Source organism: Lycorma delicatula, chromosome 13, assembly GCF_047948215.1.
Source record: "Lycorma delicatula isolate Av1 chromosome 13, ASM4794821v1, whole genome shotgun sequence".
NCBI classification, from domain to species: Eukaryota; Metazoa; Arthropoda; class Insecta; order Hemiptera; family Fulgoridae; genus Lycorma; species Lycorma delicatula.
This window is the reverse complement of record NC_134467.1, coordinates 19,531,378-20,064,199: the sequence shown is the minus strand read 5'-3', so window position 1 is coordinate 20,064,199 and position 532,822 is coordinate 19,531,378. Positions and strand designations below refer to the sequence as shown.

The 532,822-nt window shown below is 31.7% G+C and overlaps 4 protein-coding genes and 1 pseudogene across 23 annotated transcripts in view; 2 read left to right on the top strand and 3 right to left on the bottom strand.

The window, feature by feature from the left end:
* Positions 1-8,153: 8,153 nt before the first annotated feature.
* Spx (Spliceosomal protein on the X) lies at positions 8,154-23,992 on the bottom strand. The gene is made up of 8 exons (XM_075381259.1): positions 23,838-23,992; positions 23,490-23,573; positions 23,173-23,318; positions 18,580-18,708; positions 15,089-15,312; positions 12,659-13,133; positions 8,671-8,866; positions 8,154-8,486 (listed from the first exon to the last, which is right to left on the bottom strand). Exons 1-8 carry the CDS (start codon positions 23,869-23,871, stop codon positions 8,299-8,301), a joined length of 1,476 nt encoding a protein of 491 aa, XP_075237374.1. The 5' UTR covers positions 23,872-23,992; the 3' UTR covers positions 8,154-8,298.
* An 11,350-nt stretch (positions 23,993-35,342) lies between these two features.
* Positions 35,343-36,377, top strand: LOC142334029 (malate dehydrogenase, mitochondrial pseudogene; annotated as a pseudogene).
* Positions 36,378-61,339: 24,962 nt separating this feature from the next.
* Positions 61,340-463,607, bottom strand: LOC142333771 (calmodulin-like). 6 transcript variants are annotated; one of them, XM_075381280.1, is made up of 9 exons: positions 463,552-463,593; positions 418,071-418,143; positions 214,824-214,865; positions 115,040-115,303; positions 76,633-76,666; positions 72,014-72,115; positions 67,428-67,563; positions 64,396-64,544; positions 61,340-61,557 (listed from the first exon to the last, which is right to left on the bottom strand). In XM_075381280.1, the coding sequence occupies exons 2-9, from the start codon at positions 418,107-418,109 to the stop codon at positions 61,526-61,528; spliced, it is 798 nt and encodes a 265-aa protein (XP_075237395.1). In that variant the 5' UTR covers positions 418,110-418,143; positions 463,552-463,593; the 3' UTR covers positions 61,340-61,525. The 6 variants fall into 6 exon arrangements, with proteins under 6 accessions (XP_075237395.1, XP_075237397.1, XP_075237393.1 ...); XM_075381282.1 differs by lacking the exon at positions 214,824-214,865 and having other exon boundaries at positions 463,552-463,607; XM_075381278.1 differs by lacking the exons at positions 418,071-418,143; positions 463,552-463,593 and adding an exon at positions 237,493-237,761.
* Positions 463,608-479,194: 15,587 nt separating this feature from the next.
* On the top strand, positions 479,195-500,771 carry LOC142333770 (uncharacterized). 7 transcript variants are annotated; one of them, XM_075381277.1, is made up of 6 exons: positions 479,953-480,052; positions 482,488-482,622; positions 487,831-488,017; positions 492,188-492,328; positions 495,604-495,747; positions 498,912-500,771. In XM_075381277.1, exons 4-6 carry the CDS (start codon positions 492,191-492,193, stop codon positions 499,764-499,766), a joined length of 1,137 nt encoding a protein of 378 aa, XP_075237392.1. In that variant the 5' UTR covers positions 479,953-480,052; positions 482,488-482,622; positions 487,831-488,017; positions 492,188-492,190; the 3' UTR covers positions 499,767-500,771. The 7 variants fall into 7 exon arrangements, with proteins under 7 accessions (XP_075237390.1, XP_075237389.1, XP_075237388.1 ...); XM_075381276.1 differs by having other exon boundaries at positions 487,831-488,022; XM_075381275.1 differs by lacking the exons at positions 479,953-480,052; positions 487,831-488,017 and adding an exon at positions 479,195-479,333.
* Positions 500,772-513,669: 12,898 nt separating this feature from the next.
* Positions 513,670-532,822, bottom strand: part of LOC142333769 (uncharacterized) — a 23,058-nt gene continuing 3,905 nt past the window's right edge. For 6 of the 9 annotated variants that reach the window (XM_075381266.1, XM_075381265.1, XM_075381262.1 and 3 more), the window contains exons 2-5: positions 532,050-532,199; positions 522,225-522,365; positions 519,022-519,165; positions 513,670-515,146 (exon numbers count right to left, since the gene is read on the bottom strand). In XM_075381266.1, coding sequence (XP_075237381.1) covers positions 514,292-515,146; positions 519,022-519,165; positions 522,225-522,365; positions 532,050-532,196 — 1,287 coding nt within the window. In that variant the 5' untranslated portion in view covers positions 532,197-532,199 and the 3' untranslated portion in view covers positions 513,670-514,291. Of the gene's footprint in view, positions 515,147-519,021; positions 519,166-522,224; positions 522,366-526,683; positions 526,867-531,680; positions 532,022-532,049; positions 532,200-532,822 lie in introns of those variants that run through there. The other 3 variants (XM_075381267.1, XM_075381268.1, XM_075381269.1) reach the window with 3 other exon arrangements.

Below are 532,822 nucleotides of genomic sequence, written 5' to 3'. Positions count from 1 at the left end.
TTTACCTTTTTGTGTGTTTAAAAATTTTTTTTACATATATTTTTCTTCATAAAATAATGAATTATAACCAAAATGTTATACCAAAGAAAGCAGGGGCAGATAAATGTGAAGAATACAGAACAATTAGTTTAACTAATCATGCATCAAAAATCTTAACTAGAATTCTATACAGAAGAATTGAGAGGAGAGTGGAAGAAGTGTTAGGAGAAGACCAATTTGGTTTCAGGAAAAGTATAGGGACAAGGGAAGCAATTTTAGGCCTCAGATTAATATTAGAAGGAAGATTAAACAAAAACAAACCAACATACTTGGTATTTATAGACCTAGAAAAGGCATTCGATAACGTAGACTGGAATAAAATGTTCAGCATTTAAAAAAAATTAAGGTTCAAATACAGAGATAGAAGAACAATTGCTAACATTTACAGGAACCAGACAGCAACAGTTATAATTGAAGAACATAAGAAAGAAGCCGTAATAAGAAAGGGAGTCCGACAAGGATGTTCCCTATCCCCGTTACTTTTTAATCTTTACATGGATCTAGCAGTTAATGATGTTAAAGAACGATTTAAATTCGGAGTAACAGTACAAGGTGAAACGATAAAGATGCTACGATTTGCTGATGATATAGTAATTCTAGCCGAGAGTAAAAAGGATTTAGAAGAAACAATGAACGGCATAGATGAAGTCCTACGCAAGAACTATCGCATGAAAATAAACAAGAACAAAACAAAAGTAATGAAATGTATTAGAAATAACGAAGATGGACCACTGAGTGTGAAAATAGGAGGAGAAAAGATTATGGAGGTAGAGGAATTTTGTTATTTGGGAAGTAGAATTACTAAAGATGGACGAAGCAGGTGCGATATAAAATGCTGAATAGCACAAGCGAAACGAACCTTCAGTCAAAAATATAATTTATTTACATCAAAAATTAATTTAAATGTCAGGAAAAGATTTTTGAAAGTGTATGTTTGGAGTGTCGCTTTATATGGAAGTGAAACTTGGACAATCCAAGTATCTGAGAAGTAAAGATTAGAAGCTTTTGAAATGCGGTGCTATAGGAGAATGTTAAAAATCAGATGGGTGGATAAAGTGACAAATAAAGAGGTATTGCGGCAAATAGATGAAGAAAGAAGCATTTGGAAAAATATAGTTAAAAGAAGAGACAGATTTATAGGCCACATACTAAGACATCCCGGAATAGTCCCTTTAATATTGGAAGGACAGGTAGAAGGAAAAAATTGTGTAGGCAGGCGTTTGGAATATGTAAAACAAATTTTTAGGGATGTAGGATTTAGGGGGTATACCGAAATGAAACGACTAGCTCTAGATAGGAAATCTTTGTGAGCTGCATCAAACCAGTCAAATGACTGAAGACAAAAAAAAAACCAAAATGTAGGCACCGGAATATACCGATCACTAGCGGAAAATCCCGATTCGTTAGTATCGATTTCTAATTTAACTTTCGTTATATCAGTTTACATCATTAAAAAAAAAAAAAAATGTTACATAAGAGGTAATCGATTTAAGACGCCTAATAATCCCCCTTCCGAGACGCCGCGCGCCGGGACAACCTGCCCGTAGTGCCTAGCCTCGGAGGCGTGCCATAGGCACGCTTTTAGATTATACAGCAATTGTTTATTATTTAAATAATCAAAATATTACTGTTAATTATTCGAGGTTAGCAAAGCGAGCGTAGTTTTAGTTTGGTTAGACAATATCTATAATTTTATTTATTTCCTTATTAAAATATACCGTTTCAGTGGCGCCATCTAAGAATTAACTAAGTACATAGGTAGATCAGGTCGCCTACTATATTAATACCAAATTTTTTTATTTAATGAATCGGAGATATTTGATTTTGTTATAACAAATTTCTCTGTTATATATATAATTTTGAAAACCTTACCAAATTCCAATTTGATTTCCTCAAGCGCTTTCGGCTATTCTGCCATCTTCAAGAGGAGGATAATTATATATATATATATATATAAATATATTTTAGCGTCGATAAATTGTTAATATAAATTTAATTATGTATAGTTTTTTTTATCTGTTTATGCAGAATTATTAGTTTTAATAAAACCTCACTATTTTTATTATATTTTTGAAAATTGTCTAAAATTGAACCATTTCTTTTGGTGCAGAATATTTAAAAAAATATTTCAAAATATAGTTACATGCAAAACTCTGCTTATATACAAGATTATCATAAAAGAATGGTGCGGTTTCAGTAATTCATAGGAAGATTGTAGGGAAATTTCTAGATGTTATATTAGTATCCCTGAAAGCCTCCAACCCAAAAGTTTGTTTATCAGCAGTTGTAACCACGTCAGTTCTTGAATTGTTGTTGCGGTGAGTTAATATGTTCTCGGATAAAGACAAAGCAAAGTGTGTTTTATTGATGGCCGAATTAAAATCCGTAATTTTAGTTCAACGTGAATTCGGAAGAGATCCACCGCACAAAAATAACATAACACGTCGGTTCAAACGATTCGAAGAAATCGGATCGGTTAAGAAACGGGAAATCAACCGGCAGAACAAGTTTACCGGACGAAACGGTTGAACTAATTAGACCATTGGCAATTAGAAGTCCTGGGAAGTCCATCCCCCGTCGAATTAGGTATTCCAAAATAGACAGTTCACAAAGTTTTACATAAAAAAACTGAAATTACACGCTTGTAAAATCCAGATACTGCAGGAATTGAAACCAACCCGATGATGGTGTAAAACGTTACAATTCGCTGTTGAAATGTCGGACAGAATAAGTGAAAACGAATCATTTTTAGATTATATAATTTTTACAGACTAAGCTACATTCCACGTGAATGGATGTGTTAACAGACACAATTCACGAATACGGGGCTCTGAAAACCCACACGCAATTATCGAGAAACAACGCGATTCGCTTAAAGTTAATGTTTGGCGTGGTGTGATGAAAAATCGTGTAGTAGCACCTTTCTTCTTTACTGAAAAAACAATTAATGGAGTTGCGTATCTTGACATGTTAACCGATTATTGCTTTCTTCAGCCGGATGAACTCAAAAAATTCATCGACTTCATTTCCAACATGATTGTGCTCCCCCGCACTTCAAGGCATCGGTCACGGACGCTTTGAACGAAAAATTTTGAGTACGATGGATAGGCCGGCAAGGACCCGTACTTTGGTCTCCAAGGAGTCCAGACCTGATGCCTTGCGATTTTTTCTTGCGGGGGTACATCAAAAGCGTTGTTTATAGACAAAAAATTCGCGACCTAAACCCCTTAAAAAACAGGATTAATGAAGCAATGACAGCCGTTAACGAAGAAATGTTAATTAATGCTTAGAAAGAAGTTGAGTATCGTTTGGACATTTGTCGAGCGACTAAGGACGCACATACTGAAATTTATTAATTATGTAAAAAATATGTTTGAGACGACAAATTAGAAGAATAAAAAACATAAACTGTAAATAATTCTGTTTTAATGTAAACCATGTTCAAAACCGCACCATTCTTGGTGCGGTTCAAAACCGCACATTCTAATCGTGTAATATAAAATAGAACTGAATATCTGATAAAAAATGTAAGTCTCTATCATTTATAATTTTTTGAAAAAGGTACATGAAGACTGAAAAATGTAGTTTCCTAGAAAGAACATTTAAAGTTAGACTAACAATTCAGAAAAAACTTATACGTAGTTCACTTTCTTGAAACAATCCTGTACCACATGTTTCATCATGTTCATCTTCTGTATCCTTTTACTTTTTTCTTTCTTCTGAATAATGCATTTTAATTTCTGCAACGAACTATTCTTTTACGATCAACGTCCTTTAGGATGGTGAAACCATTTTCACTAACTTTTAATTTCAAATCATTTAGCGTATCAATTTTCTTTAATTCCAATCTTTAGTCGCTATTCCTACATACATAGTTTTTGCTATTCTTCTCCAAATCAATGCATTAAAAGTTTCATTGAGTTTCCTGCAATGCATTTCCGCAACAAAATTTCGTTACGTAGATCTGCAAAAACTGACATTTTCAACACGACTGATTTTGGATTTTAATACTTATGTGAATAAAAGTTACTAGTTACTAAATTTCTGGAACTGAAGAGTTTAATTTGAAGTAAGATGATAAAATTCCAAAATTATTCAGGTTTGTCACATTATCATTTCATTGTGGTCAAATTCTGTTCTGTTGAAGCATATGAAACCAATATTTTTACGTTGATTTCCAAGAAAATGATAATCACAAAATATAACTTACAAATATAATAACGCAAACCTACTCAACACCAATGAAAACATAACCTTGTAATCAAATGTATTAATGCAAAAATTCAATACGAAAGCTAATTAAATTTTTACTTGTAAATATGTAATAATAAATCACAAAGCGCAAAAATATAATTCTAGAAACAAAAACTGAATTTCGAGAGAATAACATCATTTTATTAAAAAATTAATGAAAATATTTCTATCTGACAAAGACACATAATTTTTATAGCATTGGAATGAGGAAATTTTAAACTATAAAAGGTTAAAACTCTAATAATATTTTTAAAGTTTTTCCAGTATAATTAAATAATTTTATTATTTGTTTAATTACACTTCATTAAAAATTTATATAATTAAGTATATTCTTGAATGATATAATTATCAAGTAGTAAAGTATTTCATTCAACAAATGAAATTAATAAATTGAATTATATAAACTAAAAAAAATTAATACAAAGATAAAAATATTTATGTTTATTTATTAAGCTTGTAATTTTTAACAATACTGTGTAAAATTTACTAGGTTTTTTCACAATTTTTTTTAATTCTTTAAAAAACATTGATTTTACCAAAGAAAATCAATATTAAACTGTAAAAATCATTAGAAACTAGAAAAAAGTAGCACCATAATGAGATTAATCACCTGTTTTAGAGAATGCGGACAAGAAGAGAACCCGGAGACTGGCCATTTTGAATGATCCTAAACTGGCTGAAGTTAAGAATGTGATGCAGCATTTACCTTCAAAACGCTTGAGAAGACAATCAGCACACTCACTTTCGGTTACACTTTTGTGCATATCATGCTTGCAGTGTTCAGGAATTGAAGGAGCCAGATAAAGAAAAGCTTTAAGTGTACTGTGCATAGTTTTGGTCATTTGTTAACAACCATGGAATTGCTTGACCGTGTTTCTTTCACTGATGACGTGTGATTTCACCTTAGTGGCTAGGTGAACATCCCAACTTCATATGGGGAAGACATCCACCTTGTGATGTAACCAGTTGCCACACCACCCGCTCAATTCCGAGCTCTGGGGGGGGCTTTACTGAAGGTCATCTTTAGACTCTATAACCGATTACATCTCAGTCATCAGCCAGGCCTTGGTCAGGATGCCACCGATGTAAATGCCTTGGCAGACATCTGTATTAGTAAAATATAAATCAAATTTCACCTTCACGTTAGGCATCAAATAGACATCTTCACATTCAACCTAATATGATTCCCTCAAATTAACTGACTGAAAACGCGGAAGCGCAAACCCCGCGCCAAGTTCAGATTTGACAGCACCGGTGAACAGTCAAAACACAAAAATTTGGTCAACTGAAATAATAAAACCCCTTACACTCTCAGAAATGGGAGTGTGCATTACATCGTTGAGTAGTGGGCCCCATTTTTTTTGAAACTACAGTGTCATGTACAGAGACATCTTTACACAGTTTATTGCGCTTCTTGAAGATGATGAACGTGATTGTTGGTTTTAGCAGGGCAATGCTGCGTGTCACAGATCTAATGAAATCATGCATTTCTTGTATGAGTTTTTTTGCGAGCATATCATCATTTCTAAAGGATTATGACCCCACATTCACCCAACTGATATCTTCAGATTTCTTTCTGTGGAATTATCTTAAAGAAAAGGTCTATAAAAACAAGCTACACATACTGGTGGAACTGAAAATGATCATAGCAATGGAGATTAACAACATTAGTATACACTTGTTCTTCAATATGGCCTCAAACATGATAAAAAGAGTTTGTACTAGCATTACTGAACAAGGCAGCCATTTTGAACATATGTTGCGAAAATACATAAATCTTTTAATATTATTATTATTTAATGTCTTACTTTTTTTATTACTTTGATATTTACATATATCTCTGTATTAGCAACTACTACTCTTTATTCACTTCACCCACTGTAGTTATAAAATTAATAATCCCTAGTTTAAGAATAAAATTTTATTTATCTTTCTTACTATTTGTATTATTTATTTTTTTGTAATAACAATTATTTATTCTGATAAACTGAATGAAGGGTTTAACATTATTAAAGCCATCGCCCTCATTTTATGTGTATATATGCGTGATGTATAATGTCTGTGAATAAAGTAACAAGAGTAATTTTTTTGGCAGTCGAATTGGCAACACTGTAAAGTTACTAGTAAACATATGGTTATATGAACGGCTGATTTATATTAGATATTAGTATTTTTAGTCTATTGTTGCCACATGAGACGTAAATAAAGTTTTTGTTATACATTACAAAAATGAGCGATACTGATTATTAACAACATTGTACAATCATGTTTTGTGTTAAACTCAGTAAGAAAGGTACTGAAACTTTTTAAGAATTTAATAGGGTGTATGGAGATGATGTTCTGTCACGAGCCCAAGTTTTTAGGTTTAAAGCATTTTCAGATGGCTGGGAATCAGTTGCAGACGATCCTCACTCTGGTAGACCTTTAACGTCAAAGTTGAATGAATCATAGACTTTTGTCTACAGGACAGACTGTAAATCAATATGTTTACCGAGCAATTCTTGAAAGAATGCATATAAGAGTTGCCTGTGTGAGACCAGTCATTAAAGATAACAGGATGCTGCATCATGACAATGCACACACATTGAATGAATTTTTGGCAAAGAAAAACATTCCTGTAGTTCCTCAACCACATTGATTTGAGTCCCTGCAACTTTTTCCAGTTGCCAATTTTAAAAACACACAATTTTGGAACAGTAGAAAAAAAAAATAATCGACCATATGAAGAATATTCTGGTTTCCAAGTTCCAGCACTGCTATGAAGAGTGGGAAAACCGTTTGAAGCGTTGCGTGGCTTCTCAAAGGAACTATTTTGAAGGAGTCCATGTATAATTGGATAGTAAATAAAATGTTTTTCTGAACCAGTCTCATTATTTTATTTACAGACCTTGTATATAAATGATATACGCAATCATTATTTTATATATAATACAACTTTAAAATCACTTTTTTGATAGCATAGCATGGTTTTTTAATTTATTATAGTTTAAAAAGTATACTGGTTTTTATTAGGATACCACATTCATGTTTTGATATTTTTATGGCGTATCTATATATTTATTTGATAAACACATGTCATATACATGTGTTAACACTTCTTTGATCTGAATGATTTTCAGTTTGTAATAATAATACATTCATTCTTTGTTACTACAGACCTCCGTTTAACAGATTTTGAAAGCAGCAGATAAAATCTGGAGCAGCCGACTCAATTTAAAAGTCTCACGTGCATTGGATGGAACTGTGGCAAACAGTTCCATCCAGGCAAACCGCAGTTCCATCCGTGGCTTGTGTCCAGTGTTGCCCACTGGACACAAGCCACTGCTTCAAAAACTGACCACAATTGGCGGCAGTCACTTCATTTATGTCAGTATAACAACACGTATAGCTCATTGTTATAGCTCCATAGTTTTTCTCCTTATTTTTTATGTTCTGTGTTTGAATTAACATAATTTTCTATAACCATGCCTTATGGTGGAAAAGTAGAAATGGGTGAATTTAACAGCAGCGCAGATGCTTGACTTGATCAAAGTTAGAAAGTGGTGTGCCTGTGAATCGAGCGTCAGATTGGATAGTGTGCTTGAATAAACACAATTTTGTAATGTAAATGTTGATATTAGCCATTCCTAACATAATCTAACCTTAGTGTCGGTGCCTACAGAAAAATTTGCTTTATCGGACTAATGTCTCCCCTCCCTTTTTAGTCCATAGTACTGGACATATGAGTGACATAATGTTTTTGAGAAACACAAGATATGCTGCCATTCCTAAGGAATACATGCTCTATCATTATACAGTTTTAATTGTAATTGAAAAAAGTACGTCATTTTTGAAAATAAAATAATAAATATAAAAAAAGCTAGTAGATTTAATTAAATATATTTCAACAATTTATAAAAAATAATATAATAACATTTATTAATTATAATGATAACAAATCACATACTTTAAATGAAATTATATATTACAAGATCATACATTTAAAATTAAATAATAACTTTATTTTTAATAATTATCATTGTAATTATCATTATATTCGTCATTATAATCATTATGATTTCTTGGAGGAGGCGGTGGAGGAAATGGAGGTCGTGGTGGTCCTCCGAATGGAGGAGGCGGCATATTACCAGGAGGACCTCCTCTAGCACCAGGCGGTGGTGGAGGTGGACGCCAGTTTGGTGGTGGTGGTCTTCCTAAAATAAAAAAATATTAATAAAAGTAAAATTAAAACTGAATATGTACAAATTTAATAAAAATGGTTATCTCTTCTATGCCCACATTTCAAATGCATCTAAACTTTCTCTCACCCCTTTTTTTTCATTTTCTGTATATATATATATACACACACACACACAAAATGTTTCTAAAGAAAATTACCAGGTGGCCCTTGCATTGGTGGTGGAGGTGGAAATGGTCCTTGCATATGTGGCGGTGGCGGCATAAATCCTCCAGGTGGTGGGCCACCTGGAGGTGGTAAAGGTGGTTGTCCTTGTTGCTGTTGCGGGGGTAATGGAGGTTGTTGTGGATTATGCCATGGTGGTGGTGGAGGCATCATCCTTGGTGGCGGTGGACCCTGAAAAAAAAAAACATACATGAAAACAAAAATTAATTTCAATATATTATAAACTAGACACCCATAAACTTTGTTGATTTTAATTTTTTTTATATAGCTTTTTTCTCATTAACTACACAAGAAAAACAGTTCAGTTTTTAAAAAAAAGATAACCTTTGAAAATAATATAAAGTTTTATTATATACAAAGAGCACTAAGAAAATTTTACAATATGACGGAACAGATCATTATATGCGATTACAGGTTAGTGCTTAGGCAGGTTCCAACCTGCATTGTAGCCACTCTAGTCAGTGTCATTTGCTTTTTAGCTGTCAGTGAAAAGAGGTAGTGATACCGAACAAGTGAAAACTGATACCGGGCAATTTTTCACATGGTTTAACTGTTGAACAGTGCACAGAGGAAACAACACCAAGTGCTTGGAGAGGATTGTCTTCACAATATTTAGGTGGTACCAAGAATTTAAAAGTAAAGGTTTTGCTCTGAGGATGCTCCAAGGTCAGATTAACTGTCTTCATCTATGATTGAAAAAACCTTGCTGCTTTACAAAAAAATACTTGAGACAAGACAAGTGTGACTTTCCACCAAATAGAGGTGTCCTTAGGAAATTACCAGCAGTTCATATTAAGCAAGATCACTTTCAAGTTAAAAGCTTGGTACCCTTTTGGTGTCACATAACTTAACTGATGATAAAATAGCACGTCATACTTCATTGGGCCATGAAATGCTGAGAAAATTTGAAAATGGGAATCTCCCAATGTGAACAGTATTGTGACAAAACTTGGCTGTATTTTTATGACGTCCCAACCTAGGCTAAAAATTGAGGAGACCCCTATAGCTGTTAATAAATTCAGATCACTGAATCAGAGAATGGTGACTGTATTTCTTAGAAGAGGAGTTTTAGAGCGAGTTATGTTAGAAACTAAGATGACAGTTATAGGGAAGTGGTATACTGAGGAATGCCTGCCTAAAGTTGTCAAAGTTCTCTCATGAAGCCGAGTCCAAACGCATAGATGGACACATGGTCATCATGATAATGTTCTAACGCATCACTCCAAAGTTTTTTCCTAAGTATTTGGCCAGCACTAGAATAAAACTGTTACAGTACCCTTCCTACAGTCCTGGTCTCAGTCCATGTAACTTTGCACTTTTCTTCCAGGTGAAGCATTTTATTAACGATGATGTGACCTCCTATAGGAGTCAAATTAAACCTCCTACAAGATTTGGGATGTGCCCAAATCTCTAACAAAACATGGGAGGGTTTCTTTTAAGACTGGTTTCGACGGATAGAGAAGTCATATTGTAAAACTTCCAAGTACCTTTGTATAAATATATTTTAAGGTAATTGTAGTTGTTGCGTAATTAGTGTTCTTATTTCTTTATTTGATAAAAAAAACTAATGAAATAAAAAAAATAATAAATAAATTTTCTATAAAACATAAAAGAAAATTGAATTACACAAGAGCATTTAATAGATTAGACATCTCTATCAGGAAAAACACGGTTGCCTATAAATTACAAATTTTCCTAATTTTTTACCTTTTCCCACAACTGTTTAAAAATGACTCCATCCCTGTAAAATAATCACATTCTCAAAAACCATTTAAAGTCAAAATTACATTTACTAAACAAAAATAAATTGAAATATCATTTATTATTATTTTAAATGTATGCTACTTAAGTTTATTTTATCATAGAAAAACATTTTCTACTTGATTTAACACATGTAAGATTTCTTTCATAATTTTATGTTATATTATTTAACTCTTAATTATGGTGTGATATAATTAGTGAGTAATGACACATATTTTTCTTGCTGTTTCAATATATTAAATTCTTTATTTTTTTCCTGGTAAAGAATTCTTCAAGCTATCAATAAAATTTGTTATTGGGTTGTTAGTATAGTTTTCCAATTTTAATATACGTCAGTTTAAACATGAGAAATTTTGGTAATTTCCAAATCATAATGCTTCCTTTCTGTGCTTCAGTTTAAAGATTTTTTTTTTATACATATTTAGCATGCTACTTTCATTTTTTGGGTTAAAATAACTGGATTAACCACCTAAATTGAGCTTTAAATGCTTTACCTTGAATAAGTAAATTTGTAAATATTGTGTTATATTAACTTGCGGTAAATACAATTTGTTGTTTTGCTTAGTTTGAAAAATTATTTCTTTAACCATTAATTTTTATAACATGAAAGTTTTAACAGTAATTAAAAATGTAAAAAACAATAATAAATCAAGTAAGCTGAATGATAAAAAGATCCTTATGAAGGATTTATGCAATGTAGAAACCTATATATATAAATATAATAACTTTCAACGTGGTATATATATATATATATATATATACACACACACACGAGGTGCAACAATAAAGTAATGAGACTGATTTTTCTTTGCAAGATGTGGCAACCCTGCAGCTTGTGTTAGGCACACCATCTTTGACCTTGGTCTATAAGCTACTTCTAGTCCAAGTGGCACATTGATGCGACTGCTTAGTCGTGAGTTGTGCTGTAATAAGTGAACACGTGTTTGTGTCTCTCGTCACAGAAATGAAACCGCAAAATATTGCGAAACGGTGTGCCATTCTTTTTGCGTTAAATCGGGTGAAAACGCGACGACAACTTGCGGTAAGCTTCAGAAGGCTTTTGGAGAGGAGGTTGTGTCAAAAGCTCAAGTTTTTCGGTGGCATAAAATTTTTAGTGCAGGCAGAACGAATGTTGAAGATGAAGACCGCAGTGGACGACCATCAACCTCATGGACAGATGTCAACTTGACCAGGGTGCGTGAAATCGTATGATCTGATCGAAGATTATCCGTGAAAATGATTGCAGAAGAACTCAACATCGATCGAGAAAGGGATCGTCTAATATTAACTAAAGATCTTGGTACGAGAAAGATTTGTGCAAAAATGGTCTCCAAAAATCTCCCACAACAACAGCGAGAAACACGTTAGCCGATGTGGCAGCCAATCTGTTAGAGCAAACGGAAATCAATCCAGATTTGTTGAGCCGTGTTATCACTGGTGATGAAGGTTGGTTTTTTCAATACGATCCAGAGACAAAACGCCAAAGTTCGCAATGGTGCTCAAAGGGATCATCACCCAGACCAAAAAAAGCTCGTATGTCAAAGTCAAAAGTGAAACGCATGCTTGTGTGCTTCTTTGATTCCAAGGGAATTGTTCATAAAGAGTGGGTGCCTCCTGGACAAACAGTTAACCGATATTTCTACAAAGAAATTTTAGAAAGACTTCGTAAACGAGTTCTTCGTGTCTGTGTCAACATTGCTGTTAATTGGATTCTCCATCATGATAATGTGCCATCCCATACTGCTCTGTCAGTAAAACAATTTTTAACCTCAAAACAAATTTCAGTATTACCATAGCCACCTTATTCACCAGATATCGCTCTGTGCGACTTTTTTCTATTTCCAAGAGTCAAAATGGCAGTCAAGGGACACCATTTTCAAACAACACAAGATGTCCAAAAAGCCGTGACGAGGGTCTTGGAGGATATTACAGAAGATGAGTTCCAGAAATGTTACCATCAATGGCAGAAGCGCTGGAATAAGTGTGTGCAATCAGAGGGGAACTACTTTGAAGGAGGCAACACTAAACATGACTAAAACAGTAAGCAACATTTTTTTTTTCACATCAGTCTCATTACTTTATTGTCGCACCTCGTATATACTCAAATAAAGCCAAAATTAAGTCTATTAATTTATTTTTACTTAAAAAGTAGTGGTTAAAAAATAATTAAAATAAATTCTTATCTATATCAAAAATACTTACAGGTTGATTCATCATAGGTGGGGGTGGTGGCATTTGTCCCATCGGAGGAGGTGGTGGACCACCAGGTGGCATATTTGGAGGCATATTACCCATCATAGGCGGTCTAGGAGGTTGTTGTGGTAATGGAGGAGGCGGCATACCACCACCAGAAGAAGGAGGCATCGGAGGCATAGGCGGTTGATTCTGTTGCCTTGGTGGCTGATTCATAGAATTTGGAGGCATCATAGAGTTTGGAGGTAATGGTGGTGGCATTTGCATCGGTGGAGGTTGTTGTGGTGGTGGTGGTAATGGTGGCGGGGGCATTGACATCGGTGGAGGAGGCATAGATGACGGTGGAGGTACGGGCGGTGGTGGTGGGGGATTAAATCCAACTGGTGGAGGAGGTGGTACCATTCCTACATTAACCACATTAACTGGCGGAGGAGGTGGTGGTAATGGTGCAGGAGGCGGTGCATCTGCAAACAACTGATGCGGCCTGAAAAAAGAAAAAAAATTATTTGTATCAAAATTATGAATTATTAGATACAAGATATTATAATTTTACTTGATTTTACAAAAAAATATTCTTATTAAAATAATTTTTTTTGTGTTTGTCAATGGTCTGTGTTTAATAGTTAATACCTGATCGGTCTCCAATTCTTCTTCACTTTCAAGCTGTGTTGTTTCTTTCTCTCTTCTGACCATTTCTTGGTACTACACTATCCACTTCCTTTCTGGATAAAGTATTGCGCCTTCCAAAGTATATAAAGTATTTGTTTGAACTAAATGACATAATTTTATCTCCATTACATTTACCAAAAATCCTCTTGCATAGGCTGTTAGGGCTCATTTTTGCTAAAGTCTATAAAATGCTAGTTTTCATTTGATACATGTGAGTCTGTCTGTTTTGAGGAAGAGTTAGCCGATTCTTCTGCATTTTCTAGCTTTCATTATTTCACCTGATTCAAGTATATTTCTTATCATCCTTCTCTTCCTAATTTTTATTTTATCTACTTCTCCCTGATTTAATTACGCATTCTGCATTATGCAGGACTTAAAGTTGAACTACTACAATGTAATGACTTATCTTACCCATACTGATATTCATTTTTTGTGTGCGCAACACTCAAAATATTTTTTTTTATCTAATGAAGAATTCCACAATAATTTCATTTTTGAAGCTTTTGACAGCAAATGAAATATTACATTATATTATTTCTTTGTTTTAGAATTTACCAGCCAATATAAATTTTATTATACACGTCAAAAAACCTCAGTCAAAAAAATAAACATAAAATAAATGCTTATGTCCTTACAGAATATGAACTTCTGAAACATTAACTTCCATATGGCCAATGGAAAAATTGCACCAGCAAGATATGTACATAACAACCTGTATTTGTCTTACTTGTCAAGCTCTATTACTCTTCAAACTTAGAAAATTATTCTTTCCTTCAAAACCCTTTTTTTCCATTTTATTGGTTCTTTCAAAAAATGAAAACTGCAAGTTCCATATAATAGTATTGTAAAAAACGTACTTCAAAAAAGAAGTTTCTATCTTGACAGGAGAAATAACAATAAAAAAGGTAAGACTATATACTGAAACTGACTGTCAGCCGGAATTGGAATTAATGTGGCAGTTTAGGTGGTTTATATTTTATTCAATATATAGATATATTTTTTTTTTTACTGATATTATCTTTTTAAGATTCATGTTATTCCTCTGCATGTTTAATTATACTTTAAATTCTATTAACAAAAATCATGAAGTACAGAATTGTGAGATAGATTGAGGTATTTATATAGGAAAACCAAATATATCCTTTAAAACTAGATCTCTTGAATGTTACAGAAATTACAAAAATAATAAAATTGGTTTATCTAATATGACAGACCATCTAATAAACAATAAACATTCTATTCTGATATTAACACAAATTTAGAAATGAATAAAGATGACATAAAATTAAATATGTTAGAAAAATATTATACATATAAATACAAACAAAATTTCAATTTGATAAACCATCAGACAGTGTTTTAGGGAGACAATCTTGTAAAAACTGCATCTAATAGCAGTACTCGTATAATAAATTAATACGAAATCTTTATCATTTTAGTATTTTTAATATGCATTTTAATTAAATATCTCAATCACGACTAAGGATGCAGGATCCTGCAAAAGTACATTCAAGGTAAAATCTTATCACAATATTTTGTACTAGGTGGTTTATATTAATAATATTCAATATTAATAATGATATTAAGTATATCATCCAAATGTGGTACGCGATATACATAAGTATAATGTATATTTCTTTAACCACAATTTCTATATAACTATTTTTTTTTACAATTCTTTTTCATAATTTATAATATGAAATTTCAGTTTTTTTTTTATTTCAATAACTAAGACAGAAAAATTAATAATAATATATAATTAATTATCACCTATCAGCTTGCGATAATGGATTTTGTGCGGCTAATAATCTTTCAGCAGCAGAACCGTGTCTTTCACCTTTAGCATCTTTTTTATAAGCATATGACACAGATACAGGTCTATTACATAAATACTGACCATTCATTGCATCGATTGCAGCATCTGATGCATCAAAACTAGCATAATTTATAAATGCAAATCCTTTTGAATTACCTGTTTCTGGGTCACGCATTATCTAAAACAAAAAATAAAAATCAGAATAAAAAATTTTTATATATTAGCAATAAAAACTGATAATAAATAATTATCAATTAAAACAATGGTTGAATCAGTTGATATCATTATCCAAATTATGTACAAGGAACGGTATTTTTTGATTAATTGGGAATTTGACCCACATGTATTTAAATTGTCTTTTGTGCAAGTTCAGCTTTTACCATATGCTTCACCAAATGGATGGACTGATTTAGGCAATTCTTTTCATTTTGTAGAGAAAGTTCATCTGACGGTCCTTTTTTTAAGTTATTTCTAGATAATTTGCTAACATAAATGCTTTATTTATTTATTTTTTAGCATACTGATATATAGACTAATTAATGTATTTTGATATTCAAAATATTACCATATAAAACTTTACAAAGATTTGTAAAAAAAAAACAAAAAAAACTTTTATAGAAAGAATAATAATGGTTGGCAATAAATGACCAGCCGACTTTTCCCCATAGTTTTATGAATAAATGTTAATGCAAGTATAATTTGACTGTAAATTTTACCTTGTGGTTTTATAATGGATCTTGTATAAACCAAAACCACTGCTACCAACTGATCTACTCAATTTATGGCACAGAACTGAAGCACCTGTCACTTCCATTATTCCAGGTAAATGTATTTGACAAATTCGCCTATCAGTTGGATGTGTGCCACATGGCAAAATGTGCTAACATTTAACATTTGTAGGGAAAACTGCAAGTTAAGAGATACTAAAAAGCTTTTTAAACTCTGAAATTCTTTTTTGTACACCCTTGTGTGTATATATATATATATATATATATATATATGTATGTATATAAAATTTTTTTGAACATTATATTCCACTGTTCCAAATAATTATTAAGTACCAAATAAATATTTAAATCCACCAAACAAAATTCAATAAAATTTAAGAACACTCACCTATTATCTGTAGCGCTTGAGCTTTATAACTCGACCATCATGTACAATTAGAAATATCGTTATTTTTAAAAAAAAACATATATTTAATATTTTAAAATCATTAGTATGTATACGTTATTGGCATATAAAAAATTTCCTATACTAACCATGGTAAGATAAAAACTACGGATTATCAGAGTATTCAATCATTACATCAGTCAGGTCTACCGAATTAACAAATTTACAATCAAATTCAATATGTTAATAGTCCATATTTATTAATACAATATTTCTCTAATATGCAAATTTCATAATTATTACTTATGTTAAAAATTCTTAAATTGTTGTTGATGTAGTAATATATTTTTTATTAGATGTTCCATAACATTTGAAAATTTAATATTACATTTTTCCTTTACCATCTAGTGCTATAGCTTCTAGAAGGTAAAGTATTGTAACTGGTCCAATTTGAGCACACAAAGTTTTCACCAGATCTTGACGTTTTAACACCTAAGGAACCCAAAAAACCAAATGGAAATATTCCCAGAATTAATGTTGATATGTATGTACACAGTGTACTAAATAACTAATGACACTGATTTTTTTTCCAGGAACACTTTTAAGAAAAGCGCCAAATATGGTAACCATTTCACCCGCTAGATTGTGCTGAACACGCAGACACTTCGATCGTGTCGATCACTCAGCCAGAGCATGCACAATTGCCGTGAACATAACGTTATACAAGTAACGGCGGTCAAACATAGCATCAAATATCTGTGATAAAATTTTACTTAAATTAGGAAAAACAGCATCAGAAGTTAACAAATGTATTTTAAGATCGACCCAGAGACAAAACGTCAAGAGTATGGAAAGGCATGGAACATCGTCATCGAGGCAGAAGAAACTTAGGTAGCAGAAATCACGCATTAAAACAATAGTGATTTTTTTTTCAATGCTTCTGGAATGATCCATCGTGAATTTTTACCTGAGGACACAACAGTGACTGGGTAGTGCTACTTAGGACTCATGCAATGTCTCTTTGCTCGCATGTGTTGTGTCAGGATGCATCAGTTCTAAAGCAAAAGTTAGGTTTTCCTGCATGACAATGGACCGGCTCACTGCACGCTACCCGTGAAACAGCTTTTGGCATCAAAACAGATCTGTGTGCTCAAACACCCACCCTATTCACTTGATTTGGTACCTGGAGCCTTTTTTCTATTTCCAAAAATTAAATGTGCTTTAAAAGGAGAATGTTTCAGTGACATTGAGGACATCCGACGTGCTGTGCCCGACAGACTGAAGGAAGTACACAATCAGGATTTCCAGCGTTCTTTCAACAACATATGATCAATGTAAACGTTGTGTGGAGGTGCAAAGGGATTATTTTGAATCTATGTAACTGCAAAATTAAAATAAACTTTGTAGTTTCAATGCAATGCTAGTGTCTCATTACTTAATTGGCACACTGTGTACGTCTATTCGGTGTTTCCTTCTTATACCTCTAGAACTACTTGACCTTTTGACCAAACTTGGTCAAATTACTATGTATGGGGCACTGATACCATTAAATTTAAAGGTCCAGGGGGTGAAGCAAGGTCAACCTCAGTATTTCGAGACATTGTTTTGCTTAATTAAGGTCATACTTCTCTTAGGCATATTTGTTAACAATTAAAAAACAATATTTGCAAAATCGCTGCTCCACCCCAAAAAATGCAGTTGTAGTCATCTGTTATGTTGTGACATCACAGGTGAGCAGTAGAATTAAATAAATGAAAAAAATTTAAAGTGTAAAAAAGTAACTCGGTCTGGTTGAGTCTTGAATTCGATCACCCGGTTGACTAGGTACCTGGTGTCAAGCCTCATAGCTACACCAGTCTGTCGATCGCACAAGCGAAATTTGTACTATGTAAGTTGTGAAATTACATTAGTTTAGTTAGTGCCGACTGTCATTGCTAGTACCGCCGCATCTGCTCAAATTAAATTCAGTATTGTGCTTACTTTAGTTAGAATCATTGAATTAAATAAACAAAAAATACTATAATAATATAATATAAAATATTTAATATTAACATAATATTTATATTAATATAAATATGTTTAATTAAGTTGTGTGAGTAAGCTGCTCATCAGACGCAACCCACGTCAGTTTTTTTGTAATCATTATAATATGCACTATAATGAAATGTTATTATTACCTAATAATATATTAAAATCTAACAATTCATTTCAAAGATATTTACTTCAAGAATTCAACCACACATAATATTATATACAGTTAAAATTTTTTTACCAAACAAAAAAAACTGGCGTTATGGTTTACAACAAAACTGTTTTTTGTTTTCCATCTTACCTTAGGTGTTTGTAATATAACACCAAATGCAGAAAATGTATCATATAATAACTTTTCATCTACTTCTGAATCTAAATTACCAATGAAAATATTAGCTCCAACATCTAAATTCTTTTGATGTGCCGATGCCTAGAAAAAAGTTCCACAAATAATTAATGTATACAGAAAAATATTTATTTAAAAAACTTTTAATTTTTACTAATTGGAAATAATTTATACAATTTATTTCTAACAGAATTTCAGAGGGTTCAACAGCTCTGGTCATTAATAATAAATAAATTACAACAGCCTGTAGTGAAATTCCATTCAAAGTTGTTTAAATTCCAGCAAACTACAAAAACAAGTTTATTCAACATAAATCTGTTTACCCCTAATATTCTTTAATTTTTTATTAATTCAAGATGAGGTGAAACTTACAATAAAACATAGACATTAATTGAGACATAAGTAATGATGGTATACTAGTAGCGGTCAATACGAGATACTGGTAGCTAACTAATACACTTCCGAAAAACCAGTGTCTATGATGTAACAATCACCTTCTATTTATCTTTGATCATTAAATTCTGTTATAGTTCTCACATATATATATATATATATATATATATATATATATATATATATAAAATAAATCTGAAAGTATAAATATAATCTAACTAAACTTAACCTGTGCTCGCTAGTCAAGATTAGTGAACGCAGGTTAAGTTTGGTTAGATTGTATTTATAATTATATTTATTTATTATATAAAGTTAGATTATAATTTTAATTTATTTTCTCCTTTTAATGGCATTATCTAACAACTAACTACAGATCACCTTTCTTCTGCAGGTATCTTCTTGAATAGTACCAAAGTGAGATTATGACATGTTATAAATGTTAACATTTGTTAGTCTCTATTAAACAAAATATTCTTCTGGAATTCTGTATACTGTTCAATATACCAGAGAAGCTGTAGAAGAGTACTGGAACCTCCCCTTTGAATACCAATTTACTTCAGTATAGTCAGCAATCTATATATTGTTAACAAATTTGTTGTTGGATTTACTTGGGTAACACGAAGTATACAATCTTTTACACAGAATTTAAGCAACTACACAACGTTAATAGCTGTCATATTTGGTTTTATTACATTTTATATCATATCTATATTGGTTATATCTTGTACTAAGAATTCTTAATAAAAAAAATCTCTGATTAAATGATATAAAACTTCTAATGCTTAATAACAAATTAGAATAAATTTTTTTTTTAATGTAGTTTAAAACGATGTATTTTGTTACTTTTTCAGCAATCTTCAGCAATTGGTGCTGACAGCATACTACTACAAGGGGTTTTTTTTAATGTAGTTTAAAACGATGTATTTTGTTACTTTTTCAGCAATCTTCAGCAATTGGTGCTGACAGCTTACTACTACAAGGGACATTCAATAATTAAAGACAAATTGTAGAAAAAAAACTGTGTATTTTAGAAAATGAGACTTTTACTACTTCTCAACATAATCCCCACCAATATTAATACACTTGTCCTAACAATGAATTACATTTTTATATCTGATGCAAAGAAGTCTTTGTCTTCTTGTTTGAGCCACTTTCCCACAAATTCTTTGTCTTCTTTGTTGTTGCTGAACTTTTTTCCATGTTGAGGAGACTAAACAAAAGAAAATCTGAGGGAGCCAAAACTGGACTGTAGGGAGGATGGGGTAATATCTCACAACCCATTTTTCCAATGGTTTCTTCGGTCAGCTGGGTGGTGTAAGGGTGAGCATTATCGTATAGCAATATCATACCTTTTATTTGAGATCCACGATGTTTTTCTCTCATTGCAGGCTTTACTTTTTTCATCAGCATGTCTGAGTAGTACAGACTGTTTATTGTACACTGATTTTCCTAATAATCACAAAAGACGATACCTTGGGCATCCCAAAAGATGGTCAACATAACTTTTACCCTTGATGCTTGCGTTCTGAATTTCTTTCAGACAGGTGCTTTGTCTTTTGGACTCTGATTCAAAATGGTGAACCCAAGTTTCATCACATGTTAAAATCTTGTTTACAAAAGAGTCACCTTCCCTTTCAAGTCTGAACACACTTTTAGTCTTGTTTCCTTGTGTTGTTGCGTAAACTCTTTCGGGACCCACCTTGTGCTTGTTTTACTGTACTTAAGTTGTTACTGATAACATTATGAACTGTGCCAACACTTACTGCAACTGTTTTTGCTATATGTTCAACTGTAATATGTTGATCTTCACAAATATGTTCTCAATGTGGGTTTCAAGCGAAGGTATTGACACTTCAACTGGCCGGCCAGAAGTTGCTCGTCAGTCATTGAGGTTTGACCGTTTTTGAACTGTTCTACCAATTTATAAAAGTTTCCGCGGTTCATACAACTTTCACCATACTGACATTTGAGAAAAGATTTTAGCCATTTTTTCACCTTCAGAAAGCAAAAAATAGATTACTGAACGTTGTTCAACTTATATGGAAACTTCAAGCGGACACACCATCATTAAATGCAATATTGAAGTTATAAAAAATACAATTTTTATCTGTCAGCTATTCTCAGCTCAACCTAGTCATGAAAGTACAAAACTCCATCTACAAACTGTTTCATTTCTACATCAATTTGTCCCTAATCATTCAAGTCCCCCGTAGTAACTATTTTGAGTTAGGAAGACACATATTCAAGATATGGTAAAATATTTACTAGATTGAATTATTACTCTATTTCAGAAATTTTTGAGTTTAGTGTCACAATGGCAATTGTATACAGTTACAGACACACCTCGGTCTTTCATAAAATCTTTAATATATCTAATTTAACAACTGGGTTATTCATTTCAATTGAAATTATTTGTTGGAAATCTTTCACTTGCATTCCCTCAAAAGTTACCCAGACCTCATCAAATTTGTCCGTATTCAATACTGTACAAGTGTAATATACATTATTTGCACACTACATAATTTGGTTTCTGTGAAATTAAGCATTCTTAATTTACTTAAGAGTAAATTAAGTGAGATTAACCTTTTCCCATCACAATGATTCACGCTTGATTAGCGCTCCGCGAAAATATGTTGGTATGTGATTGCCTCCCTTCATAGTCGTATGCTATCCTCTTGTGAAAAAAATTTCAAAAAATTACAGTATATTAAAAAGATTTAACAGATTCTGACAACAAAAAAACGTTATGATTGGATATTTTTTATGCCTGTAACAACAAAAAAATTTAAACAGTAAAAAAATTACGATTATTTAATTGTAAATTTTTTTTTGCGCATTTCTACTGCGTTTTTTATTAGCGAAATTCTTTTTTTGCTTTGTGTTTATGAAACAGTTTGCTGATTTTAAAAATAATACTTTCAAGCAAATCGGTTAAAAATTGGGCAAAATATGATGCAAAAACCCATGTCATAATTCACAGATTAATAACATATATTAGTATAAGTGAAAGTAGATTCAGAAAAGTACGTTTTATAAAAATCCCCACCACTGAAAATGGTATTGAGATTGACAAAAAACAATTTTTACTGTATACTGTTATTCATTACGAATCATTATGTGTTACATGTTTACCAATATCATTTGTCAGAAAAGACATTTATAGACCTCAAGTAAAAGTGACGTATTTTTGACCACAAATTCCTTTTTTTTGTGTGTGTGCCGTATATCATAATTTATTATGTGTTTCAATACATCGATATGTTGCTACTAAGATAAGCTACTTTTGTAAATAATAAATAAATCCATAATCCATAATAATAGTAATTATAATACACAAGTCACACACGCACATTTCTGAGAAAAAATGGTCATATTCTTTCTACTCTAAATAAAACACTTTACATCGTATAAACGTCGTTCAAATTGTGTAATAAAAGTGATTCCTTTGTGAATATAAAACAAAATAAGCGACTTAGATGCCATATAAAATGATTTTGTAACAGCGTTTTAAAACTGACGCTGTACATAACCAGTTCCAAGGCTAAATGATCTGAAAAGGTGAAGATTAAGGTGTGGGTTTTGGTAAATGTGCAATAAAAATTATTTAGGAACAAATAATTTTATTTAAATAAAATTTAATTGAATTTAGTTACGTTAGTTTATAAATAATTTATAACTTTGACAGAAACTGTCATTTATCTGATGAAGTCACAATTCAAGACTTCTGCTCAATTTAATCTTACATGTATTACAATATTACACATGTATTGTGCAAAATAATGAGATTTTTGGTGCAGTACTATGTAACTTACCAAGGACATGACTCATTTTATGATGAAAGGCATTTCTGACAAATAATTTCACCTGTAACAAATACCTTTAGGCCTAATAATGGCATATTTCACATTCCATCAAAATCAGAGGAATCCATAATGATATATTATATTTACAGTACAAAAAGCACACTCAAAATAAACAAAAAGATTATGTACACTCATTTACAATAATTCAATGTACCTAACCTTAATTACACTCTTAGTTTTTATTAATATGATTTAATTTTAATTCTCTTTTAATTAACGTCACAATTTGTATGAGATAAAGCTTATCATACAAATTTAAAATTATAATAAAAATGTATTCAATTCCACTTACCTTATTGACTCTAATAGGTTTTCCATATAATTTAATCATATTCATTATTTTAATAGCGTAATCAGCATCATCCTCGCCAAGAAATTCAACAAAACCATATCCTTGATGCATTTGAGTAACTCTATCTTTAGGCATATGAACGTTAACTAAAACAATATTTAAAAAATACATTATGAAAAATCATGAATTACAATTTGTTAGTTAACATTCAGACAAAATATTTTGCTATTACAAAAAAATAACTATTTAATCAACAAATGAACATTAAAAAAGTGACCAAAGTGTTAAATATTCGTATATAATAAAATATTACTTACCTACGGGACCGGCTTGTACAAACAGTTCCCACATAAGGGTTTCTGAAACCTTGTCATCCAGACCGCCAACATATATAGTAGCATCTGTGCACATAAAAAAAACCTAACATGGTTAATAGTTCAAAATTATACGCCCAAATTAAAATATAAAAAGTAAATAACTGCTAAATATAAAAACTATACAAGTTAATGAAAAACGTAAACACTGACGCCATAAAAAGTGAGGTTAAAATATTGTAAACGAAAATACTGAATGTAATATTAATATATAAAAGTAACCTTAAAATAACTTATTAATTCAACATCATGATAAATTAAAATTAATACATCATTTAAACTGTTAATTACCTTGATTACGTTCCGCTATCGGACCGGCCGCCATGTTAGCGGTAAATGCAGCGTACTGTTTCTGTTACATCTGATGGATTACTCAATGAAGAATCATTTGTTGTAGTTACATTCTGGAACAACATTCTACGGGCCCATGTCTCGTTTATTAAAATTTTTTAAATAAATCAAATTACTGACTGTAAATCTATCAAAATTTATTTACTTTGAAAATAATCTAAATATCCATTACCATTTCTTAACTCAGTTGTTATAGCTTTCATTCAAAAAATCAGAATGATTCTCATTTTGTACGCATTACAGACTATGAAGTGGAAGATAATGAACATGACTATTTTTATTTAACAATCAACTATTACAATTTGAGTGAGCAAAATAACAATTTTCCCTTCCAATAAGTTATAACAATTTAAATTCTTCGTACACTTTGTGTATTTGAAATAATTAGGTTTACTATCTGAGAGTAACCGTTTGAATAAAGCAAAACCAACTGTATTTTTAAGTTTATAATGGAAACTTACATTAAGTCGTAAACAGTTAAAATATGTTACAAAAATAGCAATGACTAATTTATAGAAGAAAGCATCTATTAAACTGTGTTTTTAATAGATTACAACGATATCGGTATCTAACGACAATTGTACCCCAGAAAGGTAATGATTGATATTAATTTACTCAACCTCTAGGATTACAATTTATCAGTTTAGTTAAAAACATGCAGATTAATGATATAAAATAATTATAAATATAAAATAAATTTTGGGTATTGTATTTTTAATAAAATTATTCTTAATTACTAAAGTTCTTTCGATTTTTTTGTTGTACATTATACGTTCAAAAATCTCTTATTAATTTATTAAATTTCCTTTTTTGGGTGTGTACATTAATTTTTATTAGTAATCAGAATTTATCTTAAAAATTAACACCTTCATAAGATTCTGTATTTTTTTATTAATTTAACTGGGTATTTGTGTTTCAACTAATGAGATATGTGTTCAAGAAATTGTTCTGAACCGTTAATTGTAAAATATAAATAAATCGCGAAATTACTTTATTGTAAAATTTTCTAGATGTTGAAGAACTGTAATTTAGTCTTTCAAACGTCGGGAGTTCCAGCATTCAAGTCTAGTAAATCCAGTTATTTTACACGGATTTGAATACTAGATAATGGATACCGGTGTTCTTTGGTGGTTGGGTTTCAATTAACCACACATCTCAGGAATAGTCGAACTGAGAATGTACAAGACTACATTTCATTTACACTCATACATATCATCCTCTGAAGAATTATCTAAACGGTAGTTACCGGAGGCTAAAAAGGAAAAATAAAGAAAGTCTTTCAAACGTAATTGGGAGTAACATTTTACAAATGAGCAGTTTTAACGAATGTTGATAGATAGCGTTGCTTACGAGTGCATGTGTTTGTAATAATTTTGAACAGCGATTTCAGGTACAGTTCTGGTATTGTTTGTTAATATAAACTGTGATGACCATACAGTGGATTATTAATTATTCTAGTTTTTAACAAGCCAAGCTTGATTAAGTTCCTTATCTTCATGAAAAGTGACTGTCGTCTTGCAACCAGGTATTTTGTAAGGTAATTTGGGAAAGGTTAGCCCATTTTTATTTTTTAGAGTATTATGTTAACAAGTAATTCATAATCGTTTGAAGTCATAAACGCATTAATAGTTTTACAAGATTTTTTATGATTAACAAATCGGTTCGAGGAAACAATTTATAATACTAAATTACAGTTGTTTATCGGTTTGAAATTAATTTTAATTAAGCAAAAACACTTTCTTCTTCACATTAACAACATAAGGATCTATTTTCAGTCGTTCGTAGATGTATTTTACTGGAGGATTCCAGTTGTATATTCATAAAATGGGAAATGTCCTGGACCCGTTTTATTTTGTGTAAATTAGGAAGAATATCTAAATAATTTAATTGTTTTTTGTATTCATTTAAAATATTTTCTGGTAACCTACCATAGAATGGTCTAAACTGAAAAAGTTTTAAATAACTGGATTTTTTTTCTGGAACCAATGCATGGTTCTTTTGGCAAATTGTATTTGTAATGCAATTTTTCTTGGAAGTGAAAGGGTGTCATGAAATATTTATTTGATCTCTAATTAGTTGTTTTTGTCAAATATAGTTGCACTTTTGTAAATTTAATATTGGCTGAGCATATTAACCGTGATCAATAAAATCTGCCTGTTGCAGCTGATATTTTTGTATGAGTTTATAAATTTTATTGAGCGACTTAAAAAAGAATTAATTTTGTTATTGTGTTTAGTACTTATATGCATTCTTTGAACCCGTAGTTGAATACATCACATTTAGTTTGCCCAATATATTGTTTTTTGAAATTAGATTTTTTTCTCCAGTTAATTGTGTTTGGGAGTATATTAGTCATGTAGAATCCAGTCAGCACAAATATTTTGAAAGTTTAATAATTTTTGAGTGATTGAAAATGCAGAAGCATGGATCATTAAATAATTGTAGTTTCATAAATTTTGATTTACCAACATAAATATCAATAGCTTTGCTATTGACATTTTGTTTTTGTAATGGAAGGCCTCTCCGATCATTGTTCACTTAAGAGAGAATTTGATCATGTCAGAGTAGTAGTGTAGTAGTGTTTTGGCCTTTCATTGGGGGGGGGGGGGGTCCCAAGTTTGAATCCTGGTCATGAGTGGCATTTTTCATACACTATAAAATTCCATTTCCATATTTTCACATAACCTTCAATGTTTCTGTGGTGAATTAATTCATCATTCATTAATAAGCAATACTATTATATTTTTAAAATATACATTTGAAATGGAACATTTGTATCAAAATTACTTTTCTGGATGCATAGTTATACTGATTATCTATATAGTCTATTATACAGAGTGACACACAGGAGACAGACGGTTTTTAAATAAGTTATACTTTCTTAATTTTAAAATTAAATTATGTTTATTGATACAAAATTAAAGCTCAATACAATTGAATGTAATGGTCACCATATTTATGAAAGATGATGTCCATCAATTTGAATGCAGTTCTAAAGTCTCTTCTTGAAAAAAATCCTTCACACGATCCAACATTTCTGAGAAAATGGTAGCAATTTGTTGAATTATGGCATTAACTTAACCAAATTGTGGGGTTTTTAGTTGTAGACATCGCTTTTGAGGTACCCTCACAGACTGATAAGTTGTAAGGTCGTGGAAGCACGGAAAATGTGAGATGATGTGTGCAGGAAACAGTGTCGAAGAACTGCCCTTAAATCGTTGGCGGCATGTGCTGTAGCATCATCCTGCTTTAACCAATCATCTTTTAAAGCGATTCTTTGTGTTTGCAGTTCCGACCTGAAGCAAGAGAGTGTGTCAAGCCAAATTAACAATGACGTTAATGCCATTTTCATAAAAAAAATATGGTTTGATAATGCCGAAAGTTTCACTGATCTATTTTTATTGAAATGTCATTTTGTGAGGAGCAGAAGTAACCACAACATTTTCCCACCACTGTGCTCTCAATACTACAGCTTTCAAAACCGTCCATATCCCATGTATCGCCCTGTATAAGGGAAATTATAATTGAGATCATTTGATCAGGTCAAATTTTACTAGTCAAGAGTTTTTCAGACCCAACATTTCATGATTTCCTGTAACCAAAAAAAAAATTTTACCATTGAAAATTTTGGGAGAATTTATTCACATATATATGTATGGTGGCCTATTTTTTTCTTGATATCTCAGTAGCTGGGACTGATTTGGCATGATGATTTCTGTATATGAGAAATTGTTACATTTTGGTCATAAGTGAACAAGGATATAGGAGTTATGATAGTAAAAAACCCTTTTTCTTTCTGTTGTTTCTAGATTCTGTTATATTCTTAAAATAATTTCAATACATTAGTGTGTTTATTTTGGTTATGTATTTGGAAGATTTAATTAATGGGTGGGAAATAGTACTAATTTTTTTTTTCTTTTTTGATCAATTAAGGTTTTACTTGATATCTTCAGATTGGATCATTGGATCAACCAGTTTTTATGACATTATTTATTACTTTTGAATATTGTTCTTTTAAACCATTTTATTTTGGTTACAATTTATGAAGGGTGTGGGAAGATATGTCCACTATAGGTTAAGTATCTCAGAATTTTACTTCAACTGAATAATTTTTTTATATAACTCCGTACACACATATTTATATCTTAATGTTTCACTTAATTTTTCTCCTAGGGATTAGCCTGCCAAGGGCAAAGTCCTTGGTAGACTAGTCATGGCTTTGCCAGAAAACTATGGAACTTGTCAAGCATACTTTTTTTGTAACTTGAAATTAATATTTCTCAGTTGAGGTGTATTATATAGGTAAAAATTATTATTTTTTTGTGTTTACTTTTTTATTTGCTATTTCATTCAATACAAATAAATTTAATATTTACAATATTATATTATGTTTTATATATATATATATATATATATATGTATTTCATTTGTTTTTTTCCATCACTACAAAAATATCAGGAAATGTGTTATATATGTGTATATATATATTTTTAAACACTGTAATATTTGGATAAAGTTAATTTAAGTAATTACTATATTATCAATTAAAAAAATGCATATTTATATATATTTATTATAATAATTTTTGGGTATACAATGTGTATACAATCATTCAAAAATTAATAGAAAGTGCTTTTATTGTTTATATTAAATATCTTTAGTAATAATTATATTTAACTTATCTTTAGTAAAACATTAGATTTAAATATAATTTTACATTTAATTATTTTTAAGTATATTTTTAAATTAAAAATTTTCATATTTATTAAGTAGATTCTACCTGTAGACATTATGAACTGTACTTCATGTACAGGGAGAACATGTGCAAGTACTTCAAATACTGTGACTGTAGTTTGCTAGGATGTGCACAATATTGCCTGTTTATCCACCAACTATTCATTCCAGAACATAAATCATGAGCTGTACTCATCAAATTTTGTGAAAGAAGTTATAGTATTTTTCTTATAAGCCATATAACAAATGACAAGTATAATCTTCTCAAGTTTATTTTATAATGAATAATTGTTGCGATTAGATGACTGGATAGAAGGAAAATTTTGTTCATTTAAAAATCTATGTGAGTGCTATAAGAAGATGTCCATTGGACAGTCTGATGAAACATGATATTTAATTTTTTAATTATTAAAAATTATAAAAGATTTGTTCGTAATTACATAAAAATTATTCTTTTACAGATCTTTCTTCAGTTACTAGTGCAGCTATCTTAAAAACATTTATTTTTTAAAGAGCCAACAAGTTTTGACCAAATTTATTGGTTGTAAAAGAAACTCCTTTAGTGTGTAACTAATAACATAATTAATTCAATCTGTTTTATAGTTGTTCACATAATATCTTATTTAGGTCATATATTGCTCACCTACTCACCATAATATCAATAGAAGTAGTAGTTTTTTCATCATTGGTTTTAGATGCTTAAAAATAAACTTTTCTGAAAATTCCATTTGTTAAGAAAGAGTTTAAACCCTCAGAGGCAAAATCATTGAGTTCATGTTTGAAAATATTATAAAGTTATACTATCACATTTCGTAATATTATATTATATCAGTGATACCTTAATACTTTACGATTTTATATGGCCATTGTTTGTAAAAATAATAATCTTACAATTATATTGCCAAATACCATACATTAATATATCATTATATCACCAGATCTATTGGTTTTAAAAAGTTGAAAAGTGTTGTCTGTTCATCTGAGGTCGTAGATGAGCATAAAGAAACATTTTTAAAAAGTTAAAATTTTAGGAGGGTTAAAATGATCTTAAACTTTAAATGGAGATTAAATTTTAAGAAAATCGATAAATTTTCATGGGCTTTAATGATTAAAACGCGGTTAAGAGATTTTATAAAAATTTTAGTTTCCAGAAAAATAAATCGTAGACTTTTTAATTTTTTCACCGAGATCAGTCTAGATTTTCATGTTAATCTGATGTAATATTTTAGTATACTAAAAATTAGTCAAAATTAAATTTAAAATGTTAATAATAAATTTTTATTTGTAAAATTTTAGGTTATTGTTAATTTAGGTTGTTGTAATGTTTTAGGTTACTGATTATATATATATATATATGAGCTCTGTGTTCATAGGTCATTTAAAGAAGGTTATTACATTGTTTTATGTAATACCAAATTTCAGCCTTTTTGAACCAGAAGTTCTAAAGATATCATGAAAACATTAAATCTAACCTAACCTTTGCGTCTAACTTCACCATAACAAATAAATTTTACTATGTTATATCAAGTTACAATTACTCAAATTTAAAAACCCAATAATTTTGATAAAAACAACATCATTAAATAAAAAACAAGAGAATTTTGTAATGTAAAACAGGGTTTTCATCTTATTAACAAGTAAAAAGATCTTATGTCCGTCTTTATGCCACTAAAGAAGAAGCTGCATATTAGCATCAGAAGGTCAATTAGAAGAACAATGTGTATGTAATTTAAAAAAGAGTTATTTATAATTCTTAATTGAGATTATGTTTTTAATGTAATATTTTACTAAAGATATATTCTAACTACCGATAAATAATTTGGAATATTTTACAATTACGAAATCAACATACGTTAAGTAGTTTTTAAAAAATTGTTTGTTTTTATTAAATTAAAAAAAATTACAAATAAAAACTAACAAAATGATTTTGTAGGTATAATACTCGCATTGTAAATATTTATATTAAACTTTATCCAAATGTATTATTTTGCAGTATTTATTTATACTTATAATAAATACACAATATTTTATTAACATAATATTAAAGGAGAAAATTATAATTTAAGAATTATACAATGTTATATAACTTATAATACAATCCGTCTTTATGTTATAATACACTATCAGTTGACAATAAAATTAACCTTTTCTTAATTTAAAAAAAATTATTATTAATATATTTAATATTTTTGTTATAACCAAGTAAATATTTATTTTATAAATGTATTTTTTATGATTTTTTAAATTATAAAAAAGTAACTGGACTGTCAGAAGAATTTGAGATTAAATTTTTTTGATGGCTTATCTATCACCAACTCTTTTTGATTGCATCTTAGAAAAAAGTAATAAGAGAGTGGGAAAAGGAAGATCCTGTGCAGAACAAAACTGGAACCTTAAAAGAATAACAACAGATAGAATGACAAGGTATAAAACGTTTGTAATCATTGTAGATTTCAAAAAGGCATATCACTCAGTTGATAGAACTTACTTATTTAAGATGTTAGTAGAATTCAGAGCAGATCCCAAAATATTTAACATTAGTAAACAAAACAAGATCTAAAATAAAATTCATGGATGAACTCTCAGAAGAATATGAAATTAAAACAGGAGTAAGACAAGGGAATAATTTATCACCAATTCTTTTTAATTAAATCCTAGAAAATGGGAAAAGAAGAGGAAAGAAACTGGAACACATTAAAAAATAAAATTGGGTCCAAAATTGAAAGGAATAGTAATTAACTATCTGCGTTTGCTGAAAATATTGCAGTTTTCTTGGAGAATCTTGAAGCAGCAGTAGAACAAGTAAATCATATTAAAGAAATTACAGAGAAAGAAGGGTTAATGGAATTTGTGACCAGTATCAAAGATTTCCCAAGTCTGTAAATATAAGGTTTGTAAAAATCGGTGTTTATAAATATCTGCGGGAGATAATCCAAATTAATGGTTCAGATGAAGAAGACAATCAAACAAGAATGAGAAAAATTAAATTGGCCCGTGACTAACAAAAGATTTACAACAAATCTCAATAAAGCAAAAATCAGTTATTGCAGTACGATAATCAAATCAGTAGGCCTGTACACAATAGATGCATCTTTATTGTGGAATCAGGTGAAATTAATGCAACTGGAAAAAAGTAGGAAATTCTCAAGATCATTAAAAATTCAATGTGGGAACTGAAAAATGTCAGATTCTATCCGAAAAAGAAGAGCCAAATTCTTGTTGACCATCTTATGAGAATGAATGCTAATGACATGCTCACCTCACGAAACAGATCTTAAAGTATATTTACAATGAAATAAATAAAAATAAAACAATCTCAGTGATTAAAAAAAGACCTAAAAGAAATGAAAGTCTGAAGTAGTAGTAATAGTAATCTAAAGTAACAGAACAATGTTCAGGAAACTGGTATAAGATTTCTAGAGAATTTTTCCATGAGAAGTAAAGAAAAAAATGACAATATCTGGTTAGAAGAGAGAAAGTGAAAAATAAAATGAATTATTGGAAAAAAAGAAAATTCTCAAAAGAAAGAAATGAATGCAAATTTTGTTTCACGTGGACGTAAGTCGACAAAATTCAGAGTAAAATAAGAAAAGGTTTATTTCATTTTTTTCAATTTTCAGTTACATCATTTTTGGAATATTTTACTTATTCCATTTATATTAATAATAAAGTATAATAGTTATAATTTATAATATTGTATTATTATTATTTTATTACATGGACGTTTACATAATAATATCAATAACGTTTATAAATTAACACATTTAACTATATACATATATTTATATATGCATGATTACATTATAAAGATTTATTTTTAATTGATATTGTGAAATAAATTTTGTAATTAGATAAAATATAAATAATTATTGTAGATTCTAAAATTTAAATTTGAGTGAAGAATAATTATGTGAAGAATTTGAAAATTTTCAAATTATAGAAATTCAGTGAAAGAGGATTGGTGTAAGTAATAAGGAGATAAATGTGAAATACAATATTAATGATTATCGCTATTTAATATAAATGTAATTAGTAATATTAGTGATTAATTTGACTTGTGTTTAAAAAAATTTCACAATGTTCATAACATAATTACTTTTATATAATTAGCTTTATTTAAAATTATGTAAAAATGTATACTAATATAGTAGGAGATTGTAACTTAACATTTATTAACACCTTTGGTAAGAAAAAAAAAACAATTTTTAAACAGCCTAGATTAGTTTGTATATTCAAAAAATCGACGTATGTACATATTATTTATAATAATTCATTAAACAAAAAAAAAAAATTGGTAAATTTGGGTACTACGATATGGTATATGAAACTACTATTTTATTGACCTGTGGAATGAATGATGCTGCTACATTCTAATCTGGCATCAGCAGTTATTCTAGCTGGCAGTTTTGTTGTCTTGGAAGACAAATGTTTTGGTTATATTAATTAAAAAAAAGTGTCTTAATTGTATTAAATTTTCTTTAGTATCCCAGTCCTGTATGGGAAACTGAATTTCTAGAGAATGTGGTTTGGCTGTGTAGTTATAAATATATGTTTGAAATCTGATCAATATGTCTGTGGCTGTCCATTAATCCCTATCGATATGAAGGTAACATCAAATCATAATTTGATGTTTAACAACTGACATGGTAGGGAGGAATTGTCATGAGTTAACTTGTGCAAAAACTCAGCCCTGCATAAATCTTCTACTATTTCAATCTGATTTTATGGATGGTGGGCCAGATCTAGGTGCTGATGCTGCATTGTGGGTGAACTGATAGTGGCAGTTCAGGATCATCACTGATGGAAGTATTCTGCTTTACTTGTTGCTTGATAAACTAGCCAGGTTGGGTGTCTCTGAGTAGAATAGCTTATATACAAAGTTTTACAGTGGGGGCCACATCATGTCTATCACTGATAAGATCATTTTTTTCTCAAGATTGGTTCTCATTGGAAGCAGAAAGGAATCCTTCCTATAAATCAGACATCCTTCAATATTAAAAATGGTCTCTTTTTGTTTTTTACTTGCCATATAGCTTGAACTTGACAAATGTAATTGTTATGAGTTGTAAAAAATATTGAACAGTGATTAAAGATTTAGAAATTTCTATGTGATTTTTAGAATAGCTACTTGACTATGCAAGCCAAAATTATTAAAAAAATATAAATTAAAAAATGTTATTTATTTATTTTTTTAATCTAAATGGGTTTATTTTACAAAATATTTGTTCTAATTGCAAAAAAGGCATTAATATTATAATTATATATTTACAAACTGAATGGCGAATTTATGAATGAGTAAATGAGTATTTATGAATGGTTAATTTATGATTTCTGAAGGAAATAAATTAAGTAAGAAATTCTTCCGTACAACGTTTTAATGGAGTAATTATTATCAGTGTATCATTTTATAAGCAAGAACTAACATTACTTAAAAAAAATATCAGATAAAATTCAGAAATTTTTGCCAACTATTGAAATCTAAATTTCCTTTGTTTTTAATTGTAATATATTTTATATCTATAAAAAGTAGTATACATATAAATTAAAAATAATACAGATATAGTATATTAATTATAATATCACTCCATTACTTTGGAGTGGAGTGGTTGTTTCTCTCTCTTTCATTCAGAATATTTTGATGAAAGAATCAATCACATGCCATAATTTTTTATCATGGAAAACAGAGTAGGGTAGCCGTAATTGGGTATTGGGTCTGTAGCCACTAAATTATATTTATAGTAATAATTATTAACTGATTATATAACGTGAAATAAAAATATAATAAATAAATTGGTAATTATATATATATATATATATATATATATACTTTTTTCAAACATTTTTCAACCATTGTATTGAATTATGTAATTAAATTGATTATAATATTAAAACCACCAGATTGAGTCAGTTAAAAGTAGGAACACTTGCTTACTAAGGAGAGATTTCAAAGCTTTCACTTCATTGTCAACAGTTTAAAATTTCAAATTACACAACTATTTTATCATCTTAAATCATGCTGTTTAGTCATTTAAAATTAAAATCACCTTTGTATACCGTGGTGTGATAGCGAGTGACAATTCATATTAAAATATTTGATTATGATAGCAATTTATATAATGAACAATCATATTCTGTTTATCTGTTCATGAGTTTACATAATTTACTTTTAAATTTATGGATATAATGTTTTTCAAGTACATAGATTTTCCTATTAATACAAAAGAAATATATGATGTTTTTTTTATGATGGATTTTCAACAAGTAATTATTTCCTTCATCTATTGATTATTCCCTGTTTTTGTTATTTAATTCCATTACTTCTAAATTATTGTATATATCTGTAATTGTAAGTTTATTTTGTATAAGGTGGTTGGTTACATTTGAAAAGTTATTAATTTTTTCTTTTATAGTAATTATTAAAGTGTTCTGAAAACCTGTTTTGAGATCTGGTGGTTTTAGCTAAATATATATGATCACATTTGTTGCATTTAATTTTATATAAACCACAAAATTCAAGTTTATTTTATTTTGAAAAATATTCTTTATAGTTTACCTGGTTTATAAGAAGTATATTTACTTTTTGAAATACATTGGTGGATTATTTTAATGTTACCATTTTGATATTTAAATGTAATATACATATATATTTTTTTTTTAGGTTTTTTGGTTTTGAGTTGTGTTGCGTGTACTCGTGCTGTTCTTCATGTAAACATGTTTTCCTCCATTATCAGAAACAAGTCCAAGTTGGTTTTTGAACTACAAAAATTGTCAAATACATTTTCTACTTCAAACCAGTCCAATGTAAAAGTTGCTGTTTGCGGTGCAAGCGGTGGTATCGGCCAACCCTTATCTTTATTGCTGAAGCAGTCACCACTTATTACCGATTTATCACTATATGATATCGTTCATACTGCCGGAGTAGCAGCTGATCTCAGCCATATAGAAACAAAAAGTAGAGTTAAAGGATTTGTCGGACCAGGTCAACTAAAAGACTCATTACAGGGTGCCAAGTTGATAATTATTCCCGCTGGTGTGCCTAGAAAACCTGACATGACAAGAGATGATTTATTCAACACAAACGCTTCTATAATTCGGGATCTTGTTGAAGCAGTAGCTGAATTCGCTCCTAAAGCTTTAATCGCAATCATCTCTAATCCTGTAAATAGTACTGTTCCGATCGCTTCAGTAGTATTAAAAAAAGCCGGTGTGTACGATCCTAACAGAGTTTTTGGAGTTACAACACTCGATATTGTTCGAGCCAATACATTTGTCGCTGAACTCAAGGGTCTTGATCCTGCCTGTGTAAATGTTCCTGTCATCGGAGGACACTCTGGTAAAACAATTATTCCACTTATCTCTCAGGCAGAACCAACCGTTAAGTTTCCTAAGGATCAATTAAAAGCTCTCACTAAAAGAATTCAGGAAGCTGGTACCGAAATAGTCAAAGCTAAAGCAGGAGCCGGTTCAGCTACACTTTCAATGGCATATGCCGGTGCTAGATTTGCATTTGCGTTGTGCCGTGGATTGAAAGGAGAATGTGTTACCGAATGTGCCTACGTCAAATCAGACGTTACTGAAGCAAAATATTTTTCGACTCCTATTGTTTTTGGACCTAAAGGTGTTGCCGAAAATCTTGGTTTAGGAAAGTTAACTGACTTTGAAACAGAATTATTGAAAGCAGCCATTCCGGAATTAAAAAAAAATATTCAAAAGGGTGAGGACTTTGTAAACAAATATGAATGTTAATGCTTTTATAAAGTTCTATAAAAAATTTTTTTTTAAATTAATTTTCAAAATAATAATGATTATGTTAGATGTAAAGTGGTTTTATAATGTATTTTAATATATTAACAGAACTGCTTGGTGGATCATTAAAGATCTAATAAGCAATTAAGAGTTGTTTGAATTTTTCTTGTTTATAGCATTTTTGTTTGTAAGAAATTACAGACATGTACCAAGTATTAGTGTGATATGATTAAGTTACTTTTCAGTATCTTATTTATTGTTTATCTGTTGTTTATACCGTAAACAATATTTACAGCTCGTAATCTTGGGTCTTTTATATAAACGACCCAACAAATAAACTCTAATTACAATAATGATATAAAATATCATTCATGTCTCTACCCTTTAAACCAACTGCTCCGAATGTAACAGGATAACTTAAAAATTCATAATCGTAATATTCCAACTTATTAATTTTAAAACTGCACTAGCTTACTGCATAACAAAAGTAATTAATAAAATATTAAGAAATAAAGTAGGCCTTCTGTACACGTACCATATAAAAAATGATTTACAACTATAATAAATAATCTTGAAGTTAAAAACCACACAAATTGGTTTCCTTCGATATATCAAACATGTAGATGAATATATCCATAAGTAATACTATAGATATAATAAAAAATATTACTTAGAAAAAATAATAGGGTACAACATTATATATATATGCATGCTATATCATTACGGGTGATATAGGTTGATAACATGTTAGTAATGTAAAATGGAAATATAAAAAAAACGGACGTAATATTTTAAAAAATAAATCAAATTGTATAATAAAAATTTTTAATTTACACCTGAACTTGGAATAAATCGCAGTATCAACTGCCTAGATATAAGAATTGAAATAATAAACAACAACATTGTAACCGATGTTTATAGAAAACTTAATGAGATAATCTATACAAAATCACAAATCATCAAACACATCTTGGACGCACAAAACAAATAATTATAAAAATATAATCCATAGAGCATTTATATACACAAATAAAAACAGATTAAAATGAATAAAGAAATCAAATACATTTAAGCCATTGCAAATATAAATGGTTACATAACAAAAATAAGTCTGGTAAAACACACTTAAAATCACAAATAATAATAATTTTAAAACTAAACCTAACTTTCCTAAATATATATTTACATTTCAAATTGTCGTAATATAACAAGCAAATTATTTCAAGTCAGGCAAAACTCAGACACTACAGGACAGTTGTACTACCAGAGGCACTGTACGCATAAGAAACTACCAGAATTTGAGCATTAGGCATCACAAAAACAGAAAAAAAATAGAATGGAAAATTCTTAGAAAAATCTTTGTTAACAGTACATAGAAATGTCATATGTATGAAGAGACTAACCAGGGAATTATATGAACAAATTGATGCACTTGCAGACATGATCAGAAATTGCAGACTTACATTCTGTGGGCAAATACAATGAATGAACAACAACAGACTCACGAAGAGGATGTTTGATTTAGTGAACGGCTCAATCAAGAAAATCAGTCCGGCATCACGAAATACAAGAGGACCTAAGACAAGCACGAATCTACATAGAAATGATGGGAGAAAGAAGAAAAGTTAGAAACAAAATTATGAACATGAAATTTGAAGTGAAAGAAAAGAAGAAAACACAAGCAAAGTGGTCAGAACAAAGGAAACAAGAACACAGTCAATGAATGAAGAGAAAAAGAAGTAGAAAACAACTTACAATTGTATAATCATGAAATATTCAAGTTTAAACACTGTCCTTAAGAACAAAAATGAATATATATATATATATCTGGTTCCAAAAGCTAGAAGTACGATGGATCAAAGAAATTAGAGAAGATATGAAAGAATTGGGAATTTCCCTGACTGACCTACAGAATAAAACTGGAAAAATTACAAAGCTAAAAGACAAAAGCATTAGATTTAAACAAAAGACAGACAAACGACAAAATACAATGAAGAGGGTGTTTACGGATGAAGAAATACTGGGCAGCTCGGAAGAGTAAAATAACACGCTTTTCTCAGAAAAGATCTAACTAAAATTGACTTAAGTGGTCCCATGTTGGCTGTAAAAGCATAATAATAATAATATATATATTACATCTAAATATCAAAATTGTAACACTAAAAAAAAATCACCAATCTATTAATAATAATAAATATATTTCTTATAAACCAGATAAACCTTTAAAGTATATTTTTCAAAATAACAAAGTTAATAATTAACTTGAATTTTATGGTATATATAAAATAAAATGCAGTTAATGTTATCATATGTAAAAGGTAACACAAAAAAATGAGTACTTTGAAATGCATAGTGGCAACGATGTACAGTTGGCAGCATTGCTTCATGGAGAGGCAACCTTGCCACTCAGTCATCATGGAACAGTGGAATGATCAGCATACTTTCACAAAAAAAAAAGTTTTACAAAACCAATGATAGTTTAGAAGGTGCACAGAGAAGTTCTAAAATTGCCATTTTTTTATGTCAACTTGTATTTAAGTCCACCAGATTTTATATTAGGGGATTTTTCAGTACATTTTAATTATAAAAGGGGAAATAATGAGTTTTTAAAATGTAACTGATTACAAATATATTCAATAATTTAGAAATTATGGAAATAAATAACAATAATAGGGAAATCAATGTACTTGAAAATTATTATCAGTAAATTTTAAAACAAATCTAAATTCATGAATAAATAAAGAGAATATGATAGTTTGTTATATAAATTGGTAGAACTGCTATCATATTCAGAATTGTCATTCACTGTCATATAGTATACAAAGGAGAGCTTTAATTGTAAATGACAAAGTATGATAAGCTGATATAATAGTCGAGTAATTTATAATTTTAAATTATCGATGATGAAGTGAAAGCTTCAAAAGCGCTCCAGTGGTAAGTATTCTTACTTTTAATTGATTCTATCTGGTGGTTTCAATATTGTAATAAATTTAATTATATATATATATATATATATTAAATAAAATAAAATTTTATTTTCATACGCATCTTAATGAGGTAACTTTAGAATTCTAAAATAAGCATTTAGTTCTTATTTTAATTTTATTTCACAATATCTATTATTAGAAATTGGTTTCATTATAGTAATTTTTGGTGGTTTTCTTTTTTTTTAATTCATAAAATTACTATAAGAAATTCATATAAATTATAAAAAATCTATCGTCACATATTTTTTTTAAAATAAAAAATACAATCATTCAGAAAGATCATTTATATATTTTAATACAACTAGCTAACTAATACATTATTATTTTTACTGTTTATTTAACAATTAATATACATAAACATTTGTTAAAATGATTATTATTTACTTATTTATTAAAAGCTTAATCGTTAAATTAAAAAAAAAATATTATATCTTTAAAAATTGATTTTATTAATTTTTTTTAAATTTATGTTAATGTTATTGTATTATATATATATATATGTATAATGTTTTAACTATCTAACATTGAAGCATTATGTTTTAATATTTATTTAAGTAAGATTACTGAAAAAATTTTCTTTTTTTTGTAATTTTTTTTTAAATATTTTTTTCTTTATATATTTTATGTAACTGTAATTAATTGCTATTTATATGACCATTTGTTCATTCATTGTCTGGAATCATAATATTACTTCATTGTATATGTACATATCTGTAAAGATTTTTTAATATATATATATATATAGTTTAGATTGTAAATGAGTCAGTAATACCAATATAAAATATTATTATTGTGATCATGAACTCTGCATGTATTGTATTATAAGAAAATTGTATGGATTTAGTGACTGATAAAAAATTAGAAATTATTATGCTGAATTGATCAATCAATTCATTTAATTTATTTTTTAATCTGTGATGATGATATTTTATTTTGTTCATTCCTAAAAAGGGTGCAAACTGATATATATATATATATATATATATATATATATATATTTATTCACTTATTTACTGTTTATTGATTTTTAATAATAGGTGAGTAGTAAAATTTTACATAGTTATTAGTTAAGGATCTTTAATTCAAGAGAAATGAACGGTTTTGATAAATGTATTTTAATAGTTAAAAGTTATGTTTAGTTTTTATAATTTTTTTTTTTTGATGCAAATATCTACTATCTGTTGCCTCAGAATGATGAATAGATATGTTCAATAGCTATAATTGACTTGAAGGAGAGACAATCCAACATCCATCCTGACCCCGTAGTAGAAATACCCTTGTGACAATCCCGGTAGTCATACTACCTCTTCCGTTACTAGCCCTGATGGGCTTTACCAGAGGTCATCTTTTAGACCCTCAATACCTGATTACATTAGTCTTCAGGATGGGTTGATTTCCATCGGTGTTCAAACTCATCAGCTAACAAAAGATACTTTTCAAATTTCACTTATACCGAATCAAAAAAAAAAAAAAAGCTGATGACCAATAAAAATTTACAAATTGAGCTATAGCAAAATATTAATTTCATACCCTAAAAAATTGTTTTCAATCGCAATTTTGACCTGCTATATCAAAACATCCAAAATTATCTATAAATCAACCCACAAAAATACTAACCAATCGGGCACAATTTCTGAATGTGCCTATTCTGATGGAAAAGCATCTAAATGGGTTCTTAGCCACCCAACAGCAATTAATTTATTTATATTTCATTTTATTCCAGCCGGTTACATAACAGCTACGGATGGATTATAATGAAATGAATTTTTTGTAGCGTATGAAAAAATTATATGTTGGCCAGGATTGAAACCTAGAACTTTGAAAAGAAAGGCTGAGATACTGCCTTTTTTTTTTATGGAGACGAGATTTTAAAAAGCAATCAATTTATTTTTGTTATTATTAAAATTTTTAATGATTAAAATGAATTAATTCTTGAAATTTTTAATTTCATTTTATGAAGAACATTGTGTTTTTTGTATTTTTTATTTTTAGAACTGCCGTATAGTTTTGGTGGACAATCTGATATTGGTTTGTCTTAGACATAAGGGTTGTTTCATGCTTGACAGACTATTTCTGCATGAAAGTGAAAGCCTGCTTGGGCATCACTTGACTGAAGGTTGATTACTTCGTGTTTCTCTCTCGTTAAAAATTTATGTTTGATTTATTTATGTTTAATATTTGGTTTTACTTGTATTGAACTTTATTCGTTGTACCAAAACCTAGCATTTTTGTATGAAATATTTGTGTGAAATATTTTACGGTAACTTTTTTCTCGGTTGCAAGAGTATTGAACTAAGGTAATTTTTGAGACTATTCGGTATTCATTCAGAGCCTTTCTTTGTTAAGTGATATTTCTATTACTTGGTCAGACATACGGGATGTTTATAAAGGGAAATTTAAGGATGTCAAAATTCAAATTATCATCATCATTATTATTGTTATTTACATTGTATAATAATTGAGACTGTGATCATGTATCTAGGTGTTTTACTAGATTAAAAATTATACTAAATTATATTGTTTTTATTGTAAGTAAAGTTAGCAAGGATATACATCTTTATAGATTTAAAAATATTTCAAGAATGTGAACATTTTTACTCTTCTAAATAAATCTTGTTGATGTCAATGGCAGGGTAGTAGCGTTTCGGTCTTTCATCCAGAGGTCCTGGATTCGAATACAGGTCAGGCATGGTATTTTTCATACGCTACAAATTTTCATTCTCACATTCAAACTTCTTTGTAAGCTTCTGTAAGAATTAATTCATCAGTCGAAAAAAAAAAATCACTTTTCAGAAGTCAATTGGGATATGCAGTTATAGTTTGGAATTCTGATCATTCTTAGACCACATTATTAATTGAAAGAATTCAAAACAGATTTTTTTACTAGTTAAAGGTAAAAATTAAAATTTTATCTACAGTTTGATTCATACATTAAAAGATCTTTATTTAATCTTATATTACTACAGAAATCTCAATACTAAACTTCTTTGAGATGTCTAATAAAATTTATATTCTACAATATTTTTTAATCATGGGTGTTAAGGTATCAAAGCAAAGTAGACTTTCAGAAAAGGTCTTAAAATGTGAACCTTCTGAGATACTATTGGAATAATATTTATTTCTGTACGTTTTATCTTGACTCAAAAATGTTTTATTATTATTTTTATCAAATACATTCTCTTTTCTGTTTTATAAATTTAAGAAACTTTTGTGAACTTTGATATATTTAAACTACTTTTGTAGCTGTTTAACTATATTAATCTCTTCTCATTTTGTTGCTGTTGATTTTTTATTGCCTTGTTATGAGTAGTAAGGATTCATTATAAAAAAATGATTTAAGTGAATACTTCTTATATTTTCCAATGTTTGCATCTGTCTTACACTTATCCAGAATTTATCAAGTTTGGCATATTTTTAGATCAAAAAAAGGTCGATTTAGTAACAATCAGCTTTCTTTTAAATATTCTTCAAATGTATGAATAACCAGAAAATGTTTTTCTTGTGTTTTCCTAATTATTTATCGAATCAGATGTTCAGCCTGGTCTGATGTTGAGGAAAAACTTGACAATTTGATTCAATTAACTAGGATCTGTTATTAGTTAGAACTGCATTTAAACGATGTTAAGTATTTGTCATAACATAATTGTTATTACTGATGATTTGGAAATTTTTTTATGTATTATTTGATATAAGTCGTATAGAATATATTTTAAACTACTTTTAAAATTAATTAATATTGTAATACTTTGGAAAAATTTTGTAATTGGGTTTTCTCATAACTGAATGTTTTTATCTTTAATAATTTTTATTTATTTAATAGTAGCTCATTTACAATTTAAACTGTATTGTAGAGGTATATATTTGTTACTTAGAGGTATTTTAGGTCACATATTTTTTTTTTAATATTTGTTATAGATAAGTAATCAGAAGGTTTATTTTTATGAATAATAAATAAACCGTCTATTTATACAACCTTAAAGTTCATTGCTCTTTGGTTAATTAAAAAAAAAAAAAACCAAAGGAAATAAATATTTTAATTATAATTAAATTTTAATTACTAATCTTAATTGATTTAAAGGCTTTTTTTAAATTATTTTTTAATTATTTGAATCAAAATACCTTTTGCTTGCATTATTAACTGTTTATTAGATAAATTTTTTTTATTAATTTCATTAAAAAATATTTTAATGATATTACTTTTGAATGAACTTCTTAAATAAATTTTATATTAATAAAAATAAATATTTTTAATTTGAGTCGTTTATAATTTGTTATCTACCAGTAGAGCAGTTTGCATTTGATCCACAATTTTAAAAATATAATTTATAATTATACAAGTTTTTTAATAATATATGATTTAATAAAAGAATAGGTTACTTTCTTTTTTGACACTGCTGTGCTGCCATCTACCTTAATTTTCTTGAGTTATATCGAATGATTGGTTTAATTACAATTAAAAAAAAATTTTTTTAATACATACAATATACCATTCAAAAAAAAAATTGAAAAATTTTTTATTTATTTTTTGTTAATATTTGGAAGAAGGTTAAAAATATCAACAGTGTATGTAATATTGTTTAAGAAATGCTTTTGAAAGATATAATTATTGCTCATCTAAAGTACATTTTTTTTTCCAAATTGTGTACTATCCATTTGCTATCTAAGTAATCAACATTTTTGGGTACACTATTAGATGTAAATATTTTAAGCACATCCTGTTGTTTGAAAATCATACACCAGGCTGTAACTTTTATCTAGGTTAAAACAATTTATTGGATAGAATTTTTTTCTAAATCATTTACAAACTCATTAAATGCTTAATAATTAAAGTTCTTTAATAATTGAGAAATACTTTGTTGCTTGTTATATTTTATTTACAATGACACTCCCTTAACTGATTTTGTTAGAATTTGATTTCATTTGAACAGTTTGATAAGGTGAAAGTTTGTAATTGATATAAATATAACATTTATTAGGAAATCTTTTGGTTGTGTTTTTTTTGGGGAGGGGGGATTGTCATTAATTTGACAGTGATTGTCAAATTAATTAAATATACAAAAAATAAAGTTTTATGTAACCATATAACAACTGCACGAGTTAGAATTGTAACTGGTGTATAATTTCTTTTTAACAATGAGTGATTTTGCTTCAACACTTAATTTAAGGTTAGATTAGGTAACCAACAATTCAGTCTACTGAATTTCATCTGATATCAACATAAATTAATCGAACATAACCCAACGCTCGCTTTGCTTGTTAAATCTTATTAACTTTAAATATTAAATTGATCGATTACATTTTTTTTGGTCTACCTTGTACTAACTGTAGGTTTCAAATGTGAAATTGTAAAAATAAATAATGAAAATAAAGAGAAAAACTTCAAAAACCAAGATGGAGTATGATAAGGGATAAGACCCCAAACATTGTTTGTAGTTAACTCTTTTTGGAAAGTCTTATCAGAAGAATGTTGATGTAGAATAAGATCTGGTTCAGACATTTGTAAAGTTTTCATAACTTTAATTTTAAAATAAAATATACTTCAGTCAATTTTTAGAGAAATTAAAAAATGTTTAAAATGTGTTACATCGTGAATATTGAAATTAGATCTTTTGATTCATATCTGGACATCGATTGATTTTATAGATTCTAGATTCTTTTCATTTTAATATTAATTGTTACTTAATTTATTTATAAATAAATTTTGGTTAAGGGAGTGTTAATTGCTTATTCGTAATCCGTGAGTGCATGTAATTTTTTTTTTGTTTTTTCTTATTTTTTATTTATGTTCAACAAAAGTCATTTATATAAAAAAATCTCACATTTAAGTTAGATTTAGAGTAATATCTGTCATTTTATGACAAAATGATTGGATTATGTAGCGTCATATATAGTCATCTTAATCTCAGATTATAATTTTTCTTTATCAGGCAACTATTCAATTCGTCATTATCTATTTTATTTTCGTGAGCTGCTTGTATTCATTTTGGTGTTTCTACATTTAGTAATTTTTATAGGTGACAAAAAGAAAACAGGGGGATTTTGAAATGCGTAATGGCAGTTATGTACAGTTGGCAGCACTGCTTTATCCAGAGGCAACCTTGTCAGTCTGTCATCATGGAGCAGTAGAACAGTCAACAGCATGTCTTCACCACAAAAATGTTTTATTTTTAATTTATGAACAAGCTGTGGATGTCAGTTGAGGCAGATTGCCTTCTCACAGGTTATGTGAACAAACAGAACTGTCGTAACTGGGCAGACAAAAACCCCGATGAAGTTCATGAATGCCCTTTACAAAGCAGCAAGGCAATGGTATGCCATCAAAGAATACTTTTTAAAAAACAAGGACTGGATCATAACGACTGTCACTTAAGATCGGTATGTTCATATGCTGTAATATTTTGTTACACCTGCATTGAATAATTTCTCATACCAGCACAAAGCCTGGTTTCAACAGGATGGTGTAATGTTGCACACTGCAAAGCAGTCGTTGACCGCTGTGCGAGAATTATTCAGTAACCGTGTCATCTTAAGATTCTGTGAAATTTCCTAGCTCCCAAGATTAACAAATTTGTCAGTTTGTGATTTTTTTCTTATGTGGATACCTATAAGAGTCAACAAAAGACAATGGGTGAATTGAAACAAGCAGTTAAATTTATGGCATCCTATCTGAGATATTGTAGCGAGCACGGGGGAATGTCAGTAGCAGATAGGCAGAGTGCATGTGTAGATGAGGATGCCATGGTGTAATTTTCAAAAACTGATATTATGTATTTTGATATTTTGTATTTTTATTTATATTACATTTTTTAATTGTAATGGTTAGGTTTCTATCTATAAATTTTTTTGTTAATTTTTTTGAAAGTTCCTGTTTTTTGTGCCACCTGTATTTATGGTAGTTTCATGCCTATTGATTAATATTAATCCTTATTTTAAAGAATAATTTCATGGATTAATTTTTTTATTGAATTTTTTTATTAATACATTCTTATTAATATTTACTGTACATTATTCTTCTACTGTGACTGTCTTTCCATTTTAAAATAATAAATAAATTTAATTAAAACAACTCTAATATTTATATATATACTGGATATTTATAAAATTATTATTGTCTTTAATAATAAATATATAGTTAAATATTACAGATTTAAAAAAAAAAATTATTAAAAATTTGAGTCAGTGATGTAACAAAAGCATTGCTTTGTTGTATGTGTTATATATTTAATAATATTATATGACTAGTAATTAGTTTTATTATATATTACATTATTTTTTCAAAATAGTATAGAAAAGATAGTTTTTTATTGTGTGAAGGACCTGCTTAATGGCAGAATATTTTATATTTAACCTTTCATTAATGATTTATGATATGAAAGAAAAATTTCAATATTTTATTTTGACTTAAATTTAAGTGTACTTATGTAATAATGATTTTATAGAATTTGTTCTAAGTACTTATAACAAATTCTAAAAAAAATTAATCATCTTATTTGAAAGTAAACTTTAATAAGGATATTAAAATCAAGTACAGATATAAATATAAAATTAAAGGAGCAAACAATAACATGGTTTTAATGAAGAAATTTGGTATATCGGTTTATAACAGTATTATAGTTCATGTAATCTCAAAGCATGATTTTGGGTAGATATAATTTATACATTAAAGACTGGAAATTGATGATTTTCATATCAAAATTTAATATATATATATATATATATATAAACAATTTGTATATTGAATGATGATTATTTTAATTACAAGAGTCTTCTGTAATTAAATAAAAGGAAATTTTGAGAAGTTTTGTTAGTATCCCTGATAGCCTCCAATCCAAAAGTTTGTGTAACAGCAGTTCAAACCAGAACATCAGTTGTATTGTTGCCGAGGTTTGTTTAGTACGTTACTATGTTCACTGTTCAAGATGGAATGTGTTTTGTGGCAGGCTGAATTAAAGTCGATGATTTTAGTTCATCGTGCATTTTGATGTGAATATGGAAAAGAACCGCCACATGAAAATAATATATGATGTTGGTTCAAACAGTTCGAAAAACGATCTGTTCTCAAGGAAAAATCAACCGGCAGACAACGAGTATCAGACGAAACTGTTGAATGAATTAGATAATATGTGATTAGAAGTGCTAACAAATCCAATTCTCGTCAAAGCCTTGAAGATATTCTGAAAACAAGAATTCAGAAAGTTTCACACAAATGACTTAAATTAAACGCATATAAACTCCAACTACTGCAGGAATTGAAAACTGATGATTAAGAAAAACCTTTCGATTTTGCCGTTGAAATTTTCCACAAAATTAGTGAAAAACGAATCAGTTTCAGGCAATATAATTTTTACAGATGAAGCTAGATTCCATATTAATGTTAACAGACATAATTCATGAATATTGGGATCTGAAAACGCAAATGTAATTTTTAAGAAACAATGCGACACACCTAATGTTTGGTGTGGTGTGATGAAAAATCATGTAATCGAGCCTTTTTCTTTGCAGAAAAGACTATTAATGAAATGTTTATCTTGATATATTAAAAAAATTATTGCTTTCCTCAGTTCTATGGACTCGAAAACGCACAACGAATTCATTTCCGGTAAGATGTCATATCCCCATACTTTAACGCATTTGTCAGCCAGGTTTTGAACAGAAAATTTGGATATTGATAGATTGGTCGGCAAGGACCCTAGTCTCCAAGGACTCCAGACTTGACACCTTGTGATTTTTTCTTGTGAGGGTACATAAAAAAATTTTATTTTACAAAAAATACATGACCTACATCATTTAAAGGAAAGGATTAATGAAGCAGTTGTAACCACAACAGAAGATATGTTAATTCCAGTATAGGCAGAAACTGAGCGTCGATTGGTTATTTGCTAAGCAACTTATGGTGGACATATTGAAATTTATTTATCTAAAAAACCGTTTGAGATCACAAGTTCGATAAATAAACAACATCAGCGATAAATATTTTTGTTTTTATTAAATTCATGTTCAAAACTCCACCATTCTTTTATGAAGACCTTGTATTTATTTTATAATTTATAATGCATTAAGTTTTGGGGGTAATACTTGTTAGTTACAAATGATAAAATTCTTTATTTAAATAGAATAATTAAAAAAAAATACATCCATTATTTTTAAACTTTAAAAACGTAATTTTAAATTTATATCAACACCTCAACTTTCACATAATCACAGATAATCACGAGTGCAACACATACAAAAATGATGTCTTTCATCAATATTTTATTGTTTTTTTTTCATTTTATCGTATTTTACGGTTTTATTATAATAGAAACAATTTTTGTTAATTTTCCTTATTTAAATTTAATTTTAACGTTTATTTTATTAAAAAAATTACAAATTATCTCTATTCCTGTTTATTGAAAAAGTTTAACAAAACCTTTTTGTTTATTGATAATATATTTTAATTTATTAATTAAATTTTTATTTATTTTATCAGTGTACATAAACATTCATCTATCTAAATTCTATAATTCCATTTTACAGTAACATACACAAATATAAATACACCACATTTATATACATCTAACAGTAACAAATTAACAAATAAAACTAACGATGTAATACGAACAACAATATCAACATCTCACTTTTTAAGTAACAAATTAATATACAATACATATTATATGATATTCATTTATTAACATAATTATTATAAAAACTGAAAAATATTAAGTTTTTCCTGTTTTTATTTTTTAATATTTTTATTAAACAACAATAATAAACAATATAATCGATGGAAGCAAAATTTACAAAAGAAATGAATTATTTTAATTATACATTACATTTTGTGCGTTTTTTGTTGTTGGATAACTTAATTTTTAATTATATGTTTGTTATTGCATTTCTTATTTAAATAATTAAAAAATATACGTATTCTAAATAATTAAATAATTGTTTGAAGTATATATGTTATAAATAATAAAAATGGGGTTGTTTATTATACATTAGAGATGAATACTGAAAAATCTGATTAATTAGTTATTATAATATAAATAGCTTCCTAATAGCAGAATTTACAGTTTTGTTTATTTTTTATAAATAAACTTTCCGTGTATTTTATTTAACATCTTTAGCTTTTAAATTAAGTTGTAATACGGTAGATATGTAAATTGAATGTTTTTTTTTTTTTTATAGATATGGTAACTATAATGGGTTATATTTGACCTGATACAAGATCACTGCCAAAAAATTAGCTTAACCATTCTAAAGATGAATAAACATCCTCTATCATACTTAAAAAGAGTAAAAATAAAGTGGTTTACCAATGAGCCAAATTTATTGTTGTATATCAAATGCCAAGCCCCGTTGAAATCCAGGTGATGATAAATGTTACAAGTTAGATATATAATGTACATCATCAATAAATTAAAAAAAAAATTTATTGGTATTTCACGTGCTTTATAAAAGTATTATAAAAAAGATGTATAGTTTTTGTTTAGGCAATCAGTTAAAGAAATTTGTCGAAAAAATGCATTATACACAGTCTTCATTCAATCAAGCAAATTTACAGTAATAAATAAATGAAAATTTGTTTAACTGCATTATGGGGTGGTAGAGTTTCCATTTATTACTTGAAAATTCTATTTTATTACTTTAAATTCTGTTCAGGTATAATAAATATTTTTTTATGTTGTGTAAATCTTTGTGTTAAGTTCTTTTAATAATAGGTTGGTTTTAGTAAAGGCCATAAACGTTTTCACAAAATACTTTCTACCTTACCCAAAGAAAAAAATACCTTTTATTTGGAAGTTCTCATATGTTTCAGGTTTTTAATTTTTTATATGCTAGAAAATTCTTATTCTTTATTCCTGTACAAGTGTTTAACAACTTATTTTGTAAATTAATCATGAACAAAAAATATGTATAAATATATAACTTTTTGCCACCATAACAGAAATAATGAAGAGCATTAATAGTAACGGTATAATATTTAGATTAAAAAAAATTAAATGTAATAAGTTTTATCATTAGTGAGATTCTTACGGTAACTTTCAGAACCATTCAAAATTAAAACTGGTGTAAGACAAGAAAATGAACTTCCAAACCTCTTTAATTGTGGCCTTGGAAAAGTTGTAAGAGAGTGGGAAAAAGAAGTTAAAAGTTAAACATACATGAAAACATAAAAATGCGGACTAAAATTAAATTCATAAATACAAACATTCTGGCCTTCACAGATGATATTATAATTTTCGCAAGAGGTATAGATTAGGCTAGAATGAAAATTCACAAACTAAGTGAATGCAGAAACAAAATTGGTCTTTAAATTTCTTATGAAAAAACTAACTGGTTTTCCAATGGTTATCCATTTTTGGATCTAAAATATTACATTGTCATTTTTATTCTGTGATATTTTTCTCTAAATGCAGCCGTTATGGAGATATGGATTGGCAGTAGTAAACTACCAAAAACAAATACAATTTTAATGCTAAATAATTATCAGCTGTTTTTTGCATTGTTAAAAAATTTATTTTATTTAATAGTACACTAGGTGGTTAGATATGTTAACTTTATTCATTAGTCGTTAAAATTGTTGTTTAGAAGTTCATAAATACTTTATTGGTCACAAGAAAATCCATTAATTGTTGTCAGAGAAGGACACAAACAAGTGGATTTTCCAGTAATTCCTGGTGCGCCATCATCAACAATCAAATTTTGGCTGTGAATTTCTAAGAACAAAATCTCCTGGGAGCACGATACTGTTAATTGCTGGACGACATTCCATTGCCATCAGTTGATGACTTGCTTTTAGATCTGCAAATGCAAATATATTTCCAACAGAATGGAGCTCCAGCCTATAACTATGGCAAGGCAAAAGAATTTTTAAATTCTCATTTCCAAAATAGGTGGATTGTTAACTAAGTAGCTACAGCTTGGCCAGGGTCTGGGCTTTTTGTGAAGATGTGTGAAAGACCGGTCGTACTCATTTTTGTATACTTCAGTGGAGGAAATAACAGCTAACATAGTCAAAATTTTGTGTATTACATCCATCATAACACATTTTTGAAATCTGTTGATGTTTTAAGGAGAGTAACTGCCTGCACTTTTACTAATGGTGGCCGTTTTGAAAATTGACACTGCAGTTCAGTGGTAATTCTTCCTTTGTAATTAATAAAACTAAAAACACACTGTTCAAGGTAAAAGTTTAATCTTACCTTTACTTTTTATTTTCCACTTTACTTAATTTTTGAACTTAAAAATATTTTGACAACCAGATACTTATACATTAGGTTTCCATTTAAAATAATACAGATGGCTGCCATATTTGTTTTACAATCATCAGTTTTTAGCTCTGTAACAGCTGCGTTTAGAAAAAATACCAAATGTCTTAAAATAATATTCTCTACCAAAAAATACAATAAAAACAAGGTGTTTCCATTTGAAATAATGAAGTTGGCTGCCATATTGAAAAAGGGGAAGATTTTAAAAATGGTAATACTGTATTGGTGGGAAAAATCTAGGGAAGTTCCCATTTAAAGTTTTTCATAAAATTTATAATTTCCGATAACCCAATGCAATCTGTACATAAATATATATATGTTTAATATTAAATGAAATTTAAACCACCAAAACATAGTAAATAAATAAGTTAAACTTGCTATATTAATTCCAAGAATCGATTTTTGCAGGTTCTCATGTCTTCAGTAGGTATTTAATTGTATAATTACATTAAAATAAGTTGTTTTTATAAACTGTGAAGTTTTAATAATTGTCAAAATTATTATAGATGAATACGTAAATTCATCCATAGTTATTTAATTTCATATTTGTCCATATTAATTTCAAAATTTATAAAACATTAACAATTTTAACAAATCCAAAATTTACAATTTATAAAAACTATTTTAATGTACTCATAATTATACTATTAAATACCAACTAAAGATGTGGGGGATCCCATGAAAATCGAATCTTTGAATTAATATGGTAAGTTTAACTATTTTCTGTGTTTTGGTGGTTTACATTTTATTTAATATTAGATTTTATTAGTACAGTGGTCAGTATGTTAATGAATTATTTGAATTTTCAAAAAGAAATTTTATATATATGTATATGTATGTATTACAGTAGATAAATAGTGCATACAAAAATTCCAACTTGCTTATATAGCTTCTTTTCTTATCCCCAGTTATTGGGACAGTAGTCACAAAGGGTTTAAATGTAAAAAAAAACAGTCGTTTTCTTTTAAACATTAAACATTCTTAAACTAATAAGATCTTAATAAAGTTTAGTGAAGAAATCTGTTATAATTTGATATAGAAGATTCTGCTATTAGTAAGTTATATAATAAAATAAATATATGTTACTTATCAGCACCTAACTAATCAGAACTTCATCTGTTTGAATTTAAAAAAAAAACCAAAGAAAGAAAGAAAATGTCAACAGCTTATAGATGTATATTCCAGAATTATCTAGTAGATAATTATTTCCTTTTATACATGATATATATTTAATAATAATGATAATCCAGCAGACTCCTGCTAATTCAACATTTGATAATATCATACATTTCATATAACTCAATATCAGGTTGGGGAGAATAGTATAAAACTTTTGTAAAGTTTGTAAAAACTGTTTACATTATTTTCAAAAACACGCCTCTTCATTTGGTAATATATTATATTATAATAATTACAAAATTAGTAGTTGTTGATATGAAGACAAGTAGTATGATGAAGGAAAGAATAAAGTTGGGAATAAAGCATCACTTTTTGTCAACTTAGAAATGTTCAAAAGCAAATTAATAAACAAAAAGGCACAGGCTACAAATATACAAAACTTTAATAAAAGAGAGTGATGAAATATAATGACAGAAAGTGACATTAACATATTATGAAGATTTGAAAGAAGGATATTAAGGTAAATTTATGGTATTGAGCTAAAAAACGGAAATGTATAATATCAGTAACAATAAGGGATAATAATTGAGGGGCGGAAGAATATTGTACTATTTGTGAAAGTTCAGAAACTGTGATGGCTAGAACATGTAACAAGGATGAATGATGGGGACAGTGCTGAAAAAATATTGAATCCAAAAATATACACTAAAAAAAAAAAGGGAATAAGCCAAGATTGGGATAGATGATATATTGATGAATTTGTGGGCGATGAAAGTGACTTGATGGGAGAAGAGAGGAAAAGATAGAAAGAAGTGTTGGTTAATTATTGAGAAGGCCGTCTTGGACAGTAGTGCCAAGAAAAAGAAAAGTAATTTTAAATTGCAAAATTAATATTCCAATGAGCTTGTCTATGAAATGATTTGTAAATTATTATAAAATAATACTTAATTTCTAAGTAATTAGAAATATGCTTCCGTAAGAACGTTTTATGATAATTGAGATCAATGAGAAAGATTGAATTGTCATCTTTAAAGATCTTCTACAAATACATATTCGTAGTTGGTTATTACATAAAAAAGTCATGTTTAAAGTAAATAGTTAATTTTATGATTTCATGTAATGTAAATTATATTTGTTTTACGATGGTAAATATATATATGTATATATCATTTAGGAAAAACATTTACATGTAAAATGTCTTACAAATACATACATACCTATATATTTACTAAAAAATAAAAAAAAAACTTCTGCGATTGATTACATTCCATTAATTGGATTATACAGTGCATTTGGAAAGTCACTGTAATTGTTTGACTAGCAAATAACATTTCTTAAGTTTTTATTTTTCACAAAACTCATGTTTTTTGTTTCTTTATAAAATTTCATAGTTTTTTGTAGATGTCATATTATTAATACTCGTATATTTAATGAATCTATTAATGATCTAAAATTGCTTGTTGTTTGTTTATGAAACTTCTACTTGATCGAAAGTAGAAGTGCTTACTTTACGTACATTGAGTTATTGGAGCTATCTTTTCCGAAAGATAGAGACTGGTTTTTTTTTGTAGTTGTGTAATTGATTTTACCGATCAATTTATTGGAACTTCAATCCTTCCTTCATTTTAATCTATTTATAAGACAGACAACTGCTTTTGAATATTTTTGTAAATAAATCTCTATGTGAAAGGAGTAGATTATCCTCTTCACAAACTATAAACTTGCCGACCTCTGCGTGGTAGCATCTTGGCCTTTCATCCGGAGGTCCCGGGTTCGAATCCCGGTCAGGCATGGCATTTTTCACAGGCTAAAAATGTTGTCATTCATCTCATCCTCTGAAGCAATACCGGGAACGGTGGTCCCGGAGGTTAAAAAAAACAAAAAAACTATCGGACTTATCAGGTGTATTTCTGCTAGATTGAAAGACATCGTTACCGAAAAGGTTTCAGAAGCTTTATTAAAATGGAATTGTGCCAGGAGAAGGATGCAAAATTTCTTTTACTATCTCAAGGAATACTTTAGTAAACATTTTTAAAATCAACAATCTGTAAAATGATCAGAATGCAATACTAAATTTCATCCAGTTATAAAAACAATATTATAGCATACATATTATTCAGTTAGAAAAATCCAGCAGCAAGCGACATATGTCCAAACTCTGTGATAAGTAGCGGGATATGTTCCATTCCATTCCAATCAATTCAGAAAAGTGATCGACATGTAGGCTTCCAACAGTATATGCCATCCATACATGATGGGACGTAGATGATAAAGATTAGATCATCTATTAACAGGTTTTAATTTTGTTGGATCTGAGTTTACCATATCACTTTCTGAAGGGATCAATCAGCAAATCAAAATTTCGTAACTAATCAGGTGGGCTCAATTAATATTAATTATCAGTTATGAAACATTCCAAAAGTGTTTTGTAATAAACTGAATATCTGGACTGTATACCAAGAAATTATTTGTTTTGTTTTTTTTAAGATCTATTTTTAATTAAAATTATTTAATGGTTATAATTAATATTAAAAGTCTATATTTGAAGTCAAATGTATGGTGGCTTTCTAAATCCACTGTATAATAATAATAATGCTAATGTTATAAAAATAATATATAATAATAATAATAATAATAAAATACATAACAATATATATAACACAACAGATTATTGGTTAACAGTAATTCCATTTATTGGTTATCTTAATATATAATATAAACATCATCACGTGTGTATCATTTTAAACATACACATCCGCATATATACACAAAACACTTTGACATATATTATTTAATTATATTACACATTAACACATGTGGATAGAGGGAGGGTAAAGGTTATTTATTTAATATTATTAAGCATTTTAAATGCTTAAAACATTGCATTTTAAATGGTAACTGACAACCGTTAACAATCATTGTTTTGTTTATGAACAAACAATCTTATCTAACATGACAAATAACATTAAATATATATATATATATAAATATATATATATATATATATATATATATATATATATATATATAAATGAATTTATAATTTTTACAGTACATTTTTTTTTTTTTAATATTAATCTTCTTTTACACTTCTTGATAATGAAGGCCACTGTTTTAATTCATTATCGTTTTATTAAATGTTATGGTTTCAAAGAAATATGTATTGTATTTACATTATACACGCTATCCTGTTTTCATTGTAAATAATTTTATTTTCTGTCCTTTTTAAAACAAAGGAAAATTGTGTAACAGATTTGTTGTAATACTTCCTATAAAGGTATAGTAGTTTGATTAAAATAATATAAAAATAATATCAATTTGAGTATATATTTTACATTTCTTAGTTATCCGAGTTTATTGTCACATCTAATGTTAGGCGTAATAATAAATATTCTTATATTTTTTTATGTCTAAGTATCTGTTAATGTTTTATAAAACAAAAATTAAAAGTATTCTTACCATACTGATCGTAGTGTGTACACTACTATAATTTAAAAAATTAAATAAAATGCAGTGTAATTAGAATACGGAACATAGAAACAGAAGAATAAGACCAGTAATCTTAGGAAGGAAAATTGAAATTAAAAATCATTTGTTTAGCTTTCGCAAATAATTGCAATCTTATTAGAAAACCTGAAATTTGCAAGAGCACAACTCAACATTTTAGATACTATACATAGTAAATAAAACGAGACTAAAATTATCAGTCAAGAAGACAGTAATCAAAGAATTCAGATATTTAGATGAACTTATACAGAAATATAAATTTGAAAAATCAGTGATGGTATTTTTAAAAATAAAAATAAAAGTTTACGAAATAATAAAAATATATACAATAAAAATGCTTATCAAAAAACCAGAAAATTATTAATTATTTATTCATACAATAATAAAACCATCTAGCTTATATGCATGTGTGTATGAATGCTTAAATATGAACATAAATATGAAAAATATTGTATTCTGTAACAGATAGAAACATTTTTAAATTTTGGAGCAAAAATGAAATGTATTAAAAAAAATAATGAATACATTGAAAAACAAATATTCTTTGGTCACCTTTTCAGAAAGAGAAAAAACCAGTTAACTAAGAAAATCTTTGTTTTCTTTTATAATAAGAAAACATAAATAAATCTGATTAAAGAAGTTAAAAGTATGTAACATTTTAAAATATATCATAAATAATTAATCTTTATGTCTAGTGTTGCCAACAGTTAATTCTAAAAAAAAAAATAAAAAAATGAGCTTTTGTACCTGCAATATACTTCATTTATTTATTATTTTTTAATATTTGCAGGTGTTATTTTAATTTGTAGGCATTAAAAATAGATGTGATCAGATTACGTAATTTTATTTTTGTTATGAAAGAGCAGGCATCAACAGTTATTGTCATTAGCCTGGTGGAAATTAGTAGCGTATGAAAAGATGACTCACTGGGATTCGAACCCAGAACCTTCGGATGAAATTCTGAGACTCTACCTACTCAGCCACGAAGGTCAGCATCGTATTTATTTTTTATGAATATTATTGGATCAAGTTTATAATTATTTATTTTGAAATTACATTTTCCGTTAATAAGGAGTGAATTTCAGAAAATTCTGAAATTATTATTCAAAAAATTATTTTTTTCATTTAGAAAAGATTATCCATTTTAGGTGAGTAAATTAAAAATTAATAGGTGTTTCAATTAAATATTCTTTTTTTTAATTTAATTATTTATTATCTTTAAACGATTCCTTGTTCGTTTTTTTCTGTACAATATCTATAATAAATTTTTATCATTTATATTGATTTCGTGTATTTAAATTGTGATATTTACCAAATTAAAAAAAAAAAAATATTTTTGTCGAATTGTGAAAGAAATGGTGCTTAAAAATGTATTTTTTTTTTTATTAAAAACAATTCATTTTGGTGGGTCCTTGCGTTTTAAATCTGGGTCTGATTAACAGTATTATTTTTATAAATATTTTTACTATTATTTTCCTAATGTGTACGTTGCTATCCATTCAACTAGTGAACAATAAGTAATCCCCCTTGGGCCGTTGAGATGAGGATGACATGTAAATGAGGTAGTCTTGAACAAACTCAGGCCAACCATTCCTGAGACGTATGGTTAATTGAACCCCAACCAAAAAAAAAGTATACCAGTATCCACTGTTTATTATTCAGATCTATTAAAAGCAAACTCAGAATCTTCAACTTCAAAAATCAGCTGAAATAACTGATGAGTTTACCACCAGACCACCAGTTGGCCTTTTATAATTAATTAAATAACATTTTCTTTTGCATTATAGTTTCATCATTTGGAAATATATGTGATTATTTGTAAGTACATATATTTTATTGTTTGAATCCAGATTAGATGTTGGCTTCATGAGATTTGCTTCGTTATGTTTTATTTTTGCGTATTTGCTAATTAGAATTATCACAACAATCATTTAAATTTCCTAATTAATTAATTTCTGAATCGATTATTTATAATAATGACAAAAAATTGTAATTTTAAGTGCAATATGGTTTTTATCATATGTTAATAATATTTTATATTTAAATTTTTAAAACAAAAATATTTCTCTATATATTGAAATGTAAAATGGGCCGTGCAATTGTTAACTATAAATCCAAATTCCAGCCATAACGGTATAAAATTATTATGGTTTTTCTTGATGTTGAACAATAACAGTTTTATGAATTTGACCGACCTATCGTAAAGAATAGTATGTGTGATTATATAATATCTTGTTTTTTTGACTAATTAAAATATTGTCAGGAAAGCTTTTGTAAAATTAATGAAAAACTTATGTCTACTTTGAATTATTCGTCTATTTCAGATGTTATTCTTTCCTCGAGTCATATCGTTAATAATTGCAATTGAATAACACAGTTTATCATTTAATACTTTTTTCAGTACTTGCTTTTTGTTTTATTATATTATTTTAGCCACTGGTTGGTTAGGTTCCTAGAATTCTCAAATAGATAGTATAATGTTTTTAACCTAACTTAACATATTTTAAGCCTGTTCTTAAAATCTTCACTTTTTATGTATACCAATCACATGTAATACGTATTCTTTCACCTTTAATATCATTTTATAAATGCTCTTTCTTTTCTCTAAGTGTCAAGATGTTAACGTTTTAATTGTATTAGATTTTATCGTTGATGCACGATAGAACAATTATCGTATTTCTTAATGTAAGATCTATGTATTTTTTCCTAGTTTCTTACTCCAAAAAAATTGTCACTTATTATTTTCTAACTGATTATAAAAAGAAAGAAAACAGATTTGCAATACAGAATAAAACAGATTTGTTATAAATTTGAAATGGATCGGCAGTAATAATTTTTTTTCTTAGACCATAATTTTATTTTTGCTCTGTACAGCTCCCACTCTAAGGTTTACTTGGATAAGGAATTGGAAGAGTGGTGGAAAAATTTAGAAGGATGGGAGTTGAAGTGGATGTGGGAGTATATATTTCTTGTTTGGGTCATCATAGTATCAGATCGATTTGATATTATCTATATGATAAGCAAATTGATGGAAATTGAAGTGGGGTTTGAAGATAAATTTTAGTAAAAGTCAAAGTATCTAGAGGCTAGTGCAAAAGGAGATGACTTGATTATAGATGGGAATATCATAGAGAAATCTGAAGACTTTAAGTACCTTGGCTGTATATTATCACAGGAAGGAGGAAATAGTGTAAAAGATATAAATCATCATACAGTTTTGGGGCAGATGACTATCCAGAAGTGCAATTGTTAATGGTGGTCTGATGGGATACGGAAAGCAGCTAAATATAGATTGTATAAGAGTGTTATTGAAAGCATTTTATTATACGTGTCAGAACCTTGAGAAATTAGAAAAAGAAATGAAGGAAGGTTGTTGGCTGTGGAGGTGGATGTGGTGTGCAGGAGTTGTGGAGTTACTGTAATACAGTACGTGAGAAATGAGGAGATCAGAAGAAGAATTGGGGCAACCAGTACACTGATTGTTGTTTAGGAGGGAAGAAGACTACTATGGTACGGGCATATTCGGAGAATGGAGGAGTATAGATGGTCTAGGAATATTGTGAAGACTCTAGGAGAGAGGAGGATGACCTCCTAGGCAGTGGATGTCTGAAGTGATAGAGGCGATGGAGAGAAGGAATTTGGAGGAGGAAAGTTGGCAGGATGGAAGAGTTTGGCACTTGGGGTGTGAGAGATGGTCTCTATAGCTGTAAACACTCACCTAGAAGAAGATAATTTTATTTATCAATTACTGAATGACGTCACATAAAAATAATTTTTTTTTTTATTTCGTTTTTTTTTTCTTTTAAATCGTAGATAATATTAAAAAAAAATCTACATTAAAATACAATAGAATTTTTTTACAAATCCATAAGTTTTGTTTCTTTTATATTAATTTATTATTATTGTTTTAAATTATGGACAACACTTTGGAGATTTGTTATGATTGATGTTTTTTTAGTTTCTTTTTTGGAAAACAAAGTATATCGATTTTTCTAAATACATGATAAATATTAAAAAATCATGTAGTGCCATCTGTATTTTGTTGGTGGATGTTATTGGTACTATATTTCATTTATATTTTATTTTAGTAAAAATTATAGGCCTATAAAATAATGGTTAGTAATATAATTAATTAAAAGTCTGTTATATAACATTTTTATTTAAAATTTTTTGTATAGTTTTTCTAATACATTAAAAATAAATACTGTTGCATTTTATAAAAAAGAAGGTATTTTATTTGGTAATCTCAAAGATATATATATATATATATATATATATATATATAATCAGTTTTAAGTGAATTATATTGCTTTCAGTTATTTTATTTAAATTAAATTAAAATTTATTATTTAAAAAATGTATGTTTTCATTGCATAGATCAAATCAGTAGTAGTTAAATTTATTTTTGTGTTTTTTTAAAATTAAATTTCTAGATTAGGTTAAGTAATTATACGTTTTACTCTTATAGTTTAATTGAATAATTAGTCGTTTCTTTTTGATAACAATTAATAATTTTATTTAGATATAAACATAAAACAGTGAATAGATATTAAATCTGAACAATCAAATTTTTAATATATTTAAAAAAAAATAATTAATTTTTAAAATTATATCTGATTAATAATTAAATTTAATCAAACTTAATTTAATTAAACTATATATATATATATATATATACTAAATAAATTATTGTTTATTAATTGTTATAACTAATTATTATTCTAATTATAAATAATATAATTAATAATAATAAATTAATAATGTAACGAGATCAAAGTCGTGTTAAGTAAATTCGGGAAAGTTAAATTGTTGTGTATATCTATAGTATTAAATATAGCATAATAGTAAGTTGGAAGTCATTATTTTTAATTTTCTCTCTATCTATCTATCTGTCTCTTTCTAAGAGAAATATATAATTTATATAAAAAGAGAGAATTCTTTATAATATTTTCTCATAAGATCTGAATTAATATTACAATACATGATATAATTATACATTATATTTGGCAATAATATTGTAATTATTATTATTATAATAGCATTTAATTATTATTTTTTTTAATTCACAGCATAAATTGATGATAATAATAATGTCTAATTGCTTTTTTCTACTAATTTTTTAATATATAATTAACTCTGATGTTTTATGTTATTAAAAATAACAATTCTATTTTGCTGCTGGAATATATATTATAACCTTCTGATGTTTTTTTTTTGTTTTACTTTTTTATTGTTTTGTAGTTCTTGCTTGCTTTTCTATTTTTTTTTTTATGTATCCGTAAATCTACTTCTTGGAAGTCAAGATTGTCACGAATTCTGTGAACAAAAAAAAAATTTATAAATTTTATTAAAAATAATCTTTCAGTTAATGATTCTATTAAATTTTTTTATCACCAATATTACTGGTTGTAGTATTACTATTAAATGGTAACAGGAAATTGTATTTGTTCATTGTGTATAACATATATATGTTAATTACCACAATTTTATGTTGGTTGTAGACATCCTGATATGGTAGTTTTAAGGAATAACAAACATCCCATGTCAGGCTTATTAGGGGAAATAAGGATTCTTTAAGTGTCTTCTTCATTTTATGGAATATATAATTGTATTTAATCCCAGTGGAATTAAGGTGATGTTTAATACAAGTAACACCTGTGTTCTGTTCACAAAAAAAAAAGAAGAGATTGATTGTATAGTTTACAACACTACTCTTTAGGAAAGCAACCTAGATTTATGTCCCTTGCACCTCAAGTGCTTCAAATACGTCAAAGATTGCTTCTGATAATCTACGAGGGTTATATTTTCAAGGTCCACTCGGTCACGAAATAAAAACCAGCACAGAAATCGGATGAACCTTTGCGCATATGTTGCGCAGCATCTCTAGTATGGCCTTCAATAACACTGTGTCACTTCGTTTAGTTCTGAACATGCAGCTAGCACGTAAACATGTCTACAACAGTAGCATCTCTCGCCAAGTGTGAAGTGCGTGCGGTAATTCGATTTCTTCAGGCTGAAGGGTGTAATGCAGCTGAAATTCATCACTGCAGCCTTATACTGTGTGACTCTTCAACGTCTACGAAGGGCAGTTCAAAATAAGCGGAGAGCAATGTTGTCATCAGGCATTGTCTTTCTCCATGACAATGCTCGGCAGCACACTGCAGCTGTAACAAAGAAGCTCCTGCAGTGTTTTCGTTGGGAAGTGTTTGATCACCCACCATACAGCACGCACTTGGCTCCATCCGATTTTCACCTCTTTGCTCACATGAAACACTGCCTAGGAGGACAACATTTTGGCACAGACATCGAGATGCAGACCAGCGTAGAAACATGGCTGAAAACACAGGCAGCTCCGTTTTATGACGAGGGTATTGGAAAGTTGGTACCACGCTACAACAAATGTCTAAATCGGAGTGGCGACTATGTAGAGAAATAGCGTAACTATGTAAGTACTTGTTACAAATAAAACATTTTTTATTTTTACTGTGGTTTTAATTTCGTGACCGATCGGACCTTGAAAAAAAATAACCCTTGTAAAATAAAAAGTTAATGTACTCCATGACAGTGGCGGCTCACATATAGGCACTGTGGAACTGCAGCACCCCCTATTTCCACTTGATGTTATCGATAACATTTAATATAATGAGTCCTTTTTTATTTAATTTTTTCTCTAAACTTGTACAGTATACAATCCTTAAGCTTAATGTCAGTCCCATCCCGCAGTTTATGATAAAGGTACAAAAATCTTTGTATGGAACTGTACGCTGCACAGTTACTGCGGTGTAGTGTTTGGCTGTTGTGCACATACACACATAGGAAGCTGCACGCGAGGCTGCTAGGGAGAGAGAGAGCACTGTCACTCTCGCAATGCTGACCCTAGCATGTTGGTGGAAAGTATTTTATTTACTCCACATGTGTATAGAATGTTCCTTGTTCATTTACTTTTCTAGTTTAGTCAGTGGAAAGAATATGAAAGTAGTTTAGTTGTTTTTTCAGTAGTGATCAGAAGATGGCAGAAACCAAGGGCTCTTTGATTGCCAAATCTGTCCAAAAACATGCTGGAAGGGTAAATGAGAAGGTAATTAGAAAAAACTAATCATGTATTTATTTCCATGTACATAGAAATTTAAATTACGATATTAAATAATGATGTATCATTGAGTCATTGTATCATTACTTCCTTGTATGCCTATTAAATTACACATACACATTTTTTTTAAATGAAAAGTACATACAATTTTTATTTCATTAATAACTTCTGATATTTTTTCATAATTTTTTTTTATTGTTATTATTGAATTATTATTTATTGTAAAATTTCTTTTACAATCAAAGGTTAATAATTAAGGCTAATTGTTTTTGTGTTACGTGATACGTATGTACAGATGTCACACTGAAACTAGTCAAAATAGATTCAGGGATGGTCAAAATGTATATTTCCGTTGAAATCTGGAAACTGAGATTTTTCAGGATCAGAATACTTCCTTTACTTCATACAAGGAATTAAAAATGGTACAAAAACAATTTCACCTATAGTCATAATGTTTTTTTATCAGTTTAAATTCTTAGTTTGTTAGTTACTTATGATTTAAGTAGATAATTTGTTTCTGTTTATTGCTCATTGTAACAATGTTTCAAATGTTAAATCTTGTTCAATTTAAAAAAAAAAAATCTTCAATAAAGATCGATTTTTCAACCAAAAGCCCTTGTGTTAGATTTTACCATTCCTTAATTTAGTTCTTTTGTTCTGAAACGTTTGTTGTACTGTTATTTTTAATAGTGTTACAATACATTTTACTTTCAAGTATTTATGCATGATAAGAATATATATATATATATATATATATATATATAGATTTTTTATTTTGTATTTCCTAAAATGTATGTTGCAATCTGTTCAATTTGTCAACAATAAAAGCAATCACATGTGCTGATGAGATGAGGGTGATTATCCGAGATGTATGGTTAATTGAACAAAAACCATCAAATTATATCTCTATTCATTGCCTTGGATTCATATTCACATAAAATATCTGTAAATAGTAATTGTTTTTCTAAATTCACTTGTCTCATTATTCTATTATATTTTTATATCTAGGAAGGATTTTCCGTTTTTATTAGTATAAATTTTAAATAATATTAAAAAAATTTTACCGTCATAGTTGACCATTCCATCACCATCAAGGTCAGCTTCCTTGATCATATCATCAACTTCTTCATCTGATAATTTTTCGCCAAGATTTGTCATCACATGACGCAGTTCTGTTGATGATATCATACCATCATTATCACTATCAAATACTCTGAAAAAAATTGTTATTATTTTAAAATATATACTTATATGTTTAGGCAAAAGACTTGAATATATATGTTTATCCTCAATTTTAGATTATACAGAATGGAATTTGATAATGTGTAGGAAAGTTTCATAATTATAGTATATTTCAATTAGAGATAGTGTTAGAAGAGAATTTGAGCGCTTTCAGAAGAGAACTGTTGCTTGAAAACTTGAATAGTGGCTCTATCAAGTAAATTTAATTACAATTATTTTATAGTTAACAGTAACAATTATAAATTAAATATAACATTGATCTACAATTTAGGCTTCAGTTTCACACAATGATAAAATCAGCCGAAACAATAATTCAAATTGGATGTAGATTGATTAACTGCAACATTATCAAAACTGATTTATAAAATTTAATTTGAAATAAAATCTATCCATTATCCATTCCACTACTTTTCTTAAATGTAGAATTATTTAACGTCGAAAATATAAATTCAATTGGTTTCAAGTTTATCAATTTGTGACATGCATAATGAAACTGTTTCCTACGGTTCATGAAAACCCACTGAACATTAAAACACACTTCACATCAAAAACAATTCGATAAATATTTTATAAAAAATTCTTTCCTGTTTAGATTAATATATGTAATAAAATTTTTTATATATATTTGTCTTATTGTTAGGATAGCCATTTCTTTAAAGATTTGTTTGTTAGAATATAGGTGACACTTACCCACAAGACTGCTTTAAAAATATATCTTTGCACAGTAAATGATTAAGTGAACATCAAATATTTTGCTCCAGACCTCTGAGTAATGATTTAGAATACCAATTTAATTATATGTAAAGGTTTTTATTTTATTAATTTTCCAAAATTGATAAATTAAGTATCTTATTTATCTATTATTTAAAAATTTGATATCAGGTTGCCATTTGAGATTCGGATTTATTCGGACACCCTGATATTTTACTGTTGTAGCTTTTGCTATTAGTTCACAGCTGCAGTTATTTATAGTTTCATGAAACAGTTCTGAAGGTGTTTTGTGAATTTTGATTTTATGGTTAATCCATAAGCTCACCGACAGTATTTGGAGACAAATTGATGTAAAAAAACTGTATTTTTACAAAATGAAACTTTTACTACTTTTCAACATAATCCCCACCAATATTAATACACTTGTCCCAATGATGAACTATTTTTTTTTTTATAGCTGCTGCAAAGAAATCTTTGTGTTGTTTAAGCCATTTTTCCACAAATTCTTGATTTCCTTGTTGTTGCTGGACTTTTTTCCATGTAATGCTTCCTTGAGTGAATCAAACAAATGAAAATCCAAAGGAGCCAAATCTGGACTGTAGGGAGAATATGGTAGTATCTCCCAACCCATTTTTTCATTTGTTTTGTTGGGTCAGCTAAGCGGTGTGAGGATGAGCATTGTTAAGTAGCATTATCACGCCTTTTCTTTGAGATCCGCGACATTTTTTCTCTCATTCCTCGTCATTCTCTCATTTTGTGATTTTCTAAATAATCACAAAAGATGACACTTGGGCATCCCAAAAGAAGGTCAACATGATTTTACTCGTTGATGCTTGCGTTCTGAATTTCTTTCATACTAGGTGAGCTGGTGTGCTTCCATTCCATACTTTGTCTTTTGGACTCTGGTTCAAAATTGTGAACCCAAGTTTCATAATACGTTAAAATCTTGTTTAGAAAAGGGTCACCTTTCCTTTCGTAAAGGGTTACTTTCTTTTAAGTTTGTACACACTTTGAGTCTTGTTTCTTTGTGTTGTTGCGTTAACTCTTTCTGAACCCACTTGTTTTTTCTGTACTTTAACTTGTTACTGATAACGTTATGAACTGCGCCAACACTTACTGCAACTGTTTTTGCTATATATTCAACTGTAATACGTCGGTCATCACGAGTAATGTCGTTCATGATTCGTACAACTTTCACCATACTGTAAAATTATTCAAGAAAAGTTTAGTCGGTTTTTCACCTTCAGTAAGCAAAAAACTGATCACTGAATGTTCAACTAATGTGGAAACTTCAAGCGGACATGCCATCGTTAAATACAATGTTGAGATTATAAACAAAACAATTTTTATCCTCGGCTGTTCTTAGCTCATCCCAGTGATCCCAGCCTAAAGTCATGAAAGTAAAAAACTACTCCTACAAACTGTTTCATTTCTACATCAATTTGTCTCAAATTATTGAATGTTCCCAGTATTTGGTTTTATCCTGTTTTAAAGTTAGTACATTACAATTACAATTATTCTTTTCTTGTAAATGTAAATACAATTCTTTTCTTTTATATTTACATATGTTAACGTTCCAAATAAATAGTAATAAATTGAGGGCAAAACTCTCTATAGATTTACTCATAACATTCTTGATGAAGTTGGAAAAGTTATAAGACCCTTTACTGGCTTTTTTATTCTAAATTTTTTATTTTATTACAATTACATTTAAATAAAAGAAAACTGTGTTATATAAAATATTCTGTGTTACATTCTTAATCTGTAATGTTTGATATACTCGTACATGAAACCAGACAGCAAAACCTTTTTTTACATTATAATGGATAATACTTAACTGTTTGAAAAGCAAACGCCTTATGAGCAAGTCAATTTTAATTTTTAATCGGTTATCTAAAAATATTTCTGACAATTTATCTATTTCTTAGTAAATGAGATTTATATAATTTTTATATATTTACTTTTCTGTCTTATTCTTTCATTTTATAATGTATAATACTACTCTGATTTCAAGGTGGTTTTCCTTGATCCTTCCATGTGAATGTTTGGTTATACCTAAACTTATCTATTGTAATATATAATTAGATTTTAATGTGTAAGTGAAATTAATAAAAATATATATTGATTATTTTTTTTATTATACTTGAAAGCTTCACGTAATTCCTCTTCACCGTCTGCACCCTTCATCTTTTTTGACATCATTTGAAGAAATTCATTGAATTCGATGGTTCCATTGCCATCTTGATCGACTTCATTCACCATCTCTCGTAATTCAGTCTCTGTAATTAAAATTAATTAGTTATTAATAATTATATTGAAAATTATGAAAATTTTGCATTGATTTGTATTTTTACTTTCCGATCTATATAGTGCTAGAAGGGAAAGTTTTGTAATCGGTCCAATTTGGGCATATGTGGTTATCACCGGATTTGATCTTTTGACACCTAAGGAACCCAAAAAACCAGATGGAAATTTTCCGCATGTTAATATTCATATGTACATGTGTGTGTGTGTGTGTGTGTGTGTGTGTTCGGTGTTGCCCTCTAAATTAACTTATATTTCTAGAACTACTGGTCCAAACTTGGTCAGATTACTTCTATATACGGGGCATTGATGCCATTAAATTTTCAACTTAAAAGGTCAAGGGGGTGAGGCTGTAAAGCAAGGTCACCCTCAGTATCTTGAAATTTCGCCTAATTAAATTCATATTTTTCTTAGGAACATTTGTTAACAATTAAAAAATAACTTTTTATTTTGTCTTCAGTCATTTGACTGGTTTGATGCAGCTCTCCAAGATTCCCTATCTAGTGCTAGTCGTTTCATTTCAGTATACCCTCTACATCCTACATCCCTAACAATTTGTTTTACATATTCCAAACGCGGCCTGCCTACACAATTTTTACCTTCTTCTTGTCCTTCCAATATTAAAGCGACTATTCCAGGATGCCTTAGTATGTGGCCTATAAGTCTGTCTCTTCTTTTAACTATATTTTTCCAAATGCTTCTTTCTTCATCTATTTGCCGCAATACCTCTTCATTTGTCACTTTATCCACCCATCTGATTTTTAACATTCTCCTATAGCACCGCATTTCAAAAGCTTCTAATCTTTTCTTCTCAGATACTCCGATCGTCCAAGTTTCACTTCCATATAAAGCGACACTCCAAAACATACACTTTCAAAAATCTTTTCCTGACATTTAAATTAATTTTTGATGTAAACAAATTATATTTCTTACTGAAGGCTCGTTTAGCTTGTGCTATTCGGCATTTTATATCGCTCCTGCTTCGTCCATCTTTAGTAATTCTACTTCCCAAATAACAAAATTCTTCTACCTCCATAATCTTTTCTCCTCCTATTTTCACATTCAGTGGTCCATCTTTGTTATTTCTACTACATTTCATTACTTTTGTTTTGTTCTTGTTTATTTTCATGCGATAGTTCTTGTGTAGGACTTCATCTATGCCGTTCATTGTTTCTTCTAAATCCTTTTTACTTTCGGCTAGAATTACTATATCATCAGCAAATCGTAGCATCTTTATCTTTTCACCTTGTACTGTTACTCCGAATCTAAATTGTTCTTTAACATAATTAACTGCTAGTTCCATGTAAAGATTAAAAAGTAACGGAGATAGGGAACATCCTTGTCCGATTCCCTTTCTTATTACGGCTTCTTTCTTATGTTCTTCAATTATTACTGTTGCTGTTTGGTTCCTGTACAAGTTAGCAATTGTTCTTCTATCTCTGTATTTCACCCTAATTTTTTTAAAATGCTGAACATTTCATTCCAGTCTACGTTATCGAATGCCTTTTCTAGGTCTATAAACGCCAAGTATGTCGGTTTGTTTTTCTTTAATCTTCCTTCTAACATTAATCTGAGCGTTAAAATTGCTTCCCGCGTCCCGATACTTTTCCTGAAACCAAATTGGTCTTCTCCTAACAATTCCTCCACTCTCCTCTCAAAAAATAACAATATTTTCAAAAAAGAAATTTTTTTTTTCAAAATCGCTCCTCCCTCCAAAAAAAAACCGGGATTCGATTCCTTTGTAGCCGGCTTCCGTGGCTTTTTATCCGGAGGTCCCGGGTTCGAATCCCGGTCGGGCATGACATTTTAACACACACTACAAATCATTCATCTCATCCTCTGAAACAATACCTAACCGTGGATTCCGGAGGTTAAACAAAAATAAACCGGGATTCGAACCCGAAACCTCCGGTTTAAATATTACTATTTCCATGGATTTTTTAATTATAATTATTAAAAAATTCTAAAACCTGTGATCTTTTTTTTCCATCCCACTCGACTTGTATTATTTACTGAAATAATTTTCATTAACGCCTTCTGAATTGTAATTGTTTTTTTTTTAAATTTGTATATCTACTTTTAACATTACTTAATGCGTTTGTATTTTATACAGTAACTGGCATTCTAGTTACGGCTTTGCCCGTGGTATTTGGTTACTTGCTTTATCCGTCGTGGTCAATCTTCATTTGTTACCAAGAAATTAAAAAAATAGTGGATTTCAAAAAAAAAAAAAAATACAAAAACCATTTTAACCCTTTAAACTCGGAATTTAAAAATTGTAGAAATTGGTTTTTAAATATTCACATGAAGATTACACATACCAAAAGTCAATTTGATACCTTCATTTGTTACCGAAAAATTAAAAATCCATCTTATACTCGGAATTTCAAAACATCCTTTCTTAAAGTGTATTTACACCGTAAGAAGAACATGTTAGTTATTTACACGTGAATTTGATTCTCTCATTTTAACCTTTTTTTCAAATAAAAGAAATTATGTTAAGCGGTGAGAATCTCTGGACGGCTGTTGCCCGATATGCTAAAGCAGTGGAGAAATTACGTTCTGTCGAAGAAATCCGCAGGTTAAATAGAGGTCCTGGGGTCTCGGTACGGGGGACAGAGCCGCGGGCGAGTGTCTAGAAAACCCCCCCGATTTGTCAGGGTCGGCTGGATGCAATGAAGCCGCGGTCACTCCACCTCTGAGTTCCTGGGGGATTTCCCCACTTCCGAGTTAACGCTGATGGCATGTAAGTATGCGTATGGTAAAAATGAGTGTTGTGAGATTTGTTGGTGTGCGTGGGTGATGTATTCATGTTGGCATGTTTGGTACAACGGAACGGAACGCAAAAGTGGCGGGAGATTTCAAATTCTCCCTTCGAATCGCAGAGCCTGGACAGTGTCCCTTGTTGCTGTATGATTCTGTTAATCGGGCGTGTTTCAATGGTTTGTTTTAATGTCGGGTCTAAGTTTTGTTATATTTTATGGACGGATTTGTGAATAGCGTTCCATATTCGTTTGGACCAGCGCTCTCAAACCCATTTTTGGGTCCGACCGCGGGATACTAGGCTTTTAAAACCTGTGCTCCCGACATAATTCCCCTTCAGACCGTCCACTGAAGTCCTTTCAGTGCTAACGCTTCATAGGCTAACAGGAATACGCCACAAATGGGCCCTAATTGTTTGGTGGGAGCAATGCGCCCCCTTCTCCGGAGGGAGTCGCAATTGCTCATTTAATTAATTTTAAGTATTGAAATTTTTTTAAGGTATGGATAAAGGAGAAGATCTTCATCTACTTCTTCGATGGCTGCCCTTCAAGTTGCTTCTCTGCTCGGCTTTTTCCGGACTCCAATCCGTGACGTAGGGTCGCGTAGTGGGTCTTCTTTCTTCTTTTTTTTCTTCTTCAGATGACCTCTTCGTTCTTCTTTGGCCTATACTTTTCGATACTCGGCAGTAATCGAAATTACATACCAGTAACCTTGATGTTCCCGTGGCCCTGAAGGACTGAACGGGGGAAAGTGCAGGTTTCTTCTTTCTTCGTTCTTCTATGCTGTTGGTGGCTGCTGGGCTCGTTCCCTCTTCTTCGTTCTTGAAAGGAAAGGAAATAGGGAACTTACAATTGTGGTAAAACATGATTCGCGATCGCGGTTTGGGAGCGGCGATCGCCTTTTGTCGAAGAAGTAAGAACGGATTACTCAAACACATCAAATAATTAATCTTCCAGACACGTGTGTGTACGGGAAGGGTTTGGGGGGACCGCGTGGCCGCAGTGAAGAAACCAGTGTTGTGTTGGCTGTCGTGGGTGTGATATCTGGAACATAATAAACAAAACACACACGCACAAAAAAAGGAAAGTTTTTATTATTTTTATTATTTTATTTTGGAATAAGTAGGATAATTTGAAATGGAAAGGGATTTGTCCTCCTTCTGCCGGTGGGCGCCATACATATATATTTTTGATATTAATATAAATATCAAGCTTATATATATATATATAATAGAATGGGGGTCGTATCTAACACGCGAAAAAAAAACGCGCATTTTGTTGAAGTGTGTCTGGTGTTTTGTGTTGGATTTTTAGTTATCTGTGGATCTGTGCCTTGCTTTGTTGTCTGAGTGTGTGTGTGTGTGTGTGTGTGTGTGTGTGTGTGTGTGTGTGTGTGTGTGTGTGTGTGTGTGTGTGGGCGTTTACCCCTCCTCATTCGAGAAGTAATGCTTTACCAGTTATTCCAAGAAGAAGCGGGTCGCCAGGGGTGGAGGTTTAGTCGGTAGTGCGCAGGAATACATACGTCTTTTTTACTACCTTGCGGAACATGTTAGCGAGTCCGTCACTGCTTCGGCGCCCGTAAATCGGATTTATCCACCTCTAATAAAAGATTCTAAAAATTGACTGATAATTTTTTAAGAACATTTTTAATAATTATAGTTACCAGTGGGTCTTTGACCTAACGATCTCATAACGACACCAAGTTCTGCCATCGTGATTTGTCCATCCTCATCTTTATCAAACAGCATAAATGCTTCTTTGTATTCTGTAAACAAAGAAAAAAAAACAAAAAAATTTAAACTATTATTTTTTAAATTTAATATCAAATAAAAATCAATGTACACATATCTAAAAAATGCGGAAGTTTATCTGTTTGTCTGTCCGTTTGCTTGATTGCAACGGCATTACACGAGAACCAATCGATTGCTTTCAAGTTTTCGGATACATTCGTGTTCCGTAATTGTTCGTGCTTATTTTCCGTAGGTCCAAAATTATTGTACCTACTAGACACATCTGTTTTGTTTTTTTGTAACATTTTCTTCTAAGTTTTCGTCGGTTTTGTTGTTAATAAAAGTCGACATGTTTAAAATTTTATTTCTTTTTTGTTGACATTATTTACATCAATCTTCTTATAATTAAATTCTATACAATTTATGTTTAAAAAATGTATGATTTATTGCTAATTTAACAACGTTGTTGTACGTCAAACGTAAAAAAAAATGTGTTTTTTGACCCTATTTTTGGCGTTTTACGTGGGATATCTTAGAAACTAAGAGAGATACAGTTCTGGGACCTATTTTTTTTTCGATTTCCCAGTTCAAAAACCGTAAGAAACAATTGAATTTTCCCCTTAATTGACCTCAGAATTTCAGAAACCCTTAATTTACTCGGAGGAACTGAAACTCGGGTGAAATTTTTCATCCTGTATAACTCGCTAACTAAGTGTTTTCGGACCTATATTTGTATGAACTTTTTTCTTATTTTTAGCCTCTAGAATGAGTTGTCAAAGTATTGCCTTATTCTCCTGAATCACATTGTATAAATTTATATATATATATAGAAGGTATATTACCTTATTGGGCACTCCTCCAAATTATTCCACTTTGAGTCATTTATAATAACTTATCTTTTATAAATATTGACTTATTAAAAAATCTTTTGAAGTGTTTAATCTTAATTAAGAAAATAAATCAATTTTGAACAATTTATACTTTTTGTTGGTCTCAGTTACAAAAAAATGAAGTTCTTACGACAAATTTTGAAGTATTATTTGGATCATGATCAAAAAGTATATAATAATAAGCCGAAATTATCTGTGTTTCGAAACTGTATAGTAGTAATATTATCTATAATATGTAATCTTATAGTTTTGATTGAGTATATAAAGTATTTATTTATTTATTTATCTAAATAAAAGTTTTTGTTTATTAATAAATACAAAATAAAGTTCTTGAGCTGAAAATTTATAGTAAACAATATTGTTTACTATAGTATATATAATATATATCTGTTTGTGATGTCTACTTCATGTTTTATAGTTGCTTGAGGGTATGCTAAATTTGACTGTTAGCAACAGTTGAAGTGGTGTTAATTGGATCGACGCCAACATTACAAAATTATATTAAGTTAAAGTATCTCTACTAAAATGAAATGCTTTAATATAACGAGATCTGTGTGATCTAAATTGTCGCGTATGGTTGCATATATATATATATACGTGTTAATATTATAAATGTTTTTTTCATTTGCTTTTTTTTTGTAAAAAAAGAAGGTTTTGAATGTATCTTGTACATATTTTCTGAAAATAACAGTTTTTGTGTTAGTTATTTGACTGGTTTGATGCATTTTGCTACTTCTACTATTACAGCCACCAGTAATACTATTTATAATAGTAACAAAAAATCCTTTAACTAAAAATTCTGTTTCCAAATATTTACACTATGTTATTTACAGAGAAATGTTCTTAGTTTAATCCCTGTGGGGTGGGAGGGGGAGGGGGAAATATTCATGTAAATAAAAATTATAAAATGTAACTGTTTATCAATCGGTAAAGAATGATACAAAATCTTCAACTTTTACAAAATCAATACAACTTTCCTTTGTTTATTTCATAGTAATATTGTACTGATTATTTCATAGTAATATTGTACTCTGATTCATATATTTTCCGAATGAAATAAAAATGATTAAACATTAACTTTCGTAACAACAAATCGAATCATATTTTATTTTAAAACGTTTTACAACAAGGGTGAATTGTATAAAACATTTGCCACATCTGTGGCAAACTAGGTCACAACGAGAGATTTCATTAATATTGTTAGCATAAATGAGGTTTTTGAGAGCAATTTCTGGATTAACTAGGTCAAACAGGAAGAGGAATGAAAAAAGTGAAAAATGAGTTAGCAATACCTCCTTTTTTAGGGAGAATTTAGTGGTATAAATTCAATCGTTGTATCTAAATCGATAGAATGTGTCAGAAGAAAGAATGTCTGCCGACTAAAATTCTAAAATATAAATCAAGTAGAAGAAGTGATAGAGGAAAACCTCTGAAAAGATAGATGACGGAACAGGCTATAAATTCTGCTCGTGAAATTGAGAAAAAATCTGTCTTATATATCGAGAGAAATTTCTTTAATATTGTTGGCAAAAATGAAAGTTTTTAAAGCAACAGCGGGATTCACTAGGTCAAACAGGAAGAGGAATGAGTTAGAGATACCGTTTTTTCTTTTTTTTTTTGTCTTCAGTCATTTGACTGGTTTGATGCAGCTCTCCAAGATTCCCTATCTAGTGCTAGTCGTTTCATTTCAGTATACCCTCTACATCCTACATCCCTAACAATTTGTTTTACATATTCCAAACGTGGCCTGCCTACACAATTTTTCCCTTCTACCTGTCCTTTCAATATTAAAGCGACTATTCCAGGATGCCTTAGTATGTGGCCTATAAGTCTGTCTCTTCTTTTAACTATATTTTTCCAAATGCTTCTTTCTTCATCTATTTGCCGCAATACCTCTTCATTTGTCACTTTATCCACCCATCTGATTTTTAACAATATCCTATAGCACCACATTTCAAAAGCTTCTAATCTTTTCTTCTCAGATACTCCGATCGTCCAAGTTTCACTTCCATATAAAGCGACACTCCAAACATACACTTTCAAAAATCTTTTCCTGACATTTAAATTAATTTTTGATGTAAACAAATTATATTTCTTACTGAAAGCTTGTTACGTTTAGCTTGTGCTATTCGTCGTTTTATATCGTTCCTGCTTCGTCCATCTTTAGTAATTCTACTTCCCAAATAACAAAATTCTTCTACCTCCATAATATTTTCTCCTCCTATTTTCACATTCAGTGGTCCATTTTCACAAGAGATACCTTCTTTGTTAGAAACGATTTAGCGGTATAAATCCAACTGTTGTATCTACATTGATAAAATGTGTCAGAAGAAAGAATGTCTGCCAGCTAAAATTCTGAAATGTAAATCAGATGGAAGTGATAGAGGAAAATCTTTGAAAAAATAGGCGATGGAACAGTCTACATGTGAAATGTAGAGGTAGAAGAAATCCATTTTGTAATGTTCCACATATCTAAGTTTTTATTACTCTCATTTTCATTTTGTTTTGTTTTTTTAAACTGATTTTCAACCGTACTGAATTTCTATTTCAGAAATTAATTATATTATTTGTCACTTTTTTCAAATGCCTACACTCAAAATATCAATATCGTTCAGTGAAAATCATAATTATTATTTCTTCCACGGGGGAGGGTGAAAGTAAAAAATGATTATGCCGGTCTCAGATCTCTACAGTCAATTTTCTACAAGTTTTGATAATAAATTTTACGAATTTACGCGTCGTTAAAAAAATATTTTGTATTACAAACGTAAAAAAACGTGTTTTTAGAAAACATAGTTTTCTGTTTTACATCGGATTTTATGATAACTATTGAAGATATGTTTCTGAAACCGGTTTTATATAATTTGCCAGTTCAAAAAACCATCAAGTTTACCACTTAATTTAGGTTTCTAGAATTTCAATATGATTTTATTTCACTCTTTGTCTAGGAATCAGAGTGAAATCTTTCGCTAGTCATAACTCGCTAACGGCTCGTTTTACGGATTGATGTTTATATGATTTTTTTTTTTTACATTATTTTCGCTAGTAGAATGAGCTCAGAACGAATTGGTAACACTACGTGAAACACTGTGTACGAGGTCTGTTCAAAAAATCACTGAACGTTTTATATGATCTTTTTTTTTAAATTTATTTTCAATTTTTGTAATCTTTATTATTAATTTTATTGATTATTAGTTATCGTTCCTTTCATAGTATTTCCTTCCCCTATTCACAAATTTTTCCCTGCGGTTTCCACTTCGCGAAGCAGTCCTTTTCTTTTTTCCTGTTTAGCTTCCGGGAATTACCGTTCAGGTATTACTTCAGAGGATGATATGTATGAGTGTAAATGAATTGTAGTCTTGTAATTTAAATATAAGATTTATTTTAATTTACTTTCTCATTTCATTCATAATATATTATACGTTGCGACTGTGTTTAGCAGTTCGGTTTTTAGTATATATGTATATTTTTTTTTTCTTTTCAATGAGGATTCATTTATCAAAAGATTTGAACTGGCAAAAATTAAATTGAGTTGAATTAAAAATAACATTTTAGTTAAAAAAAAAATATTTCTCTTTAATCTCAAATATAAGCTCTTTTTTCTGGCACTCATTCCTTTTTAAAATAGGTAAATATAAATTGCAACGCTGCCAATATCTTACCAGCTACTTGATCTTCAGTTAATCCATATTCACTCTGAAACAATAGGAAATAAATATTAATTTATAAACATTTAAAAAAATTACAATATTTAAAAATAATTGTGTTAAATTAAGTCATTTGACCGTAATATGTGTCGGTAATGTGGTATGAATCATACGTAATTCTTCCCAAAATGTGATAGTTTTTTCAAGAATAACAAAGAAAAAAACAGTGCTAAGATTACTAAGGTAAACCACCGGGTTGATTTAGTAATTAACACATCTCAAATGAGCTGATTTGGAAGTCGAAAGTTCCAACGTTCAGGTTCTAGTAAAGGCAGTTACTTTTATACGGATTTGAATACTGCATCGTGGATATTGGTGTTCTTTGGTGGTTGGGTTTCAATTAACAACAAATCTCAGGAATTACATTTTTGAGAATCTCTTTTTTACTGTTTAGCCTCCGGTAACTACCGTTTAGATAATTCTTCAGAGGATGAATGAGAATGATATGTATGAGTGTAAATGAAGTGTAGTCTTGTACATTCTCAGTTCGACCGTTCCTGAGATGTATGGTTAATTGAAACCCAACCACCAAAGAACACCGGTATCCACGATCTAGTATTCAAATCCGTGTAAAAATAACTGACTTTACTAGGACTTGAACGCTGTAACTCTCGACTTTCCAAATCAGCTGATTTGGGAAGACGCGTTCACCACTAGACCAACCCGGTGGATTTACATTTTTGAGACTTTCTTTCTTTCTTTTTCCTCTTTACCCTCCGGTAACTACCGTTTAGATAATTCTTCAGAGGATGAATGAGAATGATATGTATGAGTGTAAATGAAGTGTAGTCTTGTACATTCTCAGTTCGACCGTTCCTGAGATGTGTGGTTAATTGAAACCCAACCACCAAAGAACACCGTTATCCACGATCTAGTATTCAAATCCGTGTAAAAATAACTGACTTTACTAGGACTTGAACGCTGTAACTCTCGACTTTCCAAATCAGCTGATTTGGGAAGACGCGTTCACCACTAGACCAACCCGGTGGATTTACATTTTTGAGACTTTCTTTCTTTCTTTTTCCTGTTTAGCCTCCGGTAACTACCGTTTAGATAATTCTTCAGAGGATGAATGAGGATGATATGTATGAGTGTGAATGAAGTGTAGTTTTGTACATTCTCAGTTCGACCAATCCTTAGATGTGTGGTTAATTGAAACCCAACCACCAAAGAACACCGGTATCCACGATCTAGTATTCAAATCCGTGTAAAAATAACTGACTTTACTAGGACTTGAACGCTGTAACTCTCGACTTTCCAAATCAGCTGATTTGGGAAGTCGCGTTAACCACTAGACCAACCCGGTGGGTTACATTTTTGAGTCTGGATGACGTTATCGATACGCTACAAATCTCTATTTTTGTACCCGTAAGTTTCGGTGTGATTTTAAAACGTTTCACGTCAAACCAACAATATAATAATCATTTTGTTTGACTTTTTAATTTTCTTATAAAGGAACAATAAAAATAAATACAAATTTAATAATAATAGTTGAGAAATGAAACAATAAATAAAAAAGTTTAGATTTCATGAGTTTTTATTATTAAGATTTAAACAAGGGATGAGTTAGAGAAATGGTAGTGAAGTGTATGAATTCATCGCCAAAGGAGAATTTCAATGAGAAAGTAAACAAGTGTAAAACAAAGACATGAGTAATGAAATGCAACAGAAAGGGGTATAATAATGAATTAAATATTAGGAGAGACGAACACAATATAACTGAAACAGAAGTTGCAGAATTTTGTCCTGGAATACGTTTCAATTAATCGCTTTTAAAGTATTCCCTTCTTTTTTTTTTTTTTTGTTTAATATCTTTGCATATCTTCATTTAAATTATTCTATTATAATTATGATTTGTATGTATTGTTGTTTAAATGGATTTTTCTCTTTTCATTCATTAATTCTGTAAGTAAAATTAAATGGATTGCTTTTAATTTATACAAATATTTTCTTTCTCAAATCTTTAGGTTTATTTTACGTTAATCTTTAATCTTTAGGTTTAATTAATAAAACAGTTTCTCTAACGGAATATCCTGTTTAGCTAAGTTATTAATACAGCATTCATTTTAAAAAGGTTAGTGTATTCCTTGCCCGATTCGAATAATAAAGGGTGATTCAGGAGGAAAGAGAAGTAATTTAAAAACTGATTCTATAGTTTAATATACTTTAAAATAAGAAAAAAAGTTCATAAAACATATATCTAAAAACGCTTTATTATCGAGTTTTTTTTTTGTCTTCAGTCATTGGACTGGTTTGATGCAGCTCTCCAAGATTCCCTATCTAGTCGTTTCATTTCAGTATACCCTCTACATCCTACATCCCTAACAATTTGTTTTACATATTCCAAACGTGGCCTGCCTACACAATTTTTTCCTTCTACCTGTCCTTCCAATATTAAAGCGACTATTCCAGGATGCCTTAGTATGTGGCCTATAAGTCTGTCTCTTCTTTTAACTATATTTTTCCAAATGCTTCTTTCTTCATCTATTTGCCGCAATACCTCTTCATTTGTCACTTTATCCACCCATCTGATTTTTAACATTCTCCTATAGCACCGCATTTCAAAAGCTTCTAATCTTTTCTTCTCAGATACTCATTATCGAGTTAAGGGTAGGGTAACGTATAGCTTTGCTTTTTGTCCCCCTGTAAGATTAAATTCTACTAAAATTCTTAGAGTACATATCACGAGGTAAATTTGGTGTTTTATTTAGGTTTTTGATCTCAAAAATTGAATAAAAACGGTCCAAAATCTCTATGTCGCTCATTTTTTAAGAAAAACGGAATAAAACACGAAGAGGTTTTGTCACATAATGCAATTTTATAGGTTTGGAATAAAGTAACTTTGTTAATTTACCAATAAATAAATAAAACTTTCTAGAGAATTTAATTCTGAGAAAATTTATGTAAAAACTTTTAATTAAACACAAATTTGAGAAGTTAAACTTTAATTAGAAACAAAGGTAAAATAATTTTGGTACTTTTTCTAAAGTGAGAAATATGGAAAAAAGCTTATACAAACATACGTCTGAAAACGCTTTATTATCGAGTTACGGCTAGCGAAATATTTTACCTGCATTTTAGTTCATCCAGTAAAATAATGTCATCCTGATATTTTTAAGGTAAACATCACATTGCATTACATTTTTTTTTTGTGTATCAGCATTTTATATTAGTTTATATATTAATTTTGTTTCATGTCGATCAAGAAGTTATGTGGCGTAAGTGAGAATGTGTCGGATCCGTAACCATGTATACATCGGTCCGCCTTCATATACATGTATTTTTTTAAAATTTAAATATATTAATTTATTAATAACTAGCCGCTTTGCCGGACCTCCCAGCCAGGCCTCGCTTCGCTCGGCGCTTTGGTTTTCCAGGTTTCCAAAGTTACGTTTTCAACTGGAAAATTTCTGACGTTATCAACTTTACTCCAAGTTAAGAGCTTAATGTTTTTAGGAAAAATTTCATGCAATTTTAATACGTAATCTGATAACAGAAAATCCAGTTTTTTTTAATTTACTGACATGGGGGTGCACCCACAAACCCCCCTCAAAAAATAACTCCCATATAACAACTGTGAAAACATTTTCGGTAGATAATATGGAAAAACAACGTGATTTTTAATTTTTTTTAACTTAGGGGGAAACCTCCCTTCATCATCCCCTCAAACCCCCCCCCCCCCCACCTTCTAATAATTGCATACAGTCTGGAAAAATAACTTCTACTTTTTTACATGAAACACTATTAAATAAATACAATAATTTTCTTAGTTAGGGTTCATTTTTACTCAGCTATCCTTTGTAATACATTTTTCAACCTAAATTTTGTAACTGAAAACTTTGGGACTCAATTTAAACGCTTTTATAATTTTACATTTAATTTGAATAACTTAATTCGAAAAATTGATGAATTAGAGATTACGAATTCTATAAATTTTTCAATGCTACACGGATACTTTTAAAAGGTTGTAAATCCACACGTGTATTAATAAAATCGCCCATTAATCTAATTGATAGAAAAGCTAAAATTTCCGGGAAAACAAACTTTTTTTTTTTTTTTTTTTTTGTCTTCAGTCATTTGACTGGTTTGATGCAGCTCTCCAAGATTCCCTATCTAGTGCTAGTCGTTTCATTTCAGTATACCCTCTACATCCTACATCCCCAACAATTTGTTTTACATACTCCAAACGTGGCCTGCCTACACAATTTTTCCCTTCTACCTGTCCTTCTAATATTAAAGCGACTATTCCAGGATGCCTTAGTATGTGGCCTATAAGTCTGTCTCTTCTTTTAACTATATTTTTCCAAATGCTTCTTTCTTCATCTATTTGCCGCAATACCTCTTCATTTGTCACTTTATCCACCCATCTGATTTTTAACATTCTCTTATAGCACCACATTTCAAAAGCTTCTAATCTTTTCTTCTCAGATACTCCGATCGTCCAAGTTTCACTTCCATATAAAGCGACACTCCAAACATACACTTTCAAAAATCTTTTCACATTTAAATTAATTTTTGAGGTAAACAAATTATATTTCTTACTGAAGGCTCGTTTAGCTTGTGCTATTCGGCATTTTATATCGCTCCTGCTTCGTCCATCTTTAGTAATTTTACTTCCCAAATAACAAAATTCTTCTACCTCCATAATCTTTTCTCCTCCTATTTTCACATTCTTTCTGATTGTTTGTGATACTATTCAAAACTCCATAAAGGGATGGAGGACAAAAAAACTTTTAAAATAAATTATACATAGGTTTTTTAATTTAAATTGTTTGGTTACTCAGGAATCATGACTGTTTGAATAGTTAGTTAACTCTATTATTTAAAATTTAAACCCCTAGTGGTTTTCCGGTAATCTTTCCTTATATATATTACAGTTCTGTTTTATATAAGGAAAATAGAGTAAATATCTTTCTCTCCGGGAAAGTTATATTTGATGACGTTTCGTAAATTTCAATTTATTAATTATTACTAATTTGTTTTTATCTACAAATGATGATAATTTATAAATCGAAATGCGCAACTACTTTTTTTAACTTTCATCTTTTCGAATTACCCAGTATGGGTTACGTTGAATCAATTATTTATTTATGTGTTTCGGGTGCTTTTTGTATTATCCAATACAATCGGACCAGTGGCAAAATTTCGCATATCGCTTTGTTTAGTTTATTATTACTAAACTGTATTATTTCTTAACAGAGGAAATGTTAGTACAAAGATTGAAATATTATAGTTTAAAATTGTAAAAAATATTAAAAAATACAGCTGATTCTGATGTACCACAGGACCGGGCAATGTCGATTGGACACATCAATGGGCTAATCAAAAAATCCTAAATTTTAACTAAGTTTTTTGCACTTTCAATACGTTTTCAATTTCTTTTTCGTCTTAAATCTGATACACAACCGAGGGATGATTCTCTATCCAGCAATACCACATTTATAGCGGTTTATGGTGATGTTTTATAAATGGTACAAAACCGTCATCTAACCTTGGAGTATTATGCATAAAGAGATTCTTTAATTTTTTCTCCTAAAACTTTCGTCCCTCTTTTGGATTTCGTTTTTTCTTGAATTTATGGTTTTCATCTTTCAGTATTTTTCTGATGACCCACCGGGTTGGTCTAGTGGTGAACGCGTCTTCTCAAATCAGCTGATTTCGAAGTCGAGAGTTCCAGCGTTCAAGTCCCAGTAAAGCCAGCTATTTTTATACGGACTTGAATACTAGATCGTGGATACCGGTGTTCTTTTGTGGTTGGGTTTCAATTAACCACACATTTCAGGAATGGTCGAACTGAGAATGTACAAGACTACACTTCATTTACACTCATACATATCATCCTCTGAAGTATTATCTAAAAGGTAATTACCGGAGGCTAAACAGGAAAAAGAAAGAAATTATTTTTCTGATAGATTCTTTTCCTTTTCCTGTTTAGTCTCCGGGAATTATCGTTCAGGTATTACTTCAGAAGATGATATGTATCAGTGTAAATGAAGTGTAGTCTTTTATAGTCTCATTTCGACCATTCCTGTGATGTGTGGTTAATTGAAACCCAACCACCAAAGAACACCGGTATCCACGATCCAGTTTTCAAATCCATGTAAAAATAACTGACTTTACTAGGACTTGAACTCTGGAACTCTCGACTTCCAAATCAATTGATTTGGGAAGACGCGTTCACCAGTAGATAAACCCGGTGGGTTTCTACTTTTAAATCTACAGAAATGTCATACTGGACGAAGATTCACTTCGAATGGTAAGGTCAAATCTGAGACAACCATTTATTTTATAGAATTGGAAAAATAGCATCTTAATGAGGATATTAAAAGGTCAGAACGTCGTTGGTCTAAATTTATCGAATTACTAGGCGACTACGTTGAAAATTAAAATAAAAAACCTTTTTGAAAACTCTTGTGTTTTCTTTGACAGGCGAGAACTTTATAAGCGATCGTAGTATATCTTTTCGGAATTTTTCAATGTAAAAGTTATGTACTTTTTTTTTACAGGGGTTCAAAAAATATCTTGCGATTATATAGAGAATTAGTATAAGGTATGTAGTTTAAGAGAAATAAAAAATATTTATAAAGTTATCAGAATAAAGTTTTTTACAATCAAATGTTAAAGAACAATTTAGATTCGGAGTAACAGTACAAGGTGAAAAGATAAAGATGCTACGATTTGCTGATGATATATTAATTCTAGATGAGAGTAAAAAGGATTTAGAAGAAACAATGAATGGCATGGATGAAGTCCTACACAAGAATTAATGCATGAAAATAAACAAGAACAAAACGAAAGTAATGAAATGTAGTAGAAGTAACAAAGATGGACCACTGAATGTGAAAATAGGAGGAGAAAAGATTACGGAGGTAGAAGAATTTTGTTATTTGGGAAGTAAAATTACTAAAGATGGACGAAGCAGGAGCGATATAAAATGCCGAATAGCACAAGCTAAACGAGCCTTCAGTAAGAAATATAATTTGTTTACATCAAAAATTAATTTAAATGTCAGGAAAAGATTTTTGAAAGTGTATGTTTGGAGTGTCGCTTTATATGGAAGTGATACTTGGACGATCGGAGTATCTGAGAAGAAAAGATTAGAAGCTTTTGAAAAGTGGTGCTATAGGAGAATGTTAAAAATCCGATGGGTGGATAAAGTGACAAATAAAGAGGTATTGCGGCAAATCGATGAAGAAAGAAGCGTTTGGAAAAATATAGTTAAAAGAAGAGACAGACTTATAGGCCACATACTAAGGCATCCTGGAATAGTCGGTTTAATATTGGAAGGACAGGTAGAAGGGAAAAATTGTGTAGGCAGGCCACGTTTGGAATATGTAAAATAAATTGTTAGGGATGTAGGATGTAGAGGGTATCTGAAATGAAACGACTAGCACTAAGATAGGGAATTTTGGAGAGCTGCATCAAACCAGTCAAATGACTGATGACAAAAAAAAAAAACAATGAAACGGTCTTTATTAGAGAGTAGAAATAACCTCTCGTAGATCTTTTTGATTTCCTTTATTTAATTATTTATTTATTTTTTATCTAAGTATAGAAATATAATTTTTATAAATGGTTTTGTAAAGTTTTATCTTTTATATTTGAAACTAATAGATGTTTTATCATTTTATTCGGCGAATTATCAATTATGAAAAGTCTATTTTGATGACGTAACATTACGACTTAAAAAAAAAATTATGTTTATTTATTAAAGCAAAATTTTGAATTTTATGTCAGGATTATATTTTATCAAAAAGAGTTTTAAATAAATAGTTGCTTATTATGCATTCTTTTTAGCATAAGTAGACTGGTACTTATCAGGTGAGCTGACTTATTATTTACAATAACTCAAGTCTGCTTATTAATCTGTCGTATAATAAATATTTCGTACATGTTTTTAGTGCTGAGCTCTGTAGTTTTTTTTTTTATTTACTAATGATGAATAGTTTATAGTTAAAATTTTATCAACCAATCTCTGAAAAATATTAAAAATAGTTATCTATACAAGTAAAACACTTCAAATTCTTTCTATATAAATTTAACTCTTTAGTATAGTGTTTTTTTTTTCTTAATATTTTTAAAATAATTAATTATGTTTTTTTTTTAATTTTTATTATAATTTTATGTCATATTTTCTTTGAAGAAAGGAAAGAAATTTAAAGAAGAATTTTACAAAGGGGAAAGATTGATTAAAAATGCTGTCGTAGAGTTATTTTAATGAGTTTGTTACAAAACATAAACTTCTACTGAGTATGCTTTGTTCGCGTAATATACGGTAACTAGTTGACCCGGCAATGCTTTGTTTGCCATTCTTAGATTTAAATATGTATAAAGATTAAATGAACACAAATAAAAGTTTCATAAAACATTAAAAAAACCTGAACGTTACGGAACTTCAAAAAATTTAACGTTTCCCTTTTTCCTTTCTTCGCATCTTCCCTTTTTTTCCTTTTCTCCCTGTTTCCGTATTGCTCTTCTTCCATTTTTCGTAAAAATTATTCTTTTCACGTAACTAATATATATTCTGAATATTAATCAAATCGATACCAACGATAGTGAAATGATAAATACAATTTTTTCGAAATACCTCGACCTTAGTGCCACCTAGCTGGTCCAAACTAATTCAGAAACGTAAGCGGGCGTGCGCACAACTTACCAAAGTTTCTTTGCAATCGAATGAATGGTATAGGAACGCATACGGGACAAACAAACATTCATTTTCCTGTTTAGCCTCTGGTAATTACCTTTTAGATAATACTTCAGAGGATGATATGTATGAGTGTAAATGAAGTGTACTCTTTTACATTCTCAGTTCGACCATTCCTGAGATGTGTGGTTAATTGAAACCCAACCGCCAAAGAACACCGGTATCCACGATCTAGTTTTCAAATCTGTGTAAAAATAATTGGCTTTACTAGGACTTGAACGCTGGAACTCTCGACTTCTAAATCAGCTGATTTGGGAAGACGCGTTGACTACTAGATCAACCCGGTGGGTTATATATATATAGGTGCAACCCAAAAGTTCGGGGAATTTGAATTTCGCGCGCGAAACATTGCTAGTACGACCTGCTGCCGCTAGATGTGGCTAACAGTACTCTTTGTGAATTAGTGTTCCAACAGCTGTGACGGTGAGAGGCTGCATTGTTGACTTTCGTGCGGTCGTGTAACGTTGTGTTTTATTGCTTCGGCGAAGTTCTAAATGGCAGAGTTTAAAGAGTAAAGAACCTGCATCAAATTTTTCTTCGTGCTTAAAAACACCGGTGCAGAAACCCATGCATGCTTGTGGAAGCATTTGGTGACAATGCTATGAGTAAAAGTAAAACTTTTTTGCGATACAAACGATTCAAAGATGGACAAACGACAGTCGATGACGATGAACGTTCAGGAAGACCATCAACAAGCGCAACACAGGAAAACATCGTGAAAGTGCGAGAGGATATTGTTGCAGATCTTAGACAAACAATCCATGATGTTTGTGCAATCGTACAAATGTCATATGGGTCTTGTCGGACAATTTGAACATGAGACGCATTGCTGCAAAATTCGTACAGAGACTGTTGAACAGCGACCGGAAACAAAATCGCGTAGTTGTCTGTAAAGAATTGAAAAATTCAGCAAGAGATGACCCTAACTTCATCTTCAACATCATAACCGGTGATGAGACATGGGTGTACGGGTATGACTCTGAAACTAAGCAGTAGTCGTCGCAGTGGAAGTCGCCAAGTTCACCGCGGCCAAAAAAAGCACGTCAAGTTCGCAGCAACGTGAAGTCCATGATAATTTTTTTTTTCAACATCAAAGGAATTTGACACAAACACATAAGGAATTTGTTCCTCTTGGTCAAACTGTCAATGGGATGTTCTATTGTGAAGTTTTGAAGCCGTACATGAAAACATTAGGCGGAAAGTTCAGATCTGTGGGGTAACAACAGCTGGGTTCTGCACCATGACAACGCGCCCTCGTTCGGAATTTTTTGGCTTCCAAAAAGACGGTAGTGATTCCCCTCCTACCCTATTCGCCTGACCTTGCTCCGTGCGAATTTTTTCTCTTTCTGAAAATATAATTTCAATCGAAAGGTCGTCGTTTTAACACAATTGAGGAGATTCAGGAAGAAACGCAGAACGTGCCTCGTATACTTACACCTGCAGACTTGCAGGGATGCATTGAATCATGGGAAAAACGCTGGGATCACTGTATCAATGCTCAAGGGGATTACTTTGAAGGAAATGGAAAATATAAGTTATGGTAAGCTATTTTATTTTTATGGTAAAATTCCCCGAAATTTTGGGTAGCAGCTCGTGTATATATATATATAGACTAAATGAACACAATTTAAATTTTGATAAAACATTAAAAATTGAACATTACGGAATTCAGTTATTCACTTTTAACCCTTTTTCCATTTTCATTTCCTTCTACTTTTCATTCCTACATTTCCGGTTTCTTTCTCCCTTTTAATACTTTTGTCCTTTTTCATTTTTCCTTCTCCCCTTTTTCCAATTTTATTTTTTCCCCTTTCTCTCTTTTTCCCCCGCGTAAATCGGTCCAGTAGTTTTTTAGTCTATAGCGGACACACATTGCCTTTTATATATATATATAGAAGAAGAAAATTTGTTTGTATATTTGTTTGCTTGCTTCGTAAATATCTCGTACCGGCGCCACCTACCGGGTATACTTTTTACACTTTTTTTTTCACGTAACTAATATGTATTCTGAATATGAGCCAAATCGGTCCATAAATACAGTTTTTTTTCTAAATAATTCTACCCAGCGCTACCTAGCGGCTCCAAATTGATTTAGGAACCTTGAAAGGCGTGCACACACTCACCAAAATTTTATCCCTATCAGATGAATGGTATATGAACGCATACGGGACAAACAAACAAACATTCATTTTTATTTATAAATAAAATTTATATCTTTCAAATTGCTCTATACATAAATTTGTAATATTAAAGTATTTCATGAAAAAAAATAGAAAGATTTCAAGAGATGTTCTAAGTAAGAATTATGTAAATATTTTTTTTTTGTCTTCAGTCATTTTACTGGTTTGATGCAGCTCTCCAAGATTCCCTATCTAGTGCTAGTCGTTTCATTTCAGTATACCTTCTACATCCGACATCCCTAACAATTTGTTTTACATATTCCAAACGTGGCCTGGCTACACAATGTTTCCCTTCTACCAGTCCTTCCAATATTAAAGCGATTATTCCAGGATGCCTTAGTATGTGGCCTATAAGTCTGTCTCTTCTTTTAACTATATTTTTCCAAATGCTTCTTTCTTCATCTATATGCCGCAATACCTCTTCATTTGTCACTTTATCCACCCATCTGATTTTTAACATTCTCCTGTAGCACCGCATTTCAAAAGCTTCTAATCTTTTCTTCTCAGATACTCCGATCGTCCAAGTTTCACTTCCATATAAAGTAACACTCCAAACATACACTTTCAAAAATCTTTTCCTGACATTTAAATTAATTTTTGATGTAAACAAATTATATTTCTTACTGAAGGCTCGTTTAGCTTGTGCTATTCGGCATTTTATATCGCTCCTGCTTCGTCCATCTTTAGTAATTCTACTTCCCAAATCACAAAATTCTTCTACCTCCATAATCTTTTCTCCTCCTATTTTCACATTCAGTGGTCCATCTTTGTTATTTCTACTACATTTCATTTATGTAAATATGAATCCAGAAACTTTTCCTTTTTTTTGTATTTATACAGAATGATTCAGGAGGAAAGGGAAATAATTTGGGAACTGATTCTACATATTATAATAAGGAAAAACGTTCACACAAACATATATCCGTAAACGTTTTATTATTTAGTTACGGTTAGCGAAAAATTTCGCCCGGATTTCTGATCTCCCAGAGAAATGAGATCATACTGAAATTTTTAGGCCGTTATATTTGGAGTGTTTTTAAAATGGTGGGTTGGGTATACTTTTTTGGACTTTACTTGTAAAACTAAACAAAAAATATCCGTAGGGAAAATGGAAATTTCTCCTTCGTTCTCCTCTTGTTTGCCATTTTGTTATTTTTATATAAAAATTTATATCTCAAGTTCGGATAGAGGAATCACTTTAATATTTGCTAAGCGTCTCGGTAATAAAGTTTTAAAATTAGCAAGAAATCAGGACTTAAATATATTTTCAAATTAAAAAATGGCGGCCATGTTTATTTTTTCAATCCGTTATATCTCCATAAATATTAGTTTTATCAAAATTTATGTTATTTGATAAAATATTAAGCCTTTTATTTTGAACATAATGACATTTTATTTTTTTAAATCGGTTAACAAATAGTCGAGTTATGGCAGAAAATTGATGTTGTAATTTTCTGTCATAATTATTAGGTCTATTATTGTGAGAAAATTATTTATTAATTTGATACTAATTTACAATATTAGAATTAAAAATAAGTAAATACAATATTTTATCGAATTGAACATAAATTGGAGGACATGAAAACAAACACAAAATTACAACTTCAATTTTTTGCCATAATTCGAATATTTGTTAACCGATTTTAAAAAATAAAATATAATTTTGTTCGAAATAAATGACTTAATATTTTATAAAATAACATAAATTTTGATAAAACTAATATTTATGGAGATATAACAGATTGAAAAATAAACATGGACGCCATTTTGTAATTTGTAAAGGAATTTAATTCCTGTTTTTGTTGTAATTTTATAACTTTTTTACAAAGATCCTTACCAGATATTAATGTGATTTGTTTAACCAAACTTGAGATATAAATTTTTATATAAAAATAACAAATTGACGTTCAGGGGGAAAAACGAAGGAGAAATCACCTTTTTTCTTAAGGATATTTATTGTTTAGTTTTACAAGTAAAATTCGAAAAAGTATAGCCAGTATATATATATATATATATATACTGGCTATACTATATGTATAGCTTATACTATATACTATATAGCTATACTGCTATATATATATATATATATACTATATATTTATGTATAGCCAGTATATATACTTTTTTTTTCGAGGTGAAATATATCTAAAAACCTTCTCAGTTATACCAAGAAACATGGGTAAAAATTTGGTTGTTTAGTTTTTTTGTTTATCTTGAATAAACAAAAATCCTCTTTCTCTTTGTATACTACAGAGTGATTTTTTAGTCCTGTTACCCAATTTTAAATGTAATTTAAGAAAGGGAAATTTAGGTGGAATAAAAGAAATGTATTTGTTACTTACAAAGAGATTTAATAAAAAGTTATTACTTACATAATTGTTAAAGAATATGCCCAAAATGCCCACCCCTTGCGGTTATACACGCACGGACACTTTTCAGCATATTAACACAAACCTTTTTAAGAATTACATTGGAAATATTCGTGATTAAATCTGTAATATTGACTTTAAGTTCATCAATAGTGTGAGGATTGTTTTTGAAGGCCTCGGACTTAATATAGCCCCACAAAAAGTAGTCAGGAGATGTGTGGTCTGGGGACCTTGGAGGCCAGAAGCCCTTGCTTATTATTCGATCGTCAAAGAACTCTCGAGACGTGTGGCATGTAGCGACGTCTTGCTAAAACCAGTAATACCGTTCTTGAGGTTCCAGGAGGGACACAGATTGGCGCACAATATTTTTGTATACTTCACCATTTACTGTCTGTTTGAAAAATACGGGTCCGACTATACGATGACGAGATATCGCACACCACACTTCAATCTTTTCAGGATGCAAAGGTTTGTCTTGTAAAGTGTTAGGATTTTCAACCGCCCAAATTCGATAGTTTTGACCGTTCACATAACCATCGAGATGGATCCAAGCTTCATCGCTAAGAACACTTTGTTTAAAAATTCGATTCCGTTATCGTTTACGAGAGACCTAAACCGACGGCAATATTGCAATCGCTTGTTTAAATCTGGAGGCTGAAGCTCTCGGACTAATCGTACGCGATACGGATACGATTTCAATTTTTTAGCAACCTTCTGAACACTCGAATATGACAAACCGACTTGCGTGGAAAGTTTTCGTAAACTTTTCCGTGGAGAATTGAACGATCTTGTTTTCACATTCTCTAAAACGTCATCTGTCAAGCGACCGCTACGTTTTCTGTCGCAAACACTACCTGTCTCTCGAAATCGATTTGCTAGCCTAGAAATTGACATTTTTTCTGGCGGAGGAACACCAACACATTTAATTTGAAATGATTGTTTTACACTCGCGTACGATTTCGTAGCAAAATATTGTTCAAGAATGAAAACAAGTTGTTCTATGGTAAAAGAAATTCTGTTCGTAACACGACACAAAAGTTTACACAGCTCAAGGAGAATCAACTCACACTGCCGAATCTATACCGGTGGAGTAGGGTTACTAACTTCGTTTCACAAAACAAAATTTCCCTTTCTTAGAAAAAAATTACCAGACATTAACAATTGGATTACAGGGCTAAAAAATCACTCTGTAGTATAGATAAACGATTCATTTCATTAATATTAAAATACTAAGTCTTTTAAATTTTAAAATTCCAACATTTTAAAAATGATTTAACTAATATCTTTTTATATATTAAAATAATTTATAAAAAAAATTGTTTTACTGACCGAACATATAACTATCTCGTTATTACTTGTAAGTCGCCGTAATCTGCTGTATTCTTTAACGTAACGTTCCGTTGATGCCATTTTGTTTATATAATAATTTAACTATAATATATTTTTTTTTAATATCACTTCAGTTTTTAATATATGTTTGTCAAATAAAAGATTTGTTTATTTATAAAACATTATGTATATCAACATTTCACTTATTGATTTATATTTTATTATATATAATTAGTATATTATAGTAAAATATTACGATTTAAAACAAATTTTATATATATATATATATATTAATTTCTTGGAATCATAACTCTAGATTTATACTGAGAGAAGAAAAAAATCAATAAAAAAATGGGATATGGGTTTTTCCATTTCTCAGGATTTTTCAGGACCCACGGACAAAAAAAAAGAAAAAAAAGGAGGGGTAATATTCCTACGTACGTATGTACGCTGTTGGCGTGTTTGAAGTGTAATAATTTTTGACTGGATAAACAGATTTTGATGAAATTTTGTACAGAAATTCGTGTATGTATATGGGCAATTTTGTTTTGTAAAATTTTAGGGGTCAGCATTTCCAGGGAGGGGGTTAATAAATTTTCTGGGTCAATTTTATCAAAATTTTGCAAACATAATCCTACATTATATTAAGCTGGGTACACGTTTATCTTATTATTTTAAAAAATTGCCCCTTTCTCAAAAATCCAAAGTTATCTTTTTTTTAACCGATATTTTAAAAATATTTTTCTAAATATTGTTCAGACTTAGTGCATGTTATTAAAAATTGATTTAAAAAGGACTTTAAAAGTTAAAGGGCTTTCTACCAGATCGAACTCGGCTCTTGTCGGTTGCACTCGGCTCTGTACAATTCACACAGCTTCTTTCGGATGTACTCGGTTCCTGTCGGCTAGATTCGGCTCCTGACGAAACAGCGGCTCCGTTCACACTATATAAGCCGGTTCCGCATTACATTTAGGCAGAAGGGGGCGCATTGCTCACTCCATACAATTAGTGCCCCGTCGTGGCGTATTCCTGCTAGCCTGTGAAGCGTTAGCACCGAAAGGACTTCAGTGGACGGTCTGAAGGGGAATTACGTCGGAAGGACAGGTTTCATAAGGCTAGCCTCCCACGGTCAACCCACCGGGTTGGTCTAGTGGTTAACGCGTCTTCCTAAATCAGCTGATTTGGAAGTCGAGAGTTACAGCGTTCAAGTCCTAGTAAAGCCAGTTATTTTTACACGGATTTGAATACTAGATCGTAGATACCGGTGTTCTTTGGTGGTTGAGTTTCAATTAACCACACATCTCAGGAATGGTCGAACTGAGAATGTACAAGACTACACTCATACATATCATCCTCATTCATCCTCTGAAGTATTATCTAAACGTTCGTTACCGGAGGCTAAACAGGAAAAAGAAAGCCTCCCACGGTCGGACCAAAAAGTGGTTTCGAGAACGCTGGTTAAAACGGATTGGAATGCTATTAAATCCGTCCTTAAAATTTAAAACTTAAAATCTAGACCCGTCATTACGTCATTAAAAATAAACCATTAAAAACACGCCCGATTCTAGAATCATCCAGCAGCAAGGGACACTGTCCAGGTTCTGCGATTTGTAGGGAGTATTTGTAAAACTCCAGCCAACTTTGCATTCCATTTCATTCCATTTAGGCAGTCTTCTTCCAGCCTTCTTCATCGACTCAATGTACAAACTTTCATAATATTTATTCTTCACAATGTATCATTTATGAAATCATTAAAAGGTAGGTGTATCCAACTGACAAATTCATGAAATGTTTAAATGGTAACAATTAAGCAATTAATTTAAATAAGTAGAATTAATCTAATTGATGATAGTCCATGTTTATTCAAGTTCTTTATATTTCCTTAATAGCATAGTAGCAGCAGTTCAAAAAAAAACAAAAATACTGAAGGATTTTGGTTCAAATCATTTTAATTATCCAGGTGACTAATTTAATAAGAATCGAGCTGAAGTTAATTGAGTACCACTTTTAACGCTGCTACCATCGCTCCAACTACTTCCGCCACTGTTACTTGCGTACGTTACTACTCCCGTTTGTTGTCGGTCTTAAAAGTTTCATGCTTCAGTAATCGTTTCATTCATTGCAAGAATTCTACGCTCAGTTAACAGATGGTGAAAAAGAGTACACGTTTTTTCCCATTCTGACTATTTGAAGGATTGATTTTATTAGTCGAATCTCCATATTATCGATAAATTGATGTTCACTTGAGCGTAAAAGTGTATCATTGCACAAGGCGCTTTTTACTTCCTTGTTCAAAGTAATGGAAGAATTGTGATCGCGAAAAATTTCGGTTTTTTTGATTTCAACGAGAATATCCATGTTTACCATTCCATATCCATTTTGACTAGTTTCGGTATGACATCTGTACGTACGTATGTATCTCGCATAAATCAAAAACGATTAGCCTTAGGATGTTGAAATTTTGGATTTAGGACTGTTGTAACATCTAGTTTTGTATTGCAATTGACTGAACCAAAAGTGTCCTAAAAAGCTCTAAATCGAAAAACATTTGGATTTTAAACTTTTCTTTAAGTGTAATAATAAGCCCTCATTGAGAGCTTTTCAATGATATATCATAAGTGGTACTTATTTTCATTGGTTCCAGAGTTATAGCGAAATAAAATTTTAATTAATGAAATATTTAGATCTCACAAGAGGAATGGATATCGGTTCGAATCAAATTTCATTTCCTTCTTTTTTTTTATTTTAAATGTATTGATTTATTAATAATTTTTAACCTCTGATTGTAAAAAAGAAAAAAAGAACATGAAAAAATATCAGAAGTTATTAATGAAATGAAGATTTTATCTAGTTTTAAAAATGTGTATATCTGTATATCTAATTTAATAGGCGTACAAGAAAGTCATGTAGTGTCCAACTCAATTTTTTTTATCTAATCATATAAAAAATGTTTTAAACGAAGTTATTAAAGTAGGGCTTTGTATATTTTTTTTACCTTCCGGTTCTATCGTTAGGTACTGCTTCAAAAAATGGAATGAAATGAAAATATTTTAGCATGAGAAAATTCCATATCCAACCGGGATTCGAACTCGGGATCTCCGGATGAAGGTCTGAGACGCTACCACTAGCACCATGGAGAAATGATTTATCATCATTCTGACTAATTGAAGTAGACAACCGAATAATTATCCCATTCTCAACACAAATTCGAATAATTGTATCATCATCCGACGTAATCCACTTGAACAATTCCATCAATAGGAGTAAAAATAGATGCAATCCCAGGACGACTTAATCAAATCAGACTAATAACTAAAAACCCAGGAGTATTTTTTGGACAATGCTCAGAAATCTGTGGAATAAATCACAGATTTATACCAATCACTATAGAAAGAATTAACATAAAATCATTCATTAAATGAATAAAAACATAAAATTAATAAACATTTTTTTTATTAAATTAGAGTTGACCAATTAAAAATATATATATTAAATGAAAAGGCATTCGATAACGTAGACTGGAATAAAATGTTTAGCATTTAAAAAAAATTAGAGTTCAAATACAGAGATAGAAGAAGCTAACAGCAACAATAATAATTGAAGAACATAAGAAAGAAGCCGTCATAAGAAAGGGAGTCCAACAAGGATGTTCCCTATCCCCGTTACTTTTTAATTTTTACATGGAACTAGCAGTTAATGATGTTAAAGAACAATTTAGATTCGGAGTAACAGTACAAGGTGAAAAGATAAAGATGCGACGATTTGCTGATGATATAGTAATTCCAGCTGAGAGTAAAAAGGATTTAGAAGTAACAATGAACGGCATGGATGAAGTCTTACACAAGAACTACCGCATGAAAATAAACAAGAACAAAACGAAAGTAATGAAATGTAGTAGAAATAACAAAGATGGACCACTGAATGTGAAAATAGGAGGAGAAAAGATTATGGAGGTAGAGGAATTTTGTTATTTGGGAAGTAGAATTACTAAAGATGGACGAAGCAGGAGCGATATAAAATGCCGAATAGCACTGACGAAACGAGCCTTCAGTCAGAGATGTAATTTGTTTACATCAAAAATTAATTAAAATGTCAAGAAAAGATTTTCGAAAGTGTATGTTTGGAGTGTCGCTTTATTTAGAAGTGAAACTTGGACGATTGGAGTATCTGAGAAGAAAAAATTAGAAACTTTTGTAATGGTGCTATAGGAGAATATTAAAAATCAGATGGGTGGATAAAGTAACAAATGAAGAGGTGTTGCGGCAAATAGATGAAGAAAAGCATTTGGAAAAATATAGCTAAAAGAAGAGACAGACTTATTGGCCACATATTAAGGCATCCTGGAATAGTCGCTTTAATATTGAAGGGTCAGGTAGAAGGAAAAAATTGTGAAAAAAAATGCGTTTGGAATATGTAATACAAATTGTTAGGGTTGTAGGATGTAGGGGGTATACTGAAATGAAACGACTAGCATTAGATAGGGAATCTTGGAGAGATGCATCAAACCAGTCAAATGACTGAAGATAAAAAAAAAAATAAAAATACTATTAACTTAGCCCTAACGATCAAAATTACATCGATAAAATTTATTTTAATATTTAAAATATGAAATTGTAATTATTTTAATAAGTTTAATGGAGAAATAAAAGTTAAAAAATCCTCTAGCAGTTTAATTAAATGTATAATTTTATAGTTAAATCAGATACGTCGATTCCTTATGGTATTAAAACATTAATGAGCAAGGGTATTCCTCAGGGAGAACCTAACCTAGGAATTGGTCTAATAATTTTTAGTAGTTTTGTTTATATATATATTAGTTAACGTAAATATTTTCCAGTAACATATCCTTTGGGATTCAAATATACACTGTTGTTCTTTTTGACTTGTTAAGCAGATTTGAAAAGGAGTAACCACGCACTTATTTAAAAGGAAATCTTATCAAAGTACGATGTACAATTTTAAGCAAAGGGATTTTCCGTACGATTCCCTAATGAGTTGTCTTCGTTTACCCGCTATGTAAATCATCCCGCTTTTCTTATCTTTAAATCCCATGAAGGAATAACAAGGGAATAATTCCCGTTAATCGACATCTCAAGGGATTTTCCCTATTCGGAAATTAAACTATAAGATTAGTGTATTATCTACCAAATAAATACTGACTTCCTTTAAGCATATATAATTTACGTTTTACAAGGGATATCTGTAAAGTAAAGACCGCTGGGAAATTTCTCTCCTTCATTTTGGCAAACCTGTGTTGTTCATGGCCACGGTAGTAATGTATACATTGCATTGTTGTCTGTTAGTTGTCGCGTTGTAATGGCTTTAATTACGAGTGAGTTATTACGTTATAAAATGAATAGAAAAATCGATGTTGCCGCCGAATGCGAAATACGGGAGTCGAACGTTTTTTAAACCATCAAAACGTTAAGCCGGCTGAAATTATTAGCCAGTTGGTTGATATGTACGGTGATAATGTAATGAATGAAAGAAATTTCCGTAAATGATATCATCCTCAATCACCAACCAGATTAGTAAAGGTCAAGCCACAGCCATTTGGACGAAAACTAATGTCTATTGTCTTTTGGGATCGGTTTGGCATACTACTGATTGATCTCATACCATGTGGAACGACTATAAATGCAGAAGCCTGCTGCGAAACTCTAACGGTTCGCCATTCAAAATCGACGACATTGGCGACTGACCAACGGCGTCGTCCTGCTGCACGATAATGCACGCCCACATGTTGCGGGTCCGACACGTGATTTACTGAGAACATTTGGATGGGAAATTTATAATCACCTATCATATATTCCGGATTTTTGAGTGGTATGCAATTCGCGGGTGATGATAAATTTAAAAATTCTCTTAATCGGTGGCTAAATGAACTGGCGGCAAAAGAATATCATAAGGATATATTGAACGTGGTGTAACGCTACCATAAATGTTTTAATTCAAGTAGCGATTACTCAGAGAAATAGTGTAAGGTATGCAGTTTAAGAGAAATAAAAAATATTTGTAATGTTTTCAGAATAAATCTTTTTACAATAAAACGGTCTTTACTTTAGAGGTAATCTCTCATACATTCCCAGTTACAGCGATATATGCTGGTACAGAAGTCAAAAAATTAAAAAAATTGCAGTTGTTTTTTAGTTTTGTCCCTTAAAGAAACATTTAAAATAATTAAGAAAAAAATGAATTTAAACAATCTGAGAAAAACGGTTTTTAACCCAATGCTCCCAAGTCCTGAAAATGTATTTTTGTCAGATGGATGTTTATGGACATGTACATTGCCCTCTGTATTTAATCTTATAAATCTGGACCTCGTTGACCGAATTTCTTCAAATTTGGTATACGGGGGGGGGGGGGGGTATATAGAGGCTATAGAATTTTAACAATCATTGAAAAAATTGGAAAAAGGGTTGGGGTATTGTAACCCAAATTAAATCTCAAATTTTAAATCTGTCAGATTAACAAAAAAAAAATTCTTACAAAAATTGAACTTTTTTATTGATATCAAAAATTATCAAAACATTTTATTTATTATTCATCATCTCATCTCTAAAAAAAAATTATTTTATATATTTTTTAGGTATATTATGCTTCAGAAAAGTAGTTGTGGGTTTTTTTTATCAAATTTTCTATATAAAAAGGGCTTCAAATAAATATAAATTTTTTTTCTTCATCCCATTCCAATAGTCTGGTACCAAAAAATATTTTTACTTCTTTATACGAAATATAAAGGAAGTATTGTGATCGCGATTAATTTCGGTTTTCAGATTTCAACGGAAATATCCATTTTTGACCAGCCCTGAAATCATTTAGACTAGTTTCGGCGTGATGTCTGTACGTACGTACGTATGTACGTATCTCGCATAACTCAAAAACGATTTGCCGTAGGATATTAAAATTTTACCCCTTTTGATTGCAATCTACTGGACCAAAAAAGTATCCAAAAAAGCCCAAAATATCCAAAAAATTGGATTTTAGACTTTTTGTAAAAACTGCAGTAATAAGCCTTCATTGAGAGCTTTTCAACGATATATCATAAGTGGTACTTATTTTCATTGGTTCCAGAGTTATAGCCAAATGAAATTTTAATTAATGAAATATTTGGATCTTACAATGGGAAGGGACATCGGTTCGAATCAGACTTCATCTCCTTTTTTTTTAACAATTTTTTAAAATTTAAATCTATTGATTTATTAATAATTATTAACCCCTGGTTGTAAAAAAAGTTTTACGATAAATAATTCAATAATAACAATTTAAAAAAATATATATGAAAAAATATCAGAAGTTATTAATGAAATAAAATTTTATATACTTTTCATTTAAAAAAATGTGTATATGTAATTTAATAGGCGTACAAGGAAGTCATGTGGTGTCCATATCAGATTTTTTTAAATATGTTGATTCGTTTCGGAACTACTCCATTGTCAAAAGTTATTTACTGGTACTTTTAAATTTTTATTAATCTTTACATAGCGTTTAGTCAATGCCCCTCCCTATATTTGACGTCATACCTTGTGTATTTCAATTTCAAATTATATGGCATAACTTCAAGACATTAATTGTTAAATAAATTCAGACATTAATTGTAGAGAATGTCCTCTACATTTTTTGTTTGAAAAACTTACTCTAAAATGTATAGATTCAGAGAAAAACGCTTTTCAAAATCTTCCCTCATCACCCCTAACATATGAAAAAAACATCAATCGGTAGGTAAGGATTTTCAAATAAAAATAAAAATTGACTGTTCTAAACGTTACAGACTTTGAATGAAACACACCGGGGTTGGTCTAGCGGTGAACGCGTCTTCCCAAATCAGCTGATTTGAAAGTCGAGTGTTCCAGCGTTTAAGTCCTAGTAAAGGCAGTTACTTTTATACGGATTTGAATACTAGATGGTGGATACCGGTTTTCTTTGGTGGTTGGGTTTCAATTAATTACAGTTATACTGATACGCAAAGTTACGCTTCAGTTAAACAGGAAAAAGAAAGACCTTGGATCAAGTTACTCCGAGCTACCAAGAATTAAATGGGAGAACCACTATCGAATTTTTTTGAACAAAACTGAAATTCTACAATGGGAAATTTTAGTTCCTTCATTTGGCCAACGCTACAGATAAATTGGTCGGTTTTTATATCAGCGAGTCACTTTTAGTGTATCGGATTGAAATAAAAACGAGACATTGACCGAGTATTAAATTTAATTTTAACATAAAACAAACGCTAAATGGTACATAATATTTATTTCGATTAATATTCGACGACAATTTTGTTCTACATCGGTCGGTGATATGAGAATTAAGAAACATAAGGCGTAATGAGCAGCGTTTGAGGTGCTCGCGCCGTCGGCGTCGTTCACTGACCGCGCCGTGCCAGCTTTGCGACGCTCCCGAAACAGTTTCGCTCGCTCGGCACCGGACATTGGGGTACCTGTGCGTGGTCCGTAACCTCCCCTTTCCAACGATATGCGTAATTTATATTTCCGGCTGGCTTTTGCGCGGGCTGAGGCTGACATATTGAATTTTTATGTTTATCTACACGTTTACTTTAATTTTTTACGCATAAATATCGTCCAAAATACATTTATTATTACTTAAATCGATCTATATCGACAAATACAAACACACCGTGTTATCACGTCTAATTCGTGAGCTACACAGAATGGAAATGAGCGAGAGCGCCAGTTTTGGCCGATCTGCGTTGTTTCCCCTTCCCGAAAACCCTCTCGACAGTGACGCAAGTATCTGAGTCGTATCGACGAGCGTGTAAGTTATAAAATGACATCGCATTTACGTGTCTGAGATTAATAGTTAGAGATTTATTAAGGCAGGACGATATAGACCCACCGGGTTTGGTCTAGTGGTGAACGCGTCTTCCCAAATCAGCTGATTTGGAAAGTCGAGAGTTCCAGCGTTCAAGTCCTAGTAAAGCCAGTTATTTTTATACGGATTTGAATACTAGATGGTGGATACCGGTGTTCTTTGGTGGTTGGGTTTCAATTAATTACAGTTATACTGATACGCTCAGTTACACTGATATATATCATCCTCTTAAGTAATATCTGAACGGTAATTCCCGAAGGATAACAGGACAAATAAAATAAAAAGGACGATACAGACCTTTTCGTTACGCTACAATTCTCTGTTCTGATACCGGTATGTTTTTAAAGACGTTTCACGTCAAAAGAGTACATTTTAATGAAAAAAATTAACTTATTTCAATAATTTAACAAAATCTTATAAATAAAACACAAAAGGAATTAATAATCATTAATAAAATTAGTTTTAAACCGTTTTTCTATTATTAAGAAGCGAATTATTAAAATTCAAACTTATCGGTAAAGATATATCTATTGATATAATTTATATTACGTTTACACGTAAATAATAAAAAAAAAATTTATTCCTTATTTGCATTCGTATGACGTAATAGTGGGTGTGTCAGTATAAAAAAGTTGTACGTGTCATTACTAGGTCAGAAGTTATAACGGATGTGTCTGTTTTCATATATAAATATAACCTTACTCATTTAAACATACCAGACAGATATTTTCAACATATATTATTAATAAACATCATGAGCCATAATTGATTGATGTTTATTATTAATTTGTTGTCTACAGTAACTTTATATTTACATAAAACAATTAAAGAAGTATTTTGTCTAGAAGTTTCTATTTGATGCAAAGAGTACAAAAAATTTATAAAAAAGAAATAGAAAAAAAATTAAAAACATATACAAGTGTAAAAAAAAATGAATTAACAGAAAAATAGATTAAATGATATTTTTTTTGTACGATTGTCATAAATTAGAATTTCTCGTCGCTCAATTGTTTTATTTATTTTTTTGTAAATTATTTGGACTGGCCCGAAAAATTGTATTATTTATTTACTAATTATAAAATACTATTAACATAACGCTGTTTATTAGGTAGATTTCATAAGATTACAATACCTATTGTAATGGGTACCATGATTCGATTTTCGGAAAATTTCAACATATCTAAGCGTTTCACATCTCCCAGACCCCAAAAACCACAGTCAATTCAAAAGTTTATATATATATATATATATATATATATATATATATATATATATATATATATATATATATATATATATTTTCTTGTGGACACGATAACTGCCGTAATTTTGTGCTAATCACTTTCAAATTGTTCCTTAAAAATATCGTCTCAAAATCTCGGTCGACTTTGGTAATGGGCAAAAACGAACCATGGAAGTTTAAATGGGAGGGGCCTTATCGAAAAAAAACAAACCAAAAAAAAACTTTCTTGTTAAGTATAATATAGAATTCGTTTAAAGTTCCTACTATTCTTAGGATAAGGGCATACAAATTATGCAAGTAAAGTTTTTTTTGATATCACCAACCTTTGGCCCAGTGGGTGTGAAAAACGGGGTTTCGAAGACAAAAAAAATCATACCTCCCTTAATAGGCACAGTATCGAATCGGTTTAAAGTGGTAGTTAGTCCTCTAAACATTACATAAAACCTTTGTCTGTAACAATTTTTGATATGACCAACCTTACAAGGGATAACCAAAATGTTGCTGGAATTGTAAGAAGACAAGCCTTGTCGTATGCTAAATATTTGAAACTTTTTTCACGTGCAATCATTGTCGTATTAAGTAAATTTGAAGTTTTTCTTAACTTTAAGGTGGAAATCTTTTTTATCCCCTATTTAGTCCCGGTGAAATCTACCTCCGCCTTCCGGCGTGCCGAAAGGGATTTTCTTTAATTGTGATTTCATTACTTTCCCGTCTAGATAGCCTTGTAGCTCTAGAAGTTGAAGTATTATAATTGGTACAATTTGGGCATATCTGATTTTCACCGGATCTTTACGTTTTTATCCCTAAGGAACAAAAAACTGGATGAAAATTTTCCGGATCTTCGTATTTACATCTGTGTGTGTTCGGATTATTGGTCTGTAAGTCACTTTACATCAGAACTACTGGACCGATTTTGACCAAACTTGATCAGGTTACTTCTATATATTGATGCCATTAAATTTTCAACTTAGAAGGTCAAGGTAGTGAAATTGTTACAGCATGGTCTCCGTCAGTATCTTGAGATTTCATCTAATTAATATTTTATTTTTTTTTAGGTACATTTGTTAATGTATGTATTAACATTATGTATACTGTTGACCTTAAAACATTCATCACTATGTACTCATTTTAATTTTTGACTTATTATAATAGTTTTAATCTCCTTATTATTCTAGTCGAGAGTAAAAAGGATTTAGAAGAAACAATGAACGGCATAGATGAAGTCCTACGCAAGAACTATCACATGAAAAAAAACAAGAACAAAACAAAAGTAATGAAATGTAGTAGAAATAACTAAGATGGACCACTGAATGTGAAAATAGGAGGAGAAAAGATTATGGAGGTAGAAGAATTTTGTTATTTGGGAGGTAGAATTACTAAAGATGGCAGGAGCGATATAAAATGCCGAATAGCACAAGCTAAACGAGCCTTCAGTAAGAAATATAGTTTGTTTACATCAAAAATTAATTTAAATGTCAGGAAAAGATTTTTGAAAGTGTATGTTTGGAGTGTCGCTTTATATGGAAGTGAAACTTGGACAATCGGAGTATCTGAGAAGAAAAGATTAGAAGCTTTTGAAATGCGGTGCTATAGGAGAATGTTAAAAACCAGACGGGTGGATAAAGTGACAAATGAAGAGGTATTGCGGCAAATAGATGAAGAAAGAAGTATTTGGAAAAATATAGTTAAAAGAAGAGACAGACTTATAGGCCACATACTAAGGCATCCTGGAATAGTCGCTTTAATATTGGAAGGACAGGTAGAAGGAAAACATTGTGTAGGCAGGCCACGTTTGGAATACGTAAAACAAATTGTTAGGGATGTAGGATGTAGAGGGTATACTGAAATGAAACGACTAGCACTAGACAGGGAATCTTGGAGAGCTGCATCAAACCAGTCAAATGACTGAAGACAAAAAAAAAATCTCCTTATGATAATTTGAAAAAACCGATAGATTTAGCGAACATATATTTTTTTTACTGTAAAGTGGATATAACATTATTAATTATTTTTTATATTATTAAAATATATCAACGGAAACCACGTTAAAAAATTTATTTAATAGGAATTGATTGAACAAATAAAATAGAATCGATTCTTGAAATTTGAATTACAAGTGAACAAGAAATTATTTCGAATTATATATAGTTCGAGTTAAAAAAAAAACTTTTTCGACTAATGGAAGTTACTACAAATTTATAAGTACATGTTAACATTTCTCTAACATCTATCTTATATTCTGTAGCAAGGTAATCTTACGACTCTTATTCTGAGCTGTATACTACACTAATAAATTTTGTAAATAAAGTTAACAAGCCACACACGAGGGACAATAATTACGCACACTACATTCTACACTGACATTGTCGGCTGAAATCGACAACTTATAATATAATTGGTTAACAGAATAAAGATTCAGATTAGGTTCCAGGTCAAGGACTTCGAGATATAGAAGTTAAATTGGAATAATAATGCCAGTCTCCATGGTGGAGTGGTTGTGTTTTAGCCTTTCATCCGGAGGTCACGGATTCGAATCCCGGTTAGGAAGAATATTTTTCGTATGCTGTACTTTTAGATTTTTATATCCTCTGTACAAGCTTTTAGTTAAGCTTCTATGATGAATTATTCATCAATAAAAAAAAATCTGACATGGACACCACATGATTTCCTTGTACTCTTATTAAATTATATATACACATTTTTAAAAGTACATAAAATTTTATTTCATTAATAATTTCTGATATTTTTTCATTTTTTGTTGTTGTTATTATGGAATTATTATTTATTGTAATTTTTTTTTTACAATTAGAGGCTAATAATTATTAATAAATCAATATATTTAAATCAAAAAAAGAAAGATTTGATTCGAACCGATTTACCTTCCCCTTGTAAGATCAAAACATTTCATTAATTAAACTTTTATTGGCTATCACTCTGGAACCAATGAAAATAAATACCACATGATATATCGTTGAAAAGCTCTCAATGAGGGCTTATAACTGCAGTTATAACAATTTGTTTTTTAATTTTGGGCTTCTTTGAAACCTTTAGGTTCAGTCGATTGCAATCACTGTCTCTTTTTCCTGTTTAGCCTCCGGTAACTACCGTTTAGATAATTCTTCAGAGGATGATATGTATGAGTGTAAATGAAGTGTAGTCTTGTACATTCTCAGTTCGACCATTACTGAGATGTGTGGTTAATTGAAACCCAACCACCAAAGAACACCGGTATCCACGATCTAGTATTCAAATCCGTGTAAAAATAACTGTCTTTACTAGGACTTGAACGCTGTAACTCTCGACTTCCAAATCAGCTGATTTAGGAACACGCATTAACCACTAGACCAACCCGGTGGGTTGACCGTGGGAGGCTAGCCTTATGAAACCTGTCCTTCCGAAGTAATTCCCCTTCAGACCGTCCACTGAAGTCCTTTCGGTGCTAATTTTAAGTTTTATATTTTATATTTTAAGGACGGATTTAATAGCATTCCAATCCGTTTTTACCAGCGTTCACGAAACCACTTTTTGGTCCGACCGTGGGAGGCTTTCTTTTTCCTGTATAGCCTCCGGTAACGAACGTTTAGATAATACTTCAGAGAATGAATGAAGATGATGTGTATGATTGTAAATGAAGTATAGTCTTGTACATTCTCAGTTCGACCATTACTGAGATGTGTGGTTAATTGAAACCCAACCACCAAAGAACACCGGTATCCACGATCTAGTATTCAAATCCGTGTAAAAATAAATGGCTTTACTAGGACTTAAACGCTGTATTGTTGGATAATTTGGATTTTCTCACTCATGGACAGGTGTTTCTACAAAAATCGTTCATTACAAATGAAGCGGAGTTTAAATAGAGTACACTCTTTTAAAAATAACTCCGGTATTTCCTTCGTTACAACCATGTTCTCATAACAAGAGAGCTTGTTATTCGCGGTTTCCTCTGTATACTAATCTTTTAGGTAGATTCCATAAGAAAGCTTTTCTTTTCTTTTTCATGTTTAGCCTCCTGTAACTACCGTTCAGATAATACTTCAGAGGATGAATGAGGATGATGTGTATGAATGTAAATGAAGTGTAGTCTTGAACATTCTCAGTTCGACCATTACTGAGATGTATGGTTAATTGAAACCCAACCACTAAAGAACACCGGTATCCACGATCTAGTATTCAAATCCGTGTAAAAATAAATGGCTTTACTAGGACTTAAACGCTGTAAAGGACTTCCAAATCAGCTGATTTGTGAAGACGCGTTAACTACTAGACCAACCCGGTGGGTTCAGTCGATTGCAATCAAAAGCGGAGGTGCACAACTAGATGTTACAACAGTTCTAAATTCAAAATTTCAACATCCTACGGCTAATCGTTTTTGAGTTATGCGAGATACGTTTAAACGTCACACCGAAACTAGTCTAAATGAATTCAGGGATGGTCAAAATGGATATTTCCGTTGAAATCTGAAAACCGAAATTTTTCGCGATCACAATACTTCCTTTATTTCGTATAAGGAAGTAAAAAGAGAGGTTAGCCTGTGTAAGGTTTCGATTTATACATGGTTTTTCGAGTTATAATCATTTGTTCACTTCGATTTATAGAAATACAATTTGCCGTAATAATTTTTTTTCGAATAAGGTTGTTTTTCTCGAGGGAAACGGAAAAACTCGAATTATCAAGGTTCGTGTTATCGAAAGCCGACTAAAATCTTTTACTTTCCCGTTTTAAATAGCGCTGTAATTCTAAAAGGGAGTTTTTGTAACCGGTCCAATTTGGGCATATGCGGTTTTCACCGCATCTTGACGTTTTAACACCTAAACAACCCAAAAAATCCAAAAATACTGGATGAAAATTTTCCGGATCTTCTTATCTATGTGTGTTTGTTCTATGTTGATCTCTAAATCACATCTCCAGAAGTATTTGACCGATTTTGTTCAAACTTAGTCAGATTACTTATTAAGTTATTAATGAAATAAAATTTTATGTACTTAAAAAAATGTGTGTATGGTAATTTAATATGCGTACAAGGAAGTCATGTGGTGTCTATGTATTATATTTGGTGAAAAATCTGATTATTTAATATTAATTAAAAATTATAATTTAATATCGTATTATTTTTATTTATGCATTTGTTTCAGTCTACTTGATAATAAATATAGCTTTAAAATTTAATAATGTTTTCCTTTTTCGTTTTTGTTTTAATTTTGTTGAAGGTTACATCATAATAATTTTAAAAAAATAGATAGATATAAGACATAACCCATCGGGTTGGTCTAGTGGTTAACGCGTCTTCCCAAATCAGCTGATTTGGAAGTCGAGAGTTACAGCGTTCAATTCCTAGTAAAGCCAGTTATTTTTACACGGATTTGAATACTAGATCGTGGATACCGGTGTTCTTTATTGTGGTTGGGTTTCAATTAACCAACACATCTCAGGAATGGTCTAACTGAGAATGTACAAGACTACACTTCATTTACACTCATACATAATCATCCTCTGTAGAATTATCTAAACGGTAGTTACCGGAGGCTAAACAGGAGAAAGAGAAGAAAGAAAGATTGTAAGACATATTTATTTAAAGAATAATAATAGGACTTTTACTGTAACCTAATATTGTTGAATTAATAATTGTATAAATATTTGATGTTAATAAAAACTAATATTTTAGCAATTGTCTAACTGTCCACTTTTATTAAAAAATTAAAGGATCGTATCTCATTTTTAAATGAAATAAGTTTAAATGAAGTACAGCAAAAAATGTGTATATGTAATTTAATATCGTACAAGGAAGTCATGTGGTGTCCACATCAGATTTTTTTTGTGAATACCAGGTTATATAGATAAAGCACAGTCACAAATGTCTATACTCTATAGCGATACCAAGACATCTGTGCACAGTCTAGCGTGTACGTGTAAATGTGTAATCTTGAACAGACTCAGGTCGACCACTCCTGAAACGTGTGGTTAATTGAAACCCAACCAATAAACAACAGCGGTATCTACGATTTAGTATTCAAATCCGAATAAAAGCAACTGCTTTTATAAGGACTGTAATCTTAGAACTCTCACTTCGAAAATCAGCTGATTTTGTGGTGATGAGTTTAACCACTAGGCTATCTCAGGTGGTTATATCTATGTCTATGTTTATATAAAGTTTTTTCTTATTTTTGGTTGTACAATTATTTCCCGAGAGATTGTCGTGTTGTTTGGAATTACCTGTAAATAATTTGAATATTTTAGATATCCATAAAAATTATTGTGTATATATATATATATATATATATATACACACATACACAGAGTTAAACGGTTTAGTTTAAAGGATTTAATTTAAACTTGCAAAGTTTAACGTGTAAAGCAAAATATAGGAAGGCTTAATACTGAACAAGAGTTAGACTGCCCTGAATTAATCAATAATTAAAGTATTGTATTTGTTTCTCTCGCATTTAATTTCTCTCAAAATGAATTTATTTAATATAAATAATTCATTTCATTAAAGATTAAAATATGTTTTTAAAATTTTTAAATTCCAACCAATAATGATTTAATAATTTATCTTATAAATATTACGTTTGTTAACGTTTAAAATCCCAACTGAAAATAATTTAACGAATATATTTTACATGAAAAAACTAACATTTTATTGAGGACTCGAGTTATTTAATTATTACGAAAATATTCTTTGTTACGATTATGAAATAATAATTTATTTTAATATTATTATTTTCTTTTAATTTATTATTATTATTTTTCTAGTAATAATACTAGGGACATTATTAATAAACCAGAAAAATTTCATACGAAAACGTTTGTATAATTTTTTTTTCTACATATTTTATAAAATGTATCAAAAAAAATTTTTCTCATTAATGAATCTTAATATTTTTATTTGTATAATTTTAACTTTACTAAAACATTTTTCACTTTCACATAATATATTTTTTTTTAATAATAATTTTCACCAATTTTTTATATATATATAAAAAATTGGTGATATAAAAACAAAAAAGAAATCACACACATTTTATCCACTGTACATGTAACCGAAATGAAATGCATCACTATTTTTATACGCGTTTAAGTTTTATCACTCACGATGAACGAATAACTGACTGTTAAATATAAAAGAATTTTGTAATCTATACAACTCTACGAGATCAAATTAAGTTTGTTTTATTTTGATGAAATGTTTGTAGTTTTATTAGATCTTTTTTCGTTGTTATTTAAAATTTTTTTAACTACTCATTCTTTCTTTCAGTTGGAACAGTTATTTGTCGTGTAGCCCAAAGTTATTTTCAGGATGCTTTAACAGTTTATTTTTGTATTACTATTATTATATATATATATATGTGAAGTCGGTTGTATGTAGGTGATATACTAAAGATAATTTCTCTTTCTTTTCACTCTGTCTCTCTCGCTTCCCTCCCCCATTCTACTCTCTTATCCCTTTAAATAACCATCTCGCATATTCTTATATCATTAAAAATTTTACGCACCTCTCTTGATGTATATATATATATATATATATATATATATATATATATATATCTGCTCATTATTTTTTTTCTTTAGGCCCTCCATTACTAAACTTAAATTTTTTTTTTTATTCAGTACAACTTGATTTTAACGAGATTTAAGTGGCCGATCAAAAATTGCTCGTTACATCCAAGTGTTCGGTACTTCCAAGTTTCCATCTCGTAAATTTTCACTCCATCTATTTTTTTTTTTTTTCCTGTTTGGCCTCCGGTAACTACCGTTTAGATAATTCTTCAGAGGATGAGATATGTATGAGTGTAAATAAAGTGTAGTCTTGCACATTCTCAGTTCGACCATTCCTGAGATGTGTGGTTAATTGAAACCCAACCACCAAAGAACACCGGTATCCACGATCTAGTATTCAAATCCGTGTAAAAATAACTGGCTTTACTAGGACTTGAACGATAGAACTCTCGACTTCCAAATCAGCAGATTTGGGAAGACGCGTTCACCACTAGACCAACCCGGTGGGTTTACATTTTTGAGACTCTCTCTTTTTCCTGTTTAGCCTCCGGTAACTACCGTTTACATAATTCTTCAGAGGATGAATGAGGATGATATGTATGAGTGTAAATGAAGTGTAGTCTTGTACAGTCTCAGTTCGACCATTCCTGAGATGTGTGGTTAATTGAAAACCCAACCACCAAAGAACACCGGTATCCACGATCTAGTATTCAAATCCGTGTAAAAATAACTGGCTTTACTAGGACTTGAACGCTGTAACTCTCGACTTTCCACCAAATCAGCTGATTTAGGCAGACGCGTTAACCACTAGACCAACCCGGTGGGTTACTCCGTCATCTATTATAATACAACAAATATACTGCATACCTAAGAACAAGTTGTTTGAAAATAAAATATCGATTTGTTTTGTATTATAGAATATCAAATAAAATTTTGATGTAGTACAATTTTTAGACACTGATACATTTTGCTTTTAACTAAAACTTGCAAATCAAAAATGGTAATAAGTGTGCAGCAGTAAACTTACCAAAATCATCGAGGAAAGTAACAAATGTACACCGCAAAAAAATTTCTATATCACATCTTTTTACATACAAACTGTATTTATTAAATCTATAAAATCATTCTAATCTATTTTTTCTTCATTCTAACAGAATACGTCAAAAGTTAATGGCATATATAGGTTGATTCAAAGGAACGGGAAATTGTAAAAATTAAATAACGTTAATGAAAATTTTTTTTTTTAGAAAATAATTTTATTTCATGTAATTATATAAATTATGCCATTTTAGGATACATACATTTTAGTTTATTTTTTAAAGATGACATCTTCCAGGTGACCTCCTCTTCTACGTAAACATTCACGAAGTCTCTTCGTTAAATTGTTCGTGGTTTGACGTAACATCTCGACTGGAATTTCCGCAATTGCTTCTTGGATCTTTGCCTTCAGTTCTTCCGTTGTAGCAGGTCTACTGTGGAACACCTTGCTTTTAAGGTGACCCCACAAAAAGTAATCGCAAGGTGAGAAATCAGGCAATCTGGGCGGCCATCTAATGTCACCATTTCGACAAATGACACGTTGTCCAAACAATCGGCGTCCAGCTGCCATCGATATTCGTGCAGTATGTGACGTTGTTCCGTCTTGTTGAAACCAGGCTGTGTTAAGAATCTCTTTTGTTGTTCCACAACAAAGGTTTCAAGAACGGCTATGTAACGAGCCGACGTCACTGTAATCGCAAGACCGTTGTCATCCTCAAAAAAATAAGGGCCTATAACACCGTAAGATGACATAGCACATCACACGGCCACTTTCTGGCTGTGCATCGGACGCCGGTGTAGCTGCGTAGGATTTTCTTCTGCCCGGTATCTGAAATTTTGCTCGTTAACAAATCCACCGAGGTGGAAATGCGCTTTGTCTGACATCTACAGTTCGTGAACAAACTCTTCGTTATCGTTTATCTTCTGAAGCATTACATTACAGAATTGTGCTCGCACAACTGCATCGTTCGGTTTCAGTTCATGGACGATCTGCAACTTGTACGGATGGTATTGCAAGTCCTTCACTAACATTTTTCGAACGCTTGAACTATGCGATCGTAAAGATGCTGAGAGACGACGGATTGACCGATGTGGACTTCGTGTGACAGCATCTTGTAAAGCTTGAACATTCTGTGGTGTATGGACGGTTCGCTCACGGCCTGGAGGTTTCTTTTTCATCGCAGAACCGGTTTCCTCAAAATTAGATATCCATGTTTTAATTGCACGTGCTGATAGAACACGGTCGTGCCGTTCCAGTTTAAAATGACGGCGAAATTCTCTACGCGCTCCTTCCACACTGTCATTGTTTTTATAAAACGCTTTGATAACAAATGCACGTTGCGTACCACTCCAAGGATCCATGACAACTAAATGGCAGGTTAGGTTAGAGAGTCTGGCGCCACTTATCGAGTGGTACTAATCGCCCACGGCTACCAACATATTTCAAAATTTCTTGTTTCTTTGAATCACCTGTACAAACTACTATTTTTTTTTTGTCTTCAGTCATTTGACTGGTTTGATGCAGTTCTCCAAGATTCCCTATCTAGTGCAATAAAATTCCCTGTCTAATCAAATAAATAAAAAAAAATCCACTAAATAAATGAATCAATTATTTAAAATTCAAAAACGGATCAAAGAAAAAATATAAGCTTTAGCCTTAAAATAATCGTTTATTTTTATTTGTTTAATAATCTTAAAAAACACTTTTGTAGTTTATTCAAGTACTCCACAAATTCAGCACTTTTTTTAGTCTCACTAAACTCCATTAATTTTTTAAAACATTCTAAAACATTCTTTGACGTCAATCATCGATACGACTGAGAGAGTAGTAGATTCATCTTCGTTTTCAGTTTCAGTTTCGCTATCATCTGCACGACTACGAGTTACCTCAGTAATAATGTCTTCATCGTTCAGAATTTCTGTAGTATGTACATCGTCATTGGCCGTTGCGTAGTCATCTATTGACTTTTAAAAGGCTGATTTTTTTGGTCCAGTTAAGAGTTTGATAGGTCTAGTTCCAATTGTTGGATAATTTGGATTTTCTCACTCATGGAGAGGTGTTTCTACAAACATCGTTCATTACAAATGAAGCGGAGTTTAAATAGAGTACACTCTTTTAAAAATAACCCCGGTATTTCCTTCGTTACAACCATGTTCTCATAACAAGAGAGCTTGTTATTCGCGGTTTCCTCTGTATACTAATCTTTTAGGTAGATTCCATAAGAAAGCTTTTCTTTTCTTTTTCATGTTTAACCTCCTGTAACTACCGTTCAGATAATACTTCAGAGGATGAATGAGGATGATATGTATGAGTGTAAATGAAGTGTAGTCTTGTACATTCTCAGTTCGACCATTTCTGAGATATGTGGTTAATTGAAACCCAACCACCAAAGAACACCGGTATCCACGATCTAGTATTCAAGTCCGCGTAAAAATAACTGGCTTTACTAGGACTTGAACGCTGGAACTCTCGACTTCCAAATCAGCTGATTTGGGAAAACGCGTTCACCACTAGACCAACCTGGTGGGTTCCATAACAAAGCTACCTATTATAAACGATACCATGATTCAACTTCCGGAAAATTTCGACATATCTTCCCGTTTCACATCCCGCAGATCTCAAAACCATCGTCAATTCAAAGGTTTATGTATACATTTATATATATATTTCACTTTCTTGTAGACACAATAACTACCGTAATTTTGTGCCAATCACTTTCAAATTTATACATAAAATAAAACGACCCAAAATCTCGGTCGAGTTCATTATTAGGCAATATCGAACCATCGGGTTGGAAATGGGAGGGCTTTTACGAAAAAAGTAAAATTTTCGCTATAACTTTGTTAAGTAAAATATCGAATTCGTTTTAAGTTCCGTACTATTTTTTGGAGAAAGGTGTAAAACTTATCAAAGTAAGGTTTTTCGATATCATCAACCATTGGCCCAGAGTGTAAAAAAAATGAGGTTTCGAAGACAAAAAAAGAATACCTCCCTTAATAAACATAATATCGAAACTGTTTAAAATTAATATTAATCCTGTAAATATTACCGAAAACGTTTGTCTGTAACAATTTTTGATATGACCAACTTGGCCTTACGGCAAGGGATGACCAAAATGTTGCTGAAATTGTAAGAAGATGGGGCTTATTGTATGATAAACATGCAACTATTGTCGTATTGAGTAAATTTGAAGTTTTTCTTAACTTTAAGGTGGACATCTTTTTTAGTCTCTACTTAACACCGGTGAAATTTACCTCCACCTTCCGGCGTGCCGAAAAAGGGATTTTTTTTATTATGATTTCATTACTTTCCCGTCTAGAGAGCGCTATAGCTCTAGAAGTTAAGTATTATAATTGGTACAATTTGGGCATATGCGGCTTTCACCGACGTTTTTTATCCCTAAGGAACAAAAAACTGGATGAAAATTTTCCGGATCTTCGTATATACAGAGTCATTCACGGGAACCGGATGTTTTTAAAGTGGGTTGTACTCGGGCGTTCGTGGTGGGAGGGACACCTGGCTGGTGTCTGACGTTTCGTTTGTTCATAGCATTTACATTTTAGACGTTGAGATGGAGCCGTGGACGCTAGACCAACGCCTGTACGCGTATGACAGTTTTGTGCCAAATGACAAATCCGTAACTGCTGTTCAGCGAGATTTCCGCCGTCAGTTTAATATCCATCGTAATGCAAGTGTCCTTTCTCGTAACACAACATTGCGACAGGTAAACGACCTTCGAACAAGCGGTTCAATATTTGAAGAAAAAACCACCGGGTCCCCGACGAACTGCTAGCACTCCGGAGAACATCGAACTAGTAAGGGAAGCCATTGTCAGAAGCCCACGCCGCTCTATTTAGAGGCATTCAGCAGCGCTTCAAATGAGCACAAGTACGGTAACACGAATTCTGCATACAGACCTGCATTTCCATCCTTACAAGATAGCCGTCGTGCAGCAGTTAAACGAGCAAGATTTCACGCAGCGATTACAATTTTGTCGACAAATGCTTACCGTTTTTGAAGAAAATGAAAATTTGTTATCGTTAATGAGTGACGAAGTCCATTTTCATCTGAATGGTTTCGTCAACAAACAGAATTGCCGGTATCGGACAGAAAGAAACCCACATCGGCTTCACGAGAGACCACCTCATAGCCCAAAGGTGACAGTCTGGTGTGCAACAGGAAAGGTCGGTGTTATTGGACCATATTTTTTTGAGAAAATGACGCTGCCGTAACTGTAACAGCTGATCGTTACATTGCGATATTGAATACGTTTTTCATCCCTGAGTTACGAAACCGGGGAATCGATTTTCATAATGTGTTATTCCAGCAGGATGGAGCTGCAGCGCACACAGCGAGGGCAACGATGGCTGTAACTTGTTTCCGGGACGGATCGTTTCCAAATTCGGCGACATTCCTTGGCCCCTCGGTCCCCCGACTTGAGTAGTTGTGATTTTTTTCTGCGGGGGTTTCTGAAATCGCGTGTGTACGGCGATAAACCGCGTACATTGGAGGACCTAAAGATCGCAATTCGTCATCACGTCACCCAGATTGATGTAGACATGCCGCAAAGAGTTGAGGCCGGTTACCGTGAAAGGCTACAACAATGTATTGCCCAAAATGGACATCACTTGCCGGACATAATTTTTCCTTCACGAGTAAGTAACAAATGCTTTGATTTAACAAGTGTTTCAGTACCAATAAAACTTTTTTAAAGTAAATATTCAATTTTTTATGATTATTTTAAAAACATCCGGTTCCCGTGAATGACCCTGTATAAGTGTGTGTGTGTGTTCGGACTGTTGGCATCTCTTTATGTCACAATAACTACTGAGCCGATTTTGACCAAACTTGGTCTGATCAGATTACTTCTATATATGGGGAATTGATACCATTAAATTTTAAATATCCTCTACTTTTATTATTTTATCCTCTATTTAGCACCGGTGAAATCTACATACGCCTTCCGGCGTGCCGAAAGAGATTTTTTTCTTTAGGTCTACGATAATTTTCACACACACACACACACACACACACACACACACACACACTCTCTCTCTCTCTCTCTCTCTCCCTCTCTCCCTACCTCTCCCCACCCCTCTCTATCAAACTCCTTCTTTAAAAACATTTATAATAATAAGATTAAAAAATAAAAATGTTTGTTGTACTTACCAAATCGATTGTGACTACTAGGTCATACTGTTGATGCCGTTTCTTTTTATCATTTTTCTTTGCTGGCGGTTTTGGAGCTGCTGGTGGGGGTGCAGGTTTCGGTTGAGTTTTAACTTGTCCTTTTTGAGCTGACGGCGGCTGTTTTTTAACAGGAGTCTGCGCATGCGCAGTTGCTGTTTTAACTGCTGTTTGTTGTCCACCTTTTTGTCCGGTGACACCTTTTTGATTAACATGTCCTCCACCATCTGCTGGCTTATTTCGCGCCTGTAAATATAAAATAAATAGTATTAAATTATCATAGTAAATTAAAATATATATATGTATATATATATATATATATATATATATATATATATATTGATAGGTCATGGTATAGATGGTAAAAAATTATTTTATATTATTATAAAAAATAGTTGAAATTACCTGTTAAAATAGTATTACTATAATGAAATGTATATTAATACTGAATTATTCGGTGTTCTTTTAGATAAAAGTTCTAAAAGTCAGAATTTTGTTTTAAAAAAATTATCACAGATTTCTTATTTCTAGCAATTTACAACTTTCCCTATCAAAAGAAAGGTTTTACGCCGATTTCATTCTGCTTTGTTAAGGAATCAAGTTCTTTAATTGCCTGATACCAAACGCTGGTTGTTAGTTTATTGTAATCTACGTCACATTTATGAAATATAATTTCTTTTAATTGTACTGTCAAATTATTCTTAATATCTTTTCTCTGTTTCCTGTTTAGGTTCCGGAAATTACCGTTTAGATATTACTTCAGATGAATGAGGATGATATGTATGAGTGTAAATGAAGTGTAGTCTTGTACAGTCTCAGTTCGACCGTTCCTGAGCTGTGCGGTTAATTGAAACCCAACCACCAAAGAACACCGGTATATATGATGTACAGGTGTCCCATGTAAAACGCAACCCAACCTTACATTGGTAGGTATTGAAATAATAAAAAGGCATGTGTAAATATAAATGTAATTTTTATTATTACCATCCATTACCTTACATTTAAAGTAAATGTTGGAAGTGGCCGCCATCTTCTTGAACACAAGCTTCAATTCTTTTTACAGCGTTTCTTGCAACTTTTTTCAAAGTTTGTGGCTGGATATTTAATACAGCTTATTAAGCTTACAGGGTGTAATTGTTTTTCGTGATAAACGTGGGGATTTTCAGCGTTCCAAATTCTACTGTTTTGGCTGTTTACGTAGCCATCCAAATGAAACCGTGCTTCATCTGTGAAAAATAACGAATCCATAACGTTAATTCCCTCACGTAGAAATCGACGGAACCGTTGACAATATAGCCGTTTTTCTTTGTCGGGCTCAAAAAGTCGATGAACCGTTTGAACGCGATAAGGTCGTAATTGTAATCGTTTGGTCGCCCGACGAACAGTCGATTTAGACAAATTAATTTCAGCAGACAAACGTCTGATCGATTTATTTGGCGAGGAGAGTAATCGGTCTTTGATTTCAGCGACTGTATCTGTATTCAACACCGACGCAGATCTTTTGTGTTCCTTGTTATTAACAGAACCGGTCTTTCTAAATTTTGCGACTAACCTCAATACTGATGTTTTGTTAGGAGCCGGTTTATCTGGGTACTTATGGCGGAACAAATCTTTCACTGCAACCGCTGATTTCGTACTGAAGTACGACTAAACAATGAAAACACGTTCGTCTAGCGAAAACACCATCTTGTCTCTAGCAATACACTGAACGTTATGATCGCATTGTTGTTACTATCGGTAGTGTTCTACTGCGTCGCCGCGATGTTCAGATGTTGGACGAGTCCATTTCAGTAACGAGTAGGGGAATAAGCTTACTTTTGAAATTTAATGGATGAGTGATTGCGTTTTATATGGGAGACCGTGTAGTATTCAAATTCGTATAAAACTTATACGGAGTATGCAGTAAGTTCCGCATTTTGTGTTGCTTTTTTTACCGGTTTTTAGAAAGAAAGATACGGTGTTATTTTCGGTCGCAAGGTAGGATTGGGAGATGAAATTGGATTTTCTGTACGTTTTTGGTATAAAGAGTACGAAAACTACGTTTACTTAAAATGTAATTTTCTTATTTATATATATTAAAAATCCAATGTATGAAATTTGTGGCTCAAAAATCTCCAAAAGTACTGAATCAATTTCATTGAAATTTAGATATGTTATGGTAATATATTTGAAGTTGTGCATGTGATAATTTAATGAAGATTCGTTGTGTCGCTCTTGAATTACGTTCAATTAAGTGTCGAAAAACATTGAACGAACTATGTATGAAATTTTATGGCTCGAAAATCTTCAAAACTACTTTTCTTTCTTTTCCTGTTTATCCTTCAGGAATTTCCGTTCAGGTATTACTGTAAAGGATGTGAGGATGATATGTATGAATTTAAATGAAGTATAGTCTTGTACAGTCTCAGTTAGACCATTCCTCAGATGTGTGGTTAACTGAAACCCGAACACCAAAGAGACCCACTGGGTTGGTCTAGTGGTGAACGCGTCTTCCAAATCAGCTGATTTGGAAGTCGAGAGTTACAGCGTTCAAGTCCTAGTAAAGTCAGCTATTTTTACACGGACTTAAATACTAGATCGTGGATACCGGTGTTCTTTGGTGGTTGGGTTTCAATTAACCACACATCTCCGGTATGGTCGAACTGAGAATGTACAAGACTACACTCATACATATCATCCTCTGAAGTATTATCTAAACGGTAGTTACCGGAGGCTAAACAGGAAAAAGAAAGAAAATAAAGAACACCGGTATCTACGATCTAGTATTCAAATCCGTGTAAAAATAACTAACTGACTTTACTACGACTTGAACGCTGGAACTCCGGGTGAGAGTTCCACCATTAGACCAACCCGGTGGGTTATCCTTAATATCTAGTTGTCTAAAAACGTATTGAAGGCAAAAATTGAGAATATATTTATTTTTATTGGAAAATAAAATTATGAGACCACATAGGCATCTTTTTTCGGTGACTTTCTAAAAAAAAAACAGGTTTAAAAAGAAAATTTTAATAGTTTCCGAGAAATCTGGGGTAAAAGTTAAAATAGTTTGGGTCAAAAAAAAAAATTTATGTTTGGCGAGAAATAACAGTATCAAAAATCTTATTTTTGTTACGTAAACATGATATTTTGAATTTAAGTCATTGCGAAACTAGTTCACACATCAAAATTTTCGCAAAAATCAGATTTGTGGTACAAACTTGATGTTTTTGGATTACTGGGAAACCATTAGTCTTAAAACTTAGATTTTCGGGACTTTAATTTTTCCAAAAAATCTAATTTTGGCTTTATAATATGTCATCCTTCAAGTTACATCAGGAAAACATTGAAAAAGTACTCAAAAGCCCAGTTTTTTGTCTCTACCTCCGGTTGTGTTAACCACTTCGCTTAAAAATCAATAGGGCTTTCTTTATTTCTACTAAATTTACATCACCCTATTAAGTTTCGTTAAAAATTGTTAAGATTTACATCCAGTAGACTGGATGAAAAAGTTTTTTATACATACATACTATTGAGGTCGTTTCTTTTTATCTTTTTTTTTTTTTTTTTTTTTTTTTTTATTTGTATGTAAAATTTACGGAATAATTATGTTCAGGACCCTCCAAAACATAAAGAAATGTTAATCTCTTCTCCCCCCTGACACTCCCTTAGAAAATATGACCGGACGCAGTAGCGATTTCTACAAATTCCTTAGAAATCTCCTAAAAATATCGTTTTGAGATAAGAACTTGTTTCTTTCTTGATGAATTAAATTCAGCAAAGATACTTTGAAGCTTAAATGTGGGAATATGGATATGGAATTTTATAGCGTATGAAAAATTACATGCTTGACCGGGATTTAAACCTGGGACCTCCGGATGAAAGGACAAGACGCTACCATTTCTCCACAGAAATCGGTTAATTTGATTAAAAAAAAATTTTCTATATTTAACCGTTGAAAAAATATAGGGTTGTCATAAAAGAATGGTGCGTTTCAGTAATTCATAGGAAGATTGTAGGGAAATTTCTAGATGTTATGTTGGTATCCCTGAAAGTCTCCAATCCAAAAGTTTGTTTATCAGCAGTTGTAACCACAACGTCAGTTTTGTATTGATGTTGCGGTGAGTTTAGCGAGTTACTATGTTCTCGGATAAAGACAAAGCAAAGTGTGTTTTATTGAGGGCCGAATTAAAATCCGTAATTTTAGTTCAACGTGCGTTTCGACGTGAATTCGGAAGAGATCCGCCGCACAAAAATAACATAACACGTTGGTTCAAACGATTCGAAGAAACCGGATCGGTAACAGAAATCGACCGGCAAACCAAGTGTACCGGACGAAACGGTTGAACTAATTAAACGATCGGCAATTAGAAGTCCTGGGAAGTCCATCCCCCGTCGAAGCGTCGAATTAGGTATTCCAAAATCAACAGTTCACACAGTTTTACATAAAAAAACTGAAATTACACGCTTATAAAATCCAGATACTGCAGGAATTGAAACCCGATGATGGTGTAAAACGTTACGATTTCGTTCTTGAAAAGTCGGACAGAATAAGTGAAAACGAGTCATTTTTAGACGATATAATTTTTACAGACGAAGCTACATTCCATGTGAACGGATGCGTTAACAGACACAATTCACGAATATGGGGCTCTGAAAACCCACACGCAATTATTGAGAAACAACGCGATTCGCTTAACGTTAATGTTTGGTGTGAGTACGATGAAAAATCGTGTAATAGGGCCTTTCTTCTTTGCTGAAAAAACAATTAATGAAGTTGCGTATCTTGACATGTTAACCGATTATTGTTTTCCTCAGCCGGATGAACCCGAAAACATTCATCGACTTCATTTCCAACATGATTGTGTTCCCCCGCACTTCAAGGCATCGGTCACGGACGCTTTGAACGAAAAAATTGGAGACCCATGGATAGGCCGGCAAGGACCCGTACTTTGGTTTCCAAGGAGTCCAGACCTGACGCCTTGCGATTTTTTCTTGTGGGATACATCAAAAGCGTTGTTTATAGACAAAAAATTCGCGACCTAAACCGCTTAAAAAACAGGATTAATGACGCGATGACAACCATTAACGAAGAAATGTTACTAATGTTTGGAGAGAAGTTGAGTATCGTTTGGACATTTGTCGAGCGACTAAGGCCGCACATATTGAAATTTATTAATTATGTAAAAAAATGTTTGAGACGACAAATTTGAAAAATAAAAAACATAAACTGTAAGTAATTCTGTTTTAATTTAAACCATGTTCAAAATCTCACCATTCTTTTATAATAGTCCTGAATTTAATGGTTAGCATATTCTGTTAATATTTTATTCTAATACTACAGAATTTATTAATAAAGTTTTTGAATAATAAAGAAGTTTAGGATTTTTTAAAAATATTTTTGACTAATTAGTTTTAATCTTAATAAATATTGTTCAAAAAAAAAAAAAAAACAAGAAATACTTTAAAAAAATGAAGTTGCTTTAATTAATTAATTTTAATTAAAAATGGTTTTGTTTATGTTTTATAAAGTTAATAACGAATAATTTTAAATTACTTTAGTACGGATAAAATGATGATAAAGTGGCAGATTAGAAAAAGAGTTAACCGTCCGTAAAAAGAAAGAAAAACAAAATAAAATTTTCAGAATTGAAAAGCTGTATTGTCGAAGAACTTATCTTTTTTTTTGTCTTATAGTACATTATATAACATTAAGGAAACTGGTACGTAAAATATTTCATTGGTAAAACGTTTGTAGAAGAAAAACAATTTATACCGGTGCTGCCATCTAGTTTTGTCACTGATAAACTGTTTTGTTATTATGTAACAAGTTGGAAACCGTACTATTGTTATTAGTATTATAATACAGTTCTATACTTATAAACAAAGCATTTATATTGTTTTTATACGTTAATAAGTTAGGTTGGCATAGTCGTGCCGACGCCGACATCTGACGATAACTTTTAAAACTGATAGTTGTAAATCATTATTAAGAGTATAATAATTTTTTATTTTCCTTTGCATTTTTAAAAAAAAAATATTGTATCTTTTTTTTTTATTAGAATGTTTTAACGTTTATTTTAAAAATATATATTATTTATTACAGTAGTTATTTATATTATAGAACTTGTTTAATTTGAACAACCATTAAATCCGTAGTGACAATTACAAAATTAATTTTTTTGTAGAAAACTGTTGTTAAATTATATGAATTTATAATGATATATACAGTAAGCTAGATAACAGTAAGGTTAAACCTGAAAGAATTTTGCTTTCTTCAATTAATCTTAATCTAAAAATATTGAATATGAACCTAATTTATTTAAGATTATTTAATATTTTCAAAAAATAAATTACCGTTTGCCACGTGATATAAAACACCAATCAGAGCGCGTGACGTCATGCCTTGCAAAACGTCAAATCGTTTACAGCGTGGTTTGTTGATTTTGTGCTCTAAAAAATTTTTTTTGTTTTATACAGTTTTCTGTAAAAGCATAATGACAAGTCTTTTGCAATAAAAGCACGGTTCGCAAAAGCCAACAGCAGTAACTTGTCCAAAATTGATGTGGTTATACTGGGAATATTTTTTGCATAAAATAGTGATTTTTACTCAGCGGATTCGAAATATCAAAACTTCTATGTAAGTACACAACTATAAACGGTCGAAATATGTTATATGCCTACAACGCTTCTTTATTTAGTTAGTTATTAGATGGTACCTGAAACGCTGTGTTGAAATAGGATAAATAAATAAATAAAATTATAATCTAACCAAACTTTAAAAAAATTCCGATGTTCGTGGTGGCATCTTCCCAGATTCCTATTCATCTGACACCTAAACATTTTGTTTAGGTTTTTAAACCCCAATCTATATCTAATTATCACTAAATTATAGATGGAATACAATTTTCAGCATTTTAAAAAGTTTAGGGTTCAAATACAGAGATAGAAGAACAATTGCTAACATGTACAGGAACCAAACAGCAACAGTAATAATTGAAGAACATAAGTAAGAAGCCGTAATAAGAAAGGGAGTCCGACAAGGGTGTTCCCTATCTCCGTTACTTTTTAATCTTTACATGGATCTAGCAGTTAATGATGTTAAAGAACAATTTAGATTCGGAGTAACAGTACAAGGTGAAAAGATAAAGATGCTACGATTTGCTGATGATATAGTAATTCTAGCCGAGAGTAAAAAGGATTTAGAAGAAATGAACGGCATAGATGAAGTCCTACGCAAGAACTATCGCATGAAAATAAACAAGAACAAAACAAAAGTAATGAAATGTAGTAGAAATAACGAAGATGGACCACTGAATGTGAAAATAGGAGGAGAAAAGATTATGGAGGTAGAAGAATTTTGTGATTTGGGAAGTATAATTACTAAAGATGGACGAAGCAGGAGCGATATAAAATGCCGAATAGCACAAGCTAAACGAGCCTTCAGTAAGAAATATAATTTGTTTACATCAAAAATTAATTTAAATATCAGAAAAAGATTTTTGAAAGTATATGTTTGGAGTGTCGCTTTAGATGGAAGTGAAACTTGGACGATCGGAGTATCTGAGAAGAAAAGATTAGAAGCTTTTGAAATGCGGTGCTATAGGAGAATGTTAAAAATCAGATGGGTGGATGAAGTGACAAATGAAGAGGTATTGCGGCAAATCGATGAAGAAAGAAGCATTTGGAAAAATATAGTTAAAAGAAGATACAGACTTATAGGCCACATACTAAGGCATCCTGGAATAGTCGCTTTGATATTGGAAGGACAGGTAGAAGGAAAAAATTGTGTAGTAAGGCCACTTTTGGAATATGTAAAACAAATTGTTAGGGATGTAGAATGTTGGGGGTATACCGAAATGAAGCGACTAGCACTAGATAGGGCATCTTGGAGTGCTGCATCAAACCAGTCAAATTACTGAAGGTAAAAAAAAATATTAAAAAATATATTACTGGAGAAGACTAAATGGTGTATAAAAATATCAGGGTAAAATTTAGTATCATAGTTTCGAGTTTGTTTTTTTATAATTTCTTGTTTTTTAAACACTTGATGAAATATGTATTTCAGTAGATATTCAGAAAGATTGGGAGGGGTCATTGTACAACTATATTTCATAATAGTCGTTGATCTTTCAACTGAAAAAAATTAAAGGAGTATATTTTGGCAAGATATATATATACACACACACATACGTGTGGTTTATTCAAATTATTTTCAATATATCTCTTTTATTCCCATTTCCTTTTTCTCACTTCTATCTCATTTTACTTTCATTCTTTTTCCGACTGCCTAAAAAGAATCATATATCATTTTTTCCCTCTGTTTTATATGTATACAATCTTTCCCATGAGACGTATGAATATAAACGGCATAATGCTAATTGACCGTAAGAAATTTAAAAATGGGGAATAAAATTCTTACGCAGTTCTGCGTGAGAAGACCGACTTTTCTTTATTTTATTTCTTTTGAATTGGTACTTAGTCATTCTAATGTAAAATTTTACAAAAAATAAGAAACCTAAAAAGAGGTATAATTTGTATTTTTTTTTTGTTATAAAAAAATTAATTAAAAAAGAAAATAATTTTCTTTATGGTCACATCAACAATTAAAGTCATTAGGTACTTATCAGTGTAATGTAATTGTACGGTTAAGTGTGTAGTCTTGAACAAATTAAGGCCGACCATTCTTGAGACGTGTGTTTAATTAAAACCCAACCACCAAAAAACATCGGTATTCAAATCCGAATAAAAACCTTTATTAAGATTTGAACCTGAGAACGTCGACTTCGAAATCAACTGACGATGAGATTACCAGTAGACCAGTCCTTTTTTTTTAACCTCCTTGTCCACAGTTAGGTATTGTTTCAGAGGATAAGATAAATGATTTGTAGCGTGTGTGAAAATGCCATGCCTGACCGGGATTCGAACCCGGGATCTCCGGATGAAAGGCCGAGACGCTACCACTCGCGTCACGGAGGCCGGCTCTTCCGTTGGTCTGTTGGGTTAAATTAAACTTCCCAGTTTGTTGGTTTTTGTTTTCTTTTATAGCCCTGCCTCCCGGTTCCAGATCCCAAATTAAGCATGAAAAGGGTTCAGGGTGGTGCCTTTGCCTCTAGACGAGGGAAACGCTATGCCGTTCCGGGCCTCCATCACCCAGTAACTCGGTCTTTTGTGTTTCGCTTCTAACGAGGACACCCTCGAGGGACGACCCCGCCGGGATCTTTCAGCTCAAGGGCTCAAGAGTCCCCGCAATTCATCGCCACCGTTTATCCGTGCAAACACGGGTGAACGGCAACTCCATACGGAACTGTCCTTTATCCCCCTCGCTTCCCGATATTTCATTTGCAGTATTCCCGACAAAAAATTCGTCACAGTGTCGAAGTCCACCGAAGTGCGTAACGTCATTCCAATCAACGATGGACTGTTGGGTTAAATTAAACTATTTTAACGGTAATTTAAAGAAATAATTTTAAAAAAATTATTATTTTTTTTTATACATAATAAAAATACGATTTTTAAAACGATTTAATCAAATATTTATATTTAACATTTTATTTTAGTAAATTAACTGTCTTGTCCTGTTATCTATCGGTAGATACTTGAAACATTTATAAAAAGAAACATCGACGTTCAAATTCGCACCATCGTAACGAATTACGCTTCTAATTTTTCCCGCCCAAGTTTTATCGATTTTAAATTGAGCGTTAAGTAAGAACGACTCAACTCGACTTTACATTCTGAGGTCTCGGGTTTGAATCCCGGTCAGGAATATCATTTTTACACACGCTACAAATCATTCATCTCATCCTCTGAATCAATGACATGCCTAACGATAGACCCGAAACCCTGAGGTTAAAAAATCAATCTTCAAATTTTCACATGATAACAGATACACTAATACAACATCTAATTTGCGGTCAAAAATCTGTTGTACGCCCACAACGCTTCTTTAATTAGTTAGTTAATTCTTAGATAGCGCCACTGAAACGGTATATTGAAATAAGAAAATAAATTAATAAAATTATAATCTTTTTTTTCCTGTTTAGCCTCCGGGAATTACCTACCGTTCAGGTATTACTTCAGAAGATGATATTTATGAGTGTAAATGAAGAAATTTAGTGTTGTACAGTCTCAGTTCGACCATTTTAAGAGACGTGTGGTTAATTGAAACCCAACCACCAAAGAACACCGGTATCCACCATCTAGTATTCAAATCCGTATAAAAGTAACTGCCTTTATTAGGACTTGAACGCTAGAACTCTGGACTTCGAAATCAGCTGATTTGAGAAGACGCGTTCACCACTAGACCAACCCTATGGGTTTGTCAATATAATGTAACCAAACTTAAGCTTCGCTCGTTAGTCAAGGTTACCGTAGGTTAAAGTTTGGTTAGATTACATTTTTAAACCCACCTGGTTGGTCTAGTGGTTAACGCGTCATCCCAAATCAGCTGATTTGGAAGTCGAGAGTTTCAGCGTTCAAGTCCTAGTAAAGCCAGTTATTTTTACACGGATTTGAATACTAGATCGTTGATACCGGTGTTCTTTGGTGGTTGGATTTCAATTAACCACACATCTCAGGAATGGTCGAACTGAGAATGTACAAGACTACACTTGATTTACACTCATACATATCATCCTCTGAAGAATTATCTAAACGGTAGTTACCGGAGGCTAAACATGAAAAAGAGAAAGATTACATTTATAATTTTATTTATTTATTTTTTTATTTCAATATAGCGTTTCAGTTCTATCTAAGAACTAACTAACATATATGTTGTGGGCATATAACGGATTTTGACCCTAAATTACAATTAAATTTATTTTTTGGAGATTTTGTACCTACAAAGCTTTATACGTAACTCTCTCTCTCTGTCTCTCTCTGTCTCTCTCTCTCTCTCTCTCTCTCTCTCTCTCTCTCTCTCTCTCTCTCTCTCTCTCTCTCTCTCTCTCTCTCTCTCTCTCTCTCTCTCTCTCACTCACTCTCTCTCTCTCACTCACTCTCTCTCTCTCTCTCTCTCTCTCTCTCTCTCTCTCTCTCTCTCTCTCTCTCTCTCTCTCTCTCTCTCTCTCTCTCTCTCTCTCTCACTCACTCTCTCGCTCTCTCTCTCTCTCTCTCTCTCTCTCTCTCTCTCTCTCTCTCTCTCTCTCTCTCTGTCACTCTCTCTCTCTCTCTCTCACTCTCTCTCCATCTCTCTCTCTTTATATATATATATATATATATATATATATATATATTCAAAAAGAACTTCACAACTTTAAAAGCATATAAAAATCTATTTGGATAACTTAAAGATTCGGCTGAGGTTTCATTTCATAGCTAAAAACATCAGGTTTTGTTACATATAGTTCATTAGTACGGAATTTGGCCACCAGCGCTGTCACCAGTGTTGTTAAAGATGGACACATTTACTGGTGTGTGTTTTGGTTTCACAATTTGCAGTCAGTAACTGCAGTTCAACGTACAAGTACATTAGGGAGCCTCCTCGTAGGCATACAATTTACTCTTGGCACCAAATCTTCGTCGAGACAGGTTGTTCTGTTGAACATATAAAATCACCAGGACGCCCACGTGTCTCTGAAGCTGGTGTGGAACTAATCAGAGAAAGTTTTGCAACTAATCCAAAGAAATCAACTCGATGTGCGTCACGTTGACTTAAAATAAGTCAACGTTAACATTGTTAGTTTTTAACATCTTACGACAAGACGTATTTTTAACTTATGAATATAACAATATTAAATTTTATTTTCGTTTTGATTCCCGTTTATAAAACTTTATATGTCCAAAATTCATAATTAATCAGTTATCCCTGATGATGTAGGAATAAAACGAAAGCGCTTGGATAATCAATACTTACAATTGTTGGTAACTGGATACTTTATTTTTATATATAATACCAACGGTGCCAGATGTTAAGAAAATTGAACCTAAGTCATTTTATTACAGTAAAACTTGGTTACAACGAAATTCAAGGGGCCGATCAAATATGGTCGTTACAGCAGAATGTTCGGTACTTCCGTGTTGCCACCTCGTAACCGTAATTGTTTACGCCGTCATTATCTATTATAATACAAAAAATATACTGTATATCTAAGAAGAAGCTGTTTTAAAATATCGATGTGTTTTTTATTTGTAGACTGACAAATAAAATTTAGATGTAATACAATTTTTAGACGGTAATACGTTTTGCTTTTAACCAAAACCGTTAGCGTTCAGTGAATAAGCAAAAAAAAAAAAAAAAATGGTAATAAGTTTGCAGTCATCGAGGAACAAATGAACACCGCAAAAAAATTTTTATGTCACATGTTTTTACGTACAAACTGTATTTATTAAATCTAAAATCCTTTCTAATCTATTTTTTCTTCATTCTAACTTAATACATCAAAAATTGGACGCGCATACAAACTAATTAGCCTTAAAATAATTATTTATTTTTGTTTGTTTAATAATCTTATAAAACAGTTTTGTAGTTTATTCAAATACTCTATAAATTCATCACTTACATCAGTGGTTTACAAACTTTTCCGAGTCGCGGAACCCTTTTTCAATTAAACGTTTTTAATCTCTTTATTAATCTCTTAATCTCTTTAATTTTAATCTCTTTAATTTTTAATCTCTTTAATCTCTTTTTTAATCTCTTTACCCCTAGTTAAACGTATGATTACTCGTAAGTAAGAGATACAAATAAATAAAACTCGTGTATCTTCATTGTTTTTTTACTTTATTAACATTAAATTAATAATTATAAATGTCTTTGTTCAATTAATTATGAAGCTTTTACAATATCTCGCGGCGTCCCTGTGAAGAGACCATTTTGGGAATCACTGACTTACATTATTATTCTCGCTAAACTCCGTTTTCGGCGTCATTCATCGATACGACTGGGAGAGTAGTAGATTCATCTTTGTTTTCAGTTTCAGCTTCGCTATCAACTGCACGACTACGTTACCTCAGTAATAATGTCTTCGTCAGTCGGAATTTCGTTCATCGTCATCGGCTGTTGCGTAGTGATCTGTTGAATATTATTGAAAGGCTGATTTATTGTCGAATAAAAAATTTTTGGGAGGATTTTCTCATTCACAGACAGGTGTTTTACAAACATTGTTCATTGGAAATGAAGCGGAGTTAATACAGTACACTCTTTTAAAAAGAAATTGTTCAGTTTTTTTTTTGTTTTTTTAGCAAGAAACACTAATTTTTTTTTTTTTTTTTTTTTTTTTTTTTTTATATTCCCACCTACTCCTCTGGAACGGATCTACAATCAAGTTTGACTCGCGCCAGAGGAGTGTCCTTTACTCTAGCTCGCCTCCCCGCCCGCCGGCTGTATGTCCGGCACGGCAGGTCAGTTCACCGGTTACCTCTTTCATTTCGTAGGTGGAAATTCCACCTACGAGAAGCCGTCCTCAGCGAGCGGTTTCTTCTTGACGAGCTTCCTCATCTTTCTTCTTTATAACTGCGGTTATAAACGACGAGATCACATTAAAGTTATCCTCGTTAAGTAGCATTTTATCCACCATATTCTCCGTAGATAATGGCCCTATACGTCTTACACAGGATTGCCTGCTTTCAGTCCAACGGTTACATTCAAATACTACATGTTCAGGGGAATCATATGCCCCACAGTAAGGACAGTTGTTGTTATCTACCCTTAGTCTCGCACATAAATAGGACTTGAACGACCCATGCCCTGTAAAAAATTGCGTTATCCAGTAATTTATGTCCCCGAACTTCCTTTCTATCCATGGTCGGATCAAAGGTATCAAACGATGTGTCCATCGTCCCGTGTTGGCTACATCCCAACGATGTTGCCAATTACGCAGCATCTCTTCATATGCTTCTTTAGAAGTTTGTCAAACCTTCGTGGTGGACGAAGCGGCATCGGGTACTTGGCGCACCAGGAAGATACCAATTGTGATATTGCTTGATGTGAGCAATGCTTTTAATTCGCTGAAATGGGATCCGATCCTACAAGCGTTGAGAGATAAGGATATTCCTGGATACCTAAGAAGAATTATCCAGAATTACCTGCAGGATAGGTTTGTTGTTTGTCACCAGGGTAGGTCCTGCTTCCGCTTCAAAGTGACGTGTGGAGTGCCTCAAGGCTCTGTCTTGGGGCCACTCCTTTGGAATCTGGTCTATGACGGAATTCTCGGGCTGAGTTATCCTCTGGGTGTTTTCCCAGTGGCTTTTGCTGACGACCTGGCCTTGGTTGTTACTGGAAAAACTGAAGTAGAGGTATCGGAGAAGGCAAACGTAGCGATACGAATGGCAGAAGTCTGGATGTCCACTAAAGGCTTAAAACTTTCGCATGGTAAAACAAAATAGGTAGTCATGACAGGTCGTAGGAGAATATCTGACATCCTAATTCGAGTAGGGGGTAATCTTGTCCAGCAACAGACTTCAGCCAAGAAACACTAAAATGAAAACGCATTTACTAACGCGACAACAGTATTTGGTTACTGAGTATCCAATCGATCAGTTTAACGCAATACTGTTTGTTTAACTCATTCTACGGTACATTACTGCGTTTTTAAACTGAAAATTATGACTACTGAATTTACCAGTGGGGGTAGGACAGGAAAAATGTATCTGTAACCAAGCTTCTGTTCAGAGTTTCATTTAAATCGTTTAAAATATGCTATAAAGTTCGATGAACCTTTTTGGGTAGTTTTGACGGATCGTTGTTTGGTCCCAGTCTTTCCTGGAATTTGGCAAACAGCAAAACCCGAGTAATTAAAATAATTAACATCTTTTGTAATACCGTAATGGGACTTGTACTGTACGACCTGTTACAAACATTTTGTTCCTCGTTCAGACCTGACCTGAACAAACCTAAGATAAAATATTACAATTTTTACGTATAAAAATCGTAACTGAAGAAGTGGAAATTCCCTTGCGTTGAGATCATTTGGTTGTTTTGAATTACAGTATTTTAAAAAATGGAAATGCTCGTGATAACAAAGTTTAGAATTTGTCGATACCTCGCTAAAAGCGAATTAATTTATCATTAATGAGATAAAAAAACCAAAAAAATCCTGGAATATTTCTCGTTATAAACGAGCTCATTGTTCGCGGGTTTCACTGTATTTATTTTAAAATTTGTGTTTCCCGTGTATTATTTTTAATTAAACTCTCCATTGTATTTTTGTAATGATAATAATTGATTATGAGGTTTTGTCACGTATTTAAATAACTGGATAATCGTTTAATTAATTAATTAAACATAGGTCGTTCGTTCGTTCGTTCACGTCCTTATTAATTTATAATAACGTATAATATTAATTAATATATAATTTTAAGATCGATTTAACGGATGATGTACGCTTAATTAATTGTGTCATCATCCAATTTACTTTGTTTTCTATTAACCGGCTATAACTTTGTAACAAAATTAATTTTAGGACTGAAGCCAAAACTCCCGATTTTATGTTTAATAAGAAGTATATAGAGGTAATTTTATTTAATATGCAACATGTGGCAGACTTTACTGTTAACTATATACTAAGCTTGTTATACTGGCACAGGGGTACGTTTTCATTTAATGACACGGGTAGGTTTTCATGCAATAGCATGCCTTTAATTCTTGGATGTTTTCCAAATAGTGTCATATATGTAGAGGTGTTTATAAGTTTATATATAATTGAAAACGGTATATAGTATTTATTTTATATCATATATATATATATATATATATATATATATATATATATATATATATATATATATATATATATATAGATAGATAGATAGATAGATAGATAGATAGATAGAGTGTTTCTAAAATGGCGGACTGGCTATACTTTTTCTAATTCTACTTGTAAAAAACTAAACATAAAATATCGTTAAGAGAAATTGCAATTTCTCATTCGTTCTTCCCCTGTCCACCATTTTGTTATTTTTATATAAAAATTTATATCTCAACTTCGGATAGACGAATCGCATTAATATTTGGTAAGCGTCTTTGTAATAAAGTTTTAATATTAGCAATACCTTCGTAAATTACAAAATAACGGCCATGTTTATTTTTCAATTCATTATATCTCCATAAATAGTTTTATAAAAATGTATGTTATGTGCTAAAATATTAAGCAGTTTATTTTGAACAAATTTTCATTTTATTTTTTATAATCGGTTAACAAATAGCCGAGTTATGACAGAAAATTGATGTTGTAATTTTATGTCTATTTTCATATCCTCCACTTTACGTTAAGATGAAAATAATAATTTTTGTTAAAATTACACCCGCTAGATGGCACCAGTGTCGTAATATTTACGAAACAAACAAACATACTTTCTTCTTGTATATACATATAAGGCAATGTTCGTATGTGTGTCCGCTATAAACTGAAAAAAATACTGGACCGATTTACGCACTGTTTTTTTTTTCAAAACGGTCCGCGTTGTTTGGAGAAGTTTAAAGCTATTGAAATTCTCGACCTGAACAGTTGAAAGAAGGTTTGGGGTATTTTGAACCTACTACTCTGTTTAGAGAGTAGTTACATTTAAATCCGATAGGTAGTACTGTTGTTTTGCCAACAGGAAGAGGGAAAGGGAAAGGTTACATTTTTTGAATTCCTTAAAGTCCTGTAGTTTAAAACAATACGATAAGAATATTTTCAAAAAAGGATGCTACCTAGATTTAAAAAAAAATAATGTAATTTCGAGGTAGATTAGATCTGCATTCTTCCCTGATCAATTACATTTTTAAATTTTGTTCTCCAGTCTTTAAAACCTCTTTTTAATTCTAATTTTCAGTTATCAGATGTTCAAGATTTGATTTGAAAGCCTATATATATATATTTTGTGTCCTATGCCTTGATAGTCTTTGGCCATTTCGGATATGCGACGTCTAGCAGCTCAATACACGTCACCTTCACTCATTGCTGTGGTTCTAACATCCCGTAATTCAGGACAGGTCGATAGATTTTGTGATATATCCTTGTCGACGCAGTGGACATATTGCTGATTCGGCGACTCCAATGCGGCGGTGGTGGCTCTGGAGATAGTGGTGCCCCGTCTTCATTCGAAACGAAAGATCTACTGGGATTCGTCCCTTTTCGTCAAGTAATGATTCCCTTTAACTCTAGCCGCCATTTCTGTTCTAACTTTTCTTTTTTTTTTTTGTCTTCAGTCATTTGACTGGTTTGATGCAGCTCTCCAAGATTCCCTATATAGTGCTAGTCGTTTCATTTCAGTATACCCTCTACATCCTACATCCCTAACAATTTGTTTTACATATTACAAACGTGGCCTGCCTACACAATGATTTCGTTCTACCTGTCCTTCCAATATTAAAGCGACTATTCCAGGATGCCTTAGTATGTGGCTTATAAGTCTTTCTCTTCTTTTAACTATATTTTTCCAAATGCTTCTTTCTTCATCTATTTGCCGCAATACCTCTTCATTTGTCACTTTATCCACCCATCTGATTTTTAACATTATCCTATAGCACCAGATTTCAAAAGCTTCTAATCTTTTCTTCTCAGATACATCGATCGTCCAAGTTTCACTTCCATATAAAGCGACACTCCAAACATACACTTTCAAAAATCTTTTTCTGACATTTACATTAAGTTTTGATGTAAACAAATTATATTTCTTACTGAAGGCTCGTTTCGCTTGTGCTATATTCGGCATTTTATATCGCTCCTGCTTCGTCCATCTTTAGTAATTTTACTTCCCAAATAACAAAATTCTTCTACCTCCGCGTAATCTTTTCTCCTTCTATTTTCACATTCAGTGGTCCATCTTTGTTATTTCTACTACATTTCATTACTTTTGTTTTCTTCTTGTTTATTTTCATGCGATAGTTCTTGCGTAGGACTTCATCTATGCCGTTCATTGTTTCTTCTAAATCCTCTTTATTCTCGGCTAGAATTACTATATCATCAGCAAATCGTAGCATCTTTATCTTTTCACCTTGTACTGTTACTCCGAATCTAAATTGTTCTTTAACATCATTAACTGCTAGATCCATGTAAAGATTAAAAAGTAACGGAGATAGGGAACATCCTTGTCGGACTCCCTTTCTTATTACGGCTTCTTTCTTATGTTCTTCAATTATTACTGTTGCTGTTTGGTTGCTTTACATGTTAGCAATTGTTCTTCTATCTCTGTATTTGAACCCTAACTTTTTTAAAATGCTGAACATTTTATTCCAGTCTACGTTATCGAATTCCTCTTCTAGGTCTATAAATACCAAGTATGTTGGTTTGTTTTTGTTTAATCTTCCTTCTAATATTAATCTGAGGCCTAAAATTGCTTCCCTTGTCCCTATACTTTTCCTGAAACCAAATTGGTCTTCTCCTAACACTTCTTCCACTCTCCTTTCAATTCTTCTGTATAGAATTCTAGTTAAGATTTTTGATGCATGACTGGTTAAACTAATTGTTCTGTATTCTTCACATTTATCTGCCCCTGCTTTCTCTCCTATGTTTGATGATTTGATTAATTTTTTTGCCGTCATAAAAGGTATTGGCTTATCAGGCTGTTCCTTTCTAGCACTTATTTAGGTAATTAATCAGCTTTTTCATCGTCCGGTAACTGATAGTGTGCCGGTATCCGATGTAAAACGACTTGTATGACTTCTAAAATCAACTCTTCAATCGATTCCTGACACATATTAACTTGATTTATGGAAAGCAGAAACGGTAAATGTGGCAGCTTACGAATCGATCAGGTTAACGACTTTTGCGGTTTGATCTTTTTTATGGATTCCAAAGCGAGAAAAACTGCTCTGACCTCGCCGTCAAAGTTACTGGCTGGCTTCACCAGCTTTTTGATAACTGGAAATCTTCGGCATAAATTCCAGCTTTATCGTTTCTTGCACCATTTGCAAAACCGTCTGTGAACACGTGTAAACCATAGAGGTGTGAGGTACAGAATAGAAATAAACATGCAACAGTCTGATTTGAATAGAATTTTTTTTTTGACATGAGAGCATTGGAATAAAATCTTTTTCGCAGATTATTTACGATTTATTTAAAACTATTTTTTTTTGTTAATTTTTTTAAAAATGTTTCTCTACTAAGGTACAAAACTTAAAAAAGACCAATTTTTTACATTTTGTTTTTGTTGACAAATTATTAAATGTATTGATTTAATTATTTAATGTATTATTAAAAAATTAATTTAAATGTCAAGAAAAGATTTTTGAAAGTATATGTTTGGAGTGTCGCTTTAGGATGCCTTATCCTGGAATAGTCGCTTTAATATTGGAAGGACAGGTAGAACGAAAACATTGTGTAGGCAGGCCACGTTTGGAATATGTAAAACAAATTGTTAGGGATGTAGGATGTAGAGGGTATACTGAAATGAAACGACTAGCACTAGATAGGGAATCTTGGAGAGCTGCATCAAACCAGTCAAATGACTGAAGACAAAAAAAAAAGAAGACAAATTAATAATTTTCCCGTTATAGTTGTTGTAGCAGCATACTTTACTATAGCTATGATTCAGTTCGCCTATATATATATATATATATATATATATATAGAGAGAGAGAGAGAGAGAGTTTTATTCGTAATTGAAACATTTACGAGCTGTGTGAAAAGCTACAGGTGATGTATATTACCTGTGCAAATCCAAATACAGTAGCTGTGTTTAAATAAAATAAAGTTACATTAAATTGTAGTATTGCATGTGCAGGCTTTTATAATATATATGTTTATATATTGTGAAACATGATATTATTTGTTTATTCATTGCGGTAAGAGTTGGATGACAAATATTATTGATTTGTTATATACATGTTTAGTGAGAAAGAGACAGAATATGTGAATAGGTATGGGCGGTAGAGAAATATTTTGAAATTACTAAGTCACGAAACAATGGAAATTGTTGACATAAGTGGGAGACTTGTTGATTTTTATTTCGATATTTAACACTGTAATATAATACATAAATTCCATGTAAATAATTTATTCTATCTATACATGAACCGGGTGATCGTAAATTTTTTTACGAACTTTTATTTTTTCATTAATGTAACTGGATTGCCGGGCGTTCCTCAAGGTACTTGAGTTGTTAATGATTATTCAGAAGAATAACTCTTGATCAAAATATTAAAAAAACTTTTGAGAACTTCACAGGAAGACCGACTATTCGTATGAAATATATACCATTATACAGCCTCACCTCAAATAGAGGTTATATTGTCGATTGTTGTACGTAAATTGAGCGTAACTCAAGAACAACCCAACCAATCTTAATCAATTTCTCATATTAACAACCTCAGATATACTACTACAGCATATCTAAATTACAATGAAATTGATATAGTAGTTTTCATGATTTTCGAGCCAACGATTATTTTACATAGGTATTATATTTATAGGGTTTATATACAGAGTTATCATAAAAGAATGGTGCGGTTTTGAACATGGTTTAAATTAAAACGGAATTACTTACAGTTTAGGTTTTTTATTTTTCAAATTTGTCGTCTCAAACATTTTTTTACATAATTAATAAATTTCAATATGTGCGGCCTTAGTCGCTCGAGAAATTTCCAAACGATACTCAACTTCTCTCCAAACATTAATTAACATTTCTTCGTTAAGGGTTGTCATCGCTCCATTAATCCTGTTTTTTAAGAGGTTTAGGTCGCGAATTTTTTGCGTATAAACAACGCTTTTAATGTACCCCCGCAAGAAAAAATCGCAAGGTGTAAGGTCTGGACTCCTTGGAGGCCAAAGTACGGGTTCCGGCCTATCCATCGATCTCCAAATTTTTTGTTCAAAGCGTCCGTGACCTACGCATTGAATTGCGGGGGAGCACCATGTTGTTGGAAATGAAGTCAATGAATGTTTTCGAGTTCATCCTGCTGAGGAAAGCGATAATCGGTTAACATGTCAAGATACACGACTCCATTAATTGTTTTTTCAGCAAAGAAGAAAGGCCCTGTTACACGATTTTTCATCGTACTCACACCAAACATTAACGTTAAGCGAATCGCGTTGTTTCTCAATAATTGCGTGTGGGTTTTCAGAGCCCCATATTCGTGAATTGTGTCTGTTAACGCGTCCATTCACATGTAATGTAGCTTCGTCTGTAAAAATTATATCATCTAAAAATGATTCGTTTTCACTTATTCTGTCCAACAATTCAACAGCAAAATTGTAACATTTTACACCATCATCGGGTTTCAATTCCTGCAGTATCTGGATTTTATAAGCGTGTAATTTCAGTTTTTTACGTAAAACTTTGTGAATTGTTGATTTTGGAGTACCTAACTCGACGCTTCGACGGGGGATGGACTTCCCAGGACTTCTAATTGCCGATCGTCTAATTAGTTCTAATTAGTTCAACCGTTTCGTCTGGTACACCGGTACAATTGGTCTGCCGGTTGATTTCTGTTTCTTAACCGATCCGATTTCTTCGAATCGTTTGAACCAACGTGTTATGTTATTTTTGTGTGGTGGATCTCTTCCCAATTCACGTCGAAACGTACGTTGAACGAAAATTACGGATTTTAATTCGGCCATCAATAAAACACACTTTGCTTTGTCTTTATCCGAGAACATAGTAACTCGCTAAACTCACCGCAACAACAATACAAAAACTGACGTTGTGGTTACAACTGCTGATAAACAAACCTTTGGGTTGGAGGCTTTCAGGGATACCAATATAACATCTAGAAATTTCCCTACAATCTTCCTATGAATTACTGAAATCGCACTATTCTTTTACGATAACTCTGTATTTCAAATTAGTATATTTTCGTACTCCCATGCTTCTAAAGTACGGAAAATTCATTCTCACTGTGCGACCGAAAATAATACCCCGTACTTTTCTTTCGAATATTCGTAAAAGATTTTCTTATAATTATAATTTCTTGTTCCATTAAATTTTATTATTTAGAAACGTTTTGTTAAATTCATTCCTAATTTGTAAACTATGGACAAATTTTAACGTCCATTTTTACTTCCTTGTGCGAAGTAAAGGAAGTATTGTGATAGCGAAAAATTTCGGTTTCAGATTTCAACGGAAATTTTGATCATCGCTGAATCCATTTTAGTTAGTTTCAGGGTGACGTATGTACGTACATATGTATTTCGCATAACTCAAAAACGATTAGTCGTAGAATGTTGAAATTTTCGATTTAGGACTGTTGTAACATCTAGTTTTCCCTTTTGAATGCAATCGAATGGACCAAAAGTATCCAAAAATGCTCAACATCCAGGTTTTTAGACTTTTTTTTAATTGCAGTAATAATCAACTCTCATTGAAAGGTTTTCAATGATATATCATAAGTTGTACTTATTTATATTGATTACATAGTTATAGACAAATAAATGTTTAATTAATGAAATATTTGGATCTTACAAGGAGAAGGCAATCAGTTCGAATCCGACTTTATTTCCTTCTTTATTTTTTAAATTTAAATATATTTTTTTATTAATAATTATTAACCTCTATTGTAAAAAAAATCTACGATAAATAATAATTCAATAATAGCAATAAAAAATTTTTCGGCACGCCGGACGGTGGAAGTAGATTTCATCGATGCTACGTAGGGGATAAAAAGGATTTCCGGCTTAAATTTAAGAAAAATTTCAAATTTTCTCTTGCATGTGAAAAAAATGTAACATGTTTAGCATACGACAAGCCCCATCTTCTTACAATTCTAGCAACATTTTTGTCATTTCTTGCCGTTAAAAAATTATTTCACACAAACGTTTTAAGTAATATTTAGAGGAGTAAGGACCACTTTAAAACTATTCGATACTGTGCCTATTAACGAGGTATGATTTTTTTTTGTATTCGAAACCCCTTTTTTTTCATCCTCTGGGCCAGTGGTTAATGATATCAAAAAACCTTTCTTAGATATGTTTTTTGTCCCTTATCTAAAGAATAGTAGGATCTTTAAACGAATTGGATATTTTACTTGATAAGTATTTTGTTTTTTCGAAAAAGCCCCCCCCCCCCATGGTCCGATTTTGCCCATTAACGCTCGATCGAAATTTGGGGTAGTTATATTTTTTGTATAAATTTAAATGTGATTGGCGTAAAATTATGGCAGTTATCGTGTCCACAAGAATATATATATATATTTTTTTTTTCGTTATGGTCTCTTACGACCGCGTTGAATTTTTTTGCAAATCAGATGTCTTCCGTCTGTTTTCCCAGTACAATTTCATTTCGTCTCGTTTAACTTGTTTTTGTTCATTAGTCCACTGCCTCCCAGTTCTAGTCTTATCTGTAAGTTTCCGGAAAATGTGTTTATTAATTTTATCTCTAAACTCAGTTCTGTTACACTCATCGCCTTCGTTCAGTTGTAGTTCGCTGAGGTCCTTCTTAACTTCGACTACCCAATCCGTAGTCGCTTTCATATTTGTTAAAAAACTAAAGACGCGCTTTGTTAACCTATCATCCGATATCCTGAGTATATGACCGTAGAACTTGACCCTTCGTTTTCTCAATGTCGACGTCAGCGGTTCGTTGTTCCCTTTATAAAGTTCTTCGTTACTTCTTAGTTTGTAATATCCGTCTTCTAGTTTATATATATATTGAGGTCTGGGGTTATGAAATACCCACCGGGTTGGTCTAGTGGTAAACGCGTCATCCCAAATCAGCTGATTTGGAAGTCGAGAGTTCCAGCGTTCAAGTCCTAATAAAGCCAGTTATTTTTACACGGATTTCAATACTAGATCGTAGATACCGGTGTTCTTTGATGGTTGGGTTTCAATTAACCACACATCTCAGGAATGGTCGAAATGAGAATGTACAAGACTACACTTCATTTACACTCATACATATCATCCTCATTCATCCTCTGAAGAATTATCTAAACGGTAGTTACCGGAGGCTAAACAGGAAAGAAAGAAACGGGATTATTAAACGCGAAGATATATCGAAATTAACACGATTAGAAAACTCATTTTGGTAACCAAATTTTTTCGGATCTGTACTTTAGAAAATTTATTCTTAAAGGAGTGATCACTAACAAAAAAAAAAGTTATTGTAAAGAGAAGTGTTTAAAAATATTGAAAAAATAAAGTATAACTTCTGTGAAAGCAATTAAAAATCTTACTACTCATATTGGGTCCAGAAAATAAAATATATAAGTGTCGAATCTACTTTAATTTTAATTACCTTTTGAGAGATGAAGGAAACACAAAAAAAATTAATAAAAATTAAAATAGAGCCAAAAAACAAAATAATTATTTTTTAAATGTGGGGGAATAAATTTAAAAAAAATTCTAAAAATGTTAAAATTACAATAAACTTAACAAATTTTGTTAAATTTATTATCAAAAATTAAAATTAAAAAAAATAACACCTCCTTCATTAAGGGCTAAAATAAATAAATGAAAATTATCAAAAAACGTTTCTTCATTTTAGGTCTATGATCCATTTCTGCGAGTGGTAGCGTCTCGGCCTTTCATCCGGAGGTCAGGGGTTCAAATCCCGGTCAGGCGTGGCATTTTCACACGCTCTCATCCTCTGAAGCAATAACTACCGTTGGTTATAAAAAAAAGTTTCTGGGATCCGTGATTTAAAAAATCTAATGTGGACACCACATGACTTCCATACATATTTTTAAAAGTACATAAAATTTTATTTCTTTAATAACTTCTTTTTTTTTAATTGTTTTTATTTATTGTAAAATTTTATTTACAGTCGGAGGTTAAAAATGATTAATAAATCAATATATTTAAATATATATAAATATTCAATATTTTTTAAATTTAAAAAAAATGCGCCTTCCCCTTGTAAGATTCAAATGTTTCATTAATTAAAATTTTATTTGGCTATAACTCTGGAACCAATGAAAATAAGTACCGCTTATGATATATCGTTGAAAATCTCTCAATTACAGCTTATTACTGCAGTTAAAAAAAAGTCCAAAATCCAATTTTGTTTTGGATTTTGGGATTTTTTAAACACTTTTGGTTCAGTTGAATGCAGTCAAAAGAGGAGATGTTACAACAGTCCTAAATAAAAAATTTCAACATCCTACGGTTAATAGTTTTTGAGTTATGCGAGATACATACCTTGAAGTCACCTTGAAACTAGTAAAAATGAATTGAGGGATGGTCAAAATAGATAGTTCCGTTGGAATCTGAAAACCGAAATTTTTCGCGATCACAATACTTCCTTTACTTCGTACATGGAAGTAAAAAACAATTTTTTAGACTTTCAAAAGATTTTTGAAAGTATATGTTTGGAGCGTCGCTTTATATGGAAGTGAAACTTGGACGATCGGAGTATCTGAGAAGAAAAGATTAGAAGCTTTTGAAATGCGGTGCTATAGGAGAATGTTAAAAATCAGATGGTTGGATAAAGTGACAAATGAATATTTGTTGCGGCAAATCGAAAAAAGAACCATTTGGAAAAATATAGCTAAAAGAAGGGACAGACTTATAAAATACATATTAAAGCATCCTGGAATAGTCGCTTTAATATTGGAGGGACAGGTAGAAGGAAAAAATTGTGTGGCAGGCCACATTTGGAATATGTAAAACAAATTGTTAGGGATGTAGGATGTAGGGGGTATACCGAAATGAAACAACTAGCACTAGATAGGCAATCTTGGAGAGTTGTATCAAACCAGTCAAATGACTGAAAATAAAAATAAAAATAATATTTTCAGTTATAGCTGTAATGCTATATATATATATATATCGCCATAGCCGGGAAAGTAATCAATAAAAATGAAAAACAGGAAGAAACTTTTGTTAATTTATAAATTAATCTTTATTTAACTTTGCATCTACATTACGTGTAAATGTAGATGGACTTACGAGTTATAATCAACAGCCATCATTAAGGAGTTTGGGTGGGGGAAATGCACATTGAATGAGCTGTTGGTGGGGGTAGGTGGAAGAGGTATAATTTATAACCTTCATATAATGATCACGTAATGTAATAATAGTGGTTAGAACTATTAATAACTTAGGAGAAGCGTAGTTTATGACGGTAGTTTCCCATTAGGACGTCTGATGACTTATCAACAACAGGAAGGACAAGTAAAATACTTCGCCCGTCATCTCCTCTACCCCATCGTATGAAATTATGAAGGACTCGTCGTTGACTGTGGAACAAGAGGTGATGTCAAAACTTAAGACATTACTGGGTAATGTATCAAATACTGATGTGCTATTATTTACAGCCAACTCCACTATTCCTACTATTGACTACTTTGTTATTATTATTATTATTATTATTATTATTATTATTATTATTATTATTACTACTACCTTGTACCATCAACGTTATTACATGTGTTACCAATACAACAAACTTTAATAACTATAGCATCTAATCTTATAAAATTGCTAGATTAAATTGCAAAAAAGTGTAATACTCTGTCATTAGTTATTTGTTTTTATATAGTGGACAAGTTTTTTTTAGGGGTGGGAGACTAATTTATGATGAAGTTTTATAGTAAAATTATCATTATACTTTTAAATAAACCAATAAAAGTTTTAGAAATAAAAAAATTACATTTTTTATTTTTTCTGTTTCCCCATTTTCAAAGTCTCCTAAGAAAGTTTTATTTTTTATTTTTTGATTTTTTATACATTTACTATGTTAAATGGAAAAAAATAAAAAAAAACTTTCTGCAAGAAGACTGATTTTTCGTTTCCAATATCCTTTACTATTTCGCTGTCAGAAACGCATAACGCGCTCTACGTACGTAGAAGCATCAAGTTTCACCGCATTCACCACTGTAACTTATTACATAAACGTGTATGAAAAATATACCATTACACAGTCAACATAACCTAAAATTGAGGTTATGTTGTCGATCTTAAATTGAGCGTAACTAAAGAAAGACTCGACCAATCTTCATAAAACATTTTTATATGGACAACTTTAGATGTACTACTGTAGAATATCTAAATTTTACGAAAATTGATGTTATAGTTTTTGAAAGTTTTAAGCCACAAAATGTTATATATACCCCATTAAAATTTTTTGAGTTAAATAGATTGTAACTGAAGAACTTATTAATCAATCTTCATAAAATTTTGGCATGTACAACTTCAGATAGACTACTAAAGCATATCTAAATTTCAATGAAATCGATGTTGTAGTTTTGGAGATAATCCAGCTATAATTTTTATACATAGGCATATATATACAGGTTGTCCCATATATAACGCAACCCATCAATCACACAATCATGAAATTTCAAAAGTCAAGCTTACTCCCTTACTCGTTACTGAAATGGACTCGTCCAACATCAGAACATCGCGGCGACGCAGTAGAACACTACCGATAGAAACAATCATAACGTTCAGTGTATCGCTTGAGATAAGATTGTGTTTTCGCTAGATGAACGTGTTTTCATTGTCGAGTCGTACTTCAGTACGAAATCAGCGGTGCAGTGCAAGATTTGTTTCGCCATAAGTACCCATATAAACCAGCTCCTAACAAAACATCAGTATTAAGGTTAGTCGCAAAATTTAGAGAGACCGGTTCTGTTAATAACAAGGAACACAAAAGATCTGCGTCCGTGTTGAATACAGATACAGTCACTGAAATCAAAGACCGATTACTCGCCTCGTCAAATAAATCAATCAAAGGTTTGTCCGCTGAAATTAATTTGTCTAAATCGACTGTTCATCGGGCGACCAAACGATTACAATTACGACCTTATAGTATTCAAACGGTTCATCGACTTCTTTCTTCTATCTCTGTATTTGAACCCTAATTTTTTTAAAATGCTGAACATTTTATTCCAGTCTACGTTATCAAAAGCCTTTTCTAGGTCTATAAACTCCAAGTATGTTGGTTTGTTTTTCTTTAATCTTCCTTCTACTATTAATCTGAGGCCTAAAATTTCTTCCCTTGTCCCTATACTTTTCCTGAAACCAAATTGGTCTTCTCCTAACACTTCTTCCACTCTCCTCTCAATTCTTCTGTATAAAATTCTAGTTAAGAATTTTGATGCATGACTAGTTAAACTAATTGTTCTGTATTCTTCACATTTATCTTCCCCTGCTTTCTTTGGTATCATAACTATAACACTTTTTTTGAAGTCTGATGGAAATTCCCCATTTTCATAAATATTACACACCAGTTTGTATAATCTATCAATCGCTTCCTCACCTGCACTGCGCAGTAATTCTACAGGTATTCCGTCTATTCCAGGAGCCTTTCTGCCATTTAAATCTTTTAATGCTCTCTTAAATTCAGATCTCAGTATTGTTTCTCCCATTTCATCCTCCTCAACTTCCTCTTCTTCCTCTATAACACCATTTTCTAATTCATTTCCTCCGTATAACTCTTCAATATATTCCACCCATCTATCGACTTTACCTTTCGTATTATATATTGGTGTACCATCTTTGTTTAACACATTATTAGATTTTAATTTATGTACCCCAAAATTTTCCTTAACTTTCCTGTATGCTCCATCTATTTTACCAATGTTCATTTCTCTTTCCACTTCTGAACACTTTTCTTTAATCCACTCTTCTTTCACCAGTTTGCACTTCCTGTTTATAGCATTTCTTAATTTCCGATAGTTCCTTTTACTTTCTTCATCACTAGCATTCTTATATTTTCTACGTTCATCCATCAGCTGCAATATATCGTCTGAAACCCAAGGTTTTCTACCGGTTCTCATTATTCCGCCTAAGTTTGCTTCTGCTGATTTAAGAATTTCCTTTTTAACATTCTCCCATTCTTCTTCTACATTTTCTACCTTATCTTTTTTACTCAGACCTCTTGCGATGTCCTCCTCAAAAATCTTCTTTACTTCCTCTTCCTCAAGCTTCTCTAAATTCCACCGATTCATCTGACACCTTTTCTTCAGGTTTTTAAACCCCAATCTACATTTCATTATCACCAAATTATGGTCGTTATCAATGTCTGCTCCAGGGTAAGTTTTGCAGTCAACGAGTTGATTTCTAAATCTTTGCTTAACCATGATATAATCTATCTGATACCTTCCAGTATCGCCTGGCTTTTTCCAAGTGATTACCGGAGGTGAAATAGGAAAATGAAAAGGTGTACAAGGAAGTCATGTGGGTTCCACTCAGATTTTTTTTTTTTTTTTAATTGATTAATATTTTTTCATTGGTTCTTGCTAGTTCTATAATTCCTGAATTAAATTTATGTTTTCTCTAACCATATACATTGTGTTTAAAAAACAATGTTAACAAACTTTCCTTAAATGTTCTATTAATGAAAATAAAGAAAACAACTTCATACGAACATTAGTCCGGCAACGTATTAATTATGAATATCAGTTGGCAAAATATTTCGCCCTCATTTCTAAAGTTTAGGGAAATTTAAACCATACTAATAATTAAGCACGGTAAATTTAGTAAAAAAAAAGAAAAAAATTATTACCTGTACACACTTATTATTGATCGCTCTGTATTAAATTTTTGTTCAGAGGAAAGGGTTTAGAGTTGATGATTTGTAAAAATAAAATAAGTGATTTGCCCACACAAACAATCTCTGCTTTAAATCTATAAATGTAATACCGTTCTCTATAACCTATTTTCGAATGTATGAATCAATGACGACATGACGTAAATGTGGTAAATTTTTTTATCTTTATTTTACAAATTGAAATTTTAAGGGTATTTTATCTTTCATTTACTTTGTCCTTGGTCTTATTCAATTCCATAGTGCACTATTTTACATGATATAGATCGAGGTTTGTTGAAAATATTAGTTATTTTTTAAAATAAAAAAAACAAAAACATTATTTACCTTATGAAATCTTTATTTCCACGTATTAAAATATAGAAGTTTTCTTTATTAATTAGATATAACATTTTGTATATACAAATTGTATATACATTTTTTGTATATACAGAGTGTTTCATTTTAATTACCCAAGGCAATTTTTTCGTAAACTACGTACAATACAAAAGAATGATCTAAACAAAAGTTACTTAGATTGAGGGGGACATCTCATGGTGACCTTGAACATCACCTTGACCGTTATTTCAAGGTTAATACGATTTTTTCAAATTGAATGACCCACCAATGAAAATAAAAGAAAATTTTATGTTGAAATATGTGGTCAAACATATGACCTTGAACCTTTTTTTGAAGGACATACGGCTAACTGTAATAAGAAAGGGAGTCCGACAAGGATGTTCCCTATCACCGTTACTTTTTAATCTTTACATGGAACTAGCAGTTAATGATGTTAAAGAACAACTTAGATTCGGAGTAACAGTACAAGGTGAAAAGATAAAGATGCTACGATTTGCTGATGATATAGTAATTCTAGCAGAGAGAAAAAGGATTTAGAAGAAACAATGAACGGCATAGATAAAGTCCTACGCAAGAACTATCGCATGAAAATAAACAAGAAAAAAACAAAAGTAATGAAATGTATTAGAAATAACGAAGATGGACCACTGAATGTGAAAATAGGAGGAGAAAAGATTACGGAGGTAGAAGAATTTTGTTATGTTTTGTGTATGTTTTGGAGTGTCGCTTTATATGGAAGTGAAACTTGGACAATCGGAGTATCTGAGAAGAAAAGATTAGAAGCTTTTGAAATGCGGTTCTATAGGAGAATGTTAAAAATCAGATGGGTGGATAAAGTGACAAATGAAAAGGTATTGCGACAAATAGATGAAGAAAGTAGCATTTGGAAAAATATAGTTAAAAGAAGAGACAGACTTATAGGCCACATACTAAGGCATCCTGGAATAGTCGCTTTAATATTGGAAGGACAAGTAGAAGGAAAAATATTGTGTAGGCAGGCCACGTTTGGAATATGTAAAACAAATTGTTAGGGATGTAGGATGTAGAGGGTATACTGAAATGAAACGACTAGCACTAGATAGGGAATCTTGGAGAGCTGCATCAAACCAGTCAAATGACTGAAGACAAAAAAAAATATGGCTAACAGTAAGAGATAGTATTATATGATAGCGTGAAATCATTTTTATACTCTTTCCCATAGTATGCAAGATAAATGTCCTGGAATATAAATATTCCAGGGATATTTTCCGACCTTTAAAAACGTGTAACTCGTATAATACTATCTCTGATGATTTGTCGTATGACCTTCAAAAAAAAAAGATTAAAGGTCATATGTGTGATCACATATTTCAATTACAATTATGTTTCGTTTTACATTGATGAGGTCAAAAATAGATCTTTTCATTTGGAAAAAATCGTGTTAACTTTGAAATAAGGTCAAGGTCAAATACAAGGTCATCATGATATGTCTACCTCCAATTTTAATAACTTTTTTTAGGTCATTTTTTATATTGTTTTGTATATCAACATTTCTTTTGTTGGTATAAGGATAGTATTTTTGGTAGTAGTGACCTAAGTGCATAGTCTAATAATTTAGTGCGGATGGGTGCTGGTGATGAGGCACGGGGACTCTTGAACCCCTGAGCCCAAAAGACACCCCCGAGGTTATTCTATGCTTGACTGTTGAACCGGCCTCGGGTGGGGAGATACGGTGAAACAGGAGTTTTACTGGGTTGGGTACGGGCACACATATGTTCTGATAACAACATCTGGCCGAACCTGTACGAGTCCGACACTCCCCCACTTTGTGGGGGGTACGTAAATGGTATTTCTCTGTAACACTGTAAAAAAAAAAAAAAGTTAGATATAGGAAGCATTTTTGTTTGAAACCTTCGGTGTTAAAGGAAACCCCTGGGATCACGCTTACGCGAATCGGTTAATTTGATATTCGAGAGTTGTAAGTTACAGCAGGTGATCATCGTTGGAAGAGGTCAGACGAAGTAGGTTGTGTAACTGATAGAAACGTCTTCCGAAGCTTTTGCGTCGGTGGCACCCTGACAGAGTCCAAATTGAGGACTGTGTTGTGTTATCAAGTTTAGAGGGTCTAAAAGACGACCTCCGGTAAAGGGCTAGGAACGGAGAGGCTGGGGACCTGGATCGTTATAAGGCAGATGTCTTCCCCTACGGCGTTAAGGAGGATATTTGTATACCTCTGAATTCATCCAATCCCAAAATCAAGAGATCACCCCATTCCTATAATCTAGGTAGCCAATTTACTGACCCTCAACTTCCAAATCATTTACTAATAATTGTTCATTCGATAAATGTTTTGGTGCTCCATCAAAGTTGATAATACATTTCAATTCGTTTCACCGATGAGAAATTTTAAGTACTACAACTAGCCACGGAACCGGCCTCCCCGTGGCGCTAGTGGTACCGTCTCGGCCTTTCATCCGGAGGTCCCGAGTTCGAATCCCGGTCAGGCATGGCATTTTTACACATGCTACGAACATTCATCTCATCCTCTGAAGCGATATCTGACGGTGGACCCGGAAGTTAATTTAAAAAAAATATAAGAAATTTATTGTTTAAAAATTCCAGATCGTTTTCCCCGTGACACGTTGTTTTAATATTAAAGGTCTATTAATTAAAACTGTTTTTAATTTTTATAAATTCAAAATATTTTTCGGTTTAATTTTGTTCTGTTTTGATTTTGTTAATTCAAAGCATATTTTATTTTAAATTAAACTAAATTTAATTTTAATTAAAATTTATATATTTTTTTGTTTTTCATAGACATTATTAAATCAATTTTCTCAGAATTAAATTCTCTACAAGTTTTCATATTATATATTTATTACTCATTTAACAAATTTGTATTTCCGACGTAAAATGTTTTTTTCATCCCCAATTTTTTCTGTTTTACGTTGAATATCGTGAAAACTACTACATATTTAGTTCTGGGACCTGTTTTATCCAATATTTTAGGCCAAATAACATAAAAAATCAAGTTTACCTCTTATACAGAGTGATTTTTTAGTTGTGATACCTAATTTTAAATGTAATTTAAGAAAGGTAAATTTAGGTGGAATAAAAAAGAGGTATTTGTTACTTACGAAAGAGATTTAATAAAAAGCTATTAGTTACATAATCGTTAAAGAATATGCTCAAAATGCCCACCCCTTGCGGTTATACACGCACGGACTCTTTTCAGAATATTAGCAGAAACCTTTATAAGAGTTGCATTAGAAATATTCGTGATTAAGTCTGTAATATTGACTTTAAGTTCATCAATAGTGTGAGGATTGTTTATGAAGACCTCGGATTTAATATTGCTCCACAAAAAGTAGTAAGGAGATGCGAGGTCTGGGGACCTTGGAGGCCATAAGCCCTTGCTTATTATTCGATCATCAAAGAACTCTTGCAGAAAATCCACGGTTTCTTGAGACGTGTGGCATGTAGCGCCGTCTTGCTGAAACCAGCAATATCGATCCAGGAGGGACACAAGTTGGCGCACAATATTCCTGTATACTTCACTACTTCACGATTTACTGTCTGTTCGAAGAATATGAGTCCGACTATACGATGATGTGATATCGCACACCACACCAATTTTTCAGGATGCAAAGATTTGTCTTGTAAAGCGTTAGGATTTTCAACCGCCCAAATTCGACAGTTTTGACTGTTCACATAAACATCGAGATGGATCCAAGGTTCATCGCTAAAGAACACTGTATTTAAAAATTCGATTCCGTTATCGTTTACGGGAGACCTAAACCGACGGCCATATTGCAATCGCTTGTTTAAATCTGGAGGCTGAAACTCTTGGACAAATCGTACGCGATACGGATACAATTTCAATTTTTTAGCGGCTTTATGAACACTCAAATATGACAAACCGACTTGCGTGGAAATTTTTCGTTAACTTTTCCGTGGAAAATTGAACGATCTTTTTTTCACATTCTCTAAAACGTCATCTGTCAAGCGAGTTGGTCCACCGCTACGTTATCTATCGCAAACACTACCTGTCTCTCGAAATCGGTTTGCTAGCCTAGAAATTAACATTTTTTTGTGGCGGAGGAACATCAAAACATTTAATTTGAAATTATTCTTTTACACTCGCGTACGTTTTCGTAGCATAATATTGTTCAACAATGAAAATTCGTCGTTCTATGGTAAAAGACATTCTGTTCGTAACACGACCGGAAATGGCACAAACGTTTACACAGCTCAAGAAGAATCAACTCACACTGTCGTGTCTATACCGGTTGAGTAGCGCTACCAACTTTGTGTCATAAAACAAAATTTCCCTTTCTTAGAAAAAAATTACCAGACATTAACAATTGGGTAACAGACTAATAAATCAGCCTGTATAATGGTGTAAAAATTTTAGTACAATCTCATTTCACCGGGGAACTGTAATCCCGGCGAAGTTTTTCGCTAACTCCATAAAAAAAAACTTTTTCGGTTTGTATGAACTTTTTTCTTTATTTTAACCTTTAGTATCAGTTAACAAATTATTTTCCTTTCCTCTTGAATCACTGTTTATTATAAGTTAAATTTTAATAAATTTATGGACAATTCATTTTTAAATTGATCAAATAATGAAATATGGAAAAAAATTCATGTAAATTATTTTTATTTGTTTTTCTATAGATGCACTCGACAAAATACGTTTAAAGTAAAAAAAAAAATTATTTATAATTTGTAATTAAATAAATGGATTTTAAATTATCATTTAAAACATTAATTCGATTTTCATAGATTTTAATTATTAAAAGTCTTTTGGTCGATACGATTTATTCAGTTTCTTTATTTTTTAAATGTATTCGTTTTAATAGTGTACATATTCGGAATACTGTAATCGTTAATTACGTTGCTGTCCCTTTTCTAATATTAAATTACTACGCCGTATAAAATGATTTACCTCTGTTTTCACTTTTACCTTCCATTTCCACCTCTGTTTTCACCCTTTTTTTTACCCCTTCTACTGCTCTTATCTACGTAATAAAATACTTGCGATACCTTTTAACTATAAATTAAACAACAATAAAAAGAAATCGAATGTTCGTTTTTTGTAACCAAATTATAAGTTGAAAAATTATTTTATAGGTTTTTTGTTGTTGTTGTTGTTGTTATTGCATTATTTATTAATTTCTTTTTAAATGGTTTTGAATTTAACGGTATATTTTCCTTTAAATTTATAGTGTGAGATTTTACCTGTATGAAATATAAGTACAGAGTGTTATCCAAATTTAAAGGATCGATTTATAAAAAAAACCTTTGAGCAGCCAACTGCAGTATCTTGTTTCATTTTCTTACTGTCCTTCATTTTTTGATGCTTTTTTTTATCAGTTTTTAAAAAGAAAAGTACGGTGTTATTTTCGGTCGTATGGTGGGATAGGGTGTTGAAATTAGATTTTCTTTACGTTTTTGGTATGAGGACGAAAACAACATTTTCTTAAAATGTAATTTTCTTATTTATATACATTAAAAATCCAATGTATGAAATTTGTGGCTCAAAAATCTCCAAAACTACTGAATCAATTTCATTGAAATTTAGATATGTTATGGTAATATATTTGAAGTTGTGCATGTGATAATTTAATAAATATACATTGTGTCGCTCTTGAATTACGTTCATTTAAGAGCCGAAAAATATTGAACAAACTATGTCTGAAATTTTGTGGCTCGAAAATCTTCAAAACTACTTTTCTTTCTTTTCCTGTTTATCCTTCAGAAAATTTCCGTTCAGGTATTACTTTAAAGGATGAATGAGGATGATATGTGTGGATATAAATGAAGTGTAGTCTTGTACAGTCTCAGTTAGACCATTCCTGAGATGTATGGTTAATTGAAACCCAACCACCAAAGAATACCGGTATACACGATCTAGTAGTATTCATATCCGTATAAATATAACTGACTTTACTACGACACGAACGCTGGAACTTTCGACTTCCAAATCAGCTGATTTGGGAAGACACGTTCACCACTAGACCAACCCGGTGTGTTATCCTTAATATCTGGTTGTCTAAAAACGCATTGATGTCCAAATTTGAGAATATATTTATTTTTGTTGGAAAATAGCATTATGAGACCACATAAGCACCTTTTTTTTTCGGTGACCTTCTAAAAAAAAGGTTTCAAAAGGGAATTTTAATAGTTTCCGAGAAATCTGTGGTAAAAGTCAAAATATTGAGGGTCAAAAAAATAATTTTATGTTTGGCGTGATATAACAGTCTCAAATATCTTATTTTTGGCTACGTAAACATGATATTTTGAATTTAAATCATTGCGAATCTAGTCTCGTGTGTAAAATATATAAAAGACAATCTTCGTATGTGTGTCCGCTATAGACTAAAAAACTACCAGACCGATTTACGCACGAGTTTTTGAAAAATGGTCAGCGTTGTCCGGAGGAGATTTAAAACTATTGAAATCTTCGATTTGACCAGTAGAAAGAAAGTTAGGGATATTTTGAACCGACTACTGTGTTTAGAGAGTAGTTTGAATTAAATCCGATAGGTAGTGCTGTTTTGACAATTGGATTTATTTACATTCTGATTTTTATGAAGTGAAAGGTTAAATTTTCTGAAGTTCGGTAATGTTTTGTAAGTTTCTTAAAGTTCAGTATTAATTGTGATGATTTTACAGCCATATCTCTTTTCGTTAAAAATTTATTTTCCACCGATTATTGTGTTTAGAGATTGATTTGAATTAAATCCGATAGGTAGTGCTGTTGTGTTGCAGGTTGAATTTTGTTAAATTTCTGAAGTTCCGTAATAGCCGACGTCACTGTAATCGCAAGACCGTTGTCATCCTCAAAAAAATAAGGGCCTATAACACCGTAAGATGACATAGCACACCACACGATCACTTTCTGGCTGTGAAACGGACGCTGGTGTAGTTGCGTAAGATTTTCTTGTGCCCAGTATATGAAATTTTGCTCGTTAACAAATCCACTGAGGTGGAAATGTGCTTCGTCTGATATCCACAGTTCGTGAACAAACTCTTCGTTATCGTTTATCTTCTGAAGCATTACATTACAGAATTGTGCTCGCACAACTGCATCGTTCGGTTTCAGTTCCTGGACGATCTGCAACTTGTACGGATGGAATTGCAAGTCCTTCACTAACATTCTTCGAACACTTGAACTAACTACACGATTGTAAAGATGCTGAGAGACGACGGATTGACCGATGTGGACTTCCTGTGACAGCATCTTGTAAAGCTTGAACATTTTGTGGCGTACGAACGGTTCGCTCACGGCCTGGAGGTTTCTTTTTCATCGCCGAACCGGTTTCCTCAAAATTAGGTATCCATGTTTTAATTGCAGGTGCTGATGGAACACTGTCGTGCCGTCCCAGATTAAAATGACGGCGAAATTCTCTACGCGCTCCCTCCACACTGTCATTGTTTTTGTAAAACGCTTTGATAGCAAATGCATGTTCCGCACCACTCCAAGGATCCATGACAACTAAATGGCAGGTTAGGTTAGAGAGGCTGGCGCCACTTATCAAGTAGAACCAATCGCGCACAACTTTCAGAATTTCATTTTCTTTGAATCACTCTATATAATATATATATATGTTTATATATATGTTTATATATATGTTTTATTTTTAATAAACAACACTCTTGATGAGAATTTTCTATAGGATTTTTTTTTCATTATTTTTCCCTTTTAAGTTCTTTTTGTTTATAAACCAGAAAATTTTTTATTTGCGAATGATTACTTCGTTTTTTTTTTTTTGTTTTTTCATTCATTTTGATTTTTGTTTTCTAATTTTCAACTCTTTTCCCTTCGCTCCAGAAATCATTATTTATTATTATTATTATTATTATTTGTACATTTTAATTTCTCGTATTTTTAAAAGATGTATTATTTGATATTCTATAAAACAACATATTTCTAATGTTCTATGATTTTCTTTCTTTTTGAAATGTTAAGTATATAATGAGAAATAATATTTATTAATTTGGTGTGTGTGTGTGTGTGCGCGCGCGCTGGGAGGGGTGTGTGAACATATATATCTGTATAGAGAGATTTAAAAAGAACTTCACAACTTTAAAAGCAAATCTATTTACGTAGTTTACAGATTCGTTTGAATTCCCATTTCATAGAAAAACAAGTTTTGACTTACGTAGTTCATTAGTACAAAATTAGGCTGCTAATGCTGTCGCCAGTGTTGTTAAAATAGATATATTTACTGGTGTGTGTTTTAGTATCACGATTTGCAGTAAACAACTGCATTTAAACGTAATTTTCTTAGAGAGTACAATGGGGATCCTCCTAGTAGACGTACAATTTACTCTTGGCACCAAATCTTCGTTGAGACAGGTTGTTCTGTTAAACATACAACATCACCAGGACGTCCACGTTTCTCCGAAGCTGTTGTGGAAAAAAACAGAGAAAGCTTTCCACTTATCCAAAGAAATCAACTCGACCTGCGTCACGTGAGACTGGGATTCCAAAATGACTCTTTGGTGCGTATTCTCTAAACGATCGCGCATGAAGTCGTACAAACTAAACGTGGTTCAACACATTACAGATGATGAAAATGGTGTTCGGCCGAAATTTTGTGTGGAAATTATAGATAAAATTGTAAAAAATATAATTTTTTGTGAAAGTCAACGTTTCACATCAGTGGCAAGGTGAACACCCACAGACTGCCAAATATATATATATGCGAGGTGTGTGAGAAAAGTAATGAGATTGGTAACACTGCGAGCGATCTGGCAACGCTGTGTTTACCGGTTTGTAGTAGACCGGTTTGTTCATCCCTTCCACATGCTCAGTACGAGTTTCAACTCCGTTCAGCCAACACATTATTTTTGACAGCGCCATCAATGAAGTTGTGTTTTTCTTGTGTGTTACGAAAATGGAGCATCGGAATTTAGAGCGACGTTGTGCAATCAAGTTTTGCGTTAAACTTGGGGAATCCGCGAGTGTGACCTTTGAAAATATGAAACAGGCCTATGGGGAGGGAAATTAAAAAATTTCAACCTCGCTCTATTAAAATGTATATCTCTGATGTACACTTTAATTATCAATTTTGATGGGTTTCAATTAACCACACATCTCAGAAATGGTCGACCTGAGATAGTACAAGGCTACACTTCACTTACACTCATACATATCATCCTCTGAAGTAATCCCTGACGGTGATCCCCGGAGTTTAAACAGGAAAAAAATAAGAAAATTTTCATTATCATTCAGTTCAAATCCAGATCACACAGTGGTAGATACTCACAGTTTACATTTCATTTACGTTTGTACTTCAACCGGCAAATTTCCGCTAATACAAATATATATATATGTACCAGAGAGTGCAAAAGTAGGTAATGTTTTAATAGGTATTACTTGATTTGATTTATTATTTGTTACTTAACTACTTACGTATTAGTATTTTTCAGATAATCATGGCTGGTAATTTAACCATCGACCAACGGAAGCTGATAATCAAACAATACTGGAAGACTGAGAATACTGAAAATGGGCTACAGAATTTCATACACCTCCACCAGATATATTAACAATTTATAGATTACGCAATAAATTTGATACAAACCGGCTCCATCTGCAATATGGTAATGAGCAGTGGACCGGTCATTGTTACTACCTAAGACAATGAAATATTAGTTGAGCAGGCATTTATTCAAATCCAAAAAAAAATCAAAGAGGAGAACTTCTCATGAGTTAGTCATTCCTCGAAGATCTTTGGGGCATCTAGTACAACGTTTAGGTTTGAAAATATATCGGCTAAGATCATTTCATGGATTTTTAGAAGATGATCCAAATCGACGATTACAATTCTGCCAGGTAATGTTGAATGCAGAAAGATAAGATGATGGCATCATTCGCAAAGCGTCTCGGTCCGACGAAGTGATTTTTAAACATTCAGGCGGTGTTAATAAAGCATAACTGCGTTTATTACGCAAGAGAAAATTTCATAACAGACCCAATGATGATAAAACCCCTCTGTGCAAAGATGTTCTTGAGTAGAAACTAGACTATAGGAATGTGTAAATGCTAAAGGCCGGCAATTTGAACTCCTCAAATACTGTACTTAATTGTAATTTTGATCTTTTCCTTTTAAAAGTAATGTTTTGTTTCATAATAAATAACTCATTATGTATAAAACATTACAAATAGTAACAAATAAAACTCAAGAACTCTACAACTGTATACATAATTTTGCACCTCAGGTATATTAAGAAGTAAAAGATACAACATGCGGGCCGACATACCGTACCGGATATTATGCCGGCGGGCAGGAAGGCTCGTTTCAGTTACAAAGACACTCAACTGGACTGTGTCATGCTTAACTGCAGATTCAGCCCAGAGTAGGGATAAAAAAAGGTATATATTTTGAGATGAAACATACATTAATATATTTAATGTAAATTTAATTCTATTATTATGTAAAATTATTCATTCGATTGTTTCGAATCAGTTCAGTTCAAACCCTGTTCACAGTTCATTAATTCGATTATTTAAAGTTGTTACTTCAACCGTCAAACCTGCACTACTATATATATATATATATATATATATATATATATATATATATATATATATATATATATATATATATATATACACATACACAGGATGTCCCATATAAAACGCAACCCATCCTTATATTGGTAGATATTGAAATAATAAAAAGGCATGTGTAAATGTAAATGTAATTTATGTAATTTTTATTGTTACCATCCATTACTTTACATTTAAAGTAAATGTTGGAGGTGGCCGCCATCTTCTTGAATATAAGCTTCAATTCTTTTTACAGCGTTCTTGCAACTTTATTCAAAGTTTGTGGCTGGATATTTAATACAGCTTGTTCAATATTGACTATCAATCGTTCAAGTGTTCGTAGTTTGTTGCCGTAGGCTTTTTCTTTGAGGTAACCCCGTAGAAAAAAAATCCGCCGCAGTCAAATCTGGAGATATTGGTAGCCACAAGCCTCGACCGATAACACGATTACCAAAGAATTCCTCGACGAAATCAGAAGTTGAACCTGCGGTAGTGCGATGTCGCACCGTCATGTTTTAGCCAGCAGCGTCTGTCTTCCTCTTCCAAGAGTGCGATGAACTGAAATAAAATATCCTGATATCGTTCTGCATTAATGGTGTACTCGAAAAAAATAGGACCGATTATTTTCTTCCGCGATATCGCGTACCACACGCCCGACTTCTGCGGGTGTAATTGTTTTTCGTGATATAGGTGGGGATTTTCAGCGCATCAAATTCTTTTGGCTGTTTACGTAGCCATCCGAATGAAACCGTGCTTCATCTGTGAAAAATAACGAATCCGTAACGTTAATTCCCTCACGCAGAAATCGACGGAACCGTTGACAATATTGTAGCCGTTTTTCTTTGTCGGGCTCAAGAATTCGATGAATCGTTTGAATGCGATAAGGTCGTAATTGTAATCGTTTGTTCGCCCGATGAACAGTTAATTTAGACAAATTAATTTCAGCGGACAAACCTCTGATCGATTTATTTGACGAGGCGAGTAATCGGTCTTTGATTTCAACGACTGTATCTGTATTCAACACCGACGCAGATCTTTTGTGTTCCTTGTTATTAACAGAACCGGTCTCTCTAAATTTTGCGACTAACCTTAATACTGATGTTTTTGTTAGGATACAAATGATTTTTTGTTATCCGGGTACTTATGGCGAAACAAATCTTGCACTGCAACCGCTGATTTCGTACTGAAGTACGACTAAACAATGAAAACACGTTCATCTAGCGAAAACACCATATTGTCTCTAGCAATACACTGAACGTTATGATCGCATTGTTGTTGCTATCGGTAGTGTTCTACTGCGTCGCCGCGATGATCAGATGTTGGACGAGTCCATTTCATTAACGAGTAGGGGAGTAAGCTTGCCTTTTGAAATTTCATGGTTGAGTGATTGTTGGTTGCGTTTTATATGGGACAGCCATATGTATATGAATTATATGTATATGTATATATATGTATTATACATATTTTTTTTTTCCGAAATAAAATGTATTCAAAAACCTTCTCAGTTATGCCATGAAACATGGGTAAAAATTTAGTAGTGAAAGATCAGGTACTGTTTAGTTTATCCGAAACAAAAAAACCGTCTTCCTGTTTATGTAATAGTATATAAAGATATACCTATGTATTAATATATATGACTATGTATTTAATTTTTAGGTACAAAAATCTCCAGACTACTACTTCAATTTCATTGAATTTAGATATACGTGTTAAAATTTAATGAAAATTAGTAGAGTCGTTCATGACCGATTAGGATCAGCTGATCTTAATCGGACCACTTCTGAAATCTGAATATTTTTGGAGTAGTTACTGCGGGATTTTAATACACCCCAATAAATAAAGAAGAACGCTAATCGAATAATTATTTTCCACATTAGATTACATTTTTATTCTTATTTATACAATAAAATTTGAATGTACAGAAGGTGTCAGAAAACCGTAATTTAAAAATTATAGAGGTAACGTCAATGCTTTTCTGGAAAGTATGACAGAGAGGCATTGAATTTGTAAAACTAATTGTTAGGGATGTATGCTGTAGGGTGTATACCAAAATGAAATGACTGGCACTAGATAGAGAATCTTGGAGAACTGCATCAAACCAGTCAAATGACTGAAGGTAAAATAAAAGATTTTTTAATGAAATATTGCGCTCTCTCTGTCATACTTGCCAGAGGGCAAGTATGACAGCGATGTCCCTCGATTTAATAATAGATAAGCTTCTAAGAATTTTTTTTTAAAATAAACTTTTTCCGTAGTAATTTAAATAGCTTTCCAAAATAATATTTAATTTTTAAAGTTACTATTAGCGCTCAGATTAATAATAGAGAAAAGATTAAAGAAAAACAAACCAACTTGCATAGCATTTATAGATTTAGTAAAGGCATTTGATAAAGTAGACTGGAATAAAGGGTTCAGCATTTTAAAAAATTTACGATCAAATATACAGATAGAACAGTTTGTAATATTTACCGGAACCAAACTGCAAGAGTAATAATCGAAGAACATAACAAAGAAGCAGTAATAAAAAAGGGAGTCCGACAAGGATGTTCTCTATCCCCGTTACTTTTTAATCGTTACATAGAAGTAGCAGTTAATGATGTTAAAAAACAATTTAGATCCGGAGTAACAGTGTAAGGGGAAAATATAAATATGCTACGATTTGTTAATGATATAGTAATTCTAGCCGAGAGAAAAAAAATGTTTTAAAAAAACAATGAACGGTTTGGATGAAGTTCTAAGCAAGAATTACCGGATGAAAATAAAAAAGATCAAAACGAAAGTAATGAAATGTAGTATAAGTAATTTAGATTGACCACTGAATGTGAAAATAGAAAATATTATGGAGGTAGAAAAATTTTGTTATCTGGGAAGTAGAATTACTAAAGATGGACGAAGCAGGAGCGATATAAAATGACGAATAGCGCAGGAGAAACGGACCTTCATTCAGAAATATAATTTGTTTACATCAAAAATGAATGCCAGGAAAACACTTTTGAAAATATATGTTTGGAGCGTAGCTTTATATGGAAGTAAAACTTGGACGATCGGAGTACCTGAGAAGAAAAAAATTAGTAACTTTTGAAATGTAGTGCTATAGGAGAATGTTAAAAATCAGATGGGTGGATAAAGTGACAAATGAAGAGGTATTGCGGCAAATAGATGAAGAAAGAAGCATTTGGAAAAATATAGTTAAAAGAAGAGACAGACTTATAGGCCACATAGTAAGGCATCCTGCAATAGTCGCTTTAATATTGGAAGGACTTTAATATTGGAAATACAGATATAGAAGAACAATTGCTAACTTATACAGGAACCAAATAGCAACAGTAATAATTGAAGAACATAAGAAAGAAGCCGTAATAAGAAAGGGAGTCCGACAAGGATGTTCCCTATCTCCGTTACTTTTTAATCTTTACATGGATCTAGCAGTTAATGATGTTAAAGAACAATTTAGATTCGGAGTAACAGTACAAGGTGAAAAGATAAAGATGCTACGATTTGCTGATGATATAGTAATTCTAGCCGAGAATAAAAAGGATTTAGAAGAAACAATGAACGGCATAGATGAAGTCCTACGCAAGAACTATCGCATGAAAATAAGCAAGAAGAAAACAAAAGTAATGAAATGTAGTAGAAATAACAAAGATGGACCACTGAATGTGAAAATAGGAGGAGAAAAGATTATGGAGGTAGAAGAATTTTGTTATTTGGGAAGTAGAATTACTAAAGATGGACGAAGCAGGAGCGATATAAAATTCCGAATAGCACAAGCTAAACGAGCCTTCAGTAAGAAATATAATCTGTTTACATCAAAAATTAATTTAAATGTCAGGAAAAGATTTTTGAAAGTATATGTTTGGAGTGTCGCTTTATTTAGAAGTGAAACATGGACGATTGGAGTATCTGAGAAGAAAAAATTAGAAACTTTTGAAATGCGGTGCTATAGGAGAATGTTAAAAATCAGATGGGTGGATAAAGTGACAAATGAAGAGGTGTTGCGGCAAATAGATAAAGAAAGAAGCATTTGGTAAACTTATAGGCCATATTAAGGCATCCTGGAATAGTCGCTTTAATATTGGAAGGAGAGATAGAAGGGAAAAATTGTGCAGGCAAGCAACTTTTGCAATATGTAAAACTAATTGTTAGGGATGGAGGAAGTAGGGAAAAAGGGAATCTTGGAGAGCTACATCAAACCAGTCAAATGACTGAAGATAAAATAAAAGGCTTTTTAATTAAATATTGCTACGTATATTTTTAATTAATTTATTTAAAAGGAAATTTATTATTAAATTGTAGTAACTTTTTATGATTCCCGAATAACTGCAGAAGAATGGAAAAACATAGATTTTCTTGTTCATATAATGTAGAATGATACTCTTTTTATTAATAAATTGGAATTATGCCAACACTACAATTGCTGATAAAGAAATAAAGTGAAAGTAATTATGAAGATATTAAATTATTTCTTACTAAATTTAATTTGAAAAGTTTTAATATTTGTCGACATAATTTTTGTTTTAATTAATTATTATAGTAATACGTAAAATTAATTTTTAATTAAATATAATAACTTACAAAATTTTAATTATAATTAAGTTGGAAATAGAAATATTTTATAGGCTTTAAGTTTTATAATGATGATGAATGATTAGAAAACTTTTTGTTATTAGTTTTTGTTGTACTTTAAACTTTTTATAACTCTCTTATACTTTACAAAATTTAATAAGCTGAAAGGAGTATTTTGGCATTTAATTATTAAATCGAGGCTATTTAATTTGTTCTACTGCAGTTTTGTCATCCGATTCATTTTTTTTTAAATTTATTAATTTTTTATCACTGAAATCTCAATGATTCAGGAAGAAAGGGAAAATAATTTGGGAACTAATTTTAGTACTTAAAATAAGGGAAAAAATTCATACACATATATCTGCAAAATCGCTTTTTTATCGGTTGGCGAAAAATTTCGCCCGGATTTCACTTTCTCTGGTGAAATCAGGACATACTGAAATTTTTAGATGTTATATAAAAGGGTGTTTAAAAAGTGACGTAACGTTACGGAAGGATGTTTCTATCTTTTGTTGCTGGTTTAATTAAAGAAAAATGGGTTACGCAATGCAGCAGAAAATATTCTCTGCTATTAGATGTCCTAGTTTTTGCCCAGATCCAAAATACCTTCACAATAAAGTACGGGATGGATGCCATGAAACAAGTCCTCCGACAAGCGGCTGTACGAAAAATTCAAAGAGACAGGGAATGTGGCAGATGCAGCCAAAAGTGATCGATCGAAAGTACTAACACCAGAAGTGTTGATCGACGTGCAACCAATTCGGTTACTCCAAAGCATTCTGTTGACCCCTACCTAGCCGGTCTAGTTTCTCCGTTAGTAGTGCCCACATGGCATAGCTCAGGTGTTTAAAGATGCATCCGAACAAAAAATTCGTGTTTTTCACAAGTTATTACCAACTGTGACACTGAAAAACGTGTAGCTTTCTGTCCTTGGTTCACGTCATCTTTTACCCCAAATGGGAAAGAACTCTATGAATAGTTTTGGTCTGACGAGGAACGGTTCCATTTGATAGACAAATGAATGGGCAGAATTCACGCATTTGGTGTACGGAAAATCCACATCAGCTGCACGAACAAAAAGTAGGACTTTGGTGTGGAAATTCAAGAATCTTCATGACATTCTTACATAGCACATTGAACGCTACATAAAGATGATGCAACGATTAATAAACAGTATACCTACAGATCGGCTACGTGATTTCGACAAAACAATGCTACGGCTCATACAGTCAACATGGATCAGCGTTTTAATAGACAAGTGACTACGAAAGGGTTGAGGTACTCTTGATTTCCTAATTTATCCCCTCTTGACTTTTTTATGTGGTAATACCTTAAGGATGTTGCTTACAAAACTTATCCTCACACCGTTCCTGAATTTCAGAGCGAAATTAAACGATGTTTCGCCGCAATTCCTCAACAGACGTTACAACGTGTGTTTAAGAGAATCCAACGTCGTATTCAAAGGACCCGGCGCCGCGTCGCGGCGAACTGGATCTGGCGTGGTGTCCAAAAGGGCAATATTAATAAAGAACTCTCAAAAAGAATTGGTCCGGTCCCCTGGGCCGGACCAACAAGTCGGTCCGGCCCAGGGGAGCTGAGAGGAAAAAAAAACAAAAAAAAAATACGTCGTATTCAATTACGTGAATCGCATAATGGAAGCCACTTTCAAGAACTATTGTAATTTACTCATTTTCCCATAACGTTGCATCACGTTTTGAATATTCTGCTATTATAAGGGTTGTTGTATAACTTGATGGTTTCTTATGGTTTTTGACTTGGAAATCGAATTAAACAGGTCGTAGAGTTGTATTTCCCGTAGTTTCCATGATATCCAACGTAAAACAGTATAATTCGGTGACAAAAAACACGTTTGTACGAAGTAAAGGAAGTATTATAATCGGGAAAAATTTCGATTTTCAGATTTCAACGGAGATATAAATTTTGACCATCCGTGATTAAATTTTGACTAGTTTCGGCGTGACGTATGTATTTCGGATAACTCAAAAAGATTACCCGGAAAATATTGAAATTTTGGATTTAGGACTGTTGTATCATCTAATTGTGCACCTCCCCTTTTGATTGCAATCAAGCGGACCCAAAAGTGTCCAAAAAAATCAAACATCCAAATTATTTGGATTTTAAAGTTTCTCTTAACTGCAATAATAAGCCCCCGTTTAGTGCTTTCTAACGGTATATCATAAATTGTACTTATTTTCATTGGTTCCACAGTTATAGCCAAATGAAATTTTAATTAACAAAATATTTGGATCTTACAAGGAAAAGGCACATCGGTTCGAATCCTACTTCATATACAAATATTTCTTTTTAACTTTTATTTTTAATTTAAATATATTGATTTATTAATAACTATTAACCTCTAATTGTAAAAAAAAAAACTTTTATAATAAATAATAATTCAATAATAACAATAAAAAAACAGTAATAAGTAGTTTTATTGGTGAAATAAAATTTGATGTACTTTTAACTGGCAACACAAAATCTAGTACAACGCGTTGAAAAATGCATTGAACACAACGGTGGCATTTTTGAAAGTTATTAAACCACATGAAATACTACTTGTAAGCAGCATTTTATTATTATCATATAAAACAGTAAGTATTCTTTCTTCCTCCAGTTATTTTCTACTGTACATAACGAACAAGGTTTTTCAATCTGTTAAAAATTAATCTGTTTTGTTGTTAATAAAAGTCGACATGTTTAAAATTTTATTTGTTTTCTGTGGACATTAGTTACATCAATCTTCTTATAATTAAATTCTCTACAATTTATGTTTAAAAAAATGTATGATTTATTGCCAATGTAACAACGTTATTGTACGTCAAACGTAAAAAATGTGTTTTTTGACCCTATTTTTGGCGTTTTACACGGGATATCTTAGAAACAAAGAGAGATACAGTTCTGGGACCAATTTTCTTTGATTTCTCTGCTCAAAAACCATAAGAAACAATCGAATTTGACCCTTAATTGACCTTCCCAGAATTTCAGAAAGCCTTAATTTACCCGGAGGAACTGAAACTCGGGCGAAATCTTTCAACCTGTATAACTCACTAACTAAGCGTTTTCGGACCTATATTTGTATGAACTTTTTTCTTATTTTTAGCCTCTAGAATGAGTTGTCAAAGTATTGCCCTATACTCCTGAATCACTCTGTATATAACAATTAAGTCCCGTATGTGTTTCTAAACTATTCACCGGGTTGGGATGAAACTTTGGTGAGTTGTGCACGTACCCACGAAGGTTTCAGAATTAGTTTGGACCCAGGTGGCGCTGAGGTTGAGATATTTCAGAATATACATTAGTTACGTGAAAAGAAAACTATTTTTATAAACTATACCCCCTAGGTGGCTCCGGTGTCGAGATATTTACGAAACAAACAATTAAATATACACACAGACTTTCTTTATATATATATATATATATATATATATATATATATATATATATATATATATATTATATAAAAAGCAATGTTTCTATGTGTATCCACTATAAACTAAAAAATGACTGGACCGATTGACTTGTGGGAAAAATGGAGAAAGGGAAAAATCAGAAAAGGGAAATAGGGAGAAATCGAATAGGGAAAGAGAAAAAGTGAAAGTTAAATATTGTGAAGTTCCATAATGTTTTATGAAACTTTCAATTGTTCCCATTTAGTATATATATATATATATATATATATATATATACACGCTAATCTAGCAATAGCAAAGCATTGCCGGGTCTGCTAGTTTAATATAAATAGTTAAAAGCGTGTTTACATTTGGAATTTATTACAAGAGCTAACTTTCTGTATTTGATATGCAGGCCACATTGTAAAAACATCATTAATTTAGTATCATAAGGTATATTTCAGCATTAAACTATCCAAGTATGGTAATGAAACATAAGATAATTATAGTAAAAATAATATATATATATATATATATATATACATGCTACCCACATATTACAAAGGAGAGTATAAATATATGATTATTTTGCACGCTACAATGCAGTGTAACATCATTGTTACCTAAAGAAAAAATGTATACCTGCAGTAGTAAGCAGTCAATGTACTGCAGACGTGGGTACGTGACCGTTTAAAATCTTGAAATTTGTTAAAAAAAAAAAATAAAAAACATACCGCATTTCCTGAATCAGATTATTCACGTTCTTGTAACACTTTATATATATATATATATATATATATATATATATATATATATACAGAGTGTTTCTGAAATGGTGGACTGGCTATCTTTTTCGGATTCTTACTTGTAAAACTAAACAAAAAATATCCTTAGAAAAAATGGCAATTTCTCCTTCGTCCACCTTTGTTCTCCCGGTGGATAGTTCGGGAAAAAAAGGAGAAATTGCCATTTTTCCTAAGGATATTTTTTGTTTAGTTTTACAAGTATAATACGAACAAAAAAAAGTGGTGGCCTGTCCACCACTTTAGAACAGCATTTTTATAAATTAAAAGGGTCAATTAAGATATATAGATTTTTTAATTTTCAGCATTTTATAAATTGAAAGGTTCAATCAAGATATACAGTTTTTTTTATATATACTTATATAATATATGGCAGAAAGGCTCCTGGAATAGACGGAATACCTGTAGAATTACTGCGCAGTGCAGGTGAGGAAGCGATTGATAGATTATACAAACTGGTGTGTAATATTTATGAAAAAGGGGAATTTCCGTCAGACTTCAAAAAAAGTGTTATAGTAATGATACCAAAGAAAGCAGGGGCAGATAAATGTGAAGAATACAGAACAATTAGTTTAACTAGTCGTGCATCAAAAATCTTAACTAGAATTCTATACAGCAGAATTGAGAGGAGAGTGGAGGAAGTGTTAGGAGAAGACCAATTTGGTTTCAGGCAAAGTATAGGGACAAGGGAAGCAATTTTAGGCCTCAGATTAATAGTAGAAGGAAGATTAAAGAAAAACAAACCGACATACTTGACGTTTATAGACCTAGAAAAGGCATTCGATAACGTAGACTGGAATAAAATGTTCAGCATTTTAAAAAAATTAGGGTTCAAATACAGAGATAGAAGAACAATTGCTAACATGTACAGGAACCAAACAGCAACAGTAGCAATTGAGGAACATAAGAAAGAAGCCGTAATAAGAAAGGGAGTCCGACAAGGGTGTTCCCTGTCTCCGTTACTTTTTAATCTTTACATGGAGCTAGCAGTTAAGGATGTTAAAGAACAATTTAGATTCGGAGTAACAGTACAAGGTGAAAAGATAAAGATGCTACGATTTGCTGATGATATGGTAATTCTAGCCGAGAATAAAAAGGATTTAGAAGAAACAATGAACGGCATAGATGAAGTCCTACGCAAGAACTATCGCATGAAAATAAACAAGAACAAAACAAAAGTAATGAAATGTAGTAGAAATAACAAAGATGGACCACTGAATGTGAAAATAGGAGGAGAAAAGATTATGGAGGTAGAAGAATTTTGTTATTTGGGAAGTAGAATTAATAAAGATGGACGAAGCAGGAGCGATATAAAATGCCGAATAGCACAAGCTAAACGAGCCTTCAGTAAGAAATATAAGTTGTTTACATCAAAAATTAATTTAAATGTCAGGAAAAGATTTTTGAAAGTGTATGTTTGGAGTGTCGCTTTATATGGAGGTGAAACTTGGACAATCGTAGTATCTGAGAAGAAAAGATTAGAAGCTTTTGAAATGTGGTGCTATAGGAGAATGTTAAAAATCAGATGGGTGGATAAAGTGACAAATGAAGAGGTATTGCGGCAAATAGATGAAGAAAGAAGCGTTTGGAAAAATATAGTTAAAAGAAGAGACAGACTTATAGGCCACATACTAAGGCATCCTGGAATATTCGCTTTAATTTTGGAAGGACAGGTAGAAGGGAAAAATTGTGTTGGCAGGCCACGTTTGGAATATGTAAAACAAATTGTTAGGGATGTAGGATGTAGAGGGTATACTGAAATGAAACGACTAGCACTAGATAGGGAATCTTGGAGAGCTGCATCAAACCAGTCAAATGACTAAAGACAAAAAAAAAATATAATATATAATATAATATATACTTATATATATATATATATAAATTTATCACTTGGATATATATATATATATATATATATATATATATATATATATATACTATTAAAGATAAATTGATTAAAATTTGTCTTGAATTTGCATAAGAAGAATTGAAATTCTTCTTATGCTTTAAGTGTACAGTAGAAAGGTTTTTGAAATTCCGAGTTTAAAGGGGTATTGTGTAGTAACAATATGAAATTTACAATTTTTTTATTTATATTTATATATATATATATATTATTTATGTGCGAAGTAGCGGTTCAACCAACACAGCCAATATTACTGTACGTGCGATGCGACTGATTGCACTTACTTATAAAACATAAAAGTAATTAAAACATTTTTTAAATAATGAGAAATGAATTACGATCACCTCCTTTATAGAGCAACGCTAAGAACCTGGCAAAAAAAATTTTTTGACGCTACCATTCTACCACATTAAGTAGAATATTAGAGTGTATAATTTTGATAGTAAATAATATATAAAAAAAATATATTTTCTGTTTTTTGAGTAAAATTTTGAAATGCTGGATCTATGTAAATCGGTAATTTATTAGTAAATATTTTACGTAATAACTGAATTGTTATAGCAGCTACGTGACATGTGACGCCATCCTATTGAAATGTTTTTAAGGACAACGAGTGCCCAGGTGTTCACCAATGTTAATTTGAACCAATATCTGTTTCAGTTCCGCCTGGCAGCTGATGAACTGTGCGACTGCGGGGAGGTCCAGTCAAATGAACACCTGATGTTTGACTGCCCTACTCTTCTCTCAGAGACCGGGCCACCCTGAAACTTAGAGGTCAAGGGGAAAATTGGACATTCACAAGCGGCGAGTCAGTGTGGCAAGAGCCGCATTGTCGGACCGTGTGGGAGTTTCTTGATGCGGTTGCTATTTTCAACCTTAGTTTACCTAAGAGAAAATACTCCTACCGCACTGCTGTCGGAAGCTAATCTAGAAATATATGGCTGACCAATAGCCAATTATCGTTCAAAGCGCTTTAATATGATGGACAGGTATTTGCTGGCAATCAGCGACCTAGGTGTGGCAGCGAATTGCTGTGTAGACGATGTAAATTTTAATTCATAGATGTCATATATATTTTTAGTAGTTGACGCAATGCGCCTACCCATTTTAGTAAATATATTATAAGTTTGCGGTTGGGACACGTAAGCCGGTAATGTATGGCATCGCGCTTAGTCCGCTTACGCTGTTACGTAAGCTTTAGGAGCTATTTAGGATACTGGTCGCTAAACTGTTTCGAGGCTCAACAGCTGTTTGTGACAGACATTCGGTCTTATGCTTTAGGACGACCGAATGGGGTGGTGGCGGGAGAAATGCCATGCAAATCAATTATAAATCCTATTGAAACTATAACTCATTCAAATCAAAATTTTTCAAATTTGCAAACAAAAAATTACGTATTATACTTTGATATCGTTTACCATTAACTGTAGTAGCTGCTCATTGTTCATTTTCCAAAAAATAAGCAAAGAAATTTTGATGATCCATAGCAAACAGTAATTTTTTTCTCGATATAATGATAGCTGTTGAATTAATTATGGATTAGAATTATTCTAGTACAATATCCGCCAGATAATTTCTGTAGGTATCTGTTTTGTTTTTTAATGAAATTCAATTTAAATGAATGATAACTTAATACATTACTGCCGGGTTTCCTAGCAAAAATTAGCCACAATTACCTTTAATTAAATATATTATAATTAATTTATTTTAACGAATTGAAACTATATATTTTTTTAAGTTAATTAAACATCAATTGAAAGAAACTTATCTGAAGAATGTAAAAAAACAGGAATGGTTTCCAGGTCTCAAGTCAGCCGAAACCTCTAAGTTGCCAGGTGTAAATAGATATGTTATTGTCAATTATTTACGCTCATCGTGATTTTCAAAAAAATTATATACTAAATTGATGTTTTATTCTGTAAACGATACCACATGGTTGCCTGTAAAAAAATAACTGTAAGTAATGTTTGTCATTATTTGAACTAATTACTTTCAGTCTGGATGAGTGTGAACGAGAGAAAAGGAATGCGCGCGCTGCTTCGTGTTGCAAACACGAACGCAGCGCGACTATCGTGTACTGAAAAAAGTAAACCTTAATTTTTCCTAGACTGTTCCGAATATTGCAGTTTTGCTGTTTAAAAATTCGTTTAGCCAAAAATAAGCCTCGTCTGAAAAGATGATTTTTTTTACTGAAAATCTGGATTCATTTCGTGCTGCTGTAGATTCCAGTTAACGAACCGTGTATGCAAATAATGGTCCTGTGGCTTTAATTCTTAATTCAGTTGAATTTTATATGGGTGTAGACTAAGATCTTCACGCAAAATTTACCATGTTATTTTTGAAGAAAGGTCAAATTTTTGTAAAATTGATAAATTTCTAATTTCACGAACTTCAGCAGCAATATTCTCATCTCTCCTTACATTATTTTGTGATTTGATGCTTCAACATCAAGTAGAGAACAATTTTCTTCAAATTTATTAACCAAATGATGAATTGTGCTTTTGTTCAGCCCATTATGTACAACAGAAATATCGAGAAGCGCACTATACGTAGCTGTAAGCGATTCAATATTTTTATAATAATATTTTATGATTTATAATGTTTGTTGAGATGGGTGATCACACAACAGAGTTCAAGGCTGTAATTACTTAAAATAATACAATACTAGCCTGTAAAGAACATTTTTTATGTTTTCTTTTCTGTTCTAGAATGCATAGCATTAAACAATTCCAGAATGATCTAAAATATTGTAGAAACGTATAGGAAATCCTAAACAATTTCAAAACGTAATATTTTTCAAAAATATTCCACCGTTAGATATTACTTCAGAGGATTAGATGAATGATTTCTAGCGTGTGTGAAAATGCCATGCCTTAACGGGATTCGAACACGGGACCTCCGGATGAAAGGCTGAGGCGCTATCACTAGCGCCACGGAGGTCGGACTTTTATAATGTGTGGTTCTCAACTCTCGATCCTCCCGTAGTGGTTGGGGTAAGAATGTGAACACACATTATTTTTTGTCAGTTAATAACTAATAATTGTCTCACGTTTAATTGAGATCATTTCTGTGGTTTTTGATGAAATGTGGAACAAATATAAACATGTGGAACAAAATATATTATGTTCACAGGGAAGAGGATTTTAGACCGTCCGGCCATCCAAATTGGAAACCAACAAATAACAGAGGTTGAAAAGATTAAATACCTGGGTGTGACTTATGAGAGGAATTGCCGGTTCACCCAGCATATAATAGGCATATGTCCCAGAGGTGAACAGATGACTAAGAATTTAAATATAATAATGTCTTCACAGAGAGCTCCAAGACCCTCTAAGCGAAGGGCGATAGCGTCCACAGTGACATCCATGATGTGCAGTACCAGTGTGGTGGCACTCAGTCAGGGTTAAAAGAAATTTGAACAGACTGGTTAGTACTCATAGGAGGCTGTTGCTGGGGGTATTTTCAGCTTACAGGACGGTCTCCTATGAGGCGTTGTGCGTGTTGTTTGGGGTGCCACCAATAGACTTAATGGCCCTAAATAGATTCGAGAGGGCGCAAGGCCTCGAAGCAAAACATAGACTTAGACATAGATGGCAAGAGGATGGACCAGCCAGACGCACGAAGGAGCTGATTCCAGATCTGGCACTATGGTTAGACAGGAAACATGGTGAGTTAAATTATCATATCACGCAGTTTTTTACAGGTCATGGCAATTTCAATGAGTAACTTCATCATGTTGGAAGAAGGCCAGGTCCAGAATGTATGTACTGTGAGAGAATTGACAATGCAGAACACACATTTTTCTGCTGCGAGAGGTGGGCAATTAAAAGGAGGAACTGTGGCATAATAGGTATGAGACCAGCAGAGGTCCTAGAGCACATGTTGAGGAGCGAAATAAACTGGAAGAAGGTTACGGAATTTATAATAGCAGTATTAACAGAGAAGGATATAGATGAAAGGCGACTAGGTTACTAGTGTAGAATAGGGTAGGGTGGACAGCCTCAGTGGTGAGAGACGGCACGCTGAGGTGTGTCGTTCTCAATGATCCACTGAGGACTCCAAGGGTTTAGATAGGTCCTGATGAAGAAGAAGAGTAAGAAAAGACCCGGAGCCACGTTACGGCTATTTGAGGTTTCCAAATGGGCAAACAGAAAATCACTCAAAAGAACTGACACCGGCGAGCCGACCTGCCATGCCGGACATTCAGCCGGTATACGGAGAGGTTCGTTAGAGTTTACCAGACACTCCCCTGGGTGGCGCAATACCAACCTGTCGGACCGGCCCAAGGGAGTAGAGTGGAAAAAAAAAAAAAAAAAAAAAATGGAACAAATATACTTATATGCATACAATGAATTTTGTCTATATTAAAACTAGATAGCTTTATCGTATAACCATAGCACGGAAAGTAAAAAGAATGCCTTTTTTTAGTTTTTATTTTCATTATTTTTCAAGAAAAATTTGATTAATGATATACAAAATTGTTCGGGGAATAAAATAAAACCTTCTTTAATTTTTATCTATAAAATGTTAATCTTAACTACAGTAACTCAATTTCAGTTTTAAAAAATACGTTTTTTTTTTTACATAATAAATAACATAATGGTTTAATATGCGTTGTCGTGTGGTGTATGTGCGTGTTTAATTTGTCCTTGATGTGTTGTATTTGATAACGTGATTATTATTTCTACTATTATAATGGCATTTATTGAATTGATGTTCACAAAGAGAAAAAAAAACTGAGAAGTGTATTTGAAAATGTGTTGTAGAATAATATTTCGTGCTAATAAATGCTTGCATGTTATTTTATATTCATCAAATAATTATTCGTATATATGTATTACTTTATTACATGCTATATATATTTGTATCAAAAAAAATTATTGTGTTAAGTTATCATGTGAAATAAATTTATTTAATAATTTTTTATTATATATATTTATATAATACCGCTTGTATCTAATGACTGGATCTTTTTCTTTCTCTACCGAAGAAAAGAATTACAGGCGATGTTATAAACGAAGTTATTGACCGCTGAATTTAATAATATTAATGTAATAGTATAGTTTTTCATATTAAAAATCGACTGTAATACGGTAGTAGCTTGTGCACGTGAGTGTACTTCTACGTAATAAGCGACCAATCAGCCGGTATATGTATCTCCCCACCATCAAGCAAACCTGCATAAGAATTGCGGTAATCATAACGTTGATGTACTAAAGGGTGTCCCATATAAAACGCAACCCAACCTTACATTAGTAGGTATTGAAATAATAAAAAGGCATGTGTAAATGTAAATGTAATTTTTATTATTACTATCCATTACCTTACATTTACAGTAAATGTTGGAAGTGGCCGCCCGCCATCTTCTTGAATACAAGCTTCAATTCTTTTTACAGCGTTTCTTGCAACTTTTTTCAAAGTTTGCGGCTGGATATTTAATACAGCTTGTTAATATTGACATTCAGTTGTTCAAGTGTTCGTGGTTTGTTGCTGTAGGCTTTTTCTTTGAGGTAACCCCGTAGAAAAAAATCCGCCGCAGTCAAATCTGGAGATCTTGGAGATCCACAAGCCTCGACCGATAACACGATTACCAAAGAATTCCTCGACGAAATCAGAAGTTGAACCTGCGTAGTGCGATGTCGCACCGTCATGTTGTAGCCAGCAGTGTCTGTCTTCGTCTTCCAAGAGTACGATGAACTGAAATAAAATATCCTGATATCGTTCTGCATTAATGGTGTACTCGAAAAAAATAGGACCGATTTTTTTCTTCCGCGATATCGCGCACCACACGCCCAACTTCTGCGGGTGTAATTGTTTTTCGTGATAAACATGGGGATTTTCAACGCACCAAATTCTACGGTATTGGCTGTTTACGTAGCCATCCAAATGAAACCGTGCTTCATCTGTGAAAAATAACGAATCCATAACATTAATTCCCTCGCGCAGAAATCGACAGAACCGTTGACAATATTGTAGCCGTTTTTCTTTGTCGGGCTCAACAAGTCGATGAACCGTTTGAATGCATAAGGTTGTAATTGTAATCGTTTGTTCGCCCGATGAACAGTTGATTTAGACAAATTAATTTCAGCAGACTAACGTCTGATCGATTTATTTGGCGAGGCGAGTAATCGGTCTTTGATTTCAGCGACTGTATCTGTATTCAACACCGACGCAGATCTTTTGTGTTCCTTGTTATTAACAGAACCGGTCTCTCTAAATTTTGCGACTAACCTTAATACTGATGTTTTGTTAGGAGCCGGTTTATCTGGGTACTTATGGCGAAACAAATCTTGCACTGCGACCGCTGATTTCGTACTGAAGTACGACTCGACAATGAAAACACGTTCATCTAGCGAAAACACAATCTTATCTCTAGCAATACACTGAACGTTATGATTGCATTGTTGTTACTATCGGTAGTGTTCTACTGCGTCCCCCGATGTTCAGTTGTTGGACGAGTCCATTTCAGTAACGAGTAGGGGAGTAAGCTTGACTTTTGAAATTTCATGGATGAGTGATTGATGGTTGCATTTTATATGGGACACTCTGTATATAAGTTAATTGTTCGTAATTTAATTGTAATTTTTTTTTTAACAGATCATTAATTAAATTATTCCATAACATAAAGTATGAGTTATTATGTATAACTGGAAGAAAAATATAAAATCAAAATAAATAAAAAATAATTTAGAAATTTTCATAATTATTTCAATTTTATATATTTTTTTAAATTCTTATTTCCTTAAAATAGTTTATTAAATTATAAAACCAGTAAATTATTTCTTAAAAAATGATAGAATAAACCATGAAATGGAAGTAAGAACTTTTAATTATACAAAAAGGGTTTATCAGAAGAGGATCGTAAAGCAAAATCACATTAAGAATGACTAAATATTGAGAGAAAGTAAAAGCTAAGAACTTAAAGGCCAAAAGAACTGCAAAAAAGACTTGAATTATTCTGACTAAAGTGGTCCTTTGCGGCCTTAAAAGTAAAAAAAAAGACAAAAAACCATCAATTTAAAATAAAATAAATAATCTTCATGAATAAGATAAGCTTCGTCCATCTTTAGTAGAATTACTAAAGATGGACGAAGCAGGAGCGATATAAAATGCCGAATAGCACAAGCTAAACGAGCCTTCAGTAAGAAATATAAGTTGTTTACATCAAAAATTAATTTAAATGTCAGGAAAAGATTTTTGAAAGTGTATGTTTGGAGTGTCGCTTTATATGGAAGTGAAACTTGGACAATCGGAGTATCTGAGAAGAAAAGGTTAGAAGCTTTTGAAATGTGGTGCTATAGGAGAATGTTAAAAATCAGATGGGTGGATAAAGTGACAAATGAGGAGGTATTGCGGCAAATAGATGAAGAAAGAAGCATTTGGAAAAATATAGTTAAAAGAAGAGACAGGCTTATAGGCCACATACTAAGGCATCCTGGAATAGTCGCTTTAATTTTGGAAGGACAGGTAGAAGGGAAAAATTGTGTAGGCAGGCCACGTTTGGAATATGTAAAACAAATTTTTAGGGATGTAGGATGTAGACGGTATACTGAAATGAAACGACTAGCACTAGGTAGGGAATCTTGGAGAGCTGCATCAAACCAGTCAAATGACTGAAGACAAAAAAAAAAAAAAAAAAAAAAAAAATCTTCATGATGTAGTTTAAAATTATTTCTAATTTAATTTCTGATTGGTTAAAAATGTTTTGCTGAAATATATCTTGTTAGTAGTAAAATTTAAACTATATTATTTTTAAAAAGTAACAAAAATTTGAAAAAAATTAAAGATTTTAAAATTTTTTTGTGGATAGTTCATTAATCATATTAAAAGAAACAAGGGAATTTAATTAATTATCGAATGAGTAATTGGCCAGATTTGAATGAAACACGAAGGATTTTAATTAGCGAGAAATTTGAAAATTTGACGTATATCAAAACTCAAAAGTTAAATGTCTTAGTTGAATAAGTGCAAGAGTAAAGAAACTAGATTTCTATTAACTTTTTCTGCCACTGACCAACCAGAGACAAATACATCATCGACAACAAAAGTTCCAAACTGAAAACATTTGAACAAGCTTTATGAAATATGTTTATAAACCTTTTGAGCAAGTTGAGTCGAATTTTTCCCTTTTTTGTAAAAAAAATCTCAAAGTGTATCGAATTTCTTCTTTATTTATCATTGATTTTTCTTGACCTAGGATTTTCCTGAAGATCTTTCTTTCTTTGAGTTCGAGTACTCGGGTATCGCATTGTACTCGGGTATCGCATTAGTCCCAGGTGTTCTGCTACATACCAAAAATTCAGGTCGGATGATGGTCTTGTATTGGTGGATCTTGGCGTAGATGTACAAGCGTTTTTTTGTTGTAAATGTTTCGGGTGAGTTGGTGTGCGAGTTAAAATTGTGATTCTAGCTTCTGTTACCTTTTACGTAGCTTTTTAATAAAAAAAAGGTACCTATTGTAATGGGTACCTTTCCAGAAGATTCGATTTCCAGAAAATTTTGACATATCTTCAAGTTACACATCCCCCAGATTCCAAAACCATCTTCAGTTTAGAAGTTTATATATAGTGTTCTTGTGGACAAGATAACTGCCGTAATTTTGCGCCAATCACTTTCAAATTTAAACATAAAATATAACGTCCCAAAATCTCGGTGGAGTTCGTTAATGGGAAAAATAGGAACGATGGGGGTTTTTTGGATAGGAAATGGGAGAGTTTTTTCGAAAAAACAAAATATCAATTTTTATGATGACCAACCGTTACGGTATAGGATAACTAAAATAACAAAAAACCAGAAAAACAAAATATCACTACAACTTTCTTATTAAGTAAAATATCGAATTCGTTTAAAGTTCCTACTATTCTTTAGATAAGGGCCTAAAACATATATAAGTAAAGTTTTTGATACCCCCAACCAAGTGTACAGGGGGTAGAAAAAATGGGGTTTCGAAGACAAAAAACATAATACTTCCCTTAATAGGCACAGTATCGAATCGGTTTAAAGTGGTCCATAATTAGTTTAAAGTGGTTAATAATTTTAGTTATTAAATCGTTATTCCTGTAAACATTACCTAAACATTTTGTCTGAAACGATTTTTGATATGACCATCCCTCACGGCAAGGGATGACCAAAACCAAAAGACACAGTAAAAACAAAATATCTATAACTTTCTTATTAAGTAAAATATCGAATTCGTTTGAAATTCCTATTATTCGTTGGATAAGGGCCTAAAACTTATCTAAGTAAATTTTTTTTGATATTACGAAAAATTGGTCCAGAGGTAGAAAAAATGGGGTTTCGAAGACAAAAAAGAATCATACCTTTCTTAATAGGCAGAGTATCGAATCAGTTTAAAGTGGTTGTTAGTCCTTTAAAATTACCTAAAACGTTTGTCTGTAACAATTTTTTATACGACCAACCCTTACGGCAAGGGATGCCCAAAATATTGCTGGAATTGTAAGAAGATGAGGTTGTTGTATGCCAAACATGTGAAACTTTTTTTCACATGTAATCATTGTTATATTGAGTAAATTCAAAGTTTTTCTTAAACTTTAAAGTGGAAATCTTTTTATCCCCCTTCTTTGTACTGGTGAAATCTACCTCCGCCTTCCGGCGTGCCGAAAGGGATTTTTTTTTAGATGATAAAAAAATTGAACGCTACGGGAAACGTAAGTAAACATATAACGCGGGTGAAGCCGCGTCGGGGATGCTAGTACGTATATGTATGTGTGTATATATATATACTGGCAATTGTCAATATATATATAAAGGCAATTGTCGAGGTGGAAAGTACTAAATATCTAGGGATGTTACTGGATAAACCCCTCAAATACTCCAGTCATGTGGCCATGATTTGCGACAGAGTGGAAACAACAATCCGTGCCCTGCGAGGTCTCTTTGCCGGACAAGAAATTCCACGTGCGTCGAAGAGGCGACTTATCACTTCGGTGATAACGTCGTCTCTGTTGTACGCCGCCCCGGTATGGGCCGCTGCGGTTAATGTCCAGCGCAACAGAAGAAAATTAACTAGCCCTCATAGGAAGTCGCTTCTGGGCGTAGTTTCGGGGTGCCGAACCTTATCGTATGATGCACTGTGCGTGCTTTCTTCGGTGCCCCTGATAGAATTGCAGATTAAAGGACGAAAACTAAGGGCGCCCGGTGTAACCCGCATGGGCGGGTTCAGCAGTGGCCGCATGGACCAGAAGAATTATCCCGGACCTTGGCTAGATCGCTCTCATGGCGAATTAGGTTACCACACAACGCAACTCATGTCGGAACATGGTGCGTTTGAACAATACCTGCACAGGTTTGGCAGGAGAGAGTCACCGATCTGTTGTTACTGCGATGCGATTGACGATGCCGAACACCCTATTTTTGTGTGCAGACGATGGGAGGAACATCGTATAAATGCAGGATTGATGAATACCCGACCGGAGTAGCTCTCGGAGTGGCTCCTGGCTATATCCGGAAACTGGCATAATTTTGCAATATTTGCAAGAACAGTTATCAGAATAAAAGAAGATGAGGCAAGACGACTGGGATACTGAGGGTTATATTTTATAGCAGGGCTGGGCGGATAGCCCCGTTCCTGAGGGCTCACATGCCCTGGTGTGTGGGTTCCCGTGATGGAGCGGGGACTCCTGGGGTCCGTTAAGTGTGAATGAATGAAAAGACCGAGACCCGGCCGGCGGTGTGGGTTCCCGGATACGCTTTGGCGGCTTCGGCTCCTGCGCTGTCGATTTGGCAAAAAGGAAAGACCGAGACACGGTCTCCGGCGGTGGGGAGCTGGGAACGGCATAGCCTGGCTGGTTCTTCCCTTGGAGATTAGTGGCAGGCAATTAAAAAATCCGGAAAGGACACGTCCCCGAGTCGAGTGTACTTAATTGGATATCCGGCTCGGGGATGTAGGTGGGGAAAAAATATATATGTATATATATATATTCAATTTTTTAAATTTCATTTATCGAGTCTTTGTTTTTCCGTTCTGTAATGGCCAGTTACACGTTGTAAATTTATTTATATTGTGCTACTACTACTGGATGAGGCATCTGGTTTTTTTATTTTTTCATTTATATTACAAAATCTTTATTAATGATGAACCCATTATAAAGTTTAATTTAATACGGCTTTCTTGTCTAAACCAATTATCCACTTTTTTTTCTTTTGATTTGTAAAACATACGAAACTCATTGTTATTACAGAGTATAAATTGTCTTTAACAATTTGTTTGTTAATTATTTTTTTTTTACAACATCGTTTTGTATTTAATTGATTTTATTTATTTATTTACGATTGAAAAAAAGGAAATAATAGTTTGAACACAAAAAAAAAAACGATTTGAAATAATGAAGTATTAATGATTTGTATTTTATAAAATATCTTATAGTTTGTAGGTTATATGAAATTTATACGAAAGTTTATTGGTTTCTATTCCTTTTTATTATTATTTGTTTTAAATTTATATTGGTATGGAATTTATCTTATCATATATTGTTTGTTATTTATTACAAGCTTTTTTTATATTTACAATTGGTACACAGTTATGCCCTTTAATTTCCATTTAAATATTTAAAATCAATTCTATCATTTTACATATCAAAATCAAACTATAAAATACATATTGGTGAAATGAAATTTAAAAATTAAATTTTAAATAAGTATTATCGATGGTAGTTTAATAATTAAAGAGACAAATGGTAACAGTAAAAACCTATATCCTACCCTAATAAAGGACATTTGTGTGTGTGTGTGTGCGCGCGCGCTCCCCTTAGTTTACAAAATGGTTACATGATCGAAGTTACTGCCCCTCAAAAAATCATATGATTTTTTTTCTTAAACGTTAATAAACAATAAGTAAGAAGAAGCAACACCAACAAATAAGAGCAAAAAGAAATAACATGTTTACATGATTGATTATACTTGCCTGTTAAAAAATCATACGATTTTTTCTTAAACGTTTATAAACAATAAATAACAACAATGATAATAATAATAAAATAAATTAATAAATTTTACTACCGAAATTAATTTATTCAATATCGTAGCAGATCTTAAAACACAACTCTTTTCGATAAAAATAAATCGTTAGTGAAAATACTATCGATTATCCATTTAGAATTCATTGATATTTTGGAACGGAACGGAACGCAAAGGTGGCGGGAGTTTCATTTCTCCCATCGAAAACGCAGAGCCTGGACGATGTCCCTTGGTCTATCTATTTTTCGGGCGTGTTTATGGGTTTATTTTAATGTCGGGTATGATTGTAATGGTTTCTTTTAGTTTTATGGACGGATTTTGTATAGCGTTCCGTGTCCGTTCATGTCCAGCGTTCACACCCAATTCTGGGTCAGACCGCAGGAGGCTAAGCTTTTAAAACCCGTGCTCCCGACGTGATTCCCCTTCAGTCCGTCCACTGAAGTCCTTTCGGTGCTATCGCTTTATTGGCTAGCAGGAACACGCCACAAGGGGGCATTGATTATTTGGAGGGAGCAATGCGCCCCCTTCTCCGGAGGGGTTGCAGTTGCTGATGATATTTTGTAGGAAGGTTAGTTTCGTATTACAATAATTTTTTTCATAAATTGAATACAGCATTCCGAGACGCCGCCGGCGCCCGGAGGGTCTAGATTGGATGGCGTACCATAGACACGTCTGCAGATTCTAATAGAATAAAATGAACTATCCGATGTTCAAGTTGGGTTTTCTGACATAGAAATATCAGCTGTTCTGAAAAAATTCTATTATTAAAAATGTCAATGTTTAATTCAAAATGTTAATTCAGCTTAAAAACGTCAACCGTTTTTTATTACTAAAGCAAACGTGTAACGGGAGTCGCTTATTTGGATATGTTGAGTACGTGGTCCTTTCCTGACTGCAAGATGGACCAAAGAATTGTATTCGGCAGCAAGATAGTCTGCCTTTTTTCTTTTGTTTGGCCTCCGGAACTACCGTAAGGTATTACGATTTCACGCACCCTGGTCAAGTTGACATCTGTCCGTGAGGTTGATGGTCGTCCACTGCGGTCTTCATCTTCAACATTCGTTCTGCCTTCACTAAAAATTTTGTGCCACCGAAAAACTTGAGCTCTTGACATAACCTCCTCTCCAAAAACGTTCTGAAGCTTACCATAAGTTGTCGTCGCGTTTTCACCCGAAAAAAAGAAATGGCATACCGTTGCGCAATGACGAGAGACACAAACACGTGCTCACTTACTACAGCACAACTCACGACTGAGCAGTTGCATCAATGTGCCGCGTGGACTAGAAGTAGCTTATAGACCAAGGTCAAAGATGGTGTGCGTACGCAAGATGCAGGGTTGCCAAATCTTGCAAAGAAAAATCGGTCTCATTACTTTATTGTCGCACCTCGTACTTCAAAGGATGATATATATGAATATAAATGAAGTGGTCTTGTATAGTCTCAGGTCAACTATACCTGAGATGTGTGGTTAATTGAAACCCAACTACCAAAGAACAGCGCGGTATCCATGATCTAGTATTCAAATCCGTATAAAAGTAACTGCCTTTACTAGGATTGGTGTGTAATCGACGTGAATGACGTTTTTTCCGACTTTCAGATCGGTCGGATGAAAGTACTTTTTTGTGGTTGCCTAAAAGGTCATCAGATCTGATCCTGAATGATTTTTTCCTTTAGAGTTTTATAAAGGTAAAGTATGTGCGCCTCCGGTAACTACTGATCTACCGGATTTAAACAAATCGGATAAAAGCAACTGTTTAAAAAATTAGGATTAAAGCAATTGTTGATTAAATTATTTCAAACATGATGGTTAAATTAAGGGACGAAGTTTCCTATCGGACGGATGTGTACCGCGTGACGAAAGGTATTTACCTTGATTAGTTGTAGAAAAGAACTGTGGGAATTACTCTTTCATTTTATTTATTATTCGTTATTGTAAATCAATCTTAAGAAATGTTGATTGCTTTATATCCCAGATATTTATTTTATACACGCTATCCGTCTGTACGTAAGGTCCGTGACGAATTGGCTTTAATTTCATCATAGTCTCAAAATGGCTTTCTTTCATCACTGATTTTAATTTCGGAAATAAGAAAGAACTCAAGAAGCCAGGTCTGGCAAGTAGGAAGACTGAGGGAAGACAGTCATCTGATTTTTGGCACAAAACTGACGAATTGATAAAGCCGAGTGTGCTTGCGTATTGTCGTGGTGAAGAAACATGAGTTGTCTCGCCACAACTCTGTTCTCTTTTTGCCGATTTTTTGACGTAACCGTTGTAAAACTAATTGATAATACGCACGATTTACTGTTTCATCTTGAGGCAAGAATTCAAAATCTATAATTCCATTAAAATTAAAAAAAATCAACATCGTTTTGATATCGGATCGAAACTGATGTGCTTTCTTAGGGTTTGGAGAATTTTTGCCGATCCATTGTGGTGATTAAACTTTTATCTTGATGTCCTAGCCGTAAATCTAACTTTTGTCTCCCGTTTTCATCCTTTGCATGGATGTTTCATCGTCATCGGCTTATTCAAGAAGTTGCCGACAAAGTCCACTCGATGTTGTTCGGTCATCAAACAAGAAACAAACTTTACTACGCTCGATGTACGTTCAATTTTTCAGTCAAAATGTCACGGCATGATCCGATCAAAATGCTACCCTCTTTTCCAATTTCGCTGAGAGTCGGTCAGCGTTTTCACGTTGATTTTCTGAATGCATGTATCATCGGTTGATGACGAAGTCCTTCTTGGTCGAGGTTCATCTTCAATCTACTGATGATCACTTTTAAATCATGAAAACCATTCATAACATTGCGTACGATTCAGATCATCATTTCCATAAAACTTTAACAAAATTTGAAACCTTTCTGTGAAACTTTTCCTCTGTTTCAGGCAAAATTTTACGTTGTATCTTTGCTCCCAAAGATTACACATTACAAAATTCGCTACTAACACGTTTTACTCAAATAACAATAACACAAAAACTAAACGAGATATAAATAATGCAAGAAAATGTAGTTACAGAGGAGGTTATGCGGAACACAATGCTGTCAACCGTACGTCACTAAATATCTCCGTTGGCGCGTAATTAAAAAATTTATTTTCAGAGAACAGATCACGAAAACTAAACGAGATATCAATAATCCAAGAACGTCTGGTTACAGGGGAGGTTAAGTGGAACACAATGCTGCCAACCGCACGTCACTAAATATCTCCGTTGGCGCGTAATTAAAAATGTTCGGTTATTTTCTGAACAGATCTCGTATATGAATATGACATGCTCACTGAAATGAATTCAAGTTAAATCTAACTCTACAAGTTATAATAATTAATTTTACCAAAAATTATTGCAGGGAATAGACTATTTATTGAGGATCATTACTCTTAGAGAAAGCAACTATGTATAATATTTTTTATATGAATTAAAACTATAAGAAACACCAGGACAGATAGTGTTAAATTAATGACCCAACTAGTCTAGTGATGAACTTTCAAATCAGCTGATTTGGAAGTCGAGAGTTCCAGCGTTCAAGTCCTAGTAAAGACAGTTACTTTTATACGGATTTGAATACTAGATCGTGGATACCGGTGTTCTTTCGTGATTGGGTTTCAATTAACCATACATCTCAGGAGTGGTCGAACTGAGACTGTACAAGGCTACATTTCATTTACATTCATATATATCATCCTCTGAAGTAATATCTGAACGGTAATTTTCGAAGGCTTAACAGGAATAAGAAAAGAGAAAGTTTTAAATTAATCTTATATTAGTCTTATATTGTGAAGCGGTTCGTTACAATTCCCTTTTTTTTTAATTCTATAGAAAAATACAATGTCATCGTATAGTATTGATTTGTATTAAATAGGGTAAACGGGTGTGTGTTTTATATATATATATATATAAAAGTTAATTTGTGATCCCTTTGATCTTTTGTATACATGTGCGCGCGCGTGTGTGTAAGTGGTATTGTGTTGATATTCTTTTCTTTACTATTCCGTTTATCTTTGGTATAACTCATACCGAATTTATAAAGTTCTTTACTGTTGAAGAGAAATTTTTATTTTGAAATTCAGTTCACAAGCCATTAATTTCCATTATGAAAATATTCTTTAGAGGATTACACAATAGGTTTATTTACCTTTGTAACACTATGTCATAAATGAATAGAATGTAAATCGTAAAGCAGAAGTGTAAACACCTTTGTTTAAATCTATCAATTTTATTAGTTGAATAGTATAGAGTGGGTTACGCTACAGAATAATTCAGAAGGAATAATTTTATGGGAACGGATTAGTGTGGAATAAAGAAAAAAGTTCATATGTCCGAAATCACTTAGTTATCGAGTTAGCAAAACATTTCACCCGGATTTTGGTTCTCCAGAAGAAATGAGGTCGTATTAAAATTTGTAAGGTTTTATATAAGAGGTAAACTTGATGGTTTCTTATGTTTTTGACCTAAAAAATCGAATAAAACAGGACTCAGAACTGTTTATCCCGTAGTTTTCATAATATCCAACGTAAAATTAAAAAAAAATCATTGACGAAAAATACGTTTTTTTAGGTTAGAAGTACATCAACTTTGTTAAATGACTAATGAATGAGTAACCTTTATTAATAGTATTTGTATTGAATTTAATTTTGAGAAAATTAATGTTTTAAAGTCTATGAAAAACAAAAACAGAACAGAACTTATAGTAGAGGCAATTTGTCATCAAAATAGGCTGTATTTGAAAATCCTTACCTACCGATTGATCTTTTGTCCATGCGTTAGGGGTGATGAGGGAAGCTTACCTCCAGATTTGTAACATCCCCTTCCCATAGATTTTTGAAAAACTCGAAATACTCAAAAAGTTTTTGAAATGCGTTTTTCTCTGAATCTATGCATTTTAGAGAAAAGTTTTTTAAATAAAAAATGTAGAGGATATTCTCCTCTACAATTAATGTCTTTGAAGTTATGCCGTATAATTTGAAATTGAAATACTAGGTGGCGCTGAAATTGTAAAAAAATATTGTAAACGACTAGACCGGTTTCGAACGCGTGCCCAATTCACAAAATTTTCACACTTTCATAAGTTACAGCTCCAAAACGGTAAGTCGTACAAGAAAATTGTTTAAATAAAAGTAGTCTATTTTTTGAGATTAACAACTTTTCCAAATGCAATACAGACGAAAAACAATTTTTTCTGTGAAAAACCCGAAAAAACAGGTTTTTTTAAACTTCAGCGCCACCTAGTATTTCAATTTCAAATTATACGGCATATCTTCAAAGACATTAATTGTAGAGGAGAATGTCCTCTACATTTTTTGTTTAAAAAACTTTTCTCTAAAATTCATAAATTCAGAGAAAAACCCATTTCCAAAACTTTTTGAGTTTTTCAAAAATCTATAGGAGCGGGATGTTAAAAATCTGGAGTTAAGCTTCCCTCATCACCCCTAACATATGGAAAAAACATCAATCGGTAGATAAGGATTTTCAAATAAAAATACAAATTGACTGTACTATTAACAGAAAAAAGCTGACAACAGTTTTTTCTGACGTACGTCTCATACAAATAATTTAATTAAAAATAATTATCTTTTTATTTAATTATAATATCTTTACGTTTATTTAATTCACTGATTTTAAATATAGAGCGCGCGAATACCGTATTTAATTTGCACTGGTGTGGCGGTACTAGCGGCAATGGTCGGCACTAATTAAACTAATATCTATTCACTATTTACATAGAACAAATTTCCCTTGTACGTTCGGCAAACTGGTGTAGTCACGAGGCTTAACGCATTAGGTACCGAATAGATCGAGCTATCGAGTTCAAGGCCCAGCCAGAACTCCTTTTTTACACTTTAAATATTATTCATTTATTTAATTATACCGCTCACCAGTTACGTCAAAACATAGGAGAAAATTACAACAGCATTTTTTGGGATGGGGGTTTGATTTTGTAAAAACCTTTTTTACAAATATTGTTGTTTTTTAACTGATAATAAATGTATCTAAAAAAAATATGACCTTAATTATGTGAAATCTCGAGATACTGAATGACCTTGCTCTATAGCCTCACCCTGTTGATCTTTTAAATTGAAAATATGCCTTCCTCTTGTAAGATCTAAACATTTCATTAATTAAAATCTTATTTGGCTGTAACTCTGGAACCAATGAAAATAAGTACAACTTATATATATATCGTCGAAAAGCTCTTAACGAGAGCTTATTACTGCAGTTAAGAAAAAGTTTAAAATCCAAATTGTTTAGATTTTGGTCTTTTTTGGACACTTTTGGTCCAGTCGATTTTAATCAAAAGGAAAGGTGCACAACTAGTTGTTACAACATTCCTAAATCCAAATTTCAACATTCTACGACTAACTGTTTTTGAGTTACGCGAGATACGTACAGATGTTACGCCGAACGAGCCTTCAGTAAGAAATATAATTTGTTTACATCAAAAATTAATTTAAATGTCAGAAAAAATATTGTTGAAAGTATACGTTTGGAGCGTTGCTTTATATGCAAGTGAAACTTGGACGATCGGAGTATCTGAGAAGAAAAGATTAGAAGCTTTTGAAATGTGGTGCTATAGGAGAATGTTAAAATCAGATGGTTGGATAAAGTGACAAATGAAGAGGTGTTGCGGCAAATAGATGAAGAAAGATTTGGAAAAATATAGTTAAAAAAAAGAGACAGACTTATAGGCCTCATATTAATGCATCCTAAAATAGTCGCTTTAATATTGGAGGGACAGGTAGAAGGAAAACATTGTGTAGACAGGCAACGTTTGGAATATCTAAAACAAATTGTTAGGGATGTAGTATGTAGAGGTATACTGAAATGAAACGACTAGCACTAGATAGGGAATCTTGGAGAGCTGCATCAAACCAGTCAAATGACTGAAAACAAAAAAAAAAAATAAAGTTACGCCACAAAAACTAGTCAAAATGGATTCAGAGATGGTCAAAATGGATATTTCCGTTGAAATCTGGAAACCGAAATTTTTCTCAATCACAATACTTCCTTTATTTCGTACTAGTAAAAAGAAAAAAATGATTTTACCCAAATTAAAAAATAATATATATACGTATATTGTATACAATTTTACAATAATTAAATTTTCTATATGCTAATAAAAAGTGACTGTACTGTAAAAACATGCAATTTTATTTTAAACGTATTCAGATTTAATAAAATTAATTTTTATTTATGCAAATTACTTAATATGATTTAAAATTGTGAGGCACTTTTATATATGCGTTTGTCTCGCACACTCTCTTACTAAACGTTCATTCTGCATAGTTATGTAGTTTTCCTACCATTACTATATTATAAGTGAAACCAAAAAAAAAAAACTGCTTCCATTAGTAGTTATAAAACTGAACCATAGATCGCGTGTATGATATTACTTTTGCGTGCTTTCTTATCTTGTGTGTTACGTTTTTATTCCGTAATATGTGTGCGTGATTATTTTTGTAGTTATAAATGTGTGTATGTGTTTGAAAAAATTGTTTAAAACAAGTTATATTTACGGTCGTTAACATTTAATATATATAGCTATATAATTATTATACGTGTCAAGGAATTATTTTATTTGTTTTATTATTACTAAATTTAAATTTAAATTTTTATAAGAGTTATATTTTATAATTTTTTTACCTTTTTCATCAAAATTTCAATTATTAGTAATGAAAAATTAATTAGAATATTATGTTATACAGAGTGTTTCAAGAAGTTCATCCGGTACATTAATAACACATTCTACTCGTGAAAATAATTAAAAAATTTCATGTAAACATAGTAGCGTACCCTGTCGCGAATTCGCCCACAATATGTAGCTTCACTAGCAATGATTTTTTAATAGCAAACTTATTTTTTTATAAATAAAGAATATTTAATCGACAATATTATATTTAGATGTTCATTAAATCCTGATAAAATGGTAAATAAACATTTTTATGAAAAATACTGAAGGAATATACGATAAACAATCAATGAATTGTTGCCCAAAACTTAAATAAAGGAAGATAAGAAAATTGAACAATATTTGTTGACCAATCCATTTTATGAACGAATTAAAATAGTTCAATATAAAAGTCCAATAAAGATAAACAAAAAATATATTACAACCCCAAATCTAACATTCCCATCACGGCTTCGCCCGTGCTCTATGATTACTTGCGCTTCCCGTCACGATCAGAGGGTCATGGCTCGCTTCGCTCTCCCTTCCCGTTTTCTCCCGTTTCTCTTTCCTTTACTTCCCTGCCCATTTCCTCTTTTTTTTTTTATCTTTTCCCTTTTAATTTCCTTTCCCCGTTTTTCCCTTTTTTATTTCTACCATTTTCCCCTTCTTCTCTTTTTACCCTTTTACCTATTTCGATTTTTCCCTATTTCCCTTTCTCCCTTCTTCCCCGGTTTTCGATTCCAGTTGGTTTTTGGTGGTATAGGTTCATTTTACCTGTTAGCAGAAATCACGGTAAAATTTTTTGTTATTCCTAATTTAAAAACAAAGCCTTTTCCGGACAAATTTTTATTATGAACTTTTTTTCATTATTTTAAACATAGAAATACAGATGTAAAATTTAACGGCATTCTTCTGGAGCACTCACACACTCATTATGTCGCTCTGCGCGCGCGCACGATGTATTAATATTATTTATTTGACAGATGTAATGTAATGAATTACTTTATTTCCAATGCTTTACCTACGCTTTTAATCTCCAACCAATTTTTTTGCATCTGACATCTTCAATTAATTGCTTTACATATTCTAATTTTTAATTTAATGATTTACGTATTTTAAATTTAATTTAATATTATTTTATTTAATTTTCATTAAATTTATTTAATTCCCTTTCTCTTCTCCCAATTACCTTCCCTCTTCCTCTTCACCCATTTCTCTTTCCCCTTCATCTTCTCTCATATCCCTTTCTCCTTCTTCTTTCCTATTTTCTTTATTCTCATTTCCCTTTCCATTTCCTTTTCCCGTTTTTAATTTTTCCCCTTATTCCCTTTTTATCCCTATTTCCCTTTTCCGATTTTCCCTTTTTCCCTTCTTCCCTGCGCGTAAATCGGTCCAGTTGTTTTCTAGTCTATAGTGGACACACATATCGGAAACATTGCAATGGAATCGTAAAATATTTAGTATAGCGTATGTTGCTTTTACGTCCAACAGATAGCGCTGTTAACACGAAATTTAGTTTTTTATCGATTTGAATCCCTTAAAATCAAAATTTCGCAAAATCCTTTCTTAGTGCACGACTACTTAAAGATACGAAGGCCCTGAAAATTTCAAGTCTCTACCTATAATAGTTTTGGTTTTACGTTGATTATGAATCAGTGAATCAATCAGGACATTCTCTTTTATATAAGAGATATCGGAAAATGACTTTTTATATTAATTTCTATATTTACTTTTTAATTTATTGAAATTGTTAGAGTTAATATTAAAGCCTAATACATATTTTTAAATAATAAAAGTAATTAAAATAATAAAAGATTAATTAAGGATGCTGGTTTTTTATATCCTTTTAAAATTTGACTTTTTAAACGGATATTTTAGACTGTAGAAATAAGATTAATTAAAATTTGTTATCTTTAATATGTTACTATATTTGTGTGTGCAAATGAAAAGAAATACCAACAAATAAAATTTACGAGTAAAAATAACAAAAAAAAAAAAAAAAAACAAAGAAAAGAATGATGTAGATTAAAGAGGAAGAATGTGAAAATAAAGTTAAATAAAAGAAGTACAATGTAGAATGAGTGGTTAAATGTGTATAAGATTGTTCAATGAGATCTATATAAAGAGAAGGAGAGAGCTTTAATGTAAGAAGTGATGTCAGTAGGAAAAAATTACTCTTGTACTATGTATAAAGCGAAATTTAAAACGCGTGGTGATTAACACAAGTTGTAATATACCCCTTTCTCATCCTCATTTTCATCTCTCCATTCTCTTTTCAACTCACTCAATCTTAATCATTGTTTCTCTATTTCTCCTCTCTTTTGTTTAGTACGTGTATGTGTTTGTGTGCACACGCGTGTGTTGTAGTATATCTTCTTTATATTTAAACTTCTGTACGTTGTTAAAAGAAAAAAAAAAGGAGAATAGGTCGTTCAATATACCAAGTTGCTTGACCGTGACATTTTGATGACGTCATTATTTTATTTCAAATAGCAGGTTTTATTTTACATATTTATATGTATCGCATACTTCTTGGTTCATATACTGTAAAATAAACATTATACGTTCTGATGTTATTGTCTCTTCTTTCTTTTTTCTCTTTTGAGAGTTGTTACATTTTCTAGCTAAGCTATTACATATATCAAACGACTTAAAAACTGTATTTTAATTCTTTATACTGTAATTCTATATATTTTAAATACGGGCTTTTACTTATTACATTGTATTCTTACTTTTCATTTATTTATGTTTTATTTTGTACGTTGAATAGAATTTTCTTTTTTAATAGTTTCTTTCATGTCCGCGTTACACATTCATTTATTTTAATTTTATATTTAAAATTTACTTTTAAATGTTCTTTTTTAAATATATTTTAGCGTAATTCTATATAATTTTGTTATAAAAGATATTTATTTATTTCTTTTATATAAAAATAACGTTTCCCTAAAAAATTAAATTAAAAGAAATTTTGTATAAAAATGTTTATGCTTTTTAGACTGCATAATTTCCGTTTTATAAAGAAATATTTTAGTTACTAAATGTATTTTATAAAAATATTACGATCTCCGCTGCGGCTTCGCTCGCGTTATATGCGCATAATATTAAAAAAAAACTGGAAATAGCTTTTTTCCGACTTTTCGAAAAATACGGTATTATTTTCGGCCCCATGGTAGGGAAAATGAATTTTCGGAAAATTTTGACGTAATTCTTCAAACGATCCAGAATTAATATAGGCCTCAATTATAGATATCCTCTTTTTGATTGAATAAGGCATTTTACATAAACATAACTGCACTGCAACAAAACGTATACTGTACTGACAAGTAACCACCTGACAAAAAACAGCAACAATCATTAGTGACCTATACATCCACTAATCGCGCTAGTTGTGTGAGAGTCTTTCATAGTGTTGGGTAGCTGTTTCATTATGAGTTCGGTTTGTTCAACCTGTATAAAAAATTATTTTCAAAACTGTATATACTCGTAATCAAAAAAATTTAAGTGATTTAACAATTATTATGTAAAAAAATTTCGAAATCACAAATAAATCTTTATAAAAAAAAAATTTTCTTAAAACGAAAATGAACAGGGTGATAATTCTTTTTCTATACTTATAGAAATATACAGATTAATTCGCCGGATTAGTCTAGTGGTTACATGTTTCATCGCAAAATCAGCTGATTTTCGAAATCGAGAATTCTAAGGTTCGAGTCTTTGTAAATTGCTTTTATTTTATTTGAATGTTAGACTGGGGATACCGGTGTTCTTTGGTGGTTTTCATTTTACTTAACTACACGTCTCAGGAGTGGTTAGCCTGATTCCGTTCAACATTACACATTTACCGGCCTGGTCTGACGTGTAAATATATCAACAATTACACGCCAGACTGCGCAAAATGCCTTGGCATCTGTGCAGAGTACTTTAACATCATATCATTGTGATGTTACTCTGTAACCTGGTATATACAGAAAAATAATATTAAAAAAATTCAGCAGGACAGGTATATAATTTGGGAACTGATTGTACAGTATGAAGTAAGGGAAAAAATTCATACAAACTGAAGGATTAGGAACAAAGAAAATACTGAAATCGGAGGACCATAGAAGTGGGGTTTAGTCAGAAAAATTAAAATACATGTTGGGTTTAATGAATGATACCATTTAAACCCACCGGGTTGGTCTAGTGGTGAACGCGTCTTCCCAAATCAGCTGCTTTGGAAGTCGAGAGTTCCAGCGAAGGCTTCAAATCCTAGCAAAGGCAGTTACTTTCATAGGATTTGAACACTAGATCGTGGATACCGGTGTTCTTTGGTGTTGGGTTTCAATTAACCACACATCTCAGGAATGATCGAACTAAGACTGTACAAGACTACACTTCATTTACACTCATTCATATCATCCTATGAAGTAATACCTGAACGGTAATTCCCTTGGACTAAAGCGGAAAATGAAAGAATGATACCATTTAGGTACAAAATTTGTGTTGAATTGGATATAGTGGACTGTATAGGATAATGCTACGCTGGAACAATCCCTTGGATTGATATGGAAATGAAGATACTTGAGATATAAAATAAACGACGTTTAATTTATAATAAGATTCACTAAATTACAGGGCGTAGTAAATTCACATAATAATACAGTCGCTGACGGAGCGAAACCGTGTGTGTTACTTACGACAAATGCTAATCATGATTAACTTGCCGGTTGAGGAGATTTTAGAACTTGAAATAAGGAAAAAGGTCCTTACAAACAAACGTCTAAAAAAGCTTTATTATCGAGTAACAGCTACCGAAAAATTTCGCCCGGATTTCAGTTCCCCAAAAGAAATGAGGTCATACTGAAATTTTTAAAGTATTACATAACGGGTAAACTTAATAATTTCTTATAGTATATTTATTTGAAAAACTGACGGCACCAAAAGTGGCCGATCATGGCACATAAAACGTTCACCGAAAATAATTTCTGAAAATAATTTAATTCAACTATGGATTTTCTTCAGACCACTTATGGGAATTCCATGTGTTATTTATGCCAATACGGTTAAAAGCAGATTTTATTACATCAATTTTCTGAGAATTGCATTCTCTATAAGTTTAAATTTTAAAAGAATCTACGGATTTATTAGTCATTTAACAAAGTTATTTTACGTCAGATGTAAAAAAACTTGTTTTCTGTTACCCAATTTTTTGTTTTACGTTGGCTATCATGAAAACTATGGAAGATACAATTCTAGGAACTATTTTATTGGATTTTTCAGGTTAAAAAACTAACAAGTTTATTCTTTATTATTTTCTCCTTATTAAAAATTTCACTATGAATTCATTTCACTGAGGGAACTAAAATCCGGGCGAAATTTTTCGCTAGCTGTAACTCAATTACAAAGCTTTTTTAGACGTTTGTTTGTAAGGATCTTTTTCCTTATTTCAAGCTCTAAAATCAGTTTCCAAATTATTTCCCTTTCTACTTGAATCATTTTGTACAGGGTGTCCCATATAAAACTCAACCCAACCTTTATATTGGTAGGTATTGAAATAATAAAAAGGCATGTGTAAATGTAAACGTAATTTTTATTATTACCATCCATTACCTTACATTTAGATTAAATGTTGGAAGTGGCCGCCATCTTCTTGAATACAAGCTTCAATTCTTTTTACAGCGTTTCATGCAACTTTTTTCAAAGTTTGTGGCTGGATATTTAATACAGCTCGTTCAATATTGACTTTCAATCGTTCAACTGTTCGTGGTTTGTTACTGTAGGATTTTTCTTTGAGGTAACCTCGTAGAAAAAAATCCGCCGTAGTCAAATCTGGAGATCTTGGTGGCCACAAGACTCGACCGATAACACGATTACGGAAAATTCGGTAATCGAGTGCGAAACCTCGATTATAGCGCGATTAGTGGATTTATAGGTTACTAATGATTGTTGCTGTCTTTTGTCAGGTGGATACTTTTCAGTACAGTATACGTTTTGTTACAGTGCAGTTATGTTTATGTAAAATGCCTTATTCAATCAAAAAGAGGATATCTATAATTGAGGCCTATATTAATTCTGGATTGTTTGAAGAATCACGTCAAATATTCGTAGAAAATTTTCCGAATGTTTGTATTTCAGCGAAGAGTAGAATACACGATTTAGTTAAAAATGGCATACAACAGTTTCGGTTTCAAATGTAAAACGAAATAGGCGAACTTCCTATATAGGAGTAATTCTACTAATACCAGTCCAAAAAAATCACTACGCAAGAAATCCCATCAAAATCTGGTGTTAAATACCCATCTTGTCGTAAAATTCTTCATGGATTATAATTGAAACTATACAGCGTTACAACAAACCGAAACGAATTCATTATTGCCAACTGGCTTCTCGAAAACATTGGTGGTGGGCAGATAAACCCGATGTGGCGTATTTCATGTCAGACGAGGCACGGTTTATCTATATAGGCTATATTAATTAGAACATCAGGTATTGGATGCAAACCCACTGGGTTAGGTCTAATGGTTAAACTCGTCATCGAATCATTTGATTTCGAAGTATAGAGTTCTTATGTTCAAATCGTAGTAAAGGGAGTTATTTTTATACGGATTTGAATACTAGATCATGGATACCGGTTTTCTTTAGTGGGTTTTTTTTCTTTCTCCTACTCTCCCCGACCGGATATCCATTTAAGTATACTCAGTCGGGGAGAGTGTCCTTCTACTCAAAGGGGGCGTCCCCCACCCACCGGCTTTACATCCGGCACGGCAGGTTGGCCCCCCCGGTCTTGGATCTTTTGTTTTATTTTTTGCCTGCCTCTAATTCCCCGCGTTAGGGCCAAGGTCCGGCGATGTCGTCCCCCAGCCGCTCCGCAGGGAACCGAGTCTCGGTCTTTACGCCTATGCCTCTAACCGACGGTACCTCAAAAAGCGCCTAGACGCCCGCAGGGAGACACACCACCGGCCGGGACTCGGTTTTTTCTTTTATTCCCATCTCCCCTGGAGTTCTCCCCCTTCGCAGGAACCCGCATACCAGGGCATACGGGCCCTCCACGGAGAGACTGTCCACCCTTCCCTACTTAACTTAATCACAGTCTACCGCCCTCTTCTTCCTTAGTTCTCAGGATCTCTCCAGCAAACCTTCTGAACCAGTCCCAGTTCTCTTGATTTTGTACCATCCAATTAATTAGATTATCCGGTGTTGATCGATTTGTTATAATTACCCTCCTGTTTTCAGCCCATCTAGGACATACAAATATAGTGTGCTCCGCATTATCTGTTTCCTCACAATAAACACATTGTGGTGTGTCTCTTTTTCCAATTCTTGCTAGGTACTGCCCGAAAGATCCATGCCCCGATAATAACTGTGTCATACAGAAGTCAACGTTTCCGCGTCTACTTCCATACCACCTACCTATATCAGGGATTAGTCTTCTAGTCCAATCCCCGACTCTTGAGCGTGACCATTCCAACTGCCATTCTTGCTCCATTCTTAAGTGGTTGGGTTTCAATTAACCACACATCTCAGGAATGGTCGACCTGAGGTTGTATAAGACTACACTTCACTTATATTCATACATATCATCCTCTGAAGTAATATCTTACGTTGGTTCCGGAGGTTAAACAAAACAATTGAGAAGTATTGGATGGCGAGTAATCTTCACGAGATATTCGAGAGTCCACTTCACGATGAGAAAATTGGTGTTTGGTGTGCAGTTTCCGGTAATAATATAGCTGGACCAATATTTTTTGACCGGACTTCAAAACACAAGTTTATCTCACAATTTTTCGAAGAATTATTTCTGCAATTAAGTTATAATAAAAAAAAAAATACAGCTTCTTCCAACAAGACGGAGCAACGTTTCACATATCAAAAGTTTCGGTGAATCATGTTCATGCAGCTTTCACAAATGAACTAGCTGTCAACATAGGACAGTGGACTCTGTTGACATTCCTCAGATTTGTCTACTTGTTATTTATTCATTTCGGTCTACTTAAAGAGGAGAGTTTATGCATCTAATCTCCATAATATTGATGAATTGAAGGTGAATATTCAACAAAAAATCAACGCAATTGACATCAACGTTTTGCCTCAGACGATTATCAATATGATCAGTCAAGCACAAAAGTACATCGATGCACAGGGTGGTCTTTTTGAACATATTTTGTAACAATAAGGTAAATAAATGGAACATTTAAATTACGTTTTCTTATTTAATTTATCCGCATCTATATATATATAAAAATCAATATTTATTTGTCTGCCTGTTCCAACTTAACTCGAGATCTACCGGACAGATTTGTCTAAAATTTTGCACACCTACACTTTGAAGCCCTGCGGTTAACATAGGTTAATTTTTTTGGACCTCCAACATAACGAAATTTAAAACACTTTATTTCTTCCTCAAAGCTTATTTAATTTTCAAAATGACTGATTTTCAAGAAAAATTTAATTTTTAACTAAAATTTTTTTTCAACATTGAATTGATTAATTTTGAAAAGGGCTGAAGTTTTAACGTACAGATATTCGTAAGTTTCAAACGATTTAGCGCACATGCATATGTAATTTTTACGATTCATTCATTTACAATTTTTTACAGCTATTTAAATACATAAATAAATAGCTGCTTTTGTTTATCGTGTGTATGTTACTAATTTAAAGTGCGTAAAGAAAGGATGTAACTGCAATCTTTTAAATTCTGTGATATTTTTTCTAAACATCATACCACGCCTAAAAGACATTCTTTAATCGGAAGAAATACAAAAAAAGCACGTATGATGAAAACTGTTCGTGCGACAGAGCCTGAAGACGAAAGACAGTCAAGATTGGAAAGCGACCGAATACACACAGCCCGATCCCGCTCGACTGAAACAACTGAGCAACGGGAAATGCGATTAGAAGGCGTCCGAACTCGCGCAGCTAAAGCCCGATTAACAGAAACAATGGTAAACGAGAGGAGCGACTATGATTAACACGATCTGCTCAATCTAGATGGGCATCAAATCGAAAGAATGCGCCTATCATTACGATGCCAACTATGATTATTCCGCCCAAAAAGTGTCGCAATTGGAAAAATGGACAAAGAGTGCCCATATTGTTCTGCATTTACATTCAAAAACGAATCGCAAGGAATCTGCTGCACAAGCGGAAAAGTTAAATTACTCGACATTGGTTTACCACTTGAGCCTCTATTGTCCCTTCTATCAGGAACCACAAGTGAGTCAAGGCACTTTTTAACAAACATTTGCAAATACAATTAATGTTTTAAAATGACGTCATTCGGAGTAGAAGCTATTGTCCTCGAAAATTATATGACCAGATTCAAAGTGCAGGGACAAATTTACCATCGCGTGGGGTCATTTTTGCTTCAACCAAACGAAGGCCATAAGTTTCTGCAAATTTACTTTATGGGCACCGCTGATGATCAAGTTGATCAGCGTTGTTGCAACAATCTTGCTTGGTCTTCCCCGTAAAGTTGATAACGTCAAAAATTTTCCAGTTGAAAAAAAAACTTTGGAAACCTGGAAAACCAAAGACCTCCCTGGCTGGGAGGTCCGGTGAAGCCGGGTAGAGCGGCTAATCATTATAAAATTTTATTCCAACATAACCCACCGATTCTGCAGCGGTTACGTTTTATGTTCGGTTATATATTTCTCAGTCTGTATATCCCAATTAAAAAGAAAGTAATGGGAAAAGATAAAACTTAAGTAATAAAAAGTCATTAAAAAAAAACTTTTTTTGTCATCGTGATTTTTTAATTAATTCTTAGATGTTTTTTCTTTTTTTTTCACAGCATAACATACTTTAAAAAGTAATGAATAAATCATACCTCATTATTTTACATCTGTTCTATTAGATGGCAACACACTATATATATATATATAAGTGAAGTACAAAACGAGGATTTTATCTCTTTGTATATATATATGTACGTATGTGTATATGCATAGCAATTTTTAGACGAGTTCATCTCAAGTGTCATTAAAATTTTAGTATAACACTTGAGAGTGAAAAGTGGGGAAAAGGAACTTCAGTTTTGTTTGCATTATGAAAAGTGTTATAGTGTTTTTATCAAGTGTCTTTCTTTTTAATACGTTTTTTTTTCTTTTTTGTTTTTAATTTAAAAATATAAAAAAAGGAATGTATCTCATTAATTGATGTTTTAACTTTTATACTTTAAAACATTTTACAAAGATAATTTCTTTTTTCTTTTTTTAAATTTTATTTTTTTTTGTAATTATTAATTTTATAAAAAGGTATTTATTATGAACGGTTACAATAGATGGTGTTTTAAGGTCATTAATTTCATTGATTGATGATTTATATGCTTATAATTAGAAAGGAAACCGACCACTACTATGTTATTTTATACCTTTCTTAAGTTATCTAAGCTTTATATAACAGCTTATAATTGTTTTATTGTAGATTGATGAAACTAACTTTTGGTTTAATGAATTTACATAAATATATTCGTAAATGATTAACGGTTTAATATTTAGACTAGTGGTCCCTTGCTGCTCCACAGCGTCATAATTATAAAATAATGTAATATATTTTTAAATAATCGGTTCAAATCCTATTCCATTTAAACATGTCTCACCCCAACCCTCTTGTTTTTCTCTTTCTTTTCTTATTAGAGTTAAAATGCTTGCTTAAAATCTATTTCCAGTCCCTGTAGATGTACTGCTGGAGAAAACGGGCTGATTTTTTTTTATTCTGCTCAAAATGGCCCGCTTTTTAGGTCATCAAGCAATCAAGACCTTTTAAAGTTATTTTCTAACGATTAATACCTCAGAAAGTTCCTCAATTAAAGAATAAATGAGGATTTCTCTGAGAGGATTCAAGTTTACGAGTCTGATGACGCTTGCTGACGTATATATGCGTCATTTTGAACACGATAAAAAAACATTCTCCCGATCCGTTCACTAAAAAATTTCTAAATCTGCTAAACGGCTATGCGAGATTTTAATGTATGATGTTGTCTTTTGAAATCCAAATTAATCTAAACTCATGCAATGCATGATAATAATTTTATTAAAGTACGACTAACAAGTATAAAGCAAATTTATAAAATTTTTAAAAAATCTTTGTAATATTATAGGAATCTTTAAAGAAAAATTTAAGTAGCATTCTGAATAAATTTACTAAAGTTTTGAATATATCGAAGTAAGAAAATAAATATATATACATGTCAACAGAAAAGCTATCAATTTTGTTATTTTTCAACTTTTTGAGACGCAAGTAATATACTTTAAATAACTTTCAAAAAAGTAAAATAGGTCATATTATGTAACAGTTGTTTACGAATGGGTAGTACTTTGAAATATACAAATTTATAGTAATATTTATTAATAAATATATATAAATGCATAGACTGCATTGCAGTTTTGCCATTACATAGTGATTCGTGTTTTAAATTCAGATTTCTTACCCACAGGATTAAAATATATATAGGCACACAAATAATTGTTCTGCTATTTATTTGTTTTCTTTCCGTAATGTACCTTCCTTCAGTCGCATTTATCTATATTTTCCTTTTACAAGTATACCATATCACAGTTCTCATTAATTCATATCTATGAAATATTAATGTTATTTATTCCAAATATGTTTTATTTAAAAAAATTATATTTCTAATTTTACTAATTGTTCTTTTTTATATCCAAACTTTAATCGTAATTTTAATTAAAGGTAATTTATATTAAACTTAATGAAAATTAAAATCTGAAAAGTTGAACAACAAGATCACATTTGAATTCTTTATACAGAGTTATCATAAAAGAATGGTGCGGTTTCAGTAACTCATAGGAAGATTGTAGGAAAATTTCTAGATGTTATATTGGTATCCCTGAAAGCCTCCAACCCAAAAGTTTGTTTATCAGCAATTGTAACCACAACGTCAGTTCTTGTATTGTTGTTGCGGTGAGTTTAGTGAGTTACTATGTTCTCGGATAAAGATAAAGCATAGTGTGTTTTATTAATGGCTGAATTAAAATCCGTAATTTTCGTTCAACGTGCGTTTCTACATGAATTCGGAAGAGAACCGCCGCACAAAAATAACATAACACGTTGGTTCAAACGATTCGAAGAAATCGGATCGGTTAAGAAACAGAAATCAACCGGCAGACCAAGTGTACCGGACGAAACGGTTGAACTAATTAGACGATCGGCAATTAGAAGTCCTGGGAAGTCCATCCCCCGTCGAAGCGTCGAATTAGGTATTCCAAAATCAACAGTTTACAAAGTTTTACATAAAAAACTGAAATTACACGCTTATAAAATCCAGATACTGCAGGAATTGAAACTCGAAGATGGTGTAAAACGTTACAATTTCGCTGTTGAAATGTCGGACAGAATAAGTGAAAACGAATCGTTTTTAGACGATATAATTTTTACAGACGAAGCTACATTCCATGTGAACGGATGTGTTAACAGACACAATTCACGGATACGGGGCTCTGAAAACCCACACGCAATTATTGAGAAACAACGCGATTCGCCTAAAGTTAATGTTTGGTGTGGTGTGATAAAAAATCGTGTAATAGGGCCTTTCTTCTTTGCTGAAAAAACAATTAATGGAGTCGTGTATCTTGACATGTTAACCGATTATTGCTTTCCTCAGCCGGATGAACTCGAAAACATTCATCGACTTAATTTCCAACAAGACGGTGCTCCCCCGCACTTCAATGCGTTGGTCACGGATGCTTTGAATGAAAAATTTGGAGATCGATGGGTAGGCCGGCAAGGACCCATACCTGCCCTCCAAGGAGTCCAGACCTGACACCTTTCGATTTTTTCTTGCGGGGGTACATCAAAAGCGTTGTTTATACACAAAAATTTCGCTAAACCGCTTAAAAAAACAGGATTAATAAAACGATGACAACCATTAACGAAAAAATGTTAACTAATGTTTGGAGAGAAGTTGACTATCGTTTGGACATTTGTCGTGCGACTAAGGGCGCACATATTGAAATTTATTAATTATGTAAAAAAATGTATGAGACGACAAATTTGAAAAATAAAAAACATAAACTGTAAGTAATTCTGTTTTAATGTAAACCATGTTCAAAACCGCACCATTTTTTTATGATAACCTTGTATTTATCCATTATATATATATAGCTGCCACAACAGCCTTTATCAATAGTACCGGGACTGTACGAGGTTTGTTCAGAAAATAACCGAACATTTTTAATTACACGCCAACGGAGATATTTAGTTACGTACGGTTGGTAGCATTGTTTTCTACATAACCTCCTCTGTAACCACACGTTCTTGAATTGTTGATATCTCGTTTAATTTTTGTGTTATTGTTATTTGAGTGTGTGTTAAAGTTTTAGTAGCAATATTAGTAGTCTGCGGTTTTCGGGAGCAGCGATAAAACGTTAAAGTTTACGTGAAACTGGGGGAAACATTAATAGAAACATTTCAACTTTTGAAACAAATTTACGAAATGATGTTCTGAGTTGTATACAATATTACGAATGGTTTTTACGATTTAAAAGTGGTCATTAATCAATTGAAGATGACCCTCGACCAGTAAGTCCTTCGACTTCAACTGATAACACCCGCGTTCAGTAAATCAACGATCTAGTAGTGCAAATCGCCGATCGATTCTCAGCGAAATTGGGGGTGAGATTAGCATTTCGATCGGATCTAGACGTGACATTTTAAATGAAAAATTGAACGTGCATCGAGTCGTAGAAAAGTTTGATGATCGAAAAGCAGAATGAACATGGAGTGGATGTTTGTCGGCAAATTCTTGAACAACCCGATGACGATGAAACATTCACACAGAAGATCATAACGGGAGAAGAAAGCCGGGTTTACAGCTACGACATCAAGACAAAAGTTTAATCTTTATAATGGATCGACAAAGGATCTCTATGTCCCAAGAAAACACGTCAATCTCGGTCAGATGTCAAAGTGATACTCTATTTTTTTTAAATATTTTAATGGAATTGTGCATTTTGAATTCTTGTCACAAGGTGAAACAGTAAACCGTGCCTACTATCAAGGCATTTAACAACGGTTACATGAAAAGATCCGCAAAGAAAGACTAGAGCTGTAGCGAGACAACTCATGGTTCTTCACCACAACGATGCGCCCGCACCGTCAGTTTTGTCAGTTCAGTTTTGTCTGGCTTTGCTTTGTCAGGTCGTCAGTTTGTGCCAAAATTAGATGAGTGTTCTCCTTCAGCCTCCCTACTCACCATACTTGGCTCCTTGCGATGTTTTCTTATTTCCGAGATTAAAATCAGTGACGAGAGAACCCCTTTTTAGATTATTGGTGACATTAAAACAAATTCATCACGGACCTTAAAGGTTTCATTTGAAATTTCAAACGAAGCTATCCAGGACTGTTTGGCGAAGTGGAAACATCGCTGGGAAATGTTTGTGAATAAGGGAGGGGAATTACTTTGAAGGGGAAAAGAATCAATAATCTGTAAAAATTATAATAAAGATTAAAAAAAAAATAGTTTGGTTACTTTCTGAACAGAGCTCATAAAAATAACGTTTTTCAAATGCAGTATTTAAATTTATATTAAAACGATTCTTAATTTAAAATATACAGTGTCCCATATAAAACGCAACCCATCAATCTCTCATCCATGAAATTTCAAAAGTCAAACTTACTCCCTTACTCGTTACTGAAATGGACTCGTCCAACATCTGAACATCGCGATGACGCAGTAGAACACTACCGATAGTAACAACAATGCAATCATAACGTTCAGTGTATTGCTAGAGACAAGATGGTGTTTTCGCTGATTTCATTGTTGAGCCGTACTTCAATACGAAATCAGCGGTTGCAGTGCAAGATTTGTTTCGCCATAAGTACCCGGATAAACCAGCTCCTAACAAAACATCAGTATTAAGGTTAGTTGCAAAATTTAGAGAGACCGGTTCTGTTAATAACAAGGAACACAATAAATCTGCGTCAGTGTTGAATACCGATACAGTCGCTGAAATCAAAGACCGATTACTCGCCTCGCCAAATAAATCGATCAGACGTTAGTCTGCTGAAATTAATTTGTCTAAATTAACTGTTCATCGGGCGACCAAACGATTACAATTACGACCTTATCGTATTCAAACGGTTCATCGACTTCTTGAGCCCGACAAATAAAAACGGCTACAATATTGTCAATGGTTCCGTCGATTTCTGCGCGAGGGAATTAACGTTATGGATTCGTTATTTTTCACTGATGAAGCCCGGCTTCATTTGGACGGCTACGTAAACAGCCAAAACAGTATAATTTGGAGCGCTGAAAATCCCCACGTTTATGACGAAAAACAATTACACCCGCAGAAGTCGGGCGTGTGGTGCGCGATATCGCGGAAGAAAATAACGTGTCCTATTTTTTTCGTGTACACCATTAATGCAGAACGATATCAGGATATTTTATTTCAGTTCATCGCAGTCTTGGAAGAGGAAGACAGACACTGCCGGCTACAACATGACGGGTCGACATCGCACTACGCAGGTTCAACTTATGATTTCGTCGAGGAATTCTTTGGTAATCGTGTTATCGGTCAAGGCTTTCGGCCACCAAGATCTCCAGATTTGACTGCGGTGGATTTTTTTCTACGGGGTTACCTCAAAGAAAAAGCCTACAGCAACAAACCACAAACACTTGAAAGTCAATATTGAACAAGCTGTATTAAATATCCAGCCACAAACTTTGAAAAAAGTTGCAAGAAACGCTGAAAAAAGAATTGAAACTTGTATTCAAGAAGATGGCGGCCACTTTTAACATTTACTCTAAATGTAAGGTAATGGATGGTAATAATAAAAATTACATTTACATTTACACATGCCTTTTTATTATTTCAATACCAACCAATATATGGTTGGGTTGCTTATTATATGGGACACTCTGTATATATATATATATATGATCTTGGAATTTTGTAATATTTTCTTTTTCTGTAGAGTGACGTTAGATAATCCTTTTTGTGAATAGAAAATTTGAGGATCAAGTGCGTTATGTAAACGTAATATCTTATTATTTAGGCAGACGTGTATACAGTAGTATAGAAATTTATAACACCGTATTATAAGGGAGGTTTAACACAACTCATAAAGATACGATTTTTTTTACATGAAAAGTGGCATGTTTCTAATTATCTACAGTATATTTATATATATATATATATATATATATATATATACGTTTGATTGAAATGTGTGTGTTCACACTCTTATATATGTATGTATAAATGTATAATAAGAGTATGGGATGTGGTGATCGTGTGGGAATTCACGTCTTGTTGAAAACATAGACGATGAGGAGAAATTATTGCATTGTTATATGTAAGGTAGAAGAGCACCCATTAATTTGCACGGCTTATGGTTTGTATCCCGGGCTTTGTGAGATACTGAGGGATGAATTTGTAGGGTGGGTTATATAAGAAAATAGAAGGGAGGAGACTTGAAACTAGAAACCGTAATCTATAGTTAACAGTAAAAGAGAGAGAGAGAGAGAGTGAGAGAGTATATGTTGGCACTTAAATGGATGGAATTTAGGTAAATAGTTGCTAAGAACATGTCAGTTTATAGTAGAATAAAAAGTGACTGTACCGGGAACGAGAATTAAGTTTAATATATTGTTAATGTTACATAATGTTTGGTTAAGTATTTATTCAAAAAATATTTGTTTTCTTCTTCTTTCTTATAATTTTTATTTAATTTTGTATAACAATATTTATGTATTATTTAAAAATAAATATTTAAATTTTACGTATATATAATTTTCCAAATTTTTGGAATAAAATAATTAATATTTCTAATTAAAATATTTCACAATTTTTACCGACTTTTTTAACTTTTCTTAAAAGTGAGATCAAAAAAAATTAATGCTTTTTTATAATTCTATTAGGATGTTTTAATATCTTGTATTTTGTGCGGATGGGCAACGGATGAGGGACATTAAGGGCACGTCCTAAGGCCGTGCAATGCTCAACTACAGGACCGGCCCAGATGCAGGAGAAACGTTGAGATAGGATTTTTAGTTGGTAGGATGCGGGTACGAATAGGCTATTTAATATCTAGTCGAACCCCTGCGATTCCGACACTCCATCATTTATGGGGGGGTGCGTAAATGGCATTTCTACGACTCATCGATAACAAAATAAATTTGTATATTAAAACATTTGGGCAGAAAACCTATTTCCAGGTCGTGTTGATGTCCTGGTGGCGCTCTATCGCCATCAGGCGCAACAAAGAGAGACTGGCGAGGACGCACAGGTGTGTGCTCCTAGGTGTTGTGTCCGCATACAGGACAGTGTCCTATGCCGCCCTGTGTGTGTTATCGGGTACACCTCCTATTGACCTAATCGCAAAAAAGAGGGTGGAGAGGGCACAAGGCAAGCCAGAACAAGAGGTCAGGGATGCCGTTTATAATATCTGGCAGAAAAGATGGTCGCAGGAAGCTGTGGGTCGATGGACGAGAACCCTCATCCCCAACATCAAGCCACGGTTGTCGAGAAGATTTGGTGAGGTTGATCATCACCTATCGCAGTTTTTTACAGGACATGGTTCCTTCAATAACTACCTGCACAAAATAGGCAAGAGAGAAGAGCCAATTTGCAACTACTGCAACGAGATAGATGATGCTGAGCACACCTTTTTTGAGTGCATAGGTGGGACACACTTAGACGTAGTAAGGCACTCACAGGTATAACTCCAGAGACAACAATAGACTACATGCTAAGAAGAGAGTCAAACTGGAATAATTTTGATCGTTTTGTTAGACAAGTTGTTCTACAGAAATACTCCGATGAGAGAAGACAAGGTGTTGGCTAGAATAGGACTGGGTGGACAGCCTTGCTGGTGAGGTCCAGCATGCTGCGGTGTGTTGGCACTGATGAGCCACCAAGGACTCCACGGGTAACAGTCAGGCAACAGCACAGTGAATACTGAAGGGACCCGGCGCCGCGTCGCGGCGAACTGGGTCTGGCGTGGTGTAATAATGTGGGGTATTAATATTGCCCTTTTGGGTCCCCAAGGGGGCAATATTGATAAAGAACTCTCAAAAAGAGCTAACCGGTAGGCCGACCTGCCTTGCCGGTATATAGCCGGTAGGTGGGGAGGCCTATTTGAGTTTAAAGACACTCCCCTGGGCGGCGTAATACCAACAAGTCGGTCCGGCCCAGGGGAGCTGAGAGAAAAAAAAAAGGTCGTGTTGATGTACCACTGGACAGATCGGGCTAATTGTTTTTTTATTCTGCTCAGAATGAAAAATACAGATCCATCATCTGACACAAACTTGAGTTTCCTTTCAGAAGTCCTCAAAGAATCTTCATTTAATCCCTAATAGAAGAAATCTTTGAGGTTATTGCTCACAGGAGAATCACTTTGAATGTCTTTTGATGCATAATGATATATCTACGGGCTGAATAAAAAAACCTCAGCCTGGACCGTCCAGTAGAACGTCTGGACGGACAGAAATAAGTTTTGAGCATGCAGTTTATCAGTGGTAGGAAAGGGAAAAGACAAAAAAGGGAGTTGGGACGAGATGTTTGTAAATTAAACAGGTTTTTAGCCCATTTTTGAAAATATCGGGTGATTCAAAAAGGACTTCACCACTTTAAAAGCTTATAAAGATTTATTGAGATAACTTACAGATTTTACTGAGGTCTCATTTAATAGAAAAACACATCAAGTTTTTCACTCAACATTCACTTTGATTCGATATGGCTTCCATTTGTAATGTGACATACATCCCAGTTGAAGTTAATTTCATTCCAGACTATAGCCAGCAAGTCGGGCGTTACCTCTGCAGCTGTGGCGTTAATTCGAAGTCTTAGCTCGATAAGCTGAGCAGATCAGGCAAAGGCGGTTCATAAACTCGATGTTTAATGAAATCCCACAAGTATAAATGTAGCGTGGCCAAATCTGGGAAGCGAGTGGCCATGCAATTGGACCTTCCCGACAGATCTACCGATCTGGGAATCGAGTATCAAGAAATTCGCGGATTTGTAAGCGGTAGTGAAATGGTCTTTCTGGTAGTAACGCCTACCATATTGCTCTTCATCGTCTAACTGAGGAATTAAAAAATTTTGAACCATGACCAGATAAACGATACCATTTACGGTTGCCTCTTGGAAGAATGGCACTTACGCTGTTTGTTTGCTTAGGACTATCATGAATATGCTGCAAAGTTTCATGAGGGTTTTGGCTACCTGAAATTCCGCATTTATGGGTGTCTATGTCGCTGAAGTGAAGCTATCATGAATGTCCTGCAAAGTTTCATGAAGGTTTTGGCTACCTGAAATTCCGCATTTATGGGTGTCTATATTGCTGAAGTGAAACGTTGACTCATAACTGAGAATTTCATTGTATAAAAAAAATTTATCGTTGTCTGCAATTCTATTCATTATTTCCACACGTAACTGCAGCCGTGAAACTTTTTCGTCATCTGTAATGTGTTGAATTACGATTAGGTTTTATCGCTTCAAGTGCAATCGTTTACGTAATAGGCGCCTAACAGTCATTTTTGTGAATTGCCAATCTCACGTGATGCACGTCGAGTTGATTACGTGCAAAGTTGAGTCACAGCAGCTACAAGGAAGCGTAGGCGTCCTGGTGATATTGTATGTTTAACAGGATAATCTATCTCAACGAAGGTTTGGTGCCTAGAGTAAATTGTATGCTTACTAGGAGGCTCCCTATCGTACTTTCTAAGAAAATTACGTTGAACTGCAGTCGCTGAATACAAATCATGAAACCAAAATCAAGTTTTAACAACACTGGTGACAGCGCTGGTAGCCAAATTTGGTACTAATGAACTTCGTGAGTCGAAACTTGATATATTTTGCTATGAAATGAGGCCTCAACCGAATCGGTGTAAGTTATCTAAATAAATTTTTATATACTTTTTAAGTTGTGAAGTCCTTTTTTAATTACTCGGTATATAACATTACTTTGTAATAATAGCCCTCTGGAGGTTTAGTGTCACCAAACGAAATAAGATCCGGAATTATATGTTTTAAAATTCCCACTGATTCATCTGTTGTTTATGTTTCGTTATAGCACCTTTGTAACTCGTTTATTTTACATATTGTGTTGTTATACCAAATAAAAATTTGGAATTTTAATTTTTAAAAAAATATATATTTTTTACGCGATATATAATTTTAAAGGGCGTAAATTATTTATTATTATTTCTTACATTTTTATAATTTTATTTTTTAATTATGGCTTATAATAAATTTAGATGATCTGATTAAAAAAAAACCTTTTTTTTTAATCAGATCGATAAAATAATGTATTTGTGCTCAAAAAATTTAGACTCCATATTTGGCTCGGTTTTTGAAATTGAGGAACGAAGTGGTTTCTTTTTGTTATCTTCGTCCCAGAGGTATATTTAAAGTTTGTATCTTTATACCTAATTTACTATAATTTAAATAACATTCAACTCAACAAATTTTACGTTTACTCTGTTTACTGTAGTTATTTTCGGTAAAATAAACATCACTACTATTAATGAAAGCATCTGTCTAGTACTTTCCTTTTTATATTCTCTTCTCTTTATATCTTTTTTATCTGCTGTTTTTTTATATTTTTGCTCTTTTTATATTCACCACTGCTTTCTAAAGAGACTGAAACAGATAGTATAAAGCAATAAAAAATTGACATACCTTTTTCTGTTGTGAAACAATGTGCTTTATTAACTGCTGTAATTCAGTTAGGGAATTTATTAGTACAATAATAATAAAAATAATAATTTTTTATTTAAAAATTTAACATTTCAAAGATTATTTTATTTTACCTATTTAACCAATTTTTTTTAATAACAATTTAATATGTTTTAATAACAATATATAATTTTTCATACCTTAAGAATTGATAGTTCTCGTAAAAAATTGAATTTTTTTTTTTCTTGGAATGATACACCTAAATAAATTTGACTTAAAGTACAATTACGTTTGCAATAATCTGAAAAAAAACAGTCTGTTACCTTGATAAATCGGATTTAAATAAAACGGATAAAAGAAAGCTTTCCAATTGGATAAGGTTAATAAAAATAAATTATTAGGCAATTAATAAGATAAAAATTCAGATTAATCAGAAAATATGTATCCTAGTATATATTTAAAATACTTAAGAGAACGTTCAGGGACTGCTTACATAATGTATAACTCTATAAAATAAATGCGCGTTTCGATTGTTAAACAATCATCATCATCATCATTTAATTACAAGTTAATAAAAATAATTATATATAATTTATAAGAAAAAACGAAATAAAACATGTTTATTTGTATTGGTAATAAAATAAAACAATAAGTAAATTAAAAAAAAGAAATAACGATCTCGTTATGAGCAATCCAAAAGATAGTAAATTCACCTTTTGCTTTCAACTTTGACTGCTCATAGCAGGATTAAATTTATTTTATTTTTTCAGCATTTATTTTTTTAACATTTTTTTCATTTTTGTAATATTTATATTTGTTTTTAGTGTTTGGTTTATATTTAATAATGACGATTGTTTGTTTAATAACGCATTCAGTTCTAACATTTTTCTTTATGTAAATGATTATTGAATGTTATTTTTATTTCAATTTAACAACTAGAATAACTCATTTTTAGTATTTATTTAATTTATAAAAATTAATTTTAATTCCATTATCCAGTTCTGAAATAGAAAAGTTAGTTATATTATATAATACATCTTAATTTTAATTTTAATTATAAAAATTCTACGATTTTAATTGATGCACCTACGTTGCAATTTCTATAGTAATTTAGTAAAAATTCTACTATCTAATTTAAAAAAATATATATATATCATACTATTAATTCCATGCTAAATAATATAATTTATTTAAAAATTAAAACAAAAAAAAGTGATAAATTGTTTATCTAATTTTTTCTAGTCTACTGTAATAAAATTTCTATTTTTAAATTTATCTACGTGAGAATTTTTTTTATAAAGTAACACTAATTAATAATTTTGTTTCTAATATTTTTTTTTCATTACATCGAATTATAAAAGTAGATTTATTTAAATATTAATGATATATATTTATTTTACGCTAAGGAATATTTTTTTAATTTATCTCGGAATATTATTTATTTATTCTATTTAGCGAAATTTTAAAAAAAAATTATGATTTTAAATAAATGTAATATATTTTTAATTAAATAATTGTATAAAAGTATGTTGGCTACACTGATTATTAGTTCAAAAATAATCCACCAGATGAAAAAAAATCATCATTTTTTAGGTTATGTTTGTTATTTTTTTTTATTTTTAAACGTTACATATATATATATATATATATATTTTAGTATCTCATTCGATGTAATGAATTTTAAAATAAAGTTTCTTTTTTTGTTATTTTTATAAATTTATTAATTTTATATAATAAAATAAATATAATAATACTATGAAACTACTTGATGCATTTACTAAATTATTTATTTAAAAAAATTAAAATATTTTATAAAAAAAAACATGTTTTGATTAAAAAAGATGCAAAATAAAATAAAAAAATATTTAATTATTAATTTCATTTGTAGTAAATAAAAAAAAAACTATTGTAATTTATATATAAAAAAAAATTATTTAAATAAATTTTTAAAAATTCTTGCAATAATAAATTGCCGAGCAACGCCACTAATAAAGCAGGTAACTACTATATTTTGGATGCAATTTATAAAATTTTTTAAAAAAAAAAACTTGTATTAATAAAATGTATACTACTATTTTGGGTTTTTGTATGATGCAGAGTGTACTTTCTAAATATTAAGGCCGAGCAGCATAAAAAAAAAAACGTATTAATTAATATTTTAATAATGAGGGATATTTTTATTTATTTATTGTTTTTATTAATAAAAATAAAAATATTATTTGTGTACCCTTTTATGTATTATTGTTAATTTTTTCCGTATTATTTTATATTTTATTATAAAAGTAATTACAAAGCATTTAAATTTAAAAAAAAAAATTTCGGCTAAATTAGAAATTTTATTTTTTTACTGATAAATTATTACATCAAAGAATCTTGTACGTGATGGGAATATGAAGATGGAAATTTGTATCGTATGAAAAATGTTATGCCTAACCGGGATTCAAACCCTGGACCTCTGGATGAATGGTTCAAAAATTATTGCACTTTTCCAACGTAGTGAAATTTAAAAAAAATTTTTTAGTAGGATAAAAATAATATAAATGTTGAACTTATGAAAATTTATAAGTAGAAAAAAAAAAAAAATGATAAAAAAAAGGACGTAATATAAGATATTAATTAGTGAAGAAATTTAATTAGGAAAATTGAAAAAGATGTAGAAGAATGTGTGAAGGAAAATTAGAACAAAAAGGAAAACAAGAATGGATAGTAGAAAAATTAGCAGAAGGAAGAAATAAAGGAATTACCATTTAGTTGATTTCTATGGCAGAGTGGTAGCATTATCTTGTTTCTCATACGGAAGATTCTAGGTTCAAATCCTGGTCGAGGTTTTTGTTATTTCACAATTTATATGATTTATTTATAACAAAAAAAGAGTAATGGTAGTTTTATAATTGGAAGTAGGATTGTATAAAGAATAAATAAGACGAGGTTGAGGATTACAAGAAATGATAAGAAGGAAAAGAAGAACAAGGATGATGAAAAGAACGATGAGAAGGTTAATTAGGAAGAAAAAAGTATGGAGATGATTTAAGAAGATGAAGGTACTGGACGATAAAATTAAAAAAAATTCTAAGTAATGTAGAACTTGAATAAGAATTAAAAGTGGAAGAACAATAAAGTTGAAAATAAAAAGAAATAAGGAAACTGAACGATTTTATATATATAAGTAAAAGACGGGTAGGATTGAGAAAGCTAAAAATATGAAAAAACAGGATTATAAAGGATGCTTGTAATATAACTTGAAATAATTTAAAAATATAAATGAAGAAAATAAAACAATAGAAATTAACTGAAGCGAAGGAAAAGAATTAACGTCAAGAACAATTTTCTTTTATATTAATACTCTTTAGAAAATAAGAGAAATTTCTATTTATATATTAAACATTTTGTATAATAATTTACTGAATGAGTAAATTCGCAAGAAATAATTTCAATAAATTTATTTATTTCTTTTTCAGTTTTTTAAAACAAATAGAAAAAAAAAAATAGGCTGAAAAACTATTTCCAGTCCGTTTGGGTGCTCTACTTGTGGATGAATCAAGATAATTTGTTTTGCTCGGAATGATTTATACAAATATTTCATCAACCGTCATTGGACCTTTAAGAATTCCTCAAAAAATTATCATTTAATTCTTAATTGTGGAAATTTCCGAGGTTTTTATTCACTGAAAAATCAGTTTGAAGATCTGTCAATTCTTGTTGACATATCTTCTGGGCATTCCGAGTAGAATAAATAAGAAATCATTCAGATCCTTTCAGTAGAACATCTGGACGGTCAGGAAATAGGTTCTGGAAGGTTTAAGGAAATAGTCCGGACCGACCTAGAGGAGTAGAGGAAAAAAAAGGAAATAGGTTTTGAGCGCGCAGTATGAAACTTATTTCCAGTTCGTGTTGGCATTCTACTGGAAGAATGAGGATAATTTTTCTTTATTCTACCTGGAATGACCCGCGAACATGTCATCAAGCGTCATCGGACCTCAAACTTTAATCTCCTTTGAGAACTCCTCAAAAAATATTATTTAATTCAGGAATTTTCCGAGATTATTACTCTAAGAAAAATCCCTTTAAAGATCCGTCGATACTTGATGATATTATATCTAAGGGCATTTATAGCAAAATTAAAAAAAAAATCAGTCCGATGATACTTGTAGTAGAACATCTGGACGGATTGATAATAGATTTTGAGCACGCAATTTGAAAAACATATTTTCAGTCCATGTGGGCATTCTACTGGACGAATGAGGATAATTTATTTTTATTCTACTTGGAACGACCCGCAGATATTCATCAAGCGTCATGAGACCCCAATCTTGAATTTCTTTTGAGAATTTCTCAAAGAATCATGATTTATTACTTAATTCAGGAATTTTCCGAGATTATTACTGTAAGAAAAATCCTCTGAAGGTCCGTCGATACTTCATGACATATCTAAGGACATTTCTAGAAAAATAACAAAAATCAGCCCATGATATTTCTAGTAGAACATCTGGACGGATTGATAATAGATTTTGAGCACGCAATTTAAAAAACATATTTTCAGTCCATGTGGGCATTCTACTGGACGAATGAGGATAATTTCATTTTATTCTACTTGGAATGACCCTCATAGATATCAGAAAACATCAACGAACCTCAAACACGAGTATGTTCTAAATATTCCTTCATAAAACCCTCATCTAATTTTTAATTGAGGAGCTTTCTGTACTCATTGAAAAATCACTTTGAAGATCTGTCAATTCTTGTTGACATATTCGCGGGCTATTTAGAGCAGAATAATAAAAAAAAAAAATCAACCCGATCTATTCAGTAGAACATCTGAACAGATTGGAAATAGGTTTTGAGCACACAATTTATCTGTTGTAGGAAAGTAAAGAGAAAAAAGGGGTGGGAGGGGTTACGGGTGAGATGAATTGTTAATGGAATAGGATTTTAGCCGATTTTTTTGAAAATATATAAATTACTTTGTAATAATAAAACTGCGGGAGCAGCAAGGGGCCACTAGTAGTAATTATTTTATTTATATTTTTTTGTTAACTAGATTTTTTTTTTAATATGAAATATTCACATTATATTTTGATATTCTAAAAACAAAATTTTGTAAAAATATATATAGTACGATTTAATCATATAGTATCGATTTAATATAGTACCTTCATATCATTTATTTAGTTTTATGTTAGATTAATTATTTATTATGTTGATTATACAATGTGTACCTTTATACGAGTTGTGATAAAAAAAATAACGAAAATTTTTTTTTCATTCTACGCGTTTAGTCTTTCTTATAATATTTTTTAATGAGATTATAAGCTCAACTGCTATGTTTATTACCTAAAACTGAAATTATTAGCGTATGAAAAAATCATGCTTAACCGGGGATTCAAACCCGAGACCTTCGGATTAAAGGTCGAGACGCTACCATTCCGTCACGGAGATCGACTTCTTTTTTATAAACTACCGGTTAAAATTTTCAGCTACTTAACAGCTGGTTTTTTATGGTTCTAGAATTTTAAATTCTATTAAAGAAAGTAACGTTTATATTGAATTAACTTAACTTAACTTAATACCTGTGTAGTTTGATGGTTGAATCTATCGGGTTGTAGTGATGAACTCGTCATTGCAAATCAGCTGATTTCAAAGTCAAGAATTGTATGGTTTAAATCCTAGTAAAGGCAGTTAAATTTACGGATTTGAATACTAGACCGTTGTTCTTTGGTGGTTAGGTTTCAATTAACCACACATCTCAGGAATGGTCGATCTGAGATTGTATCAGATTATACTTCATTTACATTCATACATATTATCCTCTGAAGTAATATCTTACGGTGGTCCCGGAGGGTAAACTGAAAATAAAGTTTGGTGGTTGGGGTTTAATTAACGACACATTTCAACAATTAGTTTGAATTTTAACAAGACACCTCATTTACATTTCATACATATTTTGCCATGGGGTTACTTATTCTTCCAAATTTAAACAATTGTAATGTAAATATTAGGAATAAGAAATTTATTCGGCTGATTGATTTGTTTATCTTACGATGGCAACACTGTTTTTAATGTATAACAATATTTCAATCATATTAGACCCGTAGTTTAAATTTGGCAAACGAACCAAAAGAAATATATTAATGGTAAAAATTATTGATAAAAGGATTTGCATTTTAAATGAAATAGGTAAATTTAAAAAGAAAAAAAAATGTTTCGTCACTGATGATCAAGTTACTTAAACTTATAACATGTAACAAAACATGGATGTATGGTATTGATATGAAAACGAAGGTCTGACCGTTCCGATACAAGCTTTCTGAAGAAACAAGAGCAACAAAGTGATAAAGATGTTACAGAAGGGTTTTAGTGAGATTTTATGTCAATATTAAGGGTTATTGAATTGTAAAAATGGTTTTTAAAAAACACCGTGAAAACATTCAAAGGATTGGACCTTCTAACATATCAATAATTGATGAAAATATGGACTATATAAAGGACATCGTAATCAATTCTCGTCAAATCATTACTAGACAAGTTGTTGAAAAAATAGAAACCTTTCTTATGAAAAACAATTTAGATTGGTATTTTTTGTTGTATTTTTTACTTGGCGTTTATAGACCTAGAAAAGGGATTCGATAACGTAGACTGGAATAAAATGTTCAGCATTTAAAAAAAATTAGGGTTCAAATACAGAGATAGAAGAACAACTGCTAACATTTACAGGAACCAAACGGCAACAGTAACAATTGAAGAACATACGAAAGAAGCCGTAATAAGAAAGGGAGTCCGACAAGGATGTTCCCTATCTCCGTTACTTTTTAACCTTTACATGGAACTAGCAGTTAATGATGTTAAAGAACAATTTAGATTCGGAGTAACAGTACAAGGTGAAAAGATAAAGATGCTACGATTTGCTGATGATATAGTAATTCTAGCCGAGAGTAAAAAGGATTTAGAAGAAACAATGAACGGAATAGATGAAGTCCTACGCAAGAACTATCGCATGAAAATAAACAAGAACAAAACAAAAGTAATGAAATGTAGTAGAAATAACAAAGATGGACCACTGAATGTGATAATAGGAGAAGAAAAGATTATGGAGGTAGAAAAATTTTGTTATTTGGGAAGTAGAATTACTAAAGATGGACGAAGCAGGAGCGATATAAAATGCCGAACAATGCCGTACAAGCTAAACGAGCCTTCAGTAAGAAATATAATTTGTTTACATCAAAAATTAATTTAAATGTCGGAAAAGATTTTTGAAAGTATATGTTTAGAGTGTCGCTTTATATGGAAGTGAAACTTGGACGATCGGAGTATCTGAGAAGAAAAGATTAGATGCTTTTGAAATGCGGTGCTATAGGAGAATGTTAAAAATCAGACGGGTGGATAAAGTGACAAATTAAGAGGTATTACGGCAAATAGATGAAGAAAGAAGCATTTGGAAAAATATAGTTAAAAGAAGAGACAGACTTATAGGCCACATACTAAGGCATCCTGGAATAGTCGCTTTAATATTGGAAGGACAGGTAGAAGGGAAAAATTGTGTTGGCAGACCACGTTTGGAATATGTAAAACAAATTGTTAGGGATGTAGGATGTAGAGGGTATACTGAAATGAAACGACTAGCACTAGATAGGGAATCTTGGAGAGCTGCATCAAACCAGTCAAATGATTGAAGACAAAAAAAAAAGTTTTGTTTGAAATAAACAGCAGAAAATATTTTTCAAAACAGTTGAATTTTCAAAAAAAATTATCAGCTGACATCGCTGATGAGTCAGAAACTCAAACGTCTCATAACTGACGGCGAAATTTGAGTATGTGGTTATGATGTTGATACGAAGGTCCAACCATCCCGATGTAAGTATTCTGAAGAATCAGGATTGAAAAAAGGACGCTGATTGTTTTATTTATTTTTTTGTTTCAATTGAAATGACGTATTCCATTATGAATTCTTTCTAAAAGGTTTTACGGTCAATAAACAGCATTACTAACCATTTTACCGCCGTTTGAAAAAGAAAATTGTGCCCACAAATGTTGGCTAACCGTGATTGGATTTTGCACTACAATAATATCCTTCTGAAACCCTTTGTATTCTCAAGACATAGTTACAAAAAAATTGCAACAAAAAATCCAATAAATTACAAAAAAATTGCAATAGCATTTTGAGCTTTTTTCTTGTTCCTGATAATAAAGGGAACATAAAAAAAAACGAAACGATTTGCAATGTTAGATAAAATAAAGTAAGAATTCCTAAGAAAATATTTTAAAAAAATTCCGAAATATTTGTGGATCGTTCGAAATGCTGATATAAGTATGTCTCATCTCTGGGCGACTACTTTGAAAAGGGCAATAATTATATAGAAGAATAGGTAAATTCTTTTTGATAAAAACAATTAAATTTTTAATCACATCTCGTATATATATATGCACAATAACTTTTTTTTTGTTTACTATATATTAACACATTTTTAAGTAAATAAGGATACAAAACGTATTTAAATATTTTAAAATTTGTTTATTTTATTATTATTTATTTATTTTTTGTAAATCCCTCATAAAATATTAATTAATGAACTTTTATTTTGTGTTTAAAGTTGAACTTTTTATTCGAATGTCGTTACCTGACTGAGACTTCTAACACTACAAGCACTCCCACTTCTGGCCTAAACACACACAGAGAACCATTGAACGCTTGTTGTTTATATTATTATAAAAATTAAAAAAAAATTATACAAATAATGATAAATAACAAATAATAATAATAATAACAATATTAATAATAATAATAATACAATAATTTGTTTGTCATAATTAAAGTATTAATTCTAATAACGAGCTAACTTTGGGAACAGTTTTTTAAAAATAATTTTGATAAACATCTATTGTAAATTTTTTGTTCAGATTATAAAATTATAATTATATCGATTTATTGATGTATAATAGTACATTATGTAACGTGCCTATAATAGTCATTAGTGCAAAATTAAGTTACGATACTCGCCAATGTTCGCGTCGTATACTTCGAAAGAGTGCATTAATGGCCATTATAGAGATTTGTATATCGTATTTTTTCTACGGCTTAGAAAATATTGGAATTATTGATTTAAATCAATGATACTAGAATTATTGTTTACTAAATATTTTATTTTTAATTTATCAAAAAATCATTTTTGTGGCAGTATGTTGTTAGTTATAAGATTTTTTTTTTTAATATCGATCGGTGTTAAAGACATTTCTTCCTTAGAATCCAACATAAAGAAAAAAATTAGTTATATATATCGGTGTATTTTCAAATTAACCTTTTCTTGTTACTACGGATTAAAATCAAAGTAAAAAAAAACAGCCGATTAAATAATATTCGTTTCTGATTGGTCAACGATTGAAAAGAGTAAGCTTCTGATTGGTTGAATTCCTATATTGTAATGAAGATTTGTTTTATAATGACCTGCATTATGATACAGGTTCCTGCTAATTCGAACGATATTAAAATCAAAGTAAAAAAAAAACAGCTGATTAAAACATACTCGTTTCTGATTGGACAGTGATTGAATAGAGTAGGCTTCTGATTGGTTGAATTCCTATATTGTAATGAAGATTTGTTTTATAATGACCTGCATTATGATACAGGTTCCCTGCTAATTCGAACGATATTAAAATCAAAGTAAAAAAAAAACAGCTGATTAAAACATACTCGTTTCTGATTGGTCAACGATTGAAAAGAGTAAGCTTCTGATTGGTTGAATTCCTATATTGTAATGAAGATTTGTTTTATAATGACCTGCGTTATGATACAGGTCCCTGCTAATTCGAACGATATTAAAATCAAAGTAAAAAAAAAAAAAAAAACAGCTGATTAAAACACTCGTTTCTGATTGGTAAGTGATTGAATATAGTAGGCTTCTGATTGGTTGAATTCCTATATTGTAATGAAGATTTGTTTTATAATGACCTGCATTATGATTCAGGTTGCTGGTAATTATACAGCCGTAAAAAAATTATACCTCTAAATATAATTAATAATGAAATGTAGTATCGATAGATTATATTAATTTTAATTATAATTTATCATTAGTTAGTTATTTATTATTTTTTTAAATATTTTTTTTTTAATTTCCCGGTTAATATAATTAGCAGAATAGCTATACTAAAGAAAAAGGTTAGTTATCGATTTCAAAGCGGCAATGGTTATTTTTTATTACATAGTTGAAAAATAATAATACATGAAAAAAGTTAAAAAATAATTTTAAAAAAATCGATATATTTTTCTGCTGCCCCTCCCCAAAATCATCTTCCAAAAAACGTTTTTAATTTGTTAATAATTTATTTTATACTTTTATAATAATTATTTATATCTGTAAATAATTAACTTATACTGTGTTGAATGAAAGAAATTAAAAAAAAAAACTGAACTATACAAAATATTTTTTTTGGGGGGTTCGGGTGAATATAATGAAATTTTATTGTAATATTTTTTATTTTTACGAAAGTAATGTTATTGTTGGATCTCAATTAGTTAACTTTTATTTTTAGAGATCTCGAACAAATAGTTATGCGTGACCTGATATAAAACAATACTGAAAATGGAATAAATATTTTCAAATATGAGAAGTATTCCATGCTGGGATAAATAGAGGAAAGTAACTATAACGGTTGATCTTACTGAAGTGGTTATAATATTCAATTCTAAAAAAAAAACACTTTGGTTCTATACACCAAATGGACTGGATTTTTATTTTTAACATCACTACTCTCAGAGAAAGGTATCCTATTTGGGGGAGCCTTCAAAAAATTTATTTTTTTTTAAACCGTATTTAACAACATGGTTTTTTTTTGGATATAATCATTGTAGAAAGAACTACATTTTCAGTAACCAAACGGTCAACTTTTTTTTTCTTTTTTGTAAATTTGAATTACTTCGTAAGCGTGGAATTTTGGAAGCTTATTTATTTTTTTTGGAATGATGTATTAATTCTTCATAGAAGCTTTGAATGCTGATAAATGAGAATATGAAAATGGAATTTTTGAAGTGTATGAAAAATCTCGTCTGACGTGGTGAAATGTCTGACAAGCAAATGAAACAACGAGACCGAGCATCTCCTTCACTTATTCGGTATTTTTTTTACGATTTTTTTATTTTTATATTATTTTTAATTGATTTCTATAGGTATTGATGATGATTATGTAAAAATCGAAACGCAAATTTTTTTTTTTAAATTATTTTTCAGTATTATTCTATTAGTTTTTTTGACAAAATTTCTTTTTTAACCTTTTTTTTTTTATAAATAAGAATTTTAATGTTATTTTATTTATTGGAAAATAATAAAATACTATCTTTTTTTCAATAAAAAAAAAATTACATTCAACAGTTGGTAGAACTGATTTTCTTATGATAGGGAATTTATTGGTGTGAGTTAAATCAATGTTATTCGGTTAGTCAATGTACTGCTTTTTAAATATTAAAATACCACATCATTTAACATATACTAGACTGTGTTTATTACAAATCATTTATTAAATATTACTGTTTCTATTTTGTTTTTCTTTTTTTATTGATACAGTTACTTTTTTACATTGACATTTTTTTATTACTAAGGTAAGGGAAATTTCTATTACGTTATAGGGAATTTTTTTTCTTTATTCTCTTATATTTTAATGTATGTTATTGGTAGAATTAATAAAATATTCATTCAAATCTTTACCTTATTTTAATAGATTATTTTAAATAAATCTTTTTTAAATTAAAAAAAAATAAATAAATAAATATGTGTGCTTAAGACCGCACGGCCGAAGTGAAAACTTGTATGGGATCGCAATCGTTTCAAATGATTATATATTACAAATAGCTATAATGTTTACATTGAATAGCCACTTAAACCTTTGACCCAGTAGAACTAATTTGACGCACAATTTGAACGTGTGTTTTCTACGATTATCCTCAGTTTATAGTTAAATTATCACGCTGAAAGAGTGAATTTACTGCAAAATACATTGTAAAACACGGATTTGAGATGCTCCCAAAATTACAACAAAGAAATTGGCTATTGAACCTCCACGTCTCTTTTCACGGGTTTATTCGAATACATTAAAGAACGGCTACTTTCAATGATGAATATGTGTTCACAAACAGTTCATTTACTGAAAAATTTTTAGTAAAACATATGTTTTAACTGCAAACAGCGTGATTAATTTTAAATTTATGATGAGATGTAGGTCATCATTACTTTCAGCGATATGTGTTTATATCAATGATCATTATTTACGATTCAAACTTCAAAATAATTGTTGGTTTTTATAATCTAACAGCTATTCCGTTAACCCTGTAAATTTATAACGATATTCTACATCAATCAGTCATCATTACGTTCAGCGAAAGGGAGTGTTGTGGATTTAAAATTTTTTTATGGTTGTGATAGCTAACAGCTGATTATTTTATTTATATTTTACATAAGAAACAGGATTTCTCAGATATATCTTTCGTTAAATAAAAATAGAGCGTATCTCGAAAACGGTGCGCCCTAGGGCATTTTTAACGCGATTTTGAAAGGCTTGATTTAACAAATCATCCGCAATGATTGGTCCTAGTTTCATGCGTCTAGCGGCCACCGTCCGTTCTCGAGACAATAGCGTGAGCGAAATTCGCCCCTATAGAATTGCAGGACCAAAATATATCATATAAAGTAATTTTTTAACAATAAACAGCAATCTTTACCGACAATATTTTCTAAATTAATAAGTTTTTAATGCATTTAAATTAGGTGTTGAAAATTTTCACATATGTTATCTAAAGTCAATAGATATTATAATATGTTACATTTACACTGAATTTAAACAATTTTTTTTTTTTTGTTATTATGAGCGATAGATGCAGAATTATTGTGAATCACCGGCAGTTTTTCCCCCATCTCCCATCCTCTGCTACTACATATTATACTATAAATTCATATATGCGTATATATATTCTCGCTGTATGCCTTTTTCTCTTTCATATATATATATATAAATATATATATATATATATATATATATATGCTTAGCGTATTGCGTTACGTTACAGATTGAATTACGAGTCAGCGATTTTTATTTCCCATGTTCCATGTAATACAAAAAATTCTGACATAACGCGCCTAAAGAAGTTTTCAGTTCAAAAACTCTAATTTGAAAAAAAAAAAAGATTATAATTGGTGACGACGCATTTCAATTGTAAAATAGTTATTCTCAGTTGACATTATTTTAATTTACTTATATAAGGAATATTAAACGTTGCGTTACGCCCAATGTAAAGGAAAATTTTATGTAAGGTTCTTTACATCTTTACCAATCAGTTTGAAGCACAATAATTTGTTTTAAATTAGTGGTAAAAAAAAAAATTACTTAATGAATTTTCCAATCACGTAATAGTAAACTTATGCAATTTTATATGTCAGTATATTTTTAAATTCCTGACATCGTAACTCTAGAGTTATGTTATAAGATGGATAGGATGATAAACAATTGGTCTAGTGGTGAACGCGTCTTCCCAAATCAGCTGATTTGGAAGTCGAGAGTTCCAGCGTTCAAGTCCTAGTAAAGCCACTTTATTTTTACACCGATTTGAATACTAGATCGTGGATACCGGTGTTCTTTGGTGGTTGGGTTTCAATTAACCACACATCTCAGGAATGGTCGAACTGAGATATTTTACAAGACTTCACTTCATTTACATTCATACATATCATCATTCATCCTCTGAAGTATTATCTAAACGGTAGTTACCGTAGGCTAAACAGGAAAAAGAAAAAGATGATAAACAAAAAAAAAATGGGGTATGAATTTTTTGTATTCCTAGAAGTTTTATAACCCAGGAATCTCCCCAAAAAACAAAAAAAAAAAAAATGGTGGTTTGTGTACGTACGTATGTACGTGTGTTGACAAGTTTGAAGATTAATAAAATTTGAGGAAAACACTGATTTTGATTAAATTTGGCAGAGTCGTATATATTGGGGAATTTTTTAGTAAAATTTCGGAGTCTCTATCTTCAAGGGATGGGGTAGATAGTTTCTTTGGGGTCAATTTTTTCAAAATTTTGCAAATATAACCCCACTTTACATTAAGCTCATTCCATCTTTTTTCATAGAAGGAGGAAAAATCTGCTCCCAGACGCCCAGCAGCCCACACTACTGGGTGTGTGAGCTGCCCGTCGGAGATGAGCGATTCACTAAAAAAATTCCCTCTATGAAACAACACGTTCCAGTACCCGCCCTGAAAGCATTCCCGGGACGCGTTGTTCACCACTTGAGTCACCTGAAAACCGATTCAGGAGTCTCACATACCTCATCGATGGCAGCGACCCTAGAAAGTTCACCTCCTATATGTGCATGCTTATCTTACCATTAAAAAAATAAAAATTGTCCCAAAATTCGCCCTTCCCCAAAAATCGAAAAAAACTATCTTTTTATTTATTACATATTTTAACAGATTTTTTTTAACGTCTTCCAAGGCATATTATTTTTTTGCAAACGACACAAAAAAATACCTTGAGGGTAATATTGTGGATGGGGGAGCCGATCAAAATTTAAATATATCGATTTTTTTAACTTTTCAAATTTTTTGATTTATTAAAATTTTTAGTAATAATATTACAATAAATCCCGCAAAAATATATCTGATGTAGACACCACATAACTTCCTTATATGCTTATTAAATTATATATACTTTTTTTTTTTTTAATGAAAATTACATAAATTTTATTTCATTAATAACTTCTGAAGAAAGAAGCATTTGGAAAAATATAGTTAAAAGAAGAGACAGACTTATAGGCCACATACTAAGGCATCCTGGAATAGTCGCTTTAATATCGGAAGGACAGGTAGAAGGAAAAAATTGTGTAGGCAGGCCACGTTTGGAGTATGTAAAACAAATTGTTAGGGATATAGGATGTAGAGGGTATACTGAAATGAAACGACTAGCACTAGATAGGGAATCTTGGAGAGCTACATCAAACCAGTCAAATGACTGAAGACAAAAAAAAAAAACGTTTACTATGTTGGGTAGAAGAAACTAAAACATTCTACTAAACAATGTACAACCAATAAAAAGTTACCAAACCTTTTTTTTTACTTCCTTGTACGAAGTATTGTGATCGCGAAAAATTTCGGTTTTCAAATTTCAACGAAAGACCATCCCTGAATCCATTTTGACTAGTTTCGGCGTGACGTGTGTAAGTACGTATTTCGCATAACTCAAAAATGATTAGCCGCAGGATATTGAATTTTTTTTATATACGACTGTTGTAACATCTAGTTCTTGCATCTCGCCTTTTAATTGCAATCAATTGGGCCAAAAGTGTCCAAAAAAGCCCCAAATTCAACAGATTTGGATTTTGGACTTTATTTTTACTGTAGTAATAGGCCCTTATTGGGAGCTTTTCAACGATATATTACAAAAGGTAGTTATTTTCATTGGTTCCAGAGTTTTAACCAAATAAAAATTTAATTAATGAAATATTTGGATCTTACAAGAAGGCACATCGGTTTGAATCAGGCTTCATCTTCTTTTTTTTAACCTTTTTTTTTTAATTTAAATATATTGATTTATTAGTAATTATTTAATTATTTTAAAAAAATTATAAATTTTTCAATGACCGTTCTTTTGGTTATCTGATTTGAGTAAAATAAACATTCCTACCATCATAATTATAGTCGTGAAAGCGTACAAGGTTTTATTTAGTTCCCAGCCGTTCATTCTGCGGCTCTAGAATATGCTTCAATATTGAACAGTTAATTGTATTTTACGCCATAAGGATTCCCTACCCAGTTATACAGAGATTAATGGTAGTTAATAACAACGTTCTGTCAGGTTCTTAGATGTAATACTCATTCGGCTAAGCTCGGGATTAACGAGTATAGCCGAGCGAGGGAGAAACATCAGTTGGGTAGTGAACAAGTATAATCCGTAAGGCTTTGTTGTGATTAGCTCATTCGAACAGACTCGGTGAAGCCGACTTTGTCCGAGCGACAGTCAGTTGTGCGTAGGTTCTGTGTTTCGTTTTATAGTAAATACATTTTTATTTGTTGTTCAGTGTACGCGTAATTATTCGTTTAACTTCTATACACATCTTTCGGTTTATATATTTCGTGTATCATCAATATAATATTGAAAAATATTATAGAAGAATAATTCAGTCATTGTGTATGTAAGTAAATTTATGTATTATTCATATGTATGTTATATGACAGTATATTGTTTAAAACCCTACATAAGTGTACGCATATTAGATCTAATGATTATACGAATAAAAATAAATTATTCTATACATATATATATATATATATATCGTACTAGTAATGTCATACGTAATATTAAAATTATTAATATGTATATGTAAATATATATGCATGTATATTACTTCTAAACGATTACGATCCCAACAGAAGTTTTCACTTCGGCCGGGCGGTGTTAACCACACATGATTTTGTTTTTAAGTGGAAGGTAATGTTTTTTACTTCCTTTTACGAAGTAAAGGAAGTATTGTGGTCGCGAAAAATTTCGGTTTTCGGATTTCAACGGAAATATCCATTTTGAATATTCCTGAATCCATTTTGACTAGTTTCGGCGTGACGTCTGTACGTATGTACTTCGCATAACTCAAAAACGATTAGCCGGAGGATGTTGAAATTTTGGATTTAGAACTGTTGTAACATCTAATTGTGCATCTCATTTTTTGATTGCAATAGAGTGAACCAAAAGTGTTCAAAAAAGCCCCAAATAAAAAAAAATTGGATTTTGTACATCCTCTTCTGTAGTAGTAAGCCTTTATTGAGAGATTTTTAACGATATATCTTAAGTGGTACTTAGGTACTTAGGTATTACCCACTGGGTTGGTCTAGTGGTTAACGCGTCTTCCCAAATCAGCTGATTTGGAAGTCGAGAGTTACAGCGTTCAAGTCCTAGTAAAGCCAGTTATTTCTACACGGATTTGAATACTAGATCGTGGATACCGGTGTTCTTTGGTGGTTGGGTTTCAATTAACCACACATCTCAGGAATGGTTGAACTGAGAATGTACAAGACTAAACTTCATTTACACTCATACATATCATCCTCTGAAGTATTATCTAAACGGTAGTTACCGGAGGCTAAACAGGAAAAAGAAAGGTACTTACGTATTAACGTCACCGCAGCTACAGCTTTATTTAAAAACAAAGTAGTCAGTCGGATTTCGGTGGAAAATGAACAGTCTCTTTATTAATTTTAATAAATGGTTATTTATATTTATTTATTTTATAAATATAATTTAACCAAACTTAACCTACGCTTGCTTCGCTCGGTAATCTTGACTAATTAACATCGTAATGTTTTGAGTATTAATTAATGAATTCAGTAATTATTCCTACATCCCTAACGATTTGGTTTACGTATTCCAAACGTTGCCAGCCTACACAATTTTTTCCTTATACCTGTACCTCCAATATTAAAGCGACTATACCAGGATGCCTTAATATGTGGTCTATAAGTCTGTCTCTTCGTTTAGCTATATTTTTCCAAACGCTTCTTTCTTTATCTATTTGCCGCAATACCTCTTCATTTGTTACTTTATCCACCCATCTGATTTTTAACATAATCTTATAGCACCGCATTTCAAAAGCTTCTAATCTTTTCTTCTCAGATACTCCGATCGTCCAAGATTCACTTCCATATAAAGCGACACTCCAAACATACACTTTCAAAAATCTTTTCCTGACATTAAAATTAATTTTTGATGTAAACAAATTATATTTCTTACTGAAGGCTCGTTTAGCTTGTACTATTCGGCATTTTATATCGCTCCTGCTTCGTCCATCTTTAGTAATTCTGCTTCCCAAATAACAAAATTCTTCTACCTCCATAATCTTTTCTCCTCCTATTTTCACATTCAGCGGTCCGTCTTTGTTATTTCTACTACATTTCATTACTTTTGTTTTGTTCTTGTTTATTTTCATGCGATAGTTCTTGCGTAGGACTTCATCTATGCCATTCATTGTTTCTTCTAAATCCTTTTTACTCTCGGCTAGAATTACTATATCACGGCAAATCGTAGCATCTTTATCTTTTCACCTTGTACTGTTACTCCGAATCTAAATTGTTCTTTAACATCATTAACTGCTAGTTCCATGTAAAGATTTAAAGAGAAATGTAGTGTCTACCTTTTTTTTTTTTGATATCAGGATCGTTTTGTTAAAAACAGTTTTATTTATATTTTTGGAAAATGAACTCCAAAAACACTATCTACCATCTCTTAAGATACTGACCCGAAAATCTTACAAACAAAAAGGCTAGATGACAGTAAGGGAAAACCAGATAGAATTTTGTTTTCTACAAATGGTCTTAATCTAAAAATATTGAAAATTAACCTAATTTGTTAATTTATTTAATATTATCATGAAATAAATAAGTAAAAATAATCCCGTTGGTCACGTGATATAAAACACCAATCAGAGCTATGACGATATGTTTTGCAAAACGTCAGATTGTTTTTTACGGGGGTCTATGTGGTTTATTGTTGATTTTATGTTCTAAAATACATTTTTTTCGCATGTTATACGATTTTGTGTAATAGTATTACGACTAAAAATCTTTGAAATGGAAATTTGGTTAGATTATATTTATTTTCTTATTTCAATATAGCGATTCAGTGGCGCCATCTATGAACTAACTAACTAATTATTGGCCGACCGGTTATTAAGTGGACAACTATTAAGTAGACAAGTAATGGATTTTGACCGTATTGTTTACGAGGTTAGTTGTCAGTAGAAATGGTTTCTCATAATTAAATAGTTATAATAATGGTCAAATTTGATTTTAGATGCTCAAGAGCATCGTATAAAGATAATTCTGTAAGCTACGTGGAGATAAATTGTAATGGCAAAATATGTACAATCAAATGTAAAATATGCCTGGAATATAAGGTTCGTTCGAAATTGTATACAGTTTGTTAAATAAACAATTTGTTTGGAATTGTAATGGTAGTAATTTAAGACTAAACCCACCGGGTTGGTCTAGTGGTGAACGCGTCTTCACAAATCAACTGATTTGGAAGTCGAAAGTTCCAGTGATCAAGCCCTAGTAAAGTCAGTTATTTTTATACTTTTAATATTAGATCAAGGATACCGGTGTTCTTTGGTGGTTGGGTTTCAATTAACCACACATCTCAGGAATGGTCGAACTGAGACTGTACATGACTACCCTCATTCATATCATCCTCATCCATTCTCTGAAGTAATAACTGAACGGTAATTCTCGGAGGCTAAACAAGAAAAAGAGATTACTTTCAGACTGAGGCACTTGTAAAACTTGGAATTCATTTTAGATTTAATAATTTTCGAAACAGTTTAAACACTCCACTAAACATATGATTGTTTTCTAAGGTGTGACGTCATACGAGAGGCCATGACAGTTTGGAGCGTTTTGACGGGAAAATTTTAATTGGTTTAAAAAAATTCAAAATACGAGTACATCGTTTACACTTTAATAAAATAGACTGAGGCTTAATATAAACCGGTTTCTGAAAAACAGTAAATTAGTCTACTGTTCCATATACACGAATTTCTGTATAAAATTTCATCAAAAATCGGTTCATACAGTCAAAAGTTATTAAGTTTCAAACAAGCCAACTCACATACGAATTTACGTACGAACATTACCCCGTACTTTTTTTTGTTTTTTGGTATCCCTGTTTCATGAAACGTCGAGAAATGTTGAAAAAAAACCCGTACACCATTCTATGACTGATTACCATAATTTCCTTTTTCCAGTATACCTCTTCATTCCAACCCCGTAGGAGAAGATAACCCGCGTTGTGACGCTTCCGGTCGCCACACCACCCCCGCCCCGTTCATTGCCTTGATGAGCTTTAACGGGAGACGTCTATCGCCCTCTGACTTTTTACATCTCATAGTAATAAGCCTGGCCTCATTGGGATTCCACCGATGTAAATGCCGCGGTAGACATTTACATCGGTGATTTATTAACTCAGTTTTTGCCTTCGCCGTATGCCTCGTCCGGACATCTTGAATGCCCTACATCGTATCCCTGAAATCGAAAACCGAGTTCGCAGAAGCACGAACCTCACACCTAATTCTACTTTATTGAGCAAATTTCTGTGAATGTCTCGAAATTCTAGGTAAATTTAAACACAACATACCACCAATAATGTTGCTGGCAACAACGAAATTTAATCCTAGTTCCTTTACTGAACTCAACTTTGGTTCGTACCCCAGACTTAGGTTAAATTATTGACTCCGGTCTGGTCTTCAAAGCAGAAGCGGCCAGACCTCCTACTCCAACTCAGCTCCATCACAGAGTCTCACGTGACATTCATCTCAGTATACCATTACATCCCAACCCCGTAAGGAAAAACATCCACCTAGTGAGGTTCCGATCGACACATCATCCCCTCCTGTTTCTTGTTCCCTGATGTTCCCCTCTTGTTCCTTGTTCTGATGGGCTTTAACGGGGAAGTACATGGTGTGCCATATAAAACGCAATCCAACCTTATATTGGTAGGTATTGAAATAATAAAAAGGTAAATGCAAATGTAATTTTTATTATTACCATCCATTACCTTACATTTAGAGTAAACGTTGGAAGTTCTTCTTGAATACAAGCTTCAATTCTTTTTACAGCGTTACTTGCAACTTTTTTCAAAGTTTGTGGCTGGATATTTAATACAGCTTATTCAATATTGACTTTCAATCGTTCAAGTGTTCGTCGTTTGTTGCTGCCTTATATTGGTAGGTATTGAAATAATAAAAAGGCATGTGTAAATGCAAATGTAATTTTTATTATTACCATCCATTACCTTACATTTAGAGTAAACGTTGGAAGTTCTTCTTGAATACAAGCTTCAATTCTTTTTACAGCATTTCTTGCAACTATTTTCAAAGTTTGTGGCTGGAAATTACCACAGCTTGTTCAATATTGACTTTCAATCGTTCAAGTGTTCGTCGTTTGTTGCTGCCTTATATTGGTAGGTATTGAAATAATAAAAAGGCATGTGTAAATGTAAATGTCATTTTTATTATTACCATCCATTACCTTACATTTAGAGTAAACGTTGGAAGTTCTTCTTGAATACAAGCTTCAATTCTTTTTACAGCGTTACTTGCAACGTTTTCAAAGTTTGTGGCTGGATATTTAATACAGCTTATTCAATATTAATTTTCAATCGTTCAAGTGTTCGTCGTTTGTTGCTGTAGGTTTTTTCTTTGAGGTAACCCATAGATAAAAATCCGCCGCAGTCAAATCTGGAGATCTTGGTGGCCACAAGCCTCAACCGATAACACGATTACCGGAGAATTCCTTGACGAAATCAGAAGTCGAACCTGCGTAGTGCGATGTCGCACCGTCATGTTAAAGCCGGCAGTGTCTGTCTTCCTCTTCCAAGAATGCGATGAAGCGATACAAAATATCCTGATATCGTTCTGCATTAATGGTGTACTCGAAAAAAATAGGACCGATTATTTTCTTCCGCGATATCGCGCACCGCACGCCCAATTTCTGCGGGTGTAATTATTTATCGTGATAAACGTGGGGATTTTCAGCGCTCCAAATTATACTGTTTTGGCTGTTTACGCAGCCTTCCAAATGAAACCGTGCTTCATCTGCGAAAAATAACGAATCCGTAAAATTAATTTCCTCACGCAGAAATCGATGGAACCGTTGACAATATTGTAGCCGTTTTTCTTTGTTGGGCTCAAGAAGTCGATAAACCGTTTGAATGCGATAAGGTCGTAATTGTAATCGTTTGGTCGCCCGATGAGCAGTCGATTTAGACAAATTAATTTCAGCAGACAAACGTTTGATCGATTTATTTGGCGAGGCGAATAATCGGTCTTTGATTTCAGTGACTGTATCTGTAACACTGATGCAGATCTTTTGTGTTCCTTGTTATTAACAGAACCGGTCTCTCTAAATTTTGCAACTAACCTTAATGCTGATGTTTTGTTAGGAGCCGGTTTATCTGGGTACTTATGGCAAAATAAATCTTGCACTGCAACCACTGATTTCGTACTGAAGTACGACTCGACGATGAAAACACGTTTAGCGAAAATACCATCTTGTGTTTAGCAATACACTGAACGTTATGATTTCATGTTGTTACTATCGGTAGTGTTCTAATGCGTCGCCGCGATGTTCAGATGTTGGACGAGTCCATTTCAGTAACGAGTAGGGGAGTAAGCTTGACTTTTGAAATTTCATGGATGAGTGATTGATGGGTTGCGTTTTATGTGGGACACCCTTATATCTCTACATCTATGATGCCCGGAAAGTAAATATAAATGAACTTTGATTAAAATTGAAATTTTTTTCTGGCTTAATGTTATCGCCACATAAGTTATAAATTTATAGCGTATGAAGAATTTCATGCCTGACAAGAGGTTCGAACCCGGGACCTTCAGATGAAAGGCTCAGACGATAGGATTCCGCTACGTAAATCGGCTTATTTTTTTCTAAATGTCGGTTGTGTTGTATCGAATTTAAATTTAAGCCGAACACAACTTATGCTCGTTAACCTCGTATATTTAACGTTAAATATGCAAATTATTTACACTATGTGTTTCTCAACACTGAAGGCGATTATTTAAATTCACCGTAATTATAAAAAAAAATGAATCAAACTTTCAGCATTATATAAATTGAAAGGGCCAATCAGAATATACGTACGGAATATGTTAACTGCATGGATGAACGATAACGATATAAATAAATAGTCGGATGGTTTGCCCTTTGTTCTATTTTTTATAAAAATATTTTTATTCAAATTTCACCATCGGTGTATACTTAATGCGGTGCATTTGATTAATCCTCTACAGTGTTGGAGAATAACATATATAAATTGTAAATTTAACGTTAATTAAACGAGGATAGGGAACGAAGCGAGAGTAGGTTATGTTTGGGTTAAATTTAAATTTACTTTTTTATTTACGAGGGTTTTTCCTAATCTATTTACCTTAATGATTGTATTGGGTGATTTTTTAAATTTTATTTCTTGTTATCTGTTCGACCCCCACCAGAACTTATCTGTGTTTGTTAACATACATCGGTGAAGCTCCGAATAAGCAAATATTTCGGTATTTCATTGACGTACTTGATGTGTATCGATATTTTCCGGAGAATTTTGATATTCTCTTATTTCGGTTTTTCATGGTAACATTTACAATTATAACATCCCATGGATATAAGCAGCAATACTTAACCGGTGTTTCAGAAAGGAAACAACCCTAAAATTAAGAAGTTAAAAGTCATGCATAGGAAAGATTTTTTTTTCTCCCTACACGTCAGTTGGCAACACTGTATAACCGTCTTATTAATTAAAATATAGAATTCGTTTAAAGTTCCTACTACTCTTTGAATAAAGGCCTAAAACTTATCTAAGTAAAGATTTTTGATATCCCCAACCGTTGGCCTAGGAGGTGGAAAAAATGGGGTTTCGAAGACAAAAAGGTCATACCTTCTTTAATAGGTACAGTATCGATTTAAAGTGGTCGTTAGTCCTCTATACATTACCTAAAACATTTGTCTAAAACAATTTTTTATTTGACCTACCGTTACGGCAAGGGATGACCAAAATAAATTTAAAAAAACTAGAAAAACACAAAATATAACGACGAAAAATCTTGATCGAGTTCGTTAATGGGCAAATCGGACTATGGGGGTGGAAATGGAGAGGACTTTTTCGAAAAAACAAAATATTGCTCTAACTTTTTTATTAAGTAAAATATCGAATTCGTTTAAAGTTCCTACTATTCTTTGGATAATGACCAAGGGGTGGAAAAATTGGGGTCTCAAGGACAAAAAGAATCATAACTCCCTTAATAGGCAGAAGATCGAATACCCGTTTAAAGTGATTGTTAGTTCTCTAAATATTACCTAAAACTTTTGTCTGAAACAATTTTTGATATTACCAACCCTTACGATAAAGGATGACCAAAATATTATTGGAATTGTAAGAAGAAGAAGAAGAATGGGAAGCCTTCTTCTTCTTCTTACAATTCCATATGCTAAACATATGAAACCATTGTCGTATTGAGTGAATTTGAAGTGAACTGCCGTGACTTAGTACTGTGTATAGTTTAATTTTTGGAAGTGACATTATTTTACAGACAAGAAGTGTGATTTTTCTGTCTGTTATCCTTGATTAATTTGAAAGTGTGTAAATATACCTAAAATTAAGAAGAAAAGTTCGGTATATTCAGACAAGGTAGGGTATCCATCGTAATTTGTAATACAGGATTATCATAAAAGCATGGGGCGGTTTTGAACATGGTTTAAATTAAAACAGAATTACTACAGTTCATGTTTGTTATTTTTCAAATTTGTCGTCTCATATTTTTTTACATAATTTATACATTTCAATATGTGCGCCCTTAGTCGCTCGTCAAATGTCCAAACGATACTCAACTTCTTTCCAAACATTAGTTAACATTACTTCGTTAATGGTTGTCATCGCTTCATTAATCCTGTTTTTTAAGCGGTTTAGGTCGCGAATTTTTTGTGTATAAATAACGCTTTTGATGTACCCCGACAAGAAAAAATCGCAAGGTGTCAGGTCTGGATTCCTTAGAGGCCAAAGTACGGGTCCTTTCCGGCCTATCCATCGATCTCCAAATTTTTCGTTCAAAGCGTCCGTGACCGATGCATTGAAGTGCGGGGGAGCATCATCTTGTTGGAAATGAAGTCGATGAGTGTTTTCGAGTTCATCCGGTTGAGGAAAGCAATAATCGGTTAACACGTCAAGATACGCGACTCCATTAATTGTTTTTTCAGCAAAGAAGAAAGGCCCTATTACACGATTTTTCATCACACCGCACCAAAAATTAACTTTAGCCGAATCGCGTTGTTTCTCAATAATTGCATGTGGGTTTTCAGAGCCCCATATTCTTGAATTGCGTCTGTTAACGCATCCATTCAGATGGAATGTAGCTTCGTTTGTACAAATTATATCATCTAAAAATGATTCGTTTTCACTTATTCTGTCCGACATTTCAACAGCGAAATTTTAACGTTTTAAACCATTATCGCGTTTCAATTCCTGTAGTATCTGGATTTTATAAGCGTGTAATTTCAGTTTTTTATGTAAAACTTTGTAAACTGTTGATTTTGGAATACCTAATTCGACACTCCGACGGGGGATGGACTTCCCAGGACTTCTAATTGCCGATTGTCTAATTAGTTCAACCGTTTCTTGGTCTGCCGGTTGATTTCTTTTTCTTAACCGATCCGGTTTCTTCGAATCGTTTGAACCAACGTGTTATGTTATTTTTGTGTGGTGGTCCTGTTCCGAATTCACGTCGAAACGCACGTTGAACTAAAATTACGGATTTTAATTCGGCCATCAATAAAACACACTTTGCTTTGTCTTTATCCGAGAACATAATAGCTCGCTAAACTTACCGCAACATCAATACAAAAACTGACGTTGTGGTTACAACTGCTGATAAACAAACTTTTGGGTTGGAGGCTTTCAGAGATATCAATATAACATCTAGAAATTTCCCTACAATCTTCCTATGAATTACTGAAGCCGCACCATTCTTTTATGATAACTCTGTATTTAAAGTGGGTAATGTTGGCTTGCTGTACTTTCAAATCATCTTCTCAACATCACTGTTATGTTTCTGAAAACATTGTCTTTTTTTTATCAATACGGAGGAGACAAACGTGGAATCTTCCACTAATCCTGAAATAGGTGTGTTGTCAAGCCGTTCAGGAAAAATCATAAGGAAGTCTTGATTAATTTTGCAATAGCTTGTAATCTAATGAGAGAACGTGGAAAGTAATGTTTGATACCAGCTCGTACAATCCGAGTTCGCGTACTCCTATTTTGCTCCGGTAAAATGTACCTCTGCCTTCCGGCGTGCTGAAAGGAATTTTTTTTTTATTACATTATTAGTAAATTTTTTTTTGGGCTCTAACTCTTTTAATTTTTATTATTAAAAGCCGGGAAAGTTATGAAATATTTTTTCAGTTTTTTTTTTTTTATTGTTACTGGAAAATTTATAATAAATATAACTGTAAAAAACAATAAAAATAAATCTTTCAGTTGGATATATATTTAATAAATTTGACTTTTCTTTTTTTTTTTTTAATATTCCGTAGCAAAGTGTCATTATTATTGCTTATAGAATAAAAAAAAGCTATGTTTGTATTATATAAATGTGATGAAATATAAAACGTCGTCAGCGGTCAATCAATTTGGTTTTATATGTAATCTGATGCAATATACCCCTAGCCAGCGATGATGACACCAGTTATGTTTGCAATCTAACTACATTGTCATCATATATATATATATATATATATATATAAACAGACCTCATCCTTTTCATCAACGTCGACATACTACCACATCAAAGTTATTGTTTCAACACTCATAAAGATTACTGTGTTATATTTTGACAACATAACTTCTCCTCCCACCCACTAACAACATTTCTACAAAATTCTCCCGCCCCCTCTTCACTACCGTCAACCATTAACACTCTCCCTTATTTTATACCATTTCGGTTGTTCTCTTCAGTACAAAATTACCTCTCATGGGAACTTTTGATGTCACAGTATCTCTGTTAGTACCTCAACTTGTCCAATTATTATTATTATTAGATAATCAACCCATAATTTTATTTGTTCTTGTAACCCCCCTTTTCATCCCTTCTTCACTTCTATTCCCGACGGCCCGAATGTTAAACCATTTATCTTAAATGGTTATATACTCGTAATTGTCCCATGGGAAAAATTGTAACTATTTAGATATAGAAATATTACGTACTTATTTTTTATTTTATTTTTTTTTGTTATAATATTTGGTTATATTTTAAATTTTAAACATTGGTATATATACAGAATGTCCCACGAAGAAACGGAGCAACTATCAGGGCATGTTCTACTGGTAAAAATAATGGAAAAAGTACATAAAAACAAGAAACGCTTTGGTTTTGAATTACAGATAGCGAAATATTTCACCCGGATTTTAACTCTTCTAATAAAAAGAAACCCTATTATAATTTTTAGGATCCAAATTAAGGAGTAAAGTTGGTGGTTTCTGATATAATTTGAAATTGGAAATAGCATGAAAAATATCCCAGAATTGTAAATCTAGTAGTTTTTAAGATATCTCACGTAAAATTCGGTTTTCAAAAAGCAAGTTTTTTTTGAAACCGCTTTATAAGATATTGGGATTCAGTTAATGTTACTGTTTCTGAAAAAAGAATACTTTTATTTCATTAGCGGACTTTTATAAGTTTACTGGAGTAGAACTAATGTTACTGTTTCTGTAACAGCTAACTTTTTATTGGATTACAGGACCTTTATGAATCGTTGGGGTTCAATTAATGTCACTGTTTCAAAACCATTTTACTTTTTTTTATTTTAAAGCCCCTTTGAATAGCTGTAGTCTTTATTATTTTTTTTACCTTTTTGACAATATATTCTTTCCCATTTATTTCTTTAACAAAACCCGTTATAAAAAAAAATTCATTTTTTTATTTATACATTTTAATAAGGTATAAAATTGAAAGGTTTAAATTTAAAAACAAAACCTAAACCTTAAAAATAAATAAATATTATATACTATAAAAATCCAGCTGGTAAATTTTCTTATATTTTTACATTTTGGTAGCGCTTTCGTCAGGTTTACATCATCAGCCTAATGAAATAATAAATCATCTCTTCCTGATAAGGTATGAGGTGGCATCCATCGGCTTGATGTACGAGCTTTCATCCCGCAGCCGATGAGATGTTTTAAGTGTCAACGATTCGGACACACAACAGCAAGATGTGAAGCGCAGGAAATATGTATATGTGGAGAGAAAACACATGAGGGTGACCCATGTAAAGACCCTCCAACCTGCGTTAACTGTAAAGGGCATCACAATTGTCGTTCAAGAAACTGCCCTACATATAAAATAGAAACAGCAATTCAGGAAGTTAAAACGCTTCAGAAGGTAAGCTATCCTGAAGCAAAGAAGATTGTTAATAAGCGTACACCACGACCATCGACTTCTTATAGAGAAGCAGCGGCTGCTCCTTCCACATCTAAAATTAATGTGGAGCAGTTGCTTAACACGATGGTACCAAGTCTTGCGACGATGATTGAAAGAATCATTGATTCAAAGATTGAGTCGACTCATCAGAGAAAACAAAGTAAAGATGAGAAGGCTCATCCCCGGACTGACGCCGTTGACATGAGAGACACACCAGCGCCGTTTAAAAAACCAGCTAAATCTCCGATTGTAAAGTCACCAACTTGTGTAAGAATTAAAAATCTTGATTTATCTGACAAAGAGAAACAGATCGCTCCGTCGTGTAGTTACAAATCTAAAGAAATTGTGACAAGAAAACTCGAATCTGCGGAAATGGAGGTGCAAGTTATTATAGAAAAAGCACCAGGCGCAGATGAAATAAAACCTGTACCAATAGAGCCTCCAAAAGCGCAAAGATCAGCTTCGGTGAGAGCATCTATTTCAGCCGGACCCAGTACTGCAGTAGAGATAGAGTCCGGCTCATCCGCCGCGGAGACATCATCGCACATTACTTTAGATTCTTTAGCAAAGATGCTAACAGCGCCGGCGAAAGTTTCATCAACTGACGTCAGCCGAAGAACGTCACTGGCATCCGAAATAGAGGAAGACGATGCCATGTCTGAGGCCTCAGATACGCTGTCATCAGAGGTTGAGGCCGTCAGAAGAATGGAGAAACGTAAAAAAGGATGGCCGAAAGGAAAGCCTAGAAAGTAATTTTATTGGATCAGAAGTTATAAGAAAAAGTAAAATTTTGATCATTTTTTGACACATGAAAATGTGAAATATTGAACCCTTTTTTTATTTTTTATTTTTTGAAGTGGGATGGGGCTAATGACCAAAGTAGTCGATGCCCCTAAAAACCTCAAAAAAAAAAAAAAAATCATCTCGATAGACCTATGCTATTATTTATTAACTAAATCTGCCTTTTTTTTTATTGGTAATGAGTCATAATTACTCATGTTATAATATATGTACTGTATATTATATTAAAATATAGTAATAATTGTATTCTTAATTAACTAATGATGTAGTTAAATCATACGAAAACGCTACTTAATGATGAGGGTTTCTTTTTAATATATATTCGGTTGTTTTATTAATAATCATTAAACAATTAATGTATTTTATAAAGTAATTCATACATATAAGTAGGCTCGTTTTAATTCGATCTTCTTTAATCCGAACAAAAAATTTACTTTAAGATGTTAATCTTCATTACAATTATGTGACAGGTTATTTCATTATAATATTCTGTTACGTATTCAATTTCTATTTTCTGAAATAAAATTCTTTAACATTTTTTTTTATATTAAAAAAAAAAAAAACAAAGGCTGCTCCTTTCTCAATTGCTTTTATTATATATTTTACAACAAAGAATATATATTCCATTAATTAATTTTTTTTTGTTTTGAACTTTTACGTTATTTAAATTATTATTAAGCTCAAGCTGTATTTCCTGTAATGGTAAAAACATATTTAATTTATATACATTCCTTTTAATTTATGTTATTTTATAATTTAAATTTTCTAAAAAAAAAAACCAAATGAAAAGAACAAATATATTTAATAAATATGTTCTTATAAAAGATGTATTAAAGTTCCTCTAGAGGTGTTTTTGATAAAAATAAGCGCTCCTTATCATGGCCGTAGCTGTATAGGCTTTATATAGTCATATATATATATGAGTTAATAGTATTGCTAAAGATGGTGTAACCAATTTTTTCGTTATTAATTTATTCTTTTATTATAATATGTAGTATAAATAATGACCATATAGGCTTTATATAGTTTTATACACAGTGTTTATAAAAAACGTTTCAATAATTCAGAGGATGGCCTCCTAGGCCTCGAAATAAAGGGAAAAGATTTAATCAAAATATATCCAGAAACGCTCAGTTTACCTGAATCCACCATTTTGTATTTTTAACATAAAAATTTATTTTTCAGGAATGATCAATCGTATGGAGCTGAAATTTTGTGTGCTGCTAAGGTACGCAGAGGTTTATTTTTATAAAAATAATGAACCTAACCTCTTAATCTATTTAAAAATGGCGGCCTTTTCATTGTTAATATCTTTGTATTTTTTGATTTATTTAAATTTTATCTTTGAAAAAAACAATTGTTAAGCGTTTTATTACAAAGAAATTTATACCTTATTTATTCAAATCGGTTCATAAATAAGAAATTTATTGCTAAAATTCTTAAAATTAATCACTCTAGATTAAAAAACCAATTTGTTTCCTCCAGAATAAAATTAAATAATTTGACACGATCTCAACTGGAATTTTTGAAACGGTTATTATAAACACTTTATTTTATTATTATTATTTTTTTTAAATCAATTCCTTTAAGAATCATATTCCTCTGTACTATATATATATATATATTATTAGAGCAACCAAAATACTGAATAAATAACGTAGAATGACTTACCTTATTCCACAATATATTCAGGAGCGCTTTCGCGATTTACTTGCATCATCAGCTGCATTAATATATTCATCTCAAATTACATTCACAAACAAACTTCGTAAAATATAATAGCATATCATGTATTTATTTATTTTATTTAAAATCTTTAATTTTTTATTTTATTTTAAACTATTATTTAGTATGAATATTAATATATATTTTATCTGAATAAAAGTTTAAGTAAAAGAGATAAGGTTTTAAATTTTAAATAAAATAAATAAATGCATGATATATTATTATATTTTACCAAGTTTATAATGTAATTTGAGATCAATATATAATGCAGCTGATGATGCGAGTAAATCGCGAAAGCGCTCCTTAATTTATATAGTGGAATAAGGTAAGTCATTCTATTATATTTATTCTATACTTTGGTTGATCTAATAAAATATATATATATATATATATATATATATATATATATATATATATATATATATATATATATATAATAATTGTATTAAAAATAGTATAACAACCTTTTAATTAATAATTTATACTTTAAATGTAGATTTTATTTTTTCAATAGTCTAGAGTTCAATCATTTCTTTATGTAGCTTACTTTTATTTTGTTTAAATCTCTTAGAGGTTAATATGTATATAAATATTTACATTAATAATATATTTAATTATTAATTACTTAAATATTTAGGCCATTCTAATTAATTATTTATTTTTTATGCTAAATAAATATATATTTTTTATTTTTAAAAGATCAACTTAAGAATATATAAAATAGAAATTAAAAAAAGTATATAAATAAAGGGTGTTTTTCGATTACCTTGCTTTTACTTCTTGGCGCAAAATCTTCTTTTGATGTCTTTCTTCTTTTATCCTTAAGTATCATTCGTGCGGCTGCGAACGCCATTTTGTTGATTTTGTTTTTGTTTTTTTTTTTTACTTTTATTGATTTAATATAAGTATATTTTTTAAATGTATAAATTTATTATCGATTATCGATCACTGTTATAAAAAAATGAATATTTTTTTTTGTATTTCTACTTTATAATTTAATTAAAATTGTTTGTTACTTATACATCATCACCAGTTCATCTCCCTTTTTTTAAAATTATTATTATTATTATTTTTTTCAATGGACGTTTGTAAGTTGTTTGTAATGTTACGTGAATATATATTTTTGTTTTTCTCTTAAATTATTTTATATATATATATATATATATATATATACTTTTTTATCACTTCTCTATATTTGTATAATCTATAAAATAAAGATGTACAACCATAATTACAATTCAATATAAAATTACACTCTTCTAAACTATTTTTTAAAGGATATTTCTGATAAATATAAAGATCGATTAATTAAATGTTTATTTAATCGAAAGCTCTGTACAAATTATTTATATTGTATATACTAGATGAGTACTAATTCAGTATTAAAAAAAAAGTGTAAGAAAGGAATTTTAACTGTTATTTTAATTTTAAAGGCAAGTTTAAAACAAAATTACGAAATGGCATTTAAAGATTAAATCTGTGTTAAAAATTAATTATGTAGAACAGCTTGAAATATATATAATTTTCCAAAACATACAATCGTAATACATATATATACACACACATATATGGAGTGTTTCGATTTAATCGCCTCAGGCGAATTTCTCGTTAACTACACACAATAAAAATAGATGACCTAAACAAATGTTACTCATATTGGAGAGGGATACCTCTAAAGACCTTGAATTTGACCGTTAATTCAAGGTTAACACGATTATTTTAAATAGAATGACCTATTTTTTACACCATCAATGAAAAACGAAAGAAAATTTTACATTGAAATATGTGGTCACGGATATGACCTTGGAATTTTATTAAAGGTCATTCGGCTAACCGTCAGAGATTGTATTATACGATATAAGACACTTTTATGCTCTTTCCCATAGTTTTAGAGATGAATAGTCTACAACATAAATACTCCAGGAATATTGTATGACCTTCAAAAACTTGTAACTCGTATATCACTATCTCCGTAAAATGCCATCACCCATATAATACTATCTCTGATGATCAGCCGTATGACCTTAAAAAAAGGTCCAAGATCATATGTGTGACTCCAAATTTCAGTCTAAAGTTTTCTGCTCTTTTCATTAGTGGGGTCACAAATAGGTCATTCCATTAGAAAAATCGTGTTAACCTTAAAATAAGATCAAGCTCAAGTTCAAGGTTAAATCCAAGGTCACCATGACATATCCCTCTCCAATATGAGTAAATTTTCTTTTGGTAATTTTTGGTATTGTCCGTAGTTTACGAGAAAATCGCCTTGGGTAATTAGAATGAAACATCCTAAAAAAAGGTTCAAGGTCATATTGTAACAGTATATTTCAATAAAACATTTTCTGCTCATTTCATTGGTGGGGTCAAAAGTCATTGGACTTAAAAAAAAATCGTGTTAATCTTGAAATAACGTTCACGGTCAAATTCAAGGTCAAATCCAAACTCATAGTGAGGGTTCCTCCTTCAATCTGTATCATTTTTGTTTAGATAATTTAGGTAGATTTTATAAGAAAGATACCTTTTGTAATGGGTACCATGATTCGACTTCCGGAAAATTTCAACATATCTTTGCGTTTCACATCCCTCAAAACCTAAAACCACCGTCAGCTCAAAAATATATATTTTACTTTCTTGTGGACACGATAACTGCCGTAATTTTGCGTCGATCACTTTCAAATTGTTCCTTGAAAATAACTCGTCTCAAAATCTCGGTCGAATTCGTTAACGGTTTAAATTGAACCATGGGGTGGAAATGGAGGGACTTTTTCGAAAAAAATTATTGCTATAACTTTGTTATTAAGTAAAATATCGAATTAGTTTAAAGTTCCTACTAATTTTTGGATAAGAGCCTAAAACGTCTCAAATACATTTTTTTTATATCACCAACCATTAGCGCAGGGGGTCGAAAAATGGGATTTCGGGGACAAAAAAAAAATCATACCTCCCTTAATAGGTACAGTATCGAATCGGTTTATTAAAAGTGTATATTTATATAAAAGTGTTTATTAATCCTCCAAACATTACCTGAAACCTTTGTCTGAAACAACTTTTGATAAAATCAATCTTTGCGGCAAGGGATGACTAAAATATTGCTAGAAATGTATGATTTTCGTATGCTTAACATGTGAAATATTTCTTCACATATAACCATTGCCGTACTTAATAAATTTGAAGTTTTTCTTAACTTTACGGTGGAAATTTTTTTTATACCCTATCTAGCCCTACTTAGCATCGGTGAAATCTATCTCCGTCTTCCGGCGTGTCGAAAGGGATGTTTTTTTTTTTATTGTATGTAATTTACGAGAAAATCGCTCGGTGCGATTAAAATGTAACATTCTATATATAAAGTTTTGAGGTTCGAATCCTAGTAAAAGTTAGTTGATTTTATACGGATTTGTATACTATACAGTGGATACCGGTGTATTTTGGTGGTTGGCTCAGGAATAGTCGGCCTGAGTATGTACAAGATTTGCAGCTCATTTATATTTATATATGTATTTCATACATTTATATTTCATTCTCGTGTCATTGGGGTTGGAGGTTCACTAATTGAAAAGATTATGGTAGAAAAAAAAAATATATATATATATATTGGAGTTGACAAGGAAGTAATTTCGGTTTTCACTAATAAATAGCGTTATATTTGTTTTGAAGGATTTCTGTCAGTATCAGCATTTTTTAAAAGCAAATTGTAGTAATTTTTTTTGTTCTTTTAATGAATAAAAAGCATGTTTGCATGTATTGTGATTATTATAGAGTTATATTTGCAAAATTTGGATAAAATTAACCCTGAAGAACTATTTACCCTACCTCTTAGAGATATTACCCCGAAAAGTTTACCAAAAAATGGCCCTATATAGACTAGTCTCTTTAAAAAAAAAATTCATTAAAAACGGTTTTAACATCTTAACTTATAGTATTTTGATGATTCTATTGAAAACAAAAATTTATATTAATATTTAAGATCCTTCAAAATGTAGAATATTTAAAAGGATTTGTCGATCCTCTTTGAAGAAATCCTGATAAGGTTTTTCCTTGAAGAAATTTCTTAAAAAACAAAATTTACCAGTGCATTTAAGTAATTAATTTTTTTTAATAAATATTTTGAATTTCCTATGCTTAAAATTTAATTTTATTTGCAATTTTAAAATAAATTTTTTGAAAAGTATTTTAAAAACATATTTATTGAACAATTTATAGTAAATTACTTTTTAAAATATCAAAGAACCTCCTCTACCATCTGGGCTTATATATATTTATTATTTGCTTACTGGTAAAGACCGTTAAAGAAAACCTCTAAAGTGATTAGAATATAAACAATGAAAAATGAAATTTGAAATTTTTTTTTTTTAATGAAATTTTGTTGTTGAATTTTTACTTCAGGATACAATTCTGGATTATATATAATTATCCAACCAGTTTTCCGGTTACTGCCGGGTCTGGGTGTGTGTGTGTGTGTGTGTGTGTATGCAGGTAAATGCAATTACTGCTACCAGCTTGCCAAGTCTGGCGTAGCTGCAGATACAGTACAGTGGAAGTGTAGACGTACCAGTAAAAATATAGTTTGGATCAGACTCAGGTTGACCACTCTTTAAACATGTGGTTAATTGAAACCCAACCACCAATGAATATCTAATCTAGCATTCAAATTCAAACAAAAACAACTTTTCTTATAAGGTCTTGAACCTTAGAATTCTTGACTTCGAAAATCAGCTGATTTTTCGATAACGAGTTTAACCATTAGACTAACCCGGCTGGCTACACTTCTCGATTAATAGATACAAATCAATCCAGTTTTATATCCGAAGCATTTGGTATTGCGTTAGTTATTTAATACAAAATATAAATTTTCCCAGAATAATGCCACTACATTATAGAAGAGAGATCCTTTTGTTAAGATATGCAGCAAATGTATGGGCTTTCCCTGCTCATATAAATAATAAATTGTTTACGAATCATCCTATGGCTGCAGTATATGAACATCGTGCTACCTATTCCAGACCAACCGGAATTAGGTACCACGAATTAAGAAGAAAATATGAAATTGCTATACCAGAGACACTAGCAATTTCTACTAGAGAAATACCCCCATAGCTCTTGCCAGCGGTAAATACAAATTTGGATCTCTCTCAAGGAGAAATAAAAAAGAAACCAGAAGTGATCATCCAGCAGGAATTTTTAGCAACCGTCAGTAGTTACGAAGAACATATTAGAATTTATACTGACGGTTCTAAAACCGAACATGGTGTTGGATGCTCGATATATGTAAATGAAGAAGCCCACTTTTGGAGACTGCCAGATGTGGCTAGTGTCTACACGGCAGAACTCACTGCAATTCAGCAAGCTCTTCGCTACACTGAACACTATTGCGAAGAGAGAGTGCTAATATGTTCCGATTCATTAAGTGCACTCGTCGCAATTCGGAACAAGAACATTAAGGATGTCTTAATTGCAAACATCCTGTCCATTTTATACGTACTAAAACAACGAGGACAGCGATGCATATTTGTATGGACTCCAGGGCATGCTGGTATTACAGGTAATAAAATCGCAGACGAAGCTGCCAGAAAGGCAACAGTCTGCGATGATTTGGATACATTTCCTGTAAGAGTGGCAGATGTTAAAAACCGTCTAACAAACATAGTAAAAAACAAATGGAACGCTGAATGGAGGAGTTTAAATACAAAATTAAACTCAGTTAAAACTTCTCCTTATAAATGGAAAAGCGACTTAAAGTTGACTCGCCGAGAACAAGTAGCGGTGACCAGACTTAGAATCGGTCACACGCGATTAACAAATTTATATATGTTAACCGGCGAAGTGAGACCAATGTGCGGTGTTTGTAATAAAACACTGACAATCAAGCATCTAATAGAAGAGTGTACCATATATGAGGACCTCAGAAAGAGGTTCCGTCTTACAAATAATATTAGTGCTGATCTGGATAATGGAAATGAAGAAAATATAGTTCCATTTTTACACGCCAGTGGACCTCTTAAAAGTCTATAAAATGGAAGTTTAAAGCTGTGGTAAAAGATACTCTAAGCGGTAGTTTTATATATACATATAAGGGAGTCTCGAAGTGTGGCACGTATAGTGACGGCAGGTAGCCCTCTTGCCTAGGCCATTTTGGCTCACCTGCATTCCAGTGAGTCGGGGTGTGTCCGATGATGGCATGGGGGACCCTCAAGGGTGGATTGAGGGCGCGAGGCTATGGGTGTACGCCGTGCATGCCTATGGCCTGATATAAGAAGGATTCAACTGCCACGGCACCCTGGCACGACTGATATACTGCTCAACGGCGGTTCTGGTCGCCCCGAGGGTGCTTAAACAAACTATAGATGAGACTTCGTAGAAGAAAGAAAGGTATGGTATTGATAAGTTTAATTTTAATTTTAATTTCATGGTCTTTTGAGAACCTATCTCAAATTTTAATATTGGGGCCCTTTACACCCCGTAAGTGTTTGTGATTGTCCTTGCCTTTTATGTTTTAATGTTTATTTTGAAGTTTGTGTTTTTAAATAAAATGTAAGGGCCCTTTACACCCTTACATATGACGATCCTGATGGACATAATAATTTTGTTTAAAAATGTGACGAAGGCTAATGACCTTAGCAGTCGATGCCCGTAAAAATTCAGTTAAAAAAAAAAAATAAATAAAAATTAATTTTCCCATAGTCGGCTATTGGCAGTTCCGTACGGAGCTGTCCCTCACCCTCTCTCTTTCCGATATTTTATTTGCAGTATTTCCGGCACAAACCCCGTCGAAGTTTAACGAACTACTTACCATCGTTCTAACGATGGTTCCCACCTCGAGATGCCCAGTTACGGCAGTACAGTCGCGGCGTTCCTCGTCCAACCGCGGGCACTGGAATATAAGTTTTCCAGCATGTCTAACTCCCGACAGTAGGGGCAGAAGGAGTCTTCAGATCTTCTTCGCCCACACAGATATGAACGAAAGTCCCCATGGCCGGTCAGGAATTGTGTCAGTCAGAATCCAAGTTCGCTAAACTTCCTCCCGGCCCACAGGTCAATGTGCGTGATCAAACGATGCGTCTACCTCCCTTTCGTGGTTTTTAGTTAAAAAAATAAATTTTTGAAACATATGTTCACTGATGGTCAATGAACATTGTTTTTACAAGTTTTGATTTGATCTCATTGTAGATAAAATTTTTTTATTCTCTTGAAAGAACGTTTAATGACCACAATCCATATTTGAAGCATCAATGTTGTAATCTTTTAATGAGTTTATTCTTTACAGTTCACTAAAGAGTAAACCGTTTTCAACAGGTCATCTCTTAAATTATATTTGATTCATTTTTCCCCATATTCTGACTAGAAGTAAATAAAACTTGGGGTAATTCCATATTGAAGATTCTTAGGTTTATAAAACTAAGTGAAGTGATCTGTTGAAGAGTATCTGACTATAGACTTATCCAGGAACTCTGGGACTTCCTGTTCTATGGTGTAATAATATACGGTAAATATACAGAGTGCCACATATTAAACGCAACCCAACCTTATATTGGTAGGTATTGAAATAATAAAAAGGCATGTGTAAATGTAAATGTAATTTTTATTATTACCATCCATTACCTTACATTTAGAGTAAATATTGGAAGTGGCCGCTATCTTCTAGAATACAAGCTTCGATTCTTTTATAGCGTTTCTTGCAACTTTTTTCAAAGTTTGTGGCTGGATATTTAATACAGCTTGTTCAATATTGACTTTCAATCGTTCAAGTATTCGTGGTTTGTTGCTGTAGGCTTTTTCTCTGAGGTAACCCCGTAGAAAAAAATCCGCCGCAGTCAAATCTGTAGATCTTGGTGGCCGCAAGCCTCGACCGATAACACGATTACCAAAGAATTCATCGACGAAATCAGAAGTTGAACCTGCGTAGTGCGATGTCGCACCGTCATGTTGTAGCCAGCATTGTCTTCCTCTTCCAAGAGTGCGATGAACCGAAATAACATATCCTGATATCGTTCTGAATTAATGGTGTACTCGAAAAAAATTGGTACCGATTATTTTCTTCCGCGATATCGCGCACCACACGCCCGACTTATGCGGGTGTAATTGTTTTTGTGATAAACGTGGGGATTTTCAGCGCTCCAAATTCTACTGTTTTGGCTATTTACGTAGCCATCCAAATGAAACCGTGCTTCATCTGTGTAAACATAACGAACCCATAACCTTAATTCCCTCACGCAGAAATCGACGAAACCGTTGACAATATTGTAGCCGTTTTTCTTTGTCGGGCTCAAGAAATTGATGAACCGTTTGAATGCGATAAGGTCGTAATTGTAATCGTTTGGTCGCCCGATGAACAGTCGATTTAGATAAATTAATTTCAGCAGGCAAACGTCTGATCGATTTATTTGGCGAGGCGAGTAATCGGTCTTTGATTTCAGCGACTGTATCTGTATTCAATACTGACGCAGATCTTTTGTGTTCCTTGTTATTAACAGAACCGGTCTCTCTAAATTTTGCGACTAACCTTAATACTGATGTTTTGTTAGGAGCCGGTTTATCCGGGTACTTATGGCGAAACAAATCTTGCACTGCAACCGCTGATTTCATACTGAAGTACGACTCGACAATGAAAACACGTTCATCTAGCGAAAACACCATCTTGTCTCTAGCAATACACTGAACGTTATGATTGCATGTTGTTACTATCGGTAGTGTTCTAATGCGTCGCCGCGATGTTCTGATGTTGGATGAGTCCATTTCAGTAACGGGTAGGGGAGTAAGCTTGACTTTTGAAATTTCATGGATGGGTTGCGTTTTATATGGGACACTCTGTATATAATACATTTTTCCCACTCGTTGATTGAATGTATATAAATTTTTTTGGTAATTTTATATTGAAGATTTTTGAGTTTATTTAGCTGGTAAACTGAATTTGTAGAAGGATATTTGTCTATAGACTTGTCCAGAACTGAAATTATTGCCCTCCTTATTCCTCCTAAAATTTCAAATACAAGTACAAATACAGCAGATCATATAAAATAAAAAAGAAACCAAGATTGTTCGTCTTCCTTATTTCATCCATTTTTTTATTTTTATTTTTTAGATTTTATTTTAGGAATAAATAACAACATTTTTGATGACTGAAACTATTATATGTCGACATGTTACAGCTAAAGTCAAGAAGGATTTTTGCGTGGTTGCTTCTATCTTTTTACCCCTTATGTTTCCGGGCTTTCTCATATATAGGCTATTTGACTACAACGGGTAGAAATAAATTTCAGCTTCCAGTCTTTTAGCTTAATACGAAGAAATGGAGTTGTTTTCTTTCGCGTGCACGCGCGCGCGCGTATATATATATATATGTGTGTGTGTGTGTGTGTGTGTCTTATTTCTATCCATACCGAGAGAAAATCGTATTTGATAAGTTATATGTAGGGTAGGCCAACCACATAGCATTATTTCTCTCTCTTTCTTGCTTTTCATCTATCTTTCTTTTTACTCTTCTACCATCCTTTTTCACCAACCAGGTCAGTTTTATTTTTTTTATTTTTTATCATCCTCAGCTTACTCTTTAACCATCCCCTTGAGGAAATATATATACACACACACACACATACATATAGAGTTGCCAGTACCAACCCCTATCGTTTCCTTTCGCCCCAAAACATCCGTTTACAACTACCCTTTAGTTCCGCTTTATCCCAATACAGCAGTTGTGTAGTAATCCCAATGGGAAGTTCTTTTCGATTTATTGCTCGCTCTTATGTTCAAAAATAATCTTAATCTCTCTCTCCTCCTTTTCTCACACTTTAACAAAGTGCGTATGTAAACTACTATAACATTATTAATTGCTTGTTAAGATTTTATCTTCCTTTGTCATCACTTGTGTTCACTTAAAAAAATTATTTAGACGTTTTTTTTCAGCACACATTGGTAATTTAAAAAAAAAAATAATAAAATTTATATCGGGTATCCAGAAAAGAACTTAGGAGATTCGAAGATCGGATTTTGCAACACTCAGTTGTATTTTATGGGTAAACTTATAAAGACAACCATTAAGTTTTAGTGTATACGTTCTCCATCAGATAGCAGCTGCGGTAGATTTTGCACAGGCCAGGCTGTTGGGGACCCGGGTGTCAGAAACACCGATTCGCAGACATAATCAGTGACTATCGTATAAAAAAACTATTCGCGAGTCTATCTTCGTGTGATAAAAACATAAATAAATTGTATAAACGTTTTAGGAAGCGTTTTGAAAGGATAATCATCAGGTTTACCTAAAATAAATATTGAAATCGTAGAAAAAAGTCGACTGTCTTTCTAACAAAATTCAAAATGTGTTTAGTTCTTATTGGTATTCGTAGACAAAACATTCATAAAAACATTATTCATGATGTTGTATATAAACTGCGTTGTAAACTATGTTGTAATATAAACTGCGGCTAGTCCTGAAATTAAACATAGCCATAAAAATTTCAATTTGTAACTGAAATCAATATTCATGTGTTAGATTTCATTCCTAAAAAAGTTTTCTCATGGAAACTCTCATCAGCGGATTTTATTTTCTGATGAAACATTTCCTCTTCATAGGTTTGAGAATTACCATAATTATCGAGTATGAGAGTCGGTAAATTCACAGGAATCATCAAATTCACAGGATTCTCGGGATTGGTATCATGTATAACTGAATTTTCGGGCCATTTTTTCACACGAACGGGAATATTAATTGAATCGGTACGGGATATTGACGAACTTTGTGTTTTCGTAGATTGAAGATTTAGAAAGACTAATTTTCTAACAGGATAGAGGCCTTTCATATCATACAGAAATTGTGCGGATGGCGCTTAACGATAGGTTTCCAGAAGGCCGGGTAGGCAGAGAAGTTTCCATAGATTAGCAACCGCAAAGTCCCGATTGATGGATTTTCTTTTGGTTTACATAAAAGTTATCGCGTACCAAGAAAAAAAATTAAGTCACTCTATAACCTTTTTTTTTTCCTGTTTAGCCTCCGGGAATCACCGTCAGGTATTATTTCAGAGGATGAATGAGAATGATATGTATAAGTATAAGTGAAGTGTAGTCTTGTACAGTCTCAGTTCGACCAATTCTGAGATATGTGGTTAATTGAAACTCAACCACCAAAGAACACCGGTATTCACGATCTAGTATTCAAATCTGTATAAAAGCATCTGCCTTTAGTAGGATTTGAACGTTGGAACTCTCAACTACAAAATCAGCTGATTTGTGAAGATGCGTTCACCACTAGACCGACCCGGTGGGTATCATCTATAATTGCACCAAAAACGCAGCGATTCCTGCAGGCATGTTCGTCGAATTACAATCCTCGTATCGAATTACATTGAGCAGTAAAAAAAGATTAGACTCTCTACATTCATTTAATAAAGCACATACATCTGTAATTCTATATGAAATAATGTAGATTTATAATAAATTTATGAAACATGACCCGTTGGTATGATTATACTATAAATAATTAAAATATAAAACCCATTTACCCAAAAATATATTTATGATGCGTTCAAGCGCTTTCGAAAACGAATTCCATGTTCAAGAATTTAACTTTTTTTTTTATTAACTAAAACTTTGTCGTCATGAATAGAATTGTTATGTAAAGTGTGTAAAATGTATAAAAATGGTCAATGTTTAAAAATTGCGTCGATTTAATGTTCTGTCATAATTAATGTCTCCACCGTTGTCCATCGTAAAAAAATTAAGTTCCTGAAGATGGAATTCGTACCCGAAAGCGCTAGGACGCATTAAAAGATTGTTTTTAAGTAGGTTTTATATTTTAATTGTTTAATGTAGGTTTAATTTAAAGCCGCGAAATTCTTTGTTCGGACACCTGTTTTAATTAACGTTTGATTTAATGGGATTTTATACTTTTTACCGTTTTTTTTTTATCTTCAGTTATTTGACTGGTTTGATGCAGCTCTCCAAGATTCCCTATCTAGTGCTAGTCGTTTCATTTCGGTATACTCCGTACATCCTACTTCCCTAACAATTTGTTTTCCATATTCCAATCGTTGTATGCCTACACAATTTTTTCCTTCTACCTGTCCTTCCAATATTAAAGCGACTATTTCAGGATGCCTTAGTATGTGGCCTATAAGTCTGTCTCTTCTTTTAACTGTATTTTTCCAAATGCTTCTTTCATCTATTTGCCGCAATACCTCTTCATTTGTCACTTTATCCACCCATCTGATTTTTAACATTCTCCTATAGCACCGCATTTCAAAAGCTTCTAATCTTTTCTTCTCAGATACTCCGATCGTCCAAGTTTCACTTCCATATAAAGCGACACTCCAAACATACACTTCAAAAATCTTTTCCTGACATTTATATTAATTTTTGATGTAAACAAATTATATTTCTTACTGAAGGCTCGTTTAGCTTGTGCTATTCGGCATTTTATATCGCTCCTGCTTCGTCCATCTTTAGTAATTCTGCTTCCCAAATAACAAAATTCTTCTACCTCCATAATCTTTTCTCCTCCTATTTTCACATTCAGTGGTCCATCTTTGTTATTTCTACTACATTTCATTATTTTTGTTTTGTTCTTGTTTATTTTCACGCGATAGTTCTTGCGTAGGACTTCATCTATGCCGTTCATTGTTTCTTCTAAATCTTTTTTACTCTCGGCTAGAATTACTATATCATCGGCAAATCGTAGCATCTTTATCTTTTCACCTTGTACTGTTACTCCGAATCTAAATTGTTCTTTAACATCATTAACTGCTAGTTCCATGTAAAGATTAAAAGAGATATGTAGTGTCTTACCTTTTTTTATTGATACCAGGATCGTTTTGTTAAAAACAGTTTTATTTATATTTTTGGAAAATGAACTCCAAAAACACTATCTACCATCTCTTAAGATACTGACCCGAAAATCTTACAAACAAAAAGGCTAGATGACAGTAAGGGAAAACCAGATAGAATTTTGTTTTCTACAAATGGTCTTAATCTAAAAATATTGAAAATTAACCTAATTTGTTAATTTATTTAATATTATCATGAAATAAATAAGTAAAAATAATCCCGTTGGTCACGTGATATAAAACACCAATCAGAGCTATGACGATATGTTTTGCAAAACGTCAGATTGTTTTTTACGGGGGTCTATGTGGTTTATTGTTGATTTTATGTTCTAAAATACATTTTTTCGTATGTTATACGATTTTGTGTAATAGTATTACGACTAAAAATCCTTGAAATGGAAAGTTTGGTTAGATTATATTTATTTTCTTATTTCAATATAGCGATTCAGTGGCGCCATCTATGAACTAACTAACTAATTATTGGCCGACCGGTTATTAAGTGGACAGCTATCGTTGTATGCCTACACAATTTTTTCCTTCTACCTGTCCTTCCAATATTAAAGCGACTATTTCAGGATGCCTTAATATTTGGCCTATTTGGTTTTTTTTTAATTTCTGGGTTCCTTAGGTGTCAAAACGTCAAGATCCGGTGAAAACCGCATATACCTAAATTGGACTGATTACAATACTTTCCCTTCTACAGCTATAGCGTTATCTAGATGGGGAAATAATAAAAATTGTTCAACAATAAGTTGTATATAAAATTTTGGCTGTGAAGTTTCGAAAATGTACCTTATTTTTGAGATAAAAAAGGGGATACGAATAATTTATTTAATTTTTTGTTCATAAATACTTAATTATAAATTTCATTTAATTATTTTTAAGTACAAAATAATTTTTAAAAAATTATAAAATTATGAAGGGGTATTTTATTTTATTTTTTTTGTTTAATTAAACAAAGGTTTAGTGTTATGGATTTACAAATTAAAAATAGTAAAAGTGTTTATGAGGATGGGGTGGAAGAATGTTTTACGTGTGTATGTGCGTGCGTTTGTATGACAGAGATAGTGAATTTGATAAAATAAACGAAGAAAAGAAGTTACAGGAGAGGTGAATGGTTAGTGTAGGATAGACTGGGTTGTGAGAAAAAGGGTGGTGGAGAATAAGTTAAGAAGGTAACAGTGCAAAATGGGGTTAGTTTTGGAAGGGATGATTGTAGGGAACACCAGAGATATCGCATGCAGTTTTCACTAGAAGGTGTGGCACATTGCACACAAACACACTGCACAAAATCTACTATCCTTATCCTCTAGTAGAATATATATATATATATATATTATGTAACCAAAAACTAGGAGTTTTGATGCTGATAAGGCAGGAAGTAGCGACATTTAGATGGGAATCTAGGAAATGAACAGTACTGTTATAACCCGACTATAATGTGGCAGGTTCTACACTTCACATATCCTTTCCCACCACCAATCCCCACTAACATAACATAAACCCTCCCCTATTCTAGTTCCTTCTTCTTCGTATTACAATATATTCTTGCAGGATTGCCAACTTTGATAATTTTATACAATGTATTTTTTTTTATTGTTAATTTTTGTAAATCTTTTTCTAATACATAGATAGTATAAGTATACTATCGATACCGTCGATACCGAAATATCGACTAACCGATATTTCGGTTAGTCGTTGATTAACCGAAATATCTGAAATCGGTCCAAATTTTATGAAATATCATATATAGGGTGTCCTTAAAAGATGAGACCAAATGTTAGGAAGTGATTTTATTGTAACACATTGAAGAAAAAAGTCCAGTAAAGATAGGTTGGAAAACGAATCTTTATCTATTTGTCCACCATTTTGTGTTTTTTAAGAAAAAAATTATTTTTCAAGAACTGTTAGAGATAACGCGATAAAATTTTGTACTTTATTTTAAATTAATATTTTTTAATAAGAAAAAAATTAACGATACTTTTCGTTGATAAATTTCAAAATGGCGGTCGTTTCAATATTTCAATCATAAATATTTTAGGAATTATTATATTTCGCAAATTGTTTTGTATTATAAAAATTATGAAACATTTTTTTTTGTGAAAGAAATAATACCTTAATCGTAAAAATCCGACGAAAAGCATTAGAGTTTTGCAAAAAGTAGGCTTAAACCGATATGGCGGCCATATTGGTTTTTTTATTATCGTGACTCACGTGATAACTAAATAAAATGTTCTGATTAAAATTGTTAACATTAGAAATTTTAATAAGAAACCACAATAATAAAAAAAAAACAAGATGGCCGACATATCGGTTTAGGCCAACTTTTTACAATAACTGTTTTTTATCGTCGGAATTTTATGACAAGCTGTCATCTGTCATTTTGTTAAAAAAAAAGCTTCATAATTCTTATAATACAATACTAAAATATTTACGATTTATGCTCGGGAAAATGGGAAAAATTAAAGAAAATATGGATAAAGGGATCTAGGGAAAAAGGAAATCTAAAAAAAAGGAAAAAGTGAAAGGTTAAATTTTGTGAACTTCCGTAATGTTCATTTTGTTAATGTTTTATCAAACTTTAAACTGTATTCATTAATTTATACGAGATGTGATCAAAAAATACGGTGAATAATTTTTTTATTAAAAAAAGTAATAAGGTTACATAGAATTCGATTTAATCTCCTTCAAAGTACTGTCCTTGGCTAGCAATGCACTTATCCCAACGTTGACTCCATGACTGGAGGCATTTCTGGAAGGCGTCTTTCGGAAGGACTTTCAGCTGCTCGGTCGTGGCCCTCTCAATGTCAGCAATGGTCTCAAAACGTTTTCCTTTAAGCACAGTTTTAATTTTTGGGAAGAGCCAAAAGTCGCATGGTGCTAACTCCGGTGAGTAGGCGGATGTGGACAGACAGGAACACTTTTTTCGGCCAAAAACTCGCGAATGAGAAGCGAGTTGTGACACGGCGCGTTGTCGTGGTGAAGAAGGAAGCCATCGGTCCATTTTTCTGATCGCTTTCTTCGTACGTCGTTTCGCAATCGTTGCAGTACGCCCTTATAAAATTCAGAGTTTACAGTTGTTCCCCTTGGAACGAACTCTGATCTCACTATCGAAAAAAAACAACGAGCATGACCTTGATGTTGGATTTTGACTGACGTGCCTTTTTAGGGCGAGGAGATGAACCGGTTTTCAATTGGGAACTCTGCATTTTGGTCTCAGGGTCATAGCCATAGATCCAACTTTCATCTCCAGTTCCATTTTTGGCCATGAAGTCCGGATCTGCATGAAGACGACCCTTCAACTCCGTGCAAATTGACACACGATTTTCCTTCTTTTCATCACTCAAAAGTCTGGGAACAAATTTTACACTCGCTCGTCTCATTTGCAATTCATTAGTTAAAATGCTTTGAACGGATCCGTAAGAGATGTTAAGGTCTTTCGATAGCTCTCGAATAGTCATTCGCCTGTTTGAACGAACCATTGTTTCCACTTTTTGCACATTTTTAGCTGTTTTTCAGGTTACTGGACGTCCCGCACGCTGCTCGTCTTCAACAGACTCATTTCCGTTTTTAAATCGGTCATACCACTTGTACACAGTCTTCAAAGTTATCACATTATCGCCGTACACCGATTCTAACATTTCGTGAGCTTCTTTGGCACTCTTTTGCGACTTAAAACAAAACTTAATGTTAATGCGTTGTTCAAAATCCATGCTGCGCGACAGACACGATAAACATAACCTCACTCTAGCGGCTCTGGCAGCTGACTTGCAAGCTCGAACGTGTTACAACTTGTCTCTGCCTGTCTCAATTGATCACGCTATTGGACAAATTACAGTATATGGATGTAGCGTCGGTAGTTGCCGTTATAAAAATTCATTCACCGTATTTTTTGATCACACCTCGTATATATACTAGCTTACCCCGTTGCAACTTCGCCCACAATATAAATGAAGCTTCACTCGAAATGCTTTTTTAATAATAACAAATTTATTTTTTTATAAATAAAAAATATTTAATTAAAAATATTATATTTAATTTTCATTAAATCCTGATCAAACGGTAAATAAATTTTTTTTTGAAAAATATGAAGGAATATACAATAAACAACGAATTGTTGTCCAAAACTTAAATAAAGAAAAACAAAAAAAGGAAGATAAGAAATTGAACAGTATTTGTTAGACCGATCCATTTTATGAATGAAAATAGTTCAATAAAGATAACCAAAAAATTTATTACAATCCCAAATCTAGCATCCCCATCCCGGCTTTGCCCGTGCTCTAAGGTTACTTGCGGTTCCCGTCACGATCAGAGGGTCATGGCTCTCTTCACTTTTCCTTCCCTTTTTCTCCCGTTTTCCTGTCCTTCTTCCGTTTCTCTTTCCTTTACTTCCCTTTCCCTCTTCCACTTTCCACTTTTCTTTTTCTCTCTTTCCATTTTATTTTCCCCGTTTTTCCCTTTTTACCCTTCTTTCGATTTTTCCCTATTTCCCTTTTCCGATTTTTCCCTTTCTCCCTTCTTTCCCGGTTTTCGAAACCGGTTGGTTTTCGACGAATTTCGGTTTTGCCGCTAAGCAGAAATCACGATAAAATTCTTTGTTATTCCTAATTTAAAAACAAAGTCTTTTCCGAACGTTTGCTTATTATGAACTTTTTTCATTATAAACACAGAAATACAGCTGTAAAATTTAACGGCATTTTTCTGGAGCACTCACTTACTCATTCTGTCGCTCTGCGCGCGCATACGATGTATTAATATTACTTATTTGACAGATGTAATGAATTACTTCATTTCCAATGCTTTACCTACGCTTTTAATCTTAACCAATATTTTTGCATTTGACATCTTCAATTATTTGCTTTACATATTCTAAGTTTTTAATTCCATTTTAATTTAATTATTTATTTATTTTAAATTTAATTTAATATTATTTTATTTAATTTTAATTAAATTTATTTAATCCCTTTCCTCTTCCCCCATTTTCCTTTTCCCCTTACTCTTTTCTTTTTTTCTCTTTTCCCTTTCCATTTTCTTTTCCCGTTTTCCCTTTTCCTCGTTTCCCCTTTTTTCTTTGTTCCATTTTCCCCTTCTTCTCTTTTTACCTTCTTCCCTTTTCCCTTTTCCCTTTTCCGATTTTTTCCTTTCTCCCTTCTTCCCCGCACATAAATCGGTCCAGTAATTTTTTAGTCTATAGCGGACACACATATCGGAAACATTGCAATGCAATCGTATAATATTTATTATAGCGTATGTTGCTTTTGCGTTCAACAGATAGCGCTGTTATCAGGAAATTTAGGTTTTTATCTATTTGAACTCCTTAAAATCAAAATTTCGCAAAATCCTTTTTTAGTGTACGCCTACTTAAAGATACGAAGGTACTCTGAATATTTCAAGGCTCTACCTATAATGGTTTTGGTTGTACGTTGATTATGACTCAGGTCATTCTCTTTTACATAAGAGATTCTCAATATCTCAAGTTCGGGTAGACAAATCACATTAATATTTAGTAAGCGTCTAGGTAATAAAGTTGTAAAACTAGAAAAATAATCAGGAATTAAATACCTTCGCAAATTACAAAATGGCGGCCATATTTATTTTTCAATCTGTTATATTTCCGTAAATATTAGTTTTATTAAAATTTATGCTACGGCTAAAATATTAAGCCTTTCATTTTGAATAAAATTACATTTTCATATTCTAATTTTTTAATTTAATCATTTACTTATTTTAAATTTAATTTTAATTAAATTAATTTAATCCCTTTCATCTTTTCCCATTTCCCTTTTCTTTTTTCTCTTTTCCCTTTCCATTTTCTTTTCCCGTTTTTCCTTTTCCTTGTTTCCTCTTTTTTCTTTTTATATTTTCTCCTTCTTCTCCTTTTACCTTCTTCCCTTTTACCTTTTTTGATTTTTCCCTATTTCCCTGTTCCGATTTTTCTCTTTCTCCCTTCTTCCCCGCGCGTAAATCGGTTCAGTAGTTTTTTAGTCTATAGTGAGTGGATACACATATCGGAAACATTGTAAAATATTTAGTATAACGTATGTTGCTTTTACGTCCAACAGGTAGCGCTGTTAACACGAAATTTAGTTTTTTATCGATTTGAACCCCTTAAAATCAAAATTTCGCAAAATCCTTTCTTAATGGACGCCTACTTAAAGATACGAAGGTACTCTGAATATTTCAACCCTCTACCTATAATAGTTTTGGTTGTACGTTGACTATGACTCAAGACATTCTCTTTTACATAAGAGATACTAAAATCTAACAATAGCGAAGCACTGCCGGGTCTGTTAGTTTCTTTTAAAATTAATTCCAGAAATTACCGTTTTTGTTTTTAAATAGAATGTTTATTAGATACAGAAAGAATGATACGATTTTCTGTGTAGTTTTCGTGTTTTGCTTAAAAAAACTAATTTAAAAAAAAATTCTATTTACTTTTTATTGGCTGTATTTACATTAATTTTCTCATAATTAAATTCTCTACAAGTTTTCTTACTAAATCTTTCGCTTTTATTAGTCATTTAACAAAGCTATTATACTCAAACCTAAAAAAATATGTTTTTCCATATCGAATTCAGTGATTTACATCTGATATTTTAAAAACTACTGAATTTACTGTTCTGGGACCTGTTTTGTCGTATTTTCCAGCTCGAATTACATAAGAAATCTTTATTTTTACTCATTAATTTGAATCCTAAAAATAACAGTAGGGCTTCATTTTATTACAAGAGCCGAAATCCGAGCGAAATCTTCCGTTAGCCGTAACTCGAAAATAAAGCGTTTTCAGATGTATGTTTATCATTCCTTTTTTTATTATTTTCACCAACAGAACATATCCTGAAAATGTTTACGTTTCGTCGGGGAAAACCCCTATATACACTCTTTTGTAAATTAATTATAAAAAAGAATCACTCAATTATTGTTTCTCCCTTACTCCTTTTTTAACCTCTTTCTGAAATAATCTGTTCGTTTGTTAATTAATACTCTTTGTCATTTAATACTCTCTTTTTTATCTCATTCGCATATCGTAAATATATTTTGCGCCGATTGATTATATATCAAGGTAGAATTTATTTAACAAATCACAGTGCTCAACCAATTAGTAAATAAGCATACACTCCAGTACACTCCTGACCCAATCTCTATCTATTCTGTTTGATGTTCAAACATTATATACTGTACTATTGACATCCTCTTCAAAAGAACATATTTAAATTGTAGATACGTATATATTTATACAAACTGGTAATGTCTCTTTTATCTTTGTTGTTTTGTTTGCACGTTTTCATTTTGATTTTACTTAAATTTTCGTTAAAATATATTACGTAGTAAACTAATAATAATAAATTAATCGTAGTAAAATAATAAATTAATCATTATTTACTAATAGATGTTATTTATTTAACCAATTATAAGGTGAGAGTAATTCTTATCATTATCAGGCAAAAAATTCCAACGAATCGTATTCTTTATTTTTTAACCAATCATAATGTAAGAGTAATTCTTATCATTAGCGGGCACAAAATTCTAACCAATAGTATTCGTTTTTTTTAACCAATCATAAGGTGTGAGTAATTTTTATCATTATCAGGCACAAAATTCTAACCAATAGTATTCTTTTTTTTTTTTAACCAATTATAAGGTATGAGTAATTTTTATCATTATCAGGCACAAAATTCTAACCAATAGTATTCTTTTTTTTTTAACCAATCATAAGGTGTGAGTAATTCTTATCATTATCAGGCACGAAATTCCAACCAATCGTATTCTTTCTTTTTTAACCAATCATAAGGTGAGAGTTTTTTCTTATCATTATCAGGCACGAAATTTCATCCAATCGTATTCTTTTTTTTAACCAATCATAAGGTGAGAGTTTTTTCTTATCATTATCAGGCACGAAATTTCATCCAATCGTATTCTTTTTTTAACCAATCATAAGGTGAGAGTTTTTTCTTATCATAATCAGGCACAAAATTCCAACCAATCGTATTCTTTGTTTTTTAATACTACCAGATCCGACAATGCTTTGCTATTGCTGTATTTCAGTTTATATATAGATTAAATGAACGCAATTGAAAGTTGGTTTTTACAAAACCATACAGTACGGAACTTCACAAAATTTAATCTTTTACTTTATAAAAGTCAGAATGTCAATAATTCCATTTATCAAAACAGCACTACCTATCGGTTTTAATTCAAACTACTCACTAAACACAATAGTGGGTTCCAAAAATCCCCTAACTTATGCTTTCCATATTTACGTGGTAAATTCGGACGGATTCTCTAAGATTTTTTGCCGGTAAGTCCTCAAAAGGACTGTTGGGTATATCTAGTGACATGGTCTGCAGTTCCTAATACTTGTGTTTGTGTGGTCAGGAAAACCTATATTGGTTTATCTAACCGCCATTCATGGTCACCTTCGATCTAGAACGCCATCTATCAAAATAATTGCTACCAAAGAGGAAGGATTCAACTTGACTGACGCCTGGTGTCAAGAATGGACCACAAAGCAGAATAACCAAATTCCAAGTATTACTCAAATCCGTCGGGTTTTGTTTTGCCACGTAAGAAATGGTCTACGTTAAACAGAATACGAACTCACCATGGTAGGTGCGCCTATTTCCTGTATAAATGGTATAAAACACCGACTCCCCTTTGGGAGTGTGATGAAAATCAAACTGTTAAATACATTACAGAAGTTTGACCTGGAACAGCTTATGAAGGGACTCCTGAAGATTTCCAAATGGCAACTCCAGAATCAGTAGCGTATATTAATATTTTAGATGCTTGTTTGTAATTTTTGACTGTAATTGGTGTTGTGGCTTGGTGTCATACGTTAAATAAATAAATAAACCCCAACATTACTTCTACTGGTCAGCTCAAGGATATCAATTAGTTTTTAAACCTTCTCCGGATATCGCAGACCATTTTTCAAATACCCGCCTGAAAATCGGTTCAGCAGTTTTTTAGTCTATAGCGGACATACATAAAAAAATTACCTTATATATAAATATAAACATAAAAATTATATATATATATATATAGAGAGAGAGAGAGACAGAGAGAGAAGGTGAAAGTCTGTTTGTATATTTGCAACGTAAATATGTGCACACCGGCGCCACCTAGCGGGTATAGCTTTTTTCAAAAGTTTTTCTTTTCAAGTAACTAATATATATTCAGAATATGGGCCAAATCGAACCATAAATACAATTTTTCGAGATATATCTATCACAGCGCTACATAACTGGTCCATTTTTTGCAAAAAAATTCTTTTCACTAACTATTATATATTCTTAATATGAGCCAAATCGGTCCATAAATGAAATTTCCCCAAATATCTCAACCCCAGTGCCATCTAGCGGGTCAAGTTTTTGCAAAGGTATTTATTTCCATGTTTTTTTTTTGTTTTTTTTTTTGTCTTCAGTCATTTGACTGGTTTGATGCAGCTCTCCAAGATTCCCTATCTAGTGCTAGTCGTTTCATTTCAGTATACCCTCTACATCCTACATCCCCAACAATTTGTTTTACATATTCCAAACGTGGCCTGCCTACACAATTTTTCCCTTCTACCTGTCCTTCCAATATTAAAGCGACTATTCCAGGATGCCTTAGTATGTGGCCTATAAGTCTGTCTCTTCTTTTAACTATATTTTTCCAAATGCTTCTTTCTTCATCTATTTGCCGCAATACCTCCTCATTTGTCACTTTATCCACCCATCTGATTTTTAACATTCTCCTATAGAACCACATTTCAAAAGCTTCTAACCTTTTCTTCTCAGATACTCCGATCGTCCAAGTTTCACTTCCATATAAAGCGACACTCCAAACATACACTTTCAAAAATCTTTTCCTGACATTTAAATTAATTTTTGATGTAAACAACTTATATTTCTTACTGAAGGCTCGTTTAGCTTGTGCTATTCGGCATTTTATATCGCTCCTGCTTCGTCCATCTTTAGTAATTCTACTTCCCATATAACAAAATTCTTCTACCTCCATAATCTTTTCTCCTTCTATTTTCACATTCAGTGGTCCATCTTTGTTATTTCTACTACATTTCATTACTTTTGTTTTGTTCTTGTTTATTTTCATGCGATAGTTCTTGCGTAGGACTTCATCTATGCCGTTCATTGTTTCTTCTAAATCCTTTTTATTCTCGGCTAGAATTACTATATCATCAGCAAATCGTAGCGTCTTTATCTTTTCACCTTGTACTGTTACTCCGAATCTAAATTGTTCTTTAACATCATTAACTGCTAGTTCCATGTAAAGATTAAAAAGTAACGGAGATAGAGAACATCCTTGTCGGACTCCCTTTCTTATTACGGCTTCTTTCTTATGTTCTTCAATTGCTACTGTTGCTGTTTGGTTCCTGTACATGTTAGCAATTGTTCTTCTATCTCTGTATTTGAACCCTAATTTTTTTAAAATGCTGAACATTTTATTCCAGTCTACGTTATAGAATTCCTTTTCTAAACTATAAATGCCAAGTATGTTGGTTTGTTTTTCTTTAATCTTCCTTCTACTATTAATCTGAGGCCTAAAATTGCTTCCCTTGTCCCTATACTTTTCCTGAAACCAAATTGGTCTTCTCCTAACACTTCCTCCACTCTCCTCTCAATTCTTCTGTATAGAATTCTAGTTAAGATTTTTGATGCATGACTAGTTAAACTAATTGTTCTGTATTCTTCACATTTATCTGCCCTTGTTTTCTTTGGTATCATTACTATAACACTTTTTTTGAAGTCTGACGGAAATTCCCCTTTTTTATAAATATTACACACCAGTTTGTATAATCTATCAATCGCCTCCTCCCCTGCACTGCGCAGTAATTCTACAGGTATTCCGTCTATTCCAGGAGCCTTTCTGCCATTTAAATCTTTTAATGCTCTCTTAAATTCAGATCTCAGTATTGTTTCTCCCATTTCATCTTCTTCCTCTATAAAACCATTTTCTAATTCATTTCCTCCGTATAACTCTTCAATATATTCCACCCATCTATCGACTTTACCTTTCGTATTATATATAGGTGTACCATCTTTGTTTAACACATTATTAGATTTTAATTTATGTACCCCAAAATTTTCCTTAACTTTCCTGTATGCTCCGTCTATTTTACCAATGTTCATTTCTCTTTCCACTTCTGAACCATGTAAGTAACATATATTTCCATGTAAGTAACACATATTCCGAATATGAGCCAAATTGCGTCATAAATATAATTTTTCGAAATATTTCGACCCGAGAGCCACTTAACTGGTCAAAACTAATTTAGATACCATCGCGGACTTGCGCACAACTTACCAAAGTTTCATCGCGATCGGATGAATGGTGTAGGAACGCATACGAGCCAAACAAATAAAGATTCATTTTTACTTGTACGAAGTAAAGGAAGTATTGTAATCGCGAAAAATTTCGGTTTCCAGATTCCAACGGAAATATCCATTTTAATTATCCCTTTATTTCATTTTTATTTCATCGAGATATTAGTATTTTTCACACCTTTTAAAGCTATTCTTAAATTTTTTGTACCTTAGTATGGTTATGTGTTTAAAATTTTAGTTTGAATTTGAATTTTATTTTTTAGATTTCTACTTTACATTTTTATTTTATTTTAATTTAGTTGTTGTCTTATTAGATTTCATATTTTAATATTCCATTTTTCTTTCCGTTCGATAGTAACAAGAAAATATTTATCGCCTAAAAAAATTAACATTTAGAGTATGTTTTTTTTGTTTTGTCTTCGTTTTAATATTTTTATTTGTTTTTATATTTCGTGTTCGAGCGATGATAACTCCGGAATGTTTTTCTCCCAACAAAAACTCAAAAAAAAAAAAAATAAATAAATAATTTTTTTTCATTAATTTTACCAGTAGAACGTGTCCTGAAAATTTATTGGTGGAATACTTTGTATATCAAATATTGCAGTATGACTTCATTTCACCTGGAGACCTGAAATCCTGTTGAAATTTTCCAATAGTGGTAACTTAGTAATAAATCGTTTTCGGACAAATATTTTTAGGTACTTTTTTTTTTATTTCAAGATCTAAAATTAGTTTTAGAAATTATCTTCTTTCCTTTTGAATCATTCTGTTTATTTCATGACAAATATTTTATTTATTTATATTAATTATCACTGCCTTGGTAGTAAAACTTTTAATGTGGTTTCTTGGTACACCGTAAGCGTACCAGGTTGGGACTGGAAAATTTATTACCGGTTCCCTCTATTTAGTAGTCGATATATGTCTTAATATTTTTTTTTAAGTTATAATTAATTTTAACATCACTTGTTTTTATTTGATTATCGTGTTTTGATGTTACGTATACTAATGAATCTTTTAAAAGGATTTTTTTTTTTGCAAAAAAAAAGGAATTGTTAACAGTGATAAAACTATGTTTAGTACTCGTGCAATAGATAGCAGTGAATTTTTCTTTTCTATTTAATGTACACTGTGAAAAAAGGTATTGTATCTGTGGAAAAAAAAACGAGTACACGTGATATGTTTTTCAGTAATAGAAATTAACTGTCAGGTTTTCATCACTTTTTTTCTCTGTTTTATGTAACATGATTTTTCAATTAAAACGTTTTTTTTTATTTTTCTTTTAAAATTTACAATTTATTTTTATTTGAATTAACTTTTTTTTTTTTGAATTAATTTTAATTTGAATTATTTTTATTAATATCCAGTTGGTTTTATTGTATTTTTTAAGTTTTTTGTCTTTAATATTTAATATCATAATATTAATGATTTAATATCATAATAAAGGGGAAGATCCGTCAGACTTCAAAAAAAGGTAGTCATGATACCAAAGAAAGCAGGGGCAGATAAATGTGAAGAATACAGAACAATTAGTTTAACTAGTCGTGCATCAAAAATCTTAACTAGAATTCTATACAGAAGAATTGAGAGGAGAGTGGAAGAAGTGTTAGGAGAAGACCAATTTGGTTTCAGGAAAAGTATAGGAACAAGGGAAGAAATTTTAGGCCTCAGATTAATAGTAGGAGGAAGATTAAAGAAAAACAAACCGACATACTTGGCATTTATGGACCTAGAAAAGGCATTCGATAACGTAGACTGGAATTAACTGTTCAGCATTTTAAAAAAATTAGGGTTCAAATACAGAGATAGAAGAACAATTACTAACATGTACAGGAACCAAACAGCAACAGTGACATAACATAACATGTAACATAACATTGAAGAACATAAGAAAGAAGCCGTAATAAGAAAGGGAGTCCGACAAGGATGTTCCCTATCCCCGTTACGTTTTAATCTTTACATGAAACTAGCGATTAATGATGATAAAGAACAATTTAGATTCGGAGTAATAGTGCAAGGTGAAAAGATAAAGATGCTACGATTTGCTGATGGTATAGTAATTCTAGCCGAGAGTAAAAAGGATTTAGAAGAAACAATGAATGGCATGGACGAAGTCTTACTCTAGAACTACCGCATGAAAATAAACAAGAACAAAACAAAAGTAATGAAATGTAGTAGAAATAACAAAGATGGACCACTGAATGTGAAAACAGAAGGAGAAAAAATTATGGAGGTAGAAGAATTTTGTTATTTGGGAAGTAGAATTACTAAAGATGGACGAAGCAGGAGCGATATAAAATCGTTAGGTAAGCTTTAGGAGCTATTTCAGAATACTGATCGCTAAACTGTTCGAGCCTCAGTTGCCGTTTGTGGCACAGACATTTGGTCTTATACTTAGGCCGACCGAATGGAGTGGTGGCGGGAGAAATGCCAAGCAAACCATAACGAAAGTTAAATTAGAAATTTAACTCTAGAAATTGATACGAACGAATCGGGATTTTCCGCTAGTGATCGGTACATTCCGGTGTCTACCTTATGGTTATAGTTCAATATTTTATGAAGAAAAACAATCGAATAAATAAAAAAAATTGACGTGGACACCACATGACTATATTAACGCCTATATTAACTTTCATATTTACATATTTTTTACAATCACAGGTTTTTAGATTATTAAATCAATATATTTAAATTAAAAAAAAGGCGATGAAATCTGATTTGAACCGATGTGCCTTCCTCTTGTAAGATCCAAATATTTCATTAGTTTAAATTTTATTTGGCTATATCTCTGGAACCAATAAAAATAACTACAACTTTTGATATATCGTTCAAAAGCTCTGAATGAGAGCTTATTACTGCAGTTAAGAAAAAGCCTAAAATTCATTTTTTTTTATTTTGAGCTGTTTTGGACACCTTAGGTTCAGTCAATTGCAGTCAAAATGGGAGGTGCACAACTAGATGTTACAACAGTCTTAAATGCAAAATTTCAACATCCTTCGGATAATCATTCTTGAGTTAAGCGAGATACTTCCGTACGAAGAGACGTCACACCGAAACTAGTCTAAATGGATTCAGGGATGGTCAAAATGGATATTTCCGTTGAAATCTGAAAACCGAAATTTTTCACGATCGCAGTACTTCTTTTACTTCGTACAATGAAGTAAAAATAAATTACTTTGTAAAAAAGATTTACATAAGCAGGGTGTATGGTCAAACCCACCGGGTTGGTCTAGTGGTGAACGTGTCTTCCCAAATCAGCTGATTTGGAAGTCGAGAGTTCCAGCGTTCAAGTCGTAGTAAAGTCAGTTATTTTTACACGGATTTGAATACTAGATCGTGGATACCGATGTTCTTTGGTGGTTGGGTTTCAATTAACCACACATCTCAGGAATGGTCGAACTGAGAAAGTACAAGACTACACTTCATTCACACTCATACATATCATCCTCATTCATTCTCTGAAGAATTATCTAAACGGTAGTTAACGGAAGCTAAACAGGAAAATGAAAGAAAAAGGGTGCATGATCAAAGTTCACCCCGGAACTTTCATAACCTATTCTACTCGTGAAAATAATGCGATAAGTTTATATAAACATATGTTCTAAAATGTTTCATTTACTAGTTACGGCTGGTGAAAAATTTCACTTGGATTTCAGCTACTCTGATGAAATGATATATTAAAACTATTATTAGGACGTTAATTAAGAGACAGAATTAGTGATTTCTTATGTTTTTAGACCTGAAAAATCGAATAATATAGATCCTATAACCGTATGTGTAGTAATGTTTCAGAAATGTGGGGAGAAAACGGCTTCATGCCATATTAAATGAACCACCATGAAGAGGCGGTACGAGAGTCAAAAAATGACAAATCAGGCTGAGGAGCCTCTATATTACGTAACCTATAAATGGAAACCGCACAATTATTCCGGCCACAAAAGTAACCGTTTTCGCAATTAAATTTTGTTAAAACTATAAAAAGCTAGACATCACCCCACACCGTCCGACGAAGAGACCACAATTTCATTTAGTCAGCATATGCGACTCCCTCCGGAGAACGGGGCGTATTTCTCCTTCCAAATAACTAGAGCTCCGGTAGGCGCACTCCTGCTAGCCCATAGTTGCTGGTACCGAGGGTACTTCAGCTGATTGACTGCAGGGGAATCACGCCGGGATTACTAGGCTCAAAGTCTACCACGGTCAGAACTAGTAAATAAATTACACCATGGTCCATATGGTTAGGAACGCAAATTACCAAATCCGTGCATAAATAAAACTTAAAATTTATAACCGATGAAATCCGCCCGATAATAGAAAGATACAGCAGCAAGGGACATTGTCCAGGCTCTGCAATCTGTAGGGAGAAATATTGAAACTCCCGCTATTCTTGCATTCCGTTCCGGGAAGAAAACCAATAAATTGGGGTAAAACCCCTATTTTTTTTGTTTGAAGTACAGTAACATTGTTAAATGAGTAATAAACATATAAAACTTTTAAACAAAAATTGTAGAGAATATAATTCTGAACTAAATGGTGTAAGATAAGTTGAATAAAACAAAGAAATAAAATTTTACACTGATCCGTTTAGGAAGACGTCTTGAATTGACGCCTGGACTGCGGTGAACTGCATCAATAATAATTTCATCAATAACAGTTTCGTGCTGGACAGATCGTTCCTAGCTGGTACAAATATTAGGTAGCGAATCTGTTTCCCAATATTGCGAAACGTCGCACTAATTGTTTTGGAATCTGGAATCCTGCGATTCGGAAAACGTATTTCATATTCTAATATAGCAGCTGTTTATAATTATCATTAAACACAACCAAAATGAATATCACATCGGCGTATTCCACTGTTATAAATAAATATGGCATTACTTCAGTGGCAAATCGGTCATATACAAGCTAAAATTCATATAAAATCTTCGCTAACGACAGCACAGTTCGTATTACCCGATGTACTTAATGCATCAAACAGAATGATTTAAAGTATTGCACATTGCTGATCAACTCTTTAACAAATTTTTATTTATTTATTTTTATTTTACTGTTGTATAATTTCCAGTTATATTTTTTTTTTCAAATTTTTTACATCACGAAAAAAGAACTTGGTTTTTATATACATTAAACACGTACTTTTCTGACAGATATAATAAAAAATACTATTTCTAAATAAAATTCGAATTATTCTAACTTTTCTTAATTTTATTTAACCTATCATACATCATTTTGTTCAAAATTAAATTCTCTACAAGTTTTATTTAAATGTTTTATCTGTTTAGTAGTCAATTAACAAAGTTATTGTATGTCAGATATAAAAATATCCCTTTCAGCACGCCGGAAGGTGGAAGTATATTTCACCGGTGGTAAGTAGGGGATAACAAAGATTTACACCTTAAAGTTAAAAAAAAACTTCAAATTTACTCAATACGACAACGGTTGCATATAAAAAAAAGTTTCACATGTTTACCATAAAACAAACCCCATCTTCTTACAATTCCAGCAATATTTTAGTCATCCCTTACCGTAAGTATTGGTCATATAAAAAATTGTTTGATAAAAGTTTTATGGAATGTTTAAAAGGACTAATGCCCACTTTAAACCGATTCGATACTGTGCCTATTAAGGAAGGTACGATTTTTTTTGGTTTTCAAAACCCCCATTTTTCCCATTCCCTGAGCCAATGGTTGGCGATGTCAAAACACTTTACTTAGATAAGTTTCAGGCCCTTATCCAAAGAATAGTACAAACTTTAAACGAATTCGATATTTTACTTAATAAGAAAGTTATAGCGATATTTTTTTTTCGAAAAAGTCTCCCATTTCCACCTCAATGGGGTGAAATTATCAATAATAGATAATAGTCCGAAGATGTTATGTTTGATAGTAGGGTGGATGGTTGACCAGTCGGATGCCCAGGGTCGTCAATTTGGCAGCCACAACGTTGGGCGTGTATGCAGGTGCATTGTCATGCAATAGAAGGATCCCTTTGGCCAATTTCCTTCAACATTACTTCTTAATTGCCTCCTTCAACTGGTTCAGCATGTTACCACAATATTGTCCTGTTATACTAGATCCCAGAGGTAAATAGTCCATCAACAGAATGCCGTTTTTGTCTCAGAAAACGGACGCCATCACTGTTTTGGGTTTTCACCGATTTCTGGGTGCGGAACTTCTTTGTCCTTGAGGAACCGTTGTGGTCCCATTCTTTGGACTTATCCTTGGTTTCACCATTATAAATATAAAGCCAAGTTTCATCCTCAGTCACTAACCTATCTAAAAAGGCCTTTGGAGCTTCAAAATGGCCCAAAACCGATTTGAATCGGTTCCTTCCTTGAATCTCACCTCGTTCCTTCCGCTGATGACAGTTCAAATATTTGGGCACCCATTTCGCTGAAAGCTTGCGCATGTCTAGGATTGTGGTAATAATGAAACCAACACGCTCCCTGAAGATGTTCAATATCTGGGCTATCTTTTTGGCCGATCCTCAAGAAAAAGCTTGTTGACAGCATTTTGCAGTGTCAGTTGGGATTTGAGGGTGCCCACTTCGGGGCTCATCTTCAATATTCAAATGGCCAGTCTTGAAATGAGATATTCAAGTTTTCACAGTGCTGTAGGAAGCACACTTCTCTCCAACTGTTTCTGATATCTCAGTGTTAATATCCTTTGGCTATTTTCCCTGGAGAAACAAAAATTTCATGACGAACCGTAACTCCAATTACGAGAAACTTTCTTGCGACTTTGCCATCTCCTATTTCACCGGCAAAAATAAAACAATGTACGAATTCGGGACACCTGATATTTGCACAGTTATACGAGGTGCGACAATAAAGTTATGAGACTGATGTGAAAAAAAATGTTGCTTACCGTTTTAGTCATGTTTAGTGTTGTCTTCTTCAAAGTAGTTCCCCTCTGATTGCACACACTTATTCCAGCGCTTCTGACATTGATGGAAACATTTCTGGAACTCATCTTCTGTAATAATATCCTTCAAGACCCTCGTCACCGCTTTTTGGACATCTTGTGTTGTTTGAAAATGGCGTCCCTTGACCGCCATTTTTACTCTTGGAAATAGAAAAAAGCCGCACGGAGCGATATCTGGTGAATAAGGTGGCTGTGGTGGTACTGAAATTTGTTTTGAGGTTAAAAATTGCTGTACCGACAGAGCAGTATGGGATGGCGCATTATTGTCATGCAGAATCCAATTATCAGCAATGTTGGCACGGACACGAAGAACTCGTTTACGAGTCTTTCTAAAATTTCTTTGTAGAAATATTAGTGAACTGTTTATCTAGGAGGCACCCACTCTTTATGAACAATTCCCTTGGAATCGAAGAAGCACACAAGCATGCATTTCACTTTTGACTTTGACATGCGAGCTTTTTTTGGTCTGGGTGATCCCTTTGAGCACCATTGCGAACTTTGACGTTTTGTCTCTGGATCGTATTGAAACAACCAATCTTCATCACCAGTGATAACACGGCTCAACAAATCTGGATTGATTTCCGTTTGCTCTAACAGATCGGCTGCCACATTTTTCCGTGTTTCTCGCTGTTGTGTGAGATTTTTGGGTACCATTTTTGCACAAATCTTTCTCTTACCAAGATCTTCAGTTAATATTAGACGAACCGTTTCTCTGTCGATGTTGAGTTCTTCTGAGATCATTTTCACGGATAATCTTCGATCAGATCGTACGATTTCACGCACCCTGGTCTAGTTGACATCTGTCCGTGAGGATGATTGTCGTCCACTGCGGTCTTCAACTTCAACATTCGTTCTGCCTTCGCTAAAAATTTTATGCCACCGAAAATCTTGAGCTCTTGACATAACCTTCTCTCCAAAAGCCTTCTGAAGCTTGCCGTAAGTTGTCGTCGCGTTTTCACCCGATTTAACGCAAAAAGAAACGGCATACCGTCGCGCAATATTTTGCGGTTTCATTTCTGTGACGAGAGACACAAACACGTGTTCACTAATTACAGCACAACTCACGACTGAGCAGTCGCATCAATGTGCCGCTTGGACTAGAAGTAGCTTATAGACCAAAGATGGTGTGCCTACACAAGCTGCAGGGTTGCCACATCTTGCAAAGAAAAATCAGTCTCATTACTTTATTGTCGCACCTCGTATACTAAGATTTCAAACTTTCAAATGAGCTCAAAGTTATTTTTCTATTTCAACCATAAGACATCAAACCCAGGAGTTTTCACCCCTCCCCATCGTATCTCACTTTCAAATGTAATAAGTTTAAATGAAGTACAGCAGAAAATGTGGATATGTAATTTAACAGACGTACAAGGAAGTCATGTGGTATCCACATCAATTTTTTTTTCTTTATTTCGATTAAATGAAGAAAGAAAGAAAAACAAAGATACGTTTTAAACGTTGTCTATTTAAAAAAAATAATAATAGATTAGAAAATAAAATTTTAAACATAAAAGAAAAAATCTAAAGAGGTTTAAGGAAAAAATAAAAGAAATATGAAACGTAAGATAGGAGGAACAAGATATGTATGAACAGAAGGGAAAAAATAAGAAAAGAAAAGAGAATGGTCAATGTTAAATAAAGAATAGTTATAAAAAAGTTAAAAGTTGTTTGGATACATTTTGGCGCCGAATTTTTGGTAGCACCCCACCTTCAAATATAGAGTTTGTCCGAATAACGTTCTCCTTGCAATGGAATTATCGATCTCATATTTTCCAAGGCTTGTGTGCTCGTTTAATATAATATTGTGTCTGTATATGTACGTATCTTAACTCTGCCCAATACTAAAGCGATATAAATTTGTTATGAATGAATAATATGGCGTTAAATTATTATAAGTATTCTACGACCGGTTTTCATTTCCTTCTTTTTTTCCATATTACAGTTAAATTTATAATATATTTTCAAAATAGAAAGTTGGGGAAAAAGCAAACGGTTTAGGTAAATCAACTGATAAATATCATTATCTTCTTGTACTTCTTCATAGATTTTTATTTTTATTTTAATGAACTAAAAATAGTATGAAATGTTTTCACGGATGAGTATGGTAAACTGGTATGGGATGCTACAGAGAAAGACAACCGATGATCATGGTTCATAATTGGTTTAATGCATTAAAAGCTTAATGGTGTAGGGATAGAATGGGAGTTGAGAGTGGTGATTGGTAGATTATGTGTAGGGGTAGGTGGAGGGGGGTTTAGATTAAGCATGTTGGATGATGAAGAACGTGAAAATAGGTATCCACTAAGTTTAACGTTAAGGATTGGTGAATAGCCGTTTATAAATATATATATATATGTTTAAGAGGAGGTGGAGGAGGTAAAATATGATAGAGTAAGAGGAGGTTATACACTAGTTGTGAGAACTCATACCACGGTTGGGTCTGGATGTCGGTGGCTCTCTCCTGTGTGGTAGCATTACTGATGTTGTTAGTAGTGGTGGGGAAGAGAGAAGTGGTTCTTCCGTCAGGGTTTGTTGGTATGAGTTCTGTGGGAAGGAGTGGTTTTGAACAGTTTTAAAGGAGGAGGAGGGGTTTTGAATCGGTTGCAGTGCAAAATTCATTCTCTCTTCAACACAACCTATACACACACACAAACAAAAGTAGAATATAGTGGTACATCAATTCTAATTTTTCAAAATTTATTTTTTATTTATTTTTTTAAAAAGTTTTTGTTAGTTTTAAAGAAAAACAGCAACCAAATGTAGAGTTAGTTCGTATAACGTTCTCTTTGCAATGGAATTATCGATCTGATACATTCCAAGGGTTGTTTGATTGTGTTATATATCTTTGTACATGTGTGTACATCTATACTTGACTCAGTATGATATGTATTATATATATATATATATATATATATATATATATATAATACACACGTACAAATACGCAGTAGCCGGTTGGGGCTACGCCCCCTGGACCCCCAGGGCCCAGACAAACTCCGAAGCCAACCGAACCTACATACCAGGGACACAGAGCTTGCGATTATCACCTTACAAGGAGGCCCCGCCCTTTGAACCCCTGCATAGCTCGCTTCGCTCGACATTCCTGTCTTGCCAGAGAACTCCGCTCCCCGGACCCTGGATCCTCATGGTTCTGAGAATAATACTGATAAATAACAATTAATGTATTCAGGTTCTATAGAAACCTGAAAAAGAAACTAAATTAGTAGTAACATTTTTTTTTTAACTTCTGGGACTACCGTTAGGCGAATGATTTGTAGCGTATGTGAAAATGCCATGCCTGACCGGGATTCGAACCCGGGACCTCCGGATGAAAGAGCGAGACGCTACCACTCGCGCCACGTAGGATGAAAATTAGTAGTAATTGTGGTAAGTACAACACCTTTGACGAAGAAAACTCAACAAAGTATTTCTGTTCCCATGGTGATAGAAATATAATAATCAAGTAAAAAAATAATTTTTTTTTTCTAATTAATATCTTTAATTTACAACTTCACTCTCCCAGGAGCTAGCATTCCTATGTGTTAAAACCTGTTCTGGGTTAACATAAATGTATCCTGAAAATTTTAAAGTAATTGGCGGGTTGGTTCACGGGTGATGATTTTACAAAAAATCAGAGAAGCTTTCGGAATTATGTATATAAAATTTATTTATTTGTAGACCTATGTAAAAAAAGTTTTTGTGGCTTAGAAATCTTCAAAACTACTCAATCAATATCATTGAAATTTAGATATGCCAAAGTAGTCTATCTGAAGTTGTGCATGTGAAAATTTTATGAAGATTGGTTGAGTCGTTCTTCAATTACGATCAATTTAATATCGAAAAATTTGAACAGAGTAAAGAAGTCTGGTTCGTTATGATGCTGCATGTTGGAACATTGATCTTTATTTATCTACGGTATCTATTGTTAGCAATATTAAACCAAATTAAAAAAAATAATAATTAAACAATTAAAACCAAATTATATTAACGAAAATCGGGTCTTCTTGCACGGAACAGAGAAGATTGTTTGTTTAATTGTCTACGCCTTATTATTAACCGTGATTTTCATTAAAAATTAGAGTGATACTTTCAGTAAGTATAGTTATATTTTGTAATTATTCAGTTATCCGGATTTTTGATTATCCGGAATCTATCTTATAAAAGTCAGTCCGCATAATCGGCGTAATGTATTGTAATAAATACTTTTTATTACTTTCATCACATCTCCAAAAATCTTTCTTTTAGTCAGATGTGTGTGTGTGTGTGTGTGTGTGTGTGTGTGTGTGTGTGTGTGTGTGTGTGTGTGTGTGTGTGTGTGTGTGTATACATGTCTGATTAATTACACAGCTTTATGAAAATACGGAAAATTGTGGCTTTTACTTTCGAAAAACCACAATTTATATTCTATCGCTAAAAATTTCGGTTTTCAGATTTCAACGAAAATATCCATTTTTACCATCCCTGAATCCATTGAGATTAGTTTCGGCCTGACGTCTATACGTATGTGCGTATATATCTCGAATAACTCAAAAACGATTAGCCGTAGGATGTTGATATTTTGGATTTAGGACTGTTGTATCATCTAGTTGTGCACTTTGCCTTTTGATTGCAGTCGACTGAACCAAAATGTCTAAAAATGCCCAAAATCCAATTTTTTTTTTTGATTTTGGTACTTATTTTCATTGGTTGCAGAGTTCTAGCTAAATAAAATTTTAATTAATGAAATATTTGGATCTTACAAAGGGAAGGCACATCGGTTCAAATCCGACTTCATATATATGTATATTTTTGTTAACTTAGTTTATTTAATTTATTTATATTGATTTATTAATAATTGTTAACCTCTATTTGTAAAACAATTTTTACGATAAATAATAATTCAATTTTCTTTTTTGTCTTCAGTCATTTGACTGGTTTGATGCAGCTCTCCGAGATTCCCTATCTAGTGCTAGTCGTTTCATTTCAGTATACCCTCTAAATCCTACATCCCTAACAATTTGTTTTACATATTCCAAACGTGGCCTGCCTACACAATTTTTTCGTTCTACCTGTCCTTCCAATATCAAAGCGACTATTCCAGGATGTCTTAGTATGTGGCCTATAAGTCTGTCTCTTCTTTTAACTATATTTTTCCAAATGCTTCTTTCTTCATCTATTTGCCGCAATACCTCTTCATTTGTCACTTTATCGACCCGTCTGATTTTTAACATTCTCCTATAGCACCGCATTTCAAAAGCTTCTAATCTTTTCTTCTCAGATACTCCGATCGTCCAAGTTTCACTTCCATATAAAGTAACACTCCATACATATACTTTCAAAAATCTTTTCCTGATATTTAAATTAATTTTAGATGTAAATAAATTATATTTCTTACTGAAGGCTCGTTTCGCTTGTGCTATTCGGCATTTTATATCGCTCCTGCTTCGTCCATCTTTAATAATTCTACTTCCCAAATAACAAAACTCTTCTATCTCCATAATCTTTTCTCCTCCTATTTTCACATTCATTAATCCATTTTTGTTATTTCTAATACATTTCATTACTTTCGTTTTGTATTTGTTTATTTTCATGCGATAGTTCATGCATAGGACTTCACCTATGCCGTTCATTGTTTCTTCTAAATCCTTTTTACTCTCGGCTAGAATTACTATATCATTAGCAAATCGTAACATCTTTATCTTTTCACTCCGAATCTAAATTGTTCTTTAACATCATTAACTGCAAGTTCTATGTAAAGATTAAAAAGTAACGGAGATAGGGAACATCCTTGTCGGACTTCCTTTCTTATTACGGCTTGTTTCTTATGTTCTTTAATTGTTACTGTTGCTGTTTTGTTTCTGTACATGTTAGCAATTGTTCTTCTATCTCTGTATTTGAACCCTAATTTTTTTAAAATGCTGAACATTTTATTCCAGTCTACGTTATCGAATGCCTTTTCTAGGTCTATAAACGCCAAGTATGTCGGTTTGTTTTCTTTAATCTTCCTCCTACTATTAATCTGAGGCCTAAAATTGCTTCCCTTGTCCCTATACTTTTCCTGAAACCAAATTGGTCTTCTCCTAACACTTCTTCCACTCTTCTCTCAATTCTTCTGTATAGAATTCTAGTTAAGATTTTTGATGCGCGACTAGTTAAACTAATTGTTCTGTATTCTTCACATTTATCTGCCCCTGTTTTCTGTGGTATCATGACTATAACACTTTTTTTTAAGTCTGACGGAAATTCCCCTTTTTCATAAATATTACACACCAGTTTGTATAATCTATCAACCGCTTCCTCACCTGCACTGAGCAGTAATTCTACAGGTATTATGTCTATTCCAGGAGCCTTTCTGCCATTTAAAACTAAACGACTAAACTCGGCGTATTAAATTATACTTATTGATTATTGATTAAATAAATTCTTGTCTTGATTTTTTAAATTTTTTTTAATTTTTTTTTATGAATCGCCAGCTCAAAACATATTTATTACATATATAGACTGTACAGTTAAACCTGGTAAAGATAAAGTAAAAAAGAAACGATTTTTTAAAACAATAAAAAATGTAACACACGATTCATCATATGGATTTAATGTACTGGTCTGTGTGTAATAAATCATTGTTTCTTGTCTTATTTTTTTCTAATATCTTTCTCTCTCTACGCCTTTATCTATCATTTACTGCTTTTATATTTCCTATTATTTCTGTATAGCTATACCATTTTATAATTTATGTATTATTAACACGAAACGTCTTTTTAAAGTACTTTTATTTGATAAAAGATAGCTAAGTATTTATTGTAACCGTTGTAGGACTCCACCCAAAACTTGACTATTTATGTGTATGTATAGATAGATAGATAAATTAGGTAAAATAGATATATGCATATATATACAGATAGAGAGAAAAACAGAAAGTGATAACAGACTACATAAATTTCTATATTCATCACATCATTTAAATTTCATAACGTAGAAAAACAATATTCCAGAATTAGTGAGCTTAAAAATTTAATCTTCGATAAATATAATGAAAATTATCTTATGATTAATATTGCGTTCTAATTTATTTTCTAATTAAAAAAATAAAATAAAAACTGTAATGATTTGAAAATTCTTACTATACCACAGCGTTTTTTGTTTTTTAGATATAATTCTTCTTTTTCAAAGAAAATGTAAAATTAGGTGAACCTCTTGATTTCGGTTACAATGAATATAAAATACATTTAGTATTAATCAGAGTAGCTTTCTCTAAGAGTAATGATGTATGTTATGCCCATTTTCTTTGCTACCTTTGCTAAAAGAAAATAATAATTTATTTTTTAAGTAAATATAAATACGACACATTATTCATACTAGAAAATAAAAATCTGATCCGGACACCACATGACTTCCTTGTACGCCTATTAAATTACATATACACATTTTTAAAAGTACATAAAATTTTATTTCATTAATAACTTTAGACTTCATTTTTTTTTTTTTTTTTTTTTTTTTTTACTGTTATTGGAATTATTTCTTTACATGGAACTAGCCGTTAATGATGTTAAAGAACAATTTAGATTCGGAGTAACAGTACAAGGTGAAAAGATAAAGATGCTACGATTTGCTGATGATATAGTAATAGTCGCTTTAATATTGGAAGGACAGGTAGGAGGAAAAAATTGTGTAGGCAGGCCACGTTTGGAATATGTAAAACAAATTGTTAGGGATGTAGGATGTAGAGGGTATACTGAAATGAAACGACTAGCACTAGATAGGGAATCTTGGAGAGCTGCATCAAACCAGTCAAATGACTGAAGACCAAAAAAAAAAGTCGTTTAGTTTCTCTCTCTTTTTCTGTTTAGCTTCCGGAACCACCGTAAGGTATTTCTTCTAGAGGATGATATGTATGAGTGTAAATGAAGTGTAGTGTTGTACAGTCGCAGTTCGATCATTCCTGAGATGTGTGGTTAATTGAAACCCAACCACTAAAGAACACCGGTATCCGCGATCTAGCAAGGTAGATACGTGGTCCTTATGATGCTACAAGTTGGGACGTTGGCCTTTATTTATCAACTGTATCAATTGTTAGCAAAATTAAACCAAATTAAAAAAAAAAAATTAAAATATTAAAAACAAATTTAAAAAAAAACGGTTTTTGTAACTACATAAAAAAATAATTATAATAATAGATTAATGTAGAGGAAAAATTTATTAAATCTGTTTTTCACCAGCTTCGTGAAATATTATAAATGTCTTTATTACTCATATTTTCCAGGTGAAGCTGAAAAAGGCAGCTAGCTAGCTGTTAATGTATTAATGGGTTTTCACAATTTCAGTACGTGTTGTTTTAACTTTAAAGACTAATGTATAACGCCAATTATTGTAACAAAAAAGGCCAAATGGGACCTATCAAGCGTGATTTGAGACCGGTGAACGGTAAAGTTAAATTATCCCGTAGGAATCATATTCACTGTCCGATGACAATATTTACTGAATAAAATATCATATTTTACTGCAGGATGTATTTTACCTAGGGATTTTACCAGTTTATATATTAGCATTGTAATTTTGTATGGATTAAAATTTTGAGTTTTTTAATTATATTTTTTTAACGTAGTTACGAATGTATGTAGTTTTTTTTTATTTTTGAGTACAGAATGTTTTTTTTTTTAAAACTTCTAAGAGAATTATAATTTAATCTAAAGAAATATAAGTGGTCAACTTCCACGGAAAAGTACTAATATTTTTATATTTCATTCAGAAGGTTCTAAGTACGAATCCCGGTCACAGTTATGTATCTGACTTTCCCGTCTAGATAGCGCTATAGCTCTAGATAGAAAAGTATTGTAATCGGTCCAATTTGAGCATATGCGGTTTTCATTAGACCTTTTTGACACCTAAGGAACCCAAAAGAAAAATTATGGAAATTTTCCGGATGTTGATGTTCGTATGTACGCGTGTGTGTTCAGTTTTGGGCTTTAAATCACCTTATATCTCTAGAACTACTGAACCGATTTTGACCAAACTTAGTCAGATTACTTTTATATATGGTGTATTGTTACCTTTAAATTTTCGACTTAAAAAGTCAAGAGGGTGAAGCTGTAGCGTAAGGTCTGTAGGGCCTTTAAGGTCTGTAGGTCTGTAGAGTAAGGGCTGTAGGTTTCGCCTAATTAACGTCATATTTTTCTTAAGTACATTTATTAACGGTTAAAAAAAACAATATTGGAAAAACAAAATTGCAAAATCGAACCCCCTACCACAAAAAAATGATGTAGTAGTCTTCTATAATATGACGTCAAAGGTGAGCGTTAGAATTAAATAAATAAATAATATTTAATGGGTAAAAATGTAACTCCGTCTGACCGAGTTTGGAATTGGATTGCCCGGCCGACTGTGTATCTCGTGCGTTAAGCCTTGCGGCTACACTAGTGTGTCGATCGTACAAACGAAATTTGTCCTATATAGGTTGTGGAATTATGTTCAGTTAGTGCCGACCGTTACCGCTAGTACCGCCACAACGAATTAAATTATCTATGCGCGTGGGTTTTAGTTAGATTTAGAAGAAACAATGAACGGCATGGATGAAGCCCTACGCAAGAACTACCGCTTGAAAATAAACAAGAACAAAACGAAAGTAATGAAATGTAGTAGAAATAACGAAGACTGAATGTAAAAATTGGAAGAGAAAAGATTATGGAGGTAGAAGAATTTTGTCATTTGGGAAGTAGAATTACTAAAGATGGACGAAGCAGGAGCGATATAAAATGCGGAATAGCACAGTAGTCATAAATATAATTTGTTTACATCAAAAATTAATCTAAACGCCAGGAAAAGATTTTTGAAAGTATATATTTGGAGCGTAGCTTTATATGGAAGTGAAACTTGGAGGATAGGAGTACCTGAGAAGAAAAGATTAGAAGATTTTGAAATGTGGTCCTGTAGGATAATGTTAAAAATCAGACGGGTGGATAAAGTGACAAATGAAGAGGTATTGCGGCAAATAGATGAAGAAAGAAGCATTTGGAAAAATATAGTTAAAAGAAGAGGCAGACTTATAGGCCACATACTAAGGCATCCTGGAATGGTCGCTTTAATATTGGAAGGACAGGTAGAAGGGAAAAATTGTGTAGGCAGGCCACGTTTGGAATATGTAAAACATATTGTTAGGGATTTAGGATGTAGAGGGTATACTGAAATGAAACGACTAGCACTAGATAGGGAATCTTGGAGAGCTGCATCAAACCAGTCAAATGACTGAAGAAAAAAAAAATTTCTAATTTAACAAAATTAATTAACGTTAAATCTAATGAACTTTGTTTTTTGTTGTTTATAAATTTATTGAAGTTTAATTCATTATTTTTATTTTTTAGTTGAAATAAAACATAAAACCGCTAATTATAAACTATTAATGGAAATGTAGAATCGTTTAATACATACATCACCGAATCACTTAGTTTATCTTTCTTTTTCCGTTTAGCCTATGGAACCACCGTTCAGGTATTACTTCAAAAGATAATATGTATCAGTGTGAATGAAGTGTAGTCTTGTACAGTCTAAGGTCAACCGTTCCTGAGATGTGTGGTTAATTGAAACCCAACCACCAAAGTACACCGGTATCCACGATCTAATATTCAATTCCGCATAAAATTTCTCCTGGGCTTTACCAGGAGTTGAACCTTAGAATTCTCGACTCGAAATCAGCTGATTTGTGATGACTAATTTTACAACTACTCCAGCCCGATAGGTCAACCGTTTTTTTTTAACTTCCAAGACCACCGTTAGGTATTGCTTCAGAGAATGAGAGGAATAAAAACCTCCGGATGAATGACCGAGACGATACCAATCGCGCAACGGAAGCTAGCCCGGTGGGTCAACCTTTTTTTTCTTGTTCAGCTTTCTGGAGTCATCGTCAGGTATTTACTTCGAGGATGAAACGTGTGAGTGTAAGTGAAGTGTTGTCTTGTACATTCTCAGTTCGACTATTCCTGAGATGTGTGGTTAATTAAAACCCAACTACCAAAGAACACCGGTATCCACGATCTAGTATTCAAATCCGTGTAAAAATAACTGGCTTTACTAGGACTTAAATGTTGGAACTCTCGACTTTCAAATCAGCTGATTAAGATAGACGCGTTTACCACTAGACCAACCCGGCGAGTTATTATTCAAAACCTCTCTTTTTCCTGTTTAGCCTCCGGTAACTACCGTTTAGATAATTCTTCAGAGGATGATATGTATGAGTGTAAATGAAGTGTAGTCTTGTACATTCTCAGTTCGACCATACCTGAGATGTGCGGTTAATTGAAACCCAACCACCAAAGAACACCGGTATCCACCATCTAGTATTCAAATCCGTGTAAAAATAACTGGCTTTACTAGTACTTGAACGCTATAACTCTCGACTTCTAAATCAGCTGATTTGGGAAGACGCGTTAACCACTAGACCAACCCGGTGGGTTATTATTCAAAACCTAATCTAATCTAACCTAACGTAACGTAAACTTTTTCCTCTCTTGTAAGAAGTAAAGGAAATATTGTGATAGTTAAAAATTTCGGTTTTCAGAGTTCAATTTGGAAATATGCATTTTGACCATCGTTGAATCCATTTTGACTAGTTTCGGCGTGGCGTCTGTACGTATATATCTCGCAAGAACTAAAAAACGATTAGCCATTGAACGTTGAAATTTTGGTTTTAGGACTGTTGTAACATCTAGTTGTGCAGCTCTCTTTTTGATTGCAATTGAATGGACCAAACGTCTTCAGAAACCCCAAAATCAAAAAAACATTGGTTTTAGGAGTTTTTCTTAACTGTAGTAATCAGCTCATTCATTCAATTTCAGCATTTAAGATTAGTCGGTTTTCAGTTATATTCGTACGTACGTACAGACGTCATGCTGAAATTAGTCAAAATGGATTCAACGATGGTAAAAATGCATATTTCCGTTGAAATCTGAAAACTGAAATTTTACACGATTACAATAGTTCCTTTTACTTCGTATAAGCAAGTAAAAATGATATCATAAGTAATTTCTTTTACAAATATAAGATGAAAAATAAATTATGATAAGTAAAGTAAAAATATTTTTATAAAAATAATTCACGAAATAGATAAAATAATTTTTTTTTTTTAGTTTCTTGTTCTTTTGCTTTTTGTATGTTTGTGAAGGAAAATATAAACTTGGTTGTATAGGTATTACATCTATATTAAAGTAATAGTGAAAGAAAGCTTGGAAAGATACAACGACAAGAAGGATGAACCGTACGAAAAGTAAATACAATAGGAAATTCTTGGCAACCAGAATAAAATGCAATCAAACCAAGTGTCATTGCCAACTTACGGAAATAAAATGTCTCTTTTATTATAATGTGACAATGTTGGCAAAACCAATACAGTAGTATATACAATGTACGTACATATATATATATATATATATCTCATCCTTTATTTCAATAAAAATACAATCATTCTTATATTTATTTTGTTGCAAAGATATGACATCCTGTCTTACACACATACACACACACACACACACACACACACACACACACACACACACATATATATATATATATATATATATATATGGGATTTTTCAGCAATACAGTTTAAATGTGATAATCAATTATGAAAAATATTTTTTTTTTAAATTCAGTATACAAGTACAATAAAATCGATAATAAAAACATCGTATATTTTTTAAGACTTGTATAAGACACAAAACAAGAATAACAAACATTCAATGCCAGTATTAGTATGGAAATGTAAAAATGAGGTGCTTGTTTTTTTTTTTTTGTCTTCAGTCATTTGACTGGTTTGATGCAGCTCTCCAAGATTCCCTATCTAGTGCTAGTCGTTTCATTTCAGTATACCCTCTACATCCTACATCCCTAACAATTTGTTTTACATATTCCAAACGTGGCCTGCCTACACAATTTTTCCCTTCTACCTGTCCTTCCAAGGACTATTCCAGGATGCCTTAGTATGTCGCCTATAAGTCTGTCTCTTCTTTTAACTATATTTTTCCAAATGCTTCTTTCTTCATCTACTTGCCCCAATACCTCTTCATTCGTCACTTTATCCACCCATCTGATTTTTAACATTCTCCTATAGCACCACATTTCAAAAGCTTCTAATCTTTTCTTCTCAGATACTCCGATTGTCCAAGTTTCACTTCCATATAAAGCGACACTGCAAACATACACTTTCAAAAATCTTTTCCTGACAAATAAATTAATTTTGGATTAAACAAATTATATTTCTTGTAGAAAATCTTTAATTTATTGCATATATTTTTGTGTATAACCTTACTAAACACATTAAAATACTGTTAGTATTTCACCTACATGTGATATGTTCACTTTGTTAATCTCTGTATAATTGAGAATGATTATTTTCAAAGAAAATAAGTTAATTTGTTCCACTTATACTGCAGATGATCTATGTACGTTACAGCTCTAATGAAGTGTGGGTATATCTCTTTATATATCACTGTATTTTATTCAATGCCAGATTTATTAAGGATGATAAATTAAGTGGTTTCCATCGCGCATTCCATTGCGCAATGAAACATTCAGCTCGATGAAAACCGCATTCCATTGCGGTTTTCATCGAGTTGTATGAACTTTTATTCAGCTCGAGCTGAATGAACTGAATCAACATATTACTAAAAATTTATGCACTTACGCTTATCATTTCATACATTAATTCAAAATGAACATCGTTACTCTAACAGAAGTAAAACTGAGATGGTTTAAATATTTTAAAATTTTAAGAAAGAATGTAATAGAGTAAAATTTAAAAAAAATAGTTGTACATTAACTCAGTGGTTTAAAAATATTATTAATATATAATAACCTGATGACGTGTTAAAGTCGAAAGTGCTCGAGTAATAAATCTCATTATATTTTTAAGAGATGGTTTTTTTTATTATTATTATTGTTAATAAATATATTTTAATACTAGTAAACCCGGCAAGGCTTCGCTATTGCTTGATTTGAGTATATATATATATATATAGATTAAATGAACACAATTGAAAGTTTGATAAAACATAAAACAACTGCACATTACGAACTTCACAAAATTTTAACCATTCACTTTATGAAAGTCTGAATGTAGATAAATCTAAAACAGCACTACCTAATTAAAAAATCTACTACCTAAATTTAAATCTATTGATTTATTAATAATTATTAATTTGTGATTGTAAAAATAAATTTATAATAAATTATAATTCAATAATAGCAATAAAAATATATATATATATATATAAAAATCAGAAGTTATTAGTGAAATAAAATTTTATGTACTTTTGAAAATGTATACATATAATTTATTAGGCGTACAAGGAAGTCATATGTTGCCCACATCAAATTTGGTGAAACATCTGAATATTTAATATTAATTGAAAATTATAATTTACATTCATATTATTTTTATTTACGCACTTGTCTCAGTCTACTTCATCATAAATATCGCTATAAAATCTCCTGTTTCGTTTCCATTTTTTGATGGTTGCATCATAATAATTTAAAAAAACATCGTATTAGATAGATATAAGACTTACATTTATTTAAAGAATAATAAAGGGACTTTTACTCTAACCTAATATTTCAGGTAGATTGTTGAATTAATATTTTATAAATATTTGATGTTAATAAAAACTAATATTTTAGCAATTGTGTAACTTTCCACTTTTATTAAAGAATTGGAGGATCGTATCTCTCTTTCAAATGAAATAAGTTTAAATGAAGTGCAGAAAAAATGTGTATATGTAATTTAATAGACGTATAAGGAAGTTATGTGATGTCTACATCGAAGTTTTTTCTATTTAATTGTTATATATGAATTTAATATAATTTTTTCATTATAATATTTAATTTTCTAAATTCCCCATATCTTTGAATCAGTTTCTACATTATTACTGGATTTATATATACATAAAAAAAAATTAACTTTTTTAAGTGTAATGTAATAAGAAATGGAGTCCGACAATGATGTTCCCTATCGCCGTTACTTTTTAATCTTTACATGGAACTAGCAGTTAATGATGTTAAAGAACAATTTAGATTCGAAGTAACAGTACAAGGTGAAAGATGCTACGATTTGCTGATGATATAGTAATTCTAGCCGAGAGTAATAAGGATTTAGAAGAAACAATGAACGGCATAGATGAAGTCCTTCGCAAGAACTGTCGCATGAAAATAAACAAGAACAAAACAAAAGTAATGAAATGTAGTAGAAATAACAAAGATAAACTGAATGAACCACAATAAAGAACCACTGAATGTGAAAATAGGAGGAGAAAAGATTATGGAGGTAGAAGAATTTTGTTATTTGGGAAGTAGAATTACTAAAGATGGACGAAGCAGGAGCGATATAAAATGCCGAATAGCACAAGCTAAACGAGCCTTCAGTAAGAAATATAATTTGTTTACATCAAAAATTAATTTAAATGTCAGGAAAAGATTTTTGAAAGTGTATGTTTGGAGTGTCGCTTTATATGGAAGTGAAACTTGGACGATCGGAGTATCTGAGAAGAAATGATTAGAAGCTTTTGAAATGCGGTGCTATAGGAGAATGTTAAAAATCAGATGGGTGGATAAAGTAACAAATGAAGAGGTATTGCGGCAAATAGATGAAGAAAGAAGCATTTGGAAAAATATAGTTAAAAGAAGAGGCAGACTTATAGGCCATATACTAAGGCATCCTGGAATAGTCGCTTTAATATTGGAAGGACAGGTTAAAGGAAAAAATTGTGTAGGCAGGCCACGTTTGGAATATGTAAAACAAATTGTTAGGGATGTAGGATGTAGAGGGTATACTGAAATGAAACGACTAGCACTAGATAAGGAATCTTGGAGAGCTGCATCAAACCAGTCAAATGACTGAAGACAAAAAAAAAATGTAATGTTGTACAACTGTGGACAATGTTGTACAATTATTAGCAGATAACAAAGGAATAATCTAGTAACAAAAAATAAAATATGCCGATAATATTATTTTGTATAAAAGTTGAAAAAGAGAATGAATTTTATGAATAATAAAAGTAAAAAAAGGAAAAAAAGAGAGAAGAAAAAACGATAAAGTGACAGAAAAGGGAAATGTGAGGGAGTTTTAAACATATAGGAAATTTTTTTTTGACAGGTAATAGTAATCTTATTCTCTTATAAAAGACAGGCATGTCATAAATAATGTCTACAAATTTACTACGCTATACGTGTTAAAAGAACATTGAATCCGAAACGTCTATGAAAAATCATGTCATAAAATTAATTTATAATAAATTCGTAAAATACAATTTTATGATAAAAGAAAAATAATTTTACGAAAAAATATTAAAATAATGAAGAAAATATTTTTGAAAATATTAGTTTATTAATGAATTATTTTTTTAGTAGATTTACAATGAATTTATAGAAATCGCAACCGCGCCAGGTCAGATTATGTAAGGGTTGCTTGCGTTTGACGGAACCAATTTATCTTTACGTTTTAGAGACTCCTGAACACGATTCTGTATTGATTACACACATACGAGGTCTATAAATAAAGTAATGAGACTGGTTCAGAAAAACGTTTTATTTACAATCCAATAATTATACATGGACTCTATCACTTTCGAATTAAGAAGTCATGAAATACTTCAAACGGATTTCCCACTCTTCATAGCTGTGTTGAACTCAGATACCGGAATATTATCCAGATGGTCGGTTATACAGGATTATTCACGGGAACCGGATGTTTTGAAAATAATCATAAAAAATTGAATATTTACTTTAAAATAGTTTTATTGGTACTGAAACACTTGTTAAATCAAAGTATTTGTTACTTACTCATGAACGAAAAATTATGTCCCGCAAGTGATGTACATTTTGGGCAATACATTGTTGTAGCCTTTCACGGTCACTGGCCTCAATTCTTTGCAGCATGTCTACATCAATCTGGGTTACATGATGACGAACTGCGATCTTTAGGTCCTCCAATATACGCGGTTTATTGCCGTACACACGCGATTTCAGAAACCCCCACAGAAAAAAATCACAACTACTCAAGTCGGGGGGCCAAGAAATGTCGCCGAATCTGGAAACGATCCGTCCCGGAAACAATTACGAAGAACAGCCATCGATGACCTCGCTGTGTGCGCTGTCGCTCCATCCTGCTGGAATAACACATTTTGAAAATCGATTCCCCGGTTTCGTAACTTAGGGATGAAAAACGTATTCAACATCTCAATGTAATGATCGGCTGTTACAGTTACAGCAGCGTCATTTTCTTCAAAAAAATATGGTCCAATAACACCGACTTTCCTATTGCACACTAGACGGTCACCTTCGGGCTATGAAGTGATCTCTCGTGAAGGCGATGCGGGTTTCTTTCTGCCCGATACCGGCAATTCTGTTTGTTGACGAAACCATTCGGATTAAAATGGGCTTCGTCACTCACTAACGATAACAAATTTTCATTTTCTTCAAAAACGGTAAGCATTTGTCGACAAAATTGTAATCGCTGCGTGAAATCTTGCTCGTTTAACTGCTGCACGACGGCTATCTTGTAAGGATGGAAATGCAGGTCTGTATGCAGAATTCGTCTTACCGTACTTGTGCTCATTTGAAGCGCTGCTGAATGCCTCTGAATAGAGCGGCGTGGGCTTCTGACAACGGCTTCCCTTACTGGTTCGATGTTCTCCGGAGTGCTAGCAGTTCGTCGGGAACGCGGTGGTTTTTTCTTCAATATTGAACCGCTTGTTTGAAGGTTGTTTACCCGTCGCAATATTGTGTTACGAAAAGGGACTTTTGCATTACGATGGATATTAAACTGACGGCGGAAATCTCGCTGAACAGCAGTTACGGATTCGTCATTTCGCATAAAACTGTCATACGCGTACAGGCGTTGGTCTAGCATCCACGGCTCCATCTCAACGACCAAAATGTAAATGCTATGAACAAAGGAAACGTCAGACACCAGCCACGTGCCCCTCCCACCACGAACGCCCGAGTACAACAAACTTCAAAAACATCCGGTTCCCGAGAATGACCCTGTATTTTTTTAATGTTTTTTACAGTTCCAAAATGGTGTCTCCTTTGAGGTGTTTTTTTTTTAAAGTCGGGAACAGGAAAAATTCGCAGGGACTCAAGTCAGATAAATAAGGTGGTTGAGGAACTACAGGAATGTTTTTCTTTGCCAAAAACTAATTAATTGAGAGTGCAGTGTGACAAGGTGCATTGTCATGACGCAACAACCAGTTGTCTTTGACGGCTGGTCTCACGCGGGCAACTCTTTTTCTCAGTCTTTCAAGAATTTCTCGGTTAACATAATTCATTTACAGTTTGTCCTGTAAGCAAAACTTCTTATGGACATCGAAGAAACAAATTAGCATGGTTTTGATTTGTTCATTTTTGCTTTTTTGGGACATGGTGAGTTTGAAGTGTGCCATTTCTTGCTGTGACGTTTTGTTTCTTGGTCGTACTCAAATATCCGAGATTCATCACTAGCAATAACAATCTTTTATAAAAATCAGGATCTGTTTCGATTCGTTCTAGAAGATCGCGGCATATTTCCACCCTGTCTATTTCCAAAAGAACAATGAGATTTTTCGGACCAATTTTGCATGAACTTTTTTTATGTCCAATTCGTTTGTGAAAATTTCAAATTAAATTGGTACGGTTTGAATTCAATTGTTCTCCAATTATTCTGATAGTTAATCGTCAGTCGTACCGTATCAAGTCTCTGATTCGCACAACATTTTCGTTACTTTTTGACGACAATGTTTTTTTTTGTACAGCTTAACTTGCTCTTTTTAGTTTTTCAGGGTTATCCTTAAATTGCTCAACCGTATCCATAATGTGGAAATTTAATTTTTCACGAGAATGTATTTTTTTTATTATATATTTTTTTATATCCATAAAGGTGTTAGATCAGTCGATCTTAGTGGCCAGGAATGTAGACTTCCACGATCGATCCATTTCACTGAAAAATTATGATTTAAGTGAGTGGAAACGACGCAAGAGAAATTGGGAGGCGCGCCATCATGCTGAATGTATACTTTGCGTCTCAGCGATAAGGGAATATCTTCAAACAGCTGCGGCGATTCTTTTTTAAGAAACTCCAATTAAATCTCAACATATAAGCGTTCAGGTAATAAGAACGATCCAAACAGTTGATTGTGAAGATTTGTGAAGAATTGGCGCTAAATCGATGTTGAAAATTTCCATCCACCATTTCATGAGGATTCACTTCTGCCTTTGTATGTATGCTCATTCCGTAAGTTATTGACGCCATCTTGAGTGAAATTTTCCTCGTCGGTTAAACAAAACATACTTGCAAAGTTATTTATTTGCATTCGACCGGTTGCAGAAATCCAAGCGAAGCGGATCGTCTCTTGGGTGTAAATATTGAACTGGGTATTTATGATAAAAATAAAACTTGTTTTGTTTGTGTCCTCCAAACCATCAAATTCGAAACACAGATGCGCTTAGAAAGATATCGTGTACTAACGCCTGAACTGCATCGATAATAGTTTCATCAATAACGGTGTTGTGTTGGACAGATCGTTCGTAGCTGGTACAAATATTAGATAGCGAATCTGTTTCCCGAAGATTACGAAAAGTCGCCCTAATTGTTTTGGGATATTAAATCCTGCGATTCAAAAGACGTATTTCATATTCTACTGTAGCAGCTGTAGCATTACCATTACACACACCCAAAATGATTACCATATGAATGTATTCCTCTATTGTAAGTACAATATTACTTCAATGACAAACCGATCACGTTCAAACTAAAATTCATTGAAAATATTCCCAAACGACAGCACGGTTCACAGTACCTGAAATACTTAGTGCATCTTACAGATTTAAATACTATTGCGCATTGTTGATCAGCTGTTGTTATTTTATTGCCAACTTTGAAATAATAATTTTTCAAAAAAAAAATCAATTTAAAAAAAAATGTAAATGTTCGTTTGTTCAAAATCTTAAATCTCCAAACGTTCTTCACCGATTGCTTTGAAATTTTGTTACAACGTTGCATTCGAATACGCGCGTGTTTTTATATACCTAAGATGTCACACCTGTGACAGGTAAAAATATGCTTTTTTTTTTAAAAAAACAGCGCTATCTGTTGGGCGTAAAATCAAAATTATGCTATACTAAATATTTTACAATTCCACTTTCGATATGTGTCCGCTATAAACTAGAAAACTACTGAACCGATTGACGTGCGGGGGAAAAGGGAAAAATCTAAAAAGGTAAGAGGGAAGAAGGTAAAAGGATAGAAGGAATAAATGGAAAAATCTAAAAAAGGGAAAAAGGAAAATGGAAAACAGGGAAAAGGAAAAACGGGAAAAGGAAATGGAAAGGGGAAAGGTTAAAAAATTAAAGGGAAAAGGAGTAAAAAAGATGCGGGAAAGGAAAATAAGGAAAAGAGAAATGGGGGAAGGAAAGACGAATGGAAAGGGTAAAATGGGGGAAGGAAAAGGAATACGGTGAAAATTAAAACTGGAAAAGGAAATGGGGGAAAGGGGAAGAGGAAAGAAAAGCGGCAACGGATAGGAGGAAAAGGGAGAAACTGTAAAAGGGTGAAAGGGAAAGGTTAAATTTTGTGAAGTTCCGTAATGTTCATTTTCTTAATGTTTTATCAAACTTTCAATTAAATGAACACATTTAATTTATATATATATATATATATATATATATATACTCAAATTTAGCAATAGCGAAGCATTGCCTGGTCTTCTACTTAAAATAAAAAAATTATTATCTAAGTAATTTTGATTTTACAATTATTGAGTAATTTCCAGTATTCTTTTTTTAATTTTTTAACATTAAATTTTGTTTTTAAATATTTTACTCATTACAAAAAAAAAGTTTGATTTATTTTTAACATTTTATAAGTACTTTTCCATCAAATATAATATCGGACTGTTCCTAAATAAATTTTTTCTAACTTTTTGTTATTTTATTGAACTTCTCTTACACCATTTTTTTCTTCACAATTAAATTCCCCATATGTTCTTCTAAAACGTTTTATTTGTTTATTACCCATTTAACAAAGTTACCGTATGTCAGATTAAAAAAAAAACAGGGGTTTTCACCTCAAATTTTTTGGTTTTCACCTAAAGATTTTTATAAAAAAAGAACTGAGATAGGTTTTTTGAAATTTCATTTGTAATCGTCACGTTAAAAACAATAAGACGTCAATAATTCTGCCTCTTAATTAACGTCCTAAAAAATTCAGTCCTTCCTCATTTCATCAGGGTGGCTGAAATCCGAGCGAAATTTTTCACTAGCCGTAATTCGCAAACGAAGCATTTTAGGACATTATATGAACTTTTCTCATTATTTTAACGAGTAGAATAGGTTATAAAAGTACCGGGAAAACTTCGTGATATATATATATATATTTAGAAAGAGAGAAATAATGAACGATGGACGATGAGAGAGTAATAGTGAAAAAGAGACATTCCCGTTTATTTATGAGTGGAAATGAAATAGTGTTTAATATGATTTATTGAGCATAAAATTATGTAATATATAAAAACACTATAATATGTTTTGTTATTATATTTGGTATAATTTTATTTTATTTATTTTTTTTATCTTTAAATGTCTTTAAAATAGCAACAGCTGGGATATTATTCTGTATTTTATTGTACATTTATACCAGTCCTGACCGTAATATATATTTAATTTTTAAACCCTCTTTTGAATCTTAAAATGAAATAATTGAGATAAGATATATATATATATATATATATTGTCTTACATTATATTTTCTCTGTCTCTTTTATTTTTTCGTTTTACTTTTATTATATACATATATCTTTCCCTTTGTAGAATTCTTTTATTTCTAAATGATTACACAGTATATACTATATATATATATATGAATTATATTATAATTTTTATTGCTGTGAAGGAACATTGTTATGATTCACATTTATATTTTAAAGTACACTTTTAAGACAAGTGGTAAATTTTCTTTTCTTTTCTTTCTTTTGTTATTCTTCTTTGTATTTTACTCTTACTACCATACTTCTTTTTTTTTGTTCCATTTTATTGTTCTTTTTATCTCCTTCCTTTTCCTATTTCCCCTCCATTCACTACTCTTATCCAATCTACTTCTATCTTTCAATTTATCTCTTTTACTGATTATTAGATTTATTGTCTTTTTTTTGGTGTGTGTGTGTGTGTGTGTGTGTGTGTGTGTGTGTGTGTGTGTGTGTGTATTTAAAAGATAATTCCAAATTCTTCGGTAATCTCTCGGAAGATGATTCTATAACCAAAAATAAGTGACAAAGTTCGTATAGGTCAAAGTGAGTTTCACCTCGCGAAAAATTTAACCTTTAATTCTTCTTCCCCCTGTAAAATTAAACAGTACTAAAATTCTTGGGGTACAAATCGAGGGGTAAATTTGATGGGTCCTTATGATTTTTGATCTAAGAAATTGAATATTAGTGATCCCTTAGACCTCTATCTTACTTAGGTTTTAAGAAAAACGGGGTAAAACATGAAAAGGTTTTCTCAAAAAATAAAGTTTTTAGGTTTGTAATAAAATATCATAGTTATTGTTAGTTTACTAATAAACAAATAAAACTTTCTGCTTAGTTTTGTTGAAAATTTAATTATAAGAAAATTACATAAATAATATTTTTTTTTGTCTTCAGTCATTTGACTGGTTTCATGCAGCTCTCCAAGATTCCCTATCTAGTGCCAGTCGTTTCATTTCGGTATACCCTCTACATCCTACATCCCTAACAATTTGTTTTAAATATTCCAAACGTGGCCTGCCTACACAATTTTTCCCTTCTACCTGTCCTTCCAATATTAAAGCGACTATTCCATGATGCCTTAGTATGTGGCCTATAAGTCTGTCTCTTCTTTTAACTATATTTTTTCAAATGCTTCTTTCTTCATCTATTTGCCGCAATACCTCTTCATTTGTCACTTTATCAACCCATCTGATTTTTAACATTCTCCTAGCACCGCATTTCAAAAGCTTCTAATCTTTTCTTCTCAGATACTCCGATCGTCCAAGTTTCACTTCCATATAAAGCGACACTCCAAACATACACTTTCAAAAATCTTTTCCTGATATTTAAATTAATTTTTGATGTAAACAAATTATATTTTTTACTGAAGGATCGTTTAGCTTGTGCTATTCGACATTTTATATCGCTCCTGCTTCTTCCATCTTTAGTAATTCTACCTCGCAAATAACAAAATTCTTCTACTTCCATAATCTTTTCTCCTCCTATTTTCACTTTCAGTGGTCCATCTTTGTTATTTCTACTACATTTCATTACTTTTGTTTTGTTCTTGTTTATTTTCACGCGATAGTTCTTGCGTAGGACTTCATCTATGCCGTTCATTGTTTATTCTAAATCCTTTTTACTCTCGGCTAGAATTACTGTATCATCAGCAAATCGTATCATTACAGACGAAGCTACATTCCACGTGAACGGATGCGTTAACAGACACAATTCACGAATATGGGGCTCTGAAAACCCACACGCAATTATTGAGTAACAACGCGATTCGCCTAAAGTTAATGTTTGGTGTGGTGTGATGAAAAATCGTGTAATAGGGCCTTTCTTCTTTGCTGAAAAAACAATTAATGGAGTCGTGTATCTTGACATGTTAACCGATTATTGATTTTCTCAGCCGGATGAACTCGAAAACATTCATCGACTTCATTTCCAACAAGATGGTGCTCCCCCGCATTTCAATGCATCGGTCACGGACGCTTTGAACGAAAAATTTGGAGATCGATGGATAGGCCGGAAAGGACCCGTACTTTGGCCTCCAAGGAGATCAGACCTGATACCTTGCGTTTTTTTCTTGCGGGGGTACATCAAAAGCGTTGTTTATACAGAAAAAATTCGCGACCTAAATCACCTAAAAAACAGGATTAATGAAGCGATGACAACCGTTAACGAAGAAATGTTAACTAATGTTTGTAGAGAAGTCGAGTATCGTTTGGATATTTGTCGAGCGACTAAGGGCGCACATATTGAAATTTATTAATTATGTAAAAAAATGTTTTCATGACAAATTTGAAAAATAAAAAAACATAAACTGTTAGTAATTCTGTTTAAATTTAAACCATGTTCAAAACCGCACCAATCTTTTATGATAACTCTGTATTTGATAGTCTTTCAGTATCCTGGTCGAACCGTGAACACGCCAATATAATAGAATTAATTAAATATGTCCATAATTTTTCTAAAATTACAGACCCTGGACCTAAAATGTAAAAAAAAAACGTTTTTGAACTTTTTCTTTCTCTTATTTTAGTCTATTGAAGAAGATATAAGATTTAGAAAAATTTTTACTTAAGAAAATTTGATCGACTGAGCTGGGAAAATTGATCACTATTTTGCTAGTTTTTTCTACTATTTTGTAAAGAAACCATAAAGAAAAGAAAAAGAAACCCTATGAACTAGATTTAAAAAAAGAACTAATCCGAATTTTTTTGGAGGTTGATTTAAAATATGTATGGATAAGCTGATTTGTAATATATTATTATCGTGTATTTATTTTTATTTTTTTTTTTTTTTGTGTGTATTTATATATATTTATTTATGTATTCTGGATGGTGTAAGACAGCTTTTTTTTCAGCCTACTAACACTTGGTAGTTGGTAGTTCTGTTATATACTCCATTGTAGCGTACAGCATAAAAATAAAGGAAGCAGTGGCATAGATTCAGAATGCAGCCACCCGTATACCCATGTAGCCTAACACCGGATTTACGTCAGCATTTTTTTTCTCTCACTTGTTTTCTATTTTCTTTTATACTTTCCAATTCTTTTCGTTTTTTTATCCATTTTTTCCCCCGTTTTACATTTTTCTATTTCTCTTCTCTTTCTTTTCTTCCCAGCAAAAGTATAGTGCGTCAAAATTTATCAATATGTTTGTTACCGCTTTCGTTCGTAACGTGACTAAAATAAATTGTTTTTAAAAATGTTAAGAATTTTGACTTAGATGTAATAAAAGTATACGAGTTTGTTTGTCATTATATATATTACTTTATATATATATATATATATATATATATATATAAAGTAACTCAAAATCATCGGACTAACACTAACGGATACCAAATCCAAGGTTAAATTCAGGGGAGAAATATCTGATCCATTCGACATGAAAACAGGACTGAGACAAGGAGATGGACTGTCACCGCTTTTATTCAACTGTGCCCTTGAATTTATAATACGGGATTGGAAAAAAAATTAAATAAAGACAACGTTAAAATAGGAAAAGGTATCTCAGTAAATTGCCTAGGCTTTGCGGACGATTTAGCCCTACTATCCCAAAATATAGAAGAGGCCAGATACCAACTGTCAACACTGGAAGAGATTGCAGGAAAAATCGGTCTAAAAATTTCATACGAAAAAACCAAAATTATGGTGAGAGACCCACTACGCATAAGCAAAGTAAAAATAAACAATAATGATGTAGAACTAGTAGATAACTTTAAATATTTGGGGGAAAACATCACACACAACCTCCAAGAAAATCCAAACTGGAATGAAAGAATAAATAAACTCATAAAAGCCACAATAAAAACACAGAACATCTATAACAAAAAATGCATGTCCATAAACACAAATATAAGACCAGAAATACTTTACGGATGCGAAACCGTATTTAGACCGTACCAGACAAGGTTTACCGACAAACTGGAAAAGATTGAAAGACAGATTCTACGACGATGCATCGGGAAAAACATTAAAAGAGAGGGGATTTGGAGAATTATTCCAAACGAAGAGATTTACAAAACGATCATCCCGATAACTAATAAATTTAGAAAGAAGAGAATTTCCTTTCTAGGACATATTTTCAGAACGGAAGAGATCAGACTTATCAGACGGATAATCGAACTTTTCTGGAACAAGAAAAGCAGACCGAACTGGTTATACGAAGTACAGAAAGACGTGAAGGAATTAGATATAACCCGTGAAAACGTAAAAACGAAAACCGGAAACTATGAGAAATTAAAAAATAAAGAAACAAGATTCCTATCAAAACCCAAGAAAACAATAAGCCGGGTGTACTCTGAACAAGAAGATCTGAAACCCTTAAAAATTACTGGCAAAAAAGAAAAGCTGAAAAAAACAAATCAGCAAGAAAAGAAAGAACTTGCCAAAAAAAAAGAACTAAAGTAATCCATTATGGTCTTAAAAGTAATAAAAAAAAAAAAAAAGGAAGTAACTATTCCCTATTTTTTAGGTAGATTTCATAAGAAATCTATCTATTGTAATGGGTAGCATGATTCTACTTCCGGAAAATTTCGACATATCTTCGCCTTTCACATCCCCCAGACCCCAAAACCACCGTCAGTTCAAAAGTTTATATATACATTTGTATATTTCACTTTTTTTTTGGACACGTTAACTGCCGTAATTTTGCGTCAATCACTTTCAAATTGATAAGTAAAATATAACGACTCAAAAACTCGGTCGAGTTTGTTAATGGGCAAAATTAGACCATGGGGGTGGAATTGGAGTGGCTTTTTAAAAAAAAAAACAAAATATCCCTATAACTTTCTTTTAAGTAAAATATTGAACTTCTTTAAGTTCCTACTATTCTTTGGGTAAGAGCCTAAAACTTATCTAAGTAAAGGTTTTTATATCAACAACGATTGGCCCAGGGGATGGAAAAAGACAAAAAAATGATACCTCCCTTAACAGGCACAGTATCGAATCTGTTTAAAATGGTCGTTAATCCTCAAAACATTGCTTAAAACTTTTGTCTGAAACAATTTTTATATGACCAATCCTTACAACAAGGGATGACCAAAAAAAAACAACAAAATATCGCTATAACTTTCTTATTAAGTAAAATATCGAATTCGTTTAAAGTTCCTACTATTCTTTGGATAAGGCCCTAAAACTTATATAAGTAAAGTTTTTTGATATTACTAACCACTGGCCCAGGGGAACATAATTTTGTGGTTCAAAAAGCACCAAATCTACTCGATCAATTTCATTGAAATTTAAATATGTTAAAATAGTGTATCTGAAGTTGTGCATATGAAAACTTCATTAAGATTGATTGAATCATTTTTCAATTATCGCTCAATTTAAGGGTTGAAAATATTTGAGCGGGATCAACTTAGCAAGCGTGGTTCTTTATGATGTTGCAAGTTTGAAAATTGATGTTTCTTTATCTGCTGTACCTATTTTTAACAATATTAAAACAAATTAAAAAAAAAAAACAAAAAAACGAAATATTAAAAGCAAATTAAATTAACGAAAATTCGGTCTTTTTGCGCGGAAGCGTGCAAGATTTTTTTTTTTTTAATGTTTATGCCTTTTTACTAAGAGTGATATTCGTTAAACATTAGAGTGATATTTTCACGTATAATAAATCTTTTTTTAAGTTACTATTTAGCCACATTTTTAATTATCCTAAATCTGTCTTATAAAAGTCCGGATAATCGGCGTTTCATTGTAATAAGTATTCCTTGGTACTTTAACCCCATCTCAAAAAAATCTTCTTTTAGTCAGGTGTATGTGTGTGTGCGTGTGTGTGTGTGTGCGCGCGCGTGTGTGTGTGTGTGTGTGTGTGTGTGTGTGTGTGCGTGTGCGCGCGTGCGCGGGCGTAAGAAAGAAGGAAAATATAAGATTCACCTAGAAAAAAGTGATTTCAATCTATCTTTCCTTTCTAAGTCGCTAGTCAGATCAAATAAAGATTTTTATAACTGTTTTGTATAGAAAAAGGGAGAGCAAAACTTTTGAGGACAGAGTGTATGTATATATGTTATATGAAATGGGGGTATCAATTATTGATTATTTCCAATCGATAACCTAATTTCATTTTCACCCCGTATTTTTTTTTTCTTTTGCTTAATGATATCACCACATAAGATTGAAGCTTGTGCATATAATATACAAATTAAATTTTTACCGCATGTAAAGTACCATGCCTGACGGAGATTCGAACCCAGGACACCCGGATAAAAGGACAAGACGCTACCACTCCGCCACGGAAATTGTTAAATATTATTAAACGAGAATCTTTCTTTATATATTTTATAAGAAGAAATTGTTTTACGCTTCAATATACATAAAATATTAAAAATAAATTCTTGATCAGATTATAACAAAAAATAAAATTGTGTTATATAATGACTCTTCTTTCACTATTTTCTCTGTACGTAGTAATGTTTTCAGGATTTATACATTAAATCATTGCTTCATCATTAATGAAAATATGAATATATTATTAAGAGTTAATTCATTTATTAATAGTAACAATAATAAAAATTGAATTATAATTTCAAGCTCATAAAAAATGTTTCTACTTTACATACTGATGGTTAAATTAAAAAAAAAAACAACAAAAATGAACACAATTACAATCTCTATTGTTTGTAAAGGCTAAATTCTATGTGTCCCTTAAGGAATAAGTATTTTATTATTTTTTTATATTTTTTGGTCTTCAGTCATTTGACTGGTTTGATGCAGCTCTCCAAGATTCCCTACTTAGTGTTAGTCGTTTCATTTCGGTGTACCCACTACATCCTACATCCCTAACAATTTGTTTTACGTATTCCAAACGTGGCCTGCCTACACAATTTTTTCCTTCTACCTGTCATTCCAATATTAAAGCGACTATTCCAAGATGTCTTAGTGGCCTATAAGTCTTTCTCTTCTTTTAACTATATTTTTCCAAATGCTTCTTTCTTCATGTATTTGCCGCAATACCTCTTCATTTGTCACTTTATCTACCCATCTGATTTTTTACATTCTCCTATAGCACCACATTTCAAAAACTTCTAATCTTTTCTTCTCAGTTACACCGATCGTCCAAGTTTCACTTCCATATAAAGTGACGCTCCAAACATATACTTTCAAAAATTTTTTCCTAACATTTAAATTAATTTTTGATGTAAACAAATTATATTTCTTACTGAAGGCTCGTTTAGCTTGTGCTATTCGGCATTTTATATCGCTCCTGCTTCGTCCATCTTTAGTAATTTTACTTCCCAAATAACAAAATTCTTCTACCGCCATAATCTTTTCTCCTCCTATTTTCACATTCAGTGGTCCACCTTTGTTATTTCTACTACATTTCATTACTTTTGTTTTGTTCTTGTTTATGTTCATGCGATAGTTCTTACGTAGGACTTCATCTATGCCATTCGTTGTTTCTTTTAAATCCTTTTTACTCTCGGCTAGAATTACTATATCATCAGCAAATCGTAGGATCTTTATCTTTTCACCTTGTACTGTTACTCCAAATCTAAATTTTTCTTTAACATCATTAACTGCTAGTTCCATGTAAAGATTAAAAAGTAACGGGGATAGGGAACATCCTTGTCGGATACGATCTTCAATTATTACTGTTGCTGTTTGGTTCCTGTAAATGTTAGCAATTGTTCTTTTATCTCTGTATTTGAACCCTAATTTTTATAAAATGCTATACATTTTAATCCAGTTTAAGTTATCGAATGCCTTTTCTAGGTCTATAAATGCCAAGTATGTCGGTTTGTTTTTCTTTAATCTTCCTTCTTATATTAATCTGAGGTCTAAAATTGCTTCCCTTGTCCCTATACTTTTCCTGAAACCAAAGGATTTTCTCCTAACACTTCTTCTCCTCTCCTCTCAATTCTTTTTATATATTCTTGTTTATTATATGTAGAAGAAAATTTTAGTTAAAATAAATTCATTCTACAAGCTTCATTAAAATAAACGTCTTTAAAATCACACTGAAGAACATACGGGTACCAGAACAAAGATTTGTAGCGTAACGAAAAGGTCTATATCCTACTCCCTTAATAACTCCCTAACTATTAATCTCAGAGACGTAAATACGATGTCATTTTATAACTTACATGGTCAGCTCACCGATAAGACTTTAAGTTTGCGTCACGGACGAATCGATTGGCGGGGAGGAGGCACAACCCAAATCGGCCAAAACTGGTGCTCTCACTCATTTCCATTCAAGGTAACTCACAAATTAGACGTGATAGCGCGATTATTCGTGTACTTGTCGAGATAAATCGATTTAAGTAATAATAAATATATTTCGGACAATGTTTACGTGTAAAAAATTAAAGTAATCGTGTAAAAAAGTAGAAAAGTTCAATATGTCAGCCTCAGCCCGCGCAAAAGCTAACCGGAAATATAAATTACGCTTATCGTTGGAAAGGGAAAATTATGGGTTACGTACAGGTACCCCAATGTCCGATACCGAGCGAACGAGACTTGTTTCGGGAGCATCGTAAAGCTGGCACGGCGCGCTCAGTGAACAACGCCGACGAGGCGAGCACCTTTACCGTTACTGTACCCGAACTAATGGATATAACAATTAAAAATAACACCCATCCATCTGTCGAAGACGTCTTATTTCAATCCAATATACTAAAGTGACTCGCTGACGTACAGACCGACCAATTTATCTGTGGAGTTGGCCAAATGAAGGAACTAAAATTTTCCACTGTAGACTTTCAGTTTTGTTTAAAAAATACGATGGTGGCTCTCCCATTGGTCGGTCTGTAGCTCGGAGGAAATTCATCCAAGGTCTGTAACGTTTCACGTTAAACAAACGGTCGTGCGCCTCGACACAACCCCACCCGATTTTTTTTATCGTATGATACTTCTAGTTTCTATGTTTATTACTACTTTCCATTCTTAGCTTCATTGTTTTATCTCTTTTTAACGCGTTTCGGAACCAGTCCATTGTCAAAACTTATTGTGCTGGTACTTTAAATTTCTGTTAATCTTTATAAAGCGTTTAGTCAACACCCCTTCCTCTGTTTGACATCTTGTATTTTTTGGTTTTCTTCTTGTTTATTTCTTATTAATAGTTATACTTATCTTTTCTTTTTTTACATTGGACAAACGGGAAGAAAATTAAAATAAAAATGTAACAAACGCATGAGATCTTTCAAAAATAAAAAATAAAAAAATTTTCTAATTATGCAACGCATTTAATAAAAGAAGAACATACAAAAACGAAAATGGAAGAATTAACGAAATTAATTCACATATTTGTTAAATGAACATTTTAGAAAATCTAGAAATCGTTAAATTAAAAATTAATAATAAAATTATCATAAATAAACAGATCAAAAATCAAATGGATATCATTTTCAAGAAATTAAATTTATTATAACCAGGAAATAGATAAATAAAATTAAAAGATAAGTATAACCATTAACCAAAAATAAATAAGAAGGCTAGATAAGGCATGACGTCAAATATAGGGAGGATCGTAGACTAAACGCCACATAAAAAGATTAACAGAAATTCAAAACATCAGTACAATAAGTCTTTACAATGGAGTGGTTCCGAAACGCGTCAACAAGAGATTAAAGATTGAAGCTAAGAAAGGTAAAACAATACTCATCATAGAAACTATAGTGATCTTAGAAGAAAAGATCATAGTGATTATTATCTCAACAATAAAAATTTTAACTTGTAATGAAATTTGGATTCATCATTTTATACCGGAATCCGATTATCAGAATATGGACTGTTAAAATTTGTGTTCTCCCGCCAGGAAATAAATTAAAAATTAACGCTTTAACAACAACGTGATTCTAACAGTGTTTTAAGATTATAAAGACCCAGTTTCTAACCATCATGAATTTATGTAGAAGAAAACATACAATCTGTAGTGAAAACTATTTTAATACGCTAGACGTGAAATCAGCAGTAAAGAGGAAATATCTTGGTTCTCAAAAGGCATAATTCTTCTTTGCATTATATCCCCTCCTGTCATCATACTTTTCAAAAAAGGTATTCAAAATTCGGGTTGGGAGGAGTTGCTACATCCACCTTACAGTATAAATATTGTAACTATCACATTATTTTCATTAGACACCAAAGGAACCACCTTACAGTATAGATCTCTTAACTATCATATTATTTTCGTTTGGAGTCTTTTGAAAGAGTTTTTACTTTGCATCGAAATCAACAACAATTTCTGGGTCAATAATTGGGTACAAAAATGGTTTAGACACCAAAGGGAACCACCTTACAATACAGATCTCGTAACTATATATTATTTTTGTTTGGTGTCTTTTGAAAGAGTTTTTACTTTGTATCGAAATCAACAACAATTTCTGGGTCAATAATTGGGTTCAAAAATTGTTTAGGTACCAAAGGGAACAGTTTTTTATAATAGAATAAGAAATTTGACAGAAAAATTGGGTAAGTACCTGGTATAATCGATTTGTTAAAACAACCGGATATTTATGTAAAGGAAAAAAAAAGATAACGGAGGATTTCTGAAGAAAATATTAAACGATTTAAGGAGACTTTCCTGCATAGTCCTAAAAAAATGTGTTAGGAAGGCCTGAACAAACTACTAATACCTGTATGGAATGCATTAAAGATACCATTACATTTCTTTCAGTTTACAGATATTACAGGTCTTAAAATGTACCCATTACGCTGTGAGTTCAGATTTTACAATCGAAATGTTTCAGTATATTTCGATTTTACAATCGAAATAATATGACATTGACAAAAATGTCATAATATGACATTTTTGGTCATATTATGGTCAGTGATGACAAAGTTTTATCAGTGGAAAAGATTAACAACATTCATAATCAGAAAATCCACATAAATGTTTTTACATTACAAAAGGAAGTCTTCGAAATTATATATTTTCTTTGCGATATCTCGAAGGGAAAGTTTTTACGGGTCGCTCTTTATCGTTGAAGTGAGGTATTTGAATATGTTGCGTACATAGATTTCTCCTCGATTTCATGATAGACCGTAAAATTTTATTTGGAAACAAGATGGTTCCAAACACTGGCATAACTCTGTACGGGATCGGTTGAATGTCGTTTTTCCCCGAACGTTGTATCGGTCGGTATGGAACCAATGAGAAAACTTCTTTGCGGTAGTCTCTAAGATTACTAAACCCGATCTGACCAGATGGTTTGGGTTTTTATAACCCCAATCGGGTTGTTTTTTTTATATTTTTTAGATTACTGGTTCAACTGCTATGATAATTAGCCCAAGTGGAAATTTTTAGCGTGTGAAAAATGATATGTCTAACCGGGATTCGAACCCGGTACCTCCGGATGAATGGTCGAGACGCTACCATTCTGCTACGGAGATCGACAGTTGGGTTTTTATAATGGATCTTTTGTTTGTACCTCAGTTATTTACTAATCTATTTGATTTATGGCATATGATTAAAATATGCTGGTTTAAGAATGGGAGAATTCTCTTGTCGATTGGATGTTTCATATGACAAAAGGCGCTCTCGTTGAACAGATTTAGGGGAAAATTGTAAAAGTTATTTTTCATTTTATTTATGATTTATTACTGTTAATCAATGTTAAAGATATTTAAACTCAGATTTTGTTTTTGCGCATTCTGTATTTACGAAGTAAAACGATTTATGGTAGCAAAATATAGACAATTGAAAAAACTAAAAGAAAGAGATCTGAAATTTAATGTTACAAGAGGTTGTTGAATATTGAGTGGTTGGATTAGATTCTAAATGAAGAGATCTTAAAGCGTATGGAAAAGATGAGAAATTTGTAACAGGATCTTCTAATTTATTGATTAAAGACAAATTTATTGATAAAACGTATAGTACATATCACGGTTTAGTTTATTTGTTTATAACTGATATCTAGAAAGTAAATATTGTAGAAAAAAATCTAAATGTATAAAATTAAGCAAAGAATTAGTTATTTATTGAATATAATTATTCATATAACTGTGACAGATATCGAAGAGTGGTTAAATTTATCAAAACAACAATTAAAAATTACATCGAATTACAAGAATTTCAATATTTCGCTTCCGCATAAATAGAAAAAAAATCACTTAACATAACGAATCAATATGAATCTCAAATTCAATGAAATCGATCCTTTTTTGAAACGAATCATCGCCGGCGATGAAAAATGGATCTTCTCCAATTACACCGATCGAAAATGATCCACACTGAAAACTGAATAGCATAAAAAAAATCATGCTGTCAATTTGGTGGAATTACAAAGGTGTTTTTTCCTGTTTAACCTCCAGGAATCACCGTCAAGTATTATTTCAGAGGATGATATGTATGAGTGTAAGTAAAGTATAGTCTTGTATAGTCTCAGGTCAACCATTCCTGAGAGGTGTGGTTAATTGAAATCCAACCATCAAAGAATATCGGTATCCAAGATCTAGTATTCAAATCCGAATAAAAATTTCAAGGTTTTTTTTTGTCTTCAGTCATTTGACTGGTTTGATGCAGCTCTCCAAGATTCCCTATCTAGTGCTAGTCGTTTCATTTCGGTATACCCCCTACATCCTACATCCCTAACAATTTGTTTTACGTATTCCAAACGTGGCCTGCCTACACAATTTTTTCCTTCTACCTGTCCTTTCACTATTAAAGCGACTATTCCAGGATGCCTTAGTATGTGGCCTATAAGTCTGTCTCTTCTTTTAACTATATTTTTCCAAATGCTTCTTTCTTCATGTATTTGCCGCAATACCTCTTCATTTGTCACTTTATCTACCCATCTGATTTTTTACATTCTCCTATAGCACCGCATTTCAAAAACTTCTAATTTTTTCTTCTCAGATACTCCGATCGTCCAAGTTTCACTTCCATATAAAGCGACACTCCAAACATATACTTTCAAAAATCTTTTCCTGACATTTAAATTAATTTTTGATGTAAACAAATTATATTTCTTACTGAAGGATCGTTTCGCTTGTACGAAATTTCAAGGTATCTTTACTAGGATTTTAACCTTAGAACTCCCGACTTCGAAATCAGCTGATTTGCGATGAAGAGTTCACCACTAGACCAATCCGGTGGGTTTTGTGTTTTGATGTACTTCCAATAAACCAAACGATCAATTCGGATGTTTACTGTCAATATCCAATGAAATTAGAGGAAGAAAACAAAGATAAAATATATGTGAAAAAAAAATGTAAAACACCACTCTTAAATTGAACGCACTAAAATGTAAAAAATTATTTTAGGACGATATCTAAGAATGGATTTGATGGTGATATGTAAGATTATGTGAAAGTTATAACTTTCACATGATGTTTTTGCCAATATTTTCATATGCGTGATGAATAGCCTAAAAGAGTAGGGTGTTCATGTTTGTATAAGAGTGGCTTTTAAGAAGCTTTTTGCATATATTTTCTAATTTTTATTCTTTATAAGTTTATACTTTACAGCTGCGCTAACGCACAGGTTTGAGTGTATTTAGCGAACATCGGATCGGTACGTTTAACAGTGAGTGAGTGCATCCCAATTCGTTAGGGAAAGACACTCACCTAGTGACGTTCCGGTCGCCACTACCCCCCCTCCTACATCCATTCCTTCAGCTGTTGGGCTTTAACGGGAGTCGTCTATCGCCCTCTGACTTTTTATATCCCATAGTAATAAGCCTCGTTGGGATACCACCGATTTAAATGCCTCGGTAGACATTTGCGTCGGTGATTTAATTACTCAGCTTATTGCCTTCACTGTAGGCCTCGTCCGGATATCTTGAATGTCCTACATCGTATCCCTATGAACTAGTTAACCAAGCTCGCGGAAGCGCGAAGTCCGCGCCTAGTTCTACATATTATGAGCCAATTTCATCTTTTGTAATTCAAGGTAAAACAAACACAACATACCACCAAACATGTTGATCGGAACAACGATATTTAGTCTTAGTTCCCTTAGTGAAAGTGAGTGAGTGCAATCAAAACATAGGGCTAAACGATCTAATTTCCGGATAACTAAGATCCGGTTGATCAAGAGTATATTCGATTCGTTAAACAGTTAGCGATCGACTTGCTGATACATACGCTGTTTGAGTCGTGAAAATCGGACGAGCGGTTGCCGAGATATTATGGTGGCACTTCCTCACCAATTTCCGAACGGCTTCCCGGGGTTTCTTGAAAATATTATCATCGGACAGGTACCACTGTACCCGGGGGTACCCGTGGGGGGGGTCGATAATTTTTCACAGCGCTAGGACCGACCGTTTTCCAGATATTTGAGATTTTCTGCCAAAAATTCGAATCTGGGTAAAAAGAAGTAAATTTTCCCAAAACTTTGGTCACTACTATACAGAATATTTAGTAGCAACTGTATACCCTAATATATATTTCACTTGTTTAAAAAATTAATAGCTCGTTTTGATTTACCTCCAGTCGGTTATAATAGGTAGACCCCCTACATTTTGGTAAAACTGTGTACAGAGTGTCCCATATAAAACGCAACCCATCAATCACTCATCCATGAAATTTCAAAAGTCAAGCTTACTTCCCTACTCGTTACTGAAATGGACTCGTCCAACATCTGAACATCGCGGCGACGCAGTAGAATACTACCGATAGTGAAAATAATTACTAGAGACAAAATGGTGTTTTCATTAAATGAACGTGTTTTCATTGTCGAGTCGTACTTCAGTACGAAATCAGCGGTGCAGTGGAAGATTTGTTTCGCCGGATAAACCAGCTCCTAACAAAACATCAGTATTAAGGTTAGTCGCAAAACTTAGAGAGACCGGTTCTGTTAATAACAAGGAACACAAAAGATCTGCGTCGGTGTTGAATACAGATACAGTCGCTGAAATCAAAGACCGATTACTCGCCTCGACAAATAAATCGATCAGACGTTTGTCTGCTGAAATTAATTTGTTTAAATCAACTATTCATCGGGCGACCAAACGATTACAATTACGACCTTATCGCATTCAAAACGTTCATCGACTTCTTGAGCCCGACAAAGAAAAACGGCTACAATATTGTCAACGGTTCCGTCGATTTCTGCGCGAGGGAATTAACGTTAGGGATTCGTTATTTTTCACAGATGAAGCACGGTTTCATTCGGATGGCTACGTAAACAGCCAAAACAGTAGAATTTGGAGCGCTGAAAATCTCCACGTTTAACACGAAAAACAATTACACCCGCAGAAGTCGGGCGTGTGGTGCGCGATATCGCGGAAGAAAATAATCGGTCCTATTTTTTTCGAATACACCATTAATGCAAAACGATATCAGGATATTTTATTTCGGTTCATCGCACTCTTGGAAGAGGAAGACAGACACTGCTGGCTAAAACATGACGGTGCGACATCGCACTACGCAGGTTCAACTTCTGATTTCGTCGAAGAATTCTTTAATAATCGTTTTATCGGTCGAGGCTTGTGGCCACCAAGATCTCCAGATTTGAATGCAGCGGAATTTTCTACTGGGTTACCTCAAAGAAAAAGCCTACAGCAACAAACCACGAACACTTGAACGATTGAAAGTCAATATTGAACAAGCTGTATTAAATATCCGGCCACAAACTTTGAAAAAAGTTGCAAGAAACGCTGTAAAAAGAATTGAAACTTGTATTCAAGAAGATGGCGGCCACTTCTAACATTTACTCTAAATGTAAGGTAATGGATGGTAATAATAAAAATTACATTTACATATGCCTTTTTATTATTTCAATACCTACCAATATAAGGTTGAGTTGCGTTTTATATGGGACACCTTGTATTTCAAACATATGCGAATTTTATATCCAAACTTACCCTGAAATAGGCTACGTTATCTTTCACTAAGAAAATTTCTTTCATTAAGAAAATATCCATGTAAACGTGGTTGTATAAGTTAAAGGAGCATTTTTTTTCATTTAGCAACTTAGAGGTATCTTAGGGATTTGAAAATTTTGCTAAAATGTGTTATCATGTGGAGCAAACCTATATCCAAAATTTCAGAGCGAATTAATAAGCGGAAGTGCTTCAAAATTCGACTGAAATGTTCCCTGCTATGAATCTTACATACGTAGTCCAAGAACTAGTTAATATAAGAGTGGTAAAAAACGGGCAAATCATAAAGGAATCGGTTTTGCAACAAGACGTTGCAAGGCGCACACATCTTTGTTGTAGAAAATTATTTGAACTCGGTCTCGGGAACTGATATCTCACCCCCCCTCACCATCACCACTCGTAACCCAACGATACAGTCCAGATCATAAACCAATAGATTACCATTTATTTTGAAGTTTGTAAAATTTTTTGAGTAGTAAAAATTTCTTTAATGAGACCTGAAATCGCATGCGGTTCAGTATTTTGCTGATAAAATGTTTTATAAAAGCGTAATTATTTATAAAGCGTAAAATTCTAAAAGATAATCGGACAAAATGGAAAATATATAATTGATTAAAGTTCATTCGTTATATAAAATAAAAAAATTGAGTTGTATTTCACACTACAAAACCGAAATTACTTTCTTAATTGAATTATTAATTCAATTAACAACACTGTATTACAATAGATTGAACTTATCATTTAAAAAAAAAATTAATAAATACAAAATACTTTTTGTGGTATAATATAATAAAAAAATCTAAGCTAAAAATATATTTTTTTAAAAAGACAATGTATTTTTATCGATAAAATATGAAATTATATAAATAATCATGCAATTTTTGTATTAAATTCGGTTCAACAGTTCTATTTATTTATATAAAATAATATTTAAGTAAACTGTAATTTATTAACGTTTAGCTCACTAATTTCTTTTTATTTTTATTACGTTAGATGTTTTTTTTCCATTATACTACACACATTATATCTTTACTGATTAGTTTTTTCCTTTTTAGTCTCTGGGAATCACCGTCAGGTATTACTTCACAGGATTATATGTAAGAGTGTAAATGAAGTGTAGTCTTGTACAGTCTAAGGTCGTCCATTTTTTAGGTGTGTGGTTAATTGAATCCCTATCACCAAAGAACACTGGTATCCACGATCTGGTAAAAGTAAATAACCTTTACCAGAATTTGAACGTTGAAACTCTTGACTTTGAAATCAGCTGATTTGCGAAGATGCGTTTACCACTAGACTAATCCGGTGGGTTTTACTAATTGATTTAAATTTTAATAAGTTTTCTCATATCGGTAAAAAATTTGTAGATTTTAATCTATCCACAATTTTTCTTTTTTATTTATTAATAAAATTGCGTTTAATCTTTAAAAAATAAAAAATTCATTTTTTAAAATTTTATCGTATAAAATGAGTAAATTAAAAGAAAAAAAATAAACTGCATTAAATATTTAATTTAAAAAAAATTCACGTAGTCTCATGAAATGTTGGAGATTTTAAAATGTTTTCCATAATCAATTATTAAAAAAAAAAAATAATAATCTAATTCGGTTATGTTTATTTTTTTAAAAATAAAAAAATAAATTAGATAAAGAAATATATATAAAGTACCATGTCGTGACTGATTCATAATCAACGCCCATTCAAAATTACTGAAGATAAATTAATAAAAATTTGTATCTTCTTATGGTGTAAGTATATACTAAGAAAGGATATTTTGAAATTACCGAGCTTAAAGGGTTAAAATGTATTTTTTAAATTCCTCGCGAACAAATGAAGATATTAACTTGATTTTTGGTGTGTGTATAATCTTCAAAAAATCCATTACGATTTTTTTAAATTCGACCTTGAAAAGGGTGAAAAAAAGTAAAAATATTTTGAACAATTATTGTTAATTTTCCCCATTTCTGATTATATTAACGTGATATCCACTTGATTTGGGTTTTCAAATATTTTTTTTAATTTTTATTTTTTAAGGAAGGGGTGAGATGATGTACAGCGTGACGGCTTAACCAATACACTTTTCACTATTATTATATGTAAGACGCGACTGGTTATATCTGTTTCCAGTTAAAAAAAATACGTGAGCTGAAAGTTTATCCCACTCGTCAACTGCTATATCCTAGTATGTTGTGTTTGCATTTTAATATATAAATATATCATGTTATTTATCAGATGATATCATCTGGTTAGATAGTACAAACAGATCCCGTTCGATCGTCGCGCTTAAACCAGCCGATAATTTGGTTGATAAAGATAAATCTTCTGCTCATTTAATGTACTTGATTAAAAAAATATTTAAAAAAAATAATTGACCGCGACAGGAAACGCAAGTAATCATATATCGGGCGCGAATTCGCAACGGGGGATGATAACAGAGAATTTAAAATAAAAAAAAATTACCTAAATCAGCTTTTACAGAGAAGAAAAAGTACTGTAACGGTTATACTGTAATGTTTATTATTTTTTGCTGTTATGAAAATACTTTAAATCTACCAATTAATTTTTTTTCAGTCACAAATCATTCTGTACATTGGCGCGAAATATTTTAATCTAAAATTTCATTTATTTACAAATAAAAATTACTTTGTGACGTCATAATTATATATTGTTTTTTTTTATATTTTCTGTTATCAGTTTAAAAAAAAAATTATTAAAAGAAATATATAATAATCATTCGAGAAATAGTTATTACATGAATTTAAAAAAAATAAAAATAAAAAATCGTTCGTAAAAATATAAAATACCCAAATTTCGTGAGGTTAATTAGAAAATTTAATTAAATCGTTAAATATTTGTTTGCTTTTAAAAAAATCAACAAAAACAAATATTTTTTTTTTTGAATTTTTTTTTTATAGATAAATTGTGTACAATGAAATTCAAATTTATTTATAATTATAGGTTAAAAGAAATATGATTTTTTTACCTTTATAATCAAAATATTTAATTAAATTAAAACCTATCGGTAAAGATATAACAGTATATATAATATTAATTTACTGTTAATTTTATTGTTGTATATAATATTTCGCATGCTTTAAAACACGTGCTGTTTTTGTTTTCTGTATGTGTGTGCGTGTGTGTGTGTGTGTATGCGCGTCCTACTACTACTTCTACATAAGCACATTATACTAAATTATAATAATAATAATAATACTAACTAATAAAAACAAATAATGTAAAATCTTATAAATATATATAGATATATATGTATAAAAAAATTATAATAATTAATATTTACTCACGTTTATAATATTATATGAAATAAATTATAATTTTCTATATATGTAACAATAATTTATAATTTCCTTTGGATTTTTTTAATTTTTATTTATAACTTTTTTATTTGGTAAAATTATTTTTATTTATAGTTTTTTATAATTGAAGTAAATATTTACAAAAATAAATTTAAATAGACATTTTTCATATATCGTCGATTTTATTTGTTGATTTTTTTTTAATTTGAAATAATTTATATTTGATGACGTAGTTGTAAGATAATTTTTTAGAATATTTTTATTTTTATAATTATCAAACATTGATCTATTTTTTTATGATTTTTAAAACAAATTATCTTTATTAATTTAATCTTTAAAAAAAGGTTTACGATTTTAGAAAAAAATAAGTTGATAGATAGAAATTTTGAAATTTTTTTTTATTATTTTAAGTAAAAATTAATTTTATTAGTTGTTATATATATATATATAAAACCGTTATTCGTTCCGATAAAATACACAGTTTTTGTTTAAAAAAAAAAAAAAGAATTTTTTTTTGTAGTAATTAGTATTTATTTTTGGAAAAAAGTGTATAAAGTGACGAAGAAGAAACGTACACCAAGAGATACAAGACGGTACTAGATAGGATTTCATTTGCCGAAAACTGTCCCCGTGTATATATTTGTGGTGGGGGTATTTTCCCTTCTACTATACCAACTCTGTGTGTGTTTGTGTATGTATATGTGTATATGTATGTGTTTTTTTTCCAAATTCAATCCCCACTATTTTCCAGTAACACTGTTCGTTCAGTACAGCTTCTTCTCCCACCAACATACCTAACATTACCTTCAATAATAGCCACGAGGAGCGCTAGGAGTATCTGCTGCGCATACAGATACAGACATTACTGGTAACGACCAGTCATCGACAATATACCCTCAAACTCTAGTCCACATCACCAACCCTCCACCCATTATTTGTTCTTTTCACTCTCAATCTCTCTCTCTCTAACATACATATTATACTATATCACTATCTTTATCAACATCGTTCTCTTCCTATCCTTTTATTTTACCCTTCCACCAACCTCCTTTCTCTCCTTTTGCAAGTGAATTGTATTACAAAAGAAAATACTGTAATGCACATTCAAAAAATCGTTAAATGGTAAAATTGTATAAACGTTTATAAAAAAATTCGCTTAATTAATTAATTTTTATATAATATAATAATTATAATTAATAAATTTATTTTATTATAATAAATTTTAATTAATTAATTTAAAATTCATATAATATGGTGTATAACCTCTAACTAACTTATTTTAAGAAACTCTCAGATCGTGGATTAATCATGAAATATTTTAACTATAGTTTAATATATTATAAATTAAACATACGAATATTAAAGAAAATTATTGAAAAAAAAATCTGATGTAGACACTATATGAATTCCTTGTACGCCAATTAAATTATATATACACGTTTTTTTTAAAATGTACGTAAAATTTTATTTCACTAATAATTTCTGTTTTTTTTTTTTTTGTTACTAACTCTACCCGCCACGCTTCGCTGTGGCACATTGTGGTTGCATGGATGAGAAATGAGAAACAAAACAAAGCATACGTTTCATAGAAGTTTAATTTTGCAATACTTGTGGATATACAATATTTTTTGTTTTTCCACTGTCTGCGTAGATATAAAGGCTATCTGGTTTTCCGACTCGGGAACACGCAACATACAGCCATGTGAGAAGCAACCCGCATCTAAATCTAAACCACACAAATCTAAAGATTGACCTTGAGCTTTATCGATTGTGATTGCAAATGCCAATCGAATTGGGAATTGCAATCTTTAAAATTAAAATGGTGTATCGATCGGGATTACGGGTATTCAAGGAATGAGGACATCTTCACCTTTGAAAGGCCCCGTTAAAACCGTTGCTTTCACTACGTTATTCATCAATTTCTTAACTCCAAGTCGCGTGCCATTGCAGAGTTTTGGCTTTTTAATATTCCGCAACAGGATAATTGTCATTTTTTTATCGAACCGTTGCTAGAATCAATCTAATGAGGAATGTTTTCCCAGTTCCTCCTGGCGCATCCAAGAAGAAGATCCCGCAACTCCGTCATTTATCATTTGCATTATGCGATCATAAATACCTTTCTGTTCACGCGTTAATTTGGGAATGTTTGATCGGACATATGACTGAAGATCACCGATGTTGCAACTCTGTTCACGGCGTAAATCCACATCAAATGAAGCGATCGCAGCTCGGGTGGGTGCTGGCATTCCCGATCGACTAAGAACTTTATTTGCAATAGCTAAGCACTTGTCTTCAATATTTATTAATGCTTCGTTGTAAATGCCTTCTGTAAATTCCACGGTCATATTGCTATTTTCTAGGCGTACTCTATACAAAATATCCTCAGCCATATGCGATCGATATCTTTGCCATAACTCTGCGGGAGATGAAGGGAAGCAAGCGGTCAATATAATTGCGAATAATGCGCGAATTTGGTTTGGATGTGCAGGGTTGCACGCGTCATTAATACATATATCCGACTGTTGGCCGTTTTCTAATGAATTCAGAGCTTGGTGAAAGGCGCAGCTCAATCACGACACGATCACACAAAAGTACCTCGATTAAAGTGAATATTTGATTCAGATTGTATAATAATCTGAATCAGATGTAAGTGGATGCGTTTTTTTTTTTTTTTTGTTAATAAACAATGTAATTAGGAACAGGGATTGTTTCACATGTGACTGCGGTTGTCGTTAGCTAGTATGGCGAGTGTTCCCCTTGCGGTCGCGGGTGTGTGACTGATGCGAAAAATAGATAAAAGTAATCTTTGATGTGGGTTATATATCGTGATAAAATTTGAGCTCAATCGGTGCAGAAAATTTTGAGTTTTTGAAGCGTACACAAACGAACTTAACATTTTTATATATAAAGATTGTTATTATTGAATTATTATTTATAGTAATTTTTTAATATCAAAGGTTAATATATATATATATTAATAAATCAATATATCTAATTTTAAAAAAATGAAATCGAATTCGAACCGATTGCTTTCCCCTTGTAAGATCCAAATATTTCATTAATTTTCTAAAAATGTTTCAAACATAATCCTTTCTTTTTTCTTTTTCTTGTTTGTCATCCGGGAATTACCGTTCAGGTAATCAAATCCGTTCATCAAATCCGTGTAAAAATAACTGACTTTACTAGGACTTGAACGCTGGAACTCTCGATTTCCAAATCAGCTGATTAGGGAAGACGCGTTCACCACTAGATCTACCCGGTTTTGTTATCAAACATCCCTAGATTATAGCATGGTAATATTAGCATGTACATGCATACATGCTAATCTTACCATTTTTAAATAGATTTTTCCACAAAATTTTCTTCTTCGCTAAAAATCGAAAAAAAATTATATTTTTATATAATGCATATATTTTTAATGTCTGCCTAGGCATAATAGTAATGCACGACCCAAAAAACGTACTTTGAAGGCAATATTCAGGATGAGGGAGCTGAACAAATTTTTGGATTTTTCAAAACTTTTTTTGGTTTATATAAACTTTTAGTAATAATATTACAATAAAATTTTAACCCCCACCAAAAAATAAATTTTAGTTAAATTTTTATTGGTTATAAATTTTTTATTGGATTTTTTTAAATTTCTCCTGTAAAAAAAAAATCAAAAAAATTTCTTGGAAGGTGATTTTGGTGGTGGGGAGAGAAAAAAACTATTTCGTCGTGAGGTCTTTACGTATGTTTCTCTCGTAACTCAAAAACGATTAGAATGTTGAAATTTTGGATTTAGGACTGTTGTAACATCTAGTTGTACACCTCCCCTTTTTATTGCAATCGACAGAACCAAAAGTGTACAAAAAAGTCAATATCCAAAAAATTTGGATTTTGAACTTTTTTCTTAACTGCAGTAATAAGCTCTCATTAAGAGCTTTTGAACGATATATCATAAATAGTACATATTTCATTGGTCACAGAGTTATAATCAAATAAAATTTTAATTAGTGAAATATTTGGATCTTACAAGGGGAAGGCACATCGGTTCAAATCCGACTTCATCTCCTTTTTTTTAATTTAAATATATTGATTTATTAATAATTATTAACCTCTGACTGTAGAATAAAATTTAAATAAATAATAATTAATAATAATAACAAAAAATATATATCAGTAGTTATTAATGAAATAAAATTTTATATACTTTTAAAAATGTGTATATGTAATTTAATAGGTGTAAAAGGAAGTCATGTGATTTTTTTTGAGATGTAATTAAAAATTCCATGTCTGACCGGAATTCGAACCAAGGACCTCCGGATGAAAGTCTAAGATGCTACCATTTTGCCCCGGAAATCTCTTGTTTTTATTATTTTTTATGTGATCCTGCTTCGATCGGAGATTAGATCGATAGAATAATTTTATCCTTCAGGAAACTATTGTATTACATACATTATAAAGGAATGGAGTTTAGGAAAAAATTTTATCGCCGTGTACCGTTTAAATCCTAATGTAATTTACCTTTAGATCCGGAGGAACAGTACAAGGTGAAAAGATAAAGATTTTACGATTTGATGATGATATAGTAATTCTAGCTAACGTACACTGGAATAAAATGTTCAGCAATTTAAAAAATTTAGGGTTTAAATACAGAGATAGAAGAACAATTGCTAACATGTACAGGAACCAAACAGCAACAGTAATAATTGAAGAACATAAGAAAGAAGCCGTAACAAGAAAGGGAGTCCGTTCCCTATCTCCGTTACTTTTTAATATTTACATGGAACTAGCAGTTAATGATGTTAAAGAACAATTTAGATTCGGAGTAACAGTACAAGGTGAAAAGATAAAGATGCTATGATTTGCTGATGATATAGTAATTCTAGCCGAGAATAAAAAGGATTTAGAAGAAACAATGAACGGTATAGATGAAGTCCTACGCAAGAACTATCGCATGAAAATAAACAAGAACAATACAAAAGTAATGAAATGTAGTAGAAATAACAAAGATGAACCACTGAATGTGAAAATAGGAGGAGAAAAGATTATGGAGGTAGAAGAATTTTGTTATTTGGGAAGTAGAATTACTAAAGATGGACGAAGCAGGAGCGATATAAAATACCGAATAGCACAAGCGAAAGGAGCCTTCAGTAAGAAATATAATTTGTTTACATCAAAAATTAATTTAAATGTCAGGAAAAGATTTTTGAAAGTATATGTTTGGAGTGTCGCTTTATATGGAAGTGAAACTTGGACAATCGGAGTATCTGAGAAGAAAAGGTTAGAAGCTTTTGAAATGTGGTGCTATAGGAGAATGTTAAAAATCAGATGGGTGGATAAAGTGACAAATGAAGAGGTATTGCGACAAATAGATGAAGAAAGAAGCAATTGGAAAAATCTAGTTAAAAGAAGAAACAGACTTATAGGCCACATACTAAGGCATCCTGGAATAGTCGCTTTAATATTGGAAGGACAGGTAGAAGGAAAAAATTGTGTAAGCAGGCCACGTTTGGAATATGTAAAACAAATTGTTAGGGATGTAGGATGTAGAGGGTATACTGCAATGAAACGACTAACACTAGATAGGGAATCTTGGAGAGCTACATCAAACCAGTCAAATGACTGAAGACAAAAAAAAAAAAAGCTAACAGTAAAATGGATTTGGAAGGAACAATGAACAGCATGGATGAAGTCGTATACAAGAACTAACTCATGAAAATAAACGAAACGAAAGTAATGAAATGTAGCAGAAATAACGAAGATGGACCACTGAATGTGAAAATAGGTGGAGAAAAGATTATGGAAGTAGAAGAGTTTTGTTATTATGGAAGCAGAATTATTAAAGGTGGACGAAGCAGGAGAGATATAAAATGCCGAAGAGCACAGACGAAAGGAGCCTTCAGTAAGAAATATAATTTGTTTACATCAAAAATTAATTTAAACGTCAGGAAAAGATTTTTGAAAGTATATATTTGGAGCATAGCTGTATATGTAAGTGAAACTTGGACGATCGGAGTATCTGAAAAGAAAAGATTAGAAGCTTTTGAAATGCGGTACTATAGGAGAATTTTAAAAATCAGACGGGTGGATAATGTGACAAAGAAAGAGGTGTTGAAGTAAAAAATAAGAAAGAAACATTTGGAAAAATATAGTTAAAAGAAGAGACAGACTTAAAGGGAGTCTGAAAGGGACATATTAAGGCAGTCTGAAGTCTCTTTAATATTGGAGGGACAGGTAGAAGGGAAAAATTGTATAAGTATACAAATGTTGCCTATTTGGAATATGTAAAAAAATTGTTAAGGATGTAGGAAGTATTCCGAAATGAAACGATTAGCACTAGGTAGGGAATCTTGGAGAGCTGGATCAAACCAGTCAAATGACTGAAGAAGACAAAACAAAAAAAAAAACAAAAAATATATATATATTTATATAATTTACCTTAAAGTTTCAATGATTTGTTCGTTATTAATCAATAATATAGTTTGCGCCTCTATAATAGCTGAAAATTGTATTCACCCTCCTTAAGGAATTATTTCTAAATTTTGCCTTCTTATAGATACATAATGATTTCTTTAGCACCTTGGATATAGTAATCTGCTTTTCAAAGACACGCAACTTTTCTTTATCATAAATAACATTTCGTGATTTTCTAAAAGGTATGTAAACTAAAATAAATGGTATAAAAATATACGAATTATTAAAATAATATTTTTAAATCTTTATTTAATGCAAATTAATTCAAATTAAAAAAGCCAGTATAGTTGTATTCCTCAGCTTTTTTCCTTGGAAGAGTTTTATTTCAATTATGACAAAGTTTTTGTTTTTAAATATTAATGAATATTATTATTATTATTACTTAAAATCAATTATGAAATATAAAATTTTCCGAATACTGTGGCGGAGTGGTAGCATCTTGGCCTTTAATCTGAAAGTCCTTGGTTCGAACCCCCGTAATTATTCTTACGCTATAAATTTCCATCTTCATATTCCCACATCAAGGTTTTTTGTAAGCTTTTTGGTTAATTTATGAGTAAAGAAAAATCAATTTTAGAAAAAAGAATTCAATAATCGAATTTTAGACGTGTTTCTAAAAGGTATTTAGCAGTATTTCACTATGTGAGAGATGCCGAATATAGTAAAATTTATCTCATCAAAAAAATTGATTTCGCTTTGTATGATTCTCGTATAAGGAATGATTTTAATTAAATTTCGCAATTTAATAAAAAAAAAATCTGGAAAACGGTATTAGAAAAACTAATATAAAAAAATTAGGTATCCCCATTATCAACTTGTTTGCAGATAAATAAAATTTCGTGCGCTAGAATAATTTGGGCTAATTTAATACTGGAATTGTTAAGCCGATTTAGAATATAACGTTTATTTTGCACCATCAGATATTTAATTTTCTGGCATCATCGATATTTAGAGCTAAAAACAGACAATTCTTGACATAAGATTACAACAATGTCTTGTTCTGCATGATTGCAACATTTGAAAATAAAAGTTGAATAGCATCCGTGATAATTTCTAATACTATAATCCACAGGATCATTTTACGAAGTATGTGAGAAAAGTAATGAGATTGGTAATACTGCGAACGATCTGGTAACGCTATGTCTACCGGTCTGTGCTAGACCGGTTTGTTCATCCCTTCCACATGCTCGGTACGAGTTTCAACTCCTTTCAGCCAACAGATTATTTTTAACAGCGCCATCAGTGAAGTTGTGTTTTTGTTGTGCGTTACAAAAATGGAGCATCGGAATTTAGAGCGACGTTGTGCAATCAAGTTTTGTGTTAAACTTGGGGAATCCGCGAGTATGACCTTCGAAAAGTTTAAACAGGCTTATGGGGAACATTCCTTATCAAGAGTACAAGTTTTCCGCCGGCACAAATCATTTTTGGAAGGCCAAGAACACGTTGAAGATCAACCTCGCACACGGAGACCTTCAACTTCAAAATCTGACAAAAACGTTGAGCTTGTGAGGGTTCTTGTGAGATCAGACCGTCGTTTAACAATAAGGATTTTGACAGACGATTTGGACATCCGAAAGATTTGTTTGAAATTGGTGCCGAAAAACCTCACAACGGAACAGAGGACAATCGAAGAAACGTGTGCGTTGATCTTCTTGAGAGGATTGACAATGACCAAGAATTCTTCAATCGTGTGATCACAGGTGATGAATCCTGGATATTTGAGTAAGATCCTGAAACAAAGTGGCAAAACGAAGAGTGGCACACTCCGTCATCTCCTCGACCGAAAAAATGTCGAATGAGCAAATCAAAGACCGTGCTGATTTGCTTTTTTGACAGTAGGGGTAACGTGCATAAAGAATTTTTTCCTCTAGGACAAATTGTCAACCAAGTGTTTTACAAAGGTGCCCTTGAAAGGCTCAAGAAAACAATGATTCGCGTGAGACCAGACACTGCAGACAAGTGGATGCTTCATCATGACAATACCCCGTGTCAGAAGGCTATTTCCATCACGGAATTTTTGACCTGAAAACGCATTCCTACGGTTCGTCAACAACAATTCACCTGATTTGAGTCCTTGTGACTTTTTCCTTTTCCCGAAATTGATACGTGTCTCAAAAGGATGTCATTTTGGAATTCTGGAGAACATTCAAAAGGTTGTGACCGACCAGTTAAAAGCCCTACCAGTTGAAGCCTTCCAGCGCTGCTACCAGGAGTGGTAACAACGACTCCGCCGGTGTATAGCTGCCCAAGGGAACTTCTTTGAAGGGGATAATATTGTTTTTTGAAAAAAATAAAAACTTTGGTAAGTAATAAGTCAGTCTCATTACTTTTCTTAAACACCTCGTATATCAAATAAAATACACTGGTTACACTTGTTCAATGATGTTCTTTTGTTAACATGAAGGTACGAGGTGAGATGATTATGTTTAGTTATAAATAAGAGTGAACAATACAGTGAAAAATAATAAAATATATTAAATTTCAATTGTAATTAAGCCGACTGAATACACAGCTTTCTATAAAGAAGAAGGCGAGACCTTAGTTAAATTTATTTATAAGAAATATTTATGAAATAACATGTGATACCGATCATAAGTTGCGCAAAAAATCAATAATGATTTTTACTTCCTTGTACTTTTTTGCCGGAACTACCGTTTGATATTGTTACAGAGGATGAGATGAATGATATGTTGTGTGCGTGAAAATGCCATGCCTCACCGGGATTCGAACCCGGGACCTCTGGATGAATGGTCGAGATGCTACCACTCGCGTCACGGAGGTCGGCTACTTCCTTGTACTAGAAGTATTATAACTGCGAAAAATTCGGTTTTCAGGTTTCAACGGAAATTTCCATTTTGATCATCCCAGTTACATTTTGACTAGTTTCGGCGTGACGTAATTACGTACATAACTCAAAAATGAGTAGCCGTAGAATGTTAAAATTTTGAATTTAGGACTGTTGTAACATCTAGTTGTGCACCTCCCCATTTGATTGCAATCGACTGAACCAAAATAGTCCAAAAAAGCCCAAAATCAAAAAGAAGGGTTTTGGACCTTTTTTAACTGCAGTAATAAGCCCTCATTGAGAAATTTTCATTGATATATCTTAAGTAATCCTTATTTTCATTGGTTCCAGAATTATAATCAAATAAAATTTTAATTAAGTAAATATTTTGATCTTACAAGGGGAAGGCATATCAGTTCGAATCCGACTTCATCTCCTATTAGGTAGATTTCATAAGAAAGCTACCTATTGTAATGGGTACCATGATTCGACTTCCGGAAAATTTCGAAAAATCTTAGCGTTTCACATCCCCCAGACCCCAATACCACCGTCAGCTCAACCGTTTATTTATGCATTTATATATATATATATAAATGTATAAATAGATATATATATATATGTATAATATATATATATAGGGTTATCATAAAAGAATGGTGCGGTTTCTGTAATTCATAGGGAGATTATAGGGAAATTTCTAGATCTTTTATTGGTATCCCTGAAACCCTCCAACCCAAAAGTTTGTTTATCATCAGTTGTAACCAAAACGTCAGTTCTTGTATTGTTGCGATGAGTTTAGCGAGTTACTATGTTCTCGGATAAAGACAAAGCAAAGTGTGTGTTATTGATGGCCGAATTAAAATCCGTAATTTTATTTCAACGTGCGTTTCGACGTGAATTCGGAAGAGATCCACCACACAAAAATAACATAACACGTCGGTTCAAACGATTCGAAGAAACCGGATCGGTTAAGAAACAGAAATCAACCGGCAGACCAAGAAACGGTTGAACTAATTTGACAATCGGCAATTAGAAGTCCTGGAAAGACCATCCCCCGTCGAAGCGTCGAATTAGGTATTCCAAAATCAACAGTTCATAAAGTTTTACGTAAAAAACTGAAATTACACGCTTATAAAATCCAGATACTGCAGGAATTGAAACCCGATGATGGTGTAAAAAGTTACAATTTCGGTGTTGAAATGTCGGACAGAATAAGTGAAAACGAATCATTTTTAGACGATATAATTTTTACAGACGAAGCTACATTCCACGTGAGTGAATTTGTTAACAGACACAATTCACGAATACGGGGCTCTGAAAACTCACACGTAATTATTCAGAAACAACGCGATTCGGCTAAAGTTAATGTTTGGTGTGGTGCGAAGAAAAATCGTGTAATAGGGCCTTTCTTCTTTGCTCAAAAAACAATTAATGGAGTCGTGTATCTTGACACGTTAACCGATTATTGTTTTCCTCAGCCGGATGAACTCGAAAACATTCATCGACTTTATTTCCAACAAGATGGTGTTCCCCCGCACTTCAATGCGTCGGTCACGGACGCTTTGAACGAAAAATTTGGAGATCGATGGATAGGCCGGCAAAGACCCATACTTTGGCCTCCAAGGAGTCCAGACCTGACACCTTGCGATTTTTTCTTGTCGGGGTACATCAAAAGCGTTATTTATACACAAAAAATTCGCGACCTAAACCGCATAAAAAACAGGATTAATGAAGCAATGACAACCATTAATGAAGAAATGTTAACTAATGTTTGGAGAGAAGTTGAGTATCGTTTGGACATTTGTCGAGCGACTAAGGGCGCACATAGTGATATTTATTAATTATGTAAAAAAATGTTTGAGACGACAAATTTGAAAAATAAAGAACATAAACTGTAAGTAATTCTGTTTTAATTTAAACCATGTTCAAAACCGCACCATTCTTTTATGATAACTCTGTATATATTTCACTTTCTTGTGGACATGATGACTGCCGTAATTTTGCGCCAGTCACTTTCAAATTGATACATAAAATATAACCACCCAAAATCTCGGTCGAGTTCGTTAACGGCCAAAATCGAACCATGGGGATGGAAATAGGTGGCTTTTTTGAGAAAAAAATATCGCTATAAATTTCTTATTAAATAAAATAACGATTTCATTTAAAGTTCCTCCTACTATTCTTTGAATAAGTCCCTAAAACTTACGTAAATAAAGTTTATTTGTTATAACCAACTATTGCGTCTGGTCTAAAACATTGGTCCTGGGGGTGAAAAAATGGGGTTTCGAAGACAAAAATAACCATACCTACCTTAATATGCACTGAATCGCTTTAAAGTGGTCGTTAGCCCTCTAAACATTAACTAAAACTTTTGTCTGAATTAATTTTTGATATGACCAACCCTTACGGCAAGGGATGATCAAAGTTTTGCTGGAATTTTAATAATATAGGGCTTGCCGTATGCTGCAACCACTGTCCTATTGAGTAAATTTGATTTTTTCTTAACTTTTTATAGGTGATATAAGGTGAAAATGTTTTTTTATCTCTTATTTAATACCAATAAAATCTACCTCTGTCTTCCGGTGTGCCGAAAGGAATTTTTTTAACTTTTTTTTTTAATTCAAATATATTGATAATTATTAACCTCTGATTATAAAAAATATTTAAAATAAACAATAATTCAATAATAACAATACAAAAAAAAAATTAAAAGTTATTAATGAAATAAAATTTTATGTACTTTTCATTTTAATTCAAAAAATTTTACAGAGATTAATAATTATTAATAAATCGATATATTTTAAATTAAAAAAAAGTTAAAAATTGATATATGTATATGAAGTCGGATTCGAACCGATGTATGCATAGTTACGGAACAGACACGTTCTCACTTACACTATATATCTACTTGAGCGACGTGAAACAAATTTAATATATAAACTAATATAAAATGCTGATACGAACACCACAAAAAAATGTGGTGTCCATCACAATGCAATTGTGTAACTGTCCACTTTATTAAAGAATTGGAGGATCGTATCTCACTTTCAAATAAAATAAGTTTAAATGAAGTGTAGCAAAAAATGTATGTATGTTATTTAATAGGCGTACAAGGAAGTCATGTGGTGTCCACATCAGATATTTTTCAATATATCATTATTTTTCCACTATATATATATATATATATATATATATATATATATATAAATAACCAGCGTTAGGAAAGGATTGCAACTTTGCTATTAGATTTTTTTTTATTAATTGTATCTCTTATATAAAAGAGAATGTCCTGACTGATTCACTGACTCATAATCAACGTACAACCAAAATTATTATAGGTAGAGACTTGAAATTTACATTCGTATCTTTAACTAGGCGTGCACTAAGAAAGGATTTTGCGAAATTTTGATTTTAAGGGGTACAAATCGATAAATATCTGTTAAATCAGAAATAGTAATACATTGTGTGCGCGCGCAGAGCGACAGAATGAGTGTATGAGTGCTTCAGAAGAATCTCGTTGAATTTTACAGCTGTATTTCTCTGTTTAGAATAATGAAAAAAGTTCATAATAAACATGCGTCCGAAAAGGCTTTATTTTTAAATTAGGTATAACAAAGAATTTTACCTTGGTTTCTGCTTACCGGCAAAATGAACTTATACCGAAATTCATCGAAAACAAACTGGAATCGAAAACTGAGAAAGAAGGGAGAAAGGGAAAAATCGAAAAAGGGTAAAAAGGAGAGAAAGGGAAAATGGGAAAAAGAAAAAAGGGAAAACGGGGAAAAGGAAATTGAAAGGGAAATGAGGAAAGAGGAAGCCGAGAGTAAAAAGGATTTAGAAGAAACAATGAACGGAATAGATGAAGTCCTACGCAAGAACTATCGCATGAAAATAAATAAGAACAAAACAAAAGTAATGAAATGTAGTAGAAATAACAAAGATGGACCGCTGAATGTGAAAATAGGAGGAGAAAAGATTATGGAGGTAGAAGAATTTTGTTATTTGGGAAGTAGAATTACTAAAGATGGACGAAGCAAGAACGATATAAAATGCCGAATAGCACAGGCGAAACGAGCCTTCAGTAAGAAATATAATTTGTTTACATCAAAAATTAATTTAAATGTCAGGAAAAGATTTTTGAAAGTGTATGTTTGGAGTGCCGCTTTATATGGAAGTGAAACTTGGACGATCGAAGTATCTGAGAAGAAAAGATTAGAAGCTTTTGAAATGCGGTGCTATAGGAGGATGTTAAAAATCAGATGGATGGATAAAGTAACAAATGAAGAGGTATTGCGGCTAATAGATGAAGAAAGAAGCATTTGGAAAAATATAGTTAAAAGAAGAGACAGACTTATAGGCCACATACTAAGGCATCCTGGAATAGTCGCTTTAATATTGGAAGGACAGGTAGAAGGAAAAAATTGTGTAGGCAGGCCACGTTTGGAATATGTAAAACAAATTGTTAGGGATATAGGATGTAGAGGGTATACTGAAATGAAACGACTAGCACTAGATAGGGAATCTTGGAGAGCTGCATCAAACCAGTCAAATGACTGAAGACAAAAACAAAAATTTAAACAGAATACAATTATGACAAAAGTATTTTTAGTCTAATATAATAATTGTTTATTGATTTCTTATTTCCCCTGAATGATATTTATATTATTATTTTTTTTGTTTCTGGAATCAATTTTTGATGAATGACATTTTGTATAACAAAATAATTTTCTTCTTTTTTAAATGTTTGACAAGTTGTAAGCGCTGACAAATATGCACTATATACATCCATCCTGTATTTATAAACAATGTAGTCGCTCATATAAATCGTAGTTTGTCAATAAATAGATATACCTGGTGGCCCCTTGAAAAACCAATTTTACATTTGTTGTTTCAGATTTAAAATATATATATTTTTTTCTATTCCGATACGGAATTGATGCATATTAATCATTTATATATATATATATATATATATATATATATATAGTTTTTTCGAACATGACATTGTTTGGTATAATAACTATTATAATACATAATTTTAAAAAGCAACTTACCAAATTCCAGTTTAATTTCCTCGAGCGCTTTCGGCTATTCTGCCATCTTCAGCAGGAATATAATTATGATTAAAATTATAAAACTATCATAATTGAATTATGTATATATATAATAATGGATCGTTTTATTACTTGTCAAAAGTTAAAGTTTAAGTCTAAATGACTACCTCAGTATTGTAATTTTTTAAAATTTTTATCTATATAACAATTATGTAGATGCATTTTATGTAGATAATAATTTAGACACTATTAAGTACGGACGTAATAACTTAGACGTATACTTTAACTTTTGTAGAATAATAAAATTACGATTAATAATTATATGTATAATTCATTTTAATTATAATTATATTCTTCTTGAAGATGGCAGAACAGCCGAAAGCGCTTGAGGAAATTTAACTGGAATTTGATAAATTGTTTTTTTTTAAATTATATATATATATATAATTTAAAGTGGTACCTATTTTCATTGGTTCCAGAATTATAGCCATATAAAATTTTAATTAATGAAATATTTGGATCTTATAAGAGGAAGGCACATCGGTTCGAATTCGATATCATCTCCTTTTTTTAAATCTTTTTTGTTTTTTTAATTTAAATATATTGATTTATTAATAAGTATTATCCTCTGATTGTAAAAAATATTTACGATACTTAATATTTCAATAATAACAATAAAAAAAAAATGTATATTTATATATATATATATGAAAAAATATCAGAAGTTATTAATGAAATAAAATTTTATGTACTTTTCATTTTAAAAGAATGTGTATATGTAATTTAGTAGGCGTACAAGGAAGTCATGTCTTGTCCACATCAAATTTTTAATAAATTATTAGCAGTATATAAAGAAAAAATATTAAAAATATAAATAAATAGTAAGTAGCAAATACATAATTATTCCTAACAAAAAAATATTTTTTTTTAAATTTCTGTCTTTCATCCGGATGTTACTGGGTTCGATGCTGGGCTCGACATTTTTCCACCCACTATAAAATTTACTTTATAGTATCAAAAAAATGGAGTAGGTTAAATATTATTGGGAATAGATCTGCTATTATTAAATAAAAAAATAACTGGGAATAAAAAGCATAATAAAAATGGTCAGTCCGAGTCGGGAGTTTAACTGGATTAAACTGTCTACTATCTTCCTTTGTCTATGGAAAATATTTTATATTATATTGTAAAGTATTATACAAAGTAACTATTTTTATTATTTTTTTTTTTACTCGTATTTTATGAACAGAGATAGGAATATTTGTTTTATAATCACGAATGACTGGTTTGATGGTATCAGTTCATTTTTACATACAGTGATTCACGAGAAATGGGAAATAATTTAGGATAAAATTTCATACAAACATATGTCCGAAAACACTTTGTTATTGAGTTCCGGAAAATTTCACCCGGATTTTACTTAACACGGTGAAATGAGGTCATACTGAAATTTTTAAGAAGTTATATAATGAAAAAAAATTATGATTTCTGTCTGTTTTATATGAAAAATTGAATAAAAGAGGTCCAAGAAATGGTCGATCACGACACAATAAACATTCATCGAAAATCGTTGCTAGAAATTTTATTTAAATACGGTATATGGATTTCTTCAGACCATCCGTATGAATTCCGTGTATTGTAAAGCTTTGTAAACTAGTAAAGTTTCGTCCAAAAATAGTATGAACCAAATAAGTCGAAATTATTGTTAACCAATTAACAAAACTGCACTCGTCTGACGTGGTCATATATTATATTTGTATTATAATATATTAATATATGTTATAATATATATATATATAATATAAATATATTATATTTGTGTCATATTTTTGTATCGTATATTTGTATGTCCGGCAACTTTAAATGACAAGAGCCATGTTAATATGAGGACTGTATATTGGGTTGTGAGGAATAAAATGGCAGAAATGACAACTCTGTCTACAAAAAAAATTATTTAATTCAAAAAATATAACAAAAAGTTTTTAAAATTGATATTTTTAAATTTTCATCTTGTTAAATTGAAATTTTGGGAAATTTGTTTTTTAGATGGTAACATAAGAATGGACGCATGTACTGAGCTTAATATAAAGTGAGATTATGTTAGAAAAATTTTGAGAAAATTGAACCCAAAAACTTCCACCCCATGCATATATATGTATACTAGCCGGCCTCTTTAGCCAAAACCTGGACCCTCATGGCCCAGGTGAACCCCGGCTCCAACTCAGGGTCTCTACAGGGGTTACTCCAGGGCCACAAATTTTGGTTCGCTTGCCATCCCCTTGTTGTAGGGGTACACCCGCAGAGCTCGCTTCGGTCGCTATTCCCGTCTACCCAGAGTGCTTTGCCCTCTGGACTCCTGCACTGTTCGTTGTCCTCATGATTGTTAGAATAATATCAATAAATAATAATTAAAGTATTCAGGCTTTATAGAAACCTGAAAAAGAAGCTAAATTACAACAGAGAGGTGCATACGAAGTGTGATCAAAAAATACGGTGAATGAATTTTTATAGCGGCAATCCATATGCTGTAATTTGTCCAATATCGTGATCAACTGAGACAGGCAGAGACAAGTTGTAACACGTTCGAGCTTGCCAGTCAGCTGCCAGAGCCGCTAGAGTGAGGTTGTGTTTATCGTGTCTGTCGCGCAAGGAAAATCGTGTGTCAATTTGCACGGAGTTGAAGGGTCGTCTTCATGCAGATCCGGACTTAATGGCCAAAATTGTAGCTGGAGATGAAAGCTGGGTCTATGGCTATGACCCTGAGACCAAAATGCAGAGTTCCCAATGGAAAACCAGTTCATCTCCTCGCCTTAAAAAGGCACGTCAGTCAAAATCCTATATCAAGGTCATGCTCGATGTTTTTTTCGATAGCGAAGGCATAGTGCGATCAGAGTTCGTTTCAAGGGGAACAAATGTAAACTCTGAATTTTATAAGGGTGTACTGCAACGTTTGCGAAACGACGTACGAAGAAAGCGATCAGAAAAATGGACCGATGGCTTCCTTCTTCACCACGACAACGCGCCGTGTCACACCTCGCTTCTCATTCGCGAGTTTTTGACCGAAAAAAGTATTCCTGTCTGTCCACATCCGTCATACTCACCGGATTTAGCACCATACGATTTTTGGGTCTTCCCAAAAATTAAAACTGTGCTTAAAGGAAAACGTTTTGACACCATTGCTGACATTGAGAGGGCCACGACCGAGCAGCTGAAAGCCCGTATACCTTTGACGAGGAAAAATTCATAATTTATTTCTTTGCCATGGAGGCAAAAATATAATAATGAAGTATAAGCTAGCCAATTTTTTTTCTTTAATGAATGTCTTTAATTTACAACTTCACCCTCCTTCGAAGTGAAGAAATAATGAATATTTTTAATATTTTAACCTTCAGAAGCTAGGGACTCGGTCTGTAGCTTAAAACTTTCCGTGGTGTAATACGATTGTATCCTGAAACTTTGACAGCAATCGATCGGTTGGTTCTTCGAGATTTTTTTGAGATGAAATATAACTAAAAACCTTCTCAATTATGCCAAGAAACATGGGTAAAAATTTGGTTTCGAATGATGGAGTAGTTTTTCTTTATCCCGAACAAACAAAAACACTCTTCCTCTTTATATAATGGTACAGATTACTGATTACGTAGTAATAATTAACAGTATAAACGATACTCGCTACGAAACTAATGTTTATATGAATTTTTTCTTTATTTTCACCAGTAGAATATATCCTGAAAGTTTGTCCTATTAATATATCGTGTATCATTCTATATAAAATTTTCTCTCTCTTTTATGGAAAATTGGATAATAAAAAACACCTTTAGAAAATGTCTTAGCTACGTAAAGGTCATTAAAACGAATCAAAATTTTGTTTATTACAATACAAAAGAATTAAATATTTAAAATAAATAAAACCGACGTACAAATAATTAAATTCAAAACTAGAACACTTCCTGAAAGTTTGTTACATTCTTTGTGAATCACCTTATATAATATAACTGAACGATTTAAGGATGGTAAAGTGTAAGACAGTTATTTTTTAACATATATTTTAGTTGTATATGTAATATTAAGTAAGTGTGAAGGAAAATGAATTTAAATAGAAAAAATGAGATAGAAAATGATAGGTAGTGTTACAAATAGACAGACAGACGTCTGTCTAGAAGTAACGATATTCTTAACATCTTTTTTAAAATAGAATAGTACTAATAGAAGTTGTATTAGTTGATATAAGATATAAATAATAATGAAGGGAAATAGTAGATAAGGATAGTATAAGTGAGAAAGATTGAGGAGGGAGTGAATTTGTAGGAAAATTAGGAGGAGGTGAGTGGTGGCAAAAGGTATTGGAAGGTGGGAAAGAGGAGAATAAAATGAATCAGGGCATAAGTGGAAGGGGTTATATAGGATGAAACGTTGATGATTTCTGACAACTAATATCAACAGAACCATGTAAAGTAAAATAAAGCAAAGCAAAGGTACAAAGCTAATGTAACTTCGCATATACAAATGTTACAACGAAAATAACAGTGTAACGTTTTATTCCTATTTAATTTCTAGTAATAACTAACTTATTACCTTGTCACTCATTTAATTATATTTCATTAATATTTTCGTATTCAACAACTTTAATCAATTTAAAAATAATAATTTATTTAATGTAATAATATTAAAAGTTTATATATATATATATATATATATATATATATATATACAGGGTTTCCCATATAAAACGCAACCATCAATCACTCATCCATGAAATTTCAAAAGTCAATTTTACTCCCCTACTCGTTACTGAAATGGACTCGTCCAACATCTGAACATCGCGGCAAAGCAGTAGAACACTACCGATAGTAACAACAATGCAATCATAACGTTCAGTGTATTGCTAGAGACAAGATGGTGTTTTCGCTAGATGAACGTGTTTTCGTTGTTGAGTCGTACTTCAGTACGAAATCAGCGGTTGGAGTGCAAGATTTGTTTGGCCATAAGTACCCGGATAAACCGGCTCCTAACAAAACATCAGTATTGAGGTCAGTCGCAAAATCCGTCATGTTGTAGCCGGCAGTGTCTGTCTTCCTTTTCCAAGAGTACGATGAACTGAAATAAAATATCCTGATATCGTTCTGCATTAATGGTGTACTCGAAAAAAATAGGACCGATTATTTTCTTCCGCGATATCGCGCACCACACGCCCGACTTCTGCAGGTGTAATTGTTTTTCGTGATAAACGTGGGGATTTTCAGCGCTCCAAATTCTACTGTTTTGGCTGTTTACGTAGCCATACGAATGAAACCGTGCTTCATCTGTGAAAAATAACGAATCCATAACGTTAATTCCCTCGCGCAGAAATCGACGGAACCGTTGACAATATTGTAGCCGTTTTTCTTTGTCGGGCTCAAGAAGTCGATGAGTTTGAATGCGATAAGGTCGTAATTGTAATCGTTTGGTCGCCCGATGAACAGTTGATTTAGACAAATTAATTTCAGCAGACTAACGTCTGATCTATTTATTTGGCGAGGCGAGTAATCGGTCTTTGATTTCAGTGACTATCTGTATTCAACACTGACGCAGATCTTTTGTGTTCCTTGTTATTAATAGAACAGGTCTCTCTAAATTTTGCGACTAACCTTAATACTGATGTTTTGTTAGGAGCTGTTTTATCCGGGTACTTATGGCGAAACAAATCTTGCACTGCAACCGCTGATTTCGTACTGAAGTACGACTCAACAATGAAAACACGTTCATCTAGCGAAAACACCATCTTGTCTCTAGCAATACACTGAACGTTATGATTGCATTGTTGTTACTATCGGTAGTGTTGTACTGCGTCGCCTCGATATTCAGATGTTGGTCGAGTCCATTTCAGTAACGAGTAAGGGAGTAAGGTTGACATTTGAAATTTCATGGATGAGTGATTGATGGGTTGCGTTTTATATTGGACACTCTGTTTAATTTAACCAAACTTAACCTACGCTCGCTTCCATCGCTAAACTCGACTATTTTGATTATTTAAATAATAAATAATTTCCGCCCTCCGCGGAGGGCGGACGCGAGTGGTAGCGTCTCGGCCTTTGATCTAGAGGTCCCGGGTTCGAATCCCGGTCAGGCATGGAATTTTCACACACGCTACAAATCATTCATCTCATCCTCTGAAGCAATATCTAACGGTAGATCAGGAGGTTAAAGAAAAAAAAAACAACCTTAGCCCCGTGTAAGTCGGTCACTATTTTCTATGCACTCACAGCGCTGCAAATTCAATATTAAAGAAATGTTGAAGTCGGGGAGATTAGTTTCTTTACATAATTATTAGTTTAATGATGAAATTATTTTTAAAATTGATATTTAACGTTTTTTTTTTTTTGTTTTTTTTTATTTCATTAATATTATCAAGAAATACTTCGTCCAATTTCTATTGTAAAAAAAAAAAAAAATATTAAAATTTTGAATTTCTTTTTAAAGTATATTTTAGAGAATATTTATTTGAAGCTAAGTTACAAAATTCAATCTCATTTTCAAACGTTGAAAATACTCTTCACTAAATTTTAAGAGAAAAGATTTAAGGAATTTCTTTCTAAATCTTAAATCTACGTTTGATACTAACAGATTTCTTTTCTACGTAAAAGCTGTCCTGCTTTTATGCCAATCTACTTTTGATATCTTATTTATTCCTTTATCCTTTGAGTTTTATTTATTTATTTATTTTTTTTTTTACAAGAATAATAAAATTTTTACGATTTTTTACGTTTTGTAATGTTTTTTCTTATTCAGTTTCTACAATTTTTGTTTTATTTTCAAATTAAATTTCTTTTTCCTAGAAATTAACCAATAATATTTCTTTCTACTTTTAACTTTATTGATAAAATAAAAATATGGTTAGCCCTAAAATAACAATATTTTTTTTCTTTTTTTCTGAATTTTTATGGGCATCGACTGCTAAGGTCATTAGCCCTCGTCACAATCTTTAAAAGAAACTACAATCACCATCTGGATCGTCATATGTAAGGGTGTAAAGGGCCCTTACATTTTATTTAAAAAACACAAACTACATAAAACATTAAGACATAAAAGACAAGGACAATCACAAAACACTTACGAGGTGTAAAGGGCCCCGATATTAAAATTTGAGATAAGGTTGTCAAAAAACCATGAAATTAAAATTAAAATTAAACTTATCAATACCATTTCTTTCTTTCTGTATATATATATATATATATATATATATATATATATATATATATATATATATTACTATAACTTACTATAACTTTATATATATATATAAACTACCGCTTAGAGTATCTTTTACCACAGCTTTAAACTTTCATTTTATAGACTTTTAAGAAGTCCACTGGCGTGTAGAAATGCAATTATATTTTCTTCATTTCCATTATCCAGATCAGCACGAATATTATTTGTAAGACGGAACCTCTTTCTGAGGTCCTCATATATGGTACACTCTTCTATTAGATGCTTGATTGTCAGTGTTTTATTACAAACACCGCACATTGGTCTCACTTCGCCGGTTAACAAATAAAGTCTGGTCACAGCTACATGTTCACGGCGAGTCAACTTAAAGTCGCTTTTCCATTTATAAGGAGAAGTTTTAACTGAGTTTAATTTTGTATTTAAACTTCTCCATTCAGCGTTCCACTTGTTTCTTACTATGTTTGTTAGACGGTTTTTAACATCTGCCACTGTTACAGGAAATGCATCCAAATCATCGCAGACTGTTGCCTTTCTGGCAGCTTCGTCTGCGATTTCATTACCTATAATACGAGCATGCCTCGGAGTCCATACAAATACGCATCGCTGTCCTCGTTGTTTTAGTACGTATAAAATGGACAGGATGTTTGCAATTAGGACATCCTTAATGTTCTTGTTCCGAATTGCGACAAGTGCACTTAATAAATCGGAACATATTAGCACTCTCTCTTCGCAATAGTGTTCAGTGTAGCGAAGAGCCTGCTGAATTGCAGTGAGTTCTGCCGTGTAGACACTGGCCACATCTGGCAGTTTCCAAAAGGCAGTTTCCAAAATAATAACAATATTATTAACATCTTAACGTTTTTTTACCTAAAACTTACTTTTAACTCATTTTTTGCTTCATTTATAAAAATATAAAAAAATAATATGGAAAATTAAATTATTATCATATTCCTTTTTACTTCCTTGTACAAAATAAAGAAAGTATTGTGATCGCGAAAAATTTCGGTCTTCAGATTTGATCTTCTTTTTTATTTTTTTAACTTTTTTTACTTCCTTGTACGAAGTGAAGGAAGTATTATGATGACATAACGTTTCGGTTTTCAGATTTCAACGGAAATATTCATTCCCTGAATCTATTTTGATTAGTTTCGAGGGGAGATTAGGATTCTTTCAACATAATCATGAGGATGCAGTATTCAAGACTTCGGAAACTGCTGATGCAGTACAATCTCGACTCGGAAAATACAAAGGCATGATGCAGATGATTCAGAGAAATAAGATAGGATCTGAAGGAAATTGGCATTACATCAATAGACGCAACAGGTAAGATAAAATTAAATGAGAAACTCATGAACAAAAACTCTTACAAGATAAAACCTCACAACACAAACCTTTTTAACACTAGAAAGGGCACAAAGAATGAAATGTATGAAAAAGTAATGGGAGGACCACAAGGCCCAAACAGTCCCATCAAAGAGACATGCATAACAGATTGACTAAAATGATCCTATGCGGTCATAAAAGATAATAATAATATATATATTTAGCCCACCAGGCTGATCTAGTGTGTAAGTCGTCAGAAAAAAGTTGTTTTAACAGCTGATTTTCAAAGTCGAAAGTTCTCAGGTTCAAATCCTAGTAAAAGTCAGTTGCTTCTATAAGATTTATTAATTTAACAGTGAATATCTGTATCTCGCATAACTCAAAAACGATTAGCCGTAGGATATTAAAATTTTGGATTTAGCACTGTTGTAACTTTAGTTGTCCATCTTCCCTTTTAATTGCAATCGAAATTAAAAATTTAATAAATGGAATATTTAGATCTTAAAGAGAAGACACATCGGTTCAAATCAGACCATCTCCTTTTGTTTTTTTTTTTACTTTTTCCGTTTTTTAATTAAATTTAATAATTATTAATCGGTGATAGTAAAAAAAAATACAATAAATCATAACTCAATGATATAAAAAAAGTTATTAGTGTAATAAGATTGTATGTACTTTTAAAAATATGTGAATGTAATTTAATAGGCATTACATATGTGTATACGTAATAAATTTGGTCAAATATCTGATTATTTTTTTTTTTTGTCTTCAGTCATTTGACTGGTTTGATGCAGCTCTCCAAGATTCCCTATTTAGTGCTAGTCGTTTCATTTCAGTATACCTTCTACATCCTATATCCCTAACAATTTGTTTACATATTCCAAACGTGGCCTGCCTACACAATTCTTTCCTTCTACCTGTCCTTCCAATATTAAAGCGACTATTCCAGGATGCCTTAGTATGTGGCCTATAAGTCTGTCTCTTCGTTTAACTATATTTTTCCAAATGCTTCTTTCTTCATCTATTTGCCGTAATACCTCTTCATTTGTCACTTTATCCACCTATCTGATTTTTAACATTCTCCTATAGCACCGCATTTCAAAAAGCTTCTAATCTTTTCTTCTCAGATACTCCGATCGTCCAAGTTTCACTTCCATATAAAGCGACACTCCAAACATATACTTTCAAAAATCTTTTCCTGACATTTAAATTAATTTTTGATGTAAACAAATTATATTTCTTACTGAAGGCTCGTTTCGCTTGTGCTATTCGGCATTTTATATCGCTCCTGCTTCGTCCATCTTTAGTAATTCTACTTCCCAAATAACAAAATTCTTCTACCTCCATAATCTTTTCTCCTCCTATTTTCACATTCAGATTATTTAATATTAATTGATAATTATAACAAAGAATCGTATTATTTTTGGATTTTCTAGTTTAATTTCTGTTTAATTTTATTTAACTATGCTGAAATATCTATTTAATTTTATCTACGTTAAAGTTAACTAAAGAATGACTGAAAAATAGACCCTCACAAATAAAAAAACATATACACTAAGGCATACATACCCGATCTTTAATAAATTGCAAAAAATTCTTATTTTTCAGTTCATTACTCCTCTGATATTTTTTCCCTTGCCTCCCGGAATCAGATCTCCAATTAAGCACGAACACGATTCCGGGAAGTGCCTTTGCCTCTAGTCGCCAGATGAGGGAAACCCCAGACCCGGCTATGCCGTTCCCGGCCTCCATCACCCAGCAACACCCCCGGAGGAACGGCTCTACCGGTACTCAGTCTTTTAGCTCAGGGGCTCGAGAGTCCCCCGCACTTCATCACCAACGTCTCCTCCTCTGATATTTTCGAACAATAATCTTCCTAAGTCAGAGTTGATCATCATTTCGTTTATTTGCTTTTTGTTTACAATCGCTCTTTGGTTTGATGTAATTCTACTGATATTAATTTGTGTTCACCTTTTAGTTTTCAAATTTTCTCTCTATATTCATCATCCTCTTTTAATCTTTTTATTCATCATCTTCAACATTTTCTCTTAATCTTTTTATTCTTTCTTTGATTTTAACATTTTCTTCCTTTTTATATTCATCTTCTTGTCGTTTTTTTTAATATATATTTCTTCATGTTATCTTTCTTTTTCCTGTATGATTGTTTCTTTTTCATTTTTAATTATTCACCAAATAATTCAAATAATAAAAACTGAATATTTTACACCGTAAGGTTGAAATTAAAATTTATAACCAGTATATAGGAGTTCACTAAACGGAATAGTTAAATTATTTTTAACTTTTGTTTATAAGATACACCACAATTAAAACTTTTTTTAATCATTAACTCATAAAGATATGAATAATACTGATCTAGTAATACAAGGAACATTTACTCTATCCTAATATTTCATATAAGATTGTTGAATTAATAATTGTATAAATTTTTGATGTTAATAAAAAGTAATATTTCAGCAGTTGTGTAACTGTCCACTTTATTAAAGAATTGGAGGATCGTATCTCACTTTCAAATGAAATAAGTTTAAATGAAGTGCAGCAAAAATGTGTATATGTAATTTAATAGGCGTACTAGGAAATCATATGATGTCCACATCAGGTTTTTAAAATTTAAGTTTCCAATCTGCCTTCCGTAATCGATTAGATAATTACCTCTACTACTTCAAGGTATTGAAACAAATTCTATAGTGAGTTTTAGATTACTTTTTAACTAAACAGAACTCCATTGTTCTCGGTAGAACCCCACAGCAAACTGGTATGCTTTCATGAGGTCCCTGGAGTAGATATGTTGATTGTTTGCAAGGCTTTGGTTGACAACTAGAAATACGTATTTCTGTTCAACTTAATATTTTTCATGGTCCATGGTAAATTAATTTTTTTTTTTTTTGGTTTATTTAAACTTTACATACATAAAAGTTTAATAATTTCCAGGAGGTGAGGGATTTTTTGGGGATCATTTTGTCAACATTTTTCAAAAATAACCCTACATTATATTAAGCTCAATACATGCATTCATGCGTATCTTACCATTTAAAAAAAAAATTGTAAAAAAATTTTCCCTTCGTTAAAAATAGAAAAAGTTATCTTTTTTTTATTTGTTGGACATTCATATAATGTCTTCCTTGACAAAGTAGTAAGTAGTAATAAAGTAGTAGTAAGTACTACTAAGTAATAAAGTAGTAGTAAGTAGTAGTGACCAAAAAAATATACTTTGAAGGCAATATTGAGGATGGATCAAAAGGCGAATAGAGCCATAAAACATAAGCTTGTGGTTGGCGACAAGGGAGCTACGACTCGTTCCACAAAAAAACGCAACTCGTAGTTATGGCAGGCCGACTTAAGATTGGAAGAATTCGAGTTAGGTCGATAGGGTTAGACTATAAACAACGCCCTATGTAAAATATCTCGAAGTAATGAGATATACAACCGACACCTTATTGAAATATGAAGTAAAGCGAAGCGGATCGTCAGCGCTCTGAGTTAACTGATAGGCGCTAAGTGGGAACCCAGTGCACCTTAAAGAAAGCTGTTGATGATTTATAGTATTATATGATATACGGGTGTCCAGTATAAAACGCAACCCATCAATCACTCATCCATGAAATTTCAAAAGTCAAGCTTACTCCCCCTACTCGTTACTGAAATGGACTCGTCCAACATCTGAACATCGCGACGACGCAGTAGAACACTACCGATAATAACAACAATGCAATCATAACCTTCAGTGTATTGCTAGAGACAAGATGGTGTTTTCGCTAGATGAACATGTTTTTATTGTCGAGTCGTACTTCAATACGAAATCAGCGGTTGCAGTGCAATATTTGTTTCGCCATAAGTACCCAGATAAACCGGCTCCTAACAAAACATCAGTATTGAGGTTAGTCGCAAAATTTAGAGAGACCGGTTCTGTTAATAACAAGGAACACAAAAGATCTGCGTCGGTGTTGAATATAGATACAGTCGCTGAAATCAAAGACCGATTACTCGCCTCGCCAAATAAATAGATCAGACGTTTGTCTGCTGAAAATAATTTGTCTAAATCAACTGTTCATCGGGCGACCAAACGATTACAATTACGACCTTATCGCATTCAAACTCATCGACTTCTTGAGCCAGACAAAGAAAAACGGCTACAATATTGTCAACGGTTCCGTCGATTTCTGCGTTAGGGAATTAATGTTACGGATTCGTTATTTTTTCACAGATGAAGCACGGTTTCAATCGGATGGCTACGTAAACAGCCAATACAGTAGAATTTGGAGCGCTGAAAATCCCTACGTTTATCACGAAAAACAATTACACTCGTAGAAGTCGGGCGTATGGTGCCCAATATCGCGGAAGAAAATAATCGGTCCTATTTTTTTCTAGTACAGCATTAGTGCAGAATGATATCAGGATATTTTATTTCAGTTCATTACACTCCTGGAAGAGGAAGACAGACACTGCCGGCTACAACATGACGGTGCGACATCGCACTACGTAGGTTCAACTTCTGATTTCGTCGAGGAATTCTTCGGTAATCGTGTTATCGTTCGAGGCTTGTGGCCGCTGAGATCTCCAGATTTGACTGCGGCGGATTTTTTTCTACGGGATTACCTCAAAGATAAAGCCTACAGCAACAAACCACCAACGCTTGAACAATTGAATGTCAATATTGAACAAGCTGTATTAAATATCTAGCCACAAACTTTGAAAAAAGTTGCAAGAAACGCTGTAAAAAGAATTTAAGCTTGTATTCAAGAAGATGGCGGGCGGCCACTTCCAACATTTACTCTAAATGTAAGGTAATGGATGGTAATAATAAAAATTACATTTAGATTTACACATGCCTTTTTATTATTTCAATACCTACCAATATAAGGTTGGGTTGCGTTTTATATGGGATACCTTGTATAATTATTTTTCCACTATATAAAAATAAGTAATTAATGTAAAAAAAGTATTGAAACTCTGTTGTCAGCATTTTTATTTTTTTAAATTTATGTAAGTTGATAAAATGGTACGGGTTTTGTATCTTACAAAAAATACGGGAAACCTTTCTATATAAATCCTGCAGGAAAATTTTTGCTATGAATTTCATAAACAGCTGATTTTTCATTAATTTTAATTGCTATAAAATATTTATGGATTTTTAAGTTGTAATATGATAAATATTTCTAAAAGAAATAGAGAGAATTATGAATTTCCGTACTTCGTTAATATATAAAACTTGATATACATTTTTTTAACATGGTTTCTAATAGATTTTTTCCTTTTTTTGTCCAGTCATGTGACTGGTTTGATGCAGCTCTCAAAGATTCCCTATCTATTGCTAGTCGTTTCATTTCAGTATACTGCTTATATCCTACATCCCTAACAATTTGTTTTACATATTCCAAACGTTGCCTGTCTGCACAATTTTTCCCATTTAACTGTCCCTTCAATATCAAAGCGACTATTCCAGGATGCCTTAAATATGGCCTATAAGTCTGTCTTGTCTTTTAACTATATTTTTCTAAATGTTTCTTTCTTTATCGATTTATCGCAACACCTCTTCATTTGGCACTTTATCCACCCATCTGCTTTTTAACATTCTACTATAGCACCGGATTTCAAAAGCTTCTAATCTTTTCTTGTCAGGTACTCTGATCGTCCAAGTTTCACTTCCATATAAAGCTACGTTCTAAATATATATTTTCAAAAATTTTTTCGTGACATTTAAATTAATTATTGGTGTAAGCAAATTATATTTCTGTCAAGCCGGACTCCGTAGTACGAGTGGTAGCGTCTCGGCCTTTCATCCGAAGGTCCAGGATACGATCCCAGTTAGGCATGGCATTTTCACACACGCTTTAAATTAATCATTTCATCCTCTGAAGCAATACCTAACGGTGGTCCTGTTGGTTAAAATTTTTTATTTAAAAATAATTAAGATTCTGTAATTAAATTGAATAAGTTTTGCAACTGCATGAATTTTTTTATTATTGCAATTTTCTTGAAAACTAAAATCATAGTTCTGTGAAAAGTAAAAGTACAGAGAGAGAAAGGGAAAGCAAGGTAGAGGGAATGATAGAGTGACATGAATAGAAAAGATAAGTATAATAATAAGGAAGTATTAGGTTTGCATGTCAGTAATAGATTCTATTAGCTAAGTTCTTTCTTACTCCAATAGTATATAGTGCGTGTTGATGGATTTCCTTGTGTAAAATAATCTAAAATCGTTCCATTAAAATGTTTTACGTTGCCCTCTCTTCATTATTAAAAAAAAAAAAAATATTTGATTCCAAATTTTCGTAAAAAAAAATCCTTTTTTCAAATTAGATTCATTTTTGTCTTGATGACTTTGTAAAAAGTAAAATTGCTGTATTTAATTTGATTCTAATCCACAAATGATTCAACAGCGACCGAAAAAGAGCAATATTTGTTATGGATTATAGGTTGATGGCGTTAATGGGCCATTTTTCTTTTTCGGAAATTAGCAAGGAAATCTGTTACAGTAAATGGTGAACGCTATCGAGCAATTATTAATGATTTTTTGTTTGAAAATTTGGAAAATTTTGATTCGAATGAGATGGGATTCTAACACTATCGTGCCACATACCCGGATACTGTGGTAACAATTCAGTTATTGCGTCAAACGTTTGGTGATTCAATAATTTTACGAAATTGTAATTTCAATTGGCCATTAAAATTGTGTGATTTGAATTCCTTAGATGTTTTTCTTTGGAATTATGTTGTCACAAATGTTTAGTGACAAACCATAAAAGCAAATATTCTATGTTTTATTAGTAAAATTCAAGCTTATTATTCGTGCAAAAGTCACGCAAAATTTTATTGATAAACTTTGATATGTTAAACAAAGCCATAGAGGACATATGAATTAGATTATGTTTTTGAAAATAACATAATTTTATTATCTTCAAAGTAAAAAAAAAGTAAATTGCTTGATAATGCATATAATTTTGTTTTATTGCTGTTTTACTGCGCTGAGAATATCTGATTAAATAATAAAGTTATAAAATGATTTATTATTAAAAATGTATGAATGATAAATCAAACTAAATGAGTAAATAATTTTAGGTTAATCCTTTTCACATTAAAATTTTAAAAAAACCTTTTTTTGATTTCAAAGTAGTATAAAAAATTTTTTTTACATTGTTTGTGGCTTTTAATTTTTAAACAGAACACTTTCATATCTCTAAATATTACATTAAATTCTAATTCCCGACTATTTTTAACAAATCCAAAAGAATTAACTTTATTCCTTTCTTTTCTACTTTATTTTTATTTCCAATACTTTGTTTTCTTCTTTTTTTAAATTTTATACTATTTCTTTTTTTATGCCGAAAAGACTTAAAAAAAAAAAACGCTGAGAAAATGAAACTGGGTTGAGCGCTCACTCTGTATATATGTATGGGTACTACAAATGTATTGATTTACTAGACTTTAAGTTTCCCAAACAGCTATGCATGCATCTATGCGACATCTAGCGAGAGATTTTACAAACTTTAATTTTGAAATATTTTATTATCATTATTGTTTGCGATATCTAGTGGCTATTTTTTAAATTAATTAATTATTTTGTTTACTATTATTATTATTATTATATGGTTTTTATGATTATTAAATTTATATCTTTATAATTCGACCTTTTATAATACGAATTTTTCGATTATCAGAATCTATTAATTATATAATATAAAAAAATAACCGGTCTAAAAATTCAAATAATAAATTTTGGTTTTATAGATAAATATATACTATTTTCAAAATAGTTTAATAAATGTTCTGAACTTTTTAAATATAGTATTTTAAAATTATTTTTTCATATAATTTTATTTTCTACAACATTTAGAGAGAACAAACTTTATTTATACAAATATCAATTTCAAACGATGAAATTTAGAAGTATATTTCAGTTCATTTTAATTAAATATTTATTTATAAATGGAAATTTAGATTTTTATATATATTTACTAGGCGATCCGGGGATTCGCTCCCTGAACCTAGGTCGGCCCAGATGTAGCGACCCTAGACCACAAAATATGAGAAATATTTCTCCATTTCGGAGAAACTGCAGCCCGCTGGAGGGGACTACCCCAGGGTCGCAGAACTTGCTTCGCTTGTCATTCTCACACAGCTCGTCTAGGCAGAAAGCTCCGCCCACTGGACTCCAGAATTGTTCGTTACTTTCATTGTTGTGAGAATATTTTTGATAAATAACAATTTAAGTATTCAGGTTTTATAGAAACCTGAAAAAGAAACTAAATTACGAAAGATAGAATATGATAACTAAAGTAAAAAAAAAATTGCGTAGTTTATTTCCGTTGCCATGGCGATAGAAATATAATATTGAAGAAAAAGGATTAATTTTTTTTCTTTAATAAGTATCATAATTAACAATTTCATCCCAAAGGGTCTACGGTCTCGAATTAAAAAATTTCCCTGGTATAACATAAATGTATCCTGTAAATTTGATAAGGATCAATCCGTTGATTCTCCAATGATACAACAAACAGACAAATTTTCGCATTTATATTTATGTTGTTTTAATAAAATTTTGACATATTTTTTTTTTTTTAGAAAATATAAAAAAAATGTCCATTTTACAGAAAATTTTCTATTTCTGTAAGAAAAATTTTAATTTTTTTTTAAAATATAAAATTTGTCTATTTAAAATGTCTCAAGAAGAAATTTCAGGACATATTTTATACATACATTAAAAAAAATAAAAAATAGCTGACAACGCAGTTGTAGGACTTTCCCTTTTTTCTGGTGCACGGTTTACAGCGCTTACACACACAACTACAGTTTTATTTAAATATAATATTTTTGTACACCTGTACGCCAGTGCTACACTAGCGCTTCTTGTGGCGACGGGGGGTACTATTGACCAAGAATACTAACTTAATTTATAATTTTATTTAAATATAATATTTTTGTACACCTGTACGCCAGTACTACACTAGCGCTCCTTGTGGTGACGGAAGGTACTATTGACCCAGAATACCCACTTATCCACTAGTTTAGAACATTTTATGGGGTGAGGGTGGGAATTTGGAAAAAAATGCTTTTTCAAATATTAATTTTTAATTGTTAACAAATGTGCCTAAGAAAAATAAGATCTTAATTAGGCGAAATTAAGATCACAAAATGGTGATTTTGTGTATGATTTTGTGGTATTTATATAAATATATATATATATATAGTATAGGAGAATTCTGGAAGAAAGGGAAATAATTGAGGAACTGATTCTACAGTTTATAATAAGGAAAATAATTCATACAACGTATAGCCGAAAACGCTTTGTTATCGAGTTATGACTACCAACAATTTCACCCGGATTTCAGTTCCCCGGGTGAAAAAGATCATACTGAAATTATTAAGTCTTTAAGGACTAAACTTGACCTTAATTTTGGGTTTTGTAGCGAAATTTCGAATTACTGAGAGCGACCTTGCTCTTCAGCCCTACCCGCTTGACCTTTTAAGTTGAAAATGTAATAGCATCAATTCCCCGTATATATAGGTAATATGTCAAAGTTTGGTCAAAATCGGCCCAATGGTTATGGAGATATAAGATCTTACTTATTCTTAATATCGAGATACTAAGGGTGAATTTGTTCTACAAGCTCACCTCCTGACTTTACCTTTTAAGTTGAAAATTAAGTGGCATCAATGCACCATACAAAAAACTAATCTGACCCAAGTTTGGTCAAAATCGGACCAGTTGTTCTGAAGACATAAGGTTTGAACACCGAACACACACACAAATACATACGAACATCCGGAAAATTTCCATCTGGTTTTTTGGTTTTCTTTTGGGTGTCAAAAGGTATGGGCATATCCGGTGAAAACCGCATATGCCCAAACTGGACAGAATGCAATACTTTACCTTCTAGAGTTACAGTACTAGGCGGAAAAGTAATAAGCCATATAAACATGGGTGTCTTTCCAATTGTATAAGAAAGCCATATTGAAAATCTTGATATATAAATTAATTTAGGGGTAAATTTAATAATTTCATATGGTTTTAGAAATGTAAAATTAAATAAAGAACTGTATTTACGTAGATTTTATAAGAAAGCTACCTATTTTAATGAGTACCATGATTTGACTTTCAGAAAACTTCGACATATCTTCGCGTTTCACATCTCCCAGACCCCAAAGCCACTGTCAGCTCAAAAGTTTATTCTTCACTTTTTTGTGGACACGATACCTGCCGTAATTTTGGACCAATCTCTTTCAAATTGATACTTTAAATGTAATGACCCAAAATCTCGGTCGTGGTTGTTAATGGCCAAAATCGGACCATGGGGAAAAAATTGGGGAAGCTTTTTTTAAAAAAACAACAAAATATCGCTATAACTATCTTATTACGTAAAATATCGAATTCGTTTAAATTTCTTACTATTCCATGGATAAAGGCCTAAAACTTATGTAAGTAACGTTTTTTGATATCACCAACCATTGGCTCAGGAGTGGAAAAAATGAGGTTTCAAAAAAAAATCATACCTCCCTTAATAGTATCGAATCGGTTTAAAATGGTCGTTAGTCCTTTAAACATTACCTAAAACCTTTGAACAATTTTTGATATGACCAACCCCAACGGCAAGGGATGACCAAAATGGGGCTGGAATTGTAAGAAGATAGGGCTTGTCGTATGCGAAACATGTGAAATTTTTTTTCACATACAATCTTTGTCGTATTGAGTAAATTTGAAGTTTTTCTTAACTTTAAAGTGGAATTTTTTTATCCCCTACTTAGCATTGGTGAACTTTACCTCCGCCTTCCGGCGTGCCGAAAGGAAATTTTTTAAACGGAAGAGTACATAAAATTTTATTTCGCTAATAACTTATGGAAAATAATAACTAATACGATAATATTATGGCTAATAACTAATACATTAGGTAAAGTCGATAGATGGGTGGAATATATTGAAGAGTTATACGGAGGAAATGAATTAGAAAATGGTTTTATAGAGGAAGAAGAGGAAGTTGAGGAGAATGAAATGGGAGAAACAATACTGAGATCTGAATTTAAGAGAGCATTAAAAGATTTAAATGGCAGAAAGGCTCCTGGAATAGACGGAATACCTGTAGAATTACTGCGCAGTGCAGGTGAGGAAGCGATTGATAGATTATACAAACTGGTGTGAAATATTTATGAAAAAGGGGAATTTCCGTCAGACTTCAAAAAAAGTGTTATAGTCATGATACCAAAGAAAGCAGGGGCAGATAAATGTGAAGAATACAGAACAATTAGTTTAACTAGTCATGCATCAAAAATCTTAACTAGAATTCTATACAGAAGAATGGAGAGGAGAGTGGAAGAAGTGTTAGGAGAAGACCAATTTGGTTTCAGGAAAAGTATAGGGACAAGGGAAGCAATTTTAGGCCTCAGATTAATAGTAGAAGGAAGATTAAAGAAAAACAAACCAACATACTTGGCGTTTATAGACCTAGAAAAGGCATTCGATAACGTAGACTGGAATAAAATGTTCAGCATTTTAAAAAAATTAGGGTTCAAATACAGAGATAGAAGAACAATTGCTAACATGTACAGGAACCAAACAGCAACAGTAACAATTGAAGAACATAAGAAAGAAGCCGTAATAAGAAAGGGAGTCCGACAAGGATGTTCCCTATCTCCGTTACTTTTTAATCTTTACATGGAACTAGCAGTTAATGATGTTAAAGAACAATTTAGATCCGGAGTAACAGTACAAGGTGAAAAGATAAAGATGCTACGATTTGCTGATGATATAGTAATTCTAGCCGAGAGTAAAAAGGATTTAGAAGAAACAATGAACGGCATAGATGAAGTCCTACGCAAGAACTAACTCATGAAAATAAACGAAACGAAAGTAATGAAATGTAGAGAAATAACGAAGATGGACCACTGAATGTGAAAATTGGTGGAGAAAAGATTCTGGAGGTAGAAGAATTTTGTTATTTGGGAAGCAGAATTACTAAAGATGGACGAAGCAAGAGCGATATAAAATGCCGAATAGCACAAGCGAAACGAGCCTTCAGTAAGAAATATAATTTGTTTACATCAAAAATTAATTTAAATATCAGGAAAAGATTTTTGAAAGTGTATGTTTGGAGCGTAGCTTTATATGGAAGTGAAACTTGGACGATCGGAGTATCTGAGAAGAAAAGATTAGAAACTTTTGAAATGCGGTGCTATAGGAGAATGTTAAAAATCAGATGGGTGGATAAAGCGACAAATGAAGAGGTTTTGCGGCAAATAGATGAAGAAAGAAGCATTTGGAAAAATATAGTTATAAAAAGAGACAGACTTATAGGCCACTTACTAAGGCATCCTGGAATAATCGCTTTAATATTGGAAGGACAGGTAGAAGGAAAAAATTGTGAAGGCAGGACACGTTTGGAATATGTAAAACAAATTGTTAGGGATGTAGGATGTAGAGGGTATACTGAAATGAAACGACTAGCACTAGATAGGAAATCTTGGAAAGCTGCATCAAACCAGTCAAATGACTGAAGACAAAAAAAAAATAGGATACAAAAAGTTATACGCTTTCTGTTTTAAACTGGTTTTGTTTTCTTTAATAAATTCATGTTTTTGTTTATCTTTTACCAGATAAATTCGTATTGCATTTTAAAAACAGTACCTTTTTCATTCTGTAGTAAAATGTTTCGCATTAATCCACATTATGTATATATGTGCAATGGTAAGCAAATCTTTATAATGTTCATAAAGATTTTAAAGTCCAGTGTATATAATTTTCAACTTTAAAATTTAAATACCATTATACGTTTTTCATAGAACAATTGAATTAATTTACATATTGGGTTATATTAAAATATATAAATGGCTTCATATTTAAAAATTTTGAGATACTATGAGGTAAAAACAAGTGCAGATTTATATAGTTATAAAATTATTACATTATGGTATGTTTAAAATTTTTCCTTTTTTTTGGATCCGCCAAATTGAATAAAATTTTTTTCTTTTAAAATAGGAAGGTGTCAAAAATAGTTTCTCGATAAATTACTTCGTTTTCGAGTTATAAGTAAACAAATTTTCAAAAAAACCGAAAAAATTGCGGTTGTAATAAAACAAGATAACCTTTTTTTTAATTTCGTATTTATTTTGGAGTTACATCCAATAACGAACTTTAAACAATTAATGTTAGAGTAAATGACCCAGAAGACACTAATAATAAAATAAAAAAATAATAAATAACACTACTTTAAATTAAATGGTTAACCAACAAATATTATCACAAAGGTCATCGGGCTGGTCTAGTAGTAAACACGGTTTCAACCACTAGTTTAACAGCTAATTTTCGAAATCAAAGGTTGTGACGTTGAAATCTTAATAAAGGTTAGTTACTTTATTCGGATCTGATTAATAGACAATGGATTTCGGTGTACTTATATATATATATCATTCTCATCTCATTGCGACATGGGTTCATGTTGTCTAGACGGTGGAGGGGGGTGGGGGGTGGATTGCTTATTCTTCAATAGTTGAACAAATTTGAACGTACACATTAGGAAAAAATTATCAAAATATTTAAGTTTAGAATGTATTGATTCTAAATTAGTAACGTACTAGCTGCAGAAGCGTGCCATAGACACGTTCTCCGAAGCTAGGCCCTGCGGGCGGGTTGCCCTGGCGGGCAGCATCTCGGAATGGGATTATTAGGTGTCCAAAATTGATTACTTCTTTTGTAAAAATATTTTTTTTTAATGATGAAAATTGATACAACGAAAGTTAAATGAGAAATTTAACTCTAGAAATTGATATTAACGAATCGGGATTTTCCGCTAGTGATCGGTATATTCCGGTGCCTACTTATTGGTTTTTCATTATTTTATGAAAAAAAAACTGATATGGACACATTACATAAGTTCCCTGTACCCCTGCTAAATTACTATAAGTATGTTTTTAAAATGAAGATTACATAAAATATTATTTCATTAATAACTTTTTTCATATTTTTTTTTATAATCAGAAGGCAATAATTGTTAATAAATCTATATATATTTAAAATTTAAAAAAAAGTTAAAAAAAAGGAAATGATGTCTGATTCGAACCGATGTGCCTTCCCCTTGTAAGATCCAAATATTTCATTAATTAAAATTTCATTTGGCTATAACTCTGAAACCAACGAAAATAAGAAACACTTATGATATATCGTTGAAAAAATCTCAATGAGGACTTATTACGGTAGTTAAGAAAAAGTCTTTTTTGGACACTTTTGGTTCAGTCAATTCCAATGAAAAGGGGAAGTGCAAAAATAGATGTTACATCAGTACTAAATCCAAAATAACATACTACGGCTAATCGTTTTTGAGTTATGCGAGGAACATACGTACGTACAGACGTCACGCCGAAATTACACGAAATGGATTCAAAGATGGTCAAAATGGATATTTCTGTTGAAATCTGAAATTTTCGCGATCAAAATACTTCCTTTATTTTCGTACAATATAGTTAAAAGAAGAGACCAGATGAAGGCCACACACTAAGGCATCCTGGAATAGTCGCTTTAATATTGGAAGGACAGGTAGAAGGAACAAATTGTGTAGGCAGGCCACGTTTTGGAATATGTAAAACAAATTGTTAGGGATGTAGGATGTAGAGGGTTTACTGAAATGAAACGACTAGCACTAGATAGGGAATCTTGGAGAGCTGCATCAAACCAGTCAAATGACTGAAGACAAAAAAAAAAAAAATTTCGTACAACAAGGAAGTAAAAAAAATAATAGATATTATACAGAAATATATATAGGAACATTTTTTTTCTTTTTCCTGTTTAGCCTCTGAGAATTACCGTTCAGGTATTACTTCAGAGTGTAATGAATGTATAAATGAAGTGTAGTCTTGTACAGTCTCAATTCGACCACTCCTGAGATGTGTGGTTAATTGAAACCCAACTACTAAAGAACACCGGTATCCACGATATAGCATTCAAATCCGTGTAAAAATAATTGACTTTACTAGGAATTGAACGCTGGAACTTTCTACATCCAAATCAGCTGATTTGGGAAGACGCGTTCAACACTAGACCAACCCGGTGGGTTACTTAACGATCTGGTAAACTGTTATCTAACATTATTAGTTAATTTTTAATTAAAGAAATTCTTTTAATAAAATTATATTTCACGTTTATAAGGTACTACTTGTGCAAGAACTTTCAGTAGGATGTTTTAACGTCATGTTGAGTTTTGTAATATTTAATGAAAAAATAATTTGAATGAAAATTTGTGTAATTCGATAATACTGTCGCATGTTTGCGGTTCCACCAGGATATTGAAGTTCTCAAATATAGACATTTTTTACAAATACAATTTATTACCTTAAAGACATAAAAAAAAAAAAATATTATTTTTTTTGCGGAGGGAGGTGGAAATGCATTTACGCACGGAGTGTCGGGCACTCGGGTTCCCGCTGATGGTATTATCCAATCACTATCAGCAGACTACAGACTAAAACCACCCCCCTTTCTACCAGGACTCGACCAGGAACCGTTTAACACATTACTTCCAGTCGAGTCCTCCTATACTAGCCTGATTAGGTGCTACCTAATTTTCAGGACTATCTAGATCACCCTTTTTGATTCTGAGAATATTGCCGACGAACCGGGCTACACTTTCCCAGCTGCTCAAGTCACGGAGCATCACCTCAACCACGTTGTGGGGGCTCAGTGCTCCGAGATCCTCCTTTAGTGTCCTTCGATCTGCCGCTCACCGAGCACATTGAAAAAGTTGTACTCAGCGTCGTCCCGTACTCCGGGGCAATAGAAGCAGTCGGGGGACAATGCTTTCCCTATGACATGGAGGTAAGCGCGGAAGTACTCGTGACCCGTTAAAACTGGGTTATGTAGTCTCCATCTCTCCATGCTGCCGCTCCATACACGGTCTGACCAGAGGGATAAACATTGCGGCCCATCGTTCTCTGGTCTCGTGGTCCAAGGTCTCCTGCCATGCGAGGAACGTGCGAATGCATTCCTCTTTGGCAATGGTCTCCCGGCCTACGCCTGCCCGTCGCCTCCAAAATAGCTAGGTCACCTGACGCTCCTTTGCCAAAATAGCAATGGGTATGACGCCGGCGACCACCAGTAATGCAGGCTCGGAAACCGTCCGAAACAAAATAAATAATAATAATAATAACAATACATAACATACAGAATAGTAATTCAAAGAAATAGTAAAAGATTTGATTAAAGACAATTAAATTACTGAATATTTTTAACAAAATACCTTTTAGAAAATTTAATACAATAATTTCGGATGTAGGGGTTGGCAGCACTCGTTGTTTTAAAATCAACTGATATAATTTTCTATACTGTTTTTATGAACAGTTAGTTTTTTTTAACTATGTTTTTACTTCTTTGTACGAATTAAGGAAGTACAGTGATCGCGAAAAATTTCGGTTTTCAGATTTCAGCGAAAACATCCATTTTGACCATCTCTGAATCCATTTTGACTAGTTTAGGGGTGACGTCTGTACGTATGTATGTACCTGGCATAACCCAAAAACGATTAGCTGTAGGATGTTCAAAAAAATACGATTTAGGATTGGTATAACATCTAGCTGTGCACCTCCCCTTTTCATTGCAATCGACTGAACTAATAGTGTCCAAAAAGCCCAAATTTCCAAAACAATTTTGATTTTGAAGTTTTTTCTTAATTGCAGGAATAAAACATCATTTAGAGCTTTTCAACTATATACCACACGTAGTACTTATTTTCATTGGTTCCAGAGTTATATCCAAATAAATTTTAATTATTGTATTATTTGGATCTTAGAAGGGGAAGGCACATCGGTTCGAATCCGACTTCATTCCTTTTTTTTAAACTTTTTTTAAAAATTTAAATGTATTGATTTATTAATAATTATTAACCTCTGATTGTCAAATATATATTACAATAATTAATAATTCAATAATAACAATAAAAAAATAAAAAAATTATGAAAAAACATCAGAAGTTATTAGTGAAATAAAGTTTGATGTACTTTTAAAAAATGTATATGTAATTTAATAGGCATTATTACATATGTGTATACGTAATAAACGTCAACAGTATATGTAAATGTCTTCGTATATATTAAGAGTGTTTAACACAATACTTGGCGTTTATAGACCTAGAAAAGGCATTCGATAACGTAGACTGGAATAAAATATTCAGCATTTAAAAAAAATTGGGGTTCAAATACAGAGATAGAAGAACAATTGCTAACATGTACAGGAACCAAACAGCAACAGTAATAGAGAAGAACATAAGAAAGAAGCCGTAATAAGAAAGGAAGTCTGACAAGGATGTTCCCTATCTCCGTTACTTTTTAATCTTTACATGGAACTATCAGTTAATGATGTTAAAGAACAATTTAGATTCGGAGTAACAGTACAAGGTGAAAAGATAAGTTGATACGATTTGCTGATGATATAGTAATTCTAGCCTAGAGTAAAAGGATTTAGAAGAAACAATGAACGGCATAGATGAAGTCCTACGCAAGAACTATCGCGTGAAAATAAACAAGTACAAAACAAAAGTAATGAAATGTAGTAGAAATAACAAAGATGGCCACTGAATGTGAAAAATAGGAGGAGAAAAGATTATGGAGGTAGAAGAATTTTGTTATTTGGGAAGTAAAATTACTAAAGATGGACGAAGCAGGAGCGATATAAAATGCCGAATAGCACAAGCGAAACGGATGGATAAAGTGACAAATGAAGAGGTATTGCAGCAAATAGATGAAGAAAGAAGCATTTGGAAAAATATAGTTAAAAGAAGAGACAGACTTATAGGCCACATACTAAGGAATCCTGGAATAGTCGCTTTAATGTTGGAAGGACAGGTAGAAGGAAAAAATTGTGTAGGCAGGCCACGTTTGGAATATGTAAAATAAATTGTTAGGGATATAGGATGTAGAGGGTATACTGAAATGAAACGACTAGCACTAGATAGGGAATCTTGGAGAGCTGCATCAAACCAGTCAAATGACTGAATACAAAAAAAATTTCATAAATTCAAGTTTATACTATTTTAGAAAAAATATATATATTATTTTATTCATATATCAAAATTGTTTATTATTATTATTTTTTATTTAAAAATAATTATTATAAGATTTTGTTATTTTATTTTAAGAAATAATAATACATATTTTTTTTTTTGGTTATATTTCAATATTATGTGCGTTACATAGTCGCATAGTGTTATTAGTATCTCTTGTAGTTCATATATAAATGTATAGAGCGCAGCACTAGACAGCTTTTGTTGAAACCATAAAATCGATAATTTGTACGTGTATGTATGTGCAAGTTTGTCGATATTTCATTAATTTATTTGGTAAATCTACTTATTGTTTTTTTTATTTTATTTATATTAACAACAAAGTTTTAATAAAAAAAAAATACATAAATCTTTTTTTTTAAAAAAAGGAAAAAGCTGTTATTAAATTTAGGATTATTTATTAAAACAGTTATAAATTTAAAACAAAAACGTGTTTCGTTGCTTTTCAACCTTATCATCAAGTTAAAATAATAGAATTAAATTTACGATGTCCATTGAATTATCAATTTTTTTTTTTATTTCGAAATGGTGCAGATGTATTAAAAAAGTTATAATTTTATTATTTTTAAGTAAAGCTAATTTACCCAGTCTGATATTTTATACAGTTTGGTTGTTTAAAATCTTATTTAAAAAAATTATTTACAATAAATTCTAATAGATTATTTTTTTATAAATGATATATATAAACGTTATTTATTTAAAATTTTAATAATATCAAAAGTGTAAATAAACAAAAAAAATTGCTTAAACTTTTATCCGCTTCCCCACCCACCAAATACGTCCCCCAAAGTATTATTTTTGGATTAAAGTATTATTTTTCCACTACTACTATGCCTAGGAAAATATTACAAAATATTCGGATAAAAATATATTTTATAAATAAAAGATTTTTTTTTTCGATTTTTGGGGAAGTAGAAAATTTGGAACAAAAGAAGAATTTTGGGCAAAGTTTTTTTAAAAAAATGGTAAGATAAACATGCACACATGTACTTCTTAGCTTCATACAAAGTAGTGTTATGTTGGTAAAATTTTAAGAGAATAAATCCCCAAAAAGCCCCTTACACATACCCGTTGAAGATATTGACCCCAAAATTTCGCCAGTAAAATTTCTCATATACATTTGTGTCTGTACAAAATTTTATCAACATAGGTTCATTCAGTCAAAAGTTATTAAACTTCAAACACGCGCGCACACGTATATATTCGTACGTAAGTACAAATTTATCCTTTTTTTTAATTTTTAGGGGTCCCTGGGTCATGAAACGTCGAGAAATAAAAAAAACGTTTTGCATCATAGCTCTAGAGTTCTTTCCAGGAAAGTAAAAATTATAAATAGTTAAATCCCATGTAACAAGTAGTAGATAATTATAAAATCTTCCACAGTATTCTTCATGAACGGTGGTAATTTTTTCATCAGTACTTTAGCTATAAATTTTTTTTTTATTTTATGTTCAATTAAACGTCATTTATTTGTATTATACATTATAAAATCTGAGAATAAAAAGATTAGAAGCTTTTGAAATGTGGTGCTATAGGAGAATGTTAAAAATCAGATGGGTGGATAAAGTGACAAATGAAGGGGTGTTGCGGCAAATAGATGAAGAAAGAAACATTTGGAAAAATATAGTTAAAAGAAGAGACAGACTTACAGGCCACATATTAAGGCATCCTGGAATAGTCGCTTTAATATTGTAGGGACAGGTAGAAGGAAAAAAAGTTTGTAGGCAGGCCACCTTTGAAATATGTAGAACAAATTATTAGGGATGTAGGATGTAGGGGGTATACCGAAATGAAACGACTAGCACTAGATAGGGAATCTTGAAGAGCTGCATCAAATCAGTCAAATGACTGAAGACTAAAAAAAAAAAAATTATAAAAAAATGATAATAATAAATAATTTTTTTACAGTTGTATAAGCTGATTACTACCAACTGTAAAAAATAAAATCTCTCCACCTTTTTACTTCCTTGTACGAAGTAAAGATTGTGATCGCGAAAAATTTCGGTTTTCAAATTTCAACGGAAATATCCATTTTGACAATCCCTGAATCCATTTTGACTAATTTCGGCGTGACGTCGTATGTATCTCGCACAACTCAAAAACGATAAGTCGTAGGATGTTGAAATTTTGTATTTAGGACTGTTGTAACATCTAGTGTACCTCCCCTTTTGATTGCAATCGACTGAACCAAAAGTGTCCATAAAAGCCCAAATTCCAAATCAAAATTTCGATTTTGGGCTTTTTATTAACTGTAGTAATAAGATATAACTGAGAGCTTTTCAGTGGTATATCATAAATGGTACTTATTTTCATTGGTTCTAAGTTTTAAAGCTATTGAATTCCTCGATCTGACCAGTAGAAAGAAAGTTAGAGGTATTTTTAACCTACTACTCTGTTTATAGAGTAGTTTGAATTAAATCCGGTAGGTAGTGCTGTTTTGACATTGGATTTATTTACATTGTGACTTTTATAAAGTGAACGGTTAAATTCTGTGAAGTTAGGTAATGTTCATTTTGTTAATGTTTTATCAAACTTTCAATTGTGTTCATTTAATCTATATATATATATATATATACTCGAATCTAACAATAGCGAAGCATTTCCGGGTCTGTTATTTATGCATATATATAATGGAGGACCGTACTACACAGGGTATAAGAAAAAGGCCTCATGCCGTATTAAACGAACCACTGTGAAAAGGCGGTACGAGAGTCAAAAAATGACAAATCAGGCTTAGGAGCCTCTATATTACGTAACATATAAATGGAAATCGCACAAAAATTCCGGCCGCGAAAGTGACCGTTTTCGCAATTAAATTTTGTTAAAACTATAAAAAGCTAGACATCACCCCGCACCGTCCCACGAAGAGACCACAATTTCATTTAGTCAGCATATGCGACTCCCTACGGAGAATTGGGCGCATTTCTCCCTCCAAATAATTGAGCTCCGGTAGGCGCACTCCTGCTAGCCCATACGTGCTGGTACCGAAAGTACTTCAGCGGATGGATTGAACGGGAATCACGCCGGGATTACTAGGCTCAAAAGCTTAGTCTATCACGGTCAGAACCAGTAAATAAATTACACCATGGTCAATACGGATAGGAACGCAAATTACCAAATCCGTTCATAAATAAAACTTAAAATTTATAACCGCCACTAAATAATCGATGAAATCCGCCCGAAATAGAAAAATACAGCAGCAAGGGACATTGTCCAGGCTCTGCGATCTGTAGGGAGAAATATTGAAACTCCCGCCATTCTTGCGTTCCTTTCCATATATATAAAATTCATATCAGTAAGAAGGTTTGAGAATTTTTTATTATAACAATTTTTTTTTTGACCGGTTCAGTGGAATAAGCTATATTTCCTTTTTAATAGTTAATACATATTTGTAGGATATTTAAATGATAGTAATATTTATTGAAGGTATGGTTGAGGAGGTGGAAATGGAAATAGAATTTATGAGTTGAAGAGAAGGGGTGAAATATTATAATTTTGAAGAAAGACATCATTACGTTATAGCTACAAAGATTTTGTCGCCAGACGCCTTTTAAATCTTCCTTTTTTTTTTTCTTTTAACTTTTAATGTTCAACGCCTCACGTCCCACATTTTACTCTTGTAATATTTTATATAATACAACGGCAAAAAATTCAATAAAATACTTTTTTTTTTTAGTTTTAGTATTACGACTAAAAATAAAAACGTCTTACAAAAAAAATATGATATTTTAAAAATAAAACATTGTGAGGTAAAAAAAAAAAGTTAAAATGAACGGTTTTTAAATTCAATTTTTATTCTTTAAATTATTACGTACATTTTTTTTCGTAAAATTATATTATATATAATAATACAGTAGTAATAAAAAATAAATAAAAATTATATTTATGTATCGATGGTTCGAAATATCGATTATATAAAATATTATAATTTTCGTTGCGGCTTTACCGTGCTATAAGATTATTTGCGTTTTCTATCGCGGTCAGGAGAGGTTTTAGTCGATCAAAAATGTTTTTCTGACGTTTAAATTAATTTTTGATATTAGCAATTTATATTTCTGATTGAAGGTTCTTTCGCCTGTGCTATTTGGGATTTTATATTGCTCTTGCTACGTCCATATTTAGTAATTCTACTTCCCAAATAAAAAAATTCTTCTACCTCCATAATCTTTTCTTCTCCTATTTTCTCATTCAGTGGTCCATATTGGTTATTTCTACTACATTTCATTACTTTCGTTTTGTTCTTCTTTATATTCATGCGGTAGTTTTTACGTAGGACTTTATCCATGGCGTTCATTGTTCCTTCTAATTCCTTTTTACTCTCGGCTGGAATTACTATATCATCAGCAAATCGTAGCATCTTTATCTTTTCACATTGTACTGTTACTCCGGATCTAAATTGTTCTGTAACATAATTAACTGGTAGTTTTATGTAATGATTAATAATTAATAATAAAGTAATTATTAATAATTAATCAATTATTAATAATTCAATAATAACAATAAAAAAAATATCACAAACTGTTAATGAAATAACATTTTATGTACTTTTCATTTAAAACAAAATGTGTACATGCAATTTAATTGGCGTACAAGGAAGTCATGTGGTGTCCACATCAGATTATTTATTATTTATTTACTCTTTATTACATTTTTGATAACATATTTTAGTAATAAAATAAAATTATACATTTAAAAATTGTCATGAAATATTTATTAGAAGGGTCTTATTTCGAACGCAGACCATTTCCTAAATTACTCGTATAATAATAAAAAAAACAAAAAAAAAACGATTTGCATGACTTTTCCGGATAATAATGATAAAAATGATAAGAGATAGGGAAAAAACAAAATATACAGAGTGTGTCACGAAATTCTCCTCGAACTTTCATAACCTATTCACTCGTGAAAAATAATGGAAAAAGTTCATCATAAATATACATCCTATAATGCTTCGTTTGCGAGTTACGGTTAGTGGAAGATTTTGCTCAGATTCAGCTACAACCGTGAAATAAGGTAGTACTGAAATTTTTAAGACTTAAATAAAGGACAGAATTAGTAATTTCTTCTAGTTTTTGATCTGAAAAATCTAATCCTGTAAGTCTCAGAACAATATCTGTAATAGTTTTTGAAAAAGCTGGAATTAAAAACATTAGATTGGGATAAAAAAAGCCCTCTTTTTATGTTTGACGTACAATAACTTTGTTGAATGAGTTAAAAAAATATTTAAACAAAATTGTACAGAATTTAATTTTGAACAATATGATGTAATATAAGTTGAATAAAACAAGAAAAGTTAGGAAAATTCCAATTTTATTTAAAAACAGTACTTTATTACATTTGTCAGAATAGAACTTATTTAATGTTTTATGTGTTTATTATCTCATTTTTTATTGTACGTTAAAATATAAAAAATCTCATTTAGACATCACATTACTTCCTTGTACGTCTATTAAATTATATGTACATATTTTTTTAAAATGAAAAGTACGTAAAATTTTATTTCATTAATAACTTTTGATATTATTTCATTTTTATTGGATTATTATTTATTGTAATTTTTTTTACAATCAGAGGTTAATGATTATTATTAATAAATCAATATATTTTAATTTAAAAAAAAGTTACAAAAAAAAAGGAGGTGAAGTCTGATTTGAACCGATGTTGCCTTCCACTTGTAAGACCCAAATATTTCATTAATTAAAATTTTATTTTTCTATAACTCTGTAACCAATGAAAATAAGTCCCACTTATGATATATCGTTGAAAAGCTCTCAATGAGGGCTTTTAACTGCAGTTAAGAAAAAGTTAAAAATCTAGATTTTCTTTGGATTTTGGTCTTTTTTGGACACGTTTGATTCAGTCGATTGAAATCAAAATGGGGAGGTCACAACAGATGTTACAACAGTCCTAAATTCAAAATTGAAACATCCTACGGCAAATAGTTTACGAGATATGCGCGATACATAAGTACAGACATACAGACGTTACGCCGAAACTAGTCAAAATGGATTCAGGATTCAGGATTTAAAAAACAAAATTAAAATCCATGTAGACTAGCTAGTCAAAGTTATGTAACTAACAGTCAAGTTAAGACTGTTCCCAGGAGCGGCTGCGTGCATTAATACTCCGGCGGCTTTATCTTAGTATGACTAAGACACGCTAAGGACTTACTTCTGGCCGAGTGGCAGGAGGCCTGGAACACCTTACCTACTGGTGGATGGACACGTAAATTAATTCTGAGAATAGATGTATGGGTGCAGAGAGGACTGGGTGAGGTAGTTTTCTATATAACGCAGCTCCTTTCTGGACATTTTTTTTTTTTTTTATATTCCCACCTACTCCTCTGGAACGGATCTATTGTTTGACTCGCGCCAGAGGAGTGTCCTTTACTCTAGCTCGCCTCCCCGCCCGCCGGCTGTATGTCCGGCACGGCAGGTCAGTTCACCGGTTAGCTCTTTTATTTCGTTGGTGGAAATTCCATCTACGACAAGCCGTCATCAGCGAGCGGTTTCTTCTTGACGAGCTTCCTCATCTTTCTTCTTTATAACTGCGGTTATAAACGACGAGATCACATTAAAGTTATCCTCGTTAAGTAGCATTTTATCCACCACATTCTCCGTAGATAATGGCCCTATACGTCTTACACAGGATTGCCTGCTTTCAGTCCAACGGTTACATTCAAATACTACATGTTCAGGGGAATCATAAGCCCCACAGTAAGGACAGTTGTTGTTATCTACCCTTAGTCTCTCACATAAATAGGACCTGAACGACCCATGTCCTGTAAAAAATTGCGTTATCCAGTAATTTATGTCCCCGAACTTCCTTTCTATCCATGGTCGGATCAAAGGTATCAAACGATGTGTCCATCGTCCCGTGTTGGCTACATCCCAACGATGTTGCCAATTACGCAGCATCTGTTCATATGCTTCTTTAGAAGGTTGTCCACATGCTATACTCACTCGCATCTCCGCTAGTTGTTTAAGCGGAGGAACTCCTGCAATTACGAGTACTGCCTCGGTGGAGACTGAAGAATATGCGCATATCACTCTTAAGCACATGCGCCGTTGAATTCCTTCAAGGGCTCTTCTGTTCTTGTCGGCACGCAGAGCTCTTTCCCAGACTTGTATACCGTAAAGTAAGATGGAATTAACTACGTGAGCGTAAATCTTACGCTTCGCAGTTCTGGATCCTGTCATATTACCGAGTAATCTGCTAAGATTTTTGACCTTGCATTCAGCTCGTTTACGTATTTCATTCACGTGTGCCGTAAAACTCCTCCTCTTGTCAAGCCAGATCCCTAAATATTTGGCTGAAGTCTGTTGCTGGACAAGATTACCCCCTACTCGAATTAGGATGTCAGATATCTCCTACGACCTGTCATGACTACGTATTTTGTTTTACCATACGAAAGTTTTAAGCCTTTAGTAGACATCCAGACTTCTGCCATTCGTATCGCTGCGTTTGCCTTCTCCGATACCTCTACTTCAGTTTTTCCAGTAACAAACAAGGCCAGGTCGTCAGCAAAAGCCACTGGGAAAACACCAAGAGGATAACTCAGCCCGAGAATTCTGTCATACACCAGATTCCAAAGGAGTGGCCCCAAGACAGAGCCTTGAGGCACTCCACACATCACTTTGAAGCGGAAGCAAGATCTACCCTGGTGACAAATCCTTTCTGGACATGGCTCGTTTGAAGCCTACCTGGATCGATTTGGAGGAGAGCGTCTCTCCTCTATGTAGGTACTTCGATCTTGAAGATATCTTTGAGTACACGATCTTCCAACGCCAGCGGTGGGATGTGGTCAGACAAGATGTCGGGTTAAGCTGGTTTTCAATGGAAGAAATAGTTCCATACATCTTGATTGGAAGAGCGGAATGGACAATATAGTATACATAGTAAAAAATATCCTGAAAACTAAAGCTAGAGAATGGGATAGAGCCTGATTTAGGACCCAGATCAGTAAGATGACTGCCCAGCAATTTCAAAAGGTCGTTGCTGGGCCTTTCAGGAATCAGAGTTCCATACAAAAGACCTGAGACTCAGGCCAAGAAAATGACTTGAAGGTGAAGGGGCGAAGGACAGCCCCCTGTGGAGCCGTCGTGCATCTGCACTTGTGCGGATGGGCGACAGTGATGAAGCACTGGGACTCTGGATCCCTGGACCCTAAAGGCATCTCCTGGCCCCGTGAAATGCTTAAACTGCAGGACCGACCCCGGTGTAGGAGAAACGGTGAGATAGGAGTCGGTAGGGTGCGGGTACACATAGCCTCTTAATAACATCTAGCCGAACCCGTATGAATCCGACACTCCCCCTTTTATGGTGGGGGGGGGGGTGCGTAAATGGCATTTCTCAGACTCATCTAAAACAAAAAAAAATTAACACTGTTAGTTATGTAACTATCAAGTTACATAACTAACAGTCAAATTATGTGACACTCACATAACTTTGGCTAGCTAGTCTATATGGAAGCCACCGGGTTGGTTTAGTGGTGAACGCGTCTTCCCAAATCAACTGATTTGGAAGTCGAGAGTTCCAGCGTTCAAGTCCTAGTAAAGGCGGTTATTTTTACACGGATCTGAATTCTAGATCGTGGATACCGGTGTTCTTTGGTGGTTGGGTTTCAATTAACCACACATCTTCAGGAATGGTCGAACTGAGACTGTATAAAACTACACTTCATTTACACTTATACATATCATCCTCTGAAGTATTATCTGAATGATAATTACTGGAGGCTAAACAGGAAAATAAAGAAGCTAGTCTACATGGATTTATATTTTATTTTTATTATTGATTTTAATTTTGTTTTTCAATTTAGTTTTATTAATGATTTCATATTTTATATATATGCAAATTTTAATTTTAATTTACAATTAAGAATTTTTGAATTAAAAAAAAAATTGTTTTATTTCAGTTTTGATTTAATTGGAAAAGGATCTTTTAACAATATTAAATCTCATGTATAGTATAGGGTTTTTAATTTTAATTTTAACGTGTAATTTGCAACGAACGAATATTATATACAGCAACTGATGATGTGAGGTACTCACGAAAGCGCTCTTGCTTGGATGATGGAATAAGGTGTCATCCTATATTATTTTATTTTATTAATTCTGTACTTGGTTTGATCGGATTAACAAAATATATTTTTTATATATATTTTTTTTTGTCTTCAGTCATTTGACTGGTTTGATGTAGCTCTCCAAGATTCCCTATCTAGTGCTAGTCGTTTCATTTCAGTATACGCTCTACATCCTACATCCCGAACAATTTGTTTTACATATTCCAAACGTGGCCTGCCTACACAATTTTTCCCTTCTACCTCTCCTTCCAATATTAAAGCGACTATTCCAGGATGCCTTAGTATGTGGCCTATAAGTCTGACTCTTCTTTTAACTATATTTTTTCAAATGCTTCTTTCTTCATCTATTTGTCGCAATACCTCTTCATTTGTTACTTTATCCACCCATCTGATTTTTAACATTCTCCTATAGCACCGCATTTCAAAAATTTCTAATCTTTTTTTCTCAGATACTCCGATCGTCCAAGTTTCACTTCCATATAAAGCGACACTCCAAATATATACTTTCAAAAATCTTTTCCTGACATTTAAATTAATTTTTGATGTAAACAAATTATATTTCTTACTGAAGGCTCGTTTCGCTTGTGCTATTCGGCATTCTATATCGCTCCTTCTTCGTCCATCTTTAGTAATTCTACTTCCCAAATAACAAAATTCTTCTACCTCCATAATCTTTTCTCCTCCTATTTTCACATTTAGTGGTCCATCTTTGTTATTTCTACTACATTTCATTACTTTTGTTTTGTTCTTGTTTACTTTCATGCGATAGTTCTTGCGTAGGACTTCATCTATGCCGTTCATTGTTTCTTCTAAATCCTTTTTATTCTCGGCTAGAATTACTCAATCAGGTGGTCCTGTTTAGGACCTGATAAAAGCATTTATGATTGAAAGTTCCGAGTTAGGCGCGGTACACCAATTTTAATGTCTGGCATTCTAATCGGTGGTATCTTGAAATCGGCCAGATAAGATATGTCATGAGGACATGTAGATGACCTCCGGTAAGACTCTTAAAGGCTAGGTTCGGAGAGGTAGCGTGACGGCCGGATCCGTAACATGGTGGATGTCTTCTCGTCGGGGTCAAGATTTCGTTTTATATATGAAATATAAATTTTCAAAAAATATTGAAAAAATATTTAAACCGAATTAAGATAGTGAAAAAGAAGAAAAATACATGTATTTTAATTGTAAGAGTTGTGGTTTCATATTTTTGAAAAAACTTTTCTTTGGATTATAGGTAACAGTTTTGTTTTAATAAAGTGTTCTCTAAAATGTCTGAAGAAAATCAAAATTGTTTTTTTTCGTGATATCCCCTACTCGCTTAAAAAATGCTCGGTAAATAAAAATATGTGAGACACATTTCAAGAAAACCGGTACGGTTAATCCTGACATATATTGCCAAACGCAAAACGACACACATATACAGAGTGTCCCATATAAAACGCAACCAAACCTTATATTGGTAGGTATTGAAATAATAAATCTAAAATTTTAACATCCTACGGCTAATCGTTTTTGAGTTATGCGAGATACGTACATAGGTACATACGTCAAGTCGAAACTAATCAAAATAGATTCAGCGAATGAATATTTCCGTTGAAATCTGAAAACCGAAATGTTTCGCTATCACAATACTTCCTTCACTTCGTACAAGGAAGTAAAAAAAATAAAAAAGAGATTAAATCTGAAGACCGAAATTTTTCGCGATCACAATACTTTCTTTATTTTGTACAAAGAAGTAAAAAGGAATGCGATAATAATATAATTTTCCATATTATTTTTTAATATTTTTATAAATAAAGCAAAAAATGAGTTAAAAGTAAGTTTTGGGTAAAAAAAAGTTAAGATTTGTTAATAATATTGTTATTTTAGGGCGAAACATTCAGGGTGTCCCATATAAAACGCAACCCAACCTTATATTGGTAGGTATTGAAATAATAAAAAGGCATGTGTAAATGTAAATGTAATTTTTATTATTACCATCCATTACCTTACATTTAGAGTAAATGTTGGAAGTGGCCGCCATCTTCTTGAATACAAGCTTCAATTCTTTTTACAGCGTTTATTGCAATTTTTTTCAAAGTTTGTGGCTGGATATTTAATACAGCTTGTTCAATATTGACTTTCAATCGTTCAAGTGTTCGTGGTTTGTTCCTGTAGGCTTTTTCTTTGAGGTAACCCCGTAGAAAAATATCCGCCGCAGCCAAATCTGGAGATCATGGTGGCCACAACCTCGACCGATAACACGATTACCGAAGAATTCCTCGACGAAATCAGAAGTTGAACCTGCGTAGTGCGATGTCGCACCGTCATGTTGTAGCCGGCAGTGTCTGTCTTCCTCTTCCAAGAGTGCGATGAACCGAAATGAAATATCCTGATATCGTTCTGCATTAATGTTGTACTCGAAAAAAATAGGACCGATTATTTTCTTCCGCGATATCGCGCACCACATGCCCGACTTCTGCGGGTGTAATTGTTTTTCGTGAAAAACGTGGGGACTTTCAGCGCTCCAAATTCTACTGTTTAGGCTGTTTACGTAGGCATCTAAATGAAACCGTGCTTCATGTGTGAAAAATAACGAATCCGTAACATTAATTCCCTCGCCCAGAAATCGACGGAACCGTTGACCATATTGTAGCCGTTTTTCTTTGTCGAGCTCAAGAAGTCGATGAACCGTTTGAATGCGATAAGGTCGTAATTGTAATCGTTTGGTGGCCCGATGAACAGTCGATTTAGACAAATTTCAGCGGATAAACGTCTGATCGATTTATTTGGCCAGGCAAGTCATCGGTCTTTGATTTCAGCGACTGTATCTGTATTCAACACCGACGCAGATCTTTTGTGTTCCTTGTTATTAACAGAACCGGTCTCTCTTAATTTTGCGACTAACCTTAATACTGATGTTTTGTTAGGAGCTGGTTTATGCAGGTACTTATGGCGAAACAAATCTTGCATTGCAACCGCTGATTTCGTACTGAAGTACGACTCGACAATGAAAACACGTTCATCTAGGAAAAACACCATCTTGTCTCTAGCAATACACTGAACGTTATGATTGCATTGTTGTTACTATCGGTAGTGTTCTACTGCGTCGCCGCGATGCCCAGATGTTGGACGAGTCCATTTCAGTAACGAGTAGGGGAGTAAGCTTGACTTTTGAAATTTCATGGATGAGTGATTGATGGGTTGCATTTTATATGGGTCATCCTGTATATTACGTATTAACTCATTGTTAATTAGGAAATAAAAATAAATGGCATTGAAATACAACTTTGGTAAATATACAAATAATGTAAATATGATAAAATGTAGCAATAATGTATTTATAGTAAATCATAATTGAATACACCATGTACTTCCTTCGTAATAATACACAATAAAATGTACACGTTTGCAGATTTGTGCGTATATATATATATATATATATATGTATTTTGCTTATACATTTATGTATTGTATTTTCAAACAATGTATACTACGTCACATCTATCAAAAAGAGACTGCTGGAACAGATGCATGCATTTGTTTGAAGGACGAGTGGGTGAAGACAGTATGAGTAGTGATATGGGAATGAACAAAGATAAATTGACTTTATTGTATTAAATGTTTACAAAAGCTTTGGGCTCTTGGATTATAAAAGCAGCTTTATCGTAGAGTTTACTCTTTCACACACATACACACACACACACACACACCCGCGCGCGCGCACAACAAATAAAACGGGTTTAAACAAAAACATTCTGTTGTTATAAAAAAAATTATGTAATTTTAGTTTTTTTTTTTTTTCCTTTTTCAAACTAAGAAAGAAAACCAGTGGCAAATATGTCGTTAAATCTATTGTTTTTTAACTTTACAAAAAGTGTAGTAAAATTTTACTCTTCCACAATGATAAATTTAAATTTAATTAATGCCTCATATATTTTTAGAACGTAAAAAAACGTCCCTTTCGGCACGTCGGAAGGCAGAGGTAAATTTAACCGGTGATAAGTAGAGGATAATAAAGATTTCCATCTTAAAGTTAAGAAAAACTTTAAATTTACTCAATACGACAAAGATTGTATGTGAAAAAAGTTTCACATGTTTAGCATACGACAAGCCCCATCTTCTTACAATTCCAGTAATATCTTTGATAATCCCTTGCCGTAAGGATTGGTCATATCAAAAATTGTTCAAAGGTTTTAGGCAATGTTTAAAGGACTAACGACCACTTTAAACCGATTCGATACTGTACCTATTAAGGGAGGTATGATATTTCTTGTTTTCGAAACCTTATTATTTCCACCCGTGGGCCAATAGTTGGTGATATAAAAAAACTTTACTTAGATAAGTTTTAGGTTCTTATCCAAAGAATAGTAGGAACTTTAAAAGAATTCGATATTTTACTTTATAAGAAAGTTATAGTGATATTTTTTTTTTTCGAAAAAGCTCCCCAACACCATTTCCACTCCCGTGGTCTGATTTTGGCCGTTAACAAACTCGACCGTGATTTTGGAACGAGTTACTTTTATGGAACAATTTGAAAGTTTTTGAGACAAAATTACGGCAGTTATCGTGTCTACAAGATAGCGAAATATAAAATATATAAATGTATATATAAACTTTTGAACTGATGATGGGTTTTGGGTCTAAAGGATGTGAAACGAGAAGATATCGAAATTTTCCGGAAGTCGAATCATGGTACTCATTACAATAGGTAGCTTTCTTATTAAATCTACCTAAATCTACCCGGGATTCAAACCCGGGACCTCCGGATGAAAGGCCGAGACGCCGCCATTCCGCCACTGAGATTGGCGGAATATGTTATAGAAAATTACTTGATTTTATTTTAGAAAATTACTTACATTTTATTTTGAATATGAAAATTTTTTTTGGTCAATTTTTCCATTACGAAATAAATTGACTATTCTTCTTTAAATACATAAAAAAAATAAATAAATAAAAAAATTCATGAAATTTGAAATATAGCTAGTCGTAAACGTAGAGGTTATCCGTTGTTACATGATCAGTGGTGGCTCGCGTATAAGCACTGTGAAACTGCAGCACCCCCATATTTCCACTTGATATTATCGATAACATTTAATATAATTCCTTTTTTTTCTTTAATTCTTTCTTTATACTTGTAGAAATATATAATCCTTAAGCTTAATGTCAGTACCCATTTCCCAGTTTATGTAAAAGATAAAAAACATTTTGTGTGGAACTGTATGCTTCACAGTTCCATCGGCGTGGTGTTTGACTGTTGTGTGCATACACACATAGGAAGCTGCATGCGAGGCTGCGAGGGAGTAAAAGCACTGTCGTTCCCGCAGTGCCGACCGTGGTGTGCTGGTGGAACATAGTTTTTTTTTTACTCCGAGTGTGTTGTGCTTAAAACCGTGTACAATATTCTTGAATGTTATAAAATGTTAAATTAGATTATTATTCTTTGAATACTAAATCGTGGATACCGGTGTTCTTTGGTAGTTAGGTTTCAGTTAACCATACTTCTCAAGAGTGATTGACCTGAGACTTTACAAAACTATATTTCATTTAAATTCACATATATCTTCTTCATTCATCCTCTGATGTAATACCTTACACAGTGGTTTCGCAGGGTAAACAGAAAACAAGTAAAAGATTATTATTCTGCTTCCAGCTATTCCAGCTATTCCATTTGTTTCATTTCTTTTGACGGTTGTTTCATTTTACAGCTTTAACCATGGCCTTGAAAAGGCAAAGAAAAACATTTTCTTTAGCAGCACCTCCACTAATTTTAGCTGAGCCGCCACTGTAAAACATGATGATAATTTGTCACTTTAATGCTCTTTTAGGAAGTCATTCAGGGAATTTTTTAGGTAAAAATAATATTTTTATCGGTACTCAAAACAGTTTGAAGTAATTATTTTAATGATTTTTAAAAAATTTTTTTAATGACCTCTTAGTTTTTTATTTCTTTTTCTATTCTCCAGTCTTTAGGTATGAGTTGGATTCTGATTGGATGTGTGCTAAAATGTCGTAACCTATTGAAGTAATTCATAATTGGTGTGATTTAATGGGAGGAGCTACATTTGAACCAATCAGATGAATCTGTTTCTTGATATATAAAATTAAGTTTAGCTTATTGGTTGAAGTACTTATCGGATAAAATTTATCTCCTATTTTTTTTTTAAATATAGAAAAAAACAAATATTAAACCGTATTATTAAGAAATTAAACTTTCCAAAAATAATTTTGGAAAAACTTTAGTAATATATTTGTTTTTATTTAAGTCTCAGTATTTAAATTGCCGGATGTTAATAAAAAAAAAACACAGTGTATCAAATTGGGAAGTCGAAAAATGTTCCTTATTAGTATATATTGTCTATCGTTTATACGCATGCAGACTTCTATCAATTAATCTATCGACGTCAATTTATCTTTTGCAGTCATTTATTATTATTATTTGTCTTTTACTGTAATTTTATGTACTTTTTTTTTGAAGTGGTAGAGGTTATCAGTTGTTTCTAATTCTATAACTCTCTCCACTTTAATCGCTCTCTCTCTCTCTCTTTCAACTCGATTTGTACAAATACGAATTATATATATATATATCAGTACAACCACAACACAGGGAATTCCTTCATTAATAATTCCCAAATCGTATTTGATTGCGCACTCCAATTTAATAATAATCAACAAACATATTATTTTAATTATTATTTACCAATGCAATAGTGTTAAATTATTATGAAAATGTATTTATAGTACGAATATCTCACTAAAATTATTGTAACTAATATAGAGCTGTTAAATTAATTCTGTAATGAAAATAATTTTGATGTAACCTTATAGAAGTTTACAATATTCAGAATTTAATAATCTTAGTTTAGGTCTACAGAAAAAAAGAGAAATATTATAAAATAGAATTCCATATAATTATTAATACAGAAGAATTTTTACGTCTTTGTATGAAGTAAAAGGAAGTATTGCAATCGCGAAAAATTTCAGTTTTCAGATTTCAACGGAAATATCCATTTTCACCATCCCTGAATCCATTTTGATTCAGTTTCGGCGTGACGTCTATACGTACGTATGTATCTCGCATAACTAAATAACGATTAGCTGTAGGAATTTTAGATTTTGGATTTAGGACTGTTATAATATCTAAATTGCGGTGCACAATTTAGATATTATAACAGATTGCAATCAAAATGGGTGTTTGATTGCAATCGACTGAACCAAAAGTGAATTTCCAAAAATTAAAAAAATTTGGATTTTGGACTTTATCTTAATTGCAACGATATATAAATAACTAAGTAAGATATTGGTCGCTTAAATTGTTTGAAGCACAGTAACCCTTATGCTCCGTAGGTATTTCTGGTTGGAAGATTCCTTTACTGGTTATGCTCGACATTAGAAATGCTTTTGGGACCGTCCAGTGGGACTCCATCATGGCGGCTTTAGTCAGAAGGCGAATAAGCCCTTACATTAGGTGACAGATCTCCGAATACCTGTCTGAAAGATGGACTACGGTTAGCACGCTTGATGGTGACATACGATACCAAGTTCATGGTGGTGTCCCCCAGGGGTCAGTACTGGGACCATTACTTTGTTTACTGGTCATTGATGATATATTACGACTACAGCTACCTGAAGAGACGGAAATAGTGGCCTATGCTGATGATTTAGCGATACTCACCTCTGCGAGATCAGAAGATGTCCTCGAACAAAGGAGCAATGACACGCTAGAGATCGTAAATAACTGGCTAACCGACAAAGGATTAACACTTTCAGTAGATAAAAGTCAATATATTATGTTGGCGGGAAGGAGACGGCTGCGAGATCTTGAACTTAAGATAGGGGAACATAGGCTTGAACGTGTCAATCAGGCTAAATATCTGGGAGTGATAATTGATAAACCCTTAAGCTTTAATGCTCATATAGTATATATATGCGAGAGAGTCGAAGGATTACTACAAGCCCTCACAAGGCTATTAGCTGGCCGTGATGCCCCAAGATCATCTAAACGTAGGGTTTTAGTCTCCGCATGCACCTCGGCTTTACTGTATGCTACACCTGTTTGGTATAGAGCCATATTCACGCAAAGGAATGCTAAACGATTGAGGAGTCTACATAGACAGGCTCTAGTTGGGGTGATGTTCGGATACCGCACAATATCTTATGAGACGGCGTGCGTTCTGGCGTCCACAAAACCCATAGAACTCCAGGTCTTGGAACGCTGGCTTCGCTTTCAGGGCATGGAACGGGGTGATGCTTCTGAAGTGGTTATACAGGCATGGCAGCGTAGATGGAGTCAACATGAGGGGGCTATGTGGACAAAAAGGTTGATTTCAGACATTAGCCAATGGGTCAAACGAAAGCATGGCGAGGTCAGCTACTATGTCTCTCAGATGTTCTCTGGACACGGAAATTTCGAGCAATATTTATTCAGCTTTGGTAAAAGAAGCTCTCCACTTTGTCGGTACTATGAACGCGATGACACAGCTCAGCATACAATATTTGAATGCGATAAATGGACAACACTTAGGTTTCGCACGGGAATACAGAATCTCACACCCGAGGAACTAATTAGCTTCATATTGAGTTCTAGACAAAATTGGAATAATTTTGAAAAATTCTCCTTTTTAGTTTTAAAAGAGAAAAATGATACTGAAAGACGTATGGGGTACTAATAAATACTGAAGTAATTGTAGAACTAGGATATTCATGAGTATTGTCTCTTTATGAAACCTACGACCGCGAGTAGGCGTTACGAGATCGGACTGGGAATGTAAAGACCGACACCCGGCTTCGTAGTTGGTGGCTGGGAACGACATAGTCGGGCCTGGCCTACCTTCTGCGGGGTTAGAGGCAGGCAACACCAAAAGACCGAGACCCGGTTCCCGGGGCTGGGGCTTGGGACGGCATAGTCGGACTCGGTTCCTGCCCTGGGGATTTGAGGCAGGCAATGTAAAGAAAACAAAAAGAAAAGATCCGACCGGGGGGGCTGACCTACCGTGCCGGACATACAGTCGTAGGGTGGGGAGTCCTCCTTTGAGTAAAAGGACACTTCCTCGGGCTGCGTATACTTAATTGGATAACCGGCCCGAGGGAGTAGGGGAAAAAAAAAGAAGGTATTTCTGGTTGGATAACTGAGTTATAATGTCTTATTATAAAACAGTTTTATCTATATTACAGAAATTTTTGTTTTTTGAGCGGAAGAAATGATACCTGCGAGACTCTTACCGTACGGTTTACAATGTCATTGTAACGTTTTTTGATATTACTGCGTTTTAATAGAATATCCTTTTATTTATTTATTTTTTTTTTTATGAATTACTGATTCTTATCTTATGGATTTATTATTAAAATTTATTGCCTTTCAAGAACAAACAAATTGAATTTCATGGCCAATTTTTTTTGTTGATAGTCATATCATTCACTTTATACCATATTTTTTCCTTATTTAATAAAACAAGTAGTATTATGACCTTTACAAATCGAAAATCTGTGATGTAATATTGCACTTTTTAAGTGTAAACCTTGATTTTTATCCTTAAATTCAATTTTACCAATCGAATTTATTTCTGTTTTATTTATTCCTTTTTTAATAAAACTAGTATAATCTCTTGTAAACTAATACTTTTTTTTTAAAGAAGTGATGGGAATTAAAAAAAAATTGTTTCATCTTCAGTACTTTCATTTACTATTAAAACAAGCTGTAGTATATTTTCTTATTATTTCAAGTACATTATCAAGTTTTTGTACGCTTCCTAGTACTATCAAGTACTGCTACCTAGCAGCAGGATTCGTTTTTTTTTGTTTTCAGTCATTTGACTGGTTTGATGCAGCTCTCCAAGATTCCTTATCTAGTGCTAGTCGTTTCATTTCAGTATACCCTCTAAATCCTACATCACTAACAATTTGTTTTACATATTCCAAACGTGGCCTGCCTACACAATTTTTTCCTTCTACCTGTCCTTCCAATATTAAAGCGACTATTCCAGGATGCCTTCGCCAAGGCTTAGTGTTATAAATTTCGCAAGACTGAATTAATGGCCATTATAGAGAGTTGAAACCGTATTTTTTCTACGATTGAGAAAGTGTGGGGATTATTGATTTAAATGCCGATCTCCGTGGCGTAGCGGTAGCGTCTCGGCCTTTAATCCGGAGATCCCCGGTTCGAATTCCGGGTAGGAATAAAATCTTTCATACGCTAAAAAATTTCCATTTCATATTCCCATCCACAAGCTTGAAGTTTATATGCTGAATTTATAAGTTTAGATGGTAAAAAAAATTGCTTAATGAATATTTTTTAATTAAAAAAAAAAATGTATTACGTAATACATTTCTGTGGGAGTAGGTTACAAATCACAATTTTTTTTTTCTTTTTAATATCGATCGGTTTTTAAAGACATTTCTTCCCCAGAATCCGATATAATTAAGAAAAGGATAAACAGTATAATATAAAAATTTTTTTTCCTATCGACTATTCCAGCGATTATTAAGCGACTATTCCAGGATGCCTTACTATGTAGCCTATAAGTCTGTCCCTTCTTTTAACTATATTTTTCCAAATGCTTCTTTCTTCATCTATTTGCCACAATACCTCTTCATTTATTACTTTATCCACTCATCTGTTTTTTAACATTCTCTTATAGCACCGCATTTCAAAAGCTTCTATACTTTTCTTCTCAGATACTCCGATAGTCCAAGCTTCACTTCCATATAAAGCGACACTCCAAACATACACTTTCAAAAATCTTTTCCTGACATTTAAATTAATTTTTGATGTAAAAAAATTATATTTCTGACCGAAGGCTCATTTAGCTTGTGCTATTCGGCGTTTTATATAGCTCCTGCTTCGTCCATCTTTAGTAATTCTACTTCTAAAATAACAAAATTCTTCTACCTCCATAATCTTTTCTCCTCGTATTTTCATATTCAGTGGTCCATCTTTGTTATTTCTAATACATTTCATTACTTTTGTTTTGTACTTGTTTATTTTCATGCGATAGTTCTTGCGTAGGACTTCATCTATGCCATTCATTGGGAATGGCACGATTCGTAAAGGTACATTAAAAAAATGAATAACATCCAGCCCCGCGGTTCATTAGATGGAAGAAAAACGTTGTCTAACAAAATTCGAGATATTTTTAAAAATTATTCTTTATTACAAATCTAATTGAACTGAAATAAAATGTTTTCACGTTTATTTATTTATTTTTTCTCCCATTTTAATTTCACTGTTAGATTAGATCATGTTTAGAACTGTAAAAGTAGTTTGTTGACTTCGTCACCCATTATCAACGAAGTTTTAATGAACTCTATGATAATTTCTTAGAATTAAGTTTAAAATTAAATTATGTTAAATTTATAAAATTTACAATGATGGGATTTAAGTTCTCCTGTATAAATAATCCAGACGTATATATACGTCATATTAGTTTCATCCTGTAACCGTATACGCAAAAAGTAGTATTAAGTCAAAATGTTGCAAATTATAGTAGACAGTAAATGAGTTAGGTTATAATAAATCTCAAATGTCTGTTTATTAAATTAAGCCTATATTTTTTCCTACTTTCATTGCCTTTAGAATATTAAATTACACTTTTTGTAGTGTAAATTATGTCATCTAAGAAAAAAAAGAGAAAAGAGAAAATCCAGTGAATTTTTATGGACACACAATTAATAAATAACTTTGTACAGTGGTATAGAAAAGAATGGAGTTATGAGGCTTGGTTTACTGGATTAAAGCCAAATGTTGCTATTCTGTAGTACCTTTTTTCTTCTTTTTATCTCAATTTTGTATTCTTACTTATTCTTTTTTAGGTTCCACATCCGGCGTCAGTTTCTTTACTAGAATGTAACAAAGTTGTTTTTTAATTTATATTTATGTATTGTGGTTTGCATACTCTAAATAAATTAATGCAATCAATATATATATATATACAATTCAGCTAGTAATTATAAAACGTTTAACTGAAGGGCATTTGTATGTTTATCTGCCTGTCTGTGTGTCCGTCCGTCCCCCTTAGCTTAGCACACGGAATTTACCGATCACTAGCGGAAAATCCCGATTCGTTAGTACATGTCTCGTGGTGGTCAGGTGTGTATACTAGTTATATTATTATATATTTATTACTTATTATTTAAACTTGTTTATATATATATATATATATATGCAAAATATAAGTATAAGAAATATTCGATGAATAATGAGTATGAAAATTAAATGAAATGCGAAAGATATGATGAAGGATGGTCAGAAAAAACAGTTTTCCAGTTATATCATGGTTAATTTCCGTAATAAAAACAATCGCATAAATAAAAAAGATATTAATACCAGTAATTTTAAAAAAAGGAACTGCTACCACTTTTAGTAAGATTTCATAAGAAAGCTACATGTTGTAATGGGTATCATGATTCGACTTCCGGAAAATTTCGCCATATCTTCGCGTTTTACATCCCCCAGACCCCAAAACCACCCTCAGTTCAAAAATTTATATATATATTTCACTTTCTTGTGGACACGATAACTGCCGTATTTGTGCGCCAAAAACATTCTAATTGATACGTAAAATATAACGACTCAAAATCTTGGTGGAGTTCGTTAATGGGCAAAATCGGAACATGGGGGTGGAAATTCGGGGGATTTAAAAAAAAAAATATCGTTGTAGTTTTCTTACTAAGTAAAATAACGAATTCATTTAAAGTTCCTGTTATTCTTTGGGTAAGGGCCCAGGAGGTATCTAAATAAATTTTTTGTTATCACCAACCATTGACCCGAGGGTGGAAAAAATGGGGTTTAGAAAACAAAAGAAAGTCATACCTCCCTTAATAGGCACAGTATCGAACGGTTTAAAGTGGTGGTTAGTCCTTTACCTAAAACCTTTTTCTGAAACAATTTTTGATTTGAGCAACCCTTACGGGAAGGGATGACCAAAATGTTGCTGGAATTGTAATTAGATTGGGTTTGTATGCTAAACAAGTGAACTTTTTTCACTCCAAGCATTGGCGTATTGAGTAAATTTTAAGTTTTTCTTAACTTTAAGGAGAAAATCTTTTTTATCTCCTACTTAGCACCGGTGAAATTTATCTCCAACTTCTGACGTACCGAAAGGGATTTTTTTATTTATTATTAATACTGATGTTTTAATTCACCTTATAAATTCATGATTCTGTTATTATTTATTACTGAATTTTTATTAATTTTAAATATATTTTTATAGTTCTATTTAGAACCATTTTAGAGTACTCTAACTGAATTATGTGTAGTTTATCTTTTAAGTGAATTCTTATTTAAACGTTTTTCTAAATCGTTTTTTTATGTGAATGTAAAAAAATTCTTGGAAGCTGATTTTGATGGTAAGGAGCAGGAAAAAACGATTTTTAAATTTTTTTTGGTTTATTTTAACATACAATAATAATTTTGCAATAAAATTTCATTGAAAATTATCCCTACTCCAAAAATGAATTCTCAGTGACTTTTTTCATGTATAATTTAAGTAAAATAAAATATAATACAGCGTTATCAAAAAGAATAGTGCGGTTTTGAACACGATTTAAATTAAAACAGAATAACTTACAGTTTGTTTTTTATTTTTCAAATTTTTCGTCTCAAACACGTTTTTACATAATTAATAAATTTCAATATGTGCGCCCTTAGTCGCTCGACAAATGTCCAAACGATACTCAACTTCTCTCCAAACATTAGTTAACATTTCTTCGTTAATGGTTGTCATCGCTTCATTAATCCTGTTTTTTAAGCGGTTTAGGTCGCGAATTTTTTGTGTATAAACAACGCTTTTGATGTACCCCCACAAAGAAAAAATCGCAAGGTGTCAGATCTGGACTCCTTGAAGGCCAAAGTACGGGTCCTTGCCGGCCTATCCATCGATCTCCAAATTTTTTATTCAAAGCGTCCGTGACCGATGCATTGAAATGCGGGGGAGCACCATCTTGTTGGAAATGAAGTCTATGAATGTTTTCGAGTTCATCCGGCTGAGGAAAGTAATAATCGGTTAACATGTCAAGATACACGACTCCATTAATCGTTTTTTCACCAAAGAAGAAACGCCCTATTACACGATTTTTCATCACACCACACCAAACATTAACTTTAGGCGAATCGCGTTGTTTCTCAATAATTGCGTGTGGGTTTTCAGAGCCCCATATTCGTGAATTGTGTCTGTTAACGCATCCATTCACGTGGAATGTAGCTTCGTTTGTAAAAATTATATCGTCTAAAAATGTTTCGTTTTCACTTATTCTGTCCGACATTTCAACAGCGAAATTGTAACGTTTTACACCATCATCGGGTTTCAATTCCTGCAGTATCTGGATTTTATAAGCGTGTAATTTCAGTTTTTTATATAAAACTTTGTGAACTGTTGATTTTGGAATACCTAATTTGACGCTTCGACGGGGGATGGACTTCCCAGGACTTCTAATTGGCGATCGTCTAATTAGTTCAACCGTTTCTTCCGGTACATTTGGTTTGCCGGTTGATTTCTGTTTCTTAACCGATCCGGTTTCTTCGAATCGTTTAAATCGACGTGTTATGTTATTTTTGTGCGGTGGATCTCTTCCGAATTCATGTCGAAACGCACATTGAACTAAAATTACGGATTTTAATTTAGCCATCAATAAAACACACTTTGCTTTGTCTTTATCCGAGAACATAGTAACTCGCTAAACTCACCGCAACAACATAAGAACTGACGTTGTGGTTACAACTGCTGATAAACAAACTTCTGGGTTGGAGGCTTTCAGGGATACTAATATAACATCTCGAAATTTCCCTACAATCTTCCTATGAATTTCTGAAAGCGCACCATTCTTTTATGACTACTCTATAATAAATTATATTATATTTAACAAATATAATTATGTCTACATATTCTATTATTGAAGTAATTCATTTTACTTTATTGTCTGATACAATAACGAAACATATATACTATTTAACTTTTTCTTTTTTTGCAAGAGATTTATCAGACAGTTTTTTTTAATACGTAAAATATAAATTGTTTATGGAGAGGGATTTACCCTTATATAAAGGGATTTTTCCGTTATATAAGAATAAATAACCAATACGAGGAAAGTGTTACAACTTTCTTACTTCCTTGTACGAAGTAAAGGAAGTATTGTGATCGCGAAAAATTTCGGTTTTCAGATTTCAACGGAAATATCCATTTTAACCATCTGTGAAACCATTTTTTCTAGTTTCGGCGTGACGTCTGTACCTACATATATATCTCGTGTAACTCAAACACTATTAGCCGTTGGATGTTGATATTCTGGATTTACGACTGTTGTAACATCTAGTTGTGCACCTTCCCATTTTGATTGCAATCTACAGAATTAAAAATGTCTAAAAAAAAGCCCGAAATCCAAAATAATTGGATTTTTAACTTTTTGTTAACTTCATTAATAAGCCCTCATTGAGAGCTTTTCAATGATATATCACAAGTAGGACTTATTTTCATTGGTTCCAGAGTTATAGAGAAATAAAGTTTTAATTAATGAAATATTTGGATCTTACAAGGGGAAGGCACATCGGTTCGAATCAGACATCATTTCCTTTTTTTTAACTTTTTTTTAAATTTTAAATATATTGATTTATTAACAATTATTGCCTTCTGATTATAAAAAAAAAATATGAAAAAGGAAGTGAAGTCGGATTCGAACCGATGTTCGAATCCGACTTCACTTCCTTTTTTTTAATATAAATATATTGATTTATTAATAATTATTAACCTCTGATTGTAAAAAGAATTTTTACGATAAATAATAATTCAGTAATAACAATTAAAAAAAATGTGGAAAAAATCAGAAGTTATTCGTAAAATAAAATTTTATGTACTTTTCATTTAAAAAAAAAAAAAGTATGTATGTAATTTAATTGGCGTACAAGTAAGTCATGCGGTGTCCACATCAGATTTTTATATTCAATAAATATAATTATGTCTACATATTCTATTTTTGAAATAATTCATTTCACTTATTGTCTGATACAATAACGAAACTATTTAACTTTTTTTTTTTTGCAAGAGATATATCAGGCAGTTTTTTTTTTATACGTAAAATATAAATGGTTTATGGAAAGGGATTTACCCTTCAAAAAAGTTGAAGAGAAAAGTTACGTTTTAACTGAGCTCAACAAATTTTATTCTTTTTTCACCGTGATTCCAATACTAAATAATTTTTTATATACTCTCAAATCAAATACTAACCGAATACTTTCAAATTTACTCGTCTGTTATTTAACATTATTACTGATATCAATTTATTCATCTGTACTCTTCTGTATATTTGCGGAATCTATGGTTTTTATTATTTTTCCGCTTAATTCCTGATTTGTTATATATATAATAATATATATATATACTAGCTGTACCCTGCCACGCTTCGCTGTGGCACATTGTGGTTGCATGGATGAGAAATGAGAAACAAAACAAAGCATACGTTTCATAGAACTTTAATTTTGCAATAATTGTGGATATATAATATTTTTTTTGTTATTCCACTGTCTGCGTAGATATAAAGGCTATCTGGTTTGCCGACTCGGGAACACGCATATAGTTGTCCATGTGAGAAGCAAACCGCATCTAAATCTAAACCACACAATTCTAAAGATTGACCTTGAGCTTTATCGATTATGATTGCAAATTCCAATCGAATTGGGAATTGCAATCTTTTAAATTGAAATGGTGTATCGGTCGGGATATTCGAGGAATGAGGATATCTTCACCTTTGAAAGGCCCCGTTAAAATCGTTGCTTCCACTACTTTATTCATCAATTTCTTAACTGTAAGTCGCGTGCTATTACAGAGTTTTGGCTGATTAATATTCCGCAACAGGATAATTGGCACACCTATTTTCAATTTTAATATGTATGGTGGCATCCCTGGCAGATCAAGTGAGTTTAAAAATTTCCGTTGGATAATTAACTACGTCATCTGCTACCACAACGGTGTCTATCGACTTATATATATGTAATTTCCTCACTTTGAATGCCGGATTAAATAACATTATTAAGTCGATAGACATCTTTATTCTTTGCGGCAAGGATAGCTCGTTCACTGAGCTCGTATCTGGATGGTGCTTAGTCTGTTCCTCTGTCGTACGGATGCCCGCTCTTCCTCAGTCATATTCGGAAGCCGTCTTCTTGATCTTCTGTGTGGCGGGTACGACGGCCAAATTCGATTTTCTGCGAGGCATTATTTCGGTTTTCACTGGAATAGAAGGAAGGGATAAGATTATAATCTCTTATGGCCCTCACAGCACTAGGTTGAAAACAATGACAGAAAGGACAAAAAGTTTAATAACGAAAAATTTTCATTTTGAAAAGGCAAAAAAAAATTTATTTAACCTTTTTTACCTATCTCTCATGGTTCTCATAGCTGCAGCTCGAAAACAATGAGACACAAGGCAGACAGTATTGAAAAGTAACTAAAAATTAATAATATTAACTAAATACATGAATTTAAATAAATAAGTAAAATATTAATTAAATGAAATAGTTAAATAATAATTATAAAAAATTAATATTTTTTCTGACCATCTCTCATATAAAACATAACCTCTACTTACGATTTGGTGAAAGGCGCAGCTCAATCACGACACGATCACACAAAAGTACCTCTGTATGTAGTACCTATGTGACTGATGCGAAAAATAGATAAAAACAATCTTTGATGCGGGTTATATATCGTACTCAAATTTGAGCTCAATCGGTGCAGAACATATTGAGTTTTTGAAGCGTACACAAACGAACTTAACATTTTTATATATAAGAAAGATATATATATATATATATATAGGTTTTTCTAAAACGATGGGCTGGCAATAATTTTTCTATTGGTTTTTTTTTGTCTACAGTCATTTGACTGGTTTGATGCAGCTCTCCAAGATTCCCTATCTAGTGATAGTCGTTTCATTTCGGTATACCTCCTACATCCTACATCCCTAACAATTTGTTTTACATATTCCAAACGTTGCCTGACTGCACAATTTTTCCCTTCTACCTTTCCCTCCAATATTAAAGCGACTATTCCAGGATGCCTTAATATGTGGCTTATAAGTCTGTCTCTTCTTTTAGCTATATTTTTCCAAATGCTTCTTTCTTCATCTATTGCGGCAACACCTCTTCATTTTTCTTCATTTCACGTGACTTATAGACGTCACGCCGAAACTAGTCAAAATGAATTCAGGGATGTTCAAAATGGATATTTCCGTTGAAATCTGAAAACCGAAATTTTTCGCTATTACTATACTTCCTTGTACTAGTACAAGGAAGTAAAGACAGGTGACACATTAAACAATACTCGTTTCTGATTGATCAGTGGTTGAAAAGAGTAGATTTTTTATTGGTTAATAGCTGTATCATAATGAAAATCTGTTTCGTTATTACCCTCAATATGCTACAGTTTCCAGCCACGTAATTCAGACGTTATAATACAGCCGCAGAAAAAAATTTATTTACTTTGTTTCAAAATACTCGTGTGCGATTTTAATCTTTAAAATAATTTACAATTTTCTATTAATAATTTACAATCAGCTCTCTAACATTTCTAGAATTTCTACTAGTATTAAATATATTTTGGATTGATCTCCCTGCACATATTTAAATACAGTATATTAGGTAGATTTAATAAGAAAGCTACCTATTGTAATGGGTACCATTACAATACCACCATGAATTAAGTACCAGAATCTACTTCCATGATTTGACTTCCGGAAAATTTCGACACATCTTCGTGTTTCTCATCCCCCAGACTCCAAAACCATTGTCAGCTCAAAAGTTTATATATATATTTCACTGTCTTGTGGACACGATAACTGCCGTGATTTTTTGCTAATCACTTAAAAATTGTTCCTTATAAATAACACATCCCAAATTTGGTTGAATTCGTTAACGGCCAAAATCGAGTTACGGCAGAAAATTGATGTTGTAATTTTGTGTCTGTTTTCATGTCCTCCACTTTACGTTCAATTCGATTAAATATTAATTGTTTTTACTTATTTTTAATTCTAATATTCTAAATTAGTATCAAATTAAGTAATAATTTTCTCACAATAAAATTTAATATCAAACCAGTCAAATGACTGAAGACAAAAAAAAAACATTATTAAAAAAAAAATGATAATAATAAATAATTTTTTTAAAGTTGTATAAGCTGATTACTACCAACTGTAAAAAATAAAATTTCCCCACCTTCTTACTTCATTGTACGAAGTACAGATAGTGATCGCGAAAAATTTCGGTTTTCAAATATCAACGGAAATATCCATTTTCACCATCCCTGAATCCATTTTGACTACTTTCAGCGTGACGTCTGTAAGTATGTATCTCACATAATTCTAAAATGAGTAGCTGTAGAATGTTGAAATTTTGGATTTAGGACTGTTGTAACATCTAGTTGAGCACGTCCCCTTTTAATTACAATCGAATGGACCAAAAGTGTTCAAAAAACCCAAAATCCAAACAAATATGGATTTTGGACTTTTTTCTTAACTGCAGTAATCAGCCCTCATTGACAGCTTTTCAATGATATATTATAAATGGTACTTATTTTTATTGGTTCTAGAGCTATAGCAAAATGAACATTAATTAATGAAATATTTGGATCTTACAAGGGGAAGGCATATCGGTTCGAATCCGACTTCATTTCCTTTTTTTTAAATTTAACTATATTGATTTATTAATAATTATTAACCTCTGATTGTAAAAAAAATGTGTATATGTAATTTAATAGGCGTGCAAGGAATTGGTGTCCACATCAGATTTTTTTACTTTGATTTTAATGCGATTTAATAGTTAACAAGCAGTGATCTCCGTTGCGCGAATAGTAGCATGTTTCGACCTTTCATCCGGAGGTTCCAGGTTCGAATCCCGATCAGGCATGGCATTTTCACGCGCTACAAAATTGTCATTCCATATTATCTTCTGAAACAGTACCTAATGATTGTCCTGGCGGCTAAAAAAAAAATAATGTATTTGATTGGTTAATTTGTACACGATAGGAAAATAAATTTTTATATTATTCTGTTTATCCTTTTCTTAATTATATCGGATTCTGAGGAAGAGATGTCTTTAAAAACCGATCGATATTAAAAAAAAAAAAAAAAAATATTTGACTTGTAACCTATTCCCACAGAAATGTGGGAATATTTTACATTTTTACATTTTTTTAAAAAATGTAATGCATTTTTTAAAAATTAAAAAAATATTCCTTAAGGAATTTTTTTACCACCTAAACTTATAAATTCAGCATATAAACTTCAAGCTTGTGGATGGGAATATGAAATGAAAATTTTTTAGCGTATGAAAAATTTTATTCCTACCCGGAATTCGAACCGGGGACCTCCGGATTAAAGGCCGAGACGCTACCGTTACGCCACGGAGATCGGCATTTAAATCAATAATCCCCACAGTTTCTCAATCGTAGAAAAAAAAAACGGTTTCAACTCTCTATAATGGCCATTAATTCAGTCTTGCGAAATTTATAACACTAAGCCTTGGCGAAGGCATCCTGGAATTGTCGCTTTAATATTGGAAGGACAGGTAGAAGGAAAAAATTGTGTAGGCAGGTCACGTTTGGAATATGTAAAACAAATTGTTAGGGATGTAGGATTTAAAGGGTATACTGAAATGAAACGACTAGCACTAGATAGGGAATCTTGGAGAGCTGCATCAAACAAGTCAAATGACTGAAGACAAAAAAAAAAGCCTTAGCGAATATCATCACTTAGTTTGTAATTGTGCATTAATGGTGATCATTATTTAGGCTAATTACATCATTATTATTTTTTTTAATAAATAAATTATGATTTTAATTGAATTTCTAATGTTTGAAATCTCTAAAAAGAAAAAAAATTACGAAATTACCAGTTAAATTACATAATACAGTGACAATTCAATAGTGATTATAATTAATTATTATGTACACGCTCGTATAATGAAATATTTGAAAGATTTTTCTCAATATCTAAGCACTATAATCTTTTAAATGATAGAAAACCATAATAGATAATCACCAGGTTTCTTTTTTAATATATATTTTTTATTAGCTTAATTCAGCTCATTAAATTATATTGATTCGACTCAATGAGTCATTATTAATTCGTTCATTGAACTTTAATTTAAGTTTTTATTACCAGGATTAACTTATATTGATACAAATAGCTGAAAATAGTTTTAGATAATAAAATAAAACTGTCCGATATATAATGGGACTATGTTTGGCTACCGCATTACTCAATACCCATCGACTACCCGATCAATTCATTTACTATAATCTATAGAATGAGTCGGTGATCGAAATGAACTATAGAACGAACGCTTCCTTTCGCCTTTTATTTTTCACTTCATTTCACAAACCCTTTCTATTTCCTTTTTCTTTTTTTTTATCCAACCTTTCCGATCCCCGAAGTGTACCATATTCCCAATTCTATCTCTTCGTCATTTCCCCCTTCTATTAGTTTTCCCGGTATACCAGTCAATTTCTCTTTCATCATCAGTCAAACCTCTTCTAACTTTCCCCTTCTCTCCTTTTCCTTCATTTCAGTCTAACATTCCACTTGTACACCAAAAGCTCTTAATTAAAATAGCTACCACCGTCGCCCCTCTATATTTGTTACCCCTCCCACTTTTCAATCTTTCTGTATTTCTCTTTCTACCCCTCCAACCCTTTATCCTATCTGTATATACTCATCCTGAATCCATTCGGTTCATTATTGTGCGCTTCAGCGCGCCTAATAACACTGGTTGTAATTCTTAACAGCAAACAAAGCTCTCTTATGTAACCCATCACTTCATCATTCTCTCCTTCTTTCAAGCTAACGTTATGTCTTTATCACTGTTCTCTAACCACTTCAATCTTCTCTTCTGTGTGGTACAATTTTGTGCAGGCTTCTTGTATGTAGAATTGTAACCGCACTAATAGCATTGTTATATTTATATGTGTATGTGTGTAGTGCTGTTTTCTTCATTTACTCCCTCTCATTCTGTTTAGAAACTGGATCGTTCAACTAAATTCCTTTTCATTTAAACTATACCTCCATGTTTGAATTTATAATTCGGTGACTTCTCATTTATTAATAAGACTTTAAAATTTAAAGGTTATTAAACGCAGTGTTCAATAGTTTTATCATTTTTACGCTTATCTTAATTTATTTTATTTCCTTGTGTGCGCGCGTGCGCACACACACAAGGAAATAAAAGATGTGCGTGTGTTTATATACATTCTCTACATATACAGAATGATTCAGGAAGAAAAAGAAATAATTTGGGAATTGATTCTTATGTTTGAAATAAGAAAAAATGTTCATACGAACATACATACCGAAACGCTTTGTTATCGTGTTACGGCTAGCGAAAAATTTCGTCCGGATTTCAGTTCTCTTGGTGAAATGAGATCAGCACAGCATAGCTCTAGAGCGTTGATTACCAAAGTGGTCCAGGTGAACCCCCAGGGGCCACGGGAGACTTGACGGGGGTCTAGGTTGGCGTGACAAAAAAAATGGGGGTTCACAATTCGTAAGCGGGGGTCCACGAAAATTCATCTCGTTTCGATAGTGAAGAACTAAAATGTTGGCTTGACTTTGCGTATCAATCTAGGCAGATATTGTTGTAACTATTTTGTGATTGTCATTGTAGAAGTTACATTACGTTATTAATGTTTAATTTTAATTATATTACGACAATTTTATTATATTACATCGCAATATGATAACAATAATAATTAATAGCGTAACGATTACATATTTGAATAAATGCGACACAAAAAAATATACTATTTTTCATTTGCTTTTTACCACTCCGAATGGAAAGTTTTCTAAATAAAATAAGTGAGAATCGATTGCTTTCTTGTCCTGTAAGTAGATGTCAAAAATGTAAAGTTGGATGGAAGCATTTTTTTTGATCAGCCAACTTTAATTTTTTGACATCCACTCACAGCACAGTCGATCAAAAATTAACCGATCAATTCTCACTTTTTTTTCGGAAGCTGTTAGTTCGTGGAACTCAGCCGTAACGCAAATTTTCATAGTTATCTTCACATTTTCCATCGACTGGAAATATGGTAGAAATGTAGCTGCAGGGGGTCCACCGGAACCAGAAAAATTTTGAAAGTGGTCTATGAGAAAAATAAGTTTGGGAACCTCTGCTCTAGAGTTATGCTGCCAAAAGAAAAGTATGGTAATCATTCAAAAAATGGAATGTGAATTTTTTGCATTTCTCGACGTTTCATGATCTAGGAACCCCCCTCCAAAAAAAATTTAAGAGCGTTAATGTTCGTACGTACGTAGCTATATACCTGTGTTAACGTGTTTGAAGCTTAATAACTTTTGGTTAAATAAACTGATTTTAATGAAATTTTGTACAGATGGAGAAATTTTTTGGTATAATTTTCGGGTCAATATTTCCAAGAGGTGAAGGGTTTTTTTAGAAGTCAAGTTTCTCAATATTTTGTAAAAATAATAAATTTTGTAATATAATCTTTATATTAATTTTAGTATATGTGTTCCTGCTTATCTAATTATTTTTAATATATATATTTGCCCAAAAATTTCTCCATTCCTCGAAAATTCGAAAAAAAACCAACTTTTTATTTATTGTATATATTTAACTGATTTTCAAAAAAAAAAATTTCCTAGGCATAGCAGTAGAGGAAACGATCCAAAAAACAAATTTTGGGAGGGCAGTATAGGGGTGCGGAAGACTATCAAAATTTTAAAGTATAGATGTTTTTAATTTTTTAACTTTTTTTGTTTATTTAAACTTTTAATATAATTAAAATTTTGAATAATAAATATTTGGTAATAATACTGCATACCCACCGGGTTGGTCTAGAGGTGAACGCGACTTCCCAAATCAGCTGATTTTGAAGTCGAAAGTTCCAGTGTTCAAGTCCTAGTAAAGTCAGTTATTTTTATTATTTAAATACTAGATCGTGGATATCGGTGTTCTTTGGTGGTTGAGTTTTTCAAGTAACCACAGATCTCAGAGCAGAGAGCGACAGTGCACACTTTCCTTTGTAGCTTCGCGTGCAGCTTCCTATGTGTGCATGCGTACAACAGCCAATCAGCACGCTGCTGGTACTGTAAAGCGCACAATTCTATACAATGATTTATGTATCTTTTTCATAAACTGGGGGATGGCAACTGATATTAAGCTTAAGGATTACATAATGTACAAGTATAAAGAAAGAATTAAAGAAAATTAACTCATTATATTTAATTTTATCGATAATATCAAGTGAAAATAGGGGGGTGCTGTAGTTCTGCATTGCCTATACGCGAGCCTCCACTGTTATGGCCAATAACTCAAGTATAAATTAAATAATATAAGCTGTAACTGGATTGTGAGTAGTTGCTTTGATGGTGTATAACCCGAATTTTAATGACAACCTGACCGAAAAGGGGAAGATCCCGACATGTGGCTATTCCGGTCGTCACACGCCACCCCCTCCGTACCTAGCTTTGATGGGCTTTACCGGAGGTCGTCTTCTGAACTCACAGACTGAATAACATCTCTCAGTTAACTGCTTGTTTCCGTCAGGATACCACCGATTTAAATGCCAGAAATGATATTTCCATCGGTGCAAGAAAGTAATATCAATAATCACAAAACAAAATCTAAAAGAAAACAAGTACTCAAACGAACAGAAATGAGTAGAAAGAAAATATTTAGAACTACGGTCGTACCAATGAAATAAATCACGAAATAACCGAACAGAAACAAAATTACAGAGCGCCTATCTTGGTGAAAAGAATGCCCAAGCGGTCCCTAACTATCCGAGTAACTTGAACTCCCTATCCTACACGCCCAACACAACTCGCTGAATAACCAAATATTTCATGAAGTTCTCCACAAATGACTATTCAGCCCGGATTTTCCAGTTAACATTTAAATCTAAAGTTAACTCAATATCTCCGAGCTGCCTCATTACCTCTAATCTTCTTTCTCGATGACAGAAATATAAAACATTAAAGACATTATCTAATATGTTGCACAATGTACGTAGACCCGAATCATCCAGGCCGAAACGAGCTAACCTATCCTTAAAAACGACTTGGCCAGAAAGAAACTGAGTTATACTTGTTAAGAGACACCCATGAGGCGCCCCGCAGATTCAACACATCAGGGAAAAGACCATGCCTTTAACGCCTCGGTCATCTCGTCTGCCATAATTGAAATCCATTATTCTCAATCTCATTAATTCTAGCAGAAGTTAGTCGATCTAACTTCTTTACAAAATAGCGTTATTGACGCTCAAGAGTAAGAGAATAAGAACATCAACAGGATTTACTCTAGCAATCACCAGGACAGCCTCTTAAGAAATTGTACGGTAACCACCTTGTCATCGTTAAAAACAAAAGGATTTGAGACCTCAATAAAATGAACCTATAAGTTTTAAATTTTAGCCTATCTGCTCAAACAGGTGCGATATACAACACATATGCCTCGCAAACATTCTTATAGAGGATACCTATAATCTTAAAATCCGGATTAACTATACCTCGAATACCAAAGAACCGACCTTCTTTGGTATTCGGTGTGTCATTCTAGTGACAACCAGAAATACTACTGCAATATAAATTAATAACAATTTAAAGCGCAATTTCAATTCTTTAATATTAATATGGATAGTAGTGACTTGTGTGCCAATGGTTTTCTATATTTAAATTCATTATATTCAATCTTTATTTTAATAAAAGATAGTTTGAGTGTGTGTGTGTGTGTGTGTGTGTGTGTGTGTGTGTGTGTGTGTGTGTGTGTGTGTGTGTGTGTGTGTGTGTGTGTGTGTGTGTGTGTGTGTTCAATAAAACGTGGTATTTTAATATTGGTTAAAGAACTTGATAAGCTTTTTTTTTCTATTAGAAAATGGACAGGATGGGGAGAAAATAACAGTTACTAAAATACATGCAAAGGGTAGAAAGTATAAGGGTTGAAAGAAAAAATAAAACAAAAAATGTTTTACACTTGGGCTTACCGTATTTTACAATAAGTGTATACTGTGATGGGGTTGTGGTTATACCTTGCCAAATACTACATACTATGCAGGGTGTACATTCGTCGCTTCTAACACTATAAACTAACCCTCATTTCTACTATTACTTATATATATATATATATATATATATATATATATAAGTTCTGTATATAGGTTACATCACGTAACGTTTAGTTGTAATAACAGAAACCAATATTCACTAATACGTTTCTCATCGCTATCCTGTTCGTCACAGAGAGAGAAAAACAGAGAGCGTGAGAGAGAGAGAGAGAGAGAGAGAGAGAATTCAAACCTTTTAAACTTCATGAATCCCCTACTGTCAATACCAATATAAAACGTTAAATTTTTTTTTGATAAATAAACTTTTACTTAGTAAAATGGAAGTCTGACCCTTTCAATTTGTTTTACAATTACATAGCCTATATACAGATATCGATGTACACTTCAGCGCTTCAGTGTGTGTTTGTGTGTGGTATGTGCGCGCGTGTGTGAAATTTTTTTTTCTCTATGTAATTCTGAATATATTTTTTATGTAGAAAAACGTTCTTCATAGATACTCGCAGATTTCACACTGAAAATAAACGTGATAACAATATTTTAATGAATTTAAAGTTGTACTAATCATATTGTAGGTTTTTCCATAAGTTTGAAAGCTTCATTATTGTTTATTAATTTTTTTTTTTTTTTTTACTTCTTGTACGAAGTAAAGGAAGTATTGAGATCGTGAAAAATTTCAGTTTTCAAATTTCAGCGGAAATATCCATATTGACTAGTATCGGCGTGACGTCTATACGTACGTATGTATGTCGCATAACTCAAAAACGATTAGCCGTAGAATATTGAATTTTTTTGGATTTAGGACTATTCTGTTGTAACATCTAGTTATGCACCTTCCCCTTTTGATTGCAATCAACTGGATCAAAAGTATCCAAAAAAGCCCAAAATACCAAAATTTCTTAGACGAATTTGTTAACAATTAGAAAATATATTGACAAAAACTATTTTTTTGAAAATCGTACCTCCACCCCCAAAAAAATGCACTAAATTAATGGCTAAGAGGGCATACTGCGTTAATAGTACCTCTTATTACCACAACGAGCGCTAGTATACTACTGACATATTTTATAGAAAAATATTATATTTAAATAAAATGATAAATATTTTAAATTAAGTTGTATGTGTAAGCTATGCATCAGAAAAAAACAGCGTGACGGGGAAAGTCCTACAACTGTGTTGTCAGTTATTTTTTGTTCATTTTTACTTCCTTGTACAAAGTAAAGGAAGTACTGTAATCACCAAAAATTTGTTTTTTTTTATTTTAACGAAAATATCCATTTTTGACCATCACGGAATCCATTTTGACAAGTTTCGGCGTGTCGTCTATATGTACGTACGTAGGTACGTATCTCGCATAACTCAAAAACGATTAGCTGTAGGATGTTGAAATTTTGTACTTAGGACTGTTGTAACATCTAGTTGTGCAGCTCCCATTTTTATTGCAATCGACTTGACCAAAAGTATCCAAATAAGCCCAAAATCCAAAAAGATTTTGGACTTTTTCTTAACTGCAGTCCTCATTGAGAACTTTTCAACAATATATCATAAGTGGTACTAATTTTCATTGGTTCCAAAGTTATAGCCAAATAAAATTTTAATTAATAAAATATTTTGGTCTTACAGGGAGAAGGCAAATCGGTTCGAATACCAACTTCATCTCCTTTTTTTTAATTTAAATATATTGATTTATTAATAATTATTAACCTTTAATTGTATGAAAATTTCTACAATAAATAATAATTGATTAAAAAAAAAAAATTGAAAAAAATATTAATGGTTATTAATGAAATAAAGTTTTATGTACTTTTAATTTTAAAAAAAAGTATATTTGTAATCCAATAGGAAGTCATGTGGTGTCTACATCAGATTTTTTTAAGGAAACTAGAGAAAGATTAATCCCTCAATTACAGTCATATTGATGAAGAAATAAATTACTTTTTAAACGTACGAATAATGTCATGCCTGATTGGAAGTCTGTTATAACAGTAAAAATTCAACCAGTCACTGTGATAAAAAGTATTTTTACTTGTTTTATATTATCGACATGATCAAACTGGCTCGTGACATTACCGTACAGTATACAGATCGTGTTCTACAGTGAAAATAGAATTAATTCACAACGATATTTGTTTTCAGTTTTTACTGACGTAATACAATGTACTAGATTTATTATTTTTAAACGTTTTTATTTTATTTTTATCTCTACTATTAAATAAAGAGGAAGAGGGTTTTTGTTTGTTCAGGATAAACAAAAAAAAAAAAAAACTACTAGATCAATAGCAAACAAATTTTTACTCATGTTTCCTGGAATAACTGAGAAGGTTTTTAGTTATATTTCATCTCGATAAAAATATATAATGTAGTAGTGAAGATTTATCGGTTGTAACACAAACTTTAATTAATTGAATTAATGAACTGTGAGTTTCCATTACTGTATGAGCTGAGTTTGAACTAAATGATTCGAATCAATCGATTGAATATTACAAAAATATAAAATTAAATTTATTTTAAATAAAATAATATTAAATAAATAACAAAATCTGATGTGGACATTACATGATTTCCTTGTACGCCTGTTAAATTACTTACACACATATTTTTGCTGCACTTCATTTAAATTTATTTTATTTGAAATTGAGATACGATCATCCATTCGATATAAATTAAAATGGAAATTGTTCGTTTGTTCAAAATCTTAAATCTCTAAAAGTTCTTCACCGATTGTTTTGAAATTTGACATAACGTTGGATTCGATATCTAAGATGTCATACCTGTAACAGGTAAAAAATTGTTTTTTTTTTAAAAAAAACAGTGCTATTAATTAGACGTAAAAGAAACACACGGTATATTAAATATTTTACGATTCCATTTCAATGTTTCCGATATGTGTGTGCGCTGTAGATTAAAATACTATTGGATCGATTTACGCGCGGGGGAAAAGGGATAAACGGATAAATCGAAAAAGGTAAAAAGGGAAGAAGAGGAAAATAGAAATAAGAAAAAAGAGAAAAGGGAAATAGGGGAACGAGAAATAGCGGAAGGAAAGGAAAAGATCTAAAAGGAAAATGAGGGATGGAGAAAGGATGAAAATTGGGAAAGGGAAAGGGGATATGGTAAAATTAAAATTGGAAAAAGGGAAAATGGGAAAAGGAAAAGGAGAAAAAGGGTAAAGGGAGAACGGGTAAAAGGGAAACGTTTAATTATGTGAAGTGACGTAATGTGCATATTGTTAAAGTTTTAGCAAACTTTCAATTATGTTCATTTAATCTATATATATATACTTAAATCTAGCAATAGCGAAGCATTGCCGGGTCTGCTAGTTCTTTAATAAAGTGGATAGTTACAAAATTGCATTGTGGTGGAAACCCAAATTGCATCACATAATTTTGCAGTGTCAATGTCGGCATTTTGTATTAGTTTATATGTTAATTTTGTTTCACGTCGTTCTAGTAAATAAGTGGTTTAAGTGAAAATGTGTCTGATACTTAATCAAGCACACATCGGTTTGAATCCGATTTCAGGTACAAATATATATATTTTTTTAAATTTAAATATGTTATTGATTTATTAATAATTATTAACCTCTGTAAATTTGTTTTAATTTAAAATAAAAAACATAAAATTTTATTTCAGTAATAACTGCTAATTTTTTTTAATTGTTATTAAATTATTATTTATTCTAAAAATTTTTTTACAATCAATTAACCAGGGAAATAATAATTTTAGAACCATAGATGATTAATAAATCTTCTATGATTGATTAATAAATGAATCATAATTAATTTATTAACAAATTATTAATAAATCAATATATTTAAATTTAAAAAAAATATATGTACATGAAATCAGATTTGAACCGATGTGCCTTCCTCTTTGTAAGATCCAAATATTTCATTAATTAAAGTTTTATTTTGCTACATATCTGGAACCAATGAAATTAAGTACGACTTATGATTTGTCGTTGAAAAGATCTCAATGATGACTTATTACTGCAGGTAAGAAAAATTGCAAAATCCAAATTTTTTAGTTTTTTTGCATTTTTGAACACTTTTGGTTCAGTCGATTCCAATCAAAAGAGGAGATGCATAACTAAATATTACAATAATGCTAAATTCAAAATTTCATCATCTACGGCTAATTGTTTTTGAGTTATTCGATATACATACGTACAGACATATGTCACGCCGAAACTAGTCAAAATGGATTCAGGAATGGTAACAAAAAGTATATTTCCCTTGAAATTTGAAAACCGAAATTTTTTAGCGATCACAATACTTCCTTTACTTCGTACAAGGAAGTAAACATTTCTGTTTAAAAATAATGGGCTTCCTTTGGGGATTGCGTTTGGGGCTAGAGTGGTGAGATATGCAAGTACCTCATGGAAGGCTTTCTTTCTTTTTTCCTGTTTAGCTTCCGGTAACTACCGTTTAGATAATTCTTCAGAGGATGATACTTAACTTACTTTACTAGGACTTGAACGCTGGAACTCTCATCTTCCAAATCAGCTGATTTAGGAAGACGCGTTCACCACTAGACTAACCCGGTGGTTTTTATCAACATAACCTTTCTTTCTGTTTCCTGTTTAGCCTCCGGTAACTACCGTTTAGATAATTCTTCAGAGGATCAATGAGGATGATATGTATGAGTGTAAATGAAGTGTAGTTTTTTACATTCTCAGTTCGACCATTCCTGAGATGTGTGGTTAATTGAAACCCAACCAGCAAAGAACACCGGTATCCACGATCTAGTATTCAAATCCGTGTAAAAATAACTGGCTTTACTAGGACTTGAACGCTGGAACTCTCGACTTCCAAATCAGCTGATTTGGGAAGACGCGTTCACCACTAGACCAACCCGGTGGGTACCTCATGGGAGGCTAGACCGATCATCACCAACAACCGGGTAATAAACAGAGTGCCCCTCGGCCGCTGATTTGGGAGGTGTAATGGGGTGCTCTTATAATATCTCTGCAAACAATCGTCGAATTTTCAAAATTTAAACGGTGTTTTTGTTTTTAGGTTGAAGGCTAATTTTTTAATGCATCAGGTACACGCTCGATCTAACAGATACGTAAAGTTTGTTTATCTATTTGTTATCGAACCGACCGCGGATTACTTTCAAATTTACAGGATATTTTTGTGTTAATTTTAAGTTTTTAATGTGATTTATGAAACTTTTTTTTTTTTTAACGGTCACATGTAGTTTAAGCTTAACAAATTTGGTTACGTAAAGTTTTCTCTAAATCTAACAGCCCGATCAATAAAGACTAAAATTTAAAAAAATATATATTTTTAAAAACGTTTACGTTTTAAATCCCGAACTTATAACTTAAAAAGAATTTATTGGTATTTCTTTGTAGATTTATATATGAAGTATAAAATTTCGAAAAATAAAAAAAAAAACGTTTTGAAGCTAAGCTAAGATAGAGTAAAACAACAAAAATGCTGACGACACAGTTGTAGGACTTTTCCGACACTCGGCTCTTTTCTGATACACGGCTTACACACACACACACACACACACACACACACACACACACACACACACACGCACAAATTAATTCAAAATATTTATCATTTTATTTAAATACAATATTTTTTGTTTATTTAATCCAGTTGTTCTAACAAAAGCGCGCGCGCGTGTCGTATTTCATTCGTGCGGATGTGGCGGTAGAAGCGACTACTTTAAATATTATTCATTTATTTAATTCTACCGCTCACTTGTGATGTTACAACGAGACGATTACAGCAGCTGTACGTCAGTACCTACCGGGTTGATCTAGTGGTGAACGCGTCTTCCCAAATCAGCTGATTTGGTAATCGAGAGTTCCAGCGTTCAAATCATAGTAAAGTCAGTTATTTTTACACGGATTTGAATACTAGCTCGTGGATACCGGTGTTCTTTGGTGGTTGGGTTTCAATTAACCACACATCTCAGGAATGGTCGAACTGAGAATATACAAGACTACACTTCATTTACACTCATACATATCATTCTCTGAAGTATTATCTGAACGGTAATTATTGGAGGTTAAACAGGAAAAAAAGCTGTACGTCAGTGCTACTCGTAGCGCTCTTGTGGTGAGAGGGGACACTAATGACTTACTATACCCACTTTGCCACTAGTTTATGTAGACCATTTTTTGAGGTGATGGTGCGATTTACCGAAAATGCTTTTCGAAATATTATTTTTTAATTGTTAAAAAATGTGACTAAGAAAAATGCCTAGACCTTAATTAGGCGAAATATCGAGATACTGAGAGCTGAATTGCTCTACAGCTTCACCCTCTTGACCTTTTAAGTTGAAAATTTAATTGCATCAGTGCTCCCCATACATAAAAGTAATCTGATTAAGTTTGGTCAAAATCGGTTCAGTAGTTCTGGAGATTTAAGGTGATTAAGGGTGCGATACCGAACACACACGCGTATATACGAACATTCAGAAAATTTTCATCCGGTTTTTGGATTCGTTAGGTGTCAAAACGTCAATATCCGGTGGAAACCGAGCATGCCTAAATTGGACGGATTACAATACTTTCCCTTCTAAAGCTACAGCTCTGTCATAGAGATATACAAGAAAGTAAAAACAGACTGGGTTTATTTTTTGAAAAATCATTTTCTGGTTTGGAACATTGCAGGTAATAATTTTGCTTTAATAAACATTTTCTCTTAAATGTCTCTAAAGGAAATCTTATTTGGTTTTTTCGCGATATGCTTCCACCCTATCACTGAATTTTGAAAGAATTTAATACGATCAATATGCAGAAATATTTGTGGCAAATTTGAAGAAAATCGGTTCAGCAAATCCTGAGATGTAAGGCCAATAGCAATGTAGCATACATACGTACGCAATGCACATACGTATGCATTAGGTGGATTTAATAAAAAAGCTATATATATTGTAATGGGTACCATGGTTCGACTTCCGGAAAATTTTCACATTCGCATTTCACATCCCCCAGACCCGAAAACCACAGTCAGTTCAAAAGTTTACATATATATATTTCACTCTCTTGTGGACACGATAACTGCCGTAATTTTGTTCCAGTCACTTTCAAATTGATACACAAAATATAACGATCCAAAATCTCGGTCGAGTTCGTTAATGGGCAAAATCAGACCATGGGGGTGGAAATGGGGAAGCTTTTTCGAAAAAAAAATATCGCTATAACTCTTATTAAGTAAAATATCGAATTAGTTCAAAGTTTCTACTATTCTTTGGATAAGGGCCTAAAACTTATCCAAGTAAAGTTTTTTTACATCACCAACCACTGGCCCAGGGGGTGGAAAAAATTGAGTTTCAAAGACAAAAAAAATCATAACTCTCTTAATAGACACAGTATCGAATCGGTTTAAACTGGTCGTTGTCCTCTAAACATTACCAAAACGTTTGTTTGAAACAATTTTTGATAAGAACAAACGTGGCCTGCCTACACAATTTTTTCCTTCTACCTCTCCTTCCAATATTAAAGCGACTATTCCAGGATGCCTTAGTATGTGGCCTATAAGTCTGTTTCTTCTTTTAACTATATTTTTCCAAATCCTTCTTTCTTCATCTATTTGCCGCAAAACCTCTTCGATTGTTACTTTGTCCACCCATCTGATTTTTAACATTCTCCTATAGCACCACGTTTCAAAAGCTTCTAATCTTTTCTTCTCTGATACTCCGATTGTCCAAGTTTCACTTCCTTATAAAGCGACACTCCATACATACACTTTTAAAAATCTTTTCCTGACATTTAAATTAATTTTTGATGTAAACAAATTATATTTCTTACTGAAGGCTCGTTTAGCTTGTGCTATTCGGCATTTTATATCGCTCCTGCTTCGTCCATCTTTAGTAATTCTACTTCCCAAAAAACAAAATTCTTCTACCTCCATAATCTTTTCTCCTCCTATTTTCACATTCAGTGGTCCATCTTTGTTATTTCTATTACATTTCATTACTTTTGTTTTGTTCTTGTTTATTTTCACGCGATAGTTCTTGCGTAGGACTTCATCTATGCCGTTCATTGTTCCTTCTAAATCCTTTTTACTCGCGGCTAGAATTACTATATCATCAGCAAATCGTAGCATCTTTATCTTTTCACGTTGTACTGTTACTCCGAATCTAAATTGTTTTGTAACATCATTAACTGCTAGTTCCATGTAAAGATTAAAAAGTAACGGTGATAGGGAACATCCTTGTCGAACTCCCTTTCATATTACGGCTTCTTTCTTATGTTCTTCAATTATTACTGATGCTGTTTGGTTTCTGTACATGTTAGCAATTGTTCTTCTATCTCTGTATTTGAACCCTAATTTTTTTTAAATGCTGAACATGTTATTCCAGTCTACGTTATCGAATGCCTTTTCTAGGTCTATAAACGCCAAGTATGTTGGTTTGTTTTTCTTTAATCTTCCTTCTACTATTAATCTGAGGCCTAAAATTGTTTCCCTTGTCCCCATACTTTTCCTGAAACCAAATTGGTCTTCTCCTAACACTTCTTCCACTCTCCTCTCAATTCTTCTGTATAGAATTCTAGTTAAGATTTTTGATGCATGATTAGTTAAACTAATTGTTCTGTATTCTTCACATTTATCTGACCTTGCTTTCTTTGGTATCATGACTATAACACTTTTTTTGAAGTCTGACGGAAATTCCCCTTTTTCATAAATATTACAATTAAGTATAACCTATCATATTCAAAATATTGCTAGAATTATAAGAAGATGGGGTTTGTCGTATGCTAAAAATGCGAAACATTTTTTCACATGCAACCATTGTCGTATTGAGTAAATTTGAGGTTTTTCTTAACTTTAAGATAGAAATTTTTTTTTCTCCTTTTTTTTGTTTAACCTCCGGGTCTACAGTTAAGTATTGCTTTAGAGGATGACATGAATGATTCGTAGCGTGTTTGAAAATGTTATGCCTGATCGAGATTCGAACCCGGGACCACCGGGTGAAAGACCGAGTCGTTTTATCTCCTACTTAGCACCGTTGAAATCTATTTCCGCCTTCCGGCGAACCGAAAGGGATTTTTTTTTTAGTATAAATTTACTAGTTGGATCCTAAATCGTAATGATTTTCCTAAAAGAAATCCTACACTTTATTTCTGACACGATTACCATTCTTTTCCGTTTAATATAGTTTAAAGTAGTTGAGGTTTATCAAAGTTGGTGCACTTTGTGAAAGGTTATGCTTCGATAAACAAACGAAATGAGAACTACCTCTGTTTTAAAGTCATTTATAAAGCTAAAAAGTGTACGTTTTTATGGAAAATGAGCTGAAAAAGAATTATGTCCATTTTTATAAAAATTATTTTTTCTAATATATAATAAAAAAAAAAAAAATTAGAAATACAACATTTGTTGTAAAGATAAAAAGAAATCATAGCGGTACGGATTGGTGGTCGGCCGTTGATTGGTAAGAGAGATTGTGGTGTTAGGGGAAATGAAGGGGAAAAGTTAAGCTCCTTTAAAATAAGAAGTTGAAATTGTATGGCTTCAACACTGACTGGATATCTTATTGCACAGCATACTGTATAGTATACTAAAAATTGGTTCGTTCACTATTGCCGTTACCACGGTAACAAAAATTCTAATCTCCTTGAACTCTTTTCTTTTTTCTACAATACGCGCGCAAGTATAGAAGCTTGCCTTTATACATACATACGCATACACAACGTAGAGAAAATATGTAATCCTACCCTACTAAGGGCATTTGTATGTATGTCCGTTCTTCTTAGCTTAGCATTTAAAACACCAGTAGTGGGAGTGATGTCATTCCGTAAAACAATAAAAAATAACGTGCTCAGATAATAGGCACCGGAATGTACCGATCACTAACGGAAAATCCCGATTCGTTATTATATGTCTCGTGGTGGTTAGGTGTATAATTGTTATATTATTACATTTATTACTTGTAATTGTTTTATTTATACGTGTAATATATATTTTTTTAATCGATATCTAAGGAGTCTGATGACAAAACGGAACAGGTAGAAATTACAATTACAATAAAAAAAGCGAAAATTTATTGCGAAATCGGCAATAAATAAGCTTCGAATATTCTTCGAAAGTTCAAGCGAAGTAGAAAATGATGTATTTAGTACATTAGTGAAAACTGAAAATGTCCTTGATTTTCAAGCCTTTCTTTTTCCCGTTTAGCCTCCGGTAACTACCGTTTAGATAATACTTCAGTCGATCAATGAGGATGATATGTATGAGTGTGAATGAAGTGTAGTCTTGTACATTCTCAGTCCGACCATACCTGAGATGTGTGGTTAATTGAAACCCAACCACAAAAGAACACCGGTATCCACGATCTAGTATTCAAATCTGTGTTAAAACTACTGACTTTACTAGGACTTGAACGCTGGAACTCTCGACTTCCAAATCAGCTGATTTGGGAAGACGCGTTCAACACTAGACCAACCCGGTGGGTTGATTTTCAAGCCTGCCAGAAGAAAACTCAAAAAAAAAAGATTACAGACTTTTTTCAGCAAATAATTAAAGGTATTATATTGTATTTAAATTTTTTTTAATTTTTACGTAGTAAAAAAAAACTTGTACGTTTGAAAATATTTTTTTACGATAAATAATAATAAAATTAAAAAAATATATGAAAAAAATATCACAAATTATTAATAAAATAAAATTTTACGTACTTTTCATTTAAAAAAAAAAAACGTGTATATATAATTTAATAGGCGAAGGAGTCCTACGCGTAAAAGAAGCTAAAGAGCAGCGACGTGGGTAGTGAGATTTATTGCAGGGATTGTGCGAAGAGCTCCATCAGTGAAAGTCGGCATGCTTAGGTGTGCCGGTTCCGATGAAAGGGATGGGATTGCAGGGGGGGGAATGTTATATAGTTAAGAGTAACAAGGGGTAAACAAAAGACCGACCCCCGGCCACTGGGTAGTGGTCCGGGTGAGACTTAGTTAAGCCTGGCTCCCCCTGCTTCAGTGGTTAGAGTCAGATGGCACGAAATTTTACAGACCGAGAAGCCCGGTCTCTGATGGTGGGGGGGGGGGAAGACGTAGACGGGCCCGGATTACTCTCTTTCGGGAATTAGATGCAGGCATAAAATAAAAGAGCCGACTTGCCTTGCCGGACTTTCAGCCGGTAGGTGGGGAAGCCCCCTTAGAGTAAAAGGACACTCCTGGGCCGAGCTTTACTTAATTGTATTTTCGGCCCAGGGGTGTAGGGGGGGGGGAGAAAAAAGCATACAAGGAAGTCCTGTGGTGCCTATATCAGATTTTTTTTTTAATTTCTTAAGATTTATTTCCCGTTTCTAAAAAAAAAAAATTCTGTTTTTTTGGGTATAAATGTTTTAATTTCTACAGAGTGTCCCATGTAAAACGCAACCCAACCTTATATTGGTAGGTATTGAAATAATAAAAAGGCATGTGTAAATGTAATTTTTATTATTACCATCCATTACGTTACATTTAGAGTAAATGTTGGAAGTGGCCGTCATCTTCTTGAATACAAGCTTCAATACTTTTTACAGCGTTTCTTGCAACTTTTTTCAAAGTTTGTGGCCGGATATTTAATACAGCTTGTTCAACATTGACTTTCAATCGTTCAGGTGTTCGTGGTTTGTTGCTGTAGGCTTTTTCTTTGAAGTAACCCTGTCGAAAAAAATCCGCCGCAGTCAAATGTGGAGATCTTGATGGCCACAAGCCTCAACCGATAACACGATTACCGAAGAATTCCTCGACGAAATCAGAAGTTGAACCTGCATAGTGCGATGTCGCACCGTCATGTTGTAGCCGGCAGTGTCTGTCTTCCTCTTCCAAGAGTGCGATGAACCGAAATAAAATATCCTGATATCGTTCTGCATTAATAGTGTACTCCAAAAAAATAGGACCGATTATTTTCTTCCGCGATATCGGACACCACACGCCCGATTTCTGCGGGTGTAATTGTTTTTCGTGATAAACGTGGGGATTTTCAGCGCTCCAAATTCTACTGTTTTGGCTGTTTACGTAGCCGTCCGAATGAAACAGTGCTTCATCTGTGAAAAATAACGAATCCCTAACGTTAATTCCCTCGCGCAGAAATCGACGGAACAATTGACAATATCGTAGCCGTTTTTCTTTGTCGGGCTCAAGAAGTAGATGAACCGTTTGAATGCGATAAGGTCATAATTGTAATCGTTTGGTCGCCCGATGAACAGTCGATTTAGACACATTAATTTCAGCAGACAAACGTCTGATCGATTTATTTGGCGAGGCGAGTAATCGGTCTTTGATTTCAGCGACTGTATCTGTATTCAACACTGACGCAGATCTTTTGTGTTCCTCGTTATTAACAGAACCGGTCTTTCTAAATTTTGCGACTAAACTTAATACTGATGTTTTGTTAGGAGCCGGTTTATCTGGGTACTTATGGCGAAACAAATCTTGCACTGCAACCGCAGATTTCGTACTGAAGTACGACTCGACAATAAAAACACGTTCATCTAGCGAAAACACCATCTTGTCTCTAGAAATACACTGAACGTTATGATTGCATTGTTGTTATTATCGGTAGTGTTCTACTGCGTCGCCGCGATGTTCTGATGTTGGACGAGTCCATTTCAGTAACGAATAGGGGAGTACACTTGACTTTTGAAATTTCATGGATGAGTGATTCATGGGTTGCGTTTTGTATGGGACACTGTATTATTAGCCGGGAAAGTCATAAAATAATTTACTCACTTTTTTTTAAGTTATATAATTAATTTTAATTAAATTACTGGGATTTACCAATGAAATTTTGAAATAATTTTTTATATAAATTATTGACTGGTTTCATGCTATCCTTTATTTCTTTCTATTCTATACCAATATCTAGGCATATTTCATATAATATTAATAAAATATAATCTAAAAATATTTTCAATATGTGAAAAAATTTATTTTAACAAAAATTATTAGTTAAAATAAAAGTAAAAATAATTTTTATTAAAAATTATATTTGTTATTATAAAAAAAAAGTAATTTCGAACCATTTCATTTAAAACTTTATAACAAAGAATATAGCACAGCAAGTGGCAATGAAAACTACAACTGATTCTAGATACAGTGTAATATAATGTGTTTGTGTGAATGTTTTTTTGTTTCCCTTTCTCTATTACGTCATAAACCTTTCCTACATATATATTCACTAACAGTTAAGTCATCCAATAGAATTATTGTTAGTGCTTTTCTCGTAAACGCTTTTTTTCTTTATTTTGTTTTATTATCATCTCACTCTATATATATATATATATATATATATTCATTTCTAAAGCTTTTCTTATTGTAATACTTCTTTATTTTGTATTGGTTTTATTTCTTAAGTTTAAATTGTGTTGTATTATACAAAAAATAAATAAGAGTTTTATACTTTTAATAATAAATTATTTTAATTCAAGAAAAACAATTCACAAAATTAATCTATTTTATCTAAAAATAATATTGTAATAAATTTTATTTTAAGATATTTTGACCCATTTCTTTAACGAATAATTTAAATAAATTTATATGAAAATATTATTTATTTTTGCCTCGTCTATTTGACAATCAAACCTTTTTAATTATTTAAACGATAAAATTTACCCCAAAAAAACAAAATCTGATGTGGGCACCACATAACTTCCTTGTACATCTATTAAATTACATTTTTTTTAAATGAAAAGTACATAAAATATTATTTCATTAATAACTTATGACATTTTTTAATATCTTCGTTTTTATTATTATTGAATTATTATTTATCGTAATTTTTTTTTACAATCAGAGGTTAGTAATGTTAAAAATGTTACCCTAACGTCTTCCAGTGTTTCGTCGTTAAGAACTAAACGTTTCTAGCTATGTAACTAATTGCAAACAAAACCAGTCCCTCTACATTTCTTTATAATTTGAAGATTTATTTGGTACATTATTACCCTGAAACTGTAACTGAAAGGATTCGTGGCAAAAAACAAAAAATTTACTTGTTAAATAATTTTCCACTATAAAAATCCTTTCTCCCATGTTCAAAACCATTTCTTCTTGATAAAAAATCTGATGTGAACTCCACATAACTTCCTTGAACGCCTATTAAATTACATATACATATTTCTTTTTACAATCACAGAATAATAATTATGAATAAATCATACATTTAAATTAAAAATAAAAGTTAAAAAAAAAGGAGATTAAGTTTGATTCAAGCCGATGTGCCTTCTCCTTCTAAGATCCAAATATTACATTAATTAAAATCTTAATTGATTATAACTCTGGAACTAATGAAAATAAGTACCACTTATGATATATCGTTGAAAAGCTCTCAATGAACGTTTATTACGGCAGTTAAGAAAAAGCCCAAAATCCAATTTTTTTGTGGATTTTGGGCTTTTTTGGAAACTTTTGTTCCAGTCGTTTACAATCAAAAAGCGAGGTGCACAACTGGATGTTACAACAGTCCTAAATCCAAAATTTCAACATCCTACAGCTAATCGTTCTTGAGTTAAGCGAGATATATACGTATAGACGTCACGCCGAAACTAGTCAAAATGGATTCAGGATTGATCAAAATGGATTTTTCCGTTGAAATTAGAAAACTGAAATGTTTCGCGATTACAATACTTCCTTTACTTTGTATGAGGAAGTAAAAAAAACTGCAAAAATATTATGTAGCTTTTTATTATAATTAAAATATTCAAAATTTCAATAATCAAAATATTTTGGATTTTGGGCTTTTATGGATATTTCGTGCAGTCGATTGCAATGAAAATGCGAGGTGCACAACTGGATGTTACAACAGTCCTAAATCCAAAATTTCAACATCCTACAGCTAATCGTTCTTGAGTTAAGCGAAATATATACGTATAGACGTCACGCCGAAACTAGTCAAAATGGATTCAGGGATGATCAAAATGGATATTTTCGTTGAAATTTGAAAACTGAAATGTTTCGCGATTACAATACTTCCTTTACTTCGTACGAGGAAGTAAAAAGAACTGCAACAATATTGCGTAACTTTTTCAGTATAATTAAAATATTCATAATTAATTAATTAGTTTAATCTGTTATTTAACTGCTGATTTTTGAAGTCGAAGGTTCTGAGGTTCAAATCCTAGCATGTTACTTGTTTTTATACGATTTGAATACTAGACAGTGGATACAGATGTACTTCTGTAGTTGGGGTTCAATTGACTACACGTTTCAGGAATGATCAATCTGAGTTTATATAAGAGTATACCTCATTTGCATGTCATATATATCATCCTTATCATATTGGGACTTATTGTTCATTAGTAAAAGATTTCCAATTTTTTTTATAATTTTGTGGCCCCCGTATCATTGGGGATTTTTTAAATATTAGCATCCGCATCCCGGCTTCATCTGCCCTATATAATTATTTTTGTATCCCGTCGAGGTCAATTTTTTTTTTTGTGTTTTTTTAGTCAAGTAACCGAACGGAGGTGTACCCAGTTGCATCGCACATACAACAAAGCGAAAGCGATTGGTTAAACTTCAACTGTACACCATCATATCCCTTAAAAAAAAATTGAAATTAAAAAAAACCCAAAAATAGTTTTTAGATATTAATTTGAACATTATTTGAAAGCCCCAATCTAATGAATATCACGTTTAGTATAATCAAAAATGGAGAAAATTTGCAAGCTTTGTTCAACAAATATTTTACCTTTCAAGGTTGAATTATGAAAAATCTAAAAATGATTTTTAAATATTTACATATAAATTATACACAACAAAAACAAAATTTATATCTTTCATTTGTTACCAATAAATGTAAAAAAATGAATAGTCGAGTTTTTAAAAAAAAAATTCGAAATCCATTTTAACCTTTTAAATTTGAAATTTCATAAAATCTTGAAATTTTTTTTTAATTATTCTTATAAAGATTGTACACAACAAAAATCAGGTTGATATTTTCGTTTAATATCGAGAAATTAAAAAAAATAATAAATTTCATTGTTATACAGTTTTATCTCTTTGAATTCGGAATTTCAAAAACTCGTTTCTTTATGTGAATTTTCACTATAACAAGAACATGTATACGAATTTTAATAAATTTATCTTCAGTAGTTTTTGCTGGGTGTTGATGAATCAATCATATATACATATATATATATATATATATATATATATATATATATATATATATATATATATATATATATATGTAGAGAGAGAGATAACGAGAGAGTGAGAAAAAGGGAGATAATTGTAAAAAAAAATTAAAGCATTAAAATTTCAAAATTTCGTATAAAGAAATTTTTGACTTTGAGGGTACCTTTACAAACCATCAATTTAAAAGTTTATATATATATATATTTCATTTTCTTGTGAACACGATATCTGCCGTAAGTTTGCGCCAATCACTTTCAGATTGATACATAAAATATAACGATCCAAAGTCTCGGTAGAGTTCGTTAATGGACAAAATCGGATCATGCAGGTGGAAATGTGGGGGGTTTTTCGGGAAAAAAAAATATAGCTATAACTTTCTCATTAAGTAAAATATCGAATTCCTTTAAAGTTCCTACTATTCTTTGGATAAGGGCCTAAAACTTATCCAAGTAAAGTTTTTTGATATCACCAACCATTGGTCCAGGGAGTGTAAAAAATTGGGTTTCAAAGACAAAAAAAAAATCATACCCCGCTTAATAGGCACAGTATCGAATCGGTTTAAACTGGTAGTTGTCCTGTAAATATTACCTAAAACGATTGTCTGTAAAAATGTTTGATATGACCAAGCCTTACGGCAAAGGATGAGGAAAATGTTGCTGGAATTATAAAAAGATGGGGTTGTCATATGCTAAACATATAAAACTTTTTTTCATATGCAACCATTGTCGTATTGAGTAAATTTGAAGTTTTTCTTAACTTTAAGATGGAAATCTATTTTATCCCCTATTTAGCAACGGTGAAATCTACCTCCGCCTTTCAGCGTGTCAATAAGGATTTTTTAATTTGTAGTTATCGTTTTGACCCCCACCAGAGCTTAGCTGTGTTTACCAGAATATACCGCCGAAGGTCCGAATAAGCAAATATTTCTTTTTTTTTGCCGACGTATTTGAAAGGTGTTGAATTTCACCGGAGACTATCCAGTATTGCCAGATATCGGTCTTTCACGTCACGGTAACTTGTACATATCTATATATATATATATATATATATATATATATATACGAGGTGAGATCTGATCTCACAGAGATTGTGAGATCAGACCGTCGTTTAACAATAAGGATGATGAGTGAACAGTTAAATTTAAACACTTTCACCGTAGATCAAATTTTGACAGATAATTTGGACATGCGGAAAGGTTTGTGCGAAAGTGGTGCCGAAAAATCTCACAATGGAACAGAAGGACAACGGAAGAATGTGTGTGTTGATCTTTTTAGAAGAATTTTATTATATGGAAAGTAGAATTACTAAAGATGAACGAAGCAGGAGCGATATAAAATTCCGAATAGCACAGGCGAAACGAGACTTCAGGCAAAAATATAAATTGTTTACTTCAAAAATTAATTTAAACGTCAGGAAAAGATTTTTGAAAGTATATGTTTGGAGTGTCGCTTTATATGGAAGTGAAACTTGGACGATCGGAGTATCTGAGAAGAAAAGATTAGAAGCTTTTGAAATCTGGTGCTATAGGATAATGTTAAAAATCAGATGGGTGGATAAAGTGACAAATGAAGAGGTATTGCGGCAAATACATGAAGAAAGAAGCATCTGGAAAAATATAGTTAAAAGAAGAGACAGACTTATAGGCCACATACTAAGGCATCCTGGAATAGTCGCTTTAATATTGGAAGGACAGGTAGAACGAAATCATTGTGTAGGCAGGCCACGTTTGTAATATGTAAAACAAATTGTTAGGGATGTAGGATGTAGAGAGTGTACTGAAATGAAACGACTAGCTCTAGATAGGGAATCTTGGAGAGCTGCATCAAACCAGTCAAATGTCTGAAAAAAAAGATGATGCCATATTCTATATATTATTACTAGTAGTTCTGTCGATTTGTAAAATATAAAATATTTTTATTAATAAAACAAAATTAAAAAACTTTAGAAAGTAAACCTTCATTATATTTTCCCGTCTTTTTTTTATAGACGTTTATAAAAAAATCCATTCGGTTCTATTTTTAGTGTTAAAAAAAAAAATACATTTTTTCCGCTGCTGTAGAGTTGCAAATTAAATTTTACTGTTAAGTGATCCGTTTAAATCCCCATTTTGCTGTTCGGATACCGTATCATGTACATAGGTGATTATCTCTCTAGCTGAGTCAGACATAAAACAGAGAGGAGTGTTCTCTCGTAATTTTTTCTCTTGTTAACCGGCTAATCATTTTTAAATCCGGAAAAGTTTTTTTTCTCCTCGATTATGATTACAACAACATTTTTAATAAATAAACAACTAAATATGAATTATAAATTACTTGTATAACTGAAAATTTAAATTTGTATTATATTTCATTAAAAAAACACACACGCAGTCACTCGTATTTTTAAATTCTAATAGACGGACAGTGCACAATAATTACTGCAGTATAGTTGAAAGACTTTTAAAGTCACGGACGTTGAAAACTAGTATTTACTAGAACAATTAACGGTGTGTAAAAAAGCGACGTAATAATACGCGTTACTATGACAGACGAAAGTTACTGATACTGCTTTTACTCAGTACTCATTCCCTTCAAGTCCTTCCACCACTGCCTTTTCTTTGTAAAAAAAAATTACTTAACTTGTATTTCGTAGTTGTTTTTCGTTGCTTTATAAATTTCTTCGCCAATTAAACTTAAAATTTTATCACAACAATGAATCTTATTTTGATGAAAATCCTTCATAACAAAAAAAAAAAAATGATGAATTTCATATACTTAAACCTACAGAGAAAATTAATAAATTTTTCACGAAAAGAAATTTTAATATTGCTTTCAAATCTGATGATTCTCTAAGGAAATTCATTAACGATAACAAAACAGTAAAACTGATAAATTAAAAACAAAAACAAAACAGTTTTACAAAATTGGATGGGGTTAAATTTTATACTGGACAAACAGGTAGAACTTTTGAAAAATTTATAAGGTACTACAAATATTGTTTTTCCAATAAGGTTTCTAATTATACCATTTAATTTACGAAAGACTCTTATGTAAGGCTTACACACACAACTTAATTTAAAATATTTATCATTTTATTTAAATATAATATCTTTTCGTTTATTTCATTCAATGGTTCAAACTAAAGCGCGCGTGCATTTAATTTGCACGGGTGTGGCAGTCCTAGCGGTGATAGTCGGCACTAACTAAACCAGACATGGACAACATTCGGCCGGTGTAATGAATTTATGCGGCCCGCGAAAAATTTTTTAATATTAACAACTAGCAGACACGGCAATGCTTCGCTACTGCTTTATATATATATATATATATATATATATATATATATATATAGAGAGAGAGAGAGAGAGAGAGAGAGAGAGAGAGAGAGAGAGAGAGAGAGAGTGAGAGTGGGAGAGAGAGTATAAATGAACACAATTGAAAATTTGATAAAAAAATTAAAAAACTGAACTTCACATATTTTACCTTTCACTTATTCTCCTTCCCCTTTTCCCTTTCCAACTTCTCCCTTTCACCTTCCTCCCTCATCCCTCTCCAGTTTCGTTTTTACCCTTTCCCGTTTTCCCCTTTTGCCTGCGCGTAAATCGGTCCATTAGTTTTTTTGTCTTTAGCGGACACACATACGAACATGCCTTTTATATATATATATATATATATATATATATATATATAGAGAGAGAGAGAGAGAGAGAGAGAGAGGTTAAAAAAAAGTCTGTTTTTATATTTGTTTGTTTGTTTCGTAAATATCTCGACACCAGCCCCATCTAGAGGGTATAGTTTTTACAAAAATATTTCTTTTCACGTAACTAATATTCATATTCTGAATATGAACCAAATCGGTCCATAAATATAATTTTTCTAAATATCTCAACCCCAGCGCCATCTAGCGGGTTCATTTTTTGCAGAGATAATTCTTTCCATGTAAGTAACATGTATTCTGAATATGAGTCAAATCGGACCATAAATACAATTTTTCGATATATCTCGACGCCAGCGCCACCTAGCGGGTCCAAAATAATTCAGAAACCTTCCCTGGCTTGCGTCCAACTATTCTCCAAAGTTTCATCGTTATCGGATGAACGGTTTAGGAAGGCATAAGAGACATACAGACAGACAAACATTCATTTTTATATATATAGATTGAATAAAGGACTGAAACGACTAGCACTAGATAAGGAATCTTGGAGAGCTGCATCAAACCAGTCAAATGACTGAAGACAAAAAAAAAGAATAAATGAAAATACTGATATTTGAAAAACTTATTAACACGTCACATTAGTTTTTTCTTTGTTAATTTGTTGTATTAAATTACTTACATTTATTCATAAACATCGTTTTTGTATTAAAATTTTTTAATTTTAATATTACGTTCGGCCCGTGAAAAATTTTTTCTTTCCAATTCGGCCCAGAGGCAAAAACTGTTGGCCACACCTGAGCTAATGTAATTTCACAAGTTACACCGAACAAATTTTGCTTGTACCGTAGGCAGACCGGTATAGCCGTGAGGCTTTACGCACCAGTTACCGAATCAACCAGATGATCGAGTACGAGACCCGTGTTATTTTTTTCACTTTAAATATTACTTATTTACTTAATTCTACCGCTCACCTGTGACGTCATAGCATAGCAAACCACTACAACAGCATTTTTTTGGGATGGGTTGAATTTAATAAATTTTTTGGCTAATATAGTTATTTTTTTAATCGTTAAAAATGTGGTTAAGAAAAATATGATCATAATTAGGTGAAATCTCAAGATACTGAAAGTGACCTTGCTCTACAGCTTCACCCCCTTGAATATTTAATGGCATCAATGACTCATATGTAGAAGTAATTTGACCAAGTTTATTAAAAATCGGGCCAGTAGTTCTAGAAATATAAGGTGATTTAGAGGTCAACATCTGGAAAATTTCCTTTCGGTTTATTGGGTTCCTTAGCCGTGAAAACGTCAAGATCCGGTGAAGAGAGTATATGCCCAAATTGTACCGATCATAATATTTTCCCTTCTAGAGTTATAGCTCTCCTATACCGCTATCTATACAGGAAAGTAATTGTAACTTATTTTTAAATAATCAGTTAGACTTGAATAGTTCATCGTTATTAAACTTGAAAATGGAAATGCATATGTATATATATATTTTTACTTTTAAGGTCGCAAAGGACCACTTTAGTCGGACTAATTCAAGGCTTTTTTGCCGATCTTTTGGCCTTTAAGTTCTTAGCTTTTACTTACTCCCAATATTTAGTCATTTTTAATGATCTTGCTTTACGATCCTCTTCTGAATAAACCCTTTTTGTATAATTAAAAGTTCTTACTTTAAAGTTGGTATTCGGATCTTTAATCACAAATTTTGTTATTAGCTGTACCCTGCCATGCTTCGCTGTGGCACATTGTGGTTGCATGGATGAGAAATGAGAAACAAAACAAAGCATACGTTTCATAGAAGTTTAATTTTTCAATACTTGTGGATATATAATATTTTTTTGTTTTTCCACTGTCTGCGTAGATATAAAGGCTATCTGATTTGCCGACTCGGGAACACGCAACATACAGTTGCCCATGAAAGAAACAATCCGCATCTAAATCTAAACCACACAATTCTAAAGATTGACCTTGAGCTTTATCGATTGTGATTGCAAATGCCAATCGAATTGGGAATTGCAATCTTTTAATTTGAAATGGTGTATCGGTCGGGGTATTCGAGGAATGAGGACATCTTCAGCTTTGAAAGCCCCCGTTAAAATCGTTGCTTCCACTACGTTATTCGTCAATTTCTTAACTGCATGTCGCGTGCCGTTGCAGAGTTTTGGCTGATTAATATTCCGCAACAGGATAATTGGCACACCTATTTTCAATTTTAATATGTGTGGTGGCATCCCTGGCAGATCAAGTGAGTTTAAAAATTCCGTCGGTAAATTAACTACGTCATCTGCTTCCACAACGGTGTCTATCGACTTATATATATGTAATTTCCTCACTTTGAATGCTGGTTGAATAACATTATTAAGTTGATAGACATCTTTATTCTTTGCGGCAAGGATAGCTCGTTCACTGAGCTAAATTTTATCGTGCTAAAATGTGAGCTCAATCGGTGCAGAATATTTTAAGTTTTTGAAGCGTACACAAACGAACTTAACATTTTTATATATAAAATATATGTATATGTATGTAATATATATATATATATATATATATATATATATATTTTTTTTTTTTTTTTTTTTTACTTTTAAGGTCGCAAAGGACTACTTTAGTCGGAATAATTCAAGGCTTTTTTGCCGATCTTTTGGCCTTTAAGTCTTAGCTTTTACTTTTTCACAATATTTAGTCATTTTTAATGATCTTGCTTTACGATCCTCTTCTGAATAAACCCTTTTTGTATAATTAAAAGTTCTTACTTTAAAGTAGGTATTCGGATCTTTAATAACAAATTTTAATTTTTCGGATTTATTAAGTAAATCTGCGTAAGTCAAATTTAATTCTTGCATGTCTTCTTTAATTTCTTTGATCCATAACGGCGGATTTTTTGAAGACCAAAATCGATCGATAATTCTCTTAGTAATCCTATCATGCGGTAATCTTAACAAGTATGCGCAGAAAGAAATTCGCTTCTTTTTCATAGTATAGATTAAGGATTCTAAGTTTTCGTACAGAAATTTATTAGGCGATAATCCATACTGATTTTCGTGTTTATGTATTTTTTTTATGCAGGTTCTAAGAATCCTGCGTTCAACTTTAAGCAAAGGTCCAGTCCTATTTTTCTGATTTAATTTAAATAAAGTCTCGCTCGCATAAGTAATTACCGGTTTAACCACAGTTTTGTAACGTCTAATTTTAGTGTTAATCGAGAGGGATTTTTTGTTGTAAGTATTTTTGGTTACTTGTAGCACTTTAAATAATTTATTAAGTCTTTCGGTCCGATTTTGTTTTTCGTTACAATTACAAGTAATGATCTCTCAAAGATATTTAAATTTTTCTACAAGTTCTACTTTGTTTCCGTTAATATTCACAGTATTAATAACTAAAGGATCTATAGCCATCATTTAATCTTTTCGTAAGAAATTTTAAGTCCAATTTTATTCGCAAGTTCTTCTATACTTGTTATTTGTATTCTGGCTTCTGCGATACTATTATCTCGTCGGCAAATCCTAGGCGATTTAAATTTAAGTTATCTCTTTTGTATCCTATGTGAATATTTTCTATATGTGGATATATATATATATATCCAAAAAAATTACAATGAAATTGTAAACTGTACAGTAAGAGTCTCGCAGATATTTCTTCCGTCCAAAAAACAAAACTTTCTATAATATAAATAAAACTGTTCTTAACAAAACGATACTGATATCAAAAAAGGTAAGAAACTACATTTCTATTAACAAAATCCGTTATTAATTTAGAACTTAGTTTAAAAAAATACATGTTAGCAAGAAATATATGTAATGACAATTTCATTTATATGTAATGCCCAATTTATGCCTGATATGTGCCCGATTTCATTTATATGTAATCACATTTACAAAAGTAATATAATTCTTATGATTATTTGTTGTTTAATATATGAAATCGGGCCGGTAACAGTTTTGTAATTTTTTTCTTTTTTTTTGCTTATTATATGGAACGCTTAAACATTATTTATATCTATTTTTTATTACATATATTTAACATTTCTTTTTTTTTTAACAAAATTCTAAATTAATAACAGATTTTGATAATAGAAATGTAAGTTTCTTAACTTTTTTTAAAATCAGCATCGTTTTGTTAAAAATAGTTTTATTTATATTACAGAAATTTTTGTTTTTTGAGCGGAAGAAACATCTGCGAAACTCTTACGATACGGTTTATAATTTAATTGTAATTTTTTTAGATTTCACTGCGTTTTGTTAGATTATTCTTCTTTTTTTTATGAATTACTTTCAGTCAGAAGTATAATTTGTTTACATCAAAAATTAATTTAAACGTTAGCAAAAAATGATTGAAAGTAGATGTTTGGAACGTCATTTTATATGGAAGTGAAACTTGGACGATCGGAGTACCTGAGAAGAAAAAATTAGAAGTTTTTGAAATGTGGTGCTATAGGAGAATGTTAAAAATCAGACGGGTAGATAAATTGACAAATGAAGAGGTGTTGCGCCAAATTCATGAAGAAAGAAGCATTTACAAAAATATACTTAAAAGAAGAGACAGACTTATAGGCCACATATTAAGGCATCCTGGAATAGTCGCTTTAATATTGGAGGGACAGGTAGATGGGAAAAATTGTATAGGTAGGCAACGTTTGGAATTTGTAAAAGAAATTGTTAGGGATGTAGAATGTAGAGGGTATACCGAAATGAAACGACTGGCACTAGATAGGAAATCTTGGAGAGCTGCATCAAACCAGTCAAATGATTTAAGACAAAAAAAAATTATGAATTACCGATTGTTATCTTATGGATTTATTATTAAAATTTATTGCCTTGGAACAAACAAATTAAATTTCACAGCCAATTTTCTTTTGTTGATAGTCATATCATTCACTTCGTACCGTATTTTTCCTTTTTTAATAAAACTAGTATAATGACCTTTACTAATCGAAAATTCGTAAAGTAATATTGCACTTACTTTATAATTGTAACTCTTGGTTTTTATCGTTAAATTCGATTTTACCAATCAAATTTATTTCTGTTTTATTTATTTCATTTTTTAATAAAACTAGTATAATATATTTTCTTTTAAATTTTATTATTTCAAGTACATTATCAAGTTTTTGCACGCTTCCTAGTACTATCAAGTACTGCTACCTAGCGGCACGATTCGTTTTTTTTTTTTGTCTTCAGTCATTTGACTGGTTTGATGCAGCTCTCCAAGATTCCCTATCTAGTGCTAGTCGTTTCATTTCAGTATACCCTCTACATCCTACATCCCTAACAATTTGTTTTACATATTCCAAACGTGGCCTGCATACACAATTTTTCCCTTCTACCTGTCCTTCCAATATTAAAGCGACTATTCCAGGATGCCTTAGTATGTGGCCTATAAGTCTGTCTCTTCTTTTAACTATATTTTTCCAAACGCTTCTTTCTTCATCTATTTGCCGCAATACCTCTTCATTTGTCACTTTATCCACCCATCTGATTTTTAACATTCTCCTATAGCACCGCATTTGAAAAGCTTCTGATCTTTTCTTCTCAGATACTCCGATCGTCCAAGTTTCACTTCCATATAAAGCGACGCTCTAAACATATACTTTCAAAAATTTTTTCCTGAAATTTAAATTAATTTTTGAAGTAAAAAAATTATATTTCTGACTGAAGGCTCGTTTCGCTTGTGCTATTCGGCGTTTTATATCGCTCCTTCTTTAGTAATTCTACTTCCAAAATAACAAAATTCTTCTACCTCCATAATCTTTTCTCCTCGTATTATCACATTCAGTGGTCCATCTTTGTTATTTCTAATACATTTCATTACTTTTGTTTTGTACTTGTTTATTTTCATGCGATAGTTCTTGCGTAGGACTTCATCTATGCCATTCATTGGGAATGGCACGATTCGTAACGGTACATTAACAAAATGAATAACATCCAGCCCCGCGGTTCATTAGATGGAAGAAAAACGTTGTCTAACAAAATTCGAGATATTTTTAAAAATTATTCTTTATTATAAATCTAATTGAACTTAAATAAAATGGTTTCACGTTTATTTATTTATTTTTTCTCCCATTTTCATTTCACTGTTAGATTAGATCATGTTTAGAACTGTAAAAGTAGTTTGTTGACTTCGTCACCTATTACCGACGATGTTTTAATGAACTCTATGATAATTTCTTAGAATTAATTTTAAAATTAAATTATCAAGTTTTTGTACGCTATCTAGTACTATCAAGTACTGCTATCTAACGGTGCGATTCGTAAAGATACATTTAAAAATTAATAAAATGACATATTTGAGTCCCACGTTTCATCAGAGGGAATAAAAAAACGTTGTCTTACAAAATTCAAGGTATTTTTTTGAAAGTATTCTTTATTACTAATCTAATTCAATTGAAATGTAATGTTTTAACGCTTATTTTTCCCCCCATTTTTTACTGATAAATTACGTCATTTTTAGAACTGTAGTTCGTTCACTTCGTCGCTTTTTGCCGACAAAGTTCTAATGAACACTTTTATTACACGTAAAAGATATATCATAATAAATAAATGTATGTATATGGATGCACATACATACATACATAAGTATACACAATAAAGAAAAGTCATTAAATAAAACCTACAAAAGCTATATTCCATAGGAAATACTAAGGTAATATTAAAATTGAAGATTAACCATCATCTTTTATTAGTTTTTGCGGTTGCACGCGTATGTGTGTTTTCGTAAAAAAAAAAAGTAATAAGGCATTTCTTTTGATAGAATTAGTGACAAAAAGGAATGATTATAATAATAATAATAATAATGATAATCGTAACAGTAGAAGACGTCGAAGAATAGAAAGGATGTTGTATAGAAAGATTGGGAGAGACAGAAATGCAAAAGACGATGCAGCCGTTACAATACGGCACACGGCAGTTGCCAGGGATCTAACATGCCTGCTGCTTCGGTTAAACGTTTCCATAGTAACGAAGGATCGTATCGAGTAGAAGGGGTAAAAAAAAGGGAGGGGGAATACAAGGATTGGAAGATGAAGAGAAAAGTGGTTACTAGAAGAAGTTTGGGTTTGGACGAAGTACGACGTATGGGAACGATATAGTGATGGTAAGGCAAGTAAGGGTTGAGTAACGAGGTGGAGGTGACGGTTGACTGGGTGGTAGTAGAACTGGCTGTGAAGAGAGAGTAGCAGTGATAGAACGGGAAAGCCTGGACGAGAATTTTTTCTTCTTATATATATCTCTCTTTGTCACCCTTTTATTTCGTTCATCCTTTTTATCTTCTTCTTTATCATAATTTTTTTCTTTCTTTAACCCACCGATTGGTTCACTTCATATTTTTTTTGTATTATATATTTATTTGTGTGCATGTGTGAGTACTCACGCGTCCGTTGTGAACAGAATAGAAAAGATACATTTGTATTTCTTGTGCACTATTAAAAGTTTTATTGTGATAAGATTTATGTCAACTGATATATATTGAAAATATTCGATTAATATTACAGACTTGTCCTCAACAAATATATATATAATATATATATATATATATATATATATAGAGTGTCCCATATAAAACGCAACCCTACCTCACCTTATATTGGTAGGTATTGAAATAATAAAAAGGCATGTGTAAATTTAAATGTAATTTTTATTATTACCATCCAGGATGCCTTAGGCCTATAAGTCTGTCTCTTCTTTTAACTATATTTTTCCAAATGCTTCTTTCTTCATCTATTTAGAGTAAAATGCTTCTTTCTTCACCTTACATTTAGAGTAAATGTTGGAAGTGGCCGCCATCTTCTTGAATACAAGCTTCAATTCTTTTTACAGCGTTTCTTGCAACTTTTTTCAAAGTTTGTGGCTGGATATTTAATACAGCTTGTTCAATATTGACTTTCAATCGTTCAAGTGTTCAAGTGTTTGTTGCTGTAGACTTTTTCTTTGAGGTTACCCCGTAGAAAAATATCCGCCGCGGTCAAATCTGGAGATCTTGGTGGCCAGAAGCCTCGACCGATAACACGATTACCAAAGAATTCCTCGACGAAATCAGAAGTTTAACCTGCGTAGTGCGATGTCGCACCGTCATGTTGTAGCCGGCAGTGTTTGTCTTCCTCTTCCAAGAGCGCGATGAACCGAAATAAAATATCCTGATATCGTTCTGCAGTAATGGTGTAATCGAAAAAAATAGGACCGATTATTTTCTTCCGCGATATCGCGCACCACACGCCCGACTTCTGCGGGTGTAATGGTTTTTCGTGATAAACGTAGGGATTTTGAGTAGAATTTGAGTTTCAGTTCCTCAGGGTAAATTAAGGATTTCTGAAATTCTGGGAAGGTCAATTAAGAAACAAATTTAATTGTTTCTTATGGTTTTTGAGCTGAGAAATTGAAAAAAATAAGTCCCAGAACTGTTTTTTTCTGAGTTTCTAAGATATCCCATGTAAAACGCCAAAAATAGGGTCAAAATACATATTTTTTTTACATTTGACATACAATAACGTTGTTAAATTGGGAATAAATTATACATTTTTTAAACATAAATTGTAAAGAATTTAATTATAAGAAGATTGATGTAAATAATCTCAACAAAAAAGAAATAAAATTTTAAACATATCGACTTTATTAACAACAAAACCGACGAAAACTTAGAAGAAAATATTACCAAAAAAGAAAACAGATGTGTCTAGTAGGTACAATAATTTTAGACCTTCGGAAAACAAGTTGGTAACACTGATTTTTTCATCACAATTTCTTTAAATAATATTCATTGTTGTCAGTTAGTTGTGGTAATGTGTTAAATAACATTTCGCTGATCAATCATGTTTGCAGTATTACGTCGAATTATTATCGTAAAAATTTCAGAAAACTGTTAAGAAGTGTAATTTTGTATTCATTTTACAGTGCACATGAAATACTACTTTTAAGCAGCATTTTATCATTATCATAAAAAAAATAGTAAGTATTCTTTCTTCCTCCAGTTATTTTCTACTGTACATAACGACAAAGTTTTTTCAATCTGTAAAAAATTAATCTGTTTTGTTGTTAATAAAAGTCGACTTGTTTAAAATTTTATTTGTTTTCTGTGGACATTATTTACATAAATCTTCTTATAATTAAATTCTCTACAATTTATGTTTAAAAAATGCATGATTCATTGCCAATTTAACAACGTTATTGTACGGCAAACATAAAAAAATGTGTTTTTTGACCCTATTTTTTGGCGTTTTATACGGGATATCTTAGAAACTAAGAGAGATACAGTTCTGTGGCCTATTTTTTCGATTTCCCAGCTCAAAAACCATAAGAAATAATTGAATTGCCCTTTAATTGATTTTCCCAGAATTTCAGAAAGCCTTAATTTACCCGGAGGAACTGAAACTCGGGCGAAATCTTTCACCCTGTATAACTCGCTAACGAAGCGTTTTCGGATTTATGTTTATATGAATTTTTTCTTATTTTTAGCCTCTAGAATGAGTTATCAAAATATTGCCCTATTCTCCTGAATCACTCTGTATATATATATATATATATACACACAGAGTGATTATATATCAGAGTGATATATATATATATATATTTTTTTTTTTTTTTTTCTCTTTCTTGTGAACACGATAACTGCCGTAATTTTGCGCCAATCACTTTGAAATTGTTCCTTAAAAATAACTCACCCAAAAATCTCAGTCGAGTTCGTTAACGTCCAAAATCGGAATGTGGGGTGGAAATGGTTTTTTTTTCTAAAACACAAAATATCGCTATAACTTTCTTATTAAATAAAATATCGAATTCGTTTAATTTTCCTACTATTGTTTTTGATAAGGGCCTAAAACCTATGTAAGTAAATTTTTTTGATATCACCAAACATTTGTCCAGGGGTTGTAAAGATGGGGTGTCGAAGACAAAAAAGAATCATACCTCCCTTAATAGGCACAGTATCGAATCGGTTTAAAGTGATCGTTAGTCCTCTAAACATTACTTAAAATTTTTGTTTGAAACAACTTTATTTATGACCAATCCTTACGGCAAGGGGTGACCAAAATATTGCTGGAATTGTAAGACATACTTGCCATTTGTTAAACATATGAAACTATTTTACATGCAACCATTGTCGTATTGAGTAAATGTGAAGTTTTTCTTAACTTTAAGGTGGAAATCTTTTTTATTCCCTACTTAGCACAAGTGAAATCTACCTTCACCTTCCGGCATGCCGAAAGGGATTTTTTAATTGGAAATTGTAATGAAATTTAAATGTTGAAAATGTATATAAGTGATTCATCGCTTATAAATGTAAGCATTTTTTAGATCAGATTTCATAAGAACCCATTGAATTAAACCATTTTTGGATCCAAAGAATTAAAGTCTGGCTTAATTTATTCGAATGTGCAGAAATCAAAGCGAAATCATTCGCCAGCCTGCACTCCTAACGAAGCGTATCTGAATTTATGTTTATATGAATTTTCTTCTTTATTTTCACCAGTAGAATGTTTGTTACGTACTTCGTGAATCACTCTGTATAATATTTACTTAATACGATAATTTGTTTTATATTTATCCCCAAATAAAAACAAAAAATGAGTAAAACAGCTTTAATCCCGACCTTGAAATAAATCGTAGAAAAAATAAGGGAAAATTAATAAAATAAAGGGAAATTTTTATTTCCCTTCCAGATTATATTTCAACACTGCCTATTCAATTGAAAATAATAACCTCAAATTATATCTATCCATTTTCCATTATTAACTTATTTTTAGTTGTTTTTAAAGATTAATTTTAAATAAGTGCTCCTTTGTTTAACTACATTAAAGAAGACAGGAGAACAAGGAACGTTTTCTCAATTCAGAAGGGATAAAACTAGCAGACATTTTTTGTTGAATAAAGTAGTTTGAATGGAAGCAAAATCTTAAAATAAATTACATATCTTTAAAAGAAAAGCGGATTTTTTTTTCTACAATAAACAATGGAAAGGTAAAAATTTCATTTCAAATAATAATAATATTATCGAAGTGGTTAAACACATAATTTAAAATAATCGATGAAACTGAAAGTAAATTGAATAATAGCCGTAACATGACACTTTTAATTGTTTACAATTCCTTAAATTTTTTAAAAATCTGTTTCCGCTGGATTACACGTATATTGATAAATATCCAAAACGGAAAATCGTTTGAAAATTTTCCAGAGCTTTTAAAACGTTATAAAAATGAAGGAAATTTTTCACACGACTGCCCAAAAATGAGTATTAATATATTTAGGGTGTTTGTGTGTTTTTACCGCCGTAGAAACTCAGCGGCTGAACCGATTTAGATGTATGACCCCCCACATTGGAATCCTTACGTTACTAGGAGTGTCATAGGTTATATAAATATGTATATATACTTGTAGTGGTAGAGATTTGCCGGTAGAATAATAAACTTTAATGAATTGAATTGATGAACTGTGAACTGTGAGCCTCTATCACTGTGTTTGAACTGAATGATTCGAATCAGTGGAATAAATAATATTATATAAATAATAAAATTAAATTTACGTTAAATAAAATGAAATACTATTAAATTTAAATTATTTTTGTTTTTAAAATTATATTGGGCTGGAAATAATACCAATGCGTGTGTCCTGCGTGTGAGGCACCTTTTACTTATGTAAAGGAGTCATTTATTAATGTGATCTGTATATTTTGATTTATGTTAATGACATTAATAAAATTACATGTGTTTTTGAAATATTTTTTGCCCAAAAAGAAAGTAATGTATTTAGGGTATATTATGTAGGTTTTTTTCACCGTAGCAGCTCAACGGCTGAACCGATTTAGATGTATAACCCCGTCTTGGAATCCTTACGTAACTAGAAGTCTCATAGGCTATATAAATTTATATATATATATATATATATAAATTTACAACAAAATTATACTACATACGAAATTGTTACCCGCATGCTCTTTAATTATCCTATATTAGTAATTATCATATATTAAAGAGCAATTTTGGTCAGCAATGTTTTTTTCCTTTCGGCAATCGTCTTTTTTAATTTATAATAATTATCTCGTATTTCTAATACAGATAATAACCGCTGATAAGATTATCAACTTTGAATTTTAGAGTTAACGATTAAGTAAAGTTTGAAACATTTTTCATTTCATGGAAATAATTCAAAACTGACATCTTAGGAAATTTGAAAATATTCTTTATTATGAAAAGTCAAGATTTTTTTTAATCTATATCTAAAGGTAAAATTATTGAATAATAAAAACTCTTGCACTAAAAACAAATTAAGTCCAACTGATATGATTTTGCTTCATGATAACGCTTGATTTTAACAAAACCATACTTTGTCTTCAAAATCTTGATTTTGATTTACTGGATCGTATAATTTTGACCTAAATTCAAACGATCAGATCTGAAGACAAAAGAATAAATACCAAAAGATACGATTTTGCTTCATGGTAACGCTTGATCTTAACAAAACCATACTTTATCTTCAAGATCTTGGTTTTGATTTGCTGAATCATCCATCGTATAATTTTGACCTAAATTCAAACGATCAGATCTGAAGACAAAAGAATAAATACCAAAAGATACGATTTTGGTTCATGGTAACGCTTGATCTTAACAAAACCATACTTTATCTTCAAGATCTTGGTTTTGATTTGCTGAATCATCCATCGTATAATTTTGACCTAAATTCAAACGATCAGATCTGAAGGCAAAAGAATAAATACCAAAAGATACGATTTTGCTTCATGGTAACGCATGATCTTAACAAAACCATACTTTATCTTCAAGATCTTGGTTTTGATTTGCTGAATCATCCATCGTATAATTTTGACCTAAATTCAAACGATCAGATCTGAAGGCAAAAGAATAAATACCAAAAGATACGATTTTGCTTCATGGTAACGCTTGATCTTAACAAAACCATACTTTATCTTCAAGATCTTGGTTTTGATTTGCTGAATCATCCATCGTATAATTTTGACCTAAATTCAAACGATCAGATCTGAAGGCAAAAGAATAAATACCAAAAGATACGATTTTGCTTCATGGTAACGCTTGATCTTAACAAAACCATACTTTATCTTCAAGATCTTGGTTTTGATTTGCTGAATCATCCATCGTATAATTTTGACCTAAATTCAAACGATCAGATCTGAAGGCAAAAGAATAAATACCAAAAGATACGATTTTGCTTCATGGTAACGCATGATCTTAACAAAACCATTCTTTGTCTTCAGATCAAGTTTTATTCTGTTGAATCATCCATCGTACTATCTTGATCTAGATTCAAACAATTGGATCCAAACGATTGAGTCTTTTTTGACCCAATGAAAAAAGAGTTCTGAAGGAATAATTTTTGTCATGATAATGAAGAAGGTTAATGAAATCTGGTGCAAAATTTGCTACCAAATATAAAAGTCTTTTCAAGGAAAGAATTCAAAAATTTTATTAAATATAAATCCTTTGAAATAGGAAGGGATTAATTTGAAAAAAAAAGTTTTTTTTTTATTTAGCTTTTCTTTTTGATTATTTCTCGTATTTTCATAAATTATAATAAAAATTGTAGATCTGTTAAGATAAATAATTACAAACGGTGCCCATTTTACAATGATAGTAAAAATAGGAATAGTTTTTTATTCAAGTTGTCTATTTTTTTTTTATTTATCAGTAGTATGTAACAGTAAAATTTAAATTATATTATTTGAATATAAAAAATTTCTTAATTTCTATTATTTTATTATATATTTCTAAATTATAGAAAGAATTAACTAACTTAATAATATATATATATTACTTACTCTTCTCATAACACGGAGTGAAAATGATGACGTCTTCATCGTGGTGGTAATATTGAAAAACTACCCGGGAAAACTGTAAAAAACAATTTTTTAATTAAAATTATTTTAACGTTAATAATTAACATTAAAATATTTATTAAAACAATTTTTTATATTTCTTATAATTATAGTAGATTTGTTGTTTTATAATATTGAATTAAAGCCGAACTAAATTGCTATTAAATGACATGTATTACTTTTCAGTCTAGATGGCGCTATAGCTCTAGAAGGGAAAGTATTGTAATAGGTCCAATTTGAGCATATATGGTTTTCACCGGATCTTGATTTTTTTTCTAGATCGGGGAACCCCATTTATGGTCGCCGAAGTAGTGTCGGACTCGCTAACAGGTTTCGCAATATATTAAAAAAAGGCGTATGTATTCCTGCATACTACCAACTAAACCTCCACCCCTGGCGACATGCAACTCCTGGGAATAGCTGGTAAGTATTACTTCAGAAGGGGGATAAGCTCCCACACACACACACACACATTCAGACAACAAAGCAAATAGTAAGGCACATATTCACCCAAAAACAGATCCACACATAACTAAAAAACCATCAAAATATGATGTTTTGACACCTAACGAACCCAAAAATTAAAAAAACCGGATGGAAGTTTTCCGGATGTTAATGTTCATATGTGCGTGTGTATATTCGGTGTTGGCCTCAAAATCACCTTATATATCCAGAACTACTGAACCGATTTTGATAAAAATTGGTCAGACTGCTTCTATATATGGGGGCGTTATTGCCATTAAATTTTCAACTTGAAAGGTCAAGCGGATGAGACTGTAAAACAAGGTCAGTATCTCGAGATTTTGCCTAATTAAGAACCACCCCAAAAAATTCTGTTGTAGTCGTCTACTATGTCGTGACGTTACAGGTGAGCAGTAGAATTAAATAAAATCCACCGGGTTGGTCTAGTGGTGAACGCGTCTTCCCAAATCAGCTGATTTGGAAGTCGAGAGTTCCAGCGTTCAAGTCCTAGTAAAGCCAGTTACTTTTACACGGATTTGAATACTAGATCGTGGATACCGTTGTTCTTTCGTGGTTGGGTTTCAATTAACAACACATCTCAGGAATGGTCGAACTGAGAATGTACAAGACTACACTTCATTTACACTCATACATATCTGAAGTATTATCTAAACGGTAGTTACCGGAGGCTAAACAGGAAAAAGAAAAAGATAGTAGAATTAAATAAACTAATAGTATTTAAAGTGTAAAAAAAGTAACTCGTTTGGCTGAGTCTCAAACTCGATTGATCGGTTGATTCTGTAACCGGTGAGTTAAACCTCGTGACTACACCAGTCTCCCGACCGTACAAGCAAAATTTGTTTTATGTACGTTGAAATTAAGTCGTAATTAGTAAGTAGTAAGTCTTGAGTCGTTAGTTAGTTGAAATTTACTTAAGTCGAAATTATATTAGTTTAGTTATCACCGAACGTCGCCGCTTGTACCGCCACACCCGCACGAATTAAGTACGGTGCGCATATAATAATTAATATATTATGTATATAAATAATTCATAATATATCAATAAAAAATAATATGAAAAAATATTAGAAGTTATTAATGAAATAAAATTCTATGTACTTTTTTATTTTTTTTAAATGTGTAAATGTAATTTAATAGGCGTTCAAGGAAGTCTTGTGGTGCCCACATCAGATTTTAAATATTTCATTGAAATATTTAATTCTAGTTAAAATATTGATATTTTATATCTTCCTGTTCTGATATCTCTTCTATATACTTAAAATGGTTGGTGATATTTATCTCTCCATATTTACTTCCTATTATCTCTTTTCTGTAAACGATTTCGTCATGATTTCCTTCTTGGTAAAGGAGTACCATTTTTTGAGCTATTCCTGTTAACCCTTTTATTTGTAATACTGTGTCATTATTTATTCAGTTATAAAACCCAGATTGACAGTGATGGCTAGCCGTTTTATTTTGACTTTCGGTTTTTGGATCCAATTTTTGCATCCTTATAAATTTTATCTGTCATAAGGTTTTCAATATTTTTCCCAAAAATAATTTTAATAGAATCGATAATATTCTATTACCTTGTCTCGACCCTGTTGTGATTAGGAAATTTCCTTTATTTATTTTTTTAATTTATTTATTTACTTTTATCATAAATTCATAAAATAAGTATTTTATTTATATAGTTAAATATATTATAGTAAAAAAAAAAAAATATATATATATATATATATATATAATTAGACTATTTGCGTGTTTATTGTATTCTTCCTTCTTTTTTTGTCATAGAATTACCTTTTAAACTAATGAGAGTATTAATTTCGCATAAATTCTCATAACTACTGAACCGCATTGCGCAATCTTTTTATTATTATTATTATTATTGCTTAAAAAATTAAGTACCATAAGATATTGATGAGAAAAAATATTTTTATCAGTAAATATTTTAATAACTAATCGTTATGCCTGTCACATTTTGTGAGTGATTGTGTGTGTGTGTGTGTGTGTGTGTGTGTGTGTGTGTGTGTGTGTGTGTGTGTGTGTGTATGTTTTATAAAAGTTTTTATTAAACTAACAAACGCTTCGTTGCAGTTTTATTAGTTGAACTGAAATCGATACACTAATTTTTATTCACATTATTAAATAAGGTTTTATTTTTTAAATTCTTAGTTTATCATTCATAATATTTAAAATTTAAATATTCACATTTAATATTTATTTACTATTGACACAACTTATAAGTTTTTTATATCCCAGTACAATTTATTCTTCTCTATAATGTATTTGTTTGTAAATAATATTTTATAAAAATATTTTATATATTTAAAAGTTATTTTTCCTTTTTTTATATTTTGCTTCCATTTTATTATATTTTTCCTCATAAAAATAAGAAAAATATTATCTTATTTATATGTTAATCTCTTACTTTTTACTTCCTTGTACGAAGTAAAGGAAGTATTGTGATCGTGAAAAATTTCCGTTATCACATTTCAACGGAAATATCCATTTTCACCATTTCTGTACCCATTTTTACTAGTTTCGGCGTGACGTCTGTACGTATGTATCTCGCATAACTCAAAAATTATTAGCCGTAGGATGTTGAAATTTTGAATTTATAGGACTCATGTAATAACTAGTTGAGCACCTCCCTTTTTGATTGCAATCGACTAAACTAAAAGTGTCCAAAAAAAGCCCAAAATTCCCCAAAAAATTGGATTTTGGACTTTTTTTTTAACTGCATTAATATGTACTCATTGAGAACTCTTCAACAATATATCATATACGAGGTGCGGTAATAAAGTAATGAGACTGATGTGAAAAAAAAATGTTGCTTTTTTCCAGCGCTTCTGCCATTGATGGTAACATTTCTGGAACTCATCTTCTGTAATATCCTCCAAGACCCTCGTCACAGCTTTTTGGACATCTTGTGTTGTTTGAAAATGGTGTCCCTTGACCGCCATTTTGACTCTTGGAAATAGAAAAAAGTCGCACGGAGCGATATCTGGTGAATAACGTGGCTGTGGTAGTACTGAAATTTGTTTTGAGGTTAAAAATTGCTGTACTGACAGAGCAGTATGGGATGGCGCATTATCGTGATGCAGAATCCAATTATCAGCAATGTTAGCACGGACACGAAGAACTCGTTTACGAAGTCTTTCTAAAATTTCTTTGTAGAAATATCGGTTAACTGTTTGTCCAGGAGGCACTAACTCTTTATGAACAATTCCCTTGGAATCGAAGAAGCACACAAGCGTGCATTTCACTTTTGACTTTAACATGCGAGTTTTTTTTGGTCTGGGTGATCCCTTTCAGCACTATTGCGAACTTTGGCATATTGTCTCTGGATCGTATTGAAAAAACCAACCTTCATCACCGGTGATAACACGGCTCAACAAATCTGGATTGATTTCCGTTTGCTTTAACAGATCGGCTGCCTCATTTTTCCGTGTTTCTCGTTGTTGTGTGAGATTTTTGGGGACCATTTTTGCACAAATCTTTCTCGTACCAAGATCTTCAGTTAATATTAGACGAACCGTTTCTCGATCGATGTTGAGTTCTTCTGCGATCATTTTCACGGATAATCTTCGATCAGATCGTACGATTTCACGCACTCTGGTCAAGTTGACATCTGTCTGTGAGGTTGATGGTCGTCCACTGCGGTCTTCTAACCTCCTCTCCAAAAGCCTTCTGAAGCTTACCGTAAGTTGTCGTCGCGTTTTCACCCACTTTTAAGCAAAAAGAAATGGCATACCGTTGCGCAATATTTTGCGGTTTCATTTCTGTGACGAGAGACACAAACACGTGTTCACTTATTACAGCACAACTCACGACTTAGCAGTTGCATCAATGTGCCGCTTGGACTAGAAGTAGCTTACAGACCAAGGTCAAAGATGGTGTGCCTACGCAAGCTGTAGGGTTGCCACATCTTGCAAAGAAAAATCAGTCTCATTACTTTATTGTCGCACCTTGTATAGCACTTATACTCATTAGTTCCACAATTATAGCCAAAGGAAATTTTAATAAATGACATTTTTGGATCTTACAAGAAAAGACACATCGGTTCGAACAGATTTCATGTCCTTCTCTTTTTTTTAACTTTGTTTTAATTTAAATATATTGATTTATTAATAATTAATTAATAATTATTAACTCGTGATTGTAAAAGGAAAACTTTTTGGACAAGGGTAGCAATTTTAGGCCTCAGATTAATAGTAGAAGAAAGATTAAAGAAAAACAAACCAACATACTTGGCGTTTATAGACCTAGAAAAGGCATTCGATAACGTAGACTGGAATAAAATGTTCAGCATTTTAAAAAAATTAGGGTTCAAATACAGAGATAGAAGAACAATTGCTAACATTTACAGGAACCAAACAGCTACAGTAACAATTGAAGAACATAAGAAAGAAACCGTAATAAGAAAGGGAGTCCGACAAGGATGTTCCCTATCTCCGTTACTTTTTAATCTTTACATGGAACTAGCAGTTAATGATGTTAAAGAACAATTTAGATTCGGAGTAACAGTACAAGGTGAAAATATAAAGATGCTACGATTTGCTGATGATACAGTAATTCTAGCCGAGAGTAAAAAGGATTTAGAAGAAACAATGAACGGCATAGATGAAGTCCTACGCAAGAACTATCGCATGAAAATAAACAAGAACAAAACAAAAGTAATGAAATGTAGTAGAAATAACAAAGATGGACCACTGAATGTGAAAATAGGAGGAGAAAAGGTTATGGAGGTAGGATAATTTTGTTATTTGGGAAGTAGAATTACTAAAGATGGACGAAGCAGGAGCGATATAAAATGCCGAATAGCACAAGCAAAACGAGCCTTCAGTAAGAAATATAATTTGTTTACATCAAAAATTAATTTAAATATCAGGAAAAGATTTTTGAAAGTATATGTTTGGAGTGTTGCTTTATATGAAAGTGAAACTTGGACGATCGGAGTATCTGAGAAGAAAAGATTAGAAGCTTTTGAAATGCGGTGCTATAGGAGAATGTTAAAAATCAGATGGATGGATAAAGTGACAAATGAAGAGGTATTGCGGCAAATAGATGAAGTAAGAAGGAATTTGGAAAAATATAGTTAAAAGAAGAGACAGACTTATAGGCCACATACTAAGGCATCCTGGAATAGTCGCTTTAATATTGGAAGGACAGGTAGAATGAAAAAATTGTGTAGGCAGGCCACGTTTGGAATATGTAAAACAAATTGTTAGGGATGTAGGATGTAGAGGGTATACTGAAATGAAACGACTAGCACTAGATAGGGAATCTTGGAGAGCTGCATCAAACCAGTCAAATGACAGAAGACAAAAAAAAATATATATATAAAAAATATATTTTGTAACAACATATACAATGATGCATACGTGCCCGATCTTTAATAAATTGCAAAAAATTCTTATCTTTTAGTTCATTACTCCTTTGATATTGTCGGATAATATTCTCCCTAAGTCGAAGTTGACCATCGTTTTATTGTTTTTTGTTGCTGATTATTTAATCGCTCTTTGGTTTGATATAAAAACAATTCTTCTGAGTTTAATTTATGTATACGTTCTATAGTTTTCAAAATTTCTGTCTTTTTATATTCATCTTCCTTTTATTGTTCCCTTGTTCTTAACATTTTCTTCCCCTTCATATTCATCTTTTTGTCGTTTTTTGAGATTTATTTATTCATGTTATTTTTCTTTTTCCCGTATGATTCATTAAATAATACAATAATAGAAACTGAATATTTTATACCGTCGAAATTAATATCGTAACCAGTATACACGATTTCAGTTAACGGAAAGTTTTATTAGTATTATTAACTTTTATTCATACGACGCACTAGAAATCTGAAACTTTCGTTAATTAGCAACTCATGAAGATACGAATAATATTGATCTAGTAATACGAGTAATAAAGGGACTTTTACTCTAACCTAATATTTCATGTAAGATTGTTAAATTAATAATTGTATAAATATTTGATGTTAATAAAAACGAATATTTCAGCAATTGTGTAATTGTCCATTTTATTAAAGAATTGGAGAATTGTATCTCACTTTCAAATGAAGTGCAGAAAAAATGTGTATATGTAATTTACTAGACGTACAAGGAAGTCAATTGGGTGTCCACATCAGATTTTTTTATTATTTTTCTTTATACGAAACTGCTAACCTAGGACCACGGAAATATCATTTCTTTCTTGCTTATTTTCTCTTTTTCCATACATTTTCTCTTCTTAGGTACTTAAAAATGGACCATTTTAAGTATTTACTCCCTATTGTCTTTTTTGCGTGAACGATTTGATTTTCGTCATGATTTCTTTCTTGGTAAAAGATTACCATTTTTTGAACTATTCCTGATAACCCATCAATTTGTACTACTGTTTCATCCTTCATTGCAGTTAAAAAAGCCAGATTGTCAGCAATGGTTAGATGTCTTATTTTGACTTGCGATTTTTGGATCCAATTTTCACACCCTTTGACAATCAAAAAGTTTTCATTACTTTATCCAAAAGCAATTTTAATAGGATCGGTGATATTCTAACACCTTGTCCCAACCCTGTTGTGACTAGGAAAAGTTTGCTTATCTCTTTTTTTAAATTTATTTAATTACGTTTATCATAAATTCATTAAATAAGTAATTTATTTATACAGTTAAATATATTATAGTAAAAATATATACAGATTCAGGAGGAAAGGGCAAGACTTTGACAACTCATTCTAAAGACTAAAAATAAGAAAAAAGTTCACATAAATATAGGTCCGAAAACGCTTCGTTAGCGAGTTATACAGGATGAAAGATTTCATCCGAGTTTCAATTCCTCCGGGTAAATTAAGGCTTTCTAAAATTCTGGGAAGGTCAATTAAGGGGCAAATTCAGTTGTTTCTTATGGTTTTTGAGCTGGGAAATCGAAAAAATAGGTCCCAGAACTGTATCTCTCTTATCTAAGATATCCCATGTAAAACGCCAAAAATAGGATCAAAAAACACATTTTTTTTACGTTTGACGTACAATAACGTTGTTAAATTGGCAATAAATGATAAATTTTTAAAACATAAGTTGTAGAGAATTTAATTATAAGAAAATTGATGTAAGAAGATTGATGTTTATTTGTTTTCGTCAACAGAAAACAAATAAAATTTTAAACAAGTCGACTTTTACTAACAACAAAACAGATTAATTTTTTACAGATTGAAAAAATCTTTTCGTTATGTACAGTAGAAAATAACTGGAGGAAGAAAGAATACTTACTATTTTTTTTTATGATAATGATAAAATGCTGCTTACAAGTAGCATTTCATGTGGTTTAATAACTTCCAAAAATGTCACCGTTGTGTTCAATGCACTTTTCAACGCGTTGTACTAGATTTTGTGTTGCCAGTCTAACGGTATCTTTGCGTTCCTTGATTACAGCTGCAGCGATGAGAATCAGTTCATCGCGTGTGCCTACTTTTTACTTGTAAACCTCATTTTTCAACCATCCCCACAAACAATAATCCAACGGACCTTTACTTTACGATTTGGTACAACGCGACCAGGATACCTATATCGATATTCCGTAACCGCTGCCGCAGAACTTCCATTGCAAAATCCATAGATGAAAATCACGTCGGCATATTCGGCATTAGTGAAGATACTCGGCATTTTTCAAAACAAAACTAAACAGAATTTCACTTTTTTTGACAAACTTGATTTTTATGCGCTGTAAAATGATTACAAAATTACATTTCTTAATAGTTTTCTGAAATTTTTACGATAAGAATTCAACGTAATACTGCAAACACGATTGATCAGCGAAAGGTTATTTAACAGATTATCTCAATTAACTGACAACAATGAGTAGTATTTAAACAAATTATGATGAAAAAAATCAGTGTTGCCAACTTGTTTTCCGTAGGTCTAAAATTATTGTACTTACTAGACATTTCTGTTTTCTTTTTTTGTAACATTTTCTTCTAAGTTTCCGTAGGTGACTTCTGGCTGTACTACAGTTTTATAATGTTTAAGTTTTGTTTTAGCAGAAAGGCATTTTTTGTTATATGTTGACCGAGTTAATTTTTGGGATTTAATCATTTTATTTGTCCTGTTTTGCCATGTCACTTTTTCATTTAAATTATAAGTTATTATTTCCCCTAGACATTTAAATTGTTTTACTATTTTAATTTTCTGATTGTTTACCGTAATGTGCTCTATTATCAGAGGATCTATGGCCATTAATTCAGTTTTTTCGAAAGAGATATGAAGCCCTATCTTTTGTGCTAGGTTTTGAAGGCTCATGATTTGTGTTTTGGCTTCTTGAATATTATTTGCTAAAAGAGCGAGGTCATCTGCAAATCCTAGGCAATTTAGTGTGATGGAGTTTTTCTTAGTACCCATTTTTATATTTTTGGGATTTATTTCATACCATTTTCTCATGACAAATTCGAGGACGCAGTTAAAAAGGAGTGGTGAGAGGCCGTCTCCTTGCCTCAATCCAGTTTTTATGTAGAAGGGTTGAGAGAGTTCACCTCTGAATTTCACTCTGGACTGGGTATTGGTTAAAGTTAATTTTATCATGTTTACGAGTTTAGGGTGAAGGCCCAGGTTTCTCAGAATATTCAGCATGGATGGTCGGTGTATACAATCATAGGCCCTTTTAAAGTCGACGAAGGTGATTATTAGTTGTTTTTTCCGTCTTTTATATAAGTCCATCATAAGTTTTAGGGATATTATTTGTTCCGGGCAACCTCTCCATAGCCTAAATCCCCCTTGGTATTCCCCAAGTTCCAGTTCAAGTTGGTCTTTGCATCGGTTGTATATGATTCTCGACAGGATTTTGTATGTGTAATCCAGGAGAGATATGCCTCTGTAGTTTTCCGGATTAGTTTTATCCCCTTTTTTATGTAATGGATGGATGAGGGCTGTGGTCCAGTGTTCTGGAAGTTTTTCTTCGTTCCATATTTTCACGAGGCATAGAGGCATAGATATATATATATATATATATATATATATATATAATAAATAAGGCTATTTGCGTGTTTATTGTGTTTTACCTTTTTTTTTGTCATAAAATTACCTTTTAAACTACTAATATGAGTATTAATTTCGCATAAATTCTCATAACTACTTAACCGCATTGCGCAATTTTTATTATTATTATTATTATTGCTTAAACAAATTAAGTATCATAAAATATTCATAAAAATAATTTTTATCAGTAAATATTTTAATAACTAATCGTCAAGACTGTCACATTTTGTGTACGCGCGCGTGTGTGTGTTTGTGTGTTTTATAAAAAAAATTTATTAAACTAACAAACGCTTCGTTGCATTTTTATTAGTTGAGCTGAAATCGATATACTAATTTTTATTCTCATTATTAAATACGAATTTATTTTTTTAATTCTTAGTTTATCATTCATAATATTTAAAATTTAAATATTCACATTCAATGTTTACTTAATATTTACACAAATTAATAAGATTTTTATATCCCGACACAATTTATTTTTCTCTACAATGTTTTTTGTTTGTAAATAATATTTTATAAAAATATTTTATGTATTTAAAAGTTATTTTTCCTTTTTTTCTCTTTTGCTTCCATTTTATATTTTTACTCGTAAAAATAAGAAAAATATAATTTTATTTAAATTTTATACCCATACATTGTTTTTTTAACGTTAACATGTTTGTGTACGTAATAATATTATTTATAATAATAATAATAATAATAGTCTGATGTCTGAAGCCGGAATAATGCCACTACATTATAGAAGAGAGATCCTTTTACTAAGATACGCAGCAAATATATGGGCTTATCCTGCCCATATAAATAATAAACTTTTCAACAACCATACTATGGTTGCATTATACGAAGGTCGTGCTACCTATTCCAGACCAGCCGGAATTAGGTACCACGAATTAAGAAGTAAATACGAAATTGCCATTCCAGATACATTGGCAATTTCTACTAGAGAAATACCGCCATGGCTCTTACCAGCGGTAAATACAAATTTGGATCTCTCTCAAGGAGAAATAAAAAAGAAACCAGAAGTGATCATCCAGCAGGAATTTTTAGCAACCGTCAGTAGTTACGAAGAACATATTAGAATTTATACTGACGGTTCTAAAACCGAACATGGTGTTGGATGCTCGATATATGTAAATGGAGAAGCCCACTTTTGGAAACTGCCAGATGTGGCCAGTGTCTACACGGCAGAACTCACTGCAATTCAGCAAGCTCTTCGCTATACTGAACACTATTGCGAAGAGAGAGTGCTAATATGTTCCGATTCTTTAAGTGCACTTGTCGCAATTCAGAACAAGAACATTAAGGATGTCCTAATTGCAAACATCCTGTCCATTTTATACGTTCTAAAACAATGAAGACAGCGATGCGTATTTGTATGGACTCCGGGGCATGCTGGTATTACAGGTAATGAAATCGCAGACGAAGCTGCCAGAAAGGCAACAGTCTGCGATGATTTTGATGCATTTCCTGTAAGAGTGGCAGATGTTAAAAACCATCTAACAAACATAGTAAAAAACAAGTGGAATGCTGAATGGAGGAGTTTAAATACAAAATTAAACTCAGTTAAAACTTCTCCTTATAAATGGTAAAGCGACTTTAAGTTGACTCGCCGTGAACAAGTAGCGGTGATCAGACTTAGAATCGGTCACACGCGATTAAAAAATTTATATTTGTTAACCGGCGAAGTGAGAACAATGTGCGGTGTTTGTAATAAAACACTGACTATCAAGCATCTAATAGAAGAGTGTACCATATATGAGGACCTCAGAAAGAGGTTCCGTCTTACAAATAATATTAGTGCTGATCTGGATAATGGAAATGATGAAAAAATATAGTTGCATTTTTACACGCCAGTGGACATCTTAAAAGTCTATAAAATGAATGTTTAAAGCTGTGATAAAATAATCTCTAAGCGGTAGTTTTATATATATTTATATATATATATATAAAGAAAGAAATGGTATTGGTAAGTTGAAATTTTAATTTCATGGTCTTTTGAGAACCTTATCTCAAATTTTAATATTGGGGCCCTTTACACCCCGTAAGTGTTTGTGATTATCCTTGTCTTTTATGTCTTAATGTTTTGTGTAGTTTGTGCTTTTAAATAAAATGTAAGGGCCCTTTACACCCTTACATATGACGATCCAGATGGTGATAGTAATTACTTTTAAATATTGTGACGAGGGCTAATGACCTTAGCAGTCGATGCCCGTAAAAATTCAGATTAAAAAAAAAATAATAATAATTTACGTATCAATTTGAAAGTGATTGGCGCAAAAATACGGCAGTTATGTCTACAAGTGAAAAAAAAAATATATATATATATATATTCATAAATGTGTATATAAACATTTGAACTGACAGTGGTTCTGGGGTCTAGAGGATGAGAAAAGGAAGTCGAATCATGGTACCCATTATAATAGGTAGCTTTCGTATGAAATCTACCTAAAATGTTAAACAATGATTGCAAATTTTCCTTACTTCGGATTTTAAAAGAGAAGATACTCAGCAGACTGGGTTTGAAAATACTCTTCAGATAAATATATAAGCCGGCCTCCGTAGCGCGAGTGGTAGCATCTCGGCCTTTTACCAGGAGGTCCTGGGTTCGAATCCCGGTCAGGCATTCCATTTTTCACACACGCTACAGAACATTCATCTCATCCTCTGCGGAATGAATTGCTTGACTGCGGACCCAGAAGTAAAACACGTCAAAAAAAAAAAATATACAGAGTCATTCACGGGAACCGGATGTTTTTAAAATAATCATAAAAAATTGAATATTTACTTTAAAAAAGTTTTATTAGTACTGAAACACTTGTTAAATCAAAGCATTTGTTACTTACTCATGAACGAAAAATTTGTCCGGCAAGTGATGTCCATTTTGGGCAATACATTGTTGTAGCCTTTCACGGTAACTGGGCTCAATTCTTTGCAGCATGTCTACATCAATCTGGATGACGTGATGACGAATTGCGATCTTTAGGTCCTCCAATGTACGCGGTTTATTGCCGTATACACGCGATTTCAGAAACCCCCGCAGAAAAAAATTACAACTACTCAAGTCGGGGTACCAAGAGGGCCAAGGAATGTCGCCGAATCTGGAAACGATCCGTCCCGGAAACAAGTTACGGAGAACAGCCATCGTTGCCCTCGCTGTGTGCGCTGTAGCTCCATCCTGCTGTAATAACACATTTTTAAAATCGATTCCCCGGTTTCGTAACTCAGGGATGAAAAACGTATATGACATCGCAATGTAACGATCGGCTGTTACAGTTACGGCAGCGTCATTTTCTTAAAAAAAATACGGTCCAATAACACCGACCTTTCCTATTGCACACCAGACAGTCACCTTTGGGCTATGAAGTGGTCTCTCGTGAAGCCGATGTGGGTTTCTTTCTGCCCGATACCGGCAATTCTGTTTGTTGACGAACCCATTCGGATGAAAATGGGCTTCGTCACTCATTAACGATAACAAATTTTCATTTTCTTCAAAAATGGTAAGCATTTGTCGACAAAATTGTAATCGCTGCGTGAAATCTTGCTCGTATAACTGCTGCACGACGGCTATCTTGTAAGGATGGAAATGCAGGTCTGTATGCAGAATTCGTATTACCGTACTTGTGCTCATTTGAAGCGCTGCTGAATGCCTCTGAATAGAGCGGCGTGGGCTTCTGACAATGGCTTCCCTTACTCGTTCGATGTTCTCCGAAGTGCTAGCAGTTCGTCGGTGACCCGGTGGTTTTTTCTTCAATATTGAACCCCTTGTTCCAAGGTCGTTTACCCGTCGCAATATTATGTTACGAGAAGGAACACTTGCATTACGATGGATATTAAACTGACTGTGGAAATCTCGCTGAACAGCAGTTACGGATTCGTCATTTCGCACAAAACAGTCATACGCGTACAGGCGTTGGTCTACCGTCCACGGCTCCATTTCAACGAATAAAATGTAAATGGTAACAAAGGAAACGTCAGACACCACGTGCCCGTACCACCACGAACGCCGAGTACAACCCACTTCAAAAACATCCGGCTCCCGTGACTGATGCTGTATATATAAAAAAACTATTTTCGTTTTTTTTTAATTTTGATTTTTAAAGATTTAAAGAACGCGTGTACGACACGGAGGCTTAACCAATACTGCCACTGTTATTTTACCCGGCTAGATAGGGCTCTAAGTATCGTTGGCCCTAAATATAGGAACATTCTTATTTGCAGTGACTCGTAGAGTGCTCTCCAGGCGTTAGAAAACTTTTATTCCAAACATCCTGTCGTCATTGACATTTATGATAAAATCGCTGAGTTAGATAAACGCAACAGGGAGGTAAGTTTTTGCTGGACCCCTAGCCACGTTGGGATTCTAGGTAACTAAAGAGCAGATTCTGCTGCCAAGGAAGCGTGTATTCAACCTCCTTTCACCAACCGAGTTACTACCTTTGATTTTATCGATCGTATAAAACAATCACTGAGAGCAAGGTGGCAAAGCGACTGGGCGACTAACATCGATAATAAACTCCGACGGATTAAAGATTCAGTGTTGCCATGGGGCTCCTCTTGCAGGAAATCTCGTCGTGAGGAAGTGGTCCTCTGCCGGTTACGGTTAGGACACACGAATACCTAATGTCAGGAGAAGCCCCACCCATATGCACACGATGGAACTGCCGCATGACTGTGCACCACATTCTCGTGGACTGCATATGTATACGGCGTTGCGTCGTCAGTTTAATCTACCTAGAAACATTCGTGATATCTTGTGCAATAATAACGGAATTTTGGACCGGATGTTTCTTTTTTTGCATAGTACCAGGTTACTACAAAAAATCTAATATTATAATATATATTTTTATGCTAGAAGAGTTTTTTTTTATAATTTTAACCGTTACTTTCAATTTTGATTTTTTTGGTTCTATGTATTTAATTTTACAGTTCTATGTATTTTTTTCCCGGGGAGGGGAATTTTGCATAACCCATCGGAATTAGGTAAGTTTTATATAGTTTCTTTATTCGATTATTTTAACTTTTATATTTTATCAACTTCGTCTGTGGTATTAGTTTTGAGTTTTATTTTGCCTTCTTGCCTCGTTTTAATACATTTTTATTATATGATTAATATTACATTTACACCTTATAAACTTTATTATTTTGGAGTTATTTTACCCTTTTATTAATAAAATTCCGGGCGATGATAATGCCCAGGCGTTATTCACCCACAAACAAAAAAAAACAAAAACATAAGATATCGAAGTACGTCACACACGGGTTTACCTAATCAATTTCATATACGGAACTTAAATTCGGACAGTACATGGTTTATTTCTGAACACAGAAGTGGAAAGAGAAATGAACATTGGTAAAATAGACGGAGCATACAGGAAAGTTAAGGAAAATTTTGGGGTACATAAATTAAAATGTAATAATGTGTTAAACAAAGATGGTACACCAATATATAATACGAAAGGTAAAGTCGATAGATGGGTGGAATATATTGAAGAGTTATACGGAGGAAATGAATTAGAAAATGGTGTTATAGAGGAAGAAGAGGAAGTTGAGGAGGATGAAATGGGAGAAACAATACTGAGATCTGAATTTAAGAGAGCATTAAAATATTTAAATGGCAGAAAGGCTCCTGGAATAGACGGAATACCTGTAGAATTACTGCGCAGTGCAGGTGAGGAAGCGATTGATAGATTATACAAACTGGTGTGTAATATTTATGAAAAAGGGGAATTTCCGTCAGACTTCAAAAAAAGTGTTATAGTAATGATACCAAAGAAAGCAGGGGCAGATAAATGTGAAGAATACAGAAAAATTAGTTTAACTAGTCATGCATCAAAAATCTTAACTAGAATTTTATACAGAAGAATTGAGAGGAGAGTGGAAGAAGTGTTAGGAGAAGACCAATTTGGTTTCAGGAAAAGTATAGGGACAAGGGAAGCAATTTTAGGCCTCAGATTAATAGTAGAAGGAAGATTAAAGAAAAACAAACCAACATACTTGGCGTTTATAGACCTAGAAAAGGCTTTCGGTAACGTAGACTGGAATAAAATGTTCAGCATTTTAAAAAAATTAGGGTTCAAATACAGAGATAGAAGAACAATTGCTAACATGTACAGGAACCAAACAGCAACAATAACAATTGAAGAACATAAGAAAGAAGCCCTAATAAGAAAGGGAGTCCGACAAGGATGTTCCCTATCGCCGTTACTTTTTAATCTTTACATGGAACTAGCAGTTAATGATGTTAAAGAACAATTTAGATTCGGAGTAACAGTACAAGGTGAAAAGATAAAGATGCTACGATTTGCTGATGATATAGTAATTCTAGCCGAGAGTAAAAAGGATTTAGAAGAAACAATGAACGGCATAGATGAAGTCCTACGCAAAAACTATCGCATGAAAATAAACAAGAACAAAACAAAAGTAATGAAATGTAGTAGAAATAACAAAGATGGACCGCTGAATGTGAAAATAGGAGGAGAAAAGGTTATGGAGGTAGGATAATTTTGTTATTTGGGAAGTAGAATTACTAAAGATGGACGAAGCAGGAGCGATATAAAATGCCGAATAGCACAAGCTAAACGAGCCTTCAGTAAGAAATATAATTTGTTTACATCAAAAATGAATTTAAATGTCAGGAAAAGATTTTTGAAAGTGTATGTTTAGAGTGTCGCTTTATATGGAAGTGAAACTTGGACGATCGGAGTATCTGAGAAGAAAAGATTAGAAGCTTTTGAAATGTGGTGCTATAGGAGAATGTTAAAAATCAGATGGGTGGATAAAGTGACAAATGAAGAGGTATTGCGGCAAATAGATGAAGAAAGTAGCATTTGGAAAAATATAGTTAAAAGAAGAGACAGACTTATAGGCCACATACTAAGGCATCCTGGAATAGTCGCTTTAATATTGGAAGGACAGGTAGAAGGGAAAAATTGTGTAGGTAGGCCACGTTTGGAGTATGTAAAACAAATTGTTGGGGATGTAGGATGTAGAGGGTATACTGAAATGAAACGACTAGCACTAGATAGGGAATCTTGGAGAGCTGCATCAAACCAGTCAAATGACTGAAGACAAAAAAAAAACATGATTTATTAAGAAATAACTAAACTGGAATTTTAAAATATAACGATTAATGCATAAAAAGTATTTTTTCAATTCTTTTTAAATAAAGTTATTAAATTTGCCTTTGTAACTATATATTGGTTGTATCTGTAATCATATATTTTCTTTTCTATTTAATTAGTCGAAATTGTTTAACTCCGATAACAAATGACGTCATTTTCTTTCTTTTTTTAACAACAGACTATCATGTCTTCTTTTATCTCAATGTAAACGAATTTATTTTTCTACTCTCATTTTATTTTATTTAATTAAATTGAATTTTTATCTCAAAATATATTTTATAATCAATTTTAATTTAATTTTTAATTTTTGTTACGATAGAAGAACTTAAAAATCTGATGTAGACACCACACGACTTCCTTGTACGACTATTAAATTATATATATACATTTTTAAGAGTAGATAAAATTTAATTTCATTAAATAATTTCTGATATTTTTTTATTTTTTTTTTTTTGTCTTCAGTTTGACTGGTTTGATGTAGCTCTCCAAGATTCCCTATCTAGTGCTAGTCGTTTCATTTCAGTATACCCTCTACATCCTACATCCCTAACAATTTGTTTTACATATTCCAAACGTGGCCTGCCTACACAATTTTTCCCTTCTACCTGTCCTTCCAATATTAAAGCGACTATTCCAGGATGCCTTAGTATGTGGCCTATAAGTCTGTCTCTTCTTTTAACTATATTTTTCCAAACGCTTCTTTCTTCATCTATTTGCCGCAATACCTCTTCATTTGTCATTTTATCCATCCATCTGATTTTTAATATTCTCCTATAGCACCACATTTCAAAAGCTTCTAATCTTTTCTTCTCAGATACTCCGGTTGTCCAAGTTTCACTTCCATATAAAGCGACACTCCAAACATACACTTTCAAAGGTGAATTGTTCATAAAGATTGGGTGCCTCCTGGACAAACAGTTAACCGATATTTCTACGAAGAAATTTTAGAAAGACTTTGTAAACGAGTTCTTCGTGTCCGTGCCAACATTGCTGATAATTGGATTCTGCATCACGATAATGCGCCATCCCATACTGCTCTGTCAGTACAGCAATTTTTAACCTCAAAAAAAATTTCAGTACTACCACAGTATTACAGTACTACCACAATTTAGTACTTATTCATCAAGTACTTATTCACCAGATATCGCTCCGTGTGACATTTTTCTATTTCCAAGAGTCAAAATGGCGGTCAAGGGACACCATTTTCAAACAACACAAGATGTCCAAAAAGCTGTGACGAGGGTCTTGGAGGATATTACAGAAGATGAGTTCCAGAAATGTTACCATTAATGGCAGAAGCGCTGGAATAACTGTGTGCAGTCAGAGGGGAACTACTTTGAAGGAGACAACACTAAACATGACTAAAACGGTAAGCAATATTTTTTTTTCACATCAGTCTCATTACTTTATTGTCGCACTACGTATTTATATAAATTTATATAATAAATAAATCTAAAAGTATTAATCTAATCGAACTAAACTTACTCGCTAGTCAAGGTTAGCGAGCGAAGCAAGCATAAGTTAAGGTTGGTTAGTATATATTTATAATTATATTTATTTATTATATAAAATTTGATTATAATTTTTATTTATTTATTTTCTCCTTTCAATGGCGCCATCTGATAACTAACTAACTACAACGACAACCGACTGGCTACAGATCGGCTGCGAGCAGATTGGGTGCGTGGACAAACCGGGTTGGTCTAGTGGTGAATGCGTCTTCGCAAATCAGCTGATTTGGAAGTCGAGAGATCCAACTTTCAAATCATAGTAAAGGCAATTACTTTTATAAGGATTTGAATTAGTATTCAAATCCTTATACCGGTATTAAAATCCTTCACCGGTATTCACGATCTAGTGATCGTGAATACCGGTGTTCTTTGGTCGTTGTGTTTCAATTAACCACGCATCTTAGAAATGCTTGACCTGAGACGGTACAAAACTACACTACATTTACACTCATACATCCTCTGAAGTAAGTTACTCATATATATCGTCCGCTGAGGTTTTAAAATTATAAAATAATAAGTTTATTTTTTAATTTTAAAACTTTATTTATAAATACGCTCACCAAATGTTAATGTGATTCCTCTATCCGAACTTCAGATATAAATTTTTATATAAAAATAACAAAATGACCGACAGTGGGAGAACGAATTGTCAATTTTCCTAAGGATATTTTTTGTTCAATTTTACAAGTAGAATCCGAAAAAGTATAGCCAGCCCATCAATTTTAGAAACACTCTGTATAACATAATATTGTTGATAGTTTTGAAATTATATTTAGTTGGTAGGAAGATGATAGACTAGAAGAGAATGGATAAAGAATGTTGAAGAAGATTAGGTGTTGAAATTTAACGTTCGAACGATGACAGTATAGATTGGTCTGGGTGAGAACTTCCCCCACTCAGTTCAGTAATACTGCGGACGATTTGAGCCTCTTGGATGGATTGTACGTTTCATTACTCTATGTACGTATTATCTATCTATACATTACACTACCATCTGTTATGTGTTTATTATATATATATATATATATATATATATATATATTATGTGCGTGTATGTGTGTGTGTGCGTGTGGGCGAGCGCGCGCGTGTAGATTGAAAGGAGTCCACATCGTAGTTACCCCTTTTGTCTTACCTGTATATTACTACATATAGTGATTGAGCGGTAGGTTGCGTTTGGGTTTGGTTTGACGTTTGTTATATATTGTTAAACAAGCAAATATTGTATCCTGCAGCACTAATCTAATTGCATGGAATTAGCAATTTTCAGTTTAAGAAAATTCCCTTATCTTCAAAAACTTTTCCCACCAAATTTGGGAATCTTATTACATTGTGGCTAAAAAAGAATTGGGAAGGATTTTACAAGTGAAAATAAAGAAAAAAAAAATCATGTGAAGAGGGTCTCAGGAATAGATTTTGTTTTTGTGTTATAGCTTGCGAAAAATATCGTCTTGATTTCTTTTTTAAGAGCAAGTGTTACTGAAATTTTTTCAACTTAAATTAAGGTGTAGATTTGATTTTTTTTTTTTATCTAAATTTGAACAAAATAGTTCCTAAGATTATATTTCTAATTTAAGAAATTTTAAGTGAAAAAATCCTATCATTATATCTCTCTCTCTCTCTCTCTCTCACTCTCTCTGTGCGAAATTTTTTCAACTTAAATTAAGGTATAGATTTGATTTTTTTTTTTTTTTTATCTAAATTTGAACAAAATAGCTCCTAAGATTATATTTCTAATTTAAGAAATTTTGAGTGAAAAAATCCTGTCATTTTCTCTCTCTCTCTCTCTCTCTCACTCTCTCTCTCTCTCTCACTCTCTCTCTCTCTCTCTCTCTCTCTCTCTCTCTCTCTCTCTCTCTCTCTCTCTGTCTGTCTCTCTCTCTCTCTCTGTCTCTCTCTCTCTCTCTCTCTCTCTCTCTCTCTCTCGCTCTCTCTCTCTCTCTCTCTCTCTCTCTCTCTCTCTCTCTCTCTCTCTCTCTTACTCTCTCTCTCTCTCTCTCTGTGCGAAATTTTTTCAACTAAAATTAAGGTACAGATTTGATTTTTTTAAATCTAAATTTGAACAAAATAGTTCCTAAGATTGTATTTCTAATTTAAGAAATTTTGAGTGAAAAAAATCCTGTCATTCTCTCTCTTTCACTCTCTCTCACTCTCTGTCTGTCTGTCTCTCCCTCTCTCTCTGTGTGTGTTTTATAAATAATATTACGAAAAGTTTATTATAAAACTTGCTTTATACTTTTTAGTCATACTTTAATAAAATTATTATCATACATTACATGAGTTTAATTAGCAGGTTAATTGGGATTTTAATAGATATCATCATATATTGAAATCTATGTAAATAAAAATGTAAATGTTCGTTTGTTCAAAATATATCCGAAAGTGCTTCAGCGATTGCTTTAAAATTTTGACAGAGAAAACGGGTGAAAGGGAAAAATCATAAAAGTGAAATAGGGAAAAATCGTAAAAAAGAAAATTTGAAAAAGATAAAAGGGAAGAAGGGGAAAACGGGGAAAAGGAAATTTAAAGGGAAAAGAGAAAAAAGAAAAGCGGAAAGGGTGAAAGGGAAAAGTAAATAAGGGAAATGAACGCGAAAGGAGGTTGAAAAGGAAAAATGGGGGAAAAGAAAGGGAAATGATAGAAAGGGAGAAAGGGGAGAAGGTAAAGGTTAAATTTTGTGAAGTTACGTAATGTTCATTTTGTTAATGTTTTATCAAACTTTCAGTTGTGTTCATTTAATCTATATATATATACTCAAATCTAGCAATATCGAAGCATTGACGGGTCTCCTAATATATTTATAAAATATCAAACAAATTTTCAATCAAACATTTACTACACAAATTAACGAAATGTGAAATTATTATTTCTTTTACTAAATTAAACACATTTTACACACACACACACACACACACACACACACACACACACACACACACACACACACACACACACACACACACACAAACACACACACACACACATACATATATATATATATATCTTTATCGTTATCATATATATATGTGTGTGTGTGTGTGTGTGTGTGTGTATTGTATACCTTTGTAGTCTATTGGAAATAAATTTTTAAAAAAACTTTCAGATATACCTTTACAATAAAGTAAAGAAAAACTTATTTTAAATTATATTTATTTTTACTTACTAATCCTAAAAATACTGCAGTATTTGGAAAGGGTGTTATATATATATTTATTTTTTTAAGTTTTAATAATAATAATAATAAATAGTTATCATTATCTTGCGCAAAATAAATATAAAAAAGAGGTAAAAATAATAATAATAATAAAATAGCAAAAACTTTTAAAACTTATAAACTTTTCTGACAAATGACAAACTAAACTAAACTAAAAAGTAAATATAAGTTTTATGCACACAGACACACGCACGCGCATCTAAATTTAATGCAGTGAACCAAATAAAACTTTTCCGTTATATAATAAAAGTGTATTCCATGATTTATTTTAATTATTTTCTTTAAATTTATGCAATATTTAACTACTCAGTTCACTCAGTTTGGTAATTCTGAAAATTTCTTACTATTAGGCTCAGTAAATATAGTTTAATTTCTTCTTTTTCTTCTTCTCTTCTCCTCCTTCTTTTTTCATCTTCTTCTTCATGATAAATAAAACTGTCCTCGTTACGGCTTCACATATAAATTTAATTAGTCTGTAAATAGATCTTGAGAGTTCTTTTTTTTATTATTTTACTATTTATCGATTACTAATTTATTATAATCGATGCATAGAGAGCATTCTAATACAAATTTAATTCCTTTATGATTGTATTTAAAGCTTTTAATTTTACATAGTTATTGGTATAATTAATAAACATAATTCCATACTTCTAATGTCTTTTTCAATTTAAAAAAATTCATCTTTATTACCTGAATACATTGCTGTTTCAATTAAAACCAAATTTTCTCTTTCAACAATTAATTGTTGTGTTCAATTATTGGTAAGCGATTTTTTGTATTCCTTGTTTTTTTTTTATATCCGAAATCAATCGGACATAACAATAAAATGTAGTTGGTAAATGAAAATTATTATATAATATACTAGCAGACCCAGCTATGATTCTATGTTACTAGATTTGAGTATATAAAGGATGTCCCATATAAAACGCAACCCATCAATCACTCATCCATGAAATTTCAAAAGTCAAGCTTACTCTCCTACTCGTTACTGAAATAGACTCGTCCAACATCTGAACATCGCGGCGACGCAGTAGAACACTACCGATAATAACAACAATGCAATCATAACGTTCAGCGTATTGCTAGAGACAAGATGGTGTTTTCGCTAGATGAATGTGTTTTCGTTGTTGAGTCGTACTTCAGTACAAATCAGCTGTTGCAGTGCAAGATTTGTTTCGCCATAAGTACCCAGATAAACCGGCTGCTAACAAAACATCAGTATTAAGGTTAGTAGCAAAATTTAGAGAGACCGGTTCTGTTAATAACAAGGAACACAAAAGATCTGCGTCGGTGTTGAATACAGATACAGTCGCTGAAATCAAAGACCGATTACTCGCCTCGGCAAATAAATCGATCAGACGTTTGTCTGCTGAAATTAATTTGTCTAAATCAACTGTTAATCGGGCGACCAAACGATTACAATTACGACCTTATGGCATTCAAACGGTTCATCGACTTCTTGAGCCCGACAAAGAAAAACGGCTACAATATTGTCAACGGTTCCGTCGATTTCTGCGTGAGGGAATTAACGTTACGGATACGTTATTTTGCACAGATGAAGCACGGTATCATTCGGACGGCTACGTAAACAGCCAAAACAGTAGAATTTGGAGCGTTGAAAATCCCCACGTTTATTACGAAAAATAATTACACCCGCAGAAGTCGGGCGTGTGGTGCGCGATATCGCGGAAGAAAGTAATCGGTCCTATTTTTTTCGAGTGCACCAATAATGCAGAACGATATCAGGATATTTTATTTCGGTTCATCGCACTCTTGGAAGAGGAAGACAGACACTGCCGGCTACAACATGACGGTGCGACATCGCACTACGCAGGTTCAACTTCTGATTTCGTCGAGGAATTCTTTGGTAATCGTGTTATCGGTCGAGGCTTGTGGCCACCAAGATCTCCAGATTTGACTGCAGCGGGTTTTTTTCTACGGGGTTACCTCAAAGAAGAAGCCTACAGCAACAAACCACGAACACTTGAACGGTTGAAAGTCAATATTGAACAAGCTGTGGTAATTTCCAGCCACAAACTTTGAAAATAGTTGCAAGAAATGCTGTAAAAAGAATTGAAGCTTGTATTCAAGAAGATGGCGGCCACTTCCAACATTTACTCTAAATGTAAGGTAATGGATGGTAATAATAAAAATTACATTTACATTTACACATGCCTTTTTATTATTTCAATACCTACCAATATAAGGTTGGGTTGCGTTTTATATGGGACACCCTGTATATATATATATATATATAGTTTAAATGAAGACAATTGAAATTTTGATAAAACATTAACAAAATGAACATTACAGAACTTCATAAAATTTAACCTTTCCCTTTTACCCTTTCTGCCTTTCCATTTTCTCTTTTCCCCTTTACATTTCCTTTTCCCCGTTTTCCCCTTTTTTCTTTTTCCCATTTTTCCCTTCTTCCCTTTTTCGATTTTTCCCTTTTACAATTTTTCCCTTTCTCCCTTTTCCCCGCCCGTAAATGGGTCCAGTAGTATTTGAGTCTATAGTGGACACACATATCGGAAACATTGAAATTGAATCGTAAAATATTTAATATAGCGTGTCTTGCTTTTACATCCAACAGATAGCGCTGTTTTTCAAACAAAAGCATGTTTTTACCTGTAACAGGTGTGACATCTTAGGTATATAAATAGTAGGTATATAAAAACACGCGTATATTCGAATGCAATGTTGTGTCAAAATTTCAAAGCAATCGGTGAAGAACTTTCAGAGATTTAAGATTTTTAACAAACGAACATTTTTATTTATATAAATTTATATTAGTACCAATGGACAATGATTAATAATGAAAATAAGTATAACCATTAGTTACAAATGAACAAGAAGAAGACAAGATAAGACATGACGTCAAATATCCTGAGGGGTTTTGACTAAACGCTACATACAGATTAACAGAAATTTAAAAGTGTCAGTATATAATAAGTTTTCACAATGTTCCGAAACGTGTCAACATATAATAAAAGAATGAAGCTAAAAAAGGTTAACAGTACTCAACATAAAAATAGATATAAAATTACTGAAGATTATGCTTTCGGATAAAAATATTTTTCAAGAAAAGTATCTCGCTGAGAATAATTTTTGTTTTATTATTATATTTGACCTATTTTCAAATGTTCCTTCATACGATCCATTTTAATTTTTTCGAACAGTTACCAGAGAATATCTTATTGTATTACTGTTTATATGTAGACTCGAACCCGGTTTGAGTATCCTCTTGTAGTTTTTTCATTCTGTCTGTCTCTCTCTCTCTCTCTCTCTCTCTCACATTCTTCTATTTGATATAACCCTCACCCATTCTTTATGTAACTGTCCACCATCTAAATTACTTATTTTCTTCTAATAGTGGATATCAGTCTACGTTTAAACAGCTGTATTTATTTCTTTGTAATTTTTATAGTATTATTTTGTTTTTCTCGTTTTGGCCCACTATGGATCACGTTTACATAGTTTTAACTTCTTTTTTTTATCGCAAAAGGTTTTAATTTTTTTACTTTGTTGTCGTCTTTCTTCCGTTCATTTATTCTGGTTTATATCCTTCTTTTTCTTTCTCTCTAAAAACGTAGGATTCTAGAATTACTTTTTTAAATTTATTTGTCTTTCAATAGATCCTTAGAAATGTTTATCGATTTTAGATCTGTTTCTGTTTTTTAAACCGTTTGATATTTGTGACTCTGTTTATGTAGAAATTAAATATTTATTTTGTCAATTTGGTCGTTTATTCTGCATAAATTTCCGTAAAAGTTCTTAATTTATATAATAGTTTCCAGTTACCAACAGTTTTTAATAATATATTCCAGCGCTTTCGGATTAGTAATTCATCCTCAGGAATATTGATGTTTTATAATTGTTTACTTAATATATTAATTATATTAACTTGAATTTAAAAAAAAAATCATAAAACTAACAATCAATCGTTAAAAAGTAGAACAACATAAACGTTATTCTTCATGTCAGTTATTATTTTCAGGTTTTGTTATGTTTGTTAGCATAACAATTGAGACCTTCATACGACATGATAAATAACGTTTAATTATTTTACTTTTCGACGATCAATTGTTACATCTATAATTTTTTGTTTTTAAATTCAAGTTATTATAATTAATATGCATCCAAAAACATTTGGATTTTGGGCTTTTTAGACACTTTTTGTTCAATTGATTGTAATCAGAAATGAAGGTGCACAACTAAATGTTACAACAGTTCTAAATCCAAAATTTCAACATTCTACAGCTAATCGTTTTTTAATTGTGCTAGATTTGTAATTTTTAAAAAAAATCTTTTAAAAATCTTCTAAAAAACAGTAATAATGGCTATGTGTTAGTTGAGCCGCTGCGTCGTACAACATCGCAACTCTTAAAAATTCGAAATTAAAAAAAAAAACCAAAATTGTTTTTTAGATATTTATCCAAAGAATACCTGTAGAATTACTGCGCAGTGCAGGTGAAGAAGCGATTAATAGATTATACAAACTGGTGTGTAATATTTATGAAAAATGGGAATTTCCGTCAGACTTCAAAAAAAGTGTTATAGTTATGAAACCAAAGAAAGCAGGGGCAGATAAATGTGAAGAATACAGAACAATTAGTTTAACTAGTCATGCATCAAAAATCTTAACTAGAATTCTATACAGAAGAATTGAGAGGAGAGTGGAAGAAGTGTTAGGAGAAGACAAATTTGAGTTCAGGAAAAGTATAGGGACAAGGGAAGCAATTTTAGGCCTCAGATTAATAGTAGAAGGAAGATTAAAGAAAAACAAACCAACATACTTGGCGTATATAGACCTAGAAAAGGCATTCGATAACGTACTGGAATAAAATGTTCAGCATTTTAAAAAAATTAGGGTTCAAATACAGAGATAGAAGAACAATTGCTAACATGTACAAGAAGAAAACAGCAACAGTAACAATTGAAGAACATAAGAAAGAAGTCGTAATAAGAAAGGGAGTCCGACAAGGATGTTCACTATCTCCGTTACTTTTTAATCTTTACATGGAACTAGCAGTTAATGATGTTAAAGAACAATTTAGATTCGGAGTAACAGTACAAGGTGAAAAGATAAAGATGCTATGATTTGCTGATGATATAGTAATTCTAGCCGAGAGTAAAAAGGATTTAGAAGAAACAATGAACGGCATAGATGAAGTCCTACGCAAGAACTATCGCATGAAAATAAACAAGAACAAAACAAAAGTAATGAAATTTAGTAGTAATAACAAAGATGGACCACTGAATGTGAAAATAGGAGAAGAAAAGATTATGGAGGTAGAAGAATTTTGTTATTTGAGAAGTAGAATTACTAAAGATGGACGAAGCAGGAGCGATATAAAATGCCGAATAGCACAAGCAAAACGAGCCTTCAGTAAGAAATATAATTTGTTTACCTCAAAAATTAATTTAAATGTCAGGAAAAGATTTTTGAAAGTGTATGTTTAGAGTGTCGCTTTATATGGAAGTGAAACTTAGACAATCGGAGTATCTGAGAAGAAAAGATTAGAAGCTTTTGAAATGCGGTGCTATAGGAGAATATTAAAAATCAGATGGATGGAAAAAGTGACAAATGAAGAGGTATTGCGGCAAATAGATGAAGAAAGAAGCATTTTGAAAAATATAGTTAAAAGAAGAGACAGACTTATAGGCCACATACTAAGACAACGCTTTAATATTGGAAGGACAGGTAAAAGGGAAATATTGTGTAGGCAGGCCACGTTTGGAATATGTAAAACAAATTGTTAGAGATGTAGGATGTAGAGGGTATGCCGAAATGAAACGACTAGCACTAGATAGGGAATCTTGGAGAGCTGCATCAAAACAGTCAAATGACTGAAGATAAAAAAAAAATCCAAAAGAAGGTTCAAGCTATCGAATATCTCGTTTAGTATAGTGAAAATAGGGAAAATATTCAAGCATTTTTCCAAGCCTTTTTACTTTTCTTCACCGTTTTCAAGGTCAAATTTCGAAAAATTTAGAAATTGGTTTTTAGATATTTACATTAATATTACATTCTCTAAAAATTAAATTGATATCTTCATTTGTTACCGAGAAATATAAAAAAAAACACACAAATTTCATTTTTACGCCATTTTAACAGTTTAAAATCGGAATTTCAAAAAAACCTTTTTTTAGTGTGTACGTACACCGTAAAAAGTATATGTATAAATATTTTTATCAATTTATCTTCAGTAATTTTTGCTGGACGTTGATGAAACGGTCAAATCAGTCAGGACAAGTTGCTTTATAGATACAAATTATGTATTGTACTAATGTTTGAGATTTGTTATCTCTCTGTTCCATTGGGAATAGACAGGCAATTTTTCATGTCCATTGATTAGCAGAATTTGATATTACGTTTTTTTTTGTTTTTTTTGTTATTTATCATTTCATAGCACAGTTGTTATAAAATAATATATTTTATTTATATATTTACTAGTTGACCCAAAAGTGCTTCGCTGTTACTAGATTTGAGTATATATATATATAAACGAACACAAATGAAAATTTTATAAAACATTAAAAAATTGGACATTACGGAACATCACAAAATTTAACTCTTCCTTTTTTCCCTCTTTCCCTTTTCCCTTTTTTGCGGAAGTATTTCTTTTTACGTAACTAATTAATACGAGGGTTATTTTTTTTTCAAGGTCCGATCGGTCAGGAAATTAAAACCACAGTGAAAATAAAAAAGTTTTTATTTGTAACAAGTACTTACATAGTTACACTATTTCTCTACATAGTTGTCACTCCGATTTAGACATTTGTCTCAGCATGGTGCCAACTTTCCAATACCCTCATCATAGAACGGAGTCGCCTGTGTTTCAGCCATGTTTCTACGCTGGTCTGTAGCTCGATGTCTGTGTCAAAATGTTGTCCTCCTACCCAGCGTTTCATGTGAACAAAGAGGTGAAAATCGGATGGAACCAAGTCCGGGCTGTATGGTGGGTGATCAAACGTTTCCCGACGAAAACGCTGCAGGAGCTTCTTTGTTACAGCTGCAGTGTGCGGCCGAGCATTGTCATGGAGAAAGACAATGCCTGATGTCAACATTCCTCTCCGCTTATTCTGAATTGCCCTTCGTAGACGTTGAAGAGTCACGCAGTATGAGGCTGCAGTGATGGTCGTGCCACGTTCCGTGAATTCCACCAAGAGAACTCCATTCCGGTCCCAGAACACAGTAGCCGTACACTTTCTGTTGGAGAAGGTTCGCTTAAACTTCTTCTGTTTACCGGGAGAATGAGAATGCATCTACTGTTTGGATTGTTCTTTTGTTTCTTCAGTTTCGAAATGGACCCGTGTCTCGTCCCCTGTGACAATTATGTTCAAAATATCTTCTCGTTCATTGTGGTAGCGCTAGAAAAACGTTAGGGAGGCGTCCATTCTCATTGTTTTGTGATGGTCGGACAGCAACTTGGGAACCCATCTCGCACACAGTTTTCGGTACTGAAGTCTCTCACTCACAATGGTGTAGAGAGCTGACCTTGAAATTTCAGGAAACGAGTCACTCGAAACAGAAATTGTGATCCGACGATTTTCTCGAATCGCCTCATCCACTCGCTCAACGAGATTATCGGTTGACACTCGCTTCCTTCCCTGACCGCCTGCATCATGAACATCTGTACGTCCTGCTTTAAAGTTCCTGTACCATTGTCGCACTTTGCTGTCACTCATTGAAGTTTCACCGTACACATTACTTATTCGTCGATGAATTTCAGCCGCATTACACCCCTCAGCCTGAAGAAATCGAATTACCGCAGGCACTTCACACTTGCCGGAAGATGCTATTGTTGTAGACATGTTTAAGTGCTAGCTGCGTGTTCAGAACTAAACGAAGTGACGCGGCGTGATTGAAGGCCATACTAGAGACGCTACACAACACATATGCGCAAAGGTTCTTCCGATTTTTGCGCGGGTTTTTATTTCGCGACCGATCGGACCTTGAAAAAAAAATAACCCTCGTATATATATTCTTAATGAGTCAAATCGGACCATAAATACGATTTTTCGAAATATCTCAAACCCGGGTCCACCTAGCGTGTCCATTTATTGTCAAAATATTTATTTTCACGTAAATAATAGATATATTCTGAATAGAAGCCAAATCGGACCATAAATACAATTTTTTTAAATATCTCGATTCCTGCGTCACGTAGTCGGTCAAAACTAATTCAGAAACTATTACGGGCGTGCGCACAACTCACGAAAGTTTCATCGTAGTCGGATGAATGGTATAGGAACGCATACGGAACAAGCAAATATTCATCTTTACATATATAGGGTTATCATAAAAGAATTGTGCGGTTTCAATAATTCATAAGAAGGATGTAGGGAAATTTCTAGATGTTATATTGGTATCCCTGAAAGCCTCCGACCCAAAAGTTTGTTTATCAGCAGTGTAACCAAAACGTCAGTTCTTGTATTGTTGTCGCGGTGAGTTTAGTGAGTTACTATGATTTCGGATAAATATAAAGCAAAGTGTGTTTTATTGATGGCTGAATTAAAATCCGTAATTTTAGTTCAACCTGCGTTTCGATGTGAATTCGGAAGAGATCCGCCACACAAAAATAAAAAACACGTCGGTTCAAACGATTCGAAGAAACCGGATCGGTTAAGAAACAGAAATCAACCGGCAAACCAAGAGTGCCAGACGAAACGATTGAACTAATTAGACGATCGGTAATTAGAAGTCCTGGGAAGTCCATCCCCCGTCGAAGCGTCGAATTAGCTATTCCAAAATCAACAGTTCACAAAGTTTTACGTAAAAAACTGAAATTACACGCTTATAAAATCCACATACTGCAGGAATTGAAACCCGATGGTGGTGTAAAACGTTACAATTTCGCTGTTGAAATGTCGGACAGAATAAGTGAAAACGAATCGTTTTTAGACGATATTATTTTTACAGACGAAGTTACATTCCACGTGAACGGATGCGTTAACAGACACAATTCACGAATATGGGGCTCTGAAAACCCATACGCGATTATCGAGAAACAACGCGATTCGCCTAAAGTTAATATTTGGTGTGGTGCGATGAAAAATCGTGTAATAGGGCCTTTCTTCTTCGCCGAAAAAACAATTAATGGAGTCGTGTATCTTGAAATGTTAACCGATTATTGCTTTCCTCACCCGGATGAACTCGAAAACATTCATCGACTTCATTTCCAACAAGATGGTGCTCCCCCACATTTCAATGCATCGGTCACGGACGCTTTGAACGAAACATTTTGAGATCGATGGATCGAAGGACCCGTACTTTGGCCTCCAAGGAGTCCAGACCTGAACCTTGCGACTTTTTCTTGTGGGGGTAAATCAAAAGCGTTGTTTATACACAAAAAATTCGCGACCTAAACCGCTTAAAAAACAGGATTAATGACAACCATTAACGAAGAAATGTTAACTAATGTTTGGAGAGAAGTTGAGTATCGTTTGGACATTTGTTGAGCGACTAAGGACGCACGTATTGAAATTTATTAATTATGTAAAAAAATGTTTGAGACGACAAATTTGAAAAATAAAAAACATCAACTGTAAGTAATTCTGATTTAATTTAAACCGTGTTCAAAACCGCACCATTCTTTTATGGTAACCCTGTATATAAGATTTATTAGAGACGACAAATTTGAAAAATAAAAAAACATCAACTGTAAGTAATTCTGATTTAATTTAAACCGTGTTCAAAACCGCACCATTCTTTTATGGTAACCCTGTATATAAGATTTATTAGAGACGACAAATTTGAAAAATAAAAAAACATCAACTGTAAGTAATTCTGATTTAATTTAAACCGTGTTCAAAACCGCACCATTCTTTTATGGTAACCCTGTATATAAGATTTATTATTTTTTTAATTTATTTTCAAAATTTTTAAACAAAATTAATTTTTATCATTTAAAAAAACATGTTTCAAGATCAAATGAAAATCTAAACCAGAAGTTTGAAAAAAATTACAGATTATAGCTCTTTAAAATAATAAGTGAAATCAAAATTATAAAGAAAATATTTAACTACTTAGAAAGATTTAACATCAAACTGAAATTATTTATGGATAGTAAAATAAAAAAAAGGTTTTATCTCTTTGACTGTATTAAAAGTCAGACAGTTTTAGTTTATTCTAATAAATAATTTTCCCGTTGTCTCTTTAATTATTAAATGACCCATGTAAAATATATTTCTTTACCTCTACCTAAGAACTTTAGTCCCTTTAAAAAGAATTAAAAAATTAAAGACCTCTAGTCTGTTTAAAATATCTAATGTTGTTAGAATCAACATTTTCCTCTTATCCTTTGATTAATATGGCGTGTGTACAGTATTTAACTGAACTATATAAACTGTTGTACCGGCTAAACCATTTCATTTGAGAGAAACCAATTGTACGGATACGTTATGATAATATATAATTTTCTTATCATACGCCCATGACTACGTTCGTTGTTGTATTGCATGCTAAAACAAAGGGTGGATTTTGAAAGCTTCATTAATATGAATGATTTTATATATATATATATATATATATATATATATATATATATATATATATATATAACTAATTAATTATGTATTCTCGGGAAAAGTATTCCCTATTGAATTTTACTAAAATGATAACAATTATTAATATTTTATTTCTTCTTTTTTTTAATTAAAAAGCTTAATAATTAAATTTATTTTTTAATTATTTTAATATTTATTTATCTATGTATAATACCGAAATGAAATAGAATATTTTATTTAATAATATTCATATTATACAAAATTAAATTATTATATTTGTGTTCACTAAGTGTTAATTTTTATTCCATGTAATGTTATATTCAAATTAAATTAAATTTTAAGTAACAGTTTGTTTTTTTTTTATTCTCTTAACGTGAAATTTATTTGTACCTTTAAAACTAGTTTGTACCCAACACTCACACTTTCTCTCTCTCTCGCGCGCGCACACACACACAAACACATATCTTTATATATATATATACTAGCAGACCTGGCAATGCTTCGCTATTCCCGAAGAGTGGGGGAGAGAGAGTATAAATGAACACAATTTAAAATTTAATAAAAAAATTAAAAAACTGAACTTCACAAATTTTACCTTTCACTTATTCTCCTTCCCCTTTTCCCTTTCCAACTTCTTCCTTTCATCTTCTCCCTCATCCCTCTCCCAGTTTCCTTTTTACCCTTTCCCGTTCTCCCCTTTTCTCTTTTCACCTTTTCCTGGTTTTCCATTTTCCCTTTTGCCCGCGCGTAAATCGGTCCATTAGTTTTTTGGTCTTTAGCGGACACACATAGGAAGATGCCTTTTATATATATATATTTTTTTTTTTGTCTTCAGTCATTTGACTGGTTTGATGCAGCTCCCCTATCTAGTGCTAGTCGTTTCATTTCAGTATACCCTCTACATCCTACATCCCCAACAATTTGTTTTACATACTCCAAACGTGGCCTGCCTACACAATTTTTCCCTTCTACCTGTCCTTCCAATATTAAAGCGACTATTCCAGGATGCCTTAGTATGTGGCCTATAAGTCAATCTCTTCTTTTAACTATATTTTTCCAAATGCTTCTTTCTTCATCTATTTGCCCCAATACCTCTTCGTTTGTCACTTTATCCACCCATCTGATTTTTAACATTCTTCTATAGCACGACATTTCAAAAGCTTGTAATCTTTTCTTCTCAGATACTCCGATTGTCCAAGTTTCACTTCCATATAAAGCGACACTCCAAACATACACATTCAAAAATCTTTTCCTGACATTTAAATTAATTTTTGATGTAAACAAATTATATTTCTTACTGAAGGCTCGTTTAGCTTGTGCTATTCGGCATTTTATATCGCTCCTGCTTCGTCTATCTTTAGTAATTTTACTTCCCAAATAACAAAATTCTTCTACCTCCGTAATCTTTTCTCCTCCTATTTTCACATTCAGTGGTCCATCTTTGTTATTTCTACTACATTTCATTACTTTTGTTTTGTTCTTGTTTATTTTCATGCGATAGTTCTTGCGTAGGACTTCATCTATGCCGTTCATTGTTTCTTCTAAATCCTTTTTACTCTCGGCTAGAATTACTATATCATCAGCAAATCGTAGCATCTTTATCTTTTCACCTTGTACTGTTACTCCGAATGTAAATTATTCTTTAACATCATTAACTGCTAGTTCCATGTAAAGATTAAAAAGTAACGGAGATAGGGAACATCTTTATATATACATCTTTATATATATATATATATAGAATAAAAATTCTGTTTGTATATTTGTATGTTTGTGTGTTTCGTAAATATCTCGACACAGGCCCCACCTAGCGGGTATAGTTTTTGCAAAAATATTTCTTTTCACCGTTACTAATATTGATATTCTGAATATGAACCAAATCGGTCCATAAATATAATTTTTCTAAATATCTCAACCCCAGCGTCATCTAGCGGGTTCATTTTTTGCAGAGATAATTCTTTCTATGTAAGTAACATATATTCTGAATATCAATCAAATCGATCCATAAATATAATTTTTCGAAATATCTCGACGCCAGCGCCATCTAGCGGGTCCAAACTAATACAGAAACCTTCCCTGACATCCATCCAATCATTCCCCAAAGTTTCATCGCTATCGGATGAACGGTTTAGAAAGGCATAAGAGACATACAGACAGACAAACATTCATTTTTATATATAAAGATATTTCTTTTGTCCGTGTGTATGTGACAACTCCTCCTAAACGGCTGGACTGATTTTGATGAAATTTTGTGTGTGTGATTAAGTTAATTCGAAAATAGTTTAGATTCACAATTTGATCCGATAGAAAATGTTTTTTTTTTTTTTAATTTATTTATTAATGTGTTGTTGATCTTGAAATGGTAAGGTTCACAATTGGATCCAGTAGGCAGCACTGCGATCGCGTTTAGAATTGTGCGCGTATTGAGAAATATTATATTATATTATTATTTATTGAAATAATGTTTGAAAGTGTAATTAAAAAATATATACATTGTACAAATTTGTAAGGTGCAGTATTGAAGTGAAAATGTTTTTTTAATTTATTTATGTGTTGTTGATCTTGGGATGGTTAAGGTTCACAATTGGGTCCGGTAGGCAGCGCTGCGATCGCGTTTTAGAAGTTTTTTTTTTAATTTTTGGCTTATCAGTCAAACCCGGTAGTTGGTGCTTTGAACGGATTCTAGGAATTTTTTATTATTTTGTTGCTTTTTCGCATATCAGTTACTTGCATCGTAGCTTAGTATTGTTATTACATTAAAATTCGTATTTTTAACGGACTACTGTGTTTAGAGAGTAGTTTGAATTAAATCCGATAGGTAGTGCTTTTTTGCCATTTGGATTTATTTACATTCAGACTTTTATAAAGTGAAAGGTTAAATTTTGTTAAGTTCCTAATGTTCAGTTTTTTTAAGGTTTTGTGAAACTTTCAATTGTGTTCATTTAATCTGTATGTATACTCAGATCTAGTAATAGCGAGGCATTGCCGAGTCTGCTAGAATTGCGCGCTTATTGAGAATATTATACTATATTATTATTTATTGAAATAACGTTTTAAAATTTAATAAAAAAATGTACATTGTGCAAATTTGTAAGGTGCAGTATTGAAGCGAGTATTTTACATAATGATGTATACTCGTGCATTCAATAACAATCAACTTAACCTACAAATTTAAATTGTCAGTTCTCATTTGATTCTATGCAATTTATTAAGTATTGAACGGCTCTTTGAAAATAAAAATATAAGTTTGTAAAATAAAGTATAACATTTATAAAGTTAAAATATAAGTTACTTATAATAATTATAGTTTAAAGTATATTTAAAAATTGAATTTATAATGTTTTAGCTGATTAATTTTATAAAAGGTTTTCTAAAATTATTTTTAATTTACAATTATCTAAAATTTGGTAAAATAAATGTTAAAAAAAGAATGAGAAAATTGATAAAAATTTCTACTAAAATTTTAACTACTACTTTTTTACAGCGCTTTAATTTTTTTATTAATTGATTAATTAAGCTGTTACATGGTTATGAAACATCAAAATTATTAAATTTAAAAAAAAATATGTAGGAGGTACTTTTTTAGAATGATGTTAAGTGAAAATTAGCAGTAATGTGGATGAAAATTAATTAATTAGACTAATTATAAATTTTACGACGTTTCGATTTTTTAATTCAATTTTCATCGCACATTTCAATATTTAGTGAAAATAAATATTACCCATACTACACATAATTAATCAATAAACCCGTTACAATAATACAACAATCACAAACTGATAATATCATACTAATAGTCTTTTTAATGAAATTTCGAACACATTCCTGCTAATTTCAACTTAAATAAGTTACTTATATTTATGTCTGTGCATTTATTACAGAATAATGCCGCGTCAGGACAACTTCTGTCGGGTCCGATAGTATATATATATATATATATATATATATAAATTACCTGAAGAAAAGTTACTAAGATTGGAAAGGGACAGCTTAAGGTGACCTTGTATTTGACCTTGACCTTATTTCAAGGTTAACACGATTTTTTTTTTCAAATAGAATGACCTATTTTTGACCCCACCAATGAAAAGAGCAGAAAATTTTACATTGGTAAATGCGATCACACGTATGACCTTAGAACGGTTTTGAAGGTCATACAATATTCTCGAAATATTTATATTCCTTTTATTTAAACAATTTTCTTGTACGACTTACCATTTTGGAGCTGTAGCTTGTGAAAGTGTGAAAATGTTGTGAATTGAGCACGTGTTCGAAACGGGTCTAATCGCTGAACAATGCCGATCTCCCCGGCTACAGTAACAATAGGTCCGTTGCGTTGCCATTGTACCGCTATAATTCTGGAATGCTAAGTCGTAGAAGAAAATTGTTTAAATAACGGTTTTCTGTTTTTTTTGAGATTAACAACTTTTTCAAATGCAATACAGATGAAAAATAATTTTTTCCGGTGAAAAAACCGAAAAAACACGTTTTTTACAACTTCAGCACCACCTAGTATTTCAATTTCAATTAATACGGCATAACTTCAAAGACATTAATTGTAGAGGAGAATGTCCTCTACATTTTTTGTTTGAAAAACTTTTCTCTAAAATGCATAGATTCAGAGAAAAACGCATTCAAAAAATTTTGAATTTTTTGAGTTTTTCAAAAATCTATGGGAGGGGGATGTTAAAAATCTGGAGTTAAGCTTCCCTCATCACCCCTAACGCATGGACAAAAGATCAATCGGTAGATAAGGATTTTCAAATACAGCCTATTTTGATGAAAAATTGCCTGTACTAATTGTCACCCGATCTTAGTAACTCTGCAGAATTTCATCAATAGGCAATGTCAGAAAGTGTGTTAAATTAAGGATGGGAGATTTATGACAAACATGAAAAAAAAAAACATTGTGAGTTTAAGAAAATCAAGTAAAAATCACGTTAGGCTTTAGTTAATTGCACCTCATTGTCAATCACTCCCTAACCAAAATGGTGACACATAACGGCGATCCCACGTTTCTATCTATAAAAATTTTCTCGTTAAATTTAACTGAAGTTAATCATAATCTCATAATTCCGGCCTCCTTGGCGCGAGTAGTAGCGTTTCGGCCTTTCATCCGGAGATCCCCGGTTCGAATCCCTGTCAGGCATGGTATTTTCACTTGCTACAAAGCATTTATCTCGTCCTCTGAAGCAATACCTAACGGTGGTCATGGAGGTTTAAAAAAAACGCCTGTCATAATACTTGTAAATTATTAATATATATATATATACACGTGTATAACACTTTTATAATGATTCACTACAACGTGCCGATTGAACGGTGTCTGTTGCATAATGGTGAGTGCAAGAGAGGCAGCGTCGAGCAGACGCCAGTATGACTGTAGAGGGTGGTTTAGGAGAATTATACTGTGATCATGACTGCTACCCATTTTTCTCTCAAGGACAAATTGAAAGCATAATGAGACGGCGTGTTAAAAAGTATAATCCCAATAAAATATTAAAATTCCTTAAATAAACACAGCGGATTATATATATATATATATATATATATATATATATATATTAAATATATCAAAATTTCGATAAATTTAATTAATATTATATTTTATTTTAATATTATATTATACGTTTTATATTATGTATACGTAATAAACGTCAACAGTATATGTAAATGTCTTCGTATATGTTAACAGTGTTTAACAAACCAACATACTTGGCATTTATAGACCTAGAAAAGGCATTCGATAACGTAGACTGGAATAAAACGATTAGCCGTGAAATTTTAGATTTTGGACTTTGAAGGGTTGATGTTACAATAGATTACAATAGATATAGATAACAATAGATGTGTTACAATAGGACTAGATGTTACAATAAATTGGAACATCTAGTTGTGCACCTCCCTTTTTGATTGCGATCGACTGAACAAAAAGTATCCAAAAATGCCCAAAGACAAAACATTTGGATTTTGGACTTTATCTTAAGTACAGCCCTCAGTGAGAGCTTTACAACGGTATATCATAAGTGGTACTTATTTTAATTGGTTCCAGAGTTACAGCCAAATAACATTTTAATTAATGAAATATTTGTATCTTACAAAGGGAAGGCACATCGGTTCAAACCCGACTTCACCTCCTTTTTTTTAACTTAAATATATTTATTTATTAATAATTATTAACCTCTGATTGTAAAAAAAGTTTTACGATAAAAAATAATTCATTAATAACCAAAAAAAAAAAAATGAAAAAATATCAGAAGTTATTAATGAAATAAAATTTTATGTACTTTTAAAAATGTGTACATGTAATTTAATAGGCGTACAAGTAAGTCATGTGGTGTCCACATCAGAGTTTTTTTTAATTTCGATTATTTAACGAGTGCGACGTGTTGGGGGCGGTGGCTCAACTAATCTGTATGTACGACACGATTGGCACCTATTTCCAGTTACTTGATTAAAAGATATTTAAAAAATTAGAAACGTAGTACTGGCACTTCTTACTGGTGTTTTTCGGGTAACGCTAAGAACCAGGCAAAAACATCTTTACCCGTACGAAGTACGGGTAATCAGTTATAACTAATATTTTTAAGATGAAGGCCGACTGTTTAAGAAACCCACATTTTTAGATCATTCAAAGTTTCCTATATTGATGAAACTGTTAATCTGAAGAAATTACAATATACTGATAGTTTATATAAATTGAACAAGCTTTAATTTCTATTTATAATTATTATTCTTACAAGCATGAATTTAATAAACATAGGGTAGTTCAGGGGGGCAGAACCCTCTGATTGGACGAAAGAGTGAGTGAAGCGAAGGGATGTTTAGCTTGACCAGTTAAATATCCCCTGGCCGGGACGGGAAACACAAGTAATCATATAACCCAGGTAGCTGTTTGCCAATGACCTCCGAGGAACGCTTGAACCTACTGCTCGGTGGGGTGCCCACGTGAATCGTATGGGAACCGTGTTGATGCATTGGCTGTCAGTCCAGTGTGATAAAGAAGGAGATTTTTTAGTCAGTAACAGCACGACATTACCGTCTTGCGCGGGCATATGGTAGCTGGGAGAGATTTTCCTCCTACGAAAAAAAATATATATATAACGCGGGCGAAGCCGTGATGGGTCAGTTAGTATATATATATATATATATATAATATATATCGTGACGGGTTCACAATCAACACCAGCGAAAACTACTGAAGATAAATTGATGAAATTTTGTATACACTTTTTCTAACTGTGTAACTACACACTAAGAAAATATTTTATAAAATTTTGAATTTAAAGGGTTAAAATTGGGGATAAAATTAAATTTTACTTTTTTTTAATCTCTTTTTACAAATAAAAATGTGAACCTGATTTTTGGTGTATGTAATCTTCATGTTAATATCAAAAAACCAATTTCTAGATTATTTTTAAAATTCGTCCTTGAAAGAGGTGAAGAAAGGTCAAATTTTCCACATTTCTGATTATACTAAATGAGATACTCACTTCGTTTGAACTTGTCAATACTTTTCAGATAAATATTAAAAATAAAAACTACGGTCGAGTTTTTTTGAATTTTAGTATTTTAAGGGATAAAAATCATAAATTGTTTTTTTAAATTTTTTTAGTTTTATATTACCTCTATTGAATTAATCTTTATAAGATTTCGTAATATTTTAATAGTAATGTATGTTTATAATTCTGATTATGTATTTTGCGAGCAAAGCTGCGATGGGAAATGAAGGTATATTTATATATATATAATAACTCCAATCCAACCAAAATGCTGTACTAGAAATTTAAAAAAAAAAAATTCATGAGAGTAAATCGGTAAGCTAAATTTTAAGAATGAGAGATAATAGAATTTCTCGAAAAAAATCCTATTCTTTTATTTAGAAAAAATGATAACACTATTTATTATTAAAAAAACCCTGATGTGGGCACCACATTACTTCCTTGTACGTATGAACTTTTATATATTTTTATTACATTTTTTTCATATTTTTTCTTTATTATTATTTATTGTAAAACTTTTTATAATCGGAGGTTAATAATTATTAATAAATCAATACATTCAAATTTTTAAAAAAAGTAAAAATAAAAAAGGAAATGAAGTCGGATTTAAACCGATATGACTTTCCCTTGTAAAATCCAAATATTTCATTAATTAAAATTTAATTTGGCTATAACTGTAGAACCAATGAAAATAAGTACCCCTTATGATATATCGTTGAAAAGCTCTCAATGAGGGCTTATTACTGCACTTAAAAAAAAGTCCAAAATCCAATATCTTTTTGGATATTGGGCGTTTTTGTTTCAGTCGATTGCAATCAAAAGGAGAGGTGCACAACTAGATGTTACAACAGTCCTAAATCCAAAATTTAAACATTCTACGGCTAATCGTTTTTGAGTTATGCGAAAATACATACGTAGAGATGTCACCCCGAAACTAGTCAAAATGGATTTAGAGATGATAAAATTCCACTATGAATCATCAGACCTTGCCGTTGGTGAGAGGGCTTGAGTGCTCAGGGATACAGAGTAGCTGGACCGAAGGTGCAACCATATCGGAGAGGTATCTGTTGAGAGCCAGACAAAGGAATGATTCCTAAAAGAGGGCAGCAGCTCTTTCAGTAGTTGTTAGGGACGTGAGTCACAATGAATTAAACGGCCATATCAACATCACTCAGTCCTCTGAGTACTGCGCAGCTGAAAGCAATGGAAAACTACAGCTGTTTTTTTTTCCAAGAAAATGTGGCTCTCTGCATTTTCAAAAGCAATAATGGAGGCGCCTTCCTTGGTAAAATATTCCGGAGGTAAAATAGTCCCCCGTTCGGATCTCCGGGTGGGGAAGATCTTGAAGAGCTGCATCAAACCAGTCAAATGACTGAAGACAAAAAAAAAAGATGATAAAAATGGATATTTCCGTTGAAATTTGAAAACCGAAATTTTTCACGATCACAATACTTCCTTTACTTAGTACAAAAAAATATAAAGTATTGGTAAGAAAACAAGATGAAGGACATTAAGAAAGTCTGAAAACTGGTTCGTAGATAGCTGAAACTTAAAAACCAAATAAATCTGTTCTAGTCATGGGTAAGATTGGAATTTAAAAAAAAGAAAAAACATACCTAACGGAATACTTTAGAATCTTTCCTTATTTTATCAGATTTTATTAAATTAAAAATAATTCAAAATGTATTTACGTCGATGGCAGAGTGTATTGGCCTTTCATTCGGAGATCCTGGGTTCGAATCCCGGTTGAGCATGACATTTCTCATACTACTACAAAATTCCAATTCCACAATCTCTCGGACAAGCGTTAGGCTTATGTATGAAATTAATTCATCGGGTAAAAAAATTCCTTCGATTTTAATATTTTAAAAAAGTTTGAAATTTTTGAATTAAATTTTTTTTTGTTGTTTTATGTTGAATTTTATTTTAAAATTGGGTAGATTAATAAAAATTACACGCTTTCCATTATGAAAATAAAAATTGGCTAAGTATTTTTTTTGACTTTCCTGGCTACTAATATTAGAATCTGATGTAGACACCACATGAGTTCCTTGTACGCCTATAAAATTTGATATAAAAATTTTTGTAAGTACATAAAATTTTATTTCATTAATAACTTCTGATTATTTTTTTTTTATTGTTATCATTGAATTATTATTTATTTTTTTTTTTTTACTTTTAAAGCCGCAAAGGACGACTTTAGTCGGAATAATTCAAATCTTTTTTGCCGATCTTTTGGCTTTTAAGTTCTTAGCTTTACTTTCTCCCAATATTTATTCGTTCTTAATGATCTTGCTTTACGATCCTCTTCTGAATAAACCCTTTTTGTATAATTAAAAGTTCTTACTTTAAAGTCGGTACTCGGATCTTTAATAACAAATTTTTATTTTTCGGATTTATTAAGTAAATCTTTGTAAGTCAAATTTAATTCTTGCTTGTCTTTGATCCATAATGGCGGATTTTTTAAAGACCAAAATCGATCGATAATTCTCTTAGTAATCCTATCCTGCGGTAATCTTAACAAGTATGCGCAGAAAGAAATTCGCTTCTTTTTCATAGTATCGATTAAGGATTTCAAGTTTTCGTACAGAAATTTGTTAGGCGATAATCTGTACTGATTTTCGTGTTTATATTTTTTTTTATACAGGTTCTAAGAATCCTGCATTCAACTTTAAGCAAAAGTTCAGTCCTATTTTTCTGATTTAATCTAAATAAAATCTCGCTCGCGTAAGTAATTACCGGTTTAACCACAGTTTTGTAACGTCTAATTTTAGTGTTAATCGAGAGGGATTTTTTGTTGTAAGTATTTTTGGTTACTTGTAGCACTTTAAATAATTTATCAAATTCTTTCGGTCCAATTTTGTTTTTCGTCACGATTACAAGTAATGATCTCTCCAAGATATTTAAATTTTTCTACAACTTCTACTTTGTTTCCATTAATATTCACAGAATTAATAACTGAAGGACCTATAGCCATCATTTTTCGTAAGAAATTTTAAGTCCAATTTTATTCGCAAGTTCTTCTATACTTATTATTTATATTCTGGCTTCTACGATACTATTAGCTAATAAAGCTAAGTCGTCGGCAAATCCTAGGCGATTTAAATTTAAGTTATCTCTTTTGTATCCTATTTGAATATTTTTTGGATTAATTTTAAACCATTTGTGCATCAGAAATTCTAGTGCACAATTAAATAATAAAGGCGAAAGTCCGTCGCCTTGTCTCAGTCCGGATTTTATGTAAAAATGTTCGGAAAATTCGCCACGAAACTATAATAATAATTTATAAATAAATTATTAATTACAATCTGAGGTTAATTTTAATTATTACTTAGATTTTAATTAAGTAAATTTAAAAAAAGTTCGAAATGAAATCGGATGGAACCGATTTGTCTTCCCCTTGTAAGACCAAATATTTCATTAATTAAAATTTTATTTGGCTTTAATTCTGGAACAAATGAATATAAATACTATTTATGATATATCATTTAAAAGCCTTCAATGAGGGCTTATTACTAGAGTTAAGAAAAAGTCCAAAATCCAAAATATTTGGAGATTTTGGGCTTTTTTTAGACACTTTTAGTTCAGTCCATTAGTCGATTGCAATTAAAATGGAAGGTGCACAACTAGATGTTACAACAGTCCTAAATCCAAAATTTCAACATCCTACGGCTAATTGTTTTTTATTTATGCTAGATACATACGTGCAAATGTTACGCCGAAACTAGTCAAAATTGGATACAGAGAGGGTCAGAATGGATATTTCCGTTAAAATCTGAAAACCGAAATTTTTCGCGATCACAATACTTCCTTTATTTCATTCAAGGAAGTAAAAATTAAAATAGTTAGAGCCAAAAAACAGATTTTTTTTCTTTTTACCGGTGGGAAATAAGTTTTTTAAAAATTATTTTCCCTAAAAATATTCATTTATATATATATAATTTTAAGCTTAACAAATTTGCTAAGTAAATTTGTTAAGTAACAAATTTGCTTAAAAGTAAAGTTTTCTCTAAATTAACACCCTCTTAAAAAAAAGTTCGAAAACTTTTCTACATTTTAGGTCTAAGATCTACCGGCCTCCGTGGCGCAAGTGGTAGCGTCTCTCGGCCTTTCATCCAGAGGTCCCGGGTTCGAATCCCGGTCAGGCTTTTAGCATTTTCACACACGCTACAAATTATTCCTCTCATCCTCTAAAGTAATACTTAACGGGGATCCTCGAGGTTAAAAAAAAAAAAAAAACAAAAAAGAAATCTAAGATTTTACAATTTTTAAAAATTGAAAATATTTCATGACAACTTTATATATAAAATACAAACTTTCAAAAAAATTTTTGAAAAATATTCAAACCGGAGAAAGATAGAACAAATGAACAAAAAAAAACATATATTTCAAATTTTTAGAAGGGGTTGATTTTTTGAAAAAAATCTTTTTGTATTATTTATAAATGCATTGTAGATAATATAATTTGTTTTCATAATTCTTTAAAATATCTCTAAAGAAAATTGGAATTGTTTTTTTTTTTTGCGATACCTCACGTCCTGAACGGACGAATTAAAAAAAATGAATATAATTACTGTCCCATATATATAAAACATTTGAACTAAATTTGAAGAAATTCGGTTCGGCCAATCTTAAGATATTAAGTCAAAAGCAGTCCGACATGTATACACAGATAACCTATATACGTTTATTTTTTCCAAATGAATTAATTTGACTCTAAAGATTGTAAAAAAGACTCGATATCCAGTTTTTGATTTCATCACCATACTTTCCCTTTTAATATATATATATATATAAATAACATAATATAATTTTATTATATTATATTGCGCAAAAAAAAAAAAAAATTATATTGCAACAAATAGATGAAGAAAGAATCATTTGGAAAAATATAGTTAAAAGAAGAGACAGACTTATAGGCCACATACTAAGGCATCCTGGAATAGTCGCTTTAATATTGGAAGGACAGGTAGAAGGAAAAAATTGTGTAGGCAGGCCACGTTTGGAATATGTATAACAAATTGTTAGGGATGTAGGATGTAGAGGGTATACTGAAATGAAACGACTAGCACTAGATAGGGAATCTTGGAGAGCTGCATCAAACCAGTCAAATGACTGAAGACAAAAAATATATATATATATTTAATGATTATATTAATATAATATTAGAATTTATTTATTTAGAATTTATTTTAAAAAATGTATTTTTTAATATCATACAGAGGAAGGTCGTAAAACTACCCGGAGATATATGAAAAGGTTCGATTTCTTTTTTAATTTTAATAATGCGTTACGTTTTTTTAATTTTTTAAATTGTCGCCTGCCTCCGTGGCGCGAGTATATCGGCCTTTCATCTGGAGGTCTCGGGTTCGAATCCCAGTCAGGCATGTCATTTTCACACATGCTATAAATCATACATCTCATTCTCTGAAGCAATACCTAACGCTTGTCCGGAGGTTAAATAAAAAAAAAAATTGTTTAAATCGTCAATTATTTTTGACTGGTTTCAAGCTCTTTCCATTTATTTCTATTCTACTCTAATCATTTAATCTTTATCATTAAAATATAATTAATATAATATAATAATAATTAATTTTATTAATATAATTTAATCATTAAAATATTTATCATTTTAATATATTTTGTAATATTTATTTTATTTTTTTATAATTATCCTTTAAATTTATATTAAATTATAACTGTTTGTCCTATGTAATATTTAATCAATCGATATTTATATTTAATATTTTATATAAATAAAAACAATTTGATGTTTCAAAAAATTAATTTCAAAATATTATATAATATACACATTTATTTTTAAATATTTATATATTACGTAAAAAAAGTACTGCTAATTAAACCTTAACAAATATATTAACAATAAATATAAACATTTCACTTAATAATTTAAGTATAAATTATCTGGATTTTTAACTAAATTCTCTCTATTTTATAGAATACATTTTTAAAAATATTTAATAAATATAAAAATATTTTTCTTTTAATTTTTAAAAGCTATAAATTTTTTTTATAATTATTAAGTACATTTAAATTTTAATCATTAATGAAAAAATAAATCGCTTACCTTTTTTAATTGATGTGGTAGGTTTTGTAGATTTGACGAAAGATTTTTTAAATAACGATGTTTTTTCGTTTAAATAAAATAATAATTTATACGATAAATAAATTTATTTATTTTTTTTTGTTTTTAATTTTTTAATGTAGTTTTAGTTTTATTAATTACGACAATAGGAAGAAATATAGCTTGATTTTTCTTTTTTAATGTAATGTAAACGTTTTAAAAATATTTTTCCTTTTAATTTTATAGATTTAAAGTTTAAAGAGAAGATAGAAAATATAGATAAACTATAAGAGAAATAGATTATAAAATAGTAGAGGAGAAGAAAGAATTTTGAAATATTAAAATATAATTTTAAATCTATTTTATAGTACAATTATATTTTTAATCAAATAAAATAAACAAATATATATAATAATTGATATAATATTAATAGAAATTGGGGTTTTTCCTTTTAATTTTTAAACAATCATTTGCAACACTGTTTACCGTTAAAACAGTACTAAGACTGCTCTCTCGTTGCAGTGTGCAGTACGGTTTGCTCTGACAGTAAGAGTGCCGCCTTCCTCCTGTTGCTATAGCAACCGTCTACCGACTGGTTACCATAGTAACGTATTTGCCCCACCCAAATAACTTAACACGCATAGCACACTAATTTATTTTAATATATATATGTGTTATTTTATATTGTAAAATTATAATTTAGCGTGCTTCCATAAGTTTAAAGATTTTTACGTATATTAAAATGACCAGTATATATATATATGTGTGTGTGTGTGTGTGTGTGTGTGTGTAAATACATAACGTTTCCCTTGTTAATCTTTCTCAAAATTAATTTCTGATTAACCGGTAAAATGATTAAACATAAATAATTTGAATATAAATGATGTTTTAAAACGATACGTATATGAAATTAAATTTCATGTTAAAAAAATATTACATTATAAGATAAGAAGAGAAATTAAAATGTAAATGCAAATTATTGAAATTTCAATAGTTTTAGTGTTATAATTTTTTTGAATTGATCAATTTTCTTACAAAAATAAAAATTAAAAAAAAAATTTATTTTTTTAATTTTCTTATAAAAAAAATAATAAATAGTAAAAATAAAAATGATAGGATTAAATTACTTCCTAGGATGTGTTTTTTTAATTGTAATTTGTTGGAAGTTAATAGAAATAATTTATTAACTTACATTCTAAACTTATGAATCACACGAAAAAAAATTGTTTTAAATAATATGGCAGTATTTTTTTTTTTTTTAAGAAAATATATTTTTCCTTTAAAAGGTTAGCCATTTAATAGTTATTTTTAATTTTTTTTTCAATTTCTCTGAAAGTAATGATGTCCATTATATTATCATCCCTTATAAGAACAAAATGAAATTGTTTATCTTTTACAGCCAAATATTATCTTTAGATTGTGTGGTTTGATATACTGGATATATAAAGTTTATTTAATTTAATATGAAAAAAGAAATAGGAAACAACTTTACTCCTCATTTTTCTTACTAAATCCAGAATAATGTATTTGTTGTTTTGGATTTGGTTATGACATTTTCATGAGTAACTTATGTCTGTTTAAAAATAATTCACCAACATGCTATTAGATTACAATACCTACCTTTCAATTTTTTTTGTTTTTTAATTTTTTTTCTAGAAAAATTCATCTTCGGTAAAATTTTGAAAATCATAATAATTTTTTTTTTGTAAAAAATTAGTCATCAGATGTGCATTCAAAATTAAAAAAAAAAGAAATATAAATTAAAAAATTTAATTTTATAGGAATTCATTTTTTTTTTTGGTTACTTTATTTCTAAATTTTATCATATGGATAATTTTGGTGAAGAGAAGAATAGTTTTGGGCAGGGCAGTAAATTAGTTCAAAAGGAGTCAATCCCTCAATGAGTTGATCATCTCTTTCTTTCTTTATCTCTTTTTCGTTATCCTTTATTCCTCCTCCTTATATGAATGACATGAGAAGTGGATAAATTACTGCCCTAGTTTTGTCAGTGGCATCACCTAATAACTAAACAGACAACCACTTTTTTATTGAAGTACAAATATCTGAAGTATCATCTGAATAACGAAGGCTTACATCTGAAGTAGTGAGCCTCAGTTTTGTGCTCGTTGAATTATCAAAGAATTCTGTTTCCTAAATGTGGTTTACACAAAAAGTTGAATTAGTAGTTGAGATATCTACTGGATAATGTAAAGCATCCTACACATCGCGAAATCTAATGTAATCTACATAAGCAATTGATATATGTAATAGGAAGATTAGAAGACCTTGATAAACATCTTTATCCAGACTTTGGCTTTTTATAAAGCCACCACATAGGGAAAAATCCCTGGGCAAATCCATAATCCAAATTTTTTTCCATTAAACCACATAAATTCACGACCATAGTTCTCCAACAGATTTTATTCTGGACAAGACTATAAACCATTGATTCCCAAAGTGGTCCAGGTGGACCACCAGGGGTCCACGGGAGACTCAACGGGGGTCTATGTTGGCGTGAAAAAAAAATGGGGGTTCACAATTCGCTTACACATTGTGAACCCCATGCAAAAAATATCCTGGACTGTGGGGAATTGCGAGAAAGCTTTTGATAGCATTTCCCTCGTCATTTCTTGTCGAAAAAAGTTTTAGTGTCGTTACAAACCTTTTATCAAAAAAAAGGAGCAGGTTCAATATCATAGAACGGGGAGATTTGCGCTTATTCCTAACGAAACTGAAGCCAAATATTGATAATTTGCTGTCAATCCATCAAGTAAATCCCCCCCATTAAAATTGTAACTATTTTGTGATTGTCATTGTAGAAGCTACATTACGTTATTAATGTTTAATTTTAATTATATTACGACAATTTTATTATATTACATTGCAATACGATAACAATAATAATTAATAGTGCAATGATTACATATTTGAATAAATGCAACACAAAAAAATATACTATTTTTCTTTTGCTTTTTACCACTCTGAATTGGAAGTTTTCTAAATAAAATAAGTGAGAATTGATTGCTTTCTTGTGCTGTGAGTAGATGTCAAAAATGTAAAGTTGGATGGAAGCATTTTTTTTGATCGTCTAACTTTACTTTTTTGACATCCACTCAGCACACTCAATCAAAAATTAACCGATCAATTCTCACTTTTTTTTCAGAAGCTGTTAGTTCATGGAAATCAGCCGTAACGCAAATTTTCATAGTTAGATCTAATCTTCACATTTTTTGTCGACTGGAGATATAGTAGAAATGTAGCTGCAGGGGGTCCAACGGAACCAGCAAAATTTTGAAAGTGGTCTATGAGAAAAATAAGTTTGGAAACCTCTGCTACAAACTATCCCAGAGATAGTTCATTTGTGGGTTTGTGTTGTCTCTAACATCTTCCCTTTTCTTTCCTTATTCTACATTAATCTTTTTTGGCCAAATTCCACGGGAGTTTGATATGATGACCTCTTTCTAAATATGATACCTTCTAATTAACTTTTCTATTGTATCTTTCCATGGGAGTTGGATATGATGACCTCTTTCTAAATATGATACCTTCTGATAACAACTTTTCTATTGTATCTTATCGATGTAGTGACCATATGTACCTGCCCAAGGACTATTTCTTTAACAGAGGTTACACCAAACTAAAGGCAAACAGGTTACATTAAGCCAAACTATAGGCAGAGTGCCTTCAGCATAAAACCCGGTTTCCTATCTCTATTTTTAATCAATTAGTTAGAAATGCTACAGGTTTCTATAATCTTAAAATGGACCCATAATGCTTTAATCCAAAAATCACAGAATACCTAAACAAAAAACTGATCAAGATTTAAAGAAATTATAATGTAATTTTGGTCAGTTGGAGAAGGAATTAGGAGATCCCATTTTACTTGATCAGAAAGTTAGCTTTTAAATCTATTGTACAGTCATAGAATAGAAAACAAGGTATTTGAGTCAGTCCACAGGCAGAATTTCGTTCCAGATAATAAAGATATATCTTCAGGTACAGGCATTCTCAGCCCAGAAATCCTAGTACGGTTAGATCTAAATCATAAAATTGATAAAAGGAAACAAGGAATCAAAAATAAAGAAAAGTAAAGATTTTAATATAATATTTTGCCCAGAATACAAGAAGGATTTTAAAAAAGAAAAACAAGTCTACCATCTACAGGATAACTTTCTCTAGATATTGGGTATTGATCTTTCCCTTAATCTCTGAAGACCAAGATATGCTAATCTTTATTTTTTTTATCCTTCGGAACCAACCCACCGGGTTGGTCTAGTGGTGAACGCGTCTTCCCAAATCAGCTCATTCGGAAGTCGAGAGTTCCAGCGTTCAAGTCCTAGTAAAGCCAGCTATTTTTACATGGACTTGAATACTAGATTGTGGATACCGGTGTTCTTTGGTGGTTGGGTTTCAATTAACCACACATCTCAGGTATGGTCGAACTGAGAATGTACAAGACTACACTTCATTCACACTCATACATATCATCCTCATTCATCCTCTGAAGTATTATCTAAACGGTAGTTACCGGAGGCTAAACAGGAAAAAGAAAGAAAGCCTTCGGAACCACTGTTAGGTATTGCTTCAGACCATTTTCGCATGCTAGATTTTTTGTAGTGTACAAAAATGCCATGTCTGACTGGGATTTGAACCCTGGTCCTCCAGGGCCGAGATACTACCACTCACACCATGAAAGCTAGTTATGATCTGCTGACCTAGGACGAGAAAATTATATTATTAATCAAACTGACATATATCCTGTTTTAAAAATTGTTTTTTTGTTCATTAACTATCTAAAATCAGGGTCAGATAACCTGAAAGAATATTCTAAACATTGTAGTTGTATGGCTTATAGAAATGTCCAACTGAATTATAGCTGTTCAACTAGATTTCCTATATAAAATTTAAGCAATAGTAAAACAAAGATAATGAATGATGTAAGAAAGAAAAAACATAATGAAGATATAAATATTAGAATATGGGAACACAATATACCAGATGTGGAATTTTGTTATATAGGTAATAATTTCATAAACTCTTAATTGATAAAATAAAGAAAACATCAAAAGTAAATCGACAAACATCAAAAGAACTTTCATGAGAAAAGAAATCTCCTATTATTTAAACATAAATTTAGGCATAAGAAATAGATTTAAAAAAATATTTTTAGGTGATGACAGCGAAATATTAACAATGTAAAAAAAACACAGATATACAAAAATTAATTAATTATCTCTCATTATTGATTCGATGAATATGATTTTATTTCTTGTTCCACAAAAATTTTTAATTTTACTTGTTTTTCGTTAACTCACAATATTTTTTTTTCATGTTTGCCCTTAAATCTTGTATCCTTAATTTAACATACTTCCTGACATTACCAATTGATGAAATTTTTCAAGGTCAGATGACAATACAATATTCCAAGATTACTTTTGCAAACATCCTCTTGTACTGGTGGAGGGGGGGGGGGGGGGGGGGGTAAATAAAGGGTAGAAATTAAGAGTGCAGGTGTAATAATCTAACATACTTCTTAAAATTACCTGTTAATGAAATTTTTCACAGCTACTAAAGGTTGGGTGACAATACAATATTCCACCATTACTTTTCAAACATCCTCCTGTAGGGTGTAAAAAATTGCAAAATCTGTAAATCAACTATGTTTTCAATATATGATGATATCATTTGAAATCCAAATTAACCCACAAATTAAACTCGTTCAATGTATGATAATAATTTGATTAAAGTATGAATAAAAATTATAAAGCAAGTTTTTAAAAATTTTGAAAGAGTTTTGCAATATTATTTATTATATTAATATGAAAATAAAGGAATAAAATGAAATTGAAAAGGCTTTAACAAATGTTGCTTAAATTTGCTTGAGAGAATATTTCATTATTTTTTCTATATAATTTGTTTTTGCATGCCATTACAAATTGGTATCAAATCCTTTGTAGAAAATAACAAAACAATCCTTTCTTTCGTTTTTCTTTTTTATTGTTAATTCAGCTCATAAGTTTGAAACTTGTGCATGGAAATTTTGTAGGATATGAAAAGTGATTGGCTTTCGAACCAAGAATCATCTGAATGAAAGGCTGAGGTGCTACTACTCATATATATATCGAAATGTGGTATTAGTGAACAGTATTGAAAATATAGTTTGATAAAGTATAAAATGAAGTGTTTTTCTGATTAACAAGTAAAGAAGGAAGATTCTTGAAAAATGAAGTGCACGATTGAAATAGAGTGCAATAAGATATTAGTAAAAAAAGCTGACAACACAGTTGAAAGACTTTCTCGCAACGTAGCTTACAGACGCATACTCACATAATGTAATTTAACACATCAGTGCTACACTATCGCTCCTTGTGATGACAGGAGGTATGATTGATGCAGTGTACCCACTTAGCCACAGGTTTAAAGCATTTTTTGGAGTGGGGGTGTGATTTTAAAAAAGTGTTTTTTGCAGATATCATTTTTTAAAGGTTAAATCTCAAGATACGGATGGTTACCTTGCTGTACAATCTCATTCCCTTGACCTTTTAAGTTGAAAATTTAATGGTAACAATGCCCCATATATAGAAGTAATCTGACCAAGTTTGGTCAAAATCAGTCTGTAGTTCTGGAGATATAAGGTGATTCAGAGAGCGACATCAAATATACACTTATACATATGAATATTCAGAAAATTTCCATCCGGTTTTTTGGTTTCCTTAGGTGTCAAAATGTCAAGATCCGGTGAAAACCACAAATGCCCAAATTGGACCGATTACAATACTTTTCCTTCTATAAATGTAGAAGCTTTGCTATAGTGCTACACAGGAAAATGAAACATAATGGGAGAATAAATATGAATTACTTAATTGAAGGTGTGCAATAAAGAATTCTGTTAAGGTTAATAGATTAATGTGACTTAGAACAAAAAGACAAATAATAATATTCTTAGAAATATATTTACTAAGTTTTTAATTTTTTTGGTCAGTCATTCAGCTGATTTGATGCTATTCTCCATTCCATTCCATTCCGTTTTCAGTTTACCTCTTAATCTCAAGTTACTCATACATTGGTAATATTGTCTCCCTCCACAATTTTTACTACCTACGACTCCCTGTATCATCAAATAACTAAACCTATAAGACTTAATTTATGAATCATAACCTAATTCATCTTCTTGTAAGATTCTGTAATAAATTTCTCTCCTTTGATATTAATCTTGGTACTTGCGTATTAACGCCACCGCAGCTACAGCTTTATTTAAAAACAAAGTAGTCAATCGGATTTCGGTGGAAAATGGGCCAATATAGAGTTTAACATCGATTCAAAACAGTCTATTTATTTTATAAATATAATTTAACCAAACTTAACCTACGCTCGCTTCGCTCGATAACCTTGACTAATTAACAGGAGTGTTTGATTATTTAAATAATAAATAATTGCAATAATTAATGAATTTATTAAATAAATACTCAAAAAATTACGGTGTTAATTAGTTAAGTTAATATCATTTCGTGAGCGAAACGAGCGTAGGTTAAGTTTGGTTATTTATTTATAAAATAAATAAATATAAATAACCATTTATTAAAATTAATAAAGAGACTGTTCATTTTCCACCGAAATCCGATTGACTACTTTGTTTTTAAATAAAGCTGTAGCTGCGGTGACGTTAATATGTAAGTACCTTAATCTTCATTTAAGATATCTTTGTTTAAATGTTATTATCATCTAGTTTTCTTTAGCATTTCAAAAATGTTTGTAATTTATTTTTCTAACTTTCTTATATTTTCTTTGATTATTCTAAATTACTAGTCTTAAATTAATATATAGACTCTTTGAACAGTTATAGCTAGAAAATGAATAAGGATAGAAATGATAACATTTATCAGCTGATTGTTCAAAAACATCTGTTTTCCATTGTTGTCACTCATTGCTAGATTGTATGTTATTTATTGTTCTTTGTTCTTTAGTGGTTGGGTTTCAATTAACCATGTATCACAGGAATGGTTGATCTGAGACAAAGATATTGGACAATGGAATTTCAAACGCCACAAAGAGTAACAATTGTAAAAATTCATGACAAGTTTGAAACAAATGTAACAGTAAAAAATGTAAACTAGGAGCGATATGGATGAAGAAACATCTCTATGGGTAATGAAAATGGCACTTTAGTAATGCAAATCTTTATATGTTCTCAAAGAAATTTCTAGGGCAATTTTTTTTGTGAGATAGGTAATTAAAAAGAGTGTCATAGAGTTTTATGAGCTAATAAGTGGAAGCCACACATCCTACATGAATTAAATGAAGATGATTCTGAAAGACAAGTGCAGTTTTGTGTATGGTTCCATAATAAATGTGAAATAAATGATGTGTTAAAAGATTTAATTGTTTGGTTGGATGAAACCACTTTTTTAAGAAATGTAACAATTAATAGCCATAACAGTATTTATTGAAGTAACATAAATCCAATAGAAACATAATTGAACAGTTGAACAGAAATCCATTTATTTCCAAGGAATTAACAGTATGGTATGGTTTATTTTCTAGAGGGATTATTGAGCCATTTTTCTTTGAGAGAACTATCTCTGGCATCTTTTACTTACAAATGCTACAAAACAACTTTATTCCTTCTTTATATAACCTTTTTAATTGATGAAGAAATGTATAAATTTCAACAAGTTAAGGCTCCACCACACTATCGCTGTGATATGATGAAATTTCTTGAAAACACTTTTCCTGGACAAGATGAAAAATTTAAAAGTGCTTTAGAGATTCTGGTTCAATTTCCAAGCTTATTATCCATGAACATTATGTATGCTACTAAGCCAAAGATACTGCAATAGCAAATCGAAAATGCAGTTAAAACAATAGTTTATCTACGATACAGTTACCATGTTGTTGTGTATTAAACTGTCACTTTAAGCGAACTGATGTTGAAAGTAGTCATTCTGAAGATTTATAAATTTTAAGTTCAAAAATAACACAAGCATCATTTATCTACTTTCTTTAATGAAATGTAATTGTTAAAACTGTGTATATTTTTTTCAGATCCCGGGCAATAATAATGAAGTTTTGAACTGAGTATTTTTATTTCTTCGAAGTATTAGTATTTTACATACTTTTTAATAGTGTTCTTAGAATTTTCTTTTTTGTATGATAGCTGTATATCTTTGTATTTAACATTTTAGTTTAAATTTTTTATTTTGTCTTTTTTATTTGTATTTTAGTATTTTAGTTTGAGTTTTAATTTTGTTTTTAAATTTCTACTTTAGGTTTATATTTTGTTTTAATTTTATTGTTGTCTTATTAGATTTTATATTTTATTTTTATGTTTCATATTTTTGTTTTCCAGACAATGATAACATGAAAATATTTGACATCCCAAAAAAAAAAATTTTAATTAATCTATTTCACTACTGCATAGCAAAATTTAAATATACATTTATACTACAATTCTAAATTTAAAAATAGAAAACCCATTTTGAATAAAATGATAAATTATTAAAAGAATATATTTTAATGTAATTATAGAATTTAATACCAACTGAAGATGCAGAATACCACGAAAATCGATTATTGGAAATTAATGTGGTAAGTTTAACTTATCTAATTACTGTGTTTTGGTCAATATTAACACATTGGTCAATATGTTAAAAAATTATTTGAATTTTCAAAAAAATATTAAATAAAAAATAAAAAAAATTTTTCAAAAAATGTATATATGTTTTCTTTTTTCAATTCTTATACTTATATTTGCTAGTAACAAGATTTCTTTTCTATATGAAATTTTTTCTTAATTTGATCAGTCTATTATTGAAATATATTTTACTTCAATTATCTTTTGTAAATTACTACTTAAATAGCAAAATTATAAAAAAATTTTCTCTTTTTCAATATTTAATATCTACTCTTTGTGTCATTTTATTATCTTTATTTTCAGTGCCGGCTTGCGTAAAGGCACTGTGGAACTGCAACACCTCATATTTCCATTTGATATTATTTGTAACATTTAATATAATGAATCCTTTTTTCTTTATACTTATACAATGTATAATCCTTAAGCTTATGTCAGTAGCCATCCTCTAGTTTATGAAAAAGATACAAAAATCTTTGGAACTGTGAGCTTCACAGTTCCAGTGTCTTGGTATTTGACTGTTGTGCACATGCACACATAGGAAGTTGAATGGAAGGCTGCAAGGGAGAGAAAGCACTGTTGCTCCCATGCTGACCCTGACGTGCTGGTGGAAGGTAGTTTTTTTTTACTCCGCATGAATTGTGCTTAAAAACTGTGTACTGTATTCTTGAATGTGATAAAATGTAGAATTAGATTATTTTCTGCTTCCAACTATTCTATTTGATTCATTTTTTTTTTCAAAACAAGAAGAATGGATTTCATTTTTAAAGGAATAGATCAAGTTTGAACTGTAACAATTTAGATTAAAGTAAGTTAAAAATATTTGATTTTGTTGTTTTAGGATTTTATCAAGTTTCTGAATAAATTTTCTTTTTATACATGTTTGTTTTGTTTTACACAATTTTAAAACAAAAACTAAAAATTTTTATTTTTAAACCAGATTTCTTTCCTATTGTTAAATTAATACGCTTTATTATTTCTTTAAATTAATTTTGTTGTTTCTATTAAATAAATACTATCAGCAAATTTAATCTTGCCAGCCTCCATGGTGTGAGTGGTAGCATCTCACCCTTTCATTAGGATGTCTTGGGTTCGAATCCTGGTCGGGCATGGAATTTTTCACAAGCTACAAATTTCCATTTGGCTAAATGACCACAACAGTTGATGCCCATGCATCTCATAAAAAAAGACTTTCTTTTTTCTCTTTGCATAATTACTCCATTCTCAAAAAAACAAGTGAGAGATATTTCTGAATCAGATACAAAGATTTTCTTTTGCAAAATTATTTTGTTATGAAAAGTCTACAAATTATATTAATTTTAATAAATAATAAAAATAATTTTTTCCATTTTCATCTGACACGTACAAGTAATACTGCTTCAAAAATTAATTACAATCAAAACTGTCAACTTCCATGGCAGAATAGTAGCATCTCTGTTTTTCATCCAGGGGTCCCAGATTCAATCCCGGGCAGGTATAAACTTCCATTTTCATATTTCCACATAGCTTCTATAATGAATTCTCATGAAACAAAAAAAAAATATCGTAAAAATTTTTATTTTTGTTTAATAAATAAATTTTCAATACTTCTATCTTATTTTTTAAATTAATTTTATATTTTACAGCACTTTAATCAATATTTTCATGATTTCCCTTGATCCTTCCAGGAAAACACTTCAGTAATCTCTTCTCTTGAAGTAGCAGAATTCTTCATTCCTGATTTTAAATAATCTATATATATATATATATATTAATAAGATATTTTATTTAGGAAAGAAATTTATCAAGTAGTTTGATAATAAGTAAAAAGAAAAAAATTATGTTTTACCATCTTATCCACTATCTAGTTCTTTGCTATTGACAAATGTTTTAATAACAATTTTAAATTATATACCTTTTATATCTTCTCATTATAGTTTACTTCATAATAATTTTCCCACTTCACCTTTCGTACTAGATTATTGATTTCCACTTAAAGCCTTCCATCGTTACATTTAACTATTCATTTCCTTTCTAAATATTACTTGAAATTTTCCATTACCTTATAATTGATTTGCTGTTCTTTTAGCATTAAACTCTCATTAAGAAATGTTTACAATTGATTTTATTCAATTTTAATTTAAAAATAATTAATAATAAATTGCTAAGAAAAGATGAAATCATTGCTAATGCTACTGAACTCTTATTATATTAGATTTAGAATTTTTATTTTTAATAAATTATATTATATATTTATAATTATTTATAAATTTTGTTTTGACAGTATACAAATGGAGACTGGCAGTTTCAGGCTTTGAAATCAGGTTACCTGATTCAAGACTATGAATTTAGTGTTCGGAGTCATTTTTTTAAATACCAACATTGATAATCAAGAGGGAGAGACAACTATCTTAGCAGTTGTATTGCAACCACTCCAACTGTATCTAGCTTCTGACCATAATAGCAGTCAATATATAGAGAGTGTTACTCTGCGATTCCCTTTTAATCTTATATATGCTTCTAAAACGATGACCCCTTTAAGGTTCTCTTTATTTTTGGAATAGAATAAAGTCACATAGGACTATGCCTGGCGAATATGGTGGCTGGAGTATCATTACAGTGTTCTTTTTGGCTAAAAATTGATGAACAAGCAATGAAGTGTGAGGAAGTGCATAATCATAGTGCAAAAGCCATGAATTGTTTTGCTATAAATCCAGGCATTTTTCCAGATTGCTTCATACAAACTGCGTTGAAATTGTAGGTAATACTCCATATTGATCGTTTGACCTATTGGCAAGAACTCATGATGCACTATCCCATTAAAATCGAAGAACACGGTGAGTATAACCTTCAATTCGACCGTATTTGTCAACCTATTTTTGGTCTTGGTGATCCAGAACATCTCCACTGGTACGATTGAGCCTGTTTCAACATTATATCCATAAACCCATGTTTCATCACCTGTTATGACACATTTCAGTAGTTCTGAATCGTTGGTGACTTCATTTAGCGACTCCTGAGCAACTTCCATTTGCCGCTGTTTTTGTTCGAAATTCAACAATTTTGGAACAAATTTTGCTGTCAGATGTTTCATACCTAAAACATTCAAAATATTTAATGGCACAAGCCAATTGATATCCCAACATCATCAGCGACTTCTCTGATTGTGATTTAGCGATCATTCATAATCATTTCTTTCACTTTTTTCACGTTTTCATTGGTCATTGATATGCTGGGACGTCTGGGGCCCTCGTCATCTTCAAAGTCTTCACAACCTTCTTGGAAATGGTATACCATTCATAAACTGTTCCTTTACTCATAGCACTCACCAAAAGCAATATTTAACATTTTTAAAATATTGCTACACTTTATTCCATTCTTATAGCAAAATTTAATACAAATCTTCTGATTCATTATTTATATAAATAAAAAATCGCCAATTGTACCAAACACGTGTTATCCTGTTGACAGCTGACAACAGATTAAACAGCCAATATGGCTAAAAATGTACAGATACTTTTCAGACATGCATACCAATACAATAACAAAAAAATCCCGAGAACTAATACAACCCGCAAAATTTCAAAATTCTCATTACTTTTTGAACACACTTTGTATGTTTGGAATCCCAGAATGACATCAAGATAATTTATTTTGCATTGGATTGTGTTTTGACTCTTTTTTATGTGACATACCATCGTACTGGTATTCCATGATTTGCCTTTTTTTTACTGGGTTGGGATAAGCAGAACTTTTTTTTTTTAAATTGTCTAGTGCAGATATAATTAGTTTGGATGGTTAGACATATGGAGAATCAGTGTTCAGATAATCAGTGACCCACTGTATTTTAGTATTTTAATGAAATAAGCTCAGAAATAATAAAAGTGTTTGTTAATTTTACACAACAATACTTTTCATAAATTAATTTATATATGGACAAACTGATTTTTTTTCATTGTTTTATTTTTCTGTTAATGAAATTTTGTTAAATATGTTAATAGGTTGTTATTATTGTTTCTATAATGTGTAATGAAATTGGAAACTGATCAATTAAAAATATTGCAAGTGTTTATTATTTTTTTTTTTAAATATTTTCTATTTATTTTGTAATTAAGTCTGTCAATATTGTGTATTTATTAAGACGTTTAAGTATTTATTATGTTCAGTAATCCAATTTGACCGTTTATTTCTCTTTTTTATTGTTTTATTAATTTCTTTTTTATTTTATATTATTTTATAATTAGGTGTTTCTAATTAATTAATTCTGAATTAATAATATCTGTTTATTTTATTTTTATGCATCTTTATAACATTGATTATAACTTGTAAAAGTGTATGTACACTAGAATTGATTTTTATTACGTGTATGACTGATAATTAATAAATTTCTAAGAATTTTTTCAAGTGTCTTTGAATCACATTATTTCATATAATTCCAATAAATTTAATTTTATAATATGGATGAACTTTCTCACAATAAAATCATTTTCGTAAAAAAAAAACAGGAGACATTTGCACCCAGTACACCCACATTCATAACATCATAAAAGAGTATTATATAAGCAATGAATGTTTTTGACAGTTGTTTATCATTTATTATCTTTCTGTCGTATAAATCTTACCAATATTAAAGGATACCTTTTATCATCGGAGATAATAGATTATTTTAAATTAATATAATTGAGATAAATACCAAAATATGAATGTGACTTATTGCAATTCAATTGCAATATTAAATTATTTAAAATCCATGTGAAATTAAATGGTCTTGTTTTATATTTTCTTGTTTATAAATATGATAAAAAGACATTGAATGAAGAATTAGAGGCTTTAGAGTACAAGTTGGCTGAAATCGTAATACACACTAGAACGTAATGAGAGAACTAAATTTTCCAAATATTGGCAGGTCCTGATATCTTTTACAAGGGACGTTCAATAATTAACAATACAAATTGATATAGAGAAAAAATTATTTATTCAATGACAATGAAACATATGCTAGTTTTCAACATAGTCTCCATCAATATTTAGACACTTTTTCCACCGCTCTGTGAGCTTTCTGATTCTCACAGCATGGAAGTCTTTTTACCTTGCTGTTTAATTCGCAATACTTAATACTAGTACCCAATATAGAAAAATTCTGCAAAAATCATATAGCTCCAGATTTTAATGATAATAGTTTGTGTGATATTCTGTGCAAAAAAGTGGATGTTATAATCAAAGAAATCTTAATTACTGAAACTCATTATGTAAAAATTTTCGATACCGAATAGCAGGAAAATGTACAATGAGAAATTACTAATTTAGGAAAACTTTTGAATTTGAAAACAAAATGCAGCCTTTCAAAAAAAGATAATTTACGATTACAATTTTAATTTAAATATTTGTTTGTAAAATTAGTATATTTTAATGCAGTTTTTGAAGATACTCTACTAATAATAAATAGTGTCACATAACTCTCATTTGTGTTTATGACGAATCTTTTTGCTTCACACAAATATTACATAACATTAGAATTGTTAGAGTAAATTAAAATTAAATAGTTTTTTATTTGCTTTACAGGCGCAGAACAATTTGCCAGCTACACTTTCTAAAAAAGCGTTCCCGAACCCACATTTACATGAACTTTCTTCATTTCACTGGTAGAAAACCAGAATGGTTCTTTCGTGAATAACTCTGTGTTATATCTCTTTATTGTATTCGTATAGAATATCAAGGTTGTTCGATTTGCGATTTAATTTTTAAATAGCACGAAAATAAAAAATTTAAAGCCCCGCTGGTCTAGCAGTCGTCGTCAAACAGCTGATTTTTGAAGTCGAAGGTTCTGTGGTTAAAATCCTAGTAATAGTTACTTTTATACAGATTTAGAATAAAAAATTAGATTTAAATTTTAATCTGTGACATTATAAAAAAGAATAAATAATGAGAAGAGAGTTGTCGGAAATAAATTTTTATTAATTACTTCAGTGGATTAACAGCTACAGCCCTCGGGGACAATTACTCTTAATAGTATATTCTTTTAATTTGTGGATTTATAATCATTGTAGTTTTTATTATGTATCCTGTATTTCGTATTTGAGAAGGAAAAATAATTATTGACGGTGGTTATTTTAATTTACTTTGAATAGTGATTGTGTGTGTTGCCATCACTGAAAACTATGTTATTGTAGATTTTGAGGTTGGAATAAGCAATTTCTGTTTGTTTCTTAGGTTATTATTATTATTTTCTGAGTTTTGTTCATTCGTGAATTGGTGGTTATTTCTGTTGATGTTACATTTAGAATCGTTAGCATTCATTTTGTTCAAATGTGATAAGTTATTTTGAAGTTAATTTTTTACTGTTGGAGTTGTACCGGGATCTGGTTGCTGTTAGTACATTAGTATAAAATATCGCTTCTTTTGAAAAGTGTTATGTATTTTTTTCTTAACATTAAATTTTTTACAATAGAAACGTTGATCGTTTTTTTTAGAATGATGGCTATATGATTTTAATCGAAAGAAACGTAATATAATGTTTTTCAGTTTTGAATCGGTTCAGTCTTTTAGCTGCCTACACTATAGAATGAATTAGTTTAATGTTAATTAATAAAGATTCTCTCAAGTTTCACTTAGCGTAATATATTTTACTAAAGAAACCATTAAAAGATTGTTTATGCATCATCTCCAAACAAATTGTGTTTTACATTATTTAAATACGTGTTGGATTTTAATTTACAATTTTAATAATAATCTCTTAACGTAATGTAAAAATAATATAGCATAATCATGGTTAGTATATTGAATTTCTTATGAAAAATGGCCTAATTTATTTAATTGTAAGTCTTATAAAACTATAAATAAACTTACAAGTTTAAGTTTTTAGTTTGTTTTATTTGAAGGACATCAACAAAATGAATGGTTTGTATGATCATTTTGATTTTATTAATTTTTTGTGTAGTGATTCTCTAATACTTGAAGGGTTCAAAACTATTTATTTTTTTAAGTTCTATGCATTAGGTTAAATTTTACTGACAGAAACTAAAAAAAAACTTCTGTATTCTACACTAAAATTAATACATGTTATGTACATAATTATTCTGTCATGCATATTTATAAACTGAAATCATTAACTGTAACAACTGTAAAATCTCATTGTCCAGTTACTGTCCTAAAGGAGTGAGTTACTTAACTTTTTTTTTTGCAGTACCCACATTGTATCAGTATTTGTTAATTTAAAAGACAATCTCAGACATGATGGATGGGAAAACCTCAAATAGATATTGTTATTCCCAGTGCTGATCAACACACAGCTACCATTTATCATAAATGGCAAGATAATCTATATTGAAAGTCAGATTCTCCAAAGTAGCTTATATGTAACCATATCTTAAAAATCTTGGAATTTTGATGTTCTGTATCTCCTAATAGTAATATTATCAGTAGGAATGGCTTTTTCTTAAATTTCATTTGTATTTACAAAAAAAATAATGCTTCCCCATGTTATTTTGGGTACAGTAGGTTACATTTTTCTGGAGATAAAATATGGTGATTTCTCTGTTAATCCAATGCTATCACAAACATTTTTGCTATGAGATGATGCAGTGAATTTCTATTTCACTTCAACTACAAAGTTACTTACTGTGATTGGAAATATTGATAAAAAGTTTTTTACTGGATCGATGATCTACCACTAAAATAAATCATTTTTTTTCACCAAAGAGACAGTCCTTTAGATTTTTTGTACTAGTCTCACCAAAGTGTCTTAATTCACCTTTTGTAACATATAAATTCAGTATGTACCATTATATATGTGTCAATTTTATTTGGAGTTAACATTTTCATTGCCTTGTACCAGTATTTCAAACATTTTCTTGATCAGTTAACTTGACCTGAATTTATTTTTTATCATTATGAGAGCTTTTGTCAAATTAACTTTACTCTATGGCTAAACCAAAGTATAATTCTTGGAATTTTAATTGTTTAAATTTAAACAATTTAAGTTTAATTGTTACTCTAAGTTTGAGTAATTAATAATTAAACTTCCAGATTTGATTCAAGATTTGATTCTTAAAAGAACAAATTATACTTATCGGTATTAAAATTTTTTGGGCATATTGTGACTAAATTATCTCATTTATCAGTTGAATGTCAACGTTGTAATTTTTACTGCTTTTTCCACTCCTACAGGGTTTAAAACCAAACAATTTCTGAATCTTTATTAACTTACCCTGCCTTACATATGACATAAAAAATAATTCATTTTAGAAAATCCTGTACTTTTGATGTTATATAAAAAATGAAGGAAGGGAAAATCAGACCTCAAAAATCATGAATAGATTCACTAGAACTCTGTTCAGGAGTAAAAATATTGTGACTTATGTCCCTTCCCTTCCACTAGTGAAATACTTGTGCAAAAATTGAAATTTTTGATTTCTAAATGGTCTGATTCAGGGCTATTAGGACATAAATATAAAAGGTAAGATAATGATGTACATAATGATATGGGTCATTCCATGTCCATGTAAGTGAACCAGGATTCCCCAGTCGACCATCTCCAAACTTCATCAAATTCTGCATGGACATTTTCTGTGGTCTTAAATAACACGCAACTCCCCTCCACCGCACAGTTGGAGAAACACTAATGTAGAGTTATAACATAACAACACCGGGTTGGTCTAGTGGTTAACCCATCTTCCCAAATCAGCTGATTTGGAAGTCGAGAGTTACAGCGTTCAAGTCCTAGCAAAGCCAGTTATTTTTACACGGATTTGAATACTAGATCTCGTGGATACCGGTGGTGTTCTTTGGTGGTTGGGTTTCAATTAATCACACATCTCAGGAATGGTCGAACTGAGAATGTACAAGACTACACTTCATTTACACTCATAATATCATCTTCTGAAGAATTATCTAAACGGTAGTTACCGGAGGCTAAACAGGAAAAAAAGAAAGAGTTACAACATAGCCTTCCATTCCTTTTGTTACGCTGTTAACTGTGATTGATGTAAGTGTAGAATACAGAACAGTTATAGTACATGCCTGTTCCTTTTTTTGGTTATTTTTTTGTGAATAAATTTAGTTTTGCATGCTTTTGAAATCTTGATTTTTTTTTTAATTAGAATAAAATAATTTTAGAAATATGTCAATACTAGTACTAGCAGTATTAATAATAAAATTCCAAATTTGTAAATTCTAAAATTGGGAAGAATAGTTTTGTCAGACTTTGAAGTTTTTTTTATTAATTCTAATGCTGTTATATTTTGACTGTTAGTGGTTCTTACTGCTAAAGGCAAGAAAAAATCATAGATTTATCAAATGTAAAGTAATTTGGTTTTTTAAATTCTTTCTCTCAGAAAATGAGTATATCTACTAATACTCCAGTGTTAGATGACGCTCCATCCAGCACAACCAACTTTAAAATTAAAACAGAATTTGAAGAAACAGAATGTTTATTCCTACAGGACACAGAAGAGGTAGACTGTAGATGTGTAAGTAAAAAATATTTTATAAAAATTTCTTTCTATAGTCATTGATAAAGAATAAAAAAAATAAATAATCTGTTTCTCTTGACGCCCCTGAAGGAAGACACCCACTTTGTGACGATCCTGGTCATCACAGCATGCCCTCCGTTCTTAGCCCTGATGGGCTCCAGAGGTCTTTATTCAGACCCTCTAAACTTGTAACACAACTAAATAAGTTTGGCCTCTGGCAGGATGCCACTATGCAAATGCCTCAGCAGACATTTCCATCAGTGTATTCACACAACCTACTGTCGCCTTCATGCATCTTCCAACCTTGACCATTTAACATAACTTACTGATCATCTAACTTGACTATAAAATTAACAGATTTGGGTAAGTGCGATCCCTGCCCGTTTTTCTTACCAAAGGTTTCACACAAAAACTCTTCCTATATCTAACTTATATTGTACAATTATTTTTTATTGTCCTGTAAGTATTTTTTTCCAAGTTACTACATTTTAATGTTTTTTTAAAACATCGGCGGGCAAATAAGAAGCTATTTCTGAGATAGATCATTTAAAGCTTGCTGAAGCTTTTTTATAGAATTGCATGTAAAAATTGATAATGTTTTTGTTGAAGTTTAATTTTTTTAATCAAGTTAGAAGTTATCATATATTTACTATATTTATTTTGAATGGTTTGCAATTCACTGTCCTAACCTAAAATTGACATTGATGGTAATTTATAGATTTGGTTCTTTTGAAACATATCTACTTAAAAAATCAGAATTTAAAAAAAAATTATTAATAAATTCAGTATCACATTATGTGGTGATATTAAAATGTTTTTTGCAGTGTTGGCCATAATGACCTAAATTGAGTCCGTGCTACTGCGCTTTGTGGTTGTTATGACCGAAAGATTGGCCTTATGTTTTTCATTGTCTATCATGCTGTCAGTCACTGTAAAGCATTGTTTTACCTGACTGTCAAGGTATTTGCGGTTGGATGAATATAACAACTTTTAATTTTTTATTTTGATATTTACATTTTTTTTTATTCTTTCTGTATTTTTTGTTTCTTTTTTTCTTAGATTTTTTTAGGATGCAGACTATATTTTAAAGGTAATACACAGTTGTTATACACAAATGAAATTAGTGAAAAGTAGTTGTAATAAAAAAAATTTTCAAGTACAATATGTAGTGATGACTGAAGGCGTGACCAACATGGCATGTGGTAACAAAAGTGACTGACCGCACCATGCTGTCACTCATACTGACTGAAAGCTCTTAAGGTTGCCATTTTTTCTTGGTGATTTCAATTAACATCAACTTTATTAGTCTAAGAAACACAAATATCATTAAAAAACATTTTTTCCCAGGGGGATGACAGATGATAAATATGCTGGCAGAGAACGTGTTAATTTAATTTAATAGACTATTCTAGTTCTGTGATAAATAAATTATTAACTTTGTTTGAGTTAGCACATGTAAATATTTCTAATCACTGCCAAGTAGAATTGCAACGATCTTGCCCAGCAGTATTAACAATATTTTTTTTTAAATTTACCAATTGATAATCTTTTATCCTTTTGTGCAGATTACAGTCTCAAATCATAATTGTCAAATTGCTGTAGCATTATTTATTAATGAAAATGTGGAACAAGAAAATTAATACTTTTTGCTATTTTAAAAGGGTGATCAATAAAATTTCATTTAGAAATTTGAGGACCTTATTCTCAATATTTGGAACCCTTATTGGGAAAGTAATTAACAAGATTAGCTTCGATGAAAAATTGAACAATTTTCTGAATGCTTTTCAGATGATTTTCTTTCTAGCGTGCTTGTTTGTAAAAAAAATAAATAGTTTAAACATGAAAATAAACGTGCATAGATTACTGTATGGAATAAAAATCTAGTTCTACTGTAAGAAATCTTTGTAAATGTCTAATTATAGTTTGGAAAGAAATATTTTATAGATTACAGTCAATTCATGCTAAACTACTGTATTACAAAAAATTACTATTTAAATCATTCTATAAACTGCCTGGTTAAAGTCGTTATCAGAAAATAAGCTAATTTTTGAAATTGAGATTTCTAAGGTATGTACAGTTTTAAATGCAGTTGCTTTTTTGGGCTAAACTGTGGATACTGGTGTTCTTTGGTGGTCGGGTTTCAATAATCACACATCTTAAAAGTGGTCAACCTGAGTCTATTCCAGACTACATGTTTACCGGTTACATTGCAGCTACGTCAGTCCTGACAAGGTGCTAGCAGTAATTGCATTTGCTATACATACACACACACACACACACACACACACACACACACACACACACACACACACACACACACACACACACACACACACACACACACTCCCAGCAGTAGCTGAAAAACTGGTTAGAGAAAATAAACAAGTCATACAGTAAAATGTGTGGGCAGGTATCAAAAGTGAAAAATATTTTGAAATAAAACAGGTCGGATAATTTAACCAAAAGTACAATTTTTCTGATCAGATAGTAGAGAGATTCAATAAATTTAAAATGACAGTGATATTGAACCATTTAAAACAAAGCCTCCTTAACCTTGAAGGTGTTGATCTGATGATCTATGTTTTTATTCAGTTGATACCCATGAAGTTAAAACTTGTATTTAAATACAAAAAGTAAACATTAAGTGGATATTTGTGAAATTCTTTCCAGTATTTTAAAAGAATTCTTAGATGTTATTATTATCCCCCTTAAAAATTGAATTAACCCTTCACGGGCGATTATGTTTTTTGGCTGTGACGGAAGACACTTTCAAAGACAAACATTAATGTAAAAACTATTTAAAGTAACTTAAAATATGCTTTCATGCATAAAAACAGCATATATCTTGTGGTTTTGCTGAATTCTGCCACTAATCTCGTTCAATTATCTCATGAGAGGAACATTGTTCAATTATCTCGTGAGAAAAAGCTTATGCGAAAATGGCACAAGTCTAACTGAGCACACTAAAATTTGCAAACTATAGGTGATGATTTTGGTTATTGTTTACATCGACTTCTTTTCATGTAAAAGACACTGAATAATAATAATAATAATAGTAGCATTGATGGTAATATAATAATAATAGCAATTTTGAAGAAGTAGTGCACCTAGGCAGGGAATAGTATAATATGGTTTTATTATAATAATAATAATATAAATATTTTTAATTAATTTCCTTCTGGATTTTTGTCTCGAAAATTCTGTTTGAATTCAAACGAAGCAAAGCGAAAATGAAGTTTTAGAAGGAACAGTTTGTAAAAAAATTACTTAAAAGTGATTGAAAAACACTAAAAAATTAATGCACGCATCTTTTTACATATGCATGGTCATTGAACTCATCTGATAACTGAAGTAATATGGTTCCAACCATGTTGTATCAGGAATTCCTGCCTGAAAGAACACCTCCTACCATCTCTTGGAATTTACATGTAACTACGTGAAGACAAATAGCCAGTCACATTCAGAAACTCATATGGGTTTCCACCTTCCAGTGTAAGCACAGGTAGCCCATATATGGGTTTCTGCTCGCAAAGCGTTGAATGAATCTTTCAGCTATGCAGTATTTTCCAATTGCCATAAGACATTTTTAATGAGGTAAAAAGATTCCAATCTCAGAAATGCAAACCATTTAGTTACACATTTTTTAATGATGAAAAATCTAGTCTCTGTGGTGTTAGAGGAGTTGCTTGTAATTGGTTAAATACATGCCTTACTGATTGTAAACAGTTAGTTGAAATTTCATCTTTTGAAATAACGTATGTAAATGTAGGTACTTATTCCAAAATATATAACAATATGTAGGGAAGTGTTGTTGATCCCTTTATTTTATTGTTTATTAGTAGTCTGCCATGAAATTTTGAACTATTCATTGTTAAACTCCTCATAGACGACATAACTGTATCTGTGTAAAATTTAATTAAGAGGAATTGAAAATTGTACGATAACAGTTGAAAAAATAATTCACTGGATGGATTTTTTTTTTAACCTTCATCTCCACCGTAGGTATTGCTTTAGAGGATGAGATGAATGATTTTATGTGTGAAAATGCCATCCTGAATCATCTAATTTTAAATATGGCTAAAATTGTTGCATTATGCTTCTTGTTAAAACACAACATTGCTAATGATGTGGATAGAATTCCCATTAATAATAAAGATATATCTGTTGAACAATTTTCTTTTTTTATTTCTTTAAAGCTTTTATTTGGTGACAAATTATTTTAGGGGTAATCAAATTGATTTCATTTACAACAAAATCAGACTGTAATGTTTTGCTTATCATTTTCTTTTATGATCTAGCCTGCTAAAAAGCTTATCTATCTTATTGATAGTCTCCATATTATTATTAATTTCATGAAGCAAATTGGCTTATACATGCTACTTTTGAATTTCTTTATTATTCAATTTCAGTGCAGGTTTCATTGTACATTGTGGTCAGCATCCAATTTTTTTTGCTCATCCACTTCAGAGATATCGTAGTGTTTGTATGACTTGACTGAATTTCACTCTTGCAATTTTTCATTTAGATTTGGCATGTAATTTTTTTTCTGGTTTAGTGTGCCGCAAGCATTTTTCTGTAACTTATGAAGCTTATTGAATAGTGCTGGACTGCTGTACTAGTTATCCAAAATGATTGAATGTCACGTACCAAAATAATGTTTTTATAGTGTTGTCACTGCTGATCTTGACATATGTTACACTACCATTATCATAATCTGATATTTTATTACCAGTACCAACTTAAATAAACAGTTATACAAAGTATATAATCAGTTTCTACATCAGAAAGAACAAGCAATTTGTTACCAGATCTATTTCTTTTCTCGGGATTTAATGAAGCTTTATCTTCCTTTAAACAAAATTAAACTTTCATTCATACAGAAATTCCAAAAAGGACTGAAAATGTTACATGTATGGGCAGTGAATGGTTTTATTTTATGCAATATATCGTTAGGCCAATTTTATGTACTTGATAAATGAAATGTACTCAAAATAATGCATTTCATGTAAACACTGGTAACATGCCATTTTTTGTAAAAATATTGATGTTTGTATCAGGATGGTTCGTTGACCAATATTCATTTAGTTTGGTTCATTTTTCTTTTTGTTCTGGTCATTATTCAAGTGAGTACAAAAAAAATATACAGTTCTTTAGCAGTTATATCAGTCCACTTGAGTCTTAATTGAGGAGTTATTGTGATTTCAGATAAATTCAAGAAATTCTAATGGAACAATTTTAGAAAATAGTTTACGTCAGGAGAATCATCAGAAAATGTATCATTTGTTATTCCACTTTGCGAATTATAAAAATCAATCAAAAAAAAAGAAAAAAAAATGGAATAAATTAGTCAGTTGACTACTTGAACACAACAGAACTGTCAACAGTGTCGCTGGTACTGTGAGTTTCTTCATTAGTTTCATTATTTACATTACTAACATTACTTTTTTTTTAATTTGGTTGTATTTCTTCATCAGTATATCTCCCTTAAAACCTTCTATATCGCTTAAAACTTTCTAATTAATTTTCTAAACTCTAAAAAACATTCTATGTCACTTTCATCTAATTCTGAATCAACAACAAAAATATTTGAATTTCACTTTCAGATAAAATTTTACTACAGCTAGAACAATTTGATGCCATAGTAAACAACTACAAACAGAACACAATACTAAGCAATGGCTATCACAGAAAACACAAGGGTAGAACATCTGTTCACTGTTGACTTGATTTCTTTTTATAAAATTTTTCGGGCAGTGTAACTGCAAAATAATGTTGACAATGCTACAAGGTACTTAATCAAATCGAACTATTAATAAGTAATACGGGAATGGTACAGTAGGTTTGAAATTGAAACCGTACATATTTGTGATCTTTGTTTGGTCAAATAAGAGAACATCTGTATCCATAGCAATATGGGTTTGGCACTTAATAGATTAATAAATTTACTAAGCTTGTCATCATTAAATATCTGTTACACTTATTTATCTATATTACTGTCTGAGGTGTAATGTCATCTTTTGGTACTCTCAGAAAATCAGGATATTTTCAAGTTACAAAAATGTGCTATTACATCATTGTAGGATCATGTCTGTTACCCACCGGGTTGGTCTAGTGGCTAACGCATCTTCCCAAATCAACTGATTTGGAAGTCGAGAGATACAGTGTTCAAGTCCTAGTAAAGCCAGTTATTTTTACACGGATTTGAATACTAGATCGTGGATACCGGTGTTCTTTGGTGGTTGGGTTTCAATTAACCACACATCTCAGGAATAGTCGAACTGAGAATGTACAAGACTACACTTCATTTACACTCATACATATCATCCTCATTCATCCTCTGAAGAATTATCTAAACGGTAGTTACCGGAGACTAAACAGGAAAAAAAAAAAAAGGATCATGTCTGTTGATGTTTAGAAAATTAAAAATGTTAACTTACCCTTGTGTTACAAATATACAGTCTTTGCTAAAAAGTATAATCAATTATTCTTAAAAATAACTATATCCACCTTAATCAAACCAGACAACAAAGCGTTTTTTATCTGACACAAATATAATACTTCTTGGCTTTTGAGAAAGAGTTCAGTTGTCATTTTTAATAAATTACATTAATATTTAACAGTTTTTCCAATCAATTTACTTAAAATAATAGTTCAAAATTTTTATAAAGACATTTTTAAATAATTTTTATAACACATTTTGTAATTATTTTTTTATTTAGTTTCTTTATATAAATTAGTAAATCTTGTTGAAAAGAGTACTGCACATTTGGGGTTTGTTAAGTTAAATTTTAATGTAAATTTTACCATTAAAAAGCAACAACTCTGGTCCAATTAGGTGCATTCTTGCTAGATTGAAAAGTACTAGCACTAGCCTTCAGAGGATGAACTGAAGGGAAATCGTGTCAGGTAAAACACACAAATATATTGCTAGTCTCTGAAGGTCAGCTCAAGTAATGATCTCAAACTAATTTGTATAGCTCGGAATGCAATCCACAATTCCATCTATAAACTAAACCAATATATAACAGACATTAAACAAACAAATACCTGCCTGATATTAAGAAAGACCCAATAGCAACTGACTGTTATCCAGATTCTGTGATTAATAGCTAACTCTAGCATGCATCAGATACAATCTCGATCTAACAGATTACGGTTATTCTAAAATGTTGTTATATCTTCGCAACCAATCTTCTGATTTTCAAAATTCAAACGGGGTATTTGCTAATTAAAAATGCATTGGAACCCTTGCATATTATAGTAGTTGTAAAAATGGTAGATTGGTCAAGGAGACAGGGAGATACAAACCTTATCACTTGTATGACAAAATTTACTCAGAAGGGAGGTAAATTTTGTAACATAATTAAATGCCCTTTAGGTAGCTAAGATATTCTGTCATGGCTTTTATTTTATTCAAAACATCATAATCTGTGGGAGGGGGCAAATTATTTTTTATTACTGGGCTCATCATATTCTTGTACTGATTAGATAGTTCCTGCTACATTATGTGTCACTTGGTCATGTGTATGGACAATTTCATCGGAAATTGGTTTATAAGCCTAATTTTTCTGATTTTATTCATCAGTAACTGTTTTGCTTCATATCTGCAAAATAGATTACTTGGTTTTTATGAAATTGTATATGATGATTTCTGAATGTGCTATTTAATTTTAGTTACAGCTGGTGAAGGGAGTGAGAGTTCCATTTCTCAGAATTTTCCTCAAAGTGGAGTAATTTCTTTATTTGCATAATTACATAATGTTGCATTTAATTTTCCAACTAAGTAGTACTTAGCCCTTATTATGCCAGTTGAGTAACTTTTGCCAGCTTTTTATATTTATATTTGTTTGATCTAAATTATGTTAGTTAATTTTTTTTTTTTTTTTTTGACTGATGAATTAACTTACCGCAGAAGCTTACAAAGAAGCTTGTACATAGAAATTTGTAGCATATGAAAAATACCATGCCTTACTGGGATTTGAATTCAGGACCTACAGATAAAATACCAAGTTGCTACCACAAGTTATTTAATAATGGTTGCCATACTTTGTTAATATTTTATTTTAATACATGCATTATTTATAAAATAAAATTAATTTTTGAGAAATAAAAAGTGTCGGATTGATCTAATTAGCATTGTTTATTGTTATTGTGTAATATTTTTATGTTACATAAATTGGATTCAACAAATAAATAAATAAGGAAATCCAGTACATAATACTGGATTTCCTGTACTGGATTAATCCAGTACATTGTATAGATGTTGTCTTTATGATATAAATTATATTTATAAAAAGATTATGGATAAAAAACAAAAATAATTAAAGTCCATATTAATTATTATTTAAATGGAGACATATGAAATAATCTTAAGATAAATTTTAAAAAAAATATTATAAAATAATTCTTAATTTATTATTGAAAATTATTTTGAGCACGTATTTACTGTATGTACATGTTAAACAGGATGCAGAATTTTTTTTTAATAGAGTAATATTATTTCCATAAAAGAAAATATTTAATATTAAAATTTTTAAAATTTTAAATATATTGGTGGGAAGTGGAAATTTGTTAACAATAGCAATGGAAGCATTATACGGCTCTTTCTCATAACCCAAAGTATTGTGTTCTTGAGTTAAATAAATTCCATTGACTGGTTCGATAGAGTTGTAAATTATTGTTTGTAATTCTTTTTATCAAAGAATGGAAATTCATAAATATAAGCACAAGGATAAGCTAATATATATTTAACTTTCTAAATATACATGTACAATGTACATGGTTCATGCTTACAAGTGCCAGATAATGATAATTCAGCACATTTTTTAGTCTTAAAAACTCGTTCTCTCTTTTTAAGGGAGCCCCAGAAGGTGACATTATACTTTAAACAGGAATACACACAGGCATAATAAATATTTTATAATAAAGACAATGTTAGTATTTTATTTATATGCTTTAAAGCAGTACAGTACAGTTTGATGTTGTTACAATAGTAGGGTGAAGGGAATTTTATGTGTATTTTGTTTTGAAGAAAACTGCATCTTTTTTGTCATATGTAGAACTTATTACAATGTGAATAGTAAATTTCGAATAGATTAAATTTCGAATAGATTTGATAAATCAGATTAGTTGAGTTGTTTATTATTTTTTTCATTACTGTATATAAAAAGATTATCATTAATGCGAGTGTTATGAATGTATTATTTTTATTTATATTGTTCTCATACTTGTGTAGAAGGTTTTCTGTCAGTAATTTATTATATATCTATTTGTATCAGTTTGTTATTTTAATATATGTTGTTCATCCAAGTAATTTATTTGTGAAAGTGGAATTTCGCGAAGTCCATGCACGGATATTGAAAGCAAAACATTCCATGGCGCTACTGAAAGTGTTGCATAGTTCATTATTGTACTCTTCTACATATGAAAATTGTAATGCAATAAAATCTTTATTATGTAATTATTGATATCTCAAAAAGTTCACTTAATTTTAACATGAAAATTGTAATATAATTTATTTGTAAAATATTGTTAATTTTTTTTTTTTAATTTTCTATTCCAGGAAATGGATTGTAACAATTTATGTACAGGATTACATGTCAATGAGGATAACGATCCTTTACGTTTAGATACTAACTGTACTAGTGAAGAATTGATGATAGTAAAACATGAAGATTGTGATAGAATTATAAAGGAAGAATCTGTAATGATATTTATTTTATTGTAAAGTAGAATAAGTTTAGTTGTTTGCTGCTCAGCATTTTAATTAATTTTATCTTTATTAATTTTCATATTGACTACACTATTTTTTTTATTTATTTATATAGAAATAAAATGCTAAAATAAACGCTAACTGCATTCTAGTTCAGAATTCAGTTAGGATAAAAGTATATAATGCTTCGTTGAATTTGTTTGATCAATACTTAATCTGATTTATTAAACTATGTTCCAATGTTCTTTTACTTTAAGTGCTATAGAATATTTTGAAGCAAACTACAATTTAATGAAAATATAGGTTAATTGGAACATATTGAATATTTTAGGGGTCAAGGGAAAAAACAAGAAATGTCATAAATTTGACAATATAGTACTAACTTGTAACTTACATACACTTGCACAGCCATTCCAGCCACAGTGTAATACGTTGGGTGTGGTAATAGCATACACTAAATAATTGCCAGATAAATAAATTATGGATAATTTACATTTCCTTTATTTACTTTTAAATTTACATTAAATTAATCATTACATTAAATCACAATAATTTAATACTTTAGTTAAATTTTTTAAATATATGTTAAGCATACTGTCTAGCTAGAACAGATATAAGTAATGTTGTTTAATTTACATTTTAAAGAAAAGTGAAGTAATAAGTTATTAATTATTTAATAATACTTAAGCTCACAGCTGGTTCATTATTAAAAACTAAGTAAATTACAGGATATGTTTACATTTATCATGAGTATAAAGAAAATACGTGAACCTAAACAACACTATTTCCAATTTTTATTTTAGAACATTAAATATAAGAAATGTCATAGGTTGAAGGTTGTTTTATAATCAGCGTTAAGTGATAGAAACAAGGAATGTTCATGCTTGAGCAGAATAAACCAGTGTGCGCGTACGCAATTGTGCATTATGCTCTTATTAGTCTGTGAAATGATATGTTGTGAGCTTTCTTTACAGCTAAGTTTATCTTTTGTTATTGTTGCTTATTTTTTTTATAGTTTAGTAAATATTTTTTTAATTATATTTGCGAATAATTCTGATTTGGATAGTGAAACGGTAGTTTGATGAGAAATAAGCATAAAAATAATTGTAACAGGTAGGTTGTTTGGTGTAATGAAAATAAGGTTATGTTTTCAAGAAAGCAAAAATGTCGCATTTTTAAGAAATTTTGGATGTTTTGAGAAAGTTATTGCTTATTAATCATTTTGTGTCATGGTAGTCTGTATAAATTCTTTCGTCAGTTTATGTCACATGCTACTCATCCATTTAAGTTGAACATCCAATATTGCTGGTATCCAATTAATTTGCAAGTCTGCAGATCTTTTCCTTTTCCATACAAAATATTTTGGAGATCTAGTCCAGCAATCATCTTCTCTCATTCTGCTTTGTCTATTACCATTTTACTTATATATATATATATATAGTTTGTGTGGGTTGAAGTTATGCAAAAGTAATTGCCTATATTTAGAAAACCAGTCATCATAATCTCTTAAACATAGGCTCAATCGACAGGAAATATCTCCAAAATTTGTTCTGCATACTCTCAAGGTCAGCAGAATAAGCATGCACAGCGCAAAGCAGGCTCAGAATGCAGTTGCAGTCAGTTGAGATGTGGACCACACAACAGAAGGTTCAGTGCGTACTTTGGTTAGCTGACTTTCAATTGGTTATGCGTGTTCAGTGTCATGTACAAATTGAATGGAATAAATCCTCCCGCTTCCAAATGTATTCGTAGTGGGATATAACTTTGAGAGACTGGAAGCTTGGTATCACAAACTGGAAACCATCCAAAAGTTTCAATTAGTGATGAAACAAATTCCTCATTCCACTGTTCATGACATTGTTCATAAGCAGATCTGTTTGCGACTGTACAAGTTGCAACTCCTTCATCACATTAAACCAAGCGATTGCTGCCTATGATATTAGTTTGCTGCAGAGGTGATCCACCATATTGAAAACAATCCTAATTATGTTGATACATTGTTATGTAGTGATGAGGCAAAGTTTCATATGTGCAGGAAAGTTAACAGATGCAACTGTCAAATTTGAAGTATTGAAAACCCCAGATAATAATCGAAAATGAAAGTGACATACAAAAAAATATCAGTATTCGGTTAGGACTGTACAGAAATGGCGTCCTAACGGCATTTTTCGATTCACAGAAATGGCGTTCTTCGATAGTAATGGCATTGTCCATAAAGAGTTCTAGCCTACAGGACACACTGTAAATCTATATGCTTACCGAGAAATTCCTGAAAGAGTTGTTCGTGTGAGACCAGCCGTCAAAGATAATAGAATGCTGCATCATGACAATGCACCTTGTCACAATGCACTCTCATTTAATGAGTTTTTGAAAAGAAAAACATTCCTGTAGTTCTTCAACCACCTTATTCACCTGACTTAAATCCCTGTAACTTTTTCCTGTTCCCAACTTTAAAAAAATACCTTAAAAGACACCATTTTGGAGCAGTAGAAAATATTTAAAAAATGTAACTGACCATGTGAAGGATATTCCGGTTTTTGAGTTCTAACACGGCTATGAAGAGTGGGAAAACTGTTTGAAGCATTGTGTGGATTCCCAAGGGAACTATTTTGCAGTTGATAGAGTCTTATGTATAATTGAATTGTAAATAAAACGTTTTTCTGAACCAGTCTCATTACTTTATTTACAGACCTCTTACACTTCTTGTACTATATAGTTTTATATGGTATAAGATGTATCTCTAATATATGCAGTTAACAGTATAATCCAGTATGTGGAAGTAGTAAATAGATCTCTTTAGTGATAAACAATTGTAGATCCAAGATTTGTAGTAACAGTTATTCCCGTAAGATAAGTTATTCAAGACAAGCAATAGTAACTGCAGTGTTAGGTTATGTTGAATGTTTGGTGTTATTTCGTTATGAATTCATATTGTTATTGCTAATTGGTGATTTTGTTTTTTTTTATATGAAAATAAATTGTTGAGCATTCATTTTAAAAATAAAACAAGTAAAAGGGTTAGCCAAACTGGAAAATGGATAGTTTTTAAACACATGAAAGGAATTACAGTAGGAAAAGTGCATATATTTAAATATTTAAAATATCCATGTTTGACAAGCATATATATTGTAGGATAAATTAACCAGATACATGGCTCTTTAAATCTATGGGTTTATTATTGTTAATGAATAAATTATATTATTAAATAAATATGAAAGATCTTCATTTTTTTGTACAATGATATATGTTTTTCTTTTTCTTTGCAGGAAATGGATTGTAATAAATTGTATACATCATCGTTACCTTTAAAAAACGAGGATGATCCTTTGGATATCGATAGCAATTGTAATAATATAGAATTAGTGCTTGTAAAAAATGAAGATTGTTGTAATATTGAACAGGAAAATTCAGTAAGGATATTTGTTTTGTTATATTTTTTACTAAATAACTTGTGATTACCGGTCCTTCTTGACTCAATAAAATAGCTTATTTTATTTTATTTGCTTGCTTAATTCATCTTTATTTACAAACATTTTTCTCTTTTTTAAAATATTTTTATTAACTTTTACTCTAAGTAGACTCCATCCAAGGGATAGCACATATTAAAATGGCTGAGTTCATAAATTTGCTAATCGCAAAAACTAGTGAGAGTTGAAGGTTTATCAGCCCGAACAGCTATAAAGAACTTATTCACTTTTAAACAGAATTTGTTGAATATTTAATTCTGCATGTGATAAAGGAAGTAACAGAAGGAGCATTACATTTTATCAGAAGATGGAAATATATCTCCTATCCAAGGTTTCAATAGCGTGTCATCTAAGTTTGTAACATACATACACATACGCATAGAAATGAAAAAGCTGATCAATTTTGGCTACAGTTACACAAAGGGCATAGGAAAGTTTTGCAATATGACTTAATTGTTTATAAATTTTCAAAATAATTTCCACCACACATCACTTCTCTATCTTTCGAAACCAGTCTTCAAAGAAACCCCGTCATGTATCTTTGCAGATCTGAGCAAACTCATCTTACCAACTCCTCAGGAAGTCATCATCATTCATAAAATGCGCTCTTTCAGTCTTTTTTCACTCGAGGAAGCAAAGTTACATGGAGCACAATCAGGCCGTAGGAAGAGTGTTCTAAAAGTTTGATTCCAGTGGTGACCTGATATTCAGAACAAACTTAGGAGAGTGTGATAGAGCATTATCATGATGAAGAAACCATGTGTTCATCCTTGATTTTGGGCACAGCTTCTTGAGAGCTTTTACAACTTCAGGCAGACATCCATAGTATACCACTTCCCTGTCTTCTGAATTTCCAACACAACTCACTCAGAAAATACTCTTTCTGACACTAAAAAATATGGCCATCATTCTCTTCTTCACTGATCTGAATTCTTGAACAGCCACAGGGATTCCTCATCTTCAAACACCCATACTTTGTTCTGAGTCTTGGTCAGGAGGTTTGTCACCTGTCGTAATACTGTTCACATAAGATTTACTTTTTCAGCATTTCATGGCACCATGAAACACAATATGCCATCTGATCATTGGTCCAGTTATGTGGCACTCAAAGTTTACAGACAGCTTTCTAACTTGAAGGTGATCTTGAAGAAAAGCAAGAACTGCAGGTGCAATAATGGCTAAGGACACTTCTATATGGTGATAGGTAGGTCACACACCTGTCTGTCTCAAGAATTTTTTTATTATGCAGCAATGTTTTACTTGGTCACAAACGAAGACAGTCGACCTGACCTTGGAATATCCTCAAAACCAAAACTTCCTCTTTCAAACTCGTATTACCATCTAAATATTGTCTGGTGAGGAAAATCTTCTCCAAGCACAGGGTTCGTTTCCTCCAAACAGTGATTAACACATAACTCGCATGCAAAATTGCCCAGTATTCAGTTTTCGACCATGACAACATTACTACCTCGTTTCACTAACAGCTAAAAAATAAATTACATGTCTAAACATATGGTAACTTGTGATTGCAAAACTTTCCTAGTGCCCTTTATATAAACTAGAAGGAATAATATGCTAGCATCAACATACAAATAACATGTTACACGGCAGGTGTAATTAAAAGTATTGATGCTTCCTTCCAGGGCAGCACCCACAATAGTTGAATATGGTGGTGAAGTAGTTCTCAGAGGTTATGAAAACATTTCAAGATGCTGCTTTTCTTTTGTAAGCCAGTGGGTATTGAATAAGACTGGTTAATAATAGCTTTCAAGAATCCCCAAAACAGGGACAAATTATTGAATAAAGGTTGTGCAAAAAAGCGAATAGTTATGAAACGGGCATTTGGCCAAATAAAAACAAGGTTTAAAAATAATGGGGAGACGTTTCCCATACAGTAGATATCTGTAATGAATTCAAAAGTAATTGTTACAGATTGTCTTTATATACTCGTGGAAATATCATTTGAAGAGGATCGTTGCATGATAGATTAAGATCGTCGCATGATAGAATCATCGAAATTTTTGAAGAAATATTGAACGGAGAAAATTACTTTCGTAAACTTGCTAACAAGAATTTTAAATTAGTTCTGTAATCAAAATCTTCCATTTCATGTTGTCTTACTCCTAACTCTAGTAATTTATGATTTCAAGGGTTATTAAAAAATTAGCAACTTTTTAAAGCAAGCCTCAAGTTTACCAGATGTATTTTACTTGGCCACTGAAAAATGTAATCAACAGTAGGAAGTATGAAAGACTGTAAATATTGTATAAAAACTTAAATACTTATGCCACATGAAAATTCTTCAACACATTCAGTATACTGTGGGAAAGAAAGGGTATTCACTAAGCATACATATGAAAGTAAGATAAGGGTCGCAAACATCTTACAAACATGACATTACCGTCTTATTGATGTACAAATTAATTTTATTCTTGACAGTCTGCAAAATGAGATTTTTCACATTCGTTACTTTAGCATGGTGGTGACGATATGTTGCATTCACATAATGACTAGTTATAGCTGGGAAATGTTTTTTTAATAGGAAGAAGCAATTGAATAATGTAGATCTGCTAACCCCTTACATCGTTTTAAGGTTTTTTTTTTTAATTGCATATTAAGCCATTATCTGGTCACCATGTACAAAATAATATTTTATTGTTTTAATATTTTTTTATATAAAAGTAGCAGAGATAAACTTTAAAAATAGTTACAAGAATTATAGAAACCATGAGGACTAAATGAATACTTTGAAAAAATAATTGCCAGGCTGAGATATCCATAAACTTCATTAATTGTAGCATTGAAAAAACCTTTCTTAGTGATGGCACTACATAAACTAACTAAAATCAACCTAAGCTCGAATAACAGCAGTATAAAATTTAAACATTTTACTTATCATTTTTTGGTAGCGTTCAATATGACCTCTCAATAAGCCATTAGCACTCAATTTGTTAATAGAAAATTATTTACTTTACTAAACAATAAATACTATCCTATATTTACTACTTTTTATTCACTTCACCCATTACATGAGAACGGGCTTTGTAATGTATTTTTTTTTTATGGACATGTATATAATATTTTAATGTTAGCTTCTTTTTTTTCAGGATGATCGTGTTAAAAAAACTGATGATCCAGTCTTGAAAAATGTTGAGCGCAACATAGACATTTCAAAATGTATGATTTGTAACAAACGTAATAAAGGTGATGATCACATTTGCGATCATGTGATCATGTATAAACTGATAAATAATAATGAGATTATTTATAACAATAAAATATTACAATTTAAAGATGAAACCCTAAATATGAATGATAATAGTGTAAAATGCAAAGTAATTCAGCATAATGAACAACATGTTAGCGATAGCAGAAAATATAAATGTAAATATTGTGAAAAAACATTTAAGTGGAGAAGTAACCTGACGTACCATAATAATTTTCATACCGGTAAAAAAAGCTACACGTGTATGTTTTGTCAAAAGTCATTTAATCAGCGTAGTGATCTAAAGAGACATGTTTTTATTCATACCGGTGAAAAAAAGTTTTCATGTGATATTTGTCAAAAATCATTTAATGATAGTGCTAATTTGAAAAGACACCGTTCAGTTCATATAAAAGGAAACAAATATACATGTAATATTTGTCTCAAGTCGTTTAATCAAGGTGGTAGTTTGAAGATGCACCTGTTTACTCATACCGGCGATGAAAAATATGTGTGTAATTTCTGTGAAAAGCCTTTTAATCGCAGTGGTAGTTTAAAGAGACACATTTCTGTTCATACGGGTGAAAAAAGATTCAAGTGTAACGTTTGTCTAAAGTCTTTTAATCAAAGTTGTCACTTAAAGATACATCTTACAATTCATAGCAGAGAGAAAAAATTCACGTGCAATTTTTGTCAAAAGTCTTTTAATAGACAAGATGGATTAAAAAGACATATTGTTAGTCATAGGAATGAATGACCACTCTGTAAAAATCTTTTATATATCTCTATTAAATTGTTTTAAAAATAAATTTTTAAATACAATTTAAATCTAAATGACTTTAAAAAATCTAAACATAAAACTTTCTAAAAATTGAAAAAATAAGTTTTTGTATTTAATTAATTTTACATATTTATTGAAAAAAAGAAAAATTAAAAAGTTTTTAATCAATTCAAAGGTGTGGAACTGGCCAAACTGAACATAGTGTTAATGTTAAAAAGTAATAATTGAAGGAATTAATCTGGAATTAAAAAACTATCATTAATCATCAGTACATAAAGTAGACTAAAGTGAAATTAAAAAAAATTAATTTTTGACAGAGTTATGGTTGTATAAACAAAATTTTTCATGTGTTTTTATTATATAATAAAGATTTTAATATTATTAATATTAATTTAATTTCATGGACGATATTTCTAAACATTTTAAGCCCAGAACCATACTTGACAGATAATTTGGTAGTTGCTGAGAACTTTAACCAGTTCAGAAAAATTATTTTTGAAAAATATTTGTGCTATGTTAAAAGTGTCACAGTCATAAATAGCATTGATTTTAAATATAGTGTTGTTCTACTTTCATATAAAAATGTACATTTCAGTTATATTTTCAATGTATTAAAAACAAAAAATGTATATTCCGATTGATACCCATGCACATTATTGATGTTGAATTTGAAATCTTTGTTTAATTTATAAATTTTTTGTCGAAGTAGTTGTAAAACTATGACTGCTTCTTTCATATGTTGACTTTAATAGTCGATATATGACTATATTTAATAGTTTAGGTTAATAGTTTTTTATTCAAATTTTTAATAAATAATAAAAAAAGAAATTAAAGATTTTTTTTAGGTTATATAAGCAATTTTGTTCTTTCTTGTCACATGGTAGTGTTTTCGCCTATAGGGTCAGGATGTACTTCCCTACAAATAAAAAAGTTCAAGCTGATAGAATTTCTTCACGTATGGAAAAGTCTATGAATTTTTTTTATACAATTAGGAAAATTGATATGTGATTTAGCTACTGTATTTATGAATTTTGTATTTGTATAGGTAAAGTCCACTTGAACCAACATTTTATTTTTAATTCCCCTATTTAAAGAAGGAATAGGATATTACACTTATTTTTCTAGAACATAAAGTGAAAATTTGGCTTCTCACTAAGAAAGAGCCAAAAATTTGCGGTATATGTAATTTTTTTTTTTTGTCTTCAGTCATTTCACTGGTTTGATGCAGCTCTCCAAGATTCCCTATCTAGTGCTAGTCGTTTCATTTCAGTATACCCTCTACATCCTACATCCCTAACAATTTGTTTTACATATTCCAAACGTGGCTTGCCTACACAATTTTTCCCTTCTACCTGTCCTTCCAATATTAAAGCGACTATTCTAGGATAACTTAGTATGTGGCCTATAAGTCTGTCTCTTCTTTTAACTATATTTTTCCAAACGCTTCTTTCTTCATCTATTTGCCGCAACACCTCTTCATTTGTCACTTTATCCACCGATCTGATTTTTAACATTCTCCTATAGCACCGCATTTCAAAAGCTTCTAATCTTTTCTTCTCAGATACTCCGATCGTCCAAGTTTCACTTCCATATAAAGCGACACTCTAAACATACACTTTCAAAAATCTTTTCCTGATATTTAAATTAATTTTTGATGTAAACAAATTATATTTCTTACTGAAGGCTCGATTAGCTTGTGCTATTCGGCATTTTATATCGCTCCTGCTTCATCCATCTTTAGTAATTCTACTTCCCAAATAACAAAATTCTTCTACCTCCATAATCTTTTCTCCTCCTATTTTCACATTCAGTGGTCCATCTTTGTTATTTCTACTACATTTCATTACTTTTGTTTTGTTCTTGTTTATTTTCATGCGATAGTTCTTGCGTAGGACTTCATCTATGCCGTTCATTGTTTCTTCTAAATCCTTTTTACTCTCGGCTAGAATTACTATATCATCAGCAAATCGTAGCATCTTTATCATCTTTAGTAATTCTATGCGTAGGACTTCATCTATGCCGTTCATTGTTTCTTCTAAATCCTTTTTACTCTCTGCTAGAATTACTATATCATCAGCAAATCGTAGCATCTTTATCTTTTCACCTTGTACTGTTACTCCGAATCTAAATTGTTCTTTAACATCATTAACTGCTAGTTCCATGTAAAGATTAAAAAGTAACGGAGATAGGGAACATCCTTGTCGGACTCCCTTTCTTATGTTCTTCAATTATTGCTGTTGCTGTTTGGTTCCTGTACATGTTAGCAATTGTTCTTCTATCTCTGTATTTGAACCCTAATTTTTTTTAAATGCCGAACATTTTATTCCAGTCTACGTTATCGAATGCCTTTTCTTGGTCTATAAACGCCAAGTATGTTGGTTTGTTTTTCTTTAATCTTCCTTCTACTATTAATCTGAGACCTAAAATTGCTTCCCTTGTCCCTATACTTTTCCTGAAACCAAATTGGTCTTCTCCTAACACTTCTTCCACTCTCCTCTCAATTCTTCTGTATAGAATTCTAGTTAAGATTTTTAATGCATGACTAGTTAAACTAATTGTTCTGTATTCTTCACATTTATCTGCCCCTGCTTTCATTGGTATCATGACTATAACACTTTTTTTGAAGTCTGACGGAGATTCCCCTTTTTCATAAATATACACACCAGTTTGTATAATCTATCAATCGCTTCCTCACCTGCACTGCGCAGTAATTCTACAGGTATTCCGTCTATTCCAGGAGCCTTTCTGCCATTTAAATCTTTTAATGCTCTCTTAAATTCAGATCTCAGTATTGTTTCTCCCATTTCATCCTCCTCAACTTCCTCTATAACACCATTTTCTAATTCATTTCCTCCATATAACTCTTCAATATATTCCACCCATCTATCGATTTTACCTTTCGTATTATATATTGGTGTACCATCTTTAACACATTGTTAGATTTTAATTTATGTACCCCAAAATTTTCCTTAACTTTCCTGTATGCTCCGTCTATTTTACCAATGTTCATTTCTCTTTCCACTTCTAAACACTTTTCTTTAATCCACTCTTCTTTCGCCTGTTTGCACTTCCTGTTTATAGCATTTCTTAATTGCCGATAGTAACTTTTACTTTCTTCATCACTATCATTCTTATATTTTCTACGTTCATCCATCAGCTGCAATATATCGTCTGAAACCCAAGGTTTTCTACCAGTTCTCTTTATTCCGCCTAAGTTTGCTTCTGCTGATTTAAGAATTTCCTTTTTAATCTATCTGATACCTTGCAGTATCGCCTGGTTTTTCCCAAGTGTATATTCTTCTATTATGATTTTTAAATTGGGTGTTGGCAATTACTAAATTATACTTCGTGCAAAATTCTATAAGTCGGTCCCCTCTTTCATTCCTTTTGCTCAGCCCGTATTCACCCACTATATTTCCTTCCTTGCCTTTTCCAATGCTTGCATTCCAATCTCCAACTATTATTAAATTTTCATCTCCTTTTACGTGTTTAATTGCTTCATCAATCTCTTCGTATACACACTCTACCTCATCATCATCATGGGCGCTTGTAGGCATATAGACGTTAACAATCGTTGTCGGTTTAGGTTTTGATTTTATCCTTATTACAATGATTCTATCGCTATGCGTCTTGAAATACTCCACTCTCCTCCCTATCTTCTTTTTCATCACGAAACCTACTCCTGGCTGCCCATTATTTGACGCTGAGTTAATTACTCTAAAATCACCTGACCAAAAGTCGCCTTCCTCTTCCCACCTAACCTCACTAATTCCTACTATATCCACATTTGTCCTATCCATTTCCCTTTTTAAATTTTCTAGCCTACCAACCTTTTTTAAGCTTCTAACATTCCACGCTCCGACTCGTAGAATGTTATTTTTTAATTTTCTGGTGACCCCTTCCTTAGTAGTCCTCACTCGGAGATCCGAACGGGGGACTATTTTACCTCCGGAATATTTTACCAAGGAAGGCGCCTCCATTATTGCTATGTGAAAATGCAGAGAGCCACATTTTCTTGGAAAAAAAAGCAGCTGTAGTTTTCCGTTGCTTTCAGCTGCGTAGTACTCAGAGGACTGAGTGATGTTGATATGGCCGTTTAAGTCATTGTGACTCACGCCCCTAACAACTACTGAAAGAGCTGCTGCCCTCTTTCAGGAATCATTCCTTTGTCTGGCTCTCAACAGATACCTCTCCGATATGGTTGCACCTTCGGTCCACCTACTCTGTATCCCTGAGCACTCAGGCCCCCTCACCAACGGCAAGGTCTCATGATTCATAGAGGAGGGTATATGTAATACAATTAAATAATTATTATTTTTTTTGGATTAACTTATCTACGATACTTAACAGAAAATAATATACGTAGATTTTAATTAATGTTAGTATTACAAGTATATGTCTTAATTTACTAAACATTTGGCACCATTAGTATTAATACAATTGCATAAATTAAATCTCCACTTACCAAAAATGTAAAACGTGCAAGTCCTAGTACTTTCAGAGCTATTAATCATCTTCACGGATTTTCTAAAAGATATTAATTTAAATTAAAATTAATAATCGTTTTTAAATTAAATTGTTATGTTCATAATAGTCGGTCATCAAAAATAAAATTAATTTGTATTTTAATAAGACAGTAACATCATGTTTGTAAGATGTTTGCACCTATTATGAAAAAGATTTAATCTATTTCATAAACCTATTACATCTATATGTTTATATGAACAGCTTATTTATATTTGATGTTAATATTTTTAGTCTATTGTTGCCACATGATAATGTAAAAAAACTATTTGTGAAACAAGTTTTTATAGTGGATTACAAAAAAGAGTGGTACTAATTATGAGCAACGTTGTGCAATCAAGTTTTGTGTTAAACTCTGTGAGAATGCTACTGAAACTTTTTCAAAATTGAAAAGGGCATATAGAGATGATCGTATGTCACGATTCCAAGTTTTTAGGTGATTTAAAACATTTTGAGATGGCTCGGAATCAGTTGCAGACGATCCACATTCTGGAAGAACGTTAACATCAAAAAGTGATGAAAATGTTGAGGGAATCAGAGACTTTTGGAGTTTCTGTTTACAGGACAGACAGTAAATCAATATGTTTACCGAGAAATTCCTGAAAGACTGTGGAAAAGAATTGTTCGTGTAAGACCAGCCATCAAAGACAATTAGATGCTGTATCATGACAATGCACCTAGTTACATTGCACTGTCAATTGATGAGTTTTTGGCAAAAAAAAATATTACTGTAATTCCTCAACCACTTTATTCAACTGACTTGAGTTCCTGCGATTTTTTCCTGTTCCCAACTTAAAAAATACCTCAAAGGACCCATTTTGGAACAGTAGAAAATATTTTAAAAATGTAACTTACCTTTTGAAGATATTACGGTTTGTGAGTTCTAACGCTATGAAGAGTGGAAAACCATTTGAAGCATTGTGTGGATTCCCAAGGGAACTATTTTGAAGTTATAGAATCTTATGTGTAATTGGATTGTAAATAAAAAGTTTTTCTGAACCAGTCTCATTACTTTATTTAAAGACCTCGTACACTTCTTGTACTATATATTTTTATATGGTAAAAGATGTATCTCCAATATATGGAGTTAACAGTATTATCCAGTATGAAGAAGTAGTAAATAGATCTCTTTAGTGATAAACAATTGTAGATCCAAGATTTGTAGTAACAGTTATTCTCGTAAGATGAGTTTTCAAGACAAGCAATAGTAACTGCAGTGTTAGGTTATGTTGAATGTTTGGTGTTATTTGGTTATGAATTCATATTGTTATTGCTAATTGTAATAAATATCACTCTAAATATCTGTGTTATGCTTATGAATTTTCTCATAATTCAATGCGTTGTGATTAAATCCATATAAAAATCTTTTTTCTATGTTAAATGGTTCATGAGAAATTTGAATTTGAAAAATTGATTACCAGTGGTTAATATAGTGACCAGCGGGAGACAAGGGGTTAAATGATTAAAAAAAAGATGTTTATGGGTTTTTTAAAACTGTTATAACTTGTGAAAAAAACACACAACTTACTGAAATATTTACTTCAATTGACACACCTCTCTGAATAAACTTTCTGAAAATATTTTATTCAGGATTTTGACTTAGATCATTTGCAACAGACCAGAAAAAAGTACAAAGAAACACTTAGGGCCTGATTTAATAAAAAGAAAATATACAAATTGTATATAAAAAAAATTTGTGAATCAGAGAATGTTCCTAACAAAGAATTTGAAAATCTACGGGTGTACTTCCAATTTGAGTTGTACAGTTATCTCAAATGACACTTATAATTGCTGCAACAGTTTTGATTTGAAGATTAATTAGGCCAAAACTGAAGAAAAAAGGTTGAAATTCAAACATGTTTTGGATGTTAAAGCTTTGCCGAAATTTAAAAAGGAATGAACACAAATCTCCTTTTTTAGGTTATAACTGCTTAGAAACAAATCATCTACATGCACTCCTAGAACAAAAAATATAACACAATAGAAATTGTTACTCCATGGGATCATGTGCTGCAGACTACAGAATGGACTTCAAATATAGAATGATTCAAAGAAACAGGAAATTTAAAAAATTAAATAACGTTAATGAAAAATTTTTTTTAGAAAATGAATTTTATTTCATGTAATTGTGCAAATGTTTCCATTTTAGGATACATACATTTTAGTTTATTTTTTAAAGATGACATCTTCCAGGTGACCTCCTCTTCTACGTAAACATTCACGAAGTCTTTTCGTTAAATTGTTCATGGTCTGACGTAACATCTCAACTGGAATTTCCGCAATTGCTTCTCCGATCTTTGCCTTCAGTTCTTCCGTTGTAGCAGGTCTATCGTGGAACACTTTGCTTTTAAGGTGACCCCACAAAAAAAGTAATCGCAAGCTGAGAGATCAAGCGATCTGGGAGGCCATCTAATGTCACCGTTTCGTGAAACGACACGTTGTCCAAACAATCGGGGTACAGCTGCCATCGATATTCGTGCAGCATGTGACGTTGCTCCGTCTTGTTGAAACCAGGCTGTGTTAAGAATCGGTGGAAATCTCTATTTTTGTTCCACAACAAAGGTTTCAAGCACGGCTACGTAACGAGCCGACGTCACTGTAATCGCAAGACCGTTGTCATCCTCAAAAATAACACCGTAAGATGACATAGCACACCACACGGTCACTTTCTGGCTGTGCAACGGACGCTGGTGTAGCTGCGTAGGATTTTCTTGTGCCCGGTATCTGAAATTTTGCTTGTTAACAAATCCACTGAGGTGGAAATGCGCTTCGTCTGACATCCACAGTTCGTGAACAAACTCTTCGTTATCGTTTATCTTCTGAAGCATTACGTTACAGAATTGTGCTCGCACAACTGCATCGTTCGTTTTCAGTTCCTGGACGGTCTGCAACTTGTACGGATGGAATTGCAAGTCCTTCACTAACATTCTTCAAACGCTTGAACTATGCAATTGTAAAGATGCTGAGAGACGACGGATTGACCGATGTGGACGTCGTGTGACAGCATCTTGTAAAGCTTGAACATTCTGTTGTGTATGGACGGTTCGCTCACGGCCTGGAGGTTTCTTTTTCATTGCCGAACCGGTTTCCTCAAAATTAGATATCCGTGTTTTAATTGCACGTGGTGATGGAACACGGTCGTGCCGTCCCAGATTAAAATGACGGCGAAATTCTCTACGCGCTCCCTCCACACTGTCATTGTTTTTGTAAAACGCTTTGATAGCAAATGCACGTTGCGTACCACTCCAAGGATCCATGATAACTAAATGGCAGGTTAGGTTAGAGAGGCTGGCGCCACTTATCAAGTGGTACCAATCACCCATACCAACACAACTTTCAAAATTTCTCGTTTCTTTGAATCACCCTATACTTTGAGATATTATATTATATTCGTTACTGGCGATCACCTTATATATACATGAAAAAAATATGGGTAAAAAGCTATTTTTAATTTTCTTTTGTAGTCTGCTTTGTAGTAGAACATTCAATGTCATGATGATATTTTATTTTAAGGAATAGATTTTCACTGGTAAGTATCAAAACATTAGATATCTTAGGAAAATGTATGTTTACCTGATGATTTTTCTGTTATGTAAAAAAAAAAGAAGTGTCACCAAAAGCAAGTATGATTATTTGATGAAATCGCTTCAATGGATACTAAACCAGTTTCATGACATACTTTCCTGGCTAGTATAAGTTATACTAAGGGGAACTATAGTAATTAATTTTAAAGAAAGCTTTTTTTTTAAATTATGCTCCAAGGAGATATTTTAGAAAAATAATTCTGTAACGTTTTCCCTAAGCACAAAATAACTGTTTTTATAAGTGAATTTTATGTATGTTGGCCTATTTGAAACTTCACACTCTATAAACCAATTTTCTTCAAACTTGATGCTAGGAAGATGCTATGCTAATGAGGCTTTATCATATTAAATTTTTGCAAAAACTTTAAAAAGAGGTGGAGGCTGTTAAAATTTAAAAATTTTAATGAAGCATTTTATCAAACAAATTTTTCTTAAAAAATTGAAACCGTTTTATCAGGAAAAAAAATTGTCCAAATTATTTTTTTTTATATTCGTACTGCTTCATATGATTTACACAGTTAGTGAGGTATTAGTAAAATAAAATGCTATGATTGTACCATATTTATATAGGTAAAACCACTAAATACTTTAAAAGTAAATTTGATATCAAAACACTAAATATCTGTAGATATCTTAGGAAAATGTATGTTTACCTGATGATTTTTCTATGTTATGTAAAAAAGGAAGAAGTGTCACCAAAAGCAAGTGTCACTTTAGATATTAAAAAGTAGAAAATTGGGTTTCTGTAATCTTTCTGATCATCTTATTAATGATTTTTTTTTGTCTTCAGTCATTTGACTGGTTTGATGCAGCTCTCCAAGATTCCCTATCTAGTGCTAGTCGTTTCACCTCAGTATACCCTCTACATCCTACATTCTTAGCAATTTGTTTTACATATTCCAAACGTGGCCTGTCTACACAATTATTTCCTTCTACCTGTCCTTCCAATATTAAAGCGACTATTCCAGGATGCCTTAGTATGTGGCCTATAAGTCTGTCTCATCTTTTAACTATATTTTTCCAAATGCTTCTTTCTTCATCTATTTGCCGCAATACCTCTTCATTTGTCACTTTATCCACCCATCTGATTTTTAACATTTGCCTATAGCACCACATTTCAAAAGCTTCTAATCTTTTCGTCTCAGATACTCCAATTGTCCAAGTTTCACTTGGACAATTATTAATGATACACATTCAATATCTGAAGTTCATACAAATTTAGAAGTACTGGAAATTACAAAATACAATATTAATACAAATAATAGCGTTTTTGACATTTTAGAAAGATTTTACATTTATAAATATAAAAGTAAATTTAATCTGATCAATCTACTTACAGAACATGAGGATGACTCATAAAAGGTACTGTAGATAGCAGCACTTCTTTAGACATTGATAATTCATAATATTTCAACTCTCTACAGTCACATAACTTTGGCTAGCTAATCTACATGGATTTCTATTTTATTTTTTATTTTAAATTAATTGTTTTTTAACAATGACTTCATATTTTGAATATTAAAAAAATAAATAGTTATGTTTCTGTTTTGATTTAATTGAAAAAGTATCTTTAACAATTTTAATTTTGATGTACAATTTGTAACTTCGAATTTTAGTTTTAATGTTTAATTTGCAACAAAAGATTTGAAAAATTATAGAGCAACTGATGATGCAAGGTACTTGCGAAAGCATTCTTGCTTGGATTATGGAATAAGGTAGGTGTCATCCAATTTTATTTTATTAATTCTGTACTTAGGTTGATCGTATTAATATAATTAGTATAATGCAGACGAATATGATTCCTGAAATCATCAATTTTAGAAAAATAATTTATATATATATATATATATATTTCACTTTCTTGTGCACTGCTGTAATTTTGCACCAATCACTTTCAAAATAGTACATAAAATATGACAACCTGAAATCTTGGAGGAATTCATTAATAGGCAAAATCAGATCATGGGGGGCTTTTTCGAAAAAACAAAATATTGATATAACTTTCTTATTAAGTAAAATATCGAATTTGTTTAAAATTCCTGCTATTCTTTGGGGATAAGGGCGTGAAAATTATCTGCGTAAAGTTTGTTGATATCACCAACCATTGGGCCATGAGGTAGAAAAAATGGGGTTTCAAAGACAAAAAAAATCATACTTCTCTTAATAGGCACAGTATTGAACTGGTTTAAAGTGGTTGTTAGTCCTCTTAACATTACTTAAAACAAGAATTTTAAGTAATGTTATTTCAGACAAGAGTCTGAAATAACTTTTGATTTGACCAACCCTTATGGTAAGAGATGACCAAAATGTTGCTAGAATTGTAAGAAGATGGGGTTATTACATATGCTAAACATGTGAAACTTTTTTCACATGCAAACATTGTGGTATTGAGTAAATTTGAAGTTTTTCTTAACTTTAAGGTGGAAATCTTTTTTATTCCTTTCTTAGCAGCGGTGAAATCTACCTCCGTCTTCCGGAGGTGGATTTGACAAAATCCCTTTTTGCCAAAAGGGATTTTTTCCTTTATTATATGTTGCTGCATCAAGAAATTTTTCCTGTTTATCTTTATGGTTATTATGTTTTTTAAAATTGAATATTTACATTTATTAACCTGTGTGATAAGAAATTTTTGGATTTTTTTTCTTGGAAATTCAAACAATTCTGGAGGTTATTTGTTCCTAAAAATAAGGTTACAGGATTTGAAGAAAAAATATTACATATTGTCTGATGACTACATTTTAATAAGCTTGCTTTATAGTATATATAGCTCATACTTATTGTAAAGGTTGGTGGTCTGTAAACGGTATCTATAAAAAACTGAAACAAGGTTGCCCTTTACATTTCCAGAGGATACATTATAGGCCTCATTAATTTGCTTGTAAAATTATTTATTTATTTGTAAATATCTTGCATTTTACTGTGATATAAATTTGGCCTCATATGCTACTGGATATTATAGCTTTAAAATGGACTGCTATTCTATGAAAGCTTAGTAACTAATAAAAGTAAAACTCCGGCAAATTGTTTTTGTCCAATAAAGAGAGAGAGGATTTTAAAGCAGAGATTTCCTATTAACTTATATTATTAATCAAGCTTATAGCCTGTAATCTCATATAGCACGTAAACCCTAATAACCTGTAAGCTAAGCCTGCAAATTCTCAAAATTTACTTTTTAAACCCATCCTAGTACTTTTGGGTAAGATAGTTTAACAAAAATATATATCTAATGCTGAATATATATATCTATATATATATTAATATATATATCTATATATCTATCTATATATATTATATATCTATATATAATATATCTATATATAATATATATATCTAATGCTGAATTTTATCCTTTTCAATATCGTCTTGTGTTGTACTTGTACAGGAGAACTTCATATATTGTCAACCCATTTGAAAATAGACAAAACGTGGATTAATTAGCTTCAAGCACGTTAAAGAGAAGACCATGAACCATTGTTTATTAGGTCTGTAATGTTAGACCGATAGAAACGAAGCATGTCAGCAAAATACGAACTTGGTAGGTGAAACTGGGGTCAAGATATATAAGAAAAATTTATTTATAATTCGATTTAAGGTAATAGTACCAGTAATTGGTACACGAAAACAAAGAAAATATGGTTTCAGTAGGTCACAGCTTGTTGCAAATTAAATTGGCAGACATGTTCTGCTATCTAGTGTCTAAGTTGTAAACTTCCTGATCACAATGCATTGTGGGTAACAGTGGTGATTTTTTGTTGTATGGTTTCAGGGTATGCTATATTATGTTAGCTTGCTTGTCTGTTTTCCTAAAAACCGAATACTAATCGAAGTGAAAAATTACAACCTGTGAAAGTTTTATTGGGTAAGTTTACATTTAATTCATACTCTTAACATTTAATTATCATATTACATCATAAGTTTCTAAAATATAACCTCTCTCTGGCCTGTTTTAAGCGGTGGTCAACTATTAAATGCTTTATGATGGTTGACCGAGGTGGTCAATTTCTGAATATTCTGATTGTAATTAATTTACTGTTGATAATGCATTAGCAAGTCAACGAACTGTATAAAAGGGTTCTGCACTGACTTGTATTGACAAAATTTGCTTCATTTCAGTAGTTGGCCCCATGGTCAACTACTAATGCATGCTAAGGTCAACTTTTGAAACTTTGTTTCCAAAGTTGACCATTTTCCAAAGTTGACTTTCGTTTCCTTTTTTTTTTTATTTTACAAGAATAACCCACTCTTCTGAAAAAAAGAGACTTTGCAAAGCTTCTTCAAGATGTGATAAAAGAAAATTTTACTGAATCCATTTTGTCTAACGCATTCAGAAAATGTTGGTTATACCCATGGAATCCCCAAGCAATTGAGGTACCAGGACAAGTATCTAAGGAAAAAAATGACAATGAGTCAGTTCAGTTCCGTGTAAAATATTTGAAAGAAGGCTTGAGCTTTTTGAATAAAATTATTGACACAGATAAACTTTATGCTTTTCAGTTGTCATCCAAAACATGGTCCGGAAATCCACTGGATACATCTCTGTTTAACCTTTGGAAGAAAGTCAAAATGGAGCTGCAAGAACTCACTTCAACGACTGAACAGTGTACACATGGAAACACACTACCAGGAACTAAATGTAGTGACTTAGCTACACTTTCAAATATAAGTGGAACCTCAACCTCAGAAACTGAATTTATTGATGGTGAAAACATTTTTGCTGAAGTGGGTGACATCGCTTTAGAATTTCATCTTGGTGAAACCACTTTAATTGAGCTAACTCTCAATGACACCACTCCTCCAGAGTTTGAACTGCTTGACTGCCTCCCAACTGAACTAACTATGGACATTGGACCTGTCCCAATGACAGATCAAGTAATTAGCTCTATGAAAGAAGTGTCAGCACCGCCTAAAATAAATTTCACTAATGAGTCTGAAACACTGTTGTCGCTTCTCATTAACAAAAATACATCCCATATTGTTATGCATCATCACAGTGAAGGAAATGTACAAGAGTTTTCAGCTGCTGGCCAATCCCATGGAATACTGAGCCCATTTAAGACACTTTTTCTATCCTGCTACTGAAAAAACCAATAAGAAAAGGATGGTGAAAGAAAGAACGCCTTCAGTTGTCTCTGGGAAACTTTGCCAAGAATATTTTAAAAAGAAAATAAAGAAGAAGGAAGACATTTAAAAGTGGAAAAAAGAAAAAGTCAACAAAATAAGAAGGAAAAAGAAAGAAAGGCTGAAGGGAAGCAAGGTTCAACAACAAAAACCTAAAAGAGTGATAAACTTTTCTTCGGAAAGCTCTGACTCCAGTGTTGAGATTTCCTCCAGAGAAAGTGACTTAGATGATTCTTCAGGGAACGAAAATTCAGATAACCGCACTTGGCAGCCTTCAGTCAAGAGTATAAATGTCATATTCAAGTATGAGGGTCAATATTTCCCTGGTAAAATAATTAGTGTCGCAGAAGATTCAGCAACTGTGTCATCTATAGCGAAATGTGGCCGCTTATGGAAGTGGCCGGAGAGACCTGAGTCTGAAAAATATGTACTCTCTAAGTGAATCTGGGATCGAGATATATCGGAAAAATTTATTTATATTTCCAATAATGTTATATTACCAACATATATTAGTTAATTGAAACGAAGAATGTCCGCAAAATATGAACTCGCTAAGTGAATCTAGGATCGAGATATATCGGAAAAATCAAGTTATCAGATTAAACATTTTTTGTTTTTAATACATTGAAAACATAACTGAAATGTACATTTTTATACGAAAGTAGAACAACACTATATTTAAAATCAATGCTATTTATGACTGTTTAAATGCTATTTATGACTTCTAAACATAGCACAAATTTTTTTCAAAAATAATTTTTCTGAACTGGTTAAAGTTCTCAGCAATTACCAAATTATCTGTCAAGTATGGTTCTGGGCTTAAAATATTTAGAAATATCGTCCATGTAATTAAATTACAATTAATAATATTAAAATCTTTATTATATAATAAAAACACATGAAAAATTTTGTTTATACAACCATAACTCTGTCAAAAATTAATTTTTTTTAATTTCACTTTAGTCTACTTTATGTACTGATGATTAATGATAGTTTTTTAATTCCAGATTAATTCCTTCAATTATTACTTTTTAACATTAACACTATGTTCAGTTTAGCCAGTTCCACACCTTTGAATTGATTAAAAACTTTTTAATTTTTCTTTTTTTCAATAAATATGTAAAATTAACTAAATACAAAAACTTATTTTTTCAATTTTTAGAAAGTTTTTTGTTTAGATTTTTTAAAGTCATTTAGATTTAAATTGTATTTAAAAATTTATTTTTAAAACAATTTAATAGAGATATATATTTATAAAAGATTTTTACAGAGTGGTCATTCATTCCTATGACTAACGATATGTCTTTTTAATCCATCTTTTCTATTAAAAGACTTTTGACAAAAATTGCACGTGAATTTTTTCTCTCTGCTATGAATTGTAAGATGTATCTTTAAGTGACAACTTTGATTAAAAGACTTTAGACAAACATTACATGTGAATCTTTTTTCACCCGTATGAACAGAAATGTGTCTCTTTAAACTACCACTCCGATTAAAAGGCTTTTCACAGAAATTACACACATATTTTTCCTCGCCGGTATGAGTAAACAGGTGCGTCTTCAAACTACCACCTTGATTAAACGACTTGAGACAAATATTACATGTATATTTGTTTCCTTTTATATGAACTGAACGGTGTCTTTTCAAATTACCACTATCATTAAATGATTTTTGACAAATATCACATGAAAATTTTTTTTCACCGGTATGAATAAAAACATGTCTCTTTAAATCACTACTCTGATTAAATGACTTATGACAAAACATACACGTGTAGCTTTTTTTACCGGTATGAAAATTATTATGGTACGTCAGGTTACTTCTCCACTTAAATGTTTTTTCACAATATTTACATTTGTATTTTCTGCTATCGCTAACATGTTGTTCATTATGCTGAATTACTTTGCATTTTACACTATTGTCATTCATATTTTGGGTTTCATCTTTAAATTGTAACATTTTATTGTTATAAATAATCTCATTATTATTTATCAGTTTATACATGATCACATGATCGCAAATGTGATCATCACCTTTATTACGTTTGTTACAAATCATACATTTTGAAATATCTATGTTGCACTCAACATTTTTCAAGACTGGATCATCAGTTATTTTAACACAATCATCCTGAAAAAAAAAAGAAGCTAACATTAAAATATTATATATATGTCCATAAAAAAAAATACATTACAAAGCCAGTTCTCATGTAATGGGTGAAGTGAATAAAAAGTTGTAAATATAGGATAGTATTTATTGTTTAGTAAAGTAAATAATTTTCTATTAACAAATTGAGTGCTAATGGCTTATTGACAGGTCATATTGAACGCTACCAAAAAATGATACGTAAAATGTTTAAATTTTATACTGCTGTTATACGAGCTTTGGTTGATTTTAGTTAGTTTATGTAGTGCCATCACTAAGAAAGGTTTTTTCAATGCTACAATTAATGAAGTTTATGGATATCTCAGCCTGGCAATTTTTTTTTCAAAGTATTCATTTAGTCCTCATGGTTTCTATAATTCTTGTAACTATTTTTAAAGTTTATCTCTGCTACTTTTATATAAAAAAATATTAAAACAATAAAATATTATTTTGTACATGGTGACCAGACGATGGCTTAATATGCAATTAAAAAAAAAACCTTACAACGATGTAAGGGGTTAGCGGTTCTACATTATTCAATTGCTTCTTCCTATTAAAAAAACGTTTCCCAGGTATAACTAGTCATTATGTTAATGCAACATATCGTCACCACCATGCTAAAGTAACGAATATGAAAAACCTCATTTTGCAGATTCGTCAGTATACGACTAATCTGAACGTTCTGCATATTGTGGTAAATTATCCAATGTGTATCTCTTTTAGGAAAGGAAGTTAAAAGCTTTTCAGTTTTACAAATATGCATTCCTATTTAAAATTTAACATTGAAAGTGTTATTTAGCTCTCCTGAAAAGTTGAGTTTTTCATATTCATTAATTTAACATGGCGTGTGCGATATATATAATAACCTGGGTTCTTCCATTTTATCAACCTTTTATTACTAGAATTCCTTTACCTCCACAATAGGTACCACTCAATAATAGATACCACATCATGCATCTGTACTATATCCATTTTACAACAAAACACAAATCAACTTAGAAAATTGTAAAAATTAAATTTCCACTCGTCAACAATTTAAAAAGTGTAAATCCTAGTACTTTTGGAGCTGTTACTCCATCTTCAGAAATTTTCAGGGATGTTAATTTAAATTGAAATCAATAATCATTTTTAAAATTAAACTGTTATGTTTATAATACTGTGTTGTCAAGAATAAAATTAATTTGTACATCAATAAGACGGTAATGTCATGTTTGTAAGATGTTTGCGACCCTTATCTTACTTTCATATGTATGCTTAGTGAATACCCTTTCTTTCCCACAGTATACTGAATGTGTTGAAGAATTTTCATGTGGCATAAGTATTTAAGTTTTTATACAATATTTACAGTCTTTCATACTTCCTACTGTTGATTACGTTTTTCAGTGGCAAGGTAAAATACATCTGGTAAACTTGAAGGTTGCTTTAAACAGTTGCTAATTTTTTAATAACCCTTGAAATCATGAATTACTAGAATTAGGAGTAAGACAACATGAAATGGAAGATTTTGATTACAGAACTAATTTAAAATTCTTGTTAGCAAGCTTACGAAAGTAATTTTCTCCGTTCAATATTTCTTCCATCATTTCGATGATTCAATCTTAATCTATCATGCAACGATCCACTTCACACGATATTTCCATGAGTATATAAAGACAATCTGTAACACTTACTTTTGAATTCATTACAGACATCTACTGTATGGGAAACGTCTCCCCATTATTTTTAAACCTTGTTTTTATTTGGCCAAATGCCCGTTTCATAACTATTCGCTTTTTTGCACAACCTTTATTCAATAATTTATCCCTGTTTTGGGGATTCTTGAAACCTATTATTATCCAGTCTTATTCAATAACCACTGGCTTACAAAAGAAAAGCAGCATCTTTAAATGTTTTCATAACCTCTGAGAACTACTTCACCTCCATATTCAACTATTGTGGGTGCTGCCCTGGAAAGAAGCTTCAATACTTTTAATTACACCTGCCGTGTAACATGTTATTTGTATGTTGATGATAGCATATTATTCCTTCTAGTTTATATAAAGGGCACTAGGAAAGTTTTGCAATCACAAGTTACCATGTGTTTAGACATGTAATTTATTTCTTAGCTGTTAGTGAAACGAGGTAGTAATGTTGTCATGGTCGAAAACTGAATACTGGGCAATTTTGCACGCGAGTTATGTGTTAATCACTGTTTGGAGGAAACGAATCCTGTGCTTGGAGAAGATTTTCCTCACCAGACATTATTTAGATGGTAATACGAGTTTGAAAGAGGAAGTTTTGGTTTTGAGGACATTCCAAGGTCAGGTCGACTGTCTTCGTTTGTGACCAAGGAAAACATTGCTGCATAATAAAAAAATTCTTGAGACAGACAGGTGTGTGACCTACCTACCACCATATAGAAGTGTCCTTAGCCATTATTGCACCTGCAGTTCTTGCTTTTCTTCAAGATCACCTTCAAGTTAGAAAGCTGTCTGTAAACTTTGAGTGCCACATAACTGGACCAATGATCAGATGGCATATTGTGTTTCATGGTGCCATGAAATGCTGAAAAAGTAAATCTTATGTGAACAGTATTACGACAGGTGACAAACCTCCTGACCAAGACTCAGAACAAAGTATGGGTGTTTGAAGATGAGGAATCCCTGTAGCTGTTCAAGAATTCAGATCAGTGAAGAAGAGAATGATGGCCATATTTTTTAGTGTCAGAAAGAGTATTTTCTGAGTGAGTTGTGTTGGAAATTCAGAGACAGGGAAGTGGTATACTATGGTTGACTGCCTGAAGTTGTAAAAGCTCTCAAGAAGCTGTGCCCAAAATCAAGGATGAACACATGGTTTCTTCATCATGATAATGCTCTATCACACTCTCCTAAGTTTGTTCTGAATATCAGGTCACCACTGGAATCAAACTTTTAGAACACTCTTCCTACGGCCTGATTTTGCTCCATGTAACTTTGTTTCCTCGAGTGAAAAAAGACTGAAAGAGCGCATTTTATGAATGATGATGACCTCCTGAGGAGTTGGTAAGATGAGTTTGCTCAGATGTGCAAAGATACATGACAGGGTTTCTTTGAAGACTGGTTTCGAAAGATAGAGAAGTGATGTGTGGTGGAAATTATTTTGAAAATTTATAAACAATTACGTCATATTGCAAAACTTTCCTATGCCCTTTGTGTAACTGTAGCCAAAATTGATCAGCTTTTTCATTTCTATGCGATTTGAATCAACTGCACACATTACATAAGGCATTATGAACAGCATGTATATAAAAGACAAATTGAACGAAAATTCAATTTTTGTTTTGCTAAATCAATTTTAACAGCAGCTTGCAAAATATGAATCTAATCAGGAAATTTTCTCAATTACCTTTAACAGAACACAGTCAACTGTTTTACACATGGTTGCTGTATGTATGTTACAAACTTAGATGACACGCTATTGAAACCTTGGATAAGAGATATATTTCCATCTTTTGATAAAATGTAATGCTCCTTCTGTTACTTCCTTTATCACATGCAGAATTAGATATTCATCAAATTCTGTTTAAAAGTGAATAAGTTCTTTATAGCTGTTCGGGCTGATAAACCTTCAACTCTCACTAGTTTTTGCGATTAGCAAATTTATGAACTCAGCCATTTTAGTATGTGCTGATACTACCTTATATAGATACTGTGCTGACTACCTTGGATGTAGTCTACTGATAGTAAAAGTTAATAAAAATATTTTAAAAAAATAGTAAAATGTTTGTAAATAAAGATGAATTAAGCAAACAAATAAAATAAAATAAGCTATTTTATTGAGTCAAGAAGGACCGGTAGTCACAAGTCATTTAGTAAAAAATATAACAAAACAAATATCCTTACTGAATTTTCCTGTTCAATATTATAACAATCTTCATTTTTTACAAGCACTAATTCTATATTATTACAATTGCTATCGATATCCAAAGGATCATCCTCATTTTTTAAAGGTAACGATGATGTATACAATTTATTACAATCCATTTCCTGAAAAGAAAAACATATATCAATGTACAAAAAATGAAGATCTGCCATATTTATTTAATAATATAATTTATTCATTAACAATAATAAACCCATAGATTTAAAGAGCCATGTATCTGGTTAATTTATCCTACAATATATATGCTTGTCAAACATGGATATTTTAAATATTTAAATATATGCACTTTTGCTACTGTAATTTCTTTCATGTGTTTAAAAACTATCCATTTTCCAGTTTGTCTAACTCTTTTACTAGTTTTATTTTTAAACTGAATGCTCAACAATTTATTTTCATATAAAAAAAAAACAAAATCACCAATTAGCAATAACAATATGAATTCATAACGAAATAACACCAAACATTCAACATAACCTAACACTGCAGTTACTATTGCTTGTCTTGAATAACTCATCTTACGAGAATAACTGCAAATCGTGGATCTACAATTGTTTACCACTAAGAAATCTATTTACTACTTCATACTGGATTATACTGTTAACTGCATATGTTGGAGATACATCTTTTACCATATAAAAATATATAGTACAAGAAGTGTACGAGGTCTATAAATAAAATAATGAGACTGGTTCAGAAAAAGTTTTTATTTACGATCCAATTATACATAAGACTCTATCAACTGCAAAATAGTTCCCTTGGGAATCCACACAATGCTTCAAACAGTTTTCCCACTCTTCATAGCCATGTTGGAACTCAAAAACCGGAATATCCTTCAGATGGTCAGTTACATTTTTTAAAAATTTCTTACTGTTCGAAAATAGTGTCCTTTAAGGAATTTTTTTAAAGTTGGGAACAAGAAAAAGTTGCAGGGATTTAAGTCAGGTGAATAAGGTGGTTGAAGAACTACAGGAATGTTTTTCTTTTCAAAAACTCATTAAATGAGAGTGCAGTGTGACAAGGATAGTAATGGACAATGCCATTACTTTCGAAGAATGCCATTTCTGTGAATCGAAGAACGCTGTTAGGACGCCATTTCTGTGCAGTCCTAACCAAACACTGATTTTTTTTGTATGTCACTTTCATTTTCGATTATTATCTGGGGTTTTCAATACTTCAAATTTGACATTTGCATCTGTTAACTTTCCTGCACATATGAAACTTTGCCTCATCACTACATAACAATGTATCAACATAATTAGGATTGTTTTCAATATGGTGGATCACCTCTGCAGCAAACTAATATCATAGGCAGCAATCGCTTGGTTTAATGTGATGAAGGAGTTGCAACTTGTACAGTCGCAAACAGATCTGCTTATGAACAATGTCATGAACAGTGGAATGAGGAATTTGCAGTTCACAACTAGCCCGCCTAATTGATTTTCCAGGACAGGCAGTGAAGGCATCATGTACATGATCCACTGTTTCATCACTAATTGAAACTTTTGGATGGTTTCCAGTTTGTGATACCAAGCTTCCAGTCTCTCAAAGTTATATCCCACTACGAATACATTTGGAAGCGGGAGGATTTATTCCATTCAATTTGTACATGCCACTGAACACGCATAACCAATTGAAAGTCAGCTAACCAAAGTAAACACTGAACCTTCTGTTGTGTGGTTCACATCTCAACTGACTGCAACTGCATTCTGAGCCTGCTTTGCGCTGTGCATGCTTATTCCGGTGACCTTGAGAGTATGTAGAACAAATTTTGGAGATATTTCCTGTCGATTGAGCGTATGTTTAAGAGGTTATGATGACTGGTTTTCTAAATATACGCAATTACTTTTGCATAACTTCAACCCAGACAAACTATATATATATATATATATATATATATATATATAAGTATAAGTAAAATGGTAATAGACAAAGCAGAATGAGAGAAGATGATTGCTGGACTAGATCTCCAAAATATTTTATATGGAAAAGGAAAAGATCTGCAGACTTGCAAATTAATTGGATACCAGCAATATTGGATGTTCAACTTAAATGGATGAGTAGCATGTGACAGAAACTGACGAAAGAATTTATACAGACTACCATAACACAAAATGATTAATATGCAATAACTTTCTCAAAACATCCAAAATTTCTTAAAAATGCGACATTTTTGCTTTCTTGAAAATATAACCTTATTTTCATTACACCAAACAACCTACCTGTTACAATTATTTTTATGCTTATTTCTTAACAAACTACCGTTTCACTATCCAAACCAGAATTATTCGCAAATATAATTAAAAAAATATATACTAAACTATAAAAAAAATAAGCAACAATAACAAAAGATAAACTTAGCTGTAAAGAAAGCTCACAACATATCAACATTTCACAGACTAATAAGAGCATAATGCACAAGTGCGTACGCGCACACTGGTTTATTCTGCTTAAGCATGAACATTCCTTGTTTCTTTCACTTAACGCTGATTACAAAACAAGCTTCAACCCATGACATTTCTTATATTTAATGTTCTAAAATAAAAATTGGAAATAGTGTTGTTTAGGTTCACGTATTTTCTTTATACTCATGATAAATGTTAACATATCCTGTAATTTACTTTATCGCTATGCGTTTTGAAATACTCTACTCTCCTCCCTATCTTCTTGTTCATTATGAAACCTACTCCTGCCTGCCCATTATTTGATTTTGTTTTTAATAATGAACCAGCTGTGATCTTAAGTATGGCTGTGCAGGTATATGTAAGTTACAAGTTAGTACTATATTGTCAAATTTATGACATTTCTTGTTTTTTCCCTTGACCCCTAAAATATTCAATATGTTCCAATTAACCTATATTTTCATTAAATTGTAGTTTGCTTCAAAATATTCTATAGCACTTAAAGTAAAAGAACATTGGAACATAGTTTAATAAATCAGATTAAGTATTGATCAAACAAATTCAACGAAGCATTATATACTTTTATCCTAACTGAATTCTGAACTAGAATGCAGTTAGCGTTTATTTTAGCATTTTATTTCTATATAAATAAATTAAAAAAATAGTGTAGTCAATATAAAAATTAATAAAGATAAAATTAATTAAGATGCTGAGCAGCAAACAACTAAACTTATTCTACTTTACAATAAAATAAATATCATTACAGATTCTTCCTTTATAATTCTATCACAATCTTCATGTTTTACTATCATCAATTCTTCACTAGTACAGTTAGTATCTAAACGTAAAGGATCGTTATCCTCATTGACATGTAATCCTGTACATAAATTGTTACAATTCATTCCCTGGAATAGAAAAAAAAAAAAAAAAAAAATTAACAATATTTTACAAATAAATTATATTACAATTTTCATGTTAAAATTAAGTGAACTTTTTGAGATATCAATTATTACATAATAAAGATTTTATTGCATTACAATTTTCAAATGTAGAAGAGTACAATAATGAACTATGCAACACTTTCAGTAGCGCCATGGAATGTTTTGCTTTCAATATACGTGCATGGACTTCGCGAAATTCCACTTTCACAAATAAATTACTTGGATGAACAACATATATTAAAATAACAAACTGATACAAATAGATATATAATAAATTACTGACAGAAAACCTTCTACACAAGTATGAGAACAATATAAATAAAAATAATACAATCGTAACACTAGCATTAATGATAATCTTTTTATATACAGTAATGAAAAAAATAATATCTGATTTATCAAATCTATTCGAAATTTACTATTCACATTGTAATAAGTTCTACATATGACAAAAAAGATGCAGTTTTCTTCAAAACAAAATACACATAAAATTCCCTTCACCCTACTATTGTAACAAAATCAAACTGTACTGTTCTGCTTTAAAGCATATAAATAAAATACTAACATTGTCTTTATTATAAAATATTTATTATGCCTGTGTATATTCCTGTTTAAAGTATAATGTCATCTTCTGGGGCTCCCTCAAAAAGAGAGTACGAGTTTTTAAGACAAAAAAATGGGCTGAATGATCATTATCTGGCACTCGTAAGTATGAACCACGTACACTGTACATGTGTATTTAAAATATTAAATATTTTCTTTTATGGAAACAATATCACTCTATTAAAAATAAATTCTGCATCCTGATTAACATGTACTTACAGTAAATACGTGTTCAAAATAATTTTCAATCATATTTTTTAATAATATTAATAATTAATTTTTATAAATAAAATTTATATTATAAAGACAACATCTATACAATGTATTATTACGTACTGATCAGAATGAAAGATTTCCTTATTTATTTATTTGTTGAATACAATTTACGTAACATAAAAATATTACACAATAACAATAAACAATGCTAATTAGATCAATCCGACACTTTTTATTTCTCAAAAATTAATTTTATTTTATAAATAATGCATGTATTAAAATAAAATATTAACACAGTATGGCAACCATTATTAAATAACTTGTGGTAGCAACTTGGTATTTTATCTGTAGGTCCTGGATTCAAATCCCAGTAAGGCATGGTATTTTTCATATGCTACAAATTTCTATGTACAAGTTTCTTTGTAAGCTTCTGCGGTAAGTTAATTCATCAGTCAAAAAAAAAAAAAAAAAAATTAACTAACATAATTTAGATCAAACAAATATAAATATAAAAAGCTGGCAAAAGTTACTCAACTCTGGCATAATAAGGGCTAAGTACTACTTAGTTGGAAAATTAAATGCAACATTATGTAATTATGCAAATAAAGAAATTACTCTACTCTTTGAGGAAAATTCTGAGAAATGGAACACTCAATCCCTTCACCAGTTGTAGCTAAAATTAAATAGCACATTCAGAAATCATCATACACAATTTCATAAAAACTACGTAATCTATTTTGCAGATATGAAGCAAAACAATAACTGATGAATAAAAGCAGAAAAATTAGGCTTATAAACCAATTTCCGATGAAATTACCCATACACATGACCAAGTGACACATAATGTAGCAGAAACTACCTTATAAGTACAAGAATATGACGAGTCCAGTAATGAAAAAAAAATTTGCCCCCTCCCACAGATTATGATGTGAATACACTAAAAATCATGACAGAATATCTTAGCTACCTAAAGGGCATTTAATTATGTTACAAAATTTACCTCCCTTCTAAGTAAATTTTGGCATACAAGTGATAAGGTTTGTATCTCCCTGTCCCCTTGACCATCTAACATTTTTACAACTAGTATAATACACAAGGGTTCCAATGTATTTTTAATTAGCAACTACCCTGTTTGAATTTTGAAAATCAGAAGATTGGTTGCAAAGATATAACAACATTTCCGAATAACCGTAATCTGTTAGATCGAGATTGTATCTGATGCACGCTAAAGTTAGCTTTCAACTTATCAACAAATACCCCGTTTGAATTTTGAAAATCGATACGATTTGAAAAACCTTTGAAAAATCATTGTTTGTAAAGATATTATAAGAACACCCCCATTGCACCTCACAAAACAGTGCCCCAGGGACACCCTGTTTGTTACTCGTTAATGGTAATGATTGGTCTAGTCTCGTACAATATGCTTGCATCACTTCACTACTCTAGCCTCACACACAGTCCCCACATGAAGCCCATTATTATTAAATTACTGAAAATTTAATTCTATTATTTGTGTAATATTATGCATTCAATTGATTCGAATCATTCAGTTCATTAAAGTTTGTGCTTCAACCGACAAATCACCACAACTAGGTATTTTTTTTTTGAGATGAAATATATCTAAAAACCTTCTCAGTTACAGCAAGAAACATGGGTAAAAATTTGATTATGATTGATTGAGTAGTTTTTTATTTATCCCGAACAAACAAAAACCCTCTTCTTCTTTATATAATAGTATAAATATAAATATCTTTTAATGTAAATTACTCTTAGTTGTATATTATTTTTAGACTGCACATTCACAAATAAAAACACAAGAAGTTAACATTTTAAAATTTTTAAATATTGGTATACATGATCAATTGTAAATAAGAAATTTTACTATTTTCTATTGGCAGATTAATAATAAGACATTAAAACAAAAATAAATTGTTTATTTCAACAAAATTTGATTTTTCATGAATTTTTCAGCAACTCTTTCCTGGAATGAAATTAGTAAATTTTGATGGAACAGAATGGGACACAAGGATAGTGGGGATACACATCTTCCTATTAATCACAGAACCTGGACAACAGTCTGTTGCTACTGGGTCTTTCTTAATATCAGGCAGGTATTTGTTTGTTTAATGTCTGTTATATATTGGTTTAGTTTATAGATGGAATTGTGGATTGCATTCCGAGCTATACAAATTAGTTTGAGATCATTACTTGAGCTGACCTTGGGAGACTAGCAATATATTTGTGTGTTTTGCCTGACACGATTTCCCTTCAGTTTATCCTCTGAAAGCTAGTGCTAGTACTTTTCAATCTAGCAAGAATGCACCTGATTGGACCAGAGTTGTTGCTTTTTAATGGTAAAATTTACATTAAAATTTTACTTAACAAACCAAATGTGCAGTACTCTTTTCAACAAGATTTACTAATTTATATAAAGAAACTAAATATAAAAAATAATATTAAAATGTGTTATAAAAATTATTTAAAAATGTATTTATAAAAATTTTGAACTATTATTTAAAATAAATTGATTGGAAAAACTATAAAATATTAATGTAATTTATTACAAATGACAACTGAACTCTTTCTCACAAGCCAAGAAGTATTATGTTGTGTCAGATGAAAAACGTTTTGTTGTCTGGTTTGATAAAGGTGGATATAGTTATTTTTAAGAATAATTGATTATATTTTTTAGCAAAGACTGTACATTTGTAACACAAGGGTAAGTTAACATTTTTAATTTTCTAAATATCAACAGACATGATCGTACAATGATCTAATAGCACTTTTTTGTAACTTGAAAACATCCTAATTTTCTGAGAGTCCCAAAAGATGACATTACACCTCGGACAGTAATATACATAAATAAGTGTAACAGATATTTAACGATGACAAGCTTAGTAAATTTATTAATCTATTAAGTGCCAAACCCATATTGCTATGGATATTGCGATGGATGAAATAAGATGTTCTCTTATTTGACCACACAAAGATCATAAATATGTACGGTTTCAATTTCAAACCTACTGTACCATTCCCGTATTACTTATTAATAATTCAATTTGATTAAGTACCTTGTAGCGTTGTCAACATTATTTTGCAGTTAGACTGCCAGAAACATTTTATAAAAAGAAATCAAGTCAACAGTGAACAGACGTTCTACCTTGTGTTTTCTGTGATAGCCATTGCTTGGTATTGTGTTCTGTTTGTAGTTGTTTACTATGCCATCAAATTGTTCTAGCTGTAGTAAAATTTTATCTGAAAGTGAAATTCAAATATTTTTGTTATCGATTCAGAATTAGATGAAAGCGATATAGAATGTTTTTTTAGAGTTTAGAAAATAAATAGAAAGTTTTAAGCGATATAAAAGGTTTTAAGGGAGATATACTGATGAAGAAATACAACCAAATTAAAAAAAAAAAGTAATGTTAGTAATGTAAATAATGAAACTAATGAAGAAACTCACAGTACCAGCGACACTGTTGACAGTTCTGTTGTGTTCAAGTAGTCAACTGACGAATTTATTCGCTTTTTTTTTTGATCGATTTTTATAATTCGCAAAGTGGAATAACAAATGATACATTTTCTGATGATTCTCCTGACGTAAACTATTTTCTAAAATTGTTCCATTAGAATTTCTTGAATTTATCTGAAATCACAATAACTCCTCAATTAAGACTCAAGTGGACTGATATAACTGCTAAAGAACTGTATATTTTTTTTGTACTCACTTTGGTAATGACCAGAACAAAAAGAAAATTGAACCAAACTAAATGAATATTGGTCAACGAACCATCCAGATACAAACATCAATATTTTTACAATAAATGGCATGTTACCAGTGTTTACATGAAATGCATTATTTTGAGTACATTTCATTTATCAAGTACATAAAATTGGCCTAACGATATATTGCATAAAATAAAACCATTCACTGCCCATACATGTAACACTTTCAGTCCTTTTTGGAATTTCTGTATGAATGAAAGTTTAATTTTGTTTAAAGAAAGATTAAGCTTCATTAAATCCCGAGAAAAGAAATAGATCTGGTAACAAATCGCTTGTTCTTTGTGATGTAGAAACTGATTATATACTTTGTATAACTGTTTATTTAAGTTGGTACTGGTAATAAAATATCAGATTATGATAATGGTAGTGTAACATATGTCAAGATTAGCAGTGACAACACTATAAAAACATTATTTTGGTATGTGACATTCAATAATTTTGGTTAACTAGTACAGCAGTCCAGCACTATTCAATAAGCTTCATAAGTTACAGAAAAATGCTTGCACACTAAACGAGAAAAAAAAATTACATGCCAAATCTAAATGAAAAATTGCAAGAGTGAAATTCAGTCAAGTCATACAAACACTACGATATCTCTGAAGTGGATGAGCAAAAAAAATTGGATGCTGAACACAATGCACAATGAAACCTGCACTGAAATTGAATAATAAAGAAATTCAAAAGTAACATGTATAAGCCAATTTGCGTTCATGAAATTAATAATAATATGGAGACTATCAATATGATAGATAAGCTTCTTAGCAGGCTAGATCATAAAAGAAAATGATAAGCAAAACATTACAGTCTGATTTTGTTGTAAATGAAATCAATTTGATTACCCCTAAAATAATTTGTCACCAAATAAAAGCTTTAAAGAAATAAAAAAAGAAAACTGTTCAACAGATATATATTTATTATTAATGGGAATTCTATCCACATCATTAGCAATGTTGTGTTTTAACAAGAAGCATAATGCAACAATTTTAGCCATATTTAAAATTAGATGATTCAGGATGGCATTTTCACACATAAAATCATTCATCACATCCTCTAAAGCAACACCTAACGGTGGAGCCGAAGGTTAAAAAAAAATCCATCCAGTGAATTATTTTTTCAACTGTTATCGTACAATTTTCAATTCCTCTTAATTCAATTTTACACAGATACAGTTATGTCGTCTATGAGGAGTTTAACAATGAATAGTTCAAAATTTCATGGCAGACTACTAATAAACAATAAAATAAAGGGATCAACAACACTTCCCTACATATTGTTATATGTTTTACAATAAGTACCTACATTTACATGCGTTATTTCAAAAGATGAAATTTCAACTAACTGTTTACAGTCAGTAAGGCATGTATTTAACCAATTACAAGCAACTCCTCTAACACCACAGAGACTACATTTTTCATCATTAAAAAATGTGTAACTAAATGGTTTGCATTTCTGAGATTGGAATCTTTTTACCTCATTAAAAATGTCTTACGACAATTGGAAAATACTGCATAGCTGAAAGATTCATTAAACGCTTTGCGGGCAGAAACCCATATATGGGCTACCTGTACTTACACTGGAAGGTGGAAACCCATATGAGTTTCTGAATGTGACCGACCGGCTATTTGTCTTCACGTAGTTACATGTAAATTCCAAGAGATGATACGAGGTGTTCTTTCAGGCAGGAATTCCTGATACAACATGGTTGGAAACCATATTACTTCAGTTATCAGATGAGTTCAATGACCATGCGTATGTAAAAAGATGCGTGCATTAATTTTTTAGTGTTTTTCAATCACTTTTAAGTAATTTGTTTACAAACTGTTCCTTCTAAAACTTCATTTTCGCTTTGCTTCGTTTGAATTCAAACAGAATTTTCGAGACAAAAATCCAGAAGGAAATTAATTAAAAATATTTATATTATTATTATTATTATAATAAAACCATATTATACTATTCCCTGCCTAGGTGCACTACTTCTTCAAAATTGCTATTGTTATTATATTACCATCAATGCTACTATTATTATTATTATTCAGTGTCTTTTACATGAAAAGAAGTCGATGTAAACCATAACCAAAATCATCACCTATAGTTTGCAAATTCTAGTGTGCTCAGTAAGACTTGTGCCATTTTCGCATAAGCTTTTTCTCGTCTAAGTGTTCCTTAACCAGATTGGTGGCAGAATTCAGCAAAAACCACAAGATATATGCTGGTTTTATGCATGAAAGCATATTTTAAGTTACTTTAAATAGTTTTTACATTAAGGTTTTTTTTTAAAGTGTCTTCTGTCACAGCCAAAAAACATCGCCCGCGAAGGGTTAATTTAATTTTTAAGGGGAATAATAATAACATCTAAGAATTCTTTTAAAATATTGGCAAGAATTTAAAAAATATCCACTCAATGTTTACTTTTTGTATTTAAATACAAGTTTTAACTTCATGGGTATCAACTGAATAAAAACATAGATCAACAGATCAACACCTTCAAGGTTAACGAGGCTTTGTTTTAAATGGTTCAATATCACTGTTATTTTAAATTTATTGAATCTCTCTACTATCTGATCAGAAAAAGTGTACTTTTGGTTAAATTATCTGACATGTTTTATTTCAAAATATTTTTCACTTTTGATACCTGCCCACACAATTTTACTGTATGACTTGTTTATTTTCACTAACCAGTTTTCCAGCTACTGCTGGGAGTGGGTGTGTGTGTGTGTGTGTGCGCGCGAGCGTGTGTGTGTGTGTGTGTATAGCAAATGCTATTACTGGTAGCACCTTGTCAGGACTGACGTAGCTGCAATGTAACCGGTAAACATGTAGTCTGGAATAGACTCAGGTTGACCACTTTAAGATGTCTGATTATTGAAACCCAACCACCAAAGAACACCAGTATCCACAGTTTAGCATTGAAATCCAAAAAAAGCAACTGCATTTAAAAGGGCACATACCTTACTAATCTAGATTTCAAAAATTTGCTTATTTTCTGATAACGACTTTAACCAATCGACTAACTAGGCAGTTAATAGAATTACTTAAATAGTAAATTTTTGTAATACAGTAGTTTAGCATGAATTGGCTGTAATCTTTCAAATATTTCTTTACAAACTATATTTATACATTTACAAAGATTTCTTACAGTAGAACTAGATTTTTATTCCATATAGTAATCTATGCATTTTTATTTTTACGTTTAAACTATTTTTTTTTTTTTTTTACAAACAAACAAGCTAGCAAGAAAATCATCTGAAAATCATTAAGAAATTGTTCAATTTTTCATCAAAGCTAATCTTGTTAATTACTTTCCCAATAAGGGTTCCAAATATTGAGAATAAGGTCCTCAAATTTCTAAATGAAATTTTATTGATCACCCTTTTAAAATAGCAAAAAGTATTAATTTTCTTGTTCCACATTTTCATTAATAAATAATGCTACAGCAATTTGACAATTATGATTTGAGACCGTAATGTGCACAAAAGGAAAAAAGATTATCAATTAGTAAATTTCAAAAAAATTATTGTTAATACTGCTGGGCAAGATCGTTGCAATTCTACTTGGCAGCGATTAGAAATATTTACATGTGCTAACTCAAACAAAGTTAATAATTTATTTATCACAGAACTAGAATAGTCTATTGAATTAAATTAACACGTTCTCTGCCAGCATATTTATCATCTGTCATCCCCCTGGGAAAAAATGTTTTTTAATAATATTTGTGTTTCTTAGACTACTAAAGGTGATGTTAATTGAAATCACCAAGAAAAAATGGCAACCTTAAGAGCTTTCAGTCAGTATGACTGACTTGGCATTGTGCGGTCGATCACTTTTGTTATCCCATGCCATGTTGGTCACGCCTTCAGTCATCACTATATATTTGTATTTAAAATTTTTTTTTATTACAACTACATTTCACTAAATTTAATTTGTGTATAACAACTGTGTATTACTTGTAAAATATAGTCTGTATCCCAAAAAAATATCTAAGAAAAAATAAACAAAAAATAGTGAAAGAATAAAAAAAAATTTAAATATCAAAATAAAAAATTAAAAGTTGTTATATTCATCCAACCGCAAATACCTTGACAGTCAGGTAAAATATATGGTGACTGTCAGCATGATACACAATGAAAAACATAAGGCCAATCTTTCAGTCATAACAACCACAAAGCATAGTAGCACATACTCAATTTAGTTCATTATGGCCAACACTGCAAAGAACATTTTAATATCACCACACACTGTGATACTGAATTTATTAATAATTTTATTTTTTTTAATTCTGATTTTTTAAGTACAAATGTTTCAAAAGAACCAAATCTATAAATTACCATCAATGTCAATTTTAGGTTAGGACAATGAATTGCATACCATTCAAAATTAATATAGTAAATATATGATAACGTTTAACTTGATTAAAAAAAATTAAACTTCAACAAAAACAATTTCAGTTTTTATGTGCGGTTCTATAAAAAACCTTCAGCAAGCTTTAAATGATCTATCTCAGAAATAAATAGCTTCTTCTTTGCCAACCAATGTTTTAAAAAACATATAAAATGTAGTAACTTGGAACAAAATACTTACAGAACAATAAAAAATAATTGTACAATATAAGTTAGATATAGGAAGAGTTTTTGTGTGAAACTTTCGATTAGAGAAACAAGCAGGGATTGCACTTACCCAAATTTGTTAATTTGATAGTCAAGTTGGATGGTCAGTATGTTATATTAGATGGTCAAGGTTGGAAGATGCCATATGAAGGTGACAGTAGGTTGTGTGAATACACTGATGGAAATGTCTGCTGAGGCATTTGCATAGTGGCATCCTGCCAGAGGCCAAACTTATTATTGTTGTGTTACAAGTTTAGAGGGTCTGAATAAAGACCTCTGGGGCCCATCAGGGCTAAGAACAGAGGGCATGCTATGACGACCAGGATCGTCACAAAGCGGGTGTCTTCCTTTACGAGAGTCAGGAGAAACAGATTATTTATTTTTTTATTCCTTATCAATGACTGTAGAAAGAAATTTTTAATTAATAATTTTTACTTACACATCTACAGTCTACCTCTTCTGTGTCCTGTAGGAATAAACATTCTGTTTCTTCAAGCATGTGTTCTTCTAATTCTGTTTTAATTTTAAAGTTGGTTGTGCTGAATGGAGCGTCATCTAACACTGGAGTATTGGTAGATGTACTCATTTTCTGAGAGAAAGAATTTAAAAAATCAAATTACTTTACATTTGATAAATCTATGATTTGTTCTTGTCTTTAGCAGCAAGCACCACTAACAGTCAAAATATAACAGCATTAGAATTAATAACAAAACAACTTCCAAGTTTGACAAAAATATTCTTCCCAATTTTAGAATTTACAAATTTGGAATTTTATTATTAATACTGCTAGTACTAGTATTGACATAAAAAGGAACAGACATGTACTATAACTGTTCTGTATTCTACACTTACATCAGTCACATTTAACGACATACAAAAGGATTGGAAGGCTATGTTATAACTCTACATCAGTGTTTCTCCAACTTTGGGGGGGGAGGGTGTGTAGTGTGTTATTAAGAACACAGTGAATGTTCCTGCAGAATTTGATGAAGTTTGCAGATGGTCGACTGGGGAAGCCTGGTTTACTTACATGGACATGGAATCACCCATATCATTATGTACATCATTATCTTATCTTGTATATTTATGTCCTAATATAAACCCTGAATCAGACCAATTAGAAATCAAAAATTTCAATTTTTACACAAGTATGTCACTGTAAAGGGAAGGGACATAAGTTCCAATATTTATACTCCTGAACAGAGTTCTAGT

Excerpts from the sequence above, each read along its gene's own strand:
- LOC142333771 (XM_075381278.1), bottom strand. The coding sequence starts at position 237,579 with ATGGCGTTCGCAGCCGCACGAATGATACTTAAGGATAAAAGAAGAAAG. Across the intron at positions 72,116-76,632 it reads AACTGAAGATCAAGTAGCTG|AATACAAAGAAGCATTTATG; the intron begins GTAAGATATTGG and ends CTTTGTTTACAG. Across the intron at positions 64,545-67,427 it reads GAATTACGTGAAGCTTTCAA|AGTATTTGATAGTGATAATG; the intron begins GTATAATAAAAA and ends AATTTTTTTCAG.
- LOC142333770 (XM_075381272.1), top strand. Across the intron at positions 492,329-495,603 it reads GAATTATAAAGGAAGAATCT|GAAATGGATTGTAATAAATT; the intron begins GTAATGATATTT and ends TTTTCTTTGCAG. Across the intron at positions 495,748-498,911 it reads ATATTGAACAGGAAAATTCA|GATGATCGTGTTAAAAAAAC; the intron begins GTAAGGATATTT and ends CTTTTTTTTCAG.
- Spx (XM_075381259.1), bottom strand. The coding sequence starts at position 23,871 with ATGGCGGCCGGTCCGATAGCGGAACGTAATCAAG. Across the intron at positions 13,134-15,088 it reads CCATTATCGCAAGCTGATAG|GCCGCATCAGTTGTTTGCAG; the intron begins GTGATAATTAAT and ends TTCTTTTTTCAG. Across the intron at positions 8,487-8,670 it reads ACCAATGCAAGGGCCACCTG|GAAGACCACCACCACCAAAC; the intron begins GTAATTTTCTTT and ends TTTTTATTTTAG.